The following is a 576,716-nucleotide window of genomic DNA, read 5'->3' as shown; positions in this document are numbered from 1 at the left end:
GAAACTACAACCCAGCAGCCCTGAAGAACAAACACTTAAAAATTCTCTACAAAATACAATACTGTATTGTATACTTGAAAATTGCTAGGAAAGTACAACTTAAATGTCTTCACCATAACAATAACAAAAACATGCTAATTACATGAGGTGAAGAATGTGGTAACTAATTTTATTGTGGTATTCATGATGCAATACATAAGTATATCAAAACATCACATTATCCATCTTAACCTTAACAATGTCATATGACAATTATATCTCACTAAAGCTGAGGGGGGAGAGTAAAACACTGTAATCAATGAAAAGGGATTGACTCCAGAAAAGCAAAAATGGTCCAGTAATTGGAAATCTGATTACGCAATTCAGCACACTGATACATTTAAAAAACATATCAGAAAAACATCACCATAGATGCCTGATAATGTTTAAAATACCATCTTGTTTTACAGTTTAATAAAAAGAAATACTTTTAATCTTATTCCCCAACAAGGATTATATTTACTGTTAAAGCTTTAGTGGTATTATCCTTAAAATTTAGGGAGAAGAAATTTTGCCTGCTATTATTTAATATTATTTAATATGAAGAAAACACCATAGGTTGTTAACATGGGCTATTTGGAATGAAGAGATACCATGGAATAAGCAAGATACAGATGAAGAGAAAGAGCCAAGCAAAGAGGAATTTTTTTAATGGTTAACGAGGAAGATGGCTATGATTGTACTTTTATGCATTTATACCTCAGCACATACATATATGTGCGTGCACATAACCCTATTAAACAATCATCAAACAATAGTAGTTATGACTGCAAAGACTGCTATTTTGTTTACAGCAGTGCCTCTCAGACTAAATCAATGAAGGCTAATCTTTTTACTTTCAATTTATCATAGATAATTCTTTAAAAACAGTAAAAATGAATTTTAAAAAAATATAAAATCCACGGTGAATATCACAAACATGTCAAGTTGCTCTGAGAGTTTCCATGTGTTCTTAATTCCTCTTCTTATCTCAGTGCAGACCAGTACCAATCCATGAGCTGTTTTACACAAAATGAGACTCAAAAAAATACAAAAGCATCCTCTCTTTCCAGGCAGAAAGACTCAACTTCAAAATGATGTAATCCCTTTTAGTAAATCAATAAATATCAAAGCACCAAGTTACTGATAGTTTTTTTTACAACTATATCAGTTCTGAAGTTCATATAAAAAATAAACCAACAAATTTTGTCAAAAATAAATATGAGAAGGATTATGTCTAGTAGCTATGGGACATATTTTAGGGCTACAATATTTAAAATTATATAATAATGCCAAATGAGTAAATACAAAAATTAATGGAACATAATAAAAAGTCCAAATATAGATGCAAATAAATTTAGAAATTAGGTGCATGTTAAAGATGGCATGTCACATAAGGGAATAAAGATTGGACTATGTGAAAAAATGGTGTTGCAACAAATAGAGAGTCCTACTAAAAATGACTTAGATTTGTACACAAATTATAGAAAATTCTTTTACATTTTCATGTAAAATATAAACCTATAAACTCTCTATAAAAACATGGAATTTAAAAAATAATCTCAGAATGGAAAATGCTGTTCTATGGTAAACATGTAAATCCAAAGGTGATAAAAGCAAAGAGTGATAAGTTTTACTATACTTTTAAAATGTGTACAATGAAAAAAAAACACCTTAACCAAAGTTAGAAGGTGAATTGTAAACTAGGAGGAAAAAATGCAACTCACATCACAAAGGTTTCATTCATTTCATACATAAACAATGTCTAAAAGTCAATATTAAAAATAATAATATGATGAAAAATATAGTCAAATGTTATTAACAGTTCACAGAAAAGGATATGCAAATAAAACTTAAATTTACTAAAATATACTCATTTATTTAGTCTTAAAAAAAGAAATGTAAATTAAAGCAATAGTAAATTGCCATTTTGTTCTGTGGCACAGATCAAATAGTATAATAAGGCATTGTGTGGTAGAGGGTGGGGAAGTCCAGCACCCTGCTAATGGAAATATATAACATATTGGCAACTTGTCAATGTTTATTAAAATTTTAAAATTTTGCATACTCTTTGAACCAGCACTTCCATGTTTAGGAACACTTATAAATAGCATTTCATATGGCAAAAATATATATATTATGTAAAATATATATTTATTCAATTATTTTTATCATGAAAATATTTGGAAAAATAAAATATCTTACATTATGGACTAGTTAAATTAGTGAGGTCACATCCATGCAACAGAATACTATGTAACTATTAAAAAGAATTAAATAGCTCTTTCTATATATCCATATGCGATGATATCACAAATATATTGTTCAATGGCAAAGCAAGGTGAGAAAAATATGTAGAGAGTGTTAAAATTTGTCTTATTAAATATGTGTGTTCATCTCCATATTCACAAAACATCTGGACAGACTATATAAAATGTCAGGAGGAGGAAACTATACAGCCTGGAAAAGGGGGTGGAAGAGAGGGTCAGCTGGGTACACTTTTACAACTTTTGGAGTTTTGTAACATATATTCATATTTGCATTAAAGTTGTCTTAATTTATTAAAATATACAAAATGAAACTTATGTAAAATGTATAAAGTTAAAGTAATGATACTATAGGTAGACTTTGTCAAGTAATATAAATCAAGTGACATTCTCTCTCCAGCAGGCAGTTTCCTTACCTGAATAATAAGTTTAATCTCTGTGAGCCCTTCCAACTATGTAATTCATGTGCATGTTATGGAATACTCTTGAGAATGATATATACATATTGTATTTTTGAAAAACAAATCATATGTAATATGCCAAGGGAGCTAATAATTATTATTTTCTCGTGTTTTGGAAATGTAAAGTAAAGCAGTCAAATGCAAAAAAGACTCAAGCAAGTTAAAATTAGAGCTTTGTACTATTCACCCAGAATTTTTATCCAGCCTCTAGTTCTTTCACTTCTAAGAGAAACACAACACTTCTTTTCGGAAATTTGAATTAAAATGATTCATTTGGACGTGATCAGAATATAAGTTACCAATATTATATATCTTTTGAAAAAATGAATACATGCATGGGACACAGATAAACACACTTTAAAGCTGAAAGGAAAACTAATTCATTGAATCAAAGAACAGACTCAAGAGACCATTCAGGATCCAGATTCTGAATGAACAGAGCTCCATTCTGCCTCCCTACAGGCCTTTGGACACAAACCTCAAGTCTTTTCCAATCCTTCAAATTATTTTAATCATTTCTGTTTGCTGTTAGGGTAAAGTCCAAATTTCTTAACATGGCATTCAAAGACCACTGATTATATCTGGAAACTCTGTGTCACTCTTCTCCAATCCACCTTCAGCCACTTTACACTTCCATTCTTTCATTGTACCAAGTTCTGCCTTCCTTCTGGATCTTTGAACTTATTTTTCTCTGTGCTGAGCCTCAACCCTCTTCACTTCTCTTGAGGCTTATTCTACATTTTGGTCTCAACTTTAATGTCAGTTTACCCATAAGACCTTCCTGATCCCACAGACAACTTGAGGTCTCCTTGCCCTGTGCTCCCATCCATAGCATTAGGTATACCTCTTATCTTCATACCACAATTTAATATTAATACCTGTGTAATGACCTTTCCTCTCCACTAGTCTATAAGGTCCATGAGCATGTTGGCCTCATTGATCACTTTTACTTCAAAATCTAGTGCAGTGTGTGTCACTATCCTATTCAAAGTTGCTGCCCTTAACACACACACAGACACACACTATTCCCACTGTCTTCCCTTAATGTTCTCCATAGTTTCTGCCCCACTCATTTAATTCAGTGTATTTTAACTCATTCATTTTATCATCTGTCTTCTCCTACAGTTATGAGACTCTGCAGAGCAGGGATTTTTTCTCCATTTTCATCACTGTTCTATCTCCAGAGACTAGTATAGTGAGTGGCACAAAACAGATACTGAAAAAATATTTCTTAAATGAGCAAATAAGTGAATGAATAATGACAGGTCTTCAATAGGAAAAAAAAACATATTGTGAATGAATGCATCATTCCAACAGCAGGTCTATAACTTTAGACGAGTTAGTTTGAATCCTCACAGCTAACAAGTACCATATTCCAACTTAACTAAAAGCTAGACTTTCTTTGAGAGTTAAAAGTGGTTGCTTTCACTCCATATCTTCACCTACTTCTACTTTAAGGTCAAAGCTTTGGTCTTATTTATTTATTTATTTGAGTGAGGGGAGAGGGAAATAGAGAGAGAGAGAGAAACATTGATTTGTTGTTTCACTTATTTATGCACTCATTGGCTGATTTTTGCTTGTGCCTTGACTGGGGGATCAAACCCACAACCATGGCATACAGGGATGATGCTCTAACCAGTTGAGCTACCCAGCCATAGCCAAAACTTTGGTCTTATTTTTTTTAACTGCCAGCACAATGCTTTGCATATATTACACAAGATGCTCAATAAATACTTGTGAAAAAATATGGAATCATTAATGCATTGCTTTGTCACTGCTATTAATTTTAGGAGCACTGGAATAGAATGATTGCCTGTAGGACAGTTGGGTGGGGAGAAGATAATTCTAAACTTTGGCCCTGGCTAAAAGATATTTTGAAGGCAGCGTATGTCTTCATAATCTCCACACACACAAGAGGGCTCAAGAATAACATAAAGACTAATTTTGATTGTAAACAGTTAGGGAATACCTATATGCAAACATCCCACTGGGGGTTACATATCATGTTGAAATTCCAGCATGTTTCCATTGACGGGTGAAAAAAGAACTAGGGAAGGAATTTGATTCAGAGCTACCACACCAGGCACAGTGAAGATTCTTCTTTGAAGCTTTAACCAGTTTTCATTGAATAGCAAAAAGAGAGCGTTCATCCCTAGAACCCAAGTTTGGAGCATCTTCTCAGCAAAAGGCTGAAAAAGAGTTGTTCTTCTACATCTTATCAGTTTACCATAATCAGCTAGAGCCTAACTCATGCCCAGATCCCAGACACCTTGTTTCTTTTTATTTGAACTCCCTTCTCAGGAGCAGAAGGGAGTTCAGGTTACTAATTACAGGTCAAAGTTTGCTTCCTTTACTATTAACACAGAAAATCTTTCTCTTAGTGCTTTCCCCATTGATGTAGTAGTCCCAACTCAGAAGAAACTAAGAGAAGACACTTCTGTGAGACACATTTGCCTCCTGCTGCCTTTATTTTAAAAGTCATAGGATCTCACAAGACCATGCCCAGAGTTAACAGACAGCTTTCCATATATGCTTTATGCACTTGTTTTGGAAGAAAAAATTTGGACACAATTCAAGTTGAATTTTCAGAATAGGATTCACAACATCTACTGACTTCTAAAGACAACACTACATGTTTTGTGTAACATCCAAAGGGTAGTGTTGAACTAAAAGTAAGATATTTTGCATGACTCTTATCCTTGATCATTTTAAATTTTTCAATCCAAAGAGAATTCTTACCAGTAGTTATTCAAAACCAGCTGCCGTGGGAACCACCGTGACCCATTCCCACTTCTGCAGGGAACACTGTGGTTGTGTGTCGAATCTGAATATTGGGCTTAAATGCAAAGCCAATATTATTATGTGCTTAGTCACAAAACTAGCACTTTCTGTCAGCTTCTCCACAATTCCTAAGATGCAGCAATTGAAATGATTGACACCGTAACACCAGACCAAAGAACTCCAGAAGTGCATAGACAGCATATTTGTGTACCCCAAGCACTATCACATTACTGAAATATGATAAAAACAAAAAAAGCATTTTTCTAAGTACAAATAGGATATATAATTTAGGCACAACGTCTTTGACCATAGATTACCATGCTTTGCCATTCCTCCCAAACACTCTCTGGCCAATTTTCCCCAGAAAACCATTTCCAAGGCACAAAGAGAAATACAGAGAAATACCGACACATGGAAATACATCCATGCATGGTTATGTACATAAACTCTCTAACTTTGAAAGGGGACCAAGTAACACACAGTCAAAACAGATGAAAATTCTGGAAGAAAATCTGCGTAATGGCAATTCCCAGAAAAAGCAAATGATGTGTTGTTAGAAACAGCCTGAAGGCAGAGGAGAGAAAATGTGAATTGATTGGCCCTGAGATGTAGGATAAGATACTCCCTGGAACGTAAGGACCAAGAGCAAAAGGTCTCAAAGAACTTACTAAATTCTAAAAGCAAATGGACATCTATTTCCCATCAGGAAGACATAATGTAGCTTGAATGTTAGGAGTCTCCTTACCTCTCTCTTTGACACAATTTTGGTCTCTTTTACTTTTTTCACTCTTCAATGCCACACTAAATCCACATGGCAGCTTAGCTTTGAACAAGTTGAGAAGTCACTTTCTTTATGACATTTTCAAATTCACAAATGTTTTGAAACTTTCACAGATGTGTTAAGGTGTTTGACCTTGTATCATTACTAGACCTCAAAAAGAATTTCCACGTAGATATTTTAACTGAAAAAAAATAATTCCTAAAGGTAAAATAATTCCAAAAAATCCAAAATCAATTATCTTTAAAACAAAAAGCAATGGAAAGGCTATCTGGAATCTTTGATAGTTCATCTAGGGTACATTTTATTTATTGACAATCAGTTGGCACACCTAAGGAGTTTCTGTGGACTTGCCTACCTGTGCAGGTAGGCAAACCAATCCTGGGTAAATAATGAGGAGACTAAAAGCAACTACTAAGGTTATATTTAACTACTCAAAATTTTACCCCAAGACTCAACATATTAGTACAACAAACATTATGTCTCATGATTCTGAGAGTTAACTGGGCAGTTTATAGTGGTCCAGCTCAGATAGGGCTGAAAGGTGTTGAAAAGTCTCACTGACATTATTGATGATTGACAAAATGTTAACTAGAATGATGGAAATAAGATGTCTATCAACTAGAAGGCTAGTACAGGCTCTCACCTGGCGGTAGGCTCAGTCTTTCTAAGAGCAGCACGAAGATAAACTCCAAAGCTCAAGTACTTTTCAATCCTCTGATTACCTTTTCTAAAAACCCTTTGGCCAACGTAAGATATATGGCCCACCCAGATTCAAAGGATAGAGAAACAGACTCTACCTCTAATGAAGAAAGAAGCTGCAAAGTTGCATTGTTAAAAGGCATGCATACAGAAATGAGAAAAATATGTGGCCCTTTTGTAACCTACAGGTAGACAGGAAGGCTAACTTGTGAACCTAACACTGTTCTAGGTACCCTACAGCAGTGGTTCCTAACCTCTTCAGTACCAGGGACCAGTTTCATGGAAGACAATTTTTCAAGGACCAGAATGGGGTGGGGGGATGGGGGGATGGTTTCAGGTTCAAGTGTATTACACTGAAGCTCACCTTCTGCTGTGCATCTTGGTTCCTAGTAGGCCTGAATGGTACTGGTCCGTGGCCCAGAGGTTGAAGACCACTGCCGTACAGAAAGCTAGTGTCCCAAAAACATTTCAGAGTCTTTTGGTGGTGTCATGGAACCAGATGTTTGTCTTGAATCAGAGAGAGGTTTTCTGGGCATAATTCAAAGACATATTACAAGTTATTATTATTCCAAAGGGAGACTTTGCCAAGCAGGTGAATACAAACACAACTCGGGGTTATAGGGAAGCAATGGGAACCTACTGGGTAGAGAAGGGTGCTGCTGGCCGGTGAAGACTCACAATTTCTGGGGACTTTAGTCATCCCATCTGGTGTCACTTGTGCTAAACTGCATATCCATCTAGTCTGAATAGTGGCTTGAGACATTTTTAAAGATCTCTAAGTACAAAAGACTCACTATTAAAATAGTAAACAAAAATAGGGCTAAACAAATAATGTTTACTTGGTCACGATAGCTAAACTTGCCATTTTGTTTAGTAACATATCCTACTGAACTCTAGAATAGACTTTTTGAGCCATTTCAGATCCTGTATTCTATAAACTTTAAGACTACTGAAATAGTAGTTGTCTTACCATTAACAATATAATTTGTGGTTAATGGTAATTTCTTTACCATTAACAATATAATGTTACATTTATTTACCATCAATAATGTAATTCATAATTTAAGCCTCAGACCAAAATCTTATTTTTCTATTGTTCAAAGAATAGTTTTTGTGAGTTGCAAACTTTCTTGGGTTAATAGCAGAGGATGAATAGCACATTCCACAATGGAGCAAATTGTTCCTTTAACATCTCAAAATTTATAATAAACGCCAGTCAAGTTTTAAAATATTTTCTTCCTCTTAATCAGATATTAAAGGATTAGCTACTTTATAATTCTATTCCCATCTGATCTAGGTTTCTTTTAATTTTCTAAAATAATTTAACTAATAACAATACTTCTTAGTCCTGGAACTTCAGAGAACATTAGCACTTTAAAGAAACGTAATTAACCTCTACATCAAGGTTTTATCTCATTTTTCAATTCTAATAACTAAGTAGTTGCTGCCAGAGCACTATATGAAGCAGGAATCTGAGGTCAGTCTCAGGAGGGAAGAATACAGCGATTGATTATTGGTGCCTGGTATGGAAACCAGAAATACCATGTAAGTGTGATTTACTTCCCATTCTTATTCTATGTCAAATTTGTCATTTAAAAAATATATTTTATTGAATTTAGTGGGGCTATATTAGTTAATAAAATTACATAATATGTCATCTGTATACTATACTGTCTGTTCGCCACCCAAAGTCTAGTCTCCTTCCATCAACACTTATCTTCCCTTCACCCTCTTCTACTTCCCTCCACCACCCGCCCCATTTCCCTCTGGTAATCATCACACTGATGTCTGTGTATGAGTTGGTTTTGGAGTGGGGGTTTGCTTAATCTCTTTACCTATTTAACCCAGCCCCTACCCTGTGCCCCAACATTCTAAAGACTAGGGAAAAAACAGCAGAAAGGACTTATCTAAGGTCTGATAGTATTTAATAATAAAGTCTGGTCTAAAAACATGTCATAACTTCCAAGCTAATGCTTACGTGGAGCAGGCATTTGTCATTTTTTGGCTCACCATCATCACTTCCCGCTATTTTTATTAGTTTCTCACCGTGTGCCAACATAGTTGGAACATAATTCCCTGTGCTTGCCTCCTAGTGCTGCTCCTATCTCAAACTACAGAAGGTGAGACCTTCCTCTACCACTCCCTGCTGGATGACAGAATAGGCCAATGGGTCAGCTTTGATGATAAGGCATTTGTTCTGGAACTCTGAATCTTGGATCAGCAATGCAAAGAATGAGGAATTGTAGGGGAAGTCAGATGATCCCAACCAAAGCAAGAGCTAAAGCTGGATCAGATGATGCCTGTAGCATGACCTTGACTGCACTTCCTGCAGCCTGGCCTTCAACTCTCCATTTTGTAAGCCTCGGACTACCAGCCACTTGCCGATTATGGGCGTCCCTGCTTTGTGTCCAACCATCTCCTTTCAGTTCAGGCCAAGGGGTAGTTTCTGTCTTTTCAAATCAGGAGTTCTTCCTGATTGTTTTATTCAGCTCCACAGTTCCATTGAAAAATATAAAAACTATGAAAAATATGGTCATTTGACAATTAAAAACATCTGTCGCTATGTCCTCTCAGATGGTGGAACCAGTACAATTATTCCATGATATTGGTCTTCAAATCTCATCGATGTTACGTTATTCTTTCAATAATATCATAGAAAAAACAAAAATAAAATAACTGAATTGAAACAAAGATTTCCTACACTTAATGAGAAATGCCTGGGGAACATTCCCTCACTTTCCTCACCCCTGTTTTTGTTCAGAATACTTGTATCACATCTGCTAACTATAGGTTGTAAAGATTAAAGGGGGCTTTACAGTCCTTTATTCATCTAAAATGTAGCAAACCCATAAAAGTCTTGCTATACAAAGTCTCCACTAATGTGTATTTGGCAAGTAGTCTACTCTTAAGCTCTGGTTAATTTATCTGCTGTCAGGAAGAAAAGGTAAGAGGACATGCTGTCCTGGAGACTCATAACCTACTTCCATCACACTACCATCACTCGGAGGCCAGCTCATGGAGTCTATATTACTCTTTTTGGATATTTACATTAAGTCTCCATTATACAAAATTTTTCCTTTAGTCTTTCTGTCTTCATTAATGAAAAATGCTACATTAAGAAATTTCTACTTACTTTTCCTTCCTGTTTCATACAGAGACCATGTATAATCTGCAGAGCCGTCTGAAAAGAATGGCACAAGCAGTCAAAATATTTACATATTTCTCTGTAAAATATTTCATAGGAAGATTTAACAGGCATAGCAAGCTATGACAAGCATGTTCACTTATCTCAAGAAAAATACTTCAAGCCGATTTCCTGGCACTGAGAGGAAAGCCAGTGAAGTGACATCCCCCTTTATGGAATGCGATGATTAAACCGATGAGTTGTACTTTACCTTCTCCAAGAAGGGCAGTTTGATGTGGAGCTGTTTTCAGTAACTCTCAGTATATTCAACCAGAAATTATAGAACCTGTCACTAATATCAGTAAGATGATCAGGGCTTAACGTAGATGTTAAAACAAAAGGAAAAGGAAAAGAAGCCAAAACAAACAAACAGACCACCACCAACAGCAAAAAAATACTGTATGTGATTGTAGTGATATATACGAACAATTTCACACAAAACTTTGAAAACTGTGAGTGCTTAAATATTAAGAAAATCCATGCATTTATAAAGATGCAAAATGGGGTACCTAAGAATAGGGTTTCATAAAACATTTTAAGTATAGACAAATGTAGTTTTTTCCTTTTCTTGAATTGTGAGGGAAGCATAACTGGAGAATGCCACCACAATCTCTTGCAGGATTTCTCTTCAAGATGGAGAATAAATGAGGAGGTTTATTGGTCTCAAGTGGTAAATGCCCAAGCTCAGAAACCCCTGTCTGCTTCCAAGGGATCAAAGTTCACAAGCTATGTAGAAGCCTCATAGATTCTCCTATACTGAACTCATAAGCATTTCACAACAGAGAATATGTTGAAGGGTGTAAAATGATAAATACTGGGCATCTGGAAGATCACATTCCAGCCCAAATTCCTAACCCAGCATGATAGCCTGAACTTAACCTCAACTTCCCTCTCTTCCTTACCTGGCAATTAAAGAAAATTCCTTTTCCTTGACATTATTTCAAAAGTCCAATGAGTAAAAAGTTGATAGCATATGAAAAGTAGCCCACTTTGGAGAGGAGTATTAACTTGGACTAACGGTGCGGGACCCACTGCCTGTTGTGCCAAAAGAGCTGGCCACCACACCCTCTCCACCATGATCTGTTGCTTTTTTGCAAGAGGTCCCCTTCTTAGCAGCTCTGATCAAAGGGATTTCACTCTAATCTGTATGAAATTGCTCCGCTCAGATATGCATTGGCAATACTTCTCGTGGAACAAAATTCCAACAGCCTCATAAATTCTACCTTTTGGAAAATACACATCAAGACATTGTTCCCCATTCTGCCCCACCCTCTACTCATTTGCATGGAATAAGATGTCAAGTTGAGTCTCCTAGAAGACCCAGATCTGGCTGTTCAGCATCTAAAATCGATTCCCTGTCAGTAAGAAAGAGTGTGGTCCAGGGACACAGGGCTTCCATCCTAACCTAACTGCTCAGGATTTAAAATCTGCCCATTCCAAAATGACTGCCAAAGGAGTTGATGGCAGTTGTCAATTTTTGGTCCTCCTTTTAGAGAAGAGAAAACCTGAGTATAGAACAGTTAAAAACGCCCCCCCCCCCAATATCCCATCTAATTAGTAGCAGAGCTCACAGTAAGACCCAGCCACTCTGGGTCCTGAGCTGGAGTCTCACCCACAATGGTATTCTGTCTTGTTTTTGTGTTTGCAGTTCAGGAAGCTTGTCCCCAACAAGAAAAATGATCAGAGCCCTTGGCTCTGTGACTGATCTCCTGCTACAGCGGCTTTATCAGGACTGCCCTGACTGGCTGCCACTAGAGAAACAAAATTACCTAATTGCCTAGCCATCTGTAGTTAAAAGTGACATTAAATCCTGGTGGCTAAAATTAGCCCACAGAGTGTGCTCATGATGGTTATGGAGCAAAGACAGAAAACAAAGCCAAAAATAAAAACCAATGAAAAAACAAAGCATAGAGGATTTGGAGTAACTATATACTCAGAGTGTCAATGATCCCTTGGAATCAAATATTCTTTCTATGGGCACCGCATCCGTACACAGCTACAAAGCGGGAAATTCCAATGTCATAACACCTTGAGGATCCGATATCACATCTTAACCCTTAGACTGACACATACTAAAAATGGTGGGTAGTCTCTTCCTTTGTCTTCATTATCTTTTCCCTTCTATCCATTTGTCTTTTCTTTTTTCTTTTCTTCCTCTTCCTTCCTTCTGTTATTTCCTCCTTCCCGCTCTTCCTTCTTACCTTCCTAACTCTCATTCCTCACTTTAAATTACCATGTACTAACTCTTCCACTTCTCTGAATGGTCTTTTCCTATTGCATCTAGTAATAAGGTTTTAGTGACAAAAATATAAGGAAAAATCTCTAATTCTAAGAACTGTAGGGAGTTGTTCACAGGAGTACTAGATGACCTATGAGAAATTGTGATAATCTAATCTCATGATAAAGTCCAGAATTGTCAACACTGAGCAATATCCACTTATGGTTTTCTATTGTAAAATATGCCAGGTTCCTAAGGATATCAGTATTTATAATATCATACCTCCACCCCACCACTGAAGGACAATGTTTGGTAAATAGTGTAATAAAATTATTATTTAATAGAGAATTTCAGCAGTGTTATAATTGTAAACTTCAGGATTGAAAGGTATCATGAAAAGAATGCATTCTCAAAATTTGGGCACACTAAAGTAGCTCAGAGCTAGAAAAAAAACATGTACATTCAGTTTGAGAGGTCCTCCTTTTATTTTAATTTTATATATGCATTTTATATAGAAAAAAACCTACTTTCTATGATATGTTATCCTCCTAGTTTTATACATACTTACTTAATCACCCATCTATATATATTTTATTCATATTTTAATTTATTTACATAACATATCATTACTAGGAATTTTTACAAAATTAATTTTTACAAGTTTGAAACAGTCTTGATTTTAAGAGAAATCATTTATCTTTTTTTTGGCTTCTATCCATTAATTGTTTGTCTTATGAATGAAAATATGAAGCAAATAATTAATGTATTCATGTATCATCTTCTTGGAGGTATAAAGGTCACAATATGATTTACAAAAAAAATGAGATATATGACAAAGGCAGAGGAGTAGCGATATTGGAAGCAATATTAATTTACATGCTGATTAATTGGGGGGGCTGGAAGAACAGGAAGCACTGTCATCAATAACCTGCTATACCAAGACATTCTCCAGCGTGAATACTAATGAACACAACAGGTAGTAACTGGATGAATAATCTGAATTTTTCAAGGTGAAAATAAAAAGTCTATATATATTTTTAATCTCTAAACTATACATATTTTGAATATCATATTATTATTAACAATAGTTGTTATCACAAGAATTGATTACAATTCACAGAGCACCTACAGAATGTCTCACGCTATGCAGAGAACTTTCCATATGTTTTCTCTAGTTTTCACATTCATCTCGCAAGGTAAGTATTACCATCATTTTACAGTTCCAGCAACTGAACCTCAGAGTGTTCAATTGCTGTACCTATAAATCTGTGACTATAAACCTAGGTCTCTTTGATTTCAAATGCTAGACCCTTTCCAATGTAGAGAGAGCCTGAAAATACCTTTACAAAAGAATTAGTACTAATACCATACTCTGTGTTTTTAGAATCTTGGTGTTCATTGATAATTGTTATCTTTGGTTTATTTCAGAAGTTATACATATTTTTTCCCTAGAAAGTTGCATATTGTCTTTTAACCTCCCAACTTTTGATGTATTCTAGAAATGATCTTCCATAAAAAGATATGGACAACTAATGGACAGAAGTGATCATCTGAGGTAAAGACAGACTCTAAGAGGATGAATCTTCTGAGCAGGGAACTTTCTTTGATGGTGACCTCACCCCATTTCACTTCACACAAAGTGTGTTTTCCACAGTCCTTCTTCTTCTTTTCAACTGCCCTTCAGTTCTCTTTTGTTAAGGACAAGAATATATGGGAATTCTGTCATTTGAAGCCCAACCAACATGATTACAAAATGTTCTCAGGAAAAAAAGTAGCCATGTTGGTTAGTACTTTTTAAAGAGACAATCATGCATTGGGGATGTATAGGAAATTGGCAAAGTTTGGAAATATTGACAATACAAGTGCACATACCGTGATTAAGAAAAAAGTAATTAACTATTTGTGTGATGGTGAATAAGCTTTCTCTCAAAATTGGTTAAATCACACATTGTAAACTTCAGGTTTCAAGGCTCTTTAAAACATCCTTGAAAATATCTTAAAAAAATATGTTTAATAGCTAAAAACTCAACCTAAATGTCCAACATGATATATTATGGTATCTATTCATGTAATATTGTATTTTGTTGCCACCTATATACTAACATAGAACTATATTTTTATAAATGAGAAATATATCTAGCTCAAATTATTAAATTAAAAAGTACATTATAACAAATATTAAATATAGTATGAGCCTATTTGAAAAGCACATTTTAAAAATCACACTTTTTTTTTTACTAAAAGTACACTACTATTATAAATTTTAGTTGTATGAGTTGTTTTGACAGTATTTTAAGTCAAAATGTGTTGAATTTACATATTAAAAGAAAAAATTAACATGTGATTTGTTGGGAACTGCTCTGCCTGGTTTCGGGAGTTGTAACTGCCCCCCATGGCTAAGGCTGAGTGAGCTACCTCTGGAATGCGAACCACTAAGGAGACAAAGCTTGTCTCTGGTAGCAAAGGCTGCTTCTGCTTCATCTCCTGCCCCCAATGTATGGTCGGATAGTCCATGATAGGTAAGACCCCTCAGAGGAGGGGCAACCTAAGCCAGACACGATCACTTGGGAGGCCATCATGGAAGGACTGGGGGGCTGCAACAAAGAGGGAGTGATGGACCCTTGCGTCCCCCCCCCCCCAGCTATTCTGACATAGCCTGAGTCCCCCATGTCCTCTGGGAGAAGCACTTCCTGGCTCTAATCCACTTAAGCCTAAAAACCTATGATGGGGAAGGCGGTGCAGCCCTTTGCTGGCTAGAGTGGGATCCAGGGTGATCAGGCATAAGAAACAACACGTAAAATCCTGTGAAACCTTCTTTGTTTAGAATGCTCTCATTTAAATGATAAGGGTCCAAGCAAGAAGTTTGTTCCTCAGAGTTTTATGGCTCTTTAACTATCTGACCCTGACTGAGAATAAGCCCTCGTGATTCTTTGAATGCTATCTATTGTTTGATCCTTACCTGTATTCCTGTGTAAACAAACCCAATAAAAGCCCCTTGAGGAAGGGGCTCTTGGCCCTTCTCCTTTGAGGGATCAGCCACCTCGCCGCCCCAAGCAGATCATGTCTTGGTAGTTTCACGAGGGGACTTTGCAGGCAAAGTTGCCCCCATAGTGATTATATTAAAATCTACTTAAGGGATATTTCATAAAACTCAGTAGCCATTTTTTTTTAAATCCTCACCTGAGAATATGTTTAGAGAGAGAGGAAGGGAGACAGAGAGAGAAAAACTCGATATGAGAAACATGGATAGGTTCCCTTGTACAAGGCCTGACCCAACTGGCGATTGAACACAGAACCACAGTATGCGCCCTGACTGAAGATCAAGCAACATTTTTTTTTATTTTATTGATTATGCCATTACAGTTGTTCTATTCCCCCCTTCATTCCCCGCCACCCTGCACACCCCCTCCCCTTCCATTCCCCCCTTTTAGTTTATGACCACCTGTCTCAAGTTCTTTAGATTCTATATTTCCCATACTATTCTTGCCCCCCCTATCTATTTTCTACCTACCATCTATGCTACTTATTTTCTGTACCTTCTCCCCCCTTCTCCTCCCACTCCCCTGTTGCTAACCCTCCATGTGATCTTCATTTTTATGGTTCTGCTCCTGATCTAGCTGTCCTCTTAGTTTGCTTTTGTTTTAGGTGTGGTTGTTAATAACTGTGAGTTTGCTGTCCTTTCACTGTTCATATTTTTTATCTTCTTTTTTTTTAGATAAGTCAACATTTTTGATGTAAGGGATGCTGCACCACCAACTGAGCCACTTAGCAAGGGCTCAGTAGTCATTTTTAATACAAACTTTATATTAAGAACAGAAAAGTAATTATCTAGATATGATGGCCTATTTACCATAGTAAAACAAGCAATGAACAGTATATTAATTATCAGAACATCAAAACCATTCTCATTAAAACTAGGGTAAATATTGTAATGACTACAATTATTCAGCATTTTGAATAAGCTAATGCAATAAGAAAACCAGATGGCTGTATAATTATTGCAAACAAAAGATAAAACCTCTGTTTACATATAATATTATAGTCAAAATAAACTCCAAAAATACATAACAAATACTAGTAAAATCCAATGAGATAAATAGATAAAAGAAAACTATTTTATATATTTTTTATTTGAACATTCATTGAAATATATATATTTAAAATACAAAATATGTATATATAATGCCCTGTTAATAATAGGGATGAAATAGTGATGAGAATATAATATACTGTGTAATAAATTTTTTTAATCACCAAATATTTTTAAAAGTTATAAATAAGTGGCTTAAAAATAGAAAGACTAAGTGATGGCTATACAATATTCTTGAGTTATAAATCACTATCATAAAAAAACATATATTTCATCAAGTTGATACCTATTAATGTTAGTTAGTGCATATTAACATTAAATTCTAGCCAAAGTGGGATAGGACCAAGGGTGAGAGGTAGGGATGGCTGGGGTTGGGGGTGCAGGGTGGAGGAGAAATGAAGACAACTGTAACTTGAATAACAATTAAAATTTTTTTAATGAAAATAAAAACAAAAAACATTAAATTTGGGGTTAAGAAACCCTAAAATCTACATTTGAATCCTTCTTCCCAACTGCTTACTGACACCTAAATGATATTTATATTATATTTTTATATTACATATAGTGTGAGGGTTCAGATAACTCAAAATAAGACACCATTTAGAGCCTTAATTTAATGTGATTCCATTAAGAATGTGATTTTTTTAAATGGGGAGATTATTTTTAAGTACACATAAAAAATATGTAATAATTTCTGAAAAAACTTTTTGAAAAAGAGATGAGAATAAATGCAATATCACATAAAATTTACTATGCTGATTATCAAAATCTAAACAGTATGCCATTAGCATAAGCAAAGACCAAAATAAAGCAAAAGAACTTGAGGTAAGTTAAAAAATAGACAGATATATCCAAATATTTATAGAAAAAATACAGTTTATTTAATCAATGATTTTAGCATAAATGCTATATAACTTTAAAGTCCAACATTGTAGCATAAAGTATTAAATTGCAGCAGGGATAAAATATAAATTTAGAAAGCCAAACAAAAGACTGAAAACAAGTTTAGAGAAATGTTTGTATTATATAAATGGTAAGGGTAACTTTATCAAATAATAAATTCAGATGCTATACAAGTAGAATTTATAGATAACTACATTAAAATTTTATACATATTATAAATAGATAACTGATATTAAAAGGAAAGGAGACAATGAAAAGGTTATCATTAAATGAAGGAGATGTAACAAATCTGACAAGTGACTTCTCAACAGAGGAAATAACAAATTTAAAGCCCCAACAGGGTAGCGATTCATCCACTAAAGGGAAAATAAGGAGTGTGATGTTGTTATTATTGTGGTAGATGAGATCACTGACCACTATAAAGGCTTTGGATTCTACTCTGAATGGGATGAGAAGATGTTAGAGGGCTTTTGGTAGAAGAGTGACATGATGTGATAAATATTTGAACATTTTCCATTTGAAATTAGACTGTAGGAACTAAGAGCAAAAATAGGTAGAATACTGTGAAGTCTATTACAATAATTCAAACAAGAGACGATGGTGATTGAATGAAGATAGCAGCAATAGAGAAAATGAGAAATACTTGTCTTCTGGATGTGTTTCTAATCAAGGGCAATAGAGCATATAGGAGCTAGAGGAAGCCTAAGGGTAACACCAACTTTTTTGCCCAATCAGCTGAAGGGATGAAGTTGCCATTGAACAAAATGAAGAAAACAGAATATAGAAGGTTTGTGGGTATGGAAACAAGAAATTGAGTTCTAGATATGTTACAAGATAACTTGTAGAGATATCAAAGGCAACCTAAACAGTTAGGTACATGAAACTGGAATTTTGGGGAAAAAATCCCGGCAGTATTTAAATTCCAGGAATTTGGGAGTCATTGACAGAAAGTGTAGTTAAAATAATGAGACTGGATGAAATCCCTGCGGTTTCTTAAGCAGAGGTGTGTGGAATTTGTAAAATTATTGTTCTCTGCAAAGGAAGACTGAAACAAGGACAAAACATTTGTTTATGGCCAGTAAAATGGCTTGTTGTTACGAGTCATTTTTAGGTACATTTTTGCATTTTATCGGGTAGTAAAGGATCACCTAGATATAATTTTATTTATTTTTTTTTGAGGGAAGGGAGGGGGTATTGTTCCGGTGCTGGGAGTGGGGGGAGCTACACCAGCCAGGGCTCTAGATATAATTTTAATTAGAATAATCTTTATAAACTGAGGGTCATTTTTGCAGGGTGCTAGAAAATTAAATTGTTCTTCGAGACCTAGTAGGTAAAGAGGAAAATAAAAATTAGGCATCTGTCCTGCCTTTCCTATCAAACTTAACCACAAAGTAACCAAATGGTGAGAGGAAAGTGTTCCTTAATAGAAGTATTCCAATTAATAATATAGAGGAAAAATAAAATTAGAATATTATCAATTGGCATTCCTTAATTATTAATGGATCTAAGCATTAAAAATCAATGGCTGCTAAATTAACTTTTAAAAAAAAAGAAAAAACACAGTATGTGCCTCCTGATTGAAGTAGCCCTAGTGAAAAGAAGAAGAAGGGAGGGAGAGAGGGGAGAGGGAGAGAGAGAGAGAAAAGAAGAAGAAGAAGGAGGAGGAGGAGGAGGAGGAGGAGGAGGAGGAGAAGAAGAAGGAGAAGAAGAAGAAGAAGAAGAAGAAGAAGAAGAAGAAGAAGAAGAAGAAGAAAAGGAAGGAAGGAAGGAAGGAAGGAAGGAAGGAAGGAAGGAAGGAAGGAAGGAAGAAAACCTGAATCTTATCAACTCATAATGTTCAACTACCAATTTACAGGAATTTCAAAAGTCTGAGGGATATGTTAAATCCACTGTTAGAGGGGAGAAAGGAAGAATTAGATTCATCTGACATGAGCAATTATATAAAGAAGGCAGCATTGGAGTTGGACTCTGAATAGTAATTATAATTTCAAAAAGAGAAAACTTAAAATGGTTTTCCTATTGAGGGAACAGTCTGAGAAAAAGCAGGAGGAGTCTGATATATTTGTGAGATGGCCAATTGTCTGTGTGGCTGGGGAGAAAGCTTAACAGAATAGTGAAACGTCACGAGAAAGTAAAGTTGGAAGTGCGTGTGCTCCTTCTCTGTATTTTCCATTAAAAAAATTACTAATTACCTAATATTTAAATTGTACTTGATATACAACATTATATTGGTTTCAGATGTACAACAAAGTGATTTGACATTTATATACCTTAGGAACTGATCACCACAATAGGTTCGGTAACCATCTATGATTGTACCGTTATTATGATATTATTGAGTGTATTCCCTATGCTGTACATAATTTTCCAAAATCAACATGGAATTGTTATATGATAAATACATTTCTATAGTTGTATAAATTCAAGTTTTTAAATGGAATTAAATAAAGGGAGTTTTGAGCCAACAAATGGAAGACTTCAAATACTATGATCAAGTTGTTTTCCCTTTTGCCCCTCACCAGCCTGGATTGTGCAACTAAAGATGTACTTGGCTGCAACTCTGTTTCATTAAATGTTGATGCTAAGGGTGACACCAGGAATAAATTTTAGGAAAAATTCAGTGGCTTTTTTCAGGAATCTAAAATCATTACCACTACTGATATGTTCAATACAAAGTTCAGTTAAAGAAATAGAAAATTTCTCCTCTATCTTCGGGGAAGTCTTCCAAGTATAGTTAATGTTGATGCCAACAGATTTTAAAATATACTGTGAATGTAAACAAAGTCAGTATAGTTGGACAAAGTGAGTATAGTTGGGTATCGGCCCCAGTCAAGACAGATATTAAAGCTATTGCTTGAATTCAAAACTATCCTTCATCCTGCAGATTAGAGACAATTTAAAACCCAAAAATTGATAAAATATGATCTATGAAGTAGAAGAAGCACAGACAGATGTAGAAGAGAGGACAAAAATGAAAGTAGTGATCAGCTAAGTAGAGAGAGCTAACTTAAGAGACTAATGGCAAAAATTTGAGAAAAATATAGGGGTCTTAGTATCTGGTTCCTGGCAGAGGGAGCCTAGGATAGGGTTCAGGGGCCAAGGCAGGTCTGCGTAGGCAATTACCCAAATTGGCTGAGTGCAGACACCCTTCAAGGGGTATGGACACTTTCTAGCTGAAAAAAAAATGAAACTAAGATCTTTTCAGAGAAACAGTGTCAGACCCAAGAGTAGTGTTCAAATCAAGGTATCTGGTTCCAGGGCATTTAGACTAGAGGGAGAAACAGTGTAGAGAGAAACAAGGGACAAATGAGATTGTCACAACCTTTAAAGCCAGTAAGGATACTGAGAACTCATTCTTATAGGGTTTTTTTATAAGGAAAGCAGTTTTGCTAATTTAAAGAAGCAATGCAAAACTAAACCCTTACATTTTGCCTTTCCTTTATTTTAGGAAATCCATCCAAATTTAATGCTGTCTCAATCTTTGTTTACCATTATTAATCAACATAAAGTTGATGCCAATAATTAATAGGTACCTACATATCTCCACATATGTTACTTTTGTATACTATGAAATTATTCATGGACATTTACAGTGTATTTCCTGTTGAGGGCACCATACATTCATTCATCCAACAAATATTAATTGGGCGCATACTATTCTTAAGCTCTGTTGTAACTGCTAGGTGTGTAGTGTAGAGGGTGAATAAAGCAACCTTGACCTCTGTTCTCATAGAATATATACCAGTTGAAAGATGTGAACATTAAATAAATAAACAAGATGGTAACAAATTCTAGGTGGAGGCTTGGAACAATGGGATGTGATAGTGACCAAGTAGACTACTTTAGATTGGGGTGAAAGGTTGCTCAGGGAAGATCATTGAAGAGGTGGCATTCCACCTGCACCCTGAATTATAAGCAACAGCCAGCTGGAATGAGTGGGATTCAGTGTCTAGGTGAAGCACGAGGAACAAAACAGGGGTTTAGAAATCTGATACCTTGGAAAATGTTTGGGAAAACCACAGGTGTTTGAGTCTAATCTCTTGTGTACACTGAGCCCCTCTTTTCAGAAGCCTCTCTAAAAGAAACATGCCAGAGGGAGATTTTTTTTTTAAGGTTTGGAATCTTCTCTCACCAAGAAGCATGAAGAACTACTAGTTACTTGAAAAGAAATACAGATTTCAGCAGAGGAAAAGAGATGAAGCCATCAAGTTTTTATTGTGAGAGCTGAGCTTCATGGGTGAATATGATACTTGCTACATCCCTCGCAAGCCTGAGCAAAATAAATGAGAAATGCAGAGGATGAAGGTACAAATCCAATTTCCTTTTTGTAACAATTCAGAGTCAGTAAGTCTTTGCTGCTTTCTTCATCTGAAAACTTATCCATATTTTATCTTCCTTTATAAGCAATGTTTAGATAAACTCAGTGAATAATGGGCTTGAAAGGAAATTTTAAAGGTCATCTTGTGTATACCCATTGCTTCAGGCAAGGTTGCCTTCATGCCCAACCAAGAAGCGGTCTTCTCATGTATCAGGTTTTGTTTTGGATGATGTTTATTTTTTCCAGGGGTGGGGGAGTGAGCTAGGGAAGAGAGTAATGGAGAGCGTGTTTGCCTTAAAAGCACAAGGAGAGTTATTTTTACTGTAGGTGCCCTCCCCTCCCTTATAATGCCAGGGGCAGAGTATTCTCCCAAGGCCTTATACACTTACTTTCAGCTCTAAATGTATTTGTGCAAATCTCATGAATCATCAAGGCTTTTGAAAATATTTATAGGGAGAGAAACTCGACCCTTTTCATTAGAGTGAGTAAAACTCACATTTGTATCTCGCTATTGTTTAAGGAGAACAATGGATGGGTGGATGAAAGAGAATGTCAGCTGGATCAACAAACAGCTGTTCCAACAAGAAGCCCTGCCACCCTATACAGCAGAGCAGGATGAAATGCTGCTTTCCCTGAAGTCCCTAAATATGCTCGATTAGTACACCCTGTTTAAGTGAAATGAGACTTTCATCATGTTGGCTACCTCACCTCAGAAGAGAAGCTGTAGGCCTTTCGAGCTTTCTTTATTTGATCTCCTGAGATGACTCTACCACCTTCCAAGACAATGCATTGCAGTATATTCTTTAAATGATTTACTTGAAACTTCTGCAATTGCCGCATAACCCGGCGTCTTCCTATCTGGGCTTTGATAGAAGTAGAGACTCTCATTTTGCATATAAACGTATATTCTTTGTAATACTTATAGCCTCTTGAAATGTTATTTTCTCTAAGCTGAAAAAACTAAATATTTTCTAAATGCAGAATGGTATTCAGTAAAGGTTACAGAAGTTAGACTCAGTTCTAGATGAGAATCTTGGCTCTACAATTGACTAATTTATGGGCAACTTATGTATATAATTGTTAAGACCCAGTTTACTCAACTTTCTTAAACGTTGTTGGGAGAATTGAATGTGACAGTGCATAAAACAGTTTATAACAACATGCCCAGTATTTATTATATGACAAATTTTATCACTGACTACTCACCTTTTTTTCCCTTATCAATAGAAGTTTTTTGAGTTTTTATCTGTTGATAAAGTCATGGAATATAAATATAAGTTCATTTATATAAGAACTATAAATAATCCAAGTAATGGAAAGATAACTTTATATTTTATAACTGATTCATATATCTAAATACTTCATTAATATAAAGTATGAATATTGTGAATTCATATTTGCTTATGATGCAAAATGACCCACAAATCATTTTTTCTAGAGAATCTTCTTAAAGTCTGTCCTGTATAACATATATTCAGAGACTATATATGTATATATATGTATATAATTTATATATATATAGTAATTGCAAACAGCATTAAACTATATTTTCACATTTCTGAAATTCCTAAGGTATTTAAAATATAAATATTTTTCTATTGGCTACAGTAATAATTCTGGTCAGCATTCTGTGAGCCAAATTATAAATGACAAACAGTAAGTAAGGCCATTGTAAGTACAAATTACAGGGGTAGAACACAATATATCCTATTTCCTATGCATGCAATGCCTAAAAATATACTTTCAAACCTGTACTTACGAGCCATGCCAAAACTTTTTTTTTTTTAGCTCACATGTAAGGTGTCAGGCACTGTGGCAAAAAATTTGAATGACATATTCTGGTAGACTTCAACTTGAAGATAAAGAAAAAATGCAAGCACATAAGTTATAACACAACTTGGCAAATATTAAAGCAGATGAACATGCAAAGTGTCAGGAAAGAGTTGGGGTGGGGTAGTTGGGTGGGGGCAGTCCAGATAAGCATGGTGTATCGGGTCTACCATCCTCAAGACTCTAGGCTCTCAGTTTACATCTGCAAGGTTGTCAGTCTGCTCATTTGTAAAGTAAACAACTGATATCAGGAAAATTATAGAATTGAGATTTCAGGGTCTCTTATGGAGTCCCTTTCTTTCCAGATATCACAGATCTCTGATAACAGAAAGGAAGTTCAGGTAGCTATTACTCTAAATGTCTGGATTCAAGATCATTCTCTACCATGATTTAGCAGCTCTCTACTACCCTCTTCCATGTACCTCCCCTGCCTTATTATTCACTATCTTCCACAAATGAAGAATTAAGCAAAAACATTTTAATCACAAGAATAACATATGCAAATAAAGTCTCAGAGACATGAAAAATCACAGCATATTAATGAATATTTGGAAGTTTAAGGTATCTGGTGAAGGTGGGAGCCATGTGAAGAGCCGCAGGAGATGGTTAAAGAAGGGAAATCATGTATCAAGGTGAAAAAGAAGGCAACATTAATGGCAACAGAAAACTTAGGGAGGGATTCAGTTCTTCAGCTTTGTTTTGTTTTTGACAGAAACAAGAACTCATGAGATTTTAGGGAGTGGAGAGAACATTGGGATGGTGGCAAGGAAGGTGGACTGGAAGAGTTAACGGTGGAGGCTGAGATCAGATAGTCAGCTCTGGGTTTTCCAGGGGAGTCACAACCAAGGCCCTCCCAGAGTCTAAGCTAAACTGATTCTATCATGGGGCCAAAAAATAGAGTGTTTTGGCCATTATGTACATCTGCAATATTAATTTTATAATCTGTCACAAAAACATATCTTAAAACACAGGACTCAGGTGGACCAGAGAATCTGATCCCTCCAACTTCCTGTGTCATGTTTTAATTCTCTGCTTTGGAAAGTCAGGCTTCATAACCTGATTTTTTTTTTTAAGATTTTATTTATTTATTTATTTACTTACTTACTTACTTATTTACTTATTTAGAGGGAGGAAGGGAGGAAGGGAGAGAAATATCAATGTTTGAGAGATACATCAATCAGTCACCTCTCACAAACCCCCATTTGGAGACCTAGCCCACAATCCAGGCATGTGGCCCTGACTGGGAATTGAACTGGCAACCTTTCAGTTTTCAGGCCAGCACTCAATCCAATGAGACACACCAGCCAGGGCCATAACCCAATTCTTGGTTGGGTTCAATGTTGACTGCCTGAATTTACTGTCCAAGTTTTCAAAGATGATACATAATCTTCTTAACTCTTTTTTAAAGAATCCTTTGAACTATTACATTAACTGGGAGAGCCCTCTTCCATCCATCTCTTGACAATGAGACACAATCCTATTACACTATCACCCTCAGCTCCATTTTAAATGCCCTGCACTTTGCCAGCAAATTGCCTACAAAAAGACTCAGAAACCAGCACTAGTTTTAACCCTATTACAGTCTATTGTGGAGGCTCTGTTATCTTTTTAGAGTGGATGACTATTGCACACCACGGGATTCCAGAACCTGGGGCTTCTCTCAGATAAAGAAACGTAACCTAACATTTGCTGTATTTCAGGCTCTGTCAGTTGCTGATAAAGCTAAGAGGATATAAAGATCATCACAGCCATTTCACTCCCCCTGAAGTAATGGTTGAACATTATCGGACAATAGGCTATCAGGATTAGACTGCAGAGGGCTCGCTGGGACAGCCCATCTTAGCCCTTGCGCAGTTGGCACCTCTTTCGGCAGCCTAACTCCAGTGGTGTCAGAACATTGCATGAGTCTATTAAGATTTACCAAGATATTTACTCGTTGCTATCTATTACAATAAAGGCCTTCTTTTTTAACCTTTCCCTCTATTTACCTGACATTTTCCCCCAATAAAGCACCTATGCACACCACAGGAGCAAATGTCAATTTAACATTTTCCACTACCGACCTTCGTGACAGCTATAGATGTCTGACAGCATGTAACTGAAGCATTTCAGCAGAGCTTAGCATATTTTCTCCAGCAGCAATAGGTGAACGTGGAAAGGAAACAATCTACTTGGCAGTAATCAATCTGCACCTAACTAACTGCCTGCATCTCTTGCTCTGTTTTCCCCTTCTTCTCTGGGATGTTGCCATGGCGCCAAATTATGTTTGGTGTGAGTGCTGCTGTTTACAACTCAAAATAAAGTGCACACCCATTCTACAAAATCTGGGGGGAAATACAGGCAGGTAGAAAGAGCAGAAGAGAAAAAGTGATCTCTCATAAGTGTGCTGTTGTTGCGATACATCGCTGTATTTAGGTATTAAAGATAGAGTGCTTTGGAAACTCAATAATCACTGTTTTCCATACAGCATTTTTTTCTATGAATAAAAATTTAGAATGTTGCTGGATTTTTAAATTTGTTTTGAATTTAGTGTGTTTACATCTAATGAGTCCATACTAATTTGTTATACTCAGGAATTTTTTGGTTGCATGTGACAAAAATGGAATTAGCATAAGGAAAAAAAGATTAGGAAAAAAGAAAAAAAGGTTTATTCATATGACTTAGAGGAACTGGGGTAGATCAGGTATTTTTCTTCATGATTATAAGTAGAAGACATTCACATAATATGGCAAGAAGAGAGTTTGGATGTTTTCCCAGCTTAGGACCTCAGAGTAATGGGGGACATACTGGCTCCAAGGAAGGACCCTGGGGGACCCTGGATCATTCGCTACATTACAGCAGGTCCCCTGCCCCCTGAAAACTATAAGAAATTGGGGAAGAACAATTTCTCAAGGAAAAGGGGGCTGCTGTTTCTAAATGCACAGCTGGGAAGAATGGTGGGATCGTCAAAACAAGAGCTGAGTATTTCTAATGTTGCAAACCACTAATCTTCCACACAGGAAAATATTCCTTATCTTAGGGAAAAGTAGGAGGACTCATGAGGTGAATTTCAAAGCACACCTCTATCCTTCACCTAAGATTTTAATTTATCTCTTCTTGCTACTTCCTCTGTGAATCTCTGCATTAGTGAGCCAATGCCACTGATAAAGATGTTGCATTTCTCAAGCATGTCGGGGTATAAGAAGGATTCAGGGTCAATTGTTCATCCCCAAGTAATGCATCAAAATTTACATACCAATTGGTCTGTTGCTAGAGATTTAGGTTATCTCGTTCTCTTGCCATTTTAAGTAATGCTACTTTGAACATGAGTTTTCTAAATTTAGAATTAAATAAGACCAATTTCTAGCAGTACAATTACCAGTTCAAAGGGTATAGTTCATTGTAAGACCCACAGTTCACGCTCCCTGGTATTATTGAAACACTATTTTAATGGTTGCAGTTTTCTGATGCTGGCTGAACCAGCTGGTTTATTTGGGAACCAGATATCCAGCGGTCTGTCTGCCTGTATCAGTTCACGTATTTAAAGTTGTCACCAAGCACAGTGTCTTGCATTTGAAATGAATTCAGCAAATGTTTCTCGATGATGAACAAGAAGATGCTAATGCTGAGAGTCCAGGGATTTTTTAAAATTAATCTGTACTTAAGATGAAGATAGGAAGAGGAAATTCATCTTACACACATACAGGACACCGAAGACAAATGACTGAGACAGGAAAGTAACTCCCTTTGTTTATTAAAGCCGTGATTTTTCAACCGTAGATGGTCAAATAAAAAAAATTACAACGGCCAACACAACGATAGCTGCCTGGTGTGAATGAATCAAAATTATATCTATTGTTTGTCAGATCAGCAAAAAGTATATGTTTAGGTGTGCCATGGAATTTTAGTAATTTGTGCATGTGTGTTATGAGGTTAAAAAAAAAGGTTGAAATCGCTGCATGAAAGTATAAAGAGTAATTTAAGTTTCATCTGCCTGTCTCCTGCTTGCAGGAACTTAAACTTCTCCATATTTGAAAAGAAGATTGAGCAAACCAGTACTTATGGAAAGAAGCCGCTTGGTGAAAACAATGGAAACAGGTCCAGTGGAGGTTCTTTACCTCCCCAAGTACTGCTTTTCTTATGATCCGTAGAGCTAAGAACCTGCCACGGCTGCTTCTCATGACTGCTATAAGGAAGGACTAATACCCTAATGGATGAGGAAATTCTTTGCAAATTACAAAAGTCTACACAAACAAATCATGCTTACCATTATTACTGCAATTTCAGAGGAGTTGCTCTTAAGTGATTTGATCTCTTTATTGAGCTCAAGTTATGACCCTTCTCTCTCCTGAAAAAATCACATACTTAAAAATATTATATAAAATTTTAGAGAGTTTAGGAGAGTCCTAAATACAGGGGGCACATGGATCACAGGTGGAGAATTTGGGGCTTAACGTATTATAATATTTTAAAATTATGTTATTTCAAGTGTCAAAAGTCCAGAAAATTTTGTAAAAGAGTCCTGTATCACTGGCATTTTTAAAATGTTAACTTTAGGAAATATTTACTACAGATACTTTGTTAAGAAACATCCACTACAAATACAACCAAATCTAACTGTGCCTCTTCATTCTAGAGTGTTTTATGTGAATAAAATCGAAAATGCCCTCCTTGCTCACAACCCATCTATCCTTTTGTCTGACTGACATACATGAAAAAAAAATTGAAGCCAATCAGATGAGGTAATTATGGATGATTAATAAGAAGAGACATCACTGGGAAATCTAAAGCTATCCAGAAAATCATCCTGGAGGAGACTTCACTTGAGGTGTTTTTTTTTTTAAAGTACAAAGATATGAGGGTAAGAGATATCAGCACGAAATGAAAGGCAGGAAGCATGCATCCCCTATTATGTCCAGGCACTATGCTGAGTCTTGGACTCATAATCCAAATAAATTAGACATGTTTGTTAATCTTAAGAAGCTCCTGCTATAAAGGAAAAAAACATAAAGAACAAATAAGAAGCTAGTGATAAGATAAAGTCTGGTACTTTTTCTGAGAGGGTGCAAAAAATGTTTTCCAAAGAAAGTGTCTTTTGAGATTGGCTTTGAAGTGTGAACAGAATCTTAAGTAGGGATAATAGCATTTGTAAAGAAATGGTGATCTGAAACTGCATGGTACTATTACTGAAACATAATGGGACACATGGCAAATGGGGCCAGAGGCAGAAAGTGGACTCAAAGTGCGTTTCTAAGGAAAAAACACTTCATCCTGAAGATGATTTCAAACTTCCTTGAGGATAAGAATAAGTGAATGTTTGATTAAAAAAAATTCTCAGCCCATACTTTCCAAGATTCTCATTCAAAAGATGGGGAAAAATTTCCATTGTTTACTGTTGTCCTGAGGGATTATTATTTTCAGTCAAGTTTAGAAAATACTACTGGTGGTTACAAATATTCAGGAAGGGATTTTAAGCTCTAAAAATGTATAATCGGCCCTGGAATGTGGGATCATTCCTTTGATGGCACTGTGGGCCCTTATTAAAGTTTGAAACAGGAACATATTACAATGCCCAATAGTTTTATATACATAAAAACTTAGTCTTTGTGTCATTTATTCTTGCTTTATTTCAATGGAGATAACCAATAGCCAGTGGGGACCCTCTTTATCAAAGTTCATCATCTCACATCTCAGTTCCCTTTCTGATTTTCTTGTACCTTCATGGACAAAGCCTGATTCCTAATACCTTGATCTTAAGCACCATTTACTTTAGTTTATACTTTGGTCTCCTCAGGTCTTCCTCCCATATACCAAGTTCTGGAGGCTCCGTAGGAGATGCAAGGGCTTATTTATAACACTAGGCCAATTTCTTCATTATTTCTACATTCTTTTAATGACTCAACATTCTGCTTCCATTCACTACTTCAACAGCTAAACAAAAGTGATGACACACAGTTAACCAATTCTGTCATTTATTCATGCAACAAATGCTGCTTGCATGCCCGTTACATGCTAGGCTCTATACTAGGTACTGGAAACACAACGATGAATATAATAAAGGGTTGTGCCTTTCTGGAGTTCAGAGTGTAGAAGTGAGAGGAGCATGAGATAAAAAAAAATGGACTGACTTTTAAAATAGAAGGCGTTAAAATATTTTGGGAGCACAGAGGACGAAATTATCGAATGCTGACCTGTGGGGACAAGAAAAGTTTCACAGAGAAGGTGGCATTTACATGGAAGGAATAACAGAAAATGTCCAGGCATAAAGGGATGTCGTCGGGGAGGGGAGCAATGTGTACACTCTGTTCTCTGCAACACTTGGGTGACCATTGTCTTTCATTTTAGTTTATCCCTGATCCCTTTCAATGCTTCCCTAGACATTTATGATCTCCTATCCTTCTTGCTTCGTAGTTTTAAGTCAGAGCTAGGCAGGGCTACAAACGTTTCCCTGGGTTTAAACCAGAATTATACAAGCCTGCCCAGGTTCACATGCACACTCTGTAACCATTGTCTGAGCCTCGAGTTGGAAACCAAACCTGAAACCAGATCATTTTCACATGGTTTCAAGTTTCACCGTCAACGATTCCCATGATACCAGGATCAATTCATGTATAATATAAGCAGGTGTAACATTTCAGCCACAAGTCACTATAGACATATGTTGGATGGGCCTGGTACTTGGCTTCACCAAAATGATTTGAGCCTCCACTGAGAGAATATTTCCATTTGTCATCCCTGCAAGCAGTCTCCCTTCTAAAACACACACCACTAACCACTGATCTGGTTGCGAAAATAACACTTCCTGATTCGCAGAGTTCGGACAACAGATGCACCATCTCCGAGCTGACAACCCGGTATGTCAAGGCGTAACAGTGGCCAGCCACGGAGCTTAGTGAAAACAAACACAGCGCTTTGGAATAATGGGAGATGATGAAATGGATCTGCGACGAGGATTTAATATGTGATTTTAAAAACCACTAACATACGAGGGAACTTTCCAACTTACAACAGTGTGGAAAGTAATGCAATAATATGTTTGATTAGAAAGTACTTCAGGATGTATTAATGTAAGCACTTAGCAAGTCTCTCAAACATACCATTCTGCAAGGAGCATATAGATTTTTTCCAAACATATCCATTTCCACTTAGGTTATGCTCTCACTGATGGCTCTAAATGCATGGGAAACTTATATGAGCTCTTTTATTTTATGTACATTAAATTCAAATCTGTTGATCCCATCTTGTTTTGATATTTTAAAATGGAAACCAAACACCAAAAACACTTCCATCGCTGTAATTCTTCATTCAAGCTGTACATATTAGCCTACTTCTGAAAGTATCTTTCCTTTTTGAATCATTGTAAAACAGGCATTTAACACTAACTTCTTTCCCTCTGATTCTCTGGGGATCATGATTTACTTTAAATTCAAAAGGGCAAAAGGCTCTGTCAGATAATAAATCTATAGTCAACCTGGAAAGACTTCTGTTTAACTAGTCTCCTTGGCAATGTTTGCATTCAGCTGTTCTGACACGAGGAGCAACATGTGAGAGCCAAATAGAGAAGCAGAATGTAAAACCCAGGGGAGGGGAGGGGAGGGGAGGGGAGGGGAGGGGAGGGGAGGGGAGGGGAGGGGAGGGGGGGGGGGAGGGGGGGGGGAGGGGAGGGGAGGGGAGGGGAGGGGGGGGGGGAGGGGAGGGGAGGGGAGGGGAGGGGAGGGGAGGGGCTTGTTTGCTTAAATAACGTTAATAGTAGGAAAGTGTAGTAAACTTGAGAAGTTTAAACAAGACCAAGTAACATAGGTAAGTTTGGGAAAACACCCAGGCAAACAAAAAATGAGAAAAGTGTGCAATTGTAAAAATAAACATAAGTTTATCATCAATGGGCAGAGCCTCATTGGAAAGGAAACCAGGAGGCCGGGCTTCTTCCCTTTGCAATGAACCACTAGTAGAACTCACACCGACAGGGGAGGCAGCCTGGGAGGCAGCAGAACCCTGCAGAGCCTGCCAGAAGCAGCAAAAGGAAAAGTCCTTACTTCAGAGCTATTAACTTAGGTGTACACCCAAAGCACCTGAGGAGGTTTTTGTAAAAACGCACCTATCTGGCCACTAATATGAATATCTAATTCTCCATTTAAACTCTGGACTGTTCCCAAAACTTCTACCACATGAATCTGTATTTTTTTATAACACCTTCAGTAATTCACTCGCCATGGTTAAAAAGAATTCTGCATCTTCCGCCTTTGTTACTGCCCATAAATTTCATCAGTGCCACTACAGCCCTCCTGTAGATCCATGCCAGTCCCTGGGTGACACAAAATGTTTAAATCTTTTTCTGTAGGTGTATTTGTTTTCCTAGGGCTGCTGTAACCAATACCACAAAACTGAGTGACTTTGGAGCCGCAGAAACTTATTGTCTCACCTTTCTGGGCACCTAGAAAGCTGAGACGAAGCTATTGGCAAGGTTGGATCCTTCCAACAGCTAGGAGAAAGAACCTGTTCCATGACTCTCTCCTCGCTTCTGCTGGTTTGCTGGCATTCTCTGCATTCCTTGGCTGTGGCATCGTAAATCCAGTCTTCATGTGGTGTTCTTTTTATGTGTCTGTCTCTGTGTCCAAATTTTCCCTTTTTATAAGGACACAGTCATATTGGGTTAGGAACGACCCTAAAACCCTCTTCTTAACTTGATCATCTGCAAAGACCCTTATTTCCAAATAATGTCACATTCATAGGGTACTGGGGTAGAGGAGACACAATTTAACCCATCATAGGAATTCCTTTATTCATTTAGGCAACATGTATTTATGATTCAAAGTTTATATGCTAGGAATTGTCCTGGGCAACGAGTGTGCCAAAATTAATAAGTCAACTTTAAGATCATGAAATTTTCTGTAAATAAGAATAATGAACACACTGTATTCCTGAGAAGTAGCCTATTCATTCATTCATTCCTTGATAACTTCTATCATGTGGAATATTGTGTTAGGAGCCTCATATAAAGAGATAATGCATAGTTTCCACCTCTAGGATGTTTACGCACCAGTAAGGAACACACAAGCAAATACAGAGTAATACACACTAGAAGACAGGGATGTGGATTGTGGAAAAACGGAGGCACTGACACAGGGGAGTCATAAACTACTTTCAAGAGGAGAAGATACTTAAAATGTGTCTTGGGAGTTGGGTTAGGGACAAATGATTGAGGATGTCCTATGCATAAAAAATCATGCATAAAAGCAAGGAGACAAGAAAAAAGCATGACATGTTTGGAGACTTGTGAGTAGATCAATTTGCTGGGGAAAGGAGAAGTGTGGGTGTGGGGATGGGACCGAGGGCTCTGTGCAGTGGCTCAGGATCTGCTTTCCATTCAAGAGTTACCAGAGACAAAAGGGGGAAGTAATGGGATTGGATATGTGTTTCAGGAAACTCATTTTGAAAATGGGTAATAGGATGAAGGCAAGGCCCAGTGCTTGAAGACTACTTTGATAGCCCAGATAAGAAAGAAGGAGATCCTGAATTCTGACAGTGGCAGTAAAGCCTGTAAGAGAGGGAGGAAGAACTATAGGAGATATTGGAGAGATGGAATATACAGCAACCAATTAAACACAGGAAGAAAATCCCCAACCATGAAGGGAATAGGGGGAAAGGATGAACGTAGAATACACATGTTATCAGAGAAGTTGTATTTTGTTCCCTACTCATAGCTGCTTTGAATACTTGTTCTATGCCTGACATGTGTTTTCTTCCGTGAACAAGAAAGAATTCATCTTTTAAAATTCAGTCCAACATCATGTCAAAAAAGCTGTCCAGTATCTTTCCCTACTCTATTCCCATAGTACCTTCTATGCCTATATTCTTATGAACTTTGTGTACACACGTTTTGAAACAGGATACCCTAAATAGCACAGTGATTCAGTGGCTAGAAATAGCCAAAAAGTGTTGATAAAATGAATGAATATATGTATCTGATATACTTTCCACCCAAGCAACATAAGTTTGGCAATGTAGACAGTTTTTCATGAAATAAATACATAGATAAATAGATAAATAAATAAATAAATAAATAGAAACTGCATTACTGAAACTATGGTTACCTGGAAAATGTGATAATTCTAGCAAAAGGTAGCATCGTTTTCTCTTGTATTTGAGAGAATTTAATTAGTGTTGTGCTTAATACTTTATGCTAACACTGGAAATCATTATAGCAAGACTTCCATCTCCTTGTCCTTCGGTATTTATACATCATCCAGCCGGAATGCAGGAATGGGAAGGAATACCTGTAATACGAGCGAAAGTGGGTTAGACATACTCTGTCAAAATACAGCTGCAGCACTCCTCTCTCGTTATAATTTTTTTCCCAGCACACCATCCACAGGAAACAAGGCTTCATCCAAGCCCCAGGTTGCCACATCAGTTGGGCTTTTAATGTGTTAATGAAGTTAGTTGTTGAAGGAACTACAACATTCTCCCCATGATGAATGCTGGAAGCACACACAACCTGACTCTTTTAAGCTTTGGTGCCAAAGGCATTACAGGAACCAATGAATGAAATGAAAATGTTTTGAAACCCAAGTCTCTTTAATAGCCTAAGCAATCATCAGTAAATTGCAGAACTTTACAGGTATAATTTTCAGTAAGGGTCAGGGAAATTCATTCATTAGAATTACGGAAGATAAAAATTTAAACGTCTCTGTAATATTTATAGGAAAAGTGTCATCGGTCTAAAGCGGCCTTAAATCACATTCATTCATTATTAAGCACTCCTCTACATTTCTGAGTGAAGTTTCTAATGGGATGAAATCTCCTCTGCTGAAGCAACATCATGACTGTCTATTTATAGCAGAGTTGTCTTTGGTTATGGAAATGCCTTTTTAGGTTGGGTATTCAAGTAAGTTTTCTCTTTGAAGGAAGACATCTAACTTTTAATGAAAGTAATCCATTACTTAGTAAACAGGGGAGTTCACTAAAATTGGAACCACCAACTAACTAATTATATAATGCTTGGCATGTGAGCCCAGTACTGTAGTTTATCTGAAGTCCAGTGTTTAAGTTTTATTTTGTTTTGTTTTTAAGAGATAGGGTTCCACTTTCTAAAATGAAAAAAAAAAACCAGCAGAGATTCCTCCTTGCATGAGAAAAATGGGTTAAATGTGTTCTGCCTTTACTATTAAGCACTCTTGAGGTCAAGTAGACCATTCTTTCTTTGCACCATTAAAGATCAATTATCATCCTATTAATGTTAATTTCCTTCCCACACATACCTGAGCTTTTGACAATAATAGCCCTCTCGTAACTCTCACTAATAAATTGAGAACACGCTGTTAAAATACTCAAACCTAACGATACACCCATGTATCTGTTCGATTCCTATTTACACATGACATCACCAATGTAATTATTTGCTATTCAATCTGAAAAACTGTGCCTTTTGCTAAGAAAGCCTCAGGGTGCATCCACATCATTAATTATGATATGTAAAATATTTAAAGCCAGTGACAGCAGTAGCGAAACATAAGAAGAACCGCGCAGCGGGAGCAGGGCTTAAAAATAGCAATAGGCTGCATCCTTTGCCCGCACTTCCCTGTCCCAATTACACAGATAACTCAGGTGTGAACAAGAATAATTGAGTCATTCCTTTACTTTGTTCTGAAGGTGTAGATCTGGCCAAATACCAGCATCTATCAGGAATGATGAGAATCTTCTTTTAAATGTGCCTAGAGGCTAACAAATGATAAGTGGAAAGAGTAATAAAATGTGCCCTCAACATTTGGTAGGAAACATTCAATTTTATAATATAGGCATTTAGTCAAGGTATAACTTTATTTATCAGGCCAATTTAGCAGGATCTATTATATTTTTGTCTCATGGAAGAGTATAAGAGTCAACAGCCCAATCAAAGAAATTCCAAAAAGTGTAACTGTAAAAGGGGGGGAAAGGCAGAATGACAGGTAAGACTACAATGGAAAAAAAGTGTGGGAGGTGGGAAGCAGGGAATCTAAACTATAAACTGCAAAGAAACGGGATCAATGGAGGTTAGAACCCTAATGAAGCTTTTGGAGGTGGTTGATCAATTCGGATTGTAATGACTTTATTTCAAATGAGCTGGTGATTCAAAATGTGAACCCTATGGACCCTCTGCCAAAAACAGCATCTGTATAACAGCCTGGCCACCTTGCCTAAGAACAAGGCCCAGACTGGGAGATCTAAGGAACAAAGTCCAAGAAGGTACAAATTAAATCCTTTTTTGTCTGTAACTTTGTGTGGGTAATACAACCATTCTTTTGTGGTAACCCTTCACACCGGCACTGGAAGGGTGCTCCAAACTAAGTTAACATGAATTTTTATGCAACCAACAAAACTTTTGTTAAAGCCAGAATTATAAAAGGGGGGGTAAAGCTTTCATGTGCCATGGGCATTGACTGGGCCCAAACATCGGAATCTTACCTAATTCTGACAGAAACCCTGTGAAGGGGCATCTTCCACAACAGGAGCTCATCAGGGTACTAAGAAGATTTAGACTGACATTGGATTCTAGGGCCCTCTATGTGTAAAGGAAGACTTTTTACAAAAATCGGTTACCTTTTCCTATCTCATATTTGATACCAGATCTTTACTGACAGTTATTCCCCTGGCAAGAGATCACTCAAACCTACTAAATCTGTAATTAAAACTCCAAATTCAGTGCGTTCATGTTCACTGCATTCAATGTTGGTTCTCCAGCACAGCTGCCACCTCCTGCTGCGCATGAGCTGAACCAGGCACATAGACACTCGGCCTCCACGTCCACCTCCCTGGCCCCCTTCTGAGCCTGCATCTGTCAGCATCCCTCACTCATCTCAATATTCTTGGGCAGCATCCTGAGACAGAGACATGTTTGTTGTTTTATCTTCATCCAGGTCTATAACATTGTTATCCTTTTTTAAAGTATATTTTTCTATTACCATTTAGTCCCATTATACCCCCTCACTCTGGCAATCACCACACTGTTGTCCATGTCCATGAGTCCTTTTCCTTTTTGCTCAATCCCTCTACCCTTTACCCCTCCCTTAGCTGTCACCCTGCTCTGCATCTACTTTCCTTGTTAGTTCAGTTTTTAAAAGCTCCTTCTCTAGAATGAGATTTCCTCTAACATCTCTTTCTCTATCATGTATTCTTCTCATTCTTAAGAGATGGTTCAAGGCTCCATCATCTGTTTTGCATAACAGGTAATATTTCACATCACTCTGAAGCCAATGGCTTGCTGGAGAATTAGGAGATGAAGGGTGAGGTGTGCATGTCATAGGCTCCAAGGTTCTGTGTTACATAAAAGACAACCAGGAATCCACAAACACTGAGAACGCTATATACTGTAACACACAGTAAATTTTTATCAACTGAAGTAAAATAGAAAGTTCCAGAATTCTACATCTATGCCAGTGTGAAACTACAGACCACTTAATATACCACCTTCCTCTCTGTATTTTCATCTCCAATTGAAATTAGTTCTTCAGCCAAAAACTTCCCTACATAAACATTACAAAGTTAATACATTCTTCAGTGTTTGTTGCTGTTGTTGGTTTCTTTTGTTCTTTTGTCTTTTTCTTTTTTTCTTTATTTCATTTCAAAATCAAATCATAGCACATCAAGTATGGGAACCATGTGTTTTAGAGAATGATGACTTCTAACTCAGGGTACACACACCAAGTCACAGCTACAGCTGACCCAAAATACACAATCACAAAACATGTTAAAAAAAACCCACTCTTGTTCACTATGCTGTACTATGTGTGAGCAATCCTGAAAACATTTTGAGCCCTCACTCTAATTTAATGTTGAAAAAGTTTAGATGAAAACCAAACATTCACTGCAGAGATCTCAGGTATTCCAGCCAAGTGTAATTGGGGCCTTTCATTCTTTCCTAGTGGTCATACTGTTGGTCAAATTGATTCAGAATTGGGTATTTGTCAGCTCTCACATTAGTACTTAAAAGAAGTATTCATTCTCTGGTTACAGAGCTTGGCTCCACCCTTGGCAACTGAAATCATTCCACGGAAGGTGTGGTTCTTCCACCTATAAGCTCTTTTGAGTCTCTTTTGGGGCTGAGGAAGATCAGCAGACATAGGCATATTTCAGGCAGGCCTTGAAGATATGCTTGACGTCTTCAAGTCAAAACCTCTGCAGGTTTCATAGGATGCGTCTCAGCCTCCTTGGTACTCAATAGCTTCCTTGGTAAAAATGCAGTCAGAGAACACAGGCAGCAGAGTGTATTAAGAGGTACAAAACCTGTTCAGGGCACCTGGGCCAACCACATGTAAGCACACCAGAAAGAAGACTGAACCTGACACTCAAGCTGGAAAGCAAAGGGTGCTGAAAAAGCCTGGGGAGAGTAAGAGAGGGCTGACGAGGAGCTGTGCAGAGACTGGAAGTGAAGAAGGTGGTCTTTGTGACAGTATGAGCATCAACAGACCAACAGTGTCCAGTGGACAGAGAAGCATTCAGAAAGGTCACCTGTTTGGAAATATTGCTTGGAAGTGGTTTCGGTCTCGTGCAAGTGTAAGAAAATGCCTTAAAAGCTGGCCTTGGTTGAATGCTTCTCAAACAGCTTTGCCAGTTTGACCAAAATCAATTAGAATAAACAATTTCTCTTAAGGATAAGCTAATTCATTGAGAGAAATCTAGAAGAAGCTAGGCAAAACAAGAATGAATATATTGACACCTTGCTCTGCACCTGTACACATGCAGATGTACACACCCACCTATAAATATTTATGAGACTGGAGAGCTAGAAAGTCAACAGATGTTTGTGTTTTGTGAATATTTTAGGCAAAAAATAGTTTGTATGTTGAGGTAAAAGGCATTTTATATATTTTGAAAACCAGCCCACACTTTTCAACAAGTGATATCACAATTCCTGTCACTCCCTTCAAAGAAACCTATAACATGGTCTTGTTGAAACAACTGTTAAACAATTTTCTGTTTAGTCCACTTGTCTTTATCAGAAGTGATTATGAAATTTGCTATGTAAATAGGACATCCTCCCTAAATGCCATGCCATATATATATACATATATATGTATATAATATATTTGAGACAGTTTTTAAATTTGCAAATTCACATCTCCAAATCAAACAGCAGCATATTCAGTCTTTTTCGGGTTTGCTAAAAAAGAAAAGAAAAACCCGGGCGTATATCTAGAATTATTTTTACCACTGTGAGAAGTCACACTGACCCAGATGGTTTTCTTCTAACCTGCTCTTTTCCAGTACAGCCACAGAAAATCCTCAAGGCCCTCAAGCCAACTTTCAACATGAAGGTGATAAAAAACTTTTCATCACCCATTTTTTATATCAAATGAGAAAATTCCAATTTTCTAATAGAGTAATCTCATATTACAGACCCAGTGTGCTTTCACCAGTGTTTTCTGGTTTCTATCTTGTCGAAGTAAAAAAAATACACTGAAATCAGAGAAAAAGTAAATAAATATTAAGTATGAATTTAGCCATCCCCAGAATCATGAAGATTAAATGGAATAATTTATGAAAACACCTTCTATAATGCTAACTCTATCGAGGTATTCCATAATTTCCCTCCCCATTATTTGCTTTTTACAATACTTTTTTATATGTATATTACCTGAGGCAGCACACTCTAGAATAGTGGTTAAGAATATTTACCTTGGAATCAGAGAAACCTGGATTCAAATCTTGATTCTGCCAAATAAATTTGGGCAAGCACTTAATTGCTTTGAAGCTAATCTTTATTTTCCCTACCTAGAAAATGGGAACAATAATGCTTACTTCCCAGAGTTTTAGTGATTATTGAATGAAATAACACACTTAAAGTCCCTAACCCAGGCATCAGCCCATGGTAGATACTCAATAAGCTATATCATTTATTCTTTGTTTTTTTTCCTCCTAATGCTGTTGAAGTCATTATGTGCATTTCATACCTGAGGAAACAAAGGATGAAGAAGTTAAGGGACTCCCCAGTTGCCACAAAGAGGATGAGGAAGATAAGAACAAGCATATTTTGACCTTTGCCTAAGCTGTTTCCTTCCCAGTGGCGAGATGCAAATGTGTCATCTAGATACACAGAAATAATCTGGACTGCATTCTCCATTGCTAGCAAAACCAATAGACTCCATGACATTAAATAAAGAGCCTGAAATATGAGTATTTACAGCATTAAGACATTTTGTTCAATAAGTGAGTCACCCATTACTCAGCAAGGTAGATGCGGAAGAAGAGAACTCACTATAATTTTAGTCTCCTGTGATTTGAAGGACTTGAAGAAGAGCAATGTTGACTCTTAGACAAACTTTATGGTCAACCAGTGGGATATCTTCCTCATTGCCATTCAGGATGATTGGCATTGTTATGGGTCTAAATATTTAGATTGTATATAATTTTTCTATTTTTCCCCATATTTTCTCTCTGGTTTAGTCCTCACCCCAACTAATGTGGATATAAGAATCCATATCTGTATTATTTCCAATGCAGCCTCTACATGGGGACAAGCAACCACCATTCTTTAGGAACTGTGTGCAGGCTCTATGTTTGGCTTAGTAATCATATTAAGTTTAATGAAGTTGCACATGTAAAACACTGATTTTTCTTGTAATTTCAAATCTAGTATTAGCTGTTAGCTTACTGATTAGGCAGATAGTATATTTCTGTAATGAATCTGTCCAATAAATTATATAATGGCAAGATCCCAGTATTTATTATTGATTCAATTAAACTATCCAACCACATCTACACATTATTCTTTAACACAACCTTATCACTTTTATCACAGCTCATAAACTACCTTAACATGCACCATGGTCAAATAAATCTTTTTAATGGCTTTAAAAAACTGTCAAACACACAGACTACAGTTAAAAATATATACATCCATTCCTATTGAATTTTATCACAAGCTTCTAATTCCCAAGAGTAGATCTAATGAAACACGTTGGCTATTTTTAAACCCAGCTTGAGAATTATTTTAAATTGCATTTATTTTACCTACCAACACATTCTTCCCTCTTTTCTTGTTCGTCTTTCCAGAGCAGCGAATACCTTGGACTAATAGCCACCACCTCCCTGGGCAACCTTGGGAAAGTCATGTCATTGCTCAAACCCAGATTCATCATCCCCAAAGTGGAGACATTGAACAAGCTGACCTTTGAACACATTTTCCAGCTATAATGTTCTTGGATTTTGTCTCAGTTGAGGGAGCCAAGCATAAGATACGGAGGTTACTGGGAACTCACAATGTACTTTTGGCTCCCTAGATCCTCTTAAGGTCTTAACTACTCTATTTCTCCAAGGCTTTATTGAATCACATAACTTCTTTTAGGTATTATACGATATACAACACACAAATAAGCCAGGACTTTGAGTAGCATTGAGAAGAAATGCAGGTTTTGGGGTCAGATACGGCAAGATGAGAGTCCAGCCTCCATCATTTGCCTCTGATCAGAGTTAGAGGCAAGCCACTTACTCTTTCTGAACATCAGGTTTCTCTTGTGGGGCTAATAATAATATCTACAATAGGGGTTAAATCTTAAATGAGAAATTTGGCATAAATTTCTTAATGTGGTATCCAGAACAAGGACTCAATTAGGAATAATTTCAATATTTTTTCATTACAAAATGATTTCTTTATTTAAAGTTTTTGCATTTTATTTTTACTCAAACTTATTCCTTTCCCATTGGAAGGCCCCACAATTTACTCCAATAAGTGAAAGGATTCTGCCATCCCCAATGTCATGCTTTTACAGGGAGCCTTATAATGCAGGAAATGTTGGGGGATGACTAACCTTTATAAATGTGACATAGACTGGTTCTAAAGGTGACAGAGAATGGTCCTATAGTCTCTTGAAGGAGAGAGACCTTGAATGTAGGCTAGAAAAAAACTAATTATGGCTGAGAAGACCCTCTCCCCATTTTAGAAAGCCTTTAACATTTATAGTCATACCTTGTTACTCATAGCCTTCAGAACACATCAAACCCTGTACTCATTGCATTTTGATGAGAAAAAAAAATGTTTCAGCACTTGGCACTTCCTCAGGACTTGTCGCACTTGCTAGAACTTGTGTGAGTCACCACACTGCCCCACGTCAGCACTCTTCAAGAGTTCCTGAATGAATTAACAATGAGTACTGAGGTACCACTGTATTCAACAAACATTTAATTAGAGAATTAGTAACAAGTACTGAGAAACCCCTGTATTCAGCAAATACTTAATGAGCTTCTACTCTGTGCCAGCAAACCGGGTTACTGCCCTCACAAAACATCTACTCTAATAAGTATTCAAGAAAATTCAGAGGGGTATGATTTAGTTATCGGAGTGAAGTTTATTGTGCTAGGAAAATGCATAGAAGGGACAGCTGTTCCCAACTTCACAGATCAGTTAAAGTCTCCTGGACATCTAAAGGATGCATAAAAGGGGTCCAAAAAAAACAGAGAAAAATAATTAATGTATTTTCTATTTCTACTATCTGATATTCTCCTTTCTGCAAGAACCAAACTAAAAAACAAAACCCACTGGTTCATCCAATCAAATGATTGTTTATTTAACATTTATTTTATGAATAATGACTTATAATATATTCCAGATTCGGTATTCAGTAAACAGAGCAAAACAGTAGTGAACAAAAGAACCCATGTCCTGACCTCTTGAAGTCCAATTTCTAAAGCAGGAGACATGCAGTAATGAAGCTAACTAGACATATAGCTCAAGATTCGTTATTAAACAGTTTATGAGGAAAATTATAGTAAGGAAGGAAATAGTTTTTGATAATAGAAGCAGGAAAGGCCATAGAGGTAGTAGTTGATGAGTAGAAATTTGTCAGAAGTGTGTCACCCTGCAAATATCTAAAGAAAGAGTATTCTAAGCAGAGGAATGTCAAGTGCAAAGGCCCTGAAGCAGGAATATACTTGGCATTCAAGTAAGAGGGCCATGTAACTGGGTCACTTCCTATGGACCATGTACTGTGCTGGGCAGGGAGAAATTAAGGGCAAGATATAGAGCTGGAATAATCACAGAGCCTAGGGACTAGACTAGACATAGTCTAGAGTCTACTATTAATTAATTAATAACAAATAATAATATGAGTGAGTTTTTGAAAAAAACTATAAGGCAGATATGTACTTAGGGAAATGTCTGAACAGGTAGGTAGAAAAGCCAGAGGGTTCACAACAGACCTCTCCAAGGAAGGTAAAAGCGAACTTTGCCTATTTTCATTGAATTACGAGACTGCAAAAGCACAGAGTACAGGGACCAAATCTGCTTCAAATGACCACTTTCTAACCTATTCTCTCTATATTTGTATTATGGACTGAATTGTGTCCCTTCAACATGTCTATGCTGAGGTTCTAATCCCCAGTGCAGTTGCATTTGGAGACAGAGCTTTTCTGGAGGTAATTACGGTTAAATGATGTCATAAAGGTGAGATCTTAATTGCACAGGACTGACATCCTTAGGAAAAGAGCAAGAGACACGGAAGCTCTCTCTGCCCGGGCATGAGCAGAGGAAAGGCCGTGTGAGAACACAGCGAGAAGGCAGGCATCTACAGGCCAGGACGAGGGTCCAAGCCAGAAACCAATCCTGACGGCACATGGGTCTTAGACTTCCAGCCTCAAGAACTGGGGGAAAAATACAATTTTGTTCTTTAAACCACCCAATCTGTGGTATCGTGTTGTGGCAGCCAAAGCTGACTAATACACGAGGCATGTATCTATGTGTAATTTGTCTTCTATTTCCCCACGCCTTTGGTTAACCTTTCCTATTAGCTATTCCAACAAGCATGGAGTGATGGCTTCTCAGCTCCTTGGCTCTTGCGCTAATGCAAGCAACAACCCCATCAAGGCCTGGACCACACTGATGCAGTCACTGATAGCTGCATGGGGTTGTAGTCATACGGAATTCATCTGAGCCTCTTGTTTACCGAGGCTGCAAAAAAAGGATGGGAAAAGAAAAACGGCAGAGCAAAAACAGCATGTCCAATGTCTAGATCAAGGTGTAAACACCAAAGGGTTGTTAGAATTCTTTTATGAAGTCAGCACACTCTCTCCACGAAGGCAAGAAGTTTGGAGAAACTCCTTCATCTTTAGATATCTCCAGAGGGATGAAGTAATATAGCTTTCTTCAAACCAAAAGTACTGTTGAAGAGTTTAACAATAAGACCTCACTTTCCTGCAGATAACAATAATAATAAAATGATTGATGTTCATTAGAGCCTTTCTATGTGCCAGCACTATGCTAGGTGCCTAACATACATTATCTCATCAAAAATAACAACAGCTAACATTTATCTAACATTTAAAATGTTTCAGGCACTGTTCTAAGCACTTCTCATGTGATCTCATCTCATCCACATCACTCTTATGAAGTGGGAGGATTAGTCCCATTTCGTAAGGACACTGAGGTTTAGAGAGAGCACAAGTAACTCGTTAGAGGTGTAACTGGCAACCTGAAGAGCCAGAATTCAACCTCAGGAAGCCTGTCTAATACATGGCCCCTGTGGCTTAGCAGAAAGCAGGAAAGCAGAGAGAAACTCAGGATGTGACTATACCACTCGAGGGACGCTAAATCCAGAAAGGACACCTAGGACATTTCACTGGAACCCCTCCTTCTACAAAAGGACAAACTTTTCCAACCAAACCCACGCAACTAGAAAGTGACAAAGCTAGGCCTGACCCCCAGGTCTCCTGGTGTACCACCCGTCTATGTGAAGCACACAGCTGCTTAGAAGGCAGAAGCTGACTGAGTCACAGTCCACAGAAAGAAAGGAGGCATTCTTTGCTCAGTGAGACACAGCGTGTAAAGCACCATCACTTTTTCTTTCCATCTCAAATAAAATAGCATTCCTAGCCATACAATCTAGGGCCAAACTATGGCCATACGACCCTAATCTCTGAATTGGAGGTGGGGCCAGGGCTCTGTTTCTTGAGGGAACCATGTTTGTCTGTTAGCATAAAATAGGGCATCGAACCACGAACTGCTGATGAAATTTGAGATACAGTGCATCATGGCCAAGCTTCTTTTTCTACTATTTGGGAGCAGATGCCCCTGTAGGAATAAATTAGTCTCTTCTTTTTGACCCTTTGAGTTCCTTGGGTACAAAGATGTTGCCAAGTTGTACTATGTGCTCTCATGTTGTGGGGCCCAGTGCCAGTGCAGACCAAGTGCAACCCTAGGTACAGTAGCCAGGAGAATCCTTCCCTTTGTTTTTAAATTTTGTTGTTTTGTCAGGTGTTTTCTTCACAAGCCCAAAGCCAGATTGCAAACCTGAGCAACCTCTGCCCCTTGTTACTCCCAGACCTGGCTTTCTGCTTTCCTGTGATTCATCCCAAGGTCTAGTGGACTAAGCCAGGATGCACTGGAGCTCAGAGATGGTCCTGACACTCACCTCCAGGAAGCAGCTTCCCCGCCCTGGTTCAGAGAGTTTCTGGGCATTGCATGCATGCGTTGGTACACTAGGAACCTGCTGTTTTTGATGCGCAGAACCATAAAATACTTCTTCTCAGCACCGATTCTGAAGGCAGCTTCAGAAATGCATTGAGAAATATACATGTGCCTTTTTTTCTGTCTCAAATAGCTCCCCCAAACTGGGGTCAAAATATATTTCCTTTCACACTTGGCCAGATAGAAAATGACATACATGGCTGAAAATACTTTGGGGAATTATATGAATCCCTTGAGGATGGATGTCAGAGTTTGCCACTAATTGTGTCAAATTTTCTATTGCTTCTGCAGGAAGAGTGTTTTTCAAATAATGAGCATTTGTATGGAGGGTTAGCTGGAAGAAGAGTTTGTTGTTGTCGATAATGATCTTTTTTTAAATTTTGCTTTGTGCTTTTAATAAGCCTAAAGTTTTGTGCATTCGGATTGTTAAAGGACCCTAATTGACCCTGGTGTATTTTTCAAAGCAGACACATCAGCCCCTTTCAAAATAGCCCTTGTTTACTTCTCTCGGTAATCCACTCAACACTAGTAATGCTATGGAAAGAGGTTTTTGAAAAAATAAACTAACAAGAATGAGTCAAATTGATAAAAGCCTACGAAATGTAATCTCAGAAAACAGAACAGAGGTTTGAAACTACAACCCCCAAAGCAATAAGCAATAAAGAGAAAAAGCCCTTGCATAAGAAAATAGATTTATTTACATCATTAAAGGGTGTGTTAGGTTCAAGATTAGATCATCTCCGTTCTCCATCGTTTGGGAACAAACTATTATACGACATATAGAAGCTCTCTGGTGAGTGCAACACATTTTCACATCACGTCTGCACTAAAGAAGTTTTGAACACTCCCTAACTCCAGAGCATTCGGTGGAATTTGGTGTTGCTAACAGCTGTGCGCGAGTTCTTGTTTTGCCTAGTGATGCCGTGCAATTCCATATGCTGTATATGTCAAAACTGAAAATAATTTGTCTTTTGATTGAATAAACAAACCCTTCTTCTTTCTCCAGGAGAGAGTTGTACCGAATTGGGCAGACTGAAGCTTTGTGTGCGTTTGGAAGTATTAGCAATCTGATCAAACACACCTGTGGATTGTGAGTGGCAGCATATGGCACGAATGTGTCTGAGGCACCTCCTCCCAGAGCATGTTTTATTGGCTTAGAAGAGCAAAGGGCATGCTGACTAATCCTGCGTGTGGAGGCAGAGAAGGCAAGATCTCACAAATCGTGGGGGTAAAAGCAACTTCCCACAGGCACACAGACATCACAATGAATATCAAACAGACCCATGGACTGTAAGTCTGAGCCCATGGAAAATAGTGTGGAGGAAAAAATCTAAACCAGAGTGCCTTCTCCACAGTGGTCGAAAATCTAGTTTTGGTTTTCTAAGGGCTCAGCCCCTCTCTGCCTCTTACCAGCTGTGTCCTTGGATAAGCTACCTACTTGCCTCAACCAAGAAGTATAGACAATATGGTACCTGTTTACTGGCTTGACAGAAAGATTAAAGGATTCCCTAATTAAAAAATGTCCATCACATTATTTATCCTATTAAATACTGAAAACTCTAAATGTCCAATAATAGGGAATCTACCAAATACACTATGGTTTACATATGCAATCTTATATTATAATGCAGTTGGTGCTTTTACCTTTTAGATCACAGTAAATTTGCAACCACATACCCATAAACTTACACATTTAATAAGAATTTCAAGGAATAACACCAAAATATCAACTGGGTTTGTGTCTGGATAGTGAAAGTTCAAGGGAGTTTGATTTTTCTTTGTATTTGTCACATTTTCTATCATCATAATTTTTTTAAATCAGAAAAAATATTATTTCATTAAATTGAATGAATGACTTTTGCTTGCTAGAGACAAAAAAGTGAAATTTTCATAAAATAGTCCCCAAGCATTGTAGGTAATACTGTGTATATTGTTAAAAGTCAGACCTTATATCTGAATCTTTGCTCTACTTTACTTATTAGGTGTGTTACCTTGTGCATTTCACTGACCTCCTGTTCTGTGTCCTCTTCTGTAACAGGGAAAACAATAGTGTGCACCTCATAGGTTTGTTGTGAAGGTAAAACTATAAATGAAATCTTTTTATATAATGCTTGTCACAGTGCAAATATTCAATAAATATTTAATAAATATTCCACATTCCAATATATTGCAGAATTTTAAAAGCCTGGGAAGATATCCCCCCAAGCATTCTTCTCCACAATTTTGTTTCTGATTTAAGAGCAATGATCCAAACTTGGAAATACAGCAAAAAGATGACAGCGTTTCCTTTCAAGGCCATACAGGAATATTGTTGAACAAGCCCACATAAGGGTCCAGGAAAAACAACTGTGTTTGGTTTGTAATTATCTTGAATAGGGCCTAGAACTGGTGAAGTTATATTTTAACTTGTACAAAATGAATGAGCTACAAATTATTTTTATCCATTAGAGATACAAATAATTTTTGTCCAGTAGGAAACATAATTCCGAAGGTTAAGATTTTATTATACTGAAGAGCATTAATCAGTTTGGAGTCTAATTTCGAAGGCTTATTTTAGCATTCTTTTTCCTACTGACTATATATATAATTTTTTTCCATTTTCTCCTTTGAACTAGGCTTACCATCCTGCTGATTCCCTTATTAATGAGGTAAATAAATCCTTGACACATGCTTACTATATATTTGTATGAGATCTGTGTTTTTAATTTATTGAAAAGTATACATTAATACTGATACTGGGACAACTTTTTATTATAGCTTTAAAATATATTAACACATGTTTACCTTTGTAAGGATAACATATAAAGTTTTATCAGTGACAAACAGCGATTGAAAAGGAAGATACTGTTGAATACGCGGGGTCTTATATCAGGAAACCCAGATACTTCCTGGAAAGTTGTATGCATCACAATGAGATATCAAGGAAACATATTTTGAAGTGGGGAAATGGGAGAAGAAAGCAGATAACTGATGAATTCAAAAGTAGAATTCTACCCGGGGATCTCATTGGAGACACATTGCCTCTTGGCCCCAGAGGGTGCTGTGGGGCCAAAGATAGGTTAGGGGCAGAGAGGAGCAGGGTGTTTGAAGAGGGGCACAAGAGATCTTTACCTGCTTTAACATTTGGCCTGGACCTGGTCCTGCCTCAAATACAGAGATTCTTAAAGTATGGTCCGCACACCCGCAGGAGTGCCCAAGAATTTTTCAGGTGTAAAGTCAAAATAATTTTCATAACAACTCTATGATGCTATGTGCTTTGTCATTGTGTTGATCTTCGCATTGATGGTGCAGAAGTAATGGCTAGTAACACTGCTTGCACCTCAGCTTGCCACAGACCACTAAATCAGTAATCATCATATTTGTCTTGTCATCAAATGCACTCATAAAAGGAAAACTAGTTTCACTTAATAATGTCCTTGACAAAGCCATCAGAATTAATAGTCTTATTAAATCTCAACCCTTGAATATATGTTTTTTAGCATACTGTTTGATAAAATGGGAGGTATGCAAAAAGTACTTCTGCTAAATACCATCTATCAAAAAAAAGTACCTGTGAAACTGAGTTGCAAGGTGAATGACTTTATTGCATGGGCCATTCTTTTTAACTAAAAGAAGGACTGACAAACTATGGTTATGCAGATTTTGCTATCTGGCAGATATTATCTCAAAAATGAATGAAGTGGCTGGAGGGGGGAGAAAATGCAGACAACTGTAATTGAACAGCAATAAACTAACTTAAAAAAAATGAATGAAGCAAGCCTGTCACCTGAAGAAAAACAACCAGTAGTATCTGTTGTCAATGGAACATTTCAGCTTGCAAGCAAATATTAGAATGTTTAAAAAGTTGCATTCACCACTGTGAGCTTGACAGCTTCCCAAAACTTAACGACCTTTCTGCTGAAGTAAATGTTAATATTTAGAGGTGCAGTTTTTCATGCTGCGTAATGGAATGAGTCAACATTTAGAAGAGATGTATAACTCAGTGAACTAATATTTTCCAAATAACCCCTGAATGATGTTACAAAAATTATCCATGGGTAAACAAAAAGATTCATTCAAAGACAGACCAATGGAATTGAATATACAAAGTACCACCTGTCAAGTTTTGGTCTAGTAGCAAAGAAGTATGTCTTTCATTATGCATGTAAACTATTTAAAGGTAGTTAAATAGCACTAGTAGAACAGCACCACAATACAGCAGGAGCAGAGCTTAGAAATAACATCAGGCAATAAACAAGAATATCTGCAATAATCTGAAAAGGCTTCTAATTACTCTTCCCTCCTTTAACCTCATCTGTGTGATGCTGAATCTTCTTCCTATATTGCAACCAAAAAGATGTTTATCAATAGACTGACTACAGAAGTAGATTAGAGAACCCGTCTTTATTAATTAATTATTATTTATATTGGGTTAGCCAAAAAGTTTGCATGTTTTTTTTTCCATAAAATAAAAAAAAATTTTATGTTCACCAGTAAGTTTATTGATTTCTATATTTTGAGTACATCAGCTATCTCCCGTGTCATACAACACTGACTGTTCACATTTAATGTCTCGATTTGACCGCTGTTAACTTTGACTGGTCTACCTGACCATCGAGCATTGTCCAGTGGGAAATCTCCAGCACAGAACTTCACTAACCACTTCTGACACATTCGATCAGTCACAGAACCTTCTCCATACACTGCACAGATCTTTTTTGTATTTCAGCTGCATTTTAACTTTTGTTGAAATAATAGATCAAAACATGACAAAAATGTTGCTTATTTTCTTCTACCTTCAATATTAAAATAGCTACACAAAAATTCACCAATTTTTTAAAATTTATTTAATTATTGTTCAAGTACAGTTTTCTGTTTTTTACTCCCATCCCAGCCCACCTCCCCCAGTGCTCCCCACCTCCCTCCCATTTCCACCCCCCTTAGTTTTTGTCTGTGTGCCCTTTATACTTGTTTCTCTAAATCCCTCCCCTTTTGCCCCTGAAATTCCCTCCTCTCTCCCCTCTGGTCACTTTCCCCCTATTCTCTATTTCAGTGTCTTTGTTTTTATTTTGCTTGCTTGTTTGTTTTATTGTTTAACTTCCTGTTAAAGGTGAGATCATATGGTATTTGTCTTTCAACACCTGGCTTATTTCACACGCCACTCAGCATAATACTTTCCAGTTCCATCCATGCTGTTGCAAAGGGTAGGAGGTCCTTCTTTCTTTCTGCTGCATAGATTTCCATTGTTTGTATGTACCATAGTTTTTTTATTCATTTACTGATGGGCACCTAGATTGCTTCCAGCTCTTGGCTATTGTAAATTGTGCTGCTATGAACATTGGGGTGCATAGGTTCTTTTGAATTGGTGTTTCAGGGTTCTTAGGATATAATCCCAGCAGTGGAATTGCTGGATCAAAAGGTGGGTCCATTTTTAGTTTTTTTAGAAAATTCCATACTGTTTTCCACAATGGTTGTACCAGTGTGCAATCCCACCAACAATGGATTAGGGTCCCTTCTTCTCCACAACCTCTCCAACACTTGTTGTTTGTTGCTTTATTTATGATGGCCATTCTGACCAGGGTAAAGTGGTATTTCATTGTGGTTTTAATTTGCATCTCTCTGATAGCTAGTGATATTGAGCATCTTTTTCATGTGTCCCTGGATCTTCTGTATGTCCTCCTTGGAGAAATGTCTGTTCAAGTCCTTTGCCCACTTTTTAATTGGGTTGCTTGTCTTCTTAGAGTGGGGTCATGTAAGTTCCTTGTATATTTTGGAGATTAAACCCTTGTCTGAGGTATCATCGGCAAATATGTTTTCCCATACAGTTGGATCCCTTATTTTAATACATCAAAAATTCACCAATTTTGATAAGTTACTTTAAAATGCATGCTGATATGACAGCGGTCACAAGATAATTTATCAAAATTGTTTTGAATGAAGTTACAGACAGCTAAGCACTACTAGAGCCATCAAATGGAAAAAACTAAATGAACTATTTTGGCCAACCCAATATATCTCACATAACAAAAGCTCTTTGCGGTCCTCAATATTTTTTAAGAGTGTAAAGGGAGTCCTGAGAACATAAAGTCCAAGGGGCACTGCTGTGACACACTGAACAAATAAATATCTGTCTATTCTCAATTAGGTTCTTATTCTAAAAAGCAAAATAATTGTTTAATTAATTTAGCATAAAAGAATAAAGAGGTTTGAAACTTGGGGCATTATATAGTTTGGGAATCATCTCAACTACAAAAGTTCTGTGGTTTTCACAACAGGTTGGAAGACAAACAATGAAACTATGGTTTGATGTATAATTTTTGTTCAATGTCTGGGAACGGTTCACATTAAGACTTGAATTCAAAAAGACACAATGCTTATTTTAAAAGGCATTTACTTTATGAGAATCTACAGAAAAAGCTTTCCTTTACAACACTGTTGATACTAATTCTATTTGTGTTCTAATCTATGACCAAACATAGAACTGTACCCAAAGTTTACACAGATGTCTGGAGTTGGAGGCTGAGGGGCTGCATTTGATTTTCAGTTGTTTCAAAACAGAGGCAACATCTCTATCAACCCAGCAATAAGGGTTTCAAAAATATTGTCATTAAAGCTCCATTTTTTTCACATGAAATTCCCATCACTGTAAAACCATTTAGGTGCCGGGCAAAGTTCTAGAGAAGCACAGGCAAAGTCTCTTTCTCAGATTAGCTCTCCTCATATGTTGCCTATCATCTTTTAAAACTGATTTTTATGTGGCTTTCAAAAGCCAAGAAATAAATAATCCCTGATAATCTGAATCCAGTATGTTGAGCCATGTTGGTTAACAGAAAACAGTGAAGGAAAAGCACCAGTGTACTCCACTATACCTTGATAGATGAACATCTTTTTTCAATTGCACAGTTCAGTTTTCAAGGGCAAGTAAGACTAAAATTGATCATGCTAATGATGATGTAAATCACTACCATGATGATGATGTTGATAGAGGAGAAAGAAAAAGAAAAAAAGTAGGAGGAGGAGGATGGGGTGGGGGAGGGGAGAAGAAGAAAATAAGAGGAGGAAGAAAGAAAGAAAACTAGAAAACTAAGTGGTAATGAAGGAAGAAAAATAGGATTTGCTAGTTTTTGTTTTGAAAGTAAGGTCATTAAAAAAAACTTCCAGTATTTTTGGTCTCCCCTATTTAGTAAAAGATAAGGCATTTTAACATCAAGAAAAACGTGAAGGATGTGATTTGAGAAGAAAAGAAAGTCATTATTAAGATAGATAGATAGATAGACAGATAGAATTTATATGTATGGTTATTTATTCTAGGTATGTAAGCACACACACAGAGAACATAGCTCCTGGCACTAGAAAGTGTTTGAGAAAATACTATTTTAATTAGTTTTTGCACAGTTAGGTTTTTAGAAGAAGGAATAGCAAATATAACGTTAATAAAAAAGGTGACTAATTTTTAAAAATGTCTGCCTTTCTGGATTTTTGCCTTATTTTATACTCTTCCAATACAGAAAAAGTTTGAATTAATAAAGATAAATCTCCATATTTTCTATGAAATCTCTAAACATGCCTCCAAAAGCATACAGTGAGAAATCTAAATCAATGTTAAATAAATCAGACAGAAAACATTAAGAACCACACAATGTCATTTATATGTGGGATATAAAACTGAAACTCATAGACACAAACAAACTAGAGGGAAGGGGTGTGGGGGAGTAGTGAAGGGTAAAGGGGGTCAAATATGCGGTGATGGAAGATGATTTGACTTTGGGTGGTGGGCATACAAAGCAATATACAGATCATATATCATAGAACTTTACTCTTGAGACTTATATAATCTCATTAACCAATGTCACCAAAATATATTTAATAAAAAATAAAACAATATTAAGTGATATTTCCAGATGTGCCTGCCACTAATTAAGAGTGGCCTTGGGCTTATGCAAAAGCAAATGCTGTTTGTATTTTCTTTAGAAACACTCCCTTTCAAGAGATTCCAAGTCAAGCAGAAAATCTTGCTTAGCAACCAAACTAGCAGTAGGTCCTCATATGAATCCCAGCAGTGACCTTGTATGTGAATAAGTTGACAGTAGGCATTAAATCAGAAAATCAACTTTTCATACAAGTCCTGGGAGTTACAAAAATTTAGCCCAATATTCTAGCCCTAGGAAATCAAATAACTTAAAATGGATGCTTTCACTTCTCTCTCCTATACCCTCTCAAGCATTATATTAACCATGCTGCTCTCTTCCAACCAAGGAGAGATAAAAGAATCTTTGAATACCTTTTTTAATTGACACTCTGAGCTGATACCACTAACTGACCAGATTTGGCAAAAGGAATGAAATGCGTTTGCTATTTCTATTCTAAACTTTCTATTTCGACATCTATAGAAATTGTCCATTCAAGACTTTTACACAAAAACTTTATTTCCTCATTCATTTTAATATATATTTATTGAGTTCCTTGTATGTGGTGAACACTTAACTTAGGTGCTTGGAGTCCGTTAGGATAAATTGACAGATTAGTGTGAAAGATTGAAAATAAATAACTAATTACAGTACAGGATGCGACATGCCGAGTGAAGTATACTAAAGGTGCTGTGAGAACAGAGAGAAGAGTTGCCAGGCCCTCTTTGGGGAAATAGTTTTGGAAGACTTTTTAAAAGAGATGACCCTTGTCTGAGTCCTGAAGGATGAACAGGACTTTACTGAAGTTAATGGAGGTTGGGAGGGGGGCAGTAGTATAGAAAAATAAAAAGAAAAGCATTTGTGAGTCTATAAAGGTATAAACCAGAATGGAAAATGCTAGAATAAGAATTACTAAGTGTAGAGGGAAAGAAGGGGTGCTGAGACAAAGCCACAGAGGAAGGAGCGGTTCAAGTCATAAAAGCCTTAAATGTTGAACTAAAGGCAATACTAAGAAACTAAGTATTTTAGCACTAAAATACTAAGAAATTTCCTCCACAATTTAATGAAATTCAAAGGTGCCCAGGATCTTTTACCAGGTTTAAAACAATAGGTTTTATACCATATACTACACAGCATCTGATACAAATAACTCCCCTTTTTATTATAAAATCTTTTATTATAAAATCATAAGCATGTAATTCTGTAATATAACAATACCACACTCAAGCACAACATATGACATTTTAGCTGAAATGTTCAAATTAAAACTATAAAATATTACACCTATATTATTATCCTACCAACCACACTCAAGCAGGCATTACTTCTGCTGGACCCTGTATCTATATGTATATCATATATGTGCACATGTGTGTATTTCATGTGTACAAAGTGGGTAAAGTAGGCTGACAGTCGGGAGCACCCAACAGGTGGACAGGCTGCCAAGGGCCGGTGGCATGGACATCACAATCACCATACCGTAACCCCAGTGGACTTTTTTTGAGATGGTGTCAAAATAAAGTCTTATCACAAAAACCACATATTGTAGATGAGATGATTTACTGCATAAGAGAATCATATCAAGAAATTGATGACAATGAAGAACTGTGTGCCAAAGTGTGCCTGAGTAGAGCAAGTAAACTACATGAATGTGTAAATAATGAAGGCTGGCAATTTGATCACTTACAAGGTTGTATATAAGTGTACTGGGCCATTGTGACTTTCTCTGGGGTTAATAAAGGTATTGTAATAATTATAACCTACATTTCTTTTTCCATACAAACAACTATAAACCTATAAAATTATGGCATCATAATTATATAGCTGCCTTAATATTTAGTTACAATATTAAAATTAAACCCCAATCCATTCCACTGATCTGGGTGCAGGCCCTGACTAGGCATGCAGACTTACCTCTATTTTTCACGTTTGATGGAGGTGGTGCTGATGGTAATTCTATATTAATAGTATACTTGATAAGAGCTTCAAGTTCCTCTTTAGTAGTTTTAAATCAACCCTTTTAAAATACTACATTGGGATTTTTACTCATCGCTAGACTAATTTAGCCCTCATGATCTGACACTTAAAGATATATCAGAACCTAGTTAAGCACCAAACCAGAGAATAGCAGAAATATGCTTGGTAATTATCAGTATATCATATCTCTCTTGGAGTTAGGAACCAAATGATCCGGAGCTATTTCCCTAGTTAAGCCACTTAACATTACTAAGCATCAGCTCTGTATTTTCTAAAATGAAGCTAGGAAAATGTTCCTGGTAGAGCTGCTATAAAGGCTAAATAATCATGATATCTATGACAACATTCTATGAGCTCTCCTCTCAAAGTTTTCACACTCTTTGTAAATTACAACTTCATCCTTATAGTTACACACATTAAGAATTTTGGCTTTTGTTCTTAACTCCTTTCTCTCTTTCTTTGATGTCTCTTATCTGGGCAGTGAGCAAATCCTCTTGACTCTATTTTCAAAATATATCTATAATATCACCTTTTCTCATCTTCTTCACAACTGTCATTCTGATCCAAACCAGCATCACCTCTCACCTGGATTATTCAGAAGCCCCCTTCTCCATAAAGCAGCTGGAGTGACCCCATTAAAATGTTCATCAGATGACATCTTCCTTCTTTTCAGAATGGCAATCTACCCAGCACTAGAGCTGAAGCCTTCACATTGACCCACAAAGCTCCACTTGATCGGGCCTCCTGCTCTCTCTCACCTACTCTCCCTCACTCTCTCCATTGCTCCTCCATTTCAATCATCCAGATTTTCTTGCAATTTTGCAAACTCGTCAAGACTACTTCTGTTTTAGGCCCTTTACCCTGGCCAGCTTCTTGGACTAGAATACTGTTCTCCTGGGGAGCTACAAGACCTACCTCCATACTTGCACCATTTTTTCACTTGAATGTCATCCTACCACTGAGGCCCTTCCTGGCTGTCCTTTATTAAAAAAACACTCCTCCCCCCACCAAGTGTTTCCTAGTGCCTAGTACCCTGCTTCACTTCTCTTCTAGGCCTTTTCTCCTTGTATATGATGACTTTCAGCGCAGCTCTGCAGTCCTTCTGAGCACAGGCAGCCTTGTTCTCCCTGCTCCTTTGATATTAGACACAGACACATGACTGGCCTTTGTCAGTGGATTGTGGTACATGTCTCTTCCTAGTAGGAAGAGACAGTGTACAAGTCATCATATTTCTGTTGAAGATCATGGCTTTGGGTCGAGATGGAGCCTCGATATTGAATCACTATACAACTATGGATTGCAGACCCCTCTGCTAACTTGCTTCAAACATGTAGCCTGATTGAGAAGTAAGCTTTTATTGAGTTAACTCACTGAGATTGTGGGTTATTTCGTACTGCAGCACAGCCTAGACAGTCCTGACTAATATAGCACCTGACATATATTTACTTTCTCATCCATTTACTGTCTGATTTACATACCAAAACATAAGTCTCATGAGGGCAGGCCCCTCACCTATGCTGTTTACAGATATGTCCCTGGCACACAGAATGATGAGTAGCACATGGTACATGTCCAATAACTCTAGACTGAATAAATGAATATAAGGATAAATGTTACCTTAATATAAGACAAGCACTATCCTAAGCACTTTGTGGTTATTATTTGATTTCCACACTACCACCCTATAGGATTGGTACTATCATTATGACATCCATTTTGCAAATAAGGCACTTATGACAGAGAAGGCCATAGTAGTGCCAGGCACAAAGTAGAAAATCAGGAAGTATAATTTCTCTCTTTCCCAAAAAGAGGGAATAGGTGTAATTAATATTCAATACCCTCACCTAATAAGTGCTGACTTAATGATGGCTAAAGAATTTGGATAAGTGCAGTATCACAGAATCTACTGATATAATGTAAAAGATGATTAATTTCTACCCTCATCGTTCACTGAAAATATTGTATTATTAAGAAAAGTTTTATAAATTATTGTAACGGTACTATCAATTTATATTCAAAATAATATTTGCCCATCATATTTAGGCCCTTTCTTCATGGATAAGTATTCTCATATTTAGGCTAAGTTCATGACAGAGGTAGAATAGACAAATTTTATAAAAAAGTAATCAAGGAGTGAAGAGGTCAGATATTCCTATTAAATTCCAGTGTGGAAACTTACTAGATGTGTTACTATAGATAAGTTACTTAATATTTCTGTGCTTTTATTCACTATAAAATAAACATATGAATATCTATTACTAACGCCACTGTGAGTATATAAAGTGTTTGACATAAAATTAACCAATAAATGGTAGTAAAAAGATAAATAAATATGTTTCTCCCCCACTTCTGCCTTTTCTCTATGGCAGTGCTTCCTAAAATATGCTCTAGGAAACACTAATCCCACAAAACTTAAATAGCAATGACGAAAAATGGTATCTACTGCGATCACATATTTAGGGGAGCATAACATTGTCTCCAGCTGCATGGGTTCTGGAGGTGCATTGCTGAGGTTCCCACCCACTCACTAGGTGTGCACTATGAACCCCTTTCTTAACTTCTTGGTGACTCAAATTTATCATCTGTAAAATGCAGATAACTGCATCTAAATTATAGGGTGGTTTTAGTTATTAAATTAGATCATCTGCATATTTGGTAACCATATAATTTGTCATGTGAATCAGGACATTTCTTCCCAATATTTTCTTTTGAAAAGTTCAAGCCCTGGCTGGTGTGGCTCAGTAGACTGAGTGTCAGCCTACAAACCAAAGGATCACCAGCCAGTTCAATTCCCACTCAGGATATATGTCCAGCTTGAGGGCCAAGTCCCCAATAGGGGGCATGTGGGAGGTAACCACACATTGATGTTTCTCTCCCTCTTTCTCCCTCCCTTCCCTGTCTCTAAAAATAAACAAATAAAATCTTTTTTTAAATAAAACTTTAAAGAACTTTTATCTACCACCATATATATCTGTTACTTAGACTATTTAATTAACATTTTTTCCTAAATTGTATAATCACATGTGTATCATCTATCTATCTTTTTACCTTTTTGTTCTTCTAGGGTATCTTTGAGAGTGAAAGGAAACACTATTAATATTTATGCAAGGACAGGCAGGTAATATTTGGACCCTGTCAAGCACACCTGGATACATGTTAGCCTATGTATATTTTACCTATCACAGTAATCGGCCATGGTAAATGCACAATAAATGATAGTTATTAGAGCTGCTAGTTAAGTTCTAAAAGTTCTGGATTAAACAAAGACATACATCATTTTGTCATGAAGGCATAATCCTGGATACCTTTCTGATGACTAAAGTTCAAGTTTGTTGGAGATCACCTCCATATGACCGCAACTTTTCTTTCACAGCGAACTAGAGACTCATTGATTCTCAGTGCTCACTGTGGCATCAATGCCCCACCCCTGCAATCTGGAGAAAATTAATAAAACTGAAGAAACACCTTAGCTAAGAAGCATAAAATAGCCGCCCAGTTCACCACATTGTAAAAGAAAGTCCACTTCTGCTTGTAAAGTTTCCCAACTAAACACTTAATAATTGTCCTACTCAAATTCAGCCTTCGGCTCCCACACACCTGTTTGATTGTTTGCAGCTGAGTGGCTTATCAGGCAGATTGAAGAATGGCTCTCTAGCTGGGTTTGTAAACATCAGCCAACTTGGCCAAGGAGAGGTATCCTTACAACTCAGTTTAATATAGAGAATAACAATGAAAATAATAACAAAGTGCAACTACCATGTATTGAGCACTTACCATATGCCAAATCATCTGTTGTGTATTCCACATGGAATATCTCTGAACCTGACGTCTAAAACTGAGTTTATATCTCTTCTCTTACAATCTGTGATTATTTGACTGTTCCTAGGTCACTGAACCAGCTCATCTATAAAATATGCCCAAGGATACCTGACTGTTATGGTTCTTAGGATTATTGGGATGATGGAATATAATGCTATAGATATATGTACTCTGTCAAATACAGACTTCTATACATACATTGTTTCATCTTGGTTATCAGTCCTCTACCAGGACCTGGAAGAAGCATTCATGGGTTCAACTAGTTCAGTGATAGAGGCTAATAAAAACTACTATGGTTTTAAGGCCTGGGAAGAGAAAATATGTGTTTTTATCAAAATAAATAATATGATAAATACATGATAATATAAGAAAGAAACACATTTTCCCCATCACATGTAGAACATTATCTTGAGGTTCTCTGAAGTTGGATAAACCCTGTGATTCCCAAACTCCTTATCATTTAAAGTGGGGTACACCATGAACCATGACATAGGGTTGTGATGAGAATTAAATAAGACAGGATATGTAAAAGCAAGTTATGAAACTGAAAAGCACCTAGACATGACATAATTATTCTTTCTGTGGATCTGAATATTCACATTTCCTGTCATATAGATAATTTAGACTCTAGAACTTCTTAAAATTAGCACTTATAAAGCTCCCAGAATGTATGCACTTTATATTCCATGCAAGAAATCATTTCACTTAATCTTTAGTAGTGTATAGCATTTCTAGCCAAATACAAACTGGGCTACCAAAACATGTAGTGCATCATAAAATGTCAAGCAAATGTGCACTGTGTATCCCAAAGACCTTCCCAAAGTATGTTTGTAGCCTGATCTCATTTAACACTCCCGACATGTACCCCCCATGCACAAGACAGGTGAAATTCTTCTGGCTGAGAGATTGTGTTTGCAGAATAAATTAAGCATGATAAATAGTGATGCTGAGTTTTGTCTCCACCCCAAAAGTATTGTTTTAAAGTTTATGAAATATGTTTTGAATAGAAATCAATCCTGCAATGCAAAATTAGCTCCAGTTTGTGACTCTGTAGCTCTTTGCTAATAAATGTCTTCCAAGTTGTCTCATCCTGACACTGTGACTGGTAAAACAGAGAGAGAGAGAGAGGGGAGGTGGGGAGAGAAGAGAAACAGCAGATAAGAGCTGTACAAGTTTTTGGCGCATAAACTCCAAATGCTCTCTGACTGTATTTTCTTATCTTTTCTCCCTGAAATCAGGCAGAGCTAATAACTAAGACCCTCCTCACCTTCAGTCGTAATTTCCTTATTTCTATACAGTCCCTTATTTCTACCCCAGAGGGGTCTGACATGGCAAACATCATGCACTGGGGTTTTCAAGGTGGGTTTGAATGCTACCTTCATCTCCTAACCTAAGTCCATCAGACCCCTACCCTCAGCCTCATCTCTACAGTGGGTATTGTGTTCACTCTTTGTTGTTGAGATCAGGCTAAGTCATGAAAGCACTAGTTTACTGTTCTTGCTGAGGGAATAGCAATGAATGAATATCTCCTTCCTCTCTCTTTTTTCAGTCATCAGCTCTTTCATTCATTCACTTACTCATTGTATACAATGTAAACAAAGTGCAATATTTGGGGTCACAGATATAAGTAGGAACTGCCTCTAAACATCAAATTCTTTATCTGTAACCTTGGGTTCCATGAAGTGCCTCTGAGCCTTCCCTAGGGGTAAGTGGTAAGGGGTAAGGGTAGGGTGACTGAAGGAAGATGAACTCGTGGCAAAGTTCAGAGCTCCTACCCTCTGCCTTCAACTGTAGCAGCTCTACATTCATCCTGGTTATAAATCGAGATTTACTGCAAGATATCCCAGGCAAGAAATAATACCAGTGATGTGAAACAAAGGAAAGAAAAATCTCTGGACCAGTCAAATAGTTAATGATAACTTTCCATTTCTGTTCCAATTTCCAGTAATTCAATGTATTTCTTAATGAGTGAGTAATCCTGAAGACTCAGTTTTTCAGGGAGCTACAAACGGGCTTACAACATGGGGCTTACAACATGGTTTCTACCCCAGTGGTTCTCAAAGTCTCATAGAGAAGATGACACATCTGCCTGGGGACTGCCGGAAAATCATGAGACAGTACGAGTGCCACTGTGAATGGGGTAGTATGGAGGTGTGGGAACTCAGAGATGGGAGAGGACCTGAAGGCCAGGCATGGTGAGGGTTTTCAGGTGGATGAGGAAGGGAGAAGATTTGGGTTGTTAGAGAGGATGGGACAGCCACATGCATTGGTGGATATAGCATATGCAACAGGAAGAAAAGGACAAGAGAATGTGGAGAGCAGGACCAATAAAATGGCATTGGTCCAGTCAAGTTGGCATAAAGTATATAAAACAAAGTGGAGTCACTCATGTCAACCAAGATGGCTGCCAGTCAGCCTTGACACTTTGATTTATGAGGGAAACTACTTAAGTCAGAGCAGACACATCTGGCAAGGAGACACATCTCAGATATCAGCACATGTGATCAGAACAGTCATGATTACAGAGTGGGACCACCCAGAGATAGGCTCCTGGGGAAATTCCACACTTGCCATCAGGGGTGCCAAGACACTTAGCAAGAGACCCAGAAAGGTGGAGTCCACCACTTTCAAGGTATAACTGAGGCAGTGCCAGACCACTGCTGAGACAGCTGAGCTCCACACACTAGAGTGCTGCTCCATGCCACGCTGATCTCCCTTGGCATCAGCCGCTGGAGGCTCTGCCCTGTTGGACTGAAGACTTCATCTGCCCTGCTGCTCACCTGGCTCCGAAGGTCCTTCTTTGCATGATACTGACTACCCACCATGCTGTCTCCTGGACCTGCAGACTGAGACTCTGGGACTTGGGTCTGTTATTCCCCATTTATTGCTCTGTGTGTGTGTGTGTATGTGTGTTGCATTTCTCTAAGATTATTAGAGTGTGAGCAGGATATTAATGTATGTTGATGTTCTACTTTGGGTGAACCCACATTCAATAAAAGCTGATTGAGTAGCATAATTACTATGTGTGACTCTTGTCTATGCCTTGGTGCTGGGCTGCTCAGCAGGCAGCTAACCGAGCAGTTCCCTGGCTGACTTATAGGAAAGACTATATCATGAACATATGCTCATGACAGAGGTACAGGAACCTCCAAGAGATGAGCCATTTCCTACTAGACAGTGATGAGTGGAGACGTTTTATAAGGCCTTAAAGGATAAGCAAAGGCATTTGGACTTTATGATAATCACGTCCAGTGGGAGTTGTTTTGAATAGGACATAATAAAAACCATGTTTTAGTAAGTTAAATTTAATGGTTTTTAAAAAGTTGGGATAGAAAAACCAGGATTCTAGCCAAGGAACATTTCAATATTCCTCGCCTTACTTTGCAGCATTCGACATTTGCAGCGTGTGATCCCTTCACTGACATGGTTTCTTCACTTGGTTTACAGGATACTGTGATCTTCTGGTTGTGCTCCCACCTCACAGGCTGGTCTGGTTCACTGGTTCCTCTCATCTCTCCAATCTTGATCTTAGAATGCCTTGGGGCTCAGCCTTTGGGCCCCTTCATTCTCCCAGGTACATGAACTCTCCTGATTATTTCATCCATCCAGATGCCTTTTAATACTATCTATATGCTATGCCTTCCAAACTTAGCTCTCCCACACAAACCTCAGCCTTGACCTCCACATTGTTGTAAACACTCAGACCGAAGTGCCTCAGTCATCCCCCTCGTACAAAATGGCAAGTCCTTTTCTCCAGCTGCTCAGGCCAAAGCCTTGCAGTCATCCTTGCATGCACTAGGTTCTCACCCATGTCTAACCATCAGCAAATTTCCTTGACTCTGCCTTTAAAATATATGCAAGACCTTGACACTTCTCATGTCCTCTACCACTCCCAGGTTGGTCCAAGCCACCATCATGTCTCCCAAGGTTACCGCAGTAGCCTCCAAACTGGTTTCCTCACTTTTCCACCTGTCCTCCTAGAGTCTATCTCAGTACAGCGGTTAGGCTAATTGTGTTCAAACATAAGTTAAATAGTGTCTTATCTCTTCTCAAAATGCTCTGATAGCTGTACATCTCACTTGGCCTAACACCCAAATTCCTTACAATGGTCTTCTGGCCCCTGCTCGCCTGGTCCCTGTCTCCACATCTTCAACTTTTCTCTCCCTTACTCGTGTTCACCTCAGAGTGTTGCTCACTCTCCCTGGAGTGTTCTTCTATGAGATACCCATATGGCCTGTCACATATATGCTCAGAGCATATAGCCATTGCCCCCAGCATCCCCTATCTGCTTTTCTAGCATTATCTTCCTCTATGGCTCTTAATCTGCCAGTATACTTATTGTTTTTAGTTATTTATTTTATGTGTCTTCTGACTTTCTAGAAAGTAAGCTTAGTGAAGGCAGGACTAGGTCAATTTTGTTTGCTCCCATTTCTTGGTGTCTAGAGCAGTGACCGTAGTAACAACTTAGCAAATAATTGTTAGTAAATGAACATACTTAAGCCTATAAGGATTTGACTATGGTGGCAACAGTAGTTTGAAGGAAGAAAAAAAGGAAAGAGAAATTTTTTAAAAATTAGAAATTCTAAGTGGCCTGCTGGAAATAAGTGAAAATGAAGGAGAAAAACTTGAGGTTGTCACACTGGCAACACCCTGTCACTCAGACTTCTTATTTGTAAGTACATAAGACTGCCATTCACATAGGTGTCCCCTTTTCTGAAAGTAAAAATGACATAAATAAAGAGAAGAAAGCCTCCTATATTAAAAAAAAAAGATCCCTTTGCATAAGGCAGGTCTTCCCAATGAGTTAACAAAGACAAAAAAGTTACCCAGAGTTTTTCAATTTTTAAAAAGTTTTGTATACTTTTTCAAGAGAGAGTTATTGTTCCCATTGTTGGGTAAGAAAATTGGTCCAACTGTTAAATGACTTGCTCAGAAAGAGAAACATGACCTGAGCTCAGGGAGCCTGATGATTTCATTGGCATTTACCTAAGATAGAGACCGGCATTTAGTCAGCACTGAAAACAGGCTTGGAGAACTGAGTAGGTCAAATTGCATGGGGAAAGTTAAGAATTCAGGCTATATCACAGTATCAAAAGGCTACGATCTTTACTACTTTGATGGTTTCACAGATAAGAGTTATATCTTTTAGATGATGTCATATGCGATACAAGTAGTTGCAAACAAAAAACTTTGGTAATGTCTAAAATGTATGCTAAGTACAGTACAACAGATAGAAATAAATGACAACATGCCATAAATATAAGAAGAGCTCGGTAAATCTGTATTTATTAATGTAAAGGCATGTGGTCTCTTGCCCTCAAGAAACCTCCAATCTGATTGGGAAGGCAAAAGCTACATGCTAGGGAAAAACTTTAAAAACCTGACATGTTACGCAAATAAATTATTAAAAAGATAAGAAAGATAGTAAGTTCTATAGACATTCACGTTGGGAAAAAAGTAATGGAGTTAGACAGTCTTTAGGTAATGAAATAAACTAGTGTCCTCTGGGAAAATAAAAGGAAGAGAGTTAGGAATTGATCAAGTGGTATGTGGGAATTGGAGGTAGGATAAGAACATTCCAGAAGAGAGAATTATCAAAAAACTATACTCCAGAACATGTCACAGACAACATAATGAAAAACATGATTCTTTCCCAATTCCAGAGGAAGACACCATCTCCCAGAAGATACAATGGCCAGCACTTACTTGAGAAAGAGCTTCTGAATCCTCTGGTCTTGCCAGTCTCCTTGGGAGAGTAGATAGGTGGTAGTCGCCTCATTTTTAACTTCTTCACATTACAGAGAAGAGCAGAGCCACAGGGAGGTAGAGAAAAGGAGCAGCTCTCTAAAAGTCCTCCTGTAAACTAGAGGAAATGAAATCATTGAGTAGAGAGAAGGGACAATGGAATACTTCTAACTCTTAGTTTGGCTCAGCAAAACACCTTGCTTTAATAAAAATGAAATCTTCACAAGTTATACATATTTAATTTACTGATTCAAAGATGAGTCAGAAGAGGAAAACAATAGTTGTGAGTCTTTCAGTGGCAGAGAGAGATGTTTTCTAACGTGTTCCCAAAGCTCTCTGAGGTCAGACTCACCCTGAGGTCCCAGTAACACAAAGGATTTGTATTCATAGACGTGGCTCAATGAGACTAAAGTAATCATAATTCTCATGGAGTAGATGTCATTAATCAATAGGAGGGGATATAAACAGTCACACTCTTCCCTCCCTGTGCCAGGAAGGAGAATGGCAGTCCATTTCCGGATGCATGCCACAGCCGGCAGAGTGGCTCATCCTGTGCCAAAAAGCCAAAGGGATGCGAAGGGAAAAGGAAGAAATGAGACTGTGACAGGCCAAGAAAGCAGTGGCCACCACGATCAAAACAAGCCTTTTCTAATAGCTCCAATAATAAATGTTTTGCTGAATCAGAGGCCTTTTGAGTTGGAAGGCGCTGCAGTCTAAACCCTTCATTTTATAGATGAGCAAACTGAGTCCCAGAGGAAGCTATGACTGGCCCAAAGGTAGAAAGCAAGTGAGAGGCAGAGCTCCACGCAGAGCCAGGATCCCCAGAACCGGGTTCCTCCATGGCACTGCCTTTCATAACAATCGCACTAATAATGAAAAGGTACCAACCAGCTGCAGTTCAGAAACCATTTGGATGTTGACGTTCGAATTTAAACTATCGTCCCTGTTGAAATCATGATGTGTGTGGTGACAGCATGGGGAGCAGTGACGGGGACTTAAAGGGGATGGTGAATTATGATGACAGCTTCCAGGTTAGCCTTAAAGCTTACTAAATTTGTAAGCTATTGGAAGCTACTGAAAATCTCATTATAGCCATACCCATTTTATAACATTTCTATGCAATAATGCATTAGAATACTGGTATAGGAGGCAGGCATAGACAACGTACCCTGGGGGCAATGGCAACCACTTTTCCCAGAGCATCTCGGGAGACTGAGGCTCTGGATGGAAGAAGGGTAGAGGAGATAGCCATCTGGTCCAGTAACATCTTAGTTCCCACATCACCAGGAAAGGCAAGTCTGTGACTCTCTAATTGTCCTGATAAGAGGATAAAAGGGAAGCCAACCAAAGGGCAAAGCTAGGCTATGCTGAGTACCAAGGTATAGGCTTTAGTAATAAGGCTGGTTCTCCAAACCCAGGTGTTTAACTGACCTGCTGCATGAGCTTTCTACTGAGCTGGACTCTTTTACATAGTTCAACCTATAACCAACAGTTGGCAGCTGTTAAATGGCTAGGGAGAATGGGATGCAATAGCACTAACACCAACAATAAAAATAACAAATAGCTAACGATTATTGTTTACCTTCTGTGTGCTAGGCAGTCTGCTAACCATTTTATATACCTTATAAGTAATCTTTACAACACCTTTTAGGTTAATGATATTAGACCTATTTTATAGAAGGAGAAACTGTGAGTCAGTAAAACATCTTATTCAGCATCAATAATAAAAAAGAGATCTAGGATTCTGATTCAGGGCCATTTGACTCCAAAGTCTAGTCTTTCAGACATGCCATAAAGTAAAGCACCCAGGCCATAGTGGATTCTGCCTCTGGCGTAACTAGCAATGAATACCACCAAATGCCATAGCCATTTCTACTCCAGATGTCACTGAGCTAGGATGTGATAAGGCTAGGATGTGAAATGTTTTCATTCATCAAATGCATTCATCAAATGACTATCTGTAAGGAACCACACATTGGGGAAGGTGCTAGAATGACAAGACAGACACAGTCCCCACCCTCAAAAGTATTTCAGAACCATATCTTTGCTAGTCTTCCCCATCAATACTTCTAACATGAAACCCTAGACCATGTATTTGTTTTTTATTGACAGCAACCATATATTCTGTCTTTTTCAGGTCAGTTTTTATTTTGAAAACCTACTACTTTGTCAAAGCATTTAGCTTATCCCTGTATCAGCATTTTCATGCTCTAGTATGTGAACTGGTCTTTTGACCCATGGTTTCTCTTGCCCCTCTAGTTTACTATATGTACTTCTGCCAAATTTGTTTTCCTGAAGTCATAGCTCCCTGTTGACCCAGTATTGATGGATAAAGAAACGAAGGCTTAGAAAGTTTAAGAAAATAGGCAAGTGAATACCACAGCCAAGAAGTGGTAGAGAATGCCTCAGAGCCAGTTTCCTCTGACTTTGACTCCATCTCTTTTTTCCCATGCCACTTGCCCATTCTGGAAGATCAACCTGAAAATCATCGTGTCATATCTCATGGGGGATCAGTGTGCTCAGGGAGTCTATTTTTAGATGACCAGAGGAAATGCATTTATAACTTCCAAAGAGGTCCACCATTCAGGGGCTGTGAGGAAAACACTAAGCTACAGGATGAAAAGGCAGTAGCTCCTTGGAACAAAAGAGAAGGGACAAGGGATGAAACACTCCCAGAAAAGAGGGGGCACGAGATGGTAGCGAAATCCTGTCTCTGAGGAAACCGTGAACGCATTTCTGTTAACAAGACGGCAAAGATCTGTGCCAGAACCTTCCCGCCCAGTGGTCTGCAAAGAAAGTTTCTTGACCAAAGAGGTCCACTGTCGTCTCTGAAGTCAAGGAACTGCACTTCTGAATTAGGCACTTGACTGATAAGCACATACCACTTGGTGGCTTCCAATGTTTATATTTTTTAACTTAACTACAGTAGTGTTATTTTTTGTTATGAATTCTTGATGCTGGAGACTCTGGTTTTCATTCCTTTGGGTCTCCCTGATGAGTAGCATGCATATAGTGAGAGGAAATTCTTGATAAATATTTTCTCACTGCTTTAAGCACTGATCTATTCACAGATTAGTTAACATATTAATACTGTAAATCAGGGGTGTCAAAGTCATTTTCACCAGGGGCCACATCAGCCTTGTGGTTGCCTTCCAAGGACCGAATGTAGTTTTAGGATGTTGTAAATGTAACTACTCCTTAACAGTTAAACAAGAGCTCGGCACTGCCACCAGGTAGAAACTAGATACTGGGTCAGATAAAACAAGGTAGACGGCCGGATTCGGCCCATGGGCCTTGTGTTTGCCACCTGTGCTCTAAATAGAAATACAAAGGTAGCCTATCAGTGACTTCACAAGAATGCATTCCACTTATTTAAAAATTATAAAACCTTGTCTATCTGAAATACAGCCACAAAGCAGAAGTTGAGAGGGAATTGCCTGGAAGAAGAAGAACAATCCTCACAAAGGCCACGTGCTTTCTGCCACACGGTGAACGGGAACCGATCTCAGGTCACCATAAAAGGTCAGAGGGCTTTGGGATTTTGAGAGTGTTTGTGTGGAGCTAAGACACATAAGCTTTGGTACTGGCTTCCCAGACACGGAAGTTCAGCATCGGCAGATAAGGGGCAGGAGAGAGGAGGTCAGGCCGACACAGAGAGAAGAGAGAGCTGACAGCCTACCAACTGCATAGGAGCCAGAAGTGGCAAAATTACTAAAAACAAATGCAAACAAACAGAATCTCTAAGAAAAAAAAAATCAGTCAAACCTGAGATCATTTAGCATTGGCACAACCAGTTCGGCCTCATTCAGTAACGTCTAAGAAGAGTATACCTTGGTACAAAAATTTTTTGAGTGTCTGAGGATCTTATAGATCTGGTTTAACCAGTTTGTTATGTAGGTGATAAAAAAGGAATAGCAGAGAAATGTGTTGTCCATCATTATCCTGCTAGTTGCTAAAATTAATAAGATTTCAGCCTAAATATATTATATACTGGTATATATGTTATAGAGAGAGGAACAAAAAATTTTAAAAAATAAAATTCCACTTGTGCCCTCACATTTGTTCAGCTAAGTGTTGGTACTACTAAAAAATGTCCTGGCTAACATTTTTCTGTGTCCGCACCCATAAAGAAGGCATTGCTACCCCAGCAAGGCAAACACTGTCAAGAAAAGGAAGGGGGTCATGAAGATATCAACACAATCTAAATTCTTTGCCGAACCAGTGTGATCAACACTGTACCATTTCACTAATCCAGGACAGTGATTCTAATCTAAACTACGAGGTTATTGGGGTAAATACGTTTCATGTGAATTCAGTAAGTCGACTCACTCCACGTGACCATTGGTTCTTTTTTAATCCACTTTTCCTGAGAATGAATATGACATTATTTAACTTATACTTTCTAGAATTTATTTTCTCTTCTGCAGAGAAAACATACACAATTTGAATATGAGTTCTGCAGCCCTCCAAGGGTTAAGGAGGGTACCTCCACCCCACCCCACCCCCACACAGAGCAAAAGTAGAAAAGTACTGTCATCAGGTGCCAGCAGGGGGCAGCAAATAGCAGTTGAGGATGGGAATTTTGGACATACAATTGAAGGAAGAATGGGTAGAGATTTGGGGTATCCAGAACACTGTAGTTACCTCATTGCAGAGAATGATATGGAAAAAAAATAAGAAAACTGAAACTCAGAGCTTAAGGATTACCCCAAAGTCGTAATTTAGGTACTGTTGTATTCAGAAAGTCTCGGTTATATTGATTACTCTTTTCAAAGGCAGAAAGAAGTTATGTCAAACACTTTAGAAACATTTTTACTAAAAGTAGGTAGGCTTTGTATAAAAGTTCATGAGTGCGAGGGCCTGACTTTCTGCTATCCAGAACACTGTCGATGTGTGTGTGCAGGTGCGGTAACAGGAGGAAGGGGGAAGGGGGAGCCAGAGGGGGAACAAAAGTGGGGAGCAGATGACCCGCCCCAAACCTATCTTCCAAATTTTCCAGTCTCCTTAAAAATAATTTATTTGTAGCCTAATGCTGTCAATGCTTTATCTGAACACTAAATTGAATGAATTCTAAAGGTTTTTATATAAATTCATTTAGCTCAGTTTTTCAGCTATCACAGGATGAATAAAATAAAAATAGTTCATTCTAAAAAATACAACATACAGATGATGTATTATAGCATTGTACACTTGAAACTTATGTAAGTTTATTAACCTATGTAGCCCCAATAAATTCCATTTTAGAAATTACCACAAAAAATAAATTAAAAAGTTTAAAGCCTGCACTGATTTTTCTCTCTCCTCATTTAACTTAACAAATAGTTGAGGCTACAAGGTTCAGGGCTGGCAGGATCTTGGCTCTCCTGGAAGAAGGCTATCCACGGCAAACACTCAGGGAAACAATGGTTAAGTATTTTTTAAATTATTAAAGCTTTGAAATGAGTGGTCTCTGCGCAGGTGGAACACTTCCTTCTCAGTAGCGTAAAGTCACTTCTGTGGAGGGGTTCCACGGGCAGGGTGTCAGCCATTCCGGGAAGGCCGAAGTGCTACTCAAAGAAAAGGACAGAGATATTAAAAACAAATAATTCTAGGGAGGGTTGTCAATTTGTGGATTTGCTGTGATAAATGGCCCTTGTTTCGTTTCCTGAAATTATGAGCGCAGAAACATCTTGGTCATTAAAGATTTAGGGAGTTGTGGGAAAGAAGCAGAGGTGAAAGGGAATTTGATGATGTTGAGAGTAAATCCTCATCTTGCTCTTCTAATTCCACCCCACCGCTTGCCCCTGCACTGTTCATTCCAACCCCACTGCTTTGGCTTCCCAGACTGTCCCAAGTCTTCTTCTCTCCCTGGTTTCGCTCTTCAACCCTTGCAACCCCCACCCTCAGCAGGCACACAGTGCTCCATCCGGGGAACTCTAGAAACTCCTATTCATATTTCAAAAGCTAGTCTTAATGTCAATTTGCCGGAGGAATTCCTTGATGTTTACAAGATGGAAATAATCATGGAGCTCTAAACACATCTCTATAACAATACCTAAAATAGGTTATTAAAAGTATTGATAAGTTGGGTTCCCAGTTCACTGTGACCTCTTTGACACCGAGAACTCTGTCCTGTGAATCTCTATATTGTGAGTGTTATATTGTGTCATGTGGCACACAGAAGGTGCTCCACAACTTTTAAAATTAAAGCACAAGTGGTGCCCTATAAATTATTTCATACAAATATAAAACGATGCACGTTCTATCAACTGATTTTCTCAAACATATTGGTAAGATCATACATTTTCAATATAATGAAACTTAATAGTCCAATATTCTAAGCAGACATTATTACATCTCTTGATGTGCTGGGTGGCTTTTCAAAGAAAATTCTGTTGTGTTCTTGCAAATTCTGTGTTCTAGTATTTAGAAGACTAGGTTGGTCACATCCACTCAAGATAGGGAACTGACCCAAATACGAGGACATCACTAAAAAAGTAAGGTAGAAACTCATTTGCAGAGATGGCCTTGAACCTATATCCATCTAAAAACATGAGCTCTTGCTCTGGCCAGGGAGCTCAAACGGTTAGAGCATCGTCCCAACAGACTAAGGTTGTGGTTTTGATCCCGAGTCAGGGCACACACAAAAATCAACGAATGAATGCATAAATAAGTGGAACAATAAATGGATATTTCTACCTCTCTCTCTGTCTCTTTCCATTCCTCTCTAAAAAAGTCAATAAATAAGAACAATTAAAAGCGATGAGCTAGCTCTTTGGTCACCCAGGTTCCCCTCACCAGTTGAACTGACCATTTCCTCTACACGACCTTTGTATCTTCAGTGCTTTACGGTACTTACCAGTGTGCTGTCTCCCCATGTAGACTTACTCTAGCAAATATTAGGGGATCGATAAATAATTAATGAAGGGATAAATGAATGGCTAGAGAAGAATCTGGGAAAAGGACAGGAATCGTCTCTATTCTCACCCCAGCCAGGAATCTAGCAAAGATTATTATGATCTTTGAACAAAAATGGCAGCAAGTGGAGCTTTGGAAAACACTTTGAACATTTGTCAGCAAAGCTTTAAAATTCACCAGTAGGGCGTCATCTACCAATTACAACATTTTCATTGTATAATAAGTATGTAAAGGGAAATGTAGGATTACCCAAAATAAACTCTTCAAGAATCAAGCAGGATGAAAGAATATGTCATGATGAATGGTGAACTTGGGAAAGCCATTCAAGTCTCTGAGTCTCAATGGTGTCACATATTATGAAAGATAATGACAGTGCCTTTCATAAGATCTATTGTGGCTCATCTGCAATAACCCATGTGAAGTAAATAGCATAGTACCTGAGACAAAGTGAGCACCCAAGCATCAGCCAGTCTCATAACAACAGTGACGATAAACCTCAGCTCTGAGAGTGCCTCTTATAACTGGTTTGTCCCACAGAACTGAGGTGATATCAAGCCAATTTCCCATGTAGTCCACTTTCCTAGGATCTGCCAGATTTGAAGTGCCTTTTCTTCTATTTGTATTTTTTCTATTGACATGAATCTGAGTTCATTGACATGAACCAGGAGATCGAGACAGCTCAAGGAGTTCCACAGAGCTTTTATTTTTTATCAAATGTGATGCGGATCGCCACCCTCTCTAACTCATCCCACGGAGAGAAGATGAGGCTCTTCGTCAGCCAGCGTTGCTCACTGGGTCGTGGTCGGGGGGGACCTCAGGGAATAAACAAGGAGGTTTCGCACATAGCTCACAGCTGAGTCACCCTAGAGAGACCTCCCCAGCAAAAGGGAGGGTGTTTCTAACACTTTTCAAAACTTTCCTTAGGACACGTATTTTGGATCCATTATTGGATTTGGTTTTCAGTGACTGTCACCTCCTGTGGAGAAATTTTATTACAATTTCTCTAACTTATGTGCTTCATATATTTTGGATCCAAGGAAACTAATTATTCCTTAATCTATTTAAGGAAATACACACACTAAAAAGAGCCTAAACAAAGAAACCTCAAGTAGGAAATGCAATATGTTACATATTCTCCTTTAGTGTAGTTATAAGACACAGAAACCAAGGCCTGTCTAGCTGAATGTATCAGTTAAGATGGTAATCAGCTGCACATTAACACAGACCAGATTATAGCAGTTTAACTAAAGAGGACTTTGTTTCCTTCCTATAATGAGAAGTACGAGGCAGGCAGCTTAACGCCTATGGGGCTCTTCAAGGCTCTCATCAAAATTCAGGCTCATTCTAGCATCATGCTCTACCGCCAATGGTGTATGGCTCTGCTATTCATTGTGCAAGACGGCTTTTCCTCCTGACATTGTTTCTCTGTTCAGTGCAGAAGCAGAGGAGGACCGGGAGGAAGTAAAGGCAAAAGTGGCTTGCCAGGTTCCTTTTTGTCAGGATTATCATTTGCTTGCCCAGAAGCCTCCCCTCTGCCACTAGAGTTCTGCTTAAATTTCATTGGCTGGAACAGGGTCATGCAGACTTGCCTGGCTGCAAAGGATCAGGGGAGGTGAACATTTTTAAATGGGCACCTTGATACTCTACCAAAACAGAGTTGCCCTGGCAAGGCAGGAGGAAGAAGAGGAATAATTAAATTAGGCAGGCAGTTAGTAGTATCTGACACACTTAAGAACAACAATAATCCATTTGTGCCTGAAGGAAAAAAAAAATGACACAGTATAATTGCTACTTGTGACGTTTCCCCAGGATCTCCAGTGACACCAACCTTCTCTTCATGACAGAATGTCTAAATGATGCCTTTGCCTTACCTTGACATTCATAACACTGCCCCTGTCCTCCTGGGAAGCTCCCCTCCCCCCGCCACAGTCTCCACCAAAATCTTCCTCACACTTTATAAGCGTAATGAAAATCAACTCCGAAGCTTCCTGCAGACACCCTTCCTACCCCACCTACCCCACCGCACAGGGGCAAACTAAAACTTCCCATCCCGTCCAATCACTACAGAAGAATATTTAACATGTTAGCTGCACCTGGTTTTTATTATAATCACTGCTCATATTAATATCAATAACTGATATGTATTGACTGCTATGTTCCAGGGCTGTAGGCTTCCTATTCATTATTTTATTTTGTCTTCATGACAACACTTGGAGTGGCCTACTATTATTTAAAATGGAGTCATCCCCTTTTTACTGATGAGCAGGGGACCAGAGTTTTGAGCCCAAGTCATGCTGACTCCAGTGTCTGACCTCTTTGTCACCATACTACTCATGAATGTCTCTCCCAGGAAAATACAACCCTTTCTTGAAGACAAAGACTACTCCTTAAACTTGAATTTCTTTACTATATCTTTCAGAGCACTGAGCATTAGAGGCTCAATTAATATTTCATTTTACAGATATACAAATTCAGAGAAGGAAGTTATTAGTCCCAGAACCTGGGCAAGAATATATTATGTTTTCCTCTACTGTTCGACTTGTCTGTACACTACACCATAATATACTGTCTAATATTTTAACAAATATTTATTGAGCACCTATCAGGGGCCAGGCAGGTGCTGTGTTTGGCCTAGGTTGAGGGTCCTAGCTTTAAGAATTATAATCTCCTTCGCTGTGAGGAAACAAACGAATGACAATTTTGGAAAGGATAACATAAAATGTTGTCATCTTTCAGCTTGGGGCTTGTAAAAATGTTGCTAGTTTGGGGTCCAAGAGAACCCATCCGATGAAATCCATCAACTCTGGGGTCATGTATCCCAGTATAATCCATCAACTCTGGGGTCATTGTGTGGGTTTTTCTGCCCCTGGTTTCTCCTCTGCCCCCAACAGATCATTTCTGATGTCGTCACAGCAAAGCAGCTCTACAGAAGACATAGGTCTGGAAATACTCGGTCTCACTCTCCTGGGCTCTGAGTTGAACCACCTTGTCCACCAGTAAGTCAATCAGAGGACCTCACAAGACACTGGATATGTTAGAATTGTCATTGTTTGCTAGGCAATTTTTCCCCCCTGGGCTCTCCAGTCTTTGAAACCATTTGCAAAAAACACACCATTTAAGCCTTTATGCCAATGAAAGAGTAAAGAGAAGGCTTTGCTCCTAGCCTTTGGGTAAGGCAAATGCCTCAACCTCTCTGACACCCCAGAGTGCCCTTCCGAGGGTAGCTGGCCTTGAACTCTACCTGTAAAAAATTCTTTCCCATGGGGGATCTTGCTGACGTTAAAGTAGGCACTGCATTATCTACTTTTCCAGATCTGAAGCACATGTCCTGGTACGGAAGGGAGGAAGACAAAGTCAGCCATGGTCACTGGGGTCACCTGTGGCCCCTACCAAACTTCCTACAGAGAAAAGGAGGCGACCTGGCCTTGTGTGCCCAATCCCGACGAAGATGGTCTGTAAAGCTCCTCTGGTGGCCATTATATAAGTGATACCAATGCACTTTATACCTACATGGCATGGACAAACTCTGACTTCCTTTTCCTAGCCCTTTTTAAAAAGAAGCTGAGATGATAAAACTGCTCCTTGATGCAGACGTATTAAATTATACATGCTTTTAGAAACTCATTTAACAGTAATTCTTTTCTTTGAATCTTCACATATACTTCTGAGAATACAGGGATATTTATGCAAGGCCAATGGAGATGATTTCTTTCAAAGAACCTGGTTTGATTTGGCACTCACTCTAAGGGAGAGGATAAATAAGATGTTTAAAAAGGAAAGGCCACATGCACCTACAGAAGAGGCCTTCGGTGCCCCTCTCCTCATCCCCCTGGCTCACTCCTGGCTGCAGCTGCGGCTGTATTGGATGACTTCCAGGCAGCTGAGACAGCTCCCCCTACTAGCATCCTCCGAATTCAGTTCTGCCTGGAGGCCTTCTCTGAGGCAAGGGGAGTCATTCAGCTAGAAGCACAGCCTAGAAATGCAGAACATCAGTGTCTCTGCGGGGAATGCTCACCAGTGGAGGCAGGAGGTTGTTGGTAAACACATGCACCCACATTCTTCCTTCAGATGAATGGTTCTGGGAGAAGTTCTCAGACCAGACCTGTCAGCTGCCCATGTGGCCGCCTCAACAATTTACCCTGACTTTGGCCTTCCTCCTTCCTGGACCACGTGCCAGATCCAGAAGTCCCTGACGCAAGTTCCTTGTGCAGTGGTATTTAAACTTAGATACTGTCTATAGTCAAAACAATGCAGCCATAGATTCAGAGCAGTCAATCAGCTAGATTTATGAGAGGAAAAGAAAACATCGAGTCATACTCATTATTTGACACAGGCTTAGAAAAGAGTTTGATTAATTTTTCAGTGATCATGGGGATAGCACTTGAAAGAAGACACTGTAGGTGATATTATACTTGAAACAACTGGTCTAGTGTAACAAAGGATTATGTAAAATTCATTAGCACGAAGATGGCATACACTAAGCCTTTCTGGCTCCTTACTTCTCCTACAAAATATAGACCTTTCTACCAGGAAAAAATGCTCTCCACTTTGGTGGTCACCAAGAAAAGAATCAAATATTCAGAAATCTAACTACACCCCATAGCATTCACATGTCCTAGACTATCTGTGGTTCTAACGAGAAAATACAGTCAGCCTAACTTTGCCATAGTCAGGCCTCTGTCCCATGCTGGTGTTACATTTTAGGAGTCTGATTTTGTGCAGCCTCTCTGACCCCATGTAATAGCAGACTTGTAAATGAAGTTCCACTGCACATTGATAATTATCTCTATATGCCCTGGTTTGGCACGGTGCAGAAATATTGTCATTATTTTATTTGTCTTCTTTTGTTGAGTCAGAATAAACTGGAAATGAAATAGATGAACAACATTTCACTAAGGTTCTTTGTTCCCAGGTTATCTCCTCCCAGGGCCACCTGGGGATGACATTCCATTACCTTTAGAACAACATATTTTGATCATTCTATTTATTTACCGTGTCACTACATGCATGCTGAGGGGTAATGTATGGCATTGGTACGCACTAGATAGACACATGCAGAATGACAAAATAATGCATTGAATATCTGATAAAACAAAACAGAATTAGGAGAGTACACTTCACTGAGGACTTGTGAAATGTCAGCCAAGGTCTCCATGACAAAAATACTCAAAGTTGTTATTGGCTATGTATTTCTCTCTCCCAGAGTCGGCAGTAAAGTCCGCAGAATGGGTGATGTTTCTCAGTTAAAGGCCCATTTCCTTCTGTCTGGAGCTGCAAATGTGAGTTCTCCACAGGTCACAGAGTCTGCTCCCAGGTTCCCTCAGAGCCTGTTTGTCTGTCTGTCTGAGACCAACACTTAAGTCAAATGTTGGCAATCCATTCCTCTACCAGTATGAATAGCTTTGTCATGTCACAATGGTTCCTCTGCTTATTTCTCCTGAAAATTTATTTCCTTAAGATTTTGCCAGTCTGGCCAAATGTGCTGAGATGAGAAATGCTTGGAAAAGGTTGTGAGGCATGTTTGAACTCTGCTGGTATTGACTGTTGTCTCCATTTAGAGAAACAAGTAGCACAGCCCAAAGTGCAATGTGTTCATGAGCTTCTCAAGCATCTTGTAAAGTCTGCTTGTAGAGTCTAGCTACCAAGTGCCAGGGGGAGCAAGGGCCAAACAGTGCACACATATCGTGACGTTTCGTGTTCTCACTGTTAGTGTTCACCACAGCTCAGAGCTGAACGAACTTGGCATGGCTTATTTCAGTTAATCTTCACGACAATCCTGTAAGTTCATTCTATTCTTATTATTATATTCCTTTAGGAAACCCAGTCTGACAAAAATGAAGGGATCTTCTCAAAGTAATACAGTTAGAAAGAGGTGAAGATAGAATCATGACTACAATGCCAGATTGTATTTTCTGTTTTATTGTAAAACATCACTGAAAAAACTCTACTGATCAAGCCAAACAGTTTATTGCTTACCACTATGAAAGATCATTACCTCAACAGAGGTAAAGTAATGTGTCAAGGTGGAAGCCCAAAGCTGGTGTACTTATGGGGTGTGGGGGTCTGGTTTAAAGTGGGTCTTTTAATTTGATTGGGTAAAGGTCACGATGCAATATTTTAGGACTAATGGTGGATAGAGCAGGGTAATGACTTTAGGGCAAGGGTTCCAAAGAGTCTTGAAAATTAAATAATTATTTTATGCTATCTACTGAAAAAACTGAGCAGTTTTAAATATGCTTTGGGGAACTTTCTGAAAGTAGAAGGAGTTATTCTTTAGAACTTTTAATTTACTGGGCAAAAGTTTTCTGGTGTTACTGTGTTGTAGAAAACAGGAGAAGAAAACAGTCACATTCATGTGGAACTATAAAGCCTGCATGTGGAAGGTTCGGGGTCCTAATGTCGAACAATGGTCTTGATTTTTTAGTTGGAAATTATGGTTACAAGAGTACATGGAGGCGGACATTTTCCAGGCTGAAGTCCACTGAAGTGAAAATTAGCCACTTGTGATTAGAATCTATTTGAATAGCTTCCAAGTTCACGCCTACTACTCTGCATAAGGTTACCTACAAAACTTTGGAATGAGGATCCTTCAAAAGAGAAAAAGATCTCCTAGACTTAGACACTCAGAAGGGAGAAGGAAGAATCTACAAGCTGTTAAACATTCATTCACTCCACTAGATTCACTGAGGATTTCCCAACTCGCCAACTGTGTCTGCCATATAAGATGTACTCATTGATTTATCAAATCAATGTTGAGGCAATAGTAACATGATAATTATTACTATTAATATTTAATGATACTCTGTAACAGGTATCAAGCTGAGCATTGATGCGGGTTATTACATTTATTTCACCCAGCCACCTCAAGAAATGGGTCCTATTTAATTCCTATTTTCCAGAGGAAAAAACAAGGTTGCAGAATACGTTAAAACATCCAAAGCCCACAAAGACTCAGAGCCAAGATTGGAACCTAAATATGACCAACGGTGGAGCTGAGAATGCTGAGCCCAACATCTTACTGCCATGCTATGAAAGGGAGAGAGAAAAAGAATATTAGATGATGAGTTGGGAAAGAGAAAATTATAGAGTAGAAACCTTGATTCTAGGGTCTCTATAAGTGTTGGGGTGTGTCTAAGGTACTAGTTTTGCTGTTTCTACAATGACATATTTTTTAATGTTTGTTTTAGTTGTTGAAGTTTCCCTCACACTTTGCACACACTTTTATTGTTATAGCAAACATCACAGTACAAGGCAATTTCTGTTTTTATGGGGCTCCTTTGGTGGACCGCAGACTATTACAGGGAAAGAATCTTACCTTTGTGTCCCTAGGATCAGGCATAATGCTGGGCACAGATTTGACACTCAGCAAAACATATGTGTTAAGTAAATAGCATGTGATTTTCTCCAGTTAAATAGCAATGAACACTTTAAATACAAACCCATAGGGCATGCCTATTTGTTGGGTCTTGGAAGAGTTCAATAAATAATATGATACCCCTTCCCCCCAAATTTCACACATATTGAGAAATAAGAATAATCAAGCAATAGGCACCAAAATATTATCTTTATAAATGAGAAAGCTGAATTTGGAGAAGGTAGCTTATACCTGTTGGTGAGTTTCTTTATACTAAACTCCCAAGTTAGCAGATAACTATACAGTCTTAGATAGTTCTAGAAATCTGTAGACTTCTGCCTGCAGGAACAGGGCCTTTCCTGTTAAACTCTTGCATTCTGTAGCAAGTGGATTCCCCAGAAGAAAAAGGAGAAACAAGGACTGAGTTATTTAGACATACTCATCATATTAAGTCTCTTCTCCACCCTGGAAAGGAGTCACTGAGAGGCAGGAGGATTTTGCAAGTGAAGCTCAATCCCCATGAAGAACACACTAGAAAAAGATATCTGTTTTCCCCCTGCTGTGTTCCAATACCACAAAATAGAGGGCATCTTTAGACCACCACAAACTGTGCAACTACTCCGATGCCCTCTAAGAAAGGGTGACAAGTTTCTAAAGAAAAGAAAAAGAAATAGCTAGGACAATCCTATAATTTGAGGAGGAAGGAAATGGCAATACTGCAGAAACTAGGATGGGCTTTTTCACTGAGAGAAGATCTATTTATATTTCTGATGAAACTAATATCTATTGGTGCAGTTTCTGATACCATGCCACTGACAGTGAAGAATTCCTCTTTCAGATATCATATCAAATATCTAGAAGATGTCAACTCTGCTCCATTAAGCCTATCTATATTCTCCCAAGGTTAGAGACGATTTCTTACTCATCTTTATGGTGGGTGCTGAAGGAATACAAGAGCCAAACAACCCATCAATTGATCCAACTGACCCACCAGGCCAAACTTGCTTGTGACATGAATGATCACAGTCTAGCCTAAAACTGTCATTTTCCCATGGGAGGTGCAGTACAAAGAATGTGACTATTGTGGAAGATGAGTCCCCATATTGTCACAGCAGTGGCTTCATTTTGGGGAAAGTGCCAGTACCATTTACCGGCATTTCAGCAAATAAATGAGTGAAGGAGGAAAAGCAATTTTATTTTTTAAGTCAGAAAATCCTAAAACCAGCATCACAAGGAGACTTAGACTTCAACTGTTTTCCTTACTGGAAACCATCTCTTAAATAATGCAAAGAGAAAGCTGTGTGTATATCCTCAAAGAGCGAATGTTATGAAAAGGCAAGAAAGCAGGCCAACCAGATCTCGGAAAATCCCAGTGCAGCTCAGGGACACGCCCAGGTCGTTGGTGTGGGCTCTGCCTGGGCAGAAGGTTGTGCAAATAAGAGGAGCTCTGGGCTTAAGCCTGGGAGTAAAAGGATCAAAGCTAGCCTTCTTATCACCTGGGGGTGCCAGGACTCAAGGCACTGGGACTTGATTCTGAGCACATCAGCCTTTGTTCTTGGGGCTAGTTTCTTTGTTCAGAGACTAGGCATAATACTTTGAGAAGGGAGGCATGAGTCAGGGTAGAGCAGGTGCAAAAGGAACTTGGAGCTGGAGAACTCAAGATCTAAGTTCTAAATCTGCACTGATGATCTGTTTTACCTTGGGCAAGCCCCTGACTCTCTGGGACTCAGGGTACAAACCCACTAACTGCAAACACTAGCTGGCCCCTGCCCTGCAGTTTTATTGAGGTGAATAAGTGAGATAATTAAGGCTGCACTTCACAGCTTGGCACAGGTATTAAGACTGTCCACAGTCGTGCCCGGGCTGGCACAGCTCAGTTGGTTGGAGCATCATCCTGTAACCAAAAGGTCACTGGTTTGATTCCCAGTCAGGGTGCATGGTCATGTTGGGGGTTTGGTACCAGTTGGAGAGCATGTAGGAAGAGGCAGCCGACCGGTGTTTCTCTCCCCCTCCCCTCTCTCTAGAATGAGAATAAAATAAACCATTAACAAAAGTAAATACATACATACAATAGGCAGCTGCCTAGGAGACTGCCTGGGAACAGCAGATCTGAAGTCCCAGCCAGGCCTGCCTTTGACAATACATGTAGTTGCTGAGGTTTGATTTTGATCTGCCTCCCTTTTTTCCTTGTGACCCACCCTGGTCCAAACCTTCTGTCTTGGTGTTCCTATACCACCCCCCTCAGGATCTCCTGCTCCTACAGCCTCCCCTTGGGGCTTGCCTTAGGGGAGAGCACCTTCATTAATTGAGCGTGTAGCTTTACCTTCTTCTTCCTTCTCTCCCCTAATTAAAATGTAAAGGGACCAGCAGCACCTCCTGGGAATTTGTAAGACCCACCCTCCCAGCTCCCATTTCTGACCTGCAGAGCCAAACACTCTGGGATGAGGTCAGCCCTTCTTGGTGTTTTAACACATCTTCCAGGTGATTTGTGGACCACTACATTTGAAAATCATGAATCCCGTGCAATTCTTTCAACAATCCAGCCAGATAAGCATGATTAGCACTATCCAGGTAAGAAAATTGAGTTTGAGAGGTTAAGCAACTTGCCTGAGGTCACGCTGTTTATAAATAGCAAGGCTGGGATTCAAATTCAAGCTAGCCAGGCCACAGAGCCTGGCTCAGGTCCAACCTGCTGCCCATAACTCCATAATGATCGTGACTGAAAATGGCATCTTATTCCTCAGAGATAGAGGTGTATTCCAGCAGCCACCTGATACTTGGGCTAGAACATGGTGTGAAATCACTGGGATTAACAGTCAAACCCTGACTATGCATTTCTGAGCTCTGCAGCTGTGGGCAAATTTATTCAAATCTGAGCTTTAATTTCTTCACCTGTGTGGCTTTAACTTGATTTTATTTGCACAAATTTTAGCAACAAAAGTTCCAGAAGAGAATTTCCATGCCTGACGTGGAAGCATGGAAATTTTCTTAGCCTCACTCCTGCAGATGAACTTTTTGTGTTTTGAAGCCCCTTAGAGGCATTCAAATTTCATTGTCCAAGAGAGGGAGTATAATCAACTGCACTGAGGAAAAGGTAGAAAGTAGATGTTCTCTCTAACACACTCCCCATCTCCCCCCAGCTATAGTTATGAATAAACTCAGCTCCTTCAGGATCCAAGCTTAATTTGAGACAAGGTCTCTTATCTGAAGTAGAATGAATGCCAGGATTTAGAAACAGAGAAGGAAAATAGCCCAACCATTAGCTGACATTTAGGAAAAAATCTCTTTAAGTCTGCAGTGGACAGACACCAGAATGGAGCCTGACTTGGTATTTCCTGGATGACTGCAGTTGTGGAGCTTAAACCACGCCTGGGATGATGGACTCAAGAAGTCGAAATTGTCATCTTGGGAGAATAGGCAGGGGTACATTTTCCTTAGCTCAGGTGTAAGTGGAAGAAATGTAACCTTTCTTATTCACTGAACCTCAATTTCCTCCTTTGTCCAATAGAGATAAAAGGAAATGTTTCTAGAATTTAAGAACAATAACATTGACAAATTCAATTTCATTGCCAATTCCTCTTCATTTTTACTGGCTACGCAGAGAGCTGTGTTGAGAAAGATTCTGAAGCTCATTGTCCTAGCTGATTAATAATGAATGGTACAGACATGGTAGGAGAGGATAAGGGTAAGAAAAAATCCAAACTCCTTAACATGGCTTCAGAGAAAGACCCTTGGGATGTGGCTGTTGTAGACTTTTCCAGTCTCGTTTCATCTCTCAGTCACTCGCTACACATTCAACCACCCAATCTGCTCTAACCAAAATGATTACTTTTCACTACCTCAAAGACAGCATTGCAATATTATTTCTTCAGCCTGGAATGTTCTTGTTCTTCTCCAAACCTTTTACACATTCTTACTACATATTCTTTCTCCCCGTGTATATGTGGACACACATACCATGTTCTACATGGCTAGCACCAAGGTTATTTTCTCTTGTGCTGTGTTCCTTAGTATCTCATTATAGCCCTAAGGTATATTAATCTGCATGATCGCCTTGCCTGTCACTGGGTTACAGTCTCTTGTAATCACTAATTGTGTGCCTGCTGTCAGCCAATATGGAGTGCCATACCACATCGAGAGCAAGTGCTGGGTAAAAATTGTTGAATTAACCAAATCAATGAATCAATGATATATGCCTAAGATAGTCAAGTACACAAAGAAAGAAACTAGAATCTTTGACTTTTCCCTACACACTTCTGGAGTTATGCATATGCATTTAAGTTACTACTTTTGTGCCTCAGTTCCCTCAACAGTAAAGATAGAACAGTACCAAACTAGGAGTGTCATGCGTAAATCTACAGAGAATATTTAGAAAATGCCTGATGCTTAGTAAATAAAACATAAATCAATTGTTATGAAATCACCAGTATCTGGACAATTTCTTAATTTTAATCACAACAAAATAATGAGATTGGATATGTAAAGTCTTTCAAATTGAGTAGTAAAACCAGGAGGAATGGTAACTCTGTCACTTAATTCTAAAGTCTGAGTTTTTTCCACCGGTGTTTCATCTGCAATGATAAAAACACCTCATCTCTTAAGCAGTTAAACATTATGCATAGAAATCACACAGGAAACTGCAACTATATCAACATAAAGTGTCACACATAATACAACCATGCATATTGTTTTCCTCATATTGAAATAATCGTTTTCTACTCTTGCTGCCGTAAGCTAATAGACAAAACTAGTGCCTCCTATTATATACATACTAGATACTGATACACTAAAATATTAAGTAATTGTGATTGCTTATGACCAACACATCATTTTCTCCCATCATTTATTATCACCTATTAGCACTTGCATTATCAGGATTTTGATATTCTTCAGTTATTTAACAATATTGAGTATATAAATGGTATTGGACGGTGAGGAAAGTGGATATTGGGGTCATGCCTGAAATCTGGTCCAGACTTAATTCTCTAGGGCTCTCCTTGCTTTGGTGCTCAAACTCAGGATAGTTTGAAACTCAGAACTAATGACATGTTTTTATTGCATATAATATATGTAAAATGGCATCAGCTGAGAAGTACTGAGCACCAAGGTCCTTAATGAGCTTAAATTCAGATCAAGATTTTCATTTTCTCCCATCCCATGGAAAATGATAAAATATCCAGGTTCCTGGTAGAATCGTAAGTCAGTAAGATTATACTAACAATAGTTTTGAAACTCAAATGAAGATTATTGTAAATCTACAAAGATTGTAGACTGTAAAGACATTGGGAAAGCAAAAATTCATTTCGACCATAAAGTAGATGATAAAGCTACAAATTCATGCACTTTTGATGGTATGTTTTAAGTAAATTTCTTTAGGAAAGAAAAATGTGGTCATTTCATATAAATCAAGGTGTGAGACAGAAACTACTAGTTTTAAAAAAAATTGATGGACCAGCTCCCTAACTCTGGAGCAGATATATTGATTCTTTTAGCACTGTACCTAGCAAAGGGAGAGATACATAGTAGGCCCTCATAAAATAGCTTTTGAGTTTACCTGGGCTGAAACAGAGCTAATATCATGGAGAATACACGATTGATGATAAAATTCCTCAATTCCAACTGGATGTACAATTTATTTCGAAACATTTCTGAAGTGATGCTTTAGAGCCACAAACTGCTACATTTTCTCCAGGGAATTGCTTTCAATTTAAGAGCCTGACAAGTCTAAATCCAAAGTTCATGATTTCAGGGGAGTTTTTCTTAAAACACCATAAAATGAGTCAGAACCCACTGGCAAATAAGTAGTGTAAGCAGAATTAAACTCAAAGAATAATTTCATTTTCTCCGGAAAAAAAATGCACCTGTACAACAGTTAAAGAAAATACTGTCAGATGAATAAGCAATGAGGAGGGGATGCTGATATCATCTGCGGCGCCCAGAAAGAAAGAACACAGAAGGGGGAACGATTGGACAAATCCACTCGGAACCCAGCAAATGACACTGACACCATGCTAGCGAACAGGAAAACAAAAGACCTGGTTATTTAAAAAGCTCTGTGAGCCTACAGAACCCCACAGATCCTACAGAATCCACTTGAAAAGGTGCCGAGTAGTGAGTCTGTCACCACACACGCTCCAATAACATATGGCCAGTAGGTTGTTGGTAAATATTTAATGCAGTGAAACAGGAGACTCTGATGCCAACCTGCTAGGGTTTCGAAGAAGGAGAACCCTTCTGACAAAGCTCGGGCCTGCTGGGGACAGTGGTACTGTATTACAGAGTTCATATCTGCAGACTAAAATTAAAACTCACTCCATTCATATAACACAGCTCCCTGCAGGAGACCTCAGTGGATTGTCTCTTTAGTTAAACCTGTCTTCTACGGTTCAGCAGCTTTAGTGCAGAGGGAAAGTCTATTGCTGGACATTCCCATTTGTCTTACATACTCTTCAGTCACTCAAGTTGCTGTTTGGTCTTGAAGTTCCCATGTCCCCAGCCCAAGAGAAGTGTTTACTTTTAATCACAGATGTCACATTCTCCTTATTCTGGTCATGCAGTCGAGATCCTGTGCTAGCCAGTCCGATCGGAGGGAAGAAGGCTGTCTGATGAATGATGCATTTTTTAAAAATGATCAAAGGTCTAATTTGGGATAATTAGAACTACACCCAATTGTTATATGGTCCCTAAAGTAGTTTTAGAATATTCAGTAACCTGCTAAATTGGAGCATTCATCTCTGCTCCCTACCACCCAATCCTGTTGACTCACCAAATATTCAGGTCATAAGGAAAGTAACCAGAAAAGGAGAAAAATGTTAATAATATTATTAGTTCCTATTTTTGACTGCCTGTTTGCACCAGCCCTGGGCTAAATGTGGTGTGGACATCATTTCCTTTCATGCTCACAATAACTTTGTAGGGTAGGTATTATTATCCACATTTTATAGAGGAAGAACCAAGACTCAGGAAAAGTCATCTGTCCCAGCGGAAAAAGGCCAGAATTAGAACACAAGTTTGTCTGATGTAGAGCCTATGCTCTTTGCCACCAAACTGTGCTGATAGAGTCTTTGAAAAGTCCTCTGAGGGGAAGGGGTTCTCTGGGACCAAGTAGGTAATATAGACATGAGAAGCAAGGTCTGAGTAAGATAGAAACATAGATGTAAGAACTAGTTTTCTCCCTTTTTTAACTCTACAGGGAAAAAAAGTTGAACCACAATTGAAACTTTGTCTTAGTATTAAGGATACAATTGAGGTGTAAGGATACTGTGGTAAAGCCACAACTTATAAAGAAAGGGTGTCTCATGAGACTAGGTCACATCCCAGTGCTCACCATGGACTGAGGTAGATCCCAGAACAAGATTCTAAGACCAAGTAAAAGAAGTCTGTTACATGTCTGAAAGCAGCACATGCCAGAAAGCAGGGCTAAGGTTTAGAACAAGAAATGAAAGAACAGTGATGAGCAAAGGGGAAGGAATATGATGTTGGAGAAAAGACCAGCTCTGACCAATAATGAACTTTGGCTGTTCTGAAGGGGCTGATCCTGCATTTGAAGGTCTATACAATCTCGCAGTAAGGAACATCTTCCTAAAAGGTCACTGGGGAGGGTTGGCCACAAAGCATATGAGATTTTTCTTTGGAGTCAGTCTTCCCTTGATTTCTGGGTAAACAGACTTGTAAGACACACATGAATGCATTGAGCTGCTAGTGGACAGTGAGGGCTTTTACTAATGATGTACATATGTGTCTCCTACTATTGGCCTTGGCATCTGCTCTGATCCAATTCAAGGCAAAGCACCCTCTGTCTTCCTTACTCTGCCCATGTACGTGTATACCTGGACTGGTCACCTGGGTCAATGCAGTGGTCTTTAGAGTGCAGTCTGACTCACAGTCTCAAAGCTTTCCCTGGTCCCTCAGCTCCCAGCTGATGAGCATACCACTTGGAGGTCAGGTGACCAAGTCTGTGTTGCATTACTCATTGCCAGAATTTCAGCCAAACAAGGAACATATGCAAAACTTATAGGCATTCTGGCATCATTCTTAATTAGTAACCACATTCTGAGCATTTGTTATTTAAGCTCATTTAAGTCCAGCCAGATTACAGCGTGTTGCAATGCAAACTGCCTTCTGCATCGTCATGCGAGGTTCCATTAGGAGGCTTCTGGGAAGCATGAAAAGCCACATTTAATCAGTACTCAGAGCACATCTTCCTGAGCTGGAGGTAATGTGAGCTACCTGGAGCTCTGGCCTTGGTGGACCACCAGGCGGCACCATCCGTGAGGGACTGTAGGCCAGCACACCTAAGAGACCGCAGCAGGCCTTTTTAATTTTCCACCATATGGTACGTAATAAACATTATTTAGGAACCATGCTCTCCCGAGTGTGTATACTCATTCATTCACCCAAGTGATCAGAGAAAAGAAATAACTTTTTTCCAATAAAGATGTCAGGGTCAGGAAATGCCATCATTGACCTGGGTGGAGAGTTGGATGCCTAATGAAGATTAATGAATTTTTTAAAATAAAAACAAGTGTCAAATTATGGGTTCAAAGGCTCTCAGTTGGCCATGTGGTTGCATGTCAGACAGTTTGATGTACTGTGGTCAAAATGTTACAGCTCTTTCTAATAAAACCTAAAACTTTGGAATACAAAATCTGGCAGGGCTTGTCTCTCCACAGACATGCAGGAAGGCCTGTGCCAGGGTGTGCAGAAAATCAGACGAGACTGAAGGGATGAGGGAAAGAAAGATGCTCAGTCCATACTGTCTCTTCTCTTGCTCAGGGGGAAATACGTTCTTTTAGGACCTTTTGAGGGTGACTTGGCTGTGAGGTCCACATTTTGCACTATACACAGAAAAAATAGAGGACTGTGGAGGAAGTCCTCTATTTGGAGGAAATCCAGGGGCAGAGGAGCACACATCTAAATGGGAGCAGGAACAGTGGAGTGTCACCTGGGAGTGTGAGCTCTGGGTTCTAGTCCTAATTCCACTGCTGTTGAACTTGGGCCAAATACTGCATTTCACTGGGTCTCCTTTTCCTTTTTGGTCAAATAAGAATTGAATAATCCTAAAGATCATTTCCAATTTGAATATTCTATTATTATTTCAAGTGTGGCTGTCTGACTTCTCTATAATGCTTATTGTTTAAGATAAAGCCCAATTTGTTTACACTAATTTTCTCTATTTTAAGGCAAAAGGTACAAATATATATAGAAATAGAGAGTCCAGCACAAATAATGCCCCTGTTTATTACATAAAAATCTTACATTATAAAATAAGCACGTAATTCTGTAGCATAACACTATCACACTCAAGGACACAATATGACACTTGGGTGAAATGTTCGACTGGCTGTCCGTCTCATGAAAGACATTTATATACCTTACCAACCAATCCTGGATATATATATATATATATATCCAGAAGGTATCCAGCTGTGTAATGTGAAAAATAGAGACATTTAGTGAAGAAGACACAATATACAAGAAACATCGGACATAGGACGACGCCTCAGTCCCCTTCAAAGCAGGCACCTTGGGACCTCACATGGTTCTCCCAATTACCATCAGCTGCTCCATTGTATTTTCCTGAATCTCATCGATGGTCTGATACCTCTTCCCTTTCAAAGTTCATTTTAGTTTTGGGAAAAGTCAAAAGTTTCAGGGCACCAAATCTGGGCTGTAGGGGGCCTGAGTCACCTGGGTGATTTGATGTTTTGTCAGAAAACTCTGCATGGGATATGATGCATGAGCAGGCATGTTGTCATGATGAAGCTGCCAGTCAGCAGTTGCCCATAGCTGCAGCCTTCTGAATCATCCCAATAGTTTCCACAGAGGAATGTTCCAGCTTAACACAAAATTTGATGCAGATTTGTTGCTCTACCCACTCAGTCACTTTGAATATGACAGCCACACAGTATATATATATATATATATATATATATATATATATATCCCCAAAGCAAGCCTTAAAAAAGGTTTGTTATGGAAATTAAAACTTGTTTTAATGAGTTATGTATTTTGGGCCTTCTTTGTGTTCAATATTCTGACAATAGCTTCTGGAGAGACAAGACATATAAAATAACTAACTCCTGAACTCGAGTATGCTGGCCCATTGAGAGAACACACAAATATGCATGAAACAGTGAGTACATGAGATAGTACGAGATACTGTGAGGGGTCACTTATCAGTGCAATGGATGTCAGGGAACTGAGTGGTCAGCATGAGCTGCAGTGATCCTAGACAGATCTTGGAGAAATTAGAATTAGCATTGGGATTTGAAAAATATCCACAGAAGAGTGAGAGCAGTGGATAGCCTAAGCAAAGGGGGAGAAGTCATTTATAATTTGCATGATATATGTAAGCAGGCAGAGGGGCAGAAAAACAAGATTGTGAAAAGTCATGTAAAGAAACAGTGGGAAATGTGAGAATGATGTGGAATCAAAAGAAAGGCCTTCATCATACTATAGTCTTCCATTGTTTGGGGCTGTTTTAATGTAATATTTTCATAAGCATTTTTATGTGTTCTGTATGCAGGAAAACTTATTAAATATTACAAAATATACTATCAGTGGCCACCTAAATTTCAGTGCCCACCTTATCACACACTACTTGGGTGACCTTCATCAAGTTATTTATTCTCTCTAAGCCTCAGTTTCTTCATCTGTAAAACTGGAATAGTAATAAAGTTTCAAGAAAACTGAATGCATTAAGACACCAAAAAATGTCTAGAACAGAATTTGGAACAGTATAAGCACACAGTAAGTGTTAGCTCTTAAGCAGATTTACCATAATTTACTTAATCATTCCCCAAACTCGGGGGATTTATGTTGTTTTCCATTTTCACCATTAAAAAAAAGGCACCGCTGTTCACCTCAGAAAGCTGCTTTGTTATGTGGAATTAGCTCTCTTTTAGGAGAAAGGTTCCCAGAATTGGAATTGCTAGAGTCAAAGGGTGTGGATATTTGAAGATGCTCGTTATGTCTTGTGAAGTAACCCGCCAAGGAGCCGTGCAGCCTGGCCTGCATGAAGCCCTGTCTTCTTGCTCAAGAAAAAGAGAAGTTGGCAAGTTGATAGAGGTAACAAGCATTTCACACTGTTGGTTTGATTTGCATTCCCTGATTACTAGTGAAAATGAGCATCCATCTTCGTAAACGAGCAAGACCTCCACTTTGGTGAATTACCTGCTTCTTTCTTATGAATCTGTTGAAGTCTTTCTCACCTTAACACTGCTTTCTCTGAGCATTGTACATGCAGCTTGTACTTGGATGATATTTAACACTCCTCCATAACCATCCTCATATCATGTAATTCATGCATGTCCTCTTCTGTGTAAATAAGAACATCATTTCAAAATTCCTTGGAATTTATTCTGGTCAATTCTTTGTAACTGAAGCACTGCTCTATATATAGTAGGTAGGCAAGAAATACTTGATAAACCACTCAAAGAATATCATTTCTCTTCTTTCCTTCACTACTCCAGTAGTTTTCCAAAATCTGAAATATGTATCTTTGTAATCCTCAGTGCATGGCTCTCAAATGTAGCCAGATGCTTTTATCAGCATAAATACCAAACTGTAATAGAAAGACTATATTACTAAGACTTGGTCAGGAAAGAGTAGTATGTTACTGAGTTCATGCTGCTGTAACAACAATACCATAGACTGGGTGGCTTAAACAACATTAATTTCTCACAGGTCTGGAGGCCGGAAGCCCAAGATCATAGCACTGGCACATCTGGTGCCCAGTAAAAGCTTGCTTCCTGGTTTTGTGTACATGGCCCCCACAAGGCCAAAAGAATGAGCTCTCATCAAAGACCCCCACCCTAATACCATCTCCTTGGGAGTTGGGGTTTTGACATACAGTTTGGCAGGAGGGTGAGTAAACCTTCCATATTCATTGATAAATCCAAACAGCCTAATAGGTTACCTGGGCCCAAGAAACACTTTCTCAGTCCAGAATCTTAACCTCACTATTCAGCAAGTTCTCCAGCCTGCAAATAAAAAAAAAAGGAAGAGAGAAAGCACTCTTTCCTGCTCACACTTATTGGGCATGGAAGGCTTGATGGATAGCAGAGGAATAATGAGGTGTGTATTCTCCTGGACAGTCTGACATAAGCAGGGGAAGCAGAGTGGCCTATATTTCATCAAGCAAAATGTTGACAAGGGCCAAACTGCATGCTCTCTGCACTCGGGTCATTTCATTAGCATTCGTTATTTTTATGCATTGGTAGTTATGGATGTCAATGGCATTTTAATATCCCAGAATGGTCAGAGCACCAACACACTCACTCCCGCTAATATTTCATGGCTCATGGATCACTTCCAAATGAAGAGCCTGGTTGATAATATCTTAACATTTTCCACAACAGAGCCAGGAGGAAGAAAAAAACCGATATTCTCTCCTGGGTGCACAATATACCCTCCTGCTTAGTTTATGATAACCAGCATGACTTTTCATTTATTTTTATGAGACTATAAGATACATTTTGTCTGTTCAGAATTGTAAGCACAGGTGATTTGCTTGCATGCTATTGATTTTTACCTACCCTCTTATAAATTTAAAATATTTTTGATTGAGCGATTGTTGTGACATATCCTTAAAGACCCCCACCAGTTACCGAGCCCCTCTGAAGGTCTTTATTTTATAGCCATGTACCATAAATACCTCCATGCCATGTACCTTAAAAGCAGAATTAATATGAATTAAGCTTTCTTTCTCACTTACATTATATTCCTGCATGATATATTATACCTCATTGTGTGGAAGGCACCTACCGAGATGTCTGCCCAACTCCTTACTATGACAAACAGCATCTTGGAGAGTAAGAAGTCACCAATGAGGATACTAAATCCACTTTTACAATGTTACTGACCTTGTCTACACCTGTTCTGCTCAAAGGTACCCACATGCCAGGTTGGGCCAAGCAGAGTCTTTCCTAAGAATTTAAAATTAGGAGGAAGACGAAAGGAGACAAGGTGAAAAAGCATTTAAAAGAAGGAGAGGGAGAGGGCTAGAGAATGAGAAGATGGAGGATTCAGAAGTCCTGGAAGAGATCTGACTGGGACATAGAAGCAAGAGCACAGAGGCACAGCCTCTACTTCTCTGTCACTGTATCAGAGGAGCACAGGTGTCTGTGTCCAGTAAGAACAGAAGCAGACCGGTGGGGAGGAGAAGAACCCAATGTGGAGAGTCTTGATGGCTTTCTAGGGCCCCTGTCCAGTCTCTTTTCTAGTTCCTGTTACACTTTGGCCTTTGGCCTTGCTAAGACAATCTCTTTTCCTTTTAATCAAGTCCCTTTCTGTAACTTAGATCAGATCAAACTGGTTTCCACTGGTTGTAATCAAAAGCATCTCAATATATATAGTCATAAATGTCTCTGCCTACCCAGTAGGACTGTAAGTTTCCCAAAGGCAGGGATTCACTTTAGCCAACTTGATTTTACCCTAAAATGTCTGAGACAGTGCCTGGCAATAGAAAGTGCTCAATTAATACTGGTTAAAATGTTGAATCACTGAACTATTCAACAGATAACCAAGAATATAACATTAAAGAACCCCATTGTAAACATTTTGGTACAAATCTGAAAAATATTTAACAATTGCTATTTCAGCTTAAGAGATAGTATATTCTATTCACCTTTGAATGAGATAGAGGTCAGGTGATTTCAAATTATTTCAAAATTCTTTTTTGGCAAAAAAGGGGAAAAAAGCCATTGTACAGTTTTTGCATTTTTCAAAATGTTTCTGTCTAGTGTAAAACATTTTATATCTACAAACAAATTTCTTTAAGTATTGACTCTGAAATTTTCCAATTCATATTAGTTGGGCAGCTATTCATTTATCCTGCAAACACGCTAAGCCCTTAATTCATACTAGGTACTATATGAGTGACCAAAATTGAAAGGAAAGAGATTAAGACAGAGTCTCTGATCTTGAAGTATTCTCCTTTGAGAGTGAAAGAGACTTAAAAAAATACATCTTTATAATGTTTCATAAGGTGCTAGGTTAGAGGTTCCTATGAAACAGAATGAAAAGCAAAATTCAATGGACTGGCTTAGAGAAGCCCACCCAGAGGACACAATTTTAGAAATGGATACTAAATGATACATAGGACTTTACCCATTCTGGCAAATAATAAAACATTGCATTACATTTCACAAAGTAAAATAAATGTAGCTAGGGTTGGCAGGTTGTTCGCATCAACTGTAAAGGCCCTTATGATAAGACACTTAGGAGATCAAACACCATCTTATAAGCGTAGTGCAATGCTTATAAGCATTGCTTATAAGCATGGTGGCTTTTCAAAAAAAATTAAAGGTCTGATCAGACATATGTTTAAGTAATTATTTCATAGATAGCATTACTGAGAATTAACTAAGTGCCAATTACTGGGGTAAATGCTTTATAGATACAATACTATGAATCCGTGGAGAAAAAAGAACTCTCTTATAGAGCTGTAAGAGGTGTTATTTGAAATCATATACATAATTAGCAGATGCTAGGATCCCCAAAAGGTTAGTTTTCTTTTCCTTGATAGTAAGTAGCCTTAGAACCAAGTCACTAGAGAGCAAGCTTTTTGAGGGTGAATACAGTGTTTTGTTCCTCTTAGAATTAGAGGCACACAGTAAGAGTGATAGTAGTCTTAATGGATACACTGATTAACAAATTACTGTCTTTAGTAACTGGTGGGAGCACAGTGGAGAGTGATTTTATTCACAGTAAAAAAAAAAAAAACTCTGACATGCACCTTGAAGCTTCTCTTGTGTTGTCTGCACTTGTCCCTTTATTCTTCCTCAAAAACACTGCCAATATGTTGAGAGCAACTAAATGTAAAGTATAAAGGATGATAGGGGCACAAGGCCAGGGTACCAGGTTTCTGGTCCTGTATTGCTATTTATGGGGCACACACTACCTTGGACATGTTATTAATCTCTTTAGAGAAAGACAAGTACTACATGATTCCATGTACATGTGGAATCTGATGAGTACAATAAACAAACAGACAAAATAGAAACAGACTCACAGCTACAGAGAGCAAACATACTGACAGTTGTCAGAGGGGAGGGTGTTTGGAGGCTGCATGAGAAAGAGGAAGGGATTAAGCAAAAAAAGAAAACTCACAGACACAGATTATCAGTGGGAAAGGAGGGTAGGGGGAGATAGAAAAGGGTGGGGGGAATAAATGGTGACGGATGGAGACCTGACTTGGGGTGGTGAACACACAATACAATATACAGATAGTGTATTATAGAAGTGCACAGCAGAAACATACAATCTTATTAACCAAGGTCATCCCAATAAACTCAACTAAAAAAAAGTGCTCTAAAGGTGACCCTTCACTCATAGGAGTCTACTTTTCAACATAGTGGAAAAATTTAATAGTATGTAATATAAGTAAAATAGTAAGTACTGCATAAATAAAAAATAACTATGTGGAATGGAAATGAATGTGTTAAAATAGAGTCATTATTAAAGCAAGATTTTAATGATATGGACTTAGAAAGAAACGATCACAATTCATAGAAAAATTTCCCTAAACTTCCAATACTTGTATCATTTAATTTTTCCTCAACCAACAGACTTTAATCATCTCAGATATCCATCCCCAGAGATGATGTTTAACTTGCTTGACTATTTCTACATAATGTGTACAGTGAAGTCTTTTGGGGGAAAAGTCAACATTAAAATAGCATGGCTGACCCACCTCTTCAACCCAGCCACCCTCAGTCAATGCCTACACCTTGGGGCTCTGGGACAGCCACTGGCTGTGGGCAGAAAATGTCTTCTCCCCCCAAGGGTCAGGCATCTTGGATCAGGTACAAGAAGAATCAGGACAGGGTTCATCTTCTTTATAAACATCTAAAATGGGCATTCGCCAAAGGCAAGACAGCAGGCTGCAAATCCTGCTGGCCTGTGAAATATTTTGAGAATGAATGGAAATCATGTTTACAAATGTGGCATTATCAGAGAAATAGGTGTTTGTTATTCCTATTGGCCTAACTCCAAAAGTATCTAGAAGATCCCATCAAGTTTCAAGAGGAAGCATAGGAACCATTTGATAAAGACAAACCTACTCCCTGCTCAGCTCTGGAATCAAAAGATGCAGATTCCAAGCCCATCGCCACCACTTATTAACCTGGGGGCCTTAGACAAGTAACACAGGGTCCGTGGGTCTCTGCTACTTCTTGCACAACATAAACGTGTTAGCTTAGAATGATGTGTCTTGGGATAAGTGACAGAAACACACTCTGACTAACTGAAGTCTAAAAGAAATTTATTGGAAGGATTCAGCTAGTTCACAGAATTCAGAGAAGGCTTAGAAGACCAGGCCAGGAAAAGACAGGGACCAGAGGCTGTGGAGACCTCCAGAGTAGGAACTCCTGCACAGGCCAACCAGGACTCCCACGCTGGAGCAAATGAGCATCAATCCACTCTTCTCCTCCTGTTTTTTGTTTTTTTCTATCCCTTCGTACATTCTTGGGAGAGAACACACTGACTTCATTGATAACTCTGCCTTCACACCTTCCCATTGGCTGGGTAAGAGCAAAAGCAGCACATTTTAAACCCAATTAAATCTGCACACGATGGGGAGAGATCTTTTGCTAAAACAAACCATAGCCACTGTAACCAAAAGAAGGTAGAATGGACGCTGGGCCATCAAAAGTCACATGTGTCCACTTCAACAGGTATTAAGTTCCTTTACAGCAGTAATATCCTGGGAGTCCATTTAGACTTTATTACACTGTAAAAGAATTCCAGTAGAGGTAACCGACAATGCAAGGGGGTTTATACTTAACGGCAAACAGCAGCTCCTCTGAGTGTCTGATTTAGTGAGTCTTGAGTGGGCCATGACTGTGTGTTTTCAGAACATTTCCAAAGAGGTTGTGATGCTTCAGATTCAGGAACCACCACGCTCCTTCCATTTGTTTAACAAGGGAAATATACATATATATACATATTCTATCATTATATCACTAGGTAATATGTGAAAGCACTATGGTTATCTATCTATCTACCTATCTATCTATCTATCTATCTATCTATCAATCATCTATCTATCTCTCCAGATGAGACACCCTAATGTCACATGTCCCTAAGCACAGGTCCTAGAGGGCAAGAGAGAGGAGTATTACATAGTACACTTTAGCCCAAGCAAAAGCAGCAAATAGTCTCCCACTCTCCTTTATTAGAAACACTCAATTTAGCAATCCTCCCCCCTCCAGCTGTGCTCCCTGCTCCCCCTCCCCACCTCATACACCATATGCTTTTAATCATGCCCCCACGTTTTCTCTTCCTGCAACGTCCCGGGCAAATTAAACTTGAAAAACAGAAATCTGAGAACTTGGAGCAAACAGGGAAACTCGTGACACTGGTGGTAATCAGCAACCAGGCTGAATTCTCCAGCCTACAGGCAGGCGAGGAGCTTGTTTTAGCCCTCAGTGTGACTAAACATAAAATAAAGGTGCGAGATCAGGTCCAGAGAGACGTATGGTGATAGGGGCTCATGGCACTCCTTGTAACTTTGCTTAGAGATTTTCCTCGCGGGCTTCTGGAAGTCCATTCTAAAAAGGGCTTCTAGAAAATCTAGCTCAGATTTGAGGGTTTCCTTTTTTTGCTGGTTTTTATTTCTTGCTGAATGTCCAATTGCTACATTTTAGGAAGCTGATAAAACTCTTTAATACTGCCTCCCAAATATTGAGTGATATAATCGTATTTATTTTTCTAGGGAAAGCACACCATAACTTTTGTCAGATCTTCACAAAGATGTATGCACTTCAAAAACACAAAATCCAGTCCAAATCACTCATTTCAAAGGCTATAAATGTAATGACTAAAATCTTTTTAAATCTGTAGATTAGAGAGATCTGCTTCTATTCCTTTCCCCCTCACTTCTAAGATATGAGACTCCAGGCAAATTACTTACAAATCTCTGTTTCCATAGTCATTACTGGCAATAAAAATATCTGGTTCATAACATTGTCTTACAAATTAGATAAGTTAAAAATATAAAGTGATTTCACCGTGTCTGGCTGTCAGTCTGCTCGGGCTGCTGTAACAAAGTACCACAGACTGGAGGGCTTATGAACAACAGACATTAACTTCTCACAGTTCAAGAACCTGGGAAGTCCAAGATCAAGGCCCTGGTAGATTGAGTCTGGTGAGAGCCCACTGGTATATAAATAGCTATTTTTTCATCGTGTCCTCGCAAGGCAGAAAGAAAGAAGGAGGGGATCCTCTGGGGTCTCTTAAATAAGGGCATTAATCCCATTCATGGGGGCTCTGCCCGTATGAGTTAATCACCTCCCCAAGGTTCCACTTCTCAATATTGCCACATAGGGCATTGGGTTTTCATGTATGAATTTGATGGGCACACGTTCAGTCTATAGCACTGACAGTCATCAATGTTAGACTTTACTGTTGTCTTTAATATTACTGCTATGCATTATTATTATTATTATTGACAGATGGAGAACTTGAAAGGCAAAAAATGCCCAGTGTCACCAGGTAATCACAAAGTCAGAACATGAAGGCAGGTCTTAGTTCTAGTCAAATCCACCCATGGGAATAGGTGCCTAATTATATTGATTCATTGGGATCCCTTAGCCAAGGAGGAAAAAGAAAATCGAAATATCAGAGGAAGCATGTTTACATCACGGCCAATGTCATACAGATGGGCTTTGCTTCTCTGAAAGAGAAGTTCGACTAAAATACCAACTAGTGAAATTCACAGATACCTGCCTTCACAAAGATTTGGGGGTGCTCAGAAGGCATTAACTCCAAGTACTTTGTTTCATAAGTGGAAAACTGAGATTCAGATTGGTTACACAACTAAGACTAAGGTCAGTCGGGCAATAATCTAAAGAGCCCATTTATAGTCACCTAAATGACCATCCTGTTACATGGTCTAAAAGTCCACCCTTGAGTCAGAAGAACTGAGTTCGAATATGGGGCTGCAGTACATATATTCAGTGTTCATTCTCAAGCACCAGTTAGATGTAAGGCACGTGAACATCAGGGAATTGAGCAGTAAGACAGACCAGGTCTGTGCCTTTATAGGATTCCTACTCTAGAAAAGAAGATACGCACTAAACAACAAACTACAGATTGATGATTGAATCACACTGGTGCTGTGGTGGCTGGATGGGTCTAAACACAGCCGCCTCGCTCACACGGACAGTGTGATTACTGCGTGAGCTAATGCAAGGTGAGCTCGTAACAGACCTAGGGATTCACACTCATTAGCTATTACATCATCATGCCAGCTTCCCCAATCCCTACATTGTTTGCCAGTTACTATTTTGTGTGGAAAATACTTCAAGTGAAGAAATTTTAGCTCACAAAGTGAGAAGGTTTTGACTCCAGCTTGGCAGAGGTCACCAGGATTTTTTTTCACAGACACTACTGAAATGCTTTCATGTTTTAGAGTTTTTTAATGATCTTCTCTACGTTTTATTCATTTTTTTTCTCCTAGTTCTAAGAAAGCTTGTCCTTTGACAAGTGAAATCATGAGTGACTTATAATGAAACAGCTTCTTTAAAATTTCTTTTTCTTCACTATTTAAAGAGGCGTGGTGCAGAGCAATAGTCCAGGAGGTGCTTTTGTGCAGCCCTGACCTTAAGGGCCAGGGCTTTGGGAAGTTAAGTTGCATCTGCACTGTATCTCTAACAGCCTGGGTGAAGCCCAGCTGTCCACGGATCCGCTCATCTTTCAGCCAGCTCCCCGCACATACATCCCCCTTCTTCTCTAATCCCGACACTGACACCGAGTATTCCTTCAATGCTTCCTTTGTGAAATCCCTGACCAGCTCAAGGCTACCCCCCAAGTTATATTTCTATTACTGAAGGGTCAGGTTGAACTTCTGCTGACTTTCCACTCCCAACTCTGCCTTGAACTCACTGTGTGGCCTTGGGCTAGCTCCTAATCGTTCTAAGCCTATTTTCTTTGCATGGAAAAGGGAGCAAATACCTGTCTCTGAGAGTGGTTGCAGGATTAAATAAAATGCCATGAAGTAGCTGGAAAGGCCATACTCAATAGGTGTTCAAATCAAATGTTCTTTCCTTTCCTTCCTCTCACAGAGCATCTCCCCAGGGATGGTGGTCTTCTGAGGCTTCTGGACAACCAGCAAGGTACGGAGCCTGCAGCCCTGCTGCAACTATGCATGACGCCCCTTCACACTGCTTGAGAAAATGGGGTTCCACAGGCTATGCTGTTTCTCAAAATAATTTAGCTAAACTGAGTTACACAGTGGAAAAGTTAGGCAACTGCCATGTTGGAGAGGAGAGGACACCCAAGAATTTCCTCACTTCTGACACCAACTGAAAGCTCAGAGAGTTCTCAAACCCAGCCTCAGTGTCAATAATTTACTAGAGGAACTCATAAAAAACACCAAAAGCCAACAGCCAGACCGCTCTTTGAGAAAGGTTAAATTGTGCACTGCTCAGAAAACTACTCTCAAATATACTCTCCCCACTTTAGCTGAGTTGGCCATGACTGGTCCCACCTTGGCCTTTTTTTCCTTCTCCACCTGGAATTCCATAGCTCTCCTCTCTGTTTACCCTCAGTTCAAGGTCAATCATGAATCATAGCATCTCTGTTACAACCACTGGCCTGTACTGCTCCTTCATTTTTCTTATTTCCAGTGATGTATTTATCTACATACTCTCTAGTACTTCAACAGACATTTACTGTGTACATATGTTCTTGGGAAGAGGGGGTGGAAAAAGGACCAGTGCATTGATCACTGATTTAAGGGAGCTTAACATCTGGTAGGTAAGATAGGTTACTTTCATTGATTTATTCACTATTATTTATTGATTATCTACTTTGTACAGGACCTAAACTAGTTGTTAGAATAAATAATTATCTAGAGTTATAGACAGGAAAAAAAAGAAAGAAAGAAGACCCAATGAGAGAGCACTGAGTGAATGAATCAGATTCTACTGGATTTTGGGGATCACATTAAGGAGCTGGGGTTTTATTCTGGAGTCCTAACTCTCCTGAATGGTGAAATATTTGCTCTAATATAATTTTAGGTGGTATGTCAATAATTCTTTTTAAAAGTTAGGACTTGTATATTCATTTTAATAATGTTCACATAATAACATGATGTGACCAGCACATTCCAGTTATTTTGCTTAGGACAAGGCAAATTATAAAGAGTGAGGCATTTTATATTATTTAACACTGTGGATGTATCATTGCACACCATCCGAATCATCTCTGGGTCTAGATAGTCTGCAGTTATTACCAAAATCATGCAGTCAAGGTTAAGACAGCTGGAGTTTGAGAATTAGTGTTATGGCAAGATGTAGCTTTAAGAAAGGTCTCCAAGGGCTCAGGACAGAAAATGGATTAGATTGGGACTGAGTTAGAGACACCAGTGAAAATGGTGTTGAAATAGTTTTGGTGAAAGATGAAGGATATCTGAATTAAGCACAGGAGTGGGGTTGGAGAGCAGAGAACAGAACTATAGCAGTCTTTGGACTTGAAAGATAGACCGGAAATAGGAGTTGAGAAAGAGGGAAAAAGCCAGACTGGATCTTAGATTTCTAGTTTGTATGATTCAGAAGATTATGGGGGCCACGAAGACTGGAAATGTGGAAAAAGAAACAGGCTTGGCGGAAAACAAAATAAACTTACTTAGTACTCTGAGTGCTCTGAATATTTAAATTTATGGAATACTATCTCATTGTTTCAAATGTGTACATTTTCTCAACAACTAAAATTTAAGACAAACAAGAAATGATATTTTTTATATATATGCCAGAAAATGTTTACTGGAAAGGCACCAACTTTTTATTGGAAGGCTTTGAGAGTCCCAGTAACAATTAACAGTGTGATCCAAGACAAATTGCTTGCCCTGAGTATCAGTTTCCATACCTCCAAAATGGGATGATGGTGATGATGATGATAGTAATAATAATGATAATATTGATATCTGCCACACACATTGTAAAAAGCTACATAATTTTTAGTTGAGTGGGGGTTGGAAGGTGGCCTTATTTTGAATAAGAAATTCTTCTTGAATTGCCTTGAATCACTTATTGAAAGACTAGTAGTGAGAAATGGTCTGCCTGTGAGGAGGCCAAGTTCAATAAGCAAATGCATAATATTCCTCTTCCAAGCTAACTTTCAAAAAACAACACTACCTAGTGACTATATCCCGAAATCAGAAGAGAAACAGATGTTTTGCTATTTAACACCACATTGTCTCCATCCTTGAGAAAGGCAAATTCGTTTGTGTATTGGCTTTCCTCCCCTTTCTCTACCTCCACCCCTAGACTCAGTCTTCCGGGGCTATGCCCAAGCCTGGTTATCATTTGTACCATATAGTTTAATGCCTAATTGATGGGTAATTCACTAATATAAAAAAAGTCAGACTCTCCAAGTACAAAATGAAATCCACCCAGGTACAATGTAAATTGTTTCCGACGAGGGGAAAATGTCAATAAAAGGCTTCCCAAAGCCTCTCTGCAAGAAAGCAGAAGGAAAAGACCAGACTACACAGAGGGGAGAAGAGCAAGGATTCTATTTGCCTGCTTCCCTCAACAGGTCAAAGATCTCAGCACTAGGGAACTCAGCTCATTTCTAGTTGCCAAGGAACTTGTGCAACTAGAGATCTTTCACCGAGCCATATGTATCAATGTCCATCCTCCTATACCTGACCTTAGTGGATTACATTAATTGTCTCTCCTGCCCTCTGACTTTGTTTTTGGTCAGCTGGTGGAAACCCATTATTAAACTTCCTTCATGTTATCCAGTCTGTGTGTAGAGTCTGTTTCATGCTGCGACCCGACTGATACCTCATTGCAGGAATAAAATAAGAGTCAGGATATAAAACGTATACCCCAAGTCCCAATTTTCTTGGTGCCAGGGTGTCTGATAACCCCACACTACTCACTCCTCTGTGCCATAGAAGACAGGCTTGTCCAACAGAACTCTCAGAAATGATGAAAATGTTTAATTCAGTGCAGCCCAATATGGTAGCCACCGGCCACATGTGGCTGTTGAACACCTGAAATATGGCTACTGCACCCAAAATACTGAATTTTAAATTGTATTTCATTGTAATCAAGTAAAATTAATTTTTAAAAAATTTTTTTTGTTTCTGAATTTTTTAAAAATTTTATTTAGTTTTTTTTCAAGTACAGTTTTTTGTCTATTTCTCCCATCCAAGCCTCCCCCGCCCCGTGCTCCCCACCTCCCTCCCATTTCCACCCCCCTTAGTTCTCGTCCCTGTGTCCTTCCTATTTGTTCCTCCAAATCCCTCCCCCTTTTGCCCCTTAACTTCCCTTCCCTCTCCCCTCTGGTCACTGTCCCCTTGTTCTCTATTTCAGTGTCTTTGTTTTTTTTCCTGCTTGCTTGTTTGTTTTGTTGTTTAGCTTCCTGTTAAAGGTGAGATCATATGGTATTTGTCTTTCAACACCTGGCCTATCTCACTCAGCATAATGCTTTCCAGTTCCATCCATGTTGTTGCAAAGGGTAGTAGTTCCTTCTTTCTCTCTGCTGCATAGAATTCCATTGTGTATATGTACCACAATTTTTTGATCCATTCATTTACTGACGGGCACCTAGGTTGCTTCCAAATCTTGGCTATTGTAAATTGTGCTGCTATGAACATTGTGGTGCATAGGTTCTTTGAAATTGATGTTTTAGGATTCTTAGGATATAATCCTAGCAGTGGAATTGTTGGGTCAAAAGGCAGGTCGAAAATTTAAATTTTAACAGCCACTTGTGAATGGTGGCTGTCATGCTGGACAGCACAACTATAGAGAAAGTGCAAATATTATCTGGGAAAAGTCATATCTTAATTAACTCTTTGCTGATTTTTAAGTATTTATTGTTAGTATTTCAGGTCACCTCTAAATCCCAGTTATGGGTTGGGGCAAAGGGATCCTCATTCCCCTTCATCTATTTTTTTTCACCTTTATCTTCCTAGATTAAAGTCATTGTTCAGACCAGAGGAGGCTGCTGTGTTGCTGTCTTGATTTTTCAACTACCTCATCAGCAACACCATCTTCACTTTAATCTGTCTGTCTGTCTGTCTCTCTTTTTCAATCCTCATCAGAGGTCATTTTTTTATTTCTTTTTTTTTTGAGAGGGAGAGAGAGAAAGAGACATCAACATGAGAGAGAAACATCAACTTGGTTGCCTTCTTGTACACGCGACCAGAGATCAAGCCCACAACCTTGGTATGTGTCATGACCAGGAATTGAACCCGCAACCCTTCTGTGTGATACCACTCCAACCAGCTAACCAACTGAGCCACACTGACTAGAGCAATTCAATTCTAGAAAGATATTCTAAGGAAATAATCAAAGAAATGTGCAAATGTCTATAAATAAGGATGTTCATCTGCACCATAATTTATAATAATGTTAAATTTGACATAGCTAAAATGTGTAGCAAAACAAAATTAAATATTTTATATCCACAAAATATATATTCAGGAGTGATTAAAAATGAGTCTATGTATCTATTCACATGGAAAATGCTCAGAATGTATTTCTTCTTTTAATGTAAAGAATCCATATTGTATAATTGCATTTTTGTTTAAAAATTATGCATATGTACAAGAAAATTTTTTTAATTTGAAAGCTTATATACCAAATGTTATCTCTACATTGTAGAGTTGTAAATGGGTATTTTTATACTCTTCCCTTTTCTTACCAGTATTTCTAATGTTATCTCAATTAACAATGATTATATTTAAATAAAAGTCACCAGTTTCCCTAATAAAAGCTTATTACATTTTTTTCTACAGATGCCAAATTAAAAGTGAATATATTAGTATTTATCTACTAGAATGTGCTTATTTCTAAAAGTCATGCTTCTGAGAAATCAGATATAAGTCTGTCTATTGCAAATGTAAAGCCATCAATTCCATGATAGAATGTTTTTCTATTTAAATTGTCAGGGTCTAATTTATGGATACATTTCTTTGCCTTTTCTTTTAATTAAAATTTGATAAAGGAAGGCAGAGCACCCTTGATTGGATGGATGACAAAGGAAATAAACAAACACAAATAAATAAATTAAAACATCTGGAAAGCAGATCTCTGCTCTGTAATTTCCTTGAGATATCATCTCTGAAAGAGTTACTTAATCTTTTTCTAACCTCAAATTAGTTTCTCTGTATATGCAGTTAAAAACAATATATAATTCAAGTAAATTTAATGGGTGTTAAATAAGACATGTATGGAAGGGAAGAGTCATTCTGTACACTTAAAATTTTTCATAAATGTTAATCAGGGATGCATGATGACGTTCTTGGTTTATTTTTCTTTGTCTCTAGCTTGTTGTGAGACCTGGGGTAAACCACTTAACCTCAAGGACCATCAAGTTCTCCATCCTGAGAACAAGGGGTTGGATGGGCGGGGGGTGGGGGGGGGGGTCTCTAAGGTTCTTTCCGACCCTGTCATTTTATCATTCTGCAATTCTACTGGCCTGTTTGTGTGTCGTGACAGCTTCTTCTAGAGCCTTGGAAAATTATATGGAAATTGAGTTCACAGAGTTTGGCAGGAAACACGATGCTGACTTTAGAGCTGATGCGATGAGGGGTAAGAAGCCTTTAGAAGAAACACTCTGTCTCGGTGTCCTCTGAATCATTTCCTCTCCAAGTGAAGGCAAAGATGAAGAGTAAAGAAGATCTGCAGCGACTGTACACATGGAAACTGACCCAAAGCTGATTTCCAAGGAGCCTCCTGGAGAAAGATGTTCCCAGAGGGTGAGCTCCAGCCCCCTGAAGGCTGCCTCTGCCTTCCCCACAGGCTCTGGCTGACATCCGACATTGCTTATACTGGAAAGCCCTGTGATGAAACTGAGTGGTAATGACTCTTTAAATGTATTTATGGTTAAAGAGAAAACTGTGTGAGAACACTGAGCAGAAGAGTTTTTCTGACCAGAGGATATGTTCCTTCTGGGGAAAAAATGTCATTTTTCTTATCTGTAAAAGGTACAAAATGTTCAGAAAAATAGAATATCAGAGGAAGAAAGGTATTTGGTAATCAATTAAGTCAACCCAATCTTCTGCAAGTTAGAAACTGAGACCAAGTCAGGGGAGAAAGGAGAACAATATGGAAATTGATTTACTCAATACCTCCTATGTTCCATTGCAGAACAGGACCTCACCAGATATTCTTTTGTGCATATCCACACGTACACATGTAATGAATACACTTAATGCCTATTCTATGTGAGTAGGGATGATACTGAGAAATGTAGATAGATATCATGATAAGAAGGCGCAAAATAGATATAATTCACCTCTATTTCTTTAACAAGGAATCACAGATTAAACTAGATGAGTGACTCCTCAAGGTCACAGACCTAATTAACGGCAGAGCTGGGCCTTTTGTCCTTGACAATCAGAATCAGAGAAAAGGAAAACTTTTTTTTCCTTTTTCTTTTTCCAGCTTAGAACATCCGGCCCAGGGATGAGTAAGCAGACACTAAGGTACTTTTTTAACTTCCTAAAGATATAACAACTTGGATGCCTCTAAGTATCAGCCAGTTATTCCTTTATAGTCTTGCTTTCTATCCTGGCCACTGGCAAAGTGGCATTATTATCCTGTGACTCATCATGCTAATAAATAAATCTAATTTGAAGATACCCCTTCTTCACTTTCTGGCACGATTTAACCCTCCCTACTTCTTCCCATCCTTTCCACTTCCATCAACAGGGCCTCGTATCTAAGAACACAATGTCACAGAAGCAGTTGCATGAAATAAAGAGAGGACAATAAGATCCTACAGTACTGCAAAATCATGACTTTGGAAAGTGACATTTGATGCTATTTGAAAGGACTTACAGAGAGAGGGTTTTGGATGGCAGAAAGAAAGATGTTCAAGGATATACTAGACTTTAAAAAGAGACTGTCATCTGAAAATTATTTAGTGCTCAAAGATGGGTATAGAGGGAAGTGGTCAGGTAACATGTCCATATTTTTCAGTTCTTCTTCCAAGCTCCTGAAACAATTTCTACCTTGGTTTGTGATCTGATTTATCTTCCTTCATGTTGGCCATTTCTTTTCACATTTGTATCTTCAAGGGCAAGTTTTATCTATTAAAAAGATAATGCCCAGGGCCTATCCCAGAGCTTGACATAGAGAACATTTTCACAAATATTTGCTTACTGCAAAAATAAGGTTCACGGGAGTAGGAAGAGGTAAGCAAGGTGCTTTAAGTTTCTGTCTGCATAGCATTCCTTCCTTTAGGAAGCATCTCTATCTAATACTATGATTCTCACTTTGAAAGATTCATGCCTCACACTTGCCCCAGGGCTGTGACCCTGGCTAGAGCTCACTTCCTCCTGGGCCTCCCAGGTCAGGTAAATGTAAGTGATCTAAGCCCAGCCAGTTGGGGCTCTCTCAAACACTCAGGGCAATTGGGAAAGATCTTTTTGTCCTGATTTTATAGACTCTCAAGACCAAGTAACTTGGAATAGCTATGAGGCCTTTTGCTAATAAGAGAGAGAGAGAAAAAAAAATGAGAGAGTGTGTGTGCCTTGCTGCTGTCCAATAAAGACTTGAAGGCAGTTATACATAAATGTCTTACCTTTTGCTTTTCCAGTTATATGAGCCAAGAAAATCTCTACCAGTCTGAGTTGGAATTCTCTCACTAGGAACCAAAAGAGACATGGCCAATGTAATAAATCATATGACTTTGTATAGCCCCTTTCCATATTTTAGATTCTGTTATCCCACCCAGAGACAAAGGGGAAAGGATAAACCATAGACTCATAGAAACTCCATGTAAAGGAACCAGCTAAAGGTCTCATGAGTAATCTATGTTAGAGAAAAATCTATATTGATAAGAGTTTTCTAGGCTATGAGAAAAGTCACAGCAAAAAGCAAGAATGAAATATTTCCTTCCCAGGTTTTAAGTGATGGAGCTTTTACATATACCCTCTCCCCTGCTCTCCCAGTTACAGGACAGTCCCTGTGCAGTGGAAAGTTCACCTAAAGTGGACTCAAATCAGAAAACAGAGGCTTGGTCATCGAGTATGCTGTCCTGTCACTGTAATCTTGGATAAAGTCCACATGACTCTTCTCCTATCTCACATTCCTTATTACTAACAAGGGGATAATGACAGTTTTTCATGGGTGGTTGTGGACATTAAATAAAATGATATATAAATATAAGAGTCTGGTCTAGTATAAGACATAAAACATTTCATGTGGGGGAATGGGCTGGGCTGGGAGTAAAAGACATAAAACTATACTTAAACAATATTAAATAAAAAAACATTTCATGTGTATCTCTATCATAGCAATTGAATCGTACAAAAAATATTTACTTGACATCTACTACGAATCAGGGTCTGTTAGATGCCAGGATAAAATAGTGATCAAACCAAGGGTACAGCTCTTGAGAAGCCTATGTACTAATGAAGGAGAAAGACAGTATGGGGAAGATATATGTGAATATATATATATATATATTCACATATGTGAATATGTGATATATGTGAATGTATATATATGTATGTAATAGTATAACAAAATGTAACATAGCATAATATAATATCAGGAATTGGTAAGTGCCATGAAGAAAAACAAAACAGGGTAAAAAATACCATTTTACCTTTGGTAGTTATGGAAGGCATCGCTAAAGAGGTAATTTAAGCAGAGACCAAAATGAAGTACAGTGGTAAATTATGTGACTAGTTGGGGTAGAACATTCCAGGCAGAGGAAAAAGCCACTGAGTTGCTGAAGGACCAGGACAGAGGTGGCCGTGACTTTCTGTAGCTCTTGTGGCCTTCTTGAGAGCATGAGTGGTAACACTATGGGAGAAAGGCAGAGCGGAAGGATAAGAATTGCCCGAGTCCTGAATAGTTGAACCAGGCCAGCAGCTGCTATCTCCAAACTTCTTTTTATGTTATAGGAGAAAACTGCTGCTCTTCGGTTAAGCTGTTGTTAGTAGGTGTGCTGTTATCTTCAGTGGGAAACATTCCTAGATGAAAGTGTTAAAAAAAATACTAAGTAGGCAGATATAGTTTCTACTTTCATGAAGCTTAAAATAGTGGGGAATATTAAAAACTGTCAAAAAATCGGTCCCAATCTTGTTACTGACCATTGTTCAAAGTTGACCTTTTACTGGTCCGGCTGGTGTAGCTCAGGATTGAGCGTGGTGAGCCTGGGAACCAAAGGGTTGCCAGTTTGATTCCCAGTCAGGGCACATGCTTGGGTTATAAGCCAGGTCCCCAGTAGGAGATACACAAGATGCAACCACACATCGATGTTTCTCTCCTCTCTTTCTCCTTCCCTTCATATCTCTCTAAAAAGAAATAAAATCTTTTTAAAAAATTGGTCTTTTACTGAAAATTGTTTAGAAATCATTCTTATTCACTGCTTTGTCTTAACTTATTTAAACTATACAAGTGAGTCTACATGCTAGGCTTTGGCATGCATGTGCACATGTGTGAACACATGTGTGTAAGTACTAGTGCCATGGGGCACAAATTCAAAGGATACATAACAGGTTGAGTGGACATCTGTACCTCATTTGGAAGTGGCATAGATAAGATCCTCTCTCTTAGGCTCTGGAAGATGAACTTCAAACTGAGTCGTTATACCAGTGAGTAGGTACCTAGACTGGTTACCCTTGAATTCTCAGAAAGAAAAGACATGAGCCACCTTGCCTCATGTCCTTCATTGCAAAGGCATGAGCAAGCCATTGCAGCTTTAAGCTGGCTCTCCTTCACATGGGACCAGAGGCTCTAACTAAGAAGGCTGTAGTCCTTATGACTCTCACTGGACAAGAGCATTTCCCTCCAAGGTTACAACAGCAATCACTCACATGTGTGGACAAAGCCAACTGGAATTCTTCATGTGAAAATCTCTTTGTCATCTTCTGTCAAGCTTATTAATTACCCTCCCATCAGCCGGAAGACCGAGGGCCCCCTACAATGCCAAGCTGGCTGAGGTAGGCACCCCATCCATCACTGGACAACAGACATAATGTATACAGATCTGATTCCAGACAGAGATAACCCTCCAAGGCAAAGGCTCACAGCCGTGTGGTTTCCAAAACACCCAGTGCTTTAAAGACAGGTTTACCTTTCAAGTTTAGCTTCTCAGGAAATATGTTCACCTTACCAAGAAAGAGAAAAAAGAGACATTCTGCCTACAAGTTTAGCACAGGAAGTCCCTATTTTACCTGCAAATATGCCATCCATCTTCGGATTTTTAATATGAAGTGGAGTCAGCAAGACACTACCCTGTATATAGTTCAAGGTATAATCTACTCCCTTGTGAAAGTACATGTCAAATTAAATCATATATTTGAAAAAAAAACCTTTGAAAACATTAAAACACTGTATTGATACACAGTGTGGGTTCTGTGATTCCTAATGCAAAGCTATGATGGTGTTATGCTTTTGTCTAAAAAAATTTCACACAGGGATGAGGACTGGGGGGGTGGGAAATGGGAGGGAGGTGGGGAGATGGGATGAGAGAAATAGACAAAAAAAAACTGTACTTGAAAAATAACTAAATAAAAATTTTTTTAAAATTTCAAATGCTCCTATTTTCTACAGAATTAAGTCGTAACTTCTTATCACTAACAGGAACTATTTATTCCACTTCCCATAAGTCTTTGTAAAAAAACATGATGATATTTCGGGTTCACTTTCCAAAAGGCAGTAGTAGCATTGGAGAAACACTAACTGTTCTTCTCTGATAAAGTGACAGTTATGTGTCACTTAACAATGGGATGGGAATACGTCCTGAGAAATGAATCTTTGGGTGCCTTTGTCATGCAAACATTGTAGAGTGCACTTGCACAAACCTAGATGGATAGCCTACATATTCCTAGCCTACATGGTATAGCCTATTGCTGTTAGGCTACAAACCGGAACATGCTACTGTACTGAATACTGAAGGCAATTATAACAGAGTGGTAGAAAAAACTATGTATCTAAACATATCCAGACATAGAAAAGATGTAGTAAAATATTGTATGAAAGAATAAAAGTGGTACACCTGTATAGAACACTCACCATGAATGGGGCTTTCAGCACTGAAAGTTGCTCTGGGTGAGTCAGTGAGTGAGTGGTGAGTGAATGTGATGGCCTAGGACATTACTGGACACTCCTGGAGACTTTACACTTCACACTTTAGACTTTACACTGGAGACTTTACAGGGCTTGTGGGACAGTGTTTATCTGTCCCACAAGCCCTCCCCTGCTTCCTTTGAAGAGAGTCAGAAATAGAACATCAACTCACTCAATACTGCTCCATCAACAGGGATGGGGACTGGACTGATTGGAAATACTAAGGAGAAATTGACTGGGTAAGATGTGGGTCACTGGAATAGTGATTGTCAGAAGGCAGTGAAAGGTAGCCTGAGACTCATTAGGAATCAGGAATGAAGATGGAGAGAAAATGGAACACAGGGGATTGTCATGGCAATGTAGCTTAGGCTAGTACATGATGGTGAAGTGGTTTAGGAAGTTTCTGGCATTTATTTTAAAAGAGGGTGTTCAACATGGAGTGGGTGTAGAACTGAGGACTCAATATTTTGACTTTGGAGTTTTGTTTTTGGTTCCATTGTCCTCTCTGGCACAAAGGGCTCTCTCTCGCATTGAATTGATGGAAGAAATAAAACTTACCTATACTTTACATCATTACAATCTGAAATTATTTCTAAAATACAGGACAAGCTGGCTCTACGCTACTTCAGAAAGCTTTCGTTGAAGTGGCCATGATACTTAATACTTGTTAGAGTAGCTCCTATGGACCTCTGTCCCTGAAAAGGATCTTAGGTCCTCAACAAAGAATTTACAGCAATGAACTCTGAAGACCACCAAGCTAGATCTTGGGGGGGGGGCTGCAGAGCCTTCTGAATATGCAGCTCTAGGGGGACAACCCACTCTGGGCTAAAACAGGATCATAGCTGACTGATTGGGGTGTAATCTGTGCATTCAAAACTGAGGTGCTGTGAGTGAGAGGGGATCCATTGCTGAGCTCCAGAGATATTGCTCCCATTCAAGAAAAAAATAGGTCACACCTGAACCACATATCCTTCCATTCCTTACAGTAAATTCAGTTCCATTACAATCTTATCAGAACATTGTGGTCTATGCAGTCTGCCATTGACCAAAACATTCTCATGTGGCACATGACTGTATAATTAATAAAAAACCAAAACCACAGAATGAGGCCACCACACTGACCTGCTGCACACCTGAACCAAAGGGCAAATATCTACTTTTCTGTCCTAACATCATCCCCTGAAAATAGTTAGGGAAATATCTAGGTAGTTGGCCAAGCCCATTTGTAGTCACTGCCTAGAAATAGTCTCCTCAAAGCTAATTCTGGTTTATAGCATATCCAGTCATAGCTACACCTCCCAGGATGCTGAATTACAAAATGCAGCAACATAACTTACTTTCATCTCAACACCAGCCCCTGTGGGCTAAATGGCAGGAAAGAGCAGTCTCTCACCATGGTCATCACTATGAAAATGCCAGCAGGTGAAGCTGGGGTGAAGCTTACCTGAAAGTTGGAATGTGATCAGAAGTTAAACTTCAGCCCAAAACTGGCTATGAAAAATTAATTTCTATACTGAAATACAGGGAAAATTTTACAATATTATATTACATCCCAAATCATGGCAGTCTTCTGAGCCAGAGAATCAGAGTTAGAGGAGGAATGAGATTCCTTCAGGCCCTTGAATATATCATTGGCCACACATCCCTAAAATATATGCAGATCACTTTCATAGATTGCGGGAGGGTAGCCAACTGGGCCTAAAGATGAGGGTGTGAGCAATGTTAACATTTCCATTTCTCTCTTACGCTATCTTTTGGGCAATACTGGGGGAGACTTCGTAAACCAAAGCTATGTAGGAGGCCTCGATGACCCTTTTCCCCCAACTCTGTGTTAGTTCATGTCTGAAAAGGAGCAGATAGCTGGATGCTGTTAGATAGGAAAGAGCTTTACTAGGGGAGGGAGCAGAGAGTGGAGAGAGTCCTCTGATCAGGATGCAGGTCTGACACCTGTATGAGGAGAGAGGAAAGGAAGGAGGATTGGGTAGAAGGAGTCTCACACTGCTGGGTCAATGGGGAGTCCTCTAGCCAAAGATGCCCACTGGTGAGTATCTCTCTAGAACATCTCAGAACAGCCTGCAAAAAGTGTGTCTGAAGGGCTGACACAGAGGTAGATGCAGAGAGGCAGCAGCCATAGCCATCAGTAAATTATGTCTCTCACAGGGGCAGATGTAAATTATACATTTTCTTGGTCGCTACAACTCATAACCATAGCAACCAAGAATCAATGTTCAAAAAAAAAAAGACAGAAGTCAACTCTGGCTAAAAAGTAAACAAACAAACAAACAAGGAATTCATAACACTGCATTGGGCAGCCCACAGGATTTATGGGAAGCCTGGAGGAAAGGTTTAGGAAATGGACAGGAACCAAGGGACTGACTCAGAAAAAGTCTGATCAGGTTGCTGCTGCTGCTGCTGCTACCACTGGACACTGGACTCTACCACGTGAACTGCATAGGAACGCCATGGGCACCAGTGCTGTCGTGACTGGATGAGGATGTCACCACCACCACTGCCACTGGCTAAATAAACTCTAAATTGCTGCTGCTTCTCTACACCAGTTGACACATATTCAAAATATAGGACATGGGCATCCAACTGGTCAATGTCCTGCCCTCAGACAGGATTACTAGATCAAGCAAATAAAAATATAAGGTGCACAGTTAAACTGAAATTTCAGATAATGGAATTTCTTTAGTATATGTATAGCCCATGCAATATTTCAGTATATGTACTTGTACTAAAAATAATTTGTTATTAATCTGGCATTTAAATTTAACCACATGCCCTTTACCCATCCACCCTACCCCCAAGGGCCATCAGGAGGGTAGAACGAGTGTGTCTCGTTGTTGGTGTCTGGTACATAAGGCAATAACAGATCCTACCTTCCACCAAGATTCACACAGTTGTGCTGTGCTGCCACTGATGGGAATGTTTACTCTTCAGGGTCAAATTAATATGGTGCCCCTTGTCAAAATCAATATAAAAGGAAATCCAGTTATCTAACTATTCAGAGGCACATTTTGAACTCAAGTACCTCAAGGACTACATGAAGTGTAAGAAGGCAATATTCAATCTCGCTTCTCATGGAAACTTGTTTTCTACAGATGTGTAAGTATAAAGGATTTGATATTTCATGTACTCTTAATGTCCAAATGAGGGCTTCGTTCAGAGACAATAACATGCCAGGGACACCACTATAACTGACCACAGCTCCCTCTGTCAATGCCATCGGGCTACAGACTTTTCTCAGACATAAGGCACGTGGAAGAATTTTATGGATAGAATATGTACTTTGGGTTGGGGCTGTTACCAGGTTTCAATGAGCACCACATGCCAATGGCATTTCAGCAATTCCTACAAAAGCGTGACCTGTAGGAATTCAGCCCTGGACCTGAGGGAGAGGTGCTTTCTCTAGACCATGGAACCAATCTGTCTTGTGCCGAAAATTTTCAGGCAGATCTACCACCTAGGCAGGAGTTATGCCCGGAAGGGCCAGGAGCTCCTCTGAAATAGGGTGCATATAAAAACGGGTCTTATTGCCCTTGAAAAACAGTATGCCAGATAACCAACACCATGTGTCCCAAGGCTGCAGGGCTTTGTTCTCAGTGGGGTGTCCAGCCTTGGAATGTGTTTTCTCCAGGCAACCAGGACCAGGTGGGGGAAGGACCCTGGCTGAGACCCTCCTACAGGGCAGCTTGCCTTCATGGTCCTCCTGCCCAGGGCAACCAGACCACTTCATCTCTGTCTCTTACACATCCTTTTATCAACTTTTTCAAACAGAGGAGGAAAATGATGTTTTTAGAGTGTCGTCCCCTTCCTAAGTGACAACTCATCTAGACAGTTTCCAAAAGAGCCTCTTTTCAGAGCCCTCTTGTGTGGGCTAGATGGGGAAAGAAAAAGCGTTTTCTACAAGTCTCACTGGTGTTTTACAAAAATGTCTAAGGTGATTCTATTTGGTAATCCACCCCCTGTCCTAAGCCACACACTCAGACCCATACCAGACTTTGAATCATTTGTTAACTTACTTTTATTCACAAATATTCACTAAGTATATTTATTATTACATGCTTGGTGTTATTCTAAGCACTAGTGATAGAAAGGTGAAGAAAGTGACCCCTGACCTCACAGAGTTTTCTTCTTTTCATACCCTGCAGAAAGAAATAGAAACAGTTCATTTTAACTAAACTAGTATTTACTGAGTAAGTTGGATTTCACAGGAGAATAAAGTCTCTAGGAAAATAAAATCTTAGTGAAAGTATAATAAGTGTTCTTCCTTCTTTCCTTCCTTTCATCCAATATATATTTATTAAATGCTTACCACGTGCCAGGTGCCATGCTAGTGTTTGGGTACCCAAGAGTGAATAAAACTCTCAGAGATATTGCTCTTGTGGAAAATACAGTCTGGTAGGAGACAGACACATCCCAAATCAGCCTCAAAATGAAATCATAACTGCAAACTGGGATAACATTTATGATGGTCCATCATGTTTGAACAAATAAAAGGGGTACTAAGAAAACATTCAATATGGGTATCTGATAAAGACCACAGGACTGCCCTGGCTGGCATAGCTCAGTGGATTGAGCACAGACTGTGAACCAAAGGGTCGCAGGTCTGATTCCCAGTCAGGGCACATGCCCGGGTTGTGGGCCAGGTCCCCCAGTGGGGGCCGTGTAAGAGGCAACCACACACTGATGTTTCTCTCTCTCTCTCTTTCTTCCTCCCTTCCCCTCTCTAAAAAATAAATAAATCTTAAAAAAAGACCACAGGACCATGGAATTGAGGTTTAATTCAGCAGAGAAGAGTAAGGCTAAGCAATTGGGGGGCGGGCAGGGTGTATAAGGTTAAACCATAAGGCGGATGGGGAGGGAGGAGAGACAGGCACCAGACTATGAATTTAGAAACCTTGTGTCAGCCTTCAAAGCATTCATTATGATCTTCATTTTGTGGACAAAGAAACTGAGACTCAGAGATTTGAAGCAATTTGACTATAGTCAGAGGGCTCACAGTATTGGTAGAGCTGGGATTCAAACCCAGGACTGCCTGACTCCAGAATCCACATTCTTTTCATCACATGACATCTCTTTCTCCATAACAACAATATAATGAACACTACAACCTCATCGCCTGACAGCCTGTTGCCTTTTATGGTCTTCCAACACCCTAAACACATTCCCATCTTCCACAGCAAAGAATTATCTCATGCAAAATATCAACAATGCTGAGATTGAAAAACCTTGAATTAGAGGTGTCCAGGGAACCCAGAGAAGATATAGAAAAGGGAAGGAATCTATAGAATTTCCTAGCAGCTAAACATGCTATTTATATATGTAAAATACTAAATCCCATTTTACAGGTGATGACACCAAGGTGCAAAGTTTAAATCACTTTCCCAAGACTGAACATTTAGTAAGTGGAAATACCATATTTACCTGGATCTGAATCTCAGGGCTCCTTTCCCACATCACAGCCCTGTCCAGTAGAACTTCCCTAACTTGAAATTGGAATTGAAGTTGAACTCCGGGGGTGAGGATGTTAAATCCTAATCAGCAAACAAAACTGAGGCTCCTGGGACCGTGGTTATATGGCAAGGGCTTTAAGAGAGCTCTGCAAGGTTATGAGCATTGTGAAGAAAGCAACCCAGTGGTGGGGAAAAAAGGAAAAAAAGGGGAAGGGGGAGCTATACTGAAGAGCTAACCCTCTCTTACACTTTTGAATCAGAGACATAGGTAATGAAAGGTAATTCTCTAATAATGCAGGAGTTCCATAAACTAGTGAGAACAGTTGCAGGAGAGGGGGAGGGATACCAGGAATAAAATCATTAGAATGTAAAAGCTACCACAATAGGGAAAGACAGACATAAGAAATAACTGAGAAGAGGGAATAGAAATACAGTTTACTCATCTGCCCATTTAACTGATATCTAGGAAGAGCCTACTTTGAGGCAGACATTCTCCAAACATTGCATTTTCTATTGGTAAACAGATAGACGCAGTCCCTGCTATCATGAAGCTTATGGTCTGGTGCAACCCATCAAAACATGGCCCCATATTGGTATATGAGTGTGTGTATATATACAAATATTTAGCCTCGATTAGATTTAGTGGCAGTCAGGAAAAGCAAAAGGCTATTATGCAACCTTGAATTTCCATGTTTTCCTAAATTATGCATCTTCTGTCAGTCTCTTTACATGCTTTCTTCAAGGGTAACAGCATAATGATGATAATGATCTTCTTTCTCATGTTCAAAAAGATTGCTTAGCAGCCTCTGATGAGGCTTAAGAACTTGGGAGTAGAGAAAAAAAAGAAGACTGCTTTTGGAGTGGCACATTAGAGGAAATTATCTGGGAGGATTAAGCTCTTTGGAAACAGAAAAGCTCTTTCTAGAGTGACCTAGTTGAAATGATTCAAACTATATCATAGTTGGCACTCTAATAACATTATAGTCCTAATTTTCTTGCTGCTGTTTCCACCCTCACATCCCCCTCACACAGAGTGCTTCATAACATTCAGTTTTAAAACAAGTTGATTAAGCAAAATTGCAGACAATTTGGGGGAGATCGCTGATAAATCTATGAAGCAGGTAAAAGGATACCTTCAGAATCCATTCATACCCAAAGCCTAGAAAGGTGCCAGCCCATGGTAAGCGCCTATTAAATATTTGCTGAATGAATGAATAAATACTCTTTTCTTTTGGAAGTTCCTGCCTTCCTTGCAAATGATCAGTACTCTCTGACTCTTGGGTAACTGCAGGGTCACCCTAATAGTTTCTGATGCCAAACATTCATTCATGTATTTGATGAGTACTTACTGCATGGTAGACAGTATGTTACCAGAAATTTCATGATAGGGGAATTATTATATCTACTATTTCCATTGGCTACTTAGCTTTGTCACCTCAAAAATGACATGCAGTGTGCAATAGGAAAATATTCGTTTTTTAATATAATATATTTCAGCAAGAGATTCTTTCTGTGAAAATTAACAGATCTCCTGAATGGAAGAACTACATCAGAGAATGCGCTTTGCAAAAAGAACATATCCCACAACCCCTCATCCCCCAAAAACTGATTGCAGGAGGGACTGGAGACTGATATTACCCAGAAAGCTCAGATTAAAGAGGGACAACATCTGAGAGGCCATCTGAGCCATCCATCCTCAAGCTACTATGGAAAGGAGACAACTTAGCACTTTTCTCAGTATAAGGAATAAAACCAAAGTTCATGATATAACACATTGAAGACTATATTTAAAGTAAGTTTCCATAAAAGCTAACACCTCCAGGTGCACCCTCATCCCATGTACTGCATTAGTGCCAAGAACTCTTCATGTAACTGATTAACATGGATCTGTGTGTAATAGCAGGAGAAGAGGTCTGTGATATACAATTAAGGGCAGATAGCAATCTGAAAAAGAGTGTATTATATAATTCCATTTTGCATATGTGCATACCACATACCTAAGTATATATATATTGATTAAAAATGAACTGAGGCATATTAAAACTTCCAATAACTTATTTGAACAAGAATCAGTTCAGATCAGGCAGCATCCCACTAAGCGGATAGAAAGGAGCTCCAAGGAACTGTAGAAAATAAAGACTTGTATAGGGAGGAGGGAGCAGGAACAAGGACGTGACACTAGACAAAATGCTGTTGGTTGTTTTAAGGTCCCTTTCCTTTAGGTACTAGTAGGGGTCTATCAGGCAGGTGACCTAACTGGTGCCAATCAAATGATTCCTGAATGACTGACTTAAGATTTCATGCCTGGGAGAGCTGAAGCTATAATTAAGTTAAGTCTTGTTTGGAGATATGGGGCTTAGCATAAATGACTACATTTGGGGCCCATTGTGTGTGTGTGTGTGTGTGTGTGTGTGTGTGTGTTATAAATATACACACATATATAATTATCCAGTCTCTATAATATCAGCTTTAAATCTCTTTGTGGCATTTACCATTTATTTTATTTTTTAAAGTTACTTCTTAGCTTGCTCTATCTATCTATCTATCTACCTATGTACTACCTGTCTACTTCACCCTGGAATCTTGCCTCTTTCATTTACAGCAGCATCACCAGTGTCTGGACACAGTCTAGCCTGCAGTAGGTGTTCAATAATTAGGTACTGAGAGAAAAATAAGTAAATACATTTGTAAATGCATAGAAAGAATTTTGGAAGGAAAAAGTGGTTACTTATGGGCAGGAAAATTGGTAGATGAAAAGAAAAAAAGGAATAAGGGAATCTACTTAATATTCTTCTATATTTTGTGAATATTCTACAATCAGCTTGTAGTTCTACAACTAAAAACATGGGATTTATAAATATCCTTGCAGTGCAACTTGATCGATTCTTATGAAGATTATAATTCAAGTTTCTGCAGTAGAGTTAAAAGTCCCATGACATGAAGATAACTACCCCTGACAAAACAGTACGAGAGGGCAGTATGCAGTACATGAATAAAAACTGGCAAGAAATGCAAGAAGAAGAACGCAGACTAGATGTAATCATCATTAAGTAACAATCATGTCATCCTTAGAAATTCCTCTGTTCAACCTTTCAGGTAGGTGGCCCCTTCTGGATGGCTGAAGAGAATCTGCTAGAGGCGAAAGCTGGTTAAGCCATAGGGGATGCTTTTAAAAGACTTCTTTGGCCTGAGAGGGCCACACCTTGTGTTAAACACAGGAGTTACAAAGATACGGGATTCATTTCCTACCTTCAAGGAAGAGTCTGAGGTCTGATAGGTAAGCGGACGTGTGACTAGAAGGATTGCGACAGAATATACTGATGTCTGAACAGATGGCTCGTGGAGCAGCAGCCACGTTAGCTCATATCCCAGCCTATTTTATTACAGTTCAGTGTTTTGAAGAGTGACTAAGAGTTTGCTTATTGAAGAAGTTAAGAGGGACTTAGGGTAAGAGTTTATGTCTGGTAACTCTTGGTGAATAACAACAGTTCTTGTAGCAGCAACTGGTGCTCTTAAGCTTTTGATGTATGGACACTGGCTGTGGAGGGGAAATATCTAGAAGAGATGATAGAAAGACAGTATCTCACTTCCCAAAGCCCTGCTTGTCTAGATTAAAATATTAATCTTAAGGCAAGTGAACAGCAAGGTAATCATTAACCTTTTAATTTTGCTCAAAATTCTAGTTTTTTCCCCATAAGGTAAATATTATCAAATGGTGGCTAGATCAGACTATGGAAGAATAAAGGGTTTATTCTTTCTCAAATTGTACCACATGGATAGGTGGTTATGTTATTTCTTAGAATAAGAGTTATCAATGGTAAAGCATCTAACCGCTTCCACCATTTTATGTTCTTACTATACAAAGCTACTGGCAATTCTGCAAACGCACGTACTAGTTCGGGTTTCCACTTCCTTTCCCACTTGCAGCAAAACTTGATTCGGAAATAATCTCCCTCTGAAGACTTCCCAACTCTCCAACAGTCTATCACTCACCCCTTTCTTTGCATCAATTCTGGTTTTTTGTTTTTTGTTTTTTGGTCTTCTCTAATAATACCTAATTTACTGTGATGCTGTTTCTTGCTTATATGTCCCTCCTTCCCTACTACACTATTAGTTCCTTGAGAACAGAGATCGTCGTGGGTCACTAAACTTTGTACTTTCAGTACCTGCCACCTAGTCTGGGGCAATGGCAGTGCATGGCGTAACAGAGAGGAAATGGATCCACAACAGCAAGAACTTCTTGAGATAGCATGATTAATTAAGACAAAAGGTTTGTTTAAATAACAAATCTGGGGCTCAGGTAATCCTTTTGCCACCCACAGTGAATATCACATTCTAATAGTCAAAGTTCACAGGTTCTAACGCCATTGTGTTTCAAACCTAATTATCCAGCCCTTCTATACTCAAAACTCACACGTATTTGTGTCAATGATTCCAATCTCAGTGAATGGTACCATGGCCCACACAGTTTCCCAAACCTGAACATCAGACATTCCATGACGCGGATATCTATTGTTTAAATACACAGGACACCTGCAGCGTTTTACTCTTATTCTGATAACCAAGCCTGGCCAACTCTCAACCTAAGTATTTCAAGAGATAGGTCTCTAGGGAACGTGCCCATGACCTGGTCCAAGCCAAATCAGGTTTCTTATTACCCTGGCAACAGTGATTGGTTCCAGGAATGAACATGACCTAAGAGAGAACAGCAGTGAGGAAAGTGTGTCTCACAACTGTTGTTCTTCCAACCAGAGAAGTGGAAGTGTGTTTTGTGGGACTGAGTGCTAGGATAATGTTAGCCTAAGGCTGCTAGGGGTAAAATACTGAGCCTAAGAATGGAATGAACCCAGAGGAAACAGAAAACAGACAGTCCCTGAGGACAGCTGAGCCCTGTATGAGGTTACACCTGAAGATTGTTCAGTTATTTGAGCTGATATCGCCCTTTTAAAATTAGCTTGAATTGGGTTTTCTGTCATTTGCAACAAAAATTTGCAATATTATTTTGGATTCTCCCTTTCTTATCCAATCAGTCACTAACTAGTAAATTGTACCTGTTCAGTATTACCTGCATCCGTCCACTTTTCCATCTCCACTGACAGGAGGTGTTACCATCATCTCTTTCACTGAATATTTGCCTCAACTTTCTTTTCTGGCCTTGCCAAGTCAATTTCTACCCTATAGCCAAGATGATTTTTCTAAAATGTATAATATGATCATAATAGTACCCTGAAGCTACCACCTCCATCAAGCCTTTCCTGACACTTCTGGCCTACAGGCATCATTCTTCTTCATATCCACTACCATTCATTGGTTTTGAGTGCAAGCCACTTTGCTATAAACAACTCTACTAATTGCAGGACTTGTGTCTCCATCTCATGCCCTAATAGGGCCCCTCTCCAACCCAATCTACACACTGTACCCAAAATATTACTTCTAAAATGAACAATATGATTCAAGCCTTCCTTAAAATCCTTCAGTATTTCCCCATTATTGCCTAGAGTATAACATTCAAAACTCAGACCACATACAAGGTGTACAGTATGGACATCTCTTTATTCTCTGCATATTATGATATCTTGACATCTTAAGAAACCTTTCAGCTGGGTCTTGGAGAGCAAGAACTCAGCCTGGAGCATGCCTTGGATATGCAAACTAACCAATCCAGAGCAATACCTCTTCTGCCTGGCCCATATACCACAGCAAACAATATTCCTCTGCCTCAATCATCCATCCCAAGCAACTGGACCACCTCTATAGTCCAAAGTCCAACAAAATTTTTTAAACCAGCCAATCCTAAGCTATTTACCTTGCCCTATCTTACTTTTCCCATGGAAACACCAAGGAAGGCTCTGGCCCAAACTTTTGGCCGGCTCCTGTCTTCTGCCTCCTGACCACCTGGTGTTTTTCCACGTGGCCCTGGATGGCATGCCATACCTCCTTGTCTCTAGGACTTGTGAGTATAATAAACTTTGTTTTCCTGAGCCTCAACTCTGTTTCCTCTTGTAACCATACTTGCCTGATCATTTCATAAAAGAATACAAAACACAAGTTCTCTACTTCTCTAACTTTATTGCTAACTACTCTCCTTACTAGCTGTACTGAACTATAAACAATCCCCTGAAAGCATTATGGGCTCTCTCACTCCCTAGTTTTTGTCCATGCGGTTCCTTTGTCTGGAATTTAACTTCCCCCTTTCCCATCCAATTGTGCCTGGAATCTCCTACTTATTCTTAAAACTCTGATAGACCTTAGCGTATTGAGAAGACTTTCTTGTTGCACGGCCCCCGAGTCTGGTTGCAGTAGGCACTCCTGGGTGGTACATAATAATCCTGTGCATACCTCTCTGATAGCACTTATTATTGTACTGCCATTGTCTGACTTAATTTCACTGTTTCCTGCATATACCAAAAGTCCCAAGAAGGCAAGAAAACAACTATGTCTCACTCAGTGGCATATTCCAGCATCCGACACAGGATTTGGCATAATATCAGCATCTAATAAACATCTATTGACTACATCCTAAGTGCTGTAGTAACTTGAAAAAATATTCTCTATGAAAATTGATAAATATCTTCTCCTAAGCATGGGAGTCAACCTTAGCTACTACCTCCCCCAGAGCTAAGAGCAGGTCTCACTGCAGCAGAGGGAAAATATAAGCAGGAACAGATGTTACAGCATATGCAGCTCCTTGCTCTTTTCCTGCAGCAAGAATTCACTTTCACTTTCAGGTAGACCCAGGCTGCTGTGCACTGTATTGCTTGGCTCTCTCGGGGAGTTCAGAGGGAGGAAAGCTTGGCACCAAGTGAATGAATTGCGTTCTGATGAAAAAGGGGGGATTTTCCACTGCGTTGTCAGTCCAACCACGCTGCCAAGCAGCCAAATTTCTTGGGTGATAGGGAGGAGTAAGGAAGACTAACAGACCAGCCCTAGCCAGTGCTGCATTGCAGCTTCCCAGAAAGAGAGCAGCAGATTTTCCCCAGCAACACACTACAAGGAGGGGTGGAGAGTATGGGTCCTTTAGGGAGCTCATCTTATCCTAGATCTGAGCAACACAAGCCTTTCTATGAAAGTCTGTTCAAAGAGTACCTTTTGCTAAGGGCCTACCCTAAGTCCACCACCTCCACTGAATCTTCCCTAAATCTCTAGCCCACAGTAATCTCTCTGGATCTTCTGTCAACTATCATAGCACTTAGTGAACATACAGCCATTGCATTTGTGCTAAGTACTGACCACTTTACCACAAACAGCTCTGGCTAAGGGATATGCATTTCATTTAAGTATGGAAGCAAGTCCTGATTCACCTCCCCAACTAAACTGAGAGGTCAGGGACCACACTGTGAACTTTCTATATGTCCTTTATATATCATTGCTTTAAGCACAGTGTTAAGTTTATGATTAATATATCAAGAATAACTCAGATGAATGAATAAGTAGTCTGCTTTATTCATTCATGGAAAGGTTCACTATTCTACTAAATGGATACAGGAAAGGCTTCCTACAGGAATCAGCTTCTCCTAATCTCCCAAAAAACAGAGTGTCACTGGCTTCTTGAGTGAACCAGATCTTCACTTTACCATCAACCAAATGACATCTGACAGGCTGGATCAGGTGCTGGAAAATATGAGCTTCTCCATGGACCCTATATCATATGCTAGCCCTCTATGTCCCCTTATGTCAACAGTACTTTATAATCTGCAATGTTATCCCCAGAGCTCCCAGGGCTAGGGTTAAGAACCACTGCTACTAGTCCCTATCTGGTTTGAATGGAACAAAATGTAGGTTACTCAATTCATAGTGAGATTGCTATTGTTCCAGAGAAAGAATTTGGACTCTGCTCATTTGGCAAGTGGAAGTGAAGCTCACTCTCCTGTGATATAGAAATCAAGGTATTTAAGGTTCCTACCATATTCAAAGAAAGATGCTATAAGCCCCCTCACAAGGATGATCAAGATATCTGAGGTCTCCGCTCTCAGAGAGATTGTAACCAAGAGCTCATGTTTAGCAAAGGGTGGGTTGACCAGAAAATAGCAGTCCAGAAAAGGAAACAAGCGCGTCGAAGAGAAAAGGACTTGAGTCCAGCCTCAGTGGATTTGTGAGACTTAGTAAAAGAGATCAGTTAGTGTGAGGTCATTCTAAGCCAGGAAAATTAGGAAAGCCAAGGTGTAAAAGTGGGTGTGTGTCAGACTCTTCAAGGAATGGTGTGAAAGTCAATCATTTATGAAACAGACATATAAATAGATGGTTATTCATGGAACAAAAATTCACCATACGAGTCTCTCTAACAAAATTGGAACCTATTGCTGCAGCTGTTTTAGGGATTTGAAAATCTGTACTCCGTTGATCAGGTTTTCCAGTATGACGATGCTTTTGAGACACTGCATTCAGTGCTGAGTGCTGGAAGAGTGCTTTTGAATTTTAACACACCTATGAGTCATCTGGGCATCATGTTAACATGCAAGTCCTGCTTCAAGAGATCAGGGGAAGATCCTGAAATCCTGCATTTCTAACGAGATTCCAGATGATACGGGTGCTGCTGGTTCATGGATCATACTTCAAATCACAAAGTACTGGTATATTGCTCACTTTGTATAAGTAACTCCTATATACCACCACAGATCTTTCATTAGCACGCTATATGATAGAATTGGAGTGAGAAAAGTTTATGGCTTATAAAATGTATATAAGGATAACTACATGATATAATTAACTTCTAAAAAGTATATAGATAATAATAACTATATAATCAATGTTTTTGATGGCTCTTCACCATCAAAGATAGAGTTTCATCAGAAGAACAATAAAGGAATTTCCCATGGGCTAAATCAAAGCTACCATCTGTCTTATTAATAAAGTTTTATTGAAACACAGCTATACCCATTTATTTACACATTGTCTATGGTTGCTTTTATGCTTCAGTGTCAGAGTTAGTTGCTACAGAGACCATATGGCTCTCAAAGCCTAAAATATTGACTATTGGGCTCTTTTGAGAAAAAGTCTGTTGACCCCTGGACTATAAGATTGAGGACATAACTGTTTAATATCTTACTGGCTCGGAACTTTTAGACTGCCCATTAAGCTTTCTACTCTGAAATCCTGGTGTCTTTCCCAGAACACTGCTTTGAAGGAACATAAGATTCTCCCAAATTCTCTCGACGGGAGAGAGACTGGACTTAGCCAGGAAGTCCCCACATCATGTGGCAGGTGGGGAAGATCTTGGAAGACCTGAATCAGGAGGATTCTATATGTCAGGTGTAGCCTGTTCACGATGCTGTGCTGGTTCGGGGGAACCCCAGGCGTAGGCGACCTTACCCTGCAGTGTGTGCTTGCTGTCATGCATCCCGGAACCCCGACCAGACTTTGTCCTCTGGCCCACCTTTCTTGATAACAAACAATCCTCCTGAGAAGCTTTATTCAAATTAGAAGAGCTCCAGAAACAGGGGAAGTGAACCCCCTGCCCAACTACCTGGGGGATTTGAATTGTCTTAGAAAAGAGACATTTGTCTGGACGAGCCTGTAGCATTGGCCTGGGTTGGTGGACAGTGGAGATGAAATGAAAATTAGGAAGGATGCATATTAAGAAGTGATTGGGGCAAAAATAAGGTTCCCCTAGGAGTTTGGTACAAGGAAAAGTAGAGGCCTCCTGAGGCTTAACTGTAAAGTCAACAGCAAATAAATCAGTCAAAATATGAGCAGTCATGTTAAAGATTCAGAAGAATTCTTCCAGGCCTGTAAGACTTGACTCTAACCCAGATGAAATTATTAGCACATTGTGTCTGGCAACAGATGGGCTGTTCAGAAATAGAAGCAGAAGAGGGAAAGGTGGGGGGTGGTTAATACTGGTGGTGCCTGTATTTGTCCAAAACAGAGAAGGTGGTACTCAGGAGCAGGACTTAGCTCATCTCTTTTCAGGGATTACTACGTCCTTTCTCCATCCCTCCATTCCTTCCCCCTCTCCTTTCTCCTTTCCACCCATATGTACAAACTGTCTATTCTGCACCAGGACCCTATGTTATAGAGGCTGGAAATACCACATTGGAAAAAATTAGCAGTCAGCTCTCAGGAAGCTTAGGCAGCTCCTGATAAAGGAAGGTAGGAACAATAGTACCTATAAATCTATAATTGTTGTAAGTAATACTTGTGATAAATGTTACAAAGCAATAGACAAAGCAAGATCCTACCTCAGGGTCTTTGCACTTGCTGCGCCTTCTATCTGGAACGATTTCCCTCCAGAAATTTTAAAGCTCTCTCTCCTCAATTCAGATCTCTGCTCAGAAATCACTCTTTGGGGGACACTTTCTCTGATGACCATGCATATGAAACAGCAGCTTCCCTGCCCCACTTCCCTATGCCTTATATTTTTCCCATCATACTTACTAGTTTCAGGTATTCCCTATGCATAGATGTGTGTGTGCATATACATACATATGCTGCATGTATATAATTATGATTTTTTGGTCACTGTCTCCCTCCATGGAGGCTACAATGTGAGCCCTGTGGGGACATGGGCTCTGTTTTGTTCACTGCTCTGCTGCACCACCAGTACCCATAGGAGGCACTAACATATGGTTATTAAAAAATGAATAAAACTGTCAGTGAGTTGAGAGTGTGCATTACACATATTTGTTAATAAAGAATAGTAGGAGTTTATCATTTCTACCTTCCCTGTATTCTCTCCTGGTCAGATAATATGTTTCCTTGTTAGTTATTCAGCATTCCTAATCTAGGCTTGAATTTCCTGTTTATTTCTTGAATCTTCTCTTAGAGAACTCTTGGTTTTCCTCGTTGGTTGTTCTTGTTTACCTCCTACATTGACCATTGTAATAGTTCTCTTTATCTTTATGTGATAAGTAGACAATTAGGTCCTGGAATGAATTAAGCCTGAAACATCACTGGAGGCAAAAATGACAAAACTGAAGCTGTCCTACTCCAGGCACACCATGAGAAGTTAGGGTTCCTTAGGAAAGACAATAATGCTGGGAAAATAGAGCCAGCAGGATAAGAGGAAGACCCAATATGAGGTGGACCAATCCCATAGGCCTGAAGGTGCCAGGCTGTTAGGGACAGGACATTTTGGACTTCACTCATCTTTGGAGTCTCCAGGGGTCACAGCAGACTCAACAGCACACATCAACAACAGGGAGTTAACTAGGCTAAGGGTGAAAAAAACCACTGCAGGAAGAGTGCAGAAAAGAGGGCTTGGAGAGTGACAGCGAGCCCAGAAGCTTGAGTGAAGGTGAAGTAAAATCATACTAGGCTTTATGGAACAAGGTATTTTTCCCCTTTTTTTCCAAGAGCAATTTGAAACCATGGAAGGCTTTAGGCCAAGAGATGATATGTTTGGATTTGCATGTTTAAAATGCCATCCTGACTATCCATTGGATAGTGGGCCAGAGCTATCAGCAAGATGACATAAAGCATTTGAATGGTTTAGCAAACTGCCCTTTCTCTGATTCTATGCTCACTACATTCTTTTCTGATTAGAACCTGGCTTTCTAGAATTTGACAAAGAGACTGCAGCATGGGGCAAAGGTAGGTTTACCATTGTTCATATGAAAAATAATACAATAATTAATAAATAATAATACAAGAGCAAACTGTGTTTTGCATACTCACTGTAAACCTACTTTTGCCCCACACTATATACATCTAACACCAAAGTCCTCTGGGTCAGCAGGACCAACCACATGGTCTGCTACACCAAAGTAAACGAACAATATTTAGTGAACTCTTTCCACGTGGCATCCATGACACTCATATCTGTGTTTTGTTTTTGTTTTACCTTCTAGATACTAAAGAAAAAGTCACTTTCTCCAAAAGTGGGTGTTAAAAGACATGAATTCTATTCCCAGCTTTACTACTGGCTGGCTGGAAGACCTTAAGAAAGATATAAGCTCTGGTATATGACATTCATGTGTTTATTCATTCACAGTCTTTGATTCTTTACACAATGTCAGGCCTCATGCTATGTTCTTAGGAAATAAAGATGAATGAGAAAAATCCTCCCTCTCAACTCGCTCCCTGATCTTTTGGGGAAATAGGCAAGGAAAATGAGCGTAACAAAAGCAGCACAATAAACCCTATCCAAGAAAATGTACAAGCTATTACGTGGGCTTAGAGGTCAATGCAACTTTGCCCACAGTGGGCTGGGGATGGGTCCACGAGGAAGTGGCAGCTGCACTGAGATTTGAAAGAATTGAAGTTCACCAGGACGGTAGGTAGGGTGAGCCTGAGGGAAGAGCAAAAGTCTAGGCAAAAGTCACAGCATGAACAATGGCATTAAGGTAAGAAAACAAGTGTTTTGTTGAGCAAATCTATAAACCTTCAGGAGATTCAAGGGTATGGTGAGTTGTGCAGGATAAGGATGAATAAAAGGCAGAGGGCAGAACATTGTCCCTTGCTGCTGGGACTCCGATCACAGCCCTCAGCACTCACTGTACCTGCACATACTGACTGTTGCTCTGCCAGCTCCGGGTACTCCTCCTAGGTTCTGTCTCTGGTCTCAGTAACATGTTCTGCCCATGTGCAGAGTGGACAAAAGGACCAAGCTGTTGATGTCACAAGGTACAGCCATGTACCAATGACCATGGTCACTATTGGTTCCCTAGCCATATACCTACTACACTCGTTTTTCCATTACGGAACAGCATTTTACCGACAGTGCCTATGATTTTGCCTGAGGGCCTTCTCTCAATGTAGTAGCATGCCCAAATGACCCACTCATGGATTAGGATGCAATTGTTGAAAGGCACTCCTCCAACCACAGAACTATCGCTTAACAAAAAAGGACAGAAAAATATCTCAGCTTCCTGGCCTCTCAGATATAACAACTCCAGCTGGTCTTCCAAAGGTCTCCTGCAGGACTGAACGCCAATCACACACAGCAGTAAACTTCTCATGAATCAATCTTAGATTCTCTCCTGTCCCTCCTTATCTTACTTCCCACCAGCTGAAGAATGTGAAAGGCTGTATGAAGGATGCTAAGTGGGCGATTTCTACATTCATTTCTATTCTAGTTCTATAGTTTAAAGACCAAATCCAAGGCTCAATCCCATCAGGACCTTCCCACTCATGAGCTCCATTTAATATGGAACTCATTTTAGTTCTCCTGCTTTCTCAATACTGCCAGTATGGATTAATTTAATGCAGGCTTATTGTACTTTTCTGTTGTTTTAAAAGCTCCTGGCTGATCTCACCAACTAGACACCTTCTCACACCATGTTGTCTAAAGTAGTGAGCTTCTAAGTATTTTGTCCTCAAAATAATAACAATAATTTCACCCAAGTACTCACTACAATCTTGTGAAGTAGGTTCTATTATTATTATTCCTATTCTGTAAAAGTGAAACAGGTTTCAGGGATATTAAGTCATCTCCCTAAGGGCACTCAACTAGTAAGTGGAAGGTCAGGCTTTGAACTCAGGCACTCTGTCTTCTTAACCATTATCTTCTACCCCCTCTCAAGACTATTTGTAATTGTGCTTTTCCTTTACAAAAATCTTGTTTTGAAACATTTGTATACAAGAATTACATATGAATTACCTGATTTCATTAGTTAACAATGAATGTTTTCTTAATTTTAACTAACCAAATATAGATAGAATTTCCAACCATAATGCTGAACTAGTGTGAAAATTAGACTCTAATCTCTATAGAACCTACTTGTTGAATGAATGAATGAGCTTATCTTATGATTCCAGCCACAATGAAATACTCTTGATGTTGAAGTTAGCCTCTATAGCTTGCATGGAGATAATTTTGTATTAAGCTATTCCAAAATGAAATATCAAAAACAATATTAAGGAAGCTTATCATTATCACCTTTTAGACTTTAAGTGACCCAAGAATTCCAAGTGGTAGTTCCTCATCTGCTAGTTTTGTGTTTAAGTTCTTTATGGTTTGTTTGGTTTTTGTATGTGGGCAGGGACAGTTATAGCTTTGTTTTGTGTTTTTAATCTTTTGTTCTATTGGAAAACCTTGAGTCTCTTTGCAAAAAACAAAATGGGTCCCTCAGGAATATTTGGGTCATAACAGTAAGGAATGAAGCACATAATGTCATTTGGACTACTCCTAATATAACCGATTCTTCATTTGTCCCCATATGCCACAGGCATATGATCACTTAAAAATATTGTACCCAAATTTTTTGCTATAGCCTATAAGACTCTACGAGACATGCTTTCCAAGCAAAACACTGGGTGATTTCTTTTTCCCTTGGAAAAGTGAGTAAGTCCCAGAAAATGCTTGACATTTACTAGATCTTCCTATCAAAATGACTCATCCAACAGTCAATCTTCCAATAGCTGTCCACCAATACAATCCTTAGATACAGAATTTTCTGTTGGTCTCTTAGTGCCCCAAACTTGAACATGAATTAACATTTAAGGTTTAATAGATGTTTTTATGAAAGCTTTCACCATGAAATAAAAATTCAAACAGGCAAACAAATAGGAACAAATAAACAAACTTATATTTACTATCCTTACAATTGAGAAAAGATATTGAAGATTCTGCCTCCAGTAAACAAGGAGAGAATGCCATGAAAAAAGAAACAGATAAGAATAATAGTCTTGGCAATTATAAGTATCTGAAAGAAACATTCAGTAGAAGGTTGAGAAGATAGAGTCAAGAAAATCTTCAAGAGAATATTAAAAAATGAGAGAGAAAATAGAAATGAGAAAGAAACAAGACATGTAGAGGGTCAATACAGAACATTCAATATCTCACTACTGTGGATAGTGGGTAGACCTGAAAAATAGAGAAGACGTAACTACCTTTTAGGTATTTAATTGCCAACGCTTCCATATTAACAAGGAAGACTTAGAGAAATTAAATAATATATTCAATTCACATAGCCAAGGCAGCAATGGAATTTGAACTAATTCTGGACTATTTATGTTTGCTCACTTATTGCATAGAGTTCTCAAATATGGGTAAAACATGGAGACGTGTAGAGAAGAGGCCATTGTAACGGAATAAACAACCTGTGCAGAGATGAGCACAAGAGATAGCAAAGCAGAGCCAGCGTAGAGAAGGCTCTGACACAGAGGGAGCCTAAAGTAGCCGAGAACTTAACAAGCCTTGGAGCAACAGAGAGTGGGGGATAAATTACAGCTTTGCATCTTACCAGCAGCATCTGATAAGGGAAATGTTCCCCAGCCTCTGCCTCCTCCTCCATAAAGTGGGTTAACTGCCTCTGAGATCTGTTGTGAGGATTCGATGGCACCACTTCTATTTTTTAAAGGTTACCTGGCATGAATCTTTATTTCTCTTTTCCTGATTGAAGCAGCGTATTACTGAGGGTGGAAAATAGTGGGAGGCTGTTGGTCTCCAACACCTGCTCTAATCCATCCGTCAAAACAACCACCTGCACAAGCAGGACTGTGCATTAGTCACTGGATTCTGCCAGGTTCTTCAGTTGTTTTATTTTGATCAGCTCAAGGCAGTCCAAACAGTTTGTGCAGCTCTAGGAAACAAGCTAAGTTTGGCCTGTGAATTTTTGCATCCTGGACCCCGGGATTACGATAGGAGAGAATGGAAAAGTACCTGGCAGTGCCACCTGAGTCCAACTTCCTGCTGGTGACATCCACCTCTTGCTGACTCTGAGTCACCATCAGCATGCCTTCCCTCCCCTGCGGCCCATCCACCGATTAGGCCCGGCACCTCTCTCCCTATGCTGACTTCCCTTGCTCGCTCCCACATGTGTGCTCAAGGTGGAGGCAGCCCTAATGAGGAAGCACAGGGCAGCTGCTGCAGCAGGCATTTCTTTCTCAGCCAGCAAAATGATGCCTGCAGCAGCCTCACCTGCAGGGCCTCCCTGGCTACCACAGCCATGAGGCCTCTCTTTAGACACAGGAAGTTTGCTCCTCTTCAGGTCCTGGAGTGCTTCCAGAGGACAAAAAAAAACTATATAAAATCCAGCCTGGGCTCTTAGAACCCAAAGCCCCAGAGCTGCCTCCCTGAGGAGGAGGAACCCCTAGAAACCTACTCTTGGTACTTGTCCTGTTATTCCCAAAGGCAGTGTGATAAGTGAGCACCAGGAAGAAGCTCACCACAGGCTCTCCTTGAAATCACTGTTCCTTGGCCTGGCAATCAGGTTGTCCACAATCTGCCCTTTCAGTCTATTGTCCAAGGGGTCCCTCTGTTCCAACTCAGTGATTATTATGAACTTGGCTAATTAATCATAATGCTGCCCCAGAATGTTGGATAGAAACACAGAGTCTAGGATTCTGATTCAGGAGAATGGGCTGGGGCTCAAGGACACCTGAGATGATTCTATTGATCTGGTGATGTGGGAACAGTGATGGCCCAGTGGTTTTCAGTGTTCTCGGCAGGCGGTCCTGAGGCTCAGTGTTTCAATGGCCACTTTAGGAGACTGGAGTAGTTGCAGTAAGGAAGCTCAGAATCTCAAGAAATTCCTTGCTATGTGTTAAATTGTGTCTCTCCACCCTACCACTACCACCACCAAAAATAATACAAGGTGAAGTCTTAACCCCAGGTACTCGTGAATGTAACCCTATTGGGGAAAAGGGTCTTTATAGGTATAATTTGTTATGAGGAGGTCATGTTGGATCAGAGTGAGCCCTATAGCCTAACAATTGGTGTCCTAACAAGAAGAGAAAGTGAAGATTTGGGCGCAGAGACATGTAGAGAGACATAAGGAAAAGGCCAAATGAAGGTGGATACAGATTAGAGTTATGCTGACACACACCGAGGTGCACCAAGAATTTCTAGAAACCACCAGAAGCTAGGAAGAAACAAGGGAGTCTTCTTCCCTACAGTCCTAGGAGGCAGTATGCCCTGCTAACATCTTGATTTTATACTTCAAGCCTCCAGAATTGTGAGAGGATCAATTTGTGTTGTGTTAAACCGAGTTTTGTGGTCATTTGTTATGGCAACCCTGGAACACTAATGCACTCCTTCTGGCTGCCCTCTCTAACACACACACACTAACCAGATCAGTTTGATTATCTGATTTATATTATATTTTGGAGTTCAGCATAACCTGTCAATTTGGAAAACTAAAAAAAAAGGAGTTTTAATACAGGCCAAAGTTTGAAAACCTACCACTTTGGCCAAAGCGAGCCATCAGCCATTCCCCAGAAATACCCTGAAGACTTTTGATGCTGTATTTATACTCACTGATGTTCTTGACATCTGGATACTTCACCTAATTTTCACCTATTAAAATATTACCATCCTGAAACTCCATTTGTACATGATCTCCACCACAGAGTCATGCCTGATGGCCCTCCAATTAGATGTGACCGCTTCCGCTTTTGAATCCCAACTGAATTTTAAGATCTTGTCTTACAACATGTACCTTATCAACATTGTCTTCTAGCCATGCATGAAATGTCTTAGTCCCCATTTTGACTGCATTCTGGGCTCTCTGTTTTATCCATTTGTGCATAACACTTTGTTTAACTGAGATTTTCCATTACCTGAAGATAATGACGGAAAGTCAGAAAGGCCTCTTTTTGACAGCACTGTATGAGAACACTGCTTACACCCATGTGCTGCAGAGGAAGTGGGGTCTATTCTGGCTAATCGGCTGACAGCACTATTTTTCAGGTATCAACATTATTCCCTATTTAGTCATCGAATGATCTCCACGTCCTGGTGCTATTCTATTTTCATAAGTGTTCTTTCGTCACCAACATATTCTCATTCTTCCTAATATTGCCGATGGCATCACTTCACTCCACTCACGTTAAAAAAAAAACAACAAGCAATCTAAAAATTACCTCTGCTGTTTCCCACTCATCCACAGAGAGTGAAGTTGCCATTTACGGACACTTGCTGTTGCCATGTTTTTCAGAAAGTTTGCCATTCCGCAAGCTGTTTTTAGCCCTCAGACCCACAACACTTCTACAGGCATTTAGTATTGCTTTATCTGATGCTTTTCCAAGGCAATACCTCCGCCTCCTCATTGAATCATGCGGGCTGTCTCTTAATCAAATGGTATTTTTTGAAGTGTTTCCTCGCTGAAGCCCACAAGGTTGTTTTTCTTATTTACCCCCACACCTGCTTCATACACTAACCTAAGGAGAACTACTTACATGGTTTATTATCCTGTTTGGGACAGAAATGTGATATTTGCCATTTCCCCATTTTCCACAATCTGGCTCAATAGTTGAAAGTGTCTAAAAATGTCAACTAATACTTCTTTATTTTCTTGCTCCCCAGAAAATGCTATATTTTCTCTGTATCTGGTATTCAATAGAAGCTTGACCAGATTCAAAACTGTGGCACAGTGAAGACATCTTGAAAATTAGCAGCAAAAGATGGGTCCAAATTCTCCTTATTAGAGATATGACTTTGGACACAAGGGCATTTACACCTCAATGTTCTCATTGGCAAAATGGTGAAACAAGGATTTACCCAACAGAGTTGAGTAAAAAGTAAATGAGATATTGCTTTCTAGATCTCATATCCAGCATACTGTGTTACAGATACATAATAGATAACTAAAAATAACTCCAATTATAGAAATGTCAAAACTATGACAAGATGGTAGAATGAGTAATCGTACAGAGGGTGGCCATTCACCACTCATGACATTTTAGTGTTGAGATAAAAAGAAATTATAATTTTAAGGTTAGAAACAGAATTCTTCTTAAGAAGATCTTACACAGTTTTGTTTAAGAAAAATAAAAACTTGCTGAGTCTCTTGGGGGTAAATGATGAAACTTATCATAGACTTGCTCACGGAAATCTTTAAAAAGTAACCCCGCTACTCAGCAAGATGAAGAAACTGAAATTGGGGGGATAGGAGAAAGCAGAGAAGGAAAAAGGAGAGAAGAATGGTGAGAGATTGCCACCTAACTTTGCCAATGTGGTCAAGGCACTATTTAAGGAAGAAAGATGGGAGCATGCCCAGTGATCCATGTTAGGTCCTTTTCATTTCATAGTGTAAGTCTCCTCCACATCCTCCAAGCCTGACTCCCACACACAGTTCTGGAAGAATGCTTCCTAACATGGGTTTTACTGTGGAAGGGTTATGAATACCAAGGAATACAGCTAGAATTCTCCCATTGTGGGAACAGCACTGAACTGATGAAGCCTGGGTGAGATGCTCAGAAAATTCATTGGTGAGTACAAGAACTCACATCAGAGAAGATCTTGAGAACATTGGCCCCTTGGGAGTGAGCAGAATACTTAAGGAAGATAATGAACTCCCCACAGGACAGGAGAAGAGGGCTCAAGCGCTGTTGTCTAGACCAGAACTGGCCAATGTATTCTCTGAAAGGTCGGGGAGTACATGTGGTAGGCTTGTGGAGCATATGGTGCTGTGTGCCAAACTGTGTCCCTGGCTAGGTTGCCCAATATGATGATATTTAGAAGGATACCAGTCATGTTGGATAAGAACTCACACTAATCAAGTGTAGTCTCATTTTAACCTGACTATGTCTATGAAGACCCTATTTCCAAACAACTTTAGATTTGAGGTACCGGAGGTTAAGACTGCTGTAAATCTTTTTTTGAGAATGTAGTTCAACTGGTAACAAAGATTTTCAGGGGAGGTAATAAAAGCAATTACTTACAAGGCAATCATACTAAAGACATGGTATAAAAGAGGATCTTATCAGTCAGGTTTCTGCTAGATAAACCTGCACCAGAAACAACTCTAAAATCTCAGTAATTTGTAAGAGAGCATTTTCTTGCCAACCCACCTGTGAGGCAGCTCTATTCCAAGTGGCAGGTCAGGTTCAGGTCTCCTTCAAGTCTCTTGTTCTGGGACCAGCAGTTGCCTGGGATTTGCTGAGAAGCAAGAGAAGGGTTCAAAAGGAAACTAGACAAGGAGAGTGAGGTGAGTCCCAAAAAACTGTCAAAAACTTCTCTCAAGCATCTTTAGTTTATCTCGAGTAACTGGCACGTATGTGGCCCATGGGCATGTTGGACTGGCTGAAATACAGGCTCAGGATACACACGCTCCATCTAAATACCCAGAGTAACATCCAAACTAATTTTTTTTTTTGCTAAAACAACTCACTCTACTGACAGAAAGAATGTATTATTGGAAGGTGATGACAGGATAGAGCTTGTAATGGGGGAAATTCTGTCAGGATGAAATGAGTCAAAGGGGGTCTGAAATGGTTCATTGAGGGCCTAACATTTAAGTAAATAGAAAGTTACCATGCTACTATATTGACATACACGCATTTGGCTTCATAGAGCCAAAGGAAAGTAAACTCTAGGTTTTCCAGGGATGTCAGGGATGAAACAGGAGAATGAAGGTCCTAGAAAGGGGCATTTGAGAAATTCTAAAGTCATGGACACATTTCAACTGTGGGGACCCAGAGTGAGTGTTTACCCATATGTAAAGGGCTTTTTTATAGAAGAGGGAGAGGACCTGTTCCAGATGTTTCTAAAAGGTAGTCCAATATGGGGATGCTACATTATCAGTTCAGCCTATGGAATAAGAGCTTATGACCTTTCTGGTGCAGACATATGGTGCAGATAGGTAGGTTGAGGTTAAGGAGTATACACTGATCTCATTCACAAGAGCCTCAAGTAAGACTTTTGGCATTTTCTCTGCATGAAGTTATGTATCCTATCATTGCATTTCCTCAGTGTTTTTACATGTGTTTGAAAACATATTTATTTAGTGTAAATACAATCAATGTAAAATAACCCTGTCTTCGTCTTTTCCCCCCTTAATATTTTATGAATCTCCAAAAGAGATTGACTCAACTCTTTTTTAACCTCTAAGAAATGCTGGTACCCTACCAGCAGGATCCTACTTACAGGATTCCAAAGGAGGAAGGCATCTATTTATCTAGGATGTGTTCCAGAGAACTTGTGTACTGGGTATAGTATTGAACCAGATGTCTAAGACGCCATCAGTAATGACATTCTTTCATTCTAACTTCTCTAGGCTCTACTTTCCTGATCTGTAAGTGAAGGAGGTTGATTAACATGGCATTTCTCAATGAACAGTCTGAAGCTACATTCCTAGGATGCTCTTTGCCCTCTGCAGTCTCCATTTTCACAAGCTGAGTAACTCATACTCCTCTGTCTGGTTTTAATTTGAATGTCAGATCCTCAGAGTAATTCTACTCATTCTGCAGATTAGATTAAAACCTCTGTTAAATACATACATATTTAAACCTTATGAGAGCTGGGCAGCTTCATTATCACACCAATATCTAGCACAGCGCAATGACCTACAAACAGCAGAAGCTCAATGAAATAGTTATAATATAAACAAACAAGTTGCTTATAATATTAATAGGTGTTAATTTAAAAAAAGGGATTTCATGGCCAAACTCATTTGAGAGGGACTGAATTAAATATTATGGACAGATCTCCTTATTACCATTTTCAGCCTTTAATATATGAATGACTATGGAAAGAAAATATATTGTTTGCTCAATTATAAGATTTACTTTTAAAAATAATTTTACATTTCTTACATTCTATGTGTTTCATATAATAATATAATGCTTCTTCTGCATTCTATCTATAGCTCCACCAAAATCTATTATTAAATCTTAATCATTATTTCCTACAATTAATGGTGTAACCGAATTAAGGGAATCCATTAGTGTAGAATGTTTCTCTAATGTGGTTGATTATGGAATCCTTTTTCACAGAGCTTCTCCCGGGACTAGTGTTCTGTGGGTGCATTTTGGGAAACACTGGAATAGAAGGCCACTTCCAAACTTTCTAACCACTTGAGTCTATTGGTTAGAATTAGGAAGCAATATGCTGTAAGTGAAAAGAACAACAAATATGACTACTGAGATTTGCATATTCTGTAACCCTTTTAGTAACCCTACAATTCACTTAAGCTCTCTGACTCTCAGACATTTTATCAGTAAAAGAAGGACAATAATATCTTTCCTGCTTACCTCACATGACTATTATTAGAGAATAACAGGAAAATTAAATGTAGAGAGGTCAGATTCTGGTTAAAGATATTAGAATGAACAAACAATTTATGTGCTTCTCTTCCCAAAAATGCACTGATGTGACAGTAAAGTGACTTTTAAAAACAGCTAAGCACAGAAGACGGAGGAGGAGAGAAACCATTCTGGAAGCTGGAAGGCAGACAGATGAATGATAACTGATTTAGCAGATACTAAAATACTGAAATCTAAAGAGAAAAGCAGATTAGTAACTTGATTTGCTCCTCAAACCCAGGATATAATTGTAGGAATAAAGTCCTTAAGAAGGCAAGATGCACTTAAAGTTTTTTCCACTTAAGGAGAAAATAAAAAGGAAGCAATTACTCTCTCCAAAAAAGAAAAAGAGAAAGAATAAAAATAAATGTCCAAAAAGTGACATATATTTTCTGTTTGAAGGTATGTACTGGTTGTCCAATACAATAAACAAAAAAGAAATACAATACTACCACCACACATCATCATAACAATTTAGAAGTCAGATGATGAAGATAATGACCAAAGAGCTCCCCAGGATGAGGCCAAGGAGAGAGACTCAGAATAGAATCATGCTTTTCAACAGCAACAATTTAGCTGACCATTTTTGTGATGTGTTTGATCATATTGGTAGTAGATTTACACTTATATAGAGGGTTGGAGATACGTTTTAGTGGCAGGTACATAAAAAACACAGTTTTAAAAAAAAGACTATTACTTATGCTGGAAAGTTTTTTCTTTTAATTAAAAAGAAGACACTCAACTACAAGATGTGTTCATAAAATAATAATAGTATGAACATGGAACATAAACACAACCATAAATTTTGATATAAGGAGGATTTATTCTTTTTCTATTGGAGTATAACAAATTGTCACACACAGCACACTCAGACTCAGGCACGGCTTAGCTGGGTCTCTACAAAGGGTCCCACATGGCTGCAATCAGCATGTCAAATGGGCTACATTCTTGTTGGAGGCTTCACTGGGGAGGACTGTACTTTCATGCTCACTCATTGACAAAATTTACTTCCTTGTGACTGTAGGATTCATTGCAAGGACACTCTACCATTTCTGTCATATATGATCAGTTAGAAGCAAGTCACAGGTCCTCCCCAAACTTTAGGGGAGGATATGATACAAGGCTGTGAACAGCAGCAGATGGCCATCTTATGGGCCACCTTCAAATCTAAAATATCAAACACAACACAGAGGGCAGCTTTTTCTCTGATTTCCCATAATAGCCTGGTGTGGTAGAGTTTGAGATTAGGATGGAATCCTACTTCGTCCATTTAAAGAAAAAAGGATATTTAGTAAATTTACAAGGTTGCCCAGCCATAAACAAAATCCAGTTCTAGAACATTTCATTACATCAGGAAGACCCCTGTGCCCACGTGCAGTCATGTCCTGTCCTTACCCCTAGTCCCAGGCAATCGCTAATGTGCTTTCTTTCCCAGGTCCTTCATTTTATGCCACCTAAATGATCCAGTACTATGTCTCCTTGTACTCAGATCCATTCTGTATTCTGCCTCCTGTCCAGTGTGTGGGGGGTAGGGAGGGCAGTGGCATCCTGGATTTGGCTCTCACCATCTCATGAGTCAATTGTTAAGTATTTTGCAAATCCATTGTTAAAATACTAGTGGGAGTTTTGCACCCTGACAAATAATGCAAATCAGGATTTTTTGTTTTGTTTTATTTTTTTTGAGAGCTGTTTTATTAGAATAGCACTGGCTTCCCATTACCGCTCATCTCTGTTACCTTCTTTTACATCCACCCTCAAGATATCTCCCAAAGATTTTTGACTCCTGGTATTCATAGCCTTATTTAGTCTCTTTTCACAATCAACATAGGGCTGACTTATATAACCATTATATTATTGAAGAAATGATGTTTGACTACCAAAGGCATTATGGCTTCTGCCTTGACCTCGCTTGAATCATTCCCTCTGGGTGAAGTCAGCTGCTATATCATGAGTACTCAAGCAGCCCTATGGAGAGGGCCATGTAGTTAGGACTGAGGCTCCACCCAAAAGCCACATCCTGGAAGCAGATTCTTCAGCCATGTCCATCTTCCAAAGAACCACAGCACAGGCTGACCTTGACTACAACCTAATGAGAGACCTGAGTCAGAACCCGACAGCTAAGCTGTCCCTAAATTCCTGACCCACAGAAACTCTATGGAAGAGTAAATGAGTATTACTTAAATCAAAAGGTTTATGGGAAAGTGTTATGCAACAACAACCAGTAGCTAATACAGATTTCTGTACAATGAATGAGGTACTACCATTACTAAAACTTAACATGTGAGTGTGGCTTTATAAATGGGCAGCAAGCAGAAGCTGGAAGGATTTAGGGAAAGTGCCTGCGAAAGCTTGAAGAATACGTTAAGTAACAGAAAAGTGACGACAATATTACCCAAACCTGGAAGAAAAGGAATTCTTGGTCATGGAATGGTGGGGGTGTTAGCCACACTGTCCCCTATGATAACATGAGAATTAGAAAACATATGTGACAAACTGAGTGATCTAGCTCTAAAAATGCCCAGGTGGAATGTTGAACATGCAACCTCACTTTTTCTGCTGTTTTTAGAAAAATGTAAGCAGAGAGAAAAGGGCAAAAGGAAAGGCCAATAAGACAGAGCCAATAGTTGTTGAGTTTAAACATTTCCAGCCTCTCCAGACAACCTATGATACTAAAATTAAGAGATGGATTCTGGGCAAAGATCAAATCTAGGATACTTTCAAGAAAACATAGTATTAAAATTTAAGACTAAGGGGCAGTCTCAAAAAGATTCAGACCAGTACTTCAAAACACCATTCAGTCAAATAATAGAGCTCCTAAGCAGGTTAAAAATGTTGACCCTGACCAATCTCAGTAGAAGCCCAAAGAAGAGAAATGTTTATCTCAGAGAAATTTGCAGGTGTGGTTTTTGTCTACTTAAGGCCTCAGTAAGAAGAGTCAAAAGGTGATCTGTAGTCCTTGGTCCTGTCCCGGGGCTTACCTCAGCCAGGGCTCAAAATGTTGACTGGGAGACTGCAAGAAGAGCCATCTACCTTAGAGACAAATGGACAGCAAGTGCCCTGCATGACTCCCGTAGGCCCAAAACAAGTCACAGTACCATAAGTGTAAATTTGCTTCTCACCTACACTTGCAGAAGTGAACTTTTAGCTTCTTATATAATAGTCTAAATTGACTGGCAGAGGGGCTCATTGCATCCACTGGCCTTTCTTCCCTCCATGGCCCCATTTCTGCATGAACAGAAGGTGCCCTGCTAATATGGAGAAATGGTTATCTCCTCATGACCACAAAAATAAACCAGTAACTACATTGTTCCCAGAAGTGACAGAGATAATGGGATAAAGAGGGAGGCGAATGGTGAGAGCAGGTTGGGAGTTCTTAAAAATTTACAAATAAGCTCTCTCCACCCTCACTCTCTGTGTCCCTCCCATACATATTAGAAGTCCCTGAATGAATCAATGAGCTTTAATTAAAAAGTAATGAGATAATCCAAGGCAGTTTGAAATTCAACAGGACGCAGGAGAAGTTCTTAGAGAATGTGGGATGAGACTAGGGAGGCATTGTGCTATCCTGGCAAATTATTGCATAAAATAGAAAGTCTGACTCAAACACCAAAATAGAAGGCTGCTGAGAGCAGGGTCAGTAAATTACCTCATTTGAGTATGTACAGTAGGGAAGATGTCAAAACCTATTACTTGAATAATACAGTAATTTAAAGGCCTAGCTGCAAATGGAGGGCTCACTCTTTGAGGCACGGGATTAAATGAGAATTTCCCAGAATGACTAACATACTCACCTTAGTCTAGCTTCTCTAAGGAGGGGTGTTTTGTCCAGGAGAACACAGAACTTTGTGAACTTGAGAGACAGCATAGTTTTATGAAGAAATTGTGCAGAGATTCAAATCGCTCAAAGATGACTTTAATTACAAATGGAAGTTCACAGAATAGCTCATGTAGCAATGGTAATGGTGTGAAATCATGCAAGAGGAGACCCCTGGGCTGCTTCGTCCTTTTTCATGGTAATAAGTAGAAAATTGTAGGCATTTGGGAAAGCATTTCCAGGGCTTGAGCTCATTGATTTTCTACAGATACTACTACTGCTATTACTACTACTACTAATAGTAGTAGTAGTAGTAGTAACACTTACTGAATGTTAACTATGTACCAAACTTATGTATCTACTCATCAATTCTCATGACTACACAATAAGCTAAGTGCTATTAGAATTCACAGTTTGCATACAGAAAGAAGCTTAGAAGTTGAATAACTAGCGCCACATCACATGGCTAGTAATTAGCCAAGCTCAGCAATGAACCTAAGTTCATGCTCTCAACCATACCAGATAGAGATTTAGTAAACAAAAGTGAATTTTGAATAATTATAGATAGAAATATCACGGTATCCTATAAATAAAACTTAGAGCTCTGAGATTAGAAGGCACAGACCTGAATGGAACACACAGAAGAAAATAATCACCCCATAGTTTTTGTAATTGTTAGATATAAGTTTTAATTAACTGTGTAACTGCAAGTAAATATGTAGTTTCTTCCAACATGTAGATCCATTCATTTAGACACAGTCTATATTGTTGGCCTAAGTTCTGAGTTCAAAACCGTTCCAAGTACTGTTATCTTTATATCTAAAATGGGTAAAATAGGATGATTGGTTAATTACTACAGTTACAATTACGATGCCCAGATGGAGCAAACCAAGAAAGCAGTTAACCTTTACAGGATGCTGCTTCAGCAAAGCTCACTTTCTTCTGAGGATGTAAAAACAATGTAGTCTAATTTGGTATGCCTAAAATAAAGTGTTTGGTTCCCTGTGTTCATTTATCTAAACAGGCTTATACCACTCATACAAAATATCCTCTTTTTACTAATTATTTCCACTAGTCACATTTGCTAAAGTTTAGTGTGAAATCTAAAAAGGTCTATACAAACTCCAAAACTATCTCATCTTGGAGCGATCTTCTAAACTCATGACTCTATGTTTCAAATTTATTATGTCTTTAAAGAAATCTTTCACACAAGCGAGACTGGTCTACTAAATATACCTTGCACATTCTTAACAGTGTTCTTTTGAGAAAATCCTCCCAGACTCTGAAGGCTACACCATTACCGGATGGATGAGGGGTCATGCGCATTGTCAGTGAGTCACTCTCAAGAGCTGTCTTCTCATCCCAACCCTAACAGATAGATATGATACCATTCAAGGAGTACCTTTTATAACAACTGAGCATTTTGGAGGAAATTTTGTCATGCTCTAAAAAGGGATTAACTGCCAAAATAGTTTTTTATCCCATTCATTCTGTTCTGGAAAAAACAAAAAAGGTAACTAAATTTGTACTAATGGGATGGTATGAATATTTCTTTGTTGGGAGGAATAATCTAAACTCGAATGCAGATTCTAGTGAGCTATTAAACACCCTAATAGGACATCATGAGACAATAAACATAGGTATGTAGGTTTTCATTCCTTTTCTATAAAATACTATAGCTATGCTAACCCAACATTTATACAAACCAAAACATGTAATTCAACTATAAGAAGCATTGTTTGGGTATTTATGTTTGAATATATAGCAAGTATTGAACTTGGGTGGTTATTATATGGCAAGTATTTAGGGCTATGACAGCCATTATATAGCATGCTCTTTAAGGATAAGGATAATGTTTTATGTTTTGTATCACAAGTATCTAGTATATTGCTCTAAAATTATTTAAAGAACTAAATGAAATAGATAAAAACTTCTGTGGTTATATTTTATTATATCTAAACATCAGATGGGATGTAGCTTATTTTTAAGATAGGTCTTAATTGGACTTTGGATCCTTTGACACAAGAAAGGAGAATCTAAAAAGTTGACAAGATTGGCCTTGGTAAGATGCAAACCTCAAGGCATATTCCGTTGGATTAAATTCTCTTTTATTTTACTTAAAACACAAATGCTTAAAAGGATGTGGCCATGGGAGACTATCAGTAAGATATGAAAGTCCAGCTCACATTGACTCTTGAGAAGTCAAGTACAACAAGCACAGGCCTGCTCTGCCTCCCCCGTCACCCGTCTCCCAGAGGGTGCTTAGATTTCAGAGAAACCACTGGAAGAGCCAGGATGCAGCCAAGACACCCTGTCTGGAACTGATAAGATATAAAAAGCATATCTGTGAATTTTCTGTGAAAGCAGAGAATAAAAACCAAAATGTTTGTGATTTTTGAAAGTGGCAGGGAGGAGGGGGCAACTGAAAGAGATGAAAGGGCTTAACTGTGAACGTCTTCTGAAATATGGGGATTTTTTTTTTAGGTAGTAAAGCTTTATCGTAAAGCAACTTGCTACACAATGTGTTCAATTTTCTCTGTGTCAGGTTGAGTCCTGAAGAGATATAAAATTGAATACACACCATGTGATTACTCACTAAGACATAGGAAACATGAATCATATAACATCCTTGCCTCGATAAAAGTTTTTTTATATATTTAAGATTTATACCCCATTGACTTCAAAAGGACTTTAAGCAACTTACAGGCTAATACATAACATAACTTACAGAAAACCAGACATTCTCCTCAACTAAGAACAATTTCAAGGCAAAGATGCTCCTATGTATCTTTGAATAGGTTGGACAAACATTTTGATAAACTTGACAAAACTTGGCTGTAAATATTTTGATAAATCTGCCAAAAATGCAAGAATGTGGAGTTATAGCAGTTCCACTTCCTGTAATAGGCAAGAATTTAAATCCAGGGAGTCCAACTTTTCCCGGAATTAGCACCAATGAGAACTTTCTCGTGCAGAAGTTGCAAGAGGGATGCTGTCTCACAACAGCTCAGGTTCTGCCATATTTCATCCATTTCTACAGGAGTCAGAGAACGGCCTTTCCAATGGGTCGCTTCTATGTCAAAACTCTGTAAAAGCAGAGGCCATCATATACCAAAAGATATTTAGGGAACTTCTGTGTAATGATATAAGTAATAGAGTTCAAATACTTTGGTTGACTTCGCACAGGGATGAAATATAAAGTCCCTAGTTTCACAGATAATTAACATGTTTATTTAACTGTCAAATGTCAGGAGAGCATTTGGCTGGTGCTAAATTTGTAATCGAATGCCCCAGTAATTACCGATGGTATAAAAAAAGTTTATATTACTACTTAATGACAATAATAACTAGTTAGTACAGAGCTTATTTTCAGTTTATCAAAACCTTTTTACATCCATCATCACATTACATTTTTATTATAACCCTATAATCAGGCAAGTATTATCCTCAGCCTTCTTTCAGGAACAATGACAGGGAGGCTCAGAACTCTCATATAATAGGTCAAGCTGGTGTATTTGGTAAGAAGTAGTCAGAACTCAAACTCTGGCACTATGTTCTGACTATTTTATGTACCTGGAATTCTATGTCTCTTCCACTACATATTTCCATGTGATAGTTAAATATCAATCCAAGGCACACCTGTCTTATGAAAGAGTCAGATTTGCTGGAGCCCATGCAGGAGAGTGTCACAGTTTAGACTGAGGGTGAAGGACCACAGATGGGGAAAAGTGGATGGGCTGCATGTGGTCCAGAATGTGAGGGGGAAGGGCTCTTATGTTCTACATGAGTGTTAGGAAAAAGGTTCCATTTTCTGAAATGGAAAACACAGGAAAAAATTTTAAATCTTAAAACTACTTTAAGTATGCATTTGCACACACACACAAGCTATCATTTGTACACACACACAAGCTATCATTTTGTTTGGCAAACAAAGCTAAAGGAAGGTTATATTTAAAAACAAGCAATCCTTGAGTGCAACAATAAAGGGAATATGTCAATACATCACTAGATTAACTGAAGTGCCCTGCAATGACTGATATTTATGAGTAAATTGCTTTTTTTAAGTGCTGTTTTAATATGGTTATTTATCTAAATTTCTCTTGAACACTTTATGTCCCAAATTAAAAGAAAATATAAAAGGGATTCTAAAATCTGTATCTCAAATACCAGCTTTCCAGATAAAAGAGTGCTGGCCTTGCCCATCTCTGAGATGGATGGCAGACGTGGTCTGAAAAAGTTAAGAATGGCTAGCTTAACAAATATTTTTAGTTATCTTTTCTTCTCGAGGATGAAAGGCTCAAAGTGCCTCCTCTGTTGAAAGTGGCATTGGGACTTGAATACAACATCACACAACTAGGTAGCTTTTTAACAAAATGACCAGGATGTAGAAAGTGTTTGTATGTAAGCTGCGTAAGATTCAGGTCTCGAACATGAGTAAAAGTAACAGGTAAAAGTTATAATCACTTTATGAAAACTTTACAGTTTCTAGAACATTTTCATCTTCATAATTTCACTTGATTATCATTGTTATATTTGTCATGGGGAAAACACGATGATAATCTAAAAATCACACATAATGTAATGAATTCTGGAACACTACAACTAACTTATATCCCAAAAACTTGGGGGGGAAATGAGTTGAAAAGAAATCAAAGATATTCTACTCAACACAGTGGATAGCAAACTTGCCAAACCAAAAACCATTTTCTCCCAAGAAATAGTCCAAGAAATACGCATATATAAACATTTATTTGAAAGCCTGAAATAGATGAGAAGATGACACATCTACAGTGATTTATTAAGGGAAACCCAGGATTTCGAGGGCAAGGCATCTAACATCAATGGGGGGATGCCGAGGAAGATTAAAAACCTGTTCTCCCACAACACAGCTGTTGATGCCTTTATCATCCATAGTTCTAGGCTGGGTGGGGAAAAGGTCTGCTCCAACTTGGCAATCCTTATGTTCTTATTACGTATGTTTCATCACTGTGCTCTAGAAGAAGAAAGACCATCACCACCAACCAACACCATCTCATTCTGGTGACATCTAAAAATACCTGCAGACGGTATTACCCTGCAATTACCTCACACTCCTGCCCATCAGTCATAACCACCTCCTACCTCCCGCTCACTAATAGCACAGTCCTGTATCACCTCCCACTCAGCCAAGCAACACTACTGTAGCTGCTTTAGATACACTCACATCTATATATATAGTCTCATATATAAATATATATTCAGACATATACTCATGTGCGTGCAAAAAAAATTCCCTTTACAAAAGAAAAGGGGAAAGCTAGTTATGTGAAAGTAGATACATTTTGGAAAGTTTGTGTGATATGCCATTTGGAAAATGGTTTCTGTTTTGCCTACGTGTCAATAAATGGCTGTGGAGAGGCATTTTCTAATTTCAGACATGAGAAGTATTTTGTTTTGTTAACCTGTGACCCTTGAGCAATTAACTGGAAAATCTAAGTCCTAAATCTATTGCATTTAGACCTTACATTTCTCTTTTTAATATGATATTATAAACTTAATATTTATAATATTATAATTTTAGACAAGTCTGGTATATTTTCAATGTTTAAACTATTTTGTGGATACTGTATTCAGCATTCAATAAGTATTTTACCGCTTGTTTACTGTTACTTTCTTTTGTATTATTATTTAACAAACTGAGGTTTTGATAAGTATTTAAAGACAGAAAGGAATGAGACACAGGACTCAGAAGCAGTGACAGAGGCAGAAACAGGAATGGGAGACACTTGTTCTCTGACTGCAACGTCAGGCAAAACCACGATTAGCATCATCAGAGCAACCACAGAGCAGGGATCCTGGGACTCCTCAGCCAAACTGCACTTAGCAACAAGCCCAAATGAACACCGTGGAGTAGCACCTATGGCTGTGAGGACTAACTGAGATCACAGTTGTGGCAGCACTTTGAGGCTGAAAATGGCATCAGGAGGCAGGGGAAGGTTTTATTACTGCCTCGTCATGTCATCGGTACTTATCAGAAAGCAAACAGCAGGGTGCATACTGGGGAGAGAGAGGAACCTAGGCTGGTTGTCAGAGCCCCAGGATTGGGCTGACACTCGCTAACACTGACACTAACTTGCTCAGTGACTTTGAGCAAATCTGTTTAAATACCTGGGCCTTAGCTTTTCTTATGGGGCCAGTTGGTACCTCTCCCATCTGCCTGAGAAGTTATTGTAAACATTTAATTAGATTGGTATGTGAAATGCTTTTAGGAAGTATAGCTCAGAATATGGCGAATGTTGATGGCCAAAAAAACTCTACCTTGATATCATCTATATCCTAAATTAAAAGAATTCTGCACCCTCTACCTTCCCTGTCTCACTTAATGACATCATATAATAAGCATATTGGGGCAAGTACTTATAACAGTGCCAGGCACACAGTGGGCCCTCAGTAAGTATTTATTGCATATGAAAATTAATCGACTGAATTGCCCAAATAAAGGCATGTTATCTATATTTCATTCTAATCCTTTATTTTGACTTATCTAATAAGTCATCTCCTTGTGACTCATACCTGCCTACCTCAGTCTTTTCCATTCAGTGGTGTGCTGGTAAATGCTTAACACTAACCTCTAGGGAAACACTTCTGGCATTTGCTGTTTTTCATAGTGTAAATATTCCCAGTACGGCTAGTTTCGAGCAACCAACGTGATGACACATGGAGTTGGGAAGAGACATATGTCTACAGTAGACTCTCAGGGCTGAAGCAAGTCAGCTTCCGTTCTTCCCATCTTACCCAAGAGCCTCACCCCTGGAAGGCTGGCTTGATTCCTGGATGGAATCCACATTGTAACCCACCTCCACCCTACCATCAGCATCATCTTCCAAACACATATACCTAGTCATGTTGTTTTCCTACTTAAAAACCTTCCATGCAGCCACCTTGCTTACGTAATAAAAGCCAAACACAAAGTATGACAGACAAGGTACTTCCTTATCTGAAGGCTCTTCACTGAGACCCTCTTCGGGGCCATCCTGGACTCTCGTGATGCTGAACACATTTTTGTCAACACCTTATGCATTTTTATTCTTCTCTGCTTCTACTCATGCTGTTCCTACTTTCTGGGTAAATACTTCCATTTCCTTTCTACCTAGTAGACCATCTACATGTCCTGAAGGCCTAAATCAAAATCACTTTCTCATCGGAGTTTTCTCTGATTATCATTTATGTCCTCTTTATTCTTCACATACCCATCAGCCCAGGCAAAATGAATTTCTCATTCCTCTTCATCTCTATCGCTGAATCCTTACTCATAATAACAATGATCAAGTTTCCTTATTTGCTTATTTTTCTCTTTCCAGCTCGACTGTGAGCTCCTCTTAAGCAGCACATGGTCTTTTATGAACCCTTAGCAGATAGCAATCCCTCAACTGATGTCTTTCAAAGCTTTGCTATTCACAGTGCTCTCTGGAGGGTCCAGTAGTATCAACTTCACCTGGGACCTTGTTGGAAAAGCAGAATCTCAGACCACATTCAGTCCTACTAAAACAGGATTTTCACTTTTAAAAGATTTGCCAGTGACTCATAAGCACATTAAAATTTGAATATCCATATGAAAGTTTGAAAAGGTCCAAAGAAGGATAGGAAAAGAAAGGAGAAAAGAAAGCAATTATTGATGAGCTTGAAAGCTAGGCTGAAATATTAAAATCTTTGGAATTTGACAGTCAATTGACAGTTCTTGAACTAAGGAAATAGAGCAAGAATACTACTTACAGGTAATTAATCTCTCAGCTTGGGTAAAATGGTTCAAAAGAGGATGAGACCAGAGAGGTGGTTTTTAACTGAGGACAATTTATCTCCCCTCTCCCACCAGACAAAAATGTCTGGAGACATCTTTGATTGTCACAACTGAGAAAGTGCTACTGACATCTGGTAAATAGAGTTCAAGGATGCTCTTAAATGACCAGCAATGTTCTTTACAATGAAAAATCATCCAACCCTAAATGTTAATAATGCAAAAATTGAAAAACCCTGGGACAGAGGAAGGAAAGACAGAAAGCTGATGAAATTATACAGCATTTGGTGATGAGCCATCATTGGTGTGGGGTAGTGGTAGGTCAGCTCAGAAGAAAGGGAAAAACCAAGTTGCTCCAAAATAAATGAACAGAATTTAGTAATGAAGGCCTAAAGAGAGGGAGGTAGGAAGTGGCTCCCACTTTTCTCCTTTGGGTGAAAGGAAGAATTGTAGCAACCCTGCAATAAGAGAAGCAGCTGTCATTTGCCTTTCAGACAGAAGAGATCCATGAAAGAAGATGCAGAAGTATTTAGCCAAGTCACAGGGAACCTGATTTCACTAATTTATTGAGCACCTGAAAACTTGTTACTGGAGCTGTGCCATTTATACATTTGACCTTATTTAATCCTCCAACAACCCTTAAAACAGCTATTAGTAGATTTTCCTACTGAACGAATGGAGGTACCTACAAGTTACCTAAGTTGGTAAAGAAAGAATTAAGGCTCAAACCCACAACTTCTGACTCCCAGACCCAATATGATCTCCTCTCTAACAGACGCAGTGAATGGAATTTCATTGATTGCCTCTGATCCATCAAGGCTTGGCTGTCTGTCTAAAAAGACACCCATGGGCGTGCCCAGGCTCATCAGTGAAGAATATCGTTACCTACAAGAGATGCCTTTTGCAGCATGGAAGGAAGGCATGGGGCACATATGCTGCATGTTTGAGGAACACATTCTGTACTATGTGGATTCAGAGTCAGAGGCGCAGCCACAGTCTTTCATTCAAGGCCCAGACATAAACATTCAATAGTCAAAATGATCATAGTTCTAAATAATTACTGAAAATGTTCCCTTTCCTTTGAGAGGGTGAACTAAATCCAAACCCTATTTCTTACAAACCAATGAAAATGAACTGAAAATAAAAAGTTGCATTCAACATACATTATTAATATCAATTAATATGACATTATTAATATTGATACATTATTAATATAATTGAGCATGCACAAAGTTCCAGTCTTGCCTGATTCTAGAATACTCTCTCCATTAGATGTTTTTATTAAAGTGAAATCAAAATTATTTTCAGTTTACCTCAAAACTATGGTGATAAGTACATGAACCCTCAAGGGTGGGGTAGAGAAAAGAGCAAAGTAAGCGCAAAGGAAAGGAGAAAGTTAAAGACATTTTTCTTTCCTACCCTTGCTTGCTTCCTCTAACTTGTACCCCAATTCCCTTCCTGACAAAACCTATTCATAGCTCAAGGTCAAATGAAAATAATACCTTCTTTCTGTATATTCCCTTGACCCTTCCTGATAGAACTAGTCTTTCCCTCATCTAGTACAGATTACTTCTGCATCATACACCATGTTAATGACTTATTTACACGTTTATATCTCCACTAGGTTGTGACCTCCTTTAAATGGAGGGTGTAGCCTTAGCACAGAGAGTAGTACCTGATCCTCAGTTGGTACACAATAAATGCTTATTGAATTCAATCAGCATAAAATCAGTCCCACTAAATGATTGGTTTAGGTTGACCTTTTGTTGCATCCTTACCTCCTTTTAAATTTACTCATTTTCCTGCTGTTCAAATGGTTTAGTAAGGTATAATGGAAAATGGGTATCTGGCTTCTCAGCATGATAATTTTAAGGTTCATTTACATTGCAGTATGTGACAATACTTCATTTCGTATGGCTTAACAATATTTCATTGTATAGATATATTATATTTTGTTTATCCCTTTGTCTGTTAATGGACATGTGGGTTGTTTCCACTTTTTGCCTACTGTGAATAGAACTGTTTTGGATACTCAAGCACAAGTTTTTGTTTTAACATCTGATTCCATTAACATGGAATATCAGAATATGCAAGACCATAGATACACTAAGCAGATTAGTGGTTGCCACAGGCTAGGAGGGAGGAAGAATGAGAAATGGCTGCTTAATGAGTAAAGACATCCTTCATTTTATTCTGCTTCACTTTATTATGCTTTGTAAATCTTGCATTTTTTAATAAATTGAAGGTAAGTCCCTCCACACACACACAAAAAAAATGACTCACTGAAGACTCAGATAATGGTTAGCATTTTCCAGCAATAAAGCATTTTTTAATTCAGGTAGGTACATTGTTCTTAAACATAATGCTAGTATTATGTAAACATACTTTTTATGCATACAGGGACACCCCAAATTTGTGTGACTTGCACTATTGTGATATTTGCTTTATTGCAGTGGTCTGGAACCATATCCACAATATCTCTGAGGTATGCCTGCACAGGGTTTCTGTTTGGGATGATAAAAATGTTCTGGAACTAGATAGTAATGTTGGCTGCACAATATTACTTCATGCCACTGATGGAATACCTTAGAACTGTTAAAATGCTAAATTTTATGTTATGTGCATTTTACCACAATTTTAAAAAATGTTTTTAAGAGATGGATAGAGAAACAATGCGGTACACCAGCATTAGATGCCAGGAGTAAGATTCTTTTGCCCATGAAAAACATTTCTACTGAACTTTTTTTTTCAGTCCCCTTAGCACACAGAATCTGTGATACTATTTACAATTGCTGTTGATGGTGTCATGCAAAAGTTTTTTTTAATAGTAACTTTATAATATGTGTAAAGATCCATAATAGAGTTCGTGCCATTTAAACTAGGTATACTTCTAAGGATTTATTTTAAGGAAAATTTTCACATAAAAAATAATAAATCCAGTACATATATAAAAATGTTCATTACAAATATTCCTTTCATAACTGAGTGTGGAGAGAAAATCTTCGTCCAATAATACAGAATTGTTATTTAACACATGAGACATTAACATGATAAAATACCTGTGGAAACTATTTAAATATTTTATATGAGGTGAAAAGAACAGAATATGAAGTTTTTAATTCACTATGAATGCAATTGGTTTGAAATGTATTCAAGTGATAACATCAGAGAGCTTTACATTAAAATGAAAAATGTGATAGAACTTTAAATAACTTTTTAAAATTTCCTTATTAATGCAGTTATTCATTCATTCAAAACTATTTTTGAGCACCTACAGTGTGTCGGGCACTATGCTAAGAGGTTTGACCACCATAATTAACAAGACAGTTTTCCTGACTTCAGCAAGCCTCCATTCTAACAAAGACAACAGGCAGAAGCAAATAATTACAAAGTATTTAATTGTAATTGTGACAAGTGTTAAGGAAATGTACAAGGAGAATAAGTACACGTACATGTTTTACATGAAGTCCCTGTTGGATCATCAGTGAAATTGCCTAGTAAACACTTGAATGTGAGTGTCTAGAGGTTCGAAGAGAGGTCATAGCTATCAATTTAATCTGGGGATGGCGTTAGTCTTTTGATGCTAATTTAAATTATGGCAACTGTTGCAACCACCTAGAGAAGCAGCACAGAGTAAGGCTAAGAGTGCTTGGGAATAAGATCCTGAGAAATTCCAATAAAGAGACATAGTCTAGTGTAGTTCTCAAGAACAGGAATTCTGGAGTTTTATTTCCTAGGTTCAAATCCCCAGGTTTGTGAGAGTTACTTAACTTCTCTGTCTCAACTTTCTTATCTGTAAAGCTAGAATAACGTCTCATAGGATGTTGTAAGAATTTACTAAATAATATACATAGGGTACTTTAAAACGTGTCTGGCACTCATTAAAAGTTATATAAGTGTTGACTATATGAAGGTCAGATATAAGATAAGAATCTCCCAAGGGTCCTAAGAAAGAATAGCCAAAAAAGTGGGAGGGAAAAAATCAGAAGAATAAGGTGAAAAGACAGTGCATTAGAGTGTCAGATGTTGCTGAAAGTTTATATACAATGAGCACTGGAGCATTTACATTTCATTTATGTTGCAGAGATATTGGTGAAGTAGACAGTATGAGAGTAAGACTGGTATGAGACAAGGGTGGAATTCCAATTTTTTTTGTCCTTTTCCTATCAACAATAATAAAAATATTGTTGTAACTTTTTTTAAAAAGCAAAGAAAACAAACTTACAAGTGACTTATACTCATCATTACAATATTAGAGAATTGTGAAACTGATTACATATTTTCTTTTACAGTGAGTGCTATATTTTCATGATTTTATGCTGCTAATTAGAGTTCTTTCATTTAAGCATGAAGAACTTTTTTCAACATTTTTTGCAAGGCATATCCAGTGATGATGAATTCCCTCAGCTTTTGTTTGGGAAAATCTTTAACTCCTTTTGTTCTGAAAGACAGCTTTGCTTAGAACAATGTTCTTAGTTGGTTGCTTTTTCCCACCCATAACTTTAAATATTATTCCACTCTCCTGACTTCCCAGGTTTTTGCTGAAAAATCCACTCATGGTCTTAGGGAAGTTCCTTTGTATGTAACTAATTACTTTTCATTTGTTGCTTTCAAAGTTCTGTCTTTGCTTTTGACTTTTCATAGTTTGATTATAATGTGTCTTAGTGAAGATCTCTATAATTATGTTCAGCCTATTGGGGGTTCCTTGGCCATCATGGATCTGGGTGTTCATTTCCTCCCAAGCTTTGAGTCTTCTCTCATTATATATATTTCCTAAATGAACTTTCTGTCTCTTTCTCTTTCTCTGTGTCTTCTGGGGGAAAGTTGCAGCTTTATAAGATAAATTCTGAAGGTCTACTACACTGAATAGTACCTATATCTGAAATGCAGTATTGCATACTGAAAATTTTCTAAAAAGCTAAGTCTTATGTTAAGTATTCTTACCACAAAAATGGTAATAATAATAAAAAGGGAGGAGGAAACTTTGGGAGGTGACAGATAAGCTTATGAACTTAACAGTAGTGATGGTTTTTAAAGGTATATACTTATCTTCAAAGTCATTGAGTTGATACATTAAATATGTACAGCTTTTTACATGTGAATTATACTTTAATAAAATCACTTTTTAAAGACCCTTGAAGACAAAATCTTACACAAAAGCACCAATATGGCCTCCAACTGCAAATGTCTTACAGGCTACAATGGCACATAAAAAATTATTCTTCAGGATGGCAGCTATGACCATAAACTTTTTTGCTCTACTTCCAGAGCTAGATGTAAAGGCTTAACTATTTCCAATGTATCCTTTAAAGGCCAGCCCCTTCATTACTGTCCTGGCTCTTCCCTGAAGCCCCTACAATTCCCTTTGTTAGTGTCTAACTGATTGAGTTACAGAGGAGCTGGCCAGATTTATCATCACAATTCTCTCACTGTAATCCCATTTGGACCCATATTTGACTAGAGTGAAAGTGTGAGTATTGAGACCTTTTTGCTAATGATGAGGAATGCTTTGGGCATTTCTACTTTGAAAAAGAAATGCTAACTATTGACTGCCAAGAAATAAAAGGAGTTCCATCATATGAGAATGGTAAATGGTAACTGAGATAGTGATAGCATTGGATGACACTCAGAGTGATGGTGCTTGAACCAAAGAGGCTTTCAAGTACCCTGGGATGGGAAGCCATGGAGAGACAGGCAGGAAGTAGGAAATCCTGGGTCTCTGGGTGGAACCTAATGGTCCAGTATAAGTAACATTAATGAGATAGGTCAAGGTGGAGAATCAAATATTCAGAGATAGACTAACCACACCCACAGCAAACATGGAGTCACAATGACATGGAAGCACAAAACTTGATCTGAAATCTTCAAAGTAAAAATAAAATGGAATAATGAGGAAAAGGAAGGAGGGAAAAAGAAGAAAAGGAAAAGAAGGAGAAGGTGAAAAGAGAACAGAAGAGTCAAAACTAAGGAGGACTTGGACTGGCTGGTAGCTTGGGTAGCACAGAAGTGACTGTTTATTACTTGACTTGTCTCCTCCTCTGTGAAATGAGAGTGATGCTGTGACTACTTTTCAGAAGACTGTTGGAGAATAATTAAATAACACAGAGAAAGTACCCAGCACACAGGAGTCACTCAACAGTTGTTTTTTTGCCTTCCTCAATGACAAATATTGCTCCAACAGCTTCCTGGAGATTGACTGGATGTTGCTATTTTACCAAGGTCACCAAGACTACCTATTGGACCCACTCAACAAGTCAGAATTTTAATTTTGAAGAAGACTTAATCCAGATAAGGAAAGACAAGGAATTGGCTCCAGTGACTTCAAAGAACTTGATCTGCTTGACTTTCTGCCCCTGTGACATTCTGTTCTTCCTAGCTAAAACCACTTACCCTTCCTCCATTATACTACACACTAGTGGGGCAATTCTGCCCCTATTTAGAGCCATATGAAGGATTTCTGAATAAACAGCTTAGATTAATTTTAAGTCATGCAGCTAATGATCATTCTTTCATCCTACTTCTACTACCCACCAAATGCATCCTAGTTTTGCTACTTGTAGTCTTGGTTTCATAGGATCCTAGATGAACCATAAAGTGTATTAATTTTCTTGATACCTGAATTTTTTCTAAGAATACTGCCCAGCCTATGGTCTTGAACTGCTCATATTCAGATCATGTAATCTGACTCCTTCATCAAGGCTGATCGGACCAGTGGCAAACACCTGTCCAAGAGTGTCAAATCATATTTCCTTTTCCATGTATTTGGAATCTAGATGCTAAAAGGTTATTACACTTTGTAGCAAGCCAAGCAGAGCAAAGACTGCCAACTGGGGAATATATAAACCAATTGCAATAACTGAGTGAGTAAATAAGATAAATTTGTGAAAAGAGAAGAACAAAAAATCTGCCTAGAAAAGGAGAGATGAGAACCCACATTCCTACAGAAACAGAGCAAAGACAGAACAAATGGTTGGCTGATGATTTTCCAGGTCCCTTGAGTCTTGGCTGTAATTCCAGCATTTTACTTAAGGGAAATTTTCTGATGATCACACAATACATTCTTAAGTTTTGTGAACGTATCTCTTTTTGTTTCCTTGATTTTCAACTCAATTCACCCAAGACACAAGGCTAAGAGTGTCCTGTCTTTGAATCAAAATCTTGGGGTACAATGTCTCCTGCCAGACTTTCTTAACTCTACCTCCCACCTACCTGCAACCATTTCCTCCAAAGGCAGCCTCTGCCAGCTGAGATGCCCTGACCCAAACCCAGGCATGCAGAGGAAACACAGACATTAGATGCATAATTACAAGTGTGAGTAAATAGACACATTTGTGATACATAATTGTGAGCTCCTTCCCATGGGACCATATGCAGCTACTTATTCACTGTGTGCCTGTTTATTCATCTGTAAAATAAGGATATTACTGGTATTTTTGCCTCACACAATTGTGTGCGTATGAAGATTCCATTAAAGTGTGAAGTGTGGATTTTAATGGAACAGAACTCATACGGTATTATGATAAAGTGCTTAGAACAGTGTGTGGCACATAGTAGGTGCTGTGGGAATAAGACCAGCCTTAGATACATCTTAAGTTATTGGCTCGGTGTATGGGCGGGTGGCAATGTGAATAACTGAGAGGAGGAAGGAATGAATAAGAGCAAGTATTTCAAGATTATGGCTTTGAGGTTCTTGGCCCACCCAAGTATATATCGTATTTTGCCATGTATAATAATGAATACATTTTTCCCCAAATTTCTGAGGGAAAATAAGGATGCACACTATACATGGGTAGTATCTGAAATATCGTATCTGTTCTGGTGTTTTGTAATTATTTGTTACATAAAATGTCTTGCATCATAATATAAACACTAAAATTCCTTTACAATACAAAAAAACAAGTATCTAAATACAAATAAATAAAGAATTGAAGTAAAAAATTAAAACAAAAGTTTTTTTTCCAGAAAGTTTGGGCCAGAAACATGAGTGTGCATTACACACAGCAAAATACAGTCGGTTCAGCACAGATTTGTGCCTGTGTCTGTACTTGTGTATGTTGGTGTGCACACAGGCTCATGGACCCATGCTCACCAGTGTCACACACTGTGACAAATCTGGTGCGTAACATCTTATTTACAAAAGAGGTAGCAGTGACTGAAATAACAATTAGTGTAAATAACACATTTTCCAGATGAAGTTAAGCTTTTGATCAAGCAGTATACAAGTATTTGCACAGTGGCCCCCCCTATGGGCTACATAGTATGAAAATGTTCATTATTAACAGTTAGTGTGATTATGTTGTTGCTAGTGTGTTTCGCATAAGGTTAAACAGCCATTGGGTAGCAGGGCTGGGATTCAAATCCTGGACTGCCCAAATACAAAGCAACGGCTCCTAATCACTGTTGGTATGTAGGACTATGGCCCCTCCAATGTAGGTGGCTTGGAGCTAGGCAGTATGAAGGATACACACAGACTGAGTCATACAAAGACTTTACTGTCTTGACAGTTGGAGCTGGACAATCTGGTGAAAGGGAAAAAAGACCATATTCAATGTGGGATGAAGACTGTCTTGACTAGAACAATGAATCATTAACCCAAAATTTCAACAGGATGAGGGCAGTTGGAAGAGGGCCCCGGGCAGGATTTTCAGCCTGAGCAGAGCCTGGGAGGTGTGGAGAATAGTAGGAAACAGATGCTACCGAGAGGCCTCCCTAGAAAGTGTCAGATCCCCAAACACAGATCTGCAGACCGACTGGGTGCTCCTGTAACCACTTCAAGTCCCAGACACCCTATGATTAAGCCCTAGCACTGCCTCTAGGTTTTATTTGGAATGAAATTTCAGTTGTCAAAGGAAAGCAGCCAGAGCTGTGTTTGCTTGGTGCTGCTTGCAGGAGTCACACTCGTAAGAAATCGTGGGAGGTGCACATGGAACTCCCCACCCACTGGGGTTGATGATCCAAGCTAATTGTACACATTTCCAAAGCCTCCTGTGTGAGAAAGAAAAAATAAAAATGTTCTCTCAACATTTTGAAGTTCATAAATGTGGCAAATGTTCAATAACTATATTTAACTCCCGTTGCATATTCCCTGGCTCCTAGAATATATTAAGCCAACAATTTCGGATGCTTGGCAAGCCAGGCACGCTCTCCAGCCCCCTTTGTCTTCGTCATTCTAGATGGCCACCCATGTCTACCACAACCTCGAAGGTCTAGCTCGAGATTGTCCTTTCCAAAAGTTGTTCCTGGCTTAATACGCCGCTCATGGAACTCTTCCTTTGTTTAGCGTTTTGGTGTTGGTTGTGGGCGAGGTCCTGGGAGGCAAGAAGGTGGATGGAAGAATTGGAGGACAGAGAGAGAGGCCCAGCATCCACAAGGCAGAAGAACTCTTGCTGGTCTTCTAGCTGTTGCCATTGCACCTTATCTGTTGCTCTAAGTTCTTGCTCTTCAAACTAAGGTTCTTGGACCAGATTTGTCTTGAACACCTGGGTGCTTGCTTATAAGAAGTGCCAACTTAAAGCCCCTTCCTGACCTACAGAATCAAAATGTTCACTTTTACTAGATGCATCCTTATGCACATTAAAATGCTGTGCTAATAATGGAATCATCACACTTCGTTTCCATTTATTTCCTTGCCTGTCTCTTCCTACACTGCTTATTCCTCCAAGGAACAAGCGATGTAGTGTGGACTCCTGTAGGCCAGCCACTAGCGCAGTGCCCAGTGAGCAGAAATAAAATACCACCTAGTCTGTGTTTACTATTTGCCAGTTGCTAACATATATATTTTTTCAATCAATCTGTCACACACTCCTGTGAGAGGGTCCCATTATTTCCACTTTGCAGATAAAGAATTTGAGGCTCAGAGACTATCGGTCTCCCCTAAAGTTGAAGAAATAGAAAGTACCAGATTTGGAATTCAGATGGATCCCTTTCAGATGACACAAGATGTGCTCTTAGCCACTGTTTTATGCTCTTTCCCAAGAGAGTTAACAGACATTTATGGCATTTAATAGAATTTACTTTGCACAGTAATGTCTCAGTCTTTCTTTGCTTGCTTGAGTCAGGAGGCGAAAGGACGAGTGTTGTGTTTTCAGTGGCCATGCAGTTTCCAAATTTGCAGAAGCATCATGTCTGCGCGCACGGAAATGGCCTGTAACTAAACTCAGAATTTCGCATCCCCCACCCCTCTCCTTTCGGAAGATCTGCAAGTGTTAGTAAGCCCTGCAGACAAGCCATCCATCAGGCAGAAGGCAGCCCGGAGCCCTTAAATAAAACATTCTCGCAGCCTTCCGCGGAGAGCATGGAGACAAATACCACGGATGTGAAAGGTGTCGCTGGGATTACCAATGACGTGCTAATGGCTGCTCAGGCAATCTCCGTGCCTCCTGCGCTCTGAGTCACCGGCTCCCTTTGGAGCCTCCGCTCACGTCATTAAGGGACCGAGAGTTATTCACAGATCACTGACTAAAGGCAAGCTTGAGCTGGGCCTGCACCCCTCTGCCCCTCTCCAAAGGACTAAGGTCACGGACCGGAGACCCTGGAGCTTTTTTATCGCAGCCACAATGAAGAGCAGGGAAGAAAAGCTTGTTGCCTCCCTCCCATCTATTTCTTTAGCGTGCTTTTGCAAATGGGAACTTTCCTCTTGTTCCAGAACATGTTGGAAACTCTTGCAGGGAACAAGCAGAGTCTTGAGGAGGACAATAGACTTTTGAGAGCTTTCTTTTTTTTTTTAATTCTAAAGAAACTTCTGATGTTATTTTAATGCCACAAACGTTTCATTACTAATCGGCCCTGGAGTTTTCAGTTTCTAGAATACATACACACATTTCCTCTTTTAGACTCTTTGTGTGACTGCTTGGTTGAATGTATTGTAATTTCATTTGTTTGTTTGTTCTTACCAACATGGGAGCATCTCAAAGACTAAGAAATATAACAGCACTATTTCCAGATACCACATTTTCCACTACCCTGAATAAATCCTTTGAAATAAAACATAGCTTGGTTTTCCCACTGGGCACTTCTTCCTGAAATAAAGTCACCGGTCTGCGTTGGTCATTCTGTCAGTATCTACAGCACTCGGATATTTCCAAGTCAACTTTCAGGGAGTCAGAACTTGACAAATCTAAGAGTACTATATTTAGCAGCAATTTGGGAGTGATTTGGCAATGAAGATTGAATCTGAAAAAGCAGGATGAGGTAGAGTATCTGTGCGCTAGGGGAACAAGTAGCAACGATAGAATTGTTTGTTTTTTCCTGAATAAACCAGGATCTGTTTGATGAACACTTTTATCCTTTCTCAAAAATAATCCAGTGGTTTATACAAGTTTGATTTATTCAAGGTTAATCATAGTTTTTTATCCTAGAAGATAATTTTCCCAATTAGCAGAGAATAAAGCTGTTTTTTGTATAAAGCAAACTGGCTGGAGATACATTTTAGCTTTGATTTTCTTTCTAGGGTAATATAAATACATGTTAAATTAAGCCTTTTTGAGTGAAGAAAATATCACACAAGAATCATTAAGATTAGGTATCAAAATGATAAGGAAACAAATTTTCCAGACTTGTTGAAGTGCTGATATCCAGTTTGCAAGTGGAGTTCTCAACATGAACTGCATTTATTCACTCAAGAAATAACCAAGGAGGCCCACCCCCAAAAAAGAGTAACATGTTTCCCACTTCAATTCAAATAAGATTCAGCTTTGACGTAGACACATTTTCCCCTAGAGGTGGTCCACAGAGTATCTTCTTTGAGAGATGTTATTGAGAGAAAGTAGGACATCTGTTTAGACAAATAAATTTGTAATTTATATATATATATATATATATTTAAAAATCTTTTACAAAGGCCTAATGAGATAAACACTGCTTGTAATCCTGAGAACACAATTAGTTCATGTAAGGAATTTGGGGACTGTCATGTTCAAGAGCAATAAGGCATTTCTTATCGACTATCCACATTTCAATGATTGGTTCTTCAGTTTGCTGAAAGACACAAATAAATATAAATGCAAATTGTAAACTGTAATAGTTTTAGAGTTATGGATATTACAGAGGATCACCAGAATTTATGTTTCATTTTGTTTTCCCCAGTGATTGATGGGTCCTGAGAATAAAGTTGTGTTAATATGTAACTGAGACTGCTCTGAAGTCACCTTGAGGACAATGTCCAAGTGGTTGGAATAGGACTGAGCGAGCAATTTTACACATCTCATGTGCTGACAATGAACTTGAAGAGGCTCCTTGGAAATCCACTAGAATGACGGCAAATGGACTATCAACGAAGTTGTTTTGACCCGTGACACCAAGACACTGCACTAGAAAAGCCGGAATATTTGTTCTCTCTGATGGTCTGAGAAAGAAATCACTGAGTACTCAAAATATGCCAAGCCCTGTTCTACACTTTTATCTCCTTTAATTTATTCAATCTTACCAATAATCACTTTAGAAGGGAATTATTATTCCCATGATACCTGTGAGTTTAGAAAAGTTAAATAATTCAAAAGTCATACACCTATCTATGACACCTAATAATTCAAAAGCATTCAAACCTACTTTGAGGAGCATGCATATGTGTCTGTGTCAGTGTGGGTATACATGGATAAGAGGAGGCTGCTTCCAGAACTTTCTGGAAGCCCCTTGCAAAAGATTCTCTTATAAAGAAACCACATTTATTACAGTAGTTGCTTAGAGCAATTTTAACTGATTTTAAATATATTAGCTCTGGAGAGGAATTGGGGGGGGCTTCACACTTAAATAAACTGAAATTTACCTCTAATGTATTTTGCCACTTAACCATACTTTCTACATGGTTTATATCCATTCTTTTCAGTAGGAAAGAAGAAGTATCTGGGTAAGGAAGCACACCTGTGGATGACCAGAGCTCCAATAAGCCAATGTTAGAAGGAGAAGCCCCAAAAGATAAGGCAGTTCTGGGTTCTCTGTAAACTCTGCCCTTTATATCTTTGTGTTCCTGGTGAAAGTTATTAACCTTTCTGAGCATCAGCTCCTTCATCTCTAAAATGAACAAAAACATGATACTTATTCACAAGTGATTGGAAGGATTAACTAAGAGATATGCATGAAAAACCTGGCATTATGTTGTTGCTTGACAAATGCCAACTCTTTTCTCTGTTGCATGCCTTTTTTTTTTTATCCAGTGGCTGTCAGAGGTCCCAGGACTAGACCTAAAAAGCTGGCTCCCAGAAAAACCCTGATAGATCCACAGCCAACTCTACCTTAGCTGAGCCTCAAGTTGAAATTCAGCGCCCACTCCCCTGCCAAGAGAACAAAAAGCCGTGGGAACTTAGAAGGTGCTAACGGATGTTCTAATTCCTAGAGACCTTGTGACATCATGTTGATGCTTATACGAAGGTTTTTAAGCTGCCTTCACAAATTTTAGAGATTAAATGCTTTAAAATAATTTTGTCAAAGATTGAACCCTTCACCAGATGAGGCTGTGTTAACCCTCATTTTATGTTATTGGTATAGTTATTATTATTGTTGTTAGAGTACTGGGCAATAAGAGAAGAAATTACCATTTAAAATTAATATGTCCTCACAATTTGAAATCAATTAAGAGCTCATTCATGGCCTAAACGGAAAGTCTTACATTTCTAATGATAGAGATGGTGTCATGGATGCTTCAGCTATCAGTTCTTTACTATTTAGTTCCACATTACAGATTAATATTTTGGGCCAAGGCAGGAATGTTTATTTGTCTCTTAAACATATTGGCATTTTCATCATTCCTACCTTAAAGCATGACCATGCTCACTGGTCAAATAGAAAGGCTATGGAATTAAAAACTGAAGATAAAGTATGAATCACTCCATTTTCTTAAGTAACATCATGAGTTCCTCAGTAGACTATACTGCTCACTCATTCTTTCACATAGTCATTTAAGAAATAATAAGCACCTGCCATGTTCCAGGCTTTGCACTAGGGATTCTAAGAAAAGTACATCCTTGACCTCAGTGAGCAACACGCTAAAGATACTCCTTCTAAATCAGGGTTTCTCTCAATAATGGCACTATTGACATTTTGAGCCCAGTGAGTCTTTGTTGTAGGGACTATCATGTGCACTCTAGAAGCATCCCTGGCCTCGGCCAATAGTGCCAGTAGCACCTCCCTTTCCAGGTTACTTTTTAAAGATTTTATTCACTTTCTTTAGAGAGGGGGTAAGGGAGGGAGGAAAAAGAGGAGAGAAACACTGCTGTGCAAGAGAAATATCCATTGTCTACCTCTCGCACACCCCCGACTGGGGACCTGGCTCAGAACCCAGGCATGTGCCCCAAGTAGGAATCAAAACTGGCATTCCTTCAGTTCACAGGCTGGTACTCAACCCACTGAACCACACCACTCAGGGCCTCCCTTTCCAGTTTTGACAGCCACAAAGCCTCTTTAGACATTGACAAATGTCCCCAGAGAGGGGTGTTGGTGGCAAAAGTACATTGGCTGAGCACCACTGGTCTAGATAGACATATCAGTAATTAACTGCTCTTGGTTCATGCTCCATGTACTGTTTTTGGTCTGGATCACACAAATGCCCTGGTTAAAAAAATGGACCCTAGGCTATTTTGGGTTTCCTGGAAAAGTTTATGACACAACAGTTCAATAGAACTCAGATGAAGTCGTGCACACACACATGAAATTCAAACCTTTCCCGAGCAACTTATTTTCAGGGGGGGAAAAGGGTATTAAATGCAACTGACTGTGAGACTTTGATATCCATCAGACTCATAAGAAACACAGTGTAGGGGGCACAATTTGGCTTTTGCAGGGGGCATCACAGAAGACCAAGTATCTTGTGACCATTGGGTAGACACATTCAACTCAACAATGACCTATACATACCCTTCACCTGGGTTCCAGAAATGTCATACAACTTAAAATATGTAATAAGTTACCTTGAGCTAAAACAAAACCAAACAGAACAAAATAGCTTCTGAAAACTCCTCCATCATTTAAATGTGAAATATAGCAAGTAGGTTTCTCTCATGTCAACTCAAGTCAGTTGGGAGTGGCTGACTAGACTTCTAGGTTGGGAAACGTAAAATCACACCTGTCCATGGCAAAGATTATTGATGTACTATATATATTTTTATGTCCATTGAATAGAAGAATAAATTGTATATAACAGGTATCTTCCATTGCTGTTTCAAATATCATTTTTTAATTCTAGGATGAAGTCTATGTATGGACATGCTGTGTCCAGTTCCACTGAGCTCTTCAATATTATAGTTGTTATACTGGGTTGGCCGAAAAGTCCATTTACTTTTCTCCACAAAATAAAAGGCACATTTTTCATTTTCACCAGTAACTTTGTTGGTTTGGATATTTTGAGTATGTTGGCTATCTCCTGGTTTCTAGTGGACAGAGGCCAGGGATACTGCTAAACATCTTCCAATGCATAAGAAAGCTCCACAGTAAAAAAAATTATTTGGCCAAAATGTCTACAGTAGTAAGAAACTTCACAAACCACTTTTGACACATTCTATCAGTCACACTGCCTTCTCCATATGCTGCACAAATCTTTTTTGTGTTTCAGTTGTGTTTTTACCTTTGTAAAAAAAAAAGCATAATATGCCAAAAATGGTGAGTATTTTCTTCCATCTTCACTATTAACATAGCTGCACAAAAATTCACTAATTTGATAAGTTTTTTAATACATGCTGATATGACAGCTGTCACAATGCAATCTCACAAAATTGTTTGGAATGAAGTTAAAGACAGCTAAGCATCACTAGTCATCATATGGAAAAAACTAAATGAACTTTTTGGCCAACCTAATAGATGTTACTGACTTTTTTCTACTGAACAATTTGTAGGACTGTGTTTTCCTTTCTAATATGTGATATGGAAACACAAGTAAAACTAATGCCTGTATCTCAAAAAATTGATTAGGAGTCATATAGTCAGTCTTCTTTCAGGATTTATTGATCTTTCTTATTTTTTTTTAAGCACAGGTATAACCCAGGTGCACAAACACATACACATGCTATTGATATAATTTATAGGTTCTTTTAAGCTAATAGTTATTTTTTAAAGTTTTTCCACCATTTAAATACTGAGCTGTTATTCATCTACTAAATACATGGTGGGGCAAAAGTAGGTTTACAGTTGTTCATATGGAAAAAACACAATAATTAATAAATAATAACACAGGTATAAACTCTGTGTTTTGTGTAATGACAACTGTAAGCCTCCTTTTGCCCCACCCTGTATGCATATCTGGCCATCAATGTGTGAGTAAGATGCCAGATGATTGAATCAGACACGAACTGTTCCCACAGGGACCTTAAAATCTAGCAGAGAAAATTAGAAATGCACACATTGCAAGGTTACAAAAAGTAAAATGACAAATGCCACTGCAGAAATTTAAACAAAGAAAAATTGCAGAAAGAGCTGAGAGATAGAGATTTCTTTCCAGGTGGGAGATCAGAGAAGAGATTGCCTTTGAGTGAATCTTGAGTTACTGGCAAGAATAAATTGTACTGGAATAGAGAGACAGGGCATTCCAGGGAGCCAAGAAAGCATCAGTGAAGGCAGGGAAGGGGATAGTTCAGGGGTATAGATAGAAAGCAGTTCTGTTGGAATGGAATGCAATATTGAAAAGGAAGTAGCAGGAAATAAATTTGGAGAGACACAAGAGACTCAGATCTACTCTGAATCTAAAATCAAAATAAGTAGACATGCTCATTTAAAAGATGAAATCCCAACCATACCTAATGTAAGAGAAAATTGGGTCCTAACCCCCTTTGTGTCTTATTTACGTTTCATGAACATGATTCAGTTGTTAGAAGAACAGGCTGCTGGCACACTTACCGGAGGAAGCCGGGCATCCTTGTCTATGTCGATGTCAGTTTTGTTTTTATAAACTGGGAATGGCCTTAATAAAAGAACCGATTCTTTTGGCTAACTGCTAGAGACATTATTTCATAATATACATATAAAAATAGAAGTCATTTTATTTAGCATTTATTTTTTAAAATTTTTTAAAGACTTCATTTATTTATTTTTAGAGAAAGGGGAAGGGAGAAAGAGAGGAAGAGAAACATCAATGTGTGGTTGCCTCTTGCACACCCCCCACTAGGGACCCGGCATGCAAGCCAGGCATGTGCCCTGACTGGGAATCAAACTGATGACTGTTTGCTTCACAGTATGGCATTCAATCCATTCATTGAGCCACACCAGACAGGGCCATTTTTAAAACTGTAAATGCAGACTTAAATGTTGACTTAAAAAAACTCTACACAAGACGGTTGTTTCAGCTATCTGGTAGATATTTGCAAGCCTGTTCTTATAAAATGGCACGGGAATATACTGAGGTGATTTTATAATGGAAGCAGCTAAGCTCATTTGGTTACAGCATCTTCCCAATTCCCCAAGGTTGCAAGGTTGCAAGTTGGATCCTTAGTCGGGACACATACAAGAATCCACCAATGGATGCAAAAAATAAGTAGAATGCTGAATTTCTTTCTCTCTCTCTCTCTCCATCCTTTCTTTCTCTCTCAAATCAATAATTAAAAATCAAAAGATGATAGAGTATACTATGTGACAGATATTGTGTAAATTCTTATTTACTTATTCACTCTCTAAATATTAATGGAACACCTTCTATGCAAAAGATAGGCAAGCTTTTACTTTCAAGGAGCATTAGAGTCCACTGGGGAAATTAATCAAATAATCACAGTAAAAATGTATAATTGCAAGTAGATAACACAGGTATAAAAGGACAATAACAAGGTACTCAAAAAAGACATTTTAAAAATCTGGCAGACTGTAGATAAAGAAAGATGGAATCATGAAGGTCACTGAATGAACGTGGGGTGGGAAGAGTGACAAGCATTTCAATCAAAGAGAACTAAAAGTTCTGAGACAGTAGAGAGTGTGGCCTATTTGAAGAACTCAAAGAAAGCCAGTGAGTTGGAAAACAGAGAAAGGGAGAAGTAGGGAGAAGCCTGCATGATGAGAGAGGTAAGCAGAGACAAGGCATAGAAAACAGTGCAAGGTTTCAAGTTGGGAGAGTTTAAAAGGGAATCTGATCAGATTTGCACTATAAGAACACTACTTTCACTGCAACGTGGAAATGGAGGAAAAAAAAGGCCCAGGTATAAGTGTGAATTTTCCTTTGCAGGCCATTACAGTAACCTCGGGGAGAGCTAAGGGTCTGTACCAATGGGGGGTAGGGTAAAAGACATAGGGGAAAAGAAAAAGAGAGGTGAATAGCTCTGATAGACATGATAATGGGAGGTGATAATGGCAGGATCTGGGGATGGAAAATGTGAAAGGAGAGAGGTGTTAAGGACCACATATAAGTTCTGAATCACAGATCTGAGTATGTGGTGCTGCCAGTCATCTCTGAGGGACAGGAAAAATGGAGGAGGTCCACTTTCATAGGGAGGGAGCAACAACCTCCTCATGCGGCCCCTGTGACATAGAATGGACAAAAAAGTGGTCCATAAAAAAGTCCACTTTTTTATGAGGAATCTGAGCATTACTAAAGGACATAACATTGGTTTCTCTTGTATAAATGACAGAGCCACGATAGGAGCCTAGGTTTATATGACTCTAAAACCTGAGATTTTTTTAAAAAGATTAATATAGTGAGTTATGGGTTGTGAGGGGCCAAACTCTAAGATCTCAAGCAATCACTTGTTTAAATTCTTGAGAAGACAAAAACCTTCTTTAAGCAAAAGACTGTGTGGTGGAGAAGGAGGTCTTTCCCATCTTCCTGGACCTACTTCTCTGTGGAAGAAGGACTCACTACTGCTTTTTCACCCACATGAAACATTGAAACAATTGCCTCATGCATAAGTCTTTACTTGTATTTAAGATTGCACACTGTACTCGATTTCTGATTGCATATTCAAATCTGTGTGTGAAGGGCCAGTATTGACTACAGTTGCTGGTTGTCAAGAGGGAAGTCCGTCTTTTTATATTAAACATTCAGTTGGACAAATCAAGCTTCAGTAGTTGGTATTACTGCAGTGAAACTGTAATACCAACAGCCTAATGGAATTACTGAGAAAATTAATGGCTTAAAGTAGTCAAGCTGTACTTGACACCCAGTGAGCATTTGGTACATACTAGCTCTAATTATTATTACTATTATTCTTATTAGTTATTTATAAGATCTGGATCTTCTCACTTCTAGCTTGTTTCTCTCACTGGAGCTATCTCCAGTCCCAGAAACACTTTACTTTTCTCTATCAATCCACCATTTCTTCATTCCAAGCCCAGTTTAGGACTCACTAATGCAGAAAAATTTCTACCAGAAAAATATCATACATTAATTCCTTTGACAAATACATGTCTATTCCTGTTCCAGGTACTGAGTACATCAAAAACAGTCAAAAAGATAGGCAGAGTTGTTTTGTTTATAGACCTTACATTTGGGGGAAGAAAGACAATCACTAGACTAAAGACAAACAGTAAACAGCAAAATTAACTGTTTACTGTCACTAAACATGTAAATAAATAGCATGCCATTTGCCATGCAGTATAAATACTCTTTAAAATTAAACAAAGTGAATCTTACAGAGAATTGTGTGGTATGGGGTCCTTATTTTATCTAAAGTAGTTGAGAAAGGTGTCTTGATTATTTGACATTTGAGTAGACAACCAAATGAAGCTCTAGATGGAGCAAGGATGCTGGACCTGCTTGATCTGTTCATGGAACAGCAAGATGGTTGATTTAAGTGATAAGAAAAAGAGAAAAAGGTTGGAGGTATATTCAGGGATACGGGCAGAGCCAGAGGATGGGCCAAGGGAGGACTATTAGAGTTCATTCTGAAAACATGGGAAGCTACTGGAGTATTTTAAGAGGAATGTGATCTGATTTAGGTTTTACATTAAAAACACAATCCCTCTGGCTGCTGTCTGACTAATACATAGCAGGAGGATGAGTGTAAATAAGGGAAAGTACAATATCCCGGATAGAGAGGGTAGTTGGACTATCCCAGAATGATGTTACTGTGAGTAGTCAGCAATGACCAGATCCTGGATACATTTCGAAGAGCCAGACAACATGATTGATTAACAGATAAATGTAGATTAAATACAGGGTGTGAAAGAATGGAAGACTTCAGGGATTCATTCACCAAGGTTTGGGGCCTAAACACCTGAAAGAATAGGGTAAGCTGTTCACTGAGATGGGGGAGATCAAGAGAGGAGGAAAAGTAAGAGCTTGGCTTTGGATACATTATGATGCAGATGGGTATTAGAAATGGAAGAGCAGATGTGCTGTGGGCAGATGGACAGAAATGACAGGAATTCATGGTGGAGTTGGGGGCTCGGAGTTAGGGCTGAAAATATAAATTTGTGAGTCATAACCCTAAAAGTAGCATTTCTAGCCAAGGAGCAAATGAGATCACCTGGACTGACTGAGGGTTGAGAAGAGGTCACAGGACCAGGTCCTGGGGCCTTCAGCATCTGGATTTGGGGATGCACAGTGGTAAAAAAGATGGAAGAGAGAGCACCCTCTTGGAGAACTTGTTTCAAGGAAGAAGCAGCATTTCATTTTCTGAAATGAAGATGATGACAGAAGAAATAAATTGTTCTAGTTCTGAGCACCTCAATATTTAAGAATCACTTTTCTACATTATTTTTCACCGGTTTATAGAGACTCTATTCCAAGGTTCACATCTGGCAGACATCGGGCCCGATTTTCTCCACAAATATATTTTGTTTGGCAAGCACAGACTTTGTTTTAAAATATTGAATGTGAAAGCTTTTATGTTTGTCACAGGCTCTGTAATTAACCAAAGACTGTGGTTCTGTTTAAAATAGGTATATGCTCCTGGGTCTTGTAGGAATTGATGATACGGGTGATACAGATAGCAAACACACACACACAACAAGAACACAGTAATGAGTGTGCTTTAACCTGCCTGCTCAGTCACAGGTATAACATTTGAAGGAATACCCTGGGAAATTTCCCATTCTGCCTAGTTCTGTGTCAGTGACAGAGAGAATTATAGCCTCCAAGAATAGTCTATGCCCTGATCCTGGCACCTTATACATGTTACCTTCCCCAGAAAAGGGTAATTGGCTGATGTGATTAAGGTTAATTGGTTGACATTAAAATAAGGAGATTATCCTGGATTATTTTTCAGGCCCAGTGTAATCCCATGAGCCCTAAAAGCAGAAGAAGGGGGCAGGAAAAAAATTCAGAGAGACTGCAAGCATGAGAAGAATGTGTTCCTGGTGGCTTTGAAGGTGGAAAGGACACCTGATGAGGAAATGGGGACCTCAGACCTACAACCAAAGGCACGCTGCGTTCTGCCAACAACCTGAATGAACTTGGCAGCAGACTGATTCCTCAGTCTCCAGACAGGAAAGCAGCTCTGCTAACACTTTAATTTTCACCTCTGAGACCCTGAGCAGAGAATCCAGATGAGGATGCTGGACTTCTGACCTGCAAAACTGAGACAATAGGTGAACATTGGTTTAAGCTGCTGAAGTGCATAGTAATTTGACACAGCCATAGAAAACTAATATAGTTTCCTTAATAACATATTAATATTTAAGTATATTCATGGTTATCCAAGTCTATCTTCTTCCAGAAAGATTTCTTAGCTCATTCTACATAATTTCCATCCTATAAATCCAAAGCTCTTATCTGTACCACCTAAAAATATATTTGTCGTTCGTTGGTCTTGCTTGACTATTTAATTCTCAAGTTATTTAATTTTTATGTATTTTTTATAACTTCCATTAAACAGACTGTAAGTTTCTGAAAGGCAGGCACTGGATCTTCTATTCTTAAAATCAACTTCTGATAATCTGACCTGGTCAGGTCACTGCACTACTTGAATGACTGTGTGGCTTTCCATGGCCAGTACAGTCAGTGAAAATTCCTGGGCATGACTGACGTGCATGATCTGGGTGGGTCCTTCTCCCGTTCCTCTCGTTAGACAGCATGACACCTCCAGCTGGGCCTCTCGCCACAACAGCCTCATCTCAGTCTCTCTTATTGGCTCTGCTCACTCCTTCCTGCTCCAAAGCCTTTCTTTGCATATGCTGCTCCCTTTGCCTGGACTCTCTTTCCTCCCTTCTGTGCTTGGTAAATTCCACCTGCTCCTGTAGGTCTCAACCCAGTAAATCACTACTTCCCATGAAAGGCCTTCCTAGCATCTTTTACTAGGTCAATGAATCTTTTTATAAGTTCTCATAACACTTCTTCCTTATTACAGTTGCAACTTAATACTTGAATCTGGGATCATCTAATTAATATCGTGTCACTTCCCAGAAATCTATTATAAAATGGCAGAGACCCGGCCCATGTGGGTTCTTCAGTATGTCCCCAGTGCCTAACAGGGTGCCTAGCACAAATGGTTGTTTTAAAAAATGCATTTGTTAAGTAAAGGCATCTATAACTGTGGTGGACAGAATAACATCATCTCCCCAAGACATCCATGTCCTGTCCCTGGACCCTGTGATTATGTTGGGTTGCACTGCAAAGGGGGGCTGAGGTTGCAGAGGGAATTAGGTTGCTTATCAGACGGCCCTGAAGGAAGGTTATCTTGGAGCATCTGGGTGGTCCTGGGAAGTCACAACCTTCCTTGAAAGTGAAAGAGGGAGGAAGAAAAAAAGAATCAGTCAGAGGAAAATGTGACCAGGAAAATGGACAGGGGCAATATGTTGCTGGCTTTGAAGGTGGAGAAGTGGGGACCTGAGCCAAAGCACAGGGTGGCCTCTAGAAGCTGTAAAATGCAAGAAAGTGGATTCCCCCCAGCACCCCCAGGAGGAACACAGCCTTACCAACACCTTGATTTTTCTCTCACTGAGACCCATAAAGGTTTTTTTAACCTACAGAACTGTAAGATAATAAATTTGTGTTGTTTAAGCCTCTAAATGTGTGATAATTTGTTACAGCAGCATAGGGAACAAATATAATAGCTTAGACCATTGCTTTGCCGATAGAAATCCAATACATTTTCTCATTGACTTCAGCTCAGAAACTATGTATTGATTCAGATTGCATTAACAATTTAGTGTACTGTGACAATTTGGTGTACTGTATATAATTTAGAGCTGGAAAAAAATTGTCAAAACATTACCTCTAACCTCTGTTCCATAATACAGATTAAAAAGAAAAAAATAGAATCTCAAAGAAGTAACTCACAAAAATTTACACATGTTGCTAAGTGAGAAAGCCTCAGGGAGACCACCTATGTTGTAAAATAGTGAGAGGGAAAATTAAAATGCAGAAACAGCTTTGGATAATTATTCTGCATATGGTGATCTCAAGGAGTAACAAGAGGTTGAGCATTTTTCTGCCTTGCAGGACAAAAGGCTAGGAGGACTCTATCCAGGTTTTTTTTTCAAGAATACTAAATAACAAATACAATAACAAATAACAGATTGGCTGCAAGAGGAGAAAAAAGTACTCTTTGAGTAGGATTTGCCACATGGGATTAGCGACTGTCTCATTATCTTCTGCTTGAGTTAAAAAAAAAATGTTCACATTATATAAATAGATTCCTTTACACTTTGGAACAAAAAAAATATGTGTGTTTAGGTTGTAAAATAAAATACTGGCAAGCCAGAGAGCTAGCTATTATGTTAATAAATATCAGTGGTTTCTTTTGTGTCCTAATACAGCTATTGGTTCATGTCCATAATGTAACTTGTTTTTGACATAAGAATTTATTTTAAATTGTACTGAGTGAGACTAAATATATGTCTTCTGTTCCCTACCAGATTTAGGATATTTTAAATAGATAAACAACAAGGTAATGCAAATGATCAACTTACTCTGAGAGTAACATAGAAAAGTAACAAACACACAAATGATTGGTAACATCAGTGCCTTTGATGTCAGCAATGGACTTCAGTTGGAAATAGTCATGAGTAGGAGAAAGTGCTGATCCTATCAAAGAGTGGACTTCTTAAGAGGGCAGTCAGTCACCATGGAATAGGAATACTCTAGTTTTGGGTTTTCTATTAAATCACTAACATTTATTAATCTAACAAACTTTAATGGGCAACATAATCCTGCCATAACACCAGTACCTGCAAACTGCATTAGTATTAGTAAAACCAACTCTGGTTCATAGAAGAAGGTGTTATGCAAGTACAAATCACTATTAAAGAGACTGTGTATAAATTAGAGAAAAATGACTAATAGTAACATATTGTTCTGGGGTGTCATCCCCCAAGCAAGGCAAAAAATATCAGTCAACCAGTCAGCCAGGCTTTATTTAGAATTAATCTGTTCTCAAAAGCATCCAAGCTTAGGGATACGAGAGAAGCAGCTGGCCACCACATGTACCAAAACAAGTCGTTGTAATGGCTAATGTTAATTGAGAAGTCACTCTATGCTAGGAAAACTTACCTGAATTAGTCAAAATTTTCAGCCCAACCCTGCACCCTGTAAATTTCCATTCTCATTTTACAAATGAAGAATTATGGAAAAGTAGTGGAGAAGTTAAGTATCTTACTGAAGACTGCACAGCTAGCCCACACAGAGTCCAGACTGACTCCAAAGCAAGTGTCCCTCACACTCTCTTCAGAAATGGAGCCACACATTGTCAAGAGCACTGATTTTGAACAGAGATAGCATAAAGGAGAACACCTGTGCTATTTGGTTCATTAGCAAACATGTCTGTTGTCCTTGGAGATCAGTAGAGCAGGGTGGCTAAATGCTGATGCTCTGCATCTATATTGCTTGGATTCAAATTCCACTTCCTCCAGTTGGGAAAGTTGCTTAATGTATCTCGTGTTTTGTTTGCTTGTTTCCATTTCTGTCACCTCACTCATAGGGTTTTTATGGGAAGACCCACATGCAATACAAGCTTCATCATAGGGTTATTTTTAGGTAACACATAGGTAGTACTATTTCTTCACTGTGGATGTCCCATGTTGTAACATATACACAGCACACAGAATAGGAATTCTATGAGTGCTAGTTATTGCCAGTGAGCATCAAGGCATGAGGGGTCAAAATAAAAGGGTTTGATAGCAATAAATGATTAAAGCTGAAAAAATTAAAAGATTGATCAAATTTACTCTTTTGCTGAACATTCATTGAGTACAAGCCCAATCATGCAGTAGTCCCTAGAAATGAATAAGATGAATTACTAGGTCTATCTTCAAAGAGTTTTCAAATCTGCACACATTTACCACTGAAGCCAGACTAGGGCAGAATGATACTGTGGTTGATTTCAGAGGACTCAGTCAAACCCCAAAATCTACCCGAGTCAATCTCATGTTTATTCTTGGCCTTCAGTTGACATTCTGATGATCCTCTCCACCCCTCCTGACCTTCCCCTGGAACACCAGCCCTCTTTTTCTATTCTTAACTTCCAGTCAATCACAATGGGCACCTTGAAAATTACGACATACTTTTTAGTTCACATACAGAGACCTTTTCCTGTTCTCTACCAGCTGAACCCTCTACTCTCAACAGTTCTAAGTTATGTAGTTTTTCCAAATACATGTCCCTCTCTGATCTCATGCCTTCTGATATCAGAGCTCTTGTCCTTTCGCATCATCCTTTTGCTATATAATGGCTAGTCCTTCCAGACCCAGCTTAGTTAAAGAAAACTCCCATGCAGAGCCTTCTAGGACCAGTTCAAGGCGATCTTCACTCTCCTGTGTTCCCTCTGTAGCTCATATCTATATATATGCTGCCTTTATCAAGTTGTAGAGCAACTGGTTCTGCTTTCTTATCACTACCAAGTTTCTTAAACATAGACTGTGCCCAGTGCCTGGTTCTATAGTAGCTATTCAGACCATTGAGTTAATTTCTACTGCACTTATATTGTCTGCCACAAAAGACACCACTTGGCTTTGCATACAGTATTTGACAGAAGCAAGACTCATCACTTGAGCAGTCATAATCAGCAAATTAACAGGTAAATGGTGGAATGATTTCTACCATTCTGGCTCTGTTTTCTGAGACAAACAAAGAAAGTCTCCAAAGAACATAGTGTCTAATTGAGGAGAAGCAAAAGTGACCTGTACTTAGGTGACTGGATTCTTAATTATAAATCTCTTTCATATTTTCTTTTATTTCCTGTACTGAGTTGTCCATGGTGACAGTGCTTGGGAGATAATCACTAAGAGATGATTTATAATATCTGTCCTACAATCAGTATCATTGGAGACAAAATTTTAATTTGCTTAGAAACCAGAATTACAGGAAGGCATACAAATACACAGATGGGAGAGCAACTATCGGGGGGGGGGGGAAAGGCTTTGAGGAGCCATTTGTAAAAAGGATTAATTTTAAATAGAAAAATGAAATTACCCTAACGGATAAGTATAAAGGTAGCTCAAGTGCTCCTTATGTGAAATGAGAACTTTCTGTAAAAGAATTTAGAGAGCAACAAAAAGCCATTCTTACATTTTATTATTTTATAATCATCTTTTCTCTTTGATGAAAAATAAGAATATAATTTATAATCATTATTTAGCTTGCTTGTATAGAATTCCCTGGCAAGGAGTAGCACAATACACCTAAGCAAAATGTATGGGTTTATTCCTCATTCAACCTGGAAGGGCATCTCAAGTATTTTCTGTCAAATGGGAAATGAGGAAATCCTTTTGTGATTTCTTCTCTGGTTCCAAAGAACTTAAGGCGACTTGCAAATGAAAACTATGCTCTTCTTTTCTAAATCTGTCTAGACCAAGACAAATCTCAAGGTAGACCTTCTAGTAGATCTATTCTCAACTCTTAAGAAGAAAGCAAAAGAGTAAGGGTATCATTTAATATTTCCTCAATATAAGGCAGTGTGTCATTTACTAAGAATGATAAATAGAAACTAAAGATAAATAATAAGAGTTAACAACTAGTAAGCACTAAGAACTCTACATGATTTTAAGCATTGTGACATTCCTTTAGTTATTAATATTTTCCTTATGTTACAGGTAAAGAAACTGAACCTTAGAAAGTTTAGATAACTTTTCCAATGTCATATTACGTATAAAGTAGAAAATGTGGGATTCAAATCCAGGGATGTCATAATGCAGAGGTAAGAGATTTCATGGAAGAAATGACATTGACTTGAGATTTGAAAGATGAACATGTGCATTGGTCAGATTATACCAGGGTATGCCGTAGTAACAAATAATTCCAAAAATCTGAACAACAATTTATTTTTCTTCTTATATCCCATGTCCACTGTGGTTCAGCTGCACATTTTTTTTATTCTGCAACTGGGTGGACAGAACATGCCCTTTTTGAAACATACCTGTCTGATGGCGGAGCAAAATGAATAATTGACAGGATCATGCAATGGCTCTTACAGCTGCTACTCAGAAGTGACTTAAGTAACTTTCGAATTTCATCAGACGAAGGAATTTACAAATCAAGCTGTCGATGGAGCAGGGAGGTAGAACTCTGACAGAGAGAGACAGCAGTCCTTGGGAACTCTATCACAGAAAGTTTAGACAAGTGAAAATGGGAAGCACTATTCTAAATAAAGGAATATTCTAAACTTGACTTCACCATAAAAAGTAACCAGGTAAGCACTGATATAGAGAGTGGGATTTCAAGTCAAAATGGAGCATTATTTAAGAGAATAAAGGACAATGGTTTGGTGAAATTTATAGGCTGATCTGACACCATGTAAGAGAGAAGCATTCAATGACAGGGAAATAGAAAAGAGACTAACTCAGGCTTGCAGAAGAATAGGAAAAATTCTCTCCCCACTGTGTCCTTAAATGTCTAGCAGGGAAAAACCATGAAATTTAGACAATGACACCAAACACCACCACAGAATTCTGCTCTGCTTCCCTCTCACATCTGTGAGCTGGGCTGGCCATCCAAAACCAACTGTCTAAACTCACAGACCATAAATCTGACTAAACTGGCCACTTGCTGTCCACAGCACTGAATTAAGGATGGCAATTCTTCTATTAACATCATCTTTTCATTAAAGTGACCTGCACAGCTGAAGTGAATTTTTCCTTGGAGAATAACTGAGCTCCTATTGGGTTGAGATTACTGTCAGCTTACTTTCTGAGTTTGATCCTGAGATCAAGGATACATCACAGGCCATTTTTAAAAATTTTTACAGGGAGCTCTCCTTGCCAAGGAGACTTCACCTTCGCTGTCTCTATGATGCCAAGGCACCCGGGGAATATGGCACACATACGAAGGCAAACTGAATTTCACATTTGACTTGAAACACATCCGCACTCTCTACCTGGTGACCGATGACTTGATATGAACTTCAGCTCATATCTGTGCATTAACACCTCCTTTATCAAAGTCCAGACTACCTCACCTAGAGCTTTTCAAATCTTCTTCAGTAGCTGAGTTATACTTTAATTCTGACACATGAGAAACCAAACAGAATAGCATGTGTCACTAGAAAATCAACTGGCCTCGTGGAGCTCTCGTGGCCTCATCTGAAGGTAGCAGTGTTAAGACTTGAGGCTGTGTGACGTGGGTGACATTTTTACCCTTTTTGGTTGCTTGAGAGAGAAAGCCCCAAAGGGCGTGCAGCTCTGAGAAAGGATAGCCAAACATCAGCTTTCCAGAATCTCTGGGTGATCAAGCAAAAGTAGAAATAATTTCCTATAACCCTCTAAGAATAAGAAAGCAACTTAGACAGAAAACCACATGCCCAGGACACTGGAATTCTCACAAGCATTTCTTTAGTCTGAAGGAAACTGTTTACATAAATTGCAGTCCTACACACCATTGGGAGGGAACTTTTCAAACTCGAAGACTAACCTCAAACTTACCAAACTAACAAAGCATTTGCCTAATGGTAATAATAATTATAATTATAATAATTATAATAAAAGAAACCTCGTTTTAATCTGAATGAGACCCTTCAAGCCTTACCAACCAAATATACTCAAATCACAGAATTTTTTAGAAGCTCAGTTGAATTAGAAATTCTATAACCTTGACTTGAAGCGAGCCTTGGAAATATTTCAAAGCATCTTCAAGGATTCTCAGCAAGCACCAAGCCCACAGATTTCAAACACGTTCTCTGTGGCCCCACGAGCCATGGAGGGAAAGGAAAGCCAGGCTTAGAAAGGCCCACTCTGTCTCTTCAACGCTTCAATCAGAGTGTGCTGATTTTTATGTATTACATATAGTACTTCCACAAAATATTTCTCTTGAAAGAACGATCCTAGTGCTTTAAAAAAAAACCCAAACAAAACAACTTAAAAATCCCTGCTCCAAGCAGGAAAACTGAAAGAGAAAGTTTAAAATGGCAGCAGGTTCTAGCTATCTCCACCTAGTGTGTCAGGGACAGGGAGGCTGGGTGGGGCAGGGGGTGGGTAAAATGAGCCTCAGGAGCAAAGGCAGCTGGAAAGAGGAAAGAGCACAAACTCGGCACCGTATTACCCTCACTGCACGGAAGCTGCCCTGGCAGCAGCTCAGAAGAGTCCTGTTTTTGCTAAATGTTGTAGGTAACCAGCTGGGCTTGTCATGCCCACTTAATAGCAGTGCTTTAAGAAAGTGTTGTCATTTCCTTGTCAGACTCATTTCTCTACCCTCTATTATCTTTTCAAAATCGTATTACAAAATATTATGAGCTTCCTGTATCAGACACTTTGGGTCTTAGTCACTCAATTATTAAAATTGTATGATTTTTTAAATTGCCATTATGTGTGGGCTGTCTTTACCAAAGCGACAAAGCAATTGAGTTAACCCAAATGCTGCTATGATTGCAGAATCAGAACATGGAAAATTATAGCATTGAAGGGGAAAAAAAAGACAGCTACTTCACATCAGTGCCAATAAAACCCTGGGAAACTCACCACGACACCATTATGCTAGACAGAGCGGAACAAATGCTCTCAACGTATTACCATGCTGGGTAATAGGAAACAATGCCATTTAGGGCTGTTAGTTCTATACCACGTTACTGCTCTATAGTAAACAGGGCCCTTCAATAACGTGATGTGCTCCACCTTCCACAACAATCGCAGTTCTGACCTACTGTCAGCCTTTTCTCACCGCACCTGTGCCCATGCCACGTGGTCTCTGAGCCCCAGCCATCAGAGCTGCCAACATCCAGGGCTGGGTCCTTGGCCTCTCTCAGTGGACCGCTGTGGGCAGAACTCCACAGAGGCTGGGTTGTGCAGGATTCCGCAGTCAGCTCACTGGGCTAGATGTGCTACTGACAAGGCCGACCTGAAAAGGAGAGGGAATTCACAGGTGCCTACCCAATCTGATTTCTTTAAAGGAGCCAAGCAATAGCTTCATTGCCAGTCATTCTACAGGCAATGTACTGATCGTTTAGGGTTCTGACTCCCTTGTTTCTCCAACACAGACATCTAGGCTTACTCAACACCAACCTGCAAATTCAGCCTAGCTCCAAATTCTGGAGCTAATCTGGATGCTGGCCAGAGAGTATAATCTATTGTACAGTGGCCCAGGCAAGGATCTCAAATGTCCAAAGGATTACATGAGATGGACTGATGACGAGCCTAAGAACCCACACTCATCCAAAGGACCCAGCACAGCACAGCTCCAATGGGCTCTTATCAAGACCAACTTAGGACCACTTTGGCAGCACTTCTAGTTTGTTCATTTAGGACATTAGAAATACAGATTTTTATATAAAATAAAAAATTTTAAATAGGCAAATTTTTTTTTTTTGTTTTCTAAGGTAAAACATGCTTGCCCACTGGATTAGGTCAGCTATTGCTACTGTAAGAAATTACCACAAATGCAAAGGCTTAAAGCAACACAGATATATCACCTTAGTTCTCTGTAGGTCAGAAGTCCCAAATATTTCTCACTGGGCTAAAATTAAATTGTCAGCAGGCTGTACTCCTTCTGGAGGCTCTAAAAAACCACAAGTTTTGCTGATTTTTTAAGTTCCTAAAGTTTGCCTGTATTCCTTGGCTACTTGCACTTTCCTTCATTTTCAAGGCCAGCAACAAAGCATCTTCAAATCTCTCTCCAACTGTGACACTCTTGTTTGCCTCAAACGAGGACCCTTAGACTGGGTCCAACAAGGTAGGTAACCCAGCATAATCTTCTGGCCTCAAGGCCCTTCATTTAATTACATCTGCAACATTCCTTCTGCCATGTAAATTAACACATAGGTTAACAGCCATTATTCTACCATCATGTCTCCATTGTGCACTGGTCTAGGCAATTTTAAAGAACTCAGAGGCTCATTTAGTCTCCCATCAGCCTTGAGCTGGTTCTTGTGCCCAGTACTCAATGACTAGATTCTAGTACCACTGACGTGTCTCTATTCTTTGCTCCCAAACTTAACACACCTTCCTGCTCTTACAACATCCACTAGCTTTAAAGGTCATACACAGATATTCTTGATCCAGAGATTAGTATTCAGCTCACCCATGGAAACGTTTGTTCCCAGACTGCAAATTTTTACCACCATGACTTTTGCATACCACCTCGATCATCTTCAGGAATGTCTGCTGCTCTACCAAATAAATCCCTGTCCCAGGGACTGGAGCTTCATTCTTTTGTGTTCTGATTCCAGTTGGTTTTGTTTTCAAACCTTTGAAATTACAAATGTTGGGAAGGATTACCATATTTTGCCAGATATAATGCATACTTTTTTGCCCAACTTTTTGAGGGAAAAATAAGGATGTGCTTTATAGATGTATAGTACCTGAAATACCTTGTATCGGTTCTTGTGTCTTGTAATTATTTGTTACATAAAATTTCTTGTACCATAGTATATTCAAAAATAAATACTCACACTCCTTTATAATACAAAAAATAAGTATCTAAATGTCAATAAGTAAAAAATTGAATTAAGAAATTAAAGCAAAAAAAATTTCCCCAGAAGTTTGAGCCAAAAATGTGGATATACATGGGAGCACATTATATATGGCAAAATATGGTATATTTTTACCTTGCAGACATTTATCAACTATAATCTGGGAGTTAGAATAGAACTGAAGATGGATTCCTGGACCCAAGAGGATGCTGTGAGGATGGAGGAATGGGATATAGAGAGGGCTGCTCTAAGGATATCTTTTTTACTGCCTTCACTACATTGATGATGCAAGCTCAGATTCTGAGTCCACTTATCAAACTGAAAGTATTCTAACAATGTATTCAAGAGCAGGGATGTATCTCTTCTGCAAGGTTTTCCTAGACCTCCCTGCCTACAGCAAAGGTCCCCTGTCTCCTTTCTCAGGGGAAATGAGGGGATGCAGTAGCCAGCAAGGACCAGACAGATTCCTGCAGGGGCAGAGGAAAGAGTATTATTGACATGGGGATGTAGTAATCAGTTTACCAAAAATGGAAGCCCAAGGCCACAGTGTTTTATGCAAAGGAGTTTTAGATTTCCATGCTGATCAAGGTCATAGCAGAATTTAACTTTGCTTAGTGATGGACAGCTCCCTGACAGAGCAAAAGTCTGGAACCCACCCAGAAGCTGCTGTTGCCATATCTTCTTACTTTCTCTACCCTCCTCCTGCTACTTTTCTTCCTTCCCCTTCCCTAATTCTCTTCTCTGAGAACTCCTTCCTGTCCTCTCGTGGGTTAGGAGTGGCTTTATAAAGGGAGTATCTATGTCTTCTCCATTTGAGAGTTGGTTGTGCCAGGTGACCTTTGACCTACAGCCTCTCACCCGGAACACAGCTGTGCTTTCCCTAAAGAGCCCATGAAACCCCATGAATAATCTTTATTGCATCTGGTCTGTGCCCACAGCAGCAGAAGCTCTCCACAGAGTTCAGAAGCTGCTGGATCCTGTGTTGCATTTGTCACAAAGACACATTTGCCCACATTGTTTTATCTGTCAACACTTCCAAAAATCAAGGCATTTTACTATAAAATTCAAACAACCAGACTCTCTTAAAGCAATCAGATAGTGTGGCCTCAGTGGGCCTGAATTCCTGCAGGCAGTACACTCCTAGAACTCCTGACTTTCCACAGGCACACTCTCTCCCATGTGGCCTAGGCCCCGACTAGCCTGGTAGGCATTTGACTTTGTAGCCCATGCAGCATAATGTAGCACACAGGTGTGTGCAGCTGGACAGGCGGTCTGACTCCTGACTCTGCAGGTCACAGCTGAGGCCTCTGAGGGCATGGCGAAAGCTGCTGGTAATAGGTCAAATCCCATTTCCACCCAGTAGGAGAGTCCCTCCATTCTTTCATTGCCTCTGAATATTCTTGCATCAAGTATTTCTAAAAACAAGCTGACCGTCGATTGGTTCTTTGAGATCGCCTTGTCATCTACAGATGAGTGATGTGAAATGACTTCTCGTTCCAATTATAGTTATTACATCTGGCCCACCTCCAATGTTCCATGATGTAGCAAGCACTGTGAGTGGGCTGTTGCTTTTTCTGTGTAATACTTGCAAATTCCTAGCATGGCCGAGATGATCACTTTGTGGTGAAGGGTACAATAACAGGGCCAGGTCACCTCACCCACACCTCGGCTGGTGTCAGCTTCCTGGAGTTCAGGTTCCATTTCAGAAACCGGCATCTGCTCAGTATCGCTTTCAACACAGCCCTGAGGTTTGGGAGGAAACATTTTAGTGCCAGATACATATTTAAAATTAAAGAATAAAGTGTTCTCAAGAGACTGTTCATTGGGCTATTTTATTTTCAGGATGCACAAGAAATGTTTGTCTTACCAATTTGAAATAAATGTAATTGACCTTTCAAACACAGAACCTCAGTGATTCAAAGAGAGAGAAACAGTTCAGCTTAATCCTGTTAGGATAAATAACAATGGCGATTCTTCCATAGGACCTTCAACTAATAAAAGCAGAATGTCCCTTCTAATTGTTATTAAAAGACAGGATATATAGAGACATGAAAACGGAAGAATTAGTACCAGGAGTCCAGTTCCCGCATCCCAGAGTGAGACCATGAGAGGAGCATGACATTGCTAGGCAACGCTGTGTGGTTAAGCAAGTTTGTGCTGGCTCAGTGTGGAGGTATAGAAGGTAGGACGCATGGTTCATGAAAGGCAAAGGGGAAAAGGATGAAATTATTTCCTTTAATAGGGTGGGAGCAAAGGCAAATATACAAGTTAGTCACAGCCAAATTTTCAGTATATAAAATATAAATTCTAGAAAAAGTAAGGATTCTGGAAAACCTTTAACATTTCTTTCATCAATTTAAGATGATTTTTTAAAAAGTAGAATGGGAGGTGTTAGCTAGGTATTATGCTTTATATCCACTGCATCATGATAAGAGTAATGATACCATTTTGCATGAAGAATGAGGAGCTGATTCACGAGCCCAGGATTAAAAAGAGATAAACAGAAGCAGCCAGGATTTGAAAACATTCCTGTAGGATTTCAAAGCTCATGCTTTTCCCACTAACCTGTGCTAGGTTCCTTTATTTTAAGACTCCTTCTAGGTGATTCCTTAGCTTTCCAGAGCCTTCAAGATTTCCAGTGGAGCTTCCTACTTTGCCCAGGAAAACACATTAGTGTGAATTGCCCACTACTGTTTATTCATTTGTTCATTTAATGAATACTACCTTTTTCCTCCCAAGCACTGTTCTAAGCACAGGAGATACAATGGTGAAAAACAAATGTGTTCCCTGCCCTCTTAGGCCTTATGCTTAAGGTATTCTAAAGATTAGCAAAAAATGAGTGAAAACATAGATCATATTATGTTAGGCACTGAAGTATGCTCTGAAGAAAAGTAAAGGAGGGCACGCGGGTTGGGTAAGGTGCGTTAGAAAGGGCGATCGGGTCAGCCTTTCTGAGAAGTTACCAGTCTACTTCATGACTACGTGATATGACTGGGAAAAACTACGTTGCTCATGGCTTTTACCCCCTGCTATCACTGCTTTGATTATTTATATATTTATTTATTCATTCAGGTATTGCTTTGCTGTAGTCCTTCTACTTTGATAAATTGTCAAATTGTATTTCTCTTCTAATTAACTTTTTGCCTTGACAGATAAGTGCATAATTCTTTCCAAATGACTATCCTGAAAGCCAGGTTTCAAAGGCTCTGAGAGGACGTGTTTTGCTGCAGCCATTACCTCCCAGTGGGTGCCCTGCTTCCTCTCTTACCCACCCACTGCCCCTTCTCCACACAGCAGTCGTGGACTTTTAAACACACACATCGAATCTCCCACGGCAGCATTTTTTTCTGTAGGAAAGCCTCTGATGATGTCCCATGGAACTCAGAAGAAAATTCACCTTCCTGAGTGTGGTGCCATGGCCTAGCCCGTGTCACTTCTCCAAGTTCATCCCGTACAATGCAGCCTTTTCCCTGTGTCTACTATTAGGCATTGCTATGTTTAGGGGTTTTATTGCAACAATGGGCTGGTATTGAGCTAAATATTTCAATGGATCATCTCAAACATCCTTTCAAATGAATTTTTCTTATTTCTCTATTCTTAAAAACAAACAAACAAACAAACAAAAACCAGCCCTCGCTGGTGTGGCTCAGTGAATTGAGTTCTGGCCTGTGAACCAAAGGGTAGCTGGTTTGATTCCCACTCAGGGAGTCAAACATGCCCAGGTTGCAAGCCAGGTCCCCAGTAGGGGGTGCATGAGAGGCAACCAAACAATGATGCTTCTCTCCCTCTCTTTCTCCCTCCCTCCTCCTTTTGTTTGTTAAAAAACAAACAAAAAAGAAACAAGACCAAAAGACCCTATAGAATATAATTCTAACCCTTTTGACTGGAATACAGAATTCTCCCTTTCCAATCTTACTTCTCACCTCCCTCCCACTGGTCTTGCTACCCAAAATAACATGCGATACATGACCTTTTCACACCTCCCAATTTCCCTCTCTATTCTTTTATTTCTGCTTCAGAATAACTACTCACTCTCTACCTCTCCCATTTCCAATTCTCTACAGCTTATTTAAAATGTTAATACCTGGCCCAGCCATGATCTCCTTCCATAAAATCTTCTTTCATTGTGCCAAAAGGAACAGAAGCCCTTCCTCATTTCTCATGTGGTATATCTTTTTTCTAATTTCTTATAATTATTTTATTTTTTCTGCCAACCCATAAGCTCCTTATATTAGGCAGAGTAAATGATAGTTGCTGCATTAAATAATCCCATAATTTCAGTGGCTAAACAAAATGAAGATTTATTTGTGGCTCACACCACAATCACAGTCCAGGGTGACTCAGTAGGGATCGGGCAGAAGAGAGGAGGTGGGGGAGGAGACTGCTTTTTCAGTCATTTATGTTACCAGACTGCTCCTTCCATCTGGTGACTGTTCCACCTCCAGGGACTCCAAATCTCCCATTGGATCTTCAAATCTGATGGTAGCAAGAGAAGAGAGAGAACCTAGAGAAGCTATACTCACTCTTGACAGCCTTGGTCTAGGGTTGGCACATATCCATTCTCACTTTCCATTCATAAGAAGGGGTTGCACAGCCTCACCAGGTGAGCTGGGAGAGTAAGCTGGCAGTGTGCACAGAAGGAAGAAGAACTGTGTTTGGTGAGCATCTAGTCCATCTCTGCCAGTCCCCAAGTACAGATTCCAATGGAATCCCCCAAAGACCTGCCATCGTGCCTTAAATATTGAGTATATTCAATATGTGTACCACCACCCTGCCCCCCCCCAAAAAAAAGATTAATATGGTGAAAGGACTCTGTGATGAAGATTTCTTTCCATATCCTCTAGCTTTGCTTCATTGTCAGCTTCAGATTCCCTATCATTTCACATGGAGAAAGTTTGAACTATAACTTTCTGGTTCACTATGCCCTCCTGCTATAGGCGATGGAATCAACACCACATACAAACATTCCCTGACTCAGATCTTTTTCCCTTGTGCCCTCCCACTGTGCCTGAGATATATACACTGGAGTCTATCAATTGCATTATGAGATCTAGAGCCAATGTCAGATTATAGTTCTGTGAATTACCAAAATGTAATAATATATTATTAATATATATCCACAGTTAAGTGCTAAAATACTACCAACTTATGCAAAGAAATGGTAAAACAATTTGTTCTGAATGGCAATAAAGGTACTACCTGCCAGTATTTGTGAAATGTAGCTAAAGTAGAGGCTAAAGGAAAATGTTTATTTCTGAATTCATTAACCAAGAAATAAGAAATAAGACAGAGAGAAAACAACAAGGGTGTTAAAAGGGAGAGTCCCTGGAATTGAAAGGTGGCCACAGTGGGCAAGCCTGTACAATCAGCATGTGTGAGTGTCCCATAAGCCGAGGGAACACTGTGGAGAGTAGCTGGGCATGACTGTCCTGCTCAGAAGGCTACCTGCCGAGGTGCAGTGTCCTCCAGCAAGAGGCTGTGGGTGTATTTCTGAGAGCACAGCCAGGAAGGGTCAGACTGTGTCAGAGCAGAGCAACGCCTTCACCAGCAACAGTATGGTGGGAAGGGCCCCACAGAGCTTCTGAAAACCACTCAGAGGTTCCCCTGCAGAGAGCCAACATCTAAGCCGATGCTTCCTAGGAGGAACCACTAGCCAAGGAAAGTTTAAACCAACGACATCCAAGTAAAATGCATTTGTTCTGGTTTCTTTTTTCAAAAGCTAGAGTAAAAGCAGTGAGAAGGAAGAAATGAAAAGCAACTGACATTTCTTCTGACACAGGCTGTGGCCCGATGGAAATCCAGGCCGTCCAGAAGGTGAACACAAGATTGATGTGAGACTGAATTTTTCAACTACCCTCTAGAAGACGGGGTTTTTTTATGCTGAAAAGTGAGCAGGAAACAGCAGGAGCTCCTGAGACATTACTAAGGCACGGGAAAGGGAGACTCAGCAGAGCAGGTTTGAAGGAAGCAGTTAAAAAAATAACAATAAAACCACTTCATGCTGTATCTTGCAGAAATCAGACTGTTCAGTAAACGAGCTTTTATTAAAGACAAATGATCGAAGCATTCAATTCAAGTGCTAGAAAAAAACTGCAAACCAGTAAAGCCAAAGAGATAAAAGGAAAGGAAGTAATAAAAATGTTAGCAATCAATGAAGTAAAGAATAACAGGAAAGAAAGCAGATTATTAACCAAACCAAGAGCTGGTTCTTTGAAAAGAGTAACAAAATAGAAAAAAAGAAAAAAAACTGTCAGGTTTGTGGGCACAAAGATGCAAATAAACAACTAAAGAATAGTAAATAACTACCAAAAATACCAGAGATTTTTTTAAGTTATGTAAAAACTGCAAACAACTGAACAATACGTAATTACATTTAAAAATCTAGATAAAATTACTAAATGTCCTGAAACAGATAATATCAAAATAAGCATATGATGAAATGGAACTCTAGAATAACATACCAAATCACAAAAGAAATAATAATAATAATTTAGAATTTTGCCTCTTTCACAATCCCCCCCCAAAAATATCTCAGATCCAGATAGTTGTATGGATAAGTTAAACAAACATTAAACAAACAAATAACCATCATATACTCAGAAAATATAAAAGTTACCCAACTCATTTTAAAAGGCTAGTGTAACTTCTATATTTAAACAGATAAAGTCAAAAAAAGGAAAGAAAACTTGGGCGTTTTTAGTTATTTAGACAAGTAAATTCAATAGCATCTTTACGAAAACATTAAGACAAGCAAGGTTTATTTTAGAAATACTTGTAGGGCTAAACATCAATAAAAAATGCATTAAAGACAATTCGTATGGCCACTTAAATGGAAACAGAAAATTATTTGATAAAATTAATATATTTTGTTTTGATTTTTTACAAACCATAGAGATTTTAACTTCATAAAAATAATGATGATGATGATGATGATAATGATGATGATAGTCTGCCAGTGACATGGCCTGAAGACAGAGAGAGACACAAAGTTGGAAAACACAAAGTTGTGTTCATTTTCAAAAGACATAAATTATATATTTACATAAGAAAATCAGGAGGCATTTTTTTCTTCCTTCTGGTCCACTCCCTTGATTTGAGTCCCAATCTCCTTTCCATTACTATTGGTTTCCTTTGTATTACCATTCATTTCAATTAGTTTAGCTTTAAAAAAAAAAAGAAAATCAGGAGGCAAACCATTCACACTAATAATACTTCAAAAAAGTAACCAGAGACAAGCTCAGTTCCCCCAAATCAGTAACATCCATCTTCATTAATAATAAGCCAATATCATGGCATTGAAAAGCCCAATGTCAAGAAATTAAAATAATAAAAGTGCTCAAGATATTTGTGGAAAAAATCTTGAAACCTTTTTAGATGACTTCTCCCACCTCTCCCCAAATATTAAAAAAATAGAGAAATATGCTTAATTCTTGGGTGTGACAATCCTGTAAAAGTCAACTCCACCAAATGACATATAATTTTAATGAAGTTCCAATCTAATTAACACTGAGAATTTAAAAAGTTCATTCTAAAACTTTTAATAAAAAATAAACATCCATGAATAAGCCAATAATTCATATGTCATGGTGATAACAGTGTGATATTGGCAGAGAGTTTACAAATAGAATAATGGAATATGGTAGAAAACCTAGAAGCTCATATTCATTAATAGGGGAACCTATTGCCATAATAGAGGTGGCATCAAAAATAAGTGGAGAAAATATAAACTATTTAGAAAATGATGTCAAGAAAAAATAAGTAATATTTCCCATTTCATACATTACATAAAAATTAAACTCCAAGTGAATTAAAGATCCAAATGAAAACAGTGAAATTTTAAAATGATAAAAGTTGAAGTAGTTTTTTTTTATGTTACTTTGGGACTAGGGAAGAATGTCTTTTAAGATAATTCCAGAATGAGAGGCCATGAGCAGAAAATTAATGAAATTACATGAAAATCAAAGACTTTTGTCTAATAAGTATCACTGTTAAAGTGAACAGATGGGTGACAGACTGAGAGAAGATATTTGCAATATCAAAATCTAAACAGAGTTTAACATCTAAAATATGCCCAGAACCCCCCAAAATAAGCAAAAAAAATACTACAAGAAGCACAAAACTTAATTGCTAAAAGTTAAATTTATACTGTTCAGAGAAGATGGTTCAGCATGGTTAAATGAATAGGCATTTGATCTCATGAGCACTCAGAGGAATCCTTAAAGGAATAATGGTATGCCAATTTTTACCCAAAAGATTGACCCAAATCAGAAAAATGAATAAGTATAGTATTTCTGAGATCATTACGAACCAGAAAGATTATCACTCTGCTAAAGGGAGGGTAAATCAGCATATTCTCTGTGAAAAGCGATGTATATTATAATTTATGAACTGAGCTCCTAAGTATATAGGCCAGAGCAGTTTTCACACCAAGTCCATAAGATGACATATTTAATTGGGTGACAATATAATCCAACCCAATGTCCAGAGTAAGAAAACTCACATTCTGGAACAGTCTTGATGACCATCACAGTTCACCTCTTGGTCACACATACTGGGTTCATTCTCCTTTTTTCCAAACAAAATACCCTCAACCCTCCCTCAAAGGAAACAATTTGATCATCTCATCTAATTATGACATCAGTTTCTAGATCATTCACAATACAGGTTTTGCTGCAATGGCCAACATTTCCCAAATCTTACTGATTTTTAATATAGCTTAGTTTCCACTTGTGCTGTTTGTATACCTCTGTGGAAGAATGGGTCTGATCACAGTGTTCACTGACTCCTGAATCCAGTCTGACAGAGCAGGAATCATCTGGAACTTTGCTAGTCACAGAGTCAGAGGCAAAGCCCATGCTACACATGCCTCCCCCCAGAAATGGCATGTGTCACTTCTGCTCACATTTCATCAGCCACAGTAATTTACATGACTAAGTCTAAGCTCAACTTAGGAAAAATAATCCTCCACAAGAAGGTCATTTAATACTAGTGAGCAGTCATAGTCTACCATAGCGGATGTTCATTGCATCATTGTTTATAGTAGTCAAGAATTTGAGTTAGTTCATCTGCTTCCAACAAGGAGAATGAATGAATAATATGTAACATACACTCCCACAGTTTCATATATCCCTCAGAGCTGATAACACATTTCAACACTTCAGCGAAGATAGATACATCTAAACTGTAAGTTCAAATTTTATCTAAGCTGTAAGTTAATTTGAAGTATCAGAAGTTAAAGTTATAATAATAAAATGGGGTTGTATTTTTATTTTTCATATTTTTAACTTTGCTGTTGTTGTTGTTCAAGTACAGTTGTCTCCATTTCCCCCTCACCATTGCCGCCCCAGTCATCACCACTTCCCACCCTTGACCCCCCCTTTGGTTTTGTCCATGTGTCCTTTATACATGTTCCTGAAAACCCCTCCCCCCAATTAGCCTCTCCCACCTCCTCTCTGGTTACTGTCAGTTTGCTATTAATTTCAATGTCTCTGGTTATACTTTAAAATATTCATTAATGCAACAGCAAAATGTATTTTTTCCAGGAAAATATATTCAAATGAACATATGCAATACCCATTGGAAGAAAACACAATGTACACATTAGATTGGGGTGAGTATCTATGAGTGGTGGGAGATATAGGTGGATATTAAGTCACACAAAAGTAAAATAAAAAATAATTTCTTACAATGATTGAGGATAATGTGCCATGTACTAAATATGATCAATTCAATTCTGTTCAATAGATGTTCATTAATTAAGACTTCCAAAATTAAAAAAAAAAAAGACTTCCGAGTCCCCTTTCAAATACAAATATATGATGAGAGAAATAATATATTAAAACATATACGTGTATACATTTTCCATAATCCATTATCAGATGTGTTCTCTCTATCAGACTCCTAAGAAAATAAGACATAGACAATGTAAGTTTTCTACAGGGAATATGAGTGCCATGAAAATTCATGGCACAGGACAGGCATAATAAATGGTATCAGTTTTTATAGAGGAAGTGCTTTTATGTATGTTATCTTATTTAGTCATAAAACAAAGTAAAGGATTTTAACCATATTTCATATATGGAAAAACTAATAAAGAGAGAAGGTAAGTGAATTTCCCCAAGTTTACACTGAGTAAGAAGCCAAGTGATAATAGAAATCTCCAACTTTGCTGTTTGATCATCTGCTTGCCTAGAGACTAATCTTAATTGAGCACCCGTTATAAAATATCAGATATTCAACAAGGCAGCATTATTATTATTATTAATCCCTACCTGGGGACATTTTTGGTTGCTTCCCATACATGCTCCAATAGGGAATTGAACCAAGGTACATGCCCAGATGGGAATTAAATTTGCAACTTTTTGGTGTACAGGATGACACTCCAACCAACTGAGCCATGGCCGGGGCTCTTATTATATTATTGTTGTTGTTGTTGTTGTTGTTATTGCTTCTACTGCTACCATTTTAAATTATTTGCAGTATGCCAGGTATTTTCATAAACAGTTAATACCATTTTATTTGGTGTTCTCAAATTTTCCCATGCAGTAAGCAGTGTTATTTTCAGAAAAGGAAGCAGATCAGAGAGAGAGAGTGACTTACTGAAAGTCACACAGTATCAAAAGCAGTATTCAAGTAAAGATGTCATTCATTCCAAGGTCTGTTCTCTTTCTACTGTCCTAAACTACTGATGTTTACGTGGCTCAGGGTTTTGGGGTACTCTTGGACATACTCACACTAGGCACTTGAGTTCCTTAAATTCAAGGGGGTTAGAAATGTTAGCAGCAATGAGTTATCAAGGACTCTATCAACACTAAACAAAAGAATGAGACAAAGGGGAAGTTGGGATGAGAAATAAAATCAAACTCTTATATTTTCCTGGTGCGTGGGAGCTAGAGAGGGGTGGTGTGGTTTTGTAATCATATGAAGCTTGGTAACAGCATCATCCAGGTATAAATGGGTTTGTGAAGTCTGAGTCTCTTGAAGAGATGGCTGTAGATAGTCCTTTCTGTTCAAAGTAGGGAACAGAGTAAACATCATTGTTGAATGAAATCTGAATGCAGTTAGAATTCACCAACTTCATTTGTAGATTGTCATTTTAATATCTATGTAAAGAGGGAAATTACTGGATTAACAGCCAGAAAACTAGAATTATAGGACCACTTCCACACATTGCTGTGATCCTCTTGGTCTTCATGTTGTGTCCCATCAGGTGGTAATATGCAGTTCTACTCTATTTACAGGGTTTTACAAGATTCCAGTGACATAGTGTGTTTGGAAACATTTTGGAGAATATTAAACATTGTGGACTGTGTCATGTAGAAATTGTGTCAATATGGAAACCACTTTTTATTATGAATAATTTCTTCAATACAGGTCAACTTTTCAAGTAAATCTTGTGAGTTTTGTTTTCTTATTGCAAAAATAAAATACCTTCATGTTCCAAAGTTTCAAGGTTAAGAAATAAATAAAATAATTACAAGTCCCCTTGTACCAGTTTGTGACAGTCAATTGTGTGTATCTCTTCCCAATAACATGTTTAGTGATATTGTGTTGGTAGCTTGACATCAACCATTGTGAGATAGTTTACACCATGGCAATTGGCAAATGTCACAAAGTAGGGTTTTCTTTTGGGAAGAAGCAGTTGTTAAATGCTTATCAGAATATCACTGCCCACAATCCCAGGGCTGTGTCAGTTTAATGAATCTTAAATCAGACTATCCTTGCAGTAAATAAAAAATGGAGAGCAGCTGAAAGAAGAACCAGAGAGTCTGTCTTCAGCTTTAATGTGTCACCCTCCAACATGGTACAGAATCTCTAAACAAACAATGAGAAGACAAGCATTATGAGGCTGAAAGGCTTGCATTGGCTTAAACCTTTGCGTTAGTTGGGCATGTAAATGGGTTACACAACCCATGCTGTTTTATCACTCTCTCTCTCTCTCTCTCTCAATTTTACCACTAAATGCTAACAGTTACACATCTTTACAGGCTTCACCCATGCCCAAGTCATTTCACTGGTGCCTCATTCTTACTGAGAGTACTTCTGATCTTTGCACTGATGGCCAACAAGTAGAGTTTTTAACCTTCCCTTAGTTTTCTATTCAGCATCCAAATTATGTGCAGTTCCAAGACCCTATTTTGGTGACAAATAGGACCCAGAGTGCCACCCCAGCTTGTCTTTCTTCCTCATATTTTATGAAACTATTTTTCTAGCTGTCACCACCCTGGAACATCAGGAACTAGTTTTCAAAGGGATTTCAGAGGTTCACTGAGGACATTTGAAACACAAGACTTATATTCTACATATTTATCCATGTTCAGTCCATATATTCAAAACTTATAAATGGTATTTTGTCCAGCAGAGGGCACTCATATTGTTCTAAGTATGGAGCTAAGAATTATGGCCATTGGAAGAGACATCTTAGAGACAGAGAAATGAAAACTGCCCCAGGACTACTCAAGTCTTCACTTTATGTCAACCAGAAAAATAAAAGTACATTTTCTTTATTCCATTTCCTTTCCTTTCCTCTCACCCCCCTCCCAAGCCCCCACCAAATACACACAAAATCTTCTCAAGTATATTCATTAATTCACAAAAGAGAAGAGAAGGGTTCAGGGTGAAATTCTGTTGGTCCACATTGTCAAAGTGCCAGCTGTACGAGAGGGCATATTTTTCTTTGAAATGTGAGAGTATTGGAAATATGGAGGAATATCAAGAAGTTGGTTTTCATAACGTTACATCCTTGGTGCTTTAGACAATATGCCTCGAGTTGTTTTCCAAGTTAAGTTTGATGAACTGCATGTTTCAGATGACAGACTTCTGCCCTTGTCTTGGAACTTGACCATTTTCAGGCACTAGAAAACCAGAGGCCACTGCAGGACTGCGGTCTAGCGTGTTGACAGCCTCAGCCACAACTTACTCTGACTCCTTAAGAAGCAAAATAAACTTGTGATTTCTGAGACATGTTGTGTAGCTCATTAGTGGTTTCGACTGAGTGCTGTTTATTGATCTTAAAGTCTCTCTTTCTCTTCAACACAAGTAGACTTTCACCTATGTTTCTGTCTTTTCCAAATAGTCCAGCATTATGAACCTACCAGTTAGATGTTGGCAATTTCTAAATTTAAGCCACTAGATCTGAGGTAAGAACTTTACCTTGTTCCTGAAGTTTACCATGTCAATCATTTGTTTCATCCATTTTATTTCTCTACAGGGTTATTTTTATTCACACCTTTAAAAATGAGAAAGATCAAAAGACCCACTTAATTATCCCTGCTTCAGAATTGCTCACCAGTGAAGTCTCAATTTCCTCTCTATTTCAAAAAATGCTCAGTTAGGCCAGCTTAGAATGACATGAAATCTAGCATTTATGTAGTACAAACACACACATCAGAAGAACTTTAGAAAAGGAAGGGAAAAGTAAATAATTTAAGACTTTTTGTCCATTGAAAAATGTATGGCAAAGTAATTATCAGAGAATTGCTAATAAACATCATAATATTTACAGCCTAGCTCAAAGTTGCCAAATAAAGTGTAACGTTTTGAAAAAATTCAGTCTTTGGTATTGCCAAGACCAAAAGCAAAATTGAATGAGCTTTCCCAACTCACATCTGGGATAAGTTTGCTCTCAGAAGAACTTAACCCATAGTGCTGACTTGGTCTTAGTTCAGATGGGAAAGAAATAATGTTATATGAAAGGAGTAGAAAGAGGTAAATACCCCTTTAAGTCCTCCCTTGAAGGGAAATGCTGTTACTGTGTTTGCATAGTCCTTATATAATTGCCAGCTATTAATAAGGAATCAGCTGGTTTACTGTTGAATGGTGTCTATTGGGCTTAGATGATCCCTCTTGGAAATAATGCAGTTCACTGGTCAGAATGTTCACTTCAAAAATAAAGTACATTATTACAAAGGTTTTATAAACATGTATTTGTTTGTTTGTTTATTTGTTTGTTTGTTTAGAGAGGAAGGGAGGGAAGAACGAGAGGAAGAGAAATATCAGTGTGAGAGAGAAACATTGATAGATTGCCTCTTGCATGCACCTTGACCAGGGACCAAACCTGCAACCTACGTATGTACCCTGACCTGAAATCGAACCATTGGCCTTTTACTTTGTAGGATGACACCCAACCAACTGAGCCACACCTGTCAGGGTTACAAGAGTTTTAACTGTGTAGGTTAAGCTGAAGAGAAATAACTCTCTTTCCAACGCATGAAATAAGATTCGTCAAGAATTTCACAAGTCAGATTTAAGATGAGAAATACAATAGATATACCAATTATTATTCAATGTAGTTAATGAATGGGAAATAGCAACAAGATTAAGAAACATGTAAAGGGGCCATACACTGAGCTGTTTTTTACTAGTTCTTCTCATGACTGTGACAGCTGTTACTTTGAAAGTTTGAATTTTTGTGGGTATGGCAACTTCCAGTGTGGAAACATTTATTCCAGTCAAAGAATTATCATAAGATATATTGCAACTTCACTAACAAGACAAAAAAGCTGGGTGAGTGTCCATCCTTGCAATGACTTAGCACCTACTCTTTTTGTCAGATCTCAGCTCACTTATTACCTTGCTTCCAAGGTGCTTCAAACACCTCGATTAGGTGTGATGGTCCAAACCCTACCCTACCCCACCAGTCTTATTATAATCTTTCAAAGCACCATGCCCTTTTCCTTGCAGGAGTTAGCAAAGTTGAAATTTTATATTTATTTGTGCATTTCTTGCAGAAGTTAGCAAAGTTGAAATTTTATATTTATTTGTGCATTTCTTTGACAAATGTCTATCTTCCCACTAAAATGTAAGCTACCCAAGGACATAGATTGTGACTGGCTTTGCTCTCCACTGAGTCACCAACATCCAGTATAGTGCCTGGCATGCAGGAGGCACTCAATTACTACTTGTCCATTGACTGAATTATGAATGAATGACCAGATGAGGCTGCTGTGAAGCAACTCTGCCCTATCACAAAGTAGTTAACAGGCTTTAGGAAACCCAGTTAGCTAACTTACGATACCACAGCCATTCAGTAACAGCTGGATGAAACTCAACTTCTCACCCTATTTTCTTTAAACAATGTGTCTTATCAAAAAAAAAAAACAACAAAACTATACACCAAACCATAATGGCTCAACTCAATACAATAAAAAGTATAAACATGCATACCAGTTTGTTTTCTAACAAACTTGCACTACCATCAGCAGTATTCTGCATGATTATTTGCAAAGCAAAGTTAAACTTCATTCAGCCAAATGAAAATAGTTCCTCAAAAAAATCAATATCCATTTTTTAAGATATGAGAAAATGACTATATTTTATAAAGAAAGTTTGCATCAGCTTGAATTAACTGTAAAAAGTAAATGCTTCCTAAAAATAGGTAAATAGATTAAATAAAAACAAGGGTTTTGATTTTTTTTTCTGTTCTCTAAACAGTAACAGACAAATTTAGTTTGATCACGGAGAGAGCATCTAATAGAGGAGAAAATTACAACCCAGAAAGGAGAATTAAATTACACGAAGCCAGTGTCAGAACATATATGATTAGTTTGCCAGTTTTCTTGGGCTGCCATAACATGTAGCACAGCCTGGGTGGGCTAAATAAAAATTAAATTTCTCACAGTAAGGGAAACTAGAAGTCCAAGATCAAAGCGTCAGCAGGGTTTGTTTCTTCTGACTCTCTCTGGCTTTTAGATGGACACCTTCTCTTTGCATCTTTAACATGATCCTTCTTCTGTCTGTGCCTTTGTCAAGAGAAACTTGAAAATAACAAAAGTGACTCATCATGAATCAGGGAATTTGAATAAGATTAACAGCTGACTCCTCAAATCTATGAAAGCCAGAAGGCAGTGGATTACATATTCAAACTCCTTGAAGAACAATAAAAAGACTTAAAAGAAAATGCTATGAGAAATTGTTTGCAAAAAAAATAATTAGATAACCTAGGGGAAATGGAAAAATTCCTAGAAAGACCTAAGCTACCAAATCCTCACCATAACTTTAAGGCCCTTCAGGTTCCTGTCCTTAGCCAGCAGTATCATCTATCAGCATGACCATTCAAATGTACCATTTCTCAGTTACTCTGACTTTCATTCAGGTCTGGCATCAGGGAGTCCACAAGGTTCCAATCCTTTAACTCGTTAATTGTTCCCTTCTGTCTTTGAGGACTCAGTTTAATTGCTATTTCTACAAAACATGTTCTTAAGCCCCTTATAATAAATAACTATTCATTAAGGCAATACTAATTATTTTTCCAACGAAAATGTCTTTCACAGTACTTTTCCTTCAAATACATGGTAGGCTACTTGGTAAGCTATCAATCTACTTTTGACTCCATTGCAAGTTCTAGTGACCAATGTCCAAAGCTCTTTGCTAGATGAAATTCTCAGGCCTGATTTAGGTTTTTGCCTTTGAGTTCCCAGGGAAATCTCTCTCAAATTAATAGCAGATATGTTGCGGCTGGCTGAAATCAGAGACTTGGTGGGAAAGCTACATACCCTCAATCTGATTTTTACTCCAGAGCAGAGTCTAAATTAGCCACTGTCACTCAAAATCTCTTTAGATAATATCTATTATGGTTGGGGCCTTGAATCACAGTCTTTTAGAAGATCCAAAATTTGAGAATCTCAATAATCCCTTACTGTCTGATAACTGTCTTTATTTTTTTCAACTAACATCTTGGTGAAAGATAAAAGTGAAAGACAATGTACATGATCATTATGAATCTTTTCAATCACATTCCCTGAAACAGTTTCTCAACCTTGGCATCTTTGACATTTTAGATCAGAAACTTTTATTGCAAGGGTCTAGTCTATATATTATCTTGTTTAATAGCATCCCTGGCCTCTAGCCACTATAAGCCCCCCCCCATACTGTGACAAATAAAATGTCTCTAGACATTTCCAAATGTCCTCTGGGGTACAAAATCACCCCCAACTGAGAACTGAAACTAAAGTCTAAGTAAACCCATCTTCTGCCTTGAAGTCATCATAAGCAACAATGTTACCAAATATTTGTTCAATTTACAGAATGGGTCTCCCTTTCTTCAATCTCCTACAATTTCCTTGGTGCCTAAGATATAACTGAGAGGTCAATGTCACTTATTTTAAGTATTTGTTATAGACAGCACCACCTTTCAAGTTTATGGGAAATCATAACCACAGAATTAGTTTTTATACTAGTTAACAGTAATTGTAACTTCAGAATAAACAAATACTGACATTCCTGTGATTAGATCCAATATAAATTCACTTCTCACTTATAACAGACCAATTCTGACATTTGGTGGATGGCCTTCTACGTGAGATTCCAGAGACCCAAGCTGCTTCCAATGCGTGGTTCTGCCATTTTTTACACATAGTTTTGAGATTCACCATGTTCATGTGTTTCAAACTATAAGCAGAAAGAACATAAAGTTACATAAAGAGGGATTTTATGGGTTGGACTGGGATACAAAATAATAGGTGTGATTATTAGCTCTTAGTGTCTGCTACTTTTACTGATCCCTCCTTTCATTGCACCTGGATGTTTTATTCATGCCACCTCTCACAATTTTAATAAAGTAATCATTTGAGCAACTATTGCTTTATTGTCCATCTTGCCTCAAAGAGTACACTCCAAAAGACTAGAACTACATCCCCCTGTTCAATGTTGCATCTTCAGAACCTAGCTAGCAAAGTTCTTGGCACTCAGTACTTTCTCAATGAAGGTTTGTTAAATAAATGAATAAAATAATACATAAATGATAGATACAGTCTTGGTTTGTAGACAGCTTTTACAACAACAAGTGATTTCTTGCCAAGCACAGATCCAGGTACTGGTCAACAAGAGGTAAGGACTGACTTCCCCAGCAGAACAGCAGAGTATCCTAATAAGGAAAGGTTAGGAAGGGGACATAAGGAAGCAAAAATTAGAATTCAAGGTAGTAGCCTAGAACTTTCTCTCCTGACTTTATAATCTCACACTCACCCTGCTTAATTAGAGCAGTTCAGCTACATCTCTGTTCCCTGTGGTGAGAGGAAAAAGGGGTGTGGAGTCCCCAGTGTCCAACTTTCACCTACTGCACTGGCTCCTGAGGCTCCTTCTGCCTGCTTGTGATGGTTAATTTTATGCATCAAATTGGCTGGGCCATAGTGCCCAGATATGTAATCAGACATTATTCTGGATGTTTCTGTGGTGGTGATTTTATATTAGATTAACATTTAAATTAAAGGTGGACAGATTGCCTTCCATAATGTAGGTGGGCCTTCTCCAGTCAGTCAAAGACCTGAATAAAGCCAAAGACTGAACACTTGTGAGTAAGAGGCAATTCTGCAGCAAACATTGTTTGACTTGAACTGCAGCACTGGCTCTTATTTGGCTCTCCAGTCTAACATCCAGCCTGCAAATTTGGGACAGGCCAGCCTCTATAATCACGTGAACCAATTCCTTAAAATCTCTCTCCCTCTCTTTCTGTAGAACACTGATACACTTGCTCATATACACGTATCTATTCCAGACTTCACTCTAAATAACAGAGTTGCCCTTATACCTTACATGATTTTCTACTTTCAAAGAGTTTGCATAGAGTTACATTCATGTCCAAAATGAAAAAAGGTCTTTAAACCTACAAGATAGATTTATCTTATTCTATCTATTCCTTTATTTATTTGTTTGTTTATATTATTTTCCCTGGTTTTAAGCCACTGGAAGGCAAATACCATATTGTACCTATCTCTGCATCCCTAGCATCCAACCTGTAATAGATTTTTTAAGTGTGTTGAATTAAAAAAATATATGATTAAATGCCTCATCACAAACTAAGAGAAATCCTGGTGTGAGCCCTAAACTGCCACTTTCATCTACCTTCCCACATTTCTGATTACTTCCAGGACCTTGTACTCAGTAGGTGCACAGAAGTCTTCGAATACGTACCCTTAAGAACAAACTCAGCCATCAAACACGTGGGCCCTGGGCTTTCCCTAAACCCTGTACTAACAGCATGGAAAGTCAAGTGGTAAATACCATAGAGAGTTTACCAAGGGCTGATCTGAGTTTATGTTCTAGCCCTTCCACTTATTAGTTGTGCGACCTTTCAAGACTTAGCTTCCTCATCTATAAAAAGAGGATAATAATAATACCTACATCATAATGTTGTAGTGTGGATTAAATGAGATCAAGCATATTAAAGTGTTATCAAAATGCCTGGCCATAGCAAGAGTGCAACAAACACTCACTATTAATAGTTCTCATGGTGTCCCGGAAAGGTACCAAGGTCAAAATCAGGACATTAGTCCAAACCATATTTAATCAAAAGATAAGCTAAGAATAAAAACTGCCCTGTAATGGTGAGTCAGAAGAAAGTTTGAGGAAGCCGAGGGACATAAATATTGGGATCTGAGTGAAGCAGGCAAGTGGGAGATGGTCAAAGGAATTCTGAAAATAGAGTTCTGATATTTCTTTCTAGGGTGCCTTATTTGAGTGAACCATTTTATCTAAAGAGACCAGAGTAGACAGACTTCAGGCAGTACCCTAACTACTTCCAATGGATAAGTGGAATGGTTGTGGCCCAGAGAAATCATGTGCTAATGTCAATGTCAGAGCTGATGCATCTCAAAAAATGTTTCCTTCTGTCCATATGAAGGCCCAGTGTCTGATTTCACCGATTCATTACTACATACCTGTATCAGTCAGGGTCTCAGCAGGAAACAGTGATATACTCAAATTGGAAGAATTGTGAACTTAATAAAAGGATTCTTACCAGAGTTATGGACAGCAGATAGGAATGCCACATGGGACACTGCACTACCCCAGGGCAAGTGACAGAGGTTCCTCATCAGCACCCCAGGCCTGATGGGGCGAGATAAGGGAGCCATCAGGGAACCTGGGGAGACAGAGAGGGGGGTGGAGATGGACAACCTACAGAGCTATGGCCTTTAGCCCAAGGAACATCCAGCCCAAGGATGTAAAGGGAACCAGAGTGATAATACCCTGACCTCACTCTGCTCCCTCCTATTGGTCTTGGGCTAATGACCCAACCAAACCCAAACAGAAGCCAAAGGATAAGGAACCCAAGGTCAGCTCTGAGCTTTGGAGCAGGGTAGGAAAGTGTAGAAAGCCAATCTGGAGAGGTCACCAATATCAGATATCCAGTATATCACCCCACTTTCTAAAACCTCTCACGCTACCCCAGAGACATTAACTCCATATGGTATGTCCAGGATAAAGCCAACAGTCCATCTTCTTTAAAATCTTCATCAACTTCATAAAATCTGAACACCCAACTCTCTCCAATCAGGATGAAATCCTTCAGCATCTGGTACAGTATTGTTGGGCTTTTCTCTTCCTGGCTATTTTCTCATTTACTCGCAGAAATAAAGCAACAGTGGGCCCATCCCCCCATGCCTTAGGACAAACTCTAACTTGCCAGAATTGGCTGGGCATGTCCATGTTAAGACCTCCATGCTGGGACCTGCATGACACAATAAAGTAATAGTAACATATACTTGGCACTAAACAGTGACTGATTACAATGGAATCTTCCTTTGATGAGTTAGACTCACGAGGTTTCTACAGGGCCTCAGGTCAGGATTCTGAATGTCAATAGTCATTGCACAAAACTTTATAAAAAATAATTCTGCTTTGTTAAGGGGTTGATTATTTACATCCTGGGTAAATAGCATTTCACTACACATTTCATGTTAACAGCTCCTGACATTTTTTAAAGTTATTTGATAGTGCTGTAAACTCGCCCCAAAAGTCCTAGGTCTCAATACTGGCCAGAACCCAAAACGGAAACTGAGAACAAAGAAAGGAAACTTTTCACAAGTCAGGATATGGCAGCATCAGAAATCGTGAGAGAGGTTGGAAAACAATTTCAGACTGTTTTTACAACTTCTGTTAGCCTCGTTCATTCACAGCACCACCCAAGTTTATCCTGGCTGACCTTTGAAGTTCACCTTCCTAAATGAATACAATTCTAAACTCCATGAACAATGATAAATACCCCCTCTCCCCACTATTAAACTGAAATTACATACCATCTTGGAAATCCTGGTCAAGTCAGAAGAATCACCTTGAAGCCATTAATTGCCAGATAATGCACAAGTCAAAGAATAGATTCATACTTATAGATAAATGTAAGAACTCACAGGGTAGCCTAACACTAAATTATTTTCTTGGGACCCTCATGGAGGTGATGTTTCTCGGGTGGCAAGTCTGGTGCTGGACACAGTGAAGGTGTTTTCAGTCACACGCATGCCAGGTACCTCTATAACTTCCATCAGGCTCTCAGGGGCCACCTCACCCAGGCCTCTGATCACCCAAGTCTCTCCTAACTTAAACATCCCAAGCCAGGAAGTCGTTCTTATTGGGCTGTATAAGAAAGCTTAAATACTTACTATCTTCCTTCCCAGATAATAGGCTAAAAATTGTTCTGTATTTTAACTTCAATATGCTTTAAAGAGAATCAACCGTGATGAAAAGAGCCTGCACCAGGAATCAGGGGAGGTGTGTGTTAAAATCTTGTTTCAATCCTGCCCCTAACAGCTATTGTGACCTTGGCCTAAGCACTTTATCTCTCAGGGTCTCAGTTTCCTCTTTTGTGACCTCTTTTGTGACATGTAGGGTTGAATTTTGTCAGTGATATCCATGCTATTTTTGAAGCTTTTATTCTAATGAAATCTTACATGGAAACTCAATATGTGAAGCAGAAAAGGCAAGAGCTGCTCTGGCTCGAAGGGAAGGTGATGTCTACCAGTCCTTTGCACTTGACCACCACACTTCCCATATCTCTTAAATTCCCTGGACTTTCAAACTATGATCTTTGGCCCATGCAAGTGGCTCATGATCTTATTAAAAAGCAGAACTCAAGGTCCCACCCATAAGATCTACTAAATCAACTTGTCTGGAGGTGGGGCTCAAGAATCTTCATTTATGTAGGCAACTTAGGTGAATCTCATGAACATAAAAATTTGAGCACTGGGAGGCACATTGAAAAGTACCCAGCCGGGTGTTTCAGAAGTGTTTTTCCATTCTAACAGTGTTGCAGTGGTTCTTAATATTAGGACTTAGAAATCCCTTTGAAATCTAATGGAAGCAATGAATCCTCTCTCTGAGAAAAGTGCAGACACACACATACACACAGACATATACATGCTATATTCATAGAATTCCAACATGTTTAAATACCCAGTTTTGTACCCCACTGCCATCTATCCTCAGACACTTGGTCTCACAGTAAAAGCCCTACAGTATCAATGATCTAATAGTGATATTTGCAGGTGAGAGTGTTGATTCATTAGAGAAGGAGACCTTCTGGGATTAAATCAAACTCTCTTGGCTGCAGATATTTCACTAAACCAAAGGCTGCCTCCAACTTACAACCTCTAACCGCATTTCCAATGTCTTCAAAGTATTTGAACACTTACTTTTTGTTGTTTGTTGTGTGTTTGTTTTTCTTAATTACAAAGATGGTGGGTCATCCTGAATTTCCCTCAAATACTTCACTACAGGTATGAGGATAAAATGACTAAACCCCAGCAAAGTAGCTGCCCCGTTCCCAAGATGCTTGCTGTAAGGACTGCTCAGTTCCCAGCTGGTTTCCTTCTCACACTGTATGGGTAGACATTCTTGCCCATGGAACAAGAGGCTTGTGTCTTCCAACAGGAATGACGAGGCCACCTCCTTGCTGGAAGCCCAGACATTCTTTACAGAGGATCAAGGAAGAAGCTTGGAACAGTTTTCAATCTGCCAAACAATAAAACTCTGTGGTGGCGCCAAGCACCCTTCAAAGGGCTGCTCTGTAAAGGTTCATGGACCATGACAAGGAGCACAATGGTCCTTTCCCAAAAGTCTGCCTCCGTCACTCACAGTGCCACCCAGACTTGCCAGGTGGAGTGGGAACTCCAGTGTGTCACACAGGCAAGGTTCTGCACCACCTACATTTCTTTGTGCTTTTTGTAAAACTTCCTCTTGTAATTTGAGTGGTTTTGGCTTTAATTCTGCTCTTGGCCTGACAGCAAAAGCCCCTCTCCCAGTTAGCTTCCCAACCTACGTCCTCGCAGTCAAGAGGGAGCCACTTTACTACACGAACATGAACTAATTTGTAGTTTGCTTTTCATCCCAGCCCTAATAGGGAAGGAGGAATGTGTTTGTGTTTGCAAGTTTTCCATGTGGGTTAAGTAGTGATTGTTTGCTCAAGTCTGAAGTTTGAATGAGAAAGAAAACCCAAGGCCCATGTCTCATCTTGTCCTTTGAAAGCAGGCAGGAGAGCCATTGTGCCCAGGGCAGCTGGAACTTGTGGGCTGAGAAACCACTGGAGTCTCTTCTCTGAGGTTTCTGAAAAATTCCCCCACAGACTTATCGTTGTCAGCAACCATGGCGGGATGGTTTGTTTTGCCTTTCGTTCCTTACTTATTGCCAAAGAAAAAGGCAGTGGCAGTTGAGAATGGAAAGAGTGGCAAGGAGGAGTGAAATATAAGAACAAAACATTGATGTAAACAAAAGAAACTGCTAAAAAGAGAAAGGACTCCCTTCTCCTCCAAGTGCCTTTCATCACCCAGCAAGGCTGGATCAAAAGCCAAACTTTTTATATTTATAACAGTAAACAAATAAGAAGGGACTCATCTGGATCTCTAGTGTGGGTTCCCACCCCCTCCCATAAAGATACGTTGCCTTTTAACCCTTTGTAGATAAAATAAGACCTCGAATAAAGAGAAGAAACACATTTAAAGGTAAAAATTAGTATATATAACATTGAAGCAGAAGCTAGAAGGATGCTCAAAATAGAATCCCATCTTTCATAACCTCAAGAAAAAAAATACCACTAGAGTGGTTTCCTGATCTTTAGCTGAACCATAGCCAGACTAAGGATGCTGCTATTGATCAGGGGCTTACTAGAGATTCTGAGTTTTTTATCTTGGTTTATTTGTTTAGTAGAATATATAGTATCTTTCATGTTTCTTCTTACCCCATAGTGTTCATGAAAGGTGAGCATCCTCTATTCTGCTTGCTCTGATATTTTTTTCCATTAGTAAAAAATGGCTATAGAGAGATGAAAACTCTCCATATTCCTTCATCACCAAAATGATGGATGGACCCCTAGGTCTTCAATGTGTTCTACATAAACCTTGGTAATCTTGCCCCTTGAACTTTATGTTTCAACAATTTCAGAAACTAATTTCTTCCAGATCAATGTGCTATGTTAAGCCTCTATAGGTTTTCCAATATAGTCTATCTCCCTGGGCAACCCTCCCTCCTGACTCATTCTTTTCCCTTTACCTAATCCGACTTACCTATCAAGACCTAACTCAGGTGTCATCAAGACTAGGAAGTAATTCTTAACACTTCAAACAACTCCCTCAAATGGGATTAGGCACCTGGGGATCATATCCTCCGCAGAATTACCAAATGTATTGAAATTATCCATTTTTGTTTATATCCTCTACTAAATCATGTGTTCCTCAGGGACGAACACTCAGTATCCCCACCTCTAAGCAAGAAGTAGACACAATGAAATTTAATTAAAGAAAGGAAGAGTAGTATGGAGTTGAAGAAAAAGTATTGAATCTAAGCTATAAAGACATGTTGGGCAAACCTGTCATGTTAAGTTGTGTTGCCACCTCACCAGCTGAAGATAAGTTTATCGCTGACATCTCCTGTCTTCCCTAGTTGCTGGCAAAGTTCCTTGATAAGACTCATGGCACAGTCTGGGTAGCCTGGCTGTCATGCCAATGCCTCCTGAATTTCAGCTCTGGCAGTCTCCACTCCAAGTCTTTCAATCTGAACCAACTCCTTCTCCAGTTCCCCCACCTACCCACTAACAGCCAGCAGCTGACATCTGAGGCAGCACTGACCCAGGATCTTGACTCAGGGTCAGACAGAAACTGCCCCCCATCAGTCCATTATTCCTTCCACGATTATTCTAGGTGCCTGTCTTAAAGTTGAATTTCCTACAACAGAAATGAAAAGAATCTGTATATAGGGTTTTCATTTATTTGACTGAATCTGATTCATCTCTGTTTTTTAAGATCCCAACATACTGTCTAAAATAGCAGTCCCCAACCTTTTGGGCACCAGAGACCAGTTTCATGAAAGGAAATTTTTCCATGGACCAGGGTTGTGGGGTGGAGGTGAGACAGGAGATGGAGATCAAGCGGTAATACTATGGCATCCACAGATGGGGAGCAGGGAGGTTGGGGACCCCTAGTCTAAAACATAGACCACGCTTGAGCAATAGAAATTAACCACAACTTTATGTTCCCTTCAAGTCCATGGCTAGATGTTTTTTAGCAGAGACAGACAGCTCTCTACCAAAATGTGTGTTTTACCCTTCAAAATGTTAAGTTGTTGCTGGGAAGAGGGACTACATTTCCCAGAACCCTTTTCACCTATTGTGTTCAAGTAACCAGCTTTTATGAAAGTAGAAGAAACAAATGTCTTCTCTGATCCAAGATTTGAAAGAAGTTTTTATAATTCCCTCTGCTTTTTTATCCCTGCCTGTTCAATGCAGATGTGGACTCTAGAGCAAAGGCTGGTAAACTTTCTCTGTGAAGGGAGAGATAGTAAATATTTTTTTGTTTTGTTGCCATATGATCTCTGTTGCAATGACTCAACTTTACCTTATAGTTAGTGCATAAGCAGCCATGAAAATCACAAAAACAAACATTTGAGGCTGTGTTCCAATAAAATTTTATTGACAAAAAACAAGTGGAGGGCTATATTTAGCCCCCAGGACATAAGTTGCCAACCCCTGCCTTAAACGATAGTGAAGCATGAGATGGAAGACAACTGAGTCCCTGAATCCTACATGGGGAAAAACCAGCAACACAGACATTGGCTCACTCCATGAGTGGAATAGTTAACTTCTATTTTATTAGATCACTGACATTTTAGAGGTTATTAAATAATAACTTTATTAAATAAGTTGTATTGCCTTTACTAACATATGATCCTAGCAGAGAATTTAAACAATGGGTAATGAAATATACAAAATTAAAAGAGCCACAAAAAAGAGTTTACAGTAGTGCTAAAAGATTTTATTTCACTCAGCAGTTTCCTGATCCACTCTGGGTCCTAGAATAATTTATTCTTCCTTGTGCTTGCCTGCCTACTCTCCAGGCTCCTATCTCATACCCTATTAGATGGTCAAATAGAAAAGAGGTAAAATATGATGTACACTACTCCATAGGCCTATTTCAATGCTGTACTGGCCACACTTAACTCTGGACATACATATTATTTCTTGCAGCTTAGTAGCAAGATGTTATACATGAAAAAGGAAAACAGCCACTATGTGCCACCCACAGATGCATTGCCGTTCTCTGTCCAAAGCTGTTTGGTGATCTGTGGGACAAGTGAAGGGCCTTGCCCCTTCTTTTTCTGTTAATGTCCATTAAGGGCCATAAATCAATGCAGCTTAAGCCTACCATGTCCCAGGGATAGGAAAATTCTGGTTTAACTACTAGTTACTAAGCTATCTCAGTTTAGGCATCAAACATGCATCTAAAGCTTAGAGGGGCATTTGGGAAAGGTGGAGAAATGATAGGGAGAGGGGGATGGAGTGATTAACGCTTTTGCCAGGAACAAGTTCAAGACACAGGCTCACTGAATTCACAACCATTATTGGCCAGTTCACTCGTCTCTGTCCTTCTGCATGTGAGGGCTGTGCCCAGTGTCTCCCCCTGGGTCTGTAGCAGCCCCAGACATTATCTTCGCATCACACCATTCCAAATAAGAAAGGGGCCCTATCCTTTCCCCAGTCATACATTCAATAACCCCACATCTGACTAACCGGGTGAGGCAGATGCATGGGTTCATTGACTTAGACGTGTGGTTACAGCTGGCCCCGACACAGTAGCTGTGCCAGAAATGGTGAGAGAAAGCTGACTGGGTTTTTGTTAATAAGAGCTCATCAAATCCACATATCACCCATGCAGTAGGAGAGGGGTAGAGAGGCTCTGTCAAGGCAATGACTGTCCTCTCTCCTAGAGTCTCTCCAAGGACATGCTTCAGGTCTTCATGCAGGTAGATTCTGTGCTACTGTGCCCCATCAACTCACCAGACTCTGCTTTTCTGCCCTGAGTAAGACATCATCCCTGTCTCACTGCTAAAGGAACCAAGCGTGAGAACACTGAATCATCCTTCTAAAGTGTTGCAGTCAATAAGTGGTACAGTAAGGGTACAGACACAAGTAAGGGTACTGACTCAATTCTATGCTTTTATGTCCTACTATGGCATCTCCCACTTTGATACAAAGAAAAGCCTGAGTTAGATGTTACCACCCCAGCCTGGTCTGCCATGCTGGGAGAAGTCCCATCAGAACAGCAGGCTCTGCTTTCTTACATTTAATGTTTGTTGTAAGTACAAAATCTGCAGCTTGAATCTGGAAAAAAATGCATTCTGGGCCCTTGTAATCATCTCCATGTCTAAGTACACCTTGCATTGAAGAGAACGTGTGTGTGTGTGTGTGTGTGTGTGTGTGTGTGTATGTGTGAAAGTGTGCCTGTGCGTGTGCTCTACCCAGGGTTATTGAAATCTTAACAATAGGTGGCCCCCATGGGATTCTCTTCAATTGTGAGAAATGTCCACAAGCCCATGGTACATGGCGAGCCTCTCTCCAGAAACTCTCCAGTGTGTCCCGGCATCATTACAGAGCACTGAAACCTGCCTATCTAACTTGTCATTTCCCAATTAGTGCCCAGGCGCACACACACACTTAACACAGAACTCTCAGTGAAGGTGCTGTCAAACTTTCTCCAGCGTTTAACTGCATCATCTTCAAGGTTCTGGACACTTACAAGGTGTGTTTGGAGGATGCAGGTACTACACAGGGCTACTCAGTTTGCAACTCAGTTTATCTGCTTAACAGCCATGACTTGGGCAGTTTATTTACCTCGCCACACCTCCATTTCTCTTATCTGTAAGATCAGAATAATGATAAAAATACACATTCCATATGGTTGTCATGAACACAATGGCTGGCATATTGAAAACATTCAAAATATATTCACTGATAGTGCTATTATAATAAAGGTTAATGTGCACTTGTATTAACCTTATAGCTATTCATTAGAATTAGCATTTTACTCAAATGACCAAATTTATTCTATTTCCTTACTGCTGGGTGGCCGTTACCTGCTTAACAGACTGCCTTTGGGAATGTGAGCTTTAATTTAGATAAAGGTCTATTTTCCTCTTTCATATAAAAGGGAAATAAACAAACAGATACAAAACATATTCTTTAATATCTTGGCTATTTACCTTCTGATTTATGCTATCCAGCATTGTACTTAAAGTTTTTCTTCCATTTCTTTTTCTGTTAGCTAAAGTAGCAAATCTTCTTACAATTTCCTTTAGTAATTACTTTTGGTACTCACCAAGTCTAAGCAACTAAGACACAGGCCCTGTAAAGGAAATGTCATCTCAACACAGTCAATAGACCCAGGTTTCAATGGGCTTAACCTGAAGCTCTGGCCTGCCCAGCACTTCAGGGTTATATCCCAGGGGCCTCTAAGCTAATGAAACATGTTGCGAGCCTAATATCTACTTAAGCAAATTGAATGTGGCCATCCAGGAAAATTACTCCGTTGTCATAGTAACTGTTTTACTACTTAGGGCAAGAATAACAGAATTAAAAAAAACTGAGAGAAAACTTTACAGCCTAAAATAAAGTTACGGGAGGTATGAGGTAGAGGCAAAGATAAATGAGGGATTTAGTTCCATATGGAAGAAAACACCTGACATGCAATGAACTTCCCATAATATGCTCTCACTTAGCATGCATAGACATAAGGTTGGGGGTGTCTCAGCAATAGGTTCACAGAATGTAAAACCTAGAAGAGCTCTTAGGAAATCTAATTTGAGCCCCTCATTTTACAAATAAAGAAACAGAAGCCCAGAGAGGTAAAACAACTTACGCAAGTTAGCGCACACAGTTATTGGCTCACGCTGAAGCAGAAACAATGTCTGCTTTCCTGCCCAGGGTTCTTCTTGTCATCCTCATCCCAGGACTTAAGGGCATAAAGGAATTATCCAAAATGCCTTTTGGGGTCATTATTATTATCTTAATTCACTTTAAAAGTTATATAGGGTTGATTTGATATAGAAGAGGGTGACAAGTTAGTCTTAAATTGGTTCCAGGACCAGCCAATTATTGAAAGGTTGGAAAGATCTCATTCATCATACATCAGTTACACATTAACTCTGTACTAGGCACTATGCTGGTTCCCAGAGATCGAACATGTGGTCAAATCACATAGGGCATTCATAGTTCTTACAAAAGTAGACCACCTTTGTGTTACACCGAAAATCAAGACTCTAAAAATCTACATTTCCAAGGGATTTATTCTTCATTTTGCAAACCTTAGAACATATGGTAAAGTTAGAGCACTAAGAAGCAATAGATGCAGCCTGCTTTTAACTCTCTGATGCTTTCAATACCAAGAAAGAGTGGAGATTGTGAAACAAATCCAAGAGTATTTCAATAGTATCATCAATTAAAAGGTGGATACTGGGTGGTCGAAAAATACTAGTTCCTACCAGGAAGTCATGTAGCAATATACTAATCCCAGGAAAAATGTTTTATAAAACAAGTTATAAACCAGGCCCTCAGTTCCGGCTGTGCTTCAGTGTTAAAAGAGGATGGGTTATAGTACAGAACATTAACATCAATAGCTACCATTCATTGGATGCTTGTTTGTGCCATTTAAATGATCGTTTCATTTAACCTTTATGACTAGCTTGAAAAATAGTTATTATTAATTAACTAAGGATTCTGGCAACCAACTTTATAGAGCCAGTACACGATGAGGTTGGAATTCACAATCAAGTTTGTTTAACTTCAAGGCCCATGATTATCCCATTAGATCACAAGAAGTATCAGAATACGGACCAAGTGAGAATAGAGACTGAGCCAATATGGTGAGTAGAAACAATTACAAAATAGAAAAAATGGGGTCTCCCAATGAGAGATACCCTATGTCACTTAGATGACAGAGGCAAGAGGACAGCACATGCTGAGATTAAACTCAGAGTGTTGGAGAGGCTACAGTAAGACTGAGTCTATGAGCAAGAAGGTCTTAAGTACAAGGAAGCAAGGCCAGGGCATCCACGAACTCACAGGACAAGATGGTTCTACTATCACGTGGTTTACACTCAGGAATTTGCAAAGGATCAGGCACAGAGATGTGCACTCTTCTACCCAGGGGCTTTTCAAGGAAATTCTAGGGGCACACAAATAAATGCCCAAGCCACTGTCATTACTCCGTCATTCTCCTTGAGAACCTAAACCAACTGACTTAAGGATCCAATCAGACAGCAATATTCAGTTCAAGCTGGCAAATACTGAAGTGAGTACCCGCCATGTACAAGCAACCACCTGTGATTTCAAGATGAAGACGGCATCCTCCTGTAGTTCGCTATTCTGTAAGGAAATTATATAATGTTCACGTGCGTGGGCACACACACACAGTGATAAGGGGCAGAACAGTGACATCACAGTGAACAACAAAGAAAATGTTCCCAGGAATCAGAGGAATTGAAAACATCCTATAAGGGGATTTTGGAAATGCCTTATAGTTTTGTTTCTCTTTGTTATTTTTGTTTTTTAAGGAGGGTAACTGGCAGAGATAGCCAGAAAGAGCACTTTGGGTGAAGAAAAGCAGCGGGAAAGTAAGGCTTCTGTTTAGGAATCAGTAAACCCTCTTGCCTGAAATGCTTTCTAAAGGAAGATGGTTTGGGATGGGTACAGATATTTCCAGGCTTCTCCTGATGATTTTCCAGCTGAAAGGTTTTGGTGGTGCACATGCTGGAGATGGCAAGACCCATCTGAGAAATCAATGAAATGATAGCTCTTCCTCCAAGAAAAATAATATACCTAAATCCCCAGATAAGAAATTCCAGTAGACTCTTTTTTAATTCCTTCAAAAACTCCAGCTATCTCCTTTACAGAAAAACCCATATCCATTAAACCTTCCACCAGGCTTAGTCCTGACTGTTGACACCAGAAGCGTATGTGACTAGCTTTAACTGCTACTGGGAAAGGCCATTCCATTTGACGTGTGGTAATGAGTACATGTCAAACCACAAGGCTGCTTAGTCTGGTGGTGCAGCACAAACTGAACCGGAGGACACTGAACTGCCCCCTCTTTAGGAAGGTTCCCCAGTGAATGGCACCAGCCCCTCACTGGCCAGGGAAAGAAGGAAGTAGTGTGTATTATGTGGTGGGCAGCTTGCAAGTGGAAATTACTCCACAGCTATTTTAAACATCTGAATTGCTTCTAATGTATTTGCATTGTGCCCTCAACATACACAAACACACACAAATGATTGTCATCTATGCATCTTGATGACAATCATTTGATTGCAGTGCTCAGCCTTTGCCACACTGTACTGGTCCTGCTGCTTAACAGAAATTGCACATAGACTTGGGTCCTACCTAATGTAATAACCTTGAGATTATTTTCAATGTTACTGTTTCCCCAACAAACTGGTCAGACTCTACCAGAAGAACTAGTTAAGGGGTTGTAAACTATTGGCCTATAGGACATGTTTGACCTATAGATTTATTTTATATAGGCCATAATTTTTTTAAAAAATCTTGAATTGTCTTTAACATTCTGAAATCAGGAAATTACATATAAAAATCCAGATTTCTGAGAATATTTTTAAGAACCTGGAGATCTGACAATGATGGGCATATTTTTTTTACATAGCAACAGCAGGTAAGATGAATTAAACTGCCTCCTTTAGACATAGCATGAGCTCTCCAGTTTGCCACAGCCCTCCCCAGAATTGTATTATATCTAAACTGCTTCACAAATTTGTATTAACTTCCAGGCCACTAACCACACTTGAGACTGTGAACACTAATCTACATACTATAAATAATCAAAGTAGTACAATGTGGTACCTAGAAGTACAAGGTGTCTGGTCTGTCTGGCTTTAAATCCTTATTGTCTATTGGTGAGATGAAGTAAGTTACTTAATTCCCAAGATTCTAAATGTCCTCATCATTAAAGTGTTGATAATACCTACCTTACAAGCTCTCTGAATAAGGATAAAATTATGTTGTGCTTAGCACGATACTTAGTATGCTGTTCCTTGGAAATTGTAGTTGAGGTACAGCAATTTACTGTTCATTACTAACTTTTCCTCCCTAGAGGATTATACTTCTGCTGTGTCCCATTGAAGTCAGGCTTAGTCATATAACTGTTCTGGGCCAATGAAATGTGAGTAGAGGTGAGGTGTGTCCCTTCTTGTGGAGGTCAGTTTGTACTTTACCACTTTCACTGCACCCCTGTCACTACCGATGCTCCAGACAGTGTCCCGTCCAGTGCCTGAGCCCTGGAATGAGTTTATGGGGAATGTGGAAGAGAGCCCCTGGCTGACTCCTGACAGACAGAGACAGTGAGTGAGAAATAAACTTTTTTCTTAAAGCCACTGAGATTTCAGAGGTGTTTGTTACTGCAGCATAACTGAACCCATCCTGACTGGTACTGTAGTGGTAATTATTAATTACTATTGTCATCACTTCCATTATCATAATTATAACTGTTATTAAAAGTACTTGACTTTGCCAAGTATGCCTTGCCTTTATTCCTAGGGCATCCTGCAAGGAGCCAGGAGGTACAGTATTTCTGCTCTGTTCTTTGTGGTCAGCTGCTCTTTCCCTGCCAATTCCATCACCCACTCTGAGCTCACCTCTCTGGCTCCTCAAAGACCCCAACACTCCCAGTGACCACAAGGCTTTAGGGATGAGGAAAACAAACAATTCCCCCTACACTAAATTTCTCTCTCCCCTTTCAACATGGAGGAACTAAAATTTTACTCATATTTCACAAAAAACATGTAAAGAAAACACCAATTATTTCTACATTTAATTTTATTTTTATCCAAAATGCCTACTTGTTTGACTAATAGGAGAAAAATATCTTTAATTAATATCAAGAAACTTAATCTAATTCAATGATGAGAAGCCAAATTGGCAAACTATGCCCTGTAAGTCCACTATTTGTGTAAATAAAGTTTTGTTGGACCACAGTCACACTCATTAATTTATAATTGTTTATGGCTGCTTTCATGCTATAAGGGCAGAATGAGCAGTTCCAATAGAGTACATGTAGCTCACAAAAGTATCTATATACTTGCTGTCTAGGGCTTTGTAGAAGACAATTGCTGGTCACTAATAAAAAGTTTCCCTTTAAGTAAGTGATCAGGCCCTTTGGGGTAAAATCTTGGTTTTTCAGATTCCTCTCTCCCTATTCATCACCTCTCCAAAATGGTATCTGAGTTTTATAGGGCACCTGGTCTCTGTGACTTCATAATAAAAGGAGAGGAGGAGAAACCAGGTCTTCAAGTGCATGTGGTACCATCTGGATTCTTGCTCATGTCTGCTGTACAGTGGATGGTATGGATTTCTCTGTGGACTAATGATCTCTGACATGAGACTGGCCTCATCCCTGAGCATCCTGTTGAAATTTGGTTCTGAAGTTTAAAAGTGGGAAACTCATGGTCAATTCTCCTTTTGCCCGGTCAGGGTGCAGTGTCTTCCCTACTGACTGACTACAGACGATGTGGCGCTCTCCACTGAGGGCCAGCTGTAACTCCCACACGGTCTCCAACTACAGAACCAGTTTTTCTTTATTACAGGAATCCCTTCTGGCAGATTCCCCAGACTAAATCTCAAGTAACCTCCACAACGTATCTCAGGGGCATGTGGGAAATTCTGGGTCCCAATGAAGCTCATAGGAAATAACGGTGGTTTGAGAAAGCTACCCTCTGGCTTTCCCTCTGCTTAACCATACCTTGAGGACTGGGTTCCAGCCAGGTATATGACCTCTGAGGAAATCACCTTCCAGCATCCTAAGAAGAAAAAGAACCAGAAATCTCTCAGCATTTCCTCCTACCATTCCAACATCCTTTCTTTCTCTGGTATTTCATTCTAAAGGAGGGAGAGTGGGACGCATGGCTGACCATCTGCTGCTTCTACCTCTTGTCTCCCCTCATGCTCCCCAAGGCCCTCTAGATGATATGAGTAGTTCTACCTTGTTCTTCCTGTATATTCAGGGTGTCTATGAAACTCTACAGTCAAGCCTACCACTCTAAGCTCTTACTTACTTACTAAGAAACAAGATGGGGGAAATGTGAGGATGAAATATGTTTAGTATATGGGGTGGGGCAAAAGTAGGTTTACAGTTATAAGTATACAGAACATGGAATTTATTCTTATATTATTATTTATTAATTATTGTATTATTTTCCATGTGAACAACTGTAAACCTACTTTTGCCCCACCTTATATTATATTAATTTTTCAACAAAGTCTAGCATAAAGATGATTGTATTGTTGAAGTTTGAAAAGCCCTAACTGGAATGTTGCAAACTGAATATTATCTTTCTTTCCATTATTCCTGAAATATGTAATAGATATAGCTCTTGGACTTACTGGGGTGAAAGTCTTGTACATGGAAAAGCAAAATAAAAGAGCAGACTAAAAGCATTAAAAAAAATAATGCTCACATCACGTATGCACAGGATCAAATCCATTTGAAAGGACCAGACATCCATGAAAAATACATAAGAAATTAAATATGGAAACCCTACTACCAATGCAGAGGGACTACCTTCAAGGCTCATCTTAATCAAAGTTGTTGGATCCACCCCAACCCCCAAGACGTGGAGTAGGTATTTTGCAAAGTGAGATTGTCATTCAAGTGAGTGGGCAATGCTCAGTCCACACTCCCCCCTTTATAAAATGATTTGGATGCAGACAGAAGTCATTCTTGGCTCTGAAAGCAATCTCAGAATGAGGCAGTGTACAATCGTAGTAAGACGACAGTGTCAGGGTCTTACTGTCCTGTCCCTACCACTTAGTAGCTGTGCGTTACCATTCACAGCTACTCCCTGAGTTCCTGTATCATGGGCCCCTGCTCCTAAGGGATTAGGACCTTATTGTGGTATCTATTTCTTCCTGTCCAGAACACATCAGTTTACATTATGGGCTTGCCATGAACAAAAAATAGCAATTTCAGCCACCTGCCCTTTAAACAAGCATGCATTTATTACTTTTAACTAAAAGGACAATAGCTCTACCTGGAATACCACATGTATCAGCAAGTTAGATTCTAGTTTGGCAAACTGTCAGAATCTCATTGAACACCCCTCTTTTCTTACTTTTCCATTATGATTGTTGAAGGTCTAGACCAAGTTCCCAAGCTTGAGCCATACAGGGAACTCAAAGACTGAAGCAGGTTCCCCTGTATTTATAGATTCTGCTACCTGAAACTCCTCAAAATGGCCTTGCTTGTGATCATTTTACAATTTCTCCAGACTGCAAAGTCACAACTAGATGGTGTCTGGTTACTTATGTAGTGGCCGCTCTAAGAATTACATTTGTCAAGTGTTGTCAAGTTGGGAAGAAATGATGATGTTAACTTATATCAGTCTTGAGGCTACAGGAAGAATCTGGGATTAAGCACAATTTTGCTTGGCATCATATCTTGGCATGAGAATGAAAAAACTAGTATCATTGAAAGAATAAAGAGAACTAAAGGGCAAATATGTCTATTTTTTACCTTTTGCTAAAGCATTCCTAATATTTCCTTAGGTTAGAAATAACACCATTTCCACCATTAGTTCTAAAGACTTGTCTATTTTTTAGGAAAAAGAGAGGATGAAATTTCCATACCTAGAAGTTATAATGGCAATTACCATGTGACTGTGTGTGTGTGTGTGTATGCTCACTATATGCCTGAAACACTTCTCAAAGGCTATTATTACCCTCTGTGACCTTCAGTGCAGACTTCTCCAGTTTATCTAGCAGTAAAGGAAAACACAGCCGGGGCAGGAGGGGGGAACAACGGTTATACTAGAGAAGGGTCTAAGGTCAGGGCAGGATTAAACAGACTCGCACAGAACAAGTAAGAATCCAAAGCAAGGGAGAAAGCCAGAGCTCAAATGAGGGGTGGAATAACATATAGCATATCTCATTGACTACTCACACCAGCCTGTGAGACAGGAATAGACAGGTTAAATAATGCTCCCTTGGTCATGGGCAGAGTCAAGTTGCAAAACCAAACAGACTCCATACTCTCTACCACTCTGAATATTCCCTCTACCTCCTGGAATATGGAATATAAAATCATAAGATAAGGAATAAGAATTAGCAAAGATCAGAAAATGTTGAGGAATGGAGTGAGAAGATTGTTAAGGTAAGACAGGGAAGAATGTAGGCCATGCATAATACCTGCTACCTATGAGTATTCTTGGCTCCTGGGGACTCTGGATCTATCATGAAGAATCTGAAATGTGTCAATGATTGGATGTTAGGTATTTCATCCATCATTAGTCCAAGAATTATTGCCTTTAGTGAAAAGGCATTGGAAAGAAGGTGGTTCTTACAAAAATGGATAAAACTCTAAAATAATGGAGATACCTGGACCAATGGGGAAAATTTAGTAAGATCAATACAAGAGAAAGAGACAAATCAAGAAGGATATCTGAGGGATTTGAGGAATTGTCATTTCTTTGATAATTGCTGATACAGTTACTCAGTTTTTCTGAATGTATTAATAATTCAACAAATACTATTTAGTATGTCTGTTAGATCTAAGAGTATAAGAGTTTAGAAAAAATTAGAAACTAGTTTAACCTTTATCCAAAGGGCTTATAATCCAGTGAGCTGCATATATCTGTAGGGAAATCATCTGAATTCATTTTTCTTTAAACAGGGGACATGTGGAAGGATGTTCAAAGTGTATAGGATGTCACTCTCCCTCTTTTTTATTGGCACTGATTGAAATTAAGCTCCTCTCACTCCAACACACACCCTTATATCGCAGTTTCCATGGGGACTGAGAAATTATGTTGTGTGACAAAGTGTCATTACATTTAAAAATCTTAGTGCATGAATCAAACATTACTATTTGCATCCATTGGAGCCACCAAGAGGTTTCCGAGAGGTAGAAAGCTAAAGAAAAGCAATTAGCATGTTACTCCACTTCAGTACAATCTGTCCTTTCTTTGAACTCTAAAACGCACTTTAACTCTTTATCACAGAGCCTGCTAACTGTTCCCCGGTTGTTAACTTGGTGCCCTTCATCCACAAACTAGGTTGTGGAATCCTGAAAAGCAGAGATTGAGTGTTCAGCTTCCCCTCAGTGCGCAACTCAGCCTCACATACAGAAGCAGTGCCTGGTCGTGGCTTCTTTGAACTGACAACTGGGGAAGCCAAGAGATGAAAGGGGGAGGCACAAAGGTATTTGATGAGGAAAGATTTAGAATGGGCCTTGCAGTTTTAATGATACACCCTCACACTTTGGAAAGACCTGAATTTTCAGAGAGAGGTACATACATTGCATACATTGACACAAAATTACTGGCACGCCAAGAGTATACTGGTTTTCCCTTAGTGCTGTTTCACTGTAGAAACTATTAATGAAGGAAGAACACACACTGAGAAACTGAGGTGTTCACTCAGTGTTTGCTGAGCCCCATAGGTGTCTAGCACAGCACTGATCGTAGGCTCATAAAGCTCTCTGGTCGCCACAAAGGACAGCAAAAGCCACAAGTCCTGTCCTAAGGAAACCTGCAGATTCAGTGGTGGATCGAATAGCCCCCGGGATACTGGCCTGTGCTCCCCTCTGTCTTTCATTCACTTGTTCATCATGTAGTTTTATAGCATATTAATGAGAGTTAGCTTTGTACCAGGATCGAACATTATACCATGTTACTAAATAACATTAAGAAAAAGTTTGGTGTTCCCCTTGTATTTAACAGCCAATGTCTGAGGAATTTGGTGAGCCATAAGGAAAGAAGGGCGGGTCCAAAGGGGTCACAGTATTGCTTTATTTGGGCTCATTTCTCAGCATGGGATTTTTTTCATGCCTACATGTACTTTTCCTTTTTATTGAGATTTCCAGCATAATTTCTTGTTTAGGCCTGGATTGTGCCTGAGTTTTTCTCTAACAAAAGACAGCAGATATTCTGGTTTGAGGGCTGCACTTGGCTTTCAGAAAGATGGCTTGTTTGGGTATAAATGTTATTAGAAAATCTATGAGTCTCTTAGCTTTTCTCTCAATCTCTTTTTTCCCCCAAGGGATTTGTGTGGAGATTATCTGAAAACCTTGAGTTTTTAATAAATAACTGGAACCCATACACAAACATAAACCCTCAGTCTCCAACTTGGCAACAGCAGGTATATTATAATTCCTCACGATTGGCCAGGATAAACCAGAAGTGATGTGGCAGGGGTACAGAGATGGCAGTGAGCAAGCTCCTTACTAGCATCTGCGTTATCGAAGACCTCACGAATGAGAGGGGCCAGAAGGACTTTCATTACTGAAGATTCAAAGCTGGGCTGTCTTTTACGTCTTGTTATCATCCTCCCGCCCATGCTCTGGCCCTTCCACACGACTGAGAGTCTCAAACATCTTTCATGAGTCGTTATCTTCTCTGTATCAGTTCTTCCTTCTTCCTGTACCTATACCTCCCTTGGAGCCTTAGCACAAGTTATCACACTGCTTTACAAAAATGTTTACTTGGCTCTCTCTGTGCTTTATCTCCAGGATATTCATGAGAGTGGGACCATGTTGTGTCCACTCTGAATCTCTGTGAGTCAGCACAATGACCACCACAGAGTAGATCCACAAGCGATATTTAATAAATAAATGAACTTAAAATAACAATTGATATTTGTTCAGCATATACTATGCTGTTCTAGTTATGGTGAGAAGTGTTTTACACCCATTCATTCATTAATCATCACAAAACTCTATGAAGTTGGAACTGTTCATCTTACTCATCTCAGTACCTTCTTTGTTCCTCAGTTTCCTCTTTGTGAAGGGGGGTGACAATAGAACCTATGGATACTGATATAAGTGGGGCCCAGAGAGGTACAGTTATACAGCAAGGGCCTGAGACTGGATTTGAACTTAGGCCATTTGACCCTACAGAATAAGTTCCTACTCACCGTACGACACTGAGTGAATGAAAGTTTTCAGGCCCGCTCTGAAATCTAGGTACCTTTTTACAAAATAAGTTCAGAGTGATGTAGTCAACATTGTCAGTGAATAGTTTGATGACATTTTCAACACTAACTTGACACATGGAATAGAATTTGATAACCAAAAGAAAGGTTGGAAAACATATTGTCCGGGGCTTTTCAAACTTCCTTGGCAGAGGAACTCTTTCCAGGCTAAATCTTTAAGCAGAAGCACAGGAGGTAAAACAAAGAACAGTGAGTAGTTACAAGTAGTCTGGGGCAGAGACATTAAGACCCTGTTTGAAGACATTCTCCCTCTCGGCCATGAGGGACCCTAATGTTTCTCAGTGAGCATGTAGAAGTCAGTTTGGGTATTACTGCTCTAGCCCAGATCCCTTCAATGAAAAGATGAGGAATCTCAGATCCTAAGACACTAAATCGTTTGTCCAAGGACACGCAGCTGGCAAGTGGTAGAAACCAGGTCTTCTGGCTCCAAGATCAGTGTTCCTTCCACTGTACCATGTAGGTAGAGTTGACACCCAACCCTAGTTTCATGTTACCAGAGGCTGCCCTAAGCATCTCAAACTGCAAAGAATATAGCAAAATTCTCAAAAAAAAAGTGATAATTAACTTTAAAAAGTCTGTAACGCTGTCTTTTGCTGCTGATCAGAGAATAGGACGCATTTCAGAGAATCAAGCAATATTGAGATAATGTCAAAGCTAAGATGCTGTGAATGAAAAAAAGTTCAAGTCCACAGTAACACTCAACCATGCAAACTACACCCACATATTCAGACTCTGACCTTGAACAACGAACCCTTAGCAAATCCACAACCCACTAGTTTTACACCACTGTTATTCGGTAGGAGCAGCAAGTCAGTGGATGTTTTTCAAAACAAGGTGATAAAAGCCCAGCATTTATTGTGTTAACCTAGGCTTCTCTCTGCCCAGAATTTTCAGAATTTTAATAATAACCGACGTCAATGTTTAATTTAAAGCTAGAGCACATTGGTTAAAAAACTGCTAAAAATAATCTGCTTCATATTGACGGCTTTGGCTTTGTTGACTCATAAAATGTCAGGGTTGGAGAAAAATAACTAACGGAAGCTTCAGCTGTGATTGTACCTTTAATTATTGATGCTCCATTCTTAGTCTTCAGGCCGAACAAGTAAGATGCGATGTGACAGAAAAGAGGCCATATGATGAACTAAGTATGAGAGGCTCACTCTTGGGTCCATGGCGTCCACGTATTGGCTGATGCCATAGTATTCCTTCATATTGGTAGGCAAAAGAAGAGGGGGAACAGGCCTGGGAAGGAGAGAACTAGGAGTCGCTGTGTGCCCAGCACAGCCAAACTGAACAGCTGTGCCCGAGAATCTACAAGAGTAGTTCCCAAATGCAGTCCTCTCATTTACCACGAAGACTCCAGGGTCAATCACCCAGGCAATGCAGGATCCCTCATTGTTGAGACGAAAAAAGAGTTAACGGGATTAAAAATCAGCACAGCTGAGTTCTGGCTTTGCCTTATACCAACTACACATACTTGAGCTACTCATTCTCATCGGGGCCTACCTCCTGTATACCTGGCATACCTAAAAGTCCTTACTGACCTTCAGCTACCATTGACAGAGGCCAGGCACTCTGCTAGGTGCTTTATATACGTTAAATTGTTCCATTCTATACTCGCATATGGGACTAGCATTTTTATCTTAGTCCCTATGAACCCTGTCCTTGTACTCATGAAGTGAAAAGCCGGAATTGATTTCTGAAAATCACAAATGCAGACATGACATAGGCTTTCCAGGGGGTATCAACGTGCAGGTGAATCATGAATTGCTCATGACAATGGGAATAAATCAGCATTCAAGGTTGCTTTTTTTTTTGTCTCCAGTTCCCTTTTATAAAATTTACCAAATTCTGACATTTTCACACAGCAAGAGAACAAAGTCAAAGGAAACCTACGCACTCACTACCCCCCACGGGATCCGATTCAGTGATTTGCAGCTTTGAGTTACAGCAGGTACACAGGGCCTGGGGACATTTCTAGAGCAGTCAGAGAGGATGTGCCTCTCAACCCCGCTGGCCTAACAACCTGGGCCCAGACCCACCACGGGGAGAGAAGGCATCCCAAGCTGCTTCACTGTGCTTCTTGAAAGTACAGAATAGAGAGGCTGGCCCTGAATAACAGAACGTACGGCAGCCCCCCAAAATATTTTCATGTAACACCAGGGTCAGCTGCACACAGACTTGCTTCCCCCAAAGCAGGAAGAGCTTGTCCTGAACCAGGCACACTCTTGGGCTCAGACTTGTTCCATTCATCACCTATCTGATCAGCTTTTCCTGAGGGCTGCCCTGTGCCAGCCCTCCTTCCACAGGCCTATCCCTAAACAACAAAACGGGCAGAGAACAGATGCACGAGTAGGTAACAGTGGCACTAGGTATGAAACACTACAGGAAAACAGAAGAAAGAAAACGAGGCAGATTATGGGGAAGGAAGTGCAGAGGAGTTTCCCAGATAGGGCTGCCAGATTTAGAAAATAAAAGTAGAAGGTGCCCAGTTACATTTGAATTTCAAATATACAACAAATACTTCTTTCAGTTTAAGTATTTGAAGCCAATATGAGACACATTTGTACTTTAAAAAGCATTTGTTGTGTATCTGAAACAAATTTAACTGGTGTCCTATATTATATTTAGCAACTTTCTTCCTCAAGGAAGTTGCCTGGCTGAGTCTTACTTTGGGAACAGGTTGGAGATTAGGCTTGCTTTCTTAAAGATGAGGTAGAGATGCCTCTGACTTTACTTAGGAATAAGCTGTCAAACTCCATTCCTCCATCCTTGCAACTGGTGGTGCCATTTAGCCTTGGCCTTCAGGTTCAAACCCACTGAGATTTTGGTTCTATCCCTCCTTATCAGAAGAGTCAATAGCCCAGGTGACTTAACATCAATAACCTTGCTTTGGCCCCTGCCCAGACCATGCACCTGTCATGTCCAAAATAAGATTTGTGAGCTATAAGAATGGGTGAGGGTCCTAGTTATTACCTGGGTTTCTTTAATTTTTGTGCCTAAGCTCCTATCTGTTTTTTGGGGGTTATTAAGGGGATTCTTACTAGAATCTAGGACTAATAGATACTCAATGACAGTGAAATGTTAGTTCAGCAACATGAAAAAATGGACCAAAAGGTAAAGGCCAAACCCTAGCTTTTCATTCTTACGTAAGTTTTTCAACTGTCTGGCCCTTTTTTAACACATCTGTGAAACCAGTGGGTCAAACTACATAGATAATCTGTCTTCCCAGCCCCCTTTTAGTCAAGTCTGGGCTCTTTGCTTGTGTGTACATCCAGGGCCAGACCTGTGTCTTTAACAATCTACAAAGCTGTTCAATTTCCCTTTTAAGGTGGCCAAGATTTAATGTGTAAAGATAATATTGAGCAATAACTCATTGAGAAATTAGTTTTGCTAAACTTAGATCATGTTTTAAATTCATAATTTAGCACAAATCCCTCCAAATTTCTAGACTCAGAACCAGTTTCAAACCATTGCAACTTCTATATCTCAATACAATGCCCTCAATTATAAGCTGAGCCTTCTGACAAAAGCTATCTATTTATGCATATAGCCTTGGTCATGAATGCTGCCTTTTTAGCCTAGCTATTTTAAAAGGCAAACATTTTTGCTCTAACAAATAAGAACTATTTTTTCTCCTACAGTTTTCTCTTTTTTACATGTTAGAATTAATAAGCAAATTATGGCTGAATTTCCCTCTCAAAATTTATTCAATTAAATTAGTGGTACTTGACCTTGACTGAACATTAAGAAATATCTGGGGAGCTTTTAAAATGACTGAGGTCAGGGTCTTATCTTAGCTAAATTACATCAAAATCCTGTGGGGAGGAGCCCCTGACTTGCCAGGGATTCTGATGTGCAGCCAGGATTGAGAACTACTGAATTAAGACACCCAAACTGTTTCCATGGCATCGAATCTTTGTATTATCCTTGCAAGACATGTGAGGCCAACAGCAGGTCATCTGGTCTAAGGAGCATGGGGGAGAGATGGATGTAGGAGGAGACTGATAAAGAGATGACTCTGAGGGTCTCAAGCCACAGAGGACATTTGGCCATTATGATCACTAGGTAGAGATGAATATTCACCCAGAGGCCTCTTAGGGTTTAGGGAGCGAACAGTTTAAAACCACAGCACCTGCAATGCCTCAGACCAGGTCACGGATCCCTTTCAAAAACCTCACTCACGGCTACCACACCTCAATCACTGAAAAGGAAGCACAGCATTTGTAGAAAACGGACGTTCTTCCTTGATTCTTATCCACTGCTAGCTTCCCTGGACTCCCGCCTCCTCTTCCTCGCACACCACTGTTGTGAGCACTGAGGCTAGTGTTTCCAAACGGGGACAGAGTGTGAAGGACGAAAGCGCAAGAGCAGGGCCAAACACACGTGTAATCCAAAGTTTACTTTCTTTTCTTCATGTCTAAATCTGGGCATTCCGAGAGTGAACATTTATTGGGCCCTTACAATGTTCCAGCTTGATTTCTCTTTATTTTCTCAACCTCATCTAATGCTGACTACACAATCCTCTACAGAGTGACCGATACTACTCTTACATTGTTAGTTGAGTAATCGCCAGCTTAGGGAGGGGTAATAACAAGTCCAAGATCACACACCCAGTAATCAGCAGAGCTAATGTGCCCCTCAATTGCTACTCCCTCCATGGTCAATACCCCCAGACGTTGGTGGGAAATTGTCTTTCTCTGGGCTTCCACAACACTCCATTTCCCTAAGTGCATTTCTTATTCTGTTTCATGTTGTGACAAATTCTGAACTCCCCCCCCAATAGATCCTTACTCCCTGAAGGAACGAACTGGTGTACCCTGTTTACTGGTGTGCCCCATTGTGACCGCACAATATTTGGTATGGAACATTTCCAATCAGTAACACATGAAAGCAGAATGAATTTGGGAGTGAAGGAATGAATGCTTCAAGAGCTGACAGTTTCATTTGACAACTTACACTCTGAAATACCAAGGAAGCTGTTGAATAAAGGATTTGCAATCTGGAAACTCTTGTTTTAAAATCACAAGTTCAATGAATCAAAGATATCCACTCTACAGGATGGGGCTGAAGCACCAACTAAGCACCCTGTGCTAACTAGACTCTCCACTTGGGGAGAGTATTATCCTAGCAGCTGTCCAAAGCAAGAAGAGCTAGCAGGATCAGTTTAGAAATGGCGAGGTGATTTTGTCTCAGTTGTCTCACTCACACCATTGGTAATGATTGCTTACGAAACTGTACTAGGAATAATCTAAGACTGCATCCAGGCTGAGTAGGAAAAGAGTATGATGTTTAACTAGCAATGTCTACCATGGGATAGGGAAGGGGAGGGAGGGTCACAGCCATTCCCCAATATTGTTACCTCTAAGCTTACTCACGGTACTATCTCTTAGTGAAGGGCTTCCTGGCATTTGATTCACAACCAAATACAAACACTGAATCTTAAGAGCCAGTGCATTAGAGTTGAGGCAGAAAAGCGAAAGATGGCATAAAGAGGGAGTAGGGACAGTAGGTCTAGAATGTGGGGCTAGAGCTATTTTGAATCAATTAAGTATCTGGGTGTATCTGACTGATTTAAAGGACCAGGATCCTGGTGGACAGCAATCATGTGGTAAGAACTGCAGTTCCATTACAACACAAGACCCAGCCACGCAGGGCAGAGCACGCATGTCAGACTTGCACCGTCTCAGAGCTGAGAGTTCAGCCCCCCACAGTGAGACGCACTGCGGAGTCAAAGACAACATAATGAAATTAGTCCAGGTACCTTCAGTGGGCACAACTAGATTCGATTCTGTGGAGAGCTAGGCTGATATTCATTTAAATTAATTCCAGATGAGAAAATGGAAGTGACAGAAAACCACACAACACTCTTATTGAAAAACCGAGTCTTATGTTACTCATTAGAGGCACAGAAACACTTAAAAATAAGTGTAAGAATAGAAAACTTCAGTGGTGACATTTAGACAATTTTCCATCACTTGGTTTATCACAATAATGAATATTTTAAATAAGCGAAAGTCAGCTCATGAGATGTGCTTCATTTTAAATTTCTATTCTCAGAGCTAAAATTTTGAAAGAGAATAATGGGTGCTTTCATGGGAATTGTTACCTCAAAACATTGTAAGACTTGTTTTTGAAGAGAAAATAAAATTCATTTCAAAGATATTGGTGAAATAAGGATATTTCCATTGATAAGTTAAAAACCCTTATATAAATAAGTCGATAAGCATAGGGCTACCAGTCAAGGTAAAAATGTAACTTATAAAATTACTGATTGTGGATACTGGCTTGAGTTTGGATATTACGATTTTTCCATTATACCAAAAGGAGTTTAAAACTCTGGCTGTTTGTGATACAACTAAATTCTTTCTTGTGGTTCCAAACATCTTAGTAATTCCTCCTTCTCACTTCTAAGCTGTAGACAATTTACCAAGAAGTTTCTAAAATTTCACATACTACAAATGCGCAGGGCCGCAGACAGCAGAGGGAAGAGGTGAGCGTGTGAGAGAAGGGGCAGAGGAGAAGGGGAGGCAAGCGGCAGGCACAACCACCACAGGATTTCCCTCCTGTGCCCGTGGTCCCATCTAATGTCTAAGCCATTGTTTTTCTGTGACTTTAAAATAAACATTTTATCTGTTAGAAAAAATGAGACCTACTTATTTTACTGTATTAAAATTTTTAATAAAAATATTGAAATCACAGAAATCTGCAGTAATATACCTATATATTGCTATTGAACAACTTAAGTATATATTTTTCTAATCTCTAAATATATAATGCATAGAGGGTATCAATAAATAATAGTGTATATACTGACTTACAACCTTTTTTAAAATTTAAAGTGCATTATAAGTACTTCTCTATGTCAACAACTATTTAATATATCAGGTTCTCTATGCTCAAATATTGCACTACATTAATGTACCACAAATTACTTAACTATGCAATGACTAGCATTTAGTTTTACCTATTTTCACTCTGATAAATGCTACAATGACTGTCTCATAGCAAAATCTTTGTACTGGGGATGCAGTACAAAGGGATGCAGGATTATTTTCCGAAAATACATTTTCTAACATGGATTCACTTGTTCCAAAATGTAGGTGCCTTCAGCAGAATTCTCAAACATGGCGCCATATTGCCCTCTGGACAGGCCGTGGAACCAACGTAGGGGGCACGTCCCTGCAGTCTCTCCAAAACGGAGTATTTCGGTGTCTTTAAAAAACAAACAAACAAACAAACAAACTCTGCCAGTCTGTTAAAGGGAAATGACACTGTATTTCTTTTCTTAATTTGCATTTTATGCATCCCTTTTTCAAGGTCTCTTTGTGGTTCTGTTCTTAGTTTTCCATGCCTGCCTGTCTGCCCACAGCGCCTAGTGCCCAGCCCTGAAGAATGTGGCCATGGTGCCTTCTCTTCCTCCCTCACTCAAGGAATAGCTGAGTCTCCCTGACAAGGTGCACAGTGTGCCCGTATGCATACTTCCAAGCTGAATGGATATACAGAGAGAGAAGTTACCCTCTACCACATTCCTAGCATGGCAAAAGATGCTCTGAAGACACATGATGAAGAAAAGAGCTGGAGTGGTAATAGTTCTTTCTGTCACAGAGCCTCCTAGCTTGGATTTATTGCCACAGACTAGGAGAGGTCACTTCCGTACAACCAGATAGATGGTCTAGAGGGCAGATGGTCACCACTACCACCAGGGAGACGCAGGCTTCATTGACAATCCTGGCAGCACTGGGCTAAAGAGAAATAGCAAAAGGCCCATTCTCATTGGCAGACAGGAGAAAATCACAGAAGTCCAGCCAGTGTCTCCAGGGCCTGCCAATTTCTCTACAAAGTGACAGAACATCTATCTACTTGAACCAATCATCTAATAATAAATGTTGATGAGACATGCAGGAAAAAAAGGAAGAGAGGAAAAACACATTTCTGAATTCCTTACCTGAGAAGCCATGCCCCACGGAGAAAGGTTAACATAGGAGCAAGTCCGGGAGGCCTAACTCAGCCCCCAGCAGCAATGAGGGCTCCGATGGAGCCTAAGACAGAGGAAGGCTTAGGTATCAGAGGTTCTGGGTTTGACCCTGCTTTACCATGTGTGAGGCCATGAAGAAGTTACCATTTTCTCTAAGCATTAATGTTCTCACCTACAAGCTAAAATTAATAATATCTTGCTCATAGTGTTTGCTATGGACTGAGTTGTATCCCTCAAAAATTCATATATTAAAGCTGTACTCCTCAATATGATTGTATTTAGAGATAGGATTTTAAGAAGGTAATTAAAGTTAAATGAGTCATAAGGCTGAGATCCTATCCTGATTGGATTGGTGGCCTGATAAAGAAGAGGAGGAGAGACTTCTCTGCCCCCATCCACATGCACAGAGGAAAGGCTTCGTGAGCACACAGTGAGAACTCAGCCATCTACAAGCCAGCAAGAGGGCCCTCGCCAGAACCCAGCCATGCTGGCACCTGACCTTAGACTTCCAGCCTCCAGAACAGGGAGAAATAAACGTCTGTTGTTGAAGCCACTCGATCTATGGTATTTTGTTAACAGCAGCCCCAGCTGACTAAGATAGTGTTGTTAGGGTAGAATTAAGTTAAATTTTGTAGGGAAAATCCACATCACATATTAAGTGTTTAATAAAGTTAAGTTTACTTTTTTTTATTATCTACCCATTCTCCTCCCATAACCCTCTCACCTCTCATAACCCTCACCCAATTATGTGCCCAGCATGTATCAGAGTCTCCAACCATGTAATTTATTCTCCACCTACCTCTTCCCACTCCTTCTCTGACCTTAATGTTTCCATCCTCATCCTAATAACTGGTCTGGATTTCTGAATGTTCCCTCTTTTTTTGGCCATTTGGTTTTTATGTGCTTAAAGCTGAATCCCACTTAATCCTGACTAACAAATTTGTCATTGGAAAGAAAAGACTTCCAATACTTTAGAACAGTGCCTGGTACATAGTGAACCCTGTAAATATAGTTATCATCACTATTATTATCCAGCATCCTAACATTATAATTAAACTATTTTTCTTTTCAATAAGAGTAGGCATAGTTAGTCATACTTTCCTCCAAATGAATAGCTGAAACAAGAATACCCAAGCCAGCTATGGCTCTGTGATATGTGGTGGGGGAAGGGAAGAAAAAGAAAAAAAAATCCTCTTTGGACTCAAAGAGGTCACAGACCATGAAAAACTTGGTACCAGGGACCTGGGACCAGACAAAAGGAGGATCTAAAAAAGAATCTAAGGATAGGAGCTCTCTGGGCTCCACCCTAGACCCCCACTGCTCAGAGCAGATACATACCCATCAGAGATGACAAAAACTTGAGAACAGGTGGAACACTAACCTGGGCACAGGACCAGCATCAGCAGAAATGGCCAGCACACCCTGAGGCAGGACACTGGATGCTTTACAAACTCCTTGGAAAAATCCTAGCTGATGTCTTGGGGGTCAGGTCTCACTTTCTGCATTTCTCATCTCGCTGCTCAGAACTATTGAGTTCCCAATAAGAAGAGCAGGGGGTTCTGGTGAAAAGGAACTGAAAAGTGAATGCTTTGGGGCGAGAGACATTGTCAATGCCATTATCAGAGAATGGAGTTTTTCAGAAAATGTGTGCTGACCCCTTTTCCAAAGAGAAGACGGTGAGACTCAGAAAATGAACCCCAGGTCCAGGATCATGATGCTGTTAAGCTTCAGAGAAAAGATTCAAACCCAAGCCTGCCCGACTTGAAGCTCAGGCTCCCCATCACTATTATATGGTCTCCAAAGTTATTGGTCTTAATATAAAGGCCACGAGGAAGTCTCAGAGGCTTGATGAAATAAGCAGATGGAGCTATGAACATCAATTAGTTGTCTAAAGATCTGACATCAGGCCCATGAGTCAACAGCATTTCCCGCCATTGCCACCCACCAGAGAGGCTGGCTATCTTCAATCATCTTGTCGACTGCCAGGCAACCTGCAGTGAGCCCAAAGCACACACTCCTGTTATGCCCACTGTACTGGGCCAGCAGAAAAAGATCTCTCTTTCCAGTGTGATAACAAACAAAGAAATTCCTATTAGTGCTTCTTCATCAATAACTAATGCACTTCCTGGTTTGGGCTGGTTAGCAGCATTTTGACTTCCACATGAGTATGCCTATGTTTGAGCAGGAAGGAGAGAGAAGAAAAGAGAGAGGCCGATCCCCACTCAGTCTCAGTGTTCGGTCCCATCTGACGAGCATTAGATTAGGTCGCCCAGGATGATGGCTCAGTTTGGAAGTGGACCTGAGAAGGTAAGTGCTGTATTGGGAAGAGATCTAGATCATGAGTTCAAATAGTGCCTCGTGAACTTAAGCACGTCTCAGAATTTTCTGGAGAGCATGTTAAAGTATCGACTCCTGGGTTCCACCCCCAGAGAGGCTGACTTTAGAGAGATGGCCCAAGAATTTGCATTTCTATCACACTCCCAGGTGATACTGGGCTATACAGGGAAGAGCAGAGCCAGAAGTGACTTGGCCAAGGGTATGCTATCTGCCGCCTGAGCAAATCACAAAAACTGGGGTATACCTTACTCATCTGAGTTGTGAAGCTAATAAGCTAAAAACCAATGGAAGAGGAGATGGGAATACAGAAGTTACTTTAGTATTTGCTAATAATGAGACAGGATTTTCTAAGCAACTCCTCAGTTCCGTGCCAAGTACTGTGTGGGGGGAGCATTTTACATCACACACTATCTCTGATCTTCATAAAAACTTTCCAAGGGAGATATGATCATATTTAATAAACAAGGGCTTTGAGGCTCCAGGAAGGTACCTCATTCAAGATCTACAGACAGGAAGTAAAAGAACTGTAATTCTGACCCCAATGTGAATGCCATCAAAGCATGCTTTTCAATCTCCCAAATAGGCTTAATGAGCCTCCTGGCTGTACCTAAAACTACTCACATGGTAACTGGTAGTCAGTGGGCAGGAGGAGGTTGGTGCTCCTGCTACAGGTAGCAGCCTCAGCCTCCAGCGGTCAGAGCGGTGAAGACAGCTTCCCCCGTTGCCATCTGCTGCTGATGCTATTTCGTGGAGTGCTTGAGACCTGTGATTACCCACTCCTGAAAGCAATCATTTCATCCTTCAGCCTTCAATGACCAGTAGCAGGGGTGCCTTGGACTGAGAGCATATGTAGCCAAGGGCTGGGCAAAAAAAAAAAAAAACCGTTCACAATCCAAGGAGCTCCAATAAATACCTCTGGAGAAAATATATTTCAGAATTAAATGTCCAATGCTGGGTTTTCATTTCCTAACGGCAACTGGGCTACGGAAACTAGTGCCGAAGAGCAGGAGGAGACTTGCAGCGACCCTCGCCAATAACAGAAAATTATTTGTTGCTTCCCAAAGTGGTATTTGAGCCCAGCGGGCTGCACTTAAGATGTGACTAGATAATGGCTGTGTGACACACCCCTCTAATGGAGCTGTCACACAGGCACCGCGGAGCAGCCTCAGCTGAGTTTTTGAAGAAGCGCCTGCACAGCCAGTCCTTTGCTTGTGCTGTGTTCGTCGGCATGGAAGGTGAGCCTCCTGGCTGCTTTAGTGACTTTTGGGGGATGTTATGCACAGATACCAGGAAGGGCTACTCCTCTGATTGACCACGTGGGAGATCAGAAAGTAAAATTCAGCTAGAGTCAGCAAAGCTAGGCTGGGTCTTTTTGTAGAATTTGGTGTGTGTTCTCAGTTGTAGTAATTGGAAAGTGGCCCCATCAGTAGTCTCATGCTGCCTTTTATGTTTTTTTTTATGGAAAAACTTCTACATAAAATTCCTGAAGATGGAAAAGAGGGAGTATTCATTTCCTCTTGGGCTACAACAAATTACCATATGGTCAATAGCTTACAACAAGGCACATTTATTGTCTTAATCATTCTGGAGGTCAGAAGTTCAAAACAGGTTTCCAAAATCAGAGTGTCAGCATGGCTGAGTTCCTTCTGGAGCAGTTTTCCACAGGGTTATGCATTATGGAGCCTTCATCAAAGGGTACATAACCTCAGTAGGCATCTGGCTTGCAATTACATGAATGATGTGACATTCCCTCCCCCAAAACTACCTGTTCATCAGCTGGTCCCTTCATCACTCACTTTCAGGAAGTCTGGGATTATGCAAATTCCAACACTAGCCAATGAGACCTTATTCTTCCTCTCTTTTTCCTGCCTAGACCGTTCTTCTTCAGCCAGGCTGGCGTGGCCTCTCCCTGTACCACAACTCCAGCTCGGGGCTACACTGAGTAGTATGCTGAGACCAGCTTGTTGTTACATTTCCAGGAATTTGGCAAACCAATTGTTCAACACGCTCATCATTAAAAATTTTCATATAAATTTATAATTAAGTAATACAATAAATAAGGTTAATAAATTCTCAAAGCCTAATATTCACAATGATTTTACTACATTCTAACATACACACACGTACAAATAGAGAGGTACACATATACTCTTGAGGTTACTTATATCCAGTGTAGCTATATGAAGGAAATACTAGGTCATGGTGGGCTGCTACACATCCCTTCCGAACTCTGCATTCAGTCACATGACGTGTGTGGCTTAAAATCAGCCATCGTGGGAATATTCATGTCATGGAAATCTGCAAATGCCACAAGTCAGGGCTTGATTTATTGTTTTGCTATATATCTAGACTTGAGGATGTGATGAAGAAAATGTTAATGATGCAGTTTACACTTATAAAATATGTCAGGTCTATAACTTTGAGGAAATAGTCTTCCAGCATTACAAAACTTTTATCCAATTTAGCAAACAAGCTGTACCCAGCACTGACAAATAAGTAAAGTTCTAAGACACATCTTTATTTTTTAACTTTCATCTTATTGGTTAATGTAAATGAAAATACTGAGCACCATTCATGCTACAACTACACTCATTCATCATTTGCAACAATAGCTTGGGGAAAGATGAAGGAGTTCAGCAAAAAGCATTAAAAACACCCTGTGAAATTCGGTTCACTACATGGAACCTGTGAGAAGGAGTATTTATGTTCTGTTACTGTTAGTGGACATATTATATGTCAATAAAATTTTAATAAGCACATAAGCCTATATACATCTATACCTATAAATACATGTAAACTTTATTTTTGCAAAGAGATGGTAATTAAACATTTAATGCCATTTCACTGTTTATGTTTTTCAGAAAGAAGAAATTGGCCACTAAGATTAGTTACAAAGAAGAAAGAGAATATTCTAAGGTCATATCATTCACCTCTAATAGAGGCTCATGAAGATGGACCCAGAGATGGGAAAAGAGGTTAGAGACAAGCTGGATGGAATCTACATTATAATTACTGCAAAACCTTCTGTGCATAAAGCAGGTGCAGTTCAAGATTATAAGAATCACTTTGAATAAAATCTTCTCAGGGCTCTACCAAGAGAGCATTTGAGAAAACCAACTCTTATAGAAAAGGAAGCCAGTGGGAACTGTACAGATTCCTCAGTTTGAAACTCTAAGATGCCACTTCTCTGTGGTTCAGTCACTTTCACATGCTTTCTCCTTTTGGCTTATGTGGCTTTCCCTACTCTCCTTGTCCTGCAGAACACGTGTGGGCTAGATGTCCCATGAGGGCGGTAGCTGGATCTGTCTTATTCATCTTGTTAATCCTACTATCTATCTCAGTCATGATATAAAGTACCCATTAACAAATACTTATTTAAGTAATCGATCGTCAAAATACAGTGGAACCATGACCCTTTCTTTTTTTTTAATTTTATTTAGTTATTTTTCTAGTACAGTTTTCTGTCTATTTCTCCCATCCCAGCCCACCCTACCCCATGCTCCCCACCTCCCTCCAATTTCCACCCCCCTTAGTTCTCGTCCCTGTGTCCTTCCTATTTGTTCCTCCAAATCCCTCCCCCTTTTTCCCCTTAACTTCCCTTCCCTCTCCCCTCTGGTCACTGTCCCCTTGTTCTCTATTTCAGTCTCTTTTTCTGCTTGCTTGCTTGTTTTGTTGTTTAGCTTCCTGTTAAAGGTGAGATCATATGGTATTTGTCTTTCAACACCCTTTTATTCTTAGTTCAACTGATTATGGCTGGAATTTTTAAAAAGATATTATAATATCTCATTCTCCAAAAGCAAACACACATATACACAAAGGCACAAACAAAAAATAAGCAAATTAAAAAAAAGAGTTTACATGGTATAAATCTACATCCTTATAGTAAGTAATAAGAATGTCTGCTATACACAAGGCCTCTGTTCTGTTTTCACATTTTGTCTGAGATTCAACCATGTCCCCTCCCTTGGCAAAGACCAAATCATTTTCTGCCTCCTGGGAACTAACTAGATTTAAGTCGATTACAAGTCAGAGACAAATCACAGTCCAAACTCTTTTGTGTTCTAAGACATCTCTGGCCTCTTGGGGACTCCCAACAATATGCAGTTCACTGTAAAGTGGCAATGATAACGTATGGAACATTCTTCAAGTTATCTGTTACACTTAACTCTTCATGGTTTTTCAGTTCCTGGCCAAGGGGGAAGTGAATAAATGCCAGGTGGTTACTATTAGCCTCTAAGAGCAGAAAGCTAGAAAAATGCAAGAGATGTTCCTAGGAAAACCACATCTGTTGGCAAATTTGGGGCACGAAAAAGTTGGTGGTGACAAATACAAGAGGCTTTGGAGGGTAGACAGTGTACACAGGCAGTAGAGACAGAAGCAAGGCCAAGAGGCAGAATAATGCTGTGACTCAGGTCACTTAGTATTCATCTTTTATTGGGTGTTGTTTGAATGATGTAAAAGGTTGTCTAATTTAAAGGCACAAACTAATGGTAGGCACAGACTCCCGCATAAGCGTCTCTGTGAGTAGTCTTTAGATTTAAAGCCTCATTAAATAATCAGATCTTAAATTAAAACATATATAGTCAACATTTTTTACCACAGCAAGGGGAAGGCAATTTCTTCACAGGATATCTCCTTAGACTTAATAAATGACTACGGGTTCCAATTTCTTCCAAAAGTTGTATTGTTCATCTAACTATAAAGATTTAAGATCACAGGTCATCTAGGTCTACAGTAATAAAATTGTAAGTTTATGGCTGGGACATAGAGAGTTTGGTCATGGTGCTAAATAAAACAAAGTAAGTAAATAAAGTAAAACAATGTAGAAGGGAGAATTGGATCAGAAGGTAGCATGCAACCATAGGCAATGGTCAGCATAGAAGAATCAGGCCTTCTTCATGGAGTCAGTCACCAGGGATTGCATTCTAAAACAGAAGATCAAATTGAAGGATGAAAACAGACAGAGGTGGTCCCTAAACAAATTCCATAAAGGAAACTTGAAAATTTAAGAAATAATAAGAAGCTACTTTGAAGCAGAGGTCAAGAATAACGGGTGGGTCAAGAAGAACATAAAAACCATGGAGGGTCTGGGTTCTTAGAAAATGGTCTTAAGAGCAACTCTCTGAAATGATCAAAAATGGGATGGACCTTCTTGTGATGCAGAACCCCCCAACCTTACAGGTCTTTTGGTAGAATATGGACGTGGTTTTGCCAGGGATGCTATAGAAAATATTATTTTGAATTAGGCAAGACAGAGTTCTATTCAGTCTGAATCATATTTATTATAAGGATAAGTGTGGCAATAATGTGAAAACAATGCCAAATATTAAACAATAGAAATTGCACTGTGGTCATACCTAAAGGAATGGAAACAAAAGGTTATTCTGTATTTGCTGAAGCTCTAAAAACCTCACCAGCCAAAGACTGGGGATTTCAGTCTCAGATAAGCTGTCACTACCATGACTTAGCTCTCAGTTACCTTCTCTGACTGTTTCTTTCTGTCTCTTGCTCCTCTTCTTATCACTACTTGACTTCCTCTTCAAAGCCATTCTCTGCTTATTCATCATTCCTGCTTCTTCATAGCTTTATCTTACTCAGAACTTTGCTCACTCATGTCTCTCACGGTTCTTCTCTATGCTCCCACTGCTGATGATATGATTTGTTATACAGCACAGAAAAACACAGAAAGCAAATGGAGTATCCCATAAAATTCATGGTTTGGTTGAGCTTTTAGCACTAGGCTATACCACTGACCATCAATTAGCACACAATTTGTCGTAGATTTGAGACAAATCCTTACATTTGATCCCAGCCTCTATCTCCAGAGGAGAGTGAGGTCGTGTGGTTAAGAACATAGCAACTCAAAGAGCTGGCCAACTCTGAGAGTTGGCTACTCAACATGCTCTGTAGGAAATAGTTTCTGTTTGGAAAGAATGGTGAGCACCCTGATTAAACCACTTAGAACAGTGGGTAGGGAGAAAATGGAAAAAATAAGTCTCTAAGGTCTGTCTCAACTGTCAGCCTATAATCCTGACAGCTGGGAGTTGGTTTGCAAGAAAAATGAACACAAACACCCCACAGCCAAGCTCTGAATGGAAACTTAAACACAACATCAAATAAGAATTCTGGTGGTCTTATTAGAGGCACCACTATTTTACCTGCCATCTGGGTTGTTTTGACAGCAACTAAACAGTAAGAAAGTGAAGTTTTGTCCAGAATGATAGAAAGCATTCCTTTTTCACAGGGACCAAAATAAAAAGGCAAAAATCAAACCCAGCTGTCTGATATTTCTGTCTGGGTAATATTTCAGACAGTTGAAGAGGGGGACAATGGGCTGGGCCTAGCACTCGGTCTCACACTGAGACTGCTAGCCAGCAATATTTTTTCCTAGAAAGCAACCCAGTGGGGCGCCTCTGTGAGACAGCGAAATATAAATTATGCATTTTCTGTTCTTTGTCTACTCCCCCCAGCAAGCCTGGTTCTGCAGAGGCAAACAGAGCACAGCAGAAGGTATTGAAACGAGGCTGCTGAACTACAGCTGGAGGTCATTGCTTGCCAATGACTGTGTGTGTTACAGAGGGCTACGGGCAGCAGCCCTGATGGTGGCGGGGGAGGAGACCTGTCCCTGGTCTGACTGGGGACAGACCCATGAGTTTGTCATGCCACCGCCATGTTTTAATATAGGGCATTCATTCTGGTCAATGATCAAATACCACCAATAATGTATAGGAGTTTAAAGTTGTACTGACACGCCAAACCATTTGCCCTCATTTGACATGTTCACATAGAGCTCACCCTTCATTACCTGGCCAAATCCTACATATGGGGAATTTCTGGGTTGACAGTATTTTCAAAGCTAAATAAAGTTTTCTCATTAAAAAAAATGTGGTACTTGCCTAAATTTTTACATCATCTGTTCTTCTTCTCTTGGTGTAGGGCCTATGACACTACATCATCCTTGAATGCTTACAGACTAGACCAGAGTTTTGTTGTAGTTTCATCTCTGTGTAACACACTATCTACTTTCAGACCATCGAGTCGTTTGTGAACATTTTCCCAGTAGAGGTGTGTTTGCTGTTTGGGTACCTTTAGCGCTCCCCAGGAGCTGACTTTCTCCCATATGGGCATATACCCACATGCATGAATATCTATTTATTTCTGAAATATTTTGATGTGATTTGGTCACATTTTTTAATTGTGGTCCTAGCAACTTGTTTTACAGAAGCCTTTGCAACATCTAATTCTCTTGCTATTTTTTCCTAGAAGTACTTCTAACATGTAGTTTTAGAAAAAAATGACTTCATAAACTTTTTTCAAGTTACATAAATTTATTCATTACTCCAAAAATAGCTGAATTATATTTGCCCTGCTAACTAAAAGAGCATTATAAATTATGCCTTGTAAACTACAAAAATGTAATAAAATTTAATCTTTTGCTATTTCTCGGATTACAGAAAGTGGACTTACTGGAACCCTTAAATTAGTATTTGTCACAAGCAGGTAGGCCAGAGTGAGAAAAATGGAAATAAATATTTATAAATCTATCCCTAATTATTATTTAAAAATCACATCAAATTGTTAGTTATTCAATCCATACAAACTAAATGCTACACACACACGTGTGTGTGAATACACATGTATATGTGTACACATCTGCATGCATGTTACAGTGTCTTCCCTGGAGCTCTCTGCCATTGGAGGGGACAGATAAGGAAACAGTGATGTACGGGAAGGCTCCTGGAATCTTCTGTAGAAGCAGAGTGGAAACACTGCAGAGGTGTCAGTCATGCCCTGGAGTGTGGGGGCGGGGAAAAGGAAAGCGAGTGGCATTAAACCTCAGAGAAGGTGGTGCAAAGACGTGGAGTCTTGAACAAAACTTCGGTTCTCACTAAGCAGACAGAGATGGAAGGCAAACCCCGCCCAAGTTATAGTCTGTTCGTCAGCATTAGGTGAGTGAAAAAATCAGGTCAAGGAATAAGAGAAGCTTGATGAGGCAAAGGTACAACTTCAGAGAAGTTTTAATGCCATCCTTTTTTTGTCTTTTGTAAAGAACTTGTATATATTCTTGGGTAACTTCCTGAGTCCCAATTCGAATTGGCCCGTGGTAGCAACTCCAAATGCCAAGGTGAGAAGGATTCTGGTACTTTTACTGAGTCCCAAGAGGAAAAGAGCTGTGATTCCTCATGCCATGAACAAGTTCAAGTCTACCGTGCATGCACGAGTAGAGCATGACAGCCCATCCACCAACTACTGGTCACTGCCGACTGAGACAGGTTTGACATGTAATAAACATTCCCTGTCTGAGAGACAGCAAAACACCTTCACAGGGATTTCCTGTTTGTTTTTTATTTTGCTGGCACTTGCCATCACTTTTGTTTTCTCTATTCTGTCCTATCTCTTCAATACTCTCCTTGCTTTTGACCCTTGGAGTTACATCCAGTCTCTCTTTGAGATTCTCACTCCAGCCAGTCCTCTGAGGGCCCTTCTTTATGTGATAATGAAGATGGTGATGATGATGATTATAAGCCTGACATAAACAGATGTTAAAAACTTGACCTAAGATAGGGACCTGGGAGGTCAAGGAACAGGAGTGGGCAGGCTGGGGAATGGTGCAATGCTTTCAGTAATGGTAGCACTTTACAACCTTATAATCCCTTACTCTATTGAAGATTTTAGAGGTTAAACACAACTTTCTAAAGAAGAAAAGTCACTGGTGTAATAATTATGAGATAAAGGGAATAAGAAGCATAAATGATAAGTGCAAAATAGACACAGAGAGGTTAAGAATAGTATAGGAAATAGAGAAGCCAAAGAACTTATATGTATGACCCATGGACATGAACTAAGGTGGGGGAATGCTAGTGGAAGGAGGGATGCAGGGCGGGGGTGAGCAAAGGGAAGAAAAAGATGAGACAACAGTAATAGGATAATCAATCAAATACATTAAAAATAACTACTTTTTATAGTTTCCACATTAGATGTTTTACTACCTTAGATCCTTGCTGACTCTGTGGGACTGCCCCTTCCCTGGTTAGCCAAGACCTAGAGAAAGGGTATAATCCTAGCAGTAGAATTGCCAGGTCAAAAGGCAAATCCATTTTTAGTTTTCTGAGAAAATTCCATACTGTTTTCCATAGTGGTTGTACCAGTCTGCAATCCCACAATACCACCAATAGTGCACTAGGGTCCCCTTTTCTCCACAACCTCACCAGCACTTGTTGTTTGTTGCTTTGTTTATGATGGCCATTCTGACCAGTGTGAAGTGGTATCTCATTGTGGTTTTAATTTGCACCTATCTGATAGCTAGTGATATTGAGCATCTTTTCATGTGTCTCTGGATCCTCTGTATGTCCTCCTTGGAGAAGTGCTCGTTCAAAAAGAACCTATGCACCCCAATGTTTGTAGCAGCACAATTTACAATAGCCAAGTGCTGGAAGCAGCCTAGGTGCCCATCAATAAAGGAATAGATCAAAAAACTATGGTACATTTACACAATGGGATTCTAAGCAGCAGAAGGAAAGAAGGAGCTCCTACCCTTTGTGACAGCATGAATGGAACTGGAAAGCATTATGCTAAGCGAAATAAGCCAGGCAGTGAAAGACAAATACCACATGACTTCACCTCTAACAGGCCCTAAACAAAAAAAACAAACAAACAAGCAAAATATAACCAAAGACACTGAAATAGAGAACAGGCTGACAGTGTCCAGAGGTGAGAAGGGAGGGAATTTCAGGGGAAAAGGGGAAGGGTTTACAGGAACAAGTATAAAAGACACATGGACAAAAACTAGGGGGAGTGGAAATGGGAGGGAGGGGGAGGGCTGGGTGGGTGGGCTGGGATGGAAGTAAAAGACAGAAAACTGTACTTGAATAACAATTTAAATAAATAAATAAATAAATAAAAATAATGGGGAAGGAGATGGACAGAAAGTAACAGACTGGTCTGCAAGCACACCTTTCTTATGCAAACCAACCAGTCCAGAGCTTATACCCCCACTTTTTTCCTTTTTTTAAATGTAAATTATTTTATTGCTCTTCAATTACAGTTGCCTGTATTTTCATACCCCCACTTTTATCAAGCCCTCATACTCAGGGCCACTATCCCCCTGCTCTCAATACCCCAGACTCAGGTAACAGACCACTGAACCCAGCCATATGCTCCAGAGCCCACCCAAACTATTCAGACTAGCCAGTCTGAAACCTGTTTGCCCTGCCTTGCTCATTCCTTCCCACAGAAACCACACTAAGGGCTCTTGCTCACAGTTTTCCCTCATTCCCTCTGCCTCTCAACCAACCCCAATGCTTCCCTATAAGACCCCCATGGCATGGTATGGCCCTCTTCTTGGGACCTCCTCTTGGGACAAAAAGAGTTATCTTTTCAACAACCATCATCTCCTGAGTTTTGAACTTGCCATACCTGAATTATAATAAAATCTACATGTTAAAATAAATGGTTCTTGAATTGAGCTGATTCCCTTGGACATTTCCAATGGTGAGTAACCCAGAGGTTGCCATAGGACTTGTGCTTCTTCTGAAGAGTCTTAATTTCTTAATGCTAAAAAACTTTTAGGAGAATGAAAAGACAGAGAGATACATAAAGAAAGGAGGAAAGAAGAAAGACATACTAACTCTAATAAGGTAAAAAAGGCATCATGCCATCCAGGTGATCCAAGGATCTAATTCCCACTGTCAATACTGCGTGATGAGCTCAGACTCCAATGACCCGATGACGAGGCTCAGACCCACACATTTGTCATAATGGCATGTGTCCCAGACATACCTTTATTGCCCCTAAGCCAAATTCCTGTTGCCACCATCAGGATGAAAGCTCCTTATTTAAGTTATAACAGCACAGAATTCATTCCCTGATCAGGAACAGAGTACACTGGATAAATCAGGCCTCAGCACACCAGCTTCCTTTTATGCTTCCTACCTGGTACTCCTGCTGAGATTATTGTTTTATTAGTTCATTTTTTTTGCATTACTACTCGTAAGGTGGGAGGAAAGATGTGTTACTATATCACCGTTCCATGTTGGTCCCAGCAGACTGGACTAGATCTTGCTAAGTTCAGTCAATATGAAGGACAATTAAGAGGGCAATTAGGAGGTGGACTTCTTCAAGAGTTCTACCCACCAGGGTAAGAGTGGTGAAACTATACCAATCAGGTCTTCTTCCTCAAAACTTTGAATTTAAGAGAACTAAGTAAGAGTTTAACTCTAGAAGGAACATCCAAAAAGAAGTAGCGCCTGTGAGAAAAGCTGGGTCCTTCAATGGTGGGGCATTACACTGGGGAAGAGATGGAGGTAACTCTGCTGTTGGAACTGTACTGACACCCAAAGACCTCTTGGTTCGTGAACTGCTTTCCCATGCTGCCTGGCTGTATCACATTTCCCACACTGCCTGGAAGCCTTGACATAGTTGATAACCTGTTCTCACATGCTATACTTATTTTTATATTTAATGGATTATGAACGAAGCTCTGCTACTTGAGGGGGAAAAAAGACTACAATTACATGAGGAGAGAAAACTGTTGAAAATACAGATTGCAGTACTCTGTCCTGAAGATTAAGATTCAGGAGATCTGCAGCAGAGGACCAAGAATATGCACTTTTTATACTTTTTATAGACTTCCAGATGATTATGCTAATAGGCCAGGCCTAAAAACTCTTGACCAAACACAGTCACTAGTCAATTCAGGTTACAGGAGTAACAAAAGATTCACTGGAAAAGTGTACATGATGGGGAAGGAGGAAGCTGCCAGCTCCCCACCCCTAAGTAAATGAGCAGCAACGTACTAGTCTCATCTTCTTAAACAATTTGGTGGTTTATGTTGTCATTTCAAGAGTAAGATCCCCAGGAAAAGGTGACATTATCAAAGAAACTAAAAGTAAGGAATCATTTTCTAGCAAGTACAAGGGTACTTACTGAGGCAATGGTATGGAATATTCAAGAGGGGACTGTCATAGGAAAGTGAAGATGTGTCTTCATCACTTAAAGCCCATGTGCAAACTGTCAGTGGGTCCAAGCAGTGGAGGCTCAGGGTCCAAATCATAGTTAAGAGCCTGGGCTCTGAGATCAGATAGATATAAGCTCAAATTTCACCTCTGCTCTCCAAGTGCAAGATGTATGACTTTGGGTAATCTTTGTAAGTCATCTTTGCTTTAAGTTCCTCATCTACAAAATAAGAATAGTACTGGTACCTTCCTCATAGATTTGTTTGGAAAATGAAATGGGACAATTCATTTATATCACTTAAAACACTATCTAGCACATACTACTTGCTCATTAAATGTTATTTTGCTGCTTCTCCTCATTATTATTTTTATTCCTCATGCACCTGCTAGCATGTAAACTGAGATACAAGCACTTTTATGCTCCTTGCTCCTTCCTGCCCTGCTTGGCTCCTTCAGTTCAATCCACATATGTTTCATTCTTTGCTTAGCCCCATTGGACTAGATGTTTTCCTCTGATATCTCTGGGGTTCTGACTTTTGAATTCCCTCATGGAATCTCCTTTAGAGAAACTCCAACTAATTTCCCTAGTCTCATGATACCTCCGATAAAATAGCTTGACCAGTGTGCCCCTGAAAATCCAACACTAATATGGCCTGCTTGAGCCCCTGTAAGGTAAAGATTTAGAAACTGGGTAAATTACAGCTTTATTAACAGATTGACGACTACTTTATTACCAACTGCAAGGGCAATTAAGGCCCAGACTGGTATCCATCGATGGTGAGCTCTCAGGTGCGCTAAGGTTCTCTGGCTTCAAATTTCTGATGTAAATAAGAGAGCAAAGGCTTATAACACATCTATTATGAAGTTCTAGCCAACGTCTCCACCTATTAATTGTAGGGGCCATTTCTTTTATTCATTGTCTCCATTTAAATTGCTTCAGTTTTCCTGGAGAGCTTGTTCTTTGAAAAGGCCGTATTCTCCCACAGTTTCTATGCCAGCCTGTGACTAGCAGGAATCCCAGCCAGACACTCAGTCTTTTTCAACATCTTAGTCTCTTTCACTGGGTTGGATCTGCCTCTCCTGAGCTCCACTTTATATGATTCAGAAAAATCATTCAAATACCTTTCATCTCACATTGTTTCATTGAGAGCTTCCCCCCACCTCTGCCTGCCACAGAGAAGAGGTCTGTTCTGATTAGCATAGAATCCAGCCAGTTGTTTTTCTATGATCAAGGACAATTTTTTTCCACCTGTACCAGGAGGTTTATAATCTACCAGCTGGAAACATTTTCTCTAGAAACAACAATGTTCAAGTGTATAGGACTGAAGGTTGTAAAGAAAGACGTAGCATTTCCTCAAAGAAGCCTATATTGTATCCAGAGCTCGATTCAGAATGTATTATGTTCTGTTCCAGAGACAACAAAAGGTTTAGCAGAGAAGAACCTTGCATGATGCGGGAGCTGGAAGGAAGAGAGGGCTACAATTGGAAGCATGCAAATCGCAGAAGTCGTTTCAATCCCTTGTACTCAAACCTTGCTTCACAGCTCTACATGGTAATGATCGGTTAGTTATTCTACTGATTCAGACCACAAACAGGAACTGGAATTTTCCTCTGAACATAAAAATGAAAAAAACAATTGTAGCAGCCAGTCTTTACAGATGCCCCACAATGAACCACACCCTTCAGTATGCATGCCTTTGTTATAGGCTTCTCCCCTTGTATTTAGTCCGGGACTTTGATTTTTCGGAAACAAATTAAGATATGATGCAAGGAATGCTGCCTGCCTTCTAAAGCTGGGTCAGAAGAAGACCTGTAGTTTCCACCTCGGCCTCTGGTGTGCTGACTCTGGAGAAGCACGCCTCATGTAACAACTCTGACGAGTAAAGAAGCAACCCTGGATGTGTAGCCCAGCTGGCTCTTCCAATGCCTCATGTAACTGCAACATATGAGAGAAACCAAGATGGTACTACCCAGCTGAGCTCGTCCGACCCACAGAAACCTGAGCCATAAGTAATAAGTTATTTTAAGGCAGTGATATTGGACATAGTAAGGGAGATGTGGTTACATCATAGTAAATAATAGAAAAAAATGTTTTAAAACATTTAGGGCACTGACTCCAAAGAGTTCATGACATCAGCCTTGCATTATACAGGATTTTTAGTTGAAAATGTTAGAAGCAGATACTGACAAGCAACAAAAAGGGAATTGTATTGTTTCGAGTGACTTAACATTTTAGTTGTAAATCCCAGCCATAAGTAGATCTAAGTCCCCAAATGAAGTACCAGGGAATCCATCTCATTCCCTCCCTTCTGCTCTTCAGTTGGCTCAACTCTCCAGCAGGGTCTTGGCTGTATAAACAAAGTGACCGACAACAGCTCGGCGCCTGAAGCTTCCCCTCTGGAAGCTCCTGGAGCTTTCCTTTCTCAACAGTTCCAATACATACACAGTATTAGTATAGTCGGCCGAAAGCCTACTCCTCAAGCAACAGGTAAAATCAATACTTTCTATAAACACTTGGACTAAGAGGAACAATTCCATGAACAAAACAGGGTGCTTGTGTTCACTATGATATTACTTCAGATGTAGTAGCAGAAACCTAAATTGTAAAATATCTTTACTATTTAGCCATAAGAATGGATGAAATAGTACCATTTATAACAACACGAATGGATCTTGAAAATACCATGCTAAGCGAAATAAGTCAGACAGAAAAAGTCAAGAGCCATATGATTTCATTCATACATGGGGTATAAAATTGAGAGTAAAAAATAAGCAAACAAACAAAAATTCACAGACACAGACAACAATATGGTAGTTGCCAGAGGAAGAGGGATTGTAAAGAGTAAAGGGGGTCACATATATGGTGACAGAAGAAGATTTGACTTGGGTGGTAGGCACACAATGCAATACACAGGTGCTGTATGATAAACCTGTATACTTCAAACCTACATAATCTTATTAACCAATATTATCCCAATAAATCTAATTACAAAAATAAGTTTTATTTCTCACATATAAGTTCAAGCAATATAGCACTTGTTTTCCTGGAAGGCTTCAGAGACTCAAGAATCATTTATCTCACTGCTTTGCCATTATTAATATATAGATTCCATCTCTTGGTTTAAATGGAAGGTCAAGTTCTGTTGACCACGGTCACATTCCCTGAAGTAGGAAGAAGGAGAAAGCAAAGGGAAGGATGTGATCTTTTTCTCTAAGGGAAGAACACAAAAGTCACACATTAAACTCTGCTTACATCCAGTTCACTAGAACTGAGATACTTAGCCATGCCTAGCAGCAAGAGAGTCAGGAAATGCAGTCTTTCTTGTTGGCCTTGTGCCCAACTAAAATTTCTGTTACTATGTAAGAAGATTTCTGGGAAACAACTAGCAATCTTCAACATATTCAATAACCAGTAGAAAAAAATCACTCACTGCATACAGCTTGATAAAAGTTTTATGCTTAAGATTTTTCTAAACAATATAGAATTTTTTCCTTGAAAATTATTACCAGTGGCACTGTTAGTACTATAACCCTCCATTTCTCTAATTAGAGAGTCTACATGGTACTTGGGGGAAGGGGGGTGCTTTCATTTGTTGCCCATATTATTTTTTGAAGGCTGTGCATAAATTTTTTAAATTAAAAAGTACAACAGGTAAGTTAAAATATGTTTATGAGCATGACCTTCAAAATTAGCAAATGCTATTGTGTTTGAACAGATGCTATTGACCTTTCTATGTTTTAGAAAATAAAATATGGCCGGTAAAATTAATCCCATGTTCTGTTTTCCTGACTCATTGTCTCCCTTTCTCTCTAGATTCACCCCACTTTGTAAATTTTGTGCTCAACCATGCACATTATAATACTTCTCCAATAATACTGGGAATTAATGAACTTCTCCAAGGTCACATGAGCAATAGCGGCAGGGCCAGTATTCAGAGCCGTGCACCCTAACTCTGAAAGAAGTGCACGCTTCTAAAATCACTAATGAAAACCAGCCACTATGCCCCAATCACAATAAGTGGTGTTGTCTTGTGAAAGTTCTTTCTTTTATTTCAATAAATATTACCATTTGTAGCACTCTGCAATGTGACATCCCTAGGAAGATTTTTATATTTATCCTTATGGACATATAAAGATCTAGTGTATTCATTTTAACTATTATGCAATATTCTACAGTTATAACACAAGTGTATACTATCTGGACTGTTTATTTGCATGCTTTTTTTTTAAAGCATGACTAAATAAATGACTAAACCTATGAACTGGATACATTTGGAAAATGATGCTTACTATAGCATTCTCTTAAAATCTTTAAAATAGCCCTGGAGCTTTTGAAAACATTATATTATATTCATACAGTGGTAAGAAGTAATACCAACCCTCAACCTGATTGTCTGTCTACCCCCCAAAATTGGCCTTGCCTCTGCCAAGTGAAAAGAACTCCAACCACAAGTGCCAGTTGAGATTCAATCTTTCCTTCAACCAGGAAACACTTACTGATCAAAAGACATTAATACATCACAATGGATAAGTGAAGCAGAGCCCTGGATGGTATGGAAGGGCATGGAAAATGTGTGCTAAGGCTGTAGCCAAAAAATGCCTCTATCACAGGGCTCCCTTAGTGACTGTGGGACTCAAGGAGTTATCTGCAAAGGCCCATGATAATCCTCTGTAGCTTTGCAGAGAACCTACCCTTGGGGCACTTAGAGAAGGTTGAATGCTTAGGCATGCTATGCCTGCGTACATTATTAAATGATACTATTTTGCAGAGAAATAGACTTCCTTTGCAGATTTATGGATGTCCCCTTGGTCTGTCAAGATGACATGCAATAGGCTAAGACAATGTCATATCAATATTTATTTGACCTGGCACGCTTGTAGCTACTCTGAGGAACAAAAGTGGTTTAGTTTATAGGGGGTGGGGGGTGGGGCAAAGCAATGGCTTCAGTCCCACCTCTTTAATTCTCCTCTCAGTGTGTGTGTATCTGGATTCCCTGGGGCTCATTTCTAGGAGTTACCCCCAGGCCATGAAGGAATATCCCAGTTATAGACTTAGTGATTGGGGGGAGGGGGATCAATAAAACAGGTAACTTAATCTTCTTATTTTATGGGTTAAGAAATTAAGGTAAAGAAGGGCTTGTCTGAATGTCCCTGAGCCATTTAGCATTGGGACAGGGCTGGAAGGCAGTCACACACAGCGGGTGTCAGCAAGATGATGCATAGGAATATTAGCAGCACTGGAATGAGATGGCTGGGAGGTCACTTCAGTTTGACCCCAAGATTTTTAAGGTCAAGTATTTAAGGGGTTGTTCATGTACATACAGTCTGCGAGCTAAATAATCCAACAGCAACCATTTCCTGGATCTTGTTTTATGTAGAAGGTGAAGTGCAACAAAGAAGTATACACGCCCTGAAAGGAAAACGTATACATCTAGCTCCTTTTCCTTCAAGGCGCAGTTAAAATGTCGCCCCTTCAGAGAACTCTTTCCTGGCTACACTACTAACATACTGCCCGTGGCTCTGTCTCATTTTATCCTATTTCCTTCATTGTACATACTGCATTCAGAAAATTAATTAATTTACTTGTCTACTGTCGCCCCCACATGCCCCTCGCATTGGAACATGCAACTCCTCTCCTCACCAAAAGGTGTATCTGGTGCCTAATATAGCGTCTGGGTCAGAGAAGATGCTCAGTACCTGAGTGGGTGAAGCCAAATTCACACAGCACACAGGAAGGGAGGGGCCAAGACAGCTCCAGCCCCTCTGTGATTTATGTGGGACAGTGATGCAAGAAGAACATGGAGGAAGACTTCTGGACCATGGGGCCAAGACCCAGAGAATGTGAGCAGTGGAGAAAAGGTTAGATAGCAGGAAGCCGGGCTGAGTTCCAGGAGGATCAGATACATGCAGGGTAAAGTGAGGGGAGTTAGGAGCTTCTTGGAGGCCTGTGAGCTGAGCGCTCCCTGAGTCAGCCTGGTAGGAGTTGCCTATGGAGGTGGTAGGCAGCTCATTCTTTGTTTAGGCTGAGAATAGAAATGCTTCTGAGATGCCAAAACCCTCTTCTGAAGCCTTTATGTTGCCACTACCCAGGCTTCCTCATCCCCTGCCTCCACCCCTTGCCGCTACCACCCAAGCCCACCATGGTCGGTGGAGGAAGTCTGGAGAGCCAACACAAGTCCAGCCATATTTCAACCTCTGCACAGTGCCTCCTCCATCAGATGTCCACTTCAATAAATAGAATAACCAACTGGTGCTAATGGGCATTTAGAAAAGTTATCTATGGAGATCCTTAAGGGCAGCATGCCAGAGACTGGGAAAGGGACATTTTAGGCCAGGCCACCAGAGAGGAAATTCATATATACTTCCCCCCCAAAAGGATTTAAAATTTTTAAACCCTCCCTTGGCAGAAAGTGTGTTGGCTGCAGTAGTTTTCTGCACCCCTTCTCCCCAGCAGGTTAAAGCCTCCCTGTACCCTGCCTAGACATCAGCCTGTGCTTCGCTGGTATCCAGACTGCCGAGCTCAGATACTCCTGTTTTATCCACTTCCAACGGCAGGCAGTCTTCACCCCGGCTCTGGAAAGGTTAAACTAAGCCTGTAGCAGAATGGAGAGCCAACAATTTGCAAAAGGCCAAGGGCAAATGAGTCTCTGAAGTTGTTGCAAATATGTAGAAAATTGGGCACAAAGCATTGTACAAACATAGAGAGAGAGCCACGGCACCTTAACCAGATGGAAAGGGTGAGGATGGAATTGAGGCTGGATTAGCCACACAAAACAACCTAGTGCCTGAAGAGGGAGACCACCACCCTTTAAGGCTTCCTTTCCTAGTCTGGGAATTACACTAATACACCCCACACGTTAGGAAGAAACAGTCTAGATAAAGTCAAGGCATCAATCCCCAGAGCATAGTGGTTTATATGTTATATAACACCAACTTGATGCTTCCTATTGCTGTTAGAAGGCTGGAGCTCTGCTCCAGGTCTTCTCCATCAGGGACCCAAACTAGCTGGGCCTCCGACATCCTTGAGTTTGACAGTTGCCTTGAGAGTAGGAGTGGTACGCAAATCACACAACAGTTCTTAAAGGTTTCTGCATAGATCTGATACAATGCTCCTGCTTACATTTCATTGGCCAGAGGAAGTCACATGGTCACAGCATACTTCATGACCCTGGGGATGGGCAATCCAATCACGTTCACAAATGAAGGGGAATGAAAGTACGGTGGTACCTCGGTACTTGTCATTAAATTGTTCCAGAACTCATGACACACACACAAGTGCCCAATCCAACAAGTATTTTTTCAAGTAAAAAATAATCTAAGTAGGAATAATTTGTGAAGTCCCCCAGAACTTTCATGTTTTATTGGTCTGATATTAAGTAAGGAGGCTGTTTTGTAATACAGAACCTTAAAACTAAATAGATGTAGATAAAAAAGAAATTAATTATACAAAAATAAAATAAAGTTTAACTTCACTTTACCTGTACTGAGCGGAGTACTTGGAATAATGGGATGGTGGTGAGAGAGAGGAGGGGGTGGAGGTTAATTGTTGGAAGGAGTCCTCTTCCAAGACAATTTCGGGCAATTTCTCAGGGGCTTCTCTCTTTTCTGACCCTTGGCTTCATAGAACACTGTTGGAGTCTCAGCTGTAGGGAGTTTCACTAAAAACCTGTCAAGAGAAACTTGTTTCTATGTTTCAAAAATGTTTCTAAATCAGCAGTCCCTAACCCCAGGCCACGGATTGCTATTGGTCCGTGGCCTGTTCTGAACCAGGCCATACGGCAGAAGGTGAACTTGAATATACTGCTTGAATCATCCTGAAACTATCCCCCCTTCCACTCCATCCATGGACAAATTGGCTTCCACAGACTGGTCCTTGGTGCCAAAAAAGTTGGGGACCACTGTTCTAAAGTGTGACATTCTCCGTTCATTAAAAAGGTCCACATCTCAGCTGGCTAGATCTTTGTCTGGGTGATACTTTTCCACACTGTTTTGAGTTTGAATACATTTACCCACGTATTTCTTTTATCAGTACAGTAGATACTTCCTCCCTTCCCTCCTCTGAACCTGAAGAAATGTCCTTAGCCACTCTCTGTTGCTGCTCCTTTTGAAGTCCCTACAGCTCCTTGGTGCTCAGCTCTGCTCTGTGCTCCTTCACTAACTCTTCCACATCTTCATCACTGACCTCCAGGTCCATGAACTTGCCCAGAGACACAATACCCTCTGCTATTGGGCTACCTGGATCATCCTCAAAGCCTTCAAATTCCTTTGGAATTACAGCTCTGGCCACAATTTCTTTCAAAGTTTGTGGTCTTTTAAGAGACTGCACACCAGGCCTCATCTGTGAGAGTAACACAATAGAGGATATTAAAATGGTCCTTCCAGAACTCTCTGAATGCCAACTGTGTATACAAGGTTACTTTAAAACACCTCTGGAAAAGCATCTCCGAACAGAGTGTTTTGAAGTTGGACATGACCTGCTGGTCCATGGGCTAGAGCAAAGGAGCTGTGGTAGGGATCAAGGACTTCTGGTTACGAAACTGAACTCCTCCAGTAAGCCGTCCTCCAAGCCTGGAGGCTGAGCAGGAGCACTGTCCAAAAGTAACAAAGCCCTCAGAGGCAGTTCATTTTCCAGCAAATATGTTTTCACACTGGAGCCAAAAGCTTCATTCACCCATATAAAGAACTGCTTTGTCACCCCAGCTTTAGCATGGGCCCTCAGGTCACTCTTAACTGACTTTTTATCACATTCCTCTCTCTTGAAAACCCAAGGTATTCACTGTGATACACTAGTAGAGGCTTCAGCCTTAAATCCCACTAGCGTTCCCACACGATGACAGAGTCAGCCTGTCCTTCATAGGCTTGTGTCCTGGCAGTGCCTTCTTTCGAGTGATGTAGGTTCTGTCATTTTCACCTGGAACAAAGCAGTCTCGTGACAGTTAGACACTTGTTAGGGGACTTAAGCCTCTACATGCTCCCTAAACTTGGAGACACAGCTCTCGGCAGCTTTTTCGTTTGCACTCACTGCGTGCCCATGCCTCATCCACGACTGGCTTTAAACACTTCTGTGCTCTCACCCCTTGTTCCAGGCCCGTCTTTAAACAGATCAGCATACAACTGCCTAGCTTTCTCTCACATTACTGCCTCAGAAACACTGTCACCTGCTAACTGTTTTTAATTAATCTAGAGGTAAGGCAATTTTTCAACTTTTTCTAATGTCTGTGAATGTTACTCACTCACAAACTGTTACACCTTTAGAGACACTTGCTGCCTTAATCGCTTCCTTATTTCTCACTATCATTCATAGGATTGTTCCCAGACACTTATAACCACTTTGATATTTAGCTATGGTCTCTTTTTTCTTTTCTATCGTGGTTCTTTCAGGTTTAGTGCTACCACTCTTAACCTTTTTGCAACCCACAATCAGCACTTAAAATGCACAGAAGTGCAAGACAATAATGACGAATACATGGGGGTTCTGCACTGTTCTCAAGCTACCGTGAGATGTTGACCTCTGTTTCATCTCAAGAGAGGGGTGCCCAGTGGTGGGCACGCAACGAGTGATGGAGCATTTTGTCCTGTGGGGCAGCAGTGACTCATATGAGTTCTAGCACGTGCAATGTATTCCAGGTGAGTGCTGAGAGCTGAAACATCTTTTTTCTTGTCAAAACGTGACAAGTACAGGGTTTGACGAGTTCTCAGGCCGACGAGTACTGAGGTATGACTGCATTTGTGAATGGCCTTAATAATACCAACAACCACCTAACTTGGCACTACAGGAACTTCTTCTAGGAAGTAATATTCTAGCTGAAGCGCTGAGTAAAACAGGAATTAACCAGGTGCAGGATGATTCCAGGCATAGGGATAAGAAAACTGGTTAGTCAGAGTCCAAACATGAGGTGGAAAGACAGTCAGCTGAGAGGTCGTTGGGCCAGATTGTACAGGACCTAGGACATATTTGTCACGGGTAGATTTATTAGATTTGCCTGTTAGAAGATGATTCTGGTGGTGCTATGTAGGATGGATTAAGGTGATTAGACAGGAGATAGGATACCAGTTAGGATGATCTTGCTGTAATATAGGATGAACAGGAGAGAAAATGTGGGAAGAGGAAAACACTAAGATCAAAGAGCATCTCAGTGGGGGCAGAGGTAACAAGGATGCTTTGCCAGGTTTTGCTGACTTGGCAACCAATGGTGATGCCATCCACTCAAGAGAAAAATATAGGATGAGAGGGAAGAACAGAGAAGTATGGGAGGTTTCTTAGTTATCCGAGTTATCCGGTTTCTTAGTTATGCCTCTTAAGCAGTTAATGTATAGTTGTGGAGCTCAGAAGAGAGGCCTGAGTGAGAAAAATAGGTTTGAGAATCATCAGGTTATGGAAGTTAATTGAAGATACAGAGGTAATAATATTATCCTAGAAGTATGTACAAAAAAATAGAAGGTACAGGAGCCCTTAAAGAACAGCAATATTTAAAGGACAAGAAGAAGAGAGTCTCAACTAAAGATGGAGAAAGATGGCTGAAATAAAGGGGGGGAAGCTTAGGAAGGTGTGGTACCAAGGAGATGAAAGGAAGAGAGTCCACCAGAAAGAAGTGGGAAAGTAGCAAATGGATCATTTCTGATAAGAGAAGGCCAACTGGGAGTGGGCAACAAGTTCCCTGGCAATGCTGTCACGAGCGGTGCTGGTGTAATGGCAAAGGTGGGAGGTAGGTGACATTAGGAAAATGAATAAGCAGGAAGAAGGAAATAGAAGCCAGTGTGGTCTTCCCAGAAGCTTGGCTGTAATTAGAAAGAAGGTCGAAAGGTATCTATTAGTGTAAGGTCATGAAATAAAATCCAGGGCATTGTTCTTGACTCTGAGAAGCTTAAAAATCCAGTAGAAAACAGAGATGATACTCACAGAGAAGAACCATGAGGCTGAGCTCCATACTCTGGGTTTCAGAGTAGTTCTCACTGCTCACTGAACCCTTAAAGGGAAGCCTCAAAGAGGAAGTAGAACTTGATCTGGTCTCCAAAGAAGGAGTTAAACTTGCAAGGAGAGGAGATTCCTAGGAGCAGGAAGAATGTAAAGGAAAGCATGGGCAAGTAATAGCCTTTGAGGAATGCAGAGTACTCTAATCTGGCTGGAGCATAACGGTAAACTTAGAAAGGATCCACATTTCATAATTTTCCAAGGGTGCCCTGGGAGCCATAGAGTTTCCAGAGAGAAGGTGCACAGGCAAATTTTCTAAATCACAGGAGGGTAAACTATGGCTCATGGGCCAACTGGAGCTTCCAGCTCTTTTTGTGAATCACATTTCCTGGAATACACCCATCTGTTTACATATTGTCTACAACTCTCTCGCACGGCAACAGCCAAGCTGAGTGTCCGAGACAGAATGCATGGGTGTCCCACAGAGCAAAAAATATTTACTATTGGGCCCTTTTGAGAAACAAAGTTTGCCAACTCCTGTTCCGGGAGAAGGAAGTCTTTCATTTTCATCGTTATTGGTGAAAATGAATATTATTTTCATTCAACATTAATATAATTATATTCATCATTATTTCACCTTTGTGAAATACTTTAGATGGTCTTGCACAAACAAATGATGATAGGGTACATGAACTGAATCTTTCTGCACTTTGCAAAAAAAAAATGAAATAGTGAATTGTGTGCTTCCTTTTCTACTAAAGTAGAATATACTCAAACATGACAGAGTTGTAAACTGAAATGATTAATTACACTGGGTTAGAGTACAAGAATGGCTGAAGGAACCCTCCAGGCTCACTCACGCCTACTTACACTCTCCTGGCACAAAGGAGGGTCCCACTCCCTTTGCCCTTTGACAGGGTTAGGGGTTTAGTTTTACCCAGTGGTAGACGTGTCAGTGCGTCACCTTCAGGCAAAGCAGGATACGGTGGGGACAGAGGCCCTCCAAGGACAATTTCCCCCTGCCGTGACATTCAGGGATTTGTGTTGTGAATGAGGTGCCCTGTGTACAGGAGCCTAAATTAATGAGACACCACGTGGAGATCAGTAGCCTGGGAGAGCCACGCAGACCAGAGGGGGTCATAGTGTAAGGAATCCCATTTTGTAGTGTTAAGTCCCCGAGTATTGGCAGTGTTTGCTACTAAAATACAACCTCTCCTACATTGACTAATATAATGGTGTATGGATTACTTACCAGGCTGAGAACGCTTCCCTCCATGCTATACGAGAGGCCTGGACTCATATACTTTGAGCATTTCGATATTTCTCTTTTTCTTCAGTATCAGGATATCATTTTAAAGTTATCAGTATGTCTCACATTCACATCCACTTATAATTTGCTGCTCCTAATCTATAGACTTAGAAAGCAGATACTTATAATCATTATAATCATTTCTAACATAAAATTAATTGTTTCTGAGAGAAGTCCTTAAGGGAATTTCTTATGTCTAAAATGTTTTAGTAGCATTGGTCTTACAACATTCTCTTTCATTATTTAGAATTCGCTTTTTTTTTATTTATTTTTTTGTTTTGGATGGTTGTGTAGATGAGAGAGCCTGTCGGTAATTTTTGGATATGAACGGATTAACACATGTTTAATAAAACTGGGTTGTTTGGAAATTATCATAGGTAGGTATGACACATTTTCCAACATGCATGGTGTGTCTCCACCCTACTTATCTGTCAGGCACATTGAAACACACTCGTCACCCTCCTTAAAAATGGTGCAGGAAGATCTCAAAGCCCCAGAGTCTATAGATCTAAGTGATGAAGAAATAGCAAAACTCTCAGATGGACAGTTTAAAACACTGGTGATCAGGATCCTCACAGAACTGGTTGATTATACCCACAAATTAGACAAATATATGAAGGCAAAACTAATTGAAATTAATGGAATTGCACAGGGCACCAATAGCAATGAAAAGGAAACTGGGACTCAAATCAATGGAGTGGACCAGAAGAAAGCAAATAATGGCCAAACAGAAAAGAGTCAAGAAGCAAGAATTCAAAGAAATGAGGAGAGTCTTAGGAACCTCCAGGACATCTTTAAACGCTCCAACATCCGAATTATAAGGGTACCAGAAGGGGGAAAGGCACAGCCACCAGTGGAAAACTTATTTGAACAAATAATAAAGGAGAATTTCCCCAATCTGGCAAAGGAAATAGACTTCGAGGAAATCCAGGAAGCTCAGAGAGTACCAAAGAAGTTGGACCCAAGAAGAAACACACCAAGGCACATCATAATTACATTAGCCAAAATTAAAATGAAGGAGAGAATCCTAGAAGCAGCAAGAGCTAAGGGGACAGTCACCTACAAAGGAGTCCCCATCAGACTGTCAGCGCATTTCTCAAAAGAGACCTTACAGGCAAGAAGGGGCTGGAAAGAGGTATTCCAAGTCATGAAATCCAAAGACCTACAACCAAGATTGCTCTATCCAGCAAAACTTTCATTTAGAATGGAAGGACAGATAAAGTGCTTCTCAGATAAGATCAAATTCAAGGAGTTCATCATCACCAAGCCCTTACTATATGAAATGTTAAAGGGACTTATCTAAGAAAAAGAAGTTAAAGAAACATGAACAGTGAAAGGACAGCAAACTCACAGTTATTAACAACCACACCTAAAACAAAAGCAAACTAAAAGGACAGCTAGATCAGGAGTGGAAACATAGAAATGAAGATCTCAAGGAGGGTTAGCAACAGGGGAGTGGGAGGAGGAGAAGGGGGGGGAAGGTATAGAAAATAAGTAGCATAGACAGTAGATAGAAAATAGAAGGGGGGGCAAGAATAGCATGGGAAATACAGAATCTAAAGAACCTGAGACACATGGTCATAAACTAAAGGGGGGTAATGATGGGGATGGGGGGTAGGGTGGAGGGGAATGAAGGGGGGGAATAGAACAACTGTAACAGCATAATCAATAAAAAATTTTTTTAAAAATCATGGTTTTCAATATCCAGGAATTCCTCTGAGGCGAAACTCAGCTCTCTTTTTTGATTCCTCACTTTCTGATCCCCCAACAGACAACGGACCAGGAGCCTTGTTGATTCTGCCTCTACAATAGGCATCAGAAGTCTCAGCTGACATATAAGACACTTCACGATTTGGCCCAATCTTACTTTTAATAGACATTTGTCATTTTTCTGGCCAGTATCTGTTTCCATCTGTTTGAGAAACAACCAAACAGACTAAAGAACCTATCTTCTCCCATTAGTATAGCTTCATAGCACCCTATCAAGTGGCCCTGCTCTCTCCATGCTAAGAGGTGTGTAAGTTGTACCAAGCAGATGTTGTCTCACTGATCTCTCATATTTAAGGGACATCACTGAAAATGATTCACCCCAAGAGGCTGCGTGAAGAGTTTACCATTAGTTTCTGGTGCTCCAGTTCCTGTCTATCTCAAATCCTGGCTCTCAGTATGTCCTGTGATTTAGTGAGTAGCAGTATGTGTTTCCAATAAAGTGTGTGGGTGTATAAATATGTGTGAGTACGTGAGAGGGGCTGAGTGTGTATGCGTGTGTTTGGCATGAGTTATTCCATCAGTTTCCATTGCTTATAACCAGAGAATTCTAAATGATACCCTATCTCCACCTCCCAACCTCCTCCTAGTTCTCTCCTCATACATCCTACAGACCAGGACAACAGAAGTTGAGCAATTTCCATGGAATGCTATGTACTTCCACTCTTTAAGCTTTTGCCTATACTGTTCCCTCTTTCCATAACCCCTTTCTTCATTCCTGGAAAATGTGGAAGGAAGTACTTCTACTTCGAACACTTCCCAGCCCTAATAGGCAAGTTTACATGTCCTTGTCCTTGTGTATCCATAGCAATTTCTACATCTTTCTTACCACATAGTATCACAGTGAATGATTCACATGTCCAGCTCTTCTAGGAGATGATGAAATCCTCAAGGACACACAAGCAAAGTTCAACAAATATTTGTTGAATTGAATGGACTGAGTCACATCTAAAGTTTTTTTTTTTTTCCCAAAAGATGGTTCTCACTTTATTGGAGTTTTATTTGTTTGTGTGTTTGTGCTTTAAAATCTCCAATCCTATTCTCTTTTGATAATTCTCTTTGAAAATGTCCCACTAACACTTTATAGAGTTTAGTATTAATAACTGATGAGATGTGGAAAGCAAAAATAGTTGTCCCACTTCTCTTCCCTCTGAGATTCTCTGCCTCTCTCTTTTCCACTGACACATCACATTTCAATGCCACCATTGTTTTCTTCCAAGTTCCCTTGGCCTCTGTCTTTGCAGAAATACGCAATGACCCAGTATGCAATGAGTCACATTGTATAACCAACAGGATTTCCCTCCTCTCTTGAGACTATATGGAAGAAGAAGAAGAAAAAACCCACGGATTCCTTCATAAGGCTGCTAATGTGAATGAAGGCCAAGGATGCAATCCCTAAGGAAATTCTGGAAAGGGATACCGTTGGACTCCTCCTGGTAAATCACTAGTGAATTATTTAATAAAAACAAAACCTAAAGAGGCAAATGCCAGGGATTCCTGTCTGCCTTGCAGAAAAGATTGATCCGAAGCCCCACTTTGTGATTGTTCAAATAAATTCACTTCAATCAGAGAAGCTAACTGCTAATCAAACATGGGGGGATCAATGGAATTGTCTTTCTCTTTGTATTATTTGAGTGCCTCTACTATCTTTGATTGAGTTATTTACTAACTCTCTAACTGACCAGAGAGTTAGTAAATATTTCTTTGGTATTATATGTCCCCTTTCTTAAAGGAAGAAGGAAAATGATTTTTCTCACTTGAACTTTTGAGCCTCTTTATTATAACCCCTTTCCCGACAAAATGAATTCTAAATTCTCGACTTGAGCACACAAGGCCCTCAGTGATTTTATTTTGGTCCCAAACTACCTCTTCTTCCACTAGCTCTACCATTCTACTCCAAGAGCAGGTTACTCTGAAATTTTCCAGTTTGTCTAAATATTTTCTTGATATTTGCAATGTCAAGCCTGCTGCAGCCTGTAATTGGAAAATCTATCCCTCTTTATCTAGCAGGGAAATCCTCTCAGTCCTCACTTACTCATTTAAAGACTTAGCCCCTCACTTCTCCAAGTCCACACAGCACTGTAAATATGTCTTCATGTCTTGTGTAACTTACTTTTTGATCTATTTTTCTCTACTAGACTCTGAGAGCTGGGGGCATATACTAATATACAACACGTACTCCAATATTTGTTGCATAAATTAAAGACTACTCAGTTCCAAAATAGAGCCAGGGAGGGTTGTCACTGAGAATGAAATAAATGCCCAGTTGATTGTACACATACTAACAGCTGAGGTTAAACTGTGCTCATTTAAACCTTTCTTATTATGGGAAAACAAATTTTCCATTTCCAAGGCCCACTGAAAAACACTTCACGTCACATATGTAAATGGGCTTCACAGCACTACAGAGAATTCCATCGGTGTTTGCTGTGTCAGTTAGTAATCACAGCATCTGGAAATTAACACCAACAGAAATCAGAGGAAATTTCTCTATACACACATAAGGGCATAAAGCAGCGAATCAGTAAAACGGTTACAGACACCAACAGTAAATGACAAGGGATATAAGCATATACGTATCTCCAACTGATTCTGTTTAAGGGAAAGAGAAAAATGAGGTCAATGACTTCACTCAAAAAGCTATTCTAGGTTAAGCCTTTCTAACATGAGCATAGATAGAAATTGGTTATTTCAGTCTAGATTCCAACAGCTTTAAAGAGCTTTTCTCTTTAGAGGGTAACATTCATTCCAGGGATCTGTCAGTCTATACAATTTCCTAAATCTTCAATTTGATCATAGAAGCAACTTGATCACAAAAAAGATAGCATTTCAACAACGCTTGTAGGATAAGAAAGAAATAGGAAATTACTACAAGCAGTTTTACTGGCCCTGAACTTAAAAGCGATGTGACACTGTGGGAAATGCACACACTTTAGAGAGACACGGGTTCCAATCTCAGCTGGGCCTCTTTCTGGAGGTCACTTTCTGCCTTTGGGAACTTGAGCAAGATTTTTAACTTCAGTGATCCTCAGTTCCTCCTCATCAGTAGAACTGAGATGTTTAAAAAGCCCACTTCATAAAGATTTGTGAATATTGAAGATGGTATTATAAAGAACCTAGCCTGTTTGGAGGAACAACTATGAAGGACACAAGGACAAGAACTAAGGGGGGTGGAAATGGGAGGGAGGTGGGGAGCACAGGGTGGGTTGGGCTGAGATGGGAGAACTAGACAGAAAACTGTACTTGAAAAATAAGTAAATAAAATTAAAAATAATAATAATAAAGAACCTAGCCTGATATTTAATATAAAGTTGTATATTAAGTCATATATATTCACTGTATAACTCAAAATGGATTAAAGACTGAAATGTAAAACCCTAAACCATAAAACTCATAGAAGAAAACATAGGCAGCAGCCGCTTTGGCATTGCTTTCGGGGGTAGTTTTCTGGGTACGTCCCCTCAGGCAAGGAAAACAAACAGAAATAAACAAATGGGACTACTTCAAACTAAAAAGTTTTGCACAGCAAAGGAACTGGCAACAAAATGAAAAAGACTCTCTTCTGAACAAAAGACGATGTTCACCAACAATGCATCTGAGGAGGGGTTAAATGTGCAAAATATGTAAAGAACTCATACAACTTAATATGTATCAAAACCCCCCAACAATCTAATTTTTAAAAAATGGGCAGAGGGTAGAATAGACATTTCTCTAAAGAAAATCTACAGACAGATGGCCAATAGACATAGACAAAGATGCTCATGGTCACTAATCATTAGAGAAGTGCAAATAAAAACAAAATGAGATATCACACCACACCTGACAGAATGGCTATCATCAATAAATCAACAAACAAGTGCTGGCAAGTGCATGGAGAAAAGGGAATCCTCTTGCACGGTTGGTCGGATTGCAAACTGGTGCAGACACTATGGAAAACGGTAGTAAGGTTCCTTAAAAAATTAAAAATAGAACTTCCATATGGTGCAGCAATTTCACTTCTGGATATTTATACAAAGAAATCCTACTACTTTGAAAAGATATATGCATCCCTATGTTCATTGCAGTGCCATTTACAATAGCCAAGATATAGAAGCAATCTAGATGTCCACTGGTAGACAATTAGAGAAAGACAATGTAGTACATGTATACACTGGAAAATTACTCAGCCATGAAAGAGAGTGAAATCTTACCATATGGAGCAACTTGAATGGACCTAGAGGGTATTGTGCTAAGTGTAGTACGTCAGACAGAAAAAGACAATACCACAGGATTTCATTTATGTTAAAGCAAAAAAAGAAATACATGAACAAACAAAACAGAAACAAACTCATAGCTATGGAGAACAAACTGATGATGGAAAAGGTGAATGAATCAGGAAGTACAAATTGGTAGTCACAGAATAGTCATGGAAATATAAATTAAATAATAGGGAGTATAGTCGATACAATTGTAGTAACCACGTACAGTGCCAGGTGGGACTTATCAAGGCGGATAACTTTGTAAATTATATAACTATCTAACCACTATGCTGTACACCTGAATCTAATACAATATTGACTGTCAACTGTAATTGAAAAAAAAATAAAAACGTATTTGACCATTAGGGGAAAATGTAGACTAATCACTAAATTAAAATTAATTTAATTACCACTTTGGGCTATGAATACCAAAGTTATGGCAGTCATTTCCATTTTTAATAACATTAAATAAGGACACAGTAGAAGGAAAGTAAGGCTGAAGAGTCAAGACAAAGGATGAGACAGAAAGGCAACAGGTTAGGAATAAAAGTGGGAACATCTTAATTGCACTGCATCATGTGAGGGGAGCTTATAAATGTCTCCACTTGACTACAAAGCCCAGAATGTTAAAAAGAACAGAACCAGACACTGCATAAAGAAGTGGATTTCTCAACATTCCACTTGACTTTTCACTCCACTAATGGAAATCTTTCCTTCCTTCAACAATAATCCTCCAACATGTCCTGCAGCTACAGTTGTGTAAAGAGAAGAGAAATATACTCCTCTAGCTACAGATGGTTACACAGATGGATGGGAAACACCTTTGGGTAGATGTAGTCTACATATTGTTCTGAAAAGCATCAAAGAGATAGAATAGGCAATCAACTTCTGGATCCAAGTGAGATAGTATGCCAGGCTTTATAAGGTGACACATTTCTTTCCTGCTGCAATACCCTAGGCAGTTGAGGAACAACAGTTCCAGGAAGAAAACACTTTAAACTATAAAGTCTCCTATTATTTTGACATAAAAGAGATGCAGAATCTTCTCTTTGAGCAGAGGTGTGAAGAGATACAGGCTTTGGAGGAAGAAAAGACTTGGTTCAAATGCCTCCTAAGCTAGTTGGGAGCTAAAAGTAACGGACAAGACTTTTTCTGTATCTAAATCCCAGTTATGTCAACAGAAGAATTATTACTTCATAGAGTTATGGTAGAGATTGAACAGCATAATTATATAAAGTATGTATCACACCCTGCTACTGCATAGTGAATGCTCAATAAATGGTAGCTGTGGTTGTAATGGGGAAGAAAAGAAAAGAAATATGATCATTTGTCTCTTTCTCTACTTTGTATGAAAGGAATCCCACAGAAGACTGAACATGAGGCTTCACAAAAATGAATATTCTGATACCTAAACCTGCACCAGTTTCAGTGAACCTCAGTAAAGTCAAAGAATGCATTATTTGCAAAGGCTCCCCAAGATTATTGGCCAAGAGGAGCTTCACTGGACAAAGCTTGAACTCCCCACATTCCCTCAGGAGAGATGCACTCAGGCATGGTGACATTCTTCTGCCTGCTCATGGTGATGGCTTGCCAGTTGTGGGAAGTCCTGGGTGGGGACTTTTCAAGGTGCCTCTATTCCCGACATCACTTGGGAACTCCAGCATAACTGACGTACATATTTGCAAAAACTGTCATCTAACACTAATGTCCAGGTCTGGATACCAATTCAGGCCATGCTGCCAGCCCATCCCACTTCATTGCTGCCAAAGTGACATTTTAGTGACCCAGCACCACACTTGCCAATCTCTTGACATCTGCACAACAATGCCTAGACTACAGGCATGTGCAACCAACTATCTCTGGTCTACAATGCCTAAGAAGGGCAGCATGCGGCAGGCCGGCCTTGTGAGGGCCCACGGACCTCAGCTCTGTGGGCAGCCGGGGCAGGGGAGTTCCACAGGACGTCTAGTAAGAAGGAGCCCTAGACGTGGAGAGTGAGAGCACTTACCAGCTGTGCAAGCTTTGGATGAGGTCAGGTAGCATTTATGAGTCTCAGTTTCCTCACTTGTCAAGTGGGGATAAAAACATTTGCCCTAGCAACCTTGCAGAGTGCTTGTGGGGTAAAATATAAACAGATAAAATTTGTGCAAGTTCAGTATAAATTACAAAGTGCTAAGGATTATAATAATAGTAGCAACATTATCATTAAATCTTTGGGATCAGACAGAACTGGGTTGAAATGCTTGGCTCATCATTTACTAAACTTGGACAAGCCACATAACCTCTTTGAGCCTCAATTTCTAATCTGTAAAATGGGAATGAGAGTCACCTCCTCAATGGATCGTGTAGATTTAATTAGAATGTGTAAGGAGCAGGGTGGTTGGCACTTGGAAGGGTTTAATATGTTGCAGTTGTCTTTAATCTCTTCATAAGAGGATCTTTACCCCTATGGGTCACTAACACCTTTGAAAATGAAACAAAAGCACCAGCTCTCTAATTTGACAAATATGTGCACGTACATGTCCACACGACACCTTCCACACAATTTCAGATGTTCTTTGGGTCCATGAAGTTCAATAAGGGGCCCAGAGAACCAATTTAAACTCATGCTGTCAGTAGTCACTTATGACACACCCACTTTTTCGCTTTAAGTGTTAACTGCCTGCTTTGTTGCTGGACTGTTCTGCTACTGCTATTACCAACAAGACTCAATAAAATTCTTCCTGTATAAAGAATAGCTACTTACAAGAGGCTTTCACATTTATTACATCACCTCATCTTCGGGGGATAAAAATCCGTGAGGTCTGTACTATAATCTTATTTTAGATATTAGAAGAGGGTTTTTTTTTTCCATTCTGTGTTTTTCCATTGTAAATATGTCACAGGAACACACAGAGCAGGCTGCTTTAATCACAATGTTAGGTTCACCCTTTGGACAAGGCCTGAAGCCTGGCAGGGCTGGTGCATTTGAAATAGATGAATGGAAATCGTGAAAAGTGGATTCTTGTTTCCAGATGAGATGACTCAGTAACTTAAGGCTAAGTCCGCACAAAGCTAAAACTCTCTTCAAACTTTCTTCTGGACTTAGGCCAGAGATATCAGAGATGTAATGAACTCTTGGTAAATGTTGGTATGTGGGCAGGTGGATAAATGGAAAAATGAATAAAAATTCATTTCTAAAAAAATGAAACCCTGAATTTCAATAAGTTTTTTTTTTCTTTTTATCTATTACTACCCAAAACATAGTGGCTTAAAACAACCACTTTGTTTTCATGGAGCAGGAATCTGGGCAGGGGTCAGCAGGCTGGTTTATTTCTAAGCCACATGGCATCGCCTGGGGTGCACAGGGACGGAAGTGCGCAGTGAGTGGACTTCTTCACTCACTTGCCTGTGGTGCCTCAGCAGGAACAGCTGAAGGAGGTCTCAGCTGGGATCCTCGCCCCGTCCACCCAGTGTCAGAGCCTCTGCACATCGTCTCTCCGGTGGGGTAACCAGACTTCCTACACAGCAACACGGGGCTGCAAGGTGAGGAAGCAAAAACTGGAGGCCACTCAGGCCTGATGGCTCGTGCTGAAGCAGCGCCATCTCTCCTGCATTCTGTTGGTCCAAGCAGTCACCGCCTGTGGTTCAAGGCTGGGAAACAGATCTGGTGTCCTCACAGCAAGATTAACAAAGACTGTGAAGCCACTGTTCATTTGCTACGGTTTCCTTAACCAAGACACAAGCTCACAGGCATTCAACTATGGAGTTGCTCTTGTTGCCACCTCGATCAGACAATCCTCATAGAATAGCTTTCATTTCCCAAATATGAGTAAATAATTCTATAAAACCTTAGATTAAAATTCAGCGAAGCTTGCATGCATATTTAAATTAATTTCCATGCTTCAGTGAGCATGTCTCGGGGGTAACATCGAAATGTTTGTGTTCTTGTTATTTAAGGTAATTCAAACTTCCCCAAATCTGGTGGGATCAAGCAGCCCAAAATATCATTAGAGCTAAAAATTTACTCTACAGTAAAGTGTCATTACAAATCAACCCTGGGCTATCCACCCCCTGGGCATGCAAAAAAATTCAGCCCTGCCACTTCCAGGATATTTTAGCATCTCAACAGGGAGTATGGCTAAGTGAGAACAAAAATAGCACAATCATCCAGAAACCACACAGAACAAAGAAAACACAAATAACACAAATAAGCACAGGGCATCTTAGACAACCCCAAGAAGAATCAACGTTTATTCTCAACACTAGTTTCTAGAGGCTCCATAGTTTAGGGATTTTTACTTCCGAAGGTGTTAGCTACCCCCAGACCCTCAAATTCATCAAATACAACTTATTTCCACAAGCACAAAGCTTGTACTTATTTTTCTCATTGTATCATGACCTTAATCTCTACTTAGCATAAGCATTTATATTACACATTTATTTTCAATGACCCAGGGGTTTTGTTTTTTGTTTTGGGGGGTTTTGTCTATTAACCGACCAAAAAGGACCTGGTTGGTTTCGACAAGTGCAAATGTACCTTTGGCTCATTTTGGCTCGTAAGAGCTTACAATCTAAGGGCTGACTATGTTAAGAAAGAAAATATTTTATAAATATAAGACCTGCTATAACTAAGGTAATTTTAGGCATGTACATGGAAACCTTAAAATGTAAGAGCAAAGGAGACCATAAAGCGAGACGGGATTGGTGGAAGCCACAGGCGTTTTCCGCAGCGGGGCGGAACTGCTGGGGGTCTGATGGGCACAAGGGTCCCAGCTCAGCATCACAGCCTGATCCTTAGAGCATCCGCGAGAATGCAAGGTCTCTGGGGAGGGAGAGTTGGGGCTTTTTGCTCGCTCATGTAGCCTAGACACTTAGAACAACCCCTGGTACATAATGAACACAATCAATATTTGTTCATGTTAACAAATGAGCTCATGAGAATTGGTTGAAAGGAATCCAGGAGGTTAAGGGGGTGTAGTTACTGGAGATCTGCTTATGGCATAACAGGACTGGGCCAAGACACCTGCCACACTGGGGCCAGTCTCAGGGCTCTGGCCCAATGGACAGTGTATAATGAGGAGCTCCTAAATGTTCAAGGGAGTGACCAGTCCGAGCTAAGAAGATGAAACACTAACAGAAATTCTATTCTGTGAGGAAAATGAAGAAACTCAGAAAAAGGGACAATTAGGAGGTCGCTGCAACCCTGACATCCCCTGGGCACGAAGTTCCCAAGCCTGGTGATCAGAAAAGGCCACGGGGGCAGAGGAGGGGGAACACTGCATGATCTGAGGGCTGATATGTGATGTAATTTCAAAATTCACTCTACCCAGAGGAGAGGAGTAATGTGAGAACATCACTATTCACCCTCTTTTTCTTTTGATTGACTCAGGAACTGGAGCCTTCTCTGAGTCAACTTGGAGGGGCAGGCATGCCCAGGCATAAGAGAAAAGCAAAGACTGGCATAGTGCATTTTAACTCCTGCAGCAAGATATTCCATAGTCTCTTCCTGAGATATTCTGAATCTGAAGATGTTTTCAGCAATAAAGCACATAATATCCAGTGTCTAAGCTTTTTTTAAAGATTTTATTTATTTATTCTTAGAGGGGAAGGGAAGGAAACAGGGAGAGAAATATCAATGCGTGGTTGCCTCTCATGTGTTCCCTGCTGGGAACTGGCCTGCAACCCAGGCATGTGCCCTGACTGGGAATCGAACCATGATCCTCTGGTTCGCAGGCCCGTGCTCAATCCACTGAGCTACACCAGCCAGGGCATCTAAGCTTTTTAGTATATCAAGAACTACTAATTTGAAAAACTATGCGTGATAAGTTTTGCATCACAAGATTTACAGTATAAAACTAGAAAAGAAAAAAATCTTAAAATCCAAATAGATCACAAGATAATGAGCTCTAGCGATTGGTTTCTGTGGCACAAAAAATAAAACTAAACTGCACAAAAAAACCAGATTAAGGCACATGCATGCTTGTCTTAGCCAATGCTTTATTACCAAAATGAGTCTGGTTTTGCACATGCAAGACACTGTCTTAGAGCTATCAGAAGTCCTGTTCACCAGGTGGGTTATGGGTAATAGATGCTACATTCCCTTCTAGGAGCTCTGTTGCCCACTGGAAATATTTCTGCGTGCCTGGTCACCTGACACTTCACCAGCCTGCTGTTCCTTCCACGTGTGTACCCTCCTTCCACTGCTTTTCATAACCTAACCCCATAAGAGAACCACATCCAATTGAGCTCAATATTAAGAAGAAAATCATTAAACAGCCTGAGATATTCAAAGCTGATGAAAGAAAATAACCTTTAAAAGGTGCATATAACACATGCATAAAAATTATGAAATACCCAAAAAATAGTAGAGATGAGCAATTATAGGTGTTTTAAAACTTTTTCTCCTTTATGCTTTTTTCATATCTTCCACAAAGAACACATAATATTTTTATACTGAGAAAATATTATCAAATCAAAAAATAATCCTGCATTTTAATAAAAAGGTATGTGTGTGCATATATACTTGCATATGTATACAAAATATCTGGAACTCCAGACATCAAAACTATAAATATTGGCTAAGTTTTGAGAATGTGCCTGAGGGTAAGGGGAAAAAAAGGGGAGAAATTTTACCTCTTTTAAAAAATTCTTTTGTAATGGTTGAATTTATAGTTTACAATAAATGTATTATTTTATAATTTAAAAAATGGGAAGCACATCCTAAAGTTTTTCCTTGATAGTCAGGTCCCTGGCTAATAATCCAAGGATAAAATTAAATGTGTTACAGCTACGCTAGAGGGACTTAACCTGTACAAATGTACATTTTTTTAGGTTAGTCTAAAAAAAAGGAAACCAGAGGGACGAGGGACAAGTGATAAAATACAGTTCTCTAAACATAATCAAGGGCTTGTGACTTACCTGTGAGTTCTTCCTGAAAGAAGGATAAGAACAAAAGCTTAAGACCTGCTCCTTGAGGAAATTAGTTGTGTTACAGGGAAGACTTCACCCAGCGAGCGTAAGTGGCACCAGCGTGGGTTAGCAAGAAGCACACACAGAATTACTTTCCCTGGAGGACTTTAAAAATAGGCCGACGTGTCTGAGTGAGTGGAAATGTGTTTCTGCTGAAGGCCAAGAAGATGGACTTGGTGACTCTTCAAGGTTCCTGCTGGTCCTGTGACTTGGACTTACAACCTGTGCGGAGGCCCGGGAGCTCCACCTCTCTGAACAGTCTCACCTGTGTTCACTGGCTGTGGCTTCTGCGTGAGCTACAGACGCTCCCCATGACCCACTACACCTGGAATCCTTGAGCCCGGCTCCCATTCGAACAGGGAGCCTGATAGCAATCACTAGCAAGAGCATTGTTCAGGAGCAAATTCAGAACATGAAGACTGCAAACCCCAAACTGAAAAACACACTACCAAATAACTGCCTTGTAATATTCAAAACTGTCAATGTCAGGTAAAACAAAGTGAGGCTGAGACATATTCCAGATTAAAGGATACTAAAAGGACACAGAAACCAAATGCAGTACATGAGCCAGAAATGGATCATATAATGGGGGGAGGATGCTGTAAAAGACATTATTGTGACAATATATGAAGTTGGAATACATGGTATCAATGTTCTTTCCTGAATTTGATAACTATACTGTGGCTATGTAAGAGAAAAATACTTGTTCTTAGGACATGTACACTAAAGCCATAAGAGATAGATAGCAATGGTCCAGCAGTAAGAGATAGATAGAAATGGCCCAGCACATATGACGAGATGTCCAAAACTGGTGAGTCTAGAAAAGGGTCTGCTGGAGTACTCTGTACTAATCTTACAACTTTTCTGTAAATTAAAAATTACTTCAACAAAAATGTTTTTAAAAGTGGCTCTCATGGATTCCTGACTCCTCCTGTTTTTAATCACTGGGGACCACACCCATCGTGGCCAACCTCAGACACCTGCTTCCCACTCGGTCCTACTCTACGGGACTCCCCTGTTTACCCTTCACATCTCTAACCCCATCCCTTCAGAATCAGGACTCAGGCTGGTCGCTCAGTCCCCGTACCCATATGGTCATCCCCTCCTGCATCCGCCCACATCTGGACATGACAGCTGTCTAGCTTGTCCTAAGCAAAACTCCAGCATTCCGGGCACACCCACTCCTATACATATATATGCAATAATCTCCCTTATATTCACAGGAGGTTAGCATGCCACTGGAGAAATGCCCCGCTTACATTTTATTTCCAGGTATGCGTACCAGGGTGGGAATTTCAACCTAAAAAAGAGGATAACTTTGGAAGGGAAGGCTGGGTAGGAAATGAGTGCCGCCCTCATGCTAAGTTATTTGTGCCCATTGTCTTCTTTCATCTTTAAAAGGCAGGTTTCATTGTACCTATTTTATAGATGAGAAAATTAAGGTGCAAAGATGTTAAGCAGCTTGTCCAAATTCATGGTTACTAAGGAATTAAGCTATTAATCAAACCCATGTATTTATGTTCCCAAGGCTCACCACCTAGATGATGTCACTACATGGCACCCCAAGTCCATGGTCATGTAGTAGAGCAGGACCCTCTGCCCTGAGGTACAATTAGTAATAGAGAAACTCTGAACAGATTTGCATGGGTTATTTTGTTAAATTCCAATGAAAATAAGTCACTTTTTACAGATCCTTTATTTACAACTGCAATAAAGTTTTAGTAAAATTCAACCTATTGAGAAAAAAATCTCTTTATTTTTTTTAGACCACTGGTGGGAGTATACACCGCTTCATTCCATTTGAAAAGCAACTTGACAATACGTAGCTACAGCCTCAAAATATGTAGACCCTTTAACCTTGCAATTCCTGGCTACCGATCCAGGATTGTAACTGAGGGGGATGGGTGACTGTGTGCCAAGATGTCCCTTGCAGCATTGTTAATAATAATTTATCATGGTATTGAATGAAAAAAAAGCAAAACAAACTGAAATAGAAAGAATGATTGCAGCTTGAGAGAAAAATTTTACATTTTAAGAGACTGTGTATGCTTGCCCCGTGGAGAACAGGTTGCAGGATGATAGGCCGCCACTGATGAAATGAGCACATTAGTCCCAGGGAACAAGGATGGAGGTGGACTGGACTCAGGTGTTAGTGTGGGCAGTGGTAAGAATCTGTCAGATTCTCTTATACACTCCGAAGTAGAGCTGACAGGATTTCCTAAAGGATTTGCTATATGGTTTAAAACAAAGAGTGGAGTTAAGAATGCCCTCCAGCCTTTTGGCTCAAGCAAGTGGAGTTGCGGTTTTCTGAGATGAAGACACTAAGGAGATCGGAAAGTGCTAATGAAATCTTAGATTTAGGGTATGTTACCTTTGAAAGGTTGGTTAGAAATTCATGGGAGAATGTTTTAGATGGTTGGATATAAAACTCAAGTTCAAGGGAGAGGTCAGGGCGATGAAAACATAGGATTGTCTACTTAGAAATGGCACTGAAAGCCATGAGATTTGATGAGACCACTAGGAAGAGGTGCAGCTGGGGAAGAGAAGAAAGCCAAGTGCTGTCCTGCTCAGTTAGAGATTAGGAAGACGAGAACTGAGCAAAGGAGACAGAGAAGTAGCAATGAGGTAGGTGAGAGAAACGAGAGAGTGTCAGGCTTCAAAAGTCAAGCTAAGGTGTGGGGTATTAAAAAGGAGATGCTCAAGGGTGTCAACAGCGGCTGACAGGCTCAGCAGTGATGGTCAGTGAGGGGTGGGACTTGAGTTTTGTTTTGTTTTTTAATTCTGCCTTCCTGGTAGAAATCAGAATGGTTGTCTCCTGGGGTGAGGAAAGAGGGTCATGTGGATAGATAGTAAAAGGATATCAAGGAGTTCCCTGGGTTCTGAAATCTTTTACATCCTGACTAGAGTGTGGGTCATACAGGTGTGAACACTTTTCAAAACTCATCAAACTGTACACTTAAGATCTCTGCATTTAATCATGTGCAAATTATACAAAAAATAAAAATAAATCCTTCCTTTCACATTTATGCATTTTCCAATATTACTATAATGAACATTCATTACTTTTATAATAAAAAATAAACATTTAGAAATGAAGGTGGGATTACTGCATATGTCAAACTTCTTTGAATTGTAAAGTAAGAATTAGCAGGATATTATTTTCCCCTCAACCAAAACCAATGTAAATAATAATCGAATAGTGTACATAATGAAAACTTCGCCATGGGTTTCCTAGGGAAACTCACCTCTGCAAGTAAAAAATCTAATTCTTAGAGATAAACCGGGAAGCATGTACTTCTTTACAGGTCAAGACTGCACAGTTCAGGTGATGAGTGACTTTTGCTAATTGCAAGTGCAAAGCAATGGAGACTAATATCAAAATGTAGCTTTGTGTCCTTCAGTAAGTAAGCTAAATTCTATGTTCCACTTTTCTTCAAAATGGCAATAATGTTTGCCATTTTGTCTGCCACATGTCAAACTCATACGGTCGAGATGATTCCATGAGCTAATGACCATTAAAGTTATTTGGAAATTAGGAACAAGTCCACAAAGTCAAGGCCTGGGCAATACTATCTAAAGCCATGGGCAGTCCCATTTATCTCGGTAACCTTACAGGGAATGGGCCCTTTGGAGGTGGCCCTCAAAATCTCCTTCTTTCCTGGAAAAATAGGCCAGAACAAATGCCCAAATAACTGTGACTCTGAAGCATCATCATCGTATAGTTAGTACATTTTTGTAGTACAATGAGAAGCTCATATCTCAAAATATTGTCAAATGACATCACCATTCTTTTTTATATCTTTTCCCCATCTCAACTCCTATTAAAATGAGAACCGCATGTCTTACTGTAAGTTACTGAGAAGGAAATTTTAACTTATCTAAAAAGCATATCAACTTCTACATGCCCAAAAATGAAATCTCTTCCTCCCCTCTCCTTTATCAACTTGCAAAACCTACTCCCTTTCCTGTGTACGAAGCTCCTTAGAGCATTTCTACCATTCCCAGAAGTTGTGTGTGAAAGACAGAGAATAGTTAGGATTTTCTAGAATAGAAAGCTAGACCAAGAAATTAAAGAGAAGACCAAACTAATGCCAAACTAAATGGTGTGAGTCATCTCATGGGCAAAAGGATGGCACTGAAAGTTTTCAAGAAGAGAGATGATATCATTTTTAAACACTAAATGATATTTTAGCAGATGAATCTGGATCGAGGAAGCAGAATGAATGGAAAGGAGTCAAGCCATCAAAGAGCCTCCAGGTGAAGCATTGAAGTGGTTCTGGCAAGCGGAGGGGCAGTCATGAGGGCTGTGAGATGGAACAGAAAGAGGTCAGAAACAAGATACGGTCGTAAAGAAAATGAAAATAGGGTTTAGGACACGGTGAGTTTAAGGGGACGGTGGGGTCCAAACAGAAATGGCAGCCCTGTGTGACTGAAAGTACAGGACTATGAAGCAGAAGAGCAGCTTCACACACTATTATTTTGGGAAGAGTATTCCATTCAGAGTTGTCATAGAAGATCTGTATAGTTGCCTTCACCAGAAGGGTATGATGAGTTCATTTATCTCATAACGTATTTAACTTAATATGTCAGAACTATATTTTCAGCATGTAAACAATATGAAAAACTACTGACATACTTTATGTGCTTTTTGCTATCCTCTTCAAAATCTATTTGCTATAGTCTTCAAATTCCAGTATGGATTTCACACATAAGAGCTTCTCATTTGGGGCTGGCCATATCTCAAGTGTTCAGTGGCCACTAGAATATGGGTAGTGACTGCCACACCAAACTGTGCAATTCCAGAAGCTTCCTTGCTGCCCTCACAGCTTAGTATTAATGGCAGAAGGCTGTAGGAGAAGAAAAAAACTGATTACCAAAGCTGAAAATGTGAGAAGGTTTTAAAAGTGTGTTTATGTGCTTATGTGAGTCTGTATTTATCTGTGAACTTAAGAGTGTCATTTATTGAGCTTTTATTGTGTACCAGGCAAAGAATGTAGCATTTTGGATACATTAGAATGTTAAATACCTGCAACAACTCTGTGGAGTAAGTACTATGAATATTATTCCATTTTATAAATTAACATCATAGTCTTCATAGATGAAGTAACTTTTTTCAGAACTATGTAACACTTAAGTATAACTATCAAAAGAGTACCTAACTTCTTTAAACCAGACCAGTTTCCACCCAGAATCTTTGCACTTAACTCTTATTGAGATTTGTAGGATTTATTTTATTGACTTTCTACTCTGGTAAGAAATTATATGCCAGAGATAATTATTATCTAATAACCCATTGTGAGTAGATTTTCATAAGTGTACAATGATATTCAAAATTATGATTGTAATGCTTGTGCATCAGCTATCATAAGGATACACACTTTATTTAATCATTTCTCCCTCGTTGGACCTTAGTTTCTTCCTCACAAGTGGGGTTTTGTACTTAGCAATACAAATAACACGCTCACCAGTTTCATCGGGTATGTGTCAAAGACACAATGAAATAAATGTCGAAAACTAGACTGATTTTCTGTAATTCAGCCACCCAGGACTGGTTTTCCATGGGTATCAGCCATAACACTCCGTGCTCTCCCGCACAAAGTGCCACAGCCAGAGTCTTAAGCTGGCTACCTAAGACACTTGGCGAAGCCTCCGTGTCTGCCCAACACAGGCGCAGGAGACAAATTCAGAGCCCTAGCACTGGGCCTGAAGATACGAACTACATGCCAAAAGTGGTGCCAAGTCAGAATGTCTCTAGTATCTGTCAGCTCCACAGGTGGGCAATGAACCGACATGCTCTGCTAACACGTGGCAAGTTTCCAAACCCAAGGCTTCTCTTCCAATTGAGAACCAATTAGGCTGAAAGTACTTAACGATTAAATCCCTTCTCTTGGTATGTCCACAGTCCTATAAAATTCCAACAGATAATTGCAGAGGAGTAAAAGAGATCAAACTTAATAGTGCTTATAAAGCACACATCCAACGACCCAAGGCTATGTGATGTTAGTAGGATAATTGAGTACTCAATGGAGCGCCCTTCCTCCTCTGCTTCCCATTAGTACCACCCACATGGACAATGAGGGAAGAGAACTATGGAGCTCTAAGTAACGCTCTGCACCATTAAGCTGAAGTTCAGGCACATGATCGGATAGCACATCCTAATAGACAAAAACCAGTTATTCTAAGTGTATTAACTGTTTGGCTTGGGAATGAGATTCCTGCAGTTTCACAGGGCAGATCTGTCCCATGCAACCTCATCATCTCTGCTGTTTACATCCTGGGGACATGCCCAGCATAGTAAGCTTTTATTATTTTTGCTAGCACCAAGGTTACTGGGAGAATTCTCAGAAACATATAACACACCATGGGCACTCTCCTGGGATTTTCAAGGAAAGAGGCGGCCTTAACACAATTCCAAACTCCATGCACGCCTTAGCCCTTTCAGGACTTCGGTTATTCCCTCCACAGGATCCCCAAAATGTTACAAATTATTGCAAAAGAGAAAATGCTCACCCAGCCAAGACTCCTAGCAAGGCAAGGACCCAGACACTTCTAGTAAAGATGACAACTTCCTTTCTCCTGCCCCCACTGGGTGTCCTACGCAGACATCCAGACACCCTTCTCAGCACCGATGATAGGTTTTTGTGTTTTTGCGTTCTGCACACATACAAACACACACGGATACATTTGTACACACACAATTAGTGTCTCTTAAAGTGTGGTCTACAGGCCACCAATGTCAGAATCATGGGAGTGGGGTAATTCGTAAAATAGTTTCCTGGGACCAACTCTAGGCTCACTAAATTAGAATGATAGGAGAGTAAAAAGTGAGATTCAGTCAATTAAGTCTGACAACCACTTCCTTGAACCCTGAATCTCCCAAGAGTAGGGGATACATCTCAGCAGGAAGGAAGGTTTGGGGACCAAAGGAAGGATTTTGACATCTACCAGCTACTCTCCTGAGGACACACGTGCTGGTCCTTTCTGCCTGGACACACAAGACCAGCCCCACTTGGCCTGGAAAGACTCCAACGTCCTACTTGTCTTGTTAGGAATTCTGAAATACTTCCCCTTTAAAATGAATCTCCCGGTGAGCACAGTGCACCATTTCTCATTCCCACTGCGTGGTAAAAGGTCTTTGAGCAAGAATGAAAACTGGGATAATTTTAGTTCCTGGGATGTCTTAAGAATTACTATTAAAACTAATCACAGAAGAATTCCCTAATGTAATGTAGAGTGGAACTTCTCTGGATTTGCTTATTTTTAATTTATTCAGTAGTTCATTTGCTTATTTATCTTTAATTCAATAAATATTTATTGATTAATGAATCAGGCCCTTGTATCAGGCACTGATACAATGGCTAAGGATACATAAAATAAATGTTCTGCCCTTGTGTGGTATACATTTGTTCACTAATTCACTATTTATTCATAAGATTTACTAAATGTGCCATTTGGAAGCAACTGGGCTAGGTACTATGGAGAATACTTCGACAAATCACACACGGGCCATGATTTCCAGCCACTTTCGTCTAGCCAAATGTCACAGATCTAGGTGATTCATTCTTGTAGTGGGAAAAATGAGTACTTAGTATGTAGTTAAAAGAACACTAAGTACAAGAATGAGATTATGTCTGACTAAACTGACCAAGGAGGGGGGTTTAAGGAAAGCTGTAAATAGTAACTAATTTTATCATGCAAATAAGAGAACATTCATATGTTGAAATAACAGGGGAAAAGACCAATCTGCCTACCTATTAGTTGAGAAAAAATATAACAAGATGAGTGTTCTATAGGGTAGATTCTAAAAACTGGTAAGACAAACATCTGAACAGGTGGAGAACACCTGCCTGAAGATTCAGTCCATGTTGCATCCCTACACAAGCATCTTCTCTGTCCATTTACTTACTCAGCTATTCTCCAAAACATTGTCAGACACCTAATAATCATCAGATGTCACAGTAGGTGGACATAGATGAATGAAATTTTATGTAACCCTTGATGACCTCAGGGCCCAAGAAGGAAATAGTGAGGACATGACGAATTGCCCCCTCTATTTCTTTCCCCCATCTCTGAAGTTATTAATTAGCACAGCACCTTTTTTTTGAGCCTGTGTACAGCCTCTGAATGTTTTGAAACATAGTATTTCATGCAGACAGTTCAAAACAATGTGGGAATTGACTGTGGGAGCAGTTGATGGGTGAGATGGGCAGTGGAGGGCAAAGGGGACAACTATAATAAAATAACAATAAAAATGGTTTAAAAAATCGAAGTGTATGAGGGGGCAATAAAAACTATTATTTTCTGGAGGGCGGGCGTCTTGTAGTACAGGCTTCCCCCACTAGGTTAGTGTTCTAGGCATCCATCTGTATCAGTGTGCCAGCTGGTGCTGTTGTGAGAGGCTGAGTTCAGCTTCAGCAAAGTTTTCTAAAGATTCAACGTGTTTGCCCATTTCAGGATGGGTGATTTATGAGTAGAACACACCTGCTCACACCATGCTGAGTGTTTAGCAGTTTTTGACCGAAAACAGCATGACCCCTGTGCTCCACCCTCCCTACTCACCTGATTTTGCCCTGAGCATTTGGTTTCCCCTGGATGAAAAAAGTCCTCAAAGGGAAAGAATGTGCTGATGTAGAGGAGATGAAACAAAATTCTGCTTTTAGCAGAAGCACTGAAAGGCATCAGAATGGAGACATTCAGAAATGGTTTCTGGCAGTGGAAAACACATTTCAATAGGTATATTGCATCAAATAGAGACTACTTTGAAGGTGACTGATGTTTAAACATGTAAGAATAAATACACAATTTTTACAGATAAATTCTGGGGTTTGGGGGCCCCCCTCATAAGAAATACAGGGAGAAGGGCTGAGATTTTCCAAGCTAGGCCAGTCTGGGTCCGAGACAGAAGAGCCTCGGTGTACTGAGCTGAGCCCTGGCCTGTGGAATCTTTTACCGATCCACAGGCTCGTAAGAAAGAGCACCTGGTGGTTCTCTTGGGCCGCTAAGTTTTGGAGTGGTTTGTGACACACACTGGCAAACAGACAAAGAGCTCGGTCTTGCACTCAGCTTCTGTCACAACTAAAACATGTGGTATTGGACTGGCTGTCAGTCAAACCAGTGGACAGAAGCTGGAACGATAGGAAATGGGTAAAGGAGACTGGAAACACAGTGATGCATCTTGTATAATGGTGAAACAATTGGTAAAATTGTCACATAGTGTAACTGAGTAGATAGAAAATGCTGTCATGAACTTTTGGCTATGAGCAATGAGATTTCCAGGCAAAATGTTTAAAGTGCGGACTGACCCTTACTGGCTGTATATGATAAACTGTTATAAGAAGGAGACCAGCAGTTATAAAATAATCACAGGGATGTAAAGTACAGGATAGGAAATACAGTCAATAATATTGTAATAACTATGTTTGGTGCCAGCTAGGTCTGGAAATATCAGGGGGAACACTTTGTAAAGTATGTGATTGTCCAGCCACTATGCTGCACACCTGAAACTAATACAAAATAATATTGAATGTAAACTGTAATTAAAAAAATTTTAAAAGAAGCAGATGTTCTAAAGAAAAAAATTAGCCAGTTTATTAGCAGAACACAGAGGAAATAGAGAGGGTTCATGATTTTCTGTCAGGGAACATAAAACCGTTTTTCATCTCTAGCCTGTCCAGAGAGCAGAAAACCTCTCAAAATAAAATACAACTGAAGGACAAAAGATCAAATCACAGCTGTGGCTAGAAGGTCCTTTGTAAAGACCTGTAAAAAACTAAGGCAAGGTCTAAGAGAACTTTTCTACTATACAAAGAGACTCACAAGGCTACTAAAGGTGTAGCTTTTAGCTCATAGAGCAGAATCACATCATATTCAAAGGAAATCCACAATGATTTTAATTCAGCTGGATTGGAGATGCTCTGTCAGTATGAACTAAAAGACATTGAGACTAGGAAAAAATGCCTCAAGACTGTAGAAAAAGCTTTGTGCCTCTGATTGTCTGTAGGCAGAAATTGTTTCCCAATACCCTCCTGAGAAGTAGTCAAGGAGGGGAGAAGAAATGACAAGCCAGAGGGCCAAGCCCAGAGTCACGGAGAACAGAGGGCTGGGAGCCATTCTCAGGGAGCAGAACTAACATCTGATCAAAGGACAGTCCCCAGCTCCAGGGAGGGAAAACGGACGGCATTTGCCCATAACAGGCTCACAACTGCTTATGGACCAGCAACTGCTATGTACTTCCTATTCTTCCCCTTTTTATATAAGCTATTGTGTTCTCATTTCATCACTATATGGTAGGCATGTATAGGGTGGCTGAAACCTTCAGGATCAACAGGGGCCTTATGCGGACCTGACGTAGACCCCGGCATGCTAGTTGCTTCAAGTATGATGCCATGACTTGAGATTTGGGAGGGTCCTGGGATGGGCGTGAATATGTTTTGCATGTGACAGCATATTAATAATTGTGGCCAGAAAATCTGAATTTGTAGCTCAAAGTTTCCATGCCTCCCTATACCTGTTTTTTGGTCACATTTTCTCACTTTAAGTCTGGCCTTGATTATGTGACTTGTCCTTGCCAATGGGAAAAATCTGATACCAGCTGAGATTTGAAAACATTCTTGTGTGTTTCTGCCTTTTCTTTGTTGATGCTTGACACTGCCATTAGAACAAGCCTGGCAGAGCCTCCCAGAGCGAAGGAGAGGCATGTAGGGAAGAGCCAAGTTGAGCCATCTGAACCTATAGCAGAGTGAAGCATCCCAGTCAACTTGCCAACCGACTGCACACGCCTGAAAGAGCCCAGCCAAAGGGAGCCGAGCCTGGCACAGACCAGCAGACCCCCTCAGCCAATTTACAGACCCATGAAACATAACGACCACTAAGTGTAGGGGTATGTTGAACAGCAAGAGTTAATGGACACAGCACGTGAGACGGAAGCTGTTTGCCATATCCGTATTAAAAGTTGCCTTTGAAGGAGTTTCATTAAGGCAAATTTGAATAATATCCGCAGGTTAATAAATTAATCTTTTAATGATATCCATCAACTTCAGCCAGATGGACATCTTTAAATTTACAATCAGATAAAATGGGTAGCAGAGAGACGACTACCGGTAGAAGACTTTCACAAGTCCATGTCTGAGTCACTGGAAACAGCCGCGGTCAGAGAGGTGATTACTCTACGACGGCCTGGCTCAGCCCCTGCACTGCAGGGTGATGCCCAAGGAGACCATCCATCCTTCAGAAAAAGGCTAGTCTAATTATACTTGGTAATTAGATAACGCTTCAATAAAAATCACATTTAGGATGGGTTGGGGATTCTGAGTGGGATTACAGAATGAAAGATGGAGCTATGAAACATAAGCAAAGGAGAAGCTGACTAGTGGTCTGGCTGTGGACGGGGAAATGTGAAAAATCAGGCCTCAAAGGAGATCGCCACTTAGTCCCTGGTCTGCTTTAAAGTCTTGAATGGTTCTTTGGGAATTTAGGTGATACCCCTACTCAATTCTAACCTGGGTGAAGAACTAGCTCATTAAAAATCCCCATCATTACCATCACAAAAGCTAACACCTTGTTACAAGTCAGGCAGTGTACTCAGAACTTTACCTTCATTCATTGTCTCGTTCACTCTTTACAACCACCCTGAAAAGTAAGAACTGATATGGCCCCCATTTTTGTTGATGAGGAACTGAGGTCTCGGGAGCTTGAAGTGACCTGCACACTGTCAGCCAGCTAGGACATGGCAGAGTCTGGGTTAAAACGAAGGTCTGTCTCTGAATTCAAAGCAGCTCCTCCTAAATGCTACCTTATTCTGCCTCTCTAACCGGGACACTTATTAACTCCCCCACTCATTTAGGTCTGGCACATGAAATATATAGATATAATACATACTGAATGAATGAATGAGAAAAATGAATAAGAGGATAAATGAATGAATAAATGAGTAAGAGGATGATAGTACCAATGACAAAAAACCAAGAGAAGGACCTTAAGGAGGGGGTAAGAAGACTTTCAACTTTGATATGTTAGTAAGAAAAGGACAATTTCTCCACATGTTCAGGGAGAAATGAACAGGATGGAATTTGAGAAAAACTAAATGAACGTCAGTTTTTGCATTGCTGACATAAAGGTCCCTTGGTTATTTACACAGGTAAGAATGACCTTTGCATATCTGGAGGCAGAAGGCAAAAAACACAGAGGGAAAGGAAGTCCCCCAGATGAGCCAGTGGACAAGACCTGGGAGTTGCTGCTGAGAAAGAATATTTCACCAACTCATGTTTACATATGGCCATGCTGTAAATAAAGCATTCTTCCCAGATGCACTTGTCTCCATGAGCCCTGACCCTAATTAGCAAGAACGGCTGAGAATTCACTAACTATGTCCCTACAAGTACTAGTCACTGGCCAGACCCTTCACGGGCATTCCATAAATTAATCCTCACAGCAACATTCTGAGATCGATACCATTCCTTCCTTTTTATGGATGAGGTTCAGCAAAAGAAAGATCAATCACTCAAAAAATGATAGAGGGATTTGAAGTTTGATTTAACACTAAAATATTTTCTTATTTTTGTGTGTCATGGGAACCAAATTGCCAGATCACTTCCTAAAGAGAAGATTTTCCCCTTTTGCCTTCAAGGGGCAACATTGAAGAAGAAACGCTTTCTCCCCTTCAATGCATTTCCAAGGAAAGAAAAGAATAATACACATAAATGGTCATTTCCAGTCAGTTGAATATTTATATCATTACTTATTGGCCCTTCTACTTAATTCCTTAAAAGGAAAGAGATTTGCCCAACTTTGATTAAACTACCACAACATCATGAAGACTATGTAACAAGGAAATAAAACAGCAGTGAGTTTCTTTTCCAGCTCACTGTCTTTATTCTTTTCCATCTTCAATCGCCATCCAAACCACTTACTTTGTCCACATCAGACTATAGGGTTTGACTAAGAATTTGATCATCACAATTACAATCTGTTGGATGGCACAAAAGGACATTCTCCATGAAATGGACGCCAAGTTTTAGAGTGGAAAGTTGGAGTCTTTCCCGCACCCATAGTTATGTACTCTGGTGTTAATGGAAGAATTTCTCCATCCCTAATAAGGGCTGGGAGAGACTCAAGAATTCTGTGATGGGCACCCTGTGGAGACACAGCTTCTCTGTTGTCCAATAAATTGTTAGTCTGTTTCCTGGAGTGTCAGTATAAAGACATAAGTGGCCTCATTTTCTTATTTCCTTTAAAGTACTTTTTTATAAGCAGATAACTTGCACTGGTGTTCTAAGGCACCTCTGACTTTCAATCTTCTTTAATTGTCATTTAAGGACATGCATTAAGATACTCTAGTTTTTTGAGTGCAGGACTCTCTAAACAGGAGTTTGGGTGGTGGCAAGATACAATGAGAGGAGACCTTCAGATGGAAGGACTTGCTACATAAAATACAGTCAGTAAGCAACAGGAGGCAGGTCCATCCATATTCCAAAAATCAGAAGAGGGGGGACCATGCAGTCTGGGCAGGCAGGCAGTGCCAGGGGGCGAAAGAGCCAGGCAGGAAGAACGTGGTGATGAGAATTCCAGAGCAAGGTAATGTGACTAGGTGGTCAGCATCAAAGAAATAGGGCCTGGGCTTTCAAAATAGGACTCTGGCCATCAGGATATGAGAAAGGGTCTTTTGGTGACAAATGCAACAGACCTCATTCTTAGAAGCACCAGAGTCCTGAAAAGAGTAGTAAAGACACAAGGGGACAAAACAGGAATGCTACCGGTGATGTGAGCTCAGGCATGGGGAGGAGTCGGGCTTGTCTGAAAGATCCGGCCAGGGCAGCATGGAGAATGTAGTCCTGAACCCTGAGGCCAGACTTGTCTCAGGGGTTCGCCCAGACATGCCAGGGTATCTCCCAGAGCCTGTGTTGGTTCTCAGCTTGCCTCACAGAGCATCTGTAAGGTTTAGAGAAATCAAGCCAGTCCCTGCAGTGACTTTTATATTATATAACTTTGTATTCTACCAAATAGGTTCAAGTCCAGAGTCTTGAGTATGTAAAAGATACTTAATTGTAATCATGTATAATTCAGTGTATTCTGTGCACTAGACACTAGTCTATATGCCTGACACATGTCACCTCATTTAACCACATCCTAAGAATTATCTACTATTATCCCTATTTAACAATAAGAAATCCAAGGCCCGATCAGTGGAATAAATTGTTCAAAATCATACCTTTCAGAACAGGTGGTACTGGAGTACATATACAAAAAGCTTGACCAAAACCCCCCAATCTTTAAACTACATTGTCAATCTTGATCATGTGTTTTTGTACAACTATTCGCTAAATCCATGTTAAGTGTCAGACTCTATGCTAGGTATTATAGGTGCCATCTAGGCCCTTAAGGAGCTTAGAATGTAGTGGGAAGATAGATGTGTTAAAGACAGTAACACTTACTCCCGGGCACTGAATGGAGGTGAAAGGGTGCCCAGAGCACACAGTCCTGGGACCCAATAGTACTGGAAGCAAAGCCTGGAGAGGAGAAGAAGGAAAAAAAGCTTTGTCAAAGTCTCAGAGACAATAAGAAGCATGATTTCTTTCAAGTTACTGAGAAGTTTGTGCAACCAGAGTATAAAGTGATGGAAGAGGGGTTGAAATATCACCAGAGAAGTAGGCAGAGCCCCATTAGGCATGACAAGGGAGGCCACATTCAGGAGTCTGGACTTCTCCCTGATGAAAAGGCAAGGAAAGGATGTAAGAGGAGAGTCACATGACTGGGGGTGCATTTTGGAAAATTACTCCACTTTCTATGTGGAAAGAATGGATGGGTGGATTGGTGGATGGGTGGGTGGGGGGATGGATGGATGGATGGATGGATGGATGGATGGATGGAAAACAAACTTTTGTCCTTCCTACTCCATGAGACAGACCCAGTGGGTTTGATTGTTCCTGCAGCCATCTGCTCCTCAGTCTTCTCTTAGGGCCTAGAGCCCGGAAGGCAGCCCCAGAAGCCAAGTCTACCAGCGAGAAGGCTGTCATGTGGCAACACTGACTGGTTTCCGTTCAATGGTGGTTTCTTTTCATGCTCTGCACTGCTGCTCACGCTCCATCCCAGCCAGGCAGCCTCCACTGGTTTCTGAAACTCCATGCCCAGCTTTTATAGCTCTGACAAGTTGGCTGTAACCCTCCACCACTACTACAGTAAATGTAAACATCTGCTTTCTGCTCTCCCGCATCCCTGCAGTACAGCCACAGGTTGAAGCCTGAGGCAGAGGAGAAGATGCACAGGAGAGGCCTGGAATGCTCAGTGTAATCGCAGACACACAAAGGTCTTGACCTTATGTGATAAATCATACCTTCCACATGTGTCAGTGGAAGACTTGAAAGAGGAAAGTCTCCTCTTCAATATGTGGACAAATCATTTTCTTCCAGCACCAAACAAACCCAGGGGAGGCACAGGTGTGCAGGGTCAAGTCCTTTACCATCACACACGTTTTAACAAACCAGGTGCTCATAGAATAAAAGGTTCTGTAACTGACAAGAAAGATGCAGCTTTGAAGAGCCCTTGTTAATGTTTTTCAGAAGGAATGATGTCTAAAAAGTTCTAATTCTTGCATTGTTTTACACTACTCTTCACCTTCCCACCACCTTTTTCATCACACATAGGAATCCTCTCTGTACTTTCACCCCAGGTGGTCCTGCATGCAGAGAACCAAGTGGGAGAGAAAGGCCTTGGGGACCTGTAGACAAAACAAGAGGTGATGGTTTTAGGTCTTTTTCACAACACCATGCAGCCTAGAGAAAAGAAAGTGCAAGTGTTCAGAAAGAATACAAGAAGCAACAGGCTAGACAGTTTTACTTCTTCTCTGTCAGATTAAATTAGTACTAAGTTATTAGCAAGGTTAGCTTATGCCAACTTTATAGCCACTATGACTACCAAATGATACAGTACAATCACTGTACTAAAATGACAGATGCAAATGCCACTAGGGAGAACATTCTGAACAGCATAAAGGGGTCTTAAAGGAAAGGAAGGGCAGCAGAACAGGCAAAGGTGACATAATGAAACACGTGCATTTTACTCACATAGAATGTCCCTGGGACTCTTGTTTGGAATTGATTTACTTACATTTTAGGCACAACTCTAATGAGCACGATTGTCTAAGTTTCCCAGTTCAAGAAAGCGGGTCACCAGGGAGGCGCATTAGCAGCATCAAAAAGAGACAGCTGGCGGGCGGAGAGTTGATGAAGTCAGAAAAACTCTGAGAAGTTAATCCCAGACTCCACACTGGATCCCCAGAGGTTCAAACACAGAGCTCTGCACTCAACAGGCTCTATTACAGCTCTTTAGAATAATTTATGACTGAGTCATCAAGACAAGATCGAATTAGAATGTTCTAGTTAATAAAACAGGGACATATGTACATATATTTTCAAAGATGTTCACCAGAAATAGTTTAAATAACCTATTTTTATACTTATGAACTTTGTTACCAGAAGAACACTTTTCCTTAATATTGTAGATAGACAATTGACATTTTACTGAACATTGGTGATGTCCCAGTTTTAATTCCAGCCACCCAACCCTCCTACTCATCACTGACCCAGAAGTCACAATCAGGAAATTCAAAGTCATTATGTTAATACTGCCCTAAGGTTAACAAAATTAGTCAGAGAAATTGCTACCACCCCCCAAAATAAAATCACACAATCCTACCCCAGCCCCAAATATATGACTCTGTGAATCATATTAATATATCTTAGTGTATGTGCTGATCAAGCTTAAACCTGATTTTAGCAGACCACTTAAAAAGACATCCTTCTAACAGTCTGAGTTTTTGCGATTTGACTTATCTTTGAATCCCTTGAGCCAAATTCTCAAGAAAACAAAGGAATGCCAACCAATAGAACTGAACCCTTGAATAAACCTCGAGTGTGACTGGGACTTAGAAGATGAAGCAAGAACCTACCTGAGTGATATTTTGCATGATAACAGTGGGAAAAATCAGGGTCACCAAAATAGAGCAACCTTGAGGGAAGAATTCTGTTGTACAGATGGTCCGCGTTTGAGACACTGTCAAACACTTAAAGTAAGAATAAAAAAGACTACAAGAAAGTAAAGGTTAAGTGTAGAAAAACCTACTTGTGGGTAGGATGCCAAAATGTTTAGCGTAGTGCCAAGGAGGAAATAATATCTGGAAATAAGCTTTGCAAAGCCACTCCAAAAAGTCAAAGTCAGGGTTACAGGTTGGAGGAAAGGAGAAATATCGGTCAGGATAATGCTATCCCCACCAACGTCAAAACTTAAAACAACAAAGGTTTCTTTCTCCCTCCAGCTATTACACACGCCCACTGCAGGCCAGCTGGGGCGCTGCCCTGCGATGCCCGCTCTCCTCATTCCAAGGTCTAGGCTGGCGGAGCGGCCGTACCTGGTTGTTGCCATTTGCAGTGTGACCGAGGGAAAGAGGAATCAGCAAAGCAGAAGGGCGTGCACTTGCTAGCTCACCTTGGCTCCGGTCTTGGGGACCGTCATTTTTCCTTCGTTCACATTTCTTCCCCCATGTCATTGGCCAATGTAAGTCACATGATGAAACCTGATTCTTAAAGGAGTAGGAAATATAACCCGCCTTCAGGGAGGGGCTTCAAACACAGTCAAACCTCGGTTCTCAAACGGCTCCCATCTTGGACAATTTGGTTCTCCATCAAGTTGTTCGTGGAAAACTATGCCCTAGTTATCGAACAAAACTGACCCAATCGATAACCCTTTTATGCTGATACCTGTATGATCAATCACATGTCTCTCAGGTGTGCTTTGGTTTTTGAACAAATTGCTTTTGGAACAGACTGAAGTTGGAGAACAAGGTCCCACTGTCCTGGCATCTGGCATGCGGTCACTACTGGCAGTCACAGAAACGACAAGGCCCGGGGTTTTCAGAGAAGCCACATAAGGATCCTGCCAAAGGTGCGTTACAACACGGCTTTCCGAGCCACTTCCTCCCCCACCCCAGTGGTTCTAATTCAGTAATCCTGCGTGGGACCCAAGAATGTGCATTTGTAACAGGTTCCCGGGCCGTGCTGATGGTGCTGGTCCATCGACTGTACTTTGGGTAGAACTGATCTGGAGCTGTTGTGGGGGACAGCTGCCCAGACAGACATTACATGTCTCAGCCTTGCCCTTGCATCCAGGTGGGGCCGGGGGACTACTTCTCACCAAGGAAATATGAACAGAAGTGATGTCTGTCACTTTGATCAAAGTGATTAAAAAGCTAGCCACTTTCTTTGCCCATAAGCTTTCCACACGTCCATGCCCAGTCGATGCCCAGGGTAACGTTACAGCTCCTGGTTGAAGCGAGAGCCTTCATCAGCCTGAGCCACCTTCCCCCACTGAGAAGAGGCACGTGCATCAGGTAACTGTGGGGAAGAGAACACATTTATACCCCTGGGAAGCCGCCAGCATTTGGGGGTTTGTTTGTGACAGCAGGCAGTCTTACCTTAACTAACACTGGGGAAAATGGGAAAGGGTCAGGGGAGTCCTGACCCTGCATCCAATGCCGATCATTCTTTTTTCCCTCAGTTTAACGAGAACCCTCTTCTGCTTCTTTAATTGATACACAGGTTACCTTTTTTTGATCCACCTTTCATTAGGTCTATTTTCTTCTCTAACTTACTGTGGTAACAGATAAAGCTAAATGGATTAGAATCATAAGGTAAAAACAAAACTCGAAATCATTTTAATACCTGCCTAAGCTGGTATAATTCACTTACTTATAGTTCATTTGTTTATTTAACAAAACCTTACTCAGTGCCTACTTATGTATGTCTAAAATGCAGTCCTGCCTGGTTCCCAAAATGGCATGGGCTTCATGACCCCGGTCACTCCCGTAACCATGGCACATACTGAAAATCAGGAAAAGTGCTTTTTTATCACTGAGTTCAGAGAAAGCCTCAGAATCCTTTCTAGCAGAGTGCTCCAAATAGTCATTACCAATAAATCCATAATGGTGGTTTTACCATAAATAAGCAATATGTATTCAAGTGGTTTCTATTTGTATCTCAATAAGTGGTTTTATTCAAAGATGTTGCATAGATGTTTGATCTCCCGCGGTCACCATTTCAGTCTGCTTCTGTTTTCCTGGGTAATAAAAGCTTGTAAAGACCAAACTACATTTGCAGCTAAGTTTCCACACTGATTTGGGTTCTTCCTGCCCAAGACTGGAAATGGGAAAATCAGCACTGTGAGATGGTAGCCTTACAAGGAGAGATTAGAACCCCAGGCAAGCACATTTGCAGAAGCTTTTGGTCTCCCGTGGCAGCTGTGAGGAAGGTTCTAAATGCCAGTACCTGGCATTTCGAGTACAGAACGGCAGGTGTCTGTGGCAGCCGGGTTACCTTTAACCAGTCCCTCTGCACGGCTGTGCCATTCATCAGGCTGCATTGTTCCTGAACGTGCAGAACGTAGCTAGGCTTGTTTCCACACTTAGATGCAGGCCAGCGGGGCTCCCGATCTGGGGCCAGCACTTCAGAGGCTCTTGCTCTGGCTGTCTGTCCTCTGGCCACGCACCTTCACACCGAGTGAGGAGTTCGGGGGGCTGATGGAACGTACCTAACTGGACCTCTAGCCCCAGACTGTACCCTGGCACTGTGGAGGCAGTTCACTTCCCTGAATAGGCCTGCACTGGCTTCCAGGGTCTATGGAGGCTGTGTTCCTGGGGCCATTCTCTTGATGACTATGCTGTCAGTGTGGATACCTTTAGGTCTGAGGGTGACTACAGGGTAGCTCATAGCCAGGGGATGTGGATAGACCTTGGACATGCAAATGGGGTTAACCGGAGGCACAAGATGGGGCCAAAATGGGGAAGAGAAGGGCTGGGAATCCGGGCTGGGAGTTAGGGCCTTGCTCTCCCCAGGCCACCATGCTTTGTCGAAGAAGCTGAAGGAGTCTGAGACTTCAAAAGTCGGTCTTGACCCTCCGGGTCATTCTGTTTGTACATTTTGCAAGGTGTAAACATAGCACATGTTTTATTGAACACTTTGAGATTGTGTAACTTTGAAGTATTTGCACATAATATGTGGGTCTCTACTTGTACTCTTGTCCTGGACCCCCTGAATTTTATAGTGGCAGGACTCCATGGTACTCTGATACATTCCACAAGCTACAAACGGGCTACATTCCACAGGCTTTATAATGAACCCCTTTCTTCTACGACTGTATTTTCTCTAAAACCATGAATTCTGATGTTTAGAAAGGGATGGTATTTTCCTTGTCTTATAGCTAAGTCTACATCAGTTCTAAGAATATGGAACTCCTCCAGTATCAACCAGAGCTTCTATTTGCTGTGAGTAGCTCTTCCTGATCCCAAAGCTCTGTACTGTCGTAGAAAGGGCTCTGACCCTGGGTTGGACACTTGGCTCTAACACCCATTGTGCCCTGTGAACAAGCAACCTTTAAACTCTCTGAATATTAGTTTCTCACCTGAGGATTTAATAAGATTAACAAAATACACACCCTATATATATATATATATATATATATACATATATATATACATATATATATATATCTATACACACACACACACTTCATTAACTAGTACTGTGCAGATAGAACATTGCTATTTCTAGTGCTGGAACCAAAGAAGAGAGTTAATAATAGCTGATTCCTTAGGTGTATTCCCTGTAGTGTATTTCTCAGATGCCTTTTCTTTTGTTTACTTCAAAAACCTCTGCTCCAATCACTTCCCCCTGGAAAACCAATTCCAGTGTCCTAATTTATGACTCCATTAGGAAATATTTCTAGAAAGTCATTCAAGTGTTTCCATTTGCCAATTCCATCCTGGTACTTCAAGTTCTAACTCCTCATGTGGCAGGAAACCATTTTCTTCCTTGCTTGCTATTTAAACTCTTCAAGCACTTGTCAAGCATTATTATGTCATGCTCACCCCACTCAGGATTTCATCACACACTCCATCCACTTTAACACTTACTCATTTTCTGGAGTTTACAGTGACATGATCCACAAATGCAGAGATAAGGATTCAAGCTTTTAAGTTCCTCTGGGGTTTTCTTGATTTTCTGAATCTTAAGGAATCTTTTCCAGTTAGTCCTACAGCAATGTGAGTTTCAAATAGCTTTCACAACATCATGTATTTTCTGATTAAGAACCTACTATAACAGTTCTAGGAGGAAGATAAGCTTTCGGAAGCCCATGAACTTGGAAAAGGGAACATTTCAGAAGTCATATTATTGGCATGTTTCTATTAAATGTGTAAACATCCACAATGATATGAGCAAGGACTGTGTTAGGTAATTTCTATTTTTCAAAGATTTTTCTCGTTTCCAGTGGTTTCTGCCAGATGGTTCTATGATATTCACAAGGATTAAAAGTAAATGATTGGAATTGTGAAGCTGTTGGGACATGGCATCAGATAGTGGAAACTACTCAGAACCTTTGAGAAGATGCTTTTCATTATGGAAACAATTGATACACCTGTAGGTGCTGTGGCTAGAAGCTTGAACATGCTGGCTCCATCACTTGTCCCTCTTCCATCTTGCCTTCTTTAAGGGAGGGAGACTGAGCCCTGAAGTCCGTGTTTACCAAGTTCCCAGATCAAATGACTTCTAGCTGAGTTTTGATGAAGTAAGACAGTGCCAGGAGACTTAACAGGGTGGAAGAGAGAAGCCAGGGATTTCTCCTCCTGCCTTGCTCTCCTAGGCCACTTCTTAGCAGTTCCTTCTCTTCTACAGCTCCGGGCCATGGTTTCATTGCTTGACAGGTTAGTCTTAGTTCCATTCTCCATCTGATGGCCTCCCGTGCAGTAACTCCACTATCCATTTCCTCTTTCCAACACTATCACTGATGGTAGTGATTTTCTGTTCTTTAATTTTGAATTACCTTAGCCTACCTTCTATGGGTTAAATTCACTCTGCTGAAAAGTCATAAAGTGGTTTCTGCTTTTCTAGTTAGGCTCCGATTGGTAACAGAATGCATTGAATTTTGAAGCAGTGAAGATAACCATGGGTGCACCAAAGTGAATGTCAGGGAACTGGAGCACAATAAGTCATCTTATAAATTGTTCAGGTCACTATAAATTGACGAGACATAAATTGTATAACTACTCCAGCAAGAAGTGTAAATGAGAGGGACCGATGGAATTTGGGAGCTTCATTTTCCTTTCTTTCCCCCCTCTTTCTCCAGGTGAAATAATATCCAGGTGAGCAATAAATGCAAAAACAGTCACTAACTAACCTCTTTAAAATTCTGACCTTGGTCTAGTAGGTTATCTAGTAGGGGCTGGAATAGGATGTACATTAGAAAAGCTCAGGGAAGCACCTAAAAATGTTCTCTGGCTTGTTAACAACAACAAACCAAATATGATATCAGCCAGCATCATAAACATTAGCCTTCATTTTTATTTCATTATTTTATTTACTTCCATTTACTCATTGGATACCTACTCTTGTCAGTACCTGCTCTTCCAGATGTCATGTTCTACTAAGACTACTATTTGTTACTTTTCTGTTGAAACTCTACTTAAAGCCTTATCCCTGCTGTCCTGGAAAGCTTCAAAGGAGCTGCATGACTGCCCTCCAATACTGCCACAGGAGAGCAGATACGTGGAAGGTCCCAGTGCCTGGAAGCAGCTTCCGAAGAAGAAGCAAAGCATAGCAAGAGTCAGTGTTCATGTGTTTGTTCATTCATTCATCCAGCCATTCAACAAACATTCATTGAGCCTGTTGTCCCAGGCCCTGGGCTAGGCGTTGGACATAGAGAGCTGAATAGGATACAATCTCATCAGTGGGATGGCGGGTGAGTGAGAGGAGTTTGGTGAGGCAATGTGCAAGTACTGTTGACTGAACCCCAGAGCTTCAGGAGCACAGAAGTGAGACTGCTAACCCAATCTTGGGCTTCTTGGAGAAAGTAATATTTAAATGGACTCTTAAACAATGAATTGGAGGTAGCCAGGCAATGAACAAGAGGAATGTTTTAGGCAGAAGAAGCAACAGGTGCACAGACCAAGAGGCAAGAAGCATATTTGGGGAACTCCACATAATTTTCCCAGGTTGAAAGATGGGGGGTGGTGATAGTGAGAGATGAGAATGGAGAGGTAGTAATCAGAGTGTAGATCTGTAAAGGTATTGAATGACAGTTAAAGATTTGGACTTTATCCTGAAATCAGAGGAGCACTGAGGACTATAAATTGGGAGGAAGTGTGTGCATAATATTTATATTTGATTAGTAATCTCTCTGGCTGCAGAGAAAAAAAGGAAGAAGAGAGAGCCAAGGCTGAATGACAACAAGGGGACCAGTTAAGGGGCTGACTAAGCTGAGAGAAGGAAATGCCGAACCCATGGATTGAACTGACATGCTGCTGGTGAGAGAAAGGAAGGAGCAAAATGAATGGTATTCTGGGTTCTTGCTTAGGTAGCTATTAGGTAGCTTTAGGTTGACATTCCCTAAAATAGTGACCAGAGGAGAGAGGAAATGTCCATTGACCAAGTTCGTTGACCTAAAAGCTGGCATGTTTTGTAGAAGCTTTGGAAACTACCTAAGCAGCCTTGGTAGGCTTTGGAAAACTTCATGCAAAGCGGATGTTTTGCCTTAGGTGAAATTTATACATTTTTAAGTTATACATGCACTAAGTTATACATGCACTAAGAAGGAAAGAAATGGGTCAATTAATACAGTATCATGGAGCTTTACTTCTTTGTTTAAAATTATATTTTTTTCAAAGAGACATTGAAACATACCAAAAGATAAAATTGTTATGGCAGTAACTTCTCTGAACTTTCCCTGAAGGATCTTACTATAAAAGTGTATGAATTACAAGGGAGCAGGTCTCTTTATTTTAGTCTCTTTTAGCCAGCCAAGATGAGGGTTGAGATGTTCATCAAAGCCAAATGAGAGCTTCCCTTTGGGACTTCAGAAGGGTCAAGTGCAGGTCTGAAGTGCACTCTGAGAGCTTTCATCTATTTATACCCAACTGTGGCACTGTCCGCCTTGCATGGGGTCTCACTGCGGCTGCTGTTTACAATCCTCATCGCAAAGTCAGAGATTAGCAAATGATGTTGAACAAATGAGGCCATCATTAGATAGTCACTCAGTAAAAGAGCAGAGATAAAAACAGTATGGTCAACAAAACTAAAAAGCATATAAGATGAAACATGAGTGAAGACCTGGAAGTTCCCTCCTCTAAACTATAAAAATGAAAATGATTTAAAAAATTCTGAGTTATAGATAATTAACTTAAAAAAATAGGTGAAGGTATTATCTCTCAAGGGAAGTCTACAGGTAAAAGTCTCCAAAAAGATCATCCCAGGCAGATATTCTTAGGCAGAAAACTGTAGTCACTTAATTCTTCTTCCAGGCAAGTAATAATAATACTGATGAAAATAACTGATTCCCTAAGTTGTGCATTTCATTAAATGGAAACCACATATATGTCAGTCTCACATCCACTTGAAATAAGTAGATTCTTTTCAAAATTAAAAAGAAAACACACCACTGGGCATGTCATTTATTGGGGGTGGGATGAGGGGTATTACACCAAATGAGAATCTATTGTTTGCTGTAATGAAAACGTGTTGGCTATTTTTAAAACAGAGATTGATAATGACATCCTCTTGACAGCTGTTCACACGCACTAATTATTGCTCCCCCTGGTCCAATGGACATCTTGCAGTTAAAAAGATTTCAAATAAGTCACTGCTCTCAAGTGTTTTCAATTCTGTCCAATGCAATGGTAAGTGAAGCTGGTTCAGGGGGAAATACTCTTTCCAAATTTAGTGTTCTGAAAACACGCTGTTGTGGTTAGTAAGCATTACAGGATCCATCCATATTTAGCAAACATTTTCATTCCCTTGCCCAAGCCCACCCACAACAGTGGATGGAACTTTGATTCCATCCACACTCATCTGGGTAATGTAAACCCTCGGGTTCTGCAAAGCCTGCTGAGCGAGAAAGCTGAATGCAGAAATGTCAAAAAAATATGTAACCTTTGGACCTAAAGAGGGGTGGTGGGTGGGAGAAACTCAGACTCCACTGACTACTTCAAGTTGGTTTTTAAATTGTTTCTCACCTTATCCACATCAGATCTCCTTTGTTTGCCCAGAGAGCACCTGGAAAGATGCCTAATTGGGCAAGACAGCTTGCTGTTTATCCGAGGAGCTGGACCTCGGCACTCACCATGGGTCACCTCTGAGCTGAAGGTCAGTCTGAAACGTCATAGCTCCCCTCCACGTTGACGACTGTGAGCGCAGTCATGCTTTCTTAAAGGCTTAAAAACCTGGAGGCTTAAAGCAGAGCTTGGATTACTGAAGTGAAGGGAAGCTGCCTTATATGGTATAGGACTACTGCAAAGAAGAGGAAACATGCTTTATACAAAGCTACACATAGTAGGTTATCAAAAAATAATGGCTTAATAAATAAACTGTAGCCATCTCTAAGCCGAAGGCCAAATCTATCATCCTGAGTCAAATATGCATAGCAGTTTTTCTCAAACTTTACTGCCCATGTGAGCGCAAAGGATGTGAGAAGGAAGAGAAAAAAGAATAATTTAAGATTAGGAAAACTAACTCCTTGTAGGAATTTCTTTGAAGTCTCAAAACCTCACGCAAATTTTACACTCTACACTGCACTAGGAATATTTACCTCAAATAGTTTAAGAAAACATGGCAATCTCTCATTCTTTCTGATCATGTCAACCAAAAATAAGTTTAGAAATAGACTTTGGGGATGACTATTACCTACCTTTAGTTTATGTATCCCAATGTTTGTGCAAATTATATGTAAATGTTTAAGTTTTAATTTTGGCATTCTGTTATCAATGAGTAGTTGCATTTTGATGTTTTCAAGTGATTAGGAAGATTTTATGCCTTAATATATGGTATTCTGTGTTAGGGGAGTAAAGTATGCAACAAATAAAGTAAGTAACCTTGTCTCAACCACTTGGTGGATATCTGTCACTACTATAGAATAGAATTAGCCCTGGCTGGTTTAGCTCAGTGGATTGAGCACGGGGTCTGTGAACCACACAATCACGGTTCAATTCCCAGTCAGGGCACATGCCTGGGTTGCAGGCCAGTTCCCAGCAGGGGACTCACGAGAGGCAACCATACATTGATATTTCTCTCCTTCCCTTCCTCTCTAAAGATAAATAAATAAAATCTTAAAAAAAAAAAGAATAGAATTAGATATTATAAAAACAGCTAACTAATATTCAACATGTGTGCCATTAAGATAGATGATTTTTAAAAACCTCTTGAAATCTGTACACATTGCTTTAAGTTTTCTGTAGAGAATTGAAATTGGAGTTTCATTTTCCCTTTCTTATTATAGCTGCTATAGGTAAAAGAACGAAATCCTCTGAGTTCTAATGCCTTGAAAATGATCCACACTTAACACCAGCATTCTAGTACTGACTCTACCTTCAATCTGAAACTTTACTTCTGAGATTTAGGAGTAAAATTCCTGATTTTCTCACACTTATGAGAAATAATAAAACAAGTAAATTAGATTTTTATTGTTTATTTAGGTCATGCTTCATGTTGCTCAAAATTCTTGACTGCAGCTAGTTTCCTCTATACAATATATAAACTTGGAAATGAAGCATTCCATTGACACAGTTTTCCTGGGCAATCCCACCCAGTACCCTAACTGTAGAGACTCTTACAGATCATGTTCACCCGGAAGCAGACATTAAAAGTTCTTGGGGAGCATGTACTCGCAAGGTCAACACATGAGGGGCTGAAGGAAAGAGAATGGGACAGGGTAAGAAGAAGTCAGGCTGCAAATCAGTCACAACAGAGGCCAACTGATCTGACTGTGAGCTCTGCAGCAGGGCCAAGGCCAGGGCCAGGCCTGTGGCCCTCAGAGCTATCTCAAATGAGGGTCAGGGGCAGACTTTTATATCTCCATATTGACAAGGAGACAAAACACTAGGCCAGGCCTCTCCCTTTAAGATGAATCCAACCTCTTAAGGGGCCTTAACCATGAGCCACCAGCGGTAGGCATGCAGTCATAGGGGGGTTAGCGCCTCAGTCCTAAAACAGGAGGAATCAGGCCAACGCACGGCCGTGACCACTGCAGTAACATCTGTTCAGTCCCAGGCAGTAGAGAGGAACTCGGCTGCTTCCGCTTAGAAGACAGACACGGTATTAATTAATTTGCTATCCCTGTGCCGTTGCACAGTGTGTGACACCTGGGAAACGCTCAGTGAAAGTGCGCTGCCTGGCAGTTCCTCAAGATCAGTGTCAGGCTCGTGCTTCACCTGACACAAAACTCAAAAGATAAGAAATAGTAGGTCCCCCAATTCTCAAGGCAGACTTAGGTGTCTTCTGAAGCCGAAGGGAATTGTGGGCAAAGGATGACTGCCAGAGGATGTCAGAGAGTGCCGCAGACACAGTATACATGTGGAAGCCTCTCCTAAATTGATGTCATCATATATTTTTTGTAACTACAACTGATGAATAAAAATCAGCTCACTCTTCCTATGTGGTATGTTTGGTGGGGAGGAATCTGCCAAGGTAAAATCTTAAATAGGATGGTTTTGAAAAAATGATCAAACTCATTCAGCTTATACTTAAGGTGCATATATTCTGTATCAGGTAGCATGATATGTATATACAAATAAGTAATACAAGACTCTTTTATATTTCTGGGGAGAGACCAGCACAAACTAATGCTGTTTGGAAATCAACATAAGAATTTTGTTGGAGAAGCCAAAGAAGCCACTTCTAGTACAAAACAACAATAATATTAAAAAGATGATGCATCATTAATATCTTTATATGTACAACTCTCTTTCAGTGGAGCATCTTGTTATAAGAAAAAGAAACTAATATATTTAGTCCATGTGGACCTCCCAGCATTGGAAGATTAGAACTGAAAAGAATCCATGAAACATTCTAGGAAGTTTTTAGTGTTGAGAACTTTTGTCCTCTGCCATCTCGAAGACCACAGTCCTTTTTATAATTTCCATCTCCCTTGTTCGTGAGCCAGAGTTTGTCAGTAAAATATCAAAAAGAGAACAGAAAAGAAAATCAGATCCATTAGGACTGAACATGTTTGTCAGAGATGTGTAAATTCAATAATCTGCACACATTCATTAACATTTATGTTTTGTGGATAAAAGCATTTCTAACTCTTCCTGCTCTTTCCCAACTGCCCCTAAGAAGATATTTTTCTGTTAACCATCTGCTAATTAACAGGAATGGAACTCTTCGGGGCCATAGAGCCTATGACAACCAAATCTAATTGCTCACAATGGCTCCTTCCTTCACCTCCTTGTCTTCTTCCTTCATTAATCTCTGATCAAAGCATGAGGTACCATGATAATAAGGCCCATCCCTGTCCACAAAGTGCTCAGCTGAATGGCAGGCAGACACATCAACAGGGAATTAGAACATAATGTATACACTTAAAATGGACACAGGCATTGTATGTGTATGTATATACATGCACACAAATAGATATAGGCAATATATCTATATTATATATGTGTGTATACATATAATGTACACATGCTGCATGCATATGCACACACTGGAGTAGAAGGAGGGGCAGTTATATAACTTAGGAAAGAAATTCAAAGAAGGCTTCCCAGAGTAATAACACATGACCTCCACCACCTTTTGTTTGCATCCATGTGTCATCTCCCCACAGAAAATCAGGGCAGACCTGCATGGCCAAAAGAGGACCACAGAAATTATTGTGTGTCACTTCCAAGGCTAGATCACAAAAGGCCTAACAGGTTCGGCCTTGGTCTCTTGGATCACTTGCTTGGAGGAAACCCAGCCCCCATGCTGCAAAAACTCACAGGAACCCAGAAGAGAGGCCTGCGTAGAAAGGCCACCCGCCAAAAGCCAATGCCAACTTGCCAACCATGTAATTGGGCCATTTTGGAAACAGATCCTTCAGTGCAATTACGCCTTTACATAGCTCCAGCTGACACCTGACAGTAACCTTTCAAAGACACCAAGGTGAAACTGCCCAACTAACCCACTCCCAAATTTCTGATGCAGACACCTTGAACAATAACACATCATAATCACTGCTTAAAGCTACTAGGTTTGGGGGTAATTTGTTCTGTAGCAATAGTTGGCTAATACAGTTGGGCAGAATTAAGCAGGTGAAGGTCACAGAAGGGGGCTGAATGAGAAAGAACAGAGAAAGGTACTCAAGAAAAAACAGAACAGCCTAAGGTAAAAGTGAAGCTCTACTGCTAGAGAGTTAACCTTGGGTTAGAAAGGTAAAAAAGTATCATTGGAGAGGTAGCCAGGGCCAAGCCATGAAAGGTTTGTGTGCTAAGTTAATGAACTGGAGGCTGATTTCAACAAAGATTCTCAAAAATAGACTCCCTGGATCACTAGAGTCAACTGAGTTTACTGAGTTAAAACACCAGTGGGTGAGGCCTTTGAATATGCTTTTTAGTAACATCCTCAGCTGGTTATCAAGGCCATTTAAGGCATAATAAGCTTTCACATACATAGAGAAGCCAAGAGAGTGTTTCAAGGACACAAAGCTACAAGGGGCAGAAGCAGGACTCAGACCCAGAGCCAGTGTTCGGAATCAGTTCCCTCTGAAACGGTCCCTGCAGTTTACAACTTACCACGCTCCAACGGAGTCTCCGAGGAACACACCTACTTGGCTTAGCAACTTCCATACTGCTAATCAGTCTGCACCACTGTGACTTTCTATGTAGTATTTCTCTTCCTGAGATGTTTTCTCTGTTCCTTGGAGCAGTGGGAAAAATACCAGTTCTGGAGTCTGTCTCATGTTCAAATGCAGACTTTGGCTAATTAAATAGGTGATCTTAGGGATGTCTTCTAATCTTGCAATTTCTCTGTTTTCCCATCTGTAAAGTGGAAATAAAACATGTTTATATTATGAGATTGTTGTTACAACTGAGTAAGAACATATTTATTAAGTGCTTAGTATACTTCCTGGGCCTTGACAGGTGCTCAACAAAAGGCAATGTTCTGTCTCTTTTCTCTCCATTTCTTCTATAGTCCAGAGGTAACAAACTCATGATCTTGAGGGCCACATTCACCCATCAAATATGTTTTGTTTGGTTGTCAGTGGGGTGGGGCGGTAAAACATATATAGCATAAGACATATATAGCATGTTAATCATTTTTGAGTGTATATTACTGTACTGTTAACTCTATGCACATTGCTGTAAAATAGATCCCTAGAACTTTTTCACCTTCCAAAACTAAAATTCTGTACCCACTGAACAACTCACCCTTTCTCCCTCACCTCAGTCTTTGACAACTGTCATTCTGCTTTCTGTATCAAAGAGTTTGGCTATGCTAGATACTTCATATATATACAATCATGTAGTATTTGGCTTTTTGTGACTGGTTCATTTCACTAAGCATAATTTCCTCTAGGTTGGCCCATGTTGCAGCACAGGACAAGATTTTCTTCTTTTTTAAGAATAAGTGTTAATTACATGTATATACCACATTGTCTTTATCAATTCATCTGTCAGTGGACATTAAGGTTATATCTACCTCTTGGTATTTTTAGAAACAATGCTGCAATGAACATGGTTGTGCCTTTTCAAGATCCTATTTTCATTTTTTTTTAAATATATGCCCAGATATATGAGAGAAGAACTCCCCCAAAACAGAATTTATTCATAAAAAAATGTGAATTTATTCTTAAATATTTAAACTTCAGTCACCTGCAAAGTACTCTACACTTGATGCAATAGACCTATCAAGACATTTTTTCCACAGCTCAAAACAGTTTTTGAATTTGTTGATTTTGATGCCTTTTAGTGTTCTGCCATTTTTATTTCACCTCTTCCACATCGGCAATATGTTTCCCTTTGAGAACTTTTTCATCCCAGGAAACAACAACAACAAAAAAAGTTGCTCAGGTGAGATTGGGTGAGTAGGGAGCGTGGGTCATGCCGTTTTGGTTAAAAACTACTGACCAGCCAGTGCAGTGTGGGCTTGTGTACTTGTAAATCACCCATCACAAAGTGGGTAAACACACTGAGTCTTCAAAAAACAAATTCACTGAAGCTGAACGCAGCCTCTCACAACAATGCCAGCTGGTATTCTGATACAATGGGTTCCTAGAACACTCACCTAGTGGGGGAAGCCTGGAACACAAGAAGCCTGCTCTCCAGAGGGTAATTCTGTTTTTTTTGAGGTCCTCCCTGGAATAACCTTAGAGATCGGATTGCTGGATTATATCGTAATTCTATTTTAATTGTTTTTAAATTTCCAAAACTATTTCCAAAAATTACTGTTTTTTGTACACTATTTTCCAAGCATCATTTTACATTCCTATCAAAAGTGAGCAAAGGTTCCAATTTCTCTACATCTTTCTCAACGCTTGTTACCCTCAGTTTTTCTTTGTGTGTGGTATGGGACGGGGTTGTTTGGTTTGGCGGTTTATTTTGGTAGTGGCCTGTCCTAATGACTATGAGGTGATATCTCATTAAGGTTTTGATTGGCATTTCTGGAGATTAGTGATGCTAGGCAAGCTTGTTGGCCATTTGTACGTCTTCTTTGGAGGAACATCTATTCCAGTCCTATGACAATTGTTTTCAATAGATTATTTGGGTTTTTGTTGTTGAGTTATAGAGGTTTATTTAAACTATACTCTGGATATTAACCTCGTATCAAATGTTTTCTCCCATTCTGTAAACTGCCTTTTCATTCTGTTGATTGTTTCCGTTCTGGCACAGAATTTTCTAAATTGGATGTAGTCCCATTTGTCTAATTTTCACTTTGTTGTCTGAACTTCGGTTTCATATTCAATGAATCATGCCAAGTCCAATGCCATTAAGTGTTTCTATAAGAATTATGTAGGGATACAAACATTGAGTCTATAGCATTCTACCATCAGCCCCCCACGTCCGTGTCCTTCTCACATGCAAAATATAGTCATCCCAACCGAGTAGTCTCAAAAGTCTGACTTTACTCCAGCATCAACTCAAAAGCCTAAAATCCAATGTCGAATGTAAATATCATCTAAAGCAGAAATGTGTGACCCAAAGTGTGATTCTTCCTGACGCAAATTCCTCTCCAACAGTGAACCCGTGAAAGCAAACACGTTATGTACTTCCAAAATACAATCGCAGGACAAGCATAGAACATCGTCCCCATTTCAACAGAGAGAAATAGGAAAGAAGAAGGGAGTGCCAGGCCTTGAGTCAGTCCAAAACCTAACAAGGCAGATTCCACTAGATCTTGGGGCTGAAGAATAACCTTTGAGTCACTGCTCTGCCTTTTGGGCCCGGAGGAGTGTCCACAAGGGGTGCCCTCAGGGGTGGCAGCTCTTTGCTGGGACTCACCCTACTTGTTCTCTTAGGCTGGAGTTGAAAGTCCAAGGTTGAAGGCAGTTCCATCCTTTGAAACCTTGGCAGAGCCCTGGACTTTTGTACTCTGAGGTGGCAGAGATGGCACCACACATATGCTGCCAAAAGCTGCCATCTGCATGAGCCCAGGGCCGGCAGAATGGCACCCGGGGTGGCCGAGAAGCACAGCACTGGGGAGCAGAGCCCTCTGTGAGGCAGCACCAGGTAGCATGGTTCAGGGTCCTGCAGGTGACAGCAGTTTCTCCTTTGAAGCAGCTCTTTCTCCAGCCTTACTCCAGGCCTGTGATGGGAGAAGCTGATCTGATGATCTTGGAACTGGCTGTGGGGTTGTTCTTCCAAGATATTAGAGAACCACTCCTGGCTTCTGTTAAGATGGCTGGTCTATACTTACCTCAGTAAACTATTGCTTGGCCACACCCTTACTGTTTCATTTTTGGCAATATGGGTAGGCTGAGAATTTTCTAAATTGTTAAGTTCTAATTCCTTTTTGCTTAACAACTCTGTCTTTCAGTCACTCCTCTCTTCTCGTATTTTGCTATAAGCAGTCAGGAAGTGCCAAGCCACACCTTCAAAACTTTCCTTTAACATAGCTTCAGCTAAATATTTTATTTCATTGCTTAAAAGTTCCACCTTCCACAAAACATTAAAACAAGAACACAATTCCGCCAAGTTTTTGCCACTTTATAATAGGGATGACCTTTCCTCCAGTTTCCAATAACATGTTCTTCATTTCCACTGGAGAACTCATCAGAATGGCTATTACTGTCCATATTTCTACTAACATTGTGTTCAGGATGACTTAGGTATTCTCTAAAAAGATTGAGGATTTCTGTATAGCTTTCTCTTTTTCTTTCTGAGCTCTCACCAGAATCACCCTCGATGGTCTGTAAGCTTTTTCTAGCATGTACTTCAAAACCCTTCCAGCCTTTACCCATCAACCAGTTCCAAAACTGCTTCCACATTTTTAGGTATTTGTTAAAGCAGCATCCCACAGTTCAGTACAAATTTCTTAGTATGTTTGGGCTACTATGGCAGAATACTAGAGACTGGGTGGTTTATAAACAACAGAAACTTACCTCTCACCTTCCTGGGGAAGTCTAAGATCAAGGTGCTGGCAGGTTCAGTGTCTGGTGAAGTCCAGTTCCTGGCTCATGGAGGGCTGCCTTTTCACTGTGTCCATACAAGGATGAAAGGGGAAAAGAAGTGCTCCAAGGTTTCTTTAATAAGGACATTAATTGTATTCAGAGCACTTCACCCTCATGACCTAATCATCTTCCAAAGGCTCCACCTCCAAATATCATCACACTGGGGATTGCAGTTCAAGATAATTTGCGGGGGACACAGACATTAAATCTATAGCAAAGTGTTCGATCCATTTTGAGTTAATTTTTGTACACGGTAAGGGTTCAAGTTCATTATTTTAGAAGTGGACATTTAGTTTTCCCAACACCACTTGTTGAAAAGACTACCCCCGTCCTGTAGCCTCTGCACCCTTGTTGAAGATCATTTGACCATGTACATTAGGGTTTATTTCTGGGCTCTCTGTTCTATGTTATTGGTTAATATGTCTGTTTTTTATGCCAGAAACATACTGTTTTGGTTATTATAACTTTGTTATATGTTTTGAAATCAGGAAGTAGGTGGCCTCCAATTTTGTTCTTTATCCAGATTGCTTTGGCTATTTGGGGTCATTTGAGGTTCTATATGAATTGTAGGATACTGTTTTTTCAAAAATCCCCATTAGACTTTTGAAAGAAGTTATATTGAATTTGTAGATCATTTGGGTAATATCCAAAATATATGTTATATGTTCCCTTTCATCACTAAGAATTGGATGAGACAGAACCAGTCCCTCAGGCAGACCCCCTGAAAGCCAAAATGTTGGATAAACATCACACATTTCTGTTTCCCTCTGTAAGGAGAAGTGGTGAGTTGACATTTTTTCCCAGTCACACTCAGCGTTGCCAGCTTGGGAAAAGGGCGATCATGGGTGAAAAGCAATGGTTTTTCTTACTCATTTCATTGCTTGTGTTCTTGGCTTTGTACTTGCCTGGGGTACTGTGATTTCTTAACTGGAAGATCAATTTCTCATAAACCCTTTGAACTGTATATTTTTGTTAAGTATAAGTTATTGTCTTTGTGGAGGAACTTGTCTGGGGCTTCTTATTTTACCATTGAGCACTGGCATAGCAGTTTTGGAAAATTTGTATTTGAATACAGATTGGCAGAACATGTAGCTCTAATTTAGCCCTACCCTCTCTCCTCCTCCTGTCTTACATGAACCTTGAATGATACAGAATTCTTTTACAGGCTCCTCTAGACACTTTATATCCATATATTTTCCAATCTCTGAAACCCAGTATCAAAATATCACTTGCAGGAAGCCTTCCTACACGGGTTCCACTTCCTTCAGGTGTAGAGGGCTCACTGCCTCCTGGATGAGCTCATTTAATTGACAGATAGTTACAGGTTTCAGAAATTAAATTTTTCTGTTTTCTTTTTTACACTAACCTGTAATCTACTTCTGTATTATTTCTATGCATTGTTCCTATTTACAACCTTAGGAGAAAACAGGACCAATTGATCTGAGGCTTTTTTTTTAGAGAAAGATTTTTTAAAATATTTTATTTATTTTTTGGAGAGAGTGGAAGGGAAGGAGAAAGAGGGGGAGAGAAACATCAGTGTGTGGTTGCCTCTCATGTGTCCCCTACTGGGGACCTGGCCTGCAACCCAGGCATGTGCCCCAACTGGGAATCGAACCAGCGACCCTTTGCTTCATAGGCCCATGCTCAATCCACTGAGCTACACCAGCCAGGGCAGCTTTGGTTTGTTTTTAATTACACAGTACAGTCTTTTATTTAAAGATGGATATAATGACTCACTTGCGTCTGGTTCTGGATAAAAATCTCCATGAAATTTTCCCATATAGATCCAAGGCATTCTCTCCATTCTAATACACTCTATGGAGTCCATTTTTCTGTCCTTCTTAAAGGTTTTCTTTAAAAGACCCCAGAATTGAACACAAGATTCCAGATGGTGTCTGACCAGTGTGAAGCACAGAACAATTATGGCCTACCCTGTCATTGTGCTCTTGACAAAGGGATCATTCTTTAAGCAGTTTTTTAACCACCTAGCTCAAATTAAATTTCTGCTTTTACAAAAATTGCCCATATATTTTTATACACAATGATGCCAATTCAAGTCTTTCATATTCTGTGCTTGTGAAAGGAATCCCACAACTTCCAGACTCAGAGTCCTAAATGAGGAATGTGATTAATATAGAAAACAATAGGTTTTATTGTCTCACTAAGACCCGACACACTCTGATGTTTAATCTTCCCCATCTGGCTTTCACTCAACTTTTCCCTTGTATTTTTCTGAGTATCACAGTTCTGAATCTTTGCTCAATTATTATTTGATGGGCCTAACGTTCTGTGTAATTTATTTGTTTAAAGTCATTTCTCTTAGCCTCTAGTGAAGCACAATGAGAAGAAGAACTTCAGCTTCTCTGAAATACCTGGTGTTTAGCATATTGCTTAACTATTATTGATGGTCCGTACATATTTATTGAATAGATGAAACTACTCCCTCCATTTCTCTTTGAAGGCCATCTGTGTTGGTTGGGTTTTCTGGGAAGCTGACATTGAGATAAAGTTAGGAGTGTAAGTAGTTTATTGGAGTACACCTGTGAAAGCTAACAGCAAAGGAAACAATTGGGCAGAGAGAGGCTACAACAGTCTTGTCCCAACCAATGAAGAACTCTACAGCAAAGATGGTTCATTAGAGGAGTCTTATATTGGGAAGAAGTCCCAAGGTGTTGGCATTCCAACCTCTTGAAGGCCAAGGTTGTGGTGTGGTCATCTTTTTTGGCATGTAATAAGCTGTAAGCAAATATTTATTAGCCCCAGAATCTTCTCCTAAGCTCACTGGCTGTTAGCAGAATTCAGCTCCATTTGGTAGTAAGACTGATGTCTCCATTTCCTTGATACAAGGTCCCCTTTATCTTTAGGCCAACAATATCACATAGAATTCTCCTCTAATATTTTGGTTATCTCAGATATCCCCTTCTGTTTTAAAGGGATCATGTAATCTCCCTATCTTAAGGTCCACGGATGGGCAGCCTTAGTTATATCTGTGAGGTCCCTTTTGCCATGCAACATCACCTATTCATGGGTATATCATGAGATAGAGAAAAAGTTACGGGGCCAAAATCATGCCTACTGTACCTGATGTATGTACATTATTCCTCTCTTTGCTCACTGGTTTGTTTAAATTTTATTAAATTTACTGGGGTGACATTGGTTAATAAAATTATATAGGTTTCAAGTGTACAATTCTATAACGTATCCTCTATATATTGCATTGTGTGTTCACTACCCAAAGTCAAGTCTTCTTCTGTCATCATATATTTGACCCCCTTCCCTTTGTCCCTCTCCCCCTGCCCTTCTTTGTCTCTGGTAACCACCAGACTGTTGTCTGCATCTGTGAGGGTTTTTTTTGAGTTATTTGTTTTTTTTGTTGCTTCCAGTTTTATATCCCACATATGAATGAAATCATATATGGTTCCTAACTTTTTCTGCTTGACTTATTTTATTTAGCATGATATTCTCCAGATTCATCCATATTGTATCAATTTCATCTTTTTATGGCTGAATAGTATTCCATTGTGTGTGTGTGCTTGTCTCACATCTTCTTTATCCAATCACCTATCTTTGAATCACTACAAAATGTGACCAGTGCCTTGAAGAGAGAATGTACTAAACTCAAAAGGTAATACCTAAAGAAGTTTGCATTAGGTCAGATAATCAAAATTACTTAATCCTAATTTGTTGTTTGCTTCCATCCAAACTTCCCAGCACATTTACAGTAGTCAGTAAAGATAGAGGCTGATAACTGAGTGAGTCGATATTTATTGAGTACTTACCATGAATCAGGCATGGAAACTCATGTAATCCTCATAATACCCTATGAAGTAGGATTGTTTGACAGATAAAGCAATTAAATACAAGTGGGCTTGCTCAATCTGTATAGCTAGGACAGGGAATCCTAGGATGTGAACTCAAAGCTATGTGGCTTGAGAACAAAAGTTGCTGACCACCCATACTCTTTCTACTGGTAACTAGAGAGATTTCCTTTGTACGTAAACTAGGTGGAAAAGAAATAAGAGGTGGAGAAAGGAAGGAAATATTTAAGGATATTCTACTTGCTTTATACCATCTCCATTTATTGAGAAGGAAAGTGAAGCTCACTCGAGTAACTTTTCCAAGGTCCTAGAATCCATAAGTGGTAAAGGCAGTGAACCACATGTAAATCTGAAGTCTGTGGTCCTTCCGTCTACGCTAAAAAAGTTAAAAGCTCAAGTTCTGCCTATCAGGAGCAGGAAATTAATAGAGAAGTGCTCTGTGTACAGTGAGCCAGGATGTTATTAGCAACCAAGAGATTCTGGACATGTCCTTGGAACCAGGTCCATGTGGGAAACTGAATGTGCACAGTCTACTCAAGAAATGAGCCCTGAGGCTGGTGCACCTGGCTGCTGTCAGCCACGACCGTGCCAGGTAAGGCCTCTTCTATACAGGAGCATGCCCTAGTTCATCCAGGATGCCATCTGGGTCTCTGGTTCATTTGACGGTGAGGAATTATGGCTTGAAGGTGGGCTAGCTCTAAATATCAAGAGATGCTGGTATTAACCTATGAAATCATTCCAGATTGCTCTGCAAAATGGTATCATTCAAATCATGCTTTTGTTCCTAGACCTTTGGTTTGGCATGGATCATTTAGTCTGAAAATGCTTTGCCAAATGAGAAGTCATGCTAGTGCTTTGATGAGAGCCATCACCTTTGGGGTCAGAGTATGCCAGCCATTGTCTGTCCCAGCCAAAGCTCCTGGTCTGGCTTTCCTTCCAAACAAACCCTGGCATTTGGAACCATTCCTGTACAGAAAGCATTTTCCTGCCATATATATATTATTTTAATTATTTAATTAAATTCTTTTTTAACTATTTCAAATCGTTCACTCTAACTTTCCCATAAACCTTCAAATATAAACAGTTCGTATCATTCATTCGGCAAACACTTATTGATTGTCTGTTGCATGCCAGGCACTGTAGCTACCGTGGGCACTGCTGTAAACAAGATTGGAAGGGATTTTTCAAAGATCTTGAAATCCAGTGGGAGGAGCAGAAAATAACAACGGCTTTGTGTCAAAAAGACAAAATAATTATAGATTGTAAAAAATGTTATGAATGTCCCTGGCTGGTATAGCTCAGTGGATTGAGCGTGGGCCTGTGAACCAAAAGATCACAGTTTGATTCCCAGTCAGGGCACATGCCTGGGTTGCAAGCCAGTTCCCAGTAGGGGACACATGAGAGGCAACCATACATTGACATTTCTCTCCCTCTCTCCTTCCCTTCTCCTCTAAAGATAAATAAACAAAAATCTTTTAAAAATAATTTTAAAATGTTATGAATGATATAAGCAAGGTTATGAGATGCCAAATATCCTGAAAAGGCCACTATTGATAGAAGGCAAGAAAGACCCCACTGAGAGGGTGACATTGGAGCTGAGACCTGAAAAGGAGTAGGAGCAGAGTTGGAGGTGTAATATTACATGTGGTGAGTAAAACATGTGCAAAGGCCCTGACATGTGAAATGCTTGGTGTGTTTCAGGAAGGAAAAGGCAGCTATGAAATACTCTGCAGCAGAAGGAAAGAAGGAGCTCCTTCCCTTCACAACAACATGGATAGAACTGGAGAGCATTATGCTGAGTGAAATAAGCCAGGCGGTGAAAGACAAACACCATATAATCTCACCTATAAGTGGAACCCGATCAACAAAACAAACAAGTGAGCAAAACAGAACCAGAGACATTGAAATAAAAAATAAACTGACAGTGACCAGAGGTGAGGGATGGGGATAATGGGGGAAGGAAGGGGAAGGGTCATCAAGGAACATGTATAAAGGGCATACGGACAAAGCCAAAGGGGGAAAGGATGGAGGGAGGGAGGTGGCAGTGGGTGGGGCAGGGGAGAGTGGTGGGGTAAAAATGCAGACAACTGTACTTAAACACCAATTAAAAATACAACAGAAAACTAAAAAAATTGTAAAATAAGATCTGTAAATGATAGCCCCACTCCTAAGTTCCCTTAAACTCGTTGTCATTGTGTGAGTAGCAATGTTTACTGTTCTGACCTTCCTTGCTTCTGCTAGCTAAATGAGTTGAACTAAGAATGAAAGAGTAGTCAGTGTTATTTTGTGTTTTCACTGCTGCCCTCAAACCATTCTACCAGATCTTCCTTTTCTGTCTTCTCGACCCAATTCTATAGCTTTTCTGGTCACTTCTGGATATCATTAGAACAGCATTGTTTTCAAATATTAAAAATCAACCTAAAACAACATGCAATCTTTCATCCAGTTTTAGGCTTCTCTTCTCCCTAGCATAACATGACTCAAGAATTCCACAGACTGGCCACAGGGAAAGGAACATAGCCAGCTTCTTCACTACCTGCGTCAATATCCCACTCTCTGTCTTCTCTCCTCCCCGCATGATGTTCCTATGGGAACATCAAAGCGAGAGAAGCATGTTGATTGATTCATGGGTCAATGCATGAATTTTTGCCTAAACACTTTCTCCTCCCAGCAGAAAGCCCAGGCAACATTTTCTTACCTGTGAGGAGGTACAGGCTGGATCCTGGGGCATCTCTAAAAGAGTTCAAATTCTCAAGCTCAACTTGCAGAGAAAGGAGGCAGATTTAATGCAGACAGAATAATAAATTATATCACAACAAATTACAACATCTAAAACGTATGCACTGCCTTATAATGTTCATCTAAATAGCCAGTTTCCTCTTTCTACCCATGACAACCTTGTAAAGGAAGTCAGGGCAGAGAGAGTAAGTGACTTGCTTCATGGCTGCTGGTGAAATGCACCTTCCAGCAGCGCTTATAAAACTTAGTCCCTTTCAAGCCTCAGCTTTAGAGTCTTCCAAACCATGAGCTTTCTTTCTTTAGGACCTCACGGTGCTGCCTGTGATGACTTTGGTCTGTTGTAAATATCTTGTCGGACCTCATTCAACCCTTATATATGACTGGTTTTGTCACATTAAACTGTCTTAAGTCTATACTTAATGATACTGAAATGCAGGGACATGTGCATCATACAATGTCTCAGGCAGCTAACTACACAGACAGCAGGATTCTGCTCCCTTACACTTGGACACTAGGCCCTGCTTTACCAAACACACGTTGTCTCATTGATTTCCCAGTGAGGCAGATACTGTCACAGACAAGTAGGAAAAAGAGCTAGAAAGGAGATACCAGAGAGTCAGTGTTCATGATTGTGCTGATGAATGATTGCTTCTGAATTCATAGCTTTAAGTAGTGTGTCTTGAATTTCATTAGGTTTTAGAAGTAAAGTAGACTCTGCTGCTATTGCTTTTACTCTCCATAAAAACAAATTCCACTCTCCAGACTGGCTAAATTTCTCAAACTCAAGAAGTGTATGATCTTCGTTAAGAAAAGTTGCTTGGTATCCAATGACCTAGTGTTGGTATATTTTAATAGCTAACATGGGGAATGTTTACATGGGAGTTAACAATCCATGCCTCCCCAAATTCAAAATTCAGGTGTAATTTACTTCCTAAATAGAGCACAAGCTCCTTGGGCAGACAGTCAGGGCATAACTCTCGACTGGTCAACAGCATCACTCCGTGTTCCATTTTTGTGCCTTTGTACATGTTAACTGAAATACAAGCTGAATTCCTCATGTTCAGTCAGCTGCTGGAACTAAAAAGATATAAAGGCAAAACCAGTAGAGCAAAAGAAGGAGTGCATTACTGTTTAGCTCTTATCCCAAGAGTGTCAATCCAAAGTAACTGTCTTTGTAGCTGGAGTTTACCGTGAGAGGAACAATTGTTTCAGCGCACTTGGACTGACGCAGTACTTAATATGCTTAAGTTGTAGAACATGGGTGGCCCTTTTATTTTGCTAGTGCCAGATGTAATTTTGTAATAAAATAATTTTTATTTATTAAGAACCATATGCAAATTCTTATAAAGGAATTCTCTCCTATTTGCTCCCCCTTTTTTTCTCATTTCTTTCAAGTGTCTCTAAAATTACCTCTTGCAAATCGGCAGATTTGTGGATTTTGACCTTATCCATAAATTAGCAACAAGAATTTTGACCAGATTTGTGAACAATTCCATGAATGAGCTTATAGTGATCACCTCTATTTGGAGATAGATGTTTTTCCTCATTTATCTACAGCCTTGGAGCACGGAGCACACAGTAGGTGTATACTAGATACTTCAAAAATGAGCACCTGAGGAAGGAGTAGGGAGACAGGGGTAGAGCTTGTACCAATAGTTTGTCTGATGTTAGCGGCCACCCCCTTTGTAGCAACAGCAACATTTCTAAAGGGGTAAGAGATGAACTCTGCAAGATATCCCTCCACACAACAGAGAACTCTGTCCAAACTCCCACCAGTTATGCAACAGCTTTAGTGCCTTCTATACTCCTTACATTACCTTTACATTTTAATCTTACTTAATTTCTGAGAGACTTCTTCCATAAACATATTAACATAGGAAGCAAAAACAACTCTAATATAAATAAAAAGATGTGTAGGCACGGAGTAGAAACTGACTGGGATCCTCTAATGAGATGAAGTGGTATATACGTCTCAAGTAGTATATATAGTAGTATATTGAATTGTATGCTAAAGAACTGTGCTAATTAAAGTAATGGGGCTTTTTCCTCCATTAAATATATACTTAAAGAAAAATAGAGCAGGTAAGTTTAAAATATTCACAATTAAAGCAGAATAGTGTTATTAAATTCTAAATAGGTACTATTCCTTATAGAAGCTTCTATGCCCAAAACCTTTTAAAAACAAAGATTAATAAGTATTTAAAATAGCATAAAGAATACTAGTAGCTATGCCTCATTCTTTCCCCTCCCCTCTTGTCTCTTTCCTTTCTTTAAGAAATATTTATTAGTGTCCCTTCTCACATCGTCAAACAGCCATGAGTCAGAGCTGACAGAGGCTGTTGCAGGCTTACACAGAGGAAGCAAACTCAGCACAGGGCAGGTTCGTTTGCAGAGGGTGGTTGCCCCACAATATCAAAAGACAGGCTATATCTAGAGAGGTTGAGCAGATAATTAAATATATCAAGAATAATAAGAGTGAGGTTTCTCACTATTGGAAAAGAAATAACAAATATGGAGAAAATAAAGCTAGAAGAAACCTAGCTGGCACTGGATTAGAACTGGATGTACCAGGATGAGCTGATGTTTTTTATTATAGACATAGAAATAAACACAGGTGTGAATGTGTGTGCAGTCCTTAGCTGTCTGCTGAAAGGGCCTGCTAGCACCAGAATCCCAGTAGTAATGAGCATCCAGTCCTCAGATCTTGATTTCAAATACTAAAATTAACCAGTGCTCCTTGAAGAAATGACTGAATTCAGGTCTGGGGCTGGGAAAGAACATGATGAGCTTGGAACATTATTGTTAGCTGGAAGTAAGAAAATAGTCAAGGAAGGATGAGGGCATGTCAAAAGAACAAAAAAGTAAGCGTGAGGGGGTTCCACCTAGCCAAAGGAAGAACAAATGAAGCATTAACATAAATAATAACAAGTTATAACTCACTGAATAAACTAGCACTCCACTGATATAAATAAATAATGACTATATACTTGGAGAAAATAGAAAGTTCTTCCTTAAGATAGAAGGCCACCAATTAAGTGTAGAAGGGATAATGGTTATAGAAAAATATCATTTGACAATAAGCATAGTAATAATTCATCCTGGTAAGAAATCTGAGTGGATAATAAAACTAGTAAGTGAAAGTAAGGTAAGGAATGAGATTTTTTTTTTACAGTTTCAAAGTACCTCCCTATGAAATATTTAGTAGAGAGACCTGGTAGACACCATGCTGATCAAGTGATCAAAATGAACAGCTCCAGTAATGGGACAAATAGACACCATATGCACTGATGGGATTTAATGAAAAGAAGCCAGTGTGGTGGTCAGACCGAAAATACATACCTTAGGTATAATCATCAAAAAGCGTCAGACAAATCTAAATTACAAGATATTCTAGAAAATAACTGGTTGATCTTCAAAATTGCCACTATCATGGAAACTAAGTATGGGTGCAAGAGCAGGATATTCTAAATACTGTTTAGAGATATCTGGGAAGGCTTACTTAAGGAGATGAGTTATATATAACCTCACAAAACAAAGAACTTGTCTGATAATTACAGAAGTCATTTTAGGCATACAAGACAGCATGCTCGAAGGTGTGGAATCTCAGATACTGCAGCGAGTTGGGTGTGCCTGGAGCACAGACAGATGCTGATGCAGCCAAAGAGATGAGATGGGGCTAAGTTATGAAGGGACATTTCCTCAGACTTCTTCTGCAGTGTGAGGACTTGAAAAAGGAATTCGAGTTGATATATTAGTTCATGCACTCAGAAGCAGATACCAACAGAGGATTAAATGTGCAAAGAATTTATTAAGAGGAATGCACCCATGAAAGGAAATAGGAAGGATGCTGAAGAAGTCGGGGAGAGTCATCGGATTATAATGTGAGTCTGAATCTGAGAGAAGGACAGAGGTAGGAAGGCTGGATGAAAGGTTCGGCAAAGCCATCTATGAGTCAAAGCCGGCTGTCACAGTAATCCCAAGTCTTCCAGAAAGGGCTCCTCCTTAGTAGTATGCCCACCTCACTCGGTGATTGGGGGAAGCAGCCTATGGTAGGTATGGGCTTGGTGCAAACACAGGGATGAACTTCAGAGTGCAGCAGCTTGGACCCTGAGTTGTTTATGCTCCCTGTAGTAGGAGCAGCATTCTGGCCACAGCCACATTTGAGTAGTTGATGTTGAAAAGGATTTAAATTGCAAAAGACGTAAAGGATATGCAGGGAGAGGTGTGAAGGAGCTTAAACTCAAGCATTCAGTACTTTACATTTGTTCTTTGTCTTTTATTTAAAGGTTCAGGCATTTTTGACCTGATCTGCGAGCACATTTATCAATCTGTAGCTAATAAACATGGACACAATGCTGGAGAGCCCACCAGCTTGCTTTGGCTTCTTAATGTGGTTAAGTCTTCTATTTTCTGTCTTTGATGCATCTGTGAATGCTAACTTAAATTTTATACAACTGTCTTTTTTTCTGAAATTATATTGATCCATCATGGCAATACAAGTTGTTTTATATTAAAAAGAAACTAGTTTGTTATTGTAGATGCCTTTCCCTAATAGACTAGAAAAACAAATTTTCTCTATATTTGGGAGAAAAACATAGTTGTCCAAAAATACTAGCCTCATGTTGTGGGGGAAAGCTGATAATGAGGGAACAAAATCCTGGCAAATGGGATCCTCAATTTTGAAAATATTGGGAACCATTGAAATCAACTGATCTTGAGGTCCTGTCAAGTGTGAGCCCATAACACAACTTCAGGTTGCTTTAGCCAATTCTTAAATGCAAATGTCCGAAAAACCATGGAAGACAGGAAATGCTCTTTTTCATTTCATCAAATTTGGAGTCCCCCTCAGTCTTTATCAAGTGCCTGAAAAGTTCTCCAAGTTGCATTAAGTACCAACTATAAGATATGACTCATTGAGAAATGCAATTAACACTGTAATACTGTAGCCACTATTTAAAAAAATTCCTATTAACATTTATTAACTGCTAGCATGGAGGCTTTTTAACTCTGAGAAAAGATTCAAGATGTCCATAAATAGTTTCTAACAAACCCAACAATGTGCCCTTTCCTCAAAGAATGATGTTACAACCTGTCAAAAGGACCCATTTAAAAATACAAGAGAGTATTTTAATGGGTAAAAAAGTGGTAGCTGGAAGAATTGGGGGGGGGGGATTTTTCTCCAATAATGGCAATAAAATTGTTATTCAAAACAAGTGAAATGCACACAAGAAACAGCCTAACTGAAGAATCATGCTACAGGTGTGTCTGTGAATCAGTAGCTGCATATGAGCTACAGTTTTGGCATCTGGTCTTCAAGGCTACTCGGGTAAAGATTCTGCAATACCGGAATCAGACAGCAATCATTTTTTGTGTGGTGATGTGATGGGGAGGGAAGAATCCCCTCTCCCTGCTGCCTTTTTCAAACAGAATTCATTTGCTTTAAGTATCTTTCATTGTAAGAGTTATTCCTGGTTTCATATATGCTGTGGTTTCTTGTTCCTGGCCAGAAAAGCATTGGTTGACCCAAAATACACTTTCATTTTTTAATGCCCATTGGAAGGGTCACGCCGATATAGTCAACCTAAAGCAATTTTTAGAGAGGATGTTAGTATGAGTCTGCGTGATTTCGTATGTGGGTACAAAGATCTGTTTTGGTCATATTATATTTAAGGGTGCTTTACAGCTGTACCCAGACCACTGGCCCTTTAGAGAAGAGGGATGGAAAGGTGCAGCTTGTCTGTGGTCAGGGTTGCTGCAAGGAATGACTGCAGGGGGTCACGCCTTGGCTCCTCCTCCAAGTGCAATGCAGCACAATAGAAGGTGAAAAACTGCTTATTTATGCCCAGGGGCCTACTATGGGGGAGAGCATTTTTAAGGTAAAAAAACTGAAATTTGCTATGACAAAGCCAGCTGTGCAGGAAAATTGCTATCTGTTCCCAGTTTAACACTGTGCCAGTATGACAGGCAGTAGACACCTGTAGCTACTGGGTTCTTGAAACATCACTAGTCCAAATTGAGATGTGCTAGAAGTGTAAAATACACACCCGATTTCAAAGACTTGGTGCAAAAAAGTAAAATGCCTTGTTATGATTTTTGGTACTGTTTACATGTTGAAATACATTGGATATATCAGTTTAAGTAGACTGAACTATTAAAATCTCATCTGTTTTATTTTACCTTTCTCAATGTGGCTTCTAAAAATTTAGAATTACAGTGTGGCTCAAATTGGTGGCTTGCATCATATTTCTATGGGACGGCACTGGTCTGAAATATTTGACCTACTCAGGTGCTCAGAAATCACTCCTCCCTTCTATTCTTTGTGCCTAGCACAAAACTTCTATGGGGGCCCAGATTAGCCTTGTTGGGACATTGATTGGGTTGGTTGATGCCAGAATTGGGATGCTCTAAAACAGTGTATGAATCTTGGAGCATCCAGGAATAAAGGAATGAGATGAGGCTGGAAGTTAGACATTGTTAGCCTGTATCCTTTGACACATCATAGGATCAAATTTGGGAATGGTGGCTTGAATTGAAATGTTTCTGTAGTAGAAGTCATTGGACTGGATCCCATAATAGACATGAGGGGGTTTCCATAAACACCTTGATATTATAAAAAATTAGTGTGTATGTGCCTCTTCCTTCAGAGAGCCTCTAATTTTTATTAAGTTCTTAAAAAAAGGCCATGGCTTCAAAAATATAAAGAATCCTAACTCTAGGATAAACAGTCTTGTTCAGATAGATTATTTCACAATTAACTCGTAGGTGGTCACCCTGGTCTATGAATATGAGTCTTCATGTGACCATGGACACAAATACCTCATGGAAATCAAAGCACATGGAGCTCAGACAACGAGAGTAAGTAAGTGCAAGACAGGAAGGCTGTGCATGGCATTGCAGGGAAAGGCCACCTGGTGCTATGTTCCACGATATCAATCTTTGATGTGATTCAGCACCAAATTCCTGTAGCTCTCATACTAAAAGGACAAATCATAAATCCAGTTCTGCTTGGAAGAAAGATCATTCATTTATTCATCCCTTTGTGCTTTTATAGTTTTTAACCCCATATCATAGAACTTACATAGCTGTCTCAGTTTATATTCTAACAGCTCAAGAACAAAGAGCACACCTTTTCCTTTGCCTCTTTCAGCCCCAGTGCCTAGCAAATAGACATTCAATAGGCGTTGTTGGGCAAAAGAATGAATGGTTGCCTAATTTCTACACATCTCAAACAAAACAATACCTATGAAACAAATACAGCTTTAAAGATTCAAAATTAATGGAGGACTAAATAAAAGGCTAGAGCTGTGTTGTTTTAGCCAAATCTACCACATTTAGCATGTGACCCTGTTCAATGTTCATGAATGGAACCAACCTGAAGAATGACTGTACACAGACTGTAGCTGCAATATACTCCTCCCAGCCCCAAACATGCTGATTCATTCACCAGAGTGCGTGCAAGAGTGAAGGAACAAAGTTCTAAGTTAGAGAAATATCAGCACTCTTAGATCTGGGAGTCATCAGGAAATGTTTGATACTTTAAAGAACTGACTCAAAGTTAAACAGGTTAATGTGACATTTCAAAGGGATTTTGAAATTCAATAGCTTTCTCTAGCAGCTGATGTTTATTCTCTGGTTGTAAGGCAAATGTTGAAATTCTTCAAAGGAACAGTGATAGATTCTAGAACTAGGTAGGTTCAACATTCACAGTAGTTTTTTTCCTTCTCCTTATCCCTTTTCATCCCATGAAAAATATATGCACAAAACAGGAAATGGGAAAACCATCTGGCTGCCTCTTAAACATGGTTTTCTTCATCATCAAAGGGGTTTCTGTGTGGAAACCAATAATTTTATAGATTTAGAAATAGGTATGGTGCCATTAAAAAGAAAAATCATAAAGAATATATGGAAATCCAGAAAGAGGGCATAATACTTTTTTTCCTACACCAGCACTGTGCCAGAATGTAAGATGTTTGCCATCAGTTAAGTGAGCTGTATGACTTGGACAGACTCTTTCACACGTACATTTTCAAATCTGGTTAGAAAAACTAATGTCAAAAATATGTCACATATTAGACAACATAGAGGAGCATATTTTATTGCTTAGTGACTAAGATGTGAATTGTACAATTGTGCTTGTGAAACAACTTCATAAAGGTTCATTGAGATCATGAAAATCATGTTTAGGTGATTCACCTAAAAATAGATATTTAGGTGAAAGAATTCTTAAAAGTCACGCATTCTAAACCTGTATCGGTTTAGTTGTAAATAAAAGAAATGCAACCTGGCGTGATTTCATTAAAAAAATAAAAATAAGAAAAGGGACAGCGGGGGCGGGGGGGGGGAGGGAAAGAATTTAGCAGCTTACAGAGTCCAAGAACAGGTTTCACACCCAACTCATGGAAAGGGCATTGGATATAGTGGGGCTTCCTGAGCAACCAGGGACAGGAATGTGAATACTCCCAGGAGTAGCTTCCCGATCCTGTCTTTTAATTTTCTCTCTGCAAGACAGAGTTACTCTTTTTTAAGTGATGGGAATGTGTACCCCGGAGTTCTTATGGTTTACATTTTTCAGACAGTCAAGATGGACCAAGAGATCTCCATTTTGCATTAAATTCTAAAAAATTAGAAAAGGAATCTATTGGTCTAGGTTGGAATGGTCACTATTAGCAAGGATTAGCTGTTTGCATCTGAGTTCTCCCCTGGAGCACTCAGCTGTTACAAGGGTGGAGCAAGAAATATGGAGAGGAGAGACACAGAACAACAGGACAGAATGCAAAGTGGCCATGCAGATGGGAATCAGTGCTGGGGGAAGCAGAGGGTGCACTAGACTGAATGACCAATAAAAACCCCATCACTTTCCAGGTAAGTCAGCAAAGGGATGAGTTAGTTTCTTTTAGCTTATGTAACAAACTAGGAAAACAGGCAGAACTCAACAAATAAAATCCAGAAGAAGATAAATACTGATTGCTTTTAGCATGAACTGTACTGTTTTATATACATATTTATATGTTGTATACAATACAACCATCTCATAAAATAGGTATTAACAGCCTCATTTTTCAGATGAACCACCTGAGGTTCAGCATTCAAGTCAATTTTCTCAGGCTACCTTGCTGTTTAGTTTCAGAGCCAGGATTTATACATATGTTTGTCCAATTTCAAACCTGTGCTCCTTGAAAACAATAATACAATAACTGGATTCTTTTCAGAAAACAAATATATGCTTGTTATAAACATTCACACAACACAGAAAAACACATCTGTTATGTTTAACACAGAATGATTAAATACCCCAAATTCCTCCACCTAAAATTAAATATCATTAACAAAAGAATATCTTTTACATATCACTAAGAACAGAAGAATAAATAAATCAGCAAAATTTTTTTATTGAAAGGGCATGTCAGACAATGTATCTTATTTTTAAATTTAATCATAACATTTAATTTTACTTGAATATAACTGTAAAGAGATTAGAGTGCAGAATTGCTAAACCTACATTTTTAATTTTACTATAAAAAGCTCCTTCATATTACAATTATTAAATGTAGAAAAAGGAATCATTTTTAAAAGAAACTGTTTTATTTTTTCACATTTTTGTTGTTGTTTGAGTGCTATTGTCTCCACCTCCCGCCCCACCCCAGACATCCCCACTTCCCACCCTTGACCCTACCCTCCTTTGGCTTTGTTCAAAGAAACTCTTTTAAATTCTAACAGCATTGTCCCCTGCTCTAAAAATAAATTTGTGCACTTACACTTTCCTACCTCCAGACTTCCTAACCTCATAATTTTGGTGAATTCTGTTAACATTACATTTTCAAGTAATGCTTGTGTACTGTATGTAGCCCATAATTTCCCAGGTTTACTCTTAGCTCTATATTTACATGGATTCCAGGGTTATTACATTTCTTTTGCCGAACTTCTTCCTTACTGATTTTTTATTTTTTTAATTTGTTAGCTGAATTTTGTAATCAAATAGTTTTTCTTGTCACAAGGAATATGTGATCCATGTCCATTGAGAATGCTGCTTGACCTTGGATTGTGGTTTCCAACAGGTTTTAAGATCTGTTCCTAGGACGTTTGGGGACTTCTTGAATCTGTAGTTTAATGTGTTTCATCAGTTTTTGAAAATTCTCAGCCATCTCTCTGCAAGTATAACTTATACTCCATTATTTTTCTTTTCTCCAGTTGGGACCCCAATTACACATGAATTAGACTTACTGTAACTCCTATGTCTCTTATACTGTTTTTGTGTTTTCTATCTTTGTCTCTCTATGCTTTGTTCAGGATATTTCTTTCTAAAACATTTTCTAGTTCACTATCTTTAGCTGTGTATAATCTGCTTTTAAAAAAATCCACTGAGTTCTTATGTTTGGGTACTACATTTTTTAGTTCCAAAACTTATTTTCTACTTTATAGTTTTTGGGGTTTTTATTTCCTTGAACAAATTTACTGCATCTGTCTAAATACCCCATAGATATTTTGTATGTGTTTTTCCATCTTTAAAAAATTATGCCTAATCTCTTCATAACTGGACATTTTCTGATTTAGTGATGGACACAATATGTGAAAAATTACAGAAATGACTTGTGTGCAAATTTTATTTTTCCCCAAGAGTATTTAAAATTGCTCCACCATGTAGTTAAAGCTTCTAACATCCAAGATGAATTTAGTCCAATTTCAGGTACTAAGATGATTTGAAACGGCCTTTTGGTTTCTTCAAGGTCCAGTTGGGTAAGAGTTCACTTGTATTCTCCCAAACACTGTCAACATTTCTGTCTAGTTTCTCAGCTACCACTTCTGGAATTGGCAACTGATGGCTACAAATCTGGGCTAATCTCTCAGTTTCCTTCTCCTCCTGAACATGTTTCACTGCTTTACTAGCTCTCTGATTAGCTTTCAAAGAGACATCTTATCAAATGTTTTCTCTAAGTTTTCTGGTTATTCTTAATGTGATAGTCCAAATTACTGTCTTTACCTAATTTCATGTCAAATTTAACATCCAGCATAACTCCAATCTCTATTCTTTTCACTGTTTTTATCTTGGTTAAGACACTCATACTCATTTCATCTACTCCATGGATGATCATGGGGTGGTTTCACGGTACTGACTTCACCAAATGCACATCCCTAGGACAACCTACACTTGAACAAATCACATGAGAAGCGGTCTGGCTTATGAGAGAAAGAAGATCCAGTGAAGGAATCAGAGTTTTGAAGAAATAAAGCTACAGAAAGAGTGATTTTGAAGAATGCCACAGAGACCAGATTTTTACAGAAGTATAGATCAACACTGTTAAGTGTTGCAGTAACCAAGAAAGTCAAGAGAAATTAGTTGAACCAAGTCCTGGAGAAAAAGGAAAAAAGATAAGGTTTCTGCTGAGACACAGGAGTACAAAATAGGGATAAATGTAGTTTATAACAAAAAATAAACTATCCAACCAAAAAATGGGCAGAGGACCTGAATAGATATTTTTCCAAAGAAGACATACACATGGGCAACAGATATGAAAAGAGGTTCAACATCACTAATGATCAGGAAAATGTAAATCAAAGCCACAATGAGACACCACCTCACAATAGTCAGAACGACCATTGGCAAATAGTCAACAAATAATGTGCCGAAAGGGATGTGGAGAAAAGGATGTGCCCTGTTAGTAGGACAATGAATTGGTGCAGCCACTATGGAAAATAGTGTCTGTGCCTCGAAAAACTAAAATAGGTCTACCATAACACCCCACAATTCAATTCACAGGTATTTATCCAAGGAAAACAAAAACACTAACTTAAAAAAATATGTATGTACCCCTATGTCAATTGAATCATTATTTACAATAGCCAAGATATAGAAGTGACCTAGGTGTCCATCAATACATGAGTGGATAAAGATGTGAGAGATATCACACACACAAACACACACACACACGCACAATGGCTGTTACTTGGCAATAACAGAAATTGAAATCTTGTAGTTTGTGACAACATGAATGGACCTAGATGGTATTTTGCTAAGTGAAATAAGTCAGAGAAATACAAATATTGCATATTTTCCTTTATATGTGGAATGTAAGAAAAACAGACTCATAGAAACAGAGGTCACACAGATGGTTGCCAGAAGAAAGGCAAGTGGGGGAAAGGGTGGAGAGGATGAAGGGGAATTTACTCAATAAAATGATGAGAAGTTTGTGTGGTGACAGGTGGCTACCAGACTTAGTGTGGCGATCACTCTATTAGGTATATAAAAGTTGAATCACTATGTTGCACACCTGAAACTAATATATGAGTATTGTAGATCAACTATGCTTAAATAAAAGTAAGTAGAAACAAGGAAGAAATTTATAAGTGCTAACATGACAATATGGGGGTACAATTAGGTGGACCCAGGTGCTGTAAATGAGCAGGTCACCACCTACTTCTATGTGTGAACAGACCACTTACCTTTCACTAGTAACTGTCCCTCTCTCACCTGCACTATGTATATTTTACTGATCCTTTGGTCTCTTGGCTTTAGAGTGCAGAAGTAAAAAACCTTTTAATATGCCTATAGCAATCTCCCCTCTCATATATCATGAAGTACTCAGTTCCTTTTCCACCTTAAAATGTATTTTGGAGAATCTTACTGTAAGGACAGTGTAGGCTGGCCACCTACTGATATGGAAGTGTATGAGGGCAAATACTTTCTCCACCCTAAATAAATGTCAAATAATTTCAGGAACTGCTTCTTCTCTCTCCATTTTGTTTTCTTGCAAATGTAAACCCCACAAGGGCAATGACTGTTTTTACGCTCTGTCAATATATAACAAACACTGGGGCAGTGAAATAAGTCATAAATAGGAATAAAATTCCCAAATAATAAAACCAACTATAACCCAATCAACTGCTGCTAGTGATGCAGAGGCTTCACTTTAAAGTATCAAGAATAAAGCATACATGTCTTCAATCACAATGTCCAGAAATGTGAGTTACATTGGTAATTGTACCATTCAGTTAAACATTTACCGAGAACTTTTTATTGACTACATATCTGATGAGAAAAATGCCAATACTGTCCTCATTTTCAAGTGAAATAAATAAAAATTCAGGAGATTAAATTTCATATAGTCAACTAATATATGCGGAGCTGGAATCCAAGCTCATTGTTCTCCGATTCCAAAGCCACAGGTGTTATTTACATTCCTATGCACCTGTAGGCACTGAATAATTATCCTTTTCCTGTGACAAAATGAGAACTCATACTAGGCTGAGTTAGCAACACAAATCCTCACCCAGTGCAAGGCAGACAAGTATTATTGACCAAAGCATAGATGTAGTTTAATGAACAGAAGCTATTACTCAAGAATTAGAAATGGGCATATCCTCTTGTTGGATTTCAGTTTTGTATTTTAGGGTCTGGGCAGTAATATATTTAATAGGGTATAATGTAATAGGGTAGCACATCAATATTTTCCACCCAACTATATATATTAAGGCTATCATGTAATTATATATATGTATACATATGAAGGTCTGTCCAGAAAAAGTCAAGCCATTGTTAATATAATGAGAACAGTTTGTGCAACACTGATGTAACCTGGCAGCCAAGGAGAGTGGCCTGGAAGGGACAGACATGAATAATGATGACATCACTGTACTAGTCTGTGGGAGTGGTAAATGCCATTGAGTGAGCATGTGTACTGTGTGGCTGTCACACTCAAAACGTCTGAGTGTGTAGAGCAACAGATCTGCAACGAATTTAGTGTTAAGCTTGTTCAAACTATTTCCACAATAGTTTCCTCCATGGAAACTATTTGGACAATTCAGAAGGCCACAGCTATGGGCAACTGGTGATTGGCAGCTTCATCACAACAACATGTCTGCTCACGTGTCATGTGTCTCATGCAGTTTTGTGGCCACACATCAAATAACCCAGGAAACTCAGACTTGCTACAGGCCCAGATTTGGTGCCCTCTGACTTCTGGCTTTTCCTAAAACTGCTATCACCTTTGAAAGAAAAGAGATTTCAGACCCTCAGTAAGATTCAAGGAAAATAGGATGGGGCAGCTGATGACAACTGGTAGAATTTTGTGAGGTCCCAAGGTGCTTAGAGGACTGAGGTGTCATTGTCCTACATGTAATGTTTCTTATATCTTCTTCAATAAATGTCTCTATTTTTCATATCACATAGCTGGATACTTTCTGGAGAGACCTTGTATGCTAATGGTAGAAAATGTTTTCAGTATTTGAGATAAAGTATTGCCTAAGGAGATGCACCATCACCAAAGAGGCAACTTTCCACTTTGCATATCCGAACATTAAATTTTTTCTTTACTTTGCTGTCTAACAATTTTGACAGATTATGTGAGAAAAGAATGAGGTGGCCAAAATGTCTGTAAAGAATTTTAAAGCCCACCTAAATGATAGGCATAATGAACTATTGTATCTTACATAATTAATTCTACTCAACTTTTAATGATTTGTAACCTGACTTAAGAAATAATTTATATTTAAAATTTCTCTTAGTATCCCCACAGATTACATTGTGTGTTACCAAACATTAGTTGGAAATAGTAGCTATACACAGATGAAATTTGAAAAAATAATACAAAAATAGTTACACTTATATAATCCAGGCTTTTAAAAAATATGATGCTGATTTTTAAAAACCATGCTTCATTCAACATGGAACATATGGCATTGTGGTTCTAAGAAAATATATGAGGATTTCTATCATTAAATTTATATTTATCCAGCACATAACAAATTCCCTTTACTTTTTAATGCTTATGAATTTCTATTAGAAAATGTTGCTTACACAAAAAGATCTATTAGAATACTTGCTATCACAAAAACTCAATAGAAAATTAGTTACTTTAAAATAAATATTACAGAATTTTACCAGCAGCAATTTTTAGTTATTCTCATCTATTACATCGATTCTAATGTGTAGGACTTAGTTTGTGAGAGTATATGCAAATATTGTCTAATATTTCTTTGTCCAGAGTAAATCTGAAACATAAATTAAGGACAATACAGTTGGCATATGAAATCCACATACCAGTGTGAAGAGAAACAGGGAACGTGAAGAGCACAGAAAGGAGAGTGAAATAATGTTCTTGATTTCTCTTATACGGTAAGCCTTTAATATATGCTTATTGAATTAATATATAAATATATATTTTATCAAATGAAAGTGTTAATATAAATTTTGTATTTTTGTATGTTTTAAATTTAACATCAAAACTGTTGCACAATTTTTGGATGAGCAATTTCAAATGAAATTAAAATTATTTTTACTTTTTTTTAAAAAGATTTTATTTATCTTTAGAGGGGAAGGGAAGGAGAGAGGGAGAGAAATATCAATGTGTGGTTACCTCTCATGTGCCCTGACTGGGAATCGAACCACAATCCTTTGGTTTGCAGACCCATGCTCAATCCACTGAGCTACACCAGCCAGGACTAAAATTATTTTTAAAAATCCTGAAATATGATTCATCATTAACTTCAAAAACCTAGTTAGGCCTACTGTTTTCTAGTTCAACATACATAAGTTTAAGCACAAATAATGGATCACATACTACATGAAATAGGATAAGTAGATATATGGTTAGTGTGTCAAAAAGAAAACACTAGAAACTCCAAATAGATCATATAGTATCATTTACAATTTTAAAATAAAATATACAAAATATGGTATCAACTAAAAATGTGTATAGTTATTAAAATTCACTTCTAAATAAGCAATGAACTTAAACCTGTTAAGAACTGATATGCTACAATGATATCGACACTATACTAAAATGACTGACAGAAGGCCATTGGTACAGAGATTCGGAAATATAAAACACTTGTTTTGTATTCTTTATATTATAAGAGCTGTGCATAGTAATATTTATAATCAGTTCTTATTTTCTGTATATATTGTTTAAGTTTCCCAAATGCATTCTCCAGAGTTAACTATTTAAAATTCATTCATGTTAAAAAATGGGCAGAGGACCTGAACAGACAGTCTCCACAGAACAAATACAAACGGCCAACAGAACTACGTGAAAAGATGCTCAACATCACAAATCATCCGGGAAATGCAAATTAAAACCACAGTGAGTATCACTTCATTCCTATCAGGCTATCATAAAAAAAATCAACAAATTAGTGCTGAAGAGGATGTGGAGAAATAATAACTCTCATGCACTGCTTGAATTATAAACTATTGCAGCCACTATGGAAAACAGCATGAAGATGCCCCCAAAATTTCAAAATAGAGCTGCTATATCACCCAGCAATATTATTTCTGGGTAGTTATCTGAAGAAAACAAAAACATTAATTCAAAAAGATGTACATACCCCTAAGTTACTACAGTATTATTTACAATAGTAGAGATATGGAAGCTACTTAGGTGCCCATTGGTACGTGAGTGGATAAAGATGTACATACATACAATGAAATATTAATCAACAACAACAAAAAGAAATAAAATCTTGCTATTTGCAACAAAATGGATGGACCTAGAGGGTATTCTTCTAAGTGAAATAAGTCAAACAGAGAAAGATAAATACTGTATAATTTTACTTTACTTACATGTGAAATCTAAAAAACAAAAACAAAGAAACAAACAAAATAGAAACAGACCCACAGGCACAGAGAACAAGCAGATAGTTGCCAAAGGAGGGGTGGGGTGGGGTGGAAAACTGATGAGCTCCATGCAGCTGAGTTTGATTCTTCATCCCTCTCTCTACCCTCACCCTCCCACAAAAAACCCTCATTCATATATTTTTTATGTATCCTACAACAGAGACAAAAAGCAAGCAAGAATGATTGTGGTAAAACAGCTTAATTATATAAAGAAACTAATATATTTTTACACACAACAGTTTGAAAGCAATTTTGTGTTTATTGAAGAAGCATTCTTTTCATGCACATTATTCAAGATTTTTTTCTGTCAGAGTTTTAGTTTCTTAAGGCTGCTCTAACACATCACCACAAACTAGGTGCTTAAAATAACAGAAGTTTATCCTTTCTCTGTTCTGGAGGCTGGAAGGCTGAAATCAAGGTGTCAGCAGAGTCGTTCCACCTGAAGACCCGGATGGAGAATCTATTTCACGGTTCTCCCCTAACCTCCGGTGGTCGCCAGCAGCCCTTGGCTTCCCTTGGCTTGCAGATGTAGCCTACAGTCTCTGTCTCCATCTTCCATCTTCATGTGTCCTTCCCTGTGCCTGTGTCGTTCTCCTGCTCTTCTTACAAGGACACCAGGCACATTGGACTAAGGCCTGCCCTCTTCAGTATCACATCACCTTAACTACTTACATTTGCAATGGCCATATTTCCAAATAAGGATGCATTCTGTGGTTCTGTGAAGGGAACAGATTTTGGGAGGGCACTATCCAACCCAGTGTAGTCAGTTTCATTAACATTAAAGAAAAAAATTCTCATATTATACAGATCTAAAAATAATGAATGAAATAGATGAAACAATGTAAAATACAGGAGTGCAATCTTTTATTTTTTAATCTGATACTTGGATGGGAACTTACCTTTGGGAATCTTTGTCATTTATAAATATGGCTTTATGCAAAGAGAAACTTACAAAATTCGTCAAGAAGGATTAAGGGGATTAATCTAGGTGCATTCATTTGTTTCTCATTTGTCACACTGATCCTTAGAATATTTTCTAATTTTGATTTCACTGAAGAATTGTTAGATCTGAGTAAAGTCTATACAGTAAAAGTGGTACACTAGCTTTGAAACTAAAGTTAAATATTACAGAGGAAGATAAAGTAAGTCTAAGATAAACTCAAGTACTTATGTCATATCTTTTGTCCATAGTGATTCTAGTATTTCATTCACTTGGACTCACCAATTTAGAATTCCTAATCAATAATTGATAAGATGAATTTTTCCTGTATGATGCTAAGGTAAACCCACTAATTTAGTTTTGAGATGCTGCTTCTCCTTAAGATGAACTTCCTGGGTCCTATTTACTACATTTTCCTTTTGAGAAAAAAAATGCTAAATATTCTCAGTCTGCACAGACAGGCAGTACATATCTATATACTAACTTTATTTTCTTGTGTTAAGCTGTTCAGGAATTTTACGTAACAACATCGTGAGAAACTGTGAGGGGAAACTTGAAGGATCAGACGATTAAGACTTTGTCATAATTTGACAGCTGCTCTGAGTTTGGCTGAGCGCCCTCTGGGGTTATCCTGTACATCCTCGTCTTCTGGGGTACGCACCTTCTTGTGTATCAGTTCCCACATTAAAGGAGCCCTTCTCAGAGAGACTCCTTCCCTGTTGTCGTGACCTGAACCCAGCTGTGATGTTTGTGTCACCTTCTGCCTTACACTTAGGTTAAATCTCTCCGCCATGCTTATCCCGAGCAAGAATCGTTTGACAATGCGATCCTCCAGTGAATGGAAGGATAGGGCAACCAGACGACCACCAGGTCTCAGGAACTTCTGGGCTGTCTTCAGTCCTGTATAAAGTTCATTGAGTTCGTTGTTCACAAATATGCGAAAGGCCTGGAAAGTCTTGGTAGCAATATGGGTAGATCGTTGCAGCAAGTCTTTTCGTGCATAAACGGCAGAGGGAGGAAATGCACCTACGAGTAGATTTGGTGAAAATAGGAAAAGAGAATAGGCGACATTACTATTTTCCACTGTAAACAGACTAGCTTGTGTATATATTTAAAGGACTAAATTTCCTTTGAAAACGTGGCATTTCATTAGTGCTTCCCCATTTTATTTCCAAGCATTTTAACGAGGTTTAAAATGACCATGTCAGAAACATCTTTCATAACTCATAAAAGAAACTGGAGTCAAATAGGAGCAGGAAAAAAGAGCTCTCAACTATAGGCAGTTCAATGACCACCCCTCAATGGAATAAACAAAGAAAAGTGCACCTAGGTACATTGTAATCAAACTTCTACAAGTGAAAGATAATGAGAAAAGTCTTGACTGCAACAAAGAAAAATAATACATAAAGGAGAACAAAAAATATTAACAGCTAATTTCTCTTAGGACAATAGAGGCTATAAGATACTGGAATGCCATTTAAATTGTTGAGGAAAAATATGCCTTCCAATAAAAGGTTATTCTGAAATTATTCTTCAAAGTTAAAGGTTCAGACATTTTTAAATAAATTAAAAATGAGAGAATTCATTGCTAACAGGTCTGCATTCGAGAAATGCAAAAGAAATACTTCAGGCTGAAATGAAATAAAATCAAGTGATAACCTGGATATACAGGAAGAATATGTGTGTGTATGTTTGTCTGTATATATATATGTGTGTGTGTGTGTGTATATACATATATACATACACACATTCTTCCCTTGTATGTTGTCTATATACACATATTCTTTTATATATATATATATATATATATATACACACACACATATATATTCTCTTAATTTCTTTAAGAGACAGAACTTTTTTATTAACATTTTTATTGGTGTTCAAGTACAGTTTTCTGACTTTTCTCCTCTCCCCTCCTCACTACCCCAACCCTCCCCACCTCCCTCCCATTTCCACCCCCCTTGTTATTGTTCATGTGTCCTTTATAATTGTTCCTGTAAATTCTTCACCCTTGTCCCCCATTATCCCCCGATCTGATCACTGTCAGCCCATTCTCAATTTCAATGAAAAGACAGAACTCTTTAAGCAAAATTATAACATCATATTTTGGGTTTATGATACAGATATATTAAGATATAGATATAAATAAGTAATCTATACAATAGCACAAAGAATGAGAGTGGGTAAGTGAAACTATACTACTGCAAGGTTTCTATATTTTATGTAAAATTACAGTTGCATTGTGGTTGCTAGAGCAGTCAATTAAAATAATGCAAATAAAGATAATAAGCAAACAGGGAATAAAAACAACCCACAAAAATATAGTTTAACACAACAGAATGCAAAAGAGAAGAATTGGAAAACAAAAACGAGACAAAGGGAAGACGAAAAATAAAATGGCAGACAATAATTCCAAATACAAGTATTTACATAAAATATAAATGTATTAAATAATCCAATAAAAGTACATTGATTATCTGGCTGAAAGAAAGCAAGACCTAACTATATATTATGAACAGAAATGCACTTTAAATATAAAGACACAATAAAAGTAAAAATAAGTAAAGGCTATAAAAAGACATACCATATAGACAGTAAACATAAAAAACCTCAGGAGATTATATTAATACTAGACAAAATTTTAAAAGAATTACTAGATCCAGAGAGGAACATTTCTTATTGAAAAGATGGTCAAGAGAGTAAGAAGATACATTGCAAATGTATATGTACCAAATAACATAGTTTCAAAAATTCAGTCACCTCAGAAAAAGCCTTACATTTATGTAGGAAATTAGATTGCTACCACGTTGTCAAGTTAACTCAATGGAGATAGAACGGATTTTCAGTAAAAGTAAGTATCTGTAAGGATATGACCTTCAACCCATATTGCACACTATAAACAAAAATTAATTCTAAGTAGATCAAGAACCTAAGAGTAAACACTGAAACCATAAAACATATACAAGTCAAATTGCTTGTTTGAAAAAAGGGCAAAAATTTGAACAAACATTTCAAAGGATATTAAATAGCCAATAAACATATGTAAAGATGTTCAAAGTAATTATTAGTCATAGAAATGGAAATTTAAACTACAATGAAATTCTACACATCTACTAGGACTGCCAAATCTTAGAAAGATACAAACTACTGAAACAGACTCAAGAAGAAATAGATAATATGAATAGACATATTACAAGTGAAAGAATTGAATCAGTAATCAACTCACAAAGAGAAGTCCAGGCCCAGGCGACTTCACTGCTTAATTCTGTTTAACACTCAGAAAATTAATAACAATACTTCACAAACTCTTCCAAAAAATTGAAGATGAAAAAACACTCCCCAAATTATTCTATGAAGCCAATATTACCCTGAAACTAAAATCAAAGACATCATAAGAAAACTACAGACCAATATTACTTACAAATATAGACATAACAACCTTCAACAATATACTAGCAAACTAAATTCAGCAGCATATTAAAGAATTATACATCATGACCAAGTGAGATTTATTCTTGGAATGCAAGGATGGTTTAATTCATGAAAATTGATCTGTGTAATTCCTAACCTTAACAGAATAAAGGGAAAATCCACACAAAATCATACAGAAAACCCATACTGATTCAGAAAACACACTTGAAAAAATTCAACATCTTATATATATATATATATATATATATATATATATATATATATATGATGACCCACAGCTAACATCATAATGATGAAACAAACTGAAAGCTTTTTCTTGAAGATCATTACTAGCATAAGGATGTCTGCTTTTACCATTTCTATTCAGCAGAGTATCGGAAGTTTTAGAGTGAATAGACTAGAAAAAGAAAAGGCATTCAGATTTGAAAGGAAGAAATAAAACTCTGTTTACAGAGGACATATATGTTAAAAAACACTAAAAATCACACACACACACAGATACTATTAGAACTAACATCAATTCTGCAAAGAGTTAACAAGCAAAATTAACATGCAAAAATCACTTGTGTTTCTACACACTAACCATAAATAATCCAAATGTAATATTAAGAAAACAATTTCATTCATAATAGCTTCAACGAGGATTAAATGTTTTAGAAATAAAGTTAACAGAAGAAGTACAAAACTTAGGCTGTGGAAGCTACACATTTTTTGAAAGAATTTGTTTAAGATAGAAATACTTATTACCCAAACTCATCTAGGGTTCAATGCAATCTCTATAAGATCCCAGCTGACTTTTTGGTACAAACTGGCAAACTGATTCTAAAATTCACATGGAATTGTAAGACACCCAGAACAGTCCAAATGATCCTGAAAAAAATATACACTGTAGCAGGAAGACTCACACTTATGGATTTCATAACTTACTGCAAAACCAAGTTAATTGATATGGTCTGATACTGGCTCAGCAAAACATATTGAGATCAATGGCCTTTAATTGATAGCCTAGAAATAAAATTGTATAGTTGTAGTCAACTGATTTTTGACAAGAGCATCGAGACCATTCATTCAGTGGGGAAAGCACAGTCTTTTGAACAAATGGTACAGGGACAATGAGATAGCTACATAAAAAAGACTGAAGTTGGACCCTTAAATAATACACGAAATTAAGTCAAAAGGGATCCAGAGACTAAATGTGAGAGCAACAGCTTTAATACTCAAATGAAAACACAGAGATAAATCTTCAAGACTTAGAAGTTGGTAAAAGCTCTTAGAAAAAAAAGCCCACCAAAATCACAAGCAACGAAGAAAAATAAATTAGACTTTATCAAAATTAAAAACTATTTTCCTTCAAAGGACACCATCCAGAAAGGGAAAGGACAACCTGAAGAAATGAGGAAAAACTTGCAAGCCACATATCTGATAATGGATTTGTATCTACAATATGTAAAAGAAGCAAATTACAAAGTAAACATTCCTGATGCTATTTCTATGATATTCTGAGACATGCAGATCAAAAACAGTCATGCCCCATCTAGTTTTCAAGATAAACAAGCAATGTTGATTTTTATATAACTCAATAAATATAATTTTTCTTAGGCTTATCCGATTGGCATAAAAATGTTATCAAAGTATAATATCCAGGGCCCTGGCTGGCGTAGCTCAGTGGATTGAGCGCGGGCCTGCGAACCAGAGTATCGCGGTTCGTTCCCAGTCAGGGCACATGCCTGGGTTGCAGGCCAGTTCCCGGCAGGGGACGCATGAGAGGCAACCACACATTGATGTTTCTCTCCCACTCTTTCTCCTTCCCTTCCCCTCTCTCGAAAAATAAATAAAGAAAATATTTTTAAAAAAAGTATAATATCCAATGAATTTATAGAGGAATTTTTATTTGATTTAAGAACCTATTCCTGGAGAATACTATCCCACAAAAAAATCTTTCCGGACCAGATTTCCCGTGAATGAAAATCTGAAAAAGCTGCAGCCCTGGCACTTGACTCTCTGCAGTACTTTGTTGCTTCTTACAGCAAAGAACATTACACAAGGCTGGTACCTTAGTTCCCACTTTAGTAATCTGCAGAAAATCAAGCAGTAAAGCACATTAACACACACATGATGAATCTTCTCGGGGAACTGGATCAGAGAAGGGAAGAAATGATATACCTGGGAGCTGAGAAGCAGGTGTCTACAGTTAGACGAATCAGTTTTGTGGGTTCACTCCTCTACAAAAGTACTTTGCTCAAAGGCTAGAAAATGTTAGACATTAGGGAATTTATCTTCCAATAACCAAGTCTTTCAGAAACAAAATGTCAAAGTCAAAGCTAAAGAGGGAAGTCAACTTCTTGCCATTTGCTATTCAATTTCTCCATTTTCCAGAAAAAGAGTTTTGGTCACTGAGGCATGGGTTTGAAAACATTCTAAGGATGTGAACAAACACACAACTCTCTCATATTCTAGAGCTTGAATTTGGAGGACACTGGAGGAAGGCTGCATTCCTGAAGACCTTGTATGATTCAAACCTTGCACAATTCAATACAAATTTTCTCAAAGGAGACATGTAATATAGAATATATTTTAATGTACCTGGTTAAACTAAAATAGGAGGTAAACATGCATGAAGCACAAAGAATCAACAAGCACTGTAAGATATTTTTGCTTTAATTCTTTTAAAAAATTTTCTTAACATTACCTGTAGTATTAAAAATAATTAAAAGCATAGCTTAACATGGTAATTGCTTCGCTTTCCTGGCATTTTATCGCATTTCAAACATATATATTTGAGTATGTGTTTTTTAACATAGCACCAAATTAGCTATGCCTGGGTATGTGTTAACTAAATTGACAAAATAAAAGGGAGAGTTTAATAAATAAGTACTTGTTTGATATTGTGATTGAATATATTTTTGAAAACTAATAAAACAGAAAATGTTCAAATAACAGAGTCTCTGAAATAAACAATATAAACAATTGTTTGTATTGTTTCTAATATAAACAATAATCATTTGACTGGATGAAGTATGGTAGGCATTTCTGTTTAGCAGCTAAGATGGTACCTTCCTGTGGCAGAATTATACTTTATAATTCACTCAGCCAGCTAGCTGTGAAATTATAAGATTCCTGCCTTTTAACTGAGGGAATCTGTTTTTATTTAGAAGTATTCACATAAAGTGAGACTTTACTAATATTTTATATTATGTTACTTTGTTTACGTAATTCATACTTACATTTAAGTACATTCACACCATACATAAATCTGGAGCTGATGGATTAACGCCACTGTGATCAAGCAAACTTTTTTTCGTAAGGTCTAATTGGGCCTTGCCAGTAAATACCAGTTCAAAGAGAAAGAAAATAAAAGCTTTCACTTATATTTAGGATTTGATGGTCCTGAAGATATTAGAATAACTCCAACCCATGAATCTTTTCTTCTAGGTCTTTCTTAATTTGGTTCAGGGAATTCTAATCTGGACTGTGTCCACTAGGTTTCCTGAAAAGAATTTCTAGGGTGGATCCTGTCAACTTCCTCAAGTCCCATCTTTAGGGACCAGGAGATGACAAATGGCTGCAGTGGGCCATGTTATTGTGGACCTTTTCGTGCTGCTGGGAGGAGCAAAGGCACATATTTCCCCTTATTGTGGATAGCTTCAATTTCCAGGGCTACCCTTCCTCTACACTGACACTTTTATGTCTGTGACTGTAATAAGAAAGGTTGACAATGCACATTGTATAAAATAAAATTAAAAAAAGAAACCAAAGAATATAAAATAAAATAACATATGGTAATGGAAATTAAATAAAAGCAAAACATCAACTGGCATTGGTACAAACACTCAAGACCAAAAATTTTAAAAAAAAGGAAAAGAAAAAGAAAAAGACAATCCTACGTTAAGGATTCATTAAGATTCTTTGTTTAAATTATAAAGTTTAAAAATAATCAGCGAAAGTCCTGTTGTTCTCAGGTAGAAAGTGGCTTTCCTTGTAGAAGTCACTGGTCAGAGAGCAAAGGGCAGAGTTCTGAGCTGTACATGGAGTGGTAGGGGCATCTGCCCACAAGTAATCAGGAAAAATACAAAGATTAACAATCTATACCAGGTCCAATGCCTACCCATGTGCTGGATTCTGAGTCAGGCCCTTGGAAGAAAAATCTGAACTAGGCCTGGTCCCAGCCCTGGAGGAGCTTTTGCAGTCCTTCCTCACCTCCTCCTCATCTCCCACATCCGGTTATCAAAAATAGAAACTGGTCTCTGCTTTTCAATTTCCTGAGTTTAATCACAGAACCTTGTATGGTTAATTCATATGATTAAGGCACAGAGCTGGACAGAAAAGATGGACTCAATCACAATTTAGGCCATTTGGCTTGGTACAGAGAGAAAATCTTTCTGTGTTTCATAGCCTGTCAGTGGACTTAGTTAACATTGGACCAATGTACATTGCTTCTAAGTGGACAGAGGTGTGCTTACCCCTGGTCTAGCACTTATCACACTTTACTGTAATTACTAGTTTACTGGTCTGTCTCACTCACTTGACTGCGATCTCCTCCTGAACAGAAACTACTTTGTGTTCAATCTTATATTCTTTGCACTTAACAGAGAAGCTTATGATTCTTAACCCTGACTGCACAACAGGATTATCTGTGGACTTTTACCAAAGACAGAGATGTCGGGCCCCAGTCCAGACCCCCTGAATTAGTTTCAGGGGTTTATTACACAGGAATCACTATTTTTAAAAAGCTTCATAGAGGATTCTGACTTGCAGCCAAGATTAGAAACTACTATAGTAAACACTCAGTAAATGACTGTTGAAAAGATAATGAATAGATGATGAATGAAAAAAACTAAGTGCATAGATGAATAACAATCCAGAGCCATCACTATAAAGTTTCATTCATATCATGGGATGGGTATATGAAAAATATAATATTTAGTCACATCCATGAGTGACTAAATGAAGAACATAGGATTTTTAATCATAGAAAACATTATGAAGAGAATGTAAAATTAATGTCATAAAATAGGCCCCATCCTATGCCCTACTTTTTGGCCAAACGTGATATGTGGTACAGAATGATAATTTTAATGGGGCAATTGAACTCTCAAATTTGCTAGTAATTTCACTGTCTCAATATAGCTGTTCTGTATGTATTTAATGATACTGATTGGGATTTTCCTTAAGGAATAAATAAAATTAAAATACAAGGAATAAAATAAAAGGAATAAATACAAGGAAATACAAGCTTGCAAGTCCTTATTATCTGAAATGAGCAAATGTGCTAAGTGAAGTTTACTTTTGCATATTTCTTTTAAATAATAAAATAAGACAAGAATGTAATGGTAAAATTTGGAAAGTTGTGTTTAAAAACCTTCATCAAAATCTGCAATGAGGATACCAAATAATTACCTGAATAGAATATTATTTCCCTATGAAGAAAATGCCTTCAGTGACTTCACTGCATTTCCCTCCAAGACTAATGCACACAATATTGTTGAAATTTTACATAAACCTTATTTCACTGAATGGTCTGTAAAACCCTAAACTATAATTTTTCTTAGTTCTTCAAAATAACAGAACTGTTTTGCTCCTACTACTTTAAAAATAGCAAAATTATACCAGTAAAACTTATGACAAAAGGAAATTAAATGCTAATATACATTTAATAGCAAGATGTTTCACATTAAGTACACTTTTTTTAAAGTGCATTTAAAAGTAAATGTATATTAAATCCAAGTTAAGTACACTTTGTAAAAAAGTACATTTAATGGTAAATGCACATTCAATCTACTGTGGGATAAATTCTAACTTCAGTGCAACTGTGGGACCTTCCGTGGCACTTCTCTTGCAGCAATGGTGGGATTATTAATAACGACACAAGAGATTGGCTCTCGCCATTCACAAAAACTGTACAACACTTCTGCCCCATTAGAGACACTCCACTCTCACATTCCGGATCAGGTTTGCTGTTGTTGACATTTTTTAGGTTTCTGTCACTTTCACGTAGTTACTCTTTTCTTTCTCTCATATCCTCGAAGTCTGACAGCTCTGACTGGCTTGTGTCCACAGCCCTGCGGTCTCACACCACCTCCACAGCTATCTCTGCAGTTCAAGTCATCGTCATCTTTTCTACACTGTCACCAGACTGATATGCTTCAGAAAAGTCAGGTCATGCCATTCCACTGTTTAACGCCTGTAGTGCCTTCTAACACATGGAATAGAACCCGAAGTCCTTACCTTGGCCAAACGTCCCTACGTCATATGCCACCTCTGGTTACTACTGCCCCATTTTTCTGACTGTATCTCCTAGCCTTGAGCTCTGTATTCCTGAGTGAAACAGGGCATGGTACTGTTTAGCTCTTTTGATCTGTACCTAGAAGACTTCCCTTCACATACTGGGATGGCTTACTCCCTGCTTCATTCAGGTCTCTCTTCAACATCTCGGAATTAGAAATGAAGTCTCTGAGTATGCTTATATGAAAATAGCACCCTGAAATAAGAGTCCTCTTAACACTCTTTTCTTTTTCCCATCATACCTTATCAGGGACAAACATTTATTTGTTTACCATCTGTCTTTCTCCAGTAGAATATATGGTCAAGGAAAACAGAGAGTTTGTTAACTGCTGCAAATTCTTTGATTTAAGAAGAGCTGGAGCATTAAAAAAATGATTACATTTGTAATTTAAAGTTATATCATCGCTTTAAAAAGCAAAAAGATATATTACCAGTGTATATGAAGTAAAACATTAATTTTATTACTCCTTAAGTTCCATGCCAAGAGACAACTGGGAGGTATATTTTTAAATATTTTTTCTTGATAGACATACATGACATTTTGTATATAAATGTACGAGTCTGTGTATATATATTATATATATATATATATAAAATAAGAGGGGAATGATTTGCATGATAGTGATCTACAACTTGCTTTGTTTACTTAGCTTACTTTAAAAAATAATTTCAGGACCCATGGTCCTGAAATTGCCCATTTAAATTTGGATCAATATTTCTAAATTTACTTTCTAATAGATTACACCAGCTTACTGCCATCAACAGTATACGAGTCCATCTCCCCACATCCTCACTCGTACTAGAAATGATCATTCTTTTTCACCTTCAATAGTCTGTCTACCAGGAAACAAAGGATAGCTTATAGTTCTTTTAATTTGTGTTTCTTTGCCAATTAGCAGGATTAGGCATTTTTTCAAAACTAATGGCCACCTGATTTCAACTACGGATTGCTTGAACAAACCCTCTGTCCATACTCTTAATGTGATGTCGCCTTTTCTTTACTGATTTGGAGAAACACATACAAAATAAAGAGAATAACCTGGTATTTCTCATCTGTTGATGCAAATATTCTTCCTGGATTGTGACTCTCTTCGCTTTGTAGTTTTCCTGCCATACAGAATTTAGGGTTTTCTATATAGACTTTTTTCAAGTTTTCTAGATTTTATCAAGTTTAGGAAGGCCTGCCCCACTCAAGACTATAATTAATTCTATGTTTTTCTAGTATACCTCTGGTTTTATTTCTTACATTTAAATCCTTGGCAAATTTATCTTTAGTGAGGTATGAGGTAGAAATCTAACTTCATTTTTGAAAAAACTATATAGCCAACCATTCTATTTATTAAACATTACGTTCTTCCCTATTCATTTGAGTACCACTTTGATCATATGCTACATTTTTAAATGCAAACAGATCTGCTTCTAGATTCTTATTTGTGTTTCACTGCTGTATTTCTCTATTTTCAGCCAATATCGGATAATTCTTTCTTTTTTTAATAAAGACTTTGTTTATTTTTAGAGAGGGGGGAAGGGGCGGAGAAAGAGAGAGAAACATCAATGTGTGGTTGCCTCTTGTGTACCCCTCACAGGGGACCTGGCCCACAACCCAGGCATGTGCCCTGACAAGGAATAGGACCAGCGATCCTTTGGTTTGCAGACCTGCGCTCAATCCACTGAACCACACCAGCCAGGGTCGGATGATTGTTTTCTTTTAAATTTTTTTAGTACATTTGGTGGGGTTAGTCTCTCTCCTGCCATTATCTTTCTTTTCAACTGTTCTTGGGTATCGTATACATTTATTATTCAAAATTAAAATTAGAAACAATAACATATATTATAAATATTCTTATTGGAATTGCAGTAACTCTCTAAACTCTTTTGGATAAAACTTAAACTATCATAATATAAAAACCAGCCAGGGAACATAGTATTTTCATTAGTATTTTACATGTTCTTTATTAAAGTTTAATAGTTATCTTCATGTGAGTCATGGTCAGGCTATTCGTAAGCACTGTTCACACAAAGACATTAATTATCCCTACAGAAAAGCATAAGAAATGACAATTATATATTAAGACAATATGATGTAAAAGAAATGGCACAGAACTTCCGAAAGAAGAAAGTAGGTTTACTGATCAAATCTCTTACTTTTTTAATGGTTGTTTAATGTAGGGCAATAACACATCTGAGTTTGTTTCCCCACTGGAAGAAGAGTCAACTCTTCTTACAGAATGATTCTGAAGATCAAATAAAGAAAGTGATCAAATAAAGGAGAACCTAGCATATACTTGGCACAAAGTAGTCACTTTAAGAATGTCATTCACACATTTATTTACCTCCTATTCTCAATTGTAAAGTGGTAGGTGATGAGGGGATTTAATATGTTAATTTGAAGGTTAAGGCCAAACTAGTTCTAATTTCACTCTGGACTAATAGAGTAGGTGGGACAGTGGGCCCTTGAAAACCCCTAAAGCACCTGAGTAATTAATGCTTATTGAATGCAGGTATCAGACTGAAATACCTCAGCATTAAAAATGAAGTATAAAATTTTCCTTATGTACAAATTAATGATGCAATTTAAGTTTATAAAGTAGTATTTAGGTTTTAAAAGTATAAAGATTTAGCATGGCATTGGGATAAGGTGTCTTAGGTGAACCATGACTATTTAATAATTGATGGTAAGAACTGTAAGCACTGCCCTGGCTTGTGTGGCTCAGTTGGTTGGTGCACCATTCCATAACCAAAAGGTTGCAGGTTCCATTCCCAGTCAGGGTACATCCCTTGGTTGTGAGTTCAATCCCCAATCCCAGCAGGAATGAGAGACAACCAATTGATGCTTCTCTCTCACATCGATACTTCTCTCTGTCTCTCTCCCCCCCCCTTCCTTTCTCTCTAAAAAGTAATGGAAAAAATGTCCTCAGGTAAGGATAAAAAAGAATTGTAAATTCTTCTTACATAACTTCATTAATGTAAATGTTCCAGATTGCATTAACCTGGCAAGGAGATTATTTTCCCTAATTAAACTTCTAGATTTCTGTTGCTCCCTAAGTATACAACTTGTATTAGGGCATTTTAAGGACAATTTTTTCTCGGTTCTTTTGTTACTCCTTTATTCTAGTTCTCAAGGAGCACCTTCATGCAGTTTTTCTTTCATAAGCATAACTCCACAAGGATAAAATGTATTTGTGAGTCATTTTAAACCATGCTCTTTGTTTTCAGAGCTCCAAACACCCAGTATTTTTAGTCCACTTACCAAATAAACAGAATCTGAGGCTACTAGAAATTGTTTAAATAAAAACTGACACCAACAATGTTGGGTAAAATTCAGTAATTACATCCTGCGTAATAATACATAATTCATTCATGTAGCCAGTATTTATTATACACCATGTACTAAAACCAGGGATTAAAACATTTATGAAGATGTAGTTCTTGTTCCTCATTGGGTTTGTTCAAACCCAATGAGGAGAATAATATGCAAAAACTGAGGAAAGGGCTATAAAGGATTTTACACACTGTTAAGGAAGCTAAAAGAAAGAGAGAGAGAGAGAGAACTTTGACCCCAGAGAGACACTTTCCGAACTACTGTTCTGAGAAACAGTGACCCTGTGAACTGTATGTGGCCCCTTCCACGCCCAACCAAACCCCGAGGAGTGGTCATCAGGTAAGTGTACAGAATGCAACACGCTGCATGGACCTTTGGAGAGGCACAGTGCCCATCAGTGTGGGTCAGCTCTGAAGACAACTGTTTAACTTCGTCTACCTAGCATTTCTAAACTTTCTGAAAAAGAAACTTTTAATAATTTTTATGACAATTATCTAATCCATAGATTTTGTTTTCTGGTTTACACACTTGGGAAAATACTGAAAGCGGGTTTTGTGTTAATCACTTCCCATGTATCTTACTTGTGTCATTAAATCCCTATAGTAATTTTGAGAGGTAAGAAGCAACTATCCTTAGTTCCATTTAAAGGTGAAAAACTGAGGGGTTAAGTGTCTTTTCCCAAATTCACAGGAAAAGACTCAAATGGAAACTCATCTCTTTTTAACGTGAAGTCTACTGCCTTTTTTTTTTTTTTTTTTTTTGGTAATACAGAGTGACTCTAACTTTCCGAGAAGAAAATCTAAGATTTCTAGCCAGTTCATGCAAGAAACACATCTTGGAAGTCGGGATCAGCATTAGTCCATTTAAAACCAAGCAAACAAACAAACTTATTTTATTAAATAGATTGTAATTTATCAGTTTCCTAAGGATGTTCTTGAGTTTTCTCATCTTTAAGCGTGCTCGAACAAGGCAACGATTTTAAAATAGTATGTTCACCAAACCATATCATCTCCTTTTTCCTGATTAGAACTGAAGGAAGTTAAGATGAAATCACATGGTTTAGAGTGATCTCCAGAAGCTCTGATTCCATGTCTGGTGTTTTATATAACAATCTCATTTTCTGGGAGAAAATGAGTGTGGAATCTTTACTCTAAGCCTGAATAGCCTTTTACTGAGAGATGTTGTAATGGAACCCAAATCACTTTGCATCAAGTTGCAGGAGTTTGGCTTTCTCTCCACATTTCCCTTGGGGAGATGTGTATTGTCAGGCCTAGAGACTGCACATCTGGTGAAGGCGGCAACTGCCCTGGTCTCTTACCCTGGGAACGGTAATGAATACCTTTGGCTTTTGTTCTTTTCACTCTATTGAAAATAATGTATTGTTAGCTTAGGTTATTAGACTGCTCATTTGTCTCTCTTTTTCATCAGTTTTCTTGATAGTGGATTTAAAAAAGAAACAGTTGCTACTGGTGCCATTATGGAAAGACTTTTGGGCAAGTACTGATTACCATGTTTTTGATTAAGAATCGAGAGTCATCCAAAGCAGTATATACTGGGCTTTTTCTGAATCACTTGCTAGGAAGGGGGCCCTTTGGAGCTGTTTTTATGTTCTAAAAATGAGGGTTTAATATTCTCCAACTAAGTAAAATGAGGGGACAAGCTGGTGCACAATTAGAAATAAAGGGCTTAGATGGCTAAAATCTTGGGAAATTAAACCTGCTCCTTTTACATTTTCTTTAAAGCTTCTTGAGAAATCTCGAGAGAAGACTGAAAGATTTTCTGTGTATTTGTGATTGTGCATTTCTTGTAAACACACAGTTTTAGCAATGACAGAGAGGTGCTTCTTGTTCTCATTACCAGTCTAGAATGCTCCTCTCTACTTATAGTTTATATATACGCATCCTTAATACTCACCAAGGTGCCATCTTCTCCAAGAAGCTTTTGCAGAGACCTTTTTGTACCTATTCCATCCAACTATTTACCACTATACGTTATTTGTCTATGAACCTCAACCGGGCTAGGAAAGGTCCAATAACCTTTTATTTTCCTTTACGCCCACTCCCAGGTCTAGGACTTGGTGTACCGTAGGTGGCAAAGGGGAAAATCCACTAGATAAGAGATACTCTTCTAGTTTCAGACAAAGATCAAGATGCACCATAACCAGTGTTCTGAATGTGAAAATTGAGGAACTTCTTGAAATCTCTGTAAGATTTTGTATGTACAGTCTTATATAGAGATACTCTAGGGCTTCTATCAAGTTTTATCCAATAAACTAGGGAGACCAAAGAGGGTGAGCTCCCAGTGAAAGCATCGTGTTAAGTGAGTTGTCAGCATATAACATATGACATTCAGTGATACCACCCCCAAAGCCTCTGTATTTATTAAGTTATGTTTTGTTGTATTTTTCTTTGACTCTAGGACTATCTTTACCACTTAGCACCATTGGGAGCATGGCCTGAGAACCCGCTTTGTGCAGGACAGCAGAAGTGGAAACTGTATCGGCAAGTACTCACTATGCTTCTGACTCACGAGGGATTTCATATTAAAAGTAAGAGAAAACCTTGCTTAGTAACAGTCTGCACTATATATAATAATAGAACATAATTTGTATGTGGAAGTGGTAAGATAAATTTCATTCATAAAAACCACCCTGCTTCTGGCTAGACAAATGACTTGAAGTCCCAGAGAGAAATTATCATTTTTAGTTCTGGGACACCCTTATGTTACTTACACTTTTTAAAATTTAATACATTCACATGTTCAGATGTATTGAGATTTTTAGGCTTGTGAATGAAATTAGCAACGTGCTGTGGCTGTCAACGTGATGCATTGCAATTCCCCCTGAGTGGTAGGGTTTAAAAATTAATTCAGCTCTTGCACCTGTTTGCCAGCATTCGTCTGTTGAATTTCCATCACATTTAATAAGTCTCTATGACGCAACTCGTGTCCTTTTGCCTGGGCTCCTTTAATATAGTGTTAAATTCTCACCCATCTGAAATTCAAGTAACATTACAAATTTCAAACTGTTAATTAAAATCTGTGAACTTGAATCGTTCTGGATAAAATTGGCTTTACTCAGTGAGGTTCTTTTTAAACTTCTCAGAGTCTCATCTAATCCCTAACTCCTACCAGGTGAAGTCTGATGACAACATGATCTCACTATGGGTGACTGAGGCTTACAAATCCTCCTACATGAGGGGAAAAAATCAAGTTATAGGCTTCAGCAGAAAAGGTAACTGGGAACATTACCTGCTGAGATGATAAAGAAACATGGCTCAGAATCAAAGGAAAGAATTTATATTTTTATACATCATTTTCAATAAAATTAATTCTATATTACCTGTGTTAAAATGCTTAGCATAGACAGATGAGCTATCCTAAACTAAATCAAGATTCCTATTACCTATTTAGTGGTCAATATTAAATTTAATTATGGAATCTTTAAGAAGGGATTGAGACATATTTGCTAAATACTATAAATAGAAAGCAGAATTGTAAGTAAAAAGGTTCTAGCACATTTGTGACCCAAAATAAGATACTCTATCTTAACCTTTAGGAATTGTGTACAGGGCGTGCGTACTACTGTCAGAGCTGGGCATTTATACTTCTCCAAGTTGGGCAGTGGTAACAAAAACAGATATTTTTCAATGGTTCTCCTTTTTTTGTGAGGTCAGCATAGACTCATAATTAATCCTCATGCTCCAAGGTCAAGTTGCCTGCCTTCCTGTAGCAAAGTTAACCTGCAATGGAACACTTCTCAACAAAGTCCAACCATTTAAAAAAAAATTATCTCTTCCACTGAAATAAAAGCTTCTAGAAGGCAAGGATTGCATGTTACCATTTTTCTCATGACAGGCATGTTGAAAGACTAATAAATTATCTAACTGAATTAAAGAGTAAATGACCAATTTCGCCAAGGGTCAACAGCATGTAGATTTCAATTAAATCATAGGTTATAAATATCTCCTTTTTTTCTGGCCCATCCAATTCTAATACTGAACTGGTCTCCCATTTCTTATTTTTCTGCATGTTCTATCGTCCTCAATTGCTTTATAAGCAGTGCTTTGGATAATGTCGAATGACCGTTTCTGGTTTCTAAAAGGATGTGTATCCATTTTTTTAAAAAAACAACAGTTCAAAATATTTTTTTTTAATTTTATTTATTTATCTTTAGAAGTGAAGGGAAGGAGAGAGGGAGAGAAATATCAATATATGGTTGCCTCTCCTGCGTCCCCTGCTAGGAACTGGCCTGCAACCCAGGCATGTGCCCTGACTGGGAATCAAACTGCGATCTTTTGGTTCGCAGGCCCGCGCTCAATCCACTAAGCTACACCATCCAGGGTAGAATCAAAGGAATATATATATGTCCCATTAATCTCGCTAATAAACAGAATCTCGCTGTTTCTAGTCTAGGAAATTTAGCCTAGAAACATAGTACTCCTCCCCCTCCCAACCCCTTAAATATGCACAAAAATATATGTTATATGGCTTTAATAATAGCTCCCACTAGAGGTAATCCAAAAATCTCATAATGAGAAAAATTATTAGATTATATGCAAAGTTATAATATTCGTGTTGTGGTGGTAAAGCAGTATTACAGGTTTTTCAAGTTTTCATTTGAATTATTTTTTACTGTTCTTCTATTAAGTTGTCCCTGTTTTTCACACTTTGCCCTCCTTTGCCCCATTTGAATTCTTAACAATGCCGTATGACAAATAAATGCTTTTAAAATAGAGAAAGTCTCACATTTTCTCTATCATCATGAATTGTTTTTAGTGTGTATTATACAGCAGATTCTATTGTATGTAAGGTAAAGTTTTCATCTGATTAGTTTCTGTCAAGAGCCTAGCACATGCATAGCAGTAGGATAGGCAGTTTAAAATGTAATTTCTAGTCATCACAGAAATCTTATAACTTAGGAACCATTATCCCTATCTTATAGGGAATTGTAATGGCTGTATAACCTGTCCAAGTTCAAACAGCTAGTAAAGAGCAGGGCTGAAATTTGGATCCGAGATTTTGTATAATTCCAAAACTAATTTCTTTTTCATTACCCAGTAACAATAAAATGCAGAGACCTGAACCCTGACTACTAATGAAAAGTAATGAGCAAGTAAAAAAAAAAAGACTGATAAAGAAAAATGGGTAAGCCATGTAGCAATATAGCATACAGGCTTAATGATTTCAGTCTGTCAGCAAAGTCCATTTTGCATCTGAAGAGTACCGAGATGAAGTCAACAATTTATAAATCCCACCTGCTACATTATCACTGCCAGCTTCAGATTCTAGGATAGGTACTGGAAGCATAGAAGGAGTCTAGACCAATCCTTCAAGTGGACTCCGCATAAATGTTCACATTTTTTCAAGGTAAAATCGCTGTGATATATGCCATCTATAAAACAGTTCACTGAAGAACAGACAACATAAATTTCCCTTGAACAACAATAATTTATATTATTATTAATAATTAACCTCATTTTACTTACAAAATCCAAGCCTACAGTTTATGTGTGAGGGCCAACTTGTCACCTGGCTAATGAGATGCTGATGCACCTCAAATGAGTTGGCAGCCAGCCCATCCTGAGAATTCCTTAGTGTGATGAAGAAAAAGGGGAAGAAGGACAAAGGAACAGCAGGGAATAATGTTTGCAACAAAAAGAAGGGTGCTTTCTCCAGTCTTAGCCTTTTCTCAAATTGATTCCCAAGCTTCAGGTCCTAGTTCTTTGACTGCTACATCTCTGTCTGCTGACATCTTAACCATCCCTTCAAAGAGCAAGACAGCTGCTGCTTGTATTGAAAAAGTCTTTCTTGGTGAATCCATTATACAAAGGTTCACACTTTACAGCATTTTTTCTAGTCACTCAAATGCATTCATTCACTCAATCACCTACCCATTCACTCATCTTTATGTGTTCATTCAACAAAAGTTAAAAATAAATACAAATTTACTAGAGACTGGTCTCTATTAGATGTTTAAAATATATTTTCTGATTTAGCTATCCAAGAATCCTGTGAGGTAATTGTTATCATTTAGATTTTGCATATGAAGAAACAAAGATTCACAGAGGGTAAAAAATATCCAAATTTACAGAGCTGCTCAGTCACAGAGACAGTTCAAATCTGACTTGACAAGACTTCCTGCAACCCAGTGTGTTGACCCCTTTAACATGTTCCCTAAGGGGCAGGTGCTAAGGCTATTCAAAAATATGGTCACTCTTTCCTTGAAGAATTCACCCAGTTTGTAAGGCAGACAAAGTGTAATGAGCAAAAGTTCATTAGATGTATGAACACATATTGAAAAAGTGAGCAGTTTCAGAAAGATGGCAAAAAGCAAAGTTTAAGAAGAATCCAAAAGAGTGATATATAACCCAAGACTTGAAAGAAATGAAGAGATTTGGGGGGAGGTGAGGTGGGGTGGAGGAAAAAAGGAGAGAAAAGACTATATCCTGCAGAGGAAGACCATGAGCTCCAGGAACTGGCGTGATGAGCGATTTGGTGCAGAAATGGCCTGCTGTGGGGGGAAGGGCGGTGGAGAAATTAGGTTAAAAAGTTAGGCAGAAGTCAGAATATGAGGGCCTTGATTTTCACGTTTAAGAGTTTAAAATGTGTCCTAAAGGTGACAGAGAGACTATTAAGAATTTTAATAAGAGGTATCATATTATCAGATTTGAATTTTATGAATATAACTCTGTAAGTATATTTTATAATGTAAATATAACTATGGTAGAGCTAGGCGGCAGGAAGTAGTTAAAAGATAACAGGAAAGGCAAAACATTCTGCCTCATTTTAGAATTATTTTCTTAGATATCCAATATCCCACTATTTAGGCTTCTTAGGAGCATGTAACGAGGATATATGAGGTCTGTCCAGAAGATAACCAGCCATATAATATAAAAAAATATAGACATTTACTGAAGAAGATACAAGATACAAGAAACACTGTGCATAGGACAGTGATGCATCAGTCCTTTCAAAGTAGGCACCTCAGGACCTCACACAGTTCTCCCAACTGCCATCAGGTGCCCCATCATATTTTCCTGAATCTCATCAACAGTCTGAAATCTCTTGATTTTAGTTTTGGGAAAAGCCAGAAGTCACAGGGCGCCAAATATGAGCTGTAGGGGAGCTGAGTCACCTGGGTGATTTGATGTTTAGCCAAAACACTCTGCACAGAGACGTGATGCATGAGCGGGCACATTGTCCTGATGAAGCTGCCAGTCACCAGTTGTCCACAGCTGCGGCCCTGTTAATCATCTGAACAGTTTCTGAGGAGGAATGTTCAAGCTTAACACAAAATTTGATGCAGATTTTGTTGCTCTACTAGCTCAGTCATTTTGAATAAGGTGGTCATATAGTATATATCACATATAAATTTATAACAGATACACACATACATCTTTTAAAATTTTTTGCTAAAAGGCAAGGAAAATAGAAAAGAGAAATCATCAAAAGTAAAGAATCAAAAATGTTAGAATCAAGGTAGCAGTGCTTGTCCTGGTTTATTAATATTTCATTGTTTTAGCAGAAAAGGTTAGTCAACTACTGGAGTGTAATAGTTTGACAGACATACTAAACTGATGCTACTGACTATCAAGATTATGCTATAAAATATGACATAGCTGAACCAGGTAGCACAATGAGAAACTTACTCATAGAGCACACATTGTGACATGAAGCATGAAGTTATTGTTTAAAAAGTGGGAATGAGTGGAGTAATACCTAAGAGATGAGAAGAAAAGAAAATATTAGTGATGAAATAAGACAGTGAAGGGCCCCAGGGCCTCTGTTTAGAGTCTGTCTTGAAAATTCTTTTCCTAGATTGTCACTTCATTTTTTATTCTTCGTCTTTGCTTAAAGGCCGCTTCTTCAGGGGCCCTTCCCAAAATGCCTAACCAGGCTAGGTCCCCCTAGCATACTCTCTCACTTATCCTGTACTTTTTCTCCATAGCATTTACATAATTTATAACTATTTATTTATTTGAACAATGATTTGTTTATTGCCTGTGTCTCCCACTGAGGCACGAAGAGACTGAAAAACTCACTGAAGTCACACAACCCTTCAACAGCAAAAACAGGATCCGAATGCAGCTCCGTCTGACGCAAAGCCCATATTCCTCCCGCCCTGTCTCACTGCCATGGGGAAGATAAAAGACAGAAAAACTACTATGGCAGTTTCCATCCGAGACAGCGCCCAACTCGGGAGGTCAGAGGAGAAATCATGAAATATATAAAGTGGCATTTAAGCGGGGCCTTAAGGGTGGAGATGTTTTCAACCAATGGAGATGAAAGACTTTTCTTTTTTCCAGGTAGAAAATATAGCAGAGTCAAAGACAAAAGCAAGGAAAGTATAGGACATGCTTGGGGAGAAAGGAAAGAAAAGTTAGGGGAATGACGATGGAGAAGTGTAAAAGGATGAGACAGACCCAAATAGATGAAGCTTAGAAGCTTGGGATCAGACGCGTGGGTAGTAGAGAGCCATCGCGTGTTTGACCAGGTGAGTGAGGTACTTAGTAAACCTGTGATGTTAGAGGGCTGACTGAATATTAAGAAATGGAGTAAAACCCACTCAAATTAAGATAACAGTTTACTTAAAAACAGATAGACTATAGGGCCCATTTTGTTTATAGAGGTAGATGCATTTTTTAAAAGAAAAAAGGAACTTACCATTAGTTATAGCCATTTTGAGAACTACTTATTCTTTGAAACATTCCTTAAATGATTGCAACCCTATGGAGGAATTTATTAAATAAGCTGAACTGTCCTAGGCAATCCCTAGCTTCTGGTCACCGTGCTATTGTGCTATTACATGTAAACCCCTACGATCCAATGACAGCAGTCCCAAATGGAGCAAGTGTACGGCTCTGCCAAATAAGGGATGCTAAGGTAACTATAGCGCATACTAGATTTTTCATCTAAGGGAGCTGGAATCCCAGGCAGAGAGAGAGAGAGAGACAGAGACAGACAGAGAGAGAGATGAGGTGGTAAGAAAGGAGGGAAGGAGACTGAAGCAGTTGACAAAAGAAGCAGAAACTAAAACAGAGTGAAAGCATATATAAGTAGATGCTGTGAGACAGTAAAAAACATTAAGATCTGAGTAAGCAGTAACCTTGTTACCCTAGAAAAAAGTTAACTGCAGAAGCTAGAGATAGAGAGTAGCCAAACCAAAATAATGGTGATTTACTCAAGCGGAAGACCAGCAATGTTCCCTGAAACGTGATAGTTCACCTGGGAAGTTGTGTAGTACCCTGAGTAACCCCTTGGTTGTGTCCCAGTATCTCGGGTTCCTGGCTACATAGCTAAAACAACTGTCTGTCCTATTGACATGAATAGCTTTATAATAATTCCTGCTTATTATCATGTAAGCTAATAACAACATTTAATTACTTAAGTTTGCCTAAATGTGTCTTTGACTTCTACAACCTAAAAGTGCCTAACACAACACTTTTTTGCTTGGCTAGTAGAGGATTCAGTAGGGGAAAAAAATGGGAAGAAAGGTAGAAGCAAGCATTAAACCACAGGTTGGGTTCCAAAAGGATATGAGTGTGTAAAAGCCTCTGAAAATGAGCTCACTACATACATTTGTGTGTGTTTGTATAAAATAGAAGATGAAATAAGAAAAACTGAAGATAACAGAATAAAAGAGCACAAATATGAAATAACTATATCTGCTACATTTAAAATAAATTTGAAATAACCAATATAGACACTAAAGAAAGAATGATAAGAACAAGCACATTTTAAAAAAACAACAGAATTTTTAGGAATGGCTGATAAATTACAAATTCAATAAATGGGTTACACAGATTAGATATACCTTGAGAGAGACTTAGTGGACAAGAAAAGGATCCTAGCCAGGTTTAACACAGAGACACAAAGACATGAGAAATATGAGACATGATGAATGACTTGCATATGACTCAAGAGAGTGGGAGAAAGTAAATATGTAAAGAAATAACTTCTAATATTTCCAGGAATGAAGAAACATGAAGGAAATTCATTCTGTTCCATTAATGACCAATAAAGATAGAGTTACATCCATGCACATCACAATTAAACATCAATGATAGAAAAATCTTAAGGATAACTAAAGAAAGAAAAAGACCAACTATGAAATAATGACAATTGAACTTTTCATCAACCATACAGGTATCAAGAGACAATGACATAATACCTTCAAAGTGCTGAGTGAGTATAATCATAAACATCTTGATTCTATGCCTGACTAAATTATCTTTCAAAAGTGGGGCCAAAATAAAGATACATATAGACAAAGTATGAGAATGTATCACTTATGGAGCTTCATTGACTTATATCTCAAAATATGTACTTGGGTAAGAAGGAAAATGATCCAAGAAAGAAGTGGGAATTTTAAAAAAGATTTTATTTATGAAAGGGGAAGAAAGAGGGAAAGAAATGTCCATTGGTTGCCTCTTATATGCCCCCAACCAGGGGCCTCGTGTGCAACCCAGGCATGTGCCCTGACTGAGAATCGAATCAGCAATCTTTCAGTTCACAGGTCAGTGCTCAATCCACTAAGCCACGCCTGTCAGAGTACAAATGGGAATTTTCAGATAAGAAAAGGAAAAAGTAGTAAACATGTTGATATATGCAAAAAAGCACTAGCTGTGAAGACTGCTATCTAACTAGTAAAAATCTCTTTTTTTGTTAATTCTGAGAAGATGAAAATATGTCTTAATTAATTGCCTTCATTAGTGCTTAGCACAAAATGGACTCAATAAATACTTGATAATCAAATGAATATGTAATGAGTATATGAAATAGGTGTCTCATTTCAATGTCAGGTCAAATTCTCTGCTTCGCTAATGAGGAAATTGAAAATATAGAAGAAGACTGACCTAGTATTATATGACATATTGAACCTGATTTACCCTTCAAAGAACAGGAAAGATATTACAAATGTGAGGAAAATTGTTACAGTTTCTCCTATCGTGGGTCTGAATCTACCTAACAATGGGAAGTGTCTATTAGCTGAAGAAATTCATTAGTTATAAGATTTTCTCTATTAGTTGTCTCCAGCCTCCCTATTTTCTAAGCACCACAAAATTATGAAGTGACATTCACCTGTTTATTCAAGAAATACTAACTGAACATCTTTTACAAGCCAAATTCTGTATCAGATCTTGAGAATGTCGCAATGAAGACGATATATCTAATCGTTGCTCTCAGAGTTTATAGTCCAGCTGATAGGAAAGTCCCTAAATGAGTAATTTTACATTAGAGGAATATAGGAAGTCAGCAAATATATGCTCTTGTTTACTGTGTGCGATATGTTATTACATGAAGCAAATGTGAGAGCTGACTATCTGCTCTCCAGTTTACAATACACTACAAGTGATACCCAGTGATTAAAGATATCTGAGGCAATATAAAGATTACAGGGATAAATAAGTTGAAACATTTGGGAAAGAGTGAAACTGCTAATACTCATGCTGAAAATAGAGTAGGGAATGATAAGACATAAAAAGTTAATACAGATTCCTCTTTTTTAAATTCTGAGAAATATCTTTTCCAGAAATTCTATAATTTTTCAGTTCAGCATAACTCAAAAGATGATATAAAATACTTTGGAAATATCATTCTTAATTTTTATTTGTGATTTAAGTTTAGACATTAAATCCACTCTTTTGTTCATCACCCCCCCCACCCCAGAAATATAATATTTAATCCTTGACAACCTAGTAACACTTGGGTTTCTCTTTCTTTGACATTCTTTTGGCATGATTTGAACATTTTATACTTTGAAAATGAAAACAGATGCTTTCTTCAAAGAACATTCCCAACATACAAAAATAATAGTCAATGTCTGAAACTGCTACTTTTAGGAGAAGTGCTGCACACTGTTGATCCTCTCAGTACTTTTTTGGGTGAAGCAAACCTAGGCTATTATATCTACCATCTAGACGATATCTGAATCACGTCAATCTAAAAAATGAGACAGCGGGACAACTGATATGGAAGACTGCTTGCCTTGATTCTCAGATGGAGAGCTCTTGTAAACATGCACCAGTAAATTCTTAAAGCTTCTGAATAACTAGTTATAGAAACAAATAATCTTTCTTTTTCTCCTCCTCTTCCTCCTTCTCCTTCTTCAAATCAATAAAGAGAAGGACAGAATGACCAGGCTATATGAATCCTTTCAAAGTTAATACCAATGTAAAAATGGCTAATATGGAGAACATAAAATGCCAGATCACAAATTTTCACTTGCAGAAGCACAAAAGTATTGCATAAAATAATAAGAAATGGAATAATGAGATAAAGGAATGTATTTTCCTTCTTTTGTTCCATAGTTGCAGTTTGAAATTCAGCTGAAATCAGAAAGACCTAGGGGACTTGGTTATGCTGAATTACTAATTATACTAAAAGGCCCAACTTAAGGTTACATTTAGGACAGAAGATCCTATGATAATAGGAGAATTCCAGTCATTTAGAAATGTACTGGGTCCTAAGATTAGACCCCGAATTGTCTGTCTTCTATTCTCCTCAGCCCTCTGAAATCCTACTTACTTACATATATTTTTTTCATTCACCTTTTCATTTCTGCAATTAATGAGTTTCTGTTGGGTACCAGGGACTTATCTATAGATAGCCATGACCTCTCCCCAATCTGTCTCTTCTACCTCAGACCCTTATGCCACATTGAAATCAATTGTTCCCTTCCTTGCATTCTCGTACCTTTTTGCTCATGACTCTGTTATATACAGCACCTATCACAGGATGATGGAGTTGGTTGCTTGCATGACTGTCTCCCACATGACTATGTGAGATCCTGGAAGAGGGAGCTGTCAACACTCTCCAGGAACAATTCACACTGTATCTTAATCATAAGACAGGGATCAAGAGAAGTGTTGTAAATGAGAGCACAGGGTCTAACATGAGATTACTAGCTCTCCATTCCAGCTCCACTAGACAGGAGAAAAGTTACCTGTCTAGTGTCTCATTGTGCTTCAGTTTCCTCATCTGTAAAATAGGGAAAAAACAGTACCTGCCTAATGGCTGTTGCGATTATCAAGTGAGTTGATACATGAAAATAATTTAGGGTAGTGCCTTGGATTCACTCGGTAGTATTAATTAACATTACTTGTTATTACCTTACTATTACAATGATTAAATTAGGGCTGAGCCATACTTATTTGGGACTGAAGCATTCCCAGATTCCTACTTCGTACTTCAAACTAAAAATAGCCAGATTTTTCACGAGGAAGAAAGATTTTCATGTTTTTTCTTTCTCTTTTTTTCCACATTTAATTCTCTTCTGAGTTGGACTTCTTGTACAGAATGTCTCTGGGAAAGATTACTTATTAAAATAAGAAATAAGTTTACTTATGAAATGTCATCTGATAATTTAGTTGGCATGAAGTTACTTTACTAATACACACTGTGTACAACACACTGAACTCAAGAGATTTAAAATGACAGAAGAATGAGTGCATTATCATAGGCAGTGGCAATAACTATGATTCACTGACAAGCCATCTAATGCAACACTAAGTTGGACCATCTCTTTGGGGTGATAAACTCTCCAACATTTTCATTTATTTCTTAACTATGGCAATGTTAACATCAAAAGTGCTTTTCATGGAGAAGATATAGGAGGTAACAGTAGATTAGTTAAACAACAAAGGGATGACAATCTAGTCTAACTAATTTCATAACGAAAAAGTTTATGTTCTACTAAAATTTGATAGGAATGACTAAGGATGAATGCTTTACTTGTTTTTTATTTTGAAGGTTGCTTTCCAAGTTCATAAAACTTTGCTGGAAAGACACAGCAATTCAAGGTACAAGTTGAGGCATGAGCCTCCAATGCTATTGTAAAAAGACACACCTTAAATGTACTAATGCAGAAAATGATTATTGATCTGTTATAAAAAGGAAAGAACAGCTTGGAATGAAGGTATTAGCTTTTCACAGATCACACTGTCTGGCTGTGGACAGGTATTTCTGGGTAGAAAACCACATTCAGGGCTCTGACTAGTGTACTTGTTTGCTCTCTGGAAACCCCAGTTCTGGACAGAGAGAACAAAATGCTTATAAACACATATATTTGTACTTTAAAAGTCATAGATAACTTTCCTATCCATGATCTCATTTATTGGTCGTAGCAAGAATTATCTATTACTGTTTCCCAAATAAGTAAATGAGGATCAAAGAAGGTGAGTGACTTACTCAAGTTCACAGAGCAAGTAATGGCAGAAGTAGAAACAGAAGGTGGGGATTTTCGGTTCCATGTCTTGGGGACTCTCACTTACTCCTTAGGCAACTTTAATTTATCTGTAGGACTTTCATGCTTAGGTCTCCCCCTCTTCAATGTGAAGGGCAGAATACAGTCGATTCTCAGTGACACCTGGCAACCTGTACTCCCCTGTCCCTTTTCATTTTACTTTGGCTGGGAAAGGACACATCTTTTTATTGATTTATTTGTTCAACAAGCATTCATTAGCTCTGGCCATGTATCCAGTTCATGAGTCAGAATAAAGGTTACATAACAGTTTCAGTCAGGGAATAATACATCTATATATTTAATCAACAAGAACCAAATATATCTAAGAAGCTTTCCCCATCTCCTTTTTCCCATTCAAAAATTGTTATTATAGGCCTCCTGTCATTTTTTTCTTGATTATCAGTGGATTATCTATTTTGTGAATCTGAACCTAAATCACTATGATCAGAAAAGTGTTTGTTGGTATGTTTCTTTGATTTTGGCATAAGGTTGGAAACTGTAAGTGAATTTCAATATTAGTTTAAGCAATAAAAAATAGTAGGATTATGTTTGCTAAAAAAAATAACAATGACCATCATTATAAATATTGTTAACCTCCATTTCAAGATGAGAAAAATGAGGTTCTGTTTGAGTTTACATAGAAAGCAAGTTGTAAAAGCAAGACTTAAATTGAGTTTAATTTAATAGTTAAAATTAAATGGTGATTTCCTTGATGTATTGACAGAATGGAAAGAGCAACAGAATATGGATTAGCTCTAATGTAAAACATGAACAGCTTATTGAGGAAAATAAGTTAGACTTCTCTACTCAAACAGATGTCTAGACTCAATCCCGTTTTTAAGATTACACAAATCAAACATACATTAATTCTGCAAAATCTAGACCCAAGCCATTTTTCTTAAAATTAAGTACATAAATCTTATTTTGTCTGAAGAGCTTGAGAGTTTCCCATTGGTAAAGATTTTTAATTAATAAAAGTATTTTATCCACAGCATCCCTAAAGAATAAAGGAGGAACAGGTATCACTTCACCTTGAAGATGAATCAGCTAAAGTACTGGGAGGGCAATGTGTTTTTCTAATCTACCTTAGGGTTAATATTAGACCATGTAGGTGTGGGAGAGTTATGGTTAATGAGACTGAACATCAATTTCTTACTAACATTGAAATTACTTCACTGAATACAAACTTTATAAAAGCAGAACCTTCCCAATTTATGGGCATTTTATTTATGTTATACATTAACCTTGAAGTAGTTACTAAATGCCTTCCAAGGGAGGAAGCTATGATTAGCACTGTGGGCACAGTCCTGAGTGGGGAAGTCACTACAGTGGCTCGCAGTGCTGCTCATCTAAGGCGGTGCTGTCCTGCAGAGATCTGACCCAGGTGGTACTGTCTATAGCAACATCAAAAAAGTAAAAAAAAAAAAAAAAAAATAGGTATAGCCCATTTTAATACTGTGTTACCTCAATATTGACAATGCTACCATTTCAACATATAATGAATATACAAATTTCTGAGACATATTCAATTCTCTTCTCACACTAAGTCTCAAGAGAAGATGGAGACAGCTGTACTTGAACAACATTAAAAAATTAAAAATAAAATAAAATAATGAAATAAAGTTTAAAAACCTAACTCTCAAAATCTCATGTGTTTTTTTACACACATGGGATCTTTCCATTTGGGGCAGCCACATTTTAAAAGCCCCACAGACACATGTGGCTAGCGGCGACTGTATTGAACAGCACAGTATAGAGGAAAAGTGAAATAGTAAGCAAGCAATAAAAGCAGCACAAGTTCCATTACAGGGGAATGCAGTGCTTATGGGAGCATGTAGAAGAGTATCTCAACCAATGTGTGTAGGGCTGGAAAAAAATTCCTGCAGGAAGCCACCTTTCAACCAAGCTCAGAAGGATGAGCCCCAGGAAAGGGTAGGAGTAGGATACTTTATGTTAATGTTACTATTCAAGGCCTACAAGTGAGAGTGACTATGTAGGCTGGAAAGACTATAGAACTCAAGTGTGGCAGGAACACAGATTATTATGGGGACCAAGAGAGATGAAAATAAAAAGGCAGGTATAGAAGCCAGTTCATGATGAGCTTTGCAAACCATGCAAAGAAATTTAGACTTTATTGAAGTCTAAATCCTTTCTAAAGTCTTTAGGCCTGTATTTGTAGAACTAGCAATTTCAGGCTGAAATGTACTTCTTTTCACTGAAATATATTGGGGAGTAAGAGAAATGGAGATGAAAAGGCTAAGTAAGGCCAGATGACCCTTTATTAGAAGTAATGAAGAATCTAGTTCTAGATTAAATGAGTCGCTCATGCTTTCAACTCAGATTTCATGAATCTAACTCTTCAGCTATTAACAGTATTGAAATAATTGTTAACAATTAACAACTATACTATAACAGACATTATGGTTAAGAAAATATAACTTGTTATTTATAAATTATTTTGGGGACTTTTAGCCAAAATGGAGGTGTAGGTAGACATACTGTGCCTCCTTGCACAACCAAAAGGACAACAAATTTAAAAACAAAAAACAACCAGAACTGCCCCAAAATTGAACTGTATGGAAGTTCAACCAAGGAGTTAAAAAAGAAGCATTCACTCAGACTGGTAGGAGAGGCGGAGATGGGCAGCAGGGCAGAGAGGACTCATAGAGAGGTGGCGACTGCCAGAGTGGGTGGTCCCACGTTTACATGCAGATAAACTAGGAAGAACGACTGGGGAGCAAGACAGACTGTGTAACCCAGGGTTCTAGTATGGGGAAATCAAGCCTCAAAACCTCTGAAAAAACCTGTGAGGGTTGAGGCAGTAAGAGAAACTCCCAGCCTCACAGGAGAGTTTGTTGGAGAGACTCACAGGGTCCTAGAATGTACACATGCCCACTCACCTGGGAATCAGCACCAGAAGGGCACAATGTGCTTGTGGGTAGTGGAGGAAGTGACTGAAAGCCGGCAGAGAACTAAACAAGTGGCATTGTTCCCTCTCAGACCCCTCCCCCACATAGAGCGCCACAGTGTAGCTAAGTGAGTTGGCCCACCCTGGTCAATATCTAAGGCTCTGCCCCTTCCTATGTAACAAGTGCACCAAACAAAAAAATGGCCCAAATGAAAGAATAGATCAAAGCTCCAAGAAATATACAACTAAGCAATGAAGAGACAGGCAAACTATCAGATGCACAGTTCAGAACACTGGTGATCAGGATGCTCATAGAATTCGTTAAGTATGGTCGCAAAATAGAGGAAAAAGTGAAGGCTAAGAAAACTGAAATAAAGGAAAATGTACAGGGAACCAACAGGGATAGGACTCAATGGTTTGGACCAGGAGGAAGAAATAAACAATCAACCAGAAGAGAATGAAGAAACAAAAAAATGATGAGAGGCTTAGGAACCTCCAGGACAACTTTAAACATTCCAACATCATAATCATAGAGGTGCCAGAAGAAGACCAAGAAATTGAAAATTTATTTGAAAAAATAATGAAGGAGATCCTCCCCAATCTGGCAAAGGAAATAGACTTCCAGGAAGTCTAGGAAGCTCCGAGGGTCCAACTTCTTTTGACTCAAGGAAGCTCACACTAAGGCACATCCGAATTACATTACCCAAGATTAAGGATAAGGACGGAATTTTAAAAGCAGCAAGACAAAAGGAGCGAGTTACCTACAAGGAGTTCCCATAAGACTATCAGCTGATTTCTCAAAAGAAACCCTACAGGCTAGAAGGGACTGAAAAGAAGTATTCAAATTCATGAAAGGCAAGGACTTACATCCAAGATTACTCTATCCGGCAAAGGTATCATTTTTATCTAAATGATAAAAGGTATCATTTGTCATTTAGATAAATGATAAAGGTATCATTTATCTGCCCATGGAAGGACAGATAAAGTGCTTCCCACATAAAGTCAGATTAAAGGAGTTCATCATCACCGAGTCTTTATTATATGAAATGTTAAAGGGACTTAACATTGTAAGAAAAAGAAAATCAGAAATATGAACAGTGATGACAACAAACTCACAACCATCAAAACTGAAACTAAAAAAAACAAGAACAAACAACTAGATCAGGAACAGAATCACAGTAATGGAGATCACATGGAGGGTTATCAGTGGGGGAGGGGGAGGAGAAAGGGAGAAAAGGTACAGAGAATAAGAAGCATAAATGGTAGGTACAAAATGGAGAGGAGGAGGTTAAGAATAGTAACAGAAATGAAGACAAAGGACTTTTATGTATGACCCACGGACATGCACTAAAGGTGGAAGGAGTGCAATGCTGGTCAGGGGGGTGTGCAGGGTGGAGAGGAAGAAAGGAGACAAAATGGGACATCTGTAGTAGCATAAACAATAAAATATATTTAAAAAATAAATTTTTTTGCCGGGTATACTATATGTAACTCTATATATATGTTAGATATTTGCATTAAAGTTTCTGGCTAGTGGTCTGAATAGTTGGTATAAATGGGGAAGTCATACTAGTTGTTTTGGAATTACCTTATTGATTATTGATTTGGCAACCTACAAAGTAATTCACCACAGTTTAAGTGTTCTGTTCCAACCTGGGTCCTCAAACCTGTCTTCTGGAGTTCACGTGACATGGAACTGTAGTTATTTATTCTAGCAAAAGGCACTGGGTTTTAGGTTTTACAAAGTACAGCTTAATCACTTTAATAATGATGTAATTCCATCAAGTATGTTGGGATCACAAGGGTGGTGGTCTTCCTTGTCTTAATGGATTATTAGCTTTTTGAAATGAAAGGAAGTGATTTCTATTTCCATTAGTACACAGGTTTTACTTTGTGTCAGGAACTCTGGCATATTTCCCAAAGTGCTTGATAATCTTGAAAATATTTGGTATGAGAAAAGTCATTCAAATATACTCACTACATTTTATAGCTCGCCAAAATACATGTTTGTTAAACAATGGTATGGCTTACCAGCTGTCCTGGGTTAAAGAGTGTCTTCTAAAGTTCATGTCTATTAGGAACCTGTGAATGTTGACTTTATTTAAAAATAGGGTCGCTGCAGACAAAATCAAGTTAAATTGAGGACATACTGGATTATGGTGGGCCCTAACTCCAATATGACCAGTGAGTGACCTTACAGTAGAGGGCAATTTGGACACAATGACAGACGCACTGGGAGAAAGTCCTATGACGGTGGAGGCGGAGGCTTACTGATGTATCGAGGACTGTGGCAACCAACACTAGGAATAGTCAAGGAGGCATTCTTTCCCAGGGCCCTGCTGATGCCTGGGTTTTGGATATCTAGACTTCTCAACTCTAAGAATGCCTTTCTGCTGTTTTAAACCATCACATGTGCTACTTAGCTATGGCAGAACCAAGAAACTCATATAGGAACCTTCCTGGACACTGCACGGCTTCTCATATTTCCTTTGTGAAGTGTTCTCTTAAGAGACTTCTATTTGATGGACTTGACAAAAAATCCCTTTCTCTGTTAAACAAAATATCTTGGGATAGTATTTTATTCTACCTATAGATTCCTTCTTTCTATAGATTCTATTTTAGAATCTATAGAACAGATTCTATACAGTTCTAATTCCACCAAAAGAATTGTACACTTACATCCCAGGCCACTTACTATTGCTTTACATGATTTAATCAAATTTTATGTAACTGATGAAATATGAATGCAAAAGGAAAGACAGCTGCTGTTTCCATGAAAACTAGGTTGGAGACTTTGGAAACTCTTGACAAGGGTGAGTCACGTAAAAAATGCAATCAAATTAGATGTTGGTGAGGTAACTATAAAAGATTGAAAAAATAATGCACATCTAGAAAATATGCCCATTCAGATTGCTTTGTAAATCCCTTGAAATTCTTACTTCATTTTAATAAAAATAAAATCAGATCTTAAAAGATATACCATGGGTATGGTTTATGTAAGAATGCAGTTTGTGGAACTATTCTATAATTCTACACATTTATCAGCGTTTTCTATTAGCCGCACAATCATAACTTCGGACTACAATAAATAAGGCTTCTACTATAAATATAAGTTTACTGCACCATGAAGTTATTCATTCGCTTATTAGTCCATAAGAGTTGAGAACACAGGGGCTCTATCCCATTAACTCTCCATTCTGTGCTTAGTACTCAGTATCATGCCTGGTACAGACCAGCCTCTCCCAAATTATTTTTTGAGTAAATGAACACAAAATGTAACTTCATTGTATCTGTTTTCCCTTTTTAAAAGAAGTATATCATGATCAATAAAGTTTTATTATGGGCTGACATAAGCCGCAAAAATGGACTCAATTTTTAGTGGCATTTACTAAAATGGGGTTTTACATACACATATACAAATATTAGCACTTTTACTGTAGCGTTTCTCATAGCCCCAATATGTATTTCATACCATGTCTTTCTGAAAATACTTAACCTGTTCCTATTCCACATCTTCATGTAATTTCTCTCTAGTGCTACAGTGTTATTTCTCCTAAATCTGCAGATTGGGAATCTGAGATAGAAAAGTTACTTTCTTAAAGGCAGATTCCTGATTATGTTTCAAATTCATGAGCTTCCAAATTATAGTTTAGTACCCAGGCTGTCATTGATTAGGCTGTATCCTTGAAGAAACTGTTGACACTCTCTGAGCCTCAGTTTCTCCAGTTATCAGACAAGGATTTTTGACTGGATGATCTCTAGAATACCCTCTAGCCCCAAAACCTCATTTTCAGTACCAGAAAATTCTGGATTTCCTTGCGAATAAAAAAAAGTGACTTCTCACTGCTCTTCTTTCCAGTACAGGAGACAGAGAACAACACCTAGAGCTAGCTGAAGAATGACAGAAAGGGTAAGGTCGAGACACGTTAGGGAGTAGGGAGTGGGAAAGAGAAGGGCGCATAAAACAGAGGGTGAATTTAACATCAGAGTGCCAGTATAAATGCCTCAAAAAATAGAGTGAAATATTTCATGCTCACATAACCCACGGGAACTTTGCAATTACTTGCCTGTAGTTGCTCAATGTTAAGTTTTGAGGGGCTTGATGTAGGCAGCTTAAAAAATTGAACACTTAGTCAAGTTTTCATATTTATTAGCATAAGTAGAATATAATTTTATGAAGTTATGTCATAAAACAATCACTATATGACCTTTAAATCTTGATCTGAATAAACTTATAATTAAGTTTTATCCCTTAAATTATGGATAATATTAAGATAGAAATAACCAATACAGGTTCCTTCTGTATGCTTTCCCCTATGTCTTTAACTACTTAACTAACTTAACAGAAACCACTGAAAAGAAATCTTCATACATTTGATGAGTAAAAATGATGTAGGATTTTAGAAGGTCCAATAAGACAGAATTTACAACTGGAATTCTGTCTTAACTGCCAGAGTTATATTTTTGCCTTAGAAAACTTTCATCATGGAACACAGCTGTGAAATGACTTTGGCTTCAAACAGAAAGGCTGTAATAAAGTTCATCCTAGCTAGACTTAGGTTCAAGAGGTTTATGGTGGCAAACAGCAGAAAAGATGAAATGTTTCAATAAGCCCCTCAGGCTGATTTAGTTAGCATTCACAAAGTGGAATAACCTATACATCACATACCCTTTGTTAGACGGCTGTTTGGAATAGATGTATGAGTCACTGGGTTTTATTTTAGCAGTTGGGCAATGCAATTCTCTTTTTGCCCAAAATATTAAAATGCAGAAATGTGAAACTGAAAGGTAATGTCAGATCTTATACAGGATGCTTATCAAGCACTGTGATGCATCAAGAAATTCTTCTGCTTTTGTCATTCTATGTTTTACCTTGATAGGCACAACTGGTAAATTACCTCATGTAAAAAATACATACATATGCTATTAAACTAATCAGCAAACTACAGTATAGTTTTAAAAATTGTTTGTGGGGGGAAGAGAAGTGTTACAGAGGGATAGCTTCCAAAACCCAAAGAAAGTGGTATGAGAGAAGGATAGGCAAGATTCTATCCTGCATGATTTCAGGGAACAAATGAATCCCTCTGGGAGTTTGGGGGATTAATATATACGTGTATATTTTTTTCTCAGACACTGCTCAGAATTAATGAGGGTACCTGCAACGATGCTGGCAAGCTGCTGGGTTCTGGTGATGGGGTAGATGCTGCGTGCCTGAACGATTGCTGAAGCGATTTTCTTGGCATGCTTCTCCTCCCCGTATGTTCTCAGGATGGATGCAAGTGCCTGTTGATCTAATGCGTTCACAACATCAGCTGCGGTGGGCATGTCAGGGTACCTACGCACAAGAAGAACCAATTAGTTCATTGACGTCAGTTTTCATTGACAAGAGGTGAAATTTCGGAGTAATGAGACATAAAGTCAGGCATACACGCGTTGTCTAAGAGAGCTTCTGAGGTTTTTAAAGTCAGAGACTGGAATTTTAAAGGAAGGAAATAGGTTTTGCATTTCAAATACCCATCATGATGGCACTTGGGGACTGTGTGTGTGACATTCGTCAAGGTCAAGGGCACCAGGAAGTTAAAATACAGAGTCCAGCACAAAGAACGCCCCTTTTTTATTACAAAATATTTTATTACAAATTTTAAGCATGCAATTCTGTAACATAACAATATCACACTCAAGAATACCATATGACATTTTAGGTGTAATGTTCAAATTGAAACTATAAATTACTACATCCATGTTATTAACCCACCAATCACACTCAAGCAGGCCTTACTTCTGCTGGACCCTGTATTTTACTAACCTTTAATTCACAAAAAAGTTATGGCTTATGCAGATTTCTCCTAAACTAAAATAAACTGGAAATATTTGGATTTAGTTCGTTTAAAATTTAAATTGATGCTTAAATTTTTTCACTATAGAAGATACAAGGCTTACTAACTTACATTTAGATGAGCCTAGATCTCAGGAACTGACTACTTATATTGGAGCAGAAATTAAACACCAAAAATCCCCACAAGTCCTACCTTATCCCAGGCAATATATTCCAAGACTGACCCCTAACAGAAATTTGATACCACAGACAGTTCAGAGCCATATATAAACTATATGTATATACACGCAGTCTGTAGCTTCTCTATGGTATGTCTGAATTACCAGGATCACTACTTTTGCACTTTGTGGCCATTATTAAGTAAAATAAAGGCTACTTGAACACAAGCACTGTGATGCCACTACAGCTGACCTGGTAACACAATTGGCTACTAAATGACTAAGGAGTGGTTAGCATATATATCATAGGTATGCTGGACAAAAGGATGACTCACCTGCAGGACACCACGAGGTTTCACCTTGCTACTCAGAATAGCTCACAGTTTAAAGCTTATGAATTGTATGTCCTCCTTGGCAAAGTGTCTGTTCAGGTCCTTTGCCCACTTTTTAATTGTTTGTTTTCCTGGTGTGGAGTTGTGTGAGTTCTTTATATATTTTGGAGATCAAACCCTTGTCCAAGGTATCATTTGCAAACATATTTTTCCCCTACAGTTGATTCCCTTTTCATTTTTCTGATGTTTGCTTTAGCCATGCAGAAGCTTTTTATTTTGATGAAGTCCCATTTGTTTATTCTTTCCTTTATGTCCCTTGCTCTAGAAGACATATCAGTGAAACTATTGCTGTGTGGAATATCTGAGATTTTCCTGCCTATGTTCTCCTCTAGGACTTGTATGGTATCACAACCTATATTTAAGTCTTTTATCCATCTTGAGTTTATTTTTGTGTATGGTGTAAGTTGGTGGTCAAGTTTCATTTTTTTTGCGTGTGGTTGTCCAGATCTCCCAATACCATTTGTTGAAGAGGCTATTTTTACTCCATTTTATGCTTCTGCCCCCTTTTTCGAGTATTAATTGACCATAGACACTTGGGCTTATTTCTAAGCTCTCAATTCTGTTCCATGATCTGTGTGTCTGTTCTTATGCCAGTACCAGACTGTTTTGATTACCGTGGCCTTATAATATAGTTTGAGGTAAGGTATGGTGATCCCTCCTACTTCGTTCTTTCTCAAAATTGCTGCAATTTTGGAATCATTTATGGTTCCATATAAATTTTTGAAATGTTTGTTCTATGTCTGTGAAATATGTCATTAGTATTTTAATAGGGATTTTATTGAATCTATAAATTGCTTTGGGTAATATGGAAGATTATGTTAATTATTCCAACCTCTGAATGTGGTACATGTTTCCATTTATTTGTGTCTTCCTTAATTTCTTTCTTCAGTGTTGTGTACTGTTCTGAATACAGGTCTTTTATCTCCTTGGTTAGGTTTATTCCTAGGTATTTTATATTTCTTGGTACACTAGCAAATTGGACTTTTTCCCTGATTTCTGTTTCTGATATTTCATTAAAACCACAATGAGATACCACTTCATACTGGTCAGAATGGCCATCATAAACAAATCAACAAACAAATGCTGATAAGGGGGTGGAGAAAAGGGAACCCTGTGCACTGTTGGAGGGAATGCAGATTGGTGCAGCCACTGTGGATAACATTATGGAATTTCCTCAAAAAACTAAAAATGGAACTGCCTTTTGACCCAGCAATTCCACTTCTGGGAGTATACTCTAAGAATCCTGAAACACCAATTCAAAAGAACCTATGCACCCCAAAGTTCCTAGGAGTGCAATGTACAATAGCCAAGTGCTGGAAACAGCTTAAGTGCCCAACAGTAAATGATTGGATCAAAAAACTATGGTACATTTACACAATGGAATACTACACAGAAACTCCTACCCTTCAGGACAGCATGGATGGAACTGGAGAGCATTATACTCAGTGAAATAAGTCAGGTAGTAAAAGACAAATAACATATGATCTCACCTATGAGCAGAACCTAATCAACAAAACAAACAAGCAAGCAAAATACAACCAGAGACATGGAAATAAAGAACAAACTGACAGTAATTCGAGGGGAGAAGGGAGGGGGATGATCGGGGAAAGGAGGGGGAGGGTCAAGTCACAAAGCATGTATAAAGGACCCATGGACAAAAACAGCGGTGGGGAGAATTGAATGTGGGAGGTGGAGGTGGGTAGGATGGGGGAGAGTAATGAAGAAAAAAATGGAGACCACTGTAATTGAACAACAATAAAAAATCATAATAAAGAAACCCATGTCATGTAAAAAAGTTTATGAATTGTTTATTACTGGAATTTTCCATTTAATAGTTTCAGACCATGGATGATCCCAGGTAACAAACTGCAGAAGGTGAAACTGGGGGTAAGGGGGAACTATTGTACAAGAAGATACTGCTGGTTAGTTCCCCTCACAAAAAATAGAACAATCTTAATGATAATAATGTATATTATTTCAAATGTTCAACAATATTGGCTCCTACCTTCATGAAAAAGGTATCATGGGATAAAACTTGTTAATCAGCAATTCTAAACAAGCCTACACGGTAATTTCATGTGAAGAAGACAAAGAAATAGCAAGCTTTGTTGAAATAAAATAAATCATAGTAGCAGAAAATAGCATTCACTCTGTCGGACCATGCCAGTTTACCTTACTTAAGAGAAATGGGTCAAGGGATGCTAAGTGATGGGTTAACCAAAACCTTACTTATTAGAAAGATAGCTTTGCCAATAGGAGTTACTACTTGTAGTTCATATGTTGGATTGATTGTTGGTACCACAGTGTGAGGACTTTAGGTAACAAGAATATGGCAGCTTGAAGACCTAAGAATCAAATCAGAGTAAGGTTGCCAAGAAACCCAAATCCTTCCTTAAATACATGACACTGTACCTTGTTAGCATGCCTAGGTCTTCCAGGAGAAAATGTTGCTGTTGTCTTTGGCTTGTCCCCTCCATCTCCATCTCTCTCTTTCCCTCTCTCCCTTTCAAAACTTGCTTTCTAGATCATGTGTTTGATTTTTTTGGCTCCATGGTACCCCAGATGAATGATCATCTTATGAGGTTGTGTGGGTTCTAATTCAATAAAGCTTGCTTCTTCAGTAAAAGCTTTAAGGATAAATATTTGGTCTTCAGCATCCAACTGAACTAGATCTCAAATCCTGGCTTTGCTACTCATATTGGATAAACTTTTTAATATAGTGGAACCTCAATTTCTAATCTATAAATGAAAGTAACAATGCTTACCTCACAGAATTGTTAGGAGGATTAATGGTGCATATAATTGTAGAACAAATACTATAATGTTTGGCCAATTATAAGTTCTATAATTCTTGGCCTCAATGCATGTCAATGTCCCTTAGATTTTTCCCATTCTTAGATTTGTCAATCATTACTTTTGGCCCCATCAACAAAAATCCCTGATAGATCTTACCTAGTTGTGAATTCAACTGCTCAAACCACTGAGCATTAGAATGAACCTTGCAAACAATGGCAAATTCAGACTCCATAGGATAGAGTTCAGCTCAAACAAGACAATTTTAAAATTAGTATGGATGTAACTTGGCAATTTTTTATAATACTTTTCTACTTTGAAGTAAGAAAATTAAAAGATCATTTTACGCAAATACACTTCAGTGGATAACAGGCATAATTTTATTTCACTGTAATGTTAACAATGAAGAGCATGACAGAAGTCTTCATAGCACAAGACAAAAGGGGCAACACTCTGGAAAGCCAGCAGGTTACTAGGAGTCTTCAGAATAGGCATTCATATATGTGAAGAAGTCAAGATACAAAATCTGCTCCCCCATCCCAACTTAACAGGTTAAGATAGTTGTCAGTCCTCCGGAGATCACAGACCTACAATGCTTACACTCATGAGAGAAAGACAGTATGAACCTAAGAGGCAATTTATTTATTGCCCTCTAGTGAAGAATACAACCGACACAGGGCTACACTGGCGAGTCCCTAAAGCTGCGAGCCTCTTTCTACTGTGTGAGAACCTTACTAGGATCTTAAAGCTGTTGTTGAAATTGGGAGAGCACAAATGAAGACTCCAGTGTTAACTAGCAACAGGTGAAGAGAGCCACTTGAGTCCACATCCAGGGCAGGGTTAGCTCAGCCTCCATGATCTGACTGGCCACATTTTGTTGCCTTAGACTCTCTTTCCCCATAACACATTTTGGACTAACATTGCACATAATTCCGTCTCTGACTCCACCTTCTATAAATCTGTGTGAGCCAACTCCCCCTTTTTGCATGCCACATACTTTCTCCGGATATGTTCACATCTTTGGTTAAGTTATAGTCATGCAAACTCACTGGAAGCTGACCCGCTTTTTAAGATACATTTTGTCATGTCTAATCCCATCCATTATGTGTTGGTATAGAGTTTACTTTCTCAAAGCAGTATCATTGTCAAGTTCTTAGAGGAGAACTTCAGGAACCCTGACTCTCAAACTAAAATTTGCTGATAAATCTTCACATAACAATTTGGGGATTTAACACTATGAACTAGAAGCTTCGTTCATTGTATTTCAGAAGGCATCCTCCCTGGCAAGACATGGGAACAGCAGAAATTTGCTTGACATTTTATTACCTCTGCACAACCTCAATCTCCAAACATGAGAAGATATTTGACCTTTACTATTAGTCACTGGTTTTTAAAAGATTTTTATTATTTTCTTTTATGATCACATTCTTCATTCTATGAATGCCAACTTGTGCAAAGAAGGTAAAAGACTCAGAACAAAAAGATTCCAACAAGTGTGGGTCACAGTCTCAGTTAACAGGTCCTACCAAAGCATGGGGGGAGGACTGTATGTGAATAATTACCATAGGATACAGCAGTTTCTGACACAGAAGTTGAAGTTAGCTCAATAGTAATTTGTTGATTTAAATTGAATGTTAGATTTCTTATATACAGATCCTTCTAACTGAAAGAAATTTTGGAAAACCTGTTTGTTTCAGTAGAAATATTTACATAGGTATAGAATTGTAGATCAGAAAGAGTAACTGAATAATTTGCTTACTTAGATATATATGAAAGTCTAACCGTCTTCTTAGACAATAACTTCACAAAGGTAGGGGACATGATATAGAACTTGGTGGCAGTGGGGGTGGGGGCAGGAGATGAGGTAGAAAGGCATGGGTGAGTTTTGACCGTACAGGCTGGTAAGTCCCTGGGCCAGTGTTGGGCATACGAACAAGTGCAAATAAAGCTTTCAAAAGTAATTTAGATTCAAAAGAAACTATCCTGTACTTTACTAGAATGTTATCCTCTTTGTGTTTTTTAATATGTATGTGCCTATTTGACTAATGAAGAACAAATGCTAGTATTCCCAGGGTGATGAGGAATAAAGAGGAGGTATAAACTGTTTGACACAGTACCGTAAAGTGCAGTTTGTCCTAGGAAGGTGGAAACAAAGTCAATGTATAAGACACAGGATAAAACACATCATTGCTGACCTCTGGAATTCTGACTTTAATGCAGAGTTCAAAGCAATCTGCATTAGACACAGTTCCTTTTTACTTCTCACAACAGACAAAGTTGGGCCTATGTAGAAATGGAGCCATTGTTTCAGTGCCATACGTATCACCATTGTCAGCAGTCTAAAAGCTCACACTGTATCCGTAAAAGAGATAACCAGTATGAAAGTTACCCTCCTCATTATTTTGTGTAAAGGCAGCAATGGTTTTTCTTTCAGAATCCCAAGTCTAGAGAAACACAAAAAGCTACAATGAGTAGCAAACAAAACTGATTTATTATATATGGATAGTGTTAGGTGTGGGCGTATAATGGGAATTCTGCTGTCTTAAAAGGAAATTAAATTCAGAGTGCTTTTGAGAAATTGATTTCTTGTTGTGGAGGAAAAATGCTTTATAGATACTCACCTGCCACCATCCATTCTCATGTCCAAAGGGCCATCCTTACGAAGGGAAAAACCTCTTTCAGGAGCATCAAGCTGCATGGAGGAACATCCAAGATCCAAAAGAACTCCGTCCAAAGTGCCTGGTTGCACGCCGGCTTTCATTAATAAGGCTTCTGCCTGGCTGAACTGGCCCAGCAGAGCTCGGACCTGTTTACTGTGAATAAACCCAGGAGATGGAGAAAACAATGCTGTTACATTAAAGTCTTTCTTGATGTCTGTGCTCAGTGGAAGGAGCACATCCTATTATTAAATTATTTAACCAATACATATTTACCAAGTGCCAAACACATGCTTGGTACTGTATGAAGATATGTGGACATGGAAATTACACCTTTGGTTTTAATATCAGGGGTGACTTAAGTGATTTTACTTCTGCCAATGAGCACAATTTATTTTATACCTCTCTGAAGATATACAGTGAATTGATGAATTAAACAAATTCCTTTGTCAGACTAGGTATTTCATTGTTTCTTTTAAAAATTATTAAACTGATGCATCGGAAAAAGACACATATATAAATCTATAAAACGAATAAATTTAAACATAACAAATGCTTGCAGGAATGTGGAGAAAAGGGAACCCTGTGCCCTGTTGGTGGGAATGTAAATTAATACAGCCACTAGAAAAAAAGAGCATAAAATTTCCTTAAAAAAATTAAAAATAGAACTACCATGTGATCCAGCAATTTCACTTCTTAGAATACAGTCAAAGAAAATGAAAAGACTATTATGAAGGTGTCTGCACCCCCATGTCCATAACAGCATCACACATGTTTACAATAGCCACGTTGTGGAAATAACTTAAGTGTCCATCAGTGAGTGAATAAATAAGCTGTGAAGTATTATTCAGCCACAAAAAATAAGAAAATCCTGCCATTTGCCACAACATGGGTGAAATAATAATGCTAAGTAAAATAATTCAGAAAGAGAAGGACAGATTCTGTATGATTGCACTAATATACAGAATCTAAAAAGAAAAAAGAGAGTGAGAGAAATTAAAATTCACAGAGCAAGAGATCAGATTCGCAGTTACCAGAAGCGAGGGAGAGGGAAAGGAGAACTGAATAAAGGTGCTCAAAAGGTACCAACTTCCAGGCTAATCGGTACTAGGGATGCAGCGTACAACGTGATTACTAGTTAACACTGAAGGATGGGAAAAGTAACTCTGAAGGATTCTCACAAAGAAATGAACCTTTTTCCTTTTTCTTTTTAATACCTACATGAGATGATGAATGTTAACTAAAGTTATTGTGGTAATAACTTCACAACACATGAAAGTCAAATCATTATGCTGTACACAATGAAGCTTCTACGGTACTGTATTTGTATTTTAGTTATCTCAATAAAAATTGAAAAACAATAAATTTAATAAGTAGGCCAATTTAAATTCAGTAAGGAATAAAACAGAAATCAACAAAAAAAAAAGTAAAAAATCTTCAAGCCAGCCATTTCCGCTTTCTCCGTATCTCCCCATAATTTACAATAGGGGTGCTGGGAAGCTGCGCACTGAAATAAACACTTTCTGCAGAAGCAATGTTTTAGCTCTCAGCAAGGATTGTGAACTGAAGGGAGCGTTCAAAATCAACAGACAGACAAGAAGCTGGGATCACCTTGCAGCTATACTAATGCTCCTTCCTACACAAAGTGAGATGCTGCCTTCAGGGTTCTTCAGAAGCCATAAGGCAACTGGCACGCATTTTGGAAGGGGAATGAAAAGAGAAAAACTGGGCAACATTCCCAAGACCGCATTTCCTCCATCTACAGGCGGGTGGGCTGAGTGTGGATTTTGACACTGTTGGGGAAACCATATTTGTAACTCTTTACTTGTATATTATAACGTTTAAGGAGAAATTCACAGATCATTGTGTTTTTTCCCTCAAATTCTGATGAAGACAGTCATTTTCAGATTCCCTAACCAAATACTCACTGAATATCCACTATATGTCTAACATTATGCTACTTGGAGGTTTTTACAAAATTAATAAAAATAATTAATGAAGCATGTCTTTCTGAGCTCTGAGGTGAAAAGAAGAAATACATAAATAAACAGCTTGCATAACAACCCGATAGGTGCTAATCGTGGACAGATAAACAAATTTCTATGTACATACAGGCATACTGATTTTATTGTGCCTTGATTTAGTGTGCTTTGCAGATACTGTGGTTCTTACACAAACTGAAGTTTTCTGGCAACCCTGTGTCCAGCAAGTCGACAGGTGCCAGTTTTGCAACATTTGCTGACTTTGTGTCTCTGAGTCACATTTTGGTAATTCTCACATTTCATATATTTTCATTATTACTATATTTGTTATAGTAATCTGTGATCAATGACGTTTGATGTTCCTGTTGTGATTGCCACAATCCACACCATCATAAAACAGTGAACTTTATTAGTAAACATTGTGTGTATTCTGATTCCTCCACTGACCAGCCATTCTCCCATCTAGCACTTTCTCCTGGGATGTCTCTATTCCCTGAAAAACAACAATATTGAAATCAGGCCAACTAATAACCTTACAATGGCCTCTAACTTTTCAAGTGAAAGGAAGAGTCAGACCTCTTTCATGTTAAATCAAAAGCTAGAAATGATTAAGCTTAGTGGGGAAGACATGTCAATAGCTGAGCCAGTCCACAAGCAAGGTCTCTTGCACCAAACAGCCAAGTTATGAATGCAAAGGAAAAGTTCCTGAAAAAACTAAAAGTGCTACTCCAGTGAATGCAAGTGATAAAGTAAAACAGCCTTAACACTAGAGTGGAGAAAGTTTTAGTGGTCTGAATAGATCAAACCAGCCATGACATTTCCATAAGCCAAACCCTCATCCAGAACAAGGTTCTAGCTCAGTTCCATTCTATGAACACCAAGAGAGGTGAGGGAGCTGCAGAAGAACAGCTGGAAGCTAGCAGAGGTTGGTTCATGTGGTTTAAGGAAAAGCGAAGCAGCAAGGGCTGATGTAGAAACTGCAACAAGCTACCTAGAGATCTAGCTAAGATCATTTATGAAGGTGGCTACACACAACAACAGATTTTCAGTGCAGGATGAACATCCTTCTATTGAAAGAAGATGGCACCTTGGACTTTAATAGCTAGAAAGGAGAAGTCAACACCTATCTTCAAAGAGCTTCAAAGAACAAGCTGACTCTCTTGCTAGGGGCTAATGTAGATGGTGACTTTGAGATGAAGCCACTCCCAAAATCGTAGGGTCATTAAGAATTATGCTAAACCTACTAGGCCTGAGCTCTAGAAATGGAACAACAAAGGCTGGATGACAGTACATCTGTTTACAACATTGTTCAATGCATATTTTAAACTCACTGTTGAGACAAACTCCTCAGAAAAGAAGATTCCTGTCAGAATATGAGTGCCCACTGACAATTCACCTGGTCACCAAAGAGCTCTGATGGAAATGTACAGGGAGATTAATGTTGTTTTCACACCTGCTAACACAACATCCATTCTGCAGTCCATAGATAAAGGAATAATTCTGCATTTCAAGTTTTAGTAAGAAATACATCCTGTAGAGCTGTAGCTGCCACAGACAGTGATTCCTCTGAAGGATATGGGCAGAATAAAGTGAAAACCTTTTGGAAAGAATTCACCATTCTAGATGCCATTAAGAACATTTGTGAGTCATGGGAAGAGGTCAAAATATCGACATTAGCAGGAGTTTGGAAGAAGCTGATTCTAACCCTGATGGATGACTTTGAGAGGCTGAAGACTTTAGTGGAGAAAGTAACTGCAGATGTGGTAGAAACAGCTAAAGAACTAGTATTAGAAGTGAAACCTGAAGATGTGATTAAATTTATGCAATCTCATTAGAAAACTTTAACAGATGAGGAGTTACTTCTTGTAGATGGGCAAACAAAGTGGTTTCTTGAGATGTAATCTACTCCTGGTGAAGATACTGTAAAGACTGTTGAACAAGAACACAGGATTTAGAATATTACGTAAACTTAGTGGATAAAGTGGCAACAGGATTTGGGAGGATCGACTCATTTTGAAAGGAGTTCTATTGTAGGTAAAATGCTACTAACAGCACTGCTGTTAGTAGAGGCTGGGAGAAACAGGGTTTTTGGTATAAGAGGATGGAGTCCCCTTGATTCTCATGAGAGAACATGATTGGCTTGACTGGATCATTTGATGGCTGGCAGGGGGCTGAACCTGCTACTCAGGTATAAGCAGATATTGTGCCTGATCCTTTTGATAAGAAGGGTCCTGTGGGGAAGGAACCTTGTCTGTGGGAATAGATTGGGGAGCAGAACTTGTGGTTAGGCCATTTAAGGCTCTTTCAGTTTCCCCCAGATCAAGAACACATAATATTGGGCTTTAGTTTTATGCCTTATACTATAGTAATATAGATCATGTATGAATACCTAGTAATAAGAACTCACTACAGTGTGTGTGTACGTGTGTTTTAAGCCAGTCTTGCCCTGGCCGAGTGGCTCAGTTGGTTGGAGTGCAGTTCTATACACCAAAAAGATATGAGTTTGGTCCCCACTCAGGGCACATATGTAGGTTGTGGGTTCAATCCCCAGGGTGCATACCAGAGACGACTGGTAGATGTTCCTCTCTCACTGATGTTACTCTTTCTTTTAGTTAAGTTGAGAGCTGTTTCCTCACTATTTCTCTATCTTTTGTCTCTGGTATCAGTGCACATAAAATAACTGAAAACCGAGGACCCGTGGCAGCTTTTCACATACCTACTGTTAGCTACTACTGTAAGGGATATTTGTGGGCTTCCTCTTAGTTGCCCATCTTTCTGTTCCAATGGGACCTCAAAACTGCAGCCAAGTATTTTGGGAGAGACTGATCATATCTATGATGGTTTGCATCAACTTGCATAGGCTATAGTGCCCAATCACCTAATCAAACAGGCATCTAAGTGTTGCTGTCAGATATATTGTAGATACGGTTAATATTACTATCAGTTCACTTTAACTAAAAGACATCACCTTCAGTAATCCGGGTGTGCCTCACCCAATGAGCTGACAGGCCTTGAGAGCAAAAACTGAGATTTCCTAGAGGAAGAAGAAATTCTTCCTCAAGACTGCAGTATCGGCCCATGTCAATTTCCAGCCTGCTGGCCTGCCCTACCAATTTCAGACTTGCCAGTCTCCACAACTGTGTGAGCCAAATCCTTGAAATAAATATCTTTATATATGTATATATATGCACACACACATGTCTGTGTATGTATGTATGTTAAGTTACTGGTTCTGTTTCTCTTGAAAATTCTGATGGATATATATCTTGGCTCAAGAGGTAGATTTCTGATAAGCTAAGCTAATTTGCACACACTATTCCCATGGCCTCTGTAATTTGTTCAGAGATTGGCATGTGTCACAATTCTGGCCGACAAAATACAAGAGATATTTCCTAGGGACTGGAGGGAAACTTTCTCTCTTCCAAAGAGTTACTGGAAGAAAAATGTTTTTTCAGAACCTAACTTGATATGAAAGAAACACATAGCCCTGATTATCACCACCAGAGATCTTAACCCAAAGAAGGGAAAGAGTGGCAGCAGTTTTAGCCACAACTGGAGGAGATAAAGAAAAAAAATAGCCCAGCCATTTGCTTGAGCCTCACCTGAAGTCCAACTTGTTTTTTTTTTTTTTTTAAATTTATTTATTCATCTTTTAGAGGAAGGGAAGGAGAAAGGGAGAGAAAATCAAGTATGGTTGGGGGGGCCGAAGAGAAGCAGGGATGTTTTGAACTTGTGAGTTATGTGAGTCCGTAAATTACCTTAGTTATCAAAACCAATTTGAGTTGGTTTTTCTTTCACTCAAAATGAAAAACATTATAACTATTGCATCAATTGCAGTCCTTAAGTCTTCTTTTCTCTAAATACAACAACTCGTTTCTTCTGTAATTCCCCATATAAAAATTCTTTCACTGTGCTGGCTGCTCTTTTCTGAATGTGTTCCAGTTTGCTGATGTCCCTAGATCTAAATTCCATAATGACTGGCCCAGAATAAAGTGGATTCTTGCCTCCCTTGTTCTAGTTGTTATATTAATACAGCTCAAGTTCAAAACAGTTTTAGAATTTATTTCACAATGTTGACTTAGACTGTCTAATACCCTTGACCGTTTCTCATGAACCTCACTGCTGAGCCTGTTTCCTCCATAACTGTACTTGTGCAGCTTTGTTTTGCCAATTATTTCAGATCTAAGTATAATTTCCGCACCTACACATTTTCTACAATCCTTTTAGGATCCAGGTATTATATTTAATCATAAAAATCTTTACACTACAGCAAAAGCCTCAAACAAATCACTATTGCCCAGTCTTGATTCCTTAGCCACTACAGCTATTATCTGGCTGGACACTAATACACTTGTAAAATAAAAGTAATATCTTATAGCAGATGTTTGCATTCCTGAGTGCCCTCAAATGTAACTGTGTAATATACAATACTGATACAGTTTTTGGCCTCACTATGAGTAAATAACAAAAGTGTAATCCTTGTGGTACAAAAGTCAGCATAATGATATACAAGTATGAGTATATCATAGGGGAAAAAAGTAACCATAAGGCAACACCACAAAGTAAATCATGTGTTTAAGGCAGAGATTTCTGATGCTACATCAGTTACATGTTTCTAGAATTACCAGATTGTTCTCAGAGTAAAGAAACCATCCACAAAGTTTATTGACCAATATGTTGAAAACTTAGCCTCCACTTCAGACCCTGGGACATTATTTCATATATGCAATTATGTTGTGGCTAATTTTCCTGGACAGGCAGGCTCCACGCCCATTCTTCTCTCTCTGCCTCTCTTTCTTTCTTTCCTTTCTCTCTCCCTTCCTTCCTTGGGTCCTTTCTCTTCCTCTCTTCCTTCCCTCCTCCCTCTTCTTCTTTCTTTTGAATTTTAAATTTCAGTATTTTTCCATATGCATTTTACATTATAAAACAAGTAACAGAAAGGATCATGGTGGTCACAAAAAATAGAACCAAACAAGGGCCCTATGCCATAACTACAAATGCACACTGTGTTGTCATGTTGTCATCATTTGTGTTTACCCTAGGCTCCCCAGGTTGTAAGGAGAACACTGCTCTTAACTCAGGCACATGCTACAAGAGAATGGTCCTGCAACCCAATCCCAAGGGAAGACAAGGTGCTTAGCAGTAGATTGCCAAGGATACGTTGGTTGTTGGAAGCCATTTTTGAGGTTCTTTGACTATGAAAGTATTGTTAATCTTGAGTAATTTAAGAGTAGCTACCATTCTCTGTGTATTTGATTTAGATTTGAAGATGGAACTTCATCGTTTTTCTAACTGCATTATAGTCTAACAATAGGTGTTAAGGATAAATTACCCTACAAATCATAAAAGTGGATCCAACGCACAGGGCTGAACATCTTGTAGTTAATGAGAGTACTTATCTATTTCAGCTTTAGAAGCCCCATGGCTTACAAAATGCTTGCTGTGAAAAGGTACTTTTTGTTGCCCAGGGCTAAATAATTTTCAGTTTGATGGAGAAGAGATTTATTTGTGTAGAATCAGGTTCTACACAAACTGATGTTGAATAAAGCAATTTAAAAATGTAAAGTTTGAATACAAATTTTCAACAAAAATCTTGAATTTGGAGACTAAGGTAAATATCACTATTATTTTTATTCTCCTAGAGTTTAACACTCCTCTATTTTAACAAAAATACTAAATAAATGCTTTAAATCATTATATACCTCTAATCTCAAGTTCAATAACATACCTTACCATAATACACAACTGACAAAAACACAGAGTCCACAGAAATGACTACTAATGATGGTTTTGTCTGGACTCCTGAATCATTTAACTTTTAATACGTGGCAAACCACCTCCAGTCTGAATAGCTTAAAATAATAATTTATTAGCTCATATTCTATCACCTGGCAATTTGGATTGGGCTTACTTGGTAATTCTTTTGACAGTGGGTTGACTAAGGCTTAGCTGGCCCCATATGGCCTCACATGTTGGGCAGTTGACTGGGGTAGGATGATAACAGGAGCACATGTTTCTAGCATTTCTATGGCCAGCCCAGGTTTCTCCAAAGTGGTAGATCCAAAGGTATACTGAGGTAGGTAGGGCAACCCCAATGCACAAGCACATTTAATGTTTCTGAGTATTCCCCATTTTCTAATATCCCATTGACCAAAGCAAGACTATTTTATATTCCAAGACTACAAAAACAAACTACCACTTCATGGAAAGAGGACACATTCATTCTGTGTGTGCATTTGGGGCACAACTTGGTGATAATATTCCATAAGAGGATATAAGAAGAGCAAAATCCAAATCGCTTTCGGGGGAGGGGGGAGATGTGCTTACTATGTGGATCCCAGTCTTCATCATGTCAGTATCAGCAGTAATCCATACAAATCCTAGTGTGCTGCCTTATTTTTCAGTCATTAAATTTCATTAGTCTGTAGGCACAAATCAGGGGCCATGGCTGCTTTTACCACTTCATTAGGCTTCCCAAGCAAGCAAGCAATTTAGAGAAAGCCAAAACAGTGGATGAAACATGAAGTTCATATTTAAGCAAAGGTAAGAGCAGACACTTGGAGAGCACTTTGTGTGCCAGACCCCGCAGTAGGTGCTACATCATCTCATCCTCTGGTGGGAGGCACTCTAGCCCACATTCTGCAGTGAAGAAACAAGCACAGAGGGAAGTCACCTCCCCCCGTCGTACTGTAAATACGAAGTGGTGGAATTAGAATGCAGAATCGGTCCAGTCTGGCTCCATAGTTTACGTTTGTAACCACTACACTGTAACATCTCTCAAGTTTCTGTTTATTTAGCACTATTTCAGAACTCAAACTCTTCACCATTATGACCTTGTCATGATCCACAACTGTTCCTACTTTGTCTTTTTTAAATTAAAGTGCTTTAATTGTTTTAAATATTTGCTATTTCTTCATACCTACAGGTATGCAGACTCAGCACTCAATAAATATTTGCTGCATAAGGATTATCTACCACATGCTGGACACAGAAATACAAAAATGAACAAGAGCACACAACACAGAAAGGTATATGTACAAACATATATTAACCACGGAGCAAAATGTTTATTTCTTCTTAAAACAATAGCGGTGGAGTGAAAAGGGGAAACAGAATCATGAGGCTCACCTTTAAATCTTCACTCTGATACTTATTAATTGTGGCTTTGGGCAAGTTATTTAAATTCCCTCAATTTCAGTTCTAGTATATTGTGGTGTTTAAATTTTCCTCTCTGAGGTATTCTGCTATGGTAGAAATACCTCAACAAGTTCTGGAGTCAAACTGAATCAGACTGTTAACTTTCTAATTATGTATTCCCTCAAGACTCAGAATCCTCACTTGTACTATGCAGACAACTGAGCAATTTCAATGTCACAGAGCTTTTACAAAGAGTATATTAATTAATGTACATGAGAACACCTACTAAGATGCCTAGGCACAGGAAAGCCCTCAATAAATATTACCTCTACCCCTCTGCTCCAAGCTGTTTTTCTTCCCTTTGAGACTCTGGTTATAATTTGGTCCCTGATAATTGGGAATTGGAAGCAATGGCAAGAATTTGCTCCAAACACACCAAATGCAGGGCAGACTGGCTGTGACCTTTTGACTACAAAGAATTTTTCTCCAACCCCTTTTATGTGCCACTATTAGGCTGTATCTCTCCTTCCACTTCATCATCCCCCTGTTAGAGTTTGAGAATTGTTCACTTTCTGATATGTTCATGTTTACCATGTCACACAGAACTCTTTGTAGACATACTTATATATATCTAAGATATTTTAATTCTCATACTAATTATGATCACTTTTAAATATTATTAAAAGATATCCTTGCTCAAAATCTTTGATAGGATTGTCTTCATTGAACGTTTTATTTCCCTTCAGAAAATACTTTTAAAAAATTGATTTAGTCATTCATTCACAACTCATACCTTGAACTGGATAAAGTCCATTTCAGAAATGTTAAAATGCAATTGTATTCCTATCTCTCAGTAACCCTTTCAAAATTTATTCCATGGAGTTATCCTCCTCCATTCTGGAATAGCGGCTTAGCAAACCCCATAACTTTTCCATGTATTAATATGTGACAGACAGTCCTATGGCTACTGTGAGTTGTAAACATACCCAGCTTCACCATAAGTCTTTCAAACATTTAAATGGTGCTAATAATATATATTTTTAAAAATGCCAATATTATATAAACTTTTCCAGAAAATATTAAAAAAAGGAAACATTTTTAAACTCAATTCACAAGGCCAGTAAAATTCAACAAAGACATTACAAAAAAAGATAGAAAACCGAAGGTCAATCTCTCTCATGGACAAAATTCCGTATTGTGCTGTGTATAATGCACACCTACGTTTTTGGCCCAAACTTTCAGGGGAAAAAAAAAAAAAACCCTTTGATTTTAATCTTTTAATCCAATTATTTATTTATTTATTTATTTATATTTATAGAAACACAGGTTATCATGTTCCAGGGTATTGTTTTGCATATGGATATCATTACTGCTTTCTAGAATTATACTTTTAACACAAAAGCATAAATAAAAGAATTAAAAACATTTATATAGATACAGAATTAGTACTATCCATGTATAAGGCTCATCCTTATTTTTCCCTCAAAAATTTGGGCCAGGAGTGTGCACTGCACATGGCGGAACATGGGTGTAACAAAAGTGAACACAACGTGAGCATACTGATCCAGCTGCATATGGAAGGAATGGTCTCACTAGACTGGCACCCAGGCAGTAACTGTGAAGTAGCAGAGTGTGCAGTAGTAACGCTGAGAGAGGACGGGGCTGGAGAGAGAGCTTTATAATTGTCTTAAAATAGTAGGGATGTAGTAAATGTTTATTAAATGAATATATAACGATTTTAAAAATAGAAGACCTCTTCTGGTCCCGGTTTCAGGCCAATATTATCAGGAAATCGATCTCTGATACCAAATAAAAATGCAATTTTCCCAAGTACATGCCCTAGAGAAGGTTTCATTACATCTAGACCCCTCATAGAGCTATTCACCTACTTTTTTAAAAAAGAGTTTATTTACTTATTTTTTACAGAGAGGGGAAGGGAAAGGGAAAGAGAAAGAGAGGGAGAGAAACATCAGTGCGTGGGTACCTCTCATGCACCCCAAACTGAGGACCTGCCCCACATTCCAGGCATATGCTCTGACTGGGAATCAAATCAGTGACCCTTTGGTTCAGAGGCCCACATTCAATCCACTGAGCTATACCAGCCAGGGCTATTTATTTACTTTAATATAACAGAAATTAGATATGAACAAGTAATTCTAATAAGAAATTTTCTTGGTGAGAACTTCTTTGCTGCCTCTCTTTTTTTTTTAGCATTGCCGTTTACTCTTTCTACGTGATATTCAAACACTGAACCCTAATTCTATATAATTTTCACATGAAAACATCTATTTCCTCGGTGCTTAAATCCCCTCCCCTCCAATTAATATTCATTCTTCCCCCTCCCTCTTTCTCTGTCATATAGATAGTGTACTGTTACAATGCTCAGTGATAACTTCTTCTGGACTGCTATTCATCTGGCACTCAGTATATGCTACTTTGTAATATTACTTGTCTTTTTATGTATGTACCCTGATGCCTCTGTAATAAGACCCTAAGCCTCTTAAGGGTCATACAGACCATGTCATCATATACTTTTTTTGTATGTGCAGCACCTAAAAAATTGTAAGTGTCAACAAACATCTTTTTGGGATGAAGGTGGTGATGATTTTGAAGGCATTACTATATTTTTAAGGCATCAAAGATGAGAACACTTGGTAATAACTAACTCAATGTTTTTTCTACTATACTTAAATGTAATCAAACTGCTAAGGAAGAAATGTAAGATACATAGGATACTGATATAGGTTTTGGAGAAAGACATAGTTATGCAGTTGTATTTCTCATAACTTTAACTGAATACAATTGTTATAAGGACATAAGGTTTAGATTTATTTTTCACATTTTCAAGAGTTATGAGAAGCTTTCTGGAAACATTGTATAATCACAGTCAATCAATTTAAAAGAGTGCATTTTAAGTTTTTGTTCATGTCTTGCCACTCACAATATCATGGAGGAACTTAAAAAGGAAAAAATGCTATCATGTTCTACTAAGACAGGAAATAAAACTCACCATTCATACCAACCAAGTCAGAGAATTCAGTTAAGCTCAATATTTAATTCATTCAATGAAGAGGAGAACTTTACTTTGAAGGATGGTATTACAATCACAATACTATTCCAACAAAATTGCTCTGGGGAGTATTCTTTTTTCCCTTTGGGGGTACTTCAAAATGTCCCAGGGGAAAAACATTTTGTTTCATTTCATATGTAGAAAGATTTATTTTAAATGTTTTTTTTTCTGAGTAATAATTATCAGACTGTAATTGCAAATGGTCTTAAAATGCTCCTTCCATGATTTCTAAGGTCTGGCTCCTGTATGGTAGATACTCTCAGGCCTTTCCTACTACTTTCTAACCCAGTTTACTGCAAAGCTTAGTGTGGAGTAAGTGTCCCTTTCTCTGAGGCAGCACTTTCTAAAATTCACATCTTGTGAAAGCAGTTTAGATGAATTCAGGCTCTAAATAATCACCATGGACATACACTAGCAAAATAGCCCATTGATTCTATACAGGATATTCTATTATGACTTCAATACTAATAGTTTTGAATACTTGGCATTGTTGATGTGGGGTGCCTGAATTCAGACAGGAAGGGGCCAAATCATTTAACCTAGACGTGTCTAATTCAGTGTCTAATACCATGAGAGACGCAAGATGGTGGAGGAGGAAGTGGAAGCTCTACTATCCTCCTCCCAGGACCAAACTAGAAATACAACTAAATCATAGAAAAATCATCTCGAATAACCAACTGAATACTAGCTGGAGAGAAGGCTTAAAACCACAGACAGATGGAAGAAGTGTGTTCACCATGATGAGTCTGGTAGGGAGTGCAGAGGTGGGGCGAGCAGGCTGGCTGGGCTCCAACAAGCAGCAGCTGAAGTTCCAGAGGGATATTTCAGAGGTTTCCCCTGAGAAGTGTGGGATCTAAACACCAAGCTGGTCTCCCCAGCCTATAGCGCCAGGACTGGGAAAAGAACCCAAATAACACCTGGCTGTGAAAAGTAGCCCCGTTTCTGCCCACCAGCGAGAGTTACTAGAGAGGCAGAGAGCCTCTTAAAGGGCCAACACACAAAATTTGATTTGCAGAACCTACCCTGAGCTCTAGCAGACGAAGAGCAGAGTGAAGTAGAGATGCAAATGGAGAGTCTGGAGTCAGTGGCTCTAGGAAGAGAACTGAAGGAACAACCGCCAGGATCCCTGCGTTGAGTAGTTCCCTACACTGCAGAAGCCATCTTACTCAGACAGAGAGGGCTTACTTCCAAGTGGCATCAGCCTGAGGGGAAGAAAGAGCGCCACCTACAGGAATCACTCTTCCCCTCCCTGTGGTGCTTAAGCCCTGCTGCCGAGGACTGCAGCCGAAAGACTTTCGCTCTTTAACCCTACAAAAAGCCTGCAGGGAGGGAGGCAAATCTATGGGAGCTCTGAGACTTTAGCAGACCCCTTCCTGGGCCTGGTGCTGGTAAAAGTGAACTTTGGTGTATAGCCTGGTTCTTTCCACATACAAGTGAACTCAACAGAAGGAGCCACACACTGTGGACTCCTGATTGCTCCAAACAAGTTGCCCAGGGCCAGGCATAGGCAGCATCTGACATAGGTTTGCACCAGTCCTTGCAGATCTACCTAATACATAGAAACATGTACAAGAGACAGCCAAAATAAAAAGACAAAGAAGTAGGCCCCAAATGAAATAACAAGAGAATTATCCAGAAGAAGAACTCAATGAAATGGAGGCAAGCAATCTATCACAGAGTTTAGAGTAAGGATTATAAGGACATTCAATGCATGAAAAAAGACAAAGAAACCATTACAAAGGACCAATCAGAAATAAAGAATGCAATATCTGAAATAAATAATACACTGGAAGGAATAAACAGTAGGTTAGATGAAGCAGAGGATCAAATCAGTGATTTGGAAGAGGAGGTAGGAAAAAACACCCAGAAAGAGTAGCAAAAATAAAAAAAGAATTAAAAAAAATGAGGAGAGCTCAAGAAACTTTTGGGACAACATGAAGTGCATCTGCATCGTGGGAATCCCAGAAGGAGGAGAAAGAGTGAGCAAGGGATTGAGAACCTATTTGAAGAAATAACGATGGAAAGAATATCGCAATCTTCTGGAATTATGGGTGCTTAATTACTGACTGAAATCAGTATCATGACAAGGATGCTTTATTTTGTGGATTTTCCTGAGGGGGTTCTCATTCATATCCCTTTGTAAGGAGCAATGGTTAGATACAGCCAGAAAAAGAAGAGGTTTTGGCATATCTATCCAGACCATGAGGAGTGGTAAACCCTTGAGGCTGAAGACCGTTTTATAAACTAAGTATGCACAACAAGTATGAATGAGTAAGAAAAATTAAATGCTTCCTGTTATGGTAAAGGATAACGGTGCCACATGAAGGAAGAGATGATAGCATGAGGAACAATGAGGCTTGAGGAGTAGGTGTGTATGTCATCCCCTCTCAGAATGAAGAGAGAAATTCTAGCAGTAAAGTCACCAACACAAGGGAAGTGGCGAGGGAGTACTAACCTGTCTTCATACAGGAACTGGCCTAATTCTAGTGTGTAAGTCTAAAATTACCAGTTCACCCTAGTATCTTTTGATACATGAGACTTTAAAATGGAACTTTAAATTCAGTTTTAGATAAAAAAATAAAAATCACTAAATACAATCAAGTGTTTAAAAATAAAGAAAAAATGTCAGCAGTGTTTTTCAAAGGAAGAGAACCATCATTAGCTCAAAATTCAGACCATGAACTCTGATGTTTGAATTTTTAAGTTAATGTGCATTTTATCTAGTCCATGATATATCTCTATTTATTTTAATATACAATAATGTTTAATCATAAAACAATATTGACTTTAACAAGTCAAACTGATGCCCTAGGAAGACGTGCCCCATTCTCCTGGTGGTACTGAGTACTCAGTGGTAATGCTGCTAACAACTACGAGCATATTAAAGTGATGCATCCAGAGAAGAAAAAGACATGCAAACCTTCCTCCTGCTGGTCGTTCTCATTAGTTTAAAAACTCAGTGTGGTCATTATATAATATGACATGAGAATTGTGGCAAATAGCTAATGGTTTTAGTCTAAGGAAAAGAAAATATGGCCTTTCTGACCTCTTGAAAAATGTTCATGAAAACTCAAAATTTATAGTGTGAATTTTCATTGCTTTTTTGGTTTAAGTTCAGTGGGGGTAGGAAAAACTCATTCCTTCACTAAATGCAAATTAGTTAGCAGGGTGTGTGTCAGAGAAAATTTCTTTTAGCGGTACAATTTCTTAGGAACATTTCTCCGAAAGGCTTGTCTTCATTTTTCAGTTGCTGACTTTTATTCCTTTGATTACTATGTATCATTTCTCATTTTAAAAGAATATATGAGTGTGTATTAGCAGGACATAATCTCCCAAACCAACATGAATTTGGTTTATGTATATCTTGAGTGGTATTATTTTTCAAAGGGGTAAGTTAGGTTCAAACCTGGAAGTACAATGTAAGGATAATTTCTAGGATCTGATTTTTTTTGGGGGGGGTCAGGTTCATACTGCTTAATACTGACACTTTCTGGTCTACAAAATTTTAAGACTTCACTTCCTACATTATTAACTTGAAATACACCGCATAAAAGATTTTTTTAGGTGTGGTCTAGTGTGCTGAAGCTTGTATTTCTAATCCATTTAACAACATTAATAAATATATACTGTCCAAATAATTAGAAGGATATTACAAAGTTGACTACCATGTCAATTAGATTTGATTATTCATATTCAAAGATTATTATTAATTTTGGGTACAAAATACATATTTAGCCACTCAATGTATTTATATATGGCATATAGATTACATTATTTTAAAACCCGGAGACTAACTCTGGCTCCAGCTCCATAAAAACAATAAAAAAGAGGAAAAAAACTCATGGACATGGACAGCAGTTGTGGTGACTGCTGGGGGCGGGAGAGGTAGAGAGAGGTGGAGGAGGGCATGGGGGTAAGTGGTGATGGACAGAAACTTGACTTGGGGTCGTAAAGTCACAATGCAGTGTATGGATGATGTGTTGTAGAACTGTGCACCTAGAACCGGTATAGTTTTGTTAACCAGTGTCACCCCAATATATTCAATAATAAGGAAAAATAAACAGATGTGTTGGTAAAAAAATGATAATACCAGTTCTTGGTCATAATAGACTTCAGCAATTTAAAATTTTTCCCTAATTTAAACCCCACATTACTTTGCAGAAGGTAGGGCCTCCTGGTAACACTGCAAGTATAAATATGACTTTGTGTAACACCATGTTTTTTTCCAGAAGACTCTATAGAAATGTTCCACAAAATTCTGAGTATATATGGAATCCAGTTACAAAATATAAAGAATAAATCTTCTATATTTTTCAGTTTACATTCTGAAACGTTAATATTCTTCCACCCACTAACAGATGCTTTTGAAATTTTTAAGAATATTAGTCTGCTATAAACATTTTCTGAACACTTTGATGTGTCTGGTACTGTGTTAAATACAAGAGCAAAGAGAGTAACACCCAGTCCCTCCACAGTTTAATAATAGTGCACAATGTCTCTATTCATAGAATGCTTTTACCTTAGGTGATCACAGTTTGACCTTCATCATAATTGTATAAATTGTATAATGTAAACACTTTTATCTTCAGTTTATAATTATTGGAATTTGGACTTAGAGAATATATATCTTATACATCTTTCTTTACAATTATCTAGCACACTAAAAGAAAATAGAATGGGTGGTCAATAAATATTTAATAATCAGTCAAGTGCTCAAGGTCACACAGCTACTGGTGGTAAAGCTGAGTTAAACTCAGGTCAAGTCCAAGACCAAGATGTCAAAGTACTACTATAGATAGCTTTGAGAGGTTGATTCAGGGCATCTGTTTGCACATCTCTCTGATAAAACTGATTCAACAACTTCTTAATATAGTAATCCTTGAGCTATGTTTATACTTTTTAAAAAAGTAGAATGGTATGCCAGGAGAAAAAGTCTATTCAATGCTCTAGTTTTAGCATCCACCCTTGAGTGGGAGGAGGCAGTAAAGAAATGGAATAACAGAGATCTAGCATCTATGTCACCAATGTGAACAGTGAGGTCACTGAAGGTTTCATGAGACTGAGATTTTCAGCCTGATGAAAAACCTATTGTGCACTTGAGAAAAGAAATGATCCAAATGTGAATCTTGCATCAGAATTACCTCAAACCAGCACAACCAGGTTTCTTGGAAGGATTACATATCTCCGCTTAAAAAAAATGCAACAACAATAAAATGTTAAATAACGTGATATTGCAATAAGTACTAAAATGAATTAATTCAGATTTTGGTGTCAATTACTTGGGTTAAATCAGTTTTACACTGAAATATTTATTGAAAAATTATTAGCAGGATCACTGGGCTAGATGCTAAAGTGTGCAAAAAAAATGCTGTGTGTCTTCAGGCAAATCATTTCTAGCTGGGTCTGTTTAATCATTATAAAATGCCAGGGCTAGGCTTAAAATACCTCTCAAATGCCAGGAAGCTCAGATGCAGCAATTTTTGTATAATAAAAACTAGCATTCAGACTTCCGCCAAGATGGAGGCATAGGTGGAGATGCCGTGCTTTCTCACACAACCAAGTTTAGAGACAACAAAATATTAGCAACAGAAAACACAGCCAGAACACAGAAAATTGAACTTTTCAGAAGCCTGATAACAATGAATGCTTCAACCTGACTGGTAAGAGGGGCGAAACCAGCAGCCGGCAGAGCAGGGTTGCACAGGAAAACTTGGTCAGACAGACTCAGGTGCAGGGATCCCAGGCATGGGGTTGCAAAGGGCCAACCCAGTGAGCACAACCCAGTGAGTGACCGACGGATCCGGCGAGGGTGAAGGGCAGCAGGTTGACTGTGGTGGCGCATTCCTGCGCAGATAGACAGGCGAGGGAGTGGGCAGTGAGACTGGACCGAGTGGGTCCCAGCAACAAGAGGCAGCAGAGATGGCCACCATTTCCCGGCTCTGACCCCACCCCCACATACAGCATCACAACCCAGCTACCCTGCCCTGGAGGCCCTGCCCCGCCCCTAAGGCTCCGCTCCTCATACTTAAGGGGTGCGAACAGACCAAAAATGGCTCAAGAAGATCTCAAAGCCCCAGAGCCCATAACTCTAAGCAATAAAGAAATAGCAAAATTTTCAGATGCACAGTTCAAAACACTGGTGACCAGGATGCTCACAGAACTGGTTGATTTTAGTCACAAATTAGAGGAACATATGGAAGCTAAACTAATGGAAATAAAGGGAATTGCACAGGAAACCAATAGTGATGAAAAGGAAACTGGGACTCAAATCAAGGGAGTGAACCAGAAGGAAGGAAAAAATGACCAAACAGGAAAATATGAAGAAACAAGAATTCAAAAAAATGAGGAGAGACTTAGGAACTTCCAGGACATCTTTAAATGCTCCAACATCCAAATTATAGGGGTACCAGAAGGGGGAAAGGGGGAACAGCCACCAGTGGAAAACTTATTTGAACAAATAATAAAGGAGAACTTCCCCAATCTGGCAAAGGCAATAGACTTCCAGGAAATCCAGGAAGCTCAGAGAGTCCCAAAGAAGTTGGACCCAAGAAGGAACACACCAAGGCACATCATAATTACATAAGCCAAGATTAAAATGCAGGAGAGAATCCTAGAAGCAGCAAGAGCTAAGGGGACAGTCACCTACAAAGGAGTTCCCATCAGACTGTCAGCTGATTTCTCAAAAGAGACCTTACAGGCAAGAAGGGGCTGGAAAGAAGTATTCCAAGTCATGAAATCCAAAGACCTACATCCAAGATTGCTCTCTCCAGCAAAACTTTCATTTAGAATGGAAGAGCAGATAAAGTGCTTCTCAGATAAGGTCAAATTCAAGGAGTTCATCATCACCAAGCCCTTATATAAAATGTTAAAGGGACTTATCTAAGAAAAAGAAGATAAAAAATATAAACAGTGAAAGGACAGCAAACTCACAGTTATTAAGAACCACACCTAAAACAAAAGCAAACTAAAAGGACAGCTAGATCAGGAGCAGAACCACAGAAATGAAGATCTCATGGAGGGTTAGCAACAGGGGAGTGGGAGGAGAAGGGGGGAGAAGGTACAGAAAATAAGTAGCATAGACGGTAGGTAGAAAATAGATAGGGGGGAGGGCAAAAATAGTATGGGAAATATAGAATCCAAAGAACTTGAGACACATGGTCATAAACTAAAGGGGGGAATGGTAGGGGTGGGGGGGTGCAGGGTGGAGGGGAATGAAAGGGGGGAATAGAACAACTGTAATGGCATAATCAATAAAATAAAATTTTTTTTTAAACTAGCATTCATTGAACTCCTACTATGTACCAGGCACTGTTCTGTGCACTCTCCTTGTAGTAAAGCATATAAGCGAACACACCTGAATTAGGTACTACTATATTCATTTTACATAAGGAAACTGAGACAGCATAGTTAAGATGAAAGGTTACATAGCTCATAAATAACAGATCTGAGATTCCAACCCAGGGCTACAGTTCAGGTTCTAAAACCCATGCTATTAAGTGCCATGCCACAGTGCCCCTGAAGACAAGAGTAACCAAGTGCAATAATACAAATGATAGTCAGCATCTATGGAGTTAGACTATGGGCCAGACAGACACTAAGTTAAGGATTATACGGTTGTTACTTCATTTAATCCTTACAAAACAATAATCTTTGAGGCAGTTATTACTGTATCTATTTTACAGGTCAGTAAACTGATTCAGAATTTTGAAGTAATCTGTTCAATATCAAGAGGTAGCGGCAGCCTGGAATTCTAACCCTCTTTGCTCTGTTTCCACCTCCACCTTTAACCGATGTGCCATATTATGACACTTTATAAGAAATTTACCACTTTTGGAGTTAGAACTCATCCTACACATTTTTCAAGAGTCTTGGTGGGCTTTAGGGGAAGAGATGGAGTTGGAAAATTTGTGACATGCTTGAAGAGTTACGAGTGTGGAGCTCTCCTGTTAGACTTATGTATGTGTTTGAATTTTCCAAGGGAAAACAATCAATTCAATAATATATGAAGATTATCCTTAAAGTAAATAACACACTGAAAGTAGTAGTAATAATTATTGTTTGAATTTAAGGTCTCACACTCACGTTTGAGAGAGAATTAACTTTCCCTCCTCAGATTAAACGTAGACATATCCTTCACTGACCCAAGTGAGTTATTTCACAAACATAAGCCTGGCAATGTTCTGTACAGGGTTTTAAAAGCAGCTTGCTCACTAAATTTTTTTTAAAAGCTGAAATATTTTTCTCCTCTTAACTCCAAACAGTGGTCCCACCAGATCCAATGTGAACACAATGGCAGAGCTAAGCTGGTGCACGGCTGGCGCAGGAGGCAAAGGACCAGCTCCACGCATGCACGGGTGGACCGCGCATAGTTTAGTGCCCTCAGGGGGAAAAAAGAAAGAAAATCCAAGTTAGGAAGGGGGAAAACCTGTCTGTAAGTCATCATATTATATTTGCACAAAATGATATTGCCCTATTACTTCCAAAGCATCTACTGTTGGTAGAAAGCAACTGAAATGCTAATGAGTCCTTTTAAAATAACAGTGACAGCAATGATACCAACAAACATGCTAGGATGATACAGCTAGTCAGCGCACAGCTATAGTAATATGCAAAAATAATGTGCAGCTAAACCCCTTCCATAAGATAGTACTAAGTCTTAAAATTCAGAAAAATAAAACCACAATACTTGACTTTTGATTAGAAACTTTAAGAGGGCTTTATATGGATAATATTAGTGTGTGTATATATATAATATTTAAATATATATTATACAACTTAGGAATATAAAGCATAGGTATAGTGTATACAAACAGATGCATATGCATTTGTGTATTATACATAATTTCTTAGTTCTAAGAGAGAAAGAAACCTAATTGGTCAAAATCAGTTATAAAATTTTAACCATGTTTCTGCAAAGAAAGAGCAGTGCCAAAGGGTAATGCATTGCTAATGGTTTCCAGTGGAATAAATAGCTACTCTGACGTCAAAACTTTGTTACACTCCAATAACTGGCTCACTTGGGGTTTCAGGTACAGCAAGTTACATGTCAGTTTTAAATAAAGTTATAAAAATAGAATGCCTGGTGAACCATACTGTCGCTATGCAACCTGATACATTATGATTTATATCCAATAAAATGTTAACAAAGGTGATAGATTATACCAAAATAGTATGTGTGGTTTAGGATGTCTTGCTCCTTAAATTTCAGATTTAAAAAAGCTATGCTTTATTTTTTCTTCTCCTAAATGGTATACAACTGAGTTATGCACAAGTGTCAAATTAGAAATACATGTCTCAAAGACAAAGTGATTCATACACTATCAAGGCATATCTCCCTTGATAGATATAATAACATTCTAACCAATAGGGAATAATAACTTTACAGAATGTAAAAAATGTGTTATGTTGCAAACATCAGTCATTTTTCAGAAAGAATATTTCTTAAGAAATATAGGGATTTATAATCAAAACAGAGTAACTGTCCTGCCTTCTCCTAGAACCTGACTTGCAATTCTAAGTTGAAAACCCAGAAAAATGCTCCAATTATGTATTATATTTATTAATCAGAAGATGCTTATTGACATAGTCTATTTCACTTTAAAGTGAATGCAAATGAAATCTTGGTAAGGCTTAACAACCCATCAAACAGAATGTATGATCGGAAGGACAACAGTTTTCTGTCAGTGTGTTGCTATATATAGGCTGCATAAGGGGTATGTTTCTGTTTGAGGAGAGAGAAAAATAAAGTTACTCCTTCAGCAATAATATTTATTGAAATAATATCAAGGCAAAGCAGAATATATTTAAGTTACTGATTAAGATGAATCTATGTGTAAGAAATTATCTAAATTCTGGTATTATGCAATTATATTTCTATATTAAAATAGAAAATATTCTATTCTTATATTTAGACATTTATATAAAGATGTTTTAACCATGAAATATATAAATGCATCCACAGACATGTATTTCTTCTATTCCCTTGTTTTTGCTTGCTCTGTTATGAAGAGCAGGAGGTTTGGAGACAGACAGATCTCACCTCCACTATTCACCAGATACTCTCTTCAGCCACGTTAGGTAAGCTCTATGAATCTTCTTTAACTGCACGTGCAGAATGATAATTACATGAAATAATGGACATCGTATCTCTAGAAAATGCCCCTCATGGGTAATGTCTAGGCACTTTTCTAGGCTGCTGAGAATGATCAGCAAACAAAACAAGGAATTCTCCATCACAGAGTAATATTCTAGTAGGGATGGGGGATAATAAACATTTAAATAAGTAAATTATGTGATTTAATGGGTGGTCAATGATATCAAAAGTGCAAAATAACACAACAAACAAGCCAGCAAAGTGGAACTGGAGATGTCTAAATAAATAACAAACTAACAGCTACCAGAGGGATGGGGGCAAGGGGATAGCAGGGGAAAGTAGGGGAAGGGTCAAGTTAAGGAACAAGTATAAAGGGCCCATGGACAAAGACAATGGGTTGAAGGTGAAGATTGAATGTGGAAGTTGGAAGGGGTGGGTAGGGCAGGGGACAGTAGTGGGGGGGACATGGGGACAACTGTAATTGAACAACAATAAAAAATTTTTAAAAAATACAAAATAAAGTGGAGAGGAGTAAGATCAGATGTTTTGGGGTTGTGATTTTAATAAAGTGATTCAGTCAACCTCATTGAGAAGGTGATGTTTGAGCAAACATTTGAAAAAGGAAAAAAGGAAAGAGAGGAACATGCCCAGCAGAGAAAATAGCTAGTGCGATGGCCTTTCTCTCTCAAAGTCTATGTTGACATAATCATTCATTCACGTCACACTTAATTCACGTCACACTTAATTTCTCTCTTTTCCCCACGCAGAACTTCTTTCTGAGGCAAAGACATGCCTCAGAATTTTGAGGAACAGCAAAGAAGCCAGAGTGACCAGAGCACAGTGATCAAGGTACAGAGAGGTAATGAGAAGGCTGGGCATTGTAGGGCTCTGAAAGCTACTATAAGTTCTTCATTTTCTGTAAAATAGTTACCCTGAAGAGTTTTCAGCAAAGAGGTAGCATGCCCTGACTTATGTTTTAAAATGATGATTAATAGCTGCTGCGTTGAAAACACAATGAGGAGACAAGAAGGTTGGGTAAGAGGCTATTACCAGTGAGATAGGTGAAAGATGTAGCTTGTTAGCAGTGGATGTGATACAGTGTAGGGATTCATAATATAGTTTGAAGTTGGAAGTAGCAAGACTTCTGAGGGACTAAGTATAGAGTGAGAGAGGAAGAGAGAAGCCAAGGGTGACTTTAAGGATTTGGGCCAGACCAGTTGGAAGGATGGGCAAAACCGTAAGTAAAGCAGGTTTCAGGTAAGTATCAGGTATTCAACTTTAGTCACATGAAACGTGAGATCTCTTTATATTTCTAAGTGGAGATGTCAAGAAGTTATTTAGGCATACAAGTCTAGAGTTCCAGAGAGATTAGTATGAAGATAGTATTTAAAACCATTAAACTTGATGAAGTTATCAAGAGCGTGAATCTAGACAAAGAGAACCAAGGAACCAACATTAATACTAAGGAAAGAATACCGATGAAATTATGATATTAAAATATTCATTTTAATATTTATTAGCTGAAATAATACTAATATTCATTAAGATGCTCACCATGTACTATCTACAGGGTCTGGCAAAAATAACATCCCTTTTTTAATTACAAAACCTTTTATTACAAAACCATAAGCATGTAATTCTGTAACATAATAATATGACACTCAAGCACACCATATGACATTTTAGGTGAAATGTTCATATTAAAATTATAAATTATTATAACCATTTTATTACCCTACCTACCAGACTCAAGCAGGCGTGACTTCTGCTGGGCCCTGTATTTGGGGCCTTTGTGCATGTATGTTAAATTCCATGTAGAAGGCAGTAAAGAGAAGGCCTACACAACTAATGGTTTTCATTTACTCGTCAACTCTTCTTTCGTGTTTGTCTCAGAGGAAGTTCTTTTTCTCTAGTCTTTCTATGATGGTTCTGGTGAGCTTCTACCTTAGCAGGGTGCAGACTTCACCATCACATTCCATAAACTACGGAGTTAGTTAGATAATTCAGAACTTGTAAATTTAGGGCATTCACAAAGTGAAAGGGCAGGGGAAGTATGAAGGCAATGAGTATTATACCTGCCTATGATTCATTAAACAGGGCATGATCTAAACTGACATTTATAAACCTCAAATTGCCTGTTTTGTTGTGGCACTGTTTACTATAGCATCAGCCATCTTCGGTAATTTGCACTTATCACTCCAATCACACCACAGAATCCACTTCTTGAAGTCACTAATTGGCTCATTTCACACTTTCCAATTGCCTTGATCACTGCCAATCACAGAGGCTTGTACATTAGGTGATTAATATATTATAGCTGTTATTATTGATATAAAGCAATACTACAGTAAATTCTTAGATGATTAAGAAAGATTCTTTTCTTCCTTATACAGCTCTAATACATGGTCATATCTTTCTGCATTCAGCATTTACAACTTTAATGTTACACAAAGTCTTTGACATCACATAGCTTAACAAAGCTCTCATTGTGCAGATAAAGAAGAGAAATTCAAAGAAATAAAGGAATTTTTACAAATTCAAATGGTTAATTAGTAGAAGAACCAAGTCTATTCAGAATTAAGGTCAACTGCAAGAGGCTGTGAATAGGGCACAGAAAGGAATATATTAATGAAACCATTCTAGGGCACTAATGTTTTTCACCTTTATCCTCTAATATCCAGAGCAAAATCTTGGCACACAATGATTTTTCTTGGTTCCTGCATCACATGATTCTTGTATCATAATTGATCCTCAAGTTGTATTGACGACTAAATGACATGCAAGTACAGGATCTGGGAAGACAGTGGGGTGAGGTTCTTCACCAGAAAACATATTCTACAGCAGGGTCTGCAGTCTACATTGATTTTTGAGTAGTTGTGAGGAGGAAAGAAAACCCTATATGACCACTAATTCTATCTCATAGTGAAGTGATATGTGTAAGTTTAGTAATAGTAATCTATGTGGCAAGTTTACTGTGAAGATTAAATAATACATGTAAAGTGTTAAGAACATTGACTAACACAAAGTACATAGTTAAGAGACATCATCATCATCATCATCACTACTATTACGATGTCAGTGTCCCTGGTGTAGGGTAGAAATTACAGTGCACTCTTACCCAGTGATGCAGGGGGTGGCTACCTGAATGTCTTACAAGTGACTGTGAAGGTCTTCAGGAAGAGCCATAATTGATATATGTTCTAAGACATGTGTACACCTACTCACATGCAGATACAAAATCTATGTCTAAACAGTTATCTATATATTTATACATGACTGTTTCTCTCTCCCTACCCATCCTACCAACATATCTGTCTATCTATCTATAGCCACCCACCCATCCATCTGTCCATTCACCCATCCTTGTTAAGTCCATATTCTCTGGATAGAAAGGGGAGTAACAAGTTTCAAAATGATCTAGTAAAACATTACTTGTTTCTGATGGGTTTACAAATTTAACACTTCTTCATGGTTCAGTTGAATGCTATGAAAAACTTAGAATTTGGGCATATTAGTTGTTGATCTGGTATTTATTTCTATAGACTTATTTGGTATCTATTACTATTCCCAAAGATGAGAATTATATTCACTAGGGGTTCTAGAAAGTGATAGATAAAATAATACAATGATAGAGTCTAAGGCTCTTAGTTGAGGTAGGACACAATCCTTGAATCCCAGTAACTAGTACTACTATAGATAGCTTTGAGAGGTTGATTCAGGGCATCAACCTCTAGTACAATTTTGCTCTAAGTACAATTTTGCTGAAAGTTGGCAGAATTATTAAATTGGTCCATTGGTCCAGGTTAGGGAAAAAATAATCAAATTAGAGTAGTCAAACATTTTTTTACTCCTGCCTCTAGAAGACCTACAAGAAGTATTATGATTTATAGGCACTTTCTTCCAAAATGGAGTAGCTGTTTTAGTTAGGTGTGGGGCCCAGTTAAGACAGAAAAATTAGAAGGCATTCTCAGTAAGCTAGGCTAGAGGTAATATACTTACACTAAATTTATAGCCACAGAGATGGTGAGAGTGGCTGAATTATGGATATATTTTGGAGTAGTCAAGAAGTATTAGTGAGGGTCAGGGATCACAGATGACCACTTGTTTTGGGTTTTGTTTTTGTTTTACCCCCAAGCAACTGGGTGCCAGTTACTGAAACAAGAAATAGAGGATGCTTTTGGTGGAGAGGAAAATATATTTCAGGTCTGGCCATATTAAGTGGCAAATTTCAGTGGCTGAGCAGACAACACATAAGTTGAGTCTAAAGGAAAGGTCAGGGCCAGAGACAGAAATTACAGAGCCATTAGTGAAAAGATGGCTTCTGAAGCGTTGGGATCAAACTCTGAAGAATATGTAGATAGAAAAGAAGCCAAAGACAAAGGCCAGAGGTACTTCTGAATTAGAAGTTTATTAGAGAAGAATCAGACCAAGAAGTGAAGTTATGAGGAAAGCCAGTGACTTTAGAGTCATAGAAACCTAGAAAAAACATTATATTAAGAAAGGAAGGAGTAGTTATTTCAATAAAGTAGGGAGGATGAAAGCTCAGTTGGATTGACAAGGAATGAATATGCACGGTTTTCCAGAGTTATGTCATAAAGGCAAGAGAAAGATGAAGCAAAGCCATAAAGGAATTTGGGGTCAAGAAAAGATTTTTTGTGTGTGATATTAAAATTGCTTATTTACTGATGAGGATGCTCTCATAGAAAGGGAGAGACTGACAATGCAGGAACGGGGAAATTTCAAGAGCAAAACCCTTGAGAGGGAAGAGGAGAGTTGGATCCAATGCTTAAGTATAGATGCTTACTTTGTTTAAAAAAAGTACTCTTCCATTATAGCTAAAAGGAAGACACAGGAGATGCATATAGATACAGGTAGGATGGTGGGGTTTATGATAAAAATATGATAAAATTCATATTTTATTGTGTCTCTTTATGTACAGGTGGCAAAACCATTGGCTTAGAGAAAAAAGAGATCTAGGCATTTAAGGGGGTGGAAGAATTATATAGTGTCTAGAAGGATGGGAATTAACTAGTGGTAATAAAGACCCTAGGGCAATAAATGACCCTTCAAAATCAGTGATGCCTCCCTTGTTAACTAAAATTGCAACCCTTTCTATATATCCCTCCTGTACATTCTCCTTAGTACTTATTGATAATTCAATATATACTTTACAGCCCAATAATAAGTATGCTCTGTGAAGGAAAGGATATTTGTGTATTTTATTTATAATAGACTTCTAGCATTCCTACCATGTCTTACATACTTCTTGTCCAATAAATACCAGTTTACTGAATGAATTTGTGGTAATAGATTTGAAATTAATCCAGCCAGTACAATTATATTATTTTCTCTAGTAATGTTCGGCTGCAGGTGTGGGGTAAGCAGTTAGCTGGGTATAAAAAATTAGGGGGGGGTGGTTATGCGACAGAGGAAGTAAGAGAAAAAGATGAGTAATGACATTTTGAGGAGGCTGGACAGTAAAAAAGAATTAGTGTCCTTGAACTAGAGGTTGGGGGACACCAAGAAGCTGAAGGACAGTTGGAGTATTTGAGTAGGGGGCTCTAGAAGGAGAGGAAGTCAGGATTATAGAATACAATGTTTGAAACGGAAATTTTAGAGATCCAGGGTCTGATCAAATAAGTGAATGAATGGAGGTGGTGGAGGTGGGAGTGAATGAATGGAGGTGGTGGAGGTGGGAGTGAATGAATGGAGGTGGTGGAGGTGGGAGTGAATGAATGGAGGTGGTGGAGGTGGGAGTGAATGAATGGAGGTGGTGGAGGTGGGAGTGAATGAGTGGAGGTGGTGGAGGTGGGAGTGAATGAGTGGAGGTGGTGGAGGTGGGAGTGAATGAATGGAGGTGGTGGAGGTGGGAGTGAATGAGTGGAGGTGGTGGAGGTGGGAGTGAATGAATGGAGGTGGTGGAGGTGGGAAGAAGAAAAATTCATTAGAGTTAAAGAATCCAAGAAACTGAGAGATCAGTCTACTGGATAGAACTCAGGTATGAAGACTAGTTAGTAACATATTTCTAATGATAAATCCCAGAGTACCAGGTGTTTAGAATATATGAAGCACCTTAGGCTTTGTGAATTATTACAAGGAAATTCTATTATAGCATTATATTACTTCTGGATGGCATGAAGAATCTCAGAGCTCTGGAGTAATGACTCATTCATATGAAAAAATGATGACCTAGCAAGAATAGAATTAATAAGCAATTTCTTGAGAGAGAAGTTTATAAGTCTGGAGTTAGTTGAAAGGCTTAGTGTCCTTAAAACTAAAGCTTTATTAATTATAAAATTTACTGTTGAAAGGGTTATTTGTTGAGTGAAACAAAATGCTGACCAAAATAGGTCAGCATTAATAAGTTTCTAATTTAGCAACAGTGGGCTGGGCCAAAAAGTAATCTTTTTTTTCACCTCTATGCTAGAGAATAATAAATATAGTGTAGTGAGAACACAGTAAGAGAAGCAAAGGGAATAATTTTACCATCTCTTTGAATTGGCTTCAAATATTCCTCTTGTTAGTGGGAAAAACAGAGATCTACTTTACTGAGAAGCAAACGCAAGGTTAGAAAGTCACATAGCCTTAAAAAATAAGGTATCTTTCAGATGTGACTGAGGGAAGGCTTTGTTAAAAAGGATTAAAGAAAAATACAGATCTGATAGTTTTGATTCAAGAATCACCCTTTCCCCAAAATATCTACAGAAATCCCTGAAACTCCTCTCTTATCCCTGACCACGAATAATGCAAGTGGGTATAGGAAAGTGAAGAGCTAAAATTGACAAGGTGGTTGACCTGATATATTTTATTAGTAATGCAGAAATAACAATGTTTTGAATGCTCCTGACAAGTCAAAGGTCACTGATAACAAGAGAGTTGATGCTTTTTCTGGCAGGTGAAAAGCAGAATTGAAGGCGATTTCTAGACAATAAAACCAACTAAGAGAAGGCTGCTTTGGCCTTTAAGTCAATAATTAACTTGGCTGAATCAGCCGTGCACGCTGCCCAGAATGTTACATAGTTAGGCTTCTCTGCCTCTTTAATGTGAAGAAGCATATAATGTAGGAGAAACATTTTTTAAAAGGAAAATAAGTTACACAATATCACTAAGAAAGCTAAATTACACAATATAATAATATACATAATGGATGCACATTACCTGTTTAATGATGGAAAGAAAGGACTTAACCGTTATTGAACACTTACTGAACCCCTTACAAAATGCAGAACAATAAGGAAATACCAAGATTTAAGAAGCATAAATTCTCCACTCACAGAAAACAAAACCAAAATTATATATTTACATGTTATAATATTAGGTGGAGTACCAGAGGGATATTTCAATTTTTAGCTAAGTACCGAATAATATGAGGTAGAAGTAGTGAAAGAAAAAGATAAACCCACAATTATGGTTAGAAATTTTAACACCCAACAAACACAATGAACACACACAAAAAAACAACCACTGGCAGGAAAGAATATCACAAACCTACAAGAGTTTATATGAGGGTGACTGTGAGTGATTTTTTTTGTTCTTTTTAATTTCAAATGTTTTCTATACGTTTACACTGCTTTTTAAAATAGAAAAATAAACTGTAACTAGAAAGTTATATAACAGTAGTTTACTTCTCTGAGTAAAAAGCATCATGCTTTGAATAGAAAACCATCCACAGTTGTTCCATTTCCAAGGGAACGTCTTATTCCCCAATTTATTCACTGTCATACATCTACTAGGTCCTTGCATACAACTGTATTAAACACAAAGGACTAAAAGAAATCCCTCTGTCAAGATATTTCCATGGAGTAGAAGAGACAAACAGGTAAGAGCTCTGTAATACAATAAGTTCCATGATAGATATAAGAAGTAGATGCTAAGAAACACAAAGAATACACCTGATCTGGACTTGGGAAGCAGGAAAGGCTTGTTAGGGTAGGGGGAGTTTGTTGTATTAGGCAGAGGAGCAGGAAGGCGTTATACAGAAGGAACTGCAGATTGGAATAAAAGAGGGATAGGCATAGGGAAGGAGTGGTACTCAGGGACCATCTCATAAATGGCTTTCAATCTCTGACAAAGGACTTTGAATTTCATCCTTAAAAGATGAGAAACCACTATGGTTTTCAAACCAGCGAGCAATCTGTAGGTTAAACCAATAGTGTTCTCTTTCAAATACTCTTATTGCTCTCTTTAACTAAATATAAATTACCAAGAAATTGATAGAAGCTTTTTTCAAACTCAAAAATACTATTTTGAACAAGTTTAAAATTTTTGAAATTAAAATCATAATTTAATTTTAATTTATTTTAACCAGCCATTATTGGTTAAAATAAGCTGTTTAACAGTTTTCTTTTGATTATTCTTGTGGTAGGTTTCAACCACAAGACCTACCTTGTGGTTGGTCTTTCTAGATTTTTTTTTTTTTGCATATTAACAGGATATTTGAGCTTTTCTAATTTAATTCAAGAAAAAAGTTTTAAACACTGAGAACAGAGGAGAATAAAACATTATTTCTGTTTTGGGGTTGCTCATACTCAAGTAGAGATGGTACAAAGCATGAGAACAAATCAATAAATCTAAGCTTAGTAATAATTATAACAGGAACAATATTTAAGAACAACTAATAAGTACATGCTAATAACAGGCAAAAATATGCATAGCTCTTTTACCAAACACCTGGCTTTAATATTCTCAAAATCTTAAACAGAGTTTTATCGATAGTATCTTAAAAGCCATGTTATCCCCTGTCCATTCCTAGCTTCCCACCAAGGGCACTGTCAACACCGCAGTCAGAGTGATGTTTCTAAAACACGTCAGACTACGTCTTTCATTCTTCTACTCATAAACCGGCTAAGAATAAAAGCCAGAGCTTTTTCAATCAATGATCTACAAAACTGCCTGATCTATCTTCTGAATGCTACTACCCTCCCACCCATCCATTAGCTTCCTGACATCATCCGTTACTATTTCTTGCTCATTATCTACTCCCTCATCGGCTTCCTTGCTTTTTCCTTGACATGCCTGGCTTGTCCAGTGTCATCCGGGTGTCCGCACACTGCCATGGCTACTCTTCTGTCTCTCTTTTTTTTAATTTTTAAATTAAGTGTATTGGTTGATATTGGTTAATAAAATTATACAGGCTTTAAGTATACAAGTCTATTATATATCATCTGTATATCACATTGTGTTTACTACCCAAAGTCCAGTTTCCTTCCATCATCATATATTTGGCCCCCTTTACCCTTTACTATCTCTGACCTCACCCCCACACCCTCCTCTCCCTCTGGTAACCACCACACTATTGTCAGTGTCTATGAGTTTTTGTTTGTTTCTCTTGTTTCATTAACTTCTCATCTAATCCCAATCTTCCCTTAAATGTTCCATTCTTAATGAGACCCCGTTTACCCTACTGAAAATTGTGACTAGCTTTGTCTACATTCTCCCATATTTTCAACCCCCTTTGCCCTGTACTGGTGGTTTTCCATACTATATCACTTACTCATATACTAGACAATTTATTATAGGTCCTGCCCTGCTAGAATTAACTCCCATGAAGGCAGGGTGCTTTGAAAAAAAATGTATTTATTGATTTTTTTTGAGGAAAAGGAAGGAGGGTGGGGGGAGAGAGAAGTATCACTTTGTTTTTTCACATATTTATGCATTCACTGGTTGTTTCTTGTATGTGCCCTGACCAGGGATCAAATCCATTACATTGTCATACGATGCTTTAACTAACAGAGCTACCTGGCCAGGGCAAGGCAGGGCTCTTTATTTGATTTTGTTCACTGACTTCACACAAGCGCTGAGAAAAGTGACTGGCACACTGCAAGGGTTCCACAAATACATGTAGAATAAATGACCATGTTTCTAGAATAACAATATTTCAAGAAACCGTGTAAAGAGCATTTTACTATTTTGAGAAATCTGATACACTTCTTTAAAATACAACTTTAATTTTCTGACAATCATGCTAAATAATTCCATCTGTCTTTTTTCCCCAGAGTTTGGAACACATCAGCAAGTTAACAGGGTTCTGCGTTATCCCAGATACACAGGTATCTTTTATCCATTTCTCTCTGACTCTTCCAAGCATACTTGGAATATTCAAAAACTAAGCAAGAAAGCTGGGAGGCTAGTGGAGATCAATGGAACAAAAGGTAAAGGGGTACAGAACAGAGGAGTGACAATATAATCTGTTGTGAAAAAGGATAACTTGTCCTGGTGCAGAAATCTGACCACAAAAGGCAGAAGAATGAAGACCAGTTAGGATGCAAAAATCCAGGTACAAGATGATGGTGGTTTGGCCAAGGTAGCATTAATAAGGTAGTATAGAGGGGTCGGATTGTATATGTATTTTGAAGGTACAGCTAACAGGATATCCAGACAAAATTACACTATCCTATTAAAAAGACATAACATTCTTTCATTTTCTAATGAAACTTTATTTTATTTTATTTTATCATGCTTGAGCAAGTAGAAAAAACAGAATTTCCCCTAACAGATGGTTCGATTCAGGGTGAGTCAGGTTTTAAAGGGAAGATCAAGAGCTTTGCTTGGATGTGTTAGACTGGTGATTTCTATTAGATCGCCAAGGGGAAATGTCAGCTAAGCAATTAGATGGAGTTTAACCTGTGAGAGTCATCAATGGGTAGTTTTTAAAGCTCCGAGACTGGATAAGTTTACTGAGGGAGTGAATATAAATAGAAAGAAAGAAAGGCCTATAAAAGAACCCCGGGGCAGGGAATGGAGACAACTGTACTTGAACAACAATAAAAAATACATATATATAAACAACAACAAAAAAAAGAGCTCCTGGGAAGCACAAATATTAGAGGATGATAAAAAGAAACTTGGAAATAAATTTGAGAAGGAGCTCCTAGTTTGAGGAGAAGGAAACCCAAAGAATCCAAATAAAATAGTTTAAAGAAGGAGGAAATAGTCCACAACATCACATGATGTTGATGGTCAAGTACAATGAGGAATAGGAACTGGCCACTGACGCTGGTAGTTTGGACGTCACTGGTGTCTCTGACAAGAGGAATTCTGGTAGAGTCGGAAGGCTGGCCAGTTGAAAGCCTGACTTGGGTGAAAGAATGAATGGAAGGAGAGGAATTCAAAACAATGAGTCTGGTCAGAGGGTGAAATAACTTCAAAAGGGAAGTGAATGCACCACTTACGTGCTTGTAATTGGATATTTGCTGGGTGACTGACTCCACACTAATAACAGCAGAAAAAGCAACTGCTGTGGTAACAATAATTAACATTTATATTTTCCTACGTATAGTAACTCCTCATTCACCATGAAGAAGAGGTGTCGGTACATAGAGTAACTTGCCCAAATGCAGACATTTAATGAGAGGGAAATACTGAAGGTGGTCTTGTGTTTCAAAGAGACTTTTATCCTTTAGGATTTGTTGTTTTTTTTAAAAATCAACCTGCCGTAGTCTATATATGAGTGTTTAGATGTTGCAAGAAAAAATTTTTTATGGTTCAAGTAGATAAAAAAACTTATTATGAAGATTCAATCATTTATATGTTATTTTTAAAATACACTTTCTTATTCTCTGTATTATAATTATTTTGTCTGTTTTTAAAGAGTTCCAGTACTATTACTATTCAAAGTTTGAGTCTCATTTAATGATTACTATCTATATTATTTAACCAGTAAGGCAATTACTTTTTGTCCTCATCTAAAACAGTCAAACTCGGAAGCAGAAAGTATTATAGAATGGTGGATGCCAGGTGCTTGGGTGGCGCGGAGTGGGAGGGTGATTAGTCAAAGCGTACAAAGTTTCACTTACACAAGATAGTTGAGTCTTAGAGATTTCCTGTACAATGTGGAGGCTATAGTTAATGATACTGTATCATATAGTTCAAAATTGCTGGGAGGATAGATTTTACATCAAGTTTCTTATCACACACACAAAACATAATACATAAAGACAGTGAGCGTACACTTTTGGCAGTAATATATATATGTCTATAGCATAGACTGTGGTGATGGTTCATGGATGTATACTTATCTCCAAATTCATTGAATTGTATACTTTAAATATGTACAGCTCTTTGTATGTCAATCATCCTCAAGGAAGCGGTTTATATAAAACAATGCTTTATATCCTAAAAATCAGCTCCAAAGGAGTATTCTCGATTTATAATGTGTTCCATTTTTGCTATTTACATTCACTGCATTTGATAATACAAATATAAACTTTAAGGCACTCAAAAATAAGTTCATGATATAAGATGTGACTTCTTTTACATGAAAAGTTTTGAATATTATTAGGGGTATATAAGAAATAAATAATTTTGGTTTCCACTTCAATTCACTGCATATAGATAACTTTTTGAAATTCCAAGCTTAGACTAGCTCTTATTCTATTTTTCTCTGTGATGCATATACTGCTACCTTAATAAGAGAAAAATTGGGTCAAGCCCTGTTAGATATTCAGCATGTGGGTGGAAATCCTTTGATGAACTTTCTGGGGATGCCTCTAACATGGGAATTGCTGTTGTGATTCCAGAAGAAAAAGATAAAATTCTGTCCCTAGCAGTATCTCTTACAAATAAACCCTTTTACACCCACTAAGAAGAAGGTTAGAAAGGTGCCTGAAATCTAGCAATTAACCAATATCATTGTAGAGTTTCAGTGTAGAAAACCCTACCATAAGCCTACACACTGCACAAAATGTTCCTTTTAATATACTTGCTGATATGAAAAATCATTCTTCAAGATAAAAAATAAGATGTTAATATAAAACGTACTTTCTAAATTATTCTTTCTATCCTGATATCTCCATTTATTACATGATACCAGAATGATATATGCAGAATTGGCTTTTTTTTTCTTTAAAAGAAATCAATAATTTGACCTGCAGGAGTTGACATGCAAAACATGAATTTTTCAGTTTCAGGGAAAGGAAAACAGACTAGCATTACTGGAAAATGGAATGTAGTTTCTTATAACATATGGTATCAGAACACCTTTGTGCAATAAGAATATTATACTCCCATTAGGTTCCCTTGACATGCAGGACCTGAAGAGAAAACAAGTGGTAACTGGTCTCTCTATAGTAAATGCTAGTAATAAGGGGTTTGAGCTTATTGGAAGGTATACTATATCTAATCAGAGTTTATTTCCTAATATTTCTTTATCCTCTATTATAAATACTTTTTGAGAAGTTGAATCTGCAGTTAGTCCTTTAATTCTCTTTAAAACCCGGATCTAGACAAACATTATTTCAAATAGTGTTTTAGAGATTTAGAAGTGTTAGATTTCCATTGTGAAATAAAAAGCAAGATAAACTCAGCAAATCACATCTAATTTCTTCTCCTTCTACGCATCTGATACAGAAAGTTGAAAGTGATCATCCATTCACTTATTTATCCATATGACATTAGTCGAGTTCTCCTACAGAATTTTGAACATACAAAGTTGGATAGGACACAGTCATTCACTAAGGAGCATAAAAGATATGGAAATAAAGCTATAAAATGGTGTGTTAGGAGCCTGGATAAAGGAGCACAGGGTGTGATGGGAAACAGAGAAGGGACATTAATAAGTGAAACTGGGAGAGTCACTGATGAATTCCCCAGAGGACGAGTCCTTAGAATGAAAAGGTAAGTGGAATAAGGAACATGTACACATGAAGAGTGGCACTGATATGACACCACCTGATGAGTTTATGTAAAAGTAGTTTCACGGAGGGTATAAGGAGGCTGGTATAAAGTCACAGCAGATGAGTCTAGAGGAAAAACAGAGGCCAAATCTTTAACAGACTCCGGTGGTGAGAGAAAAATTTAACTTTACCTGGAAATTTTACCATGGAATAAAGCTTGCTATATAGAAGCATTACTTGAATAACTTAATTAACTCGATCACTGATATCTTGTTATTACACACATTTTACTTGTCTTACGAAATGGCATAAGTCCTACATAGCGAGCACTCTTCATTTTCATAAATATTTGTAGCAATGGTATTATATTTAAATAACACACAGTCACCTCTTCCACGCCACGTAACCTTATTTCTATAATGTCTATAATATCTAAATGTTTTGGAGTTCTGACACTCACCGTCTCTATTGTAAATACCTGTTTAACTTGTCTTTCTTCATAAGGTAGGAAAGAATTATAGTGCTCTTTTTATCCAGCTATAGTTCAAAAATGTATTTTAATATCTGCAACAAAAGAGTTCCTTGAGTTGAATTAAATGAGCAACAAATGACACTGATAGGGAAAATAAGAATTAATATTCCAAAAATAATGTATTTGGAGTTTAGAGTATGTTTGATTATTTGCCCTCCCAGGAGATCTACATACCTGAGCTTCTCTGTCCGTACAGACACCACTCCTTGAGTTGCTCATCACTCCCCAGGCCAACCCGATTTCCCTATACACAGCGGGCACTAAAATGATGTTGAATTGTGCATTAAATTTAGATTGTATTCTCTCGGGAAACAAGAATAAAATACTAAAGGAGATGATCCAATTCAGCAGCTGTTTGTCTCAGTTTTGCTTTAAATATCAGGCAAAAGTGGGGGTGTAGAGAACAGGGGGATTATACATTAATTATAGCAAACTTATTTTGTCTTAAGTAGTTCATGATGTTAGAGGAAATACAATTATATTATTGTTTTCCTTCTTTTAATATCTCAGAAGCCCAAATGTAAAGGGTTTTACTAAAATTTTCTCATATGTAATAAAATATGTCTCTAAATATGCATTGTTTACCCAAGATAAAATAAAAAGAAGTCTTTCTAGGTAAAGTTATTCTAGTTCTGAACAAGCTGCTATTCTTATCCTGATACCATATGGAGATGTTCAAATGTCACAGGCAATAAAAATGGATTATCTTAAGTTTGTGAAGAGGTAATTCATTTTCTCATAGTTTCCATAATATTAAACATCATTTAAATTCCAAGTATATACATTGACTTTCATGAATTCAGTTTTTTATTTTTTTTTAAATCCCCACCAAAGGATATGTTTATTGATGAAAGAGACAGAGAGAGAGAAACAGAGAGAGAAGAGAAATATTGATCAGTTGCCTCCCACATGCACCCCAACCAGGTATCAAACCCACAATCTTTTGGGTACATAGGACAATGTTCCAAATAACTGAGCCACCTGGCCAGGTCCAGTTTTTAAACTTTCCAGTCAAATCTCCTGAGTGAGGAAATACGTCCATCTATAACAACACTTGGGAATAGGTGTAGAGGTGTTATCTATGTGGTGTATAGTTAAACTGATTTGCCAGAAAACAAGAACCAAAGACTTAGTTTGCTTTTGTTTTAGGTGTGGTTCTTAATAACTGTGAGTTTGCTGTCCTTTCATTGTTCGTCTTTTTTATCTTCTTTTTCTTAGGTAAGTCCCTTTAACATTTCATATAATAAGGGCTTGGTGATGATGAACTTCTTGAATTTGATCTTATCTGAGAAGCACTTTATCTGTCCTTCCATTCTAAATGAAATCTTTGCTGGATAGAGTAATCCAGGAGCAGAACCATAGAAATGAAGATCACATGGAGGGTTAGCAACAGGGGGGTGGGAGAAGGAGAAGGGGGGAGAAGGTACAGAAAATAAGTAGCATAGATGGTAGGTAGAAAATAGATAGGGGGGAGGGCAAGAATAGTATGGGAAATATAGAATCTAAAGAACTTGAGACATGTGATCATAAACTAAAGGGGGGGAATTGTGGGGGTGCAGGGTGGAGGGGAATGAAGGGGGGGAAATAGAACAACTGTAATGGCATAATCAATACAATTTAAAAAAAAAAAGAACCAAAGACTTTATTCAAAATAATCACTTGTGGACTCTGTTTCCTCATGGAAGTAATAAGGTTAATAATTAATAATAAGCATTTAAACCTATAGGTAATGAACACGACTCAGGAGTCAGCCTTCCAGAATTTTTAGGTTGCAGAACAAGAATGGGCTGACAATTAAATCTTGGAAAACTTTCAACCTTTTTTAATGAGGAAAATGCAGCTTTCAGAAAGTGGCATATGCATATAAAAGGGGAGAGCCAAAGAACAGGAGACACATAGGAAGGTCTTCTGTTTGGTTTTGACATTCATAAAAATGTCATTTTGGCCTGAAGCCAAGAATGGATGAAGTCACAATGGAGAAAATGTTAGCCTGGGAGCAAAAGCAACTATAGCTCACAAAGTGGCTACAGCTAACATTTATTAAATGGTTTTAAGCTAAACAATTTAATTCCATAATATTATTTAATCCCTATAACCTACATGAGGTATGAAGTTGAAGAGGTAAAGACGAGGAGTAGTGACTGAAATCCCAAAGAGCCCAAGTTCCATCTCGTAGAAGAGGCCCACGAACAATGATGCTTGAAGAGGAAATGTGGCCACTACTAACACCGACACTGCCCTCACTCGTCTCTGCTCTCTGATTTCCTGCCAGTGCCTCCCATTCACTGAATCCAACCAGAAGTCAGAAGAAAAGGAAACCCATTGATAAATTGATAAAAGTCAATTTCTGGGGATCAGTGTGAACAAGGATGAAGAAAATCTAAAGGCAAATGGAGACTATCCAGCATACCAGGTAAGAGTTCGGAAGAGTAAGAGTTGACTGAAAACTGAGAAAAGCAATTCATTTGATAAACCCGGGTTAGGTACCTTTCTGAGCCTACTCACCATCCCTCCTCCAAGAGACAGATGCTCCTTGACTTATGATGGGGTACATCCCCCCAAGTCCATAAATTGAAAATATACTGAGTCAAAAATATATTTAATACATCTAACCTACTGAATCTCATAGCTTAAATTTGCTCGGTATACATACATTAGTCTACAAATGGGAATTATCTTGCATTTCATCTCAAGAGTAATTGCTTCCTTCTTCTCACCAGAAGCAGGAGATAAAGATAGGCATTTTGTGGACATGATGATAGGTGAAAACACAAAACTTAATATCCAAAAAACACTGGCAATGCAGTGTACTGTGGAGCACTGGTTGACTACCCTTGTGATCGCATGGCTGTCTGGGAGCTGAGGACCACTGCAACTGCCCAGCATCACAAGGGAGTGTTGAACAGTTATCACGAGCTCAGGAAAAGATCAACATTCAAAACCTGAAGTACAGTTTCTACTGAGTGCATTATTGCTTTTGTACCATCATAAAGTCAAAAAATCTCAAGTCTACATCATAAATTGAGGACTGTCAGTATTATTATAATCCTTAGTAAGGAGAAAAGTTCATTTATTTTCAGTCATACATTTTATTATATATATTATAATATATATATTTTAATTATATATTTTATCAAATATATAATATATCAAATATTTTTATTATATATATTATATCTTTATTTCTTACTTTAAAAGTCTATCTACTCCCCAAACATGTGTCCTTTCTTCATAATCAGTGTCTATATTTCAGAGTCTATCTTATTTATTACAAGACTGGAAAAGCACAGACTAAGGGATGGCAGTTTTCAGGGGGTTCTAATTCTCTGGCCAAATTACTGTTTCCAGGAAACAGAGCCCTAGAAAGTATAACTGTCATCCACACCGTTGGTTTCTGTTTTGTTTGAACCATAAACAAACATTTATTGACCTCCATATATATTCCAAGCACAGAGCTAGGTCCTAGGAAAATGGACATGCATTAGACAAAGTTTCATCATTTCAACAAACATTTAGTATATAATATGAAAAAATATATGGATTGTAGCCATATAGGATAGTTTTCAAAAACATTTTCACTGAGATAGAAAGAAATGTGGTTCAACTAAAATTCCATGCAAAAACACAACATATGTGTGTGTATATATACATAGACATATATATATTATTTCATAAGAAACAATACTTAATTTAATTTCACATGCTATACAATGATATTTCATACTTTATTCCATTCCATAAAATGCTGACACAGACTCAGTAAAATGGTTTCATGACACACGAAAAGCATATACTAAACGGTTTTCCTCACAACATTCCTAGGAGGTAGGTACTATTATTCCCATCTGAAAAAAGGAAATTGAGGAACAGAGAGGCTAAGTAATTTATCTGAAGTTTTACGGTGAGTAAATGGCCAGACAGAGATTCAAAAAAAGGAGCACTATGGCTCCAGAGTTAGACGGTGAAGAAGAAAAAGAGAGGTCAGGTATTAAAGTTGCTAAGACTTGAGGTGGAACTGAAAGACCCTTACTGCTGATTACACACAAAGGGTGAGGGAATGGGAATGGTTAAGTAAGACTAGTGCCTAGGCGCACTCACCTAATGAATGAATGTATTTTTCCCAAGTAATACCATTCCTCTACAGAAGGAAAACACGAGGTAGAGAGGATTCTGGAGGAAAGGTAATCACTAAAAATCTTCTGTGAGAATGCAAAGCCTCCCTCTGCAGGACTTGCGAACATGGCGAGGTGGATTTACTTATTCCTTGTCTCCTTCCTTATATTGTCCAAATCAGATAAGTGGGGATTCTTGAAGGCTCTCTTAAAATGTAATGTCACAATATTAACTTCAATTTTACCTATAAAATTGCAACATGAATTTACCTTGGAAGGAGTTATTTTATTCTTTTAGAATCCTGTTAAAAAGGGAAGCCAGGAACAATTAAAGCAGAGTACGATTTCTAATGGGATGGTCAGAAAAAAAATCTTCATAGTCCAACCACCATCAGCTTTCACATAGAGTGGCAATGTCTAACCTCTTAACTGATCGACCTGAATCCTCTCCTTTTTTAAAATTATTTATTTATTTATCTTTAGAGGGGAAGGGAAGGAGAGAGGGAGAGAAACATCAATGTGTGGTTGCCTCCCGTGAGTCCCCTGCTGGGAACTGGCCTGCAACCCAGGCATGTGCCCTGACTGGGAATCCAACCTCGATACTCTGGTTTGCAGGCCTGTGCTCAATCCACTGAGCTACACCAGTCAGGGCTTGAATCCTCTCCTTCTTTAACTGCTTCTTCATATGCAAGCAAACTACTGTTAAAAATATAAATATTATCATGTCAGTCTATTTCAAAGAGTTTAGTGCTTTCCCTTGAAGGCCATAAAATCCAAAATCCTTAACAAGGTCCTGTATGATCCGGCCCCGGCTTCCCCCTTCCTGGCCACTTCTCTGCTCTCTCCCGTCCATTCACACGGCTCATTTTATGTATAGTTTCTTCAATATGACATCTTCCTTCCTGCTAAAGATTTTTGAATATCCAGTTCTCATTACTACAAAGGTAATCTCTCTTGCTCCACCAACCCTCCCTCTTTACCTACCTGTCATTACTAATTCAAGTTCTGCCTGGAATCCAGATACACAGGTTTCAGATGTTCTAGACTACATTAGAGCACACTGCTCTTAGTACCTACTGTACTCATATTGCTTTTAAAAACATACTGTACTCATTCTTAGCCACAATCACAGCTGCAGTTAAATCATAACTGTGAAATTATCTCTTTCCTATTTATTTTCTACTTACATGGTAAGCTCTATGAGGGCATGAACTGTATAGGTCCTAATTCCCTTGGAACCTGTAGACCTGCGAGGCTGCCTGAAAACTACTTAGTATGACATGTTTCCTCAAGCCTTGGAACTGAGTCAGAGAGTACTCTTACCTCCTGAAACACCTTGATCTTGCAAGGCTAATATCCCTTGGGCAAAGATTATATAGTATTCAGTGGGGCAAAACACAACATCCCATTTTAGTTATATTTGTATTCAGTATTACCAAAAATAGAGAAAAGGTGACAGACCATCACCAATAGTTCAAAATGGTCTGGTTGGTCCTTCTACGTTGTCGTTTTTTTCATGGTTGTTTATATTTATAAAAATTCTTTCACTTTGACGGAGCATAGCAGAACTGACCTCCTATGGTTAGTAAGATTAATAACAGCTGTGTCTCATATCCTATCCAAACAGTGTAAATTTTATGTCGATAGTGCTGTTGGAGACGGTGTATTCCTTCACCTGATTTTTACGCTGGCCCTGGAGACAAAATGCCTGGGTTTGCGTGCTGGCTCTGCTAGAGCACGTGACTACATCGCACCCAAAACACTATCCGACTGTACAGTGTTAGAAAGAACGCAAGTAGCAAGCCTGAAGCCACGAGGTCTAGACTTGCCTTTGCCCCAGTTTCTGTGTGAATTTAACCAAAAAATGTTAAAAGGTGACTTAAAAGGAATAGGAGGTAAATGGTAATCTTCAAATGCAAGAGAACACTATACAACTTACAACAGATCTTATGGATAACTTAAAATACATATACCATATGGGTAAATTATACTTGTAACTCTCCAATTTCATGACCACAGAATAAACCTGAATAGAAAATATGGAGGCCAGCTATTGATGTCTATTTAATCTTCCCAGAAAACAAACAAAACAATGGAAATTCAAATAGCAATAACTAAAAATGTTCCTCAAGGATGTGGCAGAACACTGGAAAAAAATCTCTCTTTTACTGAAGGTCTGATTGGACCCTGATTCAAGGCAGTGCAGCCAGTTAGTTAAAAGAGTAAGAGCGTTCCATTCGCAATCATTTCCTCAGAGACAGAGGAGAGCACCCGAGGAATCATTCACACTACACAGACAGGGATACCCTTGGATACCTGGGCCATTTCACCCCACCGTCTCCCCATACTCAGTCACCAGTACTTTCATCACTGAGCTCATTCAGAGATGTCAGTTCATATGATACAATAACACCAAGGGCAGAGATGGACAGGTGCTGTTGACAGGTGCCCTGGATATGGACAATCTCTCCAGAACAGCAATTTTCAACCTGTGTCATTTCATGGCACATAGAAACTAATTGCTAACATTCTGTGGCACACCAAAAAAAATAATTTTTTTGCCAATATGACAAAAAATAGATATAATTTTGATTCATTCCATCAGTCAGCTGTTGTGTTGGCTGTTGTTATTTTTTTTTATTTGACAGTCTAAGGGGAAAGAGTCCCGTGCCCATGACTAACTAGTCAGATATTGCATGTTTTAAAACTTCTTGTGGCACACCAGTTGAAAATTGCTGCTCTAGAATGGGAAAGCTAGAAGAGCCATAGAAATAATACATGATAAGAGCAGTTGCTTTTATGAATTGCATTCTCTGGTAAAAAAAACCAAAACAATAGAACCCTCCTCCTACTGGCAGATTCTAGAAAAGAACTCCCAAATACCAAGACTTTTTGTAATAAGAGACTATGTACCTAAAGTAATTTTTCTAGCTTAAAATCTTAACTGGACACTCTGGCCCCACATGACTGAACAATGAGCAGGTGAAAGGAGAATCTATCCAAACAGTAAAAACTTACACAAAATATACAACCAAGATGGAATCTATGACTAGATCCTGAAAAATGAAAGGAAGGAGAAATCTGTACTCAAGATACAGAGCAAAAGCATCCTATTGAAAAATATTTATTACAAACAAAGAAGTTTAGAATGCATATAATTTAGATGCCATAAATTTCAAGAAAACTGAAAATGAAATAAAACATATAAATGAGAGGATGGACCAAGAGGGAATAAAAAGATATTGGCAGAAAAGAACATATCAATGAATCAGTAAGCTTGCAAGGAAAGATAACTTTCAATAGCTGAAATAAACCTTAGTAAATCAAACTTACTCAAAACTGTAGAAAGCCAAGCATGTAATACATAGAATAACCCTGAAGAGATTTCCTAGATACTGAGGCAAAGTAGAAGCAGCTGAAAGCACTAAGGGAGGAAATGGACACGTGGCATAGGTAATACAAATGCAACCAATCAATAATAAGCGCTCATAGGTTAGAAAACAACCAACCAACCAGTAGGAGCTAACAGACACTCCTTCGTAAAGACCCAATCCATAGGCCAAAACTGTTCACAGAAAACATGAAAAATTAATGAAAAGAGACCAATTACTAATATTTCTTAGGGAAATTTGTATCAAAAGTGTTCAAAGAAATAAATATACCTAGTACGCATCCAGCCAGATGATGGAGGAGGAAGAAATAGACTGACTAGGAATGGAAAAATAAAGGGTGCCGCCCTCAGACTGCTCCATAGCACTGTACGTGAGAAGGGAATGAAGAATGTCCATAAAATTCCTAACACGTTACACTAAGTCACACTGCCAGGTAGGAAAGCATGAGTAACACAGTATCAGGTAGGCAAAAGTAGAGATGTTTTCCTTTTGCATATTTATAGAAAAACTACTTAAAGATGTAACCAATTACTAAGACACAAGCCCATCTAAAAAACTAAAATGAGACTTTTACTATTAAAAAATGGATTTAAGTATAAGTAATTATTTTAGATATGACTGCCAAATGATAAAACTGCCAACTAAAAAGTATAATAGTAGAAATTAATTTATAAAATCCAGAATAATATTTTAAAAGCCAAGAAATGAGCTGAGGAAAAAGGTAAATAAAAATGAGAGTGTTAATTTCTTATGTTACATGGGTGGTTAATGAAAATATTATTTTATTATGAATACTTAACTATAAAAAATTATTAAATACTTTTAATCTTAAAAATGCTAACATCAGCCATAGGGACATAAAGGAAAGAATAAACAAATGGGATCTCATCAAAATAAAAAACTTCTGCATGGCTAAAGAAAACATTAGCAAAATGGAAAGGGAAATATGAAGTATCATATTTGCAAATGATACCTCAGACAAGGGTTTGATCTCCGAATATATAAAGAACTCATATGATACCACTCCAGGAAAACAAACAACCCAATTAAAAAATGGGCAAAGGACCTGAATAGACACTTCTCCAAGGAGGACATACACAGGATCCAGAGACATATGAAAGGATGCTCACCATCACTAGCCATCAGAGAGATGCAAATTAAAACCACAATGAGATGCCATTTCATACTGGTCAGAATGACTATCATAAACAAAACAAATCAACAAACAGGAAGTGCTGGCAAGGCTGTGGAGAAAAGGGAACCCTAGTGCACTGTTGGTGGGAATGCAGACTGGTGCAGCCACTGTGGAAAACAGTATGGAATTTCCTCAGAAAACTAAAAATGAAACTGTCTTTTGACCCAGCAATTCCACTGCTGGGATTATATCCTAAGAACCCTGAAACATCAATTCAAAAGAACCTATGCACCCCAGTGTTCATAGGAGCACAACTCACAATAACCAAGTGCTGGAAACAGCTTAAGTCCCCATCGGTAAGTGAATGGATCAGAAAACTGTAGTACATTTACACAATGGAATACTACACAGCATAAAGAAAGGAGTTCCTACCCTTCAAAACTGCATGGGTGGAACTGGAGAGCACTATGCCAAGTGAAATAAGCCAGATGGTGAAAGACAAATACCATAGGATCTCACCTATAAGTGGAACCTAATTAACAAAATAAACAAGCAAGCAAAATACAACCAGAGACATTGAAATAAAGAACAAACTGACAGTAAATGAAGGGGACAGAGGAGGGGATAATGAGTGAAAAAAGGGGAAGGGTCATCAAGGAACATGTATAAAGGACACATGGACAAAGCCAAAGTGGGGTAAGATGAAGGGTGGGAGGTGGGGATGACTGGGGTGGGAGGGAGTAGTGGTGGGGGAGGAATGTAGACAACAGTACTTGAACAACAATAAAAAAAATATTGAAAATAAATGAAAGATACATCATCAAAATTGTTAGAGAAAAGGCAAATCCATATATATATGTGTGTGTGTATATATATGTATGTATTATAGACAAAAAAATTTAAAGCCAAAAAATTGGAATAAAATACAAAAATAGAAAATATAAAACAACATGACATAGAGCAAGCATATCCAGATTTAATTACCTTTTTACAGAAAACAAATTCAGATTTGTTTACACAAAGTACATCTGGTATTTGTTGTTCATAATAAGTACATCTAAAAGAATATAGCACAGAAAGATTTAAAATAGAGTAACGTGAACATGGATAAGATTTTATTAGAATTAGAATTCTAATAACTTTATAAAGGAAACACTCCACAACCAATAAAATTAAACATAATTTAATGGAATATGAATGTGCTTATATTGTATGAGTACAATTAACTTTTAGAAAATATATATGCATTCATAAAATATATGTGTGTATATATGAATGCATATATATATAACCAAAATGATTAGAAGAAAATATATACCAAACTCATAATATTGGTGAGTGATTATGAATTATTTAAATTTTTTCTTAATACTTTTCTGTATTTTTAAAAATTTTATTTAGTTATTTTTCAAGTACAGTTTTCTGTCTATTTCTCTCTTCCCAGCCCACCCTGCCCCGCGCTCCCCACCTCCCTCCCCTTTCCACCCCCCTTAGTTGTTGTCCATGTGTCCTTCATACTTGTTCCTCCAAACCCCTCCCCTTTTTTCCCTTAAATTTTATAACTTTAATTTTAAAATATTAATAAGAAACACAAAATATTGTGATAAATGAAAAGACACACATGCTGTTGGATTGGGATACAGATGAAAATGTCAATTCTTCCTAAATTAATTCAATTGATCAAAATGTTTCTTAAAATTGGCTGAGATATTTTAATATTTTATTTTAAATATTTTATTTATTTATTTCTAGAGAGAGGGGAAGCGAAGTAGAAAGAGAGGGAGAGAAACATCAATGTGTGGTTGCTTCTCATGTGTCCCCCACTGGGGACCTGGCCTACAACCCAGGCATATGCCCTGACTGAGAATTGAACTGGTGACTCTTTGCTTCATGGGCTCGTGCTCAATCCACTGAGCTATACCAGCCAGGGCATATATTTTAATATTTTAAAATATAAAAGGTAAAAATAGCCAAAGAGTTCAACAAGAAATAGTACATAAAATATAATAAATTATTGACAATTAAAAAGATAAAATGAAATACACAAAATCATACCACTGATTAAGGTGATAGAATTATGAGTTAAATTTTTTTCTTATATTTTTCTACATACAATACATTTACCCCAATAAGCACATCTACATTTATTAATAATTGAAAACAATAGCTTACTATATTTTAAAAATCTTTTAAAAATTACAGTTAAATGATAGAATCAATTATGACTTTATTTTTCTTATATGTGGCTATATTCTCTAAACTCAACCTATAGAGTACGTATTATTTCTCAATTTAGGAAAAAAATTTGTGTTTAAAAAACTGTATTCCAACATCCATCCTCCACAGTGGTAAAAGTCGACCAGCACCCCGCTGCTCCAATTTAAATGTGTTTTCTCCTATACAGTCTTCAGAGGTGATGGGGAAAAGTTTCCGTTTTTAAACAACAGGTGATCTGACATGTCATCTTTTCTGAAAGAGCTGAAATGTGTTAGTCTAAAATTCAGCCTTCCTGTGAGTTGCTTAGTTTTCTGCAAGAGCATTAGTTTTTATTTTTGACTTATTTTGACAGAGTAGAGAACGTGTAATTTTTCAGAAGAATAAGATCCTCTTTGAAAACAGCAAAACAAATTAAGTGGAAGAAAGAAATTACTGTATTTCTTCAAGGATGTTAATATTGAAATGAAAAAATATTCCCTTTATTGCACACTTTGCTACAAGTTGTAATTACATATTTCTTTTTAAGAAGACAATCTAATCTCTCTATCCTTCCAACCAGCCAACCATCTATCCACCCATTATCCCCAGAAATTGTCCCAGGCACAAAGTTGTGTTTTTCTTTCTCATGCATATTTTTACACCCACCATAACTACATATGTAGGTATTCATAAGTAATATAGAACATTGCTTGGCATTTTCTACTTTACATACATATCAAAGATGTCATCATACACTGTTAGGGTTTGTTTTTTTTAACCATTCTTTTCCCCCTCAGCACACCTGCCCCATAACTAATTCCTTCTTTCTCAACTTCCCCATGATTATATATACAAAGAATGGACACACAAAGTCTGGAGCAAGTCTCAGGATGTGTTTCCTTAGATACTGATTCTTTTATTTAGATGGGATAGGTTCTAAGCAGGTAATGTGTTTTGCTTTTAATTTTAAAAGAGGTCCTTCAAAAAATGGCTAAGTGTCCCTACCCCATATCCTTACTTTCAAAATTATGTCCTTCCAGTCTGAGAAGTGCATTTTTACCATTATTTTAAATTTCATTTCCCTCATCACTCCTACTGAGGTGAACAATCTTTTTATACCTAATCTTCTGTGAATGACCCTTGTATATCCTTTGCCCATTTTTCAAATTGAGTTTTGTTGTCTTATCAATTCTGAAATAATTCTTATATGGTAAATATTGATGGGATTCAGGACACACTACCTCAGAGTATGGAACCTTGGCATATGGAATATATTAAACTGAAGGAATCTGAGAAACAGCACAGACAGGAAGAATTTCTGACCTTTCCCTGAAATAGGTCACTGACCCTCAGGTGAGACACACCCTCCCTCTACCAAGAGAAAAGAAGCCTCCTCGTCTCTGAAGATGAAGTGATGGGAAGAAATCTGAATTGGCTTGGCTTGCAGTGTTTCCCCCGTTTACTGCTGCACTTAGCTCACACCTTTTGTCCTGCCACAGTTTTCTATGATTTTCTACTCTTCATCAAACCTAATACAAAAATGCTGAGGTTTAAACATGTCGTCCAGTCTTCATTTCCTTCTGAAGGCTCTTGTGTCACAAAAAACTCATATTAAATAAATTAACATGTTTTCTCTTTTTAATCTGTCTTCTGTTGCAGGGGTCCTAGCTAAGAACTTAGAAGGGAAACAGAAAAAAGTTTTACTCCCCTAAATTATCACTCATTTGCCTGTCCCCAAACCTACAAATATGTCTTTTCTAAATTAACTTTTTAAACTTTTGCAATACTATTTTTGCCATATGTTTGTAAAGTTTTTATATAGTTAGATATTTTATTATGTACTTTTATGTATTTATGATTTCTAACATTGATTTAAAGTTTCTTACCCTCAGATTGTGTATATAACCTTTCAATTTTCTGGTCATGGTTCATTTTTCTATGTACCTTAGTTACCTTTCTAATTTTTATGGTAATGACCTATTCAAATTTAATAGTTAATTACTGAGTCAATTTTAATAATTTATATTTTGCTAAGACATCATTGATTTCATGTAGATTTTACATTACAGAATTGGTCGTGTGGTGGTATTATGAATAAATTACCTTGTGTCCATGGTTGGTCTCTCTCTCTTTTAATCAAAATTTTTTACTCTCTTTTTCCTTTAACAATCAGGCTGAAAAAAATTTGCTATTTTCAAAGGATGATCAGTTGGCATTTCTTTATCCTTTTTTGGTTTTTTTGATTCTAACTTTTCCTGTATCATTTCATCTTCCTGATTTAATTGTTCTTTAATTTATTATGTTTGGCAAAGGAATTATTTCATTGATGAATTTAAAAAGTCTCAACGAGATTTGGGACAAGGTAGTATAATTAATAAAATGAGATTATTAGATGGGGAAGGGGATCAAAAGACATGTGCCAGCTCTTTCCCTATGAAGCCAAGTATGCCTTTTAGTAAATCATTTAATCTGTCTAGCTAACAGTGTCCACATCTGTAAACTGAAGAGAGAATACAGAGCCTCAAGATTCCTGTTAGGTAAAGAATTATACCTGATAAAACTGATAAATATTATGGAAAGAATAAGAGATCTTGAATCAACTGAACTAGGAATCATTGCCTTTAGAAATAATATCTAAGAAAATTTAATATATCTATGATAGTGAAGTATGAGGGTGAGCTGTATTCATTCTATGAATGTTAAGGTCATAATCATAGATATTTCACAAATGTGAATGCCTTATTACAAGATATTTTTAAAGAAGGTACATCTAAGTCACACTGAAGATGACAGTGATTTTTTTAAAGAAAGAAAAAGTACCACGTTGTTAATCTCATCTTCATATTTCTTAGAAAAAAATAACCTGGCATTAAAATAATTCAAAATAATCCAAAATACTGCAAAAACTCTGTGCTCTTGCAAACAAAATTTTATATATATTTATTTACATATATACTAGGAGAATAAATCACACTGATAGATATGCAAAGAGTATGAGACCTGAGAGAGGCTAAAGAAGACTACTTTAAATAGTAATCCATTTTCTACCTTCAGCCTGTGATGAAGCTTTTCCATGATCACACTTTTATTTTTTCACTAAAGAGACCCTTTCCTTGTAAGACAGCTACAACTGGTAAAAACTCTAATCTACATCAAGTCAGAACTTACCTTTGATATTCTCATCATTTTTCTAATTCAGTCTTTGGAGCATGACAGACTAAAACAATTCCCCATTTCTAAAAATGGCTCTTTACATAGTATTTCGAGGTAGTCATCTTAGTTCCAAGATAATTTTTCTTGCAAGGAAGATGGTTTTACCACTCATGAAGACAATATTTTTTATTTTTAAAAAGTTCTATAGTGAAAGTTCACTAATTCTGACAAAGGGAATAGAGAACTCTAAATTTACTTATGAATTTCAAAAAGTATTTAGAGAAAATGACTGCATGATGGTGACATATGTGACCTCAGGGATTCTGTAGAATTATCACATACTTAATTTACCTCACTAAATTCTTGGAAACTGTAAATCATAAAAATTCTCTTGAAAAGTATTATTTAAACTAGGGGTTATTTGTCAAAATATTTTTCTGGATTTCAACATATCTTCAAACTTTAGCCAAAAGTCATTTTTGTATTTATTCAGAAATAATAAATGCCTAAAATCATTATTTTAAGGGGTACTGAAAATATCATTTACATTAATTCTTGGGGAGAATAAAGGGCAAGGAATAATTGGTAGAATGAAATAGACATCATACAAGGGAGGACAAATTCCAAGATGATCAAGGAAGCTCTGTAAAATTCAACGGTCCAATTAAATAATTGTGCAAGAGGAATACTTACGGATACAGTTCTGAAAGTCGTTCGGCTATGGCATAAGCTGTCGGGTCTCTGTCTAAGGCATACAGAGTAATGTCTGACTCTTTCTGCAGAATGGCTCTTGCGTGTCCTCCTGAACCAAATGTCATATCTAGGAAAATCTAGCCAATACAGAAAAAGAAAATTACCACTTAGCTTGAACAAAACTTACACTCCCTGGATACACGAATTTCTAGAAGCACATAATGATTTTCAGAGCTGATGGCAAAATGCAAAAAGTTACAATGTTTTGCCTAGAATTCAACTTGTTACACAAGAGATCTGGATCAATTATGAGTGACCAGTCCAAAAGAATCGGTCAGAGGACCAGTATAATGATAATCTCTGGTGCAGGCTGGCCAATTCAAGACAAATTTAGACTTTACTCCACAGCTCAAACGGCCACGGTGTTGTGCTGCCAGCTTTTTAGTGCTTTCAACACCTGGCTGGTCGTGATATTCCCAACAGTTTCTCATTCTTTGGAAATACCCTATAGTTAGTGTGGCTCACTTTACCTCAATTTCTCTAAATGCCTTATATTCAACATAAAGATATTCAAGAATAAATAAGAGCAAGGGAATACATCTAAAAATAAATGGTCAAAAGACAAATCTTTAAAAATCTAATCTGCAAAATTGACAAATTAACAAATCTGACTCAGATAAAAGCCCAAGGCTTAAACTAAAACAAATTCTAGCTTTGCCACTAAGCAGCTCTGTATTTTGGGGGAATTCGCTTAAAATTCCAGTGCTTTAGCTTTCTCCAGGATTTAGAGAGAAAAAAAATCTAGAAAAATGGCATCACTGATATTTACCTAATTGGTCAAGTGACATATAATTTCTCATCTAAACCAAGGCATTTTGAAATTGAAAGGCATGCCAGCAATAAAACAGGACACGATGGATGGAGTGTTACATTTAAATTCTGGATCATTCTAGTTACACAATATAGTTACCAGTAATTGGTTCTGAATCTACTGCCTGGCTATGTTATTTGGTCACGCTATAAAGGAAACAGATCACGGTTGGGCAAAAACCCGACCTGTATAAGAAACATGAATGAACAACTTTGTTGACTGTGGCTGATTTGGAAGTAAAGACACTCTCAGCACATCCCCCCAAAGTTATGCTCTTGATTTAATATGCTTTTTCCAATAAGCTTCACTGATGCTGTGAAAGTAAAAACAATTATGCCAATAACAATAGTGAACTATATGACAAAGGCATACACTATAAGCCAAAGTGTTAAAAAATTTTAAACACACACTTTTTAAAAGTCCAAGATGAGAAGTTCCTGTAATGGACTTGAATATTTCTCTGCCCTGAATGCTAATACATTGAGTGAGTGGTCAGAAACAAGGAACAATTATGCTTTGATTTTTTTTGATACCAGCTACCATGCTGAGTCTCAGCCTCTGAGCAAATCCTCAGAAAAGTGAGTCTACTATTTGGAGAATAATGTGGAGGAAACCTCCTGATAAAAATTGAGAGGAGGGGGGATGTAAAATACATTTTAAGAGAAGAGAAGAGTAAGAGAAGAGTAAGAAGAAGAGTAAGAGAAGTTAATGTGGTAAAAATGTACAAGCACTACATTTTAACATGAACGTGTTAGCACAACTTGACCTTGCATTTCCATCACTGTCAGCACAAAAGGCTGCACACATTTTTCCCCATATTAAACAGTAACTTTAAAACAATATTTAAAGTCGTATTGTTTGTATTAATTTCCCTCTCCACTCTGTATACTTATTTCATGTATCTCTGAGCACGTAAAAGTCTTCCATCACGCCTTATCCTGCTTGTAAAATTACCAGGCCTTTGGCATAATTTAAACAAATAACTTTTCCCAGCTAAAACTGTAAACCATTTTCTTGCTATGGCCCAATTTCAAGCTTTGTTATAACTCTGGATTTAAACTAGCAGTATATCAAATAAAGTAATTTGCATATGATTACTTTATGTCAAGCTAGGAAAGTCCCAATCAATATTTAAAAGAAAAAATACTCATCATTAAAAATATTCTGGAAAATGTGAGTGAGATGATGATTGTAATTTACATGATTATTTTTTAATATATCATGATTATGCCCTTGGAGATGTACTGACAATCAAGGACAGTTCCATAGGAAGAAATAAGCCATTATTTCCAGTCAAGTGTAACAAACAAAAAGTGATGGGGATTTATGAAACTACCAGTGAACCCCACCGTATGCCTTGGGTTAATAGGTGACTGAAGTCGTCAACTTTCATTTTTAAAATTGTAACATACATTGTTCATCATATATAATAGTGAATCATCCAGCGCTACAATTGAAAAGGGAGCCCATTAGTTGTTCTCTTCTCTCGGGTCATTAACTTGACATGAGACCGCATTTTTAAATGTGTACAAATTGATAACAAAATAAGAAGACTGGACAAATTTGTGCTTAACAATGTAGAAGAATAAATGAATCTGAACATTTCAAAATAATCCTCTCTAGGTCTCATCTATACATATATTCAAATATATATTATATACTTCAAACATATATGAAACTTTTTTTGAAATTACCCAATATAATTTATCTAAAAAGTCAAACTCATATTTGATACCACGAGTTTATTCTGGTAATTTCACTCATCACCTGTATAACCCTGTCCAAATCATTTCAACTCTCTGGGCTTCAACTGCTTCACATAAGAAATGGGGATAAAATGTACCCCCGTTTAAGCAGCTGGCTGGATGATGGATGAACTGAGGGAGGATGGACCCCAATCATGGCGTTCCCGGTGCAACCACAGAGCTCTCTGACTCTCTGTGATCCCAGAGCACCTGCACAGGTTAGAACAAAAGGCATCTCAGGGAAAACTAAGTGTGGTCACTGGGAGTGGTAAGATACAGGGCCTCTGCATAGCTCTGGGTGGTGTGTGTGTGAGTGTGTCGGGCGGGGGCAGCTGGTTACGGAGACTGGCTTCTCATCACAGGGAGCAGGGGTTTGGAATCGAAAGAAGGTGATTTAAAGGAAAATACACTAGCATATGAGAGAGGGTTTGTAACTATAATTCTCTAACTTTGCTACCAATTTTTAAATTTTAAATTTATTTTTAATTGTAGTTGACATACAATATATCACTTTCAGGTGTACAACATAGTGATTCAACATTTATGTGCCTTACAAAGTGATCACCACAGTAAGTCCAGTAACCATCTGTCAACAGACATAGTTATTATATCACTGACTATATTTCCTATGCTATACTTTGCATCCCCATGACTGCTTTGCTACCAATTTAATATGGTAGCATCAGTGTACAATAGTATCTGCTTCGCATGTATCTAGTGATGTAATATGAAAAAGGGCTCAGCATCCAAGGTAACTATCATAGAAATAGCAACACTCACTTATGTTTATGAATTCAAGACATAAGAATCATTACCATAGAACCATGTAAAATAGTTGCAACATATCCAACTTTTGAGTCATTTAATATCAGTGCATTCCTAATATAACAAATTAATTCATTAATAAACAGAACTTTTCTGGAACATTAACAATGATCTGTAATTAATAGTATTATATAACTCTACAATACCATGTTTCTATTTGCCAATCAGTTCTCCTTTACATTTGAAATGTTAAAAAAATGAACATTTTTTATTTTAGGTTAGCTCTTTCAATCAAATACAACTAAATGATATTTTATCCCAGATGGTCTTCTAAATATCATTGAAATGATTAGAGTCTACCTTTCACCAGGATGAGTCACACTTGAATGTCGTGCTATAGCTGTGCATCTGATACGGACAAGGTACAGATACAAAATTTTAGAGCTCAAGAGGATATAACAGACTACTTATTCCCCCTCCTCATTTTACTTAAGAGGAGGCTAAGGCCGAAGAGGGTGGCTGGTAGCTAGTTGAGTGCACAGCTAATACTAAAACCTAGCTCTGTCCTCTTCCCACTTTATCTCACAACACTCCCCCACTGAAATTACATAATTGAACTGAAATAAAAACAATCGTTCTTTGAAAAAGTATTTTTTCTTAATATGAAGATAGATATGGGAACTTTATATCTTTTTCAAACTTATTTTTCAATTATAGTTAACATACATCATATTAGTTTCAGGTAAACAACATAGTGATTAGAGATTTATACACCCTAGGAAGGGATCACTCAATAGGAAAAAATCAGAGTTAAATTCTGTTATTATACATTGCTCTGTCTGGTACTACACTCTCCTACCTCTCAAAAGCGAGTGGCTTTAAGACTTAGCTAAGGCTGCTCCCTGAAGAGGGGGCTGACAGAAATCAAGTGATTTACCAAAGATCATCCTGCAGAGAGTAGTAATTAGATGATCTGTTTCCAATCCAACAGTCTAACCATTGGAATTTTCAGACTGGAACAACACTGCTAAAATCTGACATGAAAACATTTTTAGCCATGAACAGTATGAGGGCAGCTCTTCAAATCTCATTTCCCTAATGTTGATTAGTCACTTCCAATCTGTGCAAGATTTTTAATAGTAAGTTCTCATCTGAATTTGGTAACAATGTGGCTGATTTCAGTTTAAAGTTTCTTCTTATGATCATTCTTTTCTGGCCATCATAAATTTTGAATTCTTAGAATTAAAGTACTTTTGAAAGAATTTTAGACTTTACCTATTTGCAGCTGCCAGCTTCATTTTCAAATACTAAAATATCTCAGCTATATACTAAACTTTCTGAATTCATTTTTCTGGAGGTGATTATATTAAAACACATGACAGTAATTAATAATCTGTATCATTTACTGACCATTCAGTATAATACCATCACAGCAATACAAAGATATTAAGTTGTGGGCCTTCCAATATGGTGAGATAATTTAGACGTGCACAGAATAACTACTAGTAAAATGAAATCAGCAATATAAGAAAGGTGTACATAACATTTTGTAAGGTGTACAAAAATAGATTTCATTTTAACGATGGATGATAGAGAGATAGGCCAAAATTCCGCAGCACCTGCAGGCTGAGCAGAACTTGGGACTCATCCTTTGTTTTCGCTCTCCTACTTTCCCCAAGGCCAATCAGTCACCAAAGGCTGTTGATTTTAACACATAAAAATACGTTTCAAATCTTCCCAAGCCTGTTTTTAATTTGCTTTATTACTATAATAGGCTCACCACTCATGTCCATGCCTGTAATCTCACTTCTTTCTAAAATAAAACTGCGGCATGTAACAACCCTATTTAATCCCCCCTCACAGGCTCTTCAAATCCATATGAGAGAATCCAAACTTCTGGCATAAGGGATAATATTCTTCATTTTCTGGACACTGCACTTCTCTCTGACATCATCTCTCACTACTCTCTGACATGAATTTTACATTTTCTCTAGCCGTGTAGTTTGTGCATTTACCAAACATGCCAAACTGTCTCATACCTTTCTTGTTTTTTGCCTCATTCCATCTCTCACAAAATCTCATCTCAAACAACTCTGCCTGTGACACTGTACTAAGAGCTGGAGAAACAGCAGTAGGCTAAACCAGAACTGGTCCCTACTCTCATTTCAGCCTGTAGGTCTTAGTGTCTTTAATGCGCTGTTCTTTCTAGAACACGCCTCTGGAAGATACCCTAAATATCTGTGTCCCCAAAGCCAAATAATACACGATGTACAGACTGTAATAAAAAATGTGCTGAAGAAATAAATAAAGCCAGAGAGATCTTACCAAAGGCACAGGAAAGGATATGTCATGTATAGAGAGGGCCAGCTGGACCTGAATCCAGGATTTATTAAAATAAGATGATGGAAGGGAGAAAAACGGGAGAAGAGAGAAACAGACAGAAATTAGCAACTCTCTACGTGCCAGATATTATGCTACTTCTTGCCATATGTCCCCTATTATAATTTTCATGGTATCCCTGTGAGATAGACAAACTAGGAAATAATGCTGGAAAGACAGTGTGAAGTTACACTGTAGCAGTCCTAAAACGCCAGGTTAAATAACTTGCATCATGCTTGATAGATAATAAACAGCTTCCTGGACTTCTTTTTTTAAGTAGAAGAAGCGACTTGCCTGCTAACAGTATTGCATGGCAGGGTGTGAGAACACAGTGGTGACCTGGGGCGGGGCAGTCAGGTGAGAGGACAAAAAGCGTGAGCTGGCAACTGAAATGGACAGTAATAACAACAATAATGAGGTTGGTGCATTTACTGAACACTTGCTTCATGCTGAACATAATGCTATACATTATTCGCCCATTTTATACATAGTATTAAACACATGCATGCACACATACACATACAATTAATTGAATGTGATTGTCAAAACCACACTCTGAGTCAAGTTACTACTTCATTACTATGTTACAGAGGAGAAAGGGTAGATTTGGACAGGGGTAGGCAATTTGCCCGAAGCACAGCTAATAAATGATAAAGGCAGATTTTAAAGGCAATTCCGTCTCCTAAACCTATAATACTTTGCTTTTTGTTTTTCATAGAGGTAGAATAGACTAATTAGATGTGGTAAGTGGAGAAGTAAAATAAAATTAATCACAATGCGTGCTATCTGAGTGACTAAGAAGACACAATTTATTTGCAATGAGATGCCAGTACTCACTATGCCACACATTTTAAAAGATTGATTAATTATCTGTATGATAGTAAAATACTCCAATTTTACAAATGAGTATATTAGAACTATTTCCTAGAAAAACATGAATTGGTCAGTACAATTACACACAGGCATAGAAATAAGAAAAGTATTCCTTGTCCCTCTGGTCCACACTGTCCCTACCTCCCCCACCACCTCACAATTAGAGTGAGAAAGAACAAGAAACAACTTCTTACTCCAGAAGACAGAGGACTAAAAGAATGAGAAAATACAGGCTGTTTGATAAGGAGAACAAAGAGCCTTAAAATTTTCATGTGGACCCTCCATGAGATCTTCATTTCTATGGTTCTGCTCCTGATCTAGCTGTCCTTTTAGCTTGCTTTTGTTTTAGGTGTGGTTGTTAATAACTGTGCCTTTGCTGTCCTTTCACTGTTCATCTTTTTTAACTTCTTTTTCTTAGATAAGTCTCTTTAACATTTCATATAATAAGGGCTTGGTGATGATGAACTCCTTGAACTTGATCTTATCTGAGAAGCACTTTATCTGCCCTTCCATTCTAAATGAAAGTTTTGCTGGATAGAGTAATCTTGGTTGTGGGTCTTTGGATTTCATGACTTGGAATACTTCTTTCCAGCCCCTTCTTGCCTGTAAGGTCTCTTTTGAGAAATCAGCTGACAGTCTGACGGGAACTCCTTTGTAGGTGACTGTCCCCTTATCTCTTGCTGCTTCTAGGATTCTCTCCTTCATTTTAATCTTGGCTAATGTAATGATGATGTGCCTTGGTGTGTTCCTTCTTGGTTAGCAACAGGGGAGTGGGAGGAGAAGGGGGGGAGAAAGTACAGAAAATAAGTAGCATAGACGGTAGGTAGAAAATAGATGGGGGGAGGGCAAGAATAGTATGGGAAATATAGAATCCAAAGAACTTGAGACACACGGTCATAAACTAAAGGGGGGGAATAGTAGGGGTGGGGGGGTGCAGGGTGGAGGGGAATGAAGGGGGGAAATAGAACAACTGTAATGGCATAATCAATAAAATAAAAATTTTAAAAAATAAAAAAAAATTTTCATGTGGAAACAGAATAACTCTTTGTAGTAAACTTGAAACACTTAAGTGAGGGATATTACCAAAGATTTTGAAGAGAATAATAGTAAAAAAAAATCTGCAAATGTAATAGCATTAATCCATAGTGGGAACAAGAAGTTTGGTTTCCAAAAATGTTCAAAGAATATTAAGTTCCAATTATATGTTTAAAATCTCATCCTAATCAAAAACATTGATACACAAAAAATACTAAGATAAATAACATTCATTATATATGCACCTTATATCATGCAGCCTTTGGGAACATTGTGCCCCAAATATTGTGTACCTACCTGGTACACATTTACAAAAAGTGGAGGTGAGGGGTAGGGGAGCTCTTTGATCTAATTAGTGAGGCAAAAGTTAACAGAGATGACCTAGTTATTCAGACGTGATATAATATATGATTATGATATGATGGATATTTGGACAGAAAAACTTCCTAGAGTTATCTGTTTTATAATCACTGAAATCTTTGCAATGCTAAGGCAACCTATTGTTGTACCACTGTGTGCTGAATCACTCAAGACTAGCACTGACTTCTCTCTTATTTATTTATCCTTTCTGCCTAATCTATTGACAAGCAGACGTTTTTCATAGTGCTGCATTTGTAGTCCTGAAATAAATTAGAACATGTAATTGTGAACACAGAAGGCCATTGACTTTATGGGAAGCTCACATTGTGAACAAACATTTTTCCTCCCAAGCCCCTGGATTTATTATTGCCTTGCCAAGTTCTGTTGAGTATCTGTCTGCTACGTGCATATTTTAATTTGTAACTATTACATGGGTTTATGTAAAAGGGAAAAATCTCAAAAGAACATAAAAGTTATACCACAAACAAAATAATCAATGCACTGCAATAAATTTATCTCTTTTCCATTTTATCAAGAGCATGGTGTTACTATGACTCATTCTGCCTAAATTCTGCAAACATTTCATTTTGTAGCTTCAATTCTATCCTATTTACAACAGAAGTCTTTGTCATAACAAAACTCATTTTTCCCTTCTTTATAAAATATGTTCTTCAATTAGATTAAATTAAATAATTGGACTACTCATCCTTCTTGTTGATGAGTAGCTTTTACTCTTCTCTGTACCATGGGATGAATTTGAATCGTATCTTCCAGCCACTTATTATGGACCATCACTTGATCACCTCGCAGATGCAATGGGTGAATTAACAAAGAGAGCTAAAAACAGTATGGCATGACTGGTCTCAATCAGCCTAGTTTCACAGTGATCTGTAGCTGAGACAATGCCAATCTGTCAACATCTTGTTTAGTAAGAAAATTAGTTTTTATCTACATCATCAAGAAATGATTATACCATATTCTGGACAAACTTTCCCATGAACGCATTCTATAACTACTGAGAAAGCTAAAAAGGTATTTTCTTCTAAGAACTATTACAGGAGTTTGAAAAATAAGGTAAAAATAATATAATACCCACCTCTTTAATCAATGTATTTAGCAAGTGCTCTTTTCATTTTTTTTCAGGGGGTACTGCAGCACAAATCATTTTATTGGTGGCAGTTATAACATGGTTCTGATGTTAAATTCTTACCAGCATTATTAAAATGAAACCAATGATGGTAAACTTTTCTATTACTTAGACTTCAAATAACATCATTTTTACAGATTTCACAGCAGACCAATATACATACCTAATAGTGTCCAATCCACTGTTTGTGTATGTGTGTATGTGTGCACAGCTGCAGACACATGCATGTATGTACATGGATGCTACACTTCTATGGGGGCAGGGGACAGGAACTTCCATATTCTTTACCTTGTTTAAACACGTAATTCGAATTTGGGCAAGTCTCAATCTCAGAATACAAAAACACTAAACCCAACCACCATGAAACCTTTGTGTGGAAATATTAGAAAATAAAATTTAAGGACTGAGAAATAGTTTCATAGGTAAGTAAGAGAAAAATGATTGGGAAAGTATATTTTAAATAATTTAAGCCCTGGCTGGTATAGCTCAGTGGATTGAGTGCAGGCTGTGAACCAAAAGGTTGCCAGTTTGATTCCCAGTCAGGCAGGGCACATGCCTGGGTTGCAGGCCAGGTCCGCAGTATGGGGCGCACGAAAGGCAACCACACATTGATGTTTCTCTCCCTCTCTTTCCCTATCTCTATAAATAAATAAATAATTTTTTAAATAAAATAAAATAATTAGAATAGGCAGATTCAATGAAATAACTAAGTACTTTTAGAACAAACTTCTTTCTGATGTTCTTATAAAATAAAAGACAAGATACAAATGAGGCAGCAGGGTGTAAAAAAAAGAGGCTGAAGGTCAAAATGTCTGGCTTCTGGTCCAGAATTTATTATTTAACTGCCATAAAACTCGAACAAGTTACTTAAGTTTCCGAAACCTGATATTCCTGTGTAAACTGGGATAAACACGCCATTGTAGTCCATGACCCCAGGTTAGTGGGATATGCAAAAATAAGACAACGTGTGTGGAGAAACGTGACAAAAGTGTAGTGCTCTGTAAATATTTTTAATAAAATGCATTTAACTTAAGAAAATAATTATTCGAAAAGACCTAAATTCTATAATAATTTTTATTAAATAGAAAAGTATTTAGCCCACAAAACAACTTTTCATGGCTTCTGAACTTTAAGAAAACCTCCAGTTGGTGGGTGGTTTTTAAAAGGAGCCTCTCAATAATGTAACACTTCTAGAGACAGAAATTTCACAGAATTTCAAATGCAATAAAAATTTCCAATGGATATATCTGAAATAAAACAACTCCATAATCAGTCTGACTTTGCTGTGTCTTAAAACTAAGAAAACATCTGTGAATTATCTTTTAATTCAGCCCAAATTTTTAAAAATGCAAACATTACATGATCATTAATAGTCTTTAAAGACATTTTGGAGGGGGTACAGTGAACTTTATTGATGCTGCATGACAAGGCAGGGCTCCCTAAGCCCCTCCCCTCTTCAGGGGGTCCAGGGTGGAACCTGGAGGTCAGGAGATTCTCAGTGTGCTGGGGGACTGATCTGGGACAAGGACCCCCAGCAGCCAAAGGTCTCTCTTCCTGTCGCTAAAGACATATTTTAGGATGTAAATATTGTTACTTTTATCTTGCAAATAATAATAGTTTTAAGGATTTTTATTATTGCCCTTAAAATTTTACCCCACTACTAATCATATTTTGAAATATGTAAACAATTAACCCTGTGTAGGAACAATGAATTGAACAGTGTAGCTAATTTAACTAAATTGATACTCGTACCTATTGCTAGGAACAGAGCACCTACAATTTGCAATTTTCATCGACTAAGAAGACTTTATACAACTTTCACAGTGCCTGATTGACTCAACAGAAGAAACACTCATACTAAAATGAACTAGCTGATTATCTTGACAGTAATTTAAAAATCATGCACTTAACTGTATAAATTCTGTATGGAGAACACAGAATTTTGGAATACAAATTTTCTGTGGAGGTACAAATTATAAAATATACTCCTAGTTTCCTAATGGAAACTTGGCAAGTCTATTCAAAGAGACCAAACACAGATCTACAAAGTGATTCAATAAGAAGGAAGAAAATTCCAGGCATACCAATGACAGTGTATAATTACATGAAAGTGTTAACAAAGAGTAAACTCTGCTTTAGAGAAGGAAATAACACTCTATGTGGCGATGTTCTGAAAAGTCTCTTTTATGGAAGAAAACGGCACCAAGTCAAACCTGGATTATAACTACCTAAGTACCTAACTAAGTACCTGAGGAAAAACATCTAAAACAAAGACAAAGAAACATTATTCTTAAATCATTAACTGACTTAATTGTATGCAATACAAGATTTGAAATAAGAGATAAGCAGGTTGACTATTAGGTTATTTAACCTTTCCGATTCTGCTGTTCATTATCAAATGCAGACAAAAACAGTGACCTTACACAGTTATAACAAAGATTAAATGAATTTGTGATGAAAAGTGCTTAGAATACTTTCTGGCACGTAATGGTAATCCAAAAAAAAACCCACTACTTCCACTGACAAGAAGCAGGAGAACAGATGCGAACCCATGAAGTGACAGGACTTGTACCAGAGTGATGACAGGTAGGGGAAAGAGAGGTCCCTAGGAGGGAAATGACAGACGGAGTGCTGCCGATAAAAAGTATTCTAAGAACTAAAGCCTGCTTTATATATAAGCAATAAATTGGAAGGAATGTTAAAGTTGTCATAAAGCTTTCAAACCAGTTTCCATGAAAGCATGACTATAGCACTGACCCTCCCTTAAAAAAAAAGGAGGTTTCATCAAAGGAAATCATCTGTTTTTCAGGGAGTCACCACGACCCTTTCAAAATCTGACTCTGAAACACCAATTTATAAGTAGAGGCATTTTTCTTTAGTACCCATAACCACTTTTAATTTACCAAGATAGTTTTATACCCAAATCAATGACATGAACAGGCTTTGTATATCAATTCGAGATCACTTGCAGACAACAGGTCATATTATGGATGGGCCCTTTTATTATTACCAATAACAATGGCAAAGATTCATTAGATTCTTTCTACTTGCCAAGCAGAGGGTTACTATACATAACAAGACCATGAAGTAGATACTATCATTTTCATTTCATGTACAGAGGTATGACTCACCTAAGACTGCATGGTTAATAAATTAAAAAGACATTTGAACTCATGTAGTTTATCCTTTGAGTTTATGCTCTTAACAAAACCTCCTATAATTTCCTACAATTTGGTTTTGAATAGCACAGATACAAATCATGGTAGCCCTCTTCTGCTCCGAACTCTGATGGCTTCCCATTTCACAAAGTCCCGCTTCAGAACTGACCCAGCACAGCACACCCAACTTGTGTGATTTCATCTTCTATGCCTAACTCCTGGGTTGATCTGCTGCAATTACCAAAGCCTTCCTCCTCCTGTCCCTCAGACACTCCTGTCACAATGCCTTTGCACTTAGTGTCCCATCTGCCTGCCCCTGGCAGCAGTAAAGGACAGCTCATATGTGCTGTATTCTCTTTTAAGTCTTTGCTTAAAAATAATCTTCTTAGCAAGGCTGTCCCCAAATAAATTATAATCCCTTTACTCATCACCAACACTCACTTTGCAGAACTTTATGGCTTTACTTTTTCTCCATAGCACTTATCTAATGTAATCTATCTTATACCTTTCTATTTTTAATGTTCATTGTTTATGTCCCATCACTTGAAGACATGCTCTAAGAGGAGAGATACACTTTTGTATCTCCAATATCTGAAACAGTGCCTGTCACAGAAAACCGAATATTTTTGAATGTATACACAAATAAATGAATACGATACATTGGTAACAAAGCAAATTTTGCTTTCAAAAGAATAAAGGAGAAAAGGGAATATGAATTAATATTTACTGGCCCTGGCCAGGTAGCTCAGTTGGTAAAGAGCATAATCCCAATATGCCAAGGTTGAAGGTTCGATCCGTGGTTAGTTAGGGCCCGTGCAAGAATCAACCAATAAAGCATAAGTAAGTGGAACAACAAATCAGTGTTTCCCTTTCTCTCTCTGCCTCCCTCTAAAATCAACTGAAATTAAAAATATATATATTCATTGCGCATCTATATTTGCCAGGAAGTCTACTAGGTGTTCAGCATGTACTAACTCACTGAATGCTAATTGACTTCTCCTGTGAGGTAGATATTATTTGCCCTCCATATCTTATAGAACATTAAAGCGACTGAAATTAAGCAGCTTCTCCCAAAACAAGCTATAGTAAGTATGAAGCCAAGGTGTGAACATCAGTCTTTTTGACTGAGGGTCCATAAGCTTCCTGCTTTATCAACTTGTCTCCTGTAAAGTATGTTAAGTTATGGCTAGGATTTCCACATCTAATCTTAGCAAGAGTTTCTTAAAACATTTCCATGAGTAGTCCTCATCATATTCATGTGGGGGGATGCAATTATAGGTAACTTTTCCAATAAAAACTATTATGATGATTACTTTTATGTGTCAACCTGGCAAGGCTATAGTAATGCAGTTATTTAATGAAACACTAAGAAAGCATTATCTGTGAAGATACTTGGTAGACGCAGTTAACATCTAAAATCAGGTGACATTCAGGAAATGACATTAATCTCCATAATGTGAGTGAGGCCCCCGCAAATCAGTTGAAAGGCCATCAGAGCAAAACCTAAGATTTCCTAGAATGAGAGGAAATACTACCTCAGGACCAGAGCATCCATCCTGCATAAGACTGCAGACTGCCACCTGCCCTACAGATCTCAGACCTACTAGCCCGCACCAATCTGTAGCCAATTCCTTAAAATAAACCGCTTCATGTGTATGGACATGTATATGACCTATCGATTCTGCTTTCTGGAGAACCCTGAATACTGCCTCGATGTCTGAAACAATAAATAGAACAAAACAGAAATTCCAGATGTCAACTTCTAGCAATGCAGTGCATATAACAGGTGATGAACATTTGTTAAGCACAGATGAACAAATATATGGCTGGCTTACAGAAAAAAGAGAGGAAGTCTACCAAATCCTTAAAGAAAACATTATCTGTCAGGAAAAGCTGTTTAAATCAACCTCAGATTGGTATTAAATGAAGATCTTGTTTAATTTGCCTAGTGTTATCAAAATTCATTGAAGATAACTGGAATTAGTGTTAATGACTTTATTTGATTTGGATCTTATATCACATATCACCTTCTTTTAGGTGTTCTTTACTATGGAAATTGCCATGAGGTATAATTTTTGAGATAACTAATTCAATAGGGCCCCCCCCCCCCCCCCCCGCTAAAGTGTTGTCCAAACCATGCGGGTATGCTGAAGAATACTGAAAATGGAGTTAGCAAAGGGGATTCATTTAGAAAAGAATCTCTGCACGACCATGCAAAAGCAATTTAAAAGGCAGGCTTTAGTAGTGTGCGGAATAAAGAGATAATTCACATGAAAATAAATGTACACTGTAGATCACTACACGAATATTATTTTGCTGTTTAATATTTCACAGTGACAATAATGGTGTGACATATAACTCTACCTCGAATATGTTGAGAGATACTGTCTTTCAAAATGCCAGAGATCAAAAGCCAGAAAATTAAACCAGGCAGTGAAAAGCATTTATTACCTATGAAAAATAATTTAAAAGCTTGAAAGTCTCACAATAACAGACCTACTACCTGTTGAGTTTGACTGCACTGGGACTCTCAAAAGCCTCGCTTATGAACAGTTCACAAGTCCTATATTGTGTGTCTCCTATTCCCCCCCCAATTGTGACACCCTACCCCCAACTTCAAACAGCATGGCTGGAATACTAGAAGCAGTAATTGAAAGTAATATGACTATTTCAGAGTTACAGTAGTATTGAAAGATGAAATACAAGCATTATTGCAGGAATGATTTTGGTTTCTAAATAGTAAGTGCAACATGTAAACTACCATAAATATACTTTTTAAGCACCAGGACAATATTATGTTAGGACGCAAAGGGAATGGTTTCTTTTTTTTTTTAAAGTTACTTTATTGTTGTTCAACTACAGTTATCCGCATTTTCCTCCCACTACTCTCCCCGACCCCAGCCAAAGGGACTTCTTAAAACAAAATCAAAATCTATAAATTGCTATAACAAAGGGAAGATAGTCTTCCCTATACTTGTTTTCTCTTTTTAAAGTGGTTGTTCTGAGTTAGTTCTATTTATTAAAAACAACCCAAAAAGTCCTACATTCATTCTAAATTAAATCATTTAAAATCATTCCTTCTGGATTTAAGGAGAAAACATTATTAAATTAGACAAAAAGTCATTTTTTCTAATCATTCTTTCAACCATCACTTAAAATTAAACTCCTACCCCCAATTCTCTAACTCCGAGATGTTGTTTCAGTAAACATGACTTCAATTAAGTTGACGATCACTTCAAGCCTGAAAATCTTTTAGTTATGCCAAGTTGTGTATTCTAGGTGTTATCATTTATTGTCAGGCAATATCATTTCTGTGTTTATAATGCAAAGAACCAAGCCTATTTATCTGATAGTGTTAAGAGAAAATAACACAAAATACATACAACATAATATTTGAATAAATACCAGATCCTAAAAAAACAGGCAAATAAGCAAAGAAGTTTAGCTGACTTATCTATGTTTTAAGTAAAACATAATACCACAAATAACTTCAGATAATCTGGTTAATCACTATGAAAAGGGCTTTAAATATATAAATACTGACATACTGAACAGGTCAGGAGAAGGCTAATGAAAAACAATCAATATCGAAATATTAGCCCACACCAAGAAAATTCTTACTCTTGCTAGGAGAAAATAGGCAGGAACAATGGGGACCTTCCTCTTAGTAAGTAAAATATTTTATTGTCAGGACATGATGCTAAGCTATATTTTCTGACTATTAGTTCTCACAGTTGGCTTAAAAATAAATCAACCTTGACTTTCACAAGTTTATCCAATTTCAGGCATGAAATTGTTGCTACTTCTTAAAATATGCCTGTGTCAAAAGCACTCTTCTATAATATATCACCATTTGCTTTTTTTATAATTGAAGTTCATAATTAAACAGTAAAACACTAACCCCAAATTCTGAAATATACCACAGATTTAAAGCCACATACTATTTTTAGAAAAGGTATTTTAAGTTTCTAAATCTTAAAAGTAGTCTAAAAGAAGTCTACTATTGACTAACTGTTCTAATAAAAATATTTTTATAAAAAGACACAGCACTTAAAAGGTAAATTTATGTTAATATAAAGCACAAGTAAAAATTAGATTTTTTTGATCTCCTATACTTCTATTGCAGGTTTTATCTAAGTCCCCCAATTTTAGTTAATTATTGAATTCTCAAGAATATCACACAAAGGACAAAAAAAAAAAAAGCTATCACGAAAAGGAAGGGAAAAAAGCAATCTGAGTTACCTAAACCAGACAAAGACATTATAAGAAAACTTAGGCAAATTTTAACAACTTACGTAGACTAAATGTTTGCTTTAGAATTTCAGATGAAACTTTAAGTAAAAGCATTATCACTAATTTTAAATTCTACAGCCAAGTATAACATCATTCGTGCTGATTCAATTCTACAAAACAATTTATAACTTCAAGGATAACTTTAAAATAAAACCTTATTATGATAATAATATGAAAGACGCATCACTCGCCTTTGGGACGTTTACAGCATCTGTCTGCTGTCAAAGTTATGAGTGGGATCAGTGTTATAACTTCATTACACATTATAAGGTGAATAAAACCTAGGATAATGCTCACTGGAGCCAGTCTACATCTATTACTTTAGTTGGACAAGTTCTAACTAAAGCAAATGAGTTAAGTAGAGCAAATACTGCCTTAATCCATCATTACAAATGTTATCAGTTTGCTTATTTTGTTACTAAATGTTCTAGTTTATATTAATTCACATTATTAGTCTAGCTAATATAAACAGCAATTCTGCCTCTTTTGTCGTGATCTTTATCCAGGTATCAAAATACATGTAATAGATAATTACTAAACACTTCCTGTAAAGCATTCATGCTAAATTCTTTATATAATAAAGTGGCTGCAAGATGACTGTAGGCAAGTTATTTTACCTCACCAGGCCTTAATTTTCTCAATGATAAAGCAAGGAAATTTTTAAAAATCTCTCAAGATCAAATAGTCTGCAATTCTAGAAGAAACAGAATCTAAACATAGCTGACTATAAATGAAAAGAAATCCTCTTTGAATTTATAATGACATTCAATAGACTTAAAAAAACTTTATTACACCACCATATGAAATGAGCTCAAAAATTTAAATCCAAAGAGTAAGCAATCAAAAGATTAATAGATATTTGAAAGAACCTTTCCTATAATTTCTGAAAATAGTAGTTATATCACCATTTATGAAAATATAAATTATCGTGGTTATTGTTACAGGGATAAAAGGTTCACGTGAGAAAGGAATTTTATCCACATTCTAGGATGAATGCAAAAAGGAGACACCTACTTCCCTTTTCTAAATAAACGGTTACCCTCACAGGTAAGAGAACTATTGAAGGAAGTTAGAAGCTAGGGGCTTCTCTTTATGAGAAGTAATCGGTAAAATAATCATCAGTAATAAACAGCATTCAATTGCATAACCATTGATCAAAAACTTAGAGCAGTCAATGAAGTACAATTTACATTTAAGAGCAGATCAATTGCATTAACTCAAAATACAGAGCACTGTAGTGGGCTCTAGCAGGAGCCTTGAAAAGAAAAATTATAAATCAATAGCATTGCAAATATATATAAAATCTGTTTCAAAGAACTCAGTAGTAAAGCCTTCATAACTAAGTGTTGTTGCAATGAAAACAACTGACTGCAATCAATCTGTGAGTCTTTCATTTTACTGAAATCTCCCTCACACTGTTATTTGAACAAAGCATAAAATACCCTTCTATGGCATCCCAGTGATATTTTATAAAATGTAAAGTTGATTGTATGGGCTAGCTAATTACCACAGAGAATCACCAAATGAAAATGACTCACTCGTGGAAGTTTTCTTCCATACACGTTCACCACTTGTAGACTCCAACTGATGGAGTCAGCATGTTTTTAAACTGGTCTCTTTCATTTGCTACCATTTGCTCTATGGTGTATTGGAGACTTTAATAAATTGATCTAGATTTGTTTTTCAAAATGATAAATTAAGGGATAGATATAAGGAGTTTATAAACAATACTAAAGAATTCAAATTAGAGCTTTTGAAAAAATCCTTGGAGTTATTTCATAGTCTCTTGCTACAAATAATATTTGAAATTGACTTTAGACATAATTGTACTTTTCTCTACTATGACATTCTGTAGGCATTGCTTCGTTCTTTGGAAGATAAAAAATGAAGAGACAAACAACATAATGCCATTACGCTACACACACAAAAATCTTATTTGGTAGTTCAAGTTATCAGCAATTTTGTAACAAGGTTTATATCCCCGTATTTCAAAATAGTACTTTAAAGAAAAATGAAATTTGGAGTCAGTGAATCAACACTAAATAATTTAACATTTTTTGTGGGCTTCTGATGGAAATGAAAATTCAACAATATGTTTACTGACACAGTGTTTCAGGCAGTTTATAATGTCGCCTGTTTGCTATACTTTATTACAAGTTCAAATGTGCTCTAGGAAACAAAACAATAAAATAAGCTATGTACTTAAATTACAAGTTGAGCAGAATATGATAAGTCGTATTTCATGAATGCAAACATTAAAAATAAGCTACGATGAATGAGTTACTAGGAAACAAGTTTACATATTTTATGCTATCATTCATGTGAACGAACAATCACGGTTTACTTCAGCAAATGAACATTTATTTTAAACCAAAAGATGTTAGTGATGACTTTTCCCAGTGTAAAAAAGAGAAAGTAACAAAGATTTGGCATCAATAATTTTATCATTTATATTGGGGGAAATTACAATAATAACCGAGCTTTTTTGTTGTTGGTGACACAATTACAGACGTTTCCCATTCACCCCCAACACTGCCTGCCTTCACTCAACCCCCACCCCCTCCCCGGCCTTCCCCACACTATATATATTTTAAAATATTAAATTTACATACACATATATACAAACATATATATATATATATTATGTAAAGAGTATATGTAAATGTGTGTAATTTATACTTCTTTGATTATATATTAATTATAATTACGACCCCAGTAATTCATAAACTCCATGGAAACTTGGATGTGTTCGGCTGTTAAATCCACAGGGCTGCAAACAGTACCTGAACCAGACTCTCTACATATTAAGTGAATGAATAAATAACATACAAAATTAGGATAAATGATTCTTCGCTTTGCTTTTGCCTTAGGCTTTAAAATAATATATAAAACAGTATTAAACCCAAGAGCACTAGAAGGTAATAGCTGATAAGTTGTTTTATTTCTAAGAATTATAGAATAATGGGTTTCTTTTGTTTCACAGCAGAGTCAAGTTGATGTGAACTACCAGTAACATAAATGATGATGATAATAATAGCTACTAATTGTTCAACAGCTATATCTCAAGATGCTTTGTATATATAATCCCAATAAAAATTCTAAAAGATAGGCACTATCATCCTTGCAAATGCAAATAATAAGGACGGACAGGAATTAAGGATCTAGATTAAGAAACTTGCCCAGGCTTTTGAAATATGAGGTTGGGATTTGAGACCAAATCTGTTTGACTCAAAACTCAGCTTTTTAAAAAAAAAATCCGTACTCTAGATACATTTAAAAAAAAATCTAGGGTAGTATACCTATTTCATTTTTCCCTGTTTTTTGAGTTTCTTGCAGTGACACTCCTTAACAAAATTATACAGGTTTCAGGTGCACAAGGCTACAACGCGTTTTCTGTACACTGTATTGTGTGTTCACCCACCCAAGTCAAGTCTCTGTCAGTCATCATTTATCCTGCCTTTACCCTCCCCCACTCCCCACCCTGGCCCCCCGCAGTCACACACTATTATCCCTGTCTGTGAGTTCTTTTTCTCCTCTTTTGCTCAATCCACCCACCAGCCCACTCCCCTACAACCATCAGTCTGCTCTCAATCTGTGAGTCTGTATCTATTTTGCTTGTTAATTCATTTTGCTCATTAGATTCCACATATAAGTGAAATCATATGGTATTTGTCTTTCTCTGACTGGCTTATTTCACTTAACATAATGTTCTCCAGACCTATTCATACTGTCACAAAGGATAAGATTTTCTTCTTTTCAATAACCAAGTAGTATTCCATTGTGTAAATGGACCACAGCTTTTTTAATCCAATCATCTACTAATGGACACCTGCTTCCAAATCTTGATTATTGTAAATAGTGCTGCAATGAATATAGGGGTATATATATATATATTCTTTCAAATTAGTGTTTCAGTTTTCAGCTGATGTATTCCCAGAAGTGAAATCACAGGGTCATGAGGCAGTTCCATCTTTAATTTTTGAGTACCTCCACAGTGTTTTCCACAGTGGCTGCACTGCATTCCCACCAACAGTACAACAGGGTTCCCTTTCTTCCACATCCTCACCCTCATTGTTTGCTTATTTATTGATGAGAACCCTTCTAACCAATACGAGGTGATAGTTCCCTGTGGTTTAACTTGCATTTCTCTGATGATTAGTGACATTGAGCATCTTTTCCTATGTCTATTGGCCATCTGTATGTCCACTTTGCAGAAGTATCTATTTGGTCTTTTGCCCATTTTTTTAAATGGGTTGCTTTTTCTTTTTTGGGTGTTCGGTTTTATAAGTTCTTTATAAATTTTGGATACTAACCACTTATCAGATGTATTGGTGAATATGTTCTCCCATTCAGTAGACTGTCTTTTCACTTTGTTGATGGATTCCTTTGCTGTGCAAAAACTTTTTATTTGATGTTGTCTGATTTGTTTTTTCTTTTGTTTCCCAGGCCCAAAGAGATATATCAGAAAACATATTTCTAACAAGAAATGCCCAAGATTTTACTGCCTATGTTTTCTTCTACAGTTTTCTGGTTTTGAGTCTAACATCTAAGTCATTAATCCATTTTGACTTAATTCTTGTGTTTGGTGTCAGAAGGTGGTCAAGTTTCCTTTTTTTTTTTTTTTTTTGCATGAATCTGTCCAATATCCCTAACACTGTTTATTGAATAGACTGACTTTATCCTGTTGTATGTTTTTGCCTCCTTTCTCAAATATTGACTATAAAGGTATGGGTTTATTTCTGGGCTGTTTATTCTGTTCCATTGATCTGTATGTCTGTTTTTATGCAAGTACCATGCTGTTTTGATTACTATGGCCTTGTACTATACTTTGATATCAGGTAATGTGATTGCTCCAATGTTGTACTTCATTATCAATATCACTATTGCTATTCAGGATCTTTTGTAGTTCCATATAAATTTTTAGAATATTTCTTCCAGTTCTGTGAAATATGCCAATGGTATCTTGATAGGAATTGCATTGAATCTATAAATTGCTTTGGGTAGTATAGACATTTTAATGTTTATTCATCCTAATCATGAACACATCATATATTTCCACTTATTTGTATCGTCTTCAATTTCTTTCTTTAGTGTCTTATAATTTTCCTAGCACAGGTCTTTTACATCCATGGTTACCCCTATTTTTAGGTATTTTATTCTTCTTGAAGCAATTGTGATGGGATTGTTTTCCTAGTTTCTCTTTGTCATAGTTCATTATTGGTGTATAAAAATGCAGCTGATTTGTGGACATGTATTTTGTATTACTGAATTAATTTATTTACTGAATTAATTTATCAGTTATACTAGGTTTTTTGGGGTGGAATCTTTAGGGTTCTCGATATACAGTATTATGTCATCTGCAAATAATGACAGACCCTTCCCAATTTGGATGCTTTTTATTTCTTCTTCTCTGACTGTGGTGGCTACGACTTTCAGTTCTTTGTTGAATAAGAGTGATGAAGGCAGACATCCTGTCTTGTTCCTGATTTTAAGGGAATCATTTTTAGTTTTTTCCCATTACACATGATGTTGACTGTGGGTTTGTCATATATGGTCTTTAAATAAAACTCAATTTAATATAAAAAACTACAATGTACATCACACTTCAGGACAGTAAACAAATATAGAAAGATATGATCTCTGGTCCTATGGAGCTTATTATCTATAATTTAAGGTATATTGTGGATAGGTTTTAAGTGGGAAAATATTGTAACAATATATAAAAGTAGCTCTTTTATGCTTTTAAAAATGCAATATTCCCTTTTATTATAATACCTACTTTAGCATTAAACACATTAAGTAAAATGTGGATTAAGTAGGACTGATAATTAAAAACAAATATGCAATATATCTTCTTTACCCAGAGACAGAGCATTCTCAACAGTTTTCTTTGGGTCACATTAAGTAAAAGATGATTTTCACAGGTTACAAATCCTCCTAGCTGCCTACTGTGCAGGGAAGACAGAAAAGACTACTAGTTTGACTCCTAACTAGTACCTATTATTAATCCTTCCTCCCCTGATAAGAACATACATAGGCATATTTGCCAATTATTTACTGATATATTACAATAAAATTAACTTGAGTCAGCTATAATTCTAAAAACTTAAAAGTAAAATATTTCAAAATTTGATAATAATGATAAGAGATAATGCTAATTGAGAATTATAAGCCAAACACTGTCCCGAGTACTTACATGTATTATCTTTAAATATTATTAGTAACAAATTACTTACAATTGATTATGACTCATCAGTGTGTTTGAGACTGTATCTTTATATAACTGATTAGTTACTCATGCCTCTGGGCATGAATATTTCTATATTATTTATCTTGCCTCTTGGCCATTTCCTAGCCCCACAGAACAAACTGAAAGAAGGGAAAATTAACTTAAATCAATCAATGTTATTGCATCCAGTAGCTATTGTCAGAGTCAAGAGGAAGGAAACTAAACCTAATAAAAAATATGAAATATTTAGAGTGTGTATGTGTAAACTTCACTTATTAATGCTTTTTTACTTTCTTTACGAACAATACCTAAGGAAAAACTGGTGACAAACACTCAATAGCAATTATCAGAATTCATTTATCTTCTTCCTCAAGTCTTACAGACCACCACCAGAAGTACTAAAAAATTTAAATAAAGTACCAAGTAATTGGGGAAAGTGGTATTCAAATTTCATTAATCATTTAATTTGTATTGCTTATAAAAATCATCTTGTTCTTACCTTGCTTTTTAAAATTTTTACTGAACTTATTAAGGTGACATTGTTTAATCAAGTTATATAGGTTTCAGGTGTATAAGTCTGCAGTACATCATCTGTATATTGTATTGTGTTCACCAACCAAAGTTAAGTCTCTCTTACCCACTTCTCCCTGTCCCCACCCGCTTTTCCCTCTGGTAATTGCCATGCTGTTGTCTGCCTATGCGTTTCTCTTTTTGTTTTTTTCTTCTTGTTGTTTAATCTCCTCACCTTACCACCCAACTCCCCTCCCCTCTGACAGCCACCAGTCTGATCTCTGTATCTACCGGTCTGTTTCTATTTTGTTTGTTTGCTTTGTTCATTACATTCCACATGTAAGTGAAATCATATGATACTTGTCTTTCTCTGACTGGCTTATTTCACTTAGCATAATACTCTCTGTGTTCATCCATACTGTCACAAAAGTAAGATTTTCTTCTTTTCCTATCTTGCTTTTTTTGGCAGTCTCAGAAAGCAAGAGTTTCTTAACTAGTATGCAGTGAAGAAATTGCATAGTAGTGACTCTCTAGTAGGAAGGAGCATAGAAAGAGAGGATTGCCATAACTCATGTTAATATGTCTCTAATAAACACTAGCATCCTTAAATAGCATCCTTAAATGGCTAGGCCCTTCTTAGTTATTAAAAAGCAACCCTCACTAATTGGACTAAACTAGTAAAACAGGAAACAGAAAGCAGAAAACTAATCACAGTTTCAGATTACTTTTTATTAAATAGATTATTTTTAGGGCAGTTTTAGGCTTACAACATAATTAGCCAGATTACGTTTAAGTCAGTTTTGCAGAATTCAGAATCATGGGAAGATTAATGTAATAGCACTGATATCAGAAAAACAATCAAGATCCAAAAAAATTGATATACACATTAATTTGAAAATGAGAAACAGAGGAGTCAAGGATTCACTTGCCTGTTTATTTATTCAGCAATGAAGACAGTTTGTATTCTTAAAGAGCATTTGTAATCTACCACAATACACAGGCATCACAAGCTGCTATTTCAAACAACAGAATAGGATTATGTTTGTTAGCTGAAAAATGGAAGGCAAGTGAATGATATGAGGTGATGTGAGAAAGACTTGATTTGAGACTATCTGAATATGTCGAGAATGCTTGACATCATTATTCAACAAAGAAATACAAATTAAAATGATTGAGATACCATTACCTGCATATCCAAAAAGGTAAAATTAAGAACACTGACAATACCAAATTATGTTGAGTATGTGAAGCAGCTGCAACTCTCATACACTGATTCACAGAAGTGTAAAGAGATTAAACCACTTCACAGAGCCATTTAGCAGTACCTACTAAATACTAAATATATGACTCAGGAGCTCCACTGTTAGTTATAGACTCCAGAAAAATGAATGCCAATGACTACACAAAATTATCTGGAAAAATGGTATCAGCTCAATTCATAATAGGCAAAACTGGTAACTACACAAAAACCCATTAACAGAAGAATGGATAAATAGATTGCTGTGTACGCAAAGAATACTATACTGAATTTAAAAAAAAACAGTAATCTTACCAAAAATATAGAGTACTATCACTAACATGTTGAATGCAAAAATATAGACATAAATTAGTATATACTATATGGTATCTTTAAATGAAATTCAAAATCCAGAAAAATTAGATGATGAAGTGAGAATATTGGTTATCTCTGAGGTAGACTTCTAGGGGGCAGGAATGTTCTATATCTTTATCTACGTATAAGTGTATATTTATTTATAAAAATGTATGAACTGTACACTTAAAATGTCTATTTTCATGCATGTATGCTAGACTTTACTTAATAAAATATTAAAATATATATCATCAGAAAATTTACAAGGGAAATATATAACAATATATATTTAAGCCATCCAAATTTTTAAAAAACCCTTAAGATTATAAATTTCTACCCACGTTTATCAGTATTATATATAAATATAGATGTATTAATTACTCCAGGGAAAATATTTCTAGATTGGATTTTAAATACATATTACAAATCTGTACAAAGGGCCTTTCTTTTATCATACACTGGGTATAAATAAATTCTAGTTAGTTTATAAAATTATTAAAAATATGAAGCATTTAAAGAAAAGAAAATGGTAGTGAATATCAGTATTGGCCCAGAATGGGGAAGGTCTATCATAGCATTAAAAAAAAAGTGGCACAAAACATTTGACAAATTCATTGTCAAATGAATAAAAACAAATGATTTCATAAAAAGCAAAATTTCTGAAATACACAACAAACCTATAAAAATAATTTACATACAAATTTTCAAAATGGGGTAAATATTTGCAATAAATATGATTTGAAAAAATTAACAAATTATTTTTAAATGGGCACATTAAAAGTAGAGCATATAGATAGATGATTAAATGTTCAATTTCATATACAGTAAGAGAATGTACATTAAAATAGAAATACTCTTAATACACATGCATATACATACACAAAACACTAATACTGCATCTGGTTTTGAACTGGTAGATATTTTCTGGAGGGTATTTCAGTAAAATTTATCAAACACCATAAAATGTACATAACCTTTGGTCTACCAGACCAGAGGTGTCAAGTAATTAACACCAATAATAGTAAAACTGGAAATAAAATAAATTTCTAACAGCAGTGAATTGTTTAAATAACTGTCATATTTTTACAGCTGAATAGTATATCATAAATACACTGTATTTATTTATGTTTGCTAGTATAAAAAATGTTAACAGTAAGTTACCACATAAAAATGCTGTGTTAAGAGCAGTGAATGTGTGTGTGTAATACGGGCTTTCACAAGGGCATAATCATGAATAAGCAGCCACACACAGTCAAGTCTTCCCTCACTAGAATGTTTGGGCAGGCAAATGAAAATAGAAGCATATCAAGCAGTCGAGCACCAATCACTTCCACCTTTATGGAAAGTGAAAAGCAAGTAACTTGGTCAAGTATTGCTTTTTCTAAAATCAAAAGCCTTGAAGTCTCAAATCAGTGTAAACATATAGTAAAAGTTGTAGACTTAAATTACAGTAATACCGTAAATTTTGTCTCATATATATAAAATAAATTTGTGAAGGATTGTTCAACTTTTTAAAAACATCCATCTATGATCCATCCACCAAGCAAGCAAATGAAGCTAACACCTTTCTTCAGCCTTTCACAGTAAGTGTTCCACCTGACCTAAAAGGAATTCTAGGAGACCTAAATTCCAATAGACTCCATCATTTGTTCTCACATCAGACAAGGAAACCAATATCAAGAAAAAATCATGAAAATTAATAAATTAAAAGAAGAAAACATCCAACTTCAAATGCTCTCCTAAGTTACTTCATCATTCGGGTAATATAATTTTGCAGTTCCCAGGATTCTGTTCTCTGATTTTCACTTTTCCATACAAACCAAATGTTGTGCCGACACTGCCATATTTCATATTAAATACAGCTTTCTAAATGCATATAAAACATTTTAGTTGGAGTTTCACAACCCAAAACACTTTCCTCAAATAAAACATCTGCTTTACTAGCAAATGTTTCAAATTTGAAGACATTTGTTTCAATCATCTTTGTAGAAATCAGCATTTTTCTTGATTTGAGGCCAAGTACTTAAAAAAATGAACTACTATATATTTTCAGTGGAGAGCCCTTATTTATTGATAGAAATCTGCATGAAAAAATGTTACATGTTAACTCTTTGCACAAAATAGTCTTCATTTTACTATGTCAGCAAAAGTTTACATGAATTATTTTCAAACTTTTACACATTCTTTCAGACATTATCAAAATGTTTCATTTCTAAAAGACTGACCAAATATCTTAACAGTGCAGAAGTTTAAGAAATAACTACAATGTGAATCCGTTTTTAATTATAAAGAACTTTTCTTCTATTATGTCCAGCTAAGCATTATTATATTTATTTTAAAAAGACAAAACATTTATCAAATTCATGCATTCTCAATTTTAAAACTATTATTTAAAAACTTACACCTTTGATGCCCTTACAGTAGCTAGTCTACTGTAACATTTATGGACTGTGTATTCTGTACCAGGCAGTTTTCTAAGTTGGTGTTATAGATCAATGCTTTTGTTTATTTTTTTTAACAAAACACTACACAGTAGTATCATAACCCTATTTTGCACATTAGGTAACAATCTCACAGAGGTAAGGTCAATGGCTCAAGGTCACATAGGTAATAATAACTGGCAGCACTAGCCAGGTCCACTGGGAGACAAAGACAACACACTGTACTATCTCCTAAGATTGGATAGCACGATGCATTACTATATACAGTCGGTATAAATGAATAGCTTGGAGAAGAGCGGATGATAATAACAATAATAGCAAACACTTGTTTAGAATTCATTAGGTACAAGGCAGTAATTAAAACAATTTTTGACAGCAGCTGATTTAACCCTTGTTACACTCCTACACCAATTTCACAGACAAGAAAACCACGCACAAATGAGTGAAGTAACCTAACCAAGGACACAGCTAGTAAGTCGCATAGCCAAGGTTCTGACCCAGATAGTCTGGCTCCCGAGTCAAGCTTTTACAATGACTACATTATAAAATAAGACAGTTAAATTTTTAGCTAAATGTGAAAAGTATCAATTGCATGATTCCAGTCCTGTAAGAAAAAATATCATGGAAACATGGAAAGTTTATAAAGGTCTATGCGAATGGGATTGACAGTAATTATCCCCAATTATAGTGGCCATTTTTGGCTGCATTCAAACTTAGCTGTATTTTTTAAATTTTTCTGCATTAATACATATTTCTTTTGAAATATCAAAATACAACAAACATTTTTTTAGGTTTTTAAAAACCTGTGACTCACCTTCATCACTATCATTAATCTGACGTTCACTGCCTTTTATCTATGAACCAATCTCTCCCTATGTCCAGTCTTCTTTCCCCTCTCTAAACTCCGTAACAACACTCAATTGACTTTGTTATAGCCAAATGCAGAGCTTTGATTATATTATCATCATCTGACTATACAGATTCCTATAGACATTTACCTATTTATTTTCCTCCTCCACCAATGTGCGTGCTCTTTCAGGAAGAGAAACTCTCCTGTTTGTCAGGAACAGGTATGGCACGACCACAGCACTCTACAGAAAAGATCCCCAACCTTGGATGGAAAACGGTACAGGTATTTACTGAAAAACATCTGTGTATCAAGTGGACCCACGCAGTTCAAACCCCTACTGTTCCAGAGTCAAATGTTTGTATTTTTTTTTTAGTTTCATGTACTTATTGTTTGAATTACGAACTCCCAGCCTACGCTTCTATTACATATTAAAATTCAATTTAAAAAAATCACAGCTGAATCCTGAACTAGAATCATAAACCCTCTAGAATTAAGGACTTAAGTGATACAACAAAGCTCACAGTATTCGAAATGGGGATGCTAATGAAGAAGAAAGCTACAAAGACACAAAAGAGCAGAGCTAGGAAGTGTACATTCTGTACTTCATCCTACTTGTACTGAGAAATTTCCTGTGCACTTACAAGTACATTGTTTTCCAGACTAACCAATTTAAACTATAAATTCACATTATCGTTAAGTATACAGAAACTAATCTGACACCATTATCCAGGATCACTAACGGCAGAGAATCAGACACTCAGCATGAAGGGTAGCATTTGCACAATGGAGGGTAAAGAGAAAATGCAAGTTGGTTATGTATGCCACTAGATTTAGAAAACAATGAGATGATTATAAGGAAATCATGTATGTCTCAGTTTGGGGGGGACAACTATAAACTATGACATAATGTCTGTTTTACTCCCTTTTAAACAGGAACATACATACTCTTTCCAGATAAATACTTTTCCCAGTACCAACACTAGAATTAAACTAGTGGTTACCAGGTCATCACAGACAATGGGACTGAAGACAGTGGTGCAGAGTCTCTTGTTTTATGACCCCAGGAGAATGATCATTTAGGATAACATCACCCTCTAATGTGCCTTTTAGTTTAAATAATCGTTCTGCTTCACAGGTGCAGTTTATAAAGTGCTTGTTTTGGCTTTAGACCAGTAAAGGAAGATATAATACTGAGTCATCATGTGTGTGATAAATTAAATACCTAAATGAAATACCAAGGAAATAGTAATTTCATTAAGTGATTAATATCCAAGGGTAACTAATATTTTTTTTCATTTTTAGTTAAATTTACTACAGTGGCATTGGTTAATAAAATTATATAGGTTTCAAGTGTATAATTCTATGATATATCATCTGTATATTGCACTGTGTATTTACCACCCAAAATCAAATCTCCTTCCATTACCATATATTTGACCCCCTTTACCCTTTGCTATCTGCCCCCACCAGGTCCTTTCCCTTTGGTAACCACCATACATTATCTGTGAGCTTGTTTGCTTCTTTAATAAGAAAAAGTTTATTTAGAAAGTCACAGAGGTAGCTGGGCTACATGGGTTCAAATAATAGGTTACAGAGGCAAAGGAAGGGGCCTTGAACTTAGGAGAGAGGAAGGCAAAGGTAATGTGCCTGGGGGGGGGAGATCAGGACGGAAAGGAGCAGCCACACTCCAGAAAGAGCCCCCCTGGGGAAGAAAAAGAGAGGGACAGAGCACTGTGTCTGAGTTTTTGTGTCTTGTTTATTCATTTGTTACTTTCAGTTTTATATCCCACAGGAGTGAAATTATACAGCTTTTGAAATTTTCTGACTTCTCTTCACATGATATTCTCCAGATCCATCCATGCTGTCCTAAATGGCAGTGTTTCACCGTTTCTAATGGCTGAGCTGTATTCTATTGTACTAAGGAGGGCCCCCAAAACCCCAGAAATTTATGAAAAATTGTATATTTACTCTTACATGTTTAAACTTCAGTCACCTTGAAAGTACAGTCCATTTGGTACAATACACCTATTGATGGTTTTTCCACTGCTCAAAACAGTTTCTGAACTCATCAATTTTGATATCGTTAGGGCTTTCCATTTGAGGAGGTTTTTCATCCAGGGAAACAAAAACACTGTTGCTCAGGTCAAGATCGGGTTAATAGAGAGGGTGGGGCACAGATTCAAGCTGGTTTTTTGGTCAGAAACTGCTGAACATGTGGGAAGGTGTGCTTGTAAATCACTCTCATGAATGGGCAAACATGCTGAAAGAGTCTTCAAAACCAATTCCCAGAAGCTGAATGCAGCCTCTCACAACAACAGCTGGTCCATGATACAGATGGGTTCCTAGAACACTCACCTAGTGGAGGAAGCCTGTACCACATGGACCCGCTCTCCAGAAGATAATTCCACTTGGGGCTGGGAGTCCCCCCTCATAGAAACCAGATATGCTTTATCAATCATCCAGCAAGGGGCCCCTCTGCTGCTTCCATGTCTTGGTCACCATGAATAACCCTGCAATGAACGTAAGGGTACATATATCTTCATGAAGAAATGTTTTCCAAGTTTTCTAGTAAATACCCAAAAGAGGAATTGCTGGGGCACAGGCAACCTCCTGTGAGGGAGCTCCCTACTGCTGTTTCCCAGGCTCTGCCAGCTGACATTCCCACCAGCAGTGAATGTGGGCTCCATTCTCTGCACAAGCTCTCGACACTTACATCTTGTCTTGTTGATCATAGCTATTCTAACAGGTGAGAGGTGTGTAGTTTTGATTTTCATTTCCCTAATAACTTTCCAGTGAAGTTGAGCATTTTTTAATTTATCTGTCATTTGTATGTCTTCTTAATAAAAGTATCTGTTCAGGTCTTCTGCCCGATTGTTTTATTCGCTTCTTTGTTCTGTTGTTGGGTTGCATGAGCTATGTATATATTTTTGATATCAACCCCTTGTGGGAGGTGTTTGTAAATATCTTCTCCCATTTGGTTGGTTGTTTTTTTGTTTTGTTGTTGGTTTCTTTTGCTAGGCAAAAGCTTTTTAGTTTCATATAGTCCCATTCATTTCTGTTTTGCTTTTACTTCCTTTGCTTTTTAGGTCAAAATCATAAAATCCTCTCTAAAACCAAAGTCCATAAATTTATTACCCATGTGTTCTTCTATGTAATTTATTGCTTCAGGTTTTATATTTAGAGCTTTGAAGTTAATTTTTGTGTCTGGTGACAAACCAGTCATTTCCCTCTTTCACATGTGGGTTTCCAATTTTCACAGCATCATTTAAGCAAGAAGCTTTCTTCTCTCCATTGTATGTGTTTGGCTCCTTGTTCGAACCTTGTTTGCTCATTTACATGTGGGTTTATTTCTGGGATTTCAATTCTGTTCCTCTGGTCTGTGTGTCTGTTTTTCTGTTTGTATTTTATAAACTTCATAATTACTACCTCTAAAATTCACATTTAATTTTTAAAATAAGCCCACTAGAAAAAAAATGGCTTGGTTCTTGAAGAAAAAAGATAACAAAGAAAAAGATCCTCTCTTAATAAATAAGTTATATTTTAGAAAATGTAATAAATTTCAAATTCTTTCTAATGAAAGAAATGATTTTATGTTAGTTGTGGCAAGTTTTCAAATTAAGGTTCCTACTTTAATAGAAAAGGAAAAAGCTTCTAGACACAGAAAGAAATAAACAGTGAAGGGAAGAATTAATAATAACAGCTCACTAAATGTTAAATATAACCAAGTCGCCAGAGAATAAGCCATTTTGGGTCAGATGAGTCTGAGAAAAAAATTACATAAACAAAATTGTTCTACCTAAGCCACTAAAGTTCAGAAAATGCGTTGGATGTGTTGATATGTATGATACATATATATGTACGTATATACTTTATATATAGTTTTATATACACATATAGTGTTATACATAGTCATATAAGAGCATCCTATTAAAATTAGATAACCACACGTAACGGCATGCGGAAAGAGTTAAGACGAAAACGCTGAAACAGATTCCAAGTGAGAGCAAATGCAATGCTGCTGTGGAAAGAAGCTCTGGCAGCAGGTGCAGAAAGACAGGCACGTGGGAAGGCAGCCATGGAGCCTGACAGAATTCTGGGAATAAAATAATAATATTTAGAATTGATGTCCTACTTTTTTTTCTTTAAGCATTTTACACACATCAACTAATTAATCATCAAAACACCCACATGAATATTTCTCTCATTATCACACCCAAGAATGATGAGTTGCTTCTTGACGACACAGCCCAACCCAAACTTTACATTTTTCACACTAAACCTTTCTACAATATTTGCCTTTTCATTTAGAACTAGTTTAATGTTTGCTTTGGGTATTTTCAACAGATTCTATTGCCCCCAACAAATCCAGAATTCGATCACTTATTTCTGATTTCCTTTGACAATGACATCGGGATTTATTGAAAGAATGGCTACATCATGGATGCTAAGGCTCAAATTCAATCTGGACAGAGTTCAGAATGAATATTAGACAAATAAATAGAATATTAAAAATTTCTAGAAAGTCTAAAAAAACATGCTTGGGTAATTTTCCTGGGCTTTATATCATTACTGAATGACTATTTCCCAAGTACTTACCACAAAATCCAACAGCCTTTCCTAAAGTGCTCTGAATTTCATCACATTTAACAACCATACTTTTCTTCTTGGCTTTCCATAGCAGTGTACACTTTAATTCACTGACTTCACTAACTGCTATTTCTTTCCTGTTACTGTTGCCTCCAAAATGAATGAGTTCCTGAGGAATCCTTCACTGGAAGTGGGTTCTAGGGCCAGATCACCTGAGTTTGTATTCAAACTCTGCTACTTATTAGCTATATGAACTAAGGCAACCTTTCTTTGTGTTAGTCCTTTAATCTGTAAAAAAGGAGATACTGGTAGTATCTGTTTCTACAGGGATTTTGTGAGAAAATCTATGTCAAATAGATGTACGGTGCATGGCATATAAAAACACAAATGTTAGCAGTGATGATGATTACATTGACTCCATTGTTACTATTTTATCCTCTTTATTTGTAATATCATGTCACCTAATGGCTTCCATAATTCTTGCTTTGTGAATGACCTTCAAAACTAAATCTTGTTGATGCAACCTTTCTCTGGAAAATTCTCATTTTCTGTTTATTTATTTTAATTGATTGATGAGAGAGAGACAGACAGACAGACAGAAACATCAATGATGTTCCACTTATTGATTCATTCACTGGTTGATTCTGATATGTGCCCTGACTGAGTATCAAACCCACAATCTTGGCTTATTGGAACAATGCTCTATCCAAATGAGCTACCCAGCCAAAGCTTTAATTCTCACTATCAACTACCTGATGAATATCTCCATGATAGTGTACTGACAACAGCATGAATTTAGTAGACCCCAAACTGAACTCATCACCACCACAAAATTATTGCTTCTCTTGTGCTTCTTTTTTCTAAATGTATAGAATTTCAAAATATAAGATATATCTTCTATTTCATTACTATACCATCGTATGTCATGGTCTAAGCAATTATTTTAATATTACATTTAAATTAATATCCAACTCATTTTCTCCTATTAAATTGTACATAATTTGTCTTACATTTTAGTGAAAGTTATTACCTTTTTGCTTAATTCAGCTAGCAAATGTGGTATGTATTTCTTATACCAATGTCAATTTTTATTCTAGTGTCCATCTATACATCAGCTCTATCAACTTCCTCTGTATCTTGTATGGACGAATTCCTTCAGTTCCTCATCTTTCACAGAATGATGTATGATCTCCTACATCTCTTAACTCCAAACACTCACTGTATTGTTGCTTTCCAGCATTTACATATTGTAATACTTAATATTTACTATGATTTACTACTTTTTTATTTCTTTAAATTACGGTTAGTACATCACACTGATTTTTTAATTGTGTATATTTGGCTATATGTTCAGGATAATAAGGGATGCTACAAAATATTTATAATAAAAAGGGGATGTTAGCTCTGATAGGATTAAAAATTGATGTACTAAATGAAGAGCTACATCACATAGTTCTTTTGCCTTACTAGGCTTATTAAATGGTGGGACATGTTGCTATTGGTTTACTTATTTTAATATTATGGACATTTACTACACTTTATATACAAGGAATAAGCAATGATAATCAGTACCACTATCATACTATTTTTAAAATACCTACAGTATGTGATTATTATAAAATCTCACCATATTAATTTCATAAAAATGGTTACCTTTAAGAAAGCAGGGCCACACTAAGAATAAATTTTCACGAGATCAGTATAGAACCATGTGCTTGTATTTATAAAGGATGTTAAAGAAGCTGTACTTGAACAGATTAAGTTACAAACAAATCCTAAATCTAAAACTCAAGCTAGGTCATTAATTGTAAACTCCTATAGCCTAACATATGCATTATTTTGGAAATTTTCTGTCTGTCTGTCTCTCTCTCATCAATCAATTAAAATAAATAAAAAGAAAATGAGAATTTTCCAAATTTTGAAAGCATTATTAACCTGACATGAAGAGCAAGATATGATTGCCTCTTTGATCACTTCCCAAGAATGCACACCTATAGCTAAGAATCATTAAACCTTTCCTGAAATGAGAAAACGAGCATTTATATTATCAGGAACAGAGGCTAAGTATCATTTCTCCTATATCTATCACAGATTAAACACCATGTCTTCATAAACAATCTAAAGTGTCTGTTTTTGAAAAATGTTGATGTCAAGGACATTTTGGGTTTGAAGGCCATTATCTTCTAGATGGAGCCTTCGGGTTTGCTGGTCCAAGTTACCAGAGAATAAAACAATTGTCTACATTATCATTTGCAAGTTTTTCTCTGAATCTAAATAATTTTCTATTATAAGAGGGGAAAGAAATTTGTCTACAAACAAGTTTGACAACTCATAAACAATTGTTTTTGGAAGGTCATTTTAAGAAGTGACCTTGTACAAATGGTTGTCTGGTGCATTATCCACCTCCCCTTCGTTGGGAATAAAGTACTGGCATTTTTTAGCACTTCAGAAGAAAAACAGGAGTGGCTTAAAACATCTGCAAGGTGATGACATAAATGTTTGTGAGCAAACATATTTATCTATTTGAGAAGGTCATTTTTATAGGCTTTAAAGATTCTATAGTAATGAACATCTACGGCTAGGAATAATTACAGCATTTTGAACTGAAGATTCACTTTCCTAATACACTAAGATCTGTTCATGTTAAATCTCAAAAACATGAAATGCATTTATGACATGAACAGAAAGATGAATTTCTAACCATTCTAGTTATTTTAAAGATAATGATTCTAAGAAATATTAATAGAAATTTCAGATCCTTCACCTCTTCCTTCTTCTTTAACTGGGTATCTTTCCTTGTTCTATGTAGTACAAGGATGAATGAGATTTTCTTTGAGTTTTCTTCCAAATCTAACTTCCTATCCTAGGAATACTTTAGACCCTAAAGAGTAAGAATAGTAACACATTCAACACACATGGGAACACAGAAATTTTTCCAAGCAAAATTAACAATCTTAAAAAGGAAATGTATACATGTAACCACACACAGTCTTCAACCTCAGGCATACCAGTTTGTAGTATTTTACACTTATTAAAAAAATAAATTTCATGCTACTACTACACTTATTCTCAAATGGCATACAAATGAACTTACACAAATCAGTCAATCTGCTTCCTGATATAAATTACTGAGAAGGATCTTTGTAACAACCTTTAAAATAATTATTAATAAAATACCAGGAAGCATTTATTTAATACTTATCAAGCATTGTCTTAAAATCATTACCAAGCTATAATCTCATTAACACAGTTCTATGGGGTTGATTATCCTCATTAAACTTTACAAAATGGAGACACAGAAAAATGACAGGATTTGAATTCAGGCAATGTCTCTCACAGTTCTACCCTCTTAACTTCTCTGTTTTGCCCTTCCTTCCTTGGCCTTTCCTGAAATTGCCAACTTCTAAATCCAATATGATCCTCTTACCCCTCCAAATCATTCACTCCTGCTAAGAGGGTCTATAGGCTATTAATTCAAGCAAAACCACTCCAGAACCCCAGCAGAGAAGGGATGGAAAAGACAGAGTGAATTATAATAAAGTTAAAAAGAGAAGAGAAGCATATATAATTCACACTATAAAGTAGTAATATCTGTTTGGGGATTTTTTTTGATAGATCAAGAATTAGCTCTAAAGTCAATTTTGTTGGAATAAAGGTAGCATTCCCTAAAGACTGATTCCTTTGCACTATGCTGGACAATAGATTTAGGTTAAAACTAGGAACCATCATTTTAGAACTGAAAGACATTTAAATCACTAGTCCAATCACCTTCTCTGCCCTCTTCTCTCTACTCCCAAAAGAGGCTAAAACTTAGAAAAGTCAGGTGGGTTTTTTTTTTCAAGGCCTAAAAGATAGAGGCAAAACCAACTAAAAACCTATGTCATATTTTTATTGGAAAGCAACACATTCTATAAATCCTTTTGTTGGGAAATGACTGACTATGGTACAGGACTAAGGCACAGAAAGATCTCAACAAAATGAAGGAATTGTAAGGGAAAGAGTTGGGGCTGGTTTTTCCTATAAAATTCTTCATTAATACTACAGACAACAGAGGTCCACCTTTCCCTTATTCTGCTTTCTCAATTCTCTTTTCCCTGCATTCTGAACTCTTATCCTGCTAGAATAAATGACATTAGGAGGTGGAGCTTCTTCCCTTTGTAGCTTCTTAGTTTTCAACGACCTTAACATGGCTCTCTCTCCCTTCTATAAAGGGCTAGAAACTCACCTCGCCTTGACTCACAAATCCACTGACAACCCACAAACTCACTGAAGCCCTATGCTAAAATCAACCTCTATTGGGACTGACACAAATTCAAACACATAAATTAGAATGAGGTTCCTTTCAGAGGGAGACTGGAGAGGAACAGATATATATAAGAGGGAGTGGCATTGTTGAATATATACTAAATATCAGGCATTATAGTTGACATTTTGCACATTTCATAAAATGAGCACAGCATCCCTATGAGAGCTCTCATTAATCTTTTTTATACATAACACTGAAGCTTAAAGAAGCCAACTTGTCCAAAGTAACACAAAAGAAAGCCACAGACCTCTGAAATCAGAAACCTGTTTTATTCAAACACTTATTCATGTCATTATCTATATACTTTTCATATCCTTATCCAGTAAACTGCTGATTTCTATTTCATTGTATTAAAATTAACTCTAGAACTGGAAGGGAACCTGGATTTTATTTAATCGCTCATATAAAATAAATAAAATAAAACCCATGGATATAAAGTAACTTATCTAATATTATATAACCAGTTAATGGCAGGGCAAAAGCCCCAAATTGCTAAAATTTATAGTGACATCACTACCCCATTACTTAGGCATTATTACTATCCAAATTTTGTAAATAAGAAAACTGAAGCAAAGGGAAGGTAACTACCTTGTCTAAGATCATAAAGCCAGTAACCAGTGAGAGGAGGAATAAAGATTTGTCTTCAAACAGGCTGGCTCCACAGCCTATATGCTTAACCACTTGAGTCTGCCTCCGAATTACAAACTGAATCTCCTAATTCCCTTTCCAGCTCCAGTTTTTACTGCAGACTCAATAAATAAAAATGCCTGCCTGAAATTAAGGGAAACTTTGCACTTAAGCGTTGCACATAAAAGAATCAATAACAGAAAGATCAGATAAAAATCCTAGTTTGAAAATTCAGACAGCTCCATTATTTCTACTGATATGAGATATTCACATTTTTATACAATGGGTTAATTTGTGGAGATTATCAGAGGCTCAGATTTTAAACCAGAACTTTCCCTAGCACTACTAATTTCTGCACTTAGCTCATGCTTCCAACTCTACCACATGGATGTTTGTCAAATGAGCTTAACGATTCGAGCCTCTGTCCAGAAGCATTCTAAATTGGAACCCTAATTGTTTCTGTTTCATGAGTCAGTGGGGGTAATATTTTATCTGTTGGTTTTTCTAAATGCCAGTTCCATCATGCTCCGCGCACACTCTTTTGCCCACTCAGTAGACTGGGTCACTGAGACAAAACTCTGGGATAACAGAAAAATGAGCTTTTCTAATTCTTTAACTCTTCTACAAGCAACCAACAAACTGAGATTTTCATGAGTCTGTCTCTTTCTCTCTCCCCCCCTTCTTCCTTCCCTCCCAGACTCCATTTAACCAAGCCCAACTGTATTAATCACACATTAGAATACATTTTTAATATTTTCAAAAAGCAAAAATCCCCTAAAGGATGTGAAGTATTTTTTAAAAAGGTGTCATAATTTTTTCCCTTTTGCTCCCTATGAACTGTCAAATTATAAACAGAATGTGGTGTGACCACCATATGGCTATCATAAAATGTTTAAACAAATCTTTTTCTCTAAAATTGATTGAAAAGAAAATTTTGTATACTGAACCCCACTTCCCTCATGCAATCCATTTGGAAATGAGAAATGAATTAAATGAATTCAAGAGAAGGAAGGTTACAAGATGATTTTAGAGAGCAGCTTGGGTATAGAGCTTATGAATCAGAAGAAAACTAAAGTGTGTTTCAGGGAAAAGTGAGGGGAGGGGAGGGGAGGAGAGGCCACGAAATACTGATACTATCACTTCTTTGCTCTGTGATGGTGGGAAACTCATTTCACTTCTCTACATCTAAACTTCTTTAGAATGTGCACAAGTAGGTGTGGACAGGTGATAAAAGAAGTCTGAAAGTGTCGGGAAATAAAAGCAGAAATATCGACATTAAACATTAGTATAGAGTGTGGATAAGGCAGACATCATGCCAGGGCTGACCCTCTCTATTTCAGAGACCAATAACAATACCTGTTTTTTTAAATCGAAAGGAAGAGAGTTGGGCCAATAATAGCACGGGTAAAAATTCAAAAATAAAGATTGCTTTCCAGAAGAAAACTCAGGAAATACAAGTCTTAAAAAACAGCTACACTCTTACTTAAAACATTCTAAACTTTGTTCAGTGGAGATGCTGAAACTTATAAGATGCAAAAGGAAGGGTAATAATTCAATAAAAAAATATTGAATGAAGCACGGGGCTCAATGTTGGGAAAAGACAGAGTTGCCATGAGTGCTCCAGAGTTTTAAAGAGAAAACAGGTAAATTAACAGACAATCACAAACAGTATAATAAATACCACCCTGGAATAAAGAACAAATGGTGTTTGTTCTTAAATACTGCAATAAATGTCATCACGGAAAAGAGAACAGAAGCACTGCACAGTAACGGAGACCTAAAAGAATATCATGGGTCTGATAGGGGTAGCAAGCTGGGCATGTGGCAGAGGAGGGGCTTGAAGAGACAGAATGAAGCTAGTGGTAAAGGAGCTTTTACATTTGCTGGGAATTTACAAACCATTAAACTGAAAAGTGATATGATCAGATGTCAAGTTAGATCCATTTAGTGGCAAAGTGGAAGATGTACTGAAAGTAAGTGTCCAATTAAGAGGCCCTTGCAGTCATGCTGGTACAGGGGAGTAGGAGGTGATGCGATGCTTTCAAGAGCAGGAGGGGTGAGCAATCCAGAATACCTACTGGGTCCTGAATTCAAGTACCAGTCAAAACAAGTAAATCATATAGTATAATATTTAGAGCTATAAGTTTGACTTTAATTCAGGTCCAAATCCTTGTTTTCAAAATAAAGTCTAAATACTTGTCATATGAAAACAAACAATTCCTTCCAATGAAAAGCTTTCATTCCACAAAAAGCACATCTCAAACAGGGAAATCTTTTCTTATTACCTATTTGTTGATCACTGTTATTTTGCATGAACAGATGGGAAATTCCTCTTCGCAATCCAACTGAGGGCAGAAACTTCAAATAGTAAGAAGTTTCTGGCATGGATTTATAAAGAGTGCTTACATCTATTCCAACAACATAATGCAGGAGTATCTCAGCACAGGTTGGAACACTTTCGGGTTCATCATTACCTCCTGATAATACCTTTGAAAAGTAAAACCTTGTAAGAAAGTAAGGCTGAAGACTCAACTCTCTTAAATGGACAGCAATTATTCTGTTTTGTTTTTAACAGTCTAACCCTTATGGGCACGGTCCTCACACTGCCGATAACTGTAAGTGGTAGCAACATATCTCCGTTCTTTGGAATAAAATTGTATTAATGTTAGGGCTTTTGCTTAGTTTTTTTCTCCCCTTGGGGGGGGGTGTGTATGTGTAAGGGGAGAATCTTTCATTTTTCAAAATCATCTCCATTTCAGGTATAGTACAGAAATTCCTAAAGCATCTTCCCAATTCAGTATCCACACTTTCTCTCCTTTAACTTTTCTTCTTACTGTCTCTTCCTTGCTCCTTGTGTCCAAAATAATAGATATCTAATAGATATCTTGTGTGTTTGCTCATGGAAGAAGGGAGTGAGAAGATAGTGAGCCAATTCCTTTGCTCCCATGATATCTCACACAAATCCACCTCAATGCTATGGCCCAAATAAAGAAAAAAAATAAATAAAAACAACAACAGCAGAAAAACAGGCAATAACAGGAAAAGGAAGGCAAAAGAACCAACAACAATGAACATGGATAAGATGAATAAAGATCACTCCTGTACTGATGCAGTACTATTACCAAATTGGAAGTTATCTTAAAATCCTCTAGGTCAACTATTTTGTTAACAATTTGACACAAAGGGCATTGTAGGAGATTGAAGGGTTTGGGGAGAAGAGGGGCTGATTAAGTCTTTCATACCTAATCTGGCTAGGCGCTTAGGACTGCTTGCCCAAGAGATTTTTGTTGAACTAATGATAGGCCTGTAGTCTGTTTGAAATTTTAAGAGGAAATATCAGCCCTAGGTGTAGAATGAGTGTACAACTATCAGATATTACCAAGTGAACTTCTTTTTCTAAATTCCTCAGTTGTTCTACAGATTGGTTTCCAATGGCAGGGATGTTTCCTTGCCTCAGATTTTTATTTATTGATTCTCAATTTGAGAAACGCGAATGCATTTCAAATGCACTTTAAGCACCATTTTGCTATAGTGCTTTTTTGCTTAGGACCTTTTTGTAGTAAAAATAGTTTTTATATTGGAAGCGATGAATCCCAAATAGTCATTTACCAGTTTGGTTTGGGCAATCCATCAGAAGTAGTACAATAAAATAAAAAAGATGCCCTACTCTCACGTTCTCCTTAAACCATCCTCAATCACTACTTTTCTAACTGCCCTCCTTCCACACCCCAAATAAGAAACCGTATATTTTAAATCTGGAATCATACCTTTTAATAATTACCTAATCCAAGTAACTTATCTATAAAGGCACAGTTGCCTTAAAGGGAAGGTGATCTGCAAAGTCACCCAAAGGTAGGGTCACAAACCAGGCATCCACACACGCGGTCTAGAGAGTGCTGTAACAACAGGCCCTGGTGTGGTATGTCTGCTACCGGGTTAGGCTTGCTAGACTGGAACAGATGGGGTGGTTTCACTGGCCTCGCCCACCCCCACCTCCCACATGCCCCTTGGCTACTTTCATATTCCAGTACTTTTTGTCATCAGATTATTGTCATCTCCATATGTTTGTTAAAAGCTTTAGGAACAATGTCTAATTTAATCATCTGACAATCCTATGACGTAGGTTCTTCAAAGTAATAGAAAAGGCTAAAAAAATCAGAACAGACACCAGAGCCAAGAAGATGTGCTAATAATAAAGCATCAAGCTACTTGAAACAAGTTCAAGATTTTAGGCTAAATACATAGCAGAGTAGGGAAAATGAAGCATATTATTGCCTTGCTCAAGAGCTGTCTTCATCTAGTAGTGTCTTAGCTTGGCAGTCAAATCTCTAACCAAGCAGGTGTCAGTCTGCATTCCCAATCTCATTTCCCATACTTTTCAAAAAAAAGTGCAAAGTGTTGTATTGCACTTTTTAGGGTCCATTTTATATGCTATGAAAATAGTACATGACGAATTAACAGGTTTTTTCCTCACTGAAAGCATACGGTGCTTAAAAGCAGAGAATATGTAAACTTCATGATGGTCAATGCAGCTCTAGAAGACTAACACAAACTCAAGAATACCTGCTGACAAGAATGACAACCGCAAAACAACTACAAATACCACAGATAAGAAATAAAAAAATTGGAAAAGGTTGCAATAAAGTCAGTCTACCTGAATGTCTTAGTGACTGAAGAAACGCGATGACCTATTGTCCAATGGAAAGACTGGTAAGAAGTGGCTATTTTATAGCTCAGATACAAAAAGCCAAAAACTTAGGCAGGCTCTTTTGTGCAGAAGTGGTAAGAACAGAGATCCAAAGCCACATTACTAAAATGAAGAATGTAATTGGGAATAAGAATGACCAAATGTTACATGATTCTAGATATTAGAGGACTGAGGGAGGTTGTGGGAGGAAAAAAGTGGAGGGTTAGGAAGTGCAGGCATAAACAAGAAGAAATGCAAGGAATGGAAATTTACTGCCCCTTAATGAGTCTGTGGAACGCAAAAATGTCATACCTTTGAAGAAATCAGCATAAAATATGGTAATGAAACTCTAATAACCTACTGACCCGTAGGCTAGACTGATTTTTTTCTGTTAAATTTTAGACACTTCCAAGAATTCTCTGACTGTTTAGGATCCTTAATAAAACTCCGAACACTCAGCTAATAAGTTTCAAATTAAAACACACACAGAAATGGTAATGTGGTGTGGCCAATCCATGAGCAAAACATAAAAATAAAGTAAGGCTGGGTAAGAGGTCTGAAAAAAAATCTGTTGACCCTCAGAAAGGTTAGACTCTTAACTGGTGATACTCTTAGACAAGAGAGGGTGTAACATTTCCCAAAGTTACATATGCACAGCATTAAATTCTTCAAACACATTCACAGTGCTCTTTGACAAAACACATGAGAAAAAAAAAAAAGGCAGGATGCAGGTGGGGGAAATTCTTTGGTCAAATCTGTACAACAATAGATCAAACAAGTTAAAAACATTTTGCTTTTTTGCTAGAATTCTTACATGCTAGCGTTCAATGAGACTCTCCAAGAGAAGGACAGGTGATCCTATGTTTATAAAACTTAGTGGGCCACAAAATTTTTAAAACACCATAAAACAGACTTAGGGGAAAAGGAGTGAAAACCAAAAGATCAAACTGTTGACTTTGTATTTAAACACTTGTAAGGAGTGAGAGGAACAAACACTATGCCTACTGTGTGCCAACGAATCCAAAATCCTACTGATTATGAGATGCAGCATAAATCTTAAGTACCCTGAGAAAAAGATGTTGCCGATTAAGTTTTGACATGTCATCAATTATAAAAGGTGTCCAAATTTTAATTAAATAACTTTAAAGTAATATTCAATAGGAATGATTAAAAGATGTAGCATCCATTTATTGTCATACAGCTCACCTATTGTATAACTAGATCAAATACTTTTTCTACATTTTCCTTTGGCATAATGCCCATATCTGGCACACTAAAGTGCAGCCCTAGATTGCCTAACATGTTTATTACACAAATATTATTGGGGACTTAGAATTAGTTACTAACTCACTGGGTTTCAAGGACCACTTTTGATTATGGATAAATAATTCCCATCTCACAGGGATGCTGAGAGGATTTAAAGAAATAATTTATATGAAGTACCTAAAAATTAGGAGGCACTTAATATGTAAATTTTTTCTCAGTAATTCACCCCAGCATTTTATCATCTTGCCAGAACATATTTGATCTCTTCAGCCAAAATATCCTCCTGGTTCTGATTTCTTGTTTAATCTTCTACAAACATCAAGAACACCTAGTCCCCCTTGCAAAGTCCTTCATGCTAATGAAAGTATTTTCAAATAAATATGAACAAAATGAAGAAACAGAATCTTTCAAAAACATGTCATTTTTAATGAGTAAAGTAGAATTAATGCAATGTAAAGGAATCTAAGCAAGACAGTTGGTTTTTATTAAATAAAATACTTGGTGTTTAGTTAGTGAGTGGGCTCTTATTTGACAAATCAATATACAATTCTTGTGGGAACTAGTTTCTGTGGAACACAAAAGAATTGTCTCATGCACTGATAAATTAGCAAGCTAAAAACAAAATTGCATTAAATAATTTTAAGGGGGAAAAAAGGAGTCAAGCAAGGGAGAAATTAAACACAAATGAAAAGGTTTCATGAAAGGGCTTTAAAAAAAAACCAACATGGTAACTATAGGTCTATTCAACAGATTTAAAAAAGTCTAAAGCAAAACAAAAAACCTAAATACCAAAGAACAATTAAGCAAGTTGCCAAAAGACAAAATACTTTGGTGGGATGTCAATCAGTAACACTGAGCTGACAACTGTGCTTTAATTAATTTTGAAACTGTTTCCAATTAATTAGTATAGAACACTAGAGGCTTCATGCTGCCTGTGACTCAGTGCACTGACTCATCTACCAAAACTTTTCTTACAGAAGAAATATCCAAGCACCCGCCAGGATGCAAGATCAAAAGGAAAGAAGGTTCACCAACCTTCTTATTTCAAGGCCTGGGATAAATTTAGATGACCGGAAGGATATGGAACAACTTTCCAAAAAGGCTTTAATAGTCAGAAATACCTTGAAAAGTTTGATATGTTAACAAAGCAATGAAAAAAGAGTACTTTAAAATCAGTTTTGCAAATATATCTACAAAGAATGCTAGTTTTAAAAGAGTATATACGACATAAATAATATATCCAATATTAGTGTTTAATTACATTTCCTATTCGTATGTAAATATCCCACATTTCCTAACTCAAAATAGCAGTTAAACAAAATTTAGCTATAAACAAAATTTAGCTATAAACATATATATTTAGCCCATAGAAACTTCCTTATATTTTTTCAGATTTAATTTATCCTTAGTTTGATCCAAGTTGACCTCTCTAGATTAATATAAATGCTTTATATGGTCCTTTAAAAGAAAAACAAACTACAAGATATGATATAAAAAGAATGGTAACTACCTTTCCTTGCATCTATCATAAAAATTTACCTCTACCCAACTAAATATCTATTAAGTCACACAGCGACTGTTTTAAAAACAGTTTAGAAACACTGGGAGAGTGGGCAAAGGACAAAAGAAAAACGAAAGACTGCTCCCTGCAGGGAAAACAAAGATGACCCTTTTTTCAGGAAAAATAATCCAGAAAAGGGGGTCATTCACAGGCCACAGCCAGTCTCAACATCCTGAAGAGCCTAGAGGATCCAACGAGAAAGTCAAAGTTAACACAAAGTTGGTTCCCAAACAAATTGCCAGTAAGAGATCCGTTATGCTATCGATATCTACACGTGAATTTTTAATACCGTGCGATTCAAAGCAAACTATGATGACTTACAAAGAGAAATTAGTATAGAAAGTAAAAAAATAAAGAAAGGGAGACAGAAAAAAACTTTGTAAGTGTAATGAAGTACAATCAAGACTGTTACTCAAAACAAAGGACATAAAATGTTTATGTCCCTTAATAAAGGCGGGCCACAAAATTTATCTGAGTTTCCTAGAAGCCACTGCAAAGAAAGAAACATGCAGTTACATCATTTACCATGAGCACAATAATATTAAACACACACAAGTGCACACGTACACACAAACCCTAGTCCTTCAAAAGCATCTTGCAAAAATAATTTCCTATCAGTCCTCATAAAGAAATCATAGTAAACTACCTCCTCCTCCATCCCTAGAGTGAACACGATGAGTTTCAAAATTGTTACTTTTAATAGTCCTCAATATAGAAGTTATGAAATAAAAGCAAAGCATGATTCAGTAAAACCAATTCTAAGAATGTGAAAATGACATGGTCCAGGTACACTCCTATCCTCATAAATTTTATTTTCCCAAAACTTTTTATAGGTATTTGGTGACAGGGAGTTCAAAGTCATAGCCTAAGAGAAGAACCTAAAGCATGGCTATTTTCTGTTGTTTGCTAAAGAGTGGATCTATATATTTTGACTGTATGCCAAGCAAGATATAGGGTTGATGTATACATATGAAATCTAATCTAATGAGTCTAATGAGAATACCTGCCTAAATTAATTAAACAAGTGCTTAATGACTCTCATTACATAAAAGATAGATGGTACTTAGTGGGGATACATTGGTGGACTTCTCCCACCCCTCCCAGAGGTTGGAGTATTGAGGACCACATGCAATTAAATAAATCATTGCAAGAATAAGAACAATAATAAGTTTGAGTGCCCACTAGAGAAGAACTGAACTTGAAAATAAAAATGCTGATAAAGACTTTTGAAAGAAACCATTATCTAAGCCAAGACCTGAAGCAGGAGTTAGCTCAGAGATTCTAGATAACAGTGAACATACTATAGATACCAATCAGTCCTCCTCCAAGCCGACCTTCTTTACCCCAACCATTAAATGATGGAGCTAGCTAAGGATCAGGATGCTCTTTCATTTACTCAATGCCAGGGCAAAATAATATAAGCCTATGGCTTCAGTGTTTACCTACATGCTGAAAACTCAGTGACATGACAAAAATCATTAGCACTGTACATCACTGCTCAGAAGTGTTTCTTGACTTTCTTCTCCATGAGTTGTCAAAAAAAACATCTGGCTTTGTGTTCCCAGTTCCATTCGTAGTTTTAAGAAATGCATAGAGGACTTGCACTGCTTTTAAATAATTGTTGTTTAATGGACTGTGTTCTTTTGACCACAGTAGTCTTTGAGGACTGTATCGCATGGGTGATAACTTCGTAAGAAACAAATGACAAATTTTTGTCTCATGCTCTGACCTCTCCTCTAGGCTCCTGAACAATATATCTAACTAACTCTTGGAACTCCATTTTGGCCATTTTAAAAGGATCTAAGAAACATAAAAATGAGTTTTTATCCATCTAATGACAAGGTTAAATACTTTTCTCCCTAACAGGTCCTCCGCTCTCCACCTGGTATCTCACTCCTCACCACATTCTGTGTATTTTAAATATAAGGCCTGTCCAATCTGCCCACCCCTCTCCATCCCAACTGCCACCACTCTAGTCCAAACTATCAACGCCCCTTTAGATAAGTTCAGTTGCTTTCTAAGTGGCCTCCTTCCATCCACATGCGCACCACCACTCCCAGGACACCCACTTCCTGCCATACTCTAAAAAAAAATCCTCTTTAAAGCATTGTACACTTTCCTCCTACCTTTCAACTACTATCCTAGCCCAAGTACTCCAACAGACCTTTTAAAGTCAATTTCTCTAAAGAAAAACTTACCAAACCCTACAAAACTTACATACCTTTAGATGTACCTTTTATCTTTTTCTTACATCAGACTACTCTCAAGTACTACTACTTGAACAAAAAGAATTTTGTTCTTCATGACATCTTTTAGCAAGTATCACACAAAATTTATTTTGCAAGATTTAGAAGCTGCAATTAATTTCTTTATGTATCATTATTCCAGTAGTCCGTGGACTTCCAAATCTGAGATGAAAATGGAAAGTTATAAAAAATACACCTTGCATTTAATGATGTCAAACTTGTATTAATTTTTGGAATAAAAATTAATTAAATACTTTATTGAAATAAAACATTAAGACTATAATATAAGGTGGCAGAAAAATATGATAAGTTTTTGAAATTCGATTTTTACAAAGCTTTTCACAAACTTGTCCACACTGACAAAAACAAATAAGTAAACACAAAAATGGTACTATATATCAAAGATGAAGAACTAACTTTCAAATCATGTACCACATGCCAAAGACAGATGACTTGAAAAATGTACTCTAGGGTAAACATAAACTCATAGTTAATGAAAATCTCATTGGGAAAATTTTCCAGAGGGTGAACTTAAAAGTAGCTGAAATTAAACTGTTAAGTGATTTAACATATTCATTTCTAAGATTATTAAGGGCTCATGATAAAATAAGAAAAAGTAATTGAGAAGAAATTATTTTTTACCATTATTTAAAATATAATCTAAGTAGTGTATTAAGGTCAAGGGACAGAGACAAATTGAGCTTTATGAACTATCTAATTTTTCTCATGTAAAAATTATATATATTTTAATACAGAAGAAATGTAACTCAATAACAGATGCTACCCATGCATAAAATTGTGATAAAATTACTGGATTTTTCGGACTATAAGACACACCTCGGTTTTAGAGTAGGAAAAAACAGAGGAGGCTCCTGCCTCCTGTGACCCTACTCCCCCACCCCCGCACCCAGCAAGCCAGGTAAGCTACAGTCAGACTATAAGATGCACCCCCAATTTCTTCCCAAATTGGGGATACGCCTTGTAGTCTGAAAAATATGGTACATAGTGCCATTTCAATGAGCTGTGACCAGTATTGTGTGTCATTTCAAAACCATATCTGTTGCTATGACCTTTATAAGGCAAACAAAAAGATTTCATTTTTACAACTCTGACTTCTCTGCAGGGATACCCAAGAAGCATAATAATTAATATTAATCATAATGATTTCCATGGAATGGATCTTTCCCCCAGAAAATAGACTAAAAGTAAAAATATATTTCATGAAGCATGCATATTCAGAAACTACTTCTAATTTTTACCATCAAGGATGAGATTTTATTTTACAAATAAAGCTGAAAACCTCATCAAATTTCATTTCATTTCCTGGGCAATCTTTTTTTATCATCCTAAATTTTCATGTTAAAGGAAAATATTATTCTATATTACAAATGTCACCTAATTTAAAATAAGGACAATATCAAAATAGCACTTTGTTAGATTTTGAAAGTTAGTGTTTTAAAAGCAATACATCTGACTGATTAAGATTACCATAACTAAACTGCTGCAATAAGATGATTCTTCCAAAGTAACAAAAACAGTTAACATTGGACAAAACTGGCTCTACTGAAACATTATCAGTTTGAACAGAAGGTACAACCGCAATGACTCCACTGCATTTTAGGACACTTGGGTATGTTTCTAAAAATACAGAAAGCCAATTATTACATTTTTATGCAACACAGTCTCTGATGGCAAGAGAAACATAGAAATAAACATTCAAATGGGAAGGCTCAGGCATTTGTACCAGTCTTCATATTGGAAAGAATGCTAGGGTGTGTAGTAAAAAGAAAGAGAAAAATTAGGCTGGAATTTTACTCCTCACTAAATCCAGTCAAGAATGCTTACAATAGCAGACCACCAAGTGTTAACTTAACCTGGCTACCAGCGACATCAGGGTTAGGTGTGGATGGAGGAAGAAGTTAATAAGGACAGAAGGCTGAGATGGAGGTGGAAAAAAAAACTTACCTATCTTGCACCACTGCAACTTTGTATCAGGATTCTACCTGAAATGTTTTTGCCAGTTAATTTCCCTTCTTTATATGTCCACAGTTCTAGGTCACTATGTAAAACAGGACCCTTCTTCCTTGGGTCTAGTTAATCCACAACCTATTCTGTGACTTCTTTCCCCTAACCTAGTGGGTGCTCAATGGGGGCATTTGAAAATGTATTTAGGCTGTAACAAAGAACTGGCATTTAATGGATGAGGTACAGTAATGCTGCATGAACCTCCTGCAAAGCACAGCACATTGCTGCAAAATAATCCAAATTCTACATGACATACGAGGCCTGTCCAGAAAAAATCCAGCCATTATTAGTATAATGAGAACATTTTGCATGACACTGATGTAACCAAGCAGCCAAGGAGAGTGGATGGGAATATGCATGTGTGAACGATGACTTCACTGTACTAGTGAGTTCAGTAGACATCATTGAGCAAGTATGTGTACTGTGTGGCCATCATATTAAAAATTACTGAGCAAGTAGAGCAACAAATCTGCATCAAATTTTGCATTAAGCTGGAACATTCCTTCACAGAAACTACTCAGATGATTAGAAGGCAGCAGCTGTGGGCAACTGGTGACTGGCAGCTTCTTCACAACAATGTGCAGGCTCATGCATGGCATCTCGTGCAGTTTTTTGGCAAACCATCAAGTCATCCAGGTGATTCAGCCTCTCTACAGCCCAGGTACGGTGTCCTGTGACTTCTGGCTTTCCCAAAACTAAAATTACCTTTGAAAGTTAAGAGATTTCAAACCATCAATGAGATTCGGGAAAATACAACAGAGAAGCTGGCAGAGAAGTCTGTGGAGTCCCAAGGTGCCTACTCTGAAGGGAACTGAGGTATCATTGTCCTGTGTACAATGTTTCTTGTATCTCTTGTCTTCTTCAATAAATGTCTCTATTTATTGTATCACATGGCTGGATACCTTCTGGACAAACCTCGTACAGTGCATGAAGGGGAAAACAGAGAGGGAGGGCAACTACCTAAGTCTGAAACCAAACTTTGTATTATGTAGCACAGAGTACTTTTTACAAGGACTGAATTTTACACTGAATTTTCTAGAAATGCAACTACTGTGTAAATTGAGAGAAATTTTACCAAGAACAGCTGTGCATTTCAGAAAATCCAATCACATTCAGCAATGCCACTGGTCATATTTAAGTGGCCAATACAACACCCCTCCATCAGTCTGCGGGTACAGATGTTGCATTCCTTCTGTTTCCAAGTACAAACCTCTGATACTTCAACCAGACGTCCAGCTCAAACCCAATGACCTTCATCTCTTACAGTCAGCTGCTGGACTTTTCATGAGCTCAATATATTCTAACTGAAATTTGAAATTCAAACACTTTAACCACAACTACTTAGTTCCTGCATGTGTACACCTATTTATGTTATTTCTCTCTCTCCGTCCTCCAACCAAACTTCTTGTTCACTGTTTTATCCATGTTTCAACATAAAAATAATAATCAAAACTATAATTCATCAAGCATTTACTATGTAACTGACACACTTCACATGTAAACATTTATTAACCCTCATAATGTTCTAATGAGGTAAGAACTATAATTGTTCCCATATTTAGATGAAAATTGCAGAGAAAGATATTGTAACTTGCCTGTAATCACACAAACAGTAGCAGAGTTCCAGAGCCTGTACTCTATACCACTACACTACACTGCCTCACTCTCAATGACTATTCCCCAACTTGAAGCTATTTGAGTAACCTATATAAAAAGTGGAATTTTAACCAGCTCACTCCTCACCTTCGAACTCTTCAAAGATTCTGCATGGTTGTAAGAAAACACTCCATGCAACTTGATCCAATTAGCCTAATGGTATCCTTTGCCAGGAAGATGACAAAATTGCTGAGCTCTCACTAATTACAAAGTGAGGAAAAGGGGGTATGTACACATGCGTACACACACATCTCTAAAAGTTAGCATACAATCCAATTATAACAGCTGACGATTAACATTAGCCAGAAAACTTAACACGTATTCCCTTCCAGAAAGCTCTCACTTCATAGGGACTCTTGATGACACAAGTACTGAAGATACAGAAACTGGTAGTCATTCCAAAACAATAGGAAGTGTCTGGTCATGGCAAAAAAAAATGGTGGCATACTCAACATTGGTAATTTAAGACTTATACTTTAAGTAAGAAACTATGTACAAAGATGAGGACAGGGTTTATTGGTTGTAGAACAAGAAACAGTGTCTGGTTCCTGGAGGTCTAGCACAAGCAAGAGACATTACCATCCCTAGTTCCGAAGGGCAAGGGGAGAAAGTGATTACCCAAATGGAGACAGGCACAGTTATGTGGAGAGGGCCTCCTGAAGGAGCTGTGGCTTTGCGGGGAGAGAAAAGCAGCCAGTTCAAGGCAAAACCTGGGGCAGGGCCACGAGGAGTGAGTACCATGACTTTACTCCCCCCACCCTTCTGATCTCCAGTGGATGGGTCCAAATGGTATCATTCAATCAGAAATCCAGGGGAAACGGCAGAGGATATGGTTGGTAAAGGTCAGCCTCCCAGGACACACACAGGGTGGAGAAAGGAGAAAGGTGGAGAGGGGTTCTGGAAAGGTAAACAGGAGATAACGAGCCCATCTATAAAGTCAACTCTGATCATTACAAATAATTTGTTACAGTTGGTAAGAGCCCTTGGAAAGGATATAGTTCCAAATCTTCATTTTTCATATTAGTAACTGAGGCCTAGACAATCAAGTGATATATCCAGGGTCACATGGTTACTTGGAGGAAAACAAGAACTAAAGGCCACGTCAGTGACAATTTCTATTGTACCTTATAACTCTGTAAACTCTCATTAAACAAAGAAATACTGAAGCCCCCAAAAGCAAAACCATTTTTGCAAGCCTTTCTTAAACACTACTTTCTCCACTAGTGTATTTTTGAAGACCCTCATTTAATATCATCACTCCCTCCTTTAAGTAGTATCCATTCTTATAAGTTATTTTTTATTAATATGAAGATTATTGTCATCTACTTATGGATTATTCTCACTCATTTGAATTACAAAATCCTGGAGAATTTTAAATCCATCCCCACACACACCATCTAATGCATGGCTGCCAGAGTGGTGTGCTCCCTAAGTGAGTCAAAGCCCAGTCCTTCCCCCCTACGAATTTCTGAGCTCTTTCTCCTCCAATTCTGGACTTAGATGATCAAATTTTATACAGTGTCTTATTAATACGGTGGACCAATGAATGCCAAAGGTAGGGGGTAGGGAGGTCAACCTCCTATGCAGTTAAAAATCAGAGTATAACTACAGGTGGCCCTCTGCAGTATGTGGATTCTGAACCACAGAGTTGACCCTTGAATAACACGGTTTGAACACGGGGCTTCTGTGTGTACGTGGACCTGTACTGCTCAACCTGCAAATCTGCCCTGGCCAGTGTCTCTCCACAGGCTGCAGCGCTGTCCAGAAAACGGAAAGGCTGCCTGTTCGATTTCCGGTCAGAGCACATGCCTGACTTGTGGGTTTGTCCCCAGTGGGGTGCACCTGAGCGGCAGCCGATCGATGTTTCTCTCTCACATGGATGTTTCTCTTCCCTCCTCTCTCCTTCCTTCCTTTTTCTCTAAACTTGATAAGCTTGTCCTCGGGTGAGGAGTAAAATAATAATAAATTAAAAAATAAAAGAGAGAATCTTCTGGGTACTGACTATCCCCTTCATATTTACTCACCCGCTATTTGGGTGACCCCTAGATCCCACAACACAGAGCCAGACACGTACAATAATTCAATACACGCACACTGGACTAGTCGGAGTAATCTGATATGACTTGACAATTTCTCCCCAGTCATTATGTTAGAAAGAATAAATTACAAAAACAAGTACCAAAGTATATGTGTGCCTTTCTTGTTCAATCTAACAAAATCAATATATAAAATGTTACAAAATCAGGGGAATATCTAAACAATTTCAAATATCCAAGATAATCACATATATCTATTCATAGACATGTTGACCTAGTCTACTGACCTGCTGTTTAAATGAGTAGCATTTAAAAGTGCTTTCATTTCTGATTCAGCAGAATAAATTAACATAACAAAAAGGAAAAACCACCAAAGGCTAACTGAAGTAGTATAGTCAAGTCAATGTTTTTGTACTTTCCTGAAACACCACTAGTACCACTTTCAATTATAGTCTAAAAAACTCTGTTGATGGTCAACACATCCTCAAATCATCTAATTAATAATAAAGCCTTACTTGTACACTTGAAGCCTATATAATTTTATTAACCCAATAAATTCAATAAAAATTTTTAAAAGCCTTCCCTATAAAATATGAATGATCAGAAAACTCATTTCAGAGAATTTAGCTTTCCTATTCACATTTTATAGGAAGTCACATATTCCTGAATTTAGCAAAGAAAAAAACCACTAAATGTATAGTTTCTGTTCACTTTTGAACTTTCATGTAAAACATCAGAAAATAAAACCACAAAGATTCATACAACAGGTCCACTGCAAAAAGAAATTGAGCATTTACCTATATCATTAATATTATTTGAGAAAAAACTATAATACGTGAAATTTTTTAGACATCTTAATAATAAATGTTTATAGCAAGCATATGTATTTTATGTTAATTTTTAGCAGGTGACAATAATTTACAAAAACTGTGCTCCCTGAACGCCTCTCTTAAACATCATACACACTCTACTTTCGATTTGAGCATGATGTAGATTTAAGCTAAATTATCTTATTTTATACCCTTGACCGAAGACTGGTCCTCTCCTCTAGTTGGGAAAGTCGTCCTCTTCGACCACACATGGATCGGTGAGGGAGAAGGGGACACCCGCCTAGCCAGCCAGATCAGCTGAGTCAACCCTGGCAACCAATGGGGTGACAGATGTCACAGCCAGATCGCCCTCATATCCTAAATTATCTTATTTTTAAATAACCTTATAGTCTATGAGTGTGGTATATAGTGCCTAATAACAAAATGCATTCATCTAAAGATTATACCATTATTCCTGGTTAACTGATTTTCTACTTTTTTTTACCTGATCTATTAAAACCATTAGTACATAAATAAGGAACGGGTTTCTGTCTTGGTTAAAACAATGGCCACAGAGCATTCAAAGGAAGCTCATACACAAGAAGATCCTTCCCTCTTCTTCATTAAGTATGAACATAATTAAGTCAGGAAAGATAAAATTAAGAAATCATATTCACATGTCCCTTAATTTATACTAAACACAGTCCAGTCTCTGAAAGGTAATAAGTGAACTAATAGGTGAAATATTAATCCAATGCACTGAAAACATAAACACATGAAAATAAATAAAGCAAACTTCAAACAATGGACCAGGGATGGTTAACCTCAGGTTCCAAGCTGGCGGACTTTGAACTGTCTGGGCAATTTCTTTAGTATTCCTTTTTGTAAATAAATCTGTCAGGACCAGTAGTGACATACAAGTATTATTCATTGGATTATAGTTGAATTTATGTGATAATATTTATTCTATATAAAACAGTAACAATAAAAAGTATTCAAATAAACTAAAGTTACTTTACAAGATTTAGGTTTCTAGGTGAAGTAATGTGGAATTTGGATAAAATATTGTTAATTATAAGAAGAGTTAAACCTAAACACAGCAAAACGTTCCAGTTGTTGAAGGTATTAGTATAAATCCTTTTTATCTTTGACTCCAGCTATTCAGAGCCAGAAGATAACCTCTTCCTTCAAGTCCTGGGACAATGGGCCCAAAGTAAGGAAGCAGACTAGACGATGCAGCCATTGATATTCCTACTAACTTGACATATCCATCAACTTTCATTACCCTTTTTTTCTACCTCCCCCAATTTTTACTGCTTTGAAATCCAATGCAAGAGTTATCCAAGGTTTTCTTCTTTCTGCTCTGACAATCATCCCTATGTTCAAGTTCACATATCACCTGTGTGGCATATTCAATCTCCATATCCAGTTACTTCCTCTAGTCTCTCATTTCTGTTAGTGGACATTCAAATCAAAGTCCCACATCTTTCAACCCAATTGCCCATGTTTCTGTTCTAGCCCCAAATGAGCTTCAACTCCAGAGATTCGATGCCAAACCTGGGAGCATGAGAGAGAGGAAAGTATCAAATCTCCCCCTCTCCAACAAGATAAACTTTCACATCCTTAGCATGCCTTCCTTACACATCCTTTATCTGAACTTGAGCAAATACTGTTTCTCAAACTTTTTAACCTCTGTACAAATAGTTCTCTGAACCTAGAACTCTCTTCTCCTTATCCTCTTAAAAAAATGCCTCTTTACTTCTGAAAACGCAGATTAGTCTTCATCTCCTCTGTGAAACACCAGGTAGAATAAATTGTTTCCCATACTATTGCCCCAAAGCAATACATACATGTCACATCCATACTAGTACGTTTTATTCCCAAGAGCTCTTCTACTGCAAGTTGTTTCTTCTTTGTATCCCCAGTACCACAAACAGTGTCTGACACAGAAATGTTTAAGAAATGTTGGCTCTGTCCTGTTCTTTTTACCACTGACATGGCTTATAAATCTTCCCATTCCTCTCCAACTGCACAACTATCACCACTCATTACCTTCTGTGTAGACCAGAGCCTTGTGGATGTCTGAACCAACCCATGCTCAATAGTGTAGACAGAGTGATCTTTTTAAAAGGCAAACCTAATCATCGCTGACCTCCACCTCCCTCTCCAGCTTCATCTTTCACCACCCCCTTTTCATTTGCAGCTCATTCAGTGGTTTGCTTACAGTCCTTCATTCTTACTATGCTCTGCCCAACATCAAACCCTTACACATTTCTTTTCTGAGAGTGTTCTTTGCTCTTAACCTATTAATTCTTAGTCTGTGGTTATTTCTCCCTCAGGCAAGCCTCACCAGACCTCAACCAGTTTCAATCCTTCTCTGGAATAGCAGCAGAAATTTCACATTCACTTAGATGATTATTTGATAAGTGTATGTCTCTCCCACTAAATTGTAAGCTCCTTTGAAGCTAAGATCATGCCCGCATTGTATCCTCAGCACCAAGAGCACTGCACCTGTTACACAGTAGAAGCTCAATGGTTATTCACAGGGTAAATGAGGAAATTACCTAATTTTCGCACTGAAATGCAGACCTAACTTCTCACTGTCATTTTTTTCACTTCTCCCTGTCCTTTCTTCTCTTCACCTGCATCTATCTTTTTAATGTTTCCCTCACCAGCAGTACCTTGCTTTTCATGCCTCCATTCAGTACGGATTCTAATAAGTAGTTATGGGTCACCGTCAATGTGGCAGACTTCAGTACTGAAGACAGTTGTAAAGAAAGAGACAGACATCCAAATATCCAGTTAGCTCACCTACTAGGATGCCATGGAGCAGTGGCACAGGGGAGGGGCACCCGGCAGTAGAGAAGCAAGATGAAAATGAAATACACAGCATGTTAGTGACAAGTGCTAAGGAGAAAGAAAAAAAGCAAGGAAAGGGTGTATCAAATATTGGGGGGGTGGCTGACACTTAGATAGGGGGGCCAGGAAAGGTATGTTGAAAAGGTGCCATCTGAATAAAGATCCAAAGTAAAGAAGCCAGTCGTGCCGGTATCCGAGGAATGACTAGTCCAGGTTTTCTGACTTAAAAAATGTAACATCAAGCCCTGGCTGGTATAGCTCAGTGGATTGAGCACAGGTCTGCAAACCAGAGGATCGTGGTTCAATCCCCAGTCAGGGCACATGCCTGGGTTGCAAGCCAGTTCCCTGCAGGCCAGTTCCCAGCAGGGGACGCACTAGAGGCAACCATACATTGATGTTTCTCTCCCTCTCTTCTTCCTTTCCCCTCTAAAGATAAATTAATTAATTAATATTTTTTAAAAAAAGGTAACATCTACTTTCACTTAGACACTCCCTAATTTGCTTAGATTAGCTGTTTGGGGAAATTTAGTGGACATGAGGCTCAAACTGGGCATTCTAAGAAATAAACACCAGCAGAAAAAAACGAAAAAGCCACTCAAAAATATGTAGGGACTTAAAGAAGGCAGAAATTAAGAAACTTAGAGTATCACTGTTATATAAGAGAGAATAAGAATGATTACTCAAAACAATAGTACTACCTTAAGAAAATTAAGAAAAGTTTAATTTAGATGCATAAACCTTAAAGTAAGTTAGTTCACATTTTGGAAAGGTAAGATTTTAGAAAACTTTTCATCTAAAACCCAATACAAAAACCCAAAAAAACAGAAAACAAAAAAAAAGTGAACAAAAGCAGTGAGAGCACCTCAAGTGCTAAGTGGAATATGCAATCAGCCTAACTCAAAATCAAATGTAAGTATTAAAAGTGGCTGATTGTTTTCTCATCTAACTAATTAATTCTGATTCTCCCATTATCATAGAAGTAAAGTGAAAAGCGTCCGAAGCCTGCAACAGTGTGGTTAACATCCTAAACTGACATAACAAGAAAAATGCAGTATTCAATCCTATTGAAAATGTGAATCAATATTGTGCTTTTCATATCCCAATGCAAATGATTATCTATTGGCCTTTTCATAAAAAGTTCCCTCCATTATGGACATACTTATATGTTATTAACTAAATTAGAGTTTACTCCTCTTTCAGCAAAACGAACATTCATAAAATGGATTACCTCTGATACATCACTTACAATTAGTTCTGTTCACAATATTAATAACATAGTTTCATACTCTACAATCCAGGCTTTCTCTCCCTTACCTTTTTTAGGAAATTCATAAACTATTTTTTGTAGGGTAACAGATCATATTCTTTTTTGCTTCATCAAATAAAATAAGTAGTTGCACTCTGCAAAGTTCTGAATGTTTGTGTTCTCCCCCAAAGCCAGATGGTGAAATCCTAACCCTCAGATGATGGTATCAGGAAGTGGGATGCTGGGAGATGCTTAAATCCGGAGGTGTTTAATCCCTTGTGAATGGCATTAGCAGTACCTTAGAAAAGATGCTCCCAAGAGATCCCTAGCCCCCTCTACCAACCAGTGAGGACAGAGCAAGAAGGTACCTACTGTGAACCAGGAAAAGGGCCTTCACCTGACCATGCTGGCACCATGTTTCTGGCCTCCCAACCTCCAGAACTATAAGAAATAAATTTATGTTGTTTATAACTACCCAGTCTGTGTTACTTTGTTATAGCAGCCCAAATGGACAGAGACGTACCTAGTGGGTAGTCAATAAATATTAATCAAATTAGCCATGAACAGAAAATATTTTGATTTTACAGTTACATCTTCAAGAATAGTTCTGACAAAATTATTGCACTCATAATTTATAAATTAATTGCTTTTTAGATTTTTCATATGTAATTATTAAACCAAATGTGTCAAGTGAAATAGCCTCAGTGTAAATAAAAAATTCAGAACATGCTGAAAACAAAAAATAAAATGAACAAAAACTTGAGAATTTTAGATGGATACTATTTATCTTTATTCAATTGCAAAAGTCTCAGAAATAATACATTCTGCCACATGGAGCCAGAATGGTGTCAATCTACATACAGAAGGCACTGCAGGAAATGGGAGAATTTGACACTAACATCACTCCTCACCCTTGGGCTTTCACATTAGGCAGAAATTATTGAATGTCCTTGATAAGAGTTTCTCAAAGAATTTCTCTTACATTAAATAAATCCTGAAATATTTCTTTTTTTGTTTTGTATGTTATCAACCATGATTTTAAGCTAGTGGCTCTGCAGAGGAGAAAACTTAACTGTAGAAAATTCTGGGCAGTTTTTATTAATAACATCATGTTACAAAAATAAATATTAAAACAAAACAGTATAAAACATATCTCTTTTATAGTTATCTCCACTCTCCCTTCTGAAAAAATTTACTTTGTATTTAAATTCTAAAGTAGTCCCTAGTAAGAAAAGTTGGTTTCATGTTCATTCATTAAGATAGTTTGCTATTTTGATAATCTTAAGATGGGGCAAAAGCAAGGCTTTCTATTAAAATGTTGGTTTCACATGTATTTCTCAAAGAGGAAATCATCTTGGTGACGATACCCTGTACCGGTGGAAAAGTTTGTCTTCATAGTATCATTATGAAGGTCATTTAAAAGAAGGTGGGGTAACTGAATTGTTTTAATTCATTTATGATGTCTGCTATAAAGGAAAAGTAAAAGAAAAATCATAGAGAACAGACAAGTGGTATTGAGGTACTGGAGAAAGACATAAAACATACAGAGAAGCTGTAAACTCATAATGTTGTTGGTTACAGCATTAATATAGTTCCTGCAAAGCATCCTCTTGCAGCTTCCTTCCCTTGACACTACCCTTTCTTCCATCTTCCTTTCTAGGCCTTAGTCACTTAATGGCTGTACTCAATTTATCCTATACGTTTCTTTGAGCAATTTACCTCGCTCTCCTGACATAACTATAAGGTTTACTTGGCAGAGTAGATGATCAACCTGGAAACAAGCTCTGAAAAACCCAGGAAGCTCACCAAAGAGGTGGGTCAGGACTTCTCTGCAGTGTGTTGTGATGGCAAAAGCAGCAGAATGGGCTCTGAATGAATGAGCATTGAAACTGTCCCTGGTGCACTGTGGAAGCTAGTGACCTATTCCCTGGGGCAAGGCCGACGTGGCTAACCTACGGAATTAAGGGGCCTAAAACAGGTCCTGAAGGTCACTTCAAGGTCCTGAAGATCTTGTAGGCCCACCACCACTAGTATATAAGAGCTAACAGTAACAGTTTGGGGGGAAAAGCACACTGTGTAATCTGATTACCAGCTAGAAGCATTCAATTCCAAACAATATAATTTATTACACTTGGTTCCATTAGAACAGAAGCACTAGAAATATTTCCTTTCCTTTCTACAGGTAACGTGATACTTTGTACAAAATGCTACTGAGCTCTGTACTAATGAAAAGCACATATAACAATATTATATGAAAATGCTTTGCAAACAGTACTAAATTTTACTAAATCTTATAAAACTCTATATTGTTATTATTAATAATATTCTCTCAGCATACACTGCTCATGTGGAAAATCCTCCATCTTTATGAATATATTGAATATCCAGAGTGAATTTCTTTTGCTTTCCAAAAAGAAAATACAACAAAAGAAAAAATTAGGTTCCACATAGAAATTTAATTTTAAATATAGAAAAACACTGGATACCACACAGAGAAAATGAATGACAAGGATAAAATTTATGCTTAAATTAATATATAGTGATATAATATCTTATTTATCAAAGACCCAAACAAACCAAGTAAAAAGTTTATAAAGAACAAGAAAAAGATAGTAAGTTGCTATAAAAAAAACCATATATACAAACACTTCAGGACAACATTCACCAAAGTACATAAAATCTTTAAATGCACATTACCTCTTGGTAAATGATATTTTTTTTACCCAAAGGAGACAAAAACAAGTACCCACAAAAAATATGTAAGAGGGAGAGAGTTCACAGAACATAACAACAAGCTGAGTCACCAAAAAGCTTTGCAACTAGGTTTATTATAAAATAACATTTTAAGTATGCTACTTACAGCTCCGTAGTTTGGTACATGAGAAGGGAATGAAAGAAGAGTAAAATTAAATGTTATGAGAATTCACAAGGTCAAAGTACACTTCCTACCTCTCTTAACAAAAATAATATGGGACTTAGAAAAACAATAGGAAAAGACATAACCACTTGGTCTAGCCTCTTGCAGTGACTATGATTAGACTATTGATCAGGGACTAGTGCTGACCTGAATAAAGAGTCACCAGTTCCCAGATGACTCAGGCATCTGCTTTGTGAACAGAAAGACCTCACTTGTTTCTCCTTTATTTCCCTATGAGCTTCCCTTCCAGAATGGACCTGTTTTCACCCTGTCTCTATTTACTGAATGAGAAAATGGCTCTGAAATAAATTTAAGAATTCAGTATATATGTCTGACTTTAGACACAGAAGAGCATCATGTTTTACAACCATGGGAACACACTTATTTGAGGTTATATTTGGGGCAGTGGTTTTTTAAAAGTGTAGTTTCTAATTTAAGTTGAATTTTAAACAAAAAATTAATTTTTATATCTTCATAACAAAAATGAAGATTCACCTTCTAGATGACAAAATGACCAAATTATAATAAGATAATTTAAAGACACTGGACAACCAAAAGAATCAAATAAGTTACTGATCTTATTTATCCATGTCCTCTATTTATAATTTGTCTTAAAATGCTGATTAAGAGAATTACATAAGTTTAAAAATGCATTAATTCTTTAGCAGAAAAGCAAAGAAATTTACATTTGGATATTCTCACACATGCCAAACTCACTGGTAAGGGTGCATACACATTCAAGACATACACTGCAATCATTAAAAATTCCATATAATAATTAATAGAAGCATACAGTTATTTAGTTACATAAAAGTATATAGGATACATATATGCAAAATAAACATTTTAATAGTATTATATTATTATGGAAAAATAAGAATGAACATATTATTTTCCTTTTAGTCACAAACAATGCACTCACTTCTAAAACTTGAAACAATTGTTAAAGAAACTAAGTAACTCTTAGGGCGTGATTGAGTAGCTCATTTAGTTATAAAGACCTCATTTCTTTATATATACCAAGTAAAACTCTACAAATAACCAGAAAACTCATTTCTACATCAGTTTTTCACATTTCTTGTAACATGGTATGAACAAGCATTTTATAACTAACATTAACTACACACACCACCAGTAGAGAAAAGATGCTAAGTTTACCAGCTGTATCCATTTCCCACATGTTCCATCCCGAAACTCTACAAGGAATTTCTAAATTGTATATTTCAGGTGAATAAGATGGGTCTAACTATAACTAATAGACATTAGAGTTTTATAAACTATAATTCTTATAACAAAAACATTTGATAAAAATTTTTTATTAAATAATCAAATATAAAAATTACATATTTAATCATCTAATTGTTGTTTACTATGGTTGACTCCCTGAAAGACTTAAAATACCTTAACAATATGTAAAATGTTCATACCCCACCAGGTAGTGTAGGTCACCTATAAATGCCAATAATAGCACAAATAACAGAAAATAAATGTCATTATTATAATTATTGCACATAATAAACACAAAGTTAGTAATGAAATCCAATACTATGCAGTTTTTAAATATATTATTAAATACATACTTCAGAAGCATACCTAGAAAAATCTGCAAGAAATAATCTGCAACAATAAAATGAAAAAGCAACAATATTCACTTCACTTGAATGCTCTCACATAAAAAATATTTACTTTGTTAAAATGCACATAATAGAAGACCATCTTAACTACTTTAAGTGTACATTTTTGTGGTAGTTATTAAATGCATTCATTGTATGTAATAAACACATTATGCAACTATCATCACCATCTACCTAAATAACCCCGGTCATCAAGTCAAACTGAAACTCTACCAATTAAACAACAGCTCCCCATTTCACTCTCCCCCCAGCGCTTGGCAACCACCATTCTACTTTCTGTCTCCATGATTTTTGCCTAAATACCTCAAACAAGTACACTCATATAGTATATACCTTTTTGTGAGTAGCTCCCTTTGCTTAGTAAAATGTGTTCAAGTTCATCCACGTTGTATCACATTGCAGAACTGCCTTCCTTTTTAAGGCTCAAAAACATCCCATTGTATGTATATACTAATTTGCTTATCCATTCATCCATCAATGAACACTTGGATTAATTCCACATTTTAGCTGTTAGTGAATAATGGTGCTATGGACACCTGTGTACAAATATCTCAAGACATTTCTTTCAATTCTTTTGAGAAGATATGCAAAGGTGAATTACTGGATTATATAGTCATTCATTTTTTAATTTTTTAAGGAACTGCCAGACTGTTTTCCACAGCAGCTATATAATTTACATTTCCAACATCAGTGCACAAGGGTCCCAATTTCTCCATACCCTCACAAATCCTTGTTTTCTGTTTGTTTTTGACCATTTATCCAGTTATTTATTGGTTTCCAAATTGCTGCTATGATTTGCCTATTTCTTTAATTATTCTTACTGAATTTATTGGGGCGACACAGGTTCACAAAACCACACAGGTTTCAAGTGCACAACTCAATAAAACAGCATCTGCACACTGCCCATGTGCCCACTGCCACATGCCAAGAGTCTCTTTCTGCTCTCACTTCTTCCCACTTTGCTCACCTCTACCTCCCTCCCCCCACCTTTCCCTCTATCACCACACTATGATCTGTATCTATGTTATGTGTGTGTATGTTTGCCTAATCCCTTCACCTTCTTTCATCCAGCCCCCTAGTGTTTTTGGCCTTTTAGATTTATTTTTGTTTTGTTTTCTTGCTAGTAGCCATCCTAATGAGTATGAGGTGGTATCTCATTGTAGTTTGGATTTGCATTTCCCCAATGATTAGTGATGCTGAGCATCTCTTCATGTGAGTATTGACCATGCATATATCTTCTTTGGAGAACCATCTATTCAATTTCCCTGCCCAGTTTCAAATCAGGTTGTTTTTCATTGTTGGGTTTTAGAATTTCTCTGTATAGTCCAGCTATTAAATCCTCATCAGATATATAACTTGAGATATTTCCTTTCACTCTGTAGGTTGCCTATTTACTCCGCAGATAAGTCTCTTTTGGTGCATATTTTTTTAATTTTCATAAAGTAAAATTTGTCTATTTTTTCTTTTGCTGCCGGTGTCTTTCGTGTTATATTCAAGAAATTGTGCCAATCCCAATATTGTAAAGCTTCTGTCCTATGTTTTCTTCTAAGAGTTTCACGTGTTATATTTAGGTTTTTGTTCCATTTTGAGTTAATTGTTGTATACGGTATTAGGTAAGGCGCCAACTTTATTCTTTTGCATATGGGTATACAATTTTCACATCATTTGTTGAACAGACTGTCCCTTCCCCATTGAATGGTTTTAGCATCCTTGTCAAAAATGATTTTATCAGAAATGCAGGAGTTTATTTCTGGGCTATTCTATTTCATTGGTTTACATGTCTGATGTTACGGCAGTATGTTTTGATAACTATAGGTTTATAGTAACTTGAAATTAAGAATTACAAGTCCCCCAGGTCTATTTTTCTTTTCCAAAATTGTTTTGACTACTTGGGATCCCTTGAGATTCCAAATGATTTTTAGAATGGGTTTTTCTGTGTCTGCACAAAACCTCATTGGGATTTTGAAATGGATTCATAGAATGTGTAGGAAACTTTGGATAATATTGACATTTTAACCATATTAGGCATTCTAATCCATGAATGAGAGATGTTTCTTTTTTTATGTCTTTAATTTATTTCAGCAATGTTTTACAGTTTTTATTGCACAAGTATTTCACCTCCTTTGTTAATTCCTAAGCATTTTATTATTTTTGCTATCAAAAATGGAGTTGTTTCTGTAATTTCCTTTTCAGATTGTTGATTACTTATGTATAGTGATTTTTATGTGCTGACTTTGTATCAGCTACTTTACTGGATTAGTTTATTGATTCTAATGATTTTGTGTGTGTATGTGTATGTGTATGTAAAATCTATATGGATCACATCATATCCAGAATTTTAATTCTTCCTTTCCAATTTGGATGCCTTGTCTTTTTTTCTGCCTAACTGCTCCAACTAGACCCTCCTAGAATAGGAAGTGGTGAATAGAAGTGCTGAATAGAAGTGGTGAAAGCAGGCATTTTTGCCTTGTTTCTCATCTCAGAGGAAATGCTTTTAGTCTTTCACCATTGAGTTTAATGTTTTCTCTGTGGATTTGTATGACTTATTGAGGTAGTTTTCTTATTTTCCCAGTCTCTCGAGCATTTTTATCATGAAAGGGCGTTGAGTACTGTCAAATGCTTTTTCTGCTCAATTCAGACGATCATAGGTTTTCCCCCTCATTTTGTTGATGTTGCTTATTACAGTAATCAAATATTTGCATGTTGAACCATCCCTCCATTCGAAGAATAAATACCACTTGGTCATGGTATATAATCCATTCAATAGAGTAATGAATTGTTTGCTAGTATTTTGTTGAAAATTTTTGTGTGAATATTTATAGTATGTCTTTGTAGTGTCTTTGTCTGGCTTTGGTATCGAAGTACCACAGCCATCCCCTCTTCCCACCCTTGATCCTAACCCCCTTTGATTTTGTCCACGTGTCCTTTATACATGTTCCTGAAAACCCTTTCTTCTTTAAATGTTTGGTAGAAATCACCAGTGAAGCCATCAGGTCCAGGACTTTACTTTGTCATATTTTTTTTCACTTTAATTATATATTTTATCAATACTATATAATGTGGTGCACACAATTTACAAATACAAATTTAAATTTAATACTTATTTTATATTTCATTTTTAATTTTTTATTGTAGTTTTTCCATTACCACTTAGTCCCCTTATGTCCTCTCTCCCATACAATCACTACACTGTTGTCCATATCCATGACTCCATTTTCCTTTTGCTCAATCCTTCCACTCCCCAAACTCTCTCTCCCCAGCTTAGCTGTCAGCCTGCTCTCCATCTATAAGATTATCTCTATTTTGCTTGTTAATTCGGTTTGTTGATTAGATCCCATGTGAGTGAAATCATATGGTATTTGTATTTCTCTGACTGCCTTATTTTACTTAGCATAATATTCTCCAGGCCCATCCATACTCTCGAAAAGGGTAAAGTTTTCTTCTTTTATACAGCCAAGTAGTACTCCATTGTGTAAATGTCCCACAGTTGTTTTATCTATTTCCTTTACTGACGGACTTTTGTCATATGATTTTTTCTTTCTTTTTTTTAAGATTTTATTTATTTATCTTTAGAGAGGAATGGAAGGAGAGAAATATCAATGTATGGTCGCCTCTCATGAGTCCCCTGCTGAGAACTGGCCTGCAACCCAGGCATGTGCCCTGACTGGGAATCGAACCGCGATCATGTGGTTCCCAGGCCCATGCTCAATCCACTGAGCTACACCAGCCAGGGTTTGTCATAAGATTTTTGATTACTGACTCAATCTCCTTAGAGTTTATAGATATATTCATTTTTTATTTCTCTGTGACTTAGTTGTGTTTTAGATAGAGGGTTTGTGTTTCTATGAATGTGCTCATTTCATCTTGGTTATCCAATTTGTTGGCATACAATAGTTCGCAGAATTCTCATATAATCCTTTCTATTTCTGTGGAACTGCTAGTAATAGCCCCATTTTCAGTTTAGTAATTTGAGTCTTCTCTCCTTTTTTTTAGTCCATCAAACTGTGAATATCAACTTTGTTGATCCATTCCATTTGGTTTCACTTGTCTCTACTGTTTTTCTATTCCCTATTTCATTTATCTCTGCTCTATTCTTTATGGTTTCTTTCCCTTTGCTACCTTTAGCATTGGTTTGTTCTTCTTTATCTAGGTCTTCTTTTTTTTTTTTACATAGTAAAGTTAGGTTGTTGATTTGAGCTCTTTTTGTTTTCTAATATAAGTGTCTACAGCTATAAATTTCTCCCTTAGCACAGCCTTTGTCGATGTCATAAGTTTTGTTATTTTTGTTTGTTTCTTTTCATTTGTCTCTTAAGTATTTTCTAATTTCCCTTGCAATTTCTTCTTTGATCCTTGTTTTCTCAAGAGTGCATTATATAATATGCACAAATTCATGATTTTTCCAATTTTCATTCTTTCATTGATTTCTAACTTCGTCCCATTATAGTCAGAGTAAATACACTGTATGATATCCAGCCTTAAAATCTATTGAGACTTATTTTGTGGCCTAACATATCTCTATCCTGGGAAATGTCTCATGCGCACCTGAGACAAATATGTATGCTATTGTTGTTAGGTAGAGTGTTCTGTGTGGGACTGTTAGGTCTAGTTGGTTTACTGTGTTCTTCAAGTCCTCTATTTCCTTACTTACATTCTGTCTGGTTGTTCTAAAGACTACTGTGAGTGGGGTACTGATATTTTAACTATGGTTGCAGCATTATTTCTCCCTTCATTTCTGTCACTTTTTGCTTCATATATTTTCATGATCTGACATTAGATGCATAAATATCTATAATGATTATAGCTTCTTGCTGCATTGAACCTTTAATTAATATATTTGTTAATATATAATGTCTTCTTTTGATTCATAGAAATTCTGTTATCATTTCTAATTAATTAAAAATTAAGTGGAGATTCCAGTAAGACTGTTGACAAGAAAAAAACTTTACATTTTATAATTATCTGTGTGGATCCAAACTGTGTGAAAGAAAAAAAAATATACTGATGTTGATTTCAAAGCAACTCACTGTTCCATAACTGACTTTACAACAAATAAATTACATAAAGAAATATATGCTATACGACCCCATTTTTATCTGTTTTATATTTGAGATGGATCTTTTTTAAAGAAAGGAAAAATATGTTCTCAAAAAAAGTGAGAAAAACAGTATCTCATGAGTACACTATGGTACCTTCCATAGTGAAGAAACACACAATATAGGTGTTAACTGCAGAATGTCAATTGAGCTAAAGAATAAAACTTTACAGACTATTCCAACTTTCATAATTGTCAGGTGAAACCTTTTACTATTATATAATTCATTGATTTCTACCGGTATCAATCATGAGTCATGATTGAGAGTCATCAATCATGAGAGTCATGTCCAGTGCTGTTCATACCAGCTACACATATGTCTTCCTAATGCTACATTCAGTGACATCAGGGGCAGTAGCCTGAATGAGCCATAGCAGGAACATGTAAATTATGAAATCTGCAAATAAAATAAATCGAGGTTTTTGCTTTTTTAAATCCACACAACACCCCAACCCTCAGACCAGGTGTTAAAGATATACCAGTGCAACACTGGAAATATCACACTGCACAAATTATTTTAATACACAGGTTACTTAAATAGCTACATAATTTTTTAAAAAAGAAATTTCAAATAACCAAATAGAATAAAATATGAAAAAAATCTACTTCAAAGAAACTGATAAAAATTAATGGAAAGGACCTCTTTCCATAAGCAGCCCCAGGTGACCTCTAAAATGGCTTGCTATTCACTTGACCCAGAAAACTGCATAAAAATCATGCAAATCAAGAGGTTCAAATCTTTGTGTTCACTTTATGAACATTCTTGAAACTGCTCAGGCCATCAAGGTATATATATCCAAAAAGCCACCAAGTTCCTTAAGACTGTCACTTTATAGAAGCAATGTGTAAATATTCTGTCATCACAATGGTAGAGTTGGTAGGTGGGCCCAAGCCTAACAGTGAAGCTGGACATAGGATCGGTGACCCAGAGACAGTCTGAATTTTTACTACACATGTTTAAAAAAATGCATAGAGTAATGCTGAACCTAAGTGTGTAAATGTAGATTCTTCTCTGGTCATTAAGCACATCCCAGTGAACACAGCTCACATGATGTGGCATTGAAATTCACTAGAAAAACCATACATGACCTCTCCCTGCCACATTAAGATCATCCTTAGTGAAAAAGAGCAAATTATTCCTAAACCAGAAGAGGAGGTTGCACAAGGAAAAAATATCCCAGAAGACACTGACAAAACAAAAAATCAATTTATGGCCTGGGAGTAAATTAAGCATAAAATAAATGCTAATAAAAGTAAAATAATAATAATAATGAAAAGGAAACACTACATCTAGACATTCCATTCGATCTGAAATTTTAATAGCTCTTCAAAAATAAATACATCTCCCTAAAGGTGCAATAGCATTGGTTCTGTCTCATAGAAAAGTTCCCAACTCTTTAATAGCTTGAGTTAAAACAATAAATTAAACTCCTCTGTGATCAATCAACCCTCAATATTTAAACAAACACATAGTCTCAGGATTTGCTCTTTTATGTTTACTTTCCATTAAAGATTATAAAGACTTCACATAAAACAAGTGAAATACTGCTACTGGTCTTTTAAAAAAATTCATTATATACAGCACAATAAATTTTTTGTCAAGAAAATGATCACATCTGGTATCATGACAACTTTGGCAAATTTAGTAATTATGAAATATAAAATGTTAGACTATCAAAATACTTATTTTGATACTTATTTCGAATATTAGTGAGCCTAACCTTACAACATTGGCCTGATATTTATCATAATCTGTTTTGCATCAGCTTAGACGCCAGCTCCTTTTCTCAGTCCTAGTATGTGTCCCTTCACCAGGTTCTCTAATTACTTCATCAGACTGGACCTGCCGCACAGACTGGAACCATGTAAAAGTCTTGGGCTGGAGAAGCTACCTTAGTACCCAAGAGACTTTCCTGTTGCTGGTGCCCCCAGTTTACTTTGACTTACATATATTTGCTTAAAAATCATTACAAACCAACCATGTTGCAGGCCTTGTACGAGGCAGTGAAGATATAATGGTAAGTAAGATAAACATGGAGGGCAGTCTGCTACGAGAGATGTCCATTGAACAAGTAATCCATAAGGGCTATGAATGAAAATTAAATGCCTCAAGCAAGACCGGAAGGATGGTGATAAGCGATCCAAGCAGAGAAAGCAGTACTTTTTCAGTTCCAGACATACTGGTTCTACCTTTGCTGAAACTTTTATTTCTACATCTGCTGTCTCTTGGCATTTTTCTCTTGAATTTTCTTGCATTAGCTACCAACCCGGGCCTTCTATCCCCACAATAATTACAGCAAATATTTATTGAGTACATTCTACTTGGAAGATATCATTCTAAGCAATTTAAATACAGGAACTCATCTAATCCTCACAGTGACCATACTAAAGTAGGTTATATTTCCCCTTTTTATAGATGAAGAATCGGAGGCACAACCATCATAAGTCACTCGTCTAAAATTGCACAGCTGCTGGGACTAGTCCTTATATGTCCCTTATCTCTCTCATAACTTACCCACTCTCAGATACCACGAGCCACCAAGTTAAGTGAGCTCTCCGGATGGAAGAGCAGGCCAGGTCCCCTACATCCTCCCACTGCCACCATTGTCAACTAGGCTGCAGCATGCAACTTTTCTCTAGTTTTCAGAAATTAGGAATAAAAAAACTGACCAAGGTAGCCTGCATTAAAACATCTCCAAGAGCAAGAAAAATGTTCATAGAAAAAGTAATTCATTCTTACAAAGTTATTGACCCAGGAAGGGAAACAATAAAAACTGGGCAAGGAAAAAGAATTATAATTTATTTGATTCCTTCCGTACCTCAAAAAAAGAGGAATATAAGATAAAATTTTATCTCTTTTAATTCAAACCCCTAAGTATTTTGCATGTACTTGCAAAACAAAAGTAATATATAGTAAATTGGCTACGATGCAGAAGAAATTTCCAAAATCAATATTTTTTAGGTAAGCACCTTTTAAATATTTTTTAAAAAAGAAATTACTATTTGATGACCAAGGTCTCACTCAAAGCTACATTTAGATATTTTTAAATTTTTCTGTTAAAATCAAGTTTAATTTATAATTCACCTTCAATGGTGATGTGAAAAACAGTGATTAAGTGGGTGATTGATACAAGTGTGTGTGACTCATAGTTTGCAAAGGAAATGCTTTTTGGGAAAAGGCTCAAAAAAAAGCAAATAAAGGATTCTGGAAGAAACTCAGACCTTTCCTGTCCAAGGACTATTGCCAGTTCTTTATTACCTGAAGGTTAAGGGATAGTGGGCAAGGCTGTCTGCCGGACAACAGGAGGTAAGAAATAACATTGTCTCTAAGTGTCCCTCACAGGAAAGTTCTCAAAAATAACATTCACAAAATTGTACCTTCTATAAAAAGTTACTAGAAAACCCAACTCAAATCAGAACAATGAAAATGTAAAAACATTACATTTGTCAGGAACTTCAACAGAATGAAACAGCAGGGGAAGTCAATTTGTAGAATTGTCTAATTTTATTCCACTTTGTTTTAGGGGAAAAAAAGCAGATCCAATACTGATTTAGAGGAGACCTAGTAGGGTTTGTTTTTATTCGGTTGCTTTTCTACTTCATGGGTCAGTGCAAAATAATTTTTTTTACTACCAGGTTTCACCAAATGTATACAATGAGTTTTGATTTTTAGTTTCAGAGGTCAGCTACAAGCCATCAAAAGTTCTACTTTTTTACAAACTGCCCCTCCCTTCTCATATATATCTCAAATATATTATACATATATTTATATATACTTCTTCAAAACATGTTTAGGTAAGGATATTAATGTCATCCTTGCATTATGAATCTTTAAAGACAATGAACAGAATCTCGTTTTGATGAAGTCATTTAACTGGAATTCTATCCAACTTAATTTTTCAATTTACACTATCATATATTATGGAGTTCCTACTATATGAGAGCATTGAGCTAGGTGTTTTACATATAATCTCATTTAAGAACATTGGGCTTTTGTTATATACAGTCTGAAGTTAAGGTAAACAGAGCATTTTATGATGAAGCAACCTAAGTCACATCACTGATGGCTTGTACATGAGCAACATCCTGCAGTCCAGCATCCCTAACAGATGTAGCTCAGGGCTTAGTTGATGAACACTATGTGACCTAACTTGAACAAGTCTCCAAAAAAGTCTTTTTATATATATTAAAGCATTTTCATATCTCAGACCTTCTAAAGTCCTGCCAGCAACATGATAAATAACACAGGTATGATAATTAAAATTATGTATCAACTTGGCTGGGCCACAGTGCCCAGATATTTGGTCGAACATTATTTTGGATGCTTCTGTGAAGGTATTTTTTTTTAATGAGATTATCATTTAAACTGTTAGACTGTGTAAAGCAGATCACCCTCCATAATGTGGGTGGGCCTCATCTAATCTAATGGAAATCCATCCTGGACCAAAAAAGAATTCTGCCAGTAGACTGCCTTTGGACTCAAACTGTAACTCTCACCTGGGTCTCCAGCCTGCCACCCCGCTATGCAGATTTTGGACTTAAACTCTATAATCATGTGAATCAATTCCTTAAAATCTCAATCTCTCTCTCTCTCTCTCCCCTTCACTTCCCTTCCCTTCCTCCCTATCTATACACACACACACACACACACACACACACACACTCACACACTCACACTAAGTCTAAGAAAATAGAGAACAGGAATTCAGATCTTTACTTTTGTCTCTCTAGTCACTCCTGAAAAGATACTAAAATTCTTAAGATAAACTAAAATTCAGTTTTCTTTTAAAATAGTTATATAACAAAACCAAGCAACCCCTAGAAAACAGTTTGGCATATCCTCAAAAAGTAAGCATAGGGTTACCACTTATTTTACTACTAGACATATACCCAAGGCAATGGAAACGATATTGTCCCCACAAAAACGTACAGAAAAATGTTCATAGCAGCATTACTCACAGTAGTCAAAAAGTAGAAAAATGAATGCTAGCAATTGAAGAACAGATGCATGGGATTCAGGGATAAAAAGAAGGAACAGATACATGCTACAACATAGACGAATCTTAAAAACATGCTAAGTAAAAGGCGGCAGCTGCAGAAGTCCACATACTGTATAGTTCCATATTATATAAAACGTCCATATTAGGCAAATCCATACAGACGAAAAATAAATTAGTGGCTGCCAGGACAAGAAAGAAGGGAGACAATAGAGAGTGAATGCTAATGGGTATGTGGTTTCCTATCAGGGTGATGCAAATGTCCCTGAATTAGACAGGGACGATGACTGCATGGTCTTGTGAATATACAAAAATCCACTGAGTCACACACTTTAAAACTGTGAATATTAAAATAAGTAAATGATATCTCAATTTAAGTATTAATTTTAAAAAAATCAACTTACCTGCCCTTTCTGTGGTGCCAAACAACGAACCACTTCATCCACCATTACTGGAACATGTAATTTAGTCCTAGGTTCAGAATCTCCATCTTGAGATCTGAGAGACCCCTGAGCTCCAGTCTGCTCTGTTTGATCCCGGGCTTCACATTCCTCACATCTTTTTGTGGTAGTGTATATCTTTTTTGGCCAGACACCTAAGTTAAATATGCCAGCTTCCAACCAGCATGGAAGAAATTCTGTACAGGTTCTGTAAAAGCATGGGTATCGAAGCATTCTGTAGGTCAACGAATCTGGAAAAAAAATTTTAAATATGATTGTTGTATTTTTTAAAAAAGAATGTTATAATACCTGGAGGAAAGTGAATATATAATATTTAACTAAAAAAATATATAAAACTTGTCCATCTCAAACAAGTGATGGTGACCAATCTCCTTATGCAAAGCAAGGAACCCAAAACAACTCAAGAAAATATCTAAATATATAATTTTAATGTGGCCTAATTAGCTCTAAGACCATCAATCTTTTAACTACCAGAAATGTGAAAATTGATTATTTAGTCATCATTTTACTGAAATATTGGGTTGGCCAAAAAGTCCTTATTTTTTTCCCATAAAATAAAAGACACATTTTTCATTTTTACCAATAAGTTTACTGATTTGGATATTTTGAGTATGTTGGATATCTCCCATGCAATATATTGTTGATTGTTCTCAACAAGACATGTTGATTAATGTCTTGAGTTGATTGCTGCCAATTTCAACTGGTCCACCTGACCATGGAGCATTGTCCAAAGAGAAATCTCCAGCATGAAACTTTGCAAATCACTTTTGACATATTAAATCAGTCACATCCCCTTCTCTTCATACACTGCACAAATCTTTTTCTGTGTGTTTCAGTTGCATTTTTACCTTTCTTTAAATAATAAAGCATAATATACCAAAAATGTTGCTTATTTTCTTCCATCTTCAATATTAAAATGGCTACACAAAAACTCATCAATTTTGGTTAAGTCTTTTTTTTTTCAAATGCACGCTGATATGACAGCTGTCACAATACAATCTAACAAAATTGTTTCGAATGAAGTTAAAGAAAACTAATCATTACTAGAACCATCTTATGAAAAAAAAAAACAATTTTTTTGACCAACCCAATATATGTACATATGTACTATTTTAATTTTAATTGAGTCTAAAGAATGGATTCAGTGCATCAGAACTGTTTATTTGAAAATGGTATCTGCATGACTGAAAGGTTATAAATATTATACTATTTTAGGTTTTGGTGGTCTTTCATTTCAAGTTCTTCTATTTGTTTTTCTCATAATACTAAATGTCAATCTTCAATCAATCTTCAATGATTAATGTTCAATTAATCTTCAATTAATCTTCAATCTTTCTCATAATACTAAATGTTAATCTTCAATTTCAGGGGCACTTCAAAAAGTGCCCCTGAAAAAAGACTATGCATGTATATCAAAAAAAAAAGGGTGATGATCAGTATCCCTGGAAGGTGAAAATTCTACAAACTTGTCATGAATATTCTCTGAAGAGATCATCTCTTCAGAGATGAATAGACCATGGCCTATTTCAGGAAGCACTTTTTCAATTTAATCTGTACTTTACTAACACTCAGCAGAGCACACTTTGACATTTCATACCCACCTTTGTTTTGTTTGTCCCTTGTCCCTCCAAAACAAGCAAATAAAAAATTGATACATCCTTCATTTTTTCATACCTGCTCCATTTTATTCTGTAATCTGTAACTCATTAAAATGCAGGAAGAATAGAAATATATCAGAAGATCTTGTGAAAACATTATGCTTTTTACCCAATTAGTTGCAATCAACATTTTTGATACAACATACTGCATTAAGTACCAAATTAACACTCCTCCTTCTTCCTCATGGATTATGAGTCATTTAAGAGTAAGACCCACTCCCTTACAGCCACAGTGTAAGAGGAGCACTAGGTGCTCAATAAATGTTTTCTGAAAAGAAAATAGATGGATAAATTCCAGATTCTACAGAATTAACATTTTTTAAAAGATTTTATTTATTTATCTTTAGAGGGGAAGAGGAGGAGAGAGGGAGAGAAACATCAATGTATGGTTGCCTCTCTTGTGTCCCCGCTGGGAACTGGCCTGCAACCCAGGCATGTGCCCTGACTGGGAATTGAACCATGGTTGTTTGGTTCACAGGCCCACGTTCAATCCACTGAGCTACACCAGCCAGGGCCAGAATTAACATTTTTTATCAAAGCTTGCTTTAGTAAATTCCACCTGACTGACCCTATGAAAAGCCACTTTCTCAAAATACCTTAAGAAACATAAATCCTGCTTAAATATGCCTCCCCTCATTTTTGCAATTGAAAATGAAGAATAATGGTGAAGAGTTAATCACCTGTAAGGACTAGAGAAGAAACACAAACATATCTATCTCTATATATTTAATATTATACGTATATAGTATCAAGTTGTTACCTTGAGGATAACATGCCAACTTTACCGAACATATAATACACAGAGTTATATGGCTACTGTGACTCAGGAAATGTATGACAAAAAAAAAAGCAGATTGGAAGTGAGTGTTTAGGTAAAGTTCAATTGTTCAGTAGTGACAAATTAGCCGAATGAATAATCATGCTTTGTTTTCCAAAAGGCACATACAAAGGAAACTCAACTACCCTTCAACTTAGTATTTCTAACATTTTTCAAAATAAAAGCTAAAATTTATTGAGCGTACCACTTACAATTCTTTTATTTTTGGCTTATCCTCACCGGAGGAAATTTTTCCCCTTGCTTTTAGAGAGAGAGGAAAGGAGTGAGAGATACAACTGCGTGAGAGAGAAACATTGACCTGTTGCCTTCCTTATGCTTCGGGACCAGGGGTCATATGCACCAGGACTGGGGATCAAACCCGCAACCTAGCCATGTGCCCTGAGGAGGAATCAAACCCTCAACCTTCCGGTTATGGGACAATGTTCCAACCAAGGCACACCAACCAGGGCAGTATCACATGTACAAACTCATTCAATCCTCACAACTCTTAGAGGTAGGAACTGTTAGGTCCATTTTAAAGATGAGGAAAACAAACATTGTGCCAAAAAACCACATAGCTTGAATGCTAGAACTGTAACTCCAGCATTCTAACCCCAGAGCCTGCAATGTTATCATCTACGCTATAAACATAGAGTCCACGGGCTCTATTTAATACATTTCTGTGATTGAATGGCACTTTAATTACATTGATTGTATTTTGTACTATCTCACAAATTATTCTTTTTTTTTTTAGGAACCAATAGCCCATTGTTTGGTTCATTGGTCCTACCCCACTTGGAAAAATTAAAATACAGTGTACTGTGGGGTACCCAAGAGAGGACATACAATGTACAGTTCGAAACAGTGCAATATGCAGTAGTTAAACAATCTAAATTGTCTAGATTTTGATAGGTTTTTAAAGAACAAGCCATAAAATCAATTCCAGTACAGGAATCAGATCCACATGGGGACATAGCAAGTAGAATAGGAAAAAAAAACAAAAATCAAAAAACCCCACGCCGCCTTCTCCAGCATTTAATTCATTCCTTTTGTAATCAATTTCTGTGTATTTACTCGACTATGTTCAAGTAACAAAGCCTGGAGATCTTATTATGCACTAATTGACTATTAACACGGATTAACGTGGAGTAAGAACCACAATAATTTTCCTCTTTGCATGTTTCCTTGAATCCCTTGCAAGCAGGCAAGCTCCAAAAGGAGTCCCTTCCCTGTCCTTGGCATCCCAGTCTCCCACCAGATAACCCAAAACCAGGGTCATTTAGGGTGACCTTACAACCTAATGGATGTTAGGTCAATTTATGTTCCCTCTGGTCACAGGAAGGAGGCAGGGAGTCAGGAAACCTAATCTTTAGAGTCAACTCTTCGGTTTCTTAAATAAGTCATCTAACTTTTCTCTGCCAGCAAAGTTCAGTTTAAACTGTTGAGACCACGGAATCGGGCGGGTCACTCTTTTAATCGAGGAAAGACAAAGGGGAGTCACACCTTTGAAAACTTTCTCAATGGTTCTTCCCATTACCATCGTTGCAATCAGTTTTCCCTGCAGACAAAACTTAGAAAAATCAATTCCTAAGGCCAAAAACCTGACCTGGAGGCAGGCACCGCGACGCAGATAACGTGAAAGTTCTAAAGGAAAGGGAAAAATACACCCTTTGACCTAAGAAGTATACTCTGACGAGTTAAAACTGTTTAGAAACTTCTGAACTCTGGATGCAAAGGTGTGGAGGAGTGGGAAACAGAACAGGCGGGAGCAGGGGCGTGTTTCCTTAGCTCTGAGAGCATTCGGCGACCTCTGAAAGTTCCCCCTTAAGGCGTGGGGTGAGCTCCAAGAGAGTTCTCGGGACTCAGCCACCGTCTCCTCACCTGGGGCACGAAGATTGCTCAGTTGGCCTCTAACTCGGGCCAACTACGACCACAACGGCGCCAGACAGCTGAATTTGCCGTACGCATTGATCCCAGCCTCGGGGGAAACTTGAAAGGACGGACAGACTGGGTCTACGTCCGGCCCAGCAACCGAGGAACCTCTGCCTTTCGTTCCGCTGCTTCCAGCCCCCAGATGCAAAAGGGTCTGACAGGCGCTGGGGTTTCCAAATGCTCTTCCTTCCCGGGGAAAGGAAGAGGGAGGGTAGAGTAAATAAGACGCTACCATTGCTAAGTTTAAGTTTTGTTTTTTTAAATGTCCGATACAACTTTAAATCTAACTTTACATTTTATCCTGATCTCCACTCTAGCCAGTTTTCTATGAACCTATGTTAAATTTGTATTCTAAATAACACAGAAGTTAGTTATACACCAATTTTCTTTAAAAGGTGGGAGTTTTTGTCCCCTTAACATTCTGCGTCTAAAGTTTTAGTTCTTTTTCCTTCATTTCCATACAAAATACGCCCGTTTGTTATCCGTTCTGTTATATTCTCTAAGGTTTCACCAAACTAAAGAGAGCTGGCACAGAAATGATATTGATTATACCATTAAAATTTCTCTGCTTTAACTAAATATACATTCCTTGAAAGTATGGAACTCATCTGGACACTGCTTAAGGCAAACGTAAGGCACAATTTAAAGTTCATGTAAAATAAGTACTTAGATTAGGTGTTATACTGTTATACTGGTAAGACTTACACAATGTCAGTGTTAAAAACAATGAATTTAAGATTTCTTTCTGAGTCACCAATGATGAATGCAATTTTACAAGAAATTGGTAAAACACCTCTTTTTTTTTCAAACTGGATTAGAGTAGCATCTTAATATACCTTGATCTGGGATGTATTTCAGAAACAAATTACTCAATTCTGAATTAGCTAGTTTGTACATTTTAAGAAAAATATTTTCCTTTAGGGATTTTTTGAAAACTTCAGTTTCACTTCAGTAAAATAAGCAGTCATGGGCTGTTTTAAGAATTAAATGACATAACATATGTAAAGTTAATAAAATGACTGGGACATACAAAGGTAAAGTATTATAGAGTGAGTGCATAGCTGAAATAAAATAAAGGCGTCTGTTTTATTAAACCCAGCATCACACAAGAAACTTTTACATTTGCTAAAATACATGTAATACAGCCACTAATTAATAGCTTTATTGATGCTCTATCCTATGTTTGAAAACAATCATACATCATGTATCATACTCAGTACACAGTGCTTCTGATTTTCTTCCACAGGAAATAAATGTCCAACTTACAGGGGCTTTCCAGACATTATTTCACTTATATTACTCTGCACTGGTGTTGTGCTACCTTATACATATATGGTGATATTGAATCACCAGAATATAAGCTCCAAGAGGGCAGGGATATTGACATAATTGTGTGCTATTATGTCCCTAAAATCTGCAGTTAATAATTATTAAATAAATGGATGCGATCATGGTAATACAGGGTGGAGCAAAAGGAGATTTATGGTTGTTCATATGAAAATAAAGTAACTAATAAAAATGTAAGAATAAACTGTTTCACGTACTCACAACTGTAAGCCTACTTTTACCCCATTCTGTATATGGAACAATGAAGTTTAGATCATACCATTAAAATTTTCGTAACAAAGTTATCATAGCAAACATAGTTTCCTTTTTTCCAGGTATTTTTTAAATATCTAAAACCTAGTATTTAAAAAAAAACTTCACTACATCCAATAATAAACTAGACTAGTAAGTTTAAATAAATTTATTTTGTAATGCCATACTTGGAAACGTAAAAAGCGGCCAAACACCAGTTTTATAGTCAGTACCAAATGAAGTAGGCCTGGGAGTCCTGAGAGATGAAGCCTAGGGCCTCAAACCAAAAGCCCTGGGTTTCAATTAACTGAGGTTGATTGATCCGGTTCGGTCCAAGTGAAAGTGGCAGGAAGGAACCGGCCCCCTACACCTTCCAGACCTTGGGACCTGTGCCTCTGGAAGCCTTCCTAGTCAATAGAGAAAAGGAGAAAATAAACACCCAGAACCCCTTAATCCACACATTACAGGCTCCGCCTCTCCCACTAGCAGAAGGCCCACACCAACCCCTGCCCACACCGGTCTCACTCACACCCAGCACCCTGGGACAAGCCCTGAGCCCGCACGTCTGAAGGCTGCTGATAATCCCAGGTGGCTGACTCCCACCTGCACTACGAGCCTAGCCCCGCCCACCGTGGCCACCGCCTCCGGAAACGGCCTCGCCTGTTGCCAAGGAGACGCGGAGCTGGGCGCCTTCTGCTGAGCCGCGCGGCCCGGACTCCAGGAACCAAACTGCAGCGCGCCGCAGCAACGTCCGGCGTGATGGCGTAACGAGGACGGCAGCCAATGAAACGAGGCGCTGAGGAAACTGGCTTAGGTTTGAATCTTTTGGTTGAGTTTGAGTCGCCGGGAGCCTGGCAACTTAGTGAGGAGTCACGGTACCCTACCGTGGGCCTGAAGTGAGGGAAAGGTATTCTTGGAGAAAAGTCAGGTCTCTGGACGCCCATTTTGATGACCTGATTAGCTGGAAGCCGAGGGGTCCTGCCGTCTCGAGCGTAAAAGACCAGGTGGGCTTGTTACCAAACGTGGAAGCGTTGAAGGGGCGAGGGGGAGGGGGCTTGGAGGGCGATGCGGGTGGTTAGGGTCCTTGGGGAGAAAGCTAAAGGAAGAAAGAACTCGAGAACCCACTAAAAGCATGGCTCTGTCTGATCCGAAGTCCACAAGCGCTCAGCAGGAAGGCAGTGATCTCCTGCGTTAAATTCCGAGGAAGTCGAAGTTTTAAAGGGCATCCTGATGGCTCCTTTCCCAGTCTTCAGCAGAGCATGTTATATCCAGCGCTTTACAATGTAAACTTAGTTCCGGATCCCATATTCAGAGTGTTTTGTTTCAGACACAGATGTAAGTGTAACTGGGCTTAACTGTCAAATGAGGAACCTTGGTTCATTAACTTACGAATTTTTTTTCCGGCGTGGTTCTGTTGTTAGTCTGGCAAGAGTCAGTCCGGACCCTGCCGGGAGTCCCGAGCATCATTTTAAGACCTGCCAGCACTGTCTAACGAGGAGATGAGATATGCTTGGCAAGGGACCTGAAGCACTGAGAATCAGTCCTCCTAGGGTTGTTTTTTTTTTTTTTTTCTTATTTTCTACCAAGACTTTAGGCACTCAGTTACAGACAGGTCAAGACTGACTGCTGTTTATGAGAAGAGTTTTGATCAGAACTGAAAAATTTTGTTGTGTAATATGTAGTTCAGGTTAACTTAATAATCAGATAGAATATGTTAAACATTCTACAGGTTTTAGTTGATAGTGTTATTCCGCCACATTCAGCCACCACGTTGAATTTTGGAAAATATGTATTGAGCTTCGGTTCTGGAGAATATAAGGTTCAAAGATTAGATGGGGCCTGTTACTAAGTTTCTGTTATTTTTTTAAGAACCATTTCAGTACAAAGATTACCTGCCTTTAATTCTAATAATTAATCTCTCTTCTGTTACCGAGCAAGTGTTGAGAAGTACATAAAATTTTTATTTTAAAAGTGCCTGTTGTCTCACTATATATATATTCTGAATCAGTTAAGGTGCACATAAAATGACTTTTATGCTGTCGACTTTATAAAAAACAAGAAGGGGAAAATAGCCCAGATCAGTGTTGCACTTCTCTGCATTTGAAATTTTTGTTCCCTGATGGTTGGAAGTTAGTAGAAGCAGTGGCTCCAACACTAAAGTTATTTCCAAAAAAAAGGTTTAAGTTGCCTAGAGACAGTAAATGACAGTGTGGATAGTTTCTGGTCCTAAAACCTGTTTGTTGAATCTGAATCTAATTCAGGTTTGAGTTTGTTTTTAAGAAGTAATTTATAGAACTCTATTACTCCACATTTAAGATGATTTGTGCAACATTTCTTTTTCATTGTTTGAATGCATTCTGTTCTGATTCTCATAGAGCATAGTTGTTAAGAACATGGTCATTGGATTTTGATCCAAGCCCGTGTTCTGGCTTGTCACTTACTGGCTATGTCATCTTGGCAAAATTACTTATTCTAAAGTGAGGTCTCTATGTTTTGTAAAATGGAGACAGTGGTAGAATCTACCTTGTATGATTGTTGTAAGGATTGAAGGAGATCATGAATGTCAAATGTTTACCATAATGCCTGGCACATAGAATGTCTTCAAATGATAATCATTATTGTTTCTGATTACTGATTGTTACTGTATAGCTCTAAATCCAAGGGTTCTCAATTAATAGTTGGTGAGAATAGAAACTGATATCCAGCAAGCTCAGAGAAATCATAAGCTTTGTTTTGTTTCAACATTTATTCAAGAGCTCCTTTACTAGGCCCTGAGGTTTCTATCAGAAGTGGGCAAATACATATTCTTAACTCCTGTAAGAAAATTTCAGAGGATCATGTATTTATATCAGAGGGCAATTAATTGCTTGAGTCTTAGATTTAGTCTGAGTTCAAATCCCAGGTCTTGTGCTTCCAATAGTGTGACGTTAGCCAGTTAACTTAGTCTCTCTGTACTAATTTCTTCCTCTATAAAATAGGAATGATAATAATATACCTATGTCATAGGAATATTGTGGGGATTAAGTGAGAAGCATATAATTGCTTGGCACGTCTGTTGGTAGAGTAAAAACTCAATAGAAAATATTTCTTAACTACAACTTACTGTTATTAAATGATAGTTGTGTTTAAGGTAAATTTAATAGTTTCTTGTTTTGTTTTTGGAATTAAAAATACCTAGACTTTAAAATTAAAACAGTTCAAAAGGATATGAAGTAGAAAGTAAGCCTGCCTGTCACCCAGTCCTTCATATTTCCTCACCACAGCCCAACTGCACTGTCAGTTTCTACGTTCTCTCCCTAAGAGAGCCTGTGCATATACAACGGGTATGTTATCTTCAGAAAATACAAATGGTTGCTTGCCGAGGCCACTATTAGGCACTTTTTTTTTTACATATATCTTGAAAATCTGCATTACTTTATGTATTCATTTACTCAACCAGTATGTATGGGATTCTAAATATTTGACAAACCCTGTTCTGGTGTCTGGGGTACAAGTGAAGACCATACTCTCACAGTGCTGGCATTCTAGAGGGGAAATAAGCAATAAATATTAACCAAATAACACATATATTTTCTACTTAGCCTATATGCTAACAAGAAAATTAAGCGGGTAAGGGATTGGAGAGACAAGGGCAGAGTGATACTGCTTTCAGTAAGAACTGATAGGGAAAGCTTCTGTAAAGTGACATTCAAAGGGAGATCTGAATGATGTACTGAGGGGTTGAGATTTACAAATATCTGTAGCTAGAGGTTTCCAGGCAAAGAGAAAAGAAAGTGTAAAAGGCTTTGAGGCCAGAACAAAACTTTAGTTTTTTAAGGAACACTAAGAAGGACAGTGTGACTGAAGCAGAATAATCGAGGAGGAAATCATTTGAAGAAATGGTCTGAGAAGCAGGCAGGATCCAGGTGTAGAACATACAGGACATGCTAAAGAGTTTGCATTTTATTCTTATGTTGGGAACTCATCAAAGGGCTTAGAGCAGGAGGAATGATGTAAGATGTATAATTTAATCTAATTGCCTTTGAAGAAGATATCAGTACATATAACCAATGAATTAAAGAAAATGTATTATTGTATTTGTATATAATTGGGGTTGATCTTTAGCTTAATTGGCTAATATTTTATCTAGGGTGAACACTAACTAGATAAAGTTAAGGATTTGCTTGTTTAACTCAGTTTATGTTGCCTTGCAATTATTGAAGAAAATTGGGTTTTAACATCTCTTCATTAAACATAGTAGAGCAAATGAGCTATTCAATATAAATGAAACTTCCAGAAAATTTAATGTTACTCTTGTTAAGTGATAATTTAGGCACCCTCAGTGATTAGCATAAAACATCATCTCATTTTCCTGAGTTCGTATAAAAAGAAATGGGGCACATTTTTAAAAACTTTTTAATGCCTCAGGGTCCTCATTTTAATTCCTGTTATTGTCAGTCATTGTACTCTACTCTAATATGTTGGTTCTGTTAGAGAAATACATTGTATGTTTGTACTCTAAATGTGTAAATTGCTTTCTTAGATTGTGTCTACTTTTATAATCAGGTTATCTATTCATTAATCAGATGTTTCAGAGCTTACTATCCACCAGGTTCACTATAAGAAGTTAGGGATATAAAGGTAAAAAAATGCACCTTCATTAAATGTTATTTCTTGTCACTTTCTTATATACCCTTTCTAATCACATGCAATAATTGTAAAATTTTAGAGCTAGAAAAGAACCTTAGATACATATGGTCCAACCTTACCATTTTATTGATTGGCAGCTAAAGTCCCTTCACTAGCTCCTTCATTACTCTTTTATACTTCACTCTCTGTAGATTAGACAAATACCTTTATGTTAGAAGTGTTACCCTTGATGTTTCAGTCCCAACAACAAAATCCCACCAGCTTGCTCTTTTGATTCTATTCAATAAATACTACTTAGCAGCAGATATGACAAAATTGAACTGTCATCTGAAAAGTATTTTTGAATTAACACATTATTGCACAGATAACAATATGTAGACTTTTTTTGCCACTTCTTAGTAAACATGGTTAAGGAATATGCTTTCTATGTGCCTTATTTAGGATCAGCGAGATGTCTGTCTCATTACTTAACCATGTTAGAAAAGGAAGCAAGCATCACGTGTTGATATAAACAACTTCATCAATCTGGGAAGACATTAATGTATTTGAATATAGAAAAATGTTTACATTTTGTTGTTTCTGTTGACCTTAGGTATTTTTGTTGAGAAAATTACATTCATTTCTTTGTTTTTGAAAAAAGTAGGGAAAATGTGATACTTTAAAAATTAAGGTTGATATCTTTCATATGCTCTGTAACAGGTTGTAAATCAAAGTTGTATTTGACATTATACTTCTGAAACTATCCTTTTAGTAATTGTCAAAATTTCTCCTTAAAATGTTACTTGAGTAAGATCTAGTGCCTTCTAAAATACCTTCAATAATTCCTAATTAACTTCTAAGTCAAATCTGAAATATAATCTTACACTCAAGATCTTCTAAATCGGACCCGACCCTTACCCAGTTTTATCTTTGAATGCAACCCTCTTCCTTTCTCTTTTGCTGTATCTGGACTGAGCAAAGCTAAACCGGGCATTTCTTTAGGTGCTTTAGAAAAAGGTATAATCTCCTAAAACTAAACTAGAAGAAACAAGGTTTAAGTAGATTGACCTTGTAGCCAGTTAATGTCTACTGCACAAGATGTGTTCTACCTCAGGCTCTTGGACTTGCTGCCTGATACATTTTAGCCGTAGCTAGCCACTTACTTGCTTGCTGCTATACTTCAGTCTCTATAAAGTCATCCCACTAGATAAGTTTTTATCAGCTGCTCTATCTAAAATAGGAACCCACGTATATACTACTGACCCTCTCATTCATAGGGCCCAGAGTAATACCTAGTACATATAGAAGGCACTCAATAAATGTTTACTGAAATGCATAATTAGTCCTTCCTGAAAACTTTTTTAACTGGTTAATAATTCTCTTTCCTTCAGCTCTCAACTTACCACTTTCTCTAAGAACCTTTCTATCTTAATCCCCTGTTATCTTGTATAGCACTGTTCACCTTTACCATATAACTTCTGTCACAATTATACCTTAACATTTTTGTGTCACTATTTTGTTCCCTCACTGCACTACATATTATAATAATGTTACTAGCAAACATTTGTAGTGTGTACTCTATGTTAGGTATTGTTGTAAGTGCTTATTCTTCACAACTATTCTTGTTGTAAGTGCTTAATCCTCACAACTGTTCTATGAAGTAAGTACCATTATTAGTCCTACTTTACACATGAGGAAACTGAGCCACAGTGAGGTTAAGTAACTTGCCCGCTGTTACAGCCAGTAGGAGCTGGGATTTTAACCTAGGCTGTCTGGCTCAAACATTTAATAATTAGCTTTGTGAATTGATATATTGATTGATTAGCAAGATATACCTTCCAACATTGAGGTTCTGAGATCTATTTAGAATTAATTACCTAATAATGCTTTATGTGTTATGTTTAATTAACTATTTCATTTGTGTACCTTTTATCTGTCAGTTTTTAAAAAGTATATCAGTTAAAGAATTTTTGAACACTTCTGAAAGATTTCAAAATGTGTATGGAAGGTAGTTTTTGATAGCACAAGAAATGTGAGATTCTGTAGCTTTTAATAGACAGGGGTCAGAAATACTGAACATCCTACAGTTCTGAACAGTTCGGAACAGTTCTGAACAAGGAAGAATTGTCCTACCCAAAGAGCCAGTCTTATGCCTATTGGGAAGCACTAAAAAGATGGGCCAGGGTCTTTGGGAACAAGAGGCATGAGTCGGGGCACATAGTGAAGAGAATTGACATTTACTGAATGCCATGAATACACTTCATACCTGTTAGGTCCTTTAGCCTTTACAACAGTACTGTGACGTACTATCTCTTTTATACAAATGAGAAACCTGAGACACAGTGAGGTTAAGTAACTTGACCAAGGTCATAGAAGTGAGCTATAGGTGCTTTGTGGGGATTGGCTAGACAGATGCTCGAGGATGAAGAAAGCGCAGAATAGTAATTCACTTGGGACCTGACTGTTAGAATCCAAATGACCATCTTTCCTCTTCAGCATTCTATTTTTGGGGAAGGACAGAGTCCTAAAAAGGGAGTGCTGTGTCCACTGTCTTCTGCTTTTAGATTGCTTTTGGCCTTACTTGAATTCATTCCAAAAGTATATGGTTTTGTGACATATTTTAGCTTTATCATTGCTGTTATTTTTCCAGTTTTAAATAGCAAATGAAATTTCTTTTTTTTAACCTTTTTTCCTTTCCATGCACACCATTTCTTTGCTCACTTTTCCTGTAGTATCTTTAGTCACTCTCTGAATGTTCTCTCGTTCATGCTTTTGTCCCACCATTCCCCCAAATTGCTCTTCATATTAACTTCTGTTTTGCTAAATCCCATGGTTACCTCTTATTAAGTATTGAACATATTAGCACTAGCAGTATTTAACACAATTGATTATTCCTTCCTCTTTAATTTAAAAGTTTCCCAAAAATCTCAGTGCCATTTTAAGCTTTAAAAACTTTAAAAAACTTTAAATGGCATTAGACTCTGAGGACAGTCTTTACCTCCTTAACTTGGCTTCCAGCTGCTTCAACATTGCCACCTGGATGCCTATTAAAATTTTCAAATTTAAGGTATCCAGAACTGAACTCCTGGTCTTCCTTTCCTCCCACCCTACCCAACCCCTGCCCCCCCCCAAAAAAAAAAAAACTGTTCTAACCTCTGATATATCTCAGTTAATGTCTAACCTTCAGGCCAAGAACTTTGGAGTTACTTTTGAATCCTGTCATCCTCTCATACCCCTCCTCTATCTATCAGGAAATTCTATCGTCTCGACCTTTAGAATACATCCAAAATCTGAACACCACCCTGTTGTGAGTTGACAACATCATTTCTTGTCAATGACCTAACTAGCCTCTGTTACCTGTAGCATGTTGTCTACATGGTAGTGAGAGTGATCAGATTGTCACAGTGCAAAAAAATTCAATGGCATGTACAAAATCCTGCTAAATCTCTTTACCTGAAATATTAGTCAGAACCCAGACTTCCATGTACAATCACAGGTAGGCTACCCAGAAATTCTAGCTTTGATTTTTTTTTTTTAAACAAGGGTTTCAGCACTATTTTAGTTTGGGTCATGGGAATGAATGGGAATTCAAGGTAATGAAGGAAGAGCCTTGGCTTGTGAACAATTTTTAGTAATGGTGATCTTAGCTGGAAGCTTCTAAGCAGTGGAAATTGGTAAACAGGCTCATCTCTACCTGTATCTCACAGATTCATTATGTTAAAAATAACTTCAAGGGTACATCAATTAACTAGCTCAGGTATGAAGGTGATGGAGTGTGTATATACCCATGGTTTATTCAGAGACACTAGTCCCTCAGTATAGATCCCAGTCACTGCTCTGTAATGATGCAAGTTTAGAGTACATCAGTAATTGCAGGTTTTAAAAATATGGTCTGAGTATATGACTGCCTCACAACAGGCAACAAAAAGAATAAAGATAAACTAACAGATCAATAATGTGGGAGCGTCCACAATCCAGAAAATAATGTGAAATCTAGAGTTAAGACCAAGAAAAACATTTTAAAAACCCTTTTCAGTGTTCATTAGTTTATTCATCAAATATTTATAGTATGTCTAACATATGACAGGCAGTTTTAGGCTCTTGGAACACATAACAAGCAAAACGGATATAACAAATACACACTTTTGAAGAACTTACAGTTTAACTGAAAGGGAGAAAAATAAGTAAAATTTTTATATGTATATAAAATTAGCAGATTTGGAAAAATAGAGCAGTATAAGGGTGATTAGGAACTGGGTTGGTAATTTTAATGAGGGCGACAATAGAGTAAGGACTCGAAAAGAAGTGATGGAATTAGTTAAGTACTTGGCAGTAGAGAGAACAGCGAATGGAAAGACTACTGGAGTTTTTCTAATTCCATTTATTGGGGTAACATTAGTAATAAGATTATATAGGTTTCAGGTACACAATTCTGTGATATTATTGTGTGCTCTCCAAAATCAAATCTTCCATCACTTTATATTTGACCCCCTTTGCCCTATATTTTCCCTTCCCTTTGGTAACCGCCATACTGTTGTCTGTGTCTATGAGTTTTTGTTTGTTTCTTTTTGTGTGTTCATTTGTTGCTTTCAGTTTTACATCCCACAAATGAGTGAAGTCATATGGTCCTTGACTTTTTCTGTCTGGTGTACTTTGCATATATAACTTTTGAATCTCCCGAAACTTTACTAATAGTCTACTGTTGGCTGGAAGCCTTAGCAATAACATAAACAGTCGATTAACGTATATTTTGTGTGTATCATATACTATATTCTTACAATAAAGTAAGATGAAGAAAAAATGTTAAGAAAACCATAAGGAAGAGAAAAATCCCTTTACAATATTGAAAAACCTGCCTATAAGTGGGCCCACACAGTACAAACCCACGTTGTTCAACAGTCAACTGTGTATATATTTCCAGTAGCATTTACTGGGTGAGTGGAACAAAATTAACACCTTTTAAAAATGAATACTACATGCCAGTCATTTTGTATACACGTAGAACTAATATTAACACTTTATTTTCCTTTTTAATTTTAGAGAAGTATTTAGGCATCTGTATGAACAAAGGAGTCGAGATAATCAACAATGTCTGTCACTGAAGAGGACCTGTGTCACCACATGAAAGTAGTTGTCCGCGTGCGTCCCGAAAACACAAAGGAAAAGGCAGCTGGGTTCCGCAGAGTCGCCCATGTTGTGGATAAGCATATTCTAGTTTTCGATCCCAAACAACAAGAAATCAGTTTTTTCCATGGAAAGAAAACTGCAAATCGGGATATTACAAAGAGACCAAATAAGGATCTTAAATTTGTATTTGATGCTGTTTTTGATGAAACTTCAACTCAATTAGAAGTTTTTGAACATACTACTAAGCCAATTCTTCGGAGTTTTTTAAATGGATATAATTGCACAGGTAATTATTTCAGTTGGGATTTAATTTTTTTGTCTGATTTTAGTTTTATATTAGAAAGGACATGTACTTGGCCCTTTCTTCTAAATATAATCAGTTTCAAGGTGCACGTTTGCTAAAAATTCTTAAGTTCTGTAGACTTTCACTGTAAATGTAAACTTTATTTGAAATTTAGTCATCGTATATAATATATCATTTGTGAAACTTTGACTTTCATGGTCTTGCTATGGTCCCTATAGACAGTCTTTTCAATTTCTTTTTCTTAAACCATGTGCTTCTGGTAATTGATGCCAGATTTCCCACAAGTTGTATTTATAAGTAGTTCCACTGTTTACCGGTACACCCATCTACCCCTGTGGAATAATCATACATTTTTGAACCCTTATCATTTTCTTTATAACACCATTTTTTACAACATCTTTTTTTTTTAATTGGAGCACTTAATAATTTATTTTTATTGTATTTTTTCCGTTACTTTTTATCCCCCTTACACCCTCTCCCACCTCCATTCGCCCCCCACCCGCCCCCCGCTGTCACCACACTGTTGTCCTTGTTCACAGGTCTTTTTTCTTTTTGGTTGGATCTTTCCACCTCAGCCCTCACCCCGAGACCTGTCAGCCTGCTCTCTCTCTATGAGTCTGTCTCTGTTTTGCTTGTTAGTTCAGTTTGTTCCTTAGATTCTACATATGAGTGAAATCATTTTATAGTATCTTGAAATAGAAATGTTAAAAGCCCATGTTAATTGGGAATCAAGTGCTCTTTTAGAATATCATCAGCCCAAAAAGCATGTCGAGTGCTCTAAATAGACCTGTAATAATTTGCCTTTCAAAACGGCCATGTTGATTTCCTAGAAAGAGACATATCCATAAGGCCAGTTATTTCAGTGCTTACAAGGCACTTAACACAATTAATACTCATGTTACTTTTGGAATTATCACAGTTTATGACATTTTTTTAAAGACCTCAAAACTATAACATGTTTCCTTGTCTTTCACTGACTCATTCGGTTTTATGAAAGAAGACTTACCCTGCTGGTCAAACAAAAATGAAATGTGACTTATTGATTATAACTGCTATGATTCTAGTTTTTAGCATATATTCTTTTCCTTGTTGATGAACCTCCCTAATTTCTCTAAAGATTTTTTAAATTGTTTTGAAAAGTTTAAATGAAAAATCTATCAAAACACTGAACCTTCGGTTTCTTCTATACTTTATATTCTTGTCCAGTTGTTTTAAGGCTTCTTACACTCTGAGCTTACATGAAATAGAACAAAGTGAAACATACCTCACTTTCATTCATTCTACAGAAAAGTATTTTTGAAGTTTGTTAACATTTAGCTTAACAGACAGATTTAACTTACAAAAATATTCTCATCAGTAATATGAAGAAGTACTGCCTTAAATGAATATTGTAATGGCTATTTGCCATATGTGGACTCTTTTTTTTTTTTCTTTGAAAAAACATGTCATTTTTATGTGTTACTGGGTGGAATCTTAAAGTAATTTGCCTAAAACAATACTTTTATTTGTTTTAAAATTCTTAAGGAGTTTTATAAATGGCTTCTATTTAGAGTTCATTCACTTGCCTAACTGGTATTGAGTGCCTGCTTTGTGATTTGCTAGGTGCAAAGGATGCATGACCTCTGTCTTGGTGGAGCTCACAGTTGGAAAAACAATGTGATGATATGTGCTAGAACAGAGGGTTGTGTGGCATGTACTGAGGGCTCAAATGAGGGAGTATGTGTTTCTGCCTGAGACTGTCAGGGAAGGCACAGGAAAGTGACGTTTGTGCTGAATATTCAGAACAGTTGGAACTTCTCTAGTTGGAACAAGCAGAGGGACTTTCCAGGACAAAGGTGATGGAATAGAAAGGGAACAGCACATGTGGAGAACTTTAAATAATCTAGTGTATCTTGGTCACAGCAAGAAAGAAAGAGGCTACAGCAGGGGTGTCAAACTCTTTGACTGGGGGCCACATCAGCCTTGCAGTTGCCTTCAAAGGGCTGAGTATAATTTCAACTCCTTATTAGTTAAGGAGCAGCTACATTTATACAGTCCTAAAATTATTTCAGCCCTTTAAAGGCAACCATGAGGCTGATGTGGCCTCCGGTGAAAATGAGTTTGACACCACTGAGGTAAAGAGATAACCAGTTGTCCTGTCTTAGAATGTCTAATAATATTCAAGGCAAGGAACTTGAGATATCTCATTTAGGACTGTGGAACTAATTAAAAGGTTAACAGACTAATTTTGTTTTTTATAAAAGTAATTTTACAGATTCTAGGGGGTAGACTAAAGAAGATTGAGACTAATAGGGAGTCTGATCATTGATTACTTAAGATTTGCTAGGTTGCTGTCGGGAGCAGGTGTGGGTTGCAGGACTGGATGGGTAGGTGATGGTTCCATTCATCAGAATAGAGACTGTAGGAGAGTAGATTGGTGCTGACATTGCCTGGTTTTAAGGATAACACTATAAATTAACTTTGGATCTGTTGGGTTTAAAGGTACTGTTCAGCATATCCAACGGCTGTAGTAATGGTATATGTCATAACAAAGAGCTTTGATCCCTTTCCATAAAAACCCAGTACTTGCCTATGGTGCCACTGGAGCTGGGAAGACCCACACGATGCTAGGATCCACTGCTGAGCCTGGAGTGATGTATCTGACCTTGTCAGAACTGTACAAATCAATGGATGAGATTAAGGAAGAGAAAATATGTAGTACTGCAGTTTCTTATCTGGAGGTAAGTTGGCAATATCATTCTTTAGATTAATCATTCGTGTTGAGGAATCTTTAAGAAGTTCTGTGATCCATTCACAATTTTCTATCATACAGAAATATATTTATAAATATATATCATTGAGGTTTTTGGTCTCAAGAACTGTGATACATCTTACTGTTTTGCCTGTTAAGTATTTTATTTTGCACAATTTTTGACATACAGAGAAGTAGCAGGATTAGTACAAGGAACATCCAGATAGCCTTCACCCAGATTCACCATATGTTAACAGTTCACTACCTTTGCTTTCTCTGTGTGTGTGTGTGTGTTTGTATTTTTTCCTGAATTGCTCGAGTTACTGACTTATAGCAATAGGAAATTTTCTTAAATAACCACTGGATAGTTATCAAACATCAGGAAATTAACAATGCTACACTATTATCTGATTCATAGACGTTAATGAGAGTTTGCTAATGATTATACTGATACCCTTTATTGAAAAAAAATCTAAGATTCTTAGTTGTGTTCTGCTGTCATATCTCTTCAGTCTCCTTAATATGGATTTATTTTTCTTTATGTCATTGTCATAAAACCCTTTGTTTGGGTTCTTCACAATTAGATATGGGTTATGCATTGGCAGAAATAACACTGAAGTGACTCCGTGTCCTTTTGACCTCATATCAAGAGGCTTACGTGGTTAGTGAGCGGAGGTAGTCCCATTGCTGGCTATGTTAATTTTGATCTGTTTCAGCATGGTGTCTGCAAAGTTTCTTCATTGTCGGGATACTATAATAACTTTTATAATTAATGAGTACTATGCAGGAAGAAAATATAAATATCCCCTTACTCAAACTTTAATCTGTTATCTGTTATCATCCACTGATGATTCATGCTGGAAAACATTATTATGATGGTAGATGGCAGTGATTTTTAAATTCCACAATTCCTTCTACATTTATTCATTGGCTGTCTACTGTAAGGAAGAGCTTCTCTTTCTTTTATTGTATTAGTGTAGATTCATAGATTCTTAACATTATTCAATAGATTATAATCCCTTTCTGTAATTATTAGTTTGTATATTGAAATTGTGCCAGATTTGGCCAGTCGACACTTCTCCATGCTGTCTGTGGGGTCCTTTTGACATACCCCATGTTTATTGGAGGCCTGCTATCCTCTTAATAATAGCCGACAGCCAACAAATCATAACTAAGTGGCAGGCATTCTAACTTAGCATTCAGACAGTGTTTCAGAAACCAGTGCAGAAACATAAATCTCTGATTTTACTGCCTATTCATTTGTGGTGTCAGAGAAAATGCTACTAGTCACAGCTCTTTTATCGATACCTTGTAGTTAGGTTCCTACTGAGAGAGTTCCTTCACATTTCACAGATTCATTAAGGTCATGTACATTGCTAAAAATTTTCCTTCTGAGCCTATAGAACTTGAAGATAAAAGAGAACTAAATTCATTTCCTATATAAAGTATTGAAATTGATTGTTCTGAACATACATAAGAAAAGAGCATGGCCGTATTCCTTATTTCTTCCTTAGATCCCTTCATAACTGTTACAATTTTGAAGTTTTTTTATTTTTATAATGTTTTGAATTCTTTTTCTTTTTTTAAAAATCTACTTTCATTTTATCATTGGCAAAGCAATGCCTAATCTAATGGTTTTCTACTTGGGCTGTGTACCAGAATTGGCTGTGGAGCTTTTTAAAAATAGACGAGCCTGAGCCTCTCCCCACTGCCGTCCCCACCCACCCCAGAACATTTTAATGTAATAGGTCTGGATGGTGGCTGAGGCACCTGTGTTTCTAAGAGCCTCCCAGGTGACTCTGCTGTGTAGACTGGCTTGAGAGTGACTGTTCTAATTGTATGTTTTGTATGATATAAGTGGAGAAGAAGAAGCATTAGAGCAGTGACTGCTGCTTCAGAAAAATAAAAACCAAGAAAGTATCTCTTGATATTTTACTACTCTTAAAGTCCATTACATTTAAAAATGGTTATCATTTATGGTAAAAAAAAAAAAAAACTTTACTAGCAATGAATTATCACTATGGACTATTTATTATAACATGGAAATAGCAGTTCTAGTCTGCATTTGGTTAGCAAGTAGAAAACTTAATACTTTTAGTAAATTCTTAAAATTAGGTCAATAGTACTCATTCTCTGCATTACTTAAAGAAATTAACTTAAAAAAAAACTGCCAGAGACATGAACTACAGATGTGTATTTAATTCCATGCAGTAGAGTGAGGGTATCTGGGCTCCAGTTCTTGCTCTGCTGTTCCTTTCATGGCCATGGACAAATTCCATAGCCTCTTAGGGCCTTTTAGTTCCTTTGTGATTCTGGAATTTGTCATTAGGACTTATATCTTCAAATTAATGTAATCGAAGGATAAATGAAATAAATACCATCCATCCTTGAATATGGGTTTTCTTAACTAAAAGTTAAGAAAAAAGCTAACTCAAAGAGCTGTAACATTTAAGAAGTTTGGACTACTTGGGCATCATAAAATGAAGACTGTTTTCTCCAGTGAGAACCATGCCGCCTCCATGTAAGTTACATTTCAGATGCACTAGAATTTCCCCAGAAAGTGCGTCCTGGACATTTCCAGGAAATAGGAAAAGGCAATTCCAGCTGCCTTATTTCTGTTTCACTGAAATCATTAAGTTAGGAATTTTTGGGTAAAGCTATAATGAGTCCATCTTTAAATTTCAATTTCAATCCTAGGTAATTAAAATTCGTTTTCTCAGATGGTAGAAAGTTAGGTATGGCAACATGCAACAGAAGGAGGAGATGAACTAAATGAACTGCTGTTTGTCATTAAGATAAAATTCTAATATAAACTGAAATCACCAATGCATGCCTATATGTCATGTCATCAATTGTTTTAACATCAATGCTAAAGCGGGGTTCTTTCTTGTTCGTTTGTTTGTTTTTTTAATTTTAAGGTATATAATGAACAGATTCGTGACCTCTTAGTGAATTCAGGGCCACTTGCTGTCCGAGAAGATGCCCAAAAAGGGGTGGTTGTTCAGGGGTTAACTCTACATCAGGTATGTTTATAAACTTTTCCCCTTATTTAAGTAGCAAGTGTGATTGTTTAACTATTTATTATTTTTCATTGTGCTTGAGAAAGAAGAATAATGAAGTACAAAGTTAAAATATCAGGGTATATCTTATTTTGTCATCCTTGAAATAATTAAATGAGCTTGTCTTTCACAAATATACTTGAACTTTTTTTTTTTTTTAGATTTTATTTATTTATCTTTAGAGGGGAAGGGAAGGAGAGAGGGAGAGAAACATCAATGTGTAGTTGCCCCTTGTGAGTCCCCTGCTGGGAACTGGCCTGCAACCCAGGCATGTGCCCTGACTGGGAATTGAACCGTGATCCTCTGGTTCCCAGGCCCGTGCTCAATCCACTGAGCTACATCAGGGCTCAACAAATACACTTGAACATTTAATATCATGTATTGTTCTACTTAATACATTTATATTTTGTATGATCAGAGGATAAGATTTTATCTTTTATTCCTCATGTAATGCCAAAGTACTAAGCAAATGACACACAGTTATATTTAATGGGAATTAAATTATAGAAAGCATTTTCTTACCTTTTATTTTACCTTTAAAAGTCTTCTTGCTTGTTGAAGGTTTACTTAGAAGTTGAAACAGTGGTGGCTAATTCGTACATATTTTTTCAATTTTTTCTAGCCCAAGTCCTCAGAGGAGATTTTACAGCTACTGGATAACGGGAACAAGAACAGGACACAACACCCCACTGATGTGAATGCTGCGTCTTCTCGTTCTCATGCTGTTTTCCAGGTAACAGGCCCCCGGGCTGCCTCTCCGAGAGCCGAATTTAAAGTAAATGAAGCCAAATTTATGGGTGGTGATTTTCTCATACACAAAAACAAAAATTTCTTCATTTGTGAACTTCTCTACTTCCAAGCTCTCCCTTTACTTTGCAGCTTTGAGAAGATTCTATCAAGAAGATTTAGAATTGAGAGGATGTAAATAAGAAATGTAAATTTTTACCTGTTTAAAGATGCGGGATAAAAAAATGGGAAATATTGGAGGGGGTGTGTGTGTATGTGTGCACGCGCGCTTTTCTTTATGTTAATGAAAATATTTGGTATTTCTAAAACAATCTTATATTCACAGCAAACTTTCTTTTTTTAGATCTAGAGTTACAGAACCAATGAATTGAGGAGATACTGATTCACAGCTGTAATCGTATCAACAATAAAAATAACATGACATAAAAATTTAATCATGGTGACCATTTAAAGTAGTTGTATTCCTTAAGGAAGTACGATTCAGTTGATGCAGTACTATTTAGGAATATAATTCCAGACTAAAGCATAGGTTGTTTACTATCTTTACAGTTACTAGTTCTACTAAAACTAATGGTTATGTAGCTTTACTTTGGATTATGCTGTATATAACTCATTTTGTAGAATTTGTTATAGTTGAAGAAATTAATATTTGAGGCAATCAAGTCATTCAGAAAGTCTTCAGCCCACAAAATTTTATCAATCTTTATATCCTTATGACTGACTGCTGTTTAGTTATCAGTACTCTTGAGAGAAATGTTTATCTATGACTCGGAGTTTTCCAAAATCTCTGAGACCCAACTTTGTAGGGAAATTTAGCAAAGGGGTTCTATAATGGAGCAATAGCTAACTTTCCCCATCTCTTTCAAATATGCACCAAATTTACTTTAGTTACATGACAAAGTAGCTTAATATAGTTGAATAAGTTATGCTTTCTTCTGATGGGCAGATGAACATGACTAGTATTCTTTATTATGCTGTTTTCCATAGTTTCATTCTTTTTTAATTATAATTATGCTCAACAAGTTGGAGAACTAGAGTAAATTTACTCTTCAGTTTGGCTCAACATTCAGATTTCGCTTTCCTTTGGGAGCATTCGCTGCAGATACGCACAGCATTCTGTCCACTTTATTTGGTCTTAGGAGCTTTATTTCCAGAGGGCCTGTATCTCAGATAATTCCGTGTTCTGATCAAGGGTTACTAGAATACAAATGGTAGTTGTTTTGACCTTCTGTTCAGCCAGAGCTTATTTTCTTTCTGGTACACATTTTATTTTCCAATTCATCTTAACTCTGGTCATTACTTCCGGTACTCTTGGATATCGGCCAAGTCAGATTATACCTTCTTTGGTTTGTTTTAAAATGAGAATAATCTTGATTTCATGCTTTAAAAAAAAAATAAAGCGTATATTTCCCTTTAATTGTGTTAAATCTTATTTTTCCTATTTTGTAATTTCAAAAAGATTTATTTGAGACAGCAAGACAAAACAGCAAGTATCGATCAAAACGTCCGAATTGCCAAGATGTCGCTCATTGACCTGGCAGGGTCAGAGAGAGCCAGCGCCACCAGTGCTAAAGGGAGCCGGTTCATAGAAGGCACGAATATTAATCGGTCACTTCTGGCTCTTGGGAACGTCATTAATGCCTTAGCAGATACGAAGGTAGACACTATATGTGCGTTTAAATAGTTTGAACTATTGAAGTATGTGTAATTTCTAGAAAGATCCTATTTAATATAATTTTGTTTTAAAGGTCTTATTAAATTTGGAGAGCATATCAATAATTTTTATAAGTAGAGCAAAGATCTCAGAGAGCCTAGTTTATCGAATACAGCTAGGGCTCTTTATTTTTTTAACTTAGTTTTAGGATCAGAATTTATTGAAGGAAAGTATTAAATATCAGATTGGTAGTTATTATTTTATGGTACCTTCTTATTACTTATTTTAAACTTGGTTTTTTAAATTAGCATTTAATGGTCACTACACAACAAGCATGATAATTGAATTGGCATGAGGACACAAAACACATTTTGGAAAAACTAAATCTGTTCTGCTTAGTAGTTTATATACTGTAAAACTGACTTAAATATTAAAGAATGTTGATTTTTCTTAGAGACTTAAGATACAAAATGTAATTAAATTACTTGATAGGATAATGTCTACTAGATGCCCTTGGGGCATTTAAAAACACTATTTTACATTTACTGTATTCCAGAAGTGCTTACTAGAAGGCAGCATATTTGACAATTTCTGTATTTGTTAAAAAATGACTTTTTAAGCTAAAGCACAGTCCTTTAAGTTCAAAGCAGTCTCAGATGCTTTATAAAAATTACTGTTAAACATTTCTTAATGTTGCATTTTGGTTTATTATGAAGTATTATAAAGTTATTTTAGGTCCTTTTTTAAAAATAGACAAATTACTGAAATCATGGGAAGATTACAAAAGCAAGATGACTTATATTCTGAGTTAAAATTTCAAACATGTAGGCAGACAGCATGGTATAGAGACTGATTTTCTAAACTTAAACTAAAGCATTTTTTTCATACCGACTTCATAACTTCTAGCAATTGATTCCTATAAAGTCATTTATGAGGCAGTGTTTAATGCATGTCTGGTACGTGTAAAATCATTTCAAGTACCAGCAATGTACATGACATGGTTTGGGTAGCACAGTACTACCAGGAGTCGGAGACTTAGGGCTCATTTCTAATTGAATTACCAGCCGTGTGACCGGAGGCGGCTCGGTTCACTTTGTACTTAGCTCAGTTTTCCTCTTCTATATATGAAAGCTTTACATTGCGTAATGTAACCTTGCTTTTATCTTAACATTATAATGCTCTGTTTTCACTTGCGTAGCAGTTGTACATCTTGGAAAATTTGTTAAAGTCAGAACTGAATCTTAAGTAAAAGAAAACCTAGAAAAATCAAGTTCTCCTAGAACTGTGCTTTCAGATGAAGTATCTGTAAAATGTAATTGTAATTCTTTTGTATCCATTTTAGATGGTTAGAGAGAAGCAGTTCTATGCCATGCAGAATTCTTAGTATTCCTCTAAATATATTTTAGGATGTATATTACTTTTGTATTTTCATTTCTTTTTTAAAAAATGGAGACTTTTTATATAGACATTTTGTTTTTTAATAGTTTTCGATACAGAAAAGGTGCTAATATATACAGAAAAACTTTGTTAAATATACCCACACTCAGTTTCTCCTGTTAATATCTCACAAACCAATGAATCTATATCAGTATTTTATTATCATCTAAAGTTACTTCATTCAGATGGAGATACAGTCTTTAGATAGAATATTTGTTTTATGTATTCATGGAATAGTGTTATAAGATTGATTATCATCATTTACATCCCCATTTATATCATAACTCTGGGTAAAGTTGGGCAGTGCTTGAATTCTTAAAGCAAAGTGGTAGCAGGTTTGCATTTGAATGTGGAAAATGACATAAGAATTCTTTTTTTGTTTTTTTTTCCAGAGAAAAAATCAGCATATTCCTTACAGAAATAGTAAGCTCACTCGCTTGTTAAAGGATTCTCTTGGAGGCAACTGTCAAACCATCATGATAGCTGCTATTAGCCCTTCCTCTATGAGCTACGATGACACATACAACACTCTCAAGTATGCCAACCGTGCAAAGGACATCAAGTCTTCTGTAAGTGTTTACTCTGCCTTTGTTGTGAGAGTAATGTTTTATTGTGTCGGTGCATATTATTTTTGTAATTCTAACAAAATATTTAGAGGTTTATTTCTACTAATGAATTAGGTGACAGTGTTAGAAATATCTTTATGGTTAGGACTAACTGAACATTAACTTAAATAATTAAACCATTAAGCATCTTTATTACATGTATAATGGATAGTATTATTTAGTTTTGGGGAAGCTAGGGTGCTTTAGTGCCTTTCTTTCCAAACTTTTCCACATTGTGGCTCATGACATTTTGATGGCATCCTGGAATGGTTGGATGAGGTTTTATTTAATACATTTGTGACAGCCGAGGATGACACTATGCTTTAGCCTACCACCAGTAGCTTTGGACATTGTAGCTAATATCTCTAAACCTCAGTTACTTCATCTATAAAATAGATACAATATCTGCCTCATTTGCTAAAGTAAGTAGCCTTCTAAGAATCATTTATTTCTACATTTATGGTATTAATGTAACCAGTCTCTAGCTCCAGCAATATAATGATTGTGTAGATCAGCATTTTTGCAAATGATGTGGGGTAATTAAAATATATATAAGTCAAACAATGTATATTTAAAATCACAGGATTTAAAGGTTTGAAAAGACTTACAGTTCCCCTGGTTTGGTAACTTCCCTCTTTCCCTCCTGCCACTCCCATTGAGTGAACATGAGCAGGTTACTGATTTCCTTAGAAAACTGTTTCTGTACTATTTATATGATTTGTTGCTAAAGATTATAGAATATGGGTAAAGATATTATTTGCACACATCTTTTATATAATTCATACACCAACCCATTGTCAAAGGTATTTTTAGCTCCACAGTTGAGGAATCCCATGCTCAGAGGTGTGAGGGCTGAATTCTAAGTCCTTTAACTGAGAAGTGAGCAGGGCCTCAAAATCAGGTATTCGGACTTTCATGTTTAATGTCTTCTGTACTGCTCAACAGTTGCCAAGGGGCCCATATTGTTATATAAAGTATAAAATCTAATAATTTGTTAAGCCCTAATTGAACTTACAAGTAATGGATCTTAAGATTATCTCTGAATTTCTTAGAAGTCAGAGGAAAAAGAAAATGGGCAATTTTTATTATATTGAGAATGAATGCCTTGACAGTTCTTAAAAATACCTTTTCTCAGATAGTAAAGCACTATCTTTATCATTTCTTCAACATTATTAATGTGCTCATCATATCCTTTTGTCATGAGTTTTAAACATGAGCATAATTGATCATGATTGTCTCATGATTATACTTGCCACAAATTCTGAATTCATATACTGAATTATGAGGATATAATGCCATTTTCCTCATGTATACAACTATGTGATTGTGAGTTTTTTCTTTCTCTATATGCAATCATAATTTCCATCTTTTTAACAGTTGAAGAGCAATGTTCTTCACCTTGACAGTCATATAACTCAGTATGTAAAGATCTGTAATGAGCAGAAGAAAGAGGTATGTCTACTCTTTACATTGTTAATGCTGATTTCCCTCAGCTCCTCATTTATGGGACTCTGCCATCTTAATTGTCTAAAAATTTGACTTGTGTTTCTATTACAATTGAAATCTGGCTTGTTCAGTTATTTTCATGGCTAAAATTTTTCTGTGGACATGTTTAATAGAGACAAATAATTTGTTTTGTGTTTTAACTAGTGTTTCTTTCTACTAGATTTTAATGTTAAAAGAAAAACTAAAAGCCTATGAAGAACAGAAGGCCTTTACTGATGAAAATAACAAAGCAAAGTTAATGATTTCAAACCCTCAAAAAAAAGAAATTGAAAGGTAAAATTGACAGTAAGATAGTATTTTGAGGTTCTGTTTGGGAATTGACTATAACAAGAAAATTGTGTAGTTTTCAATATTCATCATATATCATCTAACATAATTAGCAAAGGTTTTTGTTTTCTAGTTACTTAAATGTTTTAAATGACTAGAAAATAGTTATTTTTCAATCCCTTAAAACTTTGTTTTAAAAGGATGGGGGTTTTTTTGTTTTTTTTTAAGGAGCTCTTTAGCAACCTTTGATACTAATTCCCTTTCATCTTAAACACTAAATACCAGTAATTGAATAAGTCTGCACCACAAAATTACAAAATCGACAAATATTTAACTATGTCCTTGAATAAAATATTAAAGAAAAAGTAAGAAATTATCTTTGGCTTTAACCTAAAGATAACTTATCAATTCATTTACTGGCATGAGCGCTGCTGTAATGTAATACAATGAAATTGCAATGTCCGTACATACTTTCTATGAAATATTTATCAGTTTGACAAAATTGTAGTAAAGGCCATGTATTGTGGTTTATATTCATTCCCAATGGAGTTTCATTAAAACCTACTGACGCAAATTGGCAGTGTTCTTACCACAAATCCCTACAAATGTATCTAAAATTTGGCCAAAGAACATTTCTTTTTAAGGGCATGTACTTTGTTACAGTTTTATTTTAAAGTCTTCACAGTTAATTTTCTTTGAGAATTTTGCCTGTGTGTTACTATACTGTTTATACTGTTGCTATAGCTCAGAACTGATCTGTTACTTAAAAGTATAAATGTGTTTAATGAAATTACAATGTTGCTGTGACGAATGCTCTGTTGACCTAGCAGATGTGGGATTGCAGGGTCATTCTAGAGCTTTCAGGGCAGTTTTTCAGTTTGCGAGCTTTATGCATTTGGAGGTGACAGGAGTCAGACTCCCCAGCTTTGATTCTCTAGATCGGTACTGCCCTTTTGAGGAAACACTCCAAAGTGGCTTTTCTTAGTTTACGCATTGTAAACTCGGATATTTGGGGTCACAGCCAGTGTCACTGACTCTTAGCCAGGCTTAGGGGGTCCCTAGCCTTATGGTGTGTTTTCACTCTACCAAATTCTGAAGTGGAAAACTGGCTTCCTCACCTCCCTAGGGGGGCGTGGAGGCTTCATCCGATGATGCCACGCACTGCTCGTTTCTTCACAGTGAGCAGACAGTGAACAACACACAGCACTGGGCTGCTTTGGGGCCCTGCGAACTGGGGTCCTGTGTACAGGTCCAGATTATCATTCATTTCCTACAAATACTCTATTTTTGCTAAGCAAAATATAGTGTATGGCTAATAACAGAGGCCTTATAATACATATATCTTTATTAATATGATTTTTCTTGAAGGAGAACCAGATTAGCAAAACATTTAATAACTGTTTTCCAAACATTTTTGTAATTTAATAGAAAACAGTCACTTTAACTAATTGGCCGTTTATCACTGAGTCTCATTCTTGGGTGGTATTTCTTTTGTTTATGTATTTCATTAAATAAACTCTATCACAAAATTAATGAGATTATTTAATGTCTTCTATCTTTTGTAGATTTCAAGAAATTCTGAACTGCTTGTTCCAGAATCGAGAAGAAATTAGGCAAGAATATCTGAAGTTGGAAATGTTACTTAAAGAAAATGAGCTTAAGTCATTCTATCAACAACAGTGCCATAAACAAATAGAAATGATGTGTTCTGAAGACAAAGTGGAAAAGGTATTCAACAGCTTTATTTTATTTTTCCATCATCATTTAACCCCCATACCTTTTTAAAAACACGGGAACTTCCAGTTCTAGAAAATTGGTAGAGTTACTTAATCACCCATTCTCTGCACCCACCTGGAAGTTCTAGAGGAAATGTAGGAAACATTGTTTTAAAGGTATAGTTAATGGGACAAGAAAGAACGTCAGTGGCAACTTGCTTCTGTGAGAGTTGCTGGAAGGCCTAACGTGAATGAAGGTAACACTGAAGGGGAGCTGTTGCTGCAGCTGGGGCAGTGGGAGCGGTCTACCCCAGATACAGCAGTAGCTTACAACTAGACCAATGGCAGACTATTTTTCCAGGGAAGAGTCTTTTATCACCGACAGTGTTATTAGACTTACCACTGCATGGCACGAAAAAAAACTGAGCACCTTTTAGTCGGTGTTATTATTTAATGTAGGTGTGCACTGCCCACCCTCACCACACGCAGAGGCCACTTTTACTGTCCTGTCCTTGAGGTACATCGCTACTCACAAAACAGACCCAAGAGAGCCAGTGTGTTGGAAATGACAGGCCCCACTTAAAGCTGGGAACCTCAGGCCTGCGCCCTTTGTACTGGGAGTACACCAGGAAAAAACATCTCACCAGCTAGCACTGGAGGGAAAGGAACCACCCCTGGGATAAGGAAAAAAGCCTCCCGGGAAGACTTTCACTATAGTTATATGGTGCTTTCACAGGATTTGAGATTTGAATTTTTGCAATTCATGTGTTTTGTTTAGCAAATTTCTAAGGAGAAATTAATGTAGAAAATGGTATCAGACCAGTGAGAGTCCATGTGGAACTGGGCAGAAGCAACACAAAGTGGGCCCAGTGAAATAGACCCACAGCTCATACCACTGATGAGAACTTACTGTCCAAAATCCCAAACCCACGGAACAGTGTTCCTTAAGCGAATCAGTAGACTTAGCAAATGCGATGGAATTTCCAGAATGTCAGGTAGTAGTGCGATCTGATAAAAACTGTAATGAGTAGTTTTTAACTATAAGTTAACTAATAGTTTAAAACTATAAATGAATGAAGTCATCAAAAGGAATTAACAATAAATGAGTCGAGATAAAAAGAACATCAATATCTGAGGAGAAAACGAAATGTCCAGGAACTAAAGATATATTTACTAAAATTTAAAAATTTGCTTTATACATAAAATACTAGGCAGTGTTTTAAGCCCTCTATACATATTAACTCATTTAATTCTGAAAGAAACATGAAATATGTGACTATCATCCTCATAATCAAGGTGAGGAAATGGCACGCAGAATTCATTTTGCCCAAGGTCACAGGGCCCACGGGGGTCAGAGCTTTGAACCGAACTTACGAAAGCTGATGCCAGAGCCCGCGCTCTTGTCCCTGTTCTTTTTACATGGTCATTGTGGCTGGAGAGGGGATTAAGGTACGGGGGGGGTCTCAGGAAATCATAAGATGAAAAGATGTCTAATGTGAACACGTTGTTACATGAAAGACAGACCAAAAAATTATGAATTTGTCTAACAGATATTCTGGAGATGTATTAGTGCGAAAGGGGAAACTAATATGAAATGTTTAAGGTTTAGAATAGGACTAGTGAGATGTAAACCGGAGAAGCCTGAGTTCTCGGCACGATAAAAATAAAATTGTATACCTGGACCTGTGCCAAGCCAAATCACCCCAGATCAGCAAAGTAAACATTTTGGAAATATTGGGTAACTGCTTTCCTCAGGTTTGGTGTTCAGTGATGATAAGGTTAATTTTGTTCGTTATGTGTTTATGTAAATTTAATTACACCAGTAATGCATGAGATACATTTTATGTTACTTATTAAAGAGTTTTCATTTATAACTTCCAAGTCCCCTTTGACCACCACCCCAAATGCGTTTTTCTCTTTTTTCACCTTCCCAGAGGTAACAATTATATATATAAAATTATTTACATTTTTTAACATATGAAATAGTTTTATACTATGTGTTTATCTCAGTTATTTGCACTTGTAGATTGATATTTAGAAGGGATCATTCTTTTCAGTTTTGTATAGATATCCATTAAGTAAGTGTCCGTTATCTGAAAATGTAATTATCTGATTTGTTTCTTGCTGGGGGGGTGGAGGGCAAATTCAGTCATAGGAAGCTAATACTGACTTAGTATCTTAACTTTTTTTTGTACGATTTTATTTATTTATCTATAAAGGGGAAGTGAAGGAGAGAGAGAGGGAAATATCAATGTGTGGTTGCCTCTCATATGTCCCCTGCCAGGAACTGGCCTGCAACCTAGGCATGTGCCCTGACTGGGAATCGAACTGCGATCCTTTGGTTCCCAGGCCCACACTCAACCCACTGAGCTACACCAGCCAGGGCAGTATCTTAACTTTTAACAACAGGCTTTATTGAGCACTTGTTCATAAGCAAAACATTATAGTAGGCACAATGTATAAGTAAATAAAAGTATGAGCAATTGTATGCCCTTAAATTATTTATGTTAGGTCAAGCAGTAAAATAATGTACAAATAAGGCACTAAATGACTGTCATTTAAGTAGTAGTAGTGCATTAATAAAAACAGCTAATATTATTGAACACTGTGTGCCAAAGCACTCAGTGCTTTTCAGAGTCCTTTCCTTGGGATGATTTGTTTAGTAATTTCTCTTGAGTCTGTGAGGTAGATCCTATGTTAATCCCCATCTGTGAGCAACAGAGGCACCAAGAACTCAAGTGAGTTTTCTGGGTTAAATACCTAATTCATGTGGCTGAACCAGTATTAAACTAGCTGGCTGTATGGCTTCAGAGTCTGTACTCTTCAGTCATTCCATTATACTGTAAGTACAGTAAATGCTGTAGTTAATTCAAAGAAGAAAGCAGTGGCTTCTAATTTTTGTGGTTAAGAAAGGCTTCCTGGTGGAGAAATGAGATTTATACTGGGCCTTGTGTAAAAGTATTAATAGGAGAAAAACAAATAGAAATAGTCTAGGTATCAGTTTAACCAGAACACAGTATATTTGTGGGACAGTGTGTATGGAAGTATGTAATTATACTGAAAACTTCCTGTCAATTCTGGGTCCCTTACCCATAGCAAATATTGATTGATTGCCATACTCTTTCTTTCTATATCTGAAGTTGCTAGAGCTAAACACCATGAATGGGTTGGAGATGGCACATGATTAAAACATATTTGCCACATTGGGAGTTAATGACAATCGGTGGTGGGCCAGATTGTGGAAACTTTGGTTGCCAGGAATTTTGAAAGCTATTTTTGTAGTCAAGAGCCAGCCTTTTAAGCAAAGGAATAGCACGTTCTTTAGAGTTTAGAATCAGGCTGTCACTTTTTAAACATGTGATTACTATTTAGTACAATTAATAAACTTGGGCTATTTAATCCCAGACTAATTTAAAGTTATTTTACTCTTTTACTTATACCATTGAATATTGAACATGAATGCTTACAGTGATTAAGACATAGTAGTAGAATGGGTTTGGCTTGTCTCTGTAATTTTTTTTCTGTTTTCATCTCGATTCTTCTACATAGTAGCCTTTTCTTCAACCCATTTATCTTTTATAATTTCTCACTTTTTGTTATTTCCATCTATAGTTGCTTATAGGTATTCTTACAAGCCTAGGTAAGCAATGGAGATAAAACCCCTTACGTTTATTGACTGTATTTAAACTATTTAAAAACATAGGGAGATACCTAGAGGCTGAGTTTGGAGTGGGGGTTGTATGTGTGTTTCTTTGTGTTTTTGTTTTTTATACACAGAGGTGTTCAGTCTTACTAAACTGCTTGCTAAGGTAAGAACATTTATACCTTTCTTAGACTCTCCAAAGGAGGTCTGTTATCAGAAGTGCTAAAAGAATCTCCTGACATTGTTTTAGCCATAAGTGGTTCTAGAGTATGGACTCTGAGATTAGTGTTAAAGTGAAGCTCCTGGGTAATTATATGACCACGTAAAGATAATCTGCATATTACTTTTAGTGAAATACTGAGTTCACCTTATTAGTGGTCCTTTTGCACACAGCAGTAGTAACGCCTAAATTTTAGAATTTTGCGTTCCCACCCAAGATCTTTTGTGGTATTCTGAGAATTTTGTTAATAAAATATGTAAAGCTCTTTGAAACTTTAATGGGAAATATTTTAGTTTAATCTCAGAGGTTAACATGTATACTTAAGAATTTATTCCGAAACACTTCTTTATTTCAGAACAGCGATTCAATAGGAGTGCCCTGGTGTAAAATATAGAGATCCCTCATAAAGGGTGCATTTGATGAACAATAGGAGTAAAAACTCAAAACATACCTTTCAGGGTTCTTGGTATTAAATACTGACTGCCATCAGACCCACAGATCATTTTCTGCCGTGATTTAAGCGTACTACAACATTTATAATTGTTAAAACAGAATAAAGACAATTTGACGTAACTGCCTTTCTTCAGGCACGTACAGTGCTTTTGTTCATTTTTTCCGATGAGGGGACTGAATGCTAACTGAAACTGACTCGCCCAGGCTTCCAGACCTGCTGACGAGCAGAACGAAGTCCAGAAGCTGTATAGCCCACTTCCTGCTGCAGCAGTGGTTCCAAACCTTTCAGCTTTTCTGGGCCCCTTTCTGCTTTAAAGAAATTATTTTAGGAACCTCAAAGAGCTTTTGTTCATGTGTATTCCGCCTACCAGTATTTCCATATCAGAAATTTAAACTCAGGCTTACAAAAATACATTATTTTAAAAATAATTAGGTATTATTTCTAATACATGGTTCTTTTTAATTAACCATCTATTAATTTAAAAATAATCGAATAACCCATTGCATGATAACATAAGCAATGCCGTAATGAAAAATAACTGATTACGTTTTGTAAAACAAACAAAAAGGCAGTGAGAATAGTGATGTCCTTTCACCTTTTTGCAACTCTCTTTAATACCCAGCTTTTCCCTAAAATGTCAATATGTATTTTATAAAAAATAATAAGGAATTAGAATTTATCTCCTAAAGAGAGTAAGGTCTTTGACCCAGTTCAAATGTACTTCCTGTTCTTTTTTCTTTTTTGCATGTAGTTTCCTACTTCCAAAATCAGCTGCAGGACCATATTTTAATCCATGGGGCTCTGTTGTCTCCTGTCCAGCCATATATTTGGTGTGATTATAGAGTTCAGTGTGTCTTTGGCACGTAGCCCGGACAGGTCAAGCTGCTCTGGCCGACAGTTCCTGTGATAGTGTGCAAGACCCTTGGGGTAAGAAACCAAAAGGCTGGTTTTGATCCCAAGTCAGGCCTACGTAAAGCACTAAAAATATTCATAACATCCATTATTCATCAGGCAAGATCAGATATTTATGACCACTCTGATATAAGCTCTATTTTCTGTCATTTTCACCAGCCAACCTTAAGGCCTCACAGGCAAAATCAGAGCATTAGAACACTATTTCTTCACATCTCTCAAATTGGAGGGGAGATAAGAGCATACGTGGGAAGGAAATCATGGAACTTACCAGACCATGTATGGACTTTTCAAATGAAATATTTAAGAGAACATATTTTAACACACATGCAAGTTACAGTCTTCAATTTGGCCATTGTGTTTCTTAAAGCCAAAAACTCCCAATATGTAATTTTATAAAAATGACTTGCAACTCAGTTTTTTTCCTGCAAGCAGTAATATTGTGAGATTTCAAAGAGGAAATAGTGTTAAGTATGGAAGTGTAACCTTACTTAATATACTACAATTGCACACTTATAAGAAAATAATACTTTACTAACATCACATGCATCAGATACCCTAAAAATTAAGTTGACTTAAATGCATTGTTTTTCAGGCCACTTGCAAACGAGATCATAGACTTGCAATGCTGAAAACCCGTCGCTGCTACCTACAGAAGAAAAGAGAGGAGGAACTGAAGCAATTTGATGAGAATACTAATTGGCTCCATCGTGTTGAAACCGAAATGAGACTCTTAGGTCAAAATGGTCATATTCCAGAGGTACAGACATGTTTGTGCAGACATACCTCAGAGATAATTGTGGGTTCATTTCCAGACCACCACAATAAAGCAAATATTGCAACAAAGAAGTCACACGAAATTTGCCCAATGCATATAAAAATTATGTTAACCCTATACTGTACTTGGTTCGGTGCAATAGCATTATATCCAAAAAATGTTTATCCCTTCATTTAAAAGTACTTTATTGCTAAAAAATGCTAGCCATCATCTTAGCCATAATCTTTTTGCTGGTGGAGAAAGTATTGCCTTGAAGTTTATGAAAATGCAAAATCTGCAAAGCAGGATAAAACAAACTATGCCTGTATATTCAGATTTATCTTGTAAGAACTGAGCTCTTTGAACTCATCGTCTTTGTTCTTGAGTAAATATCTTTCAGGAGACAATTATTGCTCCATTTCTCTGAGATTTAATTGACTAATTTTACTGTTTTTAACTGAATATACCTTCTGCCTTGCTAATTGCCAGCTAAATAGATTTGCCTTCTTGTACTTTCAGAAGAGTAAAGTTACTTGTAATCGTTTTTCGTAAACAACTGCATTCTTTTATGAGGTAGCTCTTGATTTAGAATAAAGTAATTTTATTTCAAACTGTACTTGAGGAATAATCACCTATGTACTTTTAATCTATTTTAATACTTGATATTTTGTGCAAAAAGAATTTTAAAGGTAGCCACCATTGCTGATATTATGGCTAAAAAAAGCTGATTTGCAAGCTGTATACGTGTGTGTATGTGTGTGCTAAACTGAAGATATTTCAGCTGGAGTGGCAAAAGGTTATATTTCTAAAAAGCAGTGATGGGTGATAACGGTTAATAGATGAATCAGGTTAAAACTGTTCGGAAATCTGAACACGTGGTTATAAAAATCTGACTTTAGTGTCTTAAAGTTAGAGGTATATTTTGCTCCCTTAACAGTAAGTCTTGGGAATGTGCAGTTCATTTGTTTTTTTAATCTTCATCCAAGAATATGTTTATTGATTTCAGAGAGAGAGAGAGAAACATCAATGTGAGAGAGAGAGATCTGCTGCCTTCTGTACATGTTCCCACTGAGGGGGGCAGCATCGAACCCACAACCTACGTATGTGCCCTGACCAGGAATCAAACCTGCAACATTTTGGTGCACAGGGTGATGCTCCAACCAACTGAGCCACCTGGCCAGGGCAAAGAATATGTGGTTCCTTTTTTATGTAGTGCCTCCCATATAGTACCTTAACATAGTACCATTTTGGTGAACAAAACGTCATCACTGTCTTCATAGTTGCAATATCATTATTCCTTCTTTAGTCTCAAGTTCAAGAAGAAGAAAGAACATGAGAGATATTTACGTTGTGAGAGTAAAATCTTTTTCAATAATTTCTAGCAGGCGTATCGTAATAGCTAGAATTGTCATGTGGCTATCCCTAACTACAAGAGTATCTGGAGAGGTCAGTGTGTTTTGCTGGACACATTATTATCAAAACCAAAATTAGAGTTCTTTTAATAAAAAAGAAGGGGTAAATAAATATGGAATAAGCAGCCAGCAAACAAAGTAACTAATTTTGACTCAACTACCTAATCTTTAAAAGAACTTCTTATACTTTTTTAAAGGAGGAAAAACTTTACCCTGATGTTGCTCTTCTGAAACTATATATACTGTGTATCAGCTAATGGTAATCCTACAATCTTCATGTTTCTGAAAAAGCACTAGACTGAAAATGAATACAGTAAAATACAGCATAAAATATTCAATAACAAATGGATGAAGCTAGTGATCATCAATGTACAAAGATACCAATTTTTTTTGTTACAGTTCACAGATAATTAGCCAATTCATCATGACCAGAAACTGGATCCTCTGATTACATAGCAATAGTTGTAAGTGCCTTTTTTTTAGCATTAAAGCTCAAACTGGAGGGAGAAGAGACCAGCAAGAGTAGTTAATGATGACATTGAAAGGAGCCGCAAGCAATAGACACTGTGTTGCTTAAGTAGAAAGCCAAAGTCAAATAAAAACTAAATAGTTTCTTAGTGTGGAGATTCACTGAGGGCCAACCAACAATCTATAACTCAGTAATTCTAGAAGTCTTCAAAATGTCCTGCTGAAGCATACCAGCTAGTCAGTTCAGTGGATTAGGAATTAAATGTAGTGCAAAGTATACTTTAATGAAATTTTATAATATAATTTAATTGATAAAACACTTGAGAATGTTCTCTATAGAGAGAATATAAATATTGGAAAGAGGATAAACTTTAGAGTTGGAGTATTAATTCTGGTACTTGATAGTTGTGTTGAATACTGGCTTTAATACTAATTATGTGAACAAGATGTTTAACTTTCTTGTCTTAATTTCTCATCTTTAAAATGTATTTAAGGCATTATGAAATTAAGCAAAATGCTATATGCAGAGACCTAGTACCACTTAACACATAATAGATGGTTAATAAATAATAGTTTAATAATATTCTGAGTAACAATAACATAGAAATCAATAGCCAAATAAAGTCGTGCTGAAGGATCACAACAGAGCTGGCTGCATTATAAAATCCATTTTCTCTTTTTCCTACAAAATAGAAATTCTGACTGTTGGAGTCACAGATGCCTTTGAGACTCTGATCATGGAGTAACATTGATCCTCTCTCAGATGGGAGACTGGGGAGGTCACATTCGTACAATTTTGCCTTTTTATAAAAGCCATTTTTTCTTTGATATATAACATTCATAATATTTACTCCAAAAGAACAAAAGCACATTTTTAAAAAATGCTGTACTCATCTTAAGGTGATACAATAGGCATTTGTATGAGCCAAAAGGAATAAGCAAAAAAAAAAAAACAGCCCCCAAAAAGGTTAATCAATAAACTATAATAAGGATCATCTAGGTCAGAGAATGGAACAGTTGAGATTTTGTGCTAGGTATAAGGCATCTAGAACTGCAGAGGCTCAGCACAGAGTGCCGCCGGCTGTGTTCTGGATGCAAGGTTTTCAGAGAACACAGCTGGTATTCCCGGCCAAGTGAGTGTTTCCAGTTCAGTATACAAGAGCTGATTATCTTGAAAAGTTAACAGATGTTGAGTGTTTATAGTTGCTTTTGTTTTGCTTTACTTATTATAGTGAGTTTCACTTATTTTGTTAGACACCATATCTATATAAAACAGTCTTATTCTCAAGGCAGTGGTTGTCTTGATGACATCCAATGATAAGCAGTTTGGTAGAGCTAAATTTTTTACCGTACTTTAAAATAAATACTAGATTCTTTAGTTTTCTTTATTTGTGGTTGTGATGTTCCAATAGAATATTTAGCTCTTCTGTAGTGAGCAAAACCTTTTCATTGTTCTAAAAGTTTTTTTGCATGTAGTAAAATATAACAAAACTTACCATGCTAATGATTTTTAGCTCTACAGTTCAAGTGGCATTAGTAACATTCATTTAAAAAATCAATATGTATATAGTTTTTAAATGTTATTACTAGAGTATTTTTATAATAGCTTTACTTAATTTATATTAGTCTCATTATAACTTAATATGTTTATATATAATCAACATTCTAATTTATGACTCAGTCTCAACTAGAGAATTGGTTAAGAACTTATAAGAGGAAAATAAACAATTGTGTAAGTTAACTAGTTTTAGTTTGACCTTGCTTTCCCATATTTATCATAAATTCCCAGTTTAAAAAATGGCCTAGTATTCCTTTTAGCATTATTATTATTACTAATTTGTTTTTGTCTTTTGGTCTACTTAGTAGCATTTTTTGAGTTAATATTGTTTGGGTTATGTGCAATAAACTTAATTTTTTTAATATAGTCAACTTGAATTTTTATCATTCTGTTTGCTATAACTCTCTTAAATAGAACTTTTTCATATCTGAGTATGACCTTAAAATCAATTTTACAATCAATTCTAATTTCATATTCAGGTATTTTGTTTTAACGCATGATTATAATTTGAAAAAATTGAACTGTTTCCATTTTTGACACCCCAATTCCACTCTTAAGTTCTCTTTTCTGTGGCTGTTTTTACCGCTAAAGCAATTGTCTATTTAAAAGCCATTATTTTATATGTAAGAAAACTGACATATAACTCTGTAAAAGGAGTTACCATACATAGTCATTCAACTCTGGACACAGACCTAGTACTGTGACTTTCAAATGAGTGTTCTTTTTTTCTGTACCCTCCTACATTATCTGCCTTTTAATCTCTCAAATCTATCCACTTCTCTCTCTTTCTCTCACTCTCTCTCTCTCCCACTACCACTACCCTAAATCAGCCCCCTTTCCTCTTCACGAGTAGACTGCTACAGTTGGTCTTTCTGCCTTCATTCATATCGCACTGCAATTCATTCTTCCTACTGCAACTAAAATGAGCTTTCTAAAATGTAACTCTGATCGTATCACTGTTCAGTGCTTTCTCCCTAATATAATCTCTCTATTACGATTTCCCAGGCCTAGCATGACACCTGAATAACTCTCAACTTTTATATATCACCTCATTATATTTTTCACTTCAGCCATTACTAACCTACTTGTAGTTCTCAGAATAGGCCCTGCTCTTTTAATCATTAGTATAGCAAGACAAGGAAAGACTCAAATTGCAAACTTGTTTTTTCAAAGATGACAAGCTGGCCAATGCCCATTATTGACTACTATACATTCAAGGCTTGCCTTTTTAAAAGAAGAGTCATTCAGAACAATGAAGGAATAAAATTAACAGAAGAAGCAGATACAGGAAGATTTTTTTTTCTTTAAGAGAAAAGATGAAGTATTTGGCAATAAACACACTATTAGGATCATTGAATTTTCTAACTGGAAACCACTAAAGAGATCATCTAGTGAAGCACTTAATTTTAGTCAAATAATCATAAAGACCTTATTTTTGGCTTAAGGTGCCATTAGTGTTATGGCTGAGATTGTCTAAAAGTCACCTGACATAGGCCAGCATTCTAACCATATCATACTGACTCCTAAAGAGAGTTTCCTCTAAAATACTTACTGTATTTCTTGAAATACAACTATGAATCATATAGCTAAGCCCAAACGTTAAAATATCTGGGACACATAGATTGTCACTGCTTTCCTGTCATGGTGCCTATCACTGGACATAGGAAGTATTAAAAACAGGTGTGGGGACTCTCAAGCTTTTAGAGAATTAATGATCAACTGTAGGTTGGGAGGAATATTGAAAAGTTAAAATGGATTTGGAAATCGTCCACAGCAGGATGTTCCCGAGCACAGATCCCTTGCTTTTTGGGACTGTTGTCTCAGCCCCTTCTTCCATTTATATTGACTGAAATTTTCCCGATTAAAAGTTTTGAGAATGCCCTTGTATCATTACCAGCGTTTCAGTGTAACCACTTCGCAGACACTTTTCATACTCAAGTTTTAGTAAGTTTGAGGAAAGATAAGTAACTTTAGGGCAGGAGTGTCAAACTCATTATCACCGGGGACCACATCAGCCTCGCAGTTGTCTTCAAAGGGCCGAATATAATTTTAGGACTGTATAACGTAACTCCTCCTTAACCATTAAGCGAGAGCTCGGTTCTGCTGCCAGGTAGAAACAAGGTGCCGGGCCGGATAAAACAAGGTGGGAGGCTGGATTTGGCCCCTGGGCCTTGTGTTTGCCCCCTGTGCTTTAGGTGGTCGATTAGATACCACTTAAGCCTACACCCATGAGGCTTTGGAAACCGGGGGCCTACAGAAGACTTTTTTACACTTTCGCTGTAGGATGAAGCTTATACCAACACTGATTTGAAGCAAGAAATTGTTGTTATATGCAACTCCAAACACTAAACTGGGTGCAATAACACTGAAGTGGTTTGACACAGTCCCTGGTCTGGCATTGAAACTTAAGTCTAGTGCAGGTGGAAAGCAATATAGACAGTTACTCATCAATACTATGACAGAGACTAATAGGGATGGAGAGTGTCCATCGTCACGTATAATGCTCAACAAAAGCCTCCATAAAGAAGTGACATTTAAGCAAAAACTGATCATATTCATGTATTTTCACAGTATTATGACCAAATTGGATAGACTAAGAAACTGTCGCCATAATAAAATATGTCATGAGTTTCTGACCCATTTCTAAGGAAACTTGAAACTCATCCTACTTGTAAGTTATAGATGCCTATACCAGCATACTCATTTTTCAAATTACTTCCAAGCATATCCTTGCATATGTAAAAAAATTAAATCTGTCGATATCAATATAAAATAAGTTTTATTAAAATTGGTTTAATTTTTACATTCTCAAAGGAATCTGACGTGTGGTTTACATTGTTTTCCCTAGGAGCTCAGTAAAGACCTTCATTGTCACCATTTGTACCTCCAGAACAAAGATTTGAAAGCACAAATTAAACACATGGTAGATCTAGCTGGTCTTCAAGAACAGCAGCACAGGCAAACTGAAGCGTAAGTACATGGATTTACCTATTCTACAAATTTTGACACTGTAAATCTTAGGAACCTGAAGCAAGCAGTTCACTTTTCCGAGTTTTATCTGGTATAGGAGACATTATTTTTAAGCGCCTGCTAGCATCAGAAAGAACGCGTAACAAGTTTGAGAACATTGAGGAAATAAAAGATGTGATTCTTCTCCAACTAACTTTTTATACTGCTGTATGGTTTAAAAAGCATTTTTTGAATTGATTGTTTTATGTAACATAACACCATGTCCATGAAACAAAATTCCAAAGATACCTATATTATGAAAAGGAATTCGTCTCCACCTGTCTTTGAGCTATCATTTCCTCTCTTGGAAGCACTCACTATTAATACCAACTAAGTATTTAAGTAGGCAGTTTTTGAGCATTTATATCCAGAATGATACTGTGCTATCATTAAAACGAATTACTAAAAATGTATACACTTTGTATCAAGCGTCCGATTTTTATGTCATGCTCTCTGTACTAGCTCAGTAGCAGCATCATGTGAACCTGTAGTAACATAATAGCAAAAACGTATTAACAGCCTTTATTTTGTTACCTCAGATATGTTTGTTGATCAGATCAGCTCCTTAAGTGTCACTGTCATGCTCGGGAAAAATGAGAAATTTATTTTTCTTAGAGCTTTCTGCTGGTCTGAAATTCTATGGAGTTCTAGTAGTGTTCTCAAATAACTGGCAATTAATTTTTCATACTTTCTAATTAAAGGAAGTCATAGTAAGTTAATTATTTTTTTAAAAGAAAAAAAAAGGAAAGGGAGAAACTTGATGGATCCTGTGAATGCAAGCTCAACCTAGTCTCCCATACTGTCTATATCTACCCCTTAAGCAGACATTGAATACTTAATAACTAGCACTTAAACCACTTGCAAGCGCTAAAATTATAAAGGAAACATCAGTTTATTTTAATTATACTGTATTTGCTATTTAAGACAAAGATTAATAAATTCAAGATCAATTTTTGTCTCAAAATGGAAAAAAAATTTCCAACTCTTATTTAAAAATGTGGTGAATCAAAGCATTACAGACAGAGGTAGTACATCATAATAGAAAGAGTGCGAGTTTTGGAATTGGTCTTATACTAGTTTAAATTAGCAATATAACCTGGCCTAAATTAACTGCACTAAGCTTTGGTTTTCTTCTAGTTAAGACAGATTATAGTACTTATCAGGAATTTGAAAGAATTAAATGGCATAAAAGTAATGGCAGTGATGAATTATCTTGACAGGACATTGTAGAGTAGAGGCAAAAGCTGATTTAATTGATAAAGTACTAAAAAAATGTTTCAACCAAGAGTACTTTACCCAGCAAAGTTATCATCCAGAATAAAAGGAGAGATGATTTTCCAGAGGGGGAAGATGCAAAGAAGAATTTAAAATGACTTTAAAATAAAGACTGTATTAGGAGTCAGAGAATGGCATTGCATAATAATAAGGTGTTAATCCATCCAATGGTTATACCATTTGTAAATATTATGCCCCCAACATAGGAGCACCTAAATACATAAAGCAAATATTAGCATACCTAAAGGGAAAAATAGACAGCAATACAATTATAGTAGGAGATTTCAATGCCCCACTTATATCAGTGGATAGATTATCCAGACAGAAAATCAGTTTTGCTGTCATGGAAACATCGGTCTTAACTGACACATTAAAGCAGATGGATTTAACAGACATATACAGAAAGTTTCATCTAGAAGCAACATAATACACATTCTTCTCAGGTGAAAATGGAAAATTTCCCAGGATATATCATATGTTATCCCATAAAAGAAGTCTTAACAAGATTAAGAAGATAGAAATCAGATCAGGTACCTTTTTGACCGCAGTGATATGAAAGTACAAATCAAGTACAAGAAGAAAATTTACAAATACATGGAATTTAAGATATGTGGATCAAGGAAGAAATCAGAAGTGAAATAACAATAGCCAAGTACTGGAAGCAACCTGAGTGCCCATCAGTAAATGAGTGGATCAAAAAATTGGTTCATTTACAGAATGGAATACTACACAGCAGGAAAAAAGGGGCTCCTACCCTTTGAGGCAGCATGGATGGAACTAAAGACTATTATGCCAAGTGAAATAAGCCAGGTAGTAAAAGACAAATACCGTAAGGTCTCACCTATAAGTGGAACCTAATAAACAAAACAAACAAATGGGAAAAATAGAACCAGAGACTTGAAAATAAAGAACAGACTGACAGTGACCATGGGGGGGAAGGGCAGGGGGATAGCGGAGGAAGATAGGAAAAGGGGCAAGTGAAGGAACCAGTGGGCACAGACAATGAATGGGGTGGGAATTGACTGGGAGCAAGGGTTGAGGGGCAGGGGAGAGTGATGGGGATAAATATGGGACAACTAATTGAACGACAATAAAAAAAAGTGAAATAAAAATCATGCATCGAGACAAATGAAAATGAAAATACAAAATACCGAAATTTATGGGATGCAGCATAAGCAGTTCTAAGTGGGAATTTCATAGCAATAAATGTCTACTTCAAGAAGAAAAATCAAATAAACAACCTAACTTTGAATCTCAAGGAACTAGAAAAATAACACATAAAGCCCAATGTTAGAAAGAAGGGAATAACAAAGATTAGAGCAGCAGTAAATGAAGTAGACTTAAAAAAAAAAGTAGAATGGGTCTATGAAACCAAGAATTGTACTTTAAAAAGAAAAACAAAATTGACAGACCTTTAGCTAGACTTGCCAAGAAAAAGAAAAGAGAAAGCTTAATTGTATAAAATCAGAAAAGAGAGTAGACATTACAACTCACCACAGAAATACAAAGTGTCTTAAGAGTCTACTACGAACAATTATACACCAACAAATTGGACAACCTAGAAGAACTATCTAGAAACACAGAACCTACCAAGAATGAGTCATTAAGAAATAGGCAACCTGAGCAGACCAATTACTAGTAAGGGGATTGAATCACTAATTGAAACCTCCCTACAAAGAAAAGTCCATGACCAGCCAGCCTCGCTGGTGATTTCTGTCAAACATTCAAAGAACACCATTTCTTCTCAAACTTTTCCAGAAAATTGAAGAGTCTATTTTATAAGGCCAGCATTACTCTGCTAGCAAAACCAGAGAAGTACAACATAAGAAAACAAAATTATAGACCAATATCCCTGATGAACATTGATGTAAAAATTCCAACATAACATATCGTGATCATTTCACAATATGTACATGAATCAGAAAAATAATGTATAAATATACAAATACATTCATACCAACATACATACCTGTATACATACATAACATGTCATTCCCTGTGACCACCTCCAGATTTACTAGCTTTCCTAGAATGACTCACAGGACCTATCGTATAGTTGTACTCTTAGTTATAGTTTATTAAAACAAAAGTGTGCAAAACAAAATTAGCAAAAGGAAAAGGAGAATGGGGCAACATCCAAAGAAAACCACATGTAAGCTTTCAAATGTCCTATTTCGGTGGACCCACATGGGATGTGCCTAAGTCCTTCAGCAAAAGTTGGGACAACACACGTGAAATGTTGTCTACTTTTGGAATCTCATTAGATAAATACTTAGTGCACAGGGTTTTTATTGGTAGCTGGTCACGTATGCACCCTCTGCCTCGCATGTACCCAAAACAGACTTTCCAAAAGGAAAGCAACTCTTATAGATAACCCACATTGTTTATATAAACAGTTGAAGCACAGTGAGACACTCTTTATCAATTCTGAAAATAGTGAGACTGCAGTTAAAATCCAGGGTTCAAGGTACCAGCCAAAGGCCAACATTGCTCGCAAATCTTTCTAAGGATAGCAGTTTACTCTTCTCTGCATAGCACCCAGTTAGTGTAGGTATTCAGTAAATAGTTGTTTTTATTGACTTTCTGATTAATGACTGAAGTACTCTCCATCCTCACCAAAATGAAAGTGTCACAGATTATTTATTTATACTACTATCTAAATGTTTAAGACTCCTAAGTAAGTAGTAAAGCACTTATTTCCTTCTGTTAAAATGAATGCCTATTCTTTTCCCAGTGACCTATTTATACTTCAAACGGTCTGTTCTCTTAGATGTGACAGGTCAACTGGATCACCAGGACTGAATCATTTCAAGATTACTCATGTTGTTGATGACATCTTTCTTGATTTAAAAGTTAGGAACCATTGATCAAGTGTATAAATGAATAGCTATTTAGCTGTGGCATTTCTTCAGTGAACAGTTGACATGGAGGTCTAACATATAGCAAGATACATTCAATACTGCTCTGATTAACAACTATTGGGAAGATTTTGACTCAGAGCCAAGAATCGAGTGTCCCATTGATTTTCCTATACCCTCCATTCTTGTCTACAACCTTTCTCCTTGAACCCCCTAAATAGCTTTGAAGGCCATCGTTTAGCTCATGAAGAGCTAACTAAAAGGAAAAATGAATTGTACTTTTTTGTGGGTTTTTTTAAATGTTATATGCCTAAAATGAGTCTGTCTCATCATTTGACATAGTGTATAATTTTTTTATTTTAATTTTGTAGTATTTAGCAACAACAACAATATATTTGGTTTAAACATCACATTATGCTTCACAGAAAAGCTTTTACATGTATTTAACTCATTCAGCTCCCTAAACAATCTCCTGCTATAAGTAGTGGCTGTCTAGTCGACTGCCATGTACTAGAGGAGAAACCTCAGTTGTCCCTTATCCATGGTCATCCGGAGGCAAGTGAAGACTAGCAGAGAGTACAGCCTGGTGCTCGGGATTCGTGCCCAAGGTGCTTTGCAGTTTATACCAATGTGTTAAGAATGTGTTGATGTAGTTAATTGAAAGACTCTAAAAGGAAAGTATATACAGGGAATTATTTGAATGATCTGCTCTTATTTTGGATGTTACATAGAACTTTAATAATGTATTTCAAATGTAGCAATTCTCTCTCCTTTTTGGTCAACTTCTCTATATAGGGTATTGAATGCTTTACTTCCAACCCTGAGAAAACAGTACTGTGCATTAAAGGAAGCTGGCCTGTCAAATGCTGCTTTCGAGTCCGACTTCAAAGAAATTGAGCATTTGGTAGAGAGGAAAAAGGTGGTTGTTTGGGCTGACCAAACCACTGGACAAACCAGACAGAACACCGCGCCCGGGGTTTCTCTGCTTATGGCCTTCCCACAGCTCACGCCAGTTCAGACTGCTGCTTGTGAGTACGGTTTTTAGTTTATTAAGTAAATAATAACTTTTCTAGACTGTGGCAGCCTCCTTTATGTATCAGTCTACGTTATCAGTTAATTTTTTAATAGGTTTGGCTATTTTGTGAGAATTAATGGGGAAATTAGCTTCAGAATTATTTCAATTAACCAGTATCTTTCACAGGTCTAAGAACAAGTGTGCTTGATGTTCTAAATATCTCTGACAATAAAACCTTTAAGCTATTTTACCCATTTTTTTATGAACTAATTTTACTTCTTTCTTTAAAATCAAACATCTATTGAGGACTAAAGATTATAATTAAGAATATCACAAATTTTAACACATAATAAGCTATTCTTAAGATCTGACAGTGAAGAATATACTGGTTTTTTATTGACAGATCACTGCATATCATAAGTGTGCATGAAACATCTACTCCTGGTTTAAAAATTCAGATGACATAGAAGTGCACATAGAAGTAGAATGCCCTCGTTGACTTGCCCTAGAACCTCAGTCTTGTGTCCCGTCTCAGAGATAAATGCCGTTAATAGTTTGGTTATGTTTGCAGAGAGAGAGAGAGAGAATGAATTTGTATTAGATAATCTAACTTTTTAGCTTTTTGTAAGGTTTCATGTGAGTGCTCACACATAAATTTGGGTACATGCATGAAGAATCTACTTGGTATTCTTTACAGTTGTGACCATCCAGAGGATGGAGGTGCCATAATTTACTTGATCGGTGTTCCTCTGGTGAATGGTGGTGCATCGGAGAGCATGCCCGTATATTCAGCTTTGTGAGTGTACCTGGTTCCTAAAAGCTGATTTGCTGAGTCAGAGGACAACTACTTTTTTAAAAAAAGAAGTAATCTGTCAAAGTCTCAGAATTTTCCTGTACCAAATGTGTGCATATTTTATCTTTACCTCAACCCAGAATAACAGCAACAATAGACTATTGTCTGTGTTCTTTTTTTAAATTTGCAGCACTCAGATGACTAGTGAAGTTGTTTGATTTTTGTCTGATGTATCTTATACTTATTGCAGTTGGTGGCGTTTTGTGTGTTTGCTTGTTTGTTTATTTGTTTGGAGTGCCTTAGTGTTTTGCTTGTAGTTTCAACTGCCCTCATGCTCCACTCTCTCTCCTCTAAACTTCTTTCTTTCTGGAAGTCTGAATCTTCCCAAGGCCCTACTTTACTTATGATTCCAGCGCTGATGCTAGGGAGGTGGCCACTTCAGTTAGAGAGTTTTAGCCCATAATACAGCACCAGAGTAAATCTGTTGAGTAGTTGGTCTGTTGATTATTGTTTATAATCACCTCATAGTCTATTCCCCAGTCTTTTTTTCTGAGTTCACAGATTGGGTAAAAGCATTTCTCACATAAATAGCACCTGGGCTCCTGATTTTTCTCTTCTGCATTTCCCATTGATCTGATCCATCTGCTTTTCAACTTAGAAAGTTACCCTGTTTCTCCTGATGGCAGCTGTTAACTTTTTCCTATCACTGGTATTATGGTAATAGATTTTTAAGGGGGGATGAGGCACATCTCTGTAGGTTTGTGTATTTGATTTTATTTATTTTAGTATTATCCTTTCCTGTCAGAACCGCCCCTCAAATATTTGCTTTGTTGGTTTTTTCTCTTGGATGTTTTCTGTTTTATTGTAGATTTTGTTTTCTATTTCATGTTTTATCTGCCCTTCCATTACTTCCGTTCTTTATCTTTCATTATCTACTTTTACTAGTTTTATGTTACTGTTTATGCTCCAGCCTATTTTGAGATTATAGATTTATAGCTTAATTGATTTGTATTTGGAGAAATTACTTTATATGGTTTTAGTCCTTTGAAGTCTGTAGATACTTTATGTCCACCATATACTTAGCTTATATAAATGTCCAAGTATGCTCTTAAGGAATATATGTTTTGTAGGTTTTAGTTACAATATTCTATATGTCAGTTCAAATTGGTTGTGTTCTTCAAATCTTATTCTTACTGACTTGTGTTTTAGTTTATGTTCTGTCATAAACTGAGAGCTATTAAAAATGCCCTCTATTACTGTGGATTTTTCTATTTTGTATATTTTGTATTGCTGCCCTAACAAATTAACATAAACATATCAACTTTATCTCAAAAGAGTTCTGTAGGCCAGAAGCTCAGCAGTTTTGATTGATTAATCTGCTTAGAGGTTCACAAGGCCAAAAGCGGAGTGTAAGCCCACTGAGTTTCTTATTTGGAGGTTGTAGGAGAGAATGTGCTTCTGAGCTCGTTCTGGTAGTTAGCAGAATTCACTTCTACGTGGCTGTTTGGCTCAGATCCGTGTTTTGTTGTTGGCTGTTGGCCAGGGGGTCATTATAAGTTTCTAGAGGTCCCCTATCTGTCCTGGCACATGACCCTCTTCATCACTTCATCTCCTCGCCAGCAAAGGCAGGTCAAATCATTTTCATTTTCTGAATCTCTCTGACCTTCCCTTCTGTCTCATGTTTACAGCCAACAGTTAGAGAAAGTTCTCTGCTTTAAGTGCTCGTAATGATTAGATTGAGGCCACTGGGTAGTCTAGGACAGCAGTTTTCAACTGTTTTCATCGCATGGCACACATAAACTAATTATTATGATTCTGCACTGCACCAAAAAATATATTTGTTGCCAGTCTGACCAAAAAAATAAGTTTAATTTTGATTGATTCACAATCAAAAGGGACGGCCATTGTTGTTCTGGCTGTTCTCACTTTTTTATTTGACAGTTTAAGGGAAAAGAGGTCAGTGCCCCTGACTAAATAGTCAGGTATTGCATGTTTTAAAATTTTTTGTGGCACACCAGTTGAAAATCGCTAATGTAGGATAATCTCCATATTTTAGAATTCTGCAAAAGGTGATAATCATGTTTCTAAGGTTAAGAATCCCTTTCATTGCACCTAGAATAGTGCCATACACAGAGTGGGTGCTTGAGTTTGGGTTAAAACAGTAAACTGGTCAATTCTCTGCTTATCTTCAAGGCTTAAGTATAAAATTAATTTTTAAACACTTGAAAAATTAAAGAATTTCTTTTATACTAAAAAAATAAGATAAAATCCTATAACATTAATTACATCTGCAAAACCATTTTGCCACACAGTGTAATATACTCACAAGTTTCAGGAGCCGGGCCATGAGCATCTTTGAGGGGAAGAGGGTGTTCTGCCTGCCACACAGTACCCTGCTTAGTTCTGCCGATTTTTGCTTTCTTTTATGGATATTATATTGTTGTATCTGTATATTTCAGAATTAGAATTACTACATCTTTTTACTATAAAATTACCCTTATGGTATTTTTTTTACTTTTAACTTTAATATTAATATAGCAGCTATGCCACTTTTCTTTAATATCCCATTTTTTCACCCCTGTGAGCTTGGAAGCTCTACACTCTATATTCTTTCAGTGATTACCCTTTGGTTAACATATATGCTTGCTTAATCAAAGTCTGTTTATCAAAGTAACTTTGTTACTTCTACCCTCCTCTCAGACAGTGCTAGAAGCTTAAAATTCTTTAACACCTTTAACCCTTTGACATATATACCATTATTAAAATGTACCTTATTTTTCTTATGAAACCCATAGAATATTATTTTTATTGTCTATAGTGTTCATTCATATTTACTTTTTTCATTCTATATATTTTTAGCGTATGTGTGTCTTCATCAAGACAATTTTTGTTTCATCTAAAGAATCTTTTGTATTTCCTTTACAGTGGTTGTACTAGTAATGAATTTTCTTAGATTTTATGCATCTGAAGATATACATATTTTATATTTCCTTCTTGAAGACTATTTTGCTGGATATATAATTTCAGTTTAGTGTTCTTTTAGCACTTAAACATTATCTTCTGGCTTTTGTTGTTGCTGTTGAAGTGGTTTTCATTCTAAGTATTGCTTTCTTGAATGAAATCTGACTTCTGGCTTCCTAAAATATTTTCTCTTTGGGGGGGAATTTTAGTAGTTTTGCTGTGTAGTACCTATGTAATTTTATTTCTACTTCTTCTACTTGGGTTCATAGAACTTTCTGAATTTGTGGGTGGGTAATCTTTCATTAGTTTTCTAAAGTTCTTAACCATTATATCTTCAGTTATTACCGTATTTTGCCAAATGTAATTTCACTTTCTTGCCCAATTTTTTGAGGGAACATAAAGATGTGCATTATACCTGGGTAGTACTGGAAATACCTTGTATCTGTTCTTGTTTTTTGTGAGTATTTGGTACATAAAATTTCTTGTAACACAATATGTTCAAAAATAAATGCTAAAATTCCTTGATAATACAAAAAAGTATCTAAATATAAATAGATAGATAGATAGATAGATAGATAGATAGATAGATAGATAAATATGAAAGATTTTTTTCCTGAAAGTTTGGGCCAAAAACGAGGGTGTGTGTTATACACAGGAGTACATTATACATGGCAAAATATGGTATTTCTGCCACTTTTGCTTTCTTCTCTATTTCTGGGACTCCAGTTTTATTGCATAGTAACTTATCATTGTCTTATCTGTACGCCTTTTTCTTTCTCCTGCTTTTCATTGTTTTTCTCTCACTGGAAATTTTGTTTCAGATATTTTGCTTCAGATATTTTATAGTTTAATGTCTGCTAATTTATCTGACATGTGTTTGCAGAACTGTTTGTAAAAATACTTTGCATCTTCTGAGGATTACAGGCTCCCGAAGCATCAGCAATCCTAAATCAGTTCAGTTCAGTGTTAGAGACTGAGGTCATTTGGAACTGACCTGCTGCTTCTGAGAGGGCCTGCCCACCTCTGATTTATCCTCTGGAGTTCAGGACCAACTCAGAGCAGCAGGGTGTAAGAACAGCTCCTCTCTGTGGGTGCTGCCTCCCTGTCCCAGCACCCAGGCTCACAGCGCTCTCAACAGCGCTCCGAAGCATCTGGGCCACCTCCTCCAGCATCAGCAAACAGCCCCCCCGGAAGTAGCCTCCAGCTACCTCCTGACACTTGCCTGTAATTCTTCACAGTGCTGTTCACTTTCCTGTGCCTTCAAGACTATGTTTTTTAAATATTTTTCCAGATATTTTAGTTGCCTTTAGTAGAGAGGTTTGTCTGAATTACCTAGGTCTCTATTAAGTCCCTAATGTTCTATTTTTACGTTAAGATGACAGTGAAGTTGGAGATGTATAATTTTTCTTTTATAAAGCATTAAAACTGACCTAGTTGAGATCTTTGGAAAGAAACCTTAAGGTTTTTTTCCAGATTCTTTCATACCTTTGGGCTTTTATACTTTCTGTGTAATGTATTCAAGATGTTAGAGAGGAAATAGAGTTTTAACCCCAAGATTGAGAAATACTGACCACCTGTTATATGATAGTCATTATTCATTATTTAAAAATCCATATTTCACTTACAATGTAATTGCACAGACTATACTTGTCAACAGTAAAACAAAATATTTATTTGGCTCTTAACTCCTTTTCATAGTATTTTCAAAAGGAAAGTTAAAATGATACATTATATAAATTTGTATTTTCTTTTAAAAACATTTCAGAAGGTGGGTTTTGTTTTGTTTATTAGTTTGTTGTTTTAATATTTTACTCACATGACTTCACAGATTAACTATTTGCTTAGTGCATATTGTATATTCCGTGAACTATGTTGCATACACTATGAGTAGAGTCAAAGGTGAATAACAGGGAGGGGAGGGGGAAGAAAATGAGGCCACTTATAAATATTTGTTTTTCAGCCCTGACTGGTGTGGCTCAGTGGATTGAGCACAGGCTGTGAACCAAAGGGTCACCACTGGTTCAGTTCCCAGTCCGGGCACATGCCTGGGTTGCGGGCCAGGTCCCCAGTGTGGCCACGTAAGAGGCAACCACACATTGATGTTTTTCTCTCCCTCTTTCTCCCTCCCTTCCCCTCTCTCTAAAAATAAATAAATAAAATCAGGGAAGCCTTCACTTATAAAATTTGAAGGATTTCACAGAGGTGGTAGCCCTGTGCATATCTGGGAGAAGAGTCGTTTTCAGACAGAAAGAATAAGCACTGCAAAATCTCTGACACAGGTGTTTGCTTTGCATATTCATGGAATGGCAAGAAAGACATGTAACTACCTGGTATAAAAGAGAAGAGGAATAGACGGTTCTGAGATCATAGGGAACAGGGGAAGCAAGGAAGACCACTTAGAGCTTTGAGGGGCGTTATAAGGACTTAGGCTTCTACCCTGAACAAAACAGGGACCTTAACATGATCTGAGGAGATCGTGTTTTTTGTTTTTTGCTTGTTGTTTTTTTAAATACTTTATTTATTTATTTTTAGAGAGAGAGGATGGGAAGAAGAAAGAGAGGGAAAGAAACATCAATGTGTGGTTGCCTCTGCACACCCCTACTGGGGACGTGGCCTGCAACCCAGGCATGTGCCCTGACTGGGAATTGAACCTGCAACCCTTTGCTTCACAGGCCCGTGCTCAATCCACTGAGCTACACCAGCCAGGGTGAGATCGTGTTTTAAAAACATCCCTCTGGCTGCCGTGTGGAGAATAGACTGTAGTGTGGCAAGGGTAGGGGCAGTTCGGAGACACTGCAGTAACCCCAGTGAAAGAGGGTGGTGGCTCAGACCAGGCTGGTAGAGAGGGAGTGGTGACGGGTGGTCAGATTCTAATACATTTTGAAGGTAGAGCCAGCAGAATTTTTCATGACAAATTGGATTTGGGATGTGAAAGAAAGAAAGGTCGGCGATGACTCTAAGATTTTTTAACTTGGCAACTGAAAGAATCAAGTCATCTTAAAAGAGATAGGGAAGACTTCCGGCAGAACAAGTTTATAAGGAGGTGGTAGATAATCAGGCGTTCACTTTGAAGCGTTTTAATTTTGTCTGAGATACACCGTGGAAGCAGTTGCGACATCATGTAAGCAGTTGAATGTAAGAACTTGGAGTTCAGGGGAGCAGTCTAAATCGAAATATAACTTTGAGACTAGTTAGCATTTAGGTGATATTTAAAGCCACAGGACTGGATGAGAGAGCATCAGGGTAGGGTATTAACTCTTTCCTGTAGGATACATGTTGCAAGTATTCTTCAAGTTTACCATTTACTCTTAAGTTTGTTTCAGAACTCCATTTTAAAACTTTTATTCAATAAAATAGCTTCATTTTTTTCCATCTGCCTTTGGAATCATTGGAAAGGCCTTCTCATCTATAAGGGGTTTTGTTTTGTTTTCACTTTTATTTTCTTCAAATTTATTTTAATATAACAGGCAAGAATCGAACCTAATTTTTTCCAAAGAGCCTGTCATTCTTGTATGAAAGATTTATAATCTATCCTTATGGCACCTTTTGTTTTACATACACTAAGTAGTCATATATAATTCTGTTTATTGGGTTTCACCCTCTTCTTTTGCCTATTTGTCTATCCTAGAGATAGTAGTTATTGTTTAAATAACTACTGTTTATTTAACTAGATTATTTATTAACTGGATTAACTAGTGTTAATCTTCATCATTCTTTGTTTCTAAAATGTTCTTGGCTGTCCCTTACCAAGAAATCAATCTTTCAGTAATTTTTATCCAATTCATTGGAAATATGATCTTTTAAAAAATGTGTAAATTAATTTTGCTTTCACATCTTTTTCGTTTCAGATCTTCTCACTCTAGAATAGTTTGTCTCTCCATATGCACATCTTCCTATACATCCCTCAACAAAATTTTAAATTTTCTTCACATGTGTGTTATACGTTTGTTATTAAAGATATCCCTAGATAGAATGTTATATTTTTGTTATATGAACTGTTTTTATTTTCTTATATTAATAAGCCTGGATTACTTTTTAAATTGAAACTAACTTTTTAAATTTTGTTAATTTTAATAGTTTACCAGTGTCAGTACTGGATTTTGGGATAGTTATTTGGCTTCAAATTTTTGTCTAAAACTCCATGTCTGTTGACTTGGAGTAAAACATGTACCTATTTTGGGCCCGGAAAACAGCAAGCGCGCTCCCTGGGGGCCATGCGGGGTGGGGGTGCTGGCAGCGAGGCTTATTTACGGAACTGATAGAACTTCTGACATTAAATGAAAAGTCAAGATTTCCTCATGATCCATCTGGAAACTCACATTTGGTAATATTTCTGTCTCTAACCTTTCCTTTTCCTAAAGTCTGCGCCCCGTGTCAGTGGTTTTATCTTGAAGTCCAATAAAAGACACTGGTATGACTATAGCACAGATATTCTGATTGAATATAGAGCTCCAGCGTAAGTTTAGATTTTCTCTGAAATTACTGGAGGAGATGGAAGTATCATTTTAAAAATAAGAAACCTCTGTTCTAATTATGAATTGGCAATATAATCTTCCTCTTTTTATTTGTCAACAAAACTTAATCATTACCAATAACAGCAGTAGTTATGCTTGTCGCCCTAAATACATTTCATCTGAACCCTAGTTTTATGCACAACATTGTGTTTAGTTACTCATCTGCCAGTGCAGATGTTACTATAAATTAAAAGGTTTTTGCATTGTCTTTTTTACATGTTAAGGAAGGATGGATACTAGGAAGATGAGACTGAGAAGAAAATATGGTATCTGCTATTTCCCACAAACAGGAGTTAGAAAGTTATGGTTGATTTATTGCTCAGAGTGCTGTAGCAATTTAAAGGACTGTGACAATTCTTAACAGTATATAGGAAAATGTATTCTCTCTTTAATATTTGTAAATAGCTGATGTTATCTGTATAGACATTAATACCACAGTAACCACAATAGTGCCTTATGAATGCATTATAAAATGTGTTGGTTTGGTTAATTCAATAGTAGCTTAATGTTACGCATTTCTCAAATAGTTAAAATGTATTTACCTGTGTCATTTGCAGCTATGAATTCCATGAGTCACAGGGCTGTTAAAAAGAATCCAGATTTATGATTAGTACAGCATTTGTATCAATCATTTGTAGCCCAGAAGTGTTTATTGAAATACATATATTAATATTTGATTTCACTTTAGGACTTTGCCAACTAATTTTAATTTAGCATAGTTTCCCAGAGTACCTTCTCACGCACATATTGACATGAGTGCTAGCAAGAGCAAAATCTTTGCCATCATTTATACCAAACCTCAATTAGATCTTCCCCCATTCATCAATGTCTCCCTGTCATGAACCCTGCTTTGCAGTCTGTGACTCATGTTTGCTCAATACTGCATTCTGCTTGTTACACTAACATACAGGTCTGCAAATCTCTTAAGTCTGCAGTCTTAAGCTTTTGATAAATTAATCCTCTCGGTAAAAATCATTTGGGACACATAATATGGGACATCAAAAGATGACCCCAGAAGGCCTGCTCATTTTTTTAAGAGAGAGATTTTTAAGTCATTAATGATAAATTATCCAGTCTCTTTATTTAAAAGAACCATCTGTGGAATATTTCAAACAGTTAAAAATACATATAGACCCAGGCTACCTAAGAAACCACATTAAATTGCCAGTTAGTAATCATATTTTAAAGGTTTATTTAAAACAGAGAGAGAGAATAAATAGAATGATGTTTCTTTATTCAATTCAGTTAAGATTGCTAAACTACATGATTTCTAGAACATTGGAATGTCATTGTTAAAGTAGGTGAGGGTTTATATCATACTTGGGCCTTTCATTTTTTGCTACTAGGCAACACTGATTTGTAAGTTATTTTTTAATTTATTTTTTCTTTGTAACAAGCATATGATATAACAGTATTTGGATGTGACTAATTGATAATTGGATTAAGGTAATTTCTTTTAATAATTAAAAGAATTATTTTTAAATTTTTTTTTAATGATTAAAAGGACATTTCTTAAAACTTCCTTTAGGAAAATAGACAGAGCCACTTTGTCTTTTTCTATTTCCTAATTAAATACATGCTGATGACTTACAACCTTCTAGTTTTTGCCGAATATTTCATAGACTGCTATGTCCTGATTCATCTATGTGTAGAGGTTATTGATTTTTCTTTCAGATCTGAAGATTTCGCTCATTTCCACCTTTGCTTTATTTCTTCTTCCTGATTTGCTAATGTGTCAGGATATTGTATAACCTACATCTTCGCAGGATTCTGTAAGAAGCAGCATATATTATATGTAATAGAATAGTGCATATGTTCTTATATTACTCTATATAACATTTAATCCCAAGGCTTAAGAAAAATTCCTATACTAAATAAAAATAAATGTTATTTTAAAAATATTTTAAACGGAAGGATATACTAACCTTTCTTAAAACTACATTTAGAAAGATAGATGTAAAACTACTGCTTTTTTCCTACTGGAATCATTTCAGAATCCCTACCAAAATCTGTGGGGTAGATTTCTTGGAGAAATGAAATATTTGAAAGATAGAAATAATCAAGTAGAGTAGACCGTGCTCACAGGCAAACTTAAATAACTTAACAACACAGCCAGTAAAGACATTTTAGATGTTTCTCTTGAGGTACAAGCAGTCAGTTTATCTGATGTCTCTTCACGTCCTTCTTCATGAGACTCCCGTGTTTCACTGACAAAGTCAAAATATCCAATGTATCACTTTTATTACATTGCCTTTAATTGATCATTGTCCTTAAAAATCCCAGAAATTTTAGGGGAAGAGGTGGCAAATATCACACACTTTGTTTACTTCATTAACCACTGAACCAATTTCAAATTTTTAGCCATAATTTGTTTTGACCACTTAGCAAATTTAATTTAGTGGGCCAGGCAAATTCATTCTAATTTCATTTTGATTTCTACTGTTGTTTTGATTTTAAGCTTATATTACTGTCTTAGAGTATTAATACAGTACCTTTTATTCCATACAAAGTACACAAATGTTAATGTACTTACATTGTAGTCCAGGGAAAATTGTGTTAGAATTTGAATTATTACTGATGAAAATTGTATTTTTTCTCCCGTCTAATCCACAACTTTCATGCTTGCATTTAGAGTTCCTTTTAAACATGGCTTTAAGACTTGACAGTCTTTTGAAAGGCTTTAAAACTTGGCAGTCTCAACCAAATGTTTTTGTCTGACTTCCTTTTTAAGTCTCTCTACGGACTTACAGTAAACAAAACTTTTCGAAGTGGGAATCTCTGGCCATAATGCAGGAACAGATGAAGAGAACACTAACCACTTTATTCCGAAATGCACATTTTCAGTTGTATATAAGATGCCTTAAAGCATCATATAAATATTTTAAGACGTTTCCTAAACTATTAATGGAGAAGTATTACAAAGACTAAGATTGGCTTCATTAAACCGAACTGACTGAAGGCTTTCACGGAGGCTCTTCTGGTCTCCCAGCAGCCCCAGCTCTGAAGGCTTCTAAAATCCTGGTTTGAATTGTAGCACGTAATCACTTTAAAAGTTATGTTATTTGATGACATAATTTGAGCTGCCTACCTTTTTTTCTACACTAGGAGTTATTAAGTTTCTAGCATCACATATACATGTTTGCTAAGTTGGCGTTTTTTAAGGGAACAGCTTTATGACTTAAAAAGGCAATCAGATACATAAAACTATTACTTCATTACTGTGTGCCTTCAACTATGTGAGGTATTTATAAGCCTAAAAAAATCATCTTCAATTTCAGGATAACTATATGAAACCTTTATAAATAAATGCCAAGGATATTTTTCATTGAACAAATTTTCTCCAGGTAGATCTAAAACTGTTCTAAATTTGTATATATTCTGGTTAATTTGAAAATAGTAATAAAGTAATATGCTGAGTCTGGCCCTGGCGAGTGTGGCTCAGTTGGTTGGAGGGAGCGTTGTCCTGTAAACCTAAACTTCACTCTTTCGATTCCAGGTCAGGGGACATAACCTGGATTGCGGGTTTGGGGCATGTACGGAAGGCAACCAGTGTTTCTCTTTCTCCTATGTTTCTCTTGGAAGTCGCTGTCTGTCTGTCTGTCTGTCTCTCACCCCCCTCCTCTCTCTCTAAATTAATAAACACATTCTTGGGTGAGGATTAAAAAAATTCAGTTTATGTATATTTTTAAAAGTAATGCCTGTACATAATTTAGAAAGCTAGCAAGTGCTGTGACATTTATGGAAGTATTCCTTGACCTAGTGTTACTCGTTCCTGATCCTTAGTCTCCTTTTAGCTGTTTCTTCTGATTTTCTCCTCTTCATTTCTGAATTTCAAATTTATGCAGCTAATCCTTGTTTGTGCTTTTTCAATTTTAGATATTAACTGCTTTTTTTTTCTTTTGGAAGATAAGGATTTAACTCTTTAAAATTATGTGTACATTTCTTCTCTTACCCTGTCTTGCCAAAAGTTTTTCACCTTATTTAAATAAATATCTAGAGTTTATTCAAGTAAATGTTGTTCCTTGTTGAGCTAAGAAGTATTAAATTCCTGTATAGCTTTAAGGTTTCTTTATGTAGTGTTTACATTTTTCCTTATTCTTTCTTATTATAAAGAAATGTATCCTCCAGTTGTTCTGGAGAATTGATACATAGGAAGTAAAACTTTTTGGAGACAGTGCATGTATGACAGTATCCTTTCTTTTCTGATTGTTTGTCCAGGTGTAGAATTCTAGGTCGGAAATAATTTTTCTAAGTACTGAGAAGATACTGCTTCATTAACGTCTAGATTCGAGTGTTGCTGTTAACTGTTGTGCTATTTTTATTCTTCATATAAGAATGAATATGCATGTGACTATTTCTCCAGAGAGATTTTGGAATCTTTCTCTTAGCCTTGGCCTTCTGAAATGTAATAGTGATATACATTGATATTGGCCTTTTTAAAATTTATTAGACTGAACAGCTTGTGGATATTTCTCTCTTCAAAGGTTTATCTTTTCACTGTGAGAAATTTTCATACTGTGTATATGTATGTATATGTGTATACATACTGTGTGTATATATGTATATGTGTATACATACCCATGTATACATACATATACCTCCATCCATACTCTTCTTCCATTCTATCTGTTCTTTGGAACATTTATTAAGATCCTCTAATTCTATGTTCTGTCTTCTGGTATCGATCACTTGTTCTTCCTTGGAGATGCCCAGTTTTATCTTACAACTTTTTTTCCCCTTATACTTGATTGATCAATTGATTGATTGATTGATTGTGTTAGAATAACGGAATAGTTATTAGGAAAAGTTTCTCCCCCTCTTTTCTTTATAATTAAGTAATTTTTAAATGTATTGTTCAGTTACTGTTGCCCTGCTTTTTTCCTCGCCCCCCATCGTCTGTGCCCAGTGAGTCCTCTATTCCTGTTACTTTGCTTGCCCCTTCCCCTTCTATCCCCTTTATCCCCTCCCTGCTCCCCTATTGTCAAGTTTGTTCTTTATTTCCAAGTCTCTGGTTCTGTTTTGCTTATTTTTTGTTTTGTCGGTCAGGTTCCGCTTATAGGTGAGATCACATGGTATGTCTTTCACCACCTGGCCTATTTCACTCAGCATAATGCTCTCCAGTTCCATCCATGTTGTTGTGAAGGGTCGGGGCTCCTTTCTTCTTTCTGCTGCATGGTGTTATTCCATTGTGTACATGTACCACAGCTTTTTGATCCAGTCATTTACTGATGGGGACTTTAAATTTTTAAGAAGTCTTTCTTGTAATTCTGTGTTTCTTTCCACGGCACTTGTTTCTGTTTCATGGAAGTAATAATTTGTCATCTCTCTGAAGATATTCATTATGGGGATTCTAACATGCTGTATTTCTACATGATCTACTTTCTGTTATTTGTCCTGTGTGTAGTAACATGTTCTGATTGTAATGTAGAAAGACATAACATCAAATACCTATTGACCCTCATTGTGTTCTGTATACACAGCTAAGCTTTTCAGCTAATGAATGAGCTTTGCTCTATGGCAGTCTCCAAAAACAACAGTCAGTTTTGGAGAAGCCTAAAAATGTCAATACCTGGGTCTTTTTTTTTTGTTACAGTTTATCTGAAAAGAACTCTTTGCTTTCCCATTTAGGTGGGATATAAGCACAACTACCAAGACTTCAGATAATTAGGAAAAAGCCTGTATACATTCCTGACTGAGAAATTATTTAATCCCTGTAGTGTCAGCTGTGCATGTTGCCCCAAGTTTGCAGCTCTTTCAGAGATTAAAGCTTTGTGTCTTTTAGAAGGGTGACGAAGGAGTAGTCCCCTGGAAGTGTAGGTGAAGGTAATAGGGTCAGGTAGACCCAGCTACTTCCTTGTACAGATTTTCAACTTACTCTCCAAATGTAGCTCCGCCCCGTGCTCCTAGAAACAACCATGTGCCTTCAATTCCTATGACTGTGGCTTTATAAAGCTGGGGTGGGTGCGAGGTTCTCGGCTTCTGTCCTCCCACCCCAGATCAGATATTCCCTTATAAAAATATACTTTTATGTAAGCAACATATATTTTTAAACTAATCAGATGTTTTTAAAATTTTTTAATTCCTCAGAATTTTTTTCCAGCCTTAACGTATGCTAATATTTTAATGGAACATGCTATATTTACTTCTGCACTGTTTTCTTTGATCCACCCCCCCCCCATTTTTTTGCTTGCAGGGTCTATATTGATTTGTATTTGGTGGCTTTTTTGTTTGTTTTTTTCAAAATTGACAGTATGCTATATTTAAAACTTATATACTACTTCATTTAAATGAACATTTCCCCTATCATCAAATAATCTGTAAAATAAATAAAATTGTGAATGTTCCATATTTTATTTAGCCATTATCCTAATGGATTTAACTCTCCGGTGGTAGGGACTCATCATTGTGGTGGAGAATATGGCACCTGAGTGTTAGGAATTCTAGCCTGAGTTTGTGTGTCTGCCATTCTTTTATGTTATCCTCCTTGTAGCGATCCGGTGAACTTCTTCCGCGCTTATTATAAGTGTGCTTTTGCCCATAACTCTCTGAGAATCAAGTCAAAATTAAGGTTCAGAAATAGAGGGAAGACGCATTTCTTTTCATGGATCTGGCAGCCCAGAGAGTGTAGAAGAGGCACCAGAGCCACAGGTAGTCTCAGCTAGAAACTGCCTCTTTGCCCAGGAGGTTTTCAATCACATGTGCTGTGGGCATCAGAGCTGGAAGCGAGGCCCACAGTGCGCGCTTTCTCTCCAGTGCTCCTTTCCACAGAGCCCGCTGGGCCAGGACTGAGTCTTGGGCCTCTTTGTGCTACTGCCAGTACTCAGATACTGACATTTTTCTGTATCCCATCGCCTTTCCCACCCTTTCTCCTCCTGCCCCATCTGCTCCCCTACCCCTGTTCCTGATTTAAGGGACTTTAGTAACTTTCTGCTGGTGTCTTTTACTAACTCCCAGGGATAGATAACATTTAAGAATGAAGTATTGTAAATTATTCTCCATGCCCTCCTTTATTCCAGTTCTAGGTACACAGTATCCTTTACAGTGCTGTCAGGTGTGCAGACGATACCCTTCCTGTGTGGATGGGCAGGCTTTCTCCTGTCTCTACCATATGGTTATTTTACAGGGAGTCTGGAAGGGGAGCGAGGCGCCTCTCCTCAGGTTACCGACTTGGCTAAAATTGGTGGTCCCTTTCATAGTTTACCTTCATATTTCTTCTTGTACTATAGATATTTGAAAACAAGACAAACAAGGTGAAGCCAACCAAATACTAGTTCTTCTAGTGAGAAATTCTTCAAGTATTCAGTGCCTTTCCATCTTTCTCCCCCATCAAAAAGAAAAGAGCCTAATATTATGTATATCATATTATTTGATCCAAACATACGTTACAGGACGACATTTTGCATTTTCAGGATTCATTATATATACAGGGTCCAGCAAAAAGTAACATGGTTGGTAGGGTAATAATATGGGTATAATAATTTGTAGTTTCAGTTTGCACTTTTCACCTAAAATGTCATATGGCGTGCTTGAGTGTGATGTTACAGAATCACATGCTTATGACAGCATTACTTGCTTATGATTTATAATAACAGATTTGGTAGTAAAAAAGGGTATTATTTGTGGCAGATCATGTGTGTGTGTGTATGTGTGTGCACATGCGTTGATTCCTTTTTTTAAGGAATTGGATGCAATAATTAACACGGTTTGAGGGGTGGGGCAGTCAGTTCTTCTTTATGAAGTCATAGTATGTCTGTGTCTGGAATGGGGGATGAATCTGTGTCACTTGTGTGAGGATGTCTGGAGATGAATTGGCAGACAATGTAGAGTGCCTAACCGAAAAGGAGATGCTCTTTCCGTACCATCCTATTAATTTAAATCTTCCCCTCACGTTGTCCTTCGCAACACTTCCTAGAAGCTGAAGTCCATTTTCATTAACTTTACTTCTGTCTGCCACCCTTGTTCTGGAACCATTTTCTACATAGCCCCCCTCTTTCCTTCTCTTTCCCAGCATGATAATGATACCCATCATCTCTGAATAAGAAATCACATTCTCAAACCCCAGAGGGTGTCGGCCGCCTCAAGTCCATGAGCATCCAAACTAGAGAGGGAAGAAAGCAGATGCCAAGGCACCTGCATTCACATAGGTTAGAGCTTCTCAGCAGCACATGAGGCCTCAGCCTGTTGAGTGGGGGAAAGGAATGGCGGGGACAAGAGAATGTCAGGTTTAAGGGAATGACACTTAGGACCTTTTGAACTCTTCTGTAATTATGCCTGTGGAAAATGTTCATGGCTTCATGGGAAGCAGTCAATTGCTATTGAGTAAGTTGTATAAAAGTAATACATACTCCTCCTTTCTGTGACTTTCTTCTTTATTCCCGATTGTTGGACGGCTAATCACATCTGTATGTATGTGGCACTGGGTGTGTTCTGGACTTACTTTATATGGTGTTTAACTGATTATTTGATTAAAACACTTTCCACATCTCTCCACTAGTACTGCTGCCACTCTAATCCAAGTTCATTATTTCTCACCCAAGCTATAAACAATAGCCTTGTTAGTGATTTTCCTGGTTTCTCTCACAGTTTCATATTCTTTTTCCCACACAGTACGCAAAGCAATCTTTCTTAAAAACATAAATCAGGTCACATTATATTCATTGTTAAAATCCTGTACAGATAACCCTTTGCACTTGGAATAAATCCAAACCTTACCTTGTTCTTAAACCCCACACAACATGGCCACTTCTCATTTCTACTTTTCCCTGTAATTCACTATCTCTTTTTCTTGAGTTCAGCAAAGTTATTTAGCCCTCGCTATTTCCTGTGCCTCTTTCCCAGGTCATTGTGGTGCTGGCTTCTTCACAGCTGTTCAAGTCTGAGATCACACATTCTGTCTCTTACATTCCACCTTCCCTGCTCATTACAGTTAACACCTTTCCGATTTCCCATCAGTCTCTGTTCCAGCTCACTGTTTTATTGCCTTAACAACTCATTTGTCATCATTATCTTACTTTATTAAGGGAATTTCTTTTTCTGCCTTCTCCCCTCAAAAATGTAAGTTCTTAACTGTCTAATTTTCTGCTGTCTTCTCAATACCTGGAAAAGGTGAGAAACATGTCCAGTGCTTAATACTAGGTGGATGAACAAACTGAGTTTTTTTAATGGAGATTCAGCACTCTTAGATTGTTTCTCTTATACCATAGCTGACTACACTTTTTTCTTTCATAAGTAAAATAGACATTGATTCTGGATTATAAATAGTAGTAGTGACTTCTTCTAAGTATCTTAACATGTATGGTTATTATTATTTGGACACATACTTCAACGAGTCATACTCACATCCCTGAGTCACACCCATTTCGGGGCAGTGGAAAGGCACTAGATCTGCAATATCCTGGACTGTTAAAGGCCCCAAAGGTGGTCCTGAAATAGCAGACTTTTTCAGACCACAGGATACATTGCTACCTACCACCTACCTCCTATGCTCAAGTAGATGATGCGGTGGGCTGGTTCCTTAGGTGGAGGGGAGACTTGCTGTCTTTCCAAGTGGCTGCCAGTGTTTTCTATTCCAATTAATGAGAGCCTACCTTATAACAATTCACTTTTCATTTTTATCCCCTCCTGCAAAGCACACATATTGCTGAGATATTTCATGTACTAATATCTATTCATCTCCCTTGTTCTGAAAATGATAACTATGTGATTTCTAATTTGATGGGAGCTTTTTAAAGGAATTATAGTCAGCTTCCCGGTTCCTTCTGTATCATCTCCACTGCAGACTCAAGAATTAAAGAATCCTGTTAGATAGTATTTTCGCAGGCTGAATCAGAGGAAACTACAACTGGCCCGAGCCTGCTCCTCTGGAAAGTTACTGTATATCCTCTAATGGAAAAGTACAGCTTCTCTCTGATAGACCCAGGGCTAGCATGTCCAGTGCTTAGTAGAGCATATTAAAATATACAGTAAAACATACGGTACCCGACACTCTCCAGTTTGCCATACCCACTTAAATGCTCCACTACCTAACGAGATGGAGGAGAAAAACACTTATGTTTTTTAAATCATATTCAAAGTGAAAAATCAGTTGTTTATTGTGTTCTTATTTCCATGGATAAGTAGAGTAATTATCCCTTTATAGTAACAGTGGATGTACTATTTAAGTTTTATTTACATCTTTAAACATTATTTTTAAAGATTTTTATTCATCAATTTTTAGACAGAGGCAAATGGAGGGAGAAAGAAAGGGAGAAAAACGTCCATGTGTCGTTGCCTCTCGCCTGCCCCCCACTGGGGACCTGGCCTGCAACCCAGGCATGAGCCCTGACTGGGAAGCAAACCAGCGACCCTTTGGTTCGTAGGCTGTGCTTAATCCACTAAGCTACACCAGCAGGGGCTTTAAATCTTATTTTTGCTCTGGTTATCACCTGAATCTTTTTTAACAACTAGTCAGTCTAAGTCATTCTGAATTAACTATGTATTTTCTTCTTGTTATTTTATCTGTATTAAATAATGCAAGAGATAAAAAGAAAGAAACCACCTGTATTTGTATTTTGCATGTGCTATATGTCTAACATTTTTTCCTCCCAGGCCCATAAAACAATGGCATGTGAATCCACATTAAGTATCCCATTTCCGTGTTTCTCCTTTAAGTTATCGTGTCCTTCCAGGACACCAGAATTATAGTTAAAGATATATCATTGTAACGTGACAGTGTTTCTCACTGACAGTTGTTACTCAGTTTGATCATACCAGAATTTGATATTCAGTGTTGTTTACGTTATCCCACAAAACAGGTAGATAATTCATCAGTGTCTCATAGAGGTTCCCCTCCATTCCTATTTTCATGCTCTTTATAGGCAGTAGGGGGAAAGTGGTCTGCCGCCATGGACATCTGCCCAGTGCCATTCCAGAGATTATCCCTGTCTAGATATGTGAAAGAAAAATAGTGACTGTGGATAATCCTTATCCCTTGAGATTTCATGTTTCGTTGTGTTCTAAGTTAAATAACACTGACATGTGCCTGCTTTGGCTTCTATTCCAGTTCATCATCAGCCCTGATAAACTGGATATCTGATAGACTGAAAGGGAGACATTGTTTTAAATATAGTCTTACCTGTGAGTTAAGTATTGGTGGGATACTGGAAAGTCAGTTACAATGTTCCGCCGTGAAGTAGTAATACTAACAGTCAAAGCATATTTATATTTCTAGAGCATTTCTTTGAACATTAAATCTTTTATAGATATTAACTAATCCTAGAAAATGCCCTGTACATAAAAAGGTAGTGTTTCCTTTTGGGTGGGTGGGCATTAATGCCCACACTGCTTAAATGAGTTGCCCAAGGTCACTCAGCGAGTCATTGGCAAAGCCAGAAATAGAATCCAAGTCTCCTGACTCCCAATTCAGTTCTCTATCCTTGATATAGTTTTCTATCCTCTATATACCCCTGCTGCCTCTCATGGGAAAAGAAGTTAATCTTCCAGCTATTAATAGCCACCAAATTGGTGGTAGCAGCACAGTGGAGAAAAGTAACTGTCTTTATACTGCAGCATTAGTATAAAAATATCTGGTAATGGAAAATTTGACAAATGTCATGTTAAAGGGAGTGGAAAATTATTTTAAGATCTGGATCTCATTTATCTAGTTCTCAGAAAAGTGAAATTTCTTAGTAGAACAGGGATCGTATTTTTTCTTCCTGTTTTTAAACTGTATTTCCTAGAGGGTAATTGTCCACCAAACCGTAGCAGAGCCCACTGTTAACTCACTTCATAATCCGCGTGTGTTTGGTGATGGCTGTACGTGCACTTTCTCACTTGGTCGAAAGTTGCAGTTGCTGTATTGAACTGTGACCCTTAATTTATTCAGCTTTCAGTGTTTTTAATATTATATCATAAAACATATACAAAGTCGTTTAGGAAATTTACTGCATGATTTGAAAGCATGGGCAGAAATACACATAATATGGATAGTTTCTTCCTGGACTATATACTCCAAGCAAAATTATGTTGTGTCAGGTGCCATGAAGTTCAGCAGAACGAAATAGAGCAGAAAGAAATAGTTAATTAAATACAAGAGAAGCATATGGAGCAGGGCAAGTTTATTGTTATGTATGTAACCAAGTCATGACTTTGTACATTAAAAATGGTGATTGGGAGGCGTTATGTGCTTTAGTATGGTGGGAATTCACACTTAAGTTCAAACAAGACAATTTGTCTCTTAATATTGGACGAACAAACAAGAATTCTACTAAAAATCTCTGGGTAGTTGCTTCTGTTTGAATATTACTATGTGTTTAATTATAAGAATGGCACCATTAGAATTATGTTTTAACTATATAAGTGTAACAGAGGCAGAATTGGTGGAGATTAGGGCACACAAGGAAAAGTTTAAAAACTTCTGGTTGTTGGAGACCCAAATGACTGAGAAGGCAGCGGTAAGAGGATAATTAGAAATAAGAGAGTGTAGAGGAAGAAATCTAGAAGGTCAAATACATATCCCTAGGGAAACATATACATTTACTGAATGGAGGAAGAAGAAGGTAAAAGATGCTGGAGAGGAAGTAGGGAAATCACTCTGAAAAACTACAGAAGTTGTAGCTAAGAGAAGTTTATTAAACTTGGTGACTTAACATTTGGGAGACTTGCTTTCATAGAGAGATAATGGTTAAGTAAGAGTATTCTAAATTCTTCAAATTAGGTTTATTTAGCTTTGGTATTAATCTTATTTTTGCAAACCTATGAATTATGTATGGTAACAGGAAATAAATCAATCCACCAGAATGCTTAATTAACTGTATATGGCATATTATAAAATGCAGTTCTTTCATTCATCTTGGATTTTATTGGTTATTGCCGTTCATGTTACCTTAGAATAGAGGTTCACTCAATTAGTAATGAACTAGTGATATTTTACAATAGGACAAGTTAGAAATCTCTGTGCCCACGAATGTTGATACTTTTTGTTATGTTAAACCTAAATCAAAAAGGAAAGCTGGAAGTTGGTTGCATATGTTATTGTAATTGGTTGGAAATTTGTTTTCATGATCACTCAATATCTCAATATAGCTATGTCTATAAATTGATATTAGCCATTTATTATTTATTTTCTTAATAGACTCTCTTTATATAAAGTTATTAACAATAAATGATTTATATTCCTTTCCAACTTATTTATTTTCTTTTAAATTTTTATCGTTTGGCAGAAAATGTACTTTATAATCAGTGTTATTTTTTTAACTGATAGGATTGTTAGAAAACTATTTACACAATGCAATATACAAATCATGCATCATAGGAAGGTACACTTGAGACCTATATAATCTTATTAACCAATGTCACCCCAATAAATTTAAATAAAAACTGCCCTGGCTGGTGTAGCTTAGTGGATTGAGCACAGCTTGCAAACCAAAGGGTCGCTGGTTGGATTCTCAGTCAGGGAACATGCCTGGGTAGCTGGCTGGGTCCCAGTGGGGGGCGACATGGGAGGCAACCACACACTGATGTTCCTTTCCCCCTTTCTCCTTCCCTTCCCCTCTGTCTAAAAATAAATAAATAAAATCTTTTTAAAATTTTAAATAAAAACTGTTTAGCAACATTATTGAACTTCTTTTTAATTTTGTCAAACAGGCACATCTTCAGGCGAATCTAATCTGCTTAACATTCCTTCACCAAAAAGAACTCGAAGAAAACTAATGCCTTCTCCCTTGAAAGCAGAGCTTACCCAAAAGTCTGCGCTGTCTGAAAGTGTGCAGCTCAATGACTCTTTCAGCAAAGAACTTCAACCTATTGTGTATACCCCAGAAGATTGTAGAAAAACTTCTCAAAATCCACCTACAGCGAACTTATTAAAACCGTTATCTAATACTATGAGTTGCCAGGCCATTAGCTCAAATGCAAACAGTGACAATTCTCTGAAAATGGCATGTGAAGTGGATATCCCTGTCTGCAGGAGAAAAGAATACAGACAGGAGGATTTGAACTCTACAGTTACTATGTGTGAAGACACCAAGATATTGAACAGTAAATTACCTGAGCAACAATCGGTACCAGACAATAATATTGTACAAAGGTATGGAAAGAGAGTATTTGTCCATGCTTGTTTGTTTCTTTGTTTGTTTGTTTTTGGTAGCCTTTAACTGTTTGCTTTCTTATACTTTAGCTTTATTTGAAGTCTATTTTATAGGTCAATTTTAAAGTCTTCAAGTTAATATCTTAAGTTGTTTGACCTTTGTTAGGCTAGAAGATACCTTAAGATACATTTAGTTTGCTCTTCATACTAAAGTCAGATGCTACAAGCCATTATTGGAAGATTACTGGTATTATTCACTAATATCTTCAATAAAGAAAATTTCACAGTTACTATTGATGTTTAACAAACTTCAACTTATTCTAAAGTATTCATATATCTAAGGTATGGCTGAGTGGATGTCATTCAAGCAGACACACTCTTCTTATTCCATCTGTACGTATTATCACAGCTAATCTACGTATGAGAAGAACAATACCTTCACCCTGCCATGCTGTTGGGAATGCAGCAATTTCTTGATAGCAACTCTACAGTGTAAAAATGAGAAAACAAAATTCCAGAGTAAGCAAGGGAGGTTTTATAGTACTGTATAATATTTTCCTTTATCTTTTACTGTGGAGCGGTATTCCAATCATGTAAGTGTGTAGCCTTTCTGCATAGTACAAATCAAAATTGCTTTCTGTTTTTTATTATTTAATATATAGGCTTGCCCCTTCCTCATTCTCCACGAAACACCCTCTGCCCGTACGACACATAGTGCCGTCCTACATGGCCATGACCGCTGCTGCCAAACGGAAACGGAAACTAGCAAGGTATGATCAGACGTGAACTAGTTCAGTCTGTGTTGTTACATAAGCTCATCTTTAAGAACTCTAGGAAACAAAGCTCCTAGAGTTCTTAAAGATGAGCTTATGTAACAACACAGAACTAGGAACTTTGTTTCCTAGAGTTCTTTTTATTTCTTATCATTAAACTGTCAATTCATGTTTAAGCATACATGTAATAAATTGCTCTGAATGTGACCCTGGATATATTATCAAACGGAGATCTTGATAAAGCCCCAGTATTTCACTTGATATTTGCATACAGTATTCCATATTTCAGATTTTGAAAATAAATTTTAAAGTCTTACAGGCTTCAAAAATGTCACTTAATTTTAACTTTCCTTTTGGTGACTTTATTCATTTGGTATTTTTCCATTTAGACATTAGTGATATTCAATTAGTCCTAAAATTACATTAGTTTAATGATTTTGATATATGACTAAAATGTAAAGAGACTTCTGGCTATGACACTAAAACTGGTATCAGACCAAGCTATCCATTGAGAAAAATTATAAAAGTTGATAAAATAACAACTAATAGCTGCTTGTAGGCACAGAACAACCAAGGCAACCAGGATTTGAAGGTCTCAGGTGCCAGAAAAAAGGGAAAACGAGCTGTAGAGAGCCAGACCTTCCCGTCTCTTTTTTTTGTCAATCCATGGCATTATGATTAGAGACCAAGCATAAAATGGAAGTTTAGAGCTTATCGGCAGTCTCACTGAGCTAGAGAAACAAAATCATTCTATATAGCTTCTGGCCCTCCAGATATTTATTTGCCAAGTTCTGACCTCTGTGGAGTAAGAGTTCAAGAAACCAAGCTGGAGGTAGGTAGCTGCTAAGAAACTAACAAATCAAGCAGAACTGGCACATGCTCATGGGACTTGGATACACAGATTCACGTTCAGGGGTCACCATGGAGAAAGGGCCCTCTTAAACACCCAGGATTTTTTTATGTGAGACCCCTGAAGGCCGATAGCCCAGGGGTAGGGCAAACTGGAAACAGACCAGTTCTTGAAAGCCTGAAACGGACCTCAAACCAGCTCAGTCCCGTTTTGGATCAAGGTGATCTATCTCTGTTCTGCCTGCTTGCCAGAAGAAAATCATTTCCGGAAGAATATACCATCCAGAGCCTCTGTAGTTTTTCATACGCTGTGTTTAGTACTTAAGCAAACATTACCAAGTATACCAGGAAACAGGACCGAATGCCTGAAAATCAAGAGACAAATGAGAGAGGGATGATCTGTAAGTGATGCAGGTATTGAGATGATAAGGACTTAAAAATTTTAACTGTGATTAAGAAGTTGAACAAAATAGATGATAATTTCCCAAAGAACTAGATTCTATTAAAATGAACCAAATGTATATTCTAGAACTGAAGATATATAATTTACTGAAATTAAAAACTCAGTAAATTATTTTAACAGATTAGGCACAAAAGACAGTTTAATGAACTGGAAGACAGATGGATACAAAAATATGTAAACCTATGTATGAAGGACAAAAAAAGAAAATATGGAGAAGACTAAAAGAAATATGAAGCACAATGAAAAATATGGGACACAATTAAAAAGAAATATGAGACACATATATGTATTTTGAGTCCCAGAAACAAATGAGAAAAAGAGGGTGGTCAATCAGTATTTGAGAGGTTGGCGAACTCTTTTCTGAAACTGACAAAAGATAAAACACATATCCAAGAATCACTGCAAACCACAAGAAGCAGTAGTATAAAGAGAAATACACTAGGTACATAGCAATAACACCTCTAAAATTCAAAGAAAACAGAAAAATCATAAATATACTGTCATGAGATATGAAATCTATCACAGATAGTCTTTATATCCTGCAACATTAAATGTAATGACGAGATATAGTGAATGGTTATATTGTAAAATGGATCTGACTTGCTCCTCTTTATTTTGACATGTGATTATGGGGGGAAAGAGTGTGATGTAAGATCTTGAGATAGTTCTCTGTAAGTTTCTCATTGTCCACCATGACCCAGTCTCATCTGAGCTAGTATGAACAAATTTACAACTAGCCTGTTCATTTGTGCCACATAGTGTCACCTCACAGGTGCATTTAGCATCTGTCCTTTCCCCTCCAACCAAAGTACGGCAGATCTTTGGAATATGTACATTAAAACTTTGTGGACTGATTTTTTTCCTCAATATCTCTGACCATTCATGCCATTTAAAATTTTGTAGTCTGCTATGGCACAGATTTGTGCAGGTTGTCGGGCTCATGTTTGAGCATCCGTCACTGTCACCTGTGTCATTCATCTCACCACTCATTTTCACCATGTCCATGGGTTATTCTTTCAATAAATTAGTGTTGGGGACCCTTCTGGTGATTCACTTCTGGTAGTATTCTCCGTTGTGTTAACTAAGATACAGCAGAGGTTTATAGCTAATAATAATTTTTAAATGGAAACATAGTCATTATCAAAATCAAATGTCCAGGTAGGTAAATGTCTATTTGTATTAGTTTTAGATGAGTTAAATAGCTTTCCCATGAGCAACTAATATTGTGAAATAATATTAAAGGACATATAAAGAAAGTAAGATTTTTCATAGCTTATTAATTGCTCTATTACATTCCCTCTGGTACCAATAATTAGATCCTGCCATTAACTATGATTAAAAGAGATTAATGCTAGAAATGTACATAATTACTTTTTTAAAAATCTTCCTTTCCCAATTAAATCTATATGAGCTTGAAAGTAATAAACTCTGGTATTTTCCACTTCAGAGCTTTATGTACATGTTGAGTTGTGTTTATATTCTAATATGTTTTTTAAAGTAAAGAAGAGAAGGCCTTGTGTAGTTTTTATTTTTATTTTATATCAGTTTTTTTCTCTGAAAAAGATATATTACACTCCAAAAGCACTGGATATTCAAAAAACCTACCAACCTGTATTTTTTTTGTTACTAGCTCAATTAAGAATGTTAGATTTTTAATTATTTCAATATATTCATTATCACTGTAGCACACTTTTTAAAGTTGATTTTTTAAAGAGGAAGAGGGGGTGGGGAGCGAAACATCTTATTTGTTGTTCCACCTATTAATGCATTTATTAGTTGATTCTCGTATGTTGATTCTGACCAGGGATTGAACCTGCAACCTGGACATGCAGGGACAGTGCTCTGACGGAGCTTCCCAGCCAGGGCCTAGAGCAGACTGTTTTAACTAAATTAATCGGTCGACCAGAGATACAAATATTATGTATACATATGTAAAATTTTACTTATACATTATATTAGGAGTTTTGGGATTTTGTTACTTTGTTTTTATTTGATTGGTTTTGTTTATTTGTTTGTTTCACAGTCTTTCTTAGCATCCAGAAATATAGTCTCACACCTTGCCAAACATTTTTGGTTTATTTTGAAGGACGTCTAATGATTTCAACTAAAAATTATCTCAACTGAAAGAATATGGGATGCATTGTGTCTATTAAGCAGTAGCATTCTTTCTATGTAAGGGAACAGAAGGTTAAATCCTAACTTATTAATGGTTATGAAAGTATAGTAGGCACACAGAAATACAAGTTTTATTGAGATAGATTTATCCAAAACCATAATTTTTCAAGTAAAAATCTGTGAGTAAAAATAAAGGTTCTAAAACTAACTGCAGTGAAGAATCATACCATAAAATAATAAAGACAATTATAAGATAAACTGTAAGGAAAACCAGCACTATCAAAATGAACCAGTGACATGGATACTTGAAATAAAATCACCAAATGATAGGAAAAAAAGAATTGTTGCCTTAGACAACTTATGTACATATTATCAGAAAAAAGGTATTTAATATCCTTTTGGAGAATTATAGTAACCTAGTTTAATACGATTTAGGGATGGAAAATTTCTACAACTGAATTTGTTTACTTTCATAAAACTAGTAGTACTACTTTGTAATTATTTGGGGTTGATATTTGTATTCTTGAATGGAATAGGTAAAATCACTGTTAAGAACACTAATCATCATAAAAGCTCTAGAAAAATGAGGTACATTGGGTGAGTTATTTTTCACAGCATTCACTGTGCTCATACCTATTTTTCTTCACTGTTACATTAAATTGTCATTTCTGACTACTTTAAATGAACATACAACTAACTCATCTTCTCCCTGTTTCATAAACATACACCCACATCAGTTTGCTACATGGTTAGAATTGCCAGAAGAGCAAGTCGTTGCCATAAAAGGGAAGCCTTCAATTGTTAATATGGCTGTCAAATTAATATCAGTTTGTAAAATGATATATATATATATATTTATGAGCCAGAAATTCTCTAAAATTCGTTTATTTTGAATCAGTTAATTTTTTTGTTAAAACTTGATCCTCTCTGGGGCTTCAAAGACTGGGATTGCCCTTTTCCCAGGCACAGATCAAACTCATCCACAAAATATTTTGTGCTTCTTTCGTCTTCTAAACTCAGGAACCTACAGCTTCTTTTTTTTTTTTTAATTTATCTTTAGAGGGGAAGGGAAGGAGAGAGGGAGAGAAACATCAATGCATGGTTGCTTCTGGTGCATCCCCTGCTGGGAACTGGCCTGCAACCCACGAACGTGCCCTGACTGGGAATTGAACCGAGATCATCTGGTTCGCAGGCCCGTGCTCAATCCACTGAGCTACACCAGCCAGGGCTAGCTTCTTATAGTTTGAAAACCTGTGGCACTGTTTTTAACTCAGACAGACTTTCAGGCTGTTAATAGTGTTTTGAGTTAAAAACAAGATTTCCAAACAATCTCGCTTATTTATATTTGGAGCAAGATCAGGGTTCTTGCTCCAAATTGCAGTATGAGCCCATCTTTTCACCTGTAGTGTGCTCCCTATCACTGCACTGTGAGTAGCCGTGCTTGCTGGTGTTCCAGCAGAGCCCCCAGGAGATGTTGTGTGAACAGAGCTGTTACATACACCTACAGTCACAATCTCTGGTTTTGAATAAACATTAAAATCATACACAGCTAAATTTCCCAATGGGCCAAAAATGTGCTTAGTACCTCTGGTCACTCCTATGGGATTTCACAACTTAGGATTTAGTATTTTACTTTTTCATTACTCTTTATTGCATGTAAGAATAAATACATATTAGAACGTAGAACTATAAAACATGCTTAACTAAAATAAAAATTTTCCTCTCAAGTTCTGCATCAAATACTTTGCTAACTGCTGAAGAAAATTCTGGATTTGCCAAACGTGTTCGACAAGATAATTCAAGCAATAAGCTCTTACAAGAAAATGGACCAGCAGTCGGTATGTCTGAGCTTTTACTTTGATATTTCATAACATGATTACCTAACACAGGTATAATACGTTACATTTTTGTAGTGTTTTCGTATGAATCTCCTTTTATCTACTCATCACTTTTATTACATGGTAAGTGTGATTATCCATGTCACAGATAAGGAAGCTAAATTGAAAACACTTACCTAACCCACACAGGAACTTCACAGTGGGGCCGTGACTGAGAACCGCATCTCCTGATGCTGTATTCTGCACCCTCTTTGTTATCCGTACTGCTTCACATGGCAGAAGAAGTGGTGAATAATTTAACTAATAATTGAAATAATTAGCTACACGCATTCTTTACTAGGTTAGTGATTAAATAAATTTTGCCAATAAACTATACCTATTTGAAATTTTTTATTAGCCTATTATTTTTAATAATATGGCCTCTGACTCATTTGTGCAATTGTAGCCAGGCTCCATCACATTGTAACTCCCAATTAGCAAGTTGAGAAAGATGCTGTTGGGGGTGACTACAGTCAGTTACACAGCAGAGCTGACACAAGTTCACATCAGCACAGCCACATATTCAGTAAAACTAGAGGTACATAGTGTCTGTCGGTCAGTTGCTAGGCTTTGGTGTCCAGATGTCTTTTTTTTTGGCACTAGAGTTCCTGAGACTTCATTCAGAAAGTATATATTTACTGCACATTCACTATGTGCTACGTTCTGTAATGAATACAAGGAATCATTAAGATTTTTGTTTGGTTTCTTTAAAGGAACTTAAAAATCTAGCACTTGGAATTTAAAGGGGTTTATGAGATCATGAGTGTTTCTAAGAAAATATGAACACTGTTGCTACTTTTTTTCTGTTGATGCTCTTTTATTACAGTAATATAAAATCTCTCAATGGCTTTGCCAAACTATACTGATAAATCCTTACTTCTTGTGGTAGCTTTCTTGTTTGCCTTAGGTTCAATGGAAATGTTTTTATGCAAATTTAAAACTCAGTAAAACCCTGGAAAGTAAAGTTCACTATAATTTTGGTTTAACATGCCATATTTAATAATGCTTAACAATATGTATATGCAGTTGGTATAAATACATACTGCCCCATGGGTCTCCTTAAAAAATTTTTTTTAAAAAATCATGATTCTACAACATAACAAGTTTATGATAATCCTAAATAAAAAATATTTGGTTTTCTAATGTGCTTATTTTCTAATATTAGTGTAAAATGCATCAAATGTCTCATGTGTAAAAAAGATGAATGCAGAAAAAGGTAGGAGATGATACTAAACTACAATGCTTGCCAAAGAGGAAAGAAGAGCTACGGCTAAGTTAAAAGATGATGTGTTAAGGATAATGGAGCACTTAGGAAGAGATTAATTTAAGAAAGTTAGTAATTTGGGTACATTAGGGTATCCAAGTGAGACATGACTATACATCAGAAACCACTGGAAAAGTAAGAGAAGTGTAACTGGCTTCCTTAGAATATATTCAACTGAATTCTCTAATACTGACAAACAAAAAACAAGGGAGCATAGGTGGAAAAGGAGGTAACTACTGTTTACTGCACAGTTAGAAAAATAAAAAAGAGTGTCAAGAGAGTATGTGTCCCTAAAACTAAAACTTAATGTGACCAAGAAAATGGATAACAGAGTAGACCGGTCCCTAAAAAGGTTGATTGGCAGCCTGTTGTGGCCCTCCTTTGAGTAGAGAATCACTGATGAAGTAGCACAGGTAGATCACATTTGAGAGGTGGTGGTAAGCAGGCTGTGGGACCAGGATCAGCACTTTAGGACATACTAGATTGGAATGATACTTATAAATTGGAAAAATGTGGAAGTTTAAGAAGCCTTAGGGAGATAATCCAAAGAATGACAAAAATTTATATGCAAACAAGAAACAGAACAATGCTTATAGAATTAGTCTTTCATTAGTTCAAAAAGAACAAAAGTTAAACTGCAGGTGTGTGTGGGCATGCACACACTATAACTTCTGTTGAAATGTGGGGAAATTGATTTCTAAAAGTGGAATGAATGGTGGGAATTTTTAAATGATGCTTTTATCATACTGATCAATTTTCTTGTTTCTTCTCTAGAATATAAAAGAAGCATCCATAAAGTAAAGCCAAACATAGTCAGAAAGTTTGGAAGAAGTATTTCAAAAGAAAATTTAAGATAAGTCACTTCAAAATTGAGAGAAATTAAATGGACAACTCTGCTTTTAAAAGGGTTTATTACCAGTTACCTTACAGAAACTTATTTTAAAAAATTTTAAAAGACCATCTTAAAACTAGGCTTACCATAATAGTAGCTTCAGCAAGCAGAAAGTGAAATTCTTTCACTTTTGTTCTTTTGTATTCTAAGCAAATAAAAATTTTTAACAGAGAAGGTTATGTTTTCAATTTCTAAAATGTTTGCTACCTTTTAAAATCCTTAAGTCAGCATGGTGGTAGCTCATTTTTGTTATTCTGCAACAGGTTGATTAGAATATTTTAGAAAAAATAGTGAGCTAAATTATCCTTACTGTTTTTTTGAAAATAAGATTTCAGAAGTAATAAAATTATGGCCCTGGATGTATTTGGTCTTACATTATTTTAATCATACATGTAACTTTTCTTTGCAAAAATACTTTGATGTACAAATGTACATATGTGTTCCCATAAAGTTGTTGTAAATATTATTTAAATAGCCTTCATGAATAAAATACTAATATTGTTCCATGCCTACTTAGTATATTAAAGTCATAGATTTTATAATATATGTTTTTCTGTCTCATTACCACCCCTTAAACACTTTGAACTATTTTATATAAAATGTGAGTTTTGTAGATTTGTATTTCATATTACATCTAGATATGTAGCACTAGAACAAAGTCTGAAAATAATCTATAGTTTCCTTAATGGTATTGAGAAAACATTTTAATTCTTCCTTTTGCTACATGAAGTGCATAGAGCTACAGCTTAATTCTATATCCCTATTCCACTGCCTTGATTGGTCTGTTTATCTTCTGAATACAACAAATATCGGGTTATATGTACTTTTGATTTTATGTGGCTTGAGAACTGTCCCATCAAAGCAATATTCATAGATTTTACTATAGAAATGTTAATGTTGGATTATCAGCTGTTGCCCTAGACCCCACTGGTGGCAATGTATAAGAACAGTATGTGAGGAATAACCAACTGAACACTAGCTGGAGAGAAGCCTTATAACCAAAGACAAACAGAAGGAACCACTTCACTACAGTGAGACTGGTAGGGAGTGCAGAGGAAGCCCAAGAGGGCTGGCTGGGCTTCCAGGGTGGCTGAAGTTCCAGAGGGATATTTCAGGGGTCATGGAGTTCCCCCTGAGAAGTGTGGAGTCTAAATCCCAAGCTGGGCTCCCCAGCCAACAGCACCAGAGCTGGAAAGAAACCCAGATAACATCCAGCTATGAAAAGCAGCAGGATTTCTATCTACCAGGGAGAGATAGCTGGAGACACAGAGACTCTCTGAAAGTGCCAACTACAAAATTTCATTTGTAACCACTTACCCTGGATTCCATCCAAGCGATGGCAGAGAAGACTAGAGACACTTAAGGAAAGTCACGTTGGAGGCTCTGGGGAGAGAATTGAAGGGACAGCCTCCAGAATCCCTGTGCTGAGTCATTCCCCAGACTGCAGGAGCCATCTCTCTTAGGCAGAGCACTCCTCTCCAAGTGGCATCAACCTGAAGGGAAGCAGTAGCACTATCCACAAGAATTACTCTGCCCCACACTGAGGAAGTTAAGTCAGGCTACTGATTACAGCTACAGGGCATATCATTGATTAGTTTAACAACTAACAACTAAGGCTGAAAATACAAAGAAGCTTCTGAAATGGTAAGGCAAAGAAACAGACCCTAAATTAAAGAACAAGAGAATTCTTCAGAAAAAGAACTAGATAAAAATGGAGGCAAGCAATTTATCAGATAGAGTTTAAAGTAATGACTATAAGGATGCTCAACAGTATGAATAAAGACATAGAAACCATAAAAAAGGACCAGTGAGAAATGAAGACTGCAATATCTGAAATAAATAATACACTGGAAGGAATAAGTAGTGGGTTAGATGGAGCAGAGGAACAAATTGGTGATTTGGAGGACAAGGTAAAAAAAAAAAATACCCAGGCAGAACTGCAACAAGAAAAGGGAATTTAAAAGAGGAGAGCTTAAGAAACATTTTGGAAGTATAACATGAAGTGTAACAATATCTGCATCATGGGAATACCAGAAGGAGAAGAGAGCGAGCAAGGGAATCAAAAACCTATTTGAAGAAATAATGACCAAAAGCTCCCCTAATGCTGTGAAGGAGAAGGACACACAAGTCCAGGAAGCTTAGAGTGTCCCTAACAAGTTGTACCCAAAGAGGCCTACACTGAGACATAATTAAAATAACAAGGCTGAAAGACAAGGAGAGAATCCTAAAAGCTGTAAGAGAGAAGCAGATAGTTACATACAAGGGAGCACCAATTAGACTGTCATCTGATTTCTCAGCAAAAACATTTCAGGTCAGAAGGAAGTGGCACAAAATATTCAGGGTGATGAAAAGCAAGGACCTACAACCAAGGCTACTTTACCCAACAAGTATATCATTTAAAATTGAAAGAGAAATGAGTAGCTTCCCAGACAAGAAAAAGCTAAAGAAGTTCATTAACACCAAACCAACAAATGTTAATGAGTACCACAACAAATATTAAAGAATTTGCTGTAAGAAGAACAAAAGGAGCAAAAAAGGAAAATAGCTTAACAATAAAATGGCTTAAATACTCCAACTGAAATACAGAGAGTAGCTGAATGGATAAGAAAACAAGACCCATATATATATATACATATATATATTCTTCCTCCAAGAGACTAATCACAGATTGAAAGATACACACTGACTAAAAATAAAGGGATGGAAAAAGCTATTTAATACAGATGGAAGGGGAAAAAAACTGTCATAGCAGTACTTATATCTAACAACAAGATATAACCCTAGTAAACATTTATGCACACAACATAGGAACACCTAAATATGTAAAGCAAATCTTGACACAAAGGGAGAGATCAACAGAACTATAGTCATAGTCAAGGATTTTAATACACCATTGATGTAAATGAGTAGATTTTCCAGACAGAAAGTCAACAAGGAGATAGTGGCCTTAAACAATACGCCAGATCAAATGGATTTAATTGATATTCAGAGCATTTTATTCCATCAGAATATATGTACTTTTCAAATGTTCACAGAACATTTTCTAGGATAGACCACATGTTAGAACAACAAAACAAGTCTCAATATATTTAAGAAGTTTGAAATCATTAAGTATCACCTCTGACCACAATGCTGTGAAACTAGTAATTACAAGAAAAACATGCAAAGACATGGAAGCTAAATAATGTATTATTAAACAAAAATGAATGGGTCAACAAGATCAAAGAACAAATCAAAACATACCTTGAAACAAATGAAAATGAGGACACAACAGTCAAAAATCTGTGGGACACTGGGAAAGCAATCCTAAGATGGAAATTCATAGCATTACAGGCCTATATCAAAAACAAGAAAAAGCTCAAATAAACATTCTATTTAAAGGAACTTGGGAAAGTAGAACAAAGCCCAAAATGAGTAGAAGGAAGGAAAGAATAAAGATCAGAGCAGAAATACATGAAATAAGAGTAAAAAAAAAAAAGATGATGAAAAAAAAGATCAATAAATCCAAGAGTTTATCTTTTTCTTTGAAAAGATAAACAAGATCAGCAAACCCTTAACCACACTCATCAAGAAAAAGAGAGGAACCAAATAAATAAAATCAGAAATGAAAGAGCAGAAATAACAACTGACACCAAGAAAAATACAAAGGATTGTAAGTAAGCAAGTATGAATAACTATATGCCAACAAATTGGACAACCTGGATAAAATGGATAAATTCCTAGAAACATATAATCTTCCAAAACTAAATCAGAATGATTCAGATCTTCCAAAACTAAGTCAGAATGATTCAGATAATATGAAAAGACAGATTACACCTACTGAAATTGAAACAGTAAAAAGAAATTTTTTTTTAACTCCCAATTAACTAAAGCTCTGGACTGGATGGCCTCACAGGTGAATTTTACCAAACATTCCAAGAACTAACGCCTCTCCTCAAACTATTTCACAAAATTCAAGGGAGGGAAGCCTCCCAAACTTATTTTACAAGGCCAGCATTATCCTAATTCCAAAACCAGATAAATATGCTACAAAGAAAGAAATTTATAGTCCAATATCCCTGCTGAACATAGATGCTAAAATCCTCAACAAAATACTAGCAAACCGAATACAGCAATGCATCAAAAAGATCAAACACCATGATCAAGTGTCATTCATTCCAGGAATACAGGGTTGGTAAAACAAACACAAATCAATACATGTGATTCACCGCATAAAGAAAATGAAGGGTAAAAACCACGTGATCATATCAATAGGTGCAGAAAAAGCATTTGATACAATCCAGCACCCATTTATGATAAAAAAAATTTTCACAAACATGGGATTAGAGGGAATATACCTGAACATATTAAAGGCCATATATAACAAACCCACTGCTAGCATCATACTCAATGGGCAAAAACTTCAATCATTCCCCTCAAGGTCAGGAACAAGACAGGGATGTCCACTTTGACCTGTCTTATTCAACATAAGTACTGGAAGTCCTAGCCATAGCTATCAGACAAGAAGAAATAAAAGGTATCCGGTCGGAAAGGGAGAAGTAAAACTCATTATTTGCAGATGACAGGATATTGTACATAGAGAACTCTAAAGATTCCACCAAAAAACTACTAGAACTGGTAAGTGAATTCAGCAAAGTAGCAGGATCAGTTGTATTTTTATATACATTTTATGTACATAGTTCATTCTAATAATGAAGTAACATAAAGGGAAATTAAAACAATCTCATCACAACTGCTACAAAAAATAAAATATCACAGAATAAACCTAACCAAATATGTAAATGATTATAAGGCACTCAAACACTTAAAAGGCACTGAGAAAAGAAATAGAAGATACAAATACCGTGTTCATGGATAGGAAGAATTAACATAATTAAAATGTCCATACTACCCAAAGCAATGTATAGATTCAGCACAATTTCTATCAGGATTCCAATGAGGTATTTCACAGAATTAGAACAAATATTTCAAAAATTGATATGGAACCATGAAAGGCCCTGCATAGCAACAGCAATCCTGAGAAAGAACAAAGTTGGGGGAATCACTCTACCTAATACCAAACTATAATATAATGCAATAGTAATCAAAACAGCATGGTACTGGTGTAAAAACACACATAGATGAATGGAACAGAATAGAGTACCCAGAAATAAACCCACACCTTTGTAGTCAATTAAAATTTGACGAAGAAAGCAATCACATAAAATGGGCTAAAGATAGTTTATTCAGTAGATGGTGTTGGGAAAATTAGACATACATGCAGAAAAAGGAAACTAGACCACCTTCTTACACCAAAGAGAAGAATATATTCAAAATGAAGTTTTTGAATTTATCCTAATAAACTGGACAACCTGCATGAAATGGATAATGGACCCGAAATCATAAAAAATCCTAGAAGAAAACATAGGCAGCAAAATCTAGGACATTGCTCATAGCAAATTTTTTTCAGATATATCTTTTTAGACAAGGGAAACAAAAATAAAGAAATAGGACTACATTAAACAAAAAAAAAGCTTTTGCACAGCAAAAGAAACCAAGTAAATAAAAAGACAACACACAGAATGGGAGAACATACCAATACATCTGATAAGAGTTAATATTCAAAATGTATAAAGTACTTACAAAACAACACCAAAAAAGCAAACAATCCAATGAAGAAAGTGGGCAAAGGAACTGAGTAGATATTTCTGCAAAGAAGACATACAGATATGCTCAACATCACTAATCACCAGAGAAATACAATTTAAATCCACAATAAGATACCATCTCACACCTGTCAGAATGACTGTCATCAACAAATCAACAAACAAGTGCTGGTGACACGGAGAAAGGAGAACCCTTTTGCACTGTTGGTAGGAATGCAGATTGGTTCAGCCACTGGGGAAAGCAATATGAAGATACCTCAAAAAATTAAAAATGGAGCTGCCTTTTCACCCAACTGTGCCACTTCTGGGAATATATCCAAAGGAACCCACAACACTAATTTGAAAAAATATAAGCGCCCCTATGTTCATTGCAGCATTACTTACAATAACTAAGATATGGAAGCAGCCCAAGTGTCCATCAGTTAGTAAGTGGATAAAACAACTATGGAACATTTACACAATGGTATACTACTCGACCATAAAAAAGGAAATAAATTTTATACTTTACAATAGTATGGATGCTAAGTGAAATAAGCTAGTCAATTAACAATAAATATATGATTTCACTCACATGTGGAATTTAATGAACAAACTAGGCTAACAAGGAACATGAGGACAGACTCATAGATGGAGAACAGATAACAGCTAATGGAGTGGAGGTAAGCAGGTGAAAGGATTGAGCGAAAAAAAAGTACTCATGGACATGGACAACAATGTAATTCCTGGAAGAGGAAGGTCTAAGGGGACTAAATGGTAATGGACAACAATACAATAAAGTTTAAATTAAAAAAGAACAGTATACGAGGTCTGTCTGGAACAAAATCCAGCCATTAATATTACAAGAATGGTTTGTGTGACATCGATGTAACCTTGCAGCCAAGGTATGTGCACATGAACAATTACGACTTTACTAGTCAGGGGGTTGTGGTAGACCCCTCTGAGTGAGCCTCTGTACAGTTTGGCTGTCACATGCAAAATGACTGAGTGAGTAGTACAATGAATCTGCATTCATTGTGTGTTAAGCTTGAACATTCCTCTGCGGAAATTATTCAGATGATTAGTAAGGCTTTCGAGGATGATACAATGAGTTCAGCACAAATAAAAAACATTTAGCTTCCAAGATGGTTGAGAATCTTTTGAAAGTGATCCACATTCTGAAAGGCCTGCAACAAGTAGAACACCCGAGTATGTTGAACATGTACAGGCTGCAGCCAACAAAGATCAGTGACTGACACTGCAAGAACTAGAAGCTGATCTGGGGGTTCCAAAAACTACTGTGTCCGAGATTTTGAAGCAGGATCTTGGCATGAAGCATGTCTTGGCAAAATTTGTTCTGTGGCTTCTGCTACCAGAACAGAAGGAACATTGTGCTGCCATTTCTGATGACAGTTCAAACCAGTACCAATGAACCAGATTTCATCAAGGAGTTTATAGCCAGAGATGAATTGTGGGTCTACTGCTATGATCTGGAAATGAAGGCTCAGCGGTCCCAGTGGAAGTTGCCTGGTTCTCCATGTCCAAAGAAGTCATAGCAAAGTCACAGCAAGATCTAGACCATATTAACTGTGTTTTTGATTGGGAAGGTATTGTCCATCACTAGTACACCCCTCAAAGCCAATTAATAGGGAATATTACATCAATACTCTTTGTCTGTTGAGAGGTACAATACAACAAAAATGGCCACAGCTATCAACAACTGGTGATTGGCAGTTTCATTATAACAATACGCCCACTCATGCATCACATCTCATCTCCTGCAGACTTTTTGGCAAAACATCAAATTACCCAGGTGACTCAGCCCCCCTACAGCCCAGATTTGGTGCCCTGAGACATCTGGCTTTCTTAAAAACTAAAATTACCTTTAAAAGGGAAGACATTTTATGCAGTTGATGAGATTCAGGAAAATACAACAGGACAGCAGAGAGAGATTCCAACAAGGGATTGAGTTTTGAACAGTGGAAGAGATGCTGAGAGAACTGTGTGAGGTCCCAAGGTGCTGACTTTAAATGGGAATGAGATGTCATTTTCCTATGTATAATGTTTCTTGTATGTCCTTCAATAAATGTCTCTATTGAGCCTATTGCATGGCTGGATACTTTCTAGACAGAACTCTCCTATGTATTATGTTGCCTTTCTAAAACAAAATATTTTGGTCTGATGTCCTAGCCATGAGTGTTTCAGATGATGGTTTATATACAACATTTTTTTTTTTACTTAAGAACAAGAAAGAATACTCTTAGAAAAGTTAAGTAATATGCCAAAGATCTCACAATTAGACAGTGGCAGAGATGGGATTTTGAACTCAGGTTTGTATCAAGTGTTGCTGTTAACTCCGTACAATATACCCCACCGACCTGCAGTTGGGCTGATACCCTGCAAATGGGTAACTACAAAAGGATGTGCTACACGAAACAAGTTCCATGCCCATGGTCACCTGTGATTTGG

At 37.8% G+C, this 576,716-nt stretch overlaps 2 protein-coding genes across 4 annotated transcripts; one reads left to right on the top strand and one right to left on the bottom strand.

The window, feature by feature from the left end:
* Nucleotides 1–322,566: 322,566 nt before the first annotated feature.
* METTL15 (methyltransferase like 15) lies at nucleotides 322,567–497,332 on the bottom strand. 3 transcript variants are annotated; one of them, XM_053673056.1, is made up of 8 exons: nucleotides 497,249–497,332; nucleotides 495,091–495,327; nucleotides 492,336–492,430; nucleotides 490,678–490,964; nucleotides 417,476–417,612; nucleotides 366,332–366,523; nucleotides 359,688–359,866; nucleotides 322,567–325,365 (listed from the first exon to the last, which is right to left on the bottom strand). In XM_053673056.1, the coding sequence occupies exons 4-8, from the start codon at nucleotides 490,945–490,947 to the stop codon at nucleotides 324,920–324,922; spliced, it is 1,224 nt and encodes a 407-aa protein (XP_053529031.1). In that variant the 5' UTR covers nucleotides 490,948–490,964; nucleotides 492,336–492,430; nucleotides 495,091–495,327; nucleotides 497,249–497,332; the 3' UTR covers nucleotides 322,567–324,919. The 3 variants fall into 3 exon arrangements, with proteins under 3 accessions (XP_053529031.1, XP_053529033.1, XP_037001933.2); XM_037146038.2 differs by lacking the exon at nucleotides 492,336–492,430 and having other exon boundaries at nucleotides 322,570–325,365; XM_053673058.1 differs by lacking the exons at nucleotides 492,336–492,430; nucleotides 497,249–497,332 and having other exon boundaries at nucleotides 495,091–495,097.
* Nucleotides 497,333–497,548: 216 nt separating this feature from the next.
* On the top strand, nucleotides 497,549–569,075 carry KIF18A (kinesin family member 18A). The gene is made up of 17 exons (XM_037146041.2): nucleotides 497,549–497,723; nucleotides 506,368–506,740; nucleotides 509,321–509,478; nucleotides 512,408–512,512; nucleotides 513,171–513,281; nucleotides 514,755–514,952; nucleotides 516,779–516,955; nucleotides 518,369–518,443; nucleotides 518,658–518,770; nucleotides 520,330–520,492; nucleotides 526,304–526,468; nucleotides 532,752–532,873; nucleotides 537,841–538,073; nucleotides 559,952–560,393; nucleotides 561,056–561,163; nucleotides 566,322–566,431; nucleotides 568,509–569,075. The coding sequence occupies exons 2-17, from the start codon at nucleotides 506,416–506,418 to the stop codon at nucleotides 568,589–568,591; spliced, it is 2,688 nt and encodes an 895-aa protein (XP_037001936.2). The 5' UTR covers nucleotides 497,549–497,723; nucleotides 506,368–506,415; the 3' UTR covers nucleotides 568,592–569,075.
* Nucleotides 569,076–576,716: the final 7,641 nt, after the last annotated feature.

The sequence above is a fragment of the Artibeus jamaicensis genome, unplaced genomic scaffold (assembly GCF_021234435.1).
Source record: "Artibeus jamaicensis isolate MK-2021 breed Jamaican fruit bat unplaced genomic scaffold, CSHL_Jam_final contig_797, whole genome shotgun sequence".
Lineage (NCBI taxonomy): Eukaryota > Metazoa > Chordata > Mammalia > Chiroptera > Phyllostomidae > Artibeus > Artibeus jamaicensis.
This window is presented reverse-complemented; position numbering and strand designations above follow the sequence as displayed.

Excerpts from the sequence above, each read along its gene's own strand:
- METTL15 (XM_053673056.1), bottom strand. The coding sequence starts at position 490,947 with ATGCTTCGATACCCATGCTTTTACAGAACCTGTACAGAATTTCTTCCA. Across the intron at positions 359,867-366,331 it reads ATGAGAATGGATGGTGGCAG|GTACCCTGACATGCCCACCG; the intron begins GTGAGTATCTAT and ends TCTTGTGCGTAG. Across the intron at positions 325,366-359,687 it reads GCTTGCCAGCATCGTTGCAG|GTGCATTTCCTCCCTCTGCC; the intron begins GTACCCTCATTA and ends ATCTACTCGTAG.
- KIF18A (XM_037146041.2), top strand. The coding sequence starts at position 506,416 with ATGTCTGTCACTGAAGAGGACCTGTGTCACCACATGAAAGTAGTTGTC. Across the intron at positions 520,493-526,303 it reads CTGAAGACAAAGTGGAAAAG|GCCACTTGCAAACGAGATCA; the intron begins GTATTCAACAGC and ends ATTGTTTTTCAG. Across the intron at positions 561,164-566,321 it reads CGGAAACGGAAACTAGCAAG|TTCTGCATCAAATACTTTGC; the intron begins GTATGATCAGAC and ends TTTCCTCTCAAG.